The sequence below is a fragment of the Aythya ferina genome (genome assembly GCF_964211825.1).
Source record: "Aythya ferina genome assembly, chromosome: 1".
Lineage (NCBI taxonomy): Eukaryota > Metazoa > Chordata > Aves > Anseriformes > Anatidae > Aythya > Aythya ferina.
Window position 1 is genome coordinate 80842512 of NC_140296.1, and position 576716 is coordinate 81419227.

Here is a 576716-nt window from a genome sequence, read left to right on the forward strand (position 1 = left end):
AATGTAAAATATACCTTTCATCACATCCTTGTGCACTCAGACTGCTGTGATCCATTTTCCACTCTGTGCACCCAGATGGCTTTTACAGGTGAGATTTCTCCCACTGATTTTTTTTCAATACAGAAACGTCGCTGTTTACTTTAGGCACTAAGAGCGCCTAACTGGGATATTATTTTCTGCGGCGAGTTTTACTTTCCTAACCAAGGCCGAGTGACTTTCACAGACATCCTCAGCTGCTGAATCATGGCTCAGCAGCTTGGCGGCTGCCTCAGTCCTGACAAAATTTGCAGCCTGTTGTGGCTGCTCACAGAGACCTTACGGTCCTTGGGGACACCCACAGAGCCCAGTCGTCTCCCTGTCTAAAGCATCACAGCTGGCGAGGGGTGACCTCTCTTGGTGCTCAGGCTCCTCTCCACATATCCCCGGCATCAAAGGGCCCACTGGCTGCTACCCAGCCACGTCTGAGCATCGAAGCCTGTGGGGTTTGGGGACACGGGAAGCATGGCAGCTCTGCCTCCCTGTAAGATGGCCCATCATCTGAAACCCAGCGGGGAGCGCGTCCGAGAATGGGGTGTTTGTTCTGGTTGTGTCCTTGTGTGCCATTAAGTAGTTACTGAAATGTGTGGAGTGTTCTTTTTTTTTTTTTTTTCATATTGCACTCCGTAGCTGTATTAATAAAAGGTATTTACCCTTCATTATTTTCATTCTTCAGGGAATTACTGAAGACAGGATATAATTAATCCAGATGCTCATACGAGTCCAGGGAGGTTGTGTGCAACAACCACTGTCTTTACTAAAGGTAATTGCACACATTCACCACAGTCCAACCTCTGTGGCATTTTAAGAGGAGCATGTCTAATTCATGAAAGGGAAGAATTGGTTATTATCTGTATTATCTGTAGCACTCTGGCTTAATTAAGAGTGTTAAAGAAAGATAAAAGGTAGGAGAGAAATGCAGGAAGATGAAATGATTTGCCCAAGGTCACAGAATGGAGATTAGCACCTGGGTCTTTATGGTCCCTGTCTAGTGCCCAGCCCATTAGATCAGATGGCCTCCCAAATCACCCTTCCCAAAGATCAAATACCTTGAACATCCACGTAAGCCTCTCAAGGAGAAAAGCAAAAGTGGTTCAGTGTAGTCCGATAAAATTATATCAATGCGCAAGACATCATTGGAATTCATTAAAAAGAATTTTTATTGAGAAGCAATGTTAAAAAGGAAACATTTATGCTTTAAAGCAGTCAAGGCAATGAAAGCTTCCACCTTGCTTCAATTTGGCACTCATATTTTTGTAAAACTAATCAATTAGATCATGCTTGTAATTTAGAGTACTGATGCTTTCAGCTACAGTTCTGAGTTAGGAACAGGCTTTCTAAGAGTCACAGCTTCTGAAATAAAAATAATTGGTTTCTGAGGAATATAAAATGCTAAGGAAGTAACCACTTGCCAACCTATTCATCAGGGAGCATTTTAAGGAGCAACTTTTTATCTCTGGGCATCTGCAAGATAAAAAGGGATACAGTTCATTAGCAGACAACAAGGTAACAGCTAAAAGGAAAAAAGCAAACTTCTTGGGTGTTTCAGCAAGGACGGCAGTACGAGCGTGATCCCTTCTGAGCAGCTCTTGATCAAACAAGTCCCTTGGCTGTGTGCTCAACCCCAGTCCTCCAGGAGGCCCCTGCCCACTGAAGCAGCTGGCAGCTCTGCCTCTTCTCCACACCACTGCCTCTGAGTGCTGGGGTGATGTTGAAGAGATGAGACCCAGGTCTGCAGCCAGCTCCTGTGCTGCTCTGAGAAAACATGATGAAGGGAGCAGGTGAGGGACGGAGTGCTGGTCCTGATGGCAATCTCAACATGGGCATAACCTGTAAAAGCTATAAAGAAAAACACAAGCACTTATTTGCCAAATTCAAAAGGCAACTGCTAAAATTGTGTCTGCATTAAGAGCAAAGTGCTCCCAAGCACTTCCAAGGAAATCTGGATGGCAATTTTCCAACTGAGAGTTTTTTCTTCGAAAATGTTGCTTTGCTGAAACAAAAGGTCTAGAGGTGAAATCTGGCATTTCTGGGATGGAATTTCTGGCCAAAACCATGAAGGGGCTCAAGAATAGCCAAAAGGCCCTTCAGGGCAATAGTCTGCAAAACTAAGGTCATTTCTAGCTGATATAACGGTGCGAGCCACATGGACAGCTCTACCACAGACAACCTAAACTGGCTAATCCACAGAGTACCTTTTGAAACAGTAGGTGTGATTTGGTTTGAAATGGACACCATGGCCATCTCTACAGTCAGGAGGTATCGGCCTGAACCTGACAGCTGCTTCTGCAGTGCACAGCTGCCCAGTGGCTCCAGCCCGAGGTGCCACATGCTGTCTCAGAGGGACAGGTTAGTCCCCCTGGGGCCCACATCGAGCCTCTGGAGCCAGTGGAAAGGATCCACCAAAATTCCTCAGGCTGTGGAATTCCATCGGGTTTCTAATTGACAGAAATCACACAGGGCAAGATTCACGTGGCCTGATTTTAGCGGGTGTCTAGCGTAGCGTAAGTGACTGTCAAGGCACTTTGTGCCATTTGTGGAGGTAAGTGCCTCCAGGGGTTAAATCATAATGTTTCTCTCTCCCTTACAATATTTTTTATGCTTAAATGGCTATCTATTTCAGGGGAGGAGGAAGAAGGCAGGCAATGGGAAAGTTCATTTGAAACAGACGTCTCGTATCTAATGGGCTGGGTAAGCTAATTCCCTGCTCTGCTATAGCACAGAGCCTGTGGCTTTTCCATCTAATGCCTCAGCGCCGCAACGCAAGCAGAGGCTGCCCTCGAGCCTGCTAAAGCCAAATGGCTCGGCAACACTGAACAGCCCTCACTTCACAACCCTTATTTTGTGTGATCTGGATGTGATCCTCATTAAACTTACAGCTAGCCTGACTTTAATAGGAGTCAGATTCAAGTCCTACAGCACTGCAATACAAAACTGTAGTTCAGAGCTTACCTCTGTTTTTGAGTACTTGGTGAATGTCCTCTCCCTAAAAGAGTGGATTTTAAAATACAAAAGAAAGAAAGATTAATTTGAAATTAAATGGGTCAAGTTGAACTCTCTGGGGATTACACTGACCTTGAGAAGGTGATAAAGGAATTACACATTTCCTTAGGCATTTTCTTGTTTGAAAGACTCATTTTGCCACTTCTGCTCTTCCTATTATATATAAACCAAATTCCTGATGTTTATAGGGGCTCCAATCTCAGATCCACATGCACCCAATTTTTGACACCCTCATAAAGTCTAAGGTTTCCTAACTCAACAGAAACTGGCCTATCTAAGCCTGCAGGATCTCCTCAGGAATCAGTTTTTAAACCCCTCTCTTAAAGAAAAATACACCTGAGTCAGGACGTTGTAAATGATTAGAAATGGTGGGAAGTACACAATACAGAAATATTGATCTTGCTTTTCCCCAGACATGCTCGTGTGATTCTTTGCCAAAGGGTCATTGTATTCCCGTGTCTCCAGATTAAGTTTCTTTTGCTTTTCTATTTCCAGCATTAATTTCTTAAAGGCGTTTGAAATGGGATTTGAAGTTAGTCTGACAAGACTGTCGAATGTTTGTTCTTTGCAGGGCCCCTGTAGTATCATGAAGTACCTCACACATCTAGATACTGGACAGTAAGCAGCTCATGGCATTCATCAGCCACAAACAAAGTACCAGACACTTCCTGCAAGGGGTATGGAGAGTAAAAGATCCTAAAGAAAAAATTTTCAGAGCTACTGAATGGGCCTCCAGACTTGCACCAACCACAAAGGAAAAACCCAGTGGCCTTATGTGGCTGGGTGATGGGCATGGTGGATGGGCAACAGCTATGATAGGCCTGAATTTTATAGTTTTTCATGATTGTTTTATGCTACACTCATGAGCAGTAGGAATACTAGGGAGATCTGGGCTAAACGGTGCCCTTGAAAATGGGTTACATGTCTGGCTAGCAAACTTACTTTAAATCAACAGAGAGCATTGAAGCAAGACAATGAAAATACCACAGCTGCTGGAGAGACCTGCAGTTTCTGTATTAAATGAAAACAAAATTCTTGGTAAGTGATCTGTGCATTAAGTGTTATTGTTGTGGAAAACAAACAAACAAACAAAACCCCCCATAACTCTTTATCTGTGACAATCCTTGTACTGCATCCTGTTAATATGTGACAACAGAGGCCATTTCACTTTGCCTCAGCTGGGTCACTGTCAAGGAAGGAAGGAAGGAAGAAAGGAAAGAAGGAAGGAATTGAGTTAGTTTGTTTCTTGAAACAGAAGGGAAGATAGGAATCTCCAGAGTGTCTTAAAATGTGTATAAACTTGCTACAGGTAGGATGTTGCTCATTTTTTTCATCATGACCAAAGGCAAGACAAGAAATTATCAGCTTAAATTGCACCATGAGAGATTTAGGTTAAATGTAACGATTGTTAAGAATTGGCATGGGCTGCTGAGACTGACTGCGGAGATTTTTAGGACTACACAAGACAAACATCTATCAGTAATGTAAGTATGTGCACTGCTGCCTGAGGACAGGAGGATGGATTAAAATTACCTGACCTCTTGAGGTTTCAGCTAAGCCTACATTTATATGAGTCTACAAAATCAAAAGCAGGCAGTTTCCAAAAGAGATGTCATCTCAAACCAGCATCTCTGAGGATGCCTGCTATTCTACTGTTGCTATTGGTGGGTAATATTTTAGGCTAATTAGTTGCATCTGCAATTGTTTACACAAGCTAAGCAGACATACAAAGCAGCACGTGACAGGGATTTTTTTCAGTGTAGTCTTTGTTTTAAGCCAATCAATTCATTTGGCATCTAATCTCTGTTCCCCTTCTTTCCTGGGATTAGTTTAAATATTTGAACATGTTAATAAAGAATCCGAAATAAAAGCTAGAACAGACATTTCGTTATAAATCTCTTTGTTTTGCACAAATGTACTTTGACATTTTGTCAGTTATTAAACAGCTTTTCCCAGGCACTTTATCTACCACAGTACTAAAGGCGAGGTCTTATTGAAATAAGAAAAAATTACACAGAAGTGTGGAAGCCCATTGCATTCCAGGATAAAAGTCCTGCCTTGGAATGGAACTTGGAATTTTATTTCAGAAAAATGTGTTTGTTTGTTTCTTTTCTTGAACAATAAAACTCGATTATTTTGTAGCCCTTGGGGGTGCAGGGGATTTTTGCAGAAGGCTGTGTAGAAATCCTTACAGAGGATGCAATTTTTTAACAATTTATTTTTGTTTAATTTTTGAAGGAGAGGGTTTCTCAGGTTCAAGAGCTATGCAGCTCAGATAATGAAAAGTAATTAAATCATAACCTGTGATTTGATAACCGTAACATTATAATCTCTAGGAAATGCAAAAATGCATTTGATATGTGTTCTCACATGACTCTTCCTGGAGTGTTACTTATCCACGAATAGCATTCTTGCTAAAAAAAAAAAAAAAAAAAAAAAAAAAAACGAAATCCACAACCCCTGCAAGATGCAATGGGATACTATTGGCATTAAATTCACTGGAAAAATACAGAATAATAGAGTGATTGAATACCTTCTTCTGGAACTGAAGGCGCCATTTGCAAAACCAGCAACATTTTCAGTAAGCACTGTTCCACCAAGTCTCATCAGTGCCTCAGTTCCCTAGGCACCATGTGTGTATGTGTCAGACCATCACAACCACAAGCACACATGAGCATTTGAAGCTCAGACACCCCTTGCCCATCCTGCAGGTAGGGCCTTTCATTTAAAACCCTCTGAGCTCCCTCTGTCTCGTTGCAGCAGCGCCAAGTGCTGCAGCTGAGGGCAGCCAGGCGTGGGTGCATGCACCTCAGTGCCCACATGGGAATGCGGCGTGACCCTGGCACTCAGCCCCAGAACAGAGCCCTTGGCCACGTGCCATGCCTGCCAGCCCCACACGAATACTTTGGACACCCCAGGAAGCCCCCTAGGGCATGAGGTGTCCCAGCTGGGTCCCTAACCTGTAATCTGGAGAGGTATTCAGCTGAGCTGCCTGCTTTGGGATGAGGCATGTTGCTCCCTACCCTCCACTGACTGGCTCTCCACTGATGAAAATGGGAATTTAGGCACCCAGCTCCAGCACGGAGACCTACTATCAGAAACCTTAATCTGGACCCGAATCCCAGTTGTGCCTCTGAAATTCCTCTGTTCCTGTGCAAGTGCTCACAAATAATCCCTATCGCTGCTGAAATCACTCCAGCAACTCCCTTGCGTGCTTCCAGCAGCACTTGTCAGACCCTGCCTCTCTGCTGACTCCAGGACACCTAAGGGATCTAAATATTCTTCAGCATTTTTTTAAAATAAAGGTAGAAATTGCTTTGCTGATTTTCTTCCAAAGAATCAGCAGACTGGTTGCGACCAGCATGCAAGTAACAAAAGGAAGCCTTTGGAGATGAAAATTGAAACAAAGACGGTTACATATGCACAGCTTTTTTTTTTTTTCAGATTAATTCTAGCTAAGCTTCCAGGACGCCTTTCTATGCTCCTCCAGCCATTTGTTTTTGCTTCCTAAAAAGATCTGTGTTGTTCCTCTTCATTATTCAGCAGCCGCTGTGTTCCAGCACAGAACGGCTGTACTTCAGGTTTTGGCAGGGCCAGCCCCTTCGCTACACTTCACGCTGTTTGTGAAACGCTTTGGGAAACTTTCCACTGAAAAGCATTGTCAGAACGCGAGCCTATTATTCTTGCAGCAGGGAATAACAGGTTCGGCTGTCGGCTCGCCGTGTGAGCAGGTGCCAAAATCCTGCTGGGAAATGCTGATGGAGCTTGCTGGCTGGCTGGCTGCAGCAGCCAGGAGGTGCAGGGGGCTCTGCCCGCAGGGCTGCTGCACCGAGCCGCCTCCTCTCCACAGCGGGGTCGGGCACGTCTCGCCCTGCGAGTGGGAAGGTCAGCAAGCCTGAGACTGGTGCCCAGCACCCAGGAGTATGGATGAATTTTGGCCTTTCCCTGCGCTTTGGAGCTCAGCTTCGAAGCAAGCTGCGCAAGCCATCTGCTTGCTGCCTGCCGCGGCGCAGAGCGCTGCTTCCCTCGCCTCCACCTCGCCTTAATTGTTTGCAGCATGCTGAGCTCACCCTGCTGCTCCATGGGCGTGTGGGGACCTGGGGACAGAGTGGAAAACTGGGTCGGGTGCTGCTGTGCTGGATCAGCTGGCTGCTTGGCTCCTCACCACGGGGCTGGTGGCTGCTCATGGTGGGGTGTACGGGGTGCTGCCAGGCTCTGACAGCTGGGAGCTCAAGTGCAGCAGGCCTTGAAGGGTCACAGTGACCTCTGTGAAGAAGGAAGGGTGGCACTGGAGCACAGCAAGGGGCACAACTAAACTGTTCCTGGGTATGTGGAGAAAGCACGGCTTGATGCAGAAGCTCAGCGCCTGGGCCCATGGCCTGAGGCAGCTGAGGTGGGGGGGTGCAGAGAGCAGCGGTGGCTGGGCTGGGGTTTCTGTCCTGCCTAGGGAGGCCAAGACTGCTTCTGCCTCTCCATTTTTGTGCTTTAAGAGCCTCTGTTCTCATTTCCTGTGGACAGCCCCACGTAGGGAGGCCGTAGCCCTGGCCTGGCTCTCACAGCCATGCTGTGCACTCTCCTTCTGCCACTGGGTTGTGGGGGCTCCCCCTGGGGACCCGCAGCCCCCCTGCTGCAGGCACACTGTTCAGGGTCGGCAGCGATGCCACAAAACCACCTGGGCCCCGTGGAGGTGACCTGGGGGCTCACACATTTGGTCACACTTGGCAGCAGACCTGCAAACATCACCATCGCCCCGGCCTGCTGTGAAACGCTGCCAGCACCTCTCCTAAGGAGCGGGGTAGGCTGAGGCCAGGTGATGTTTCCTCCTCCCACCTTGTCTAATGGCCAGTGAAGCTGGTGGCTTGCTCCTGGGCCGTGCTACCCCTGCCTGTCAGAGGCAGGACATCTCAGGGTGACAGCAGGAGGCAATGCACGGACAGCAAAGAGGCAACAGCAGTGTTGGTGCAGTGCAGGCTGCCACAAGCCATCATGTCCTGATTTATTAGGCTGTGTTGTGGTTAAGTGCTTTAACAGGGAATACAAAAAGAAGGGAAAAAAAAAAAAAAAAAAAAAAAAAAAAAAAGATGCAGAGAGCAGTTTATGGGATCTCCTTTAGTGTGATACCTCTGGACTCACAGCACTCTTTCCAAGGTAGGCTTATTCTGGTATTAGAAAAACCCTTTCATCTTAGCAGGAAGGTTGTTATCCATCTCTCAATTCATTAGTAACAGAGACTCTGCATTACCAACGTTAATGTAACCAGCCAGAAGTAAGCCTAGCAAAGGTAATAGGTATTCATTGGCCAGAGAGAGAAAATCCCACAAAATCTTTTTTCCTGATGTTAGTTGGGTCTTGCTGTTTTTCATGGGAAATACAGAATCACCCAGTAATGCCCCCAGCATGCCTCGTCTGCACCTCAGCCACGCTCTTGCTCTCCAAGTCTCCTTCACCCGGTGGCTCACTCTCCCCTCGCCCTCCCACCCATTTGGTCACACAGTTGGAGGAGCCAGCAGCATTTCCACATCCTTGGCCATTTCACTTTGAGCAGCCATTTCCTCGTTTTTCTTCATGAGGAAGCACTTTTCCTGCTCCGTGCTTCCATTAAGAAAATGTACAAGCCTAATAGTTACTAAAAAGAAAGTGACTAAAGCTATTCTAATGTTTTTATGGACTCATTAAAGGTCTTATTAATTTTTCCCCATATTGGAAAAAATCTAATTTTTTACTCGTGACATAATCAGGAGTGGCACCCAGGTTTTCAGGGGTGAAGCGTTCGCCCGTTAACCTCTTGTTCCGCTTAGAGCAATCACTCCCATGAACTTGCTGAACTGCAAATCAACCCGGGGCTTTTAGAAGGGGCCCATCTCCTCCCAAGGGCCGCTTTATTTCCCCTTGCATGCTGCTCACCGTGCTCACTCTATATGTGCTCTTTGCAGCTGACCTTGGACCAAGGGGCTGTGTGAGGACCTATGGACCTAAGGATGCTTTTGTAAGGATGCTGTTAGCTGCTGCTCCCCACGCTGAGACAGCCCCGAGCCTCCCCACATCTCCCACCCGAGAGTGACGCGTGCTGAGCAAACTTTTAATTGCTTCGGTTACAACAGCCAGCGGCTAAAGTAAAGCCATAAAACTGCAAACACATAAAAGCAAGAATGCGGTGAGTGATTGATGGCACGCCGTATCTGCTCTCCACTTGCCAGAGATCCCGTGCGAGCAGGCGATGTTTAGTGACACGGTAGCGGTGTGAATGTTAAGTGCGGTTATTGCACAAAGGACCCAAATTCTCCTGACAGCCAGGCATGAGTTATTTCAGAAACGTGTGGCATGTCTGTCTAATCGTGATGCATCTCTTAGCAATGATACTTCATAAATCCTCAGTTTGTAAATTCACTTCCAGTGGAGGAGCGAGGTGTCAGTCTATAATCTGTTGTCATGGAAATAGTTGGGAAGTTCGATGTGCAAAGGAAGGTAACTGGGATGGGAAATTACAAGAGCGTGCCTCTCGATTCTGCCTCGTGAGTTCTTCTGATCTGGAAATAAAGGCTGAGGCTACACTGAAGCCTAAGGCAAGTGCATTTACTTTCTGGACAGATGCGTTTCCCTAGCTGGGGAAACCACATCTAACCTCACACAAGGCATCCCAGCGAATCAGCGGCGCGGCAGCACTGCGCTTGGATGTCATCTCTCAGCTGCTGATCATTACAGGCTTGTGCGTTTTGTCCGGGGAATAAAACGGAGCCTGAACAGAATCCCACACAAGGTGGAAAGTGAGACAAGGACAAGCAAAGATAAAATGAAGAATGGACATCAGAGGAGGTGAGCGCAGAGAAGCATATTCCACTTGCACTATTGTGGAGGCTTTTAATTTCCTGAGATTTTATTTGGGCCAGGCAGGGACATGAGTCGAAGGCAATTGCATTCCCAGGCCTCTTATCAACCTTGATTTTCCTTGGCCTTACCTGAACGGATTCTTTTTTCAATGGTTCGGTATCTAAATTAAAAAATGAAAAAAAAAATCATGCTTTGCTTCAGAACAACGTACAATGTGTTGCTTCACTATCTCTCAATTCAGGTGAATTTTAGAATGAAAACATCCTCTCAAAAGAATGAGCTGAAACAGTTTATTGTAAAGCTGTCAAAACAAAATATCAAGAAAAAAAAAAATCAAGAAGCTTCTTGCTCCTCTGTTTTTCTCAATTTCTCCATTTAGTCTAACTTTCTGCAGGGTGCTGGGGCTGGGTGCTGAGGCTACCAGGGGGCTGTCAGCACTGGCCCCCAGGGTATTGATGGGGCTATTCCAGCAACCCTGTCTGCAAAGAGAGCAGCTTCTCATCGTGTTTTATTCCTGCTGGAAGATGTGGGTTTATTTTCACTCCACTTTTCAAGGAAATGGCCAGATTTGGACCAGATGCTTTTGGGAAGGGTTTCTGGGACCCTGTACAAGCCAACAGGGGTCTGCAGGAGATCTTGGACCCCATTTTTGGGTACAGAGCTGAGGATGCCAGGCCAAGGGCCAACCTCTGTTGCTGAAATAGCAGGGATTTCTTTGTTGGGTTCTTCTGGCCGCAGAAAGTTTTAAGAAATACTGTCTGTGTTTGTTTCAGCTGGAGCATTTCCTGCGAAGGAGACACCTTCGTTTGGGCACTATTTGTTTGTGTTTTTGAGCTGGTTACTCACAAATCAGGGACCATGGGAAAAGCAGCTGGAGACCTGAACCACAGCTCCAGAAGGCTTCACCTGCAGGTTTCTTTCTTTCATGGGGAGTTACAGGCACAAGTTTGGAGGAAGAAAATGGCATTTGGGCCCTTCCTTGCAAGAAGGGCAAATTCACACTGTTTTTTAGCCACAAGCTAAGACCACCAGCCCCAGCACAGCCCTGAGGCCCTTCTGGGGGAGGCTGCTGGGGACGTGCAGGGTCACCCATGTCCCCTTGCCCCTCTGCCTCCCCACAGGGCCTGGGTGCTGACCCAGCCTGGGCAGCACAGCTTCCCCCAGTACAGGAGCTTCCCACCCTTCAACTTTTAAACAGAAAGCTTTGTCCATGAAAATTCGCCCCGGTTCCTTTTCAGTCAGACCTTCTGTACAAGGCTTAAATAATTAATATACAGTTGTCATCAACACTTCTTTTTCACACGCTGTTTTTTTTTCCCCTATACAGTCACTGCCATGCCATAATCAAATAACAGCCTAACTGATTGCACTCCCTCCCTCGGTGATTTATGTCTACAAGCAAATAAGGAAAGAGAATCGCTCTTGAAAAGCTGTCCTTGAAGTCCTGTACTACAATAGTTTTTTATTTTTTTATTTTTTTTTATTTTTTAGCTGGGATCAGAAAAAACATAAATTGAAGTATATCTTCAAAGTGCTCTGGGGGTTGTTTGCCACATGACTCATATTGACTCTAATGGGAGTCACATGCTGGGCTCCCATGCAACACTTTGAAATGTTTAAAGTGCCACTGCTCCGCGGAAGAGTCCCGAATGAAGGGCTGCTCTTGTTTTGCCACAGCAGAGCTGGGAGCACCGAGAGGTGCAGGCACGGGCCTAGGGCAGGTCCAGGATTAAGGTACATGCATCCCCTGCCACGACAAAATGCAGTGGCCTTCCCTCTGTTTTGGGGGACTATAAGTGCTTTGCTGATATTTTGTACCAAAGCTCATTGCAGAGCCTCAAAATCATTGCTGTTAACTTGGCATCCTGAGATATTCCCAGACCTGTCTTTGGGAAAGAATGGAGCAAGCACACAGAAAATTCCCCCTCAAAGAAAAAAAAAAAAAAAAAAAAAGAAGTCGCCCTCCCAGATGCAAGCCTGGTTTTCTGTTCTGAGGAAGGAAACAGCAAAATCCCCTCCTCTTCCCAACCCTCCACCCCTGAAACAGGTTGTGTGTCAGCCTGATGTCAGGTCAAATGGCTGAGCATGATTTAGAGGGATAAAAACCATGTTAGAGCAAACTAGGAGCAGATTGTTCCCGGTGCACACATGGCTAATCCTTGCCTGAGACCAGGCAGCCTGGGCACTGCAGATACGAGAAGCTCCCCAGGTTTCTTTGAAGTATGGGCAAGTATATTAAAGTGGGAGGAAAGCACCGGCTCCTTCAGGTGGTGATTTGTGTTTATTGACTGTGATTTTTATGGGTTGGGGAAAGAGGTAGAGACACCAGTGTATGGTAATTGAAATGTATGGGGCTGCTGTAGGAGACCGCTTCACCATCAAGGGATGGTGACAAAGCCCTTTCAGAGGAGCGTTTTTCAGCCTTTCCCAGCGCTGCTGCATAAAGAGTCCCAGTGCTAACGCTACCTTTAATGGTGCAAGTGCGAAGCTGTGAATCATCTGTGCAATGGTTACAAGCAGCAAGGCGTCCTCAGCCACTCAGAGCCAGGACCTCGTGGCGTCTTAAAACACTGGCTCCAAAAAGCCTTCCAGCGCTGCTGGCAGGATGATGGAGCTGTGTGGTGGGACAAGGGAGCTGCAGGTCCAGCTGCTGCCACTTGCTGCAGCTCCAGTCCCGCAGTTTGGTACCTGGGGCTCTTGGCTCCCTGCAATTAGGGAGGGAAGCAGAGGCCCTACCAAGTCACAGCTGTCCAAATGGCTTCTGCCTGCTGCTCTCAGCCCTTGTTTGTGTGTGTTGTGCATGCCTTGAGTCAATAAAGGAAAAACATGGGATGTCAGTCCCACAGACAGTGACCTCAGTTGGCATCTTCAGTGGTTCCAGTGGTTCTCCACTTATGCAAGGAGAAGCTGCTGGACCTGTAACGCACCCTCAGCATGAAGGTGACATCAGTTCCACAGGCTTTTTCCCTGAATATGGCTCGTTTTCCACCTGGAAATGTGGGATCAGAAGAATTGAGGACTTTGGGACTCCGTCTTGTTTCCCAGCAAAGCTTTATTCCTATTTTGGCACCCACTGCCCATTTCCCAGTGAAGTGAGTGCATGAGCAAGGTGACGCCATGGGACAGGGAGGGATGGGTGGGAGCAGCCCCAGTGCTGCAGGGCCACGCAGCTCCTCACCACTCCTCCCTCCTAATGCCAAGGGACACCAGCACCTCTGCCCCGAAAAGTCAGAGGGAATCCCTTTGAAATCCCTTTTTTGTGCTGCATGCCTGCAATGAGGCAAATACAGGGCTTGAGCAGTGCACTGGGCAGTGGAGTACCAAGGTGAGAGGGGTGCATGGCTCCCTCTGCACAAGGACCCACAGGGTGCTGAGGCAGCATGCTGAAGCTAGGCAGGGTGCCTGCTGCTTTTGCTCCATATAACAACATAAATTACAGCAATTCTTGAATTTTTCAGTGCTTACTGGTGTGCCAATAAGCCCTTTGCTGCAGCAGAAGCCCAGACAGAGAGTGAGGAGTTTCAGTCCTGTGGCTGAGCCTCCTGAAGGTACAGCCCAATATGGGCAGCATTTGTTTGTACGCTTGTTTTTTAATTTCTTCCTCCACATAATTTGCTGGGAAATAGTCTGCCTGACCTTGACAGCTGGCTGAAAAATTTTATTGCATGGTTTCTTGGCACATCGTGCAGATTTCATCTAAGGCAGAATGTTTCATAGGAAACATTGACTCTTTCTACCAAATTTTTTGACAGGGAAATGTTAAGACACTGTGTTTTGAAAAACTGTGACCGTTTGTGGTCAATGGTCAGTCTTTAAGCGATGCTAAAGCCTCTCACTTCAAGGTGATTATTTTTACTAGGGACTTTTTTTGATCACACTCCATTCACTACAAAGAGTACTACAAAGTGCATGATCACACTGCAAAGTGATTTTTTTATACTAAAATATGCAAAATACTTCAATAGTCAAAACAAAACCATCAGTGGTCTCCAAGGAAAATGGTTTGAATGTTTCAAGAAAATGTATAGGCAATTTCCAAATTTGATCTGTTTATTATGCTTTGAAATTATAATATTATCGTGTCAAAATTTTGCTCAAATAAGAAATTTCAGTGTAACAGTTCAATGAGGTCAAACAAAAATGTGGCACTGCCAGATGGTGGGGACCTTCTCTTTGCTTATTTATGTTCTTCACGGTCGTTTTATGGTGCTTGGTCTCAGGGCATCCAGCGTATCGCTGCCTACGTGTGAGAAGAGTATGGGCATGGCTGGTAACGTACATTATCGACAGACACAGAGCCACGTTTAGGAAACGAGAGCTTGTGAAAGTGACCTTGGCTCAGCAAAGAGAAGCACAGGCACCCTGCATTGCTCATTTTGTAGAATATTTGGAAGAAGTAACCATATTGAGTAAGGCAGTGAAAGTCAGAAACAGTGCCATCAGTGGATAGATAAGTATTAATGGATGGCTTGCTTCCTGGCCAAGGTAGCGAGGTTGTCCCCTTCTCAGAGGGGGGCTAACCAGGGGGTTACAAGGTCCTTAGCTTTCTGGATTAATGAATGTGGATGTCACCATCGAAAAATGACTGTAGCATGAAAGGCTGAGCTCACCCTGGAGCACCCAGAGGCCCCATGGTTGGGTCGTGGTCCTAGACACTGGGTTGAGTCCTCTCAGTCAGAAGTTGGGTAGGAGCTGGTGACTCCAGCTCTTCATCTCATAGGATTTTGTGGCAGGGGCCAAAATCAGAGTGTTGTATTTTAGGCTGCTCGACCAAAATGAAAAGCTGTCTTTGTTTTGGTGAGGCAAAACAAGTCAAAATTATTTTAGGTTGATCTGACCCTACTTTTAGAGTCTTCTTCGGGTCATCTCACGAACCACAGGGCAGTTACTCATACAGCACTTCCCTAAGCCCCAAGCGTTTGGCAACATCCTTCCCTTTAAGATGCTGCCTTTCTGCTCCCACTGGAAGTCTGCTTCGGTGTCCCAAGATGAGCAGGAATCTATCATCTCCGAGCCCGCATCTTGATGACCAGTTAGTTCATTAACACTGAATAAGTAGGAAAAGAAGTCATTACTCTTCTGTTGGTCATACACAGTATCCTCCAAGGAGGTTTTTATGTGTGGGAGAAGAAGTTCATTGGCTTGGTTGGGATGTTTATGACTGTCCCTTGAAAATAATAAAGCCGTCAGTCGGGATGGAAAGGGGCAAGGGAGAAGGAAGAGCCAAATCACCGTAGGAGAATTTATGTGTCGATAGTTGTATATAGGTTTTCTTTTATTTTTTAAATGTTGATTGGAGGACGAAGCCCAATAAGATATACAGCCCTGTAGCTGTACACATGTGCTGCTATAATGCAGCCATTCATTCAAAAAGGCTGGCAATGGTTAGGGTGGCAGATTTATTGTGTGTACCGCAGGTTAAGGATCATAGGTCACTTTGCAAATATCCTTTTCAGGTGTCTGTAAATTCCTGTAAAAACACATACAAAGTACAAGAACACTCAGAAGAGTTATTTTTTTATTACCTTCCTGACTCAGAGCCCAGATGAAAACAAGATAACTGTGTCCTTACTGGGAACACTGGGAGCGAGCTAACCTCCCTGGGCAGGAGCCCTCTGCTAGCCCAGGCAGCCGCGGCACCTGGAGTTATCTCTTCCCAGCACTTGGGCCTCTATTTCACTTCACAAAACACCGCGGCAGATCATAAACTTCCTCGCGGTTGAGCAAAGTCTGCTTTTAGCTCCTGTTCAGAAGATGAATCTCCACCGAGGGGTAGCATAACCAAGCCGGCCGCCTTTTAAAAGGCCGCCCTGACCCCACTTTCCACTCATGCAGGGCTTAATGAGAGGCTTAACTGCATCCTGCCTTAATTTTAAATGATTTATTATCGCTTATGCAGATGATCAGGCAGCAGCTAAAGTGGGGTCGTGGGTGCAATTTCACCAGCCCTCCGATTCCACCAGCTTAGGGCCAAAGCTGCTGCAAGAAGCCACGCGCTACCACCTCTGTCCCCAATCCCCAAGGAGGCAAAGCCTCGGAGCCACACTGTTTTTATGGGCTGCCCGGAGGTCCATGAAGAAGTCCTGAGAAATGAAAGGGACCCGAATGACTTTTTTTTTTTTTTTTTTTTTAGCATAAGGTTTGGCAGACGAGCTGGCCAGGGGCATTAGTGGCATAACACGAGTGATAGTTTCTGACAGAAGGAGGTCACACAGCCCATTTCAGCCCGTCCACCTACGCGGGGGGAAGAAACATGACGAGGCAGGAACACTAAGTTCTTGTCTAAGTTTTCTGACCATTCACTGTGCTACTGTAGATGCTTTGGCAGCCTTTCGAGCTTCATTGCATGTTAATTAGTGTAGCCGGTTAAGACTTTTTTTTAACCCAAAATAAAGAGAATTCTGCTGACAAGGTGCCTCAGCTCCCTTCCAATATAGTTTTTGGCTGTAATTGTGGAAAGTTTCCTTTTTCTGTGAAAACAATGTCGCCTTAACAGTTTAGTTGAGCTCGCTGGTGTGGCTCTGCATTCCCCAGAAACAATGGTTTTGGTCAATTAGTTGCTTTGGCAATCAGTTTGAAGAATTAATTCACATACTGAAAAACAGTCAGGTCTCTCTTGAGCTCTTTAGAGACAGGTGGTGCATTCTGAAAATCAGTGCTTTTTGTTTCTTAGCCACTCTTTTTAATTAGTCTATATGGCTTTTTTTTTTTTTTTTTTTTTTTTTTTTTTTTTTTTTTTTCCCCTGGATGTTCATATCTTAACTAGAGTTCACCAAACTCCATGAAAAAGCCTTGCCTGACCAGAGGGAGGTAGTTGTCTTATCCCGATGAAGTAGCTCCCGAGGTGCTATCAGGAGCTGTATTGGTACCCACAGGCTGCAGACTTCTCTGCACTGACACTGGTGATTTGGAAAATAACATTTTGGTCAGCAGAACGTATGAGTTAAATGCTCCTTTGCTAAGGTGAAGAGCTGCAGACGTGACCCAGGGCTCATTATTCAGAGCATGCATGAAGAGAGGTGGAGATGCCTAGCATGGCAAAGGTGTTGCAGACTTTTTTCATAATACTTTATCTTCTTTTAAAGGGTTAAAAACTAATAGAAAAGCCCTCCCTCACGTCTCAGGTGCTGCTGTTTGGGATGCAGGAGAGGCTGTGCACATCCCACCTTCCTTTTGCCCCCATGCCTGAGCACCCCACGCTTGGGCAACAGAGGGAGGCAGCAAAGCATCGGCTCCATACCATGGTGTTTTTGCTGTACTGCAAAGTAAGTTTGGAGCTTTTATGGCGGTGTTTGGTCTTAGCATTAATGGCAGCACAATTCAGAAGAGTGGAAAAAGCATGTTGGTGGAGGGACCTACTTCAAGCCTCATCATTTAATACTTCATTTTTCAGAGTCCTGGTAACGCTAGCGTTGAAGTTACTACACTCCATTCAGAATGGATCTTTATTTTTAAAGGAAAATCCCTGCCAAGGCCAAGTTTCGAGATGTGAAACTTTGTAGCTGTTCCCACTTCTACCACAGTTGGAGGAGCATGTTACAAGGAAGGTTTTGAAAGGACCTGCCCTGAGGTTCGGTTCCCAAAGTCTCACTGCAATTCAAAGATCTCCTGGCTCTTTCAGAAATCACCCTTTATTTGCTGTCCCAGTTTCTTCACTCGAGCAAAAAGGTGTTTCATTCATTTCTTTGCAGCGGCCCCGTGTTTAATTTGGCAAAGAGGGAAGCACGACCCGGTTCCACTTGTCCACGAGTGATGCAGCAGTTTTTCAGCGTTTGCGCCCAGCCGTGTCCTTGAATCCACTTTGTCTGATCAGCAGCCATTTCTCAGCCCGGCTGTACTCCTGGCCAGGCTGGGAATGAGCAAAGCCAATGGAAGATCATGTCTCTATCGAGCAAAATGCCTGGTTCCCTAGCTACAGACAGGGATGTGCCAGGAACCCCAGCTCAAGTGAGAACTCTGTGCGAGGCAGTGAGGTCACCGTGACCTTCAGAAAGATTACTTCACGCGTTTTTATTTCAGTAGGTGTCAACAGCCGTGCTGAGATTGCTTGTGTTGTGCCACAGCCCAAAAAGGGTAAGAGATATTAGACATTTTGCACAGGCTGGGGTTTTCAATTGAAAAGTCCTGCTTGCTTTTTATTTGCTTGGCCTATTACAAGCCTGCTTCTGCTTTCATCTTTATGGTCCTGTAATGAAATTCACACTCAGGAGCAGAGCCTGGGAGCTCAGGAGGGCAGCAGGAAGACCTCCACCTACAACCTAGCAAGACTGCTCCTTCTCTGCTACCTCTTGGATTTTGTCCAGCATGAACTGAGCCCGCCCAGGCACACGCAGCAGCCCCACCAGCCCCCAGATTTGCCCCCGTGCTGGACACAGCAGCCCCAGCCGAGCATCTCCTTCCCCAGCACCCTCTGGTCGGTGGATGAGCTGCCCTGCTCTCACCTGCCCCCTCGGTTCCTGAGCATTGCTACGCACAGGGCAGCACAGGGTGACAGTGCACAAGCGCAGTCGAAGTGCTTTGATGTGAAATGTAGTGCATACTCCAAAATGGATTTCTAGGAATAGCACCCGGAATGCTTCAAACGAAATTGCACGAGTCATGGTTTCTTTTGTGTCTGCGCTGTTGCATATTCATACAGCGGCGTATTTCTGGCACGGGCTTTTGTGGGAAATGACTTTCAAAAACTTGCCTGAGGAGTAGTGAAAAATGAATCTCACATTTTGAGGAATGATAATTCATACTGGAATACCAATGTGGCAGGAATCAGGGGATCAGAAACAAATCTCCTGTGATCTCTGCCTGGTCACAACCAGCCTGCAGCTCTTAAACACTGAACACCTGCAGAACAGTGTTTGGAATCAATCAAGTTTCTGACTTTAAGATTTGCGATACAATTCAGGTAATCGAGTATATCTGAAGGAACTGCAGTCTGCTCTCTCAGTATCCACAGGTAGTAACGGGACACTCAATCCGTCAGACAAATTATTCATTGTCAGGCAGCCACTCTCCTCAAATCCAAAGGGTCTGTTTGGGCTGGAAATGGTTCTCTCTGATTGCCTCCTCTCCCAGTGGGTGTCTGGATTTATCCACTGCAGAATCATATCTTTTTTTTTTTTTTTTTTTTTTTTTCAATGCTAAACACACATGCATTCCACTGCATCTCCTGACTGGCTTTTGGTACTAGAAATTAAATTGGGGTCATTGCGTGCAGATGCTCACGCAGCAAACTTGTACCCTCTGGCTGTAAAAAAAAAAAAAAAAAAAAAAAAAAAAAAAAAAAAGAATGACAGCCTAAATTCAAGCCATTTAATACACAGCAGAGAAATGGATCCAGGCATTGAAGCTAGAATGGGGCATTTTCCAGCCCTGCTGTCACTGCCACAAATTGAGCCTGCAGTTATCGAAAACTGGCTAGTCTATGAAATAGACCCTTGTATCAGCCCAATTTTTTGTAGTTTATGGAGCTCAGTCCCAGTTTTAGTAAGGTGCAATTTGGCTCCTTTAGAAGCGAGATTGTCTGGGCAGCCAGTGCTGGGGAGTTCAAAGGCTCTGTGTTTCTGGCCAGGGACGGTGGAAAAAAAAGTAAAGAATTCAGTATTTCCACTCATCTGGTGAGAAATCAGAAGGACTTTGGCCAACACTTTCTGTGTATCAGTAATATCTTTGAGACAAAACATACATTATGTTTTCCTCTCCTTACTGTCCCTCCATCAGCCTTAAAAGACCAAAATTAAGCTGCTGCTTTGTAAAACTGCAAGCAGAGAATTGCCTGCCAGAACAGCATCTGACACAGGGAGGCTGGAGCCAGGTGGAGGTTAGGGCAGGCTACCATACATCTGTCCCATAGCTCTTTCATCCCTTGGGCTGGGCTTCCTCATGACCTTCTTGCCCAAGACACGTGCCTGGGCAAAAGCTGAGGCTCTGCTCCTCTGCAGATGATGGTGATGATGAGACACAATAATACAATCAGCCAAAGCCCCCCCTGCCTCTTAATGGCTGCTCCAGAGCATATTGCCCTGTTTTGCTTTCCTTTGTTCAGTCTTAACTCAGAAAGTTGGTTTTGTTGCTCCTTTCTGCAATTTCTTAAGCTTTTGGCCAGGCTTTGTCATTGTAACAAGTGCCAGTGTCAGCCACGAAACTGTATCCCATGCTATCCTCATGCCCAAAGGGAGGGAGAGAAAGAGAGGAGCCATGCAGAGATGGACTCGAATGTCCAGGCTGCACCATGGGGGAGAGCCAACTCTGTCCAGCCCGGCCAGAAGGTCACTGCACAGCCTGTGCTCTTCTGGTCCTATCCCTTCCCTAAATGTCCCGTCTTGACAGCACCCGGCCTGTCACCATGCACGTGCCAAAGAAAGCAAGAAAACCCAGGAGCTCTCTGCCTCGTGGCCTTTCAGCAGACATCAATGGCTGCTGTGTTCGTAGGGTCAGTCACACCTGGAGGTGTTGGAGAGAAAACATCCCACCTGAGGGGTCACTGTTCCTCCTGAGTGCTCCTGGCGCGCTCCTCAGCTGGAGGGGGATGCAGTGCCTCGGTGCTCTTTAGCAGCACATTTTAAGATCCCCAAGTTCCCAACTCCACTTGTTCTCCACCCACGGCCTGCCCACCTGAAGCACTGCTGATATGCTGGTAAGCTAACAACAAGGCACACAAAGCAATAAATCCTCTGCCAAATGGCCAGCACAGGCACAGAGGAAGAAGGGCAGGAGACTGGGTGCTGTTGTGGGAGAGTGAGAACAACCCAAGGGAGGTCAGGTGAAGGAGATAGGGCTGGGCTGCTGGACATGCTGCCCTTCATCCTTTGCACCTCCATCTGCCAGGAATATACTTCCAGTGGGAAGATGGTTTTGGTTTGGTTTGGTTTTCAGAGATCCAGACCTTCCTCCCAGGTCATTGAGATCTGCAGGGCTTTCCTTGCTCTCTTTGGGCTTTAAGGGCGAGCTGGAAGCATCTTCATTGGCCTGCAGTCCAGATACCCCAGAGGGGAAATGTGCAAGTGACACCATGAGAAGAAACAAAAAAAGCGCTCCTCAAAACCTCAGGAACAGAAGCAGGGAAATGAGTGAACACACACACACACACAGAACTTGCCAACAAAGCAGGGGCTGGTCCTTGCCACCTCCATCACCCCAAATGTTCCCCTTTGAAATTGCATCCTTGTTCCCTTCACCCAACAGCAGTCTGATTTCTGTGACACTAGCACTGTATTGCTTTACTTTTAGGACACTGAGGTCACAGAAAGTGCTTTGTACCATGAAGAAGTTACTTCCACTTGACTGAAAGCTTTCTGCCACTGCATATTGCATTCAGTGTTAGTGGCTGCTGATCCATTATTTGTAACAGGCACAAACCCCATGCTTTGCTTTTTGGCTGGCTGAAGACGTAACCTCATTTCATCTAAAGAAAATGTGACAGTATGAAAGATTTCCAGCCATTCTCTCATTTTTTATTATTATTGCTGTTATGATTGTTGTTGTTTGCTGCTGTCCGCTTGCTGTAGCTGTGACATGCAAAGCTTGTGCAGCTCACCCCGCTCAGCATGACTGAGTTATTTTCACAGTGATGCCGCGGGAGGGGGAAGCATCTATTCTGTCTATTCCATTTCATTAAGAGGCAGAGCGCTTTATGACTTCTCCAGTCCAGCAGCAACGACGTGGTGCCAGGTGCTGTAGCTTATTCCCTTCTCTTCCCTTTGCCTGCAGAAGCAAAATAGCTCAGATCTGCACAAGTCACAGGTAGGACATTAATCAAAACCCCAGCAGGGATCCAAAAGGAGTTCCTGAAGCAGGAAACTGTTAAAACAGTACACGCAACCACAATTTTACCTATGTGCTCAGTAAGCCTACCTATGGATGAGCACTTAGGAAAAAGAAGAAAAGCAGTATGCATTCAAAACCCAATGTTAACAGCAATGGTCTGTAATAATGTATGTTCACGTGTCCAGTTCCCGTCTCTTTCTCTGCAAAGGCTAGGTATTAAGTGAACAAAAAATACTGCTTATATTATATGTTAATGCATATATATGTGTAGACATGTGCATTTAATTGTGCTGTGTGTAAGCCCATACACAAAGCAGAGATCCTTTACAAACATGTCTCTTCTAGACGACTAAATACATCGGTGTGAGATGAAATATTTCCTTTAAACGATCATAAAATGTGTCCCTAAAATGTCACCACTTATTTTATTTTCCCAGCTTGCCCCACAGTTCACTTTAGAGTGAAACTAATTTAAATTACTTTGTAGCTCCCAGCAATAAAAGGAATTTAGTAATTTGCAGTTCATTTGCCCTTGCTATTCTTGGAAACAGTATCTGAGGTTGTCCAATTCTTTGCATTAGGAAATGTGCAGAGCCCAAGTAGCAGTCATGTCATGCCTGGCAGATTTTGCCAAGGAAACTATTGGTTTTTGCAGCTTTGAAATTCTGGGATAATTGACATGTGCTCCATTCCCACAGAATAGCTGCGATCCTCATCACTGCCCGGCTGTGGATGAGTTTAGCGAACATTGTATTGCCCGAGTGGTGGTGAAGCTAACTTAATTAGGGAAGTGCCTTTATCCCGCCCTGGACAAAGGCTGCCCTTGATGGAGCACTGTTGAGAAAACAGCTCTGAGGCAAGGGGGCTACGAACTGGATTTTGCAGAGGTGTCGTCTCCTCCTTGGCCTGGAGCTTCTGGAATCAAATGGTGGGGATGACATCCTGCAGGGAAAAAGGAAGAAAAAAAAAAAAAAAAAAAAAGATAAAGATAAAAGCATGAAATTTCTAACAAGAGGGGAGAAAGCTTTGGCTTAGAAATCCAACGTCAGTGCTGATGGAAGGGAGGAGATAAAAGTGTCGTACAAATGAGATCTGAACACTGATGGCTGCACACAAACAACTGGTATTGTACATGGAGGTACATAGAGCAGCAACAGAGAGAAAGCCTTTCTCTCGATATATGAGCTATTTCTGCGTGTGCCGTAGGGTTCTTGTCATTTCTCTTGATTATTCATTCTAAAAGCATGGGAGGGAAATGTGTACACACACAGCACTATGATACTGGGGTTTGTTTCTAAATCAAAGGTCTCTTACTTAGGCTGGCTTTGTACTCTCTCAAGGTTCCCAAAATTTATCAGGAAATAAAAGCCTGTTTCTGACAGCATCCACAAAACAAGTAAATGTGTTTTTTTTCCCTTTTGCCTGAAACATATTCCAGTGTATTGTTCTCAAGTCTTAATTCTCAGCAAAGCGCTGAGCATGCTCGTCTTTCCCTTCTGTGCCAAGTTCAGGATTGAAGGATGGAGCCTGCTGACGGTGGAGATGCAGAGCACTTTGGACGTCTCATCCACACCATTACTCACGGTGACAAATGCCCCAGAGCCCTCTCTGATTTCTCATTGTGAAGGGAAACCAGTTTCTCCATGGGTATTTTCATCTGTGCTTTCAATTAAATCCTTAATCTGACAGCTCTCTGTGTCCTACAGTAATGATAATCTGCTCATTAGGATTTCTGAGGGTAAGGATTAGTCTTCTAAATCAAACATTCCCATATCATGATCACCACACACTCAGAGAAAGGTAGGGAGCAGGAAGGAAAACATCTGTGCAATGATGTTATCTGCCAGATTGAAGATGTTTTTCTGGAGAAAGAAGTCTACAGTAACGAAGTGCATCGCAATTTTTGCTTCTAAGATGATTGTTGGAGTAAGTAAAACCTCTGTTCTTCCTGATTTTTTCCTGTCTTGTTCTGATTTCACACTCAAGAGCTCCCACAGGACTGGTAGTCAGTCTCCATGCTGCTCACCAGCAGCAGTTCCTGAGTGTAAAGGATGTCCCTCAACTTACTGAAAACCACAAATTTATCCCTTCCCATATTATAATGGTAAGGGGGGGACAGAATTTCAAATAAATAAGAAATGGCATAAAAACCTGTGTGGATTGTTTTAACGTATTTTTCTCCTAAACAGCCCAGCAGCAACATATGGCTCTCAGTAAGACCCTGCTATTACCTGCTACAGCTTGGCAGCTGGGCTGAATGAGACATAAGAAGGTCAGGAGCCTTGCAAAGCGCTCAGCTTGTCAGCATCTCAGTTTGGGGCAGAATAGACAAACTTTGGGCCCAGTTGCCTTCCTGTACTGCTCTTGGCTTCCAGGGTTTAGCCCTTGGGGTGGATCCCAGCTACAGAAACTACAAATAAGGTCTTGCCATGGATAGATGAAGGCTTCAGACACCAAAGCTAGTAACGAGCACTGCTGTTTCCTTAATAAGCAATAAATGACAGCCCAAATCTGAGAGGACACCATGTACTGGGGATGTGCTCTGAAAATAAAAGGAATGGTATCACAGCTGAGGGGAGGCATTTCTGTTATTGTCTGACTCTTGTGCCTTCACACAACCACTAAATGGTTTGGGCTAGATGGGACCTTACTGACCATCTAATTCCACCCCCCTGCCCTGGGCAGGGACACCTCCCACCAGACCAGGCCCAAGGCCCCATCCAGCCTGGCCTTGGCACCTCCAGGGATGGGGCATCCACAGCTTCTCTGGGCAGCCTGTGTCAGTGCCTCACCACCCTCTGAGCGAAGAATTCCTTCCTTATATTTAACCTAAATCTACCCTTTTTAGTTTAAAGCCATTCCCCCTTGTCCTATCACTACATACCCTGACAAAGAATCCCTCCCCAGCTTTCCTGTAGACCCCCTTTATGCACTGGAAGGCCACTATCAGGTCTCCCCGGAGACTTCTCCTGCAGGCTGAACAATCCCAGCTCCCTCTGACCATCCTCATGGCCCTCCTCTAGACTCATTCTAACACTTCCATGTCCTTCTTGTGCTGGTGGCCCCCAAGCTGGATGCAGTGCTCCAGGTGGGGTCTCGCGAGAGCAATGGAATTCACTCAAGTGGACCAGTTAAACAAGCACTGTGTGGGGTCATCTACTGAGATTACAGCCCAGCTTATTCTCGTAGCATGCCTTGGCAGATGGGTATCTGATCTTTATCTGTGTGGTTTCTATTTGCATGGCAAAGTATCTTCCCAAATGTGTTTTACTCAGTCCTGACACATCCTTTGACAGTATATTTACTTTGTAGTAAAGTTCCTCTTTGCTGTCCAGCGCACATCCAGCTCATTTATGCCCACCAGGAGCAAAATGCTGAGCACCTGTTGAAAAGTTAGTGCCTAAAGCTCAGCAGGTATCACAGATCCAAGGGAGAAGCTGGGCAGAGAGAGTAACGTGGGTGAGGGATGAAGGGCCTGCAATGCTGACCCACCCAAGCTGCATTCCTCCCCTGGTGCTCCCTGTGCAGCCTCATGGGAATACCACTTAAAGGATTATTTTCTCCTTATGCAGATGGGGAATGGTGCAAGTGCTTCACTCTCTTCAGGCAAGTGCTGGCAGGAGCCTTCTCTGCATTTCTGATGAGTTGTGGGGCTCCTCACCCTGAAGGTCCCAGAGTTTCACTGAGGTTAGGCCAGCAGGCGCACACGCTCTCACGTGTCCATGTGTTGCATTTTAAAATGTGAAGAGCACACAGTGAACAGCATACCTTGTGTTTTGAAGTGGGGATGGTGGCAGGAAATGTATCTGTTGCATTAATTCAATACCAAGACAGTGATGGTGCCTAGGAGAGGAGGGTAAGATGGGGTTCGGTTTCTGACGTCCAGAAATTGTCTGCAGTGTGGGTGGCTCCAGGTGAGCCTGTTTAAGCTCCCACAGCAGCCAGTGTACATCCAGCAAATACCACTGTGGGTCCCAGGGATGTACTCAGCTGCTAAAATAGATGTAGGTGTTTCTGCACAAGTCTCTGGGGTCAGCAATGGCCTGTTGCTATCTACAAGCACCTATAGCAGTTGGAGGGGCAGCAAGCCATCCCACCAGGTGCACGTAGGCACCGTGGTCCCCAGGCTCTATGGCATAGCTGCCAGCCCTACAAAGCATCTCTGACAGCTCTAGGGCCTGTGGAGCAGCCTCTGCCCCACACCCTGCATCCCATCTCTGGTGCCTGGTATGCACCCTGGGAATATGGTCTCAGACAGCACATTGGACTGTGAGGAGTGGATTTCACGAGTCTATCAAGCTTCAGTTCACAGACTGCTGCCTGACCTCTATAAACAGCATTTCTGTGCCTGCATATTATAACCTACGCAAAAAATCTTTGCAAGGCCTTTCCTCACTGGTGGTTTCCTTGCTCAGCAGTCTGTGCTGCAGCCTGGAGATCGGGTGCTGCAAGGCTGTGGCTTCCGCTCACGCACTGGGGCTTCTCCTCTGCTGCTACCTGCAATGTAGCAAATTTCTTCTAAATTGTTAATAAAGCATTACCACAGAAAAAAATAAAATCTACTTGCTGCCTGTGTAATTTCTGCATCTACCTCAGCTGGAGAAACAAGGATAGGTGAGGGCTGCTTGTTTTTCCTGCCCTAATTAACTCCTGGATTTTAATGAAATAGTGTTTGAGTTCAGCCAGTGCGAGGTTATGAGGATTAAAAGACTTAGAAGACATTTGTGGTCTCAGTTGTTGGTGCTGTTTTATTTATTTATTTGTTTGTTTGTTTAAGCTTGTTTTAATATCATGTCAGATAAAGACTGTGCTTGGGCTCTTTTTTTGGCTGAGAAACGGTGGGGAAATTGTGCTGCCTCCAGTTAAATTCACATACGCTTTCTCTTTCGTGTGGTTTCCCCCTGCACCGTGCTGAAATGCAGCGTTTTGTTACCTATTAAAGTGTCACTCTCAGCGATATTGTGCAGCTATTAAATTCTGCCAGATCATCCTTTGTGCACGAGAGGATGTTGACAGAGCCGCAGCCCCATCTTTCAGCTATTATCTGGTATTCAATGTCCTCCAATTAGTATGCACAATAAATCTAGTCCAAGGCCCCCCACTGCTATATGTCATTTCTGTATTAACCTCACTGCTTCCCAATGTGTTCCTATTATTAAGCCATTTAAAGGCTTCCCTTCATTCAGTTACCAGCACTATGTCTCATTTTCCTCCTTTCATATATTTGCATACATTTCCAAGGGTTCGCTTGACATGACTTCAGTTGTTGTTGTTTTTTTAATTAAAGATTATTTCCAATATACTTTCTTTACTCCATCCGTCTTACGTGTCTTATCCTCCTTATCTCTGTGAGATTACAATGACTGGGTTGAGAACAGATTGATTATCGCTTCCTGTGTTCAAAAAGCCAATCATTTAAGGCTGCCTTGGTAATTTCCAGGCTAAAATTGAGTTTTGAGACACTTTTGGCCAATGAAAAATGTAAAATTGTTAACGCATTGCATTATGTGATCCCATCTGCAGTTCTTATGCTGTGAGAGGCTTTAGAGCCAGGGGTGTGCTCCCCTTGCTATACAGCTTCAAAGGCAGGTGGGTTTTAGCTGGGTGGGAAAGTCGGAGGCAGGGCATAGAGATGTGGAGATGGAGCAAAGGATCTCGGGACAGGGAAGCCTGAAAATCACTTGTTTAATTATATCTCTAAACACCATATTTTAGAAAACCACTCATTGATATATCAGAGGATAACAGAAGGCAAGAAGGGTGGAGCCAGGCTCTTTTCAGTGGTGCCCAGTGCCAGGACAAGAGGCAGTGGGCACAAACTGGAACACATCAGGCAGCATTTCTGTGCTGTGTGGATGAGGAGCCCTGGCACAGGCTGCCCAGAGAGGCTGTGGGGTCTCCTCCTTGGAGATCTCCAAAAGCTGCCTGGAAATGGGCCTGGGCAGCCTGCTCTGGGTGTCCCTGCTTGGGCAGGGCTTGGAGCAGGTGAGCCCAGAGGTCCTTTCTCAGATTAGCCACCCTGTGGTTGTGTGATTTCGTGATCTCATGGTGGTAGCTTGTGGGTCAGAGGGAACATCCTCTTGTCCCCTCCCTGTTTAATCATCTTTCTATGAGGCTATAACACCTTTTCATTTATAATAGCTGTGAATAACCACAAAAAGAGAGAAATAATTGGAAAATGAACTCTGCAGCAAATTTTACTCTGAGTTCTCATCACATGTATGCAAAAACTCTCAAAAACTTCAAACTAGGAGAAACCCCAAGGAAGGGTATATAACTTATAAATTATGTATCTGCTTGTTTTATAATTTCTGATGGAGGAACCAGGAATATTTAGAGATTTCTCCACCTATTTCTTGGCAGGGCAGGCTGGGTACTACCCCACTGCTCTATATCTAGAATTTCAAACGACTGCATTAAGCTGTCTGGAGCTCAGTAAATACCTTTTGTTCCTCTAATCAGTAAAACGCTGATTTTAGTACTGAATAAACTATTCCTAGGGTAGGGAATGCAATACAAGACCAGAAGAAAGCCTTTCATGTGGATTTCTACATCCTAATCTGGACCCTGACTTCATAGTCAAGGTTGAAGTCCTGTATCAGGGCTGGATTACGGTATCAGAAGTACAAAGGTGCAGAGTGGTGGGCCTGGCTCTGTTTGTCCTCCCGGTTTTCAAGCATGGTAATGGTTTGTTTTAGATTTGAAATGTCTGGTGCTGGTTTTCCAAGCCTCTCCTCCACCCTGGCAGTGTCTGGTGATACCAAGGGTGGCCAGGGTGGCAGGGCTGGGAGGCGCTCCGCTTCCCCACCCCAAAAGGAGCACCTCAGTGGGGGATCTCACCTTCATAAAAACTGTTAGGAAATGTGAAGGGTGATACTGAAATGCTGCATGTCTCTTCAGCCCCCTCTTTGTGCATTGGGCTGTGCTCACAGACTCCTCTCCAAAGCTTCAGCATTGTTAGGCTGGCCACCCTGCACACCCACAAAAAAATGGAAATCAAATAAACCTTGGTTTCCTGGTGGCTTTCCTGGCTTGGTAATCGGAGGAGCGACACAGAAGCTCATAAATCTGCGGCTGCATTGCCAACTGGAACAAAAGCTATCTCGGCTTCAGGGAGCCAAGGAGGTGCTGTGCATCAGCCGACTGTCAGTGGAAATAATCTGCTGCTCAGGGCAGACCTCATCACTGGTTCCTCCCCATCTGCCTGCCTGCAGCACGAGCCATGCTCTGCAGCTATTAACTGGCAATTCGGACGAGCAAAACAGGGCAAGGTCTGATACGACAGAGGAGAAAAAAGGAGGGAATGGACCATTATCAGGGATGTAAGCAGCTCTCCATTTGGAAGTCGTGCCACTTCCAAGGGGCTCCAGCCACCCTGGCTGGCCAGGCAGCTGCAGAGCAGGTCCCTCTCTCTCTCCTCCAAAAGGCTTGGCTGCCGTGCCCTGCCTGGCCCCCAGGGCATCGCTGTGCTCCGTGAGCAGGGGAAGAGCAAGATTTCCCTTCCCCGACAAATCGTGCTCCTTTTTTTTTTTTCTTCTAGAAGATTAAAATAAAATAGCATTTCCATCAGTTGTGGTAATCTGTTTGAGAAGCAGATGTTTCTCAAAGGAGATGGAAGCAGCTTAATCATATCTGATGGGCTGATTCCTAATTCTTTGGCCAAGAGATGAAATTATCTTCATGCAACTTTGAGGGGGACGTGGTATTTGTCTTGATGGGCAGTCAGTGCTCTGCAGTAAGCCTCTGAGCAGGGCTGAGTGTTTGGGAGAATTTATATCCCCCAAGGGACAATGCCTCTGGTTTATCTACTTTAAAAAAAAAAAAAATCATTTCACAGAATTAATTGATTATGGAAATTGTTGAAAGTATTGCAGATATTGGGTTTGGTGACCAATGGGAGCTTACTGTGAATATTGCATGTCAGCTTTCGTGGCCTGCTTTTCTTCATTTTGCTGCTGGCTTCAAAGAGCATTTGGCCAACGTTGAGATGTGATTGCAAATAAAACCGATATGTTACAATCTTATTACAATAAAAATACATTTAAGGCTTACATTTTTACAAAAATAAAAAATAATAATAATCCTATATGTATATGGAAATTCCAGTTATCTCAGAAAACCATTTTGGGGATTTATATGTTATGAATGTATTGTCTTCTTGCAGAGGCTGTGTGTGTTGCCTCCGTCAAACACTGCAAGACTTATTCTCAGCATCACATTCTGGCAGCATAAATCCCTGTCTGTTTGGGCTGAATCCCATCTGATCCCTCCCTGTCAGACACATGAAGTGGAACAATCTTTATTATGAAGCAGAACTTGAATAAAGTGAGAGCATTTCTTGTTTTGTAACCAACTTAAGTAAGGATGTTGGAAAACCAGATCCTGTGAAAGAGAATGTGCACCCGCCAGGCACAGCTGGGTGATGGCTCCTCTTCACACCTGGGTTTCTCCCAGAACTGAGTTATCCTAGTGAAGTTGATGGAGCTGCCCACTGGCTCACCACTGGAGTCTGCCTGGAACTCAGCACAACCTTTATTAATCTCTGGAAAGTAATTAGTACAGCCGGCAACTGGCTGTGCTGGGGCCCCATCCCCCCTGTTCCACCACACATGAAAGTATCTCAGGTGTGGACTGTATGATTAACAGCAGCTGGAGATTGCCAACAATCTTATCATTTGTGATAGAAAAGAAAATAAATCCACCTTTTCTGCCACTTTTCTGCCCTGATCCTCTGCACCCCTGGCCACACAGCTGGGAGGCACTCCTATAGGCACCAAGACAAGGACCACTGTCCAAAATGATGCACTCCTCAGGGCTGAGCAAGCTGTCTGCTTTGAACTCGGCTGGGCAAGACAGAAACCTTCCTCTGTCCTTTTGTGTCTGAGACGGCGGTGCCAAATCCCACAGGGGACTGAAAAACCTTTCTTTCCTCACGTGCACGGTATATTGCTTTGGCTTGAACTTTCCTCATTGAAACGCATCCCGGTATGCACATTAAAAGGAAAGGGAAAAGAAAAAAAAAAAAAAGCCCCATGCAAAATACCCTCCTGCACACACAGTCCTTCCCCGGAGAGCAGATGAGAGAAAGAGCAAACCAGATGTGACAGATGTTAGTCACGTCGCTGCGTGCACCGCTGGCAGGCTCACAGGAGCTGTGCCGAAATGGCAGCCGGGGAGCCCACCCCACATCACCGCACTAATCGGTTCTGATTCCAGGCAAAGACGCAAATGCAAATTGTTAGTTTATATGCAAGTTGTGATTGTTTTTTTTCCTTTTGCTGCTAGTGTCAAGGGAAATTGATTTTACAGATTATTAAGATCCTATTTATTTGCAGAAAGCCTATTTTTAAATAGCAATTAGTCATCTTATTGAGCAATCTGTGGCTGTTTATATTTTTCTTGTTTACGCTGTGCAGTGCAGGGCTTGCCTTTCACAATTCCCTAACTTGCAGGATATTCTGTGCGAGGGTGCCTTTGGGTTTCTGCTGCTGTGTCAGGCTAATGCCACTGTTGCCATGGCGATGGCGATGTTTGAGTCTGCTTTGTCACCTTTGTCCTGCTATTTTTTTTTTTACGCGCACATTCGAGCTGCAGAGGCCTGGAAAGCAGGCAGAGGGTTTGCGACGAGAGCTCAGCCCCGTCCCTTGTTTATTTATTTATAATGTATAATAAAGCAGTGTGGCAATTTCATAGATGAATAAAGCCAAAAGCCAGCGGAGCTCATCCGATCTTCCTGAAGCCAACCTCCCATATAAATGCCACCTAGTTATCCCCGCACGGCAGTCCATAAATCCTGGCTGCTAAACACCAAAAGGCATCCCGTCGTAGTCAGAAACCACCAGAAACTGTGCAGACTAATACAAGGTTTTGGAAATGCTTTGTGCTTTAGGAAAAGCCTGCCAGATTTTTGTCTGAAACGACCTGCCTCCAGCTTCCAGTCCCTTGCCATGCCTCCCCCAGCTGAGGGGCCTCGGCCTGCATCCCCTGGGCCCTGCAGCCAGGAGCCCTCCGCCTCCCCATCACACTGCCATCCCTCCCTGTCACTGCTGGGGGGCTCTCAGGGCCTGCAGCCCCTTTTTCAGGGTGACTGCGTTTCCTGGCCTGTCCCCTTGTCTCTACGTATTGCCCTCAGAGCACTGAGCTCGCCTGGGTGCAGCTTTCCGTGAGGCCCAGCAAGCCTTTCAGCTTTATTTCCCCTTCTGCCTCTCTTTGGATGAGCGGCGTGTTTTATCAGCGGTGGTTTCACATTGGTTTCCACATCACTAATGAGTGTGTGTGTAGCTAAGAAGCACCAACAGCACCTCCCACACCTGATGGGGTGTCTGTCTGCTCCCCATCTTGTTGCTCTGCGACGGCATTTTCTCGGTGTTGTGAAGTGTGTCAGACACAAAGCCAGGCAGCCTCCTCAGCCAGCTCTGCTAGGATTCCTGGGTTTCAGCTATTTTAAAACATTGATCTCTGGAGGAGTCACTGAGCACTGGCCTTGACTGCCGGGGGATGGAAAACACGTACTTCATCACTCCCGGCTTGGGCTTAGCGTGGGTAAATCAGGCCTGAATTCTTGTATGGTTTCTGTAGGAAAACTGGGGGAAATGCTTGTAGTTCACAGGGTGGCTCAGCTGCCCCAGGAACCTGGCGCATGCACATTTCCCTGCCCTGGGGCCATTTTATTGGGGTGCCAGTGGCAGCGAAGGGAGAACACAGCCTTTGCTGAAAGAGTGTAGTGTATCCTCCATGGGCCTGCCAAAAAAAAATCCTGAATGTACATGCTGGAAAACAACAAACAAAATCTCATGTTGTGAGGGAAGGAGTGACCCTGCTTCTGGGTGCAGGCCGAGGAGGGTCCATGAGGGATTTTGGCAGAGCTGCAGTTAGCCTGGAGCTCCCTGCTCCCCCTGCAGCTCCCTGCCTCTGGCAGTGTGAGGGGGGACACTTTGGGACAGACCGTCAGGACGCAGGACATCCCACCCGCACCTATGGACCCGTGGTGCTGAGCTGATGTTCAGAGTGTTTATCATTCCGGAGACCTTCCTTGTAGGCAAATTGAGCAAAATGGCAATTAGGCTGGAGGTGTCCGGGGACCATCCTCTCTCTCATGTGCACATGATGTGACAGAAGTGTTTTGGAAAGCAAAAAAGCAGTATTCCTCTCCCTTATTATCTCTGGGCAGTGCGGCTACGGCGACCTTTGATGTTGGCTACGTACACAACGGCGGCTCTGCCAGCACTTGGTTTTATAGCACCAATACAATATTAACTGCAGTAATTCGAGATAGCCTGTAAAGATATCTTGAGCAACTCTTTAGGTCCAGAGATACGGTTACAGCCGCTGTCTGACACCTTGTCCTAATGGGATCAAGGCCACGGTCTGCAGTCCTCCCTGCCTCTTCCTAAAATGCAGTTGGCAGTTTTTAAGCAGTGTTTGTTCCTCGAGGAGCTATAAAATCACCTTTTAAGATGGGGAAGGACACAAATCATCGTGGAGTTCTGGTTGCCAGTACATTCTGTATTTTTAAAGCCTTCCAGAAATCCCAAGGCTTGAAGGAATGCTATGGTTTCAGCAGCAGTGGCCCCTGCTTTTTCAAGAAAATAGAAACCAGAGAATGATGAAAAATAAAAACCGTCGCTCTAAACCATTAATGATATCACTGCACAAGTGCCAAATACATCAACTATGTTTTGTCTTTGCTGTCATTTCTGGATAAGTGCCAGGATCGTGAATATCCGAGCTATTAACGCAGCTACAGCTTTGTTGGGCACAGGCCTGCCTATATCTGAAAGTGAACAGCACAGTGATAATAATAATAAAAGAGATCTCTTAAAACACACCAGAGAGGCTTTCCCTCAGCCCGGCTGCAGCTGCTGCAGCAGCGTTAGGGGAGGACTTGCCTCTCGTGGCGCTTTGCTCAGTGCACAGGGCGCAGTTTGCAGCCCCGTGGGGACGGCTGGGACACGGGTGCCTCGTGGGGACATGGGGACAGGAGGAGGTGGTGGGGACAGCTGCTGACATCCCAAGGCAAAGCTGGCAGTGGGTGATGCAGACGGGGACCTGCTGGGTGCCTCTCCCCAGTGGTTTTGCTTTTGCTGGAGGAGCACACCCCATGGCTTTGACACAGTCCCCTGTTCTGCAGGCTGCCTTTGTGCTGTTTTTCCAGCTCCAAAAATGGGAAAGTCACACGTTTGTTATTTAGTTCAGCTATCCCCACTTACAAATCAAACAAAAAAAAAATCAGCAGTATTATTTCACCCTCGTTGCTTTCTTAACTTTGAAGTTATCCCCAATGCAGCTCCTTTGGCCTGCAGTGGTCGGCAGCATGCAGAAGAGCTACCTGACGGCAGCCAGGAGGTTTCTCCTGGAGGTTAGACGTGGTGCTGTACGCTTCCCTCTGCTTTTTGTCAGTGGCATTTTATTTTATTTTTTTTTTTTTCCAGAAGGGTGGGGACTCTTTGGTCCTTTCTCTTCTCCTCCTCCAAAGATCGGCTGCAACTTGACCTCCTGATTGTTCATCCCCGGCGCTCTCAGGAAGGCTCTGAGTGGTAAATGAGGTTCCAAATGCAGGAAGAGATTACTGTATTTTTCTTTTCCTTTTTAAAACCTTGAATAGATGAAAATAGATGGTAATCAACAAACCTGTGGCTAGAGGAAAAATCCCTTTAACTCACATTTTACTTCAATTACATTCAGGACAAAGAAACACATTGCACCATGTGCATGAATAGATGCTTTATTATTCAAAACAAGCTTCAAAGAGCATTACGTCCCCTATAGAAAATATGCAATCAGTGTTTAATTCAATGGTAGGATGCAAATTTAAATTCCCATAAGGGGAAGACTCTTAATGCCATTTAAATTGGTTGTAAATTACAGATAATACGCTTGAGACCCGAATACAGATTAGCATAGTGTTGCTTTATGAATCCAGCCCTACTTTGAACTTATTGTGTATTTATCTATGGACAATAAGACAATGAAGGCTTGTTTACACCTATATTTCAGTATTTGTCTCAACACATACACAGGAAAAAAAAATCCTGTTTTTAAAATACAAAAGACGTTAGCTCCAGTTTGATGGGGATTGGCTGTGTGGAGATGATCTTTGGTTGCAACCGTATCCATCCTCCTCGTTGCCTGCTCCAGCGTTACGTGTTTCTACAGCTTTCAAATCACACAGAAATTAGCCTGGAGGAACCACCGTTTCCCTATTTTATTGGCAGCTGAAGGAAAACCCTGGTGGCCTGGTGTACCCCAGCAGCTTGCCATGTGTGTGGACTTGCAGGACTCAGGGCTGCCACTGTTTGTGCTGCGCTCAGTACCCCGGGTGTTCAGCTGAGGCCACTCAGTCCCATGGTCACAACTGTGAAGTGAGGGGCCCGGGCATGGTGAGAACATCTAGGGTTTTTTTTCAGAGCAAACAAAGCGCTGTGGCTACATCCTTTGCTCATCAGAATAATCATTAGAAATAAGTGATGTGCTTTAAGGTTAGGGCATTTAAATTGAGCTGCGTGCATCACACCATGTCACGTCTGTTTGCTGTTACTTTCTGTGGTGTGTTTCTTACCCATTCTGCTATTACATTTGTGTAAGACAATAACTTGTAGAACTGAGAATTTTTATTTTGTAGAAAGCAACTAACCGGTCATTGGAGAAGCAGCTTTGCAAACCACTGAATGAGCTTTTCTGGTATGGATGTCATTAAGGTCACGCTAGCAACCTTTTCCTGGGCTGCATCTTGACAAATTTTCAAGCATGTTTCTGCACATTCTGCAGGTCCAGAGCACATTTTTTTTACATCCCCAAGTGCACAGGAATTACATCAGCATATTACAAATGGAGTAACAATATTTTATGTATTTTGTTCACACACTCGGTGGTGAATTTCTTTCAAGGTCATACTGCTTACTTAATGAGAATCATGGAAACGTGGCCATTGATTTCAAACACCATTTTACAGTATGGCTTTTACTGCGAATGTCCATGTGGGTGGGTGGGTGGGTGGAGGGCCAGAACCCACCTCTTTTTATTATTTCTAATCCTTTCAGCCTCATCATGGCCCACGGCCAACACAGGTTGCCCCCGTTCAGCCTGGATTTTGGCCCCTGGTCCTGGCACTGCATTGCCAGGAGCACACCTCATCTCTCTTCTGGATGTGCCCATGGCTTCCAAGCCCCGGACCTCATTACATTCTTTTGCCATCTTGAGGAGCTCACTGCCATCAGAAAGCTCTTTTTAAACAGGGTGTAAAGGTTTTTTCCAGGCCTTGCCTTAAGCTTCTTATACCTCCACTAGCCAGCTCCCACAGCCTGTTCTGGGAAAGCATATGGATCATTCCTGCACCTTCCTGACTCCTCCTGGCCCCAAAGCTGGATGTAGTGTAATAGCAATGCCCTCACAGAAAGGTAATTTCACTGTATGCAAGGAAGATACCATTTCTCTATTTCTGCTTACTTAAATGCTCTTGAAACCTGTTCATTCCTCTGGCTGAATCATTACACTGGAAGCAACATATTCAGTAATTTATTCCAAATTACTTCCAGGCCCATTTTAGCATCACCAATTTCCAGAGCACAGCCCCCTCTCCCCCACCTTACACTCCTGATCTGCTCCATTTATTTCTAAATTCATAATTGCACCTATGCTATATGAAAATGCATGTGGTTTATGTCAGCCCTCTTCACCAGAGACGCAGGGCTTTCTCTCCTGGTTAGAAAAATGGTATAAAGCAGCACTGGATCACACATAGACTCCCACAGGACTCCACTACAACCACTCTGTAGGGGATTGTCCTTCCCAACTTCCAGCATTTTTCAATCTGTCAGTTAACTAGTTTGTCACTCTTTGAATGGGAGCTGCACTGGATTTGTTTAGTGCTCTTTTTTCTCAAAACACAAAATATTAGGTACTTGATGACAATAGTTTTCTCTATCCTACAAACTTGTGATCCCTTGAAAAACATCCCATCATCAAGCATATTCGACAAAACCTGTTTTCCATAAAGCGCTGTTGATTGGCATTATTTTACACTCTTGTCTTTTAATTTTTTGCTGATTGTGTCCCCTATCAGCATTTCCCATGACTATGCCTGGGATCAATGCCAAGATAACTAGTTTAGTGTCTCCTGCGTCATTCCATTGGCTTTCTGAAATATTGGCCCAACATTTGCTTTTAGGACTCTCCTGCTCTTCTTCTCATTTGTTTTTTATTCCCCTCTCCCACTCCCATTTTTTAGGATTTTCCCAGAGCTTAAAGACAGTTCAGAGGACTCCTCTGCTGGTTCTTATGTTACTCTTGGGTACAAGGTACTTAGGCCTACAGATTTAAAATAGTTGTAGTTTATGAGTAACCATAAGCTAGGATTTCAGGTCCATATGTAGAGGAAAAGTGTGATCTTCCTGCTGAAGTTCAGACATGGATCTAGGTTTCATCTGGGTTCTTCCAACACTTTTTTTTTGTGTGAGTGAGCACAAAACATTTACATCTAGTGGGCCAGCTCAGCCTTTACTTCATCCTTCTCCCAGTGATTTGCACCAGTTCAACATGGGCACAAACACATTACCAGATCAGTCCGACATTTATTACTGCACTATCAGGACTGCCAACTCAAACCCGATTGTCCTGTGATGGAAGTAATTTGGTTTTGAAATGGTCATCATTAACATTATAAGTGGGTCCTGGATTTTAGGATGCAAGGTTTGAAGTTTCCTGCAATCACTAAACACCACATTTCCTAGGCTCCTCTGTAGTATGAATAAGCTAAACTAAAACCCTTTAATTAATGAGGAATGGCTATGTGTTTTCATTTCAATCCCCCCACTGTGGTCAGTAGCCAGTGTCACTCCAAGGAGGCAGACAGTAGAGTCACTTCCAACCATCTGCTTGACCTTTACATGGGGGGCTTGATCCTGCTCTGAAGATCTCATTGATTTCCATTGTAGGAGACACCCAGCACTTCATAGTCTCGTGGTCCCAGGAGCATCTTTGCCCAAAATTTGGTAAGTTGAATACAGTAATTACTTAACTGTCTCCTGTAATTAAAGCCACTTGGAAGCTAGGCTGATAGACATGCGTGCTGCTGCCACGGATTGCTCACAGACGTGACAGCGACGTGTCTCCCTCTGTCCTTCACCCCACGCCACGGCCCCTCTCACCTCCTTTCATCATGTGTAATTAAAGGAACTTCTTCCTTTGCCTCGTCGGCTGCAGATACCAATTTGCAACCTCCATTTAAGCAATGATTAAATGTCTTCAGAGTGCATGCAGGGCATGCCTCCAGCCTCCTGCCAGTGCTGCCACCCCGTCCTTCTCATAATAAGCAGAAGGTGCACGTCCCCATCTCCTCACTTATTTCCCTACATCCATGGCTTTGGAGCAGGGCAGAGCACCCTGTAGCAAGGGCAGGCGTGGAAGCAAATCCCATAGCTGCAGCAGAATGGGGCCAGGCAGGCCAGAGAAGGGTTAAATCACAGCTGAAATCCTCCCTGGATGCTCTGTCTGGTAGCCTGCTTCACCATGCACGGGGCTGCCTGGCGTTTATGACTTTGAACAGAAAGCCAAGTTTGCTCTTCGAGTTTCTGTATGAAATAGTGTGATAACATATCAAGCGGCTAATGTCAAGAGACTTTGGGCTATATTCATAAATGCTTCAGTGAATCGGTAAAGACACAATAAATTATTGCTTCAGAAGTTTCTTCATTCACCTGCTCCAGGCAAATGGGAAAAGGACAATCAATGTTTCTTTTTGAAATGCCAGAAATCCTACACGTATGAAATTTCTTGACAGTCCCTACATTTGCACTGGGATTTTATGAGGTTGCATCAGTTGACCTTCCCCCTTTCAGAGTTCATGCAAGCTGAAAAAAAAAAGGAATTGTAATAAATATAGCCACAGATGGATTTAAGCACAATACCACAAACCAAGGCATATTCAGTAATCCAGAAAATGGGCCGTGTTCTAAAGGGACTTCATTCTGAATTTCCAGTAAAGAAATTGATAACATTTCCCTTTGAAATGGAAATGAAGTGGAGTTCAGCGGGACAAAGTTTTGCTCGGTAAAAACCTCTGATTCTGAGCCAGCACTTCAACAAAGCTTCATAGATGAGAGAACAGGAAGCTTTTGTTTGTTTGTTTGTTTTCTGTGGAGAGCAGCAATTTATGGAAGAAGGAGGGAAGGAGGTGGTGGTGGTAGGGCCCCAGCTACCAAGCCAGCCATCGCTCCTTCACAGCGCTGCAGCTCATAGCTGGCGGCATGGCCAGTCTTCATACGAAAGCATGGACTTTGTCTTCAGTGGCTTTTAGCTCTTGAGGCCATCAAACTTCTTCCTTTCTGTCTTTGCCTTTTTCCTGGCAAGCCTCTTTTCCCCTCAGCCATTTCCACACATCCCTCCATGCATGGGAAAAACATTCAGGTTTCGCAAAGCGCCCATCTTTCCCTTTTCTTCACAATTCTCTTGAAAACATTCCTCAGCCGTGATACCTACAAATCTCTCCCATCTGGGGCTAGTTAGGCAAATACACGCTGCAACTTCTGCTCTTCTGCAAGCCTTCTTCTATTTATTGTTCCCCCACTTTCTAAGCCCAACTCTGAGCCAATTTTGCTCAGCTTTTGCACCCTGCTGATGTGCATTTCATGGCAAGGGGCTCTCCATTTCACTGCCCACCTGCAAGATGCCCTGCACAGGTGCCTTAGCTGCCAGATCACCTGGCTGGAGTCACCAAGAAAGGGCTGGTTGGGATTTTGCACATTATATTCCTCTTTCACTCCAGTTATGGAAACACAGACCTGCCTGCAAGCTGCAAATGCCAGTGTGCTGTGCAGCAACACACTTGCTTTCTGAAGGCAAGCTCTCAGCAGCCAAACAGTTAAATAGTGAGCTTCTTGCTAAGTTCAGTCACTCTTACACCACTCACAAACACTGCTTTGTGCCTTGAGCATTATTTGCACAACGCTAGATGCTTCATGGAAAAGCTAAAATTCAGGCAATAAAGCAAGCCCAATTTGTTTCTCGGGCATTTCAGACATCATTCTGATGTAGACACAACTCCTGCAGCCTACCCCTATTTCAAGGAAAATCTACGGGTCAAAACACTTTCAGGTGTCTCTGACAGAAATACTGTGTGTCAGTAAATAAATCCTGGTTTATGAAACCGGCTCGTCGGTACGAAGAACAGGGAAGCCATTTTCCCACTCCGTCTCATCCCTGTCCCTAAATACGCAACACGCACCACATATGTGGAGGTGAGACCTATGTGATAAATTGCAGAGCAATGTGCTAAATGAATTTGTGTTGCACCCCCAAGAGCCTCCCCTGCCCTCTGACTTCTCCTCCATCTCTCAGGATTTACTCTAACATTCCTCTGAACAGCCACCATTTAAAAACAGAAAACTAACCCGGAAAGCCCACCATCACCAAAAAAAAATCTCCCGGCCACCTGGACGAGGATTTTTTTCCTTCTTCCAGACATGAGAATTTCCACAGAACACGACCTGGCCGGGTGATAGGAGGAGCAAGATGTAGTCCTGGGACAGTAAGCAGCTTCTCTGTACCTAGCATCACCGTGCCCCTAACATTTCATCCTGCAGCCATTCACAGGCATGCAGGCTGGGTGCAGAGTCCTTACCATTCGACGTGGCAGCCTGTCACCACAAGCACAGCGCGGGATGGGAAAGCAGAGAGTCAGACCGGGCAGGGTTCAAATTTAATCTTTGCAGAGATGGAAATGAGAGGGTCGTGTCCCTGGGCAAGAGAGCTTTCCTGTCTCCTAGTGACACTCGTTTTAGATCTGGAAGAGCTCCCAGAAAGGATTTAAGTATGAGAGACCTTTGTTTTTGAAAACACGGTTTTGGCTCGTTTCAGAGGAGTTTTATGGTTTTCTGTGGGCATGGATAACTGGATTCATGACAAGTCCTTTTGTATCCTTTAGCAGCAAAAGGACACAGAAGCCATCATAATGTTTCTGAAAGTTTCCTAGCCCACATTTGCTCATTTTTCCCTAATATGTTCAATCTATGCAGCATCACCATCATCTGGCATATACACATTTTATTTACATTAACGTAGCACAACCCATGTAATTTACTTGGACGAAGTCAAATTGATTCAATTTTGTGCTCTCGATTCTATTGCTAAGAGCTAATTTCCTTTACTTCATGCATTAGGGCCCGGTGCTCCCAGGATCAGAAAGTCTCAGAGGCCATGGTGTACCATTTCTTGATGACCATGAAGAATTAGGTAGTAGTGAATTTGTAGCAATATATATAAATATCATACCATTTAAGCATGAACCATTATTAATTCAAAGAACCAGCAGTGAACTGTAATGTGAATCATGTGTTCTCAAACCTGCTGCAGCTTACATCATCCATTACTAGTGACCGTGCACATCAGCTGTTGTCAATTATTTCTATCCGCATTGCACACAAGCCTGGTCCAGAAGGGCTTTCAACCATCACAGCTGAGGGATGCCGTGTAATTTGACAGATAGAACAATTAGATGCTCGGAGTCCTGCAAGCAGCAGCTCGGAGCCCTCGAAGCTGGTGGCAGCGTGATGATATCCATGACCTGAAGTCATGGAGGCTGGGGGAGATGCAGATGTGTGGCTGGCCTCTGCTGGGCTTATGCCTGAATGTGTGTTTTTAGTTGTCCTCACTGGTACAGACCAAAGAGGACAGGATCCACGTGATTTCCTTAGTGCTGGGGACTTTTGTGTCCTTGGAGAATGGTTGAGATTTACTTCAAACATCTTTAATAAAAGAAAATGATGATAAACCATTCTCCAGGCAAGAGTTGTAAATACCACTGTGTATATTGGCTTTCAAAATAGAGACACTAGCCAGAATATCTCAGACTGTGCAATTTAGTGTCTTTTATCATTTCATCTTCCAGTTATGGTAGGAAAAGAAGTGATGTCTGGAAGATAAATTTCACATGAGGAAGAAAACCCCATGTTTCAAATATATTTAATATTTGAATGGTGTAATAGAAAGGCCAGTCTTAATATTTTTCCAAAAGGGGACTTAAAAACACAGTACCTCCTGCATAATGGTTGGTGGTTTTTTTTGTTTGTTTGTTTTGTTTTGTTTTGTTTTGTTTTGTTTTAAACATCTAAGCTTTTATGAGATTCAAATCTTTCCCTTCTTCAGCATCAGATAGATCAAAATTATCATGGTCTAATAATCCCTGTATTTTTTCATGATACGCTGGTGGGTAACAACGGGTTAAACAGTGGGCTATTAAACATAAAGTACAGTAATGTAGGCATTACATTCACAGTTGAATGGAGGATGCAGACTCTACAAGTTTCCGAGTTTAAATTATAACAATAATTTTGACGGGTCTTCAAGATCTCGTACTGAAGCAGATGTTCATACTTTACTCCCATGTGTAGTTTAGCTATTGAGCAAAACTGAATGGCAGAGCAGATGCAGTCGATATGTGATGTATGTGATTTGGTGACCTTGTAGAAGCAGGGAGGAAATCAGGCTTCACAACTGTTTGTGGTCTGTTTGCTGTTTGTGGAAGGTTCAGACCAAGAGGTGAAGAGAATAGTGAGATGTCATGGTTTGGGCTGGGATAGTGTTAATTTTCTTCACAGAGGCTTGCATGATGCAGTGTTTTGGATTTTTGATGAGAACAGTGTTGATAACACACGGATGTTTTAGTTATTGCACAGCAGTGCTTACACAGAGCCAAGGACTTTTCTTGTGCTGTCTTGCCAGCAAGGAGGCTGGGGGTGCACCAGGAGCTGGGAGGGGACACGGCCAGGACAGCTGGCCCAGGCTGGCCAAAGATATATCCCATACCTAATGGCACTATGCTCAGCAATAAAACTGGGGGGAAAGAAGGAGGGAATATTTGGAGTGATGGCGTTTGTTTTCCCAAGAAAATGTTATTCAGGACAAGCCCTGCTCTCCTGGAAGTGACTGAACACCTGCATGCTGATGGAAAGCAGTGATTGAATTCCCTCTTTTGCCTTGCTGGTGCACACATGGCTTTCGCTGTACCTAGAAAACTGTCCTTGTCTCACTCCATGATTTCTCACACTCTTATGTTTCTGATTCTCACCCCCATCCCACCTGGGGACAGTGAGTGAGCAGCCATGTGGGGCTGAGCTGCTTGCCAGGTTAAACCACCACAGTCCTTTTTGGTGCCCAATATGGGGCACAAAGGGTTTGAGATGATGACAGATTTGACTAAGTGTGGAGTGTGCTAGACCAAATTTATAGATGCTATAGCTGTTTAGCTGCTAATTGGCAGGCTCCTGTGCTTGTCACAAGGCTTGCTTACCTTACTGTATGTTGGAGTCCTGTGCTGGTTAATGGCTGCTTTTGCTTTTGCCATTTGCTCTGCTCCTTATCATCTCGCTTTGCTGTGCCTGGGAACATTTTGATAACAGCTATGGCCATGAGCCTGGAGCCTGGGCTGGCTGACGGCCAGGGCATCGCTGCTGTTCCTGTGCTGTTCTATTGGAGAGCCTGGAACTCCAGACTGAGCTCCAGTCGGAGGGACTGTGACCTGTGGATGAGCCCACGTGGGACAATGTACACCCTGAAGCATCTCTGGCCATGGATAAGGCCACTCCGGAGCAAGTGCACCACAAAGCAACTGTGGCCACAGAGAAGTCCATGCTACAGGACATACAGCTTGCTGTGTCCCTGTCCATGGATATGGCCATGCCAGAATACCTCAAAGTGTCTGTAGCCATGGATAAGACCACGACACAGCACATGTCTGAAGGGACCTCTGAAGGGGCTGTGGCCAATGGAAAAGGCCATGCCAGAGCAGGTACACCTCAATGTGACTGTGGCTGTGGATAAGTCCATGCCACAAAAGGTATACCTCTGAAGAGACTGTGGCCTGGAAAGTCCACACCAGAACAGGTAGACCTCGAAGTGTCCGTGGCCATGGGTAAGTCCATGAAACAGTAGGTAAACCTCTGAAGAAGGTGTAGCTCATGGATAAGTCCATGCTGGAGCAGGGACTGTGGTCAATGGAGAAGCTCAGGCTGGAGCAGGGGCAAGGGGAGAAATTCATTGCAATGTTAAACCGTGTCCTGGTCCAAAAGGACAAGGAGTGGAGATTGTAATGAATATGCCTTTAAACTGTTATAACCCATGATCTGAACTGCATTTCATAGGAAGTCCTATAGCAGGAACCACTCAAACTAACAGAGGATGAGCCTTACAAGAAGCAGCGCAAGTTCAGGAGTGACCTGAGCTGAGCTGGCTTTGGTGTCACACAACACAACACCTCTCCTGTCCTGAGCAACCACCATAACACACAGAAGCTGTGGTCCAGAGACTGAGGGAACGATATCTGTGTATTAATCGAAGCGTGGTGACTAATGAGGAGGTATTGGAAAGCGTGGAACCTGAGCATGACATAAACAGTATGGAATAAGGGATGGATATTGCCTTGGTTTTGGCTGGAATACAGTTAATTTTCTTCACAGAGGTTTGTACGATGTAACAGGAGATTAAACGGCAAGCAGGATAGGATGAATGAAAGAAATGTCATCTCTGCCATGCAATCTGTGGGTAAAGTACAACTCTCAAAATGGAAACCTGCTTTTCACATGACATGTAGAAAATCAAGGAGTACAGAAGCTCTGCACTTTTCTTTCACCTAATTAAAACACAGAATTAAGCCAGCCTTAGCAAAGAAATGTGTGTGTCTAATTAGCTCTCACTTAGAGACAGGAAAAATTGTCACAGAGCTGGCGAACTCAGCCCCACCTGTGCGTCCTCTGGAGGCTCGGAGGGGTGAGGTACGGCCAACCAGCAGGACACAGGTGGTACCTGGACTGGGATGACCAGAAAGGGATGCTGCTGAGGCTCTGAAACATCCTTCACCTTATGAAATACACTTCATGACATTCGAGTGCATAAATCATCATCCCAGGAGCAATTTGTCCCTCGGATCTGACACATAAATCATGGCAAAGTGGCAGGAGTGGGGTGTTTACTTGGCTGTGGAGCATGAAAGGGACTCAGGCCTTTAGGCCTCACAGCACTTCAGGCCAAACCCCTTTCCTTCCACCATCCTCCTGCTTAGGTGCCAGCACCACAGGCAGTGACTGCTTTGGCTCCCAGTCTTCAAGGTTTGGTAGGGCCATGCCCATTCTGGCTAGTCCTCAGCTCTCACCTGCCCTCTCTCTTGACCTGGTTTTGGCCTGCTGGGCCATACCTGCTCCATAGAAGGTCTTCTCCATGGAGGTCTTCTGTTCTCCTATCTGTTGGAGATGCCACTTGTCCATATGGTGCAGGTGGCCCCAAAGTGCTCCAGTTCCTCATCCCTGCATCCCACCCGTGGAGGTGCCTTGAAGACCTCGTGGTGGAGCTCTGTTCCCTGACCAGCTTGCAGCTGGAATGAGAGCTCAGTCCTGCCAGTGGAAATATGCTTTTTTGAAGATTACTGCAAACATTTGAATAACAGTATGGGTCAGGAATGGACAGCTTCTCCCAATGGTTTGTGTGTTTTCTGACTCCACAACATCACTTCTGGCCAGCAGCATCAACATGGATTTGGTGAGCACATAACAGAGACAGCTGAAAAAAAACACATCCTATACCCAGATAAGGTCAAACACGTGTTGTAGGCCTCAGCAGGGTTCATTTTCCTCCACATGTCTTCCAAAATAATGTTGATTGATGGCTGACAAAGCATCTCTTCCTCTCCATCTGTACCCACGTTTGTGGAGGCAGGGGTCCTTGCTCACAGAGCCATTTTGGGGTCCACATGTGGCAATGCCTGTGGTTTAGTCAGCCACCCTCAGCACAGGTGTAAAAATCCTGATTTAAGCCTAATTATGGCAAAGTAATTATTTCTGAGCCATGATGGCAGGCAGTTCCAATTATCTCTAAATAGGATACAAGGAGTGGGGGAGAGAAAACCTTCTGTCAGGAGAATCTAAGCTAGAAGATGCTGAGGAGACCCCAGACACCAGCAAAATAAATAGGAGGCTTTCAGGGTGGGGAATTAGGTCGTGTTATTGCTCCTCAGTTTCCAGTAACCCTGATTCCTGTGAAGAAGACAGGCAGAGGATGTTTGTTTTTTTTTTTTTTTTTTTTTTTGTGCCGTGCCATGGTGGAAAGGGTGTAACCACAGCCGACTCCTCCTGATGGGCCATTTCTCCAGAGGTGGCTCTGACGCTGTTGGCAGCACCACCCTTGCCCTGGTGGCTGTACATACAAATGCTGGTGCCCAGCAGCACATTTCAGTGCTTGCCAGCCACTGAGCTGGCAGCCTTTCCTTTCCATTGCCAAAGGAGATCCTGCTCGACCCCTGCCTTGTTTACTCAGCCGACATTTAGTGTTTTTGGGCTTCCTCCCCATCGATAGGCAGGAGGTGCTGCCAGGCAGCTGCATCTGCAAGAGCTATATGTAAAGATATTCAAGGGGATTTCAGACTCATTAATAATGTTTTATAGTGTTATCTCAAAAAATATTTACAGCTTCCCTTAAACGTTACAACTAACTTTCTGATTTTAATATACATTTGTCCCTTGGGTTTTTCACCCATTAAGATAGATTAAGTGACTATTCTAATGTACAATAGCAGATTTTGCCCTGTGGTTTAGCGGCTGGCTGTGGTTGACTGATACCCAGCCCTCTGAATCCCTGCTGAGCATCTAAGCTCTATGAGCTGCAGTGAATGCATTTAATCTACATAAAAAGAACACAAATTGCATGTTAGCCTTTTTGAGCCTAGTAATCAGTTTTACAGTTTGCTCGGTACGTTTCTCCACAGTCCTGGTGGCTCCAAGGAGGCTCCAAGGATTCCTCGTCTTTTTTTTTTCGCCCCGCCTCACGTGAAAGAAAGTGTTTGCATTTTGATTGTGCTTATTCCATGACCCCCATAATTTAACCGTTGTTCATATTTAGTGCCTACTGGAGTCCTGCGGGGCAGCTGATAACAATAATTTGTAATAAAGCATACGCAAGCTTGATTTTTTTTGCTCTTGTTTTCCCTAATAATGCAAAATTAAATTTGTTAATTAAAACAGATGAAATCAAATAGGATTCTGGGGCTGCAAAAATACATGGATTATCCTGGCCTCGCATTTAGGATGATTATATTATTTGGCATGTATATAGTGCTTCAAAGCAGCATAGGAGTTAATCCTTACCCTACCACCCCTCTGAAGTGTGCTGCTATTCCTCAATTTGCAGCTGAGGATGCCCAAGCAAAAAGGTTAACGCCAGAATTATCCAAAGCCAGCACAGGCACAAGTGGCTCTCTGCAGGCTCTCATAGTAGTGGGATCTTCAAAAACTGGGAGATTATGGCAGAAGGCTGGGGGTGTCCTGAGCCTTGGCAGGGCAGAGGATTTGGGGGTGCAGAGCCAAAGCGGGGTGCAGGGCTTGGTTGGCATGCTCAGAGCCAGAGGCACTTGGTGCGTCTTGTTGTGGCAGCAGCACACATAGATGAGGTGCAAATTAAATCACACATCTGCCAGCTGTTGCCTTGCTTAGCATGTGGATGAGAAGCTCGTCCCAAAATTACTGTAATCCTGAATGCATGCGTGCTCTTTAGAACTTGGAAAAAAACAAAGGCAAACTAAAGAGTAGAGGGAAAAAAAAAAAAAAAAAAAAAAAAAAAAGAAACACATTAAAAATTCCATTTCGACCAAGCAGGTCTCTGGTAGAATGCAGTTTCAGCTAAATATTTTGTGGGGTAATGCTGATATCAGTGTTGGCAGATGAGAAAGTATTTTAACCTTCCATCTCAGTTCGATTCCAGCTCTGGTCATTTGGACTTTTTTGTGTTGCTGTTCTCATACACAAATGTACTTTGGTGTGCAAGTGAAAACAAAAAGGAAATTAAACACACCAAAACATGATGTCTTGGCAGCTCTAAAATTTGTTTTGGAGGAGAGTTTCATTTTCTGGGGCACTGCAGCATGCTGGGCTCTGTGCTTGCACACAGTGCCGCTTCTCCCCCCACTCCCCCCACTCCTCCCACCCAGTGCTGCAGAGTCTCAAGCTGCACAGCCCTGGTTTCTGACCAGATCTGGTGGAGATAAGATGCGAGGCTGTGAGCGTGCACAGCCTGGGGTTTACGTTGGCTGTGGCCAGCTTTCTCGGCATGACTCACTCGCTGTAAAAGTCCCCTTCCGTGCTGCGCCAGCGGAGCTGCAGCATCAGCTGCAGGAAGAAGCAAGCAGCGAGCAGGCTGCGAGCTGTCAGAGCCCACGCCGTGGTATGCGGCCAGCCCAGACAACAAGGCTCACGTTTATCCTGTTATCAGGGAATAAAAGGTGACCCTGAAACTGTACCTCTGTAGCTAACCTGCAGCGAAGGCCCAGCAGCAGGGTGGCAGCCCTGGAAAGAGGGAGTTTGGCCCCTTCAGCTGGAGATGCAAGCTGGTGGTGTGTGGCACTGCCCTCCCAAAGGGACCAGGCTGCCTGTTTCTGGTACACAGCATCCTACCCAGCGGGGCTGAGATGTGGGACATCTTGCTGAAGGGGACGGCCATCAAGCAGCCCACGATGCAAGTTTGGGAGGAACACCATGAGGGGTTAGACGAGGAAGGCTGCTGGTAGCAAACAAAGCTGGTGAGGCCAGGCATGTCTCAGACATCCCGGGAAGTGGCTCGTGGCCTCTGCCAGCCATAAAAGAAAAGGTTGTTAGGATCTTCTTCACGTTCTCCCCCAAAATACTCATCTCCGTGAGACAATAGATTCTGCCAACTCCAAAGGGTGAATGCTGCAGGAAGCCGTGAGGATGCCGAAAACAGATTACATCTTTTTTCCTTAAGAAAATCTTCAGGACATCTGGTGGACAGCTATAAAATTTTCCTATTTTACATTTTTATTACAGTTTGAGGCTGTTAAGCTAAGCATCCCGTGCTTTAAAAAGAGCAAACTTCATGCCCAAAGTATATGGAAAATGAGAAGATCTACCAAGAAGTGTAGCTCTGTTTTGGTTAGTTGTCACTTGTAACTCAGTATGTTATAAATAATGGAAGAGGGAACACTGAAACACGAGCTCCAACAATTTTCACCAAGAATCCAACAAAGGAACAGACTATCGGTGTTGACAAGAATTGTTTGGTGGAGAATGATATTGCATATTGCTGAGCCTGTGAACATCAGCTTTACATAAACTCCTTCCATATGAGACGTTAATCAGGAAGGAGAGCTGAAGAATCTGAAAACAATCAACATTTCTCATTTCCAACCCCCAGTGTTTAGTATGGGGCTTTTGCGGTATTCCTGTGTGTGGAAACGCAGGGATAGTCCGGGGTAGGCATGGACTCATCAGAAGTGGAGGAAACTTCTGAGAAAATGAACGCTGTAAACAGTGCCTGAGCTGAGAAATGTGCCCCACTGAGGCTGAGCCAGCTGAAAGGGATTGCTTGGGGTAGGAACAGTGAAATAAATGCCTGAGCTAGGGCGAACCTGACCTGAATGATCCCAGGACAGCTATTTCGGTGATAGAAATTAATAAAAGGAGGACGAGGAAGTGCCAGTGCATTTACCCTTGGAGGTTTGAAAGCGTATACACATGGGGAAGCCAGCAGCAGAAGAGGCAGAGCTGCAGATGTATTCATGTAGTTGAGATAAACAGGGATTGCTACAGTCCCTACAAATTAACTTCTGTAATAACCGAGAGCATTCACAGAGTTAATGTAATAGCTATAAGCAAAACATGTATAAAAATACTCATATGAATATATTTCATAGGCATATGAGTGTGTATGAAAATACATAACCAGGGTTTGCATAGTTTTTGGACCAGAATTTGGAACGGAAGAGCAATTTTCCAAAAAGTAAGCAATTACATGTGGCAGTTTCTAAGCAGGAGCTCAGGTTTGCATTTTGAAACGGCACTTTCATTTTCATAAATGCAAAAAGCATTTCGAAAAAGAAAAAATAATAGTAAGGACTAGGGGAGGGTTGCCCTATTTACCTTTGTATAGAGATCTAGTGGCGGAACACGGTTTGATTGAAAAATATATGCTGTTCCCAAGGGAACTGCCGCTTGAAAAGACTCACTAGCAGTGATTAGGCTGATCACAGAGCAAATGATCATTTGCTCTCAGCTCATGCTGGTATAAAGGCAGAGAAAGTCAACTGGCTTGGAGGACCTGTGCTATGGTCACTCTGCAAGCGTCTCCTCCTTGGGTAAAAAGGACCCAAACCAAATCTCTGCGACCAGAGCATCGTCCTCAGCTCAAAGCAGCACCTGGTGGAACATGGGGACCCTCTCCTGGAGGGGTTCCCCTTGGGTAGGAGGGGATGCATGGCCACGGGGACGTAGGGTTGGTGGGCTGGCTCCGGGGAGAGGACCAACAGCCCAAACTCACACAGCGCTCAGAGCTAAGAGGCCGGCTCAGCTGCTGCCTCGTGAGGAGATCCTGCCATTCCCACTCACACCAGCCCAATTCCTCACGCTGTGAGGGGCTTCCCCCGCCGCTTGCCCCCAGCCCTCCCCCCTGGGGCTGGGGCTGCCCTCTGCGTGCAGCTCTAGGAGAGGGTCAGACCTTCAGCACGCACAATTAGAGAACACACCGCTACGAGCGGCGCTCCAGATTATCCATACATTTTTAATGTCCATTTTTTCCCCTCTCTAAATGCTCTCGGGGGACATTTGTGTGTGTGTGTCTGTTTTTTTAACTACTTTTTTTTTTTCTTTTTTTTTTTTTTTTTTCCCTGGGAAATGGATCTGAAAGATTAATGCAAAGCCAAGTGATTTCTTTCACTTAAACAAAGTCACTCACATATCAACCTTCACTCCCCACCTACTCCGGAGGAGCGAGTATTTATACATTGAGCTCTCCAGGAATACCATGACTCCAGCGTGCCTACTGCTTACCAGAAATACAAATGCAGCAGATATTCTTTCAAAGAACACCGTGTATTTGCAGCTTTAAGCTACCTGAAGCTAGAGCAATCCCAGAATCGGTGTGTTTAATCCCATGTGTCTGTGCAAGGAAGCACAGACACAGCCACTCGGGAGAGATGCAAGTGTCTGTGCTCTGCACGATGAGGCTTGGGAGCAGAAGGAGAAGAGATACCCCCATGGTAGCTGCCCAGCATCCATCTCCTACTCCTGGGGCTGTTACCACATATCTCCCACCACGGTCTTTCTGATCACACAAAGCCACAGCGATGTGCCACGTGCCTCCGATGTCTTGGCAGTTTTGCTGCGTACCACCTACTTTCTCCTCCCAGAAGTCTAAACTAAGTTTTCCTTTCCTTGACCCTTGGCCAACATGCACTGTCCTACCATAAATAATCCCCACCTTTGTTTAAACTGTTAAACTGTAGGTATTTATTGCCTGTCATCGGATTCCCCCGGACTTTTCCTCTCGCTGCTAAACGTGCTGGTGATCTGCAGTCCCTCTTCGTAAGTCTCACCCTCCTGTCTGTCCTTCCTACCCCCCACCCCTCCCAACCTGGCCCCACAGGCAGGGCACAGGCAGCACTCATCCCACCCCAGGTGTAGCCTACAATGTCCCTTACAAGGCTGCCTTTCCAGCTGTCTGTCCATGTGCTGGCTGTTGCCAAACTTTATCTCCTTGGGCATGCGGCAGCTACAAGCCCATGAGGAGGACCCTGGGCACAAGGGGCCTTCTGTGCATGCCCTTCTCCTGGCAGAACTGGCGAAGAAAGAAGAGAATTGAATGATTTCTCTCCTTGACTGCTTTTGTGAGGGTTTGTTTTGATGGCCTCATTGATTTTTGGGGTCTGCTTGCAGCGAATGGACCGGCGAAGGAGAAACCACAAAGGGTGTCTGAAGAAGCGATGCATGGCTCGGCCAATTTGCAGGGAAGTCAACCCTGTCCCTCGAAGGATGGAGAAGGATGGGTGCTGCAGCAGGCAGGCGCACAGAGCCCACCGGATTGTCCCCATTTTCACTCGATAAGGAGCAACTGATCCCAGGCAGCCCTGCTCCCAAACAATGCTATTATACCCAGGCTGCAGGACAGTCAAATTTCATTATCCTTTCTGCAAAACATATGGAGGAAACAAAATATTGGAGGATACTCCAGTGACAGCTAATGACATTACTGAAATTACTATAAATATCATCTTTAATCTAATCAAAAACAGTATATCAAAGGCATTAAAGCTGCAGATGCTTACTGTGCCAGGGGGGAGCCAAATGAAGCCTTACAGATGTGTCATACTGTGAAGTTATATTTGCATAATAGGAAATGAATGCTGGTTGCATCTCGGGTTTCTGCTGCTTTTTAACCGGGGGGGGGGGGGGGGCGGGATGTGGACATTACATTTAGCGAAGATCCTTTGATCCTTTTAGGTAGCCTAAGGTTCAGGCAGACAAAGACAAACAAAAATATAAATCAGCTGCAGGCCTGACCAAAAAAATACATAAATCCCAATGAACGGACACTTTATCCCTTGCTAATTATTACCTGGACTGCTCTATCATGTATTTAATTAGCGTCGTTTCTCTTGAAAGCACATTTTGCTGAACTTATGCTGACTGTGGGGTGAGAACCACCAAAGTAACATCAATCAGCTAATTAACTGGTTAGCACGTTTCTTTCTTTCTTAATTCCTGATGTTGATTTTCCTTTAGCTGCTTTTAGGGTCTGAATTTTCAGGAGGTTTGTTTCTGGGCAACCGGAGGGAGCGATGTGCAAGAGGGGCCCTGTTGACATGACCTTTGTGATATTATTTTGCGACTGGAGAGAGAGGATGCTTCTGTGTCCTTGCGGGGTCTCTAGCACCGCGACCAACACTTCTGGGAAATAAGATAACAGGTGTACGATTATTAAATGCAGACAGAATCCTGCTTACTGCTGGAAAAATGAACGGGGACAGCTCGCCTCCCACTGCTGTGCTCAGATTTCCCCTCTGGTGCTGGAAGATGCTCCCGGACTTTGGCACAAAGCCTGAGCCTGGATGTTTCCAAAATGGAAGAGCTGCAACAACTTCAGGCTTCTGCAATCTTGTACCGTGACACATTGACCAACCTAGCCGACCTTGCCAGAGCCGCTCTGGCTTTGGTTTTGCTCCAAGGTCCTCTTTGGTGGGATGAGGATAGCGCTTGTTTCTGGTAACACATCCTCAGGAGGAACACGAGTAAGGGCATAAAGGATCAGCCAAGTGTCCCCCAGCCACCCCATGCAGCTGGGCTAGGTGGAAGGTATGGAAGCAACCATGGGTACGGCAGCTGTGTGCCTTGTCTCACCCCAGTCAGCTCTTTGGAGGGTTTTAGGGTTGTCCTAAACAGCACAGAGGAGGGTGAAATGCTCCTGGTAGCTCAGTGGAGGTGCAGGGGTCACCCCAGTCGCAGCAGTGCACTGGGAAGGACAGCAGAGCTCCGTCCTCATCTCGTGGCTGAGGCTGGGTTTCACTAGAGTGCACATGGGATTTGGCCTGGCACGGAGCCCACATGTGGTCCCCACTGGAGAAAATGGATTTTGCCCCCAAAAGATTATCTGCCTGGATTTGTTTGTGCTGTGATTTGCATGAAGATATTCATTTTAAAATCAGTCCCCCGAAAGCACCAGGAAAAGAAAGAGGTTGCCTGGAAAAAGGATTTCTGTTCAGCCTTAATTTAAAGTGGAAAATAATGTTTGTGCTGCCGCATGCCAAATATATTAGAAGGATTGGAGATTACAGTGCAGAGTAGGTTAATGGCGGTTTCATAATCTAATCTGCTGTTGAATTCTGATTTTAGCAGCCATCTCCCCTCCCCTGGCTTAGGAGGTCTTTGCATTTCCCTAAACTCCAGCAGCTCCAGGGAGCTCAGAGTTGAGAGCTCGGTGGTTTCGGCTCGCTGTGCTGCTAAACGCTGAGGCTTAAGCGCAGAGAACAATTTCTGCTGCAATTACCCCCAAAACTCTCCAGCTCTTCAGAGCAGCAGCTAACCCCCTCCCAGGGCTTTGCACCCCAGCCCCTGGGCTGCTCCCTGCAAGCTGCCATGTGTCCTGCTGCTCTGTCCTGCCTCCCACCAGCAGCATCTCCCCCGTTCCCAAATTTTTCCCCAGGGCACGCCAGCGATGGCACCTCGAAGCACAGCTCATTTTCTCCACTTTCAGTTATGCCATAACACAAAAAAAAACCAAGTCCTTCAAATGTGTGCCAAATTGTATGGCTCTCAGAGGCATTCCCTTCTCCCCAGGGCATGGGCTGGGGCAGGCAGGGGGCTCCTGGTGCTGGTGGGGACCTCAGAGGGCCACGGGCCACCCAAACCCTGGGTGAGCTCGCCCAGCCCAGCATCAAGGCTGGTTCTCCTGCACATCTCAAGGGGAAGCTGAGCACGCCGAGCTCCCTTTTGAGCCAAGCTGTTGTGTGCTGTGTTGGGTTTTTCCAGCTGCGTCAAAGGACGCAAGTGCCTGTGCTTTTCAAAGATGCTTTTAACTCCTCGCCACCGAGATCACTGACAGGCACAACGTGGATTCGGTACTTCCATGCCTATGGGGCGAGACTGGGGAAGGCAGAGGGCAATGTCCAGCTGCTGGAAGGGAATATTTAGGGAAGATGGAGAAGCAGAAGCAGCCAGCAACTGGTACGCCTAACCTACAAATGTCAGCAGCATTACAGAGCGAGGCGGGCTAAAAATAACCTCCAATTGTCTCCCAGCTATTCCAGCAGCAGCACAGTGAAAGCGCAAGGGCTTGAGAAAAATCACCAGCGGGGGGAAGAAGGATTCTGCATGTGGCTTTTTTTAAAGGCCTCCACTTTCAGAAATTTCCGATTAAAATGGGAAGCAAATGCCAGGCTCTCCGAGGTCTACGTGCAAGTTGGGCTTGTTTAATTGCATTCACCCTATTTACTTTACCTCTGAAAGGCAGCGCAGGCTGGATTCCAGCTACTGCCTGGCATGCTGGAAGTGTAAAACATGGGTATCTCTGCAGCATCGCAGGAGAATATACTCCCCGGTTCAGGCTTTCTAGACTCAATGCTTCAGATAAGAGTATTGAATACCTCTCCCTATAATTTGCATGCTTTCTTTTTGAGTAGTCTCCCAGCTCGTTTACACCCTACGAACTATTCCTTTCTCTTTTCAGTGATCACTGAAACACGGTCTATGGCAGCATTATATTAATCCATAACAATATTTCAGGATCATTTTTAAAGCACCATCCAGAAATCTGCACATGCTTTCATTATCTCCCCCCGTCTGAAGCCCGTGCTCTACAGCAGGTGCATAAAGGCTCCCGATGCAGCAGGAGCCAGAATAATGCCATCGCCGCTCCATCCCTGTGTGCTGACATTTGGTACGGCACACCATCCAAGCCAAAAGGAGAGGACCTGGCACACATAACATTTCGAACAAACTAGTAAAAATGCTTTTGAAAGACACGAGAACTAAATACCTCTCCAATAATACACAGGACTGCTGCTTCCTTACAAATGTTCCTGAGATGGAACATGCTGCTGGAGAATAGGGGAGCTATTTTTTTTCCATCACTACTGCAGAATTATCTGTTTTAAGGTCTTAATCCCAGCTGGGAATAATGACACTAATGGCTCCCTCCCCTCTGGAATGGGAGATTTTCCAAAAGCTGAAGTTTTAAACAATTAAGCCTGGGAAGCATCATTTCTGGACCTACAACATTACTCCTCCACTTTGTTATATCCCCATTTTCTACTCTGTGAGTGGAAAAAAACAACACCAGTGGGGTTCATGACATATACTTCCAACTTCTCCGGACCCCAGGGGTATATGCATTGCCACAGCAAAAGCAGAAAAAGAAGGGTCAAGTGTGCATGCAGCCTGGGAGCTGCTGCTGCTCAGGAAAGGTCAGCTGGAGGGGTGCAGGAGTATGTGATGGTGTGGAGGTGCTGTGGGAGGATGCTGCACTGCAGGTGGGGTGGTGGCAGGGGCTGGTGTCCCTCCAGGGCCAGTTCCTCTGCTGGTGTGGAGTCCTGATTGCTGTGATGAGCTTGCACTGGTGGTGGGACCAGTCTCTATCCCCCTAGCACCACCCGGGCAGGTCAGGTAAGGAGGATGTGAATGACAATAAGAGGCACATCAGGGTCTCTTCCCCATGGGGAGGTGCTGGTAGGTACCTTCATAAATTTACCCTTACCAGCACCGCATCACATTTTAATGCACCACGGCAGCATGCTTAATGCATCCGAGTCTGGCAACGCAAGGACGATGGAGAATAAGAATGGGTGGCAATAAATCACACATATGGGAGCATTGGACAGAAGCGTCACGGAGCGCTGTGAAGCTGTTAATCAGGTGTTTGAATCCCTCCTGGATTCACCGGGATCAGCCTCAAGATGGGCTCACACCATGGGAGCACAGCTAGACTTCAGCAAGCCACCAGCTTTGGGCTTCAAGCGTTTAATAATTCTGCCTTGCAGGAGCTCCATATGTGGCTCGAACATGCCAGATGGCCCCAAATGCACAGCGTCCTGAATGCTCCGGCACCTCTCCCACCCTGCGAAGCCACTGAACAACAGGCACGGAGTAAACACCGGGCTGAATCCCCTCAGACACCAGCTAGCGATGGCAACATCGAGTGCTCTCAGTTCAAGAGATCGGTCCTCCAGCTTGTGTGGCAAATGGATTTGTTTTATTCACTTGTGCCCACTTCCCCAGTTCATTTAAATTACTCCTCCCTGGGAAGGCTGATGGCAGGAGGCCTCGGTGACCGAGAGCCAGAGCTGTTTGTGTTTACACCATTGGTCCGAATCCAACAGAGACTGATAGGGAAAGAAAATATTAGCCATCTGCCCAACGCTTGATAGCCTTTCCAGTGATAAAGCCAAGAATGGATTAGAGACAGGGGCTGACTGAATCTGCCTCGCTAGGGCCAGCTTTCCAGCTTGGAGAGGGGCAGCCCTGCCGAAAGGAGCCATCGGCTTCTCGCCACCCTTAGCACCCGCTGTCAGGGAGCTCCAGCACTGCCCCTTGACGGCTTTTCTCAGCACCAACTCATTACAAACATCGAAGGAAAAATACCGAAGAGGGGGAAATGCCTGCGTATGATCCACTGCTCTTTCTCGCAATACATCACACTGTTTATGACCTGGCTGATGCCACGCAACGTCCAGCTTACAGAGGCGCAGTTGGAAGGCCGGCCTGGCCTGTTACCGTATTGCTGTCATGTTCCTCCTTGCCAAAACAGAGGCCTGTATTTTAATACTTCCTACTGGCAATTGCATTTTACCGCATACTAAAATCCCTCAGCTGTAAAGATAATACTTGGCACGGTTTATAGCCTCAGAGGTGTGGGTAGTTCACACACTCAATCTGTCAGCTCTAGCCGCGGCGGCGCAGGAGGCAGGAGGCTGCTGCCTCCGTTCGCATGGCACTGCTTCCCTTTGAGGCCTCCCCTCACCGCCTGGGACCCTTCTGGGGATAACCAGCTACCTGCAAATCAGCTGCCAGGGTTGAGAGACCAGTGGGGCCACATCTCACCACTTAAAACCTCTCCCAAGTAAGTGTAATGCCTCAGACGTGATGCAGAGGGTGGGCATGTCTGAGGATGGAGAGGTGCTCTGTGCTCAAGGTGCCTGGCTCACTGCAGAACCCAGCAGAGGGGCTGGATGAGGAGAAGATGGTGTCTCACACCTGGATGGATGGCGTGGCCCATCTCCTTGGCTTGGCTGGAGACCACACTGCTCACCTGGGAAGCTGCAGGAGCTAGGGGAAGGGCAGCATGGCCTGTATGGGCTGGGGGCTGGTCCCCTTTCTCCCTCACCATGTATCTATGCCCATGTGTGTGTGCTGGGACAAGTCCAGCCCTTCACAACCTGCAGATAAATTGTATGGAAGGAGATGTGGAACCAGCTTTTTGACAGCACCCACAAGGAAAGCAAATGGTAGTGGCTGTCGGGTGGCAATGTGTTCGTCTCTGCTCGGCCATGCTGCTGTCCTGCAGCAAGCAACATCCTCTGCTTTTTTCATGCCATTCTCATGGCACGGCATTCGTGCTGCCTTGCTTCCTTTGTGTGTCCCCGAGTGAAAGGAGACAGACACACAAACGATGGACTTGCATCGTACCAGCTACCCTTTATCATGCATGGCAGCAATAAATGCATGGAGAAGTAACATGCCTCGGGACAATTTGGGCGCTGTGCAAAGGTCACTCTCTTCAGACCCTAATTGCTCGGCAAAAGTGACATTTAAATTGTATATCATTAAAATCAAAACAAATTTATTTACCCCCTCCCTTTATTGGGATCGTTTTTGCATACATTACACGTTTGATATATTGCATGTTATTGAGGTCAGAGTGCGTTTGCATCATAAAATGATGTCGTGTGGAAACACGATGACATGGGGTACCAGGCGCCAAGTATTACTCAGTTACTGGCTCCCTGAGCTTTGTAGGACGGTGTGGTGGCTGATTGAGGAAGGGCAGGTAATACTGCAAGTAAAGGGGGCAAATAAGAGGGTGAACTCTTCTGCACAGTGAAAAGAAAGTATATAGAACTACATATATGTGCATCTGAGTCAATTTTGAACCATTTTTTCAGTCCTAGTATTGACATACAAGTGTATTTGTATATATCGGTGTATCTTCCTTGCTGGCTCAGAAGACAGCATTCAAGGCAAAATCTTCCATGCATAAAAACAGCATTATTTTCTAGGAACTGGGTAGGCTGCTCATCTAACACGTCTAATGGGCATTTTCTCTCTTGCCTGCCATTAGACTTCAAACACTGCATTTTAGCTTCATCAGCCGTAGAGCTACCCTCACCATGACAGTAGTCATCAGAGCACCTCCATGGTGCCATTTGCTGTAATACGACTAGTTGAAGGCAGACAAGCTAAAAGCAAGTTTAAATGGCAGAATTATCTCAGGTATCCTCAGAGTTCTCTGTTTCACTTATGTGCTTTCATTTCTCTTCTTCACCTAGTTTTTACTTACCTTTCTAATGTACTTCAGGACGCTTGGAGTTGTGTACCACACAAGAGAAAAAAGGGTTTGTAGCTATAACTGTGACAGACCGATGGTAGTGCCAGAGGCTGAAGGAGATCGAGCCTGTCTTCCTAGCTGAAGATGAAACAAATCCGACCACGTGCTTCTCCACGTGCTTAGCCCCCTTCTTCTACACAGAGGCTGTGGAGGACCAAGGAATTATACGCTCTCCTAAAGCATGCGGAAAATGTTTATTTGCTGTTTTACAAGGCCTGAACCAAAGCCTACTGGCCTCTTTCCAGTCCATTGAATTTTTTCTTTTTTTTTTTCTTTTTTTTTTTTTTTTTCTTCTCATTATTATTAAAGCTGGGAGAATGCTTTTGGTGAATAACGAATTTGTCAAAAAAATGCAGTGTTGAAGAAGCAACTTGCAGAATTGAGTCAAATGTGGTAAACAGATTTAGCTGGGAAAGAAAGAGAAAACATTCATAAAAACTAAGACACTGTTTTTCTTTGGAAATTATATATTTGTTTCACATGTGATATCTTTTTAACAGCTACAAAAAGGGGTCTAGATTGGTTAGACTCTGTAGTCAAATCTCTTAGTTATCTATCTATTTATTTATTTATTTATTTATTTATTTCAGACTGGCCACTAAATCAGTGCACTATATATGAGTTTCTTACTGCTTTCCAACCCATCTTGTCTGTTCACATCACTTTTGCTTGCTTCTTGCTGTCTGTCTTCATAATTTTCAGTGCCCCGCCCCAGCACTTACTCAGCCGAACAGACTATAAACTACTAATCTCCAAATTTATTGCAAGCGAAAGATGCCACCTTTGGCTGGCAGCAACCCCGTACATTATAGGTTATGCAAAATAACCTATGACAGTTGTTAGCAAACACCATTGGGTTGCTGTGCTTTCATAGATTGATCTGAAAACTTGCTATAGGGAAGAGTAGAGGTAAAATCTGTAACCCGTGGGAGATTTGTCAATAGGCCAAGGTATTGGTTCCTCTTCCCCATGTATAGGGAACGGTGAAGAAACAAAATGACTATGGTATATCATCGATAATGGACCCTTCAAAGCGAAACCACCAATCCTTCAATGTTGCCACCCACTAAACCTCCAGCACAGTGCCCCATGCCTCCGTGGTTGATCGGGATGTCCTCTGGTGAAAGCAACTCAGGCCAGCGAGGGCTGCATTTTCCCTGCAGCGAGCAAGCCTTGGAGCCGCCTGCCTGGGTGGTTTCAACTGACTGCAGCTGGCTTCTCCTCTGGCAGCTTGCTCTCCACCAGGTTGCTGCTGGAAAGCCTGTTGGGTCTATTTGACCTACTTGCCTCCTGCCTGGTGCCCTTCTGAGCTGCCTTATTTCCTCCCTGCAAGTGTCACAGAGGCAGCCTGAAACCCATCCATTGTGCTTCCAAGGGCTTCCCACCTATTTTGTCTATCATTAAAACTTAATGCAGACTTTCTTTCAGAAAAATAAAATAAAATAAAATAAAATAAAATAAAATAAAATAAAATAAAATAAAATAAAATAAAATAAAATAAAATAAAATAAAATAAAACAGAGCACTCCTTTTCCTTTAACGATGCTGTCTGATTTTACCAACCATGCCCAGACACTTGGTTTCACAGCTATGAATCAGGAACTCAAATGCCCATACCAAACATGCATGGGAGTTTCCCTGGAACATTGCTCTTTCTTCCTTTCTTTCTTCTTCTTTTTTCTTTCCTGCACAGCAGGAGCGAATAGCATAATAGTGGATATTGGAAATAAACTCTTGAGCAGTGGAAGGGCCATCGTTAGCACTGACAAAAGCAGCTTTTGAGGCTGAGCCAAGATCAAATAAATGAGAACTGGTAGGAGAAGCTGTCGTGTTTATGAACAGTTTATGAATGTGAGGTTCAAGTTACCACTTTTTTTGAATCAATTAACTTTTGTGATCCTCTGTATAGATGGGCTCAAGCTGAGGGTTTCCCTTTGAGTTAAGCAGAGATACCTTTGTCCTGAGCTGTTAATTAATTCTCACTGGGTGGAGCAAGAGGCTTCTCCTAATTTAATTCCAAACTGTTTAATTGCAGTCCTCGCTGCCATTTCCCTCCCCTCTTTCAAAGCACTTCCACGCTCAGACTTCCCCGCTGAAAGCACCTGACATGCCAACCCCACCCCAGGAGGACAGGGACACACTTATCTTCTGAAAACATGGGAGGGAAGATCTGGACTGCTCTTTTCAAAGGGAGATTTGTCACGACACACCTGCCTCCAGAGCCAAAACGCGCGCTGACCACAAGGACCCTACTTTCACCTTCATCCATGGAAGAATTTAATTAATCTTTCCATATTGGCAGCTGAACAACATTTCCTGAAGAGAAAAATAAACGTTAATTTCCAGAGGTAATTAACAGGCAGTGAATGAGACTAAAGGGCTTTCATCAAAATTACCAATCAGCTCAGATTTGAAGAGATTCTCTCCTCCTCATTGCTTCTTCATCTCATTCAGCCAGTCCTGCTGAATTAGTGCCTAATAGAGTCTCAGACATATTCATATCCTGTCAAATTCCCATCCTCCCAAGGAACTGTCCCTTTCAAATGGTAATACAGAGGGCGGATGATGTGCTCTCGTTGCTATTTTGGATTTAGCAGCTGGCTGCTTGCTCCAGCGGTAGCTGTGGAAACTTAAATACGGGATGTGCGTGTGGATACGTGTATGTGTAAACACCTACTCTTTTGCAAATTATACCCTGTATCTCAAATGGCATGCTCTTAATAGCTCCTTGCAAGCTAATTCACTTTTTATAGACCACCCCGGCTGCAGGAGGAGAAAGCACAACAGCTTAACAACAGCCAGGGGCAGCTTCTCGGCCCGGGGCTGCATTTGGCAGCTCTTCCCTCAACACTTGAAGTCTGCTCAGCAGATGACCATGGCCATCATCTGTCCTGGGCACTGGTGGCCCTCACCAAGATGAGTTTAGGGAAGGCTCTTTTCAGGCCATCCTCCCCTTAGCCAGCTGCAGGACAGCTCCGGGGGGTTACTCGTTGCTGCACGGATGGCTCCAGCTCTTCCCAACACAGCTCAACACACGCCCAGTGGGGTGTCTTGGGGTGGCTGGTCCTGGGATGGGTCTCTGTGGAGAGGAAGTGCAAGTCCTCCCATGTCAACGCAACAGAAATGGTTGCCTCCTTCTGCTTTGTTAAATATGTTGAGCCTGAGCCAATGAACCATGGGGCTTGTAGGGAGATTTCCACCACCACCTTCAGCTGGCCCTAGCCTTATCATCTGGAAATCCTGGGGGATCCCGTAGGGACAACGAGCAAGGAGAAATTTTTATTGAAATCTTTCTGTGTTCCTTACCAGGGCCCGTCTGGAGACAGCACTAGGTGGGCACTGAGCATGACCCCTGTTAACAATATACACTACACGAAAGCTAATAATTCTGGATAAAGCATATTCAAAATAGGATGCTTGAAGCAAAACTAATGCATTATTCACTGCTTGTTGGGAATACAAGAACACAGAGATAGACATCTGAGCCTTGGGCCTTTTCTGAGATGTACTGTACACTGGCTTAGTGTGCTTATGGCATTACAGTGACTCTCACCGCTATAGATTTTTCATTACTAATATTATTTAAAATCTTGCCCTGTGATCAAATAAAAACAAAAATGTATGTGTATTCAACTTTGCTTTCAACTGTATACAGTGATGTGAGATGTTTCTAATGTTGTATTCATTCCCTTGTTGTACATTGTGCCTTTCCCCTACCTTTAAATTAAATCACAGAAATATTTGTGAAAGACATTGGCTGAAAAAGTGCAGAAATTGATGATTTCTTGGTGGGTAACTGAAGACTCTTCTGAACAGAATTGTCAGACCAACTTCAGCACAAAACACAGACCCTGCTAGCACGATGCTTCTGAAACATAAAGACTGTCAAAGGACAAAACCCACGATATTTTTACATGCTCAAGATACGTGAATAAAACTCTTTGTAGAGCACTTCAGCAGTCATTGCAACAGCAGCACTGTAGCAAACCGGATTGGGATTCACCTAATTGTATGTAGACCGCCTACACTATTGATACCTGATGCTGAACTAACCACCCTCAGGCCATTTTGTGGTCGACAGAGAAACACAGACACTTGGGGGAGTGATTTATCTCTTCCTAAAGTAGATGTCTAAGAAAGGTCAAATGAATTGCATCCTAAAAGCGCCTAATTCTCTCCACTGACCATAAAGGTTGAAAAGAGTGACTAGCTCAGATGGAAATTAATACATTGTAGGCGTGAAAACCAGTGGGTTGGTGGGAAGATGGGGGATGTTAGAGTGCACCCCTATAGTCCTGTTGGCCAGCAAAAAGGTCTGCAGGATAAAGCCAGAGACCTCTTCCCCAGAGCCAGACTTCCAGGTTTTTAATCAGATGAGATTTTTTTTCGGCGGAGGTGTTTTGCTGTACATCAGCTGAGATGGTACCGTATGCCCAGACCTGCCCCGTGGTATCGTGTGGGACAGATAGGCGAGCTTATTTTGCAGTTGCCGGCACAGAGGGGAACCTCGCACGGTTTGGGGCACCAGCAGTTCCAGCAAACAAGCTGGACTTACAGCACTGGTTGCAGAAGCAGCTTGGCTGGATATCAGTTGAGAGTTTGACAAGGTATGTCTTGTCAAAATGGTTTTGAGGCCAAGATCTGGCTCTAGCTGGTCTTGAAGTGAGACTGCACGTTGGCTCCAGTAGCAAATCTTTTATTGGGCAAACTCTCTTTATGATTTTAGCAGCATCTCTTGGGGGACTGATGTAGGACCCACCTTTCCCCTGCTGGAAAACAGATTGAACCGTAAAAAGTAGCTTAATTATGTGTATTATTTTTACCCCAAATTCTCGCTTGTCGTTACATTCTCTGTGGTGTGTCCCTTTAAAAAGCCACAGACTTACCTGTGATATCCTTGATCAGCAATTAATGCTTTCAGGATAATCAAATTACAGTATGATTCCTAATGAACACTCATACATTTAATTGAAAGGAGAAATAATTGCGAGGAGCATTACCTTAATTCGCTGGTGCTTCATTTCAATATTCTTGAGTTTATATTTTTCATTGCTTGATCCCCAAAACAATGGTTAAGAAGCCAGCACTTCAGTTTCAGATGACCTCAGAAAAAGTCAATTTGTAAGTACACAAGGAAAAGCAAAACACTTTCAGATCCATTATCATGTGCTCTTGTTATAAAGCAATCAAAAAAATACAGCGACGTCAGGCTGACAATCACTCTCATAGTAGGTACTACGGTCACATTACAAGCAACAAAGCTGAGCTTGGTGATTTGTTATAATGTCACTAAAACCTCTTGATATATTTAGCAAGTGGTAATGGTAAAGGTTATAATTCCTTGGAGGGGCAATAGTGATGAAATAAACCACGGGGGTCAAGTGGATTATGACCTCATGAAAACTCAAATAATGGAGATGGAGCTTTATAAACTTCCTTATAATAGATAATGCCTTACACAATTCTGAAGCTGCTCGGTGCTCAATTCCGACTTGCCACAGGCTTCCTACTGTCTATATATTATTAGAGGAAAACTGAAAATTACTCCTGTCACTGCAAACCTTCCTTGCAGCCGCCCTGAATCCCCATTTCACGTACGGCGAGCACCCTTGCAGTGCTCTGGAAGTTCACAGCAGACGGTGCGGGTGTGCTGGTCTACCAGTCCTCCCTACCTCCCATTTACAGCGTGGGTGCTCATGCTGAATTTGTGCATCCAGTTTAAGGTTTGCAGTGCATCCCGGGCTGTTAGATTAATAACCACACAATGGCAGCGTTTATTCTGCTGCCGCACAGCGTTGTTGTGGGACGGGATCAAAGCATTGCTGCGAGACGGAGTAAGAGGGGAAGATGCACGGCACAGCTGCCTGCTTTACATGCTGCGCCGAAGGAAGCGGCGACAGCCCATTGGTTTTGCATATGAGCACGGGCCATACACGAAGTTCACGCCGAGTCGAATATATTTCTCCTGTATGCTCTACATTTCTCCCGACCACCTGGCTTTGCGAGGATGCTCACACAAGGTTCAGGAGCTCCTACTGGGATGCAGTGCGGCAGCTGGGGCAACCCGAAAGGCAGACGGCGCCTCTCCTCGTGCAGCCTGAGCGCTGTGAGAACAGCGAAGGGGATCAGAGCCTACAGGGGATCAGAGCCTGCAGGGGATCAGAGCCTGCAGGGGATCAGACCCTACAGGGCATCACCCCCTACAGGACCAGGTCCAGTGCTCACCCCCCTGAGCCTCAGAGCCTCACAGCTAGCCCCGCCCACCACCCCTTAAGCCACGCCCACCCCCCTTAAGCCCCCGCCCACTCCTTCTTAGCCCCGCCCACCCCCCATTTAACCACGCCCGCTCCCCACCTAGCCCCGCCCACCCCCGCGTAGCCCCGCCCCTTTCTCCCCGCTCGCCCCGCCCCGCCCGGCCCGCGGGGGCGCGCGTCGGGACGCGGTGCCGGCGGCCGGGCCGGGGCCGGGCCGGGCCGGGCCGGGCGGGGCGGGCGGAGGCGGAGGCGGAGGCGGGCGGCGGCTGCGCCCTGGCCGCGGCGGCGGCGGCAGCAGCGGGGCCGCGGGGCGCGGAGCCCGGCCGGGGGCTCCCGCAGCCTGCAGCGGCGGCCGGAGGGAGGTAGGTGCGGGGCTGTGCGGGGCTGTGCGGGGCGGGGGTCCCGCTCCTCTCCCCGCGGAGCCCCCGGGAGCCGCGGGCGGGCGGGCGGGCGGCGGCCGCGGGCCCCAGCATTGTTCCCGGCGGCGCCGCCGCTTTGTGCCGGGCTGCGGGGAGCCCCGGCCGCCGGTGACAGCGGGGGGACAGCCCCCGGGGCCGGGCGGGGGAGCGCGGGGCTCGGCCCCCGGGGTGCACGCAGGTACTCTGCGTCCCCGCGGGCAAGCGCTGCTTTTATTATCATTATTATTATCATTATTATTGTTATTATTACTGGTATTATTATTATGGCTATTATGATTTTCCGCGGTGACCTCGCACGTCATTTACCGCCGGAGCATCGGGAGGGAAGGGCTCCTGGCTAATGCGCCGCTGCTCGGAGTGTCCGGGGCGCGCCGGTGGCTCAAAATCAGCGCCATCCCTTTTTTTTTTTTTTTTTGCCCTTTTTTCCCTTTTTTTTTTTTCTCTCCTCTTTTCTATACATTTGGGAAAGCCGCCGCCGCTCCGCCGGCAGCCCCGGTGGCTCCGCTGCGGGCACCGCGCCCGGCGCTGCCCCCATCCCGCACCCTCGCCCCGCTGTCCCCGCGGCCACCGACAGCTCTTGGGTGGCTTCTCCGCCACCAGCTCCGGCAGCCGGACCCCGTCCCAGCCGCCCCAATCGCCTGCACCCCGAGGTACGGCTCTGGAGAGGGGGCGACCACTGGGCGATGCCCCTCGTGAAGCCCCCGGGGGGCTCCGGCAGCGAGAGGTGCCCGGGGATGGTTTTGGCAGGGTGCCGGTGGGTTCCCCCCCCCCTCCCCAAGGGCACGGAGCAGGTAGCACCGGGAGCCCCCCGGCACCGCTGCCAGCGGCCGTGGAAAGTCGCAGCCCAGCGAGCAAGAGGCGAGCCTGCAGCAGCACGAATTGCGAGGGGGGGGGGGGAAATAAATAAAAATAATAATAAAAAATAAAAATAAAATGCACCCGCCCGTAACAAAGGCGGCTGGCTGCTCTCCTGCTCCAGGAACTCATTTTGTGCAAAAAAAATCCGGCTTCTGGTTCTGCCTCTGCCGCGGATCGGCAGCAGGGCTTAGGGAAAGCTTGAAAGTTGCCCTGCCTCCGCTCCCCTCCTCTCTGCCCCTGGCCCGCGGGGGCTCGCCTCACCTGGGGGGCACAGCTGGAAGCTGCCCGAGCTGGTGGCAACCAGCGCCAGCAGCCCCTGACCCCGTCCTTCCCCTAACCCAGCTGTCCTGAGCTGCTGATGCCACTGCATCGCCACCCTCGTGTCCGAGGGCTGAGTGCCACCAGCTCTCTGGGACAAGGTCAGTCAGTGTTGGCTGAGGTTTGGGGCATCCCCAGCGTGCCAGGGGCCTGGCATGACTTGGCGAGGCAGGTCGTGGCGAGAGGGTGAATCCTAGCAGTGAATCCCAGAAAATGGCACCCCGGGCGGCGCTGCGCAGCCAGCTGTGTGCGAGCCGACAGCGAGCCGAGGTGGGAGGGTGCAGCTCCCTTGGCGTAACAACGGGATGCTTATTTTAGCATGGACGACGGCCAAAGATAAGGAGGGGTTGTCAGCCGGCTGCTCGGAGGACTTGCAACAAAACAAAAAAATAAGGCTTTGTAGAAATAGAAACAGAAATGTTTTCATGTAGGTAGTTTAAAGGGAAAAAGGAACACAACAAAAACCAGATAACCTTGCGAGTGATGGGCTCGCCACATCAAGCTGGCAGTACAAGATTTCTCCCATAAAAACCAGGATGATCCTAATTAAGCCCAGACCCCGTGAAGTGACACAGGGCTTTATTTATTTCAGATGTTTCTAGGTCCTAGAGATGGGGCCAAATGTGACGAGTTCGATGTGGCAGAGAGTTTAACCCCAATTACTTCTACATAAATCACGTGATGGTTACGGTAGCCGAGTACACGTGAGGGGTGCCCCAGGGCTACCGACTCCAAAAAGGTATATACCTGCCTAAAAATTGCCATTTAAAAACCTTTACTGAGTAGAGCACCACCACCTTCGCTACACCTGAGCCTACCCGTGTGCTGTGGCAGCCCTGCGTGGTCTTTGAGAGCCTCCGAGGCTGGCGGGCGGGCTGGATCTCCACGGGCAGGAGGAGGATGCGTGTGCCCGCAGGCAGCTGAAATGGTGGCTTTGCAGAGCCGGCAGCCGGGGAAAGGGAAGCAAAATGGGAGCTGACAAACGTTCTCCTTGCAGAACTGGGGTGGATAAATGATTTATGGGAGTGCCTGCTTTTTTTATTTTGAGCGGAAGGAGCCGGGTGAGGATGCATGGTGCCAGCCGCGAATTGCTTTGTTTTGAGGTCGGGCTGTGCTGGGTCACGCCTCCAGAAATGGCATCTACAGAGGGCCAGTACAGTAAATATTTTGTAGCTTTGCTCAGATTCCATATACTGTCTCTTGTTTTTGCTTTGTTCAAAGCCCTTCTTCTTAATTGTCCCAGAAGACTCCAGATTTCCAAAAGGAGGCAGCTTTATGACAAGTCCTAGGCTACAAAAAAGCATCGCTAACCTTTCCCAGGTCTCAGGAATTACCATTCCTGATTTTTTTCCAGTGTTGCCCATCCTTCCCAGGGCACTAAACAACTCAGTAACTTGGCTGCCTTGCAGAGGAGCTGCTTTGTCAAGTGATGTAGTGCTGCCCATTAGTTGTGGCTTTCTCTTTTTTTTCAGGCAGATCTATCCAGGCTGTCCTGTAATGTACGGCAGCCACGTAGTGGTGCTGTAATGTGGGCAGGGTGAGTTTATGGGATTGCATCCATGGGATTTCGCATGGGATTTTTAGAAAGAGCAAGGTGGGAGCAGTGGAAGGCAGACCAGCGCATGGATGGGTGGGTTGGGGATGCTCTGCTGCTCCATGTTCAAGGGCTGGCATTGAGTGCAAGCAGCTGGAGCCTGCTATTTCTGCTATGTTTTCGTTGGGTAGTTAATAGGGTACATGGATATTTGAAAATGCTTCTCTGAGGCTTTGGATTTGCGGCTGAGTGCTCTCAAGAGGCAGCCCAAGAGCCTGGGACAGGCCTCTTGTCCTTTTCACCCTCCAAAGAACAGTGTCTGTTGGCTTTGAGGAGGAGATTTTGGGGTTTTGCTCCCAGCTCTCTCACAGCAAGCTCAAAGATCTCAAACAAGTCCTCCCAGGACTGGCCATGTCCATGGCTTCTCCTGCAAGTCTGGAGCAGGGCACCACTGCGGCAGTGTCACAGAAGTGCCTCAATTTCTCATGTGCTTATTTTACTGTCTTCGAGCTGGCACTAGGGGGTGAACCCTGATGGGCCCAAGAGGAGAAGGAAGTTCACCTCTCCACCTCCTGAACCTCGGTGGGGCTGCTGAGGGCAGGCACCCCCTGGACATCCCCACTCAGGTAGTGCAGGCTGGCTTTGGAGAGCGCTCTCCCCTCCAACACCTGTGTTTGCTTCAACCTTTTCATTATGTTTCTGCCTTTGTTGTGACATGGAAACAAAGAGGCCGGAGAAACGCGGTGGCTACCAGGAGGGCCAGGAGAACAATGGCTCTCACGTGCTCTGGCAGCCTGTTCCCCACAGCAAAGCCAGGTTGTTTGGAGGAGTGCAGGTCTTGCATTCCAGCGAAAAATAATTCATTAACGGCCAGAGCATAATCGCTTTGCTCCAGAAAGGCGCTCCAGCTGCATTGCACCAACTGTTCTTTTTCAGCCTCTGAATCCTTAATGACAGTAGTAGCTAATTTCTCTTTTCTGTGTTTTTCTAACTGCAGCATCCTATTTTCTCCGAGTTTATTGAGAAAATAATAGAAGTCATTACAGAGCTACTTGTCACCTTTCAGAGAAGAAAACTTCTCCCTGGTTGAATGGCCAAGTTAGTTATTTGGTGACTGACTGGAACAATAGCAACTTTTTGTGGCTCATCAGTTATTCATCTATGCTTAGTGAGTAAACTAGAGGAGCGTTACTTAGCTTACAGTCCGTGAATATCAGAAGATGCTGAATAAAACAGTTGCAAACAGGATAACAATTGCACATGTGAATTGTGTTGCATGCCAGCAAAAAAGACAGACTACAGGGTCAGGAGTGGCAAAGTGAGAAATGTGTATTCATTTTATATATATATATATTTAATATTTGATCATGTTTGAAAGCTTAGGTGACAATACTGCATGAAATGGTCCTTGTTTTATTTTTTAAAAAAAAGAAGGTTGTCCTTAGGTTGAAGGAAAGATACTGAGGAGTGTTGAACTGACTAGTGCAAAAGGTCAGTGAGAACAGAAATGTGGAAAGCTAAGTAAAATGTATTTTTGTGTATGCATGATGCACATCTTTCTGGTGGCCGGTGATGGATCACTTGCTGCAGAGCTGGATTCGCACAAGGCCATTGCAAAGCAAACAGGAAGGGCAACGCGTTGTTTTTTTTAATCGGGCTTTTCCTAACCAAGCAGTCAGGCATCAGCAGCAGAATAATAGATGTCCTCATCTCTGGCCTCGGTGGTGGGGCTGGAGATGGGAAGGCAGCTCTGTCCTGCAGCGAGGTGGAAGAGGACTGCTGCCCTGAGCTGCATCAGCCCTCACCTGGGCTGGGCCTCCCTCTCCAGGCTGAGGGACACTGAGGGAACGACAGAAGTCAGTAGGAATTTATGTACAAAACACACATCATTGGGTTTGGATTTTGTTGTTTTAAATCTTGTGCACTTTTCAGGGAAGAAGAAGAGAATTACCATGTCTTTCTTGGAAGAATCTTGTTACTTCTTGTGCAACTCTCTTTGGGGTTCTCAAAGAAAGTTAGGGCAGGGGCCAAATCCTATTTAAGATGCCTGATTTTGGGGGTGGAGAACTTTCCACAAGTCCCACAGGAAAGCAGTTGGATCACAGGGCTCCATGAGAAAGATCAACATGGGTCTGCAGCCCTGGAGGGTCTTCTGGTGGGACAGCAAAGGCTACTGTCTACCTAGGGTGGAGCACGTGGTGTGGAGATACATGTACATAGTTCCACACATACTCGTGTTGGCTTGTCCTAGAAGGAGCAAAGGCAGAGAAGATCTTTGCTGTTGTAGCCTTGAGGTGCTGTTAACTCATCTCCAGTCTGTGGAGGTGGTGTGGATGGGGTTCCCTTTCTCTGTTTTGGCATGGGAGGACCTGTGTGGTGAGGGTGGATTCACAAGGCCTCTGTCACGGGAGAAAACGGGTTCCTTGTGAACAGCTCCTCTGCACCGGGTGTGCAGGGGGCACTGGAAGTGGTGTTCTGTGATGGGGCTGGTGGTGCCAGGCTTGATATTTCGTGTCTCACCCGGGCATTTCACCTAAGCAGCTGTTCGGCTTAATGAAGACTGCTTGGCCAAGCTCCAGTTGTGCTGGAGCTGAAATGGTCTTGGTAGATGGAAGAACGCGGTGGTGAGGAGCTCACTGAGGGAACACATCAGCCTTTGGTTTGGGTTTGCCATGTAGGTCCTTAATTTATCTTTTTCAGATGCTCAATTAGCAGCTGTGGGTCCTTCCCATATGTGCTTAGCCATGAAGCCATCGCTTGCGTTTTAGGATGCGTTCTGGCTGTCACCATAACTTCCTGTCTTCTAAAGAGGATCATTAAAATTGATGGCCCTAAGCGTTGTTAAATGCCACAGAAAAGAAAGCGAAAGCAGAGCACGGCTGCGTGCCACGAGCTTCACATTCATAGCGTGCAACCACAGAGCCGACAACGTCCTGGAGAGACTTAGCACAGCCTCCCAGCCCCCATCCAAAAGGCAGCCGACCCCGAAACAGTTCAGTCAGAAGCCCAGGTGAATGTCTTTGATCAGGAACAGGCTCCCGGACATCTTAGCCATGCTGTGGTTGCTGGAGAGGCCGGTCAACACTCCTGCTTCCTGTTTGCTTTCGGGTGGAACTGAAGAGCTCTTGGCTTTGAAGCACAAAGGTCCAAATATTTTAGGACCCCGGTGCTTCTGAAACTGCTTTTCTTGGGGAGAGGTGCCATTGAACTTCAAGGAGCTGAGGCTCTCAAGTGAGCGGCCTCTCCTTTTTGAAAGGAAGGGGGTGTTTCTATTAGAGTTTCCTGTTTGTAACTTTGGCTACAGAATGCGAAGTGGTCGGAGGTGGGAGAGCTACCGTGTAGGTCAGCGTGGTCTTTTTGTCTTTTCGTATTTGTGTGTGTGGCGCACGTATACGGATTATTTTCATATTTACGTTATTTAATTGTTTTGATTTGCGCAACCAAATTTTGCGGTTCTATTTCAGGCTGCTGTTTTAAGGAAGTCTAAGTAAGGTTTCCTGTCAGGAGTGGCTTAGATATAGCTGATCCTGCTGTGGCGCAGGACGATGGCTCAGCCAACTTCTCAAGGCCCTTTTCGGGTCCTTTTCTGTGCTTCTCGGCAGTTATCAAACAAAAGAAATTCATAGTAAGTCGTGCCAGTTATGCTGACATGATTTCGCTATCGCATTTAGCATGGATACTTGTTTGCAAAGGAAATAATAGCTAATTGTGGCGTAGTTACCGCTGCTGACTTTGACAAACATTTCTTAAAATTACAGAGGAAAACAACTGATGCTACATTTTTAGACTAACATCATGATATGGCTATGATTAATTTTTCCAGGAGCTGTGTGGTTTTTATATCTGCTTAAGTGTATTAACATTTTAAAAGGTCAAAGGTAAGCTTTAAAATGGATGCCAAATTAAGATGGATGGCAGGAAAATGACATTTAGTTCTTGTTACCGCATATTGTTTGAATTTGACCAAAGGCAAAAACAAAACAAAGAACAGCCCTCCCCCCCATCCATCCATCCATCCAGATGGACAGACAGACACCCACCACCTGACTTCCCAGCACACCTGCCCCTGGAAAGCCTTATTGGGGTAGGCAAATTCCCACCCTGCCAAAATCAGGAGTTGAACATCTTCATTTCCAGAGAGTTGAAGCACCCGTGTGCAAAGTCTCATTTAACTGAAGTGAGTGGGCTCTGAATAAATCTATCTAAAATATTTTTATAGGGAAAAGACAGCTCATGTGAACCATAACCATGCTATCGTTTCCTGCCCTTGCTGTGTCTGAGATGACTGTTTCACCAGGGAAAGGACTGTGCCCTCATGTGTATCCATGCAGCTCCTCGCACATGGAGTCCTTCCAAAACCAAAAACCAGCTTCCAGTGGGAATGGCTTTCAGTGGGACCCACGGGAAGGCATAGCTGACAGCAGGGCAACAAGAAGAGCTGCTCTTCAAACACACCGGTGCTCAGCAGCCTTGATTTTTGGGGAAAAAACTTGGAAGGACAGCATCTGATTCATGTCCATCACTTCCACTCTTGCCTTTAAATTAGGATTAGGACCTAGGCTGCAATGCACTGTGTCTTGGGAATTACAACCACTCTGAGGGACCCAGTGCCTGTTTTTGTTATTCCCCAAGGCACATTCACTCCCATCACTACGTGGCACTTGCTAGCCCAAGGTTAGTGGGTTGGAGAAGAGGGGGAAAAAGGAAACTAAAATGTCTTCCCATCGTTCTTCCCGCTGGTGCTGGTAGTTTGTCAGCCAGGCAGCAGCCCCGGCGGGTGCTGCCTCAGCCCTGCATGCTGTCCTGAAGAGATGTGGCAGAGGTTAGGTGAAGGAACAGTCAAATCCCCTTCTCCTCCCTTCCCCCTCACCTTTTTTTTTTTTACCCTCCCAAATTGTAAGTATTCCTAAGCATCTGTTTCAGGGTGCTGAAAATGTTTGTCCAAGATTCTGGCCCAAAGAAAGTAAATAAAAAGGGGAAAAAATGTAAAATGTCCAAGTGCTTTGTTCCAGTGTGAAAATGTATTTTCATTTCAAGCTGAATTGATTCCTTCAAGGCCTTGCTACCCTCTGAGTGGAGCAAACAAAACACTTTTATTTTGTCATTTTACCAAGAAAAAAAAAATAGTTCTTCGATTGCTCAACTCAAGCATTTCTTTTTTTTTTTTTTTTTTTTTTTTTTCTCAGCCAGCCTGGCCACCGTAGCAAACAATTTCATTATTTGCATAGCTCTAATTGCAGTGATTAAACAAACACAGCAAATGCTGACCCTTCACAGCCTCATCACAACCCCACGGCCGACTTAGCCTGTATTTTTTTTTTATCAGAGAGGGAGATTGGAATGGTTTTGTGTTAGACTGAAAAGAAATTACCAACGTTATTTTATTTTATTTTTTTAATCCAAACTGTTACACTGTCGTTTTAGAGCAAGAATAATTTCACCCAATCTCTTGCTAGCAGATTCAGGGATATCACCACAGCGTGAACCTGATACAGTTTAAAAGAAATCAGGTTTCAAATATCTTGTTCATGTGTTACTCCCAAGCTGCAGCCTTTGATGCTGCTATTAGAATAAAGCGTAGGATTGATATTCTGCTGGCAATACTGATGTTAACACGAAGCGCTCAGAAACAAGCGTACCCACTTTTATTTTTCATTGTGAAGATGTCAGGTACCCTAATACGGGGTTAAGTAAAATCTTATCTGGCTGCAGTTCCATCAAACAGGAGCAAACAAATTTTTGGACATTTTTTAATGACATTTATTTATAGCAGGTAGAGCACAGGCGGCTGCTATTTCTCAGCATGCTGGAAGAATGTTCTCCAGATGGTGCTTACTGTTTATGCTTTTATTCAGTTCACTTGAACACAGCAGCACTCTACACAAAACATGGAAAATTGGAAAATAAAAACAATTATGTTTTTACAAAGTGCCATGTTATTTGCTGAAATGTCTTATTTGACTGATGAGAGATGCTTCAGGGCAGCACGGGGGATCACGCCTTTCACACAAACACTCCTCCACGTCACCACGTGGGTAACAGGCTTGAGGGGGAGCCGCTGTTCTCCCCCCAAAAGGTGGGGTTTGGCATGGCCCTGTATTTGTGCCTCTCCTGCCTCCCCTTCCCGTGGGGAGGTGACAAAATTCAGGAAAGGGGTTGTCGTGGCACTGTTTTGGTTGTGTTTGAGTGGAGAGAGGTGAGACAAAGCCATCTCTGAGTCCTGGTTGTGCCACCATTTCCATTGGCTTCCAATCTCTGCAAAAAAATAAAGTACCAAGGTCTTTGTTGGTCCAGATGAAAGCAATAGCGAAACTCAGGACTGATATCCAAAAGGGCCAGCGTAGTCCATGGCTTCTGCTTGTTAGCGTGGTGAAAGCACATATCCACGTACCATGCTCTTGTGGTCTTTGTTATATGGCTTCTACAGGTTTGCTCCCACATTTTTAGACTGGAAGTTGGAAATAAAAGAACCTTTTTTTTCTCAATAATACTTGGAATGGTTTTCAATTTCAACCCTATCCCGTTTAAACTTTCAATTTGGACACAATTATTATTTCTTTGTAAATACAAGCCTTCAGGTTCCTTCAAAATACAGTCTGAAGCCAGCAGTACTTTTAGTGAAATTGGACTTCAAGAAATGAATGTGTAAGCTGTTGTTCAACCGGTTTTCGGGATTTCTTAGCTTAATGGTGGGGCAGTGCTGCACCGTACTTCTATTTCTCTCTTGCCTGTTACCCAAGAGACAGCCCTTTTCCAACCTGAATTCTTGCTACATCAGCTACATGCTGTTTATCTTCCCTTGCTCCCTTGGCAGTTATTATTTCTTAATGTGTTAATTGTAGTTCCTGGACCCCAGTGTGTGAGCATGTGTAATGCTCGCTGTAATGATGTGGACGCGTTCTGTAGTTCCTGGAATTGCAGAGAGAAAATGTTATATACGTCCTGGGCACAGGGCATCCAGTAAGGGAAACCAATTACAAGAATTCAAATAGCATAAAAAGAATAAAATGGGTAATTGGGAGGAGTACGCGTTGGGTCTTTCTTTTTTTTTGTTGCTTATTCAATTATGATTCCTCCTAGTGCTCTTGCTTTGTGTGATATATATTTTTTTTAATTAAAACTTGAATTATGTCACTTGCTTTCCACCTTTTAACAATATTTCACTGCAAATTCATTCCTAATAGCAAGTAGTCAGGGGTAAGGAATGGCTTTGCTGAACGATGGGGACTGTTAATTATTAAAAAGAAACCTATGGATTTGAAACAAATTAGAACTCATTAAACCTAGGTCTGCTTCCACAGAGACCAGCTGACATGAAAAAGCACATCCACAGGCACAGAAAATCTCACTTTTGAGCTGATGCATCCCTCGTGGAGGTGTGCCTGTGCTGGCAGGGGGTCTGTTTGCTATTTTGGCTCATGTCAGAGATCCCGATCTCTGACCTCAGTTCACAACCTATGGCTCTCCGGTGTTGTTCCCATTTTCCTTCCAGCCAAGGAAGGGCCACCCAAGGCCATGCACGGAGCAGCCCCACCTCGCTCCTGGAGGTGCTACTGGCCACCAGCATCTGCAGCCCCCTGGGGTGGCTGGGTGGGTGCTGGACTGGCTGCTCTGGGTTTAGCAAAAGGGGAAGCACAGGAAAGCTCCTTTTTCTTTCTTTCTTTCTTTTTGAGAGGAGGGAGATGTTTGATTTCTGCCATGAGGCACTCTTGCCATGACCATGTCAACAGACTTCGTAGGCTAGATCTACTTATTCATGTTTAGACGGGGTGGGGTGGGGTGGGGTGGATTGGGTCTTATTCTTCTGTTTTGGTTTTTGTTTGCGATCCAAATTTGGCTGTGACCCTTAAGTTGTTTGTTCTTAGATGCTTTTTGTGAGACCCTATAGAAAATCCCATGGGTTGAGGTGGTTGTGGGACACCATGTACGTGTGTAACTACAGAATGTTTTAACTTAATTTTCTGAAATTTTTTAGAGGGAATGGGTGAGTGTGTCCACAAGAAAATTCTAATAAGGAGAGCAAGAGGTGGCCTGTGATGAGCATTTGGGAATTTAATTTTACATTCATGGGCATATGGAGTTTGCACCCCAGGATTTGCTGTCTTGCCGAGACACCCCCCAGCTTGTCTCTAGTGTTACTGGGAGTGACATGCTCGCATCGGGAGAAGCAGCACCCATCCTGCTGGCTAGAAATCAGCAATAACATTTTGACATCTGCGCAACAGTTTAAAATGAATTATTCAGCACATAGATCGTGCTGGTGGAGCAGCCAGCACATCTCTGCCCATTTACTACTGTCAGTCCTTGGTGGAGATATCACTGGTGCCAGTGGGAAGGGAGCACATGGGCTGGGGGTAGATTTTGGCCCATAGCCTGGAACAGCATTTGACAGCACCCCTGCAGAATATGATAGGAATAATCTCCTTCACCACCGGCAAAGACCTGGAGACAGTGCCGGTCTGCTGCTTCTCGTGGAGTAATTTTTAAAAGTGATGGAAAAAAGGCCTTAAAAATTAAATCATTGGTAGTTTGGGCTGCTCGAGTGAGGCTTTAGAGAGTGAAGCCTGCGTGTCAATGTGGTGAAATGATACATTGATTTTTGTGGTGAAATGTATCATTTCACAACAAAAAGTGCCTTTGGTGTGCCTCTCTAGAGACGCCGAGCATCTCCTGCCCATGGGGAGCAGGCCCCGAGCATGGCCCAGCAGCAGGCCCGGGCCAGCCCCCCACTTCTCCCCAGTCAGAAACGAAGTGCTAATTCCTCTTAGCAAGGAAAATTCGTGAGATTCACAGTGTAACAGCATCTCATTTGGAAAAACAAGCCAAACTGCTACAAGAACACGCTTTGGGGACCTGCAGGTGGGGGGCTGGGAGCAAGCACAGGTCGGCTGAGCAGCAGCCCAGAGCAGGTCTGTTCGAGGCGGGCGTTCAGGAGAGGAGGTGGGCATTTAGCTTGGACCTAGCTTGCTAATTCAGCACAGTCCTCTGAATTAAAGCAGTGTGTGTGTGTTGTGAGAGCCTGTCATCTGTTATTTCACACGATGCCTGTTCCCTGTAGCTGCATTTTAAATATAAATGCAGAACGCAGGATGAAAGCGTTCATTGCTGTGGGTTATTGGCATTTCATCGCCTTCCCTTAAGGACTATGCTGTAGCTGCCCACTGATAATTTATTCAGTAGGCAAAAATTTGGGAGCAGTGTGCAGCAAAATCATCTGCCTGTCATTGTCCATGTTCTTGTCCTTGTCTGTTGCCCGTGTGCGGGTGAGGAGCCCTGGCACAGGCTGCCCAGAGAGGCTGTGGGGTCTCCTCCCTGGGGATCTCCAAAAGCCACCTGGGCATGGTCCTGGGCAGCCTGCGCTGGGTGTCCCTGCTTGGGCAGGGCTTGGAGCAGGTGAGCCCAGAGGGTCCTGCCAGCTTCAGCCATGCTGTGGTCCTGTAATTCTTCAACAAGCTGACTGAAAAAAAAAACAGCTTTCCACAGTTTCCACTGTATCTTCTGTACATATGTAACAAATAATACCCTCCTGTGTAAGTAGCTGTACTTGGAAAGGAAAGACATACTACCCAGGTGACTATAAAACAAATGGCTAGCATGCATTGAAGTGCTTGGGGAGGAAGGCGTATCAATTGAGAAAAGACACTTAAGCACCTAATGAAAGTTAAGCAGATCCTTATGTCTACTGAAGTCAGTAGCATTTAAGCATTGCTGTCTCTTTGATGAAATAGGGACATATGCACTGATAGCAGCACGATAGCTGTAAGGCTGGAGCTGAAGGTTTTTGAATCCCTGTGTGTGTGTGTAGCTTTACTCTCAGCATCCCCGAGGGCTCTGCAGTTAGCTGAAAGAAATGAAATCATGATAAATACCCTGCAGCTCTTGATACCCTGATGCAGGTCTTCGGCTGGAGGTGGGGTGATGTGTGCCCATCCACTGTTTGGCCCCAGCAGTCCTGCAGCCAGTGTTTCCAGAGGTGCGAGCTGGTGCTTGGTCATGCAGCCAGCACATGGGTATGTATGTGCCATATTTCTGTAGTCTGTGCTAGGTTTTTATGCATCTGCCACCACTGAAGTGCCTGCACCTTCTTGCCAGCTTTGATCTACTCACCGTCACTGCGCTCCCTGGAGGCAGAGGAATATTACCCCCCCTTGGCAGAGAGCAAGAAGAGGCACAGAGAGATGTCAGGTCGGATTTTAAAAGTTATTTTCACATCCAGATATGCAGAGACACCTCGGGGGGAATTTTTCCAGACCGTGTGTCTGTGTACTCCAGGCCATGTCTGCCTATGAACCTGGCTTGCTCGACCTTACGTGGGGGGTTTGTGGCAGGGGATGTGAAGGTGCATCTCTCTGCTCGAGAAACCTACCTGGCTACTGTGTGTGAGGAGGTGAGGGACCAGGGATGTGCAGAAGACCAGAAGAAAAGGCAAGAGGGTAAACAGCCAAAGTAATGTATGTATGAGGGCGAGGAGCGCTGCGTGCTTCTGTTGCCACTCCGTTGGAAGGATGTGTGCAGCTTGTGAGTATCCATTAATTAGTGATGTGTTTGCTCCGTGCTGGTGTCAATAAAACCTTAATAGTACATGGTACCGGCCTGTGATTACTTCCTTTTTTCCGCATCCCCTCGTGAAGATGCGTGGCTGTCAGTGAGTGCAGTTGTGCCCTGTGTACAGTGTATATCACTGTGGCTGATGATGTAGGAAAGGGACTGTAACATTGTTCAGCAGCTAGTTAACTCCCATGTTGTTTTTTTCCCTTATAGAAAGGTCTTAGATATGCAGTACTTGCATACACAAAATAATCAACATTGGTCTTTCTTTTGGTGAAACATGCTAATTCTTAAAATGGCTCCTGCCCAGCATTGCTGGCTACACTTAGTGCCTGCAGTGCGATGGGTTAGCAACAACAACAGCAAAGGCTCTCCTTCATTTCCTTTATATGCACATCGTGCAGCTTTTCAAACAGTGCATCAAACAACACCGACTGGAAATTTCCAGGCCCATTTCCTGTCTGGTGCATGCTCATAAAGCAGGATTGTCTGTACAGTACGTAGCTGCAGCACTGCAGAAAGTCAATAAAGAGCTGACCACCTCACCTCTATCAAAAGCAGTTGAGAAACCCTGCCTCATCTGCCTTATTAAAACCACACTTGACTCCTGCAGAGAGACATAGCTGGAAACCTTGAAGAGAAGGAATAAAAAGGAGGCTGAGCTTGCAGTGAGTATTCTCCTTTTGGCTCTTACAGTAAGGTTAAAGAGTGTTTATTGTAAAATGAACCAAAAAGGCAGATTCATTAAAATGTTGCATAAGTGTGCGCATTTTGCTTGAACTTCTGACTCTCCCGCATACAGTATGACACAGAGATAAGATGATTCGTTATTACAGCAATGAGTAGATTTAAATAGCTCCCTAATGGATTTGCGTTTTCAATTTAAGGATGTATATGCGTATATATGTGCACATGTGTACGTACTTATTGTTTGTAAGGAAGGGCATGTTGTAGAAATAGATATGAGAGGTAGGATTTATGCTGCAAAACGTATTTCAGTATGTGCGTGGAAGGCTGCCTGTTTTTTTTTATTCCTTATATAAGAGTAATCGATTGAATGTTTGCCAAGCTTTCAGTAGGATCCATCAGGAGTCCCCACCCCCACCTTCTCAGGGCCTGCTAGCTTTTTCTCACCTTAAAATGAAAAAAAGAAAGAACTTTAACAGAAAGATCATTGCTTTAGCTTAATACTGTAAGATTTCAGAGATTGAATTTTCTGATAGTAATGAAATGAACCCTGAGTTGTGCCATGAATTTGATTGCAGCTAATTTGATTTTTGAGATGCTCGACAAAGCTAGCCCATTAGCTTTAGCCTCACATGCTTTGGATTTGTACAAAGCCGTATTTATATATATGTGTGTGTGTGTGTGTGTATATATAAGATGAAAATCTCTCTGGTAACTCAGTTGTTTGTAACAATTAGTGTCAGTAAGTAGTTACTAACTATAGCCCTGCTGCACGCAGTATCCGGTGCGTTGCTGGCCATTAATCGTGCTGTGTTTATCGCTGTGGTGGCACAGGGTTGGTTTGTCTTTTCACAAGGAGAAACACTGCTGAGCATTTCGGCAAAGAGACCTACACGAGCTCCGTCCTGCAGCTTTTTCCAGTTCAGATCTTCATGAGACCGGTCATTTGAATAGGAGCGACTCGTGTCAGAAAGGATTTTTTTGGCTGAAAGTCACAATTTCTATTTATTTGATGTGCCTCCGCAGGCTGTGGAGTGAAGTGCTCTGGTTGTCAGTGTCTGCCAAGAGGGAATGATATCGGGGTGGGGCATCCCACAGGACGGCCCCAGTGTCTTGCCTGTTCTCTTTACACTGTTTACTCTTGTTCAGCAGTTAATAAGGTGGTGGAAGATAGCCTTTTATATGTATATATGTAATATATAAGCAACTCCAGATAAGGAAGCATTTGGTGATGTCAGAAAACTAATGGCACAAGGCTACAGATAACCAGGAACAGCATTGAAGGGTTGATCGTGTCGGGGGGAAACAGAAGGGAGGGATCTGCAGCTGGGGGAGATTGGTCACTGTGGGAAAAATTAAGGAGGATGCTGTTTACAGGACGGGGGATTAAGAGGAACCGGGGAGGGAGGAGGCGAGCCGCGGGGCCACGCAAGTCGGGAGCGATGCCGAAAGTTTTCCAGGCGATGGCCAAAGGTTGAGCCGCAGAGGAGACAACTGCCACGAGCTGCTCATCGTCCGGGGAGCTGCCAAAGGTTGGTCCTTGATGCAAAAGGTGCGACAGCTCCCGCACTGCCACCACCTTGGGATAATGTGGAGATGTCGCATCTGACGTTTCTCAGGCAATGCCAGCTAGAAAGGAAACAATTTTACACATCAGCAGTTTCTTATGATTAATAATATTATCCTGCCTTAATTGAAAAATGGGCTGGGGCCCTTAAGAAAAAAATTAAGCTGCAGGAATTAGTATCTAGCCTCTTTCTGATGAATGTATATTTTTACACGCCGCATATTACTGTCTGGGCTTTTAGAAATAATAGTGCAGCGTATTGTAATAAAAAAATCGTCCTGTGTTGTTTGTAGCTGCGTGGCACCGTGCTGTCTGGCTGAGTTGACTTTAAGAGCCCAAATGCTCGGGTAGAGCCAGTGTGAGGATGCTGAAATCCTTTTAGAGGGAATTTATGTACAAATAGGAGGGTGATGTGTAGGCTCCGGGCTTTGCTATCAGTTGTTATTGCTGAGAGATATTCACAGGCAGCTGATGCCAGACATAGCATTAGCGGTAGTCAGCGTCAGTGCCTTTGTGGAAAGTCGGTAATAAAACCCGAGCGGGCTCCTGTTTGCGTGATTTTCAAACATCGGTGAATCATTTTAGGCGGCAAAGCCAATTGCTGCTGGGGTGAGCTTGTGCAAGGGTCTCTGCGAGCCACTTTCTCTACCTAAACAAAGCTGGAGAGGGAGCAAGAAAGCTGCTGCCGAAGGAGGGGAGGTGTGCTGTGCCCGGCGGGCAGCTGCAGCCGCCTTCTCCTCGGAGGACCACAGCTTCAGCAGCCCCCGGGGAGCGCCTGAAAGCACGGGGATGTGCGAGACGCCAGCGTAGCACCTCGAAACGCAGACGCCCTGTTCCCCCCACCTAGAGCTTGCAGGTACTCCCATTAGCTTCAGCGCTGCCAACCCAAACACTGATGAGTCAAATCTCCCTGGAAACCATGCAGTGCAGAAACCCATGCGTCTGGAGTCACTGGTGCTGCTCTGTGTCTCCGGCAGACAGGCACGAGAAGCTCTCCTCCTCCTCCACCTCCTCCTCTTCCTCCTCTTTCTTCTCCTCCTCCTCCTCCTCCTCCCCGGGGAGCTGCGATGGCCGCGCTGCGCAGGGAGAGCTGGAAGGAGGAGGAAAGGCCGGGCTGGGAGCGAGGCGGGTGCAGGATGCTCGCCTGAGGACTCAGCCAGGATCAAAGGTCTGTTTGGCTACCTTCTCCTTTGTGTTTCGGCCCGTGTCCCTGTTAAGGCAGACAATGGGGAGGTCGGTGTTAAAGTGCTTCCTTCCATCCCTCCGTCCTTCTCCCCCCGCCCGCCCCCGTCTTCTTCGTCCGTCCCTGGAGGAAACGCGCGCCTCTGCCAAGATCCTGCCTCGCGAAAGTAAACAACCCGAAATTACAATAAAATGCTGAGATGTGCTGGGCCTGACACTCGGGAGCCGCGCGGCGGAGAATGATAAAAAGGATCGTCTATAGTTAGCCTCCGTGAGAGAGAAAATATCCCCCGTCTCGGGCGGGTCTCCGAACCGAGCACGAGGACGGGGTGGATGCAGAAGAAGGGATTTCTTCCCCAGACCCTAAGGTCCTTAGGAGGTTTATCTCGCAGCATCTGTCAGCAGCTCGCTGGCACGTCGGTGGTTGGCCGTGGCACAACGCTGCCAATATTTGGGGCTCTGCCCTCGTGTGCCCATACATGCTGCCGTTGCGTGATGTTTTGGGAGCCGGTAGCGCACTGCAAGCCCCCCAGGTGAATAACGTGAGCTGCAACTTGTTTCCTCCAGGGTTCTTCCACATAATTCAGACTACGGCAGCCCTAAATGGAGGTGTAATCCCCGGGAGATGAGCCGCCTTGGACGCTTGCCAGTGTAGCAGGCTGGGTAATCTGCACTGTCATCAAGATTTGCGGATTAGCTCCAGTGAAGCTAGTTGGCTTTGACGTTTCATTAGGGAAGTTTTCGGGAGTTTTTCATCCCCGCTCTTTCTGCTGTGAAATATAGATGAGGTAGTTGTGTTATCCTTGCACCTTTTAACATTTGTGCAAGTCGATACCGGCACTGCAAACATCTCTGAGCCACTGAGGATTTTTTAAATCATTGCCTGTTTAGGAAAGACTCCCTGGGTCAAAGGCTAATTTTGTAAAGGATCTGCTCTCCCCAGTGCTAACCAATAAATTTTCATCTGGGTAATGTACGTTACCGAAATGTTACCTCCCAAAGAAGGGATAAAAGCAAACGCTGCTCATCCTATAGCCTGCAAATATTTTGAAAAGTGACCCAGAGCATCCGTAAGATGGCCACTCATCAAGGTCTCGCAAGAGCCTTAGAGGACATTTAGTTAAAAATCAAAATGCTAAATGTAGGGGAAAGAACCGTGCGTGTGAGGAGGCCGCGTGTAGCAGTGACAGCGCCGTAAATTGTCTGCAGGGTTCAAGGGAGCGGGGAAGGACGCCGTGTCCTGAAGTCACTTGTTCCCAGCAGAGACGTCTCCGCTGATAAGAGCCGGTTGTTGTTTGCGGTGACAGTGATCGAGGAGGACAAGGTAAAGGCTCACCCCGTGAGCTCCTGCAGCGTTTTGCAGAAACCGGGATGTGGCCTGCTTTATTTATCATAGCTAGAAGCGTGCCAAGGTTTCCTGCCTGCTGGAGAGCATGGGTGCTTGTCCTTGGAGCTTCCTTTGCAGTCTCCCTAATGCCTTCCCAAATTTTCTCCACAAATGCACCCACAGGGACCAGCGATACCTTTGGGTATTTACCTTGCTCTACTAAAAAAATACAGAGTTTATATAAGTGTTGGACAGAATTTTTTAGGGCTTCAGCAATTATCCATCATTCATGTCACAGTAAACTGTGTGTAAAGAGACCTTTGTAGATCTGGAATAACAAGGAGTTGAACTGAACTGCTGCGGAGTGTTTCTCTGAGAATTTATTTGAGGGAGAGGGGCACGTTCAATCAGCAGAAACGCATCCTACATGAAGGGCTAAACACCTTGCAGGTGGAGAGGTCTCGATTTGGGATAAAGCAGCATTTCCTGCAGCATGCATTCCTGCAGTCCAAAAGATGGAGAAAGAGAATATAAGTGTGTGTGTGTGTGTGTGTGTGCACATACATACTGTTCCTGTTGAAGGCAAACATCAATTTTGATGATCTGAATATTGATAGAGCAGTTTAGGAATAGTTTGTCCAGGGAAGGTGTTTGCACTGTTGTACTTGCCAGCCCCGTGAAATCAGACAACCTTCCAATCCATAAATCACAGCACAGTATTTGCCAATCCAATTTCCACGGTTGCACTGAGCAAGCAACGCTATCCAAAGAACATTATTTAATCAAAGCAATAAAACCAAAAAACGGTATTGATTCTCCTTTGGCTTCTTCAGGTTCTTGTTCATTTTGGCCTTCGAAGATATGTTGATGTGTTTCAGCTGCCATTTTATTTAGTTGCTTTATTGCTAAGATTGGAGGCTTTTTGCTAAGTCATGGTAACCCTTTGCTGTAAAGCTTGGGACATGCTCCGTGGTGTTTGCAGGTTGAGCGTGACACCTTTTCTAGCCATTTCTGCTGTTTTGCTGATTCGAGACCTTGGGGAGCCCAAGGAGGGCTGTGGAAGAGCGCGTGGGTCTGCCCGAGGACGCCGGTTTGCCTCACCTGCCTTTTTGCAGGGCGGCCAAAACACTGCAATTCTTCTCCAGCTTTCAAAGTTGCGGCAGTGCATCACTGCCTCGCTTGTGGCCAGAGGTGTTTTTCATCCGTCTTCGGCAGCTGCTGCAGAAGGACAGTAGACATCTCACGGTGAGGCTCGGTTCTGCAAGCTAAGGGCATTGCATCAATCAGCGGCCCTTCATTTTCACTCCCTCTGACTCTTCCCCAATAAACTCAAATTTCCATCCCCTCGGTGTTCTTTACAGCTTTGTGCATCTTATCCCTTGTGTCAGCAGCTCCAGTTTTTTTTTTTTTTCCTCATCATCATCTTCCCTACAGCAGTCACACTGCTGTTTTATTTTTTTTGGATGTTTTCCTGCCCAGAGGTCCCTGCGTTGGGCCCTGCACCATCTCACTCTCTGCAGCAGGCACCGGGTGTCCCCAGAGCTGGGTCCTGCTGGTCTCACTGCCCGTGGCAGGTCTCCATGTGCTCCCACTTCCTTCCACAGCAGCCGCTCCTGGGGATAAATCACGAGGAGCATCAGCGGAGTGGGCTCTCCTGGGAGGATGTGCGAAGGATGAGATGAGTGGTGGTGTTTGGTGCCTGCTATCAAGTGGTCCTTTGATCTGGAGACAACCCAGAGGTCCTTGCAGCTCTGCGATGCAGATGTCAGGAGCTCTTCATCTTATCCCCCTTCCCTCTCTCTCTGCCCCTTGCTTCAGCTTTTTGGGACGTGCTCCTGACCCCGTGGGCCGGCTGTCCTGGCTGCTTGCTGAGGTAGCTGCGCTCCTGGAGTCCATCCCCTACGCCTCGCCGAAGCTGTTGCACAGAAGTCCCACCAAACTGAAGGTAGAGCTTCACAGCCCGTGGGACCCGATATTAGGGCTAAATGCATTTTTCCCTCGGGATCAGCAGCAGACTTCTGAGGTGGGTGAGGAGAAGAAACTGGTCATACTTACCCGCAAGAATCCCGAGCCTGTACGCCATCCTTTTCTCCAGCCATATGTGCAAGGAAAGGGGTGCAAGTGAAGCATCTGAAGGAAGATGTGACAACCTGACCTCGTGAATGTGCTGAACAATGGCTGTGTGCCGACACTTGTGCTCGCTGGTCAGCACGGTTGTCATCCCCAGCTTAAAAATAGCTCTTGTTTTTCCTTTGTTTTACCCCCCAAACTTACTCTCCGAAGGCAGCTGTGCCTGTCGCATGTTTAAAACAGATTTTTCTTCACTGGGCGTATGGAGGAAGGTAGAGGAAGTGATAAATCTCTAGAACCAGTGTGATAAAACAAACCATCTCCGAGGGCCAGGCACTGAGCCTTTCCCTCACGCAGTGCCGTGGTGTGGCTGCCCCACGGACGGCAAGGTGAGCGCTGCCTCGGCGGGACGAGGCTGCCAGAAGGTGGCTCTTGTCATCGGGCAGGGATGCCGGGGGGTGAAGCTGCACGTCTGGGGTGCCATCTGCCAGCAACAGATAGATTTGGGGAGCTGGAGGAAGAGAATCCACCGTGGTCGGAAGAAAATAAGTAACAACTCTGGGGGGGGGTTGAGGATTTATGGCTTTTCTTCCCGCTAATAATCTGAAGAAAATCCATCATCCTTCCTCCCTGGTTTTGACACGGGAAATACTTTGTAGTTAGTTATTTCCTGCACTCCCTGTTAGCATCAAATCGATAACAGGGTCAAACTACCAGCTACACGCTCGCCCCTTTCTTCCCCGTGCTGCTGCTGCTGCTGCTTGGAGCTGGGGAGCAGGCGGCTGCGGATCCCAGCGGCACAGCTTCTGCAGCCCCACGTGTCCGTGACACCGATGCCCTGCAGGACAGCGGCTCAGCTTCTCTCCTACAAGCTCTGGGCCACCTCCAGGTGGGCACCGAAGGGAGGATGCAGGGCAGATGCTTTCGGCTTGCCGTTGTCCCCCATCTGCGAATCTCCGAGGCGTGCTCGTCTCCTGAGTCACATCCGTGTCACCCGCCGGGCAGCGTGGTGCTGGGGATGTTGTTCTCGCGTCACAGGGATATTTTCGGGCTTTCTTCTCACCGTGACCTTTCAGCCTCCTACCGCATTTCCTGTGAGAACGGGAGCTTGTCCTTTCCCAAACAACGTCTTGGTTTCTTCGGGCGTTTTCCAAGGCAATGCGCATGAAAGGGCAAGCTAGGACTGCTGGAAAAACTATGTTAGGTGCCTCTCCCGTCTTCTGAATATTACCTGCTTGATTATTTCTGTCCTGGTAGAAGGGTTTGAGAGTAGACATCAAAACAGGTTTCCTTCTGTCATGACCACTGCATGGCCAAGAAGTGTCGCCTCTCCAGCGGTCGGGCACGCGGGCAGCCCTGCTCCCTGAATGGCAAGCGGACCACCAGCAGCCACGATCTTGGTTTTAGATGATGCCACAGAAGAAAATGCCATCCTGATGTCCGAGTGCTCTCAGTTCTTTTCTCTATACCTGAAATTGCCAATTAAACAAGATCATTTCTGGTGAGCCAAAAAAAAACCACCTAGCCCCTTTGGAATTAAATTGTAAGCGGGTCTGTTTTCTTCTTGGCTCGGTCAAAAGGCTTTTGTTTGATAATGTTCAGATTTTTACCCACCAACCACCATAATTCTTTTGGTTTTAATTAAAGATTTTTTTTTCCTTTGCACTAGACTGATGCTAAACTGGATTCACTAAATCTTCTTATGCTGTAAGTAGCAGTGACCCAGATAAACACATTTAAAAATTCAACTACTGAAACTACGCTGTGTTGCCTTTGCAATATGCAGCGAGAGAAATCTAAAATAATTCTATAAATTTACAAGGGCGGCACGCAGCTTCAAATCATTAAAAGTAGATTCATAGACTAATTTAATTCTTCTAAATTACATGCACAAATCTGCAGGAAAAAAAAAAAAAGTGTTACTTGGTTTGGAGTCAGACGCTTGAAAGTTACAAAGAGGCCTGTGAAAAAATTGCTTTTTCCTTCTGCATCTGTACTTTTGCAGAAAAACAGAGGCCTTTTGGAAAAGAGGGGCTCATTGATTGTGTATTTACGAATACATTCTGCTGCAGCCACACAGGGCCACGAACACAGGTAACCACGAAGAGGTTGCATCGCTTTGCTCCTCTGTGCCCGAGCTCACAGCTCTGGTGGTGTCTTGGTGTCAGGGCGGGGATCCAATCCCACCAAGCTCACCTCGCACCCAAAGGCATGGCCTGGGGGAGACTGCATTGACAGACGTGGATCAAGACATGGACATGAAGACGTCTCCATTGACTGTATCGAGATGAGGACATCAAGACTTCTCCACTGAAGGGGTCAAGACATGGACCTCAAGACTCCATTGAATGGATCAAGACATGGACATTGCCAAAGCACCTTGTTTGCCTAGGTTTAAGCAAACTCTTTCCAAGGCCCCCAAAATTGTGGCTCAACAGAAAGTGACAGGATGCTACCAGTGGTTTCAGATGTTCATTTTGTGTGTTTTCTGCCAGATCAGGGGATGGAGGCTGGTACCACGGCCCACCAGCCAGCCACACAAGCCCTGCTGATCCCTGGGTGCTGGCAGGGAGGGCTGGGGGGCGTCTCTCGCACCCTATAACTTGCCCAAATGCAGAGGTTCACATTTTTTTTTTTGTTTTGGTGAATTTTTAGACCACAGAGTCAGCTGTGTTTACACAAGGAAGAAATATATGCTATCGGGGACAATCGGATAATAAACAACCTTTAATTAGCGCAGAAGATGCAATGGGACCTAATCCTTCAGTGCCTGTTTAGACAGCCAAACCTAAACAGCAGGGTCCGTCGCCCCACCACGCTGCTCTGGGGGGGCCAGGGGAGCCCCAGGCTGCTGCCACCATCTCAGTACCCACAGATGGGTGGTGATGAGGGGCTCAACCCAGACCAGGGACCGCATCCTGATCCGGGGACGGTTTGCAGCAGATGAGGATGCTGCCCCCTGTATTCGGTGGGTGCTCAATGGCTTGTGTTTTGAGCAGTTTCTTTGGTTTTTGGTTTTTTTTTTTTTTGATTTTCCAAGCTTAATTCCAGCACAGAAGACCCTGGGGTGGCAGTGGTACCCCTCACTGGCAGCCATCCCACCCAGACAGGCAGCATCGCCTCAGCAGGCACCGAGGTGGCCTGCAGGATGAAGACTGACAGAAAAATTTGCTCCGGAGCTGCACCAGTGTGCCGAGCCATCCCTGTCCCTCCAGGCATCTTTCTGCGCTGCCTCCCGAACGCCACACCTCCCAGCCAGGCTGTCGGAGTGGCCCGCCAACGCTCCCCGAGGGCTTTCAGTCGATGATGATGGATTGCACCGAGCCATTAATGCAGCGGTCTCATCTGGGAAAGACGTAATTGCCGCTCCGTGTCTCACCGCTCCTGTGAGTTTTTTTCGGCACGTGATAGCGTGTGCTGCGATGGGAAGGGCTGGTGACGAGCGCCGCAGTAAATATGTCAGGGGCATCCTTCCATCCTGCTGCCAGCCGGCCGACAGCGAGGTGGGGACGCGATAAGCACAAAATTTGGTGTGATGCAGTCATAGCGATGGATGCACTCTCCGAAAGTGTGATGGAAAAGCATGGGCAGCACCGATCTGGTTTCCTCTCGCAAGGCACATCTGCAAAATAGGTTTGCGTTGGCTGGTTCCTGGTGTCAGGGAAATAACATTTACTTTTGGACCTCGATGGGAAGGGGGGAAGAGGAAAGCTGGGGGAGCACAGCTGCAAGGAGCAGCAAGCAGGGCGTGCGCCTCCCTGGAGCCATGCTGCTGTAGTCCAGATGGTGAAAACTGGTGAGGGCTTCTCATTGCACACATCCACGGTGCAGGGTGGCATCTCATGCTGGTGCTGTCTGGCATTCAGAGGGCTGGCACCTCATGCATGACAGCAGGACCGAGGGAACAGGTCATCCCTGCCTCTCCCCATCACACCAGGAAAGGCTCAGTGCAGCCACTGGGGTGAAAGGCAGCGTGTAAAAGGGTGTGAGAGTGAGAGAAAACAGTGCCTTTTTCCTCACATCACAGGAATCCAGAGTTTTTCTGTCTTTTAAACAAAATGCCTGCGACTGCTTACAAGTTCTTGCAAGGATGAAAATGAGGGGCTGCTTTCTCTTGAAAGTTTTTCCATCCACATCATTTTAGATGGGATAGGACAAGAACAGGGTGAGTTTGAAATCTGATGTGGCTGTGCTTTCTGCTTCAAAATCAATGCTAGCATGATGCTGATGAAATGCCGGGGTTGGTAAAGGGGTCAGTGAGAGGGAGAATCCAGTGAATCTGGCACTAGGAATACAAAGCTTGGACTGGCAAGCCGAATGAGCTTTGGGTTACTCGAGTCAGTGGGGGAGGATGAAGCATTAAATAACCACGTTTTGCACTGCAGAAGGGAAGAGTCTACCCTTTTTCTCCCTAAACAGCACCCCCATACTCCTGCACCTTGGTAGCTGACCATGCCCCTGAGTGAGACCCTGCCCACAGGAGGAGAGAAGCTGATGGCTCCGTGTTGGGTTCCCTGTGCTCGATCTTCTCATTTGGGCTTGGATTCAGGGAATTTCTTCCCTGCAGTCACAAACTGGCTTCTGCTCATTCATCCCTGTGGCCTCGAGAAGGTCCAGCGAGGAGGGCCAGGCACGTGGAGGTGCTGGGGTGGACGGGGTGCCCATGGTGCTGGTGGCATCTCCCTTGCTTCTGAGCTGTGGGACCCGTGGAGGGTTGCTCTGGTGGGCATCGCTGGTCAGGAGGCACCTGAAGATGATGAAACATCGTGGCATAATGGGCCCAGGGTCAGGTGTTTCACCTGCAGAAGACCCATAGCAGCTTAAAAATGGATTCTGACTTGACCTGGTCAGGTGAAACGAGGTGACTGGTGTGCATGGAGGTCCCCTTCACGTGTAGCTGGGAGTGATACAGTCACCTCGTCCCGAAGGGACAGGCAACGGGGGCAGCCTTCGCCACGCCAGTTCTTGTCAGGGTAATGGGAAAGATCAAGTGAACACAAGAAAAACATCTGAGCCTGGGATCAGGGAACTGCGTCAGGACAAAACAGGGAGCCGAGGGTTTCTGAGCAGGGAACAAATCTCTGCCGAGGAGCTAATGAGGCTTTGAAGTTGTTTAACTGACATCAAACTCTGCAATCCTTTGCAAGAGCTGCAGTGCTTGGAGGACTGCTTAATAAAGCTCTTGACTGGGAAGGAGCAAATATTTTATCAGGCTGAGTGCTTTTTGTTGCGGGTTTGGGGGGAAGCGGGACGGGCAATTACATTTAATTGGTGTCCTTCCCCTCCTGTTATCATTGGGGTATCGATTGCTGGGAAAGCAGAATGCATGTTTTCTAAAATTTACTGTAAAGCGACGGCTCTCTTGTTTGTTTTGTTTAGCTCTGTGCTCTCAAAACAGCTCATTTTTCTTTGCTTCGCTGGCAAATACAATGTTTTGATTGAAAGCGATACCAAATAATCAGTTAAATGGGATTTTTAATGTCAGGAAAAATTGTTTAAAATATTTTTTTCCCATAGGAAAATCACGCAGTTCGCTTTTCAAGCCTAAGAAGCCTCTTAGTGCCAGCACGAGCCTCCTTTCTCCCCGCAGCCTCGCTCCAAAAGCCAACATGTGGGCGCAGCGTGTGTGTAGGCACCGTGCGGGCCCAGGTATGGTGCACCTCGGGAGCTACGGTGCCAGCGCTGTCCCACACAGTTTTTTACCTTTAATTTACAATTTCTGAGGCTGCTGCCGTCTCGCCCTTCTCTGAAGAAGAGCTGCGGCCCTTCTCTGGACAGAAACAGGGAGCGTGGAAGCCGCAAGGGCCTGCGAGGTCGAAGGGATGTCAGCGGCCTGGGCGGCACGTGAGCCAGCAGTAATTACGGCTGGCAAATTTATATTTGTCCTTCGCGTGTCAGGTTTAATGCATCGGATCGCCGTGCGCTGTCTGAGTGGGTTGGGCTTGCTGCAGGCTCTCGTAGTGCGCCAAGGGGGGGGAAATAAACCACATCTGGAAAGGTTTTCTCCTCAGAAAGTTGCTGCGAGGTCCTTCCCACCGCACAGCCTGGAGGCAGAAGGGACTGGGACGTGCGGTGGATGTGAGAGACTCGAGCAGTTGGGAATTTTTAGCGAGGCCTCTCAGTCGGGTGTAAAAATTCACTGCAGGTTGAAATGTGTCAGGCCAGCGCTCTGTTCGTTCATCCCCCAGCGCTGTCTGTCTGTCCCCTGCACGCCGCCCTTGGGAGCGAAGGCACCGGTTTCGGATCTGTGACAGGATTTTTTTTTTAAATTGGCCCGATTTGTTTTAAAATGAGCAGAAAGTGTCTCCTCTCCTCCCCAGAAGGGATTGCAGACTACGGGCTGTTGGCAACAGCAGTGCAGCTGGCAGATCTGTTGCCCTCGCCCCGCTCGTGCAGGCCCGCTCGGGGTGTCTCACACATCGAGCCCCTTTCTGGGGCTGACAGGGCCACATTTGGGGTGTGTCTGTCAGCCGGCAGGAGGGTGAAGGGCTGGTTGTCTCAACAGACACCCTGCAGGGGTCTCCTCCTCTCCGAGGGGGTCACCACCAGCCTTCCCGGTGCCTCTGCACCCAGCCAAGACGGCGACACCAGCAGTGTTGGTGGGGATGTGTGATGTGAAGCCTTTGCTCCTGTCGGGCGGCAGTGACACAGAACAAAAGTCACGGGATGCAAGATGATTTATAGGTCCTTGCTGTCGGTACGTGCCCTGGCTGCCCCCTTGCTTATTTACCGCGGATGGATGCGGAGGGAGGGGATGGGCTTTGGCTGCTGAGGACAGGTGGGTCCAGCCTGGGGTCCTTACACAACCCAGTTCATGCCATTAGGTCAAGAGATCGAACTGGGCTATGCTGGAGCACCAGGACCACTGCATGCGTTGCACCCACAGTGTGGAGAGCTGCGGTCCCACACAACAGCCCTGAGAAAAGTTGGCGGCACGGCCATCAGCAGGGGACAAAAAAAACACGCCAGAGTTATCGCCGCCCTTTTAATGGCATTTCTGTACAGCTAACATATCATTTCCTGTAGAGTTACACACATCATTGCCTACTGCCATGAACTTAACTCTTATCAGCACCCCGGTGGGAAAACCCCAGATATTTACAATAGCTTTCTTTTCAATGTTGGGAGCTTATTTTCAATTAAAACAAACAGCAAATTAAATATTAAATAGATAAGTAGGGAAAGTGAAATTAATTGATTTTCCGACACTGAGGTGAGGTAGGCAGAGGAAACTTAAGGCAATTTTACTGAGCTGTATTGCCTCCCTTTGCATTTATTAGATACATGAAACTAAGTTTTAAAAACTTTTAATGTTTCATGCGCGGCGAAGCAGCAGTCGTCAAAGAAAAAAGCAGCACATGCTTCAGGTCGGTGTATATTAAAGGGGAAGGGTGGTACAGCTCTCTCTGTTAATATCAAGGCTGGAAAGCGCCATTCAGTCAGAGTCCTGTCCACACCACCGTGGGTTTTTGTACCCTGTTCTCGACACTCATCGTGTAAAGAGGGAGTCCGGGAGCCACAGGACAGCTCGCTGGGCAGCTCCAGTGTTGTTGGGGAACCACATTTGGCCATGCCTTAAAGTTAAAAAAAAAAAAAAAAAAAAAAAAAAGGCAGCAAGGGAAAGCAGGCATCTCTTCAAGGTGTCTGATGGTGATAGATGAGCTCTGCTTTCCCTCGCCTAGATATTTCCTCTGCCCTGTCGCTTTTTAAAGCAGCAGTGGGGGATTTTATTATGTTTTATACTTTCATCCTCTGCGGTTATCTGTCTCTCTCGCCGTGGGTCCGTACGGCATGCTAATCCCTCAAGGCTCTTACACAGCATAATTTTCATCTTAATTTTTCTATTTCTCAATGTTAAACGGCTTTGCCAGGGGAATAGAAGGTCATTTCCTGTCCCCACCAGATCATTCGTTTTCTGTGAAAACAGAGAGATCTCACGCTTTGCAAACACACAGAGAAATCAGCAATAGCCAGCCTGGTTTGCAAAACACTCGTCCGTGCCGCAGAACCGAGAGGAGCCGAGGTGCTGCTGCAAGCTGCAGAGGCTGAAGGGCTTGTAAATGGCTCTTTTGAAGAAAGAGGCTGTAGCAGAAGTATGAAATGGCTTTTTAATTCATTAACAAAACCAACAGTGTTTATTTCTTTGACTTGAATCTGCTGAGCAGTCTCCTCATTGTCTTTATTTTTAGAAACGTTAGCTCTTTATTTTTCCAAACAAGACTGGTCTGATTTTTTTTATTTTTATTTTTTTTTCTGGTACCACTACTTGTCACTTTCTGAATAAGTGATTTTATTTTTCTCCTGCCTTTCTGTGCTTGGGAATCTCTGCCTGCCTGCAGTCTGTTTCAGCCAACGCTGAAAAAGGAAACAAACAAAAAACCTCAGCCCTGTACTTGTGAATATTTTCTTCAGAACATTTCATGAGATGAAAAAAATCATGAATTATTCTCCCTAAGCCAGCAGCAGCAGGGGAAAATGAATGACTCATCTGTTTACTTTTTAAAATCCTTTTTAAAAAAATCAGATGGGCCTGATGATAAATTATCAGAATTTTGCTCGGCCAGCCCCAGCTATTAACTCCCGACGTTGCTGGAGCCTCGCGCTCGCCGTGGCATCGCGCTGCCAGGCCCGGGGATTTACAAGTCTCGGGAGAGACGCTGAGATTTCCCGCTCCCCTGCCTTGGCCATGCTTTAGCCTTTGTTCATGGGCTTGGGTTTTTTTGTCTGTCCCCGTTTCGCTTGCAGGTTCCTGCAGCCAGCTACATGAGTGAGTAATTTATGTGAGTAGCAGAGCCAGTGGAGCTATCTGGGTGTGTTTGGACAGGGATATATCCCAAGGCCCAGGCTCCTCACACCCATTTCAGCGTCCTGCTGCCCTCTGTCTCGTCTCGCCCGAGCAGCAAACGTGACCCAAGGATGCGGGGAAGCACCCGGGGCCGAGCCAGCGCGGTGGTGACAGTGCACAGTTCGCCCTTGGGTAGCAGGATGCAGTTGCGTGCAGGTGAAAAATGTAAATTTGGGGTGCTTTTGGTGCTTCCCCATGGTAACAGAGTTAAAAATGGACAAGTTTCCATGGTGATTATTACCGCAGGATGCGCTGCTCACTTCAGGAGCGGCACAGGCGGCGTGGCGGTCCTCCAGGCAAAATCTGCAGGCGTAAATTATTTACTCTTCTAAATAAATGAATGCACAGCAACATTAATTAATTTTTTTTTTTTTTTTTTGAGGGGGAGAGGCAGGGTGTTCATCTTTGTAGGAAACAGGCTGCAAATTTCGCTGCCATCACAAACAGGAATGATCTCGGCCCTTTTATTTCCATTGACATTTTCCGGGTTTAGATGAAGGCGTGGACTGGCAAAGTGGATTTGAAGTCGTTTTGGTTTTTATCCCCGCTGCCTTTTACGAACCAGGTGTCTGGTTTGAGGGACTGCCCACGTCAAGTGGGGCAGGTGCCGGGGTTTGGCTGCGTTTTGCTCTGGGCTTCTTCCTGTCGGGGGGAGCGCGGCCGGGCTGCTTCGTGACCTGCCAGAGCTGCTGCACCGATGGCCCGACCCGTGCTGGTAAATCCCTGCAGGACCAACAAGGGGCGGCTCCTGTGGGGGAACCAAGGACCCTCTGCCCATGATGGGACGTTTCCGAGCTGTGTATGTTTAGAAATGTTGGGTTTTGTGCTTTGGCTGAGCTAAAGCCGCGTGCTGTCATTACGTGAGGCTTTGTTTAAATCTGTGAAACGCAGCAGTGCCTGAGCCCCTGGGGGAGCCTGCCTGCAGGAGGGGTGGTGTCTTGACTGCAGCCAGCCCTGGAGTCCTTTTAAATTATCTGTGTTTACGGCTCAATACAAGTTCCTCAAAACTCTTCGCACAGCACTCAGGGACGTCTGTATACACAGCACCCATGTATATATTACTGTGGTGCGCTGTGGAGCCCTTACCCCGAAGCGTGGAGACATTGAGTGGCCTTCCTTCGGCGACGGCGTCCTTCAAGGCAGTCACAAATATTATGTTAAGGGGGAGATTGATGCAGTGCCTAACCCGTCTTTCTGCCTCGCAGGCCAAGCCATGTCGGTGCCGGTGCCCCCGGCAGCCCCGCTGACAGCGATGTGAGCGCGGCGCCCGCGGAGCCCCGCAGCCCTGCGAGATGGAGGAGCTCTACAAGGAGACCCCGAACCTGCCCATGGACGTCACCAGCCCGCCGGCGGCCATGGCCAACAACAAGCTGGAGAACGGGGTGGCCCAGCTGATCACGGCCGAGGCCTGGAACATCAACTCGGCCGACCTGATGAAGAAGGCCCTGTCCCCGCTGGTGACCGTCCCCGCGCCCTCCATCCTGACGCCGCCGGCCGAGTCGCAGAGCGGGGTGGCGCTGAAGGTGGCGGCCACCGTGCTGCAGCCCATCTGCCTGGGGGACAGCCCCGTCGTCCTGCCCATCCACCTGCAGGTGGCCGGCAGCGCCGCCCCGCAGATGCCGGCGGGCAACGCCACCCCTTATGTCATGACCACGCAGGGCCCCGTCCCGCTGCCCGTCCTCCTAGAGCAGCACGTCTTCCAGCACCTCAACTCGCCCCTGGTGCTGCCCCCCGGCGCCGCCTGCCCCGCCAGCCCCCTGCACGGCGGCCTCTTCCCGGGCTCCTCGGCCCCCGTGGGCCAGCCCCAGCTCCTGGACCCCAAGCCCGCGGGCCCGGGCCAGGAGCCCGTGCTGCCACCCGTCTTTCAGACCCCGGGCTTCGCCGCCGTCCTGCAGGACCTCTTCCCCTCGGGGCAGGGCGCCCTGGGCTCGGCCCCCTGCCAGCCGCCCCCTGACTATGCCGCCCTCCCGCCCCAGGCCTTCAGCTCGCCCCTCTCCCCGCTGGTGCCCCCCGCCACGCTGCTGGTGCCCTACCCCGTCATCGTGCCCCTGCCCGTGCCCGTGCCCATCCCCATCCCCATCCCCATCCCCGTGCCCCACGGCGCCGAGTCCAAGGTGGCCCCCGACCCGCCCAAGCCCCCGCTCTTCACCCCGCAGCCCTGCAAGGGCACCCAGACCCCCCTGGAGAAGGAGGAGACGAAGCCCTTCGACCTCGTCCCCCAGCGGGACTTCCCCCAGCTGAGCCGCCACACCGTCATCAAGATGGGCAGCGACAACGAGGCGCTGGACCTCTCCATGAAGGGGCCGCCCGCGCCACGTGCCGGCGAGGCCGCACCGCCACCACCACCGTCCCCCGAGGACGGGGCGCTGGACCTGTCCCTCGCCTCCTGCCGCAAGCCAGGGGGGCCACAAGGGGAGGCGGCCGGCACCAGCCCCGCAGCCGAGGGCAGCCCCTCGGCCCCACCAGCCGCCCCCTTCGCCCCCTCCAAAGCACCGGAGGCCGCGGGCAAGGCGGAGGCGAGGGCGGCGGGGCCCGGGCCGGGCGAGCTCCTGAGGCCACCGCAGAAGTGGCTGGTGGAGCCGGCGGGGAGAGCAGGCTGCGAGCCCAAGGCCGGCGGCAACAACATCGAGATCGTCAGCACCTCGCAGACAGCCAAAGTCATCGTCTCCGTCAAGGACGCCGTGCCCACCATCTTCTGCGGCAAGATCAAGGGCCTGTCGGGAGTGTCCACCAAAAACTTTTCCTTCAAAAGGGACATGCCCCAGGACTCGGTGCTGCAGTGCTACGACGTGAAGAGCCAGCCCGAGCCCCGGGACAACGCCGAGGCGCTTAGGAAACCTGTAAAGAACAGGAGCGTAAAGCTAAAGAAAATGAACTCGCCCGAAATACACATTCTTCCAATCAAGAAGCAACGGCTCGCTGCCTTTTTTCCGAGAAAGTAAATTATGGGTTTTTAGAATTTTAAGATTATTATGGAAAAAAAAATAAAATAAAATAAAAAAGATGCACTTGGTTTTAAACTCATTTAAAACTTTAAACTATCTTTGTAAGTTATTTTTGGGGGAAGGGGGAGAGGAGCAGATGTAGAGTCCCTATAAGCTGGGTTTCTTTCCTTTTTTTTTTTTTTTGTTTTTGTTTTTGTTATTGAATTTTGACTTTTCACGGGAAACTGAATAAAAAGCAACCTATTTTTCAAGCAGATTGCACATTTTGCAGCTTTAATGGAGTAACGGATGAGTCAGAGGGGTAAGAGCTATTTTCACTGCCATGAAGTGCTTTGATGATGTAACTCTTCATAACGGCTAGAATGGAAATTTCGAAATAAATGTTTGTACGTGCTGACCGGCTGCGCTATCTCTGTTGTTTCGTTTCTGAAGGGCTTTCCACGCCAGTGGAGAGATGTGAGTGTACAATGCAAATAAACGCCCTGGGAGGCCATGGTTTGGCACTCGGTGTGTGGAAATCAGCTGGAGACGCCCTCCTGTACACCGGCTGTTAAATTCAGGTGGCTCATGACTGAAAACCCATCCCCAGGGAGGAACGGCCACGAGAACGTAACAATTTGGGCGGGACACTGCCTGTGTGCGGCTATACCTGTTGGGTAGAAAAACTCCTTTTTATTATTTCAGATGCCGTGTTCCCTGAACAGTGCTGTCTGTGCAGAAGCAGCAGTTGTAAGCCCATCATCTGGGCAACGCAGCACACTGAGCGTGCCTTCCCTCACCCCTCTGCAGCCAAACTATTTCCAAAAGCCCCCTCCTGAGCAGCTCCGGGAAGGCCGCTGCAGTAGCTCTTGCAATAAGTTGGCCAAAGCAGCAGCCTCTGGCTTAGAAATCCCGTCCTCAGGCGCTGGCGTCACCCCAAAATCTGTTGAAACTCGTGAGGAAGGTGCCAGCTCACTATCCAGAAAACGCCTCTGCCTTCCGAAGTTGGGAAGGGCACCACGCTGCTCTTCTTCTGGGCTGAGGTATCGCAGCCCTCTTGCTTAACATGAAAAGTCAGGAATTTGCACATGGCAGGGATGCTACACGGCGTCAGATTCTGTCAAACTCCTGCTTTTTAAAATATATTTTTAAAGCCTTTGTTTTTCCCCCAAAGCTGGCAGAACCGGAGACGTTCAGAAGAGCTTAAAGTGCTGACGGATTCATTAATGCTTTGTCATCTGACAGCAGCTTTTTAAATAACCCCGTTCCTAATTGAAAATGCTCGGCTACTTTGCTTTGCTCCTTCCAAGAAAAGTCCCCGACGGCATGTCTCACTCCATGGCTGCTGCAGCATGGAGGCAGAGGGTTTCTAAATCCCTTGGGACAGCCGTCCCCGCTCTCCCTGCCCCGCTGCCTCTGTGGGGCCAGGCTCAGAGCACCGAGACCTTCTGAAGAGGGAGGTTTTGGGTTTTTCCAGGGCTATGCAGGGGCAGTGCCCCTCAGCAATGCTGGCTGCAGGTGCCCGCAGGCCGGGCTGGGCTCATCCATCCATGCAGGTACCTCTCGCGTGTGGAGCATGAGCCCCACATCCCCTCAGCACGGGGGAGAGGCACTTAATGACACTGAGATCGAGCACCTCCAGCTCCTCCTCGCCGCCAGCAGGTTACGGGTTTTGTGTATGGGGCCATTAGTTTCCTTTAACGCTTTAACTGCTTCCGAAAGTTGTGTGTGAGGAGAAGGCTGGGGAGCTGTGTGTGTGATACACAGGGCCTCCGCTGCTGGTGGCTCGTAATGGAGACGTTAATGCCCCGCCTGATGTTGGGGGGAAAGTCATTAAGCGGTAATGGCAGCAGGAGGAGGATGTTTTACAAGGATGGGGGTGAGCCAGGTAGAGAGAGGAGCAGCGCAGCCCCCGGGACGTGCAGCACCAGCAGCAGGAGGGGAGGCGAGGTAGCTGAGACACGAGAGCAGGGGGAGAGGCTGAACGTCGTGTCAGGCACTCTACACAGCACAGATAAACCACACGCCAGATAAACCACACCGTCCTGCACACCCCTGCCGAGGTTTGACCCACGGGGCATCACCAAATTCATTCAATTCTTGCACGCTGAAGCTCAGACGGGCGCCGAGGTGGCCGCCGAGCACCCAGGGGAGCGCCTCAGGCAGGCTGTGCCCCTCCGCTCCTCAGCACAGCGATCTGACAGCACGCCACCCGCTAGCAGCCCTGGCCAAGGATCTCAGACAATGAAAGCAGCATAAATCAGCATTACATAATATCCCGGTGCCAGATGTTTTGGTTTCTCTCTGTGCTCGAGTTTATAAAAACACGCTGAAGCGCTCGGGCAAAGGCCTTCTGAGCTGGCTGGGATGGGGTCCTGCCTCCCTGCCTTCAGCCAGCCCACCACCACCACAGCAGTGATGTGACTTTGTGAAATTTGCTTTTTCACTCACTTTTCTCTTCTTTCAGTGCTTCCCCCCATGCTCACTGAAAGTTTCATTTTTCCCAGACGATGCCCCAAGCTTGCCAGTGCTGGATGCAGAGCGCCCCGCGGCCGCCCTGCGCACACAAGCAAATCCCCTAATTCCAGCGCAGAAAACACGTTTTCCACAGTTGTTAAAATCCCGGTATCCCACCCCTGCTAGGAAAATCCGTTCCCTTGTTGAACCATCTGAAGCATTTCTACACATTTGGGGAGAAAAATTACTAACCGCTAAAATATTCAGCGCCGCTTCGTGGCCACGTCCCCCAGGCTCTCCTGGAACAACAGCGTTAAGGTCTCAGCACGGAAGTTACGGGGGTACTTCCAAACAGAGCGGGGAAAATTAAACGAGCAAATGGCAGGATACGAGCTAATAGAAGGGAGCTCTGCTTCCCAGGTAAAGCACTTGTTTTCACTGTAAAGAAATTGGTGTTTGCAGGGAGTGCTGGTAATGCAAACCGCATCCCCACCAGCCCGTGCCTGGCCCCCCCGGCTCCCGGGATTACTAATGCTCTTCAGCCCGCAGCTGTCTGAGGACGGCCGCATTTTCTGCATTGTTTTAATATCATCCTTCTCACCACATCCTCCCCGACAGCGCTCCCATCCTTCTCTGCTTAAGAGCCGGAGATGATGGGCAGCGTTTTGTCCAGGCCTGGCACCTCACGGACCGGAGCTACCAAAGGGCAGGACACAGAACGAGGAGCTCCCTCCCGCTGGGAGAAAACTCCTAAAAGTGCAAAAAAAAGCCCAAAAAGTCCCATCAGTAGGCACGGGAAAGCTACTAAAGGTGGGAGCTGCTGCTGCAGAAGTCATTTGCTGTCTGTTGAGACCTCATCAAAGGGAAGGGACTGAAACCCCACCTGCGCTCCACGCTGTGAAGGTATCGAGTGGATTTTGGTAAAATGTGCCCCTTCTGAACGCCAGGTAGGTCTTTCCGAAGGGTTTGAGTACGGGATTGTTCCATTTTACCTAAAACCAACAGCACTTCTGGTGGGAAACCAGTTCGCATGCTGGAGGTAAGCAGGACGGGCACTGCGGCTCCCGTGATAGATGCCAGGAATCGTGCCAATAAAACCCAGGCAGTCAGGAGAGCTCGGATCTCGTGAAGCAGATGTTGGAGTCTGGTCAGATCGCTCCTACCCTGAACCCAGTCAACTAGACCGACGGGGACTACAGTGGGAGACAGTCTAGACATAAATAGGATATGAAGACATGAGGTTGTATGAAATTAAACCCCATCCTGTGCTCCTCTGCGGGTGTGACCTGAAAAGAAATCACATAGAGAGCGAAATGGAAGCAGTGGCTTGTTCCATTAGGGAGAAGCAACTGAAGGACAGAACGAGAGGATGCCCCAGGAATCGCGTAGGGAATCCAAGGACTCAGCCCATGCTTGCAGATGAGATCTTCTCGAGAAGTCCTTGGCATGTGCTGTTACGGACAGGCCCGTGGGTTCTCCTTTAATCACACACCACAGCGCTCATGCTAAAGAGACACATAATGATTTGCAACTGGCTAACAGCAAACCAAAGGGAGAAAAACACCCATTTTGACACAAGATGAAATACTTCACACCCCTTCCATGGCTCAGAGTGTTAACCTCTAACTCTCCGCCTTGAAATCCCAGGTCAAGTAGTCAAAAGACATGAGCTGTGACTCAGCAATCGCTGCATCCAAACCTGAAACTGTGTGAGCTCGTACCTCCACCTGGCTTCCTCCTTCTCCTCCCATTTTCCATTACTTCATTCTCCATATATTTTCCTTCCCGTGTTCATGGCACACAAGCCGTATCGCTCACCCCTGCCTTCCATTTCTGTTTTCTTTCAAAACACTTAAACTTTCCCCAACCTGTTCATCTCCCGTAGCCACACACAAACCCAAAGGCAGTTTACAATTAATGCACTACGACGGTGAGCGCAGAGATAAATGGAAGCAATACGTTCCCTGTGGCTCAGCTGAGCACTCCTTGCTCCGGTCCTTTGAAAACACACAAAGCAGCGTTAAGTTAAAACACAGCAAAACAAAAAACCCACACCCACAAAGCAGCCACCGCTGCCCACTGAGCCTGATAAGCAAAAGCTGCCATCTCAGGCACAGCACTGGCAGGGTTTTGGTGCATTGCTCAGGTGGGCCAAAGGCATCTCTGGGCTTGCAGTGGTTGAAACAGAAGGAAAACAGATCCCCCGTGGAGAAGGGAAAGCAGCTCTCTGTAGAGCAAGCAAGGATCTCCAAGGAGGCCTCTGTATTTCTTCTAGGCCTTGGAGATCCAAGTAGCCTCCTTGGGACACGCACCTCAAAGCCCTGACCGATCTCGTAGCTCACCCCTAAAGCACAAGCATTAAGCCAAAGCCAGACTAGAACTGAGCATTTATTTAATTCTGCTCTCCCCACTGCTGTGTTCATGCAAGCACACGCAATTAAGAGGCAGCCCGACAAACGGAAAGCTCTTTGCAGGCCACACCTTGAGTAGCAGAGCACTGCCTCGGGTGAGAGGCCTCTGCTCCTAGCAGAGCACCCAGGCTGGGACAGAAATCGGTAGCAACAGCACATTGCACTGGGATCATGCAGTCAAGATGCAGGGCCCTTCCCTGATTTTTTCAAACCGTGCAGGAGCAACAAGCACGTGCCAAAACCCCTCCCTCAGAACAGAGGCTCTCCGGCAGAGATGGAAGCTGAGGGAGGAATTGTTCAGACCTGCCTGGGAGCTCCACTCCGATCTCAGCAGCGTTAGCACAATCGCTTGGAGGAACACAGCACTGCCATAACTCATGGGAAAACAACCCACGTGTGAGAAAATGAGAAATCCAGTGAAATCCCAGCCTTTTGTGCTTGTGAAACAGACTGAGGTGCGCCACCGTTCACGGAGGCCTTCCCAGTGCCTCACCAATCCCCCTCAGCTCCCACCTGGGAGGGTGGATGAGCCTTTGTCTTTCCCATCCTTGACCTCACCGCTGAGACTGCCAGCGCAGGGTAATGGCAATTACCATGGTGGTTTTGTGGCGTATTCATTTCCTTCCAGCTGTCATAACTAGAAAGGAATCACTGGCAGGAGCGTGTTCCTGCCAGCTTCCAGCCGTACATCTGTTCGCATTTGTCTGTTCGCACAAGATGGGATGCGAGCTCCCTTTCCTCCTGCGCTGGCATCTGTCTGCTCACACGATTTGCCCTGGAAGGGCTTTGACTTCGGAGGCTGAAAAAGTGAATCTCGGCGGATGAAAATGCCTTCGTGTATTTTAACAAGGCCAGAAGTGCCGGTGTGCAGCCTCCGCCATCAGCACTAACCAGTTCCGCGGCAGGTAATGAAAGCTGGAATAAAACTAGCAGCAGCCCATAAAGCTAAGGGGAGAAGCAGCTCAGGAAGGACTCCTTAGATCATACAGCAGGGCTGGGAGACTCCGGAGCTGGTGGGAGCTGATTCTCATTCAGATGGGACAAATTACAGCTAATCAAAATGATCTGCTAGGACAAGGATGGATGATTCATGTAAGGGAGGGAGTTAAAAGCCTATTGGACCACTGTAATGGCATACTTGAAGCACATGCAGGTCTCCCATCATCTCCACAGCCACAGCAGTAAGAATTTATTTAGGGCAAACAGAGGAGAATCCTTTAAGATATATGTGTTTGCTGTTTTAAAATTAATAATCTCTGGGGTTTCCGCTGTAAAAACGAATAAATAAATAAATCACAGCATAAAATGTCTCAAAGTTGCTGACTCAAAACACAGCGAGCTTACAACTGACCTCAGATTTTAAGATAAAGCCCCCAAATGGCTCTGCGTGATCTCAGAAACAACGGGAACACTGACGGGTTGGGAACGGGATCCCACGATCTGTGGGCTAGTCAGTAAGCTTCACAGAGCAAAAGATTGCAACCAAGGCTTGAGAAAAAAGCAGCAACCCTTTCAGCAGAGAAATGGATGTGAATCAGTTTCTGCCTCCCTGCATCACTTAGGCAATTCCAAGCAAGCACTTTTTACTCACTCCAATAGTTTTACATGCAATAAAAAAAAGAGAGGAGGAATATATGACCTCCGAAATTGATCTCAAGGGGTCTTTTTTCCTTTTTTTTTTTTTTTTTCCTTTGAACTAAGCCAGCCTATCTCTGTATAGCTTCAATTCAGCTTAAGCAGCAATAGAAACACAAAGGTGCCTTTTAACTTTTAGACCAGGTTCACACATCTAACGCTGGAACTAAACATTCATTTAACTCTATTATGTGAACAGCTAATCGACCAAAGGAAAAAAAAAAAATACTGCTATCCACTTCTAAAATCTGTTTCAGTCACACGCCGCTGTGTTAAAACAGACCACACTCCTCAGCTCCTACTTAGAACAGCAGACAGGGGACAAACCTAGGAACACTTCACTTTGCTTTCTCTACAACTTTCTACACATTGTTACTTACCAGTTACTATTTAAAGTCTACAGGAGAACGAGCTTTAAAAACCACACAGTTTTAGAGCAACTGGAGTCATAAAAGTCACTGAAGTGGTGTAGACAAAAAATGGGAAGACGTTCCATCCTTTCAGCCAATGTGACGTTGCTGTCTTTCATTGCTATTCCTGCAAGAGTCCTACAACACGTACACAGCCACACCAAACGTGTTGGAAGTGCTGTAGCGTCAACTGCGACGTGCACTCGCCCCACCATGCAGTATTCTTCCATTTCCATACTGCATGGGTCTTCTGCAACAAGGGCTGTGAGAGCTGCCAGCCCTCCTGGAGCAGCTGCAGTTTGATTTTACACGGAAGAGATCTTACCGCGTGCTGATGTGTCACAGTGCTGCCTCGCGAGAGGCTACAAGACACAGAACCAGACAAGCAGATGAACCCCTGTTGATAGCAAAGCAACTCAGAAAAACAAAGACAATACACCATGTTGTCTTTTATATTGAATATGCACCAAAAAGATATTCACTCTCTTTTGGGAAAACGGATGCAAAATGCCTCTGGACTGTTGTTACCTCCAAGTTCCATAACTTCTCTGTGAAGTATCTGAGGTTACCATTAACACAATTAACGTTATTTCTTAAACACAGGCAGATCACTGCAGAGAGGCATCAAAACAACAGACTTCTCTATAACATAAATGATAAATCCTCAAGCATATGAAGTTCAAACCTACTGGTACTATCTGCTTTAAAAAAAATAGTTTGGATCTTCACCTGAACACAGGACAAACTCATTTTTAGGAGTCTCTTCCCCTTAGTGATTTCTATGAGAATTCGGTAAACTCTAAGCAGCCATATACTATATTCAAACCTAAATAGTTGAATATATTCCTGAATTGTTATTTTGAAAGCACAGACCAACCCAAATTCAAATTAATTGTTTCAGATAAACTATGTTGGAATAATTTCATCCTTCTGATTAAAGCTTCCTCCCATCAGATGCTGTCACGAACTGCCAGGTACGACAGCTACCCCTGCACACAGATGGTGCTTACACATAAAACAAAGCAGGCAACAATGAACAAACTATTTTATTGCTGTTTACAGAGAAGAACATCCCATGGAAAATAAAGAATAAAAAATATATTCTGCTGCAACATTTTGAAAGCATGAATCTCACCCGGTGTAGCGCAGGGTGAAACCCTGGTACTGTAACTTCACAGTAAGCCCTGCGCACCTGGGCGCACACAGAGCCTCGAACAAATATTTATACCCATCATAGTACCATGTACAAAAACCTCAGAGGGAAATTTGAAACATCTTTCTTTCTCCTATGCCAATAGCAGTTAAAAAATTAAAACTGTTTTCGGTTAAACTGCATGAGCAGTACTTCTTTTAAGCTAAAGAACTCTGAAATTCAGCATAAGAAAGCACAGAAGAAGTAAGTTTTAAACGCTATGCTCCACATGTGGGGCATTATGTTTTCCTCACAGTGTAACTATAACTTTCATAGGGTTTTACCAACGATCAAGTCAATATTTTCCGAACACAAAGAGAAAATATGCTTTCTCCAATCAATGCTCTGACCTTTTCTTACTACAAAGAGCGTGCTTGTATTATTCATCTAAGCATACACGCACCACAAAAGATATGCAAAACAAATCAATAGAGATAACCTTTAGTGTCAAATGTCTAATGATGGAATAATAAAAACAAGCCTGGAAGCCCAAACGACTTGCTAAATTAAAATTGCATTGCAGTCACTTAAACTAACAAAATTCTCAGACAAGCTACAAAAAATGTTATTTTGCAGCAGTATCTCTGCTGAAACCTGAGGAGTATCAGAGTATTGGTACAACAAGGCATTTTCAGCAAAAGGATTCGTAAAAAATACATTTTTACTATATAGTTTCATATAAAAAGGCAATAAGAAATATAATAAAACCTACCAATTTAGGACTACATCTTCCTTAGCAAATAGCTTTCATCACTTGCACTATTACATACAGTACATTCAGTTTCCTACACAGAAAGTACATTTTCTTATCCCTGATGTATATTACAGTCGGCAGTGACAACAAACTGGTTCATTATCACCACTGGTTCTTGTAGCTTACACAAACAGCATCAATTTTACCTTAAACAGGCTTATCAATTACATAGTAGCACTTCCTGAAAGGAAATATAAGCCCAAAACATCAGAACCAAACAAGTGTTTTCAGAAATACACCAGCATACGTGGCTCAGAGTTCAGTGATGACTAACCAGGAGTATTGCATAGTACAGGGATTTTGCCTGCAGGAGTAAATCCACCCTTTGATTGTTTGTCACCTTCTGACTCCAAGAGCGGACAACAAATTAAACAGGTGCTAATGAATATGAAAGTAGAACGTGACCGAAATTACTGGTAAAAAACAAACAAACAAGAAATCGTACAGTTCTCTCTGGCACAGTGCAAAGTACATTAAAGACTGAACACGTATGTACAGTGTGCATGTGTATTTTCATATACATATAGTATGCATTTCCCTGACACATACACGTGTATATATAAAAGCATGAACACACACATCCATGCCAAACTTAGCAAAAAGATGGAATGTTTATAAGGTGGATGCGTTGTTCCAGTCGAAGCTGTCGGTCGCAGAACTGGCTGTTTATACAGCCAATATGATCTTCCACAAAACAGAACTATGATCGCCGGCATAGATTGACAACACACTGTCCATTTGTCCTTGTAACTTTCCAAAGGACCAATAATCACACTTTATAAAAGCTTATATTTGTATTAAACCCTCTTCTCCACAACGCTTCCCTCCCCCCCGACCTGTTCATATGGCTATTCCCTTTATGGAAATCTATGAAGAAAAACCTAGCTGAGTATGACTCTGCTGGAGGACCAGGCACAGCAGTTACTACTGAGATGAGATCTTCTCTTTTACATTTTCCTCGCAATGTAAAAGTTTACAGCCACCCCTGTAAAAATTATTAACACCTGATGCTGTTTTTGTTTTTTTCTTCCTTTGGGATTCAGCTGTTTTGGTTCCGAATACAAATGCATTGGCTGGAGTCTGCAACAGAGAATAACTGTGCTTTTCAGCACTGTTACCAACCTGCTCCCCAGCCAGTGTGACCAGCAGTCCAGTCCTTCCCTGCAAACCTTCTGAAACAGTTCACAAAATACTGGAATGTAATACAGATTTTCTTTTTCCCCTCTTTATCCTAGACGTCTTCACATTTTGAGAGAGCCTTCAAAAAATACAGATGATTTCTGCAACAAAACACTTTTAAATAAAGGTGATGGCTGTTAACCTGAGAGCTTAGTGTGATGTGAACACACCCTTTGTGGTATCCCCATCGGCTAGTACTTTCCTTGTTTAAGTCTTTCAATGTGGTAGCACAACTTTAGGGCAGGCCCCAGCTTCAGTCCCATATATTTCATTATCATATCACTCCTCAGTAACAGTAGTGCCTTCCCATCAATTTCCTGCAGAAGGAAGAGAACAAACACAACAACACACAACTGCTTTAACAATCTGCATGGTGACACCGGAAAGTACATCGCATTTGTTTCTACTGCAGTAAAAATGTATCTACCATTTATAAGGCAGTAACTTAGTGCAGTACTTTGATATTTACACCTGGCCACCGAAGGGAAATTTATTTCAGTATTTTTACGGTAAGACTAAGGCATGTGAGATGCTAAACAATATTACAGTAAGTAAAAAACTGACCAAACAGCCTGCAAAAGTAAGTACTAGCTGGGAAAAAGAGGAAGAAAAAAAAAAAAGAATAGGTCAAGGAAAGAAAAAAAAGCTGCAAAGGAAGGTCTGTGCAGTTGGAGATTAAATGATCCAAGCACTGAGGCCTTGCACTGAACCTTGAACACAGCTGTGGGAGGGTTCTGGCGGGTGCATGCAAATAGTCACGCAGAGGAAGGGGTTACAAACCATCTGAATCCGTGAAATAAGACAGATCCACATCCAGGTTAAGGCAGACAGATTGTTAGGATCAAGACCGAGGACAACTCAGGCAGATTGCAACTGCCTGGTTGAGAAGCTGCTGAAATATAGCAGTCCCAAGCTCTTAGTAGCATTACATACCGTAGACAGGCAATTAGTTCCCTAAAACGCCATAAAGAAAACCACTCTGTCTTTTTTTTTTTTAAACATAAACCCGACAAAGCAAGTGACATTTGGTCTTGCTATACAACTAAGAATAACTAGCACATAAGACAGGAAGTTCTGTAAAAAGTGACTTTGAATTTTCCTTTCAATTCAGCTTAATGTGAAATTTATCTGTTAGTAAGAGCCAGCGCAGAACAAGGGGGAAATACCACTAACGAGAAAGCCAACTTCGTTTTGGAGGGCTACATATAAAATGAAATAAGAAAGCAGCTCTTTGCTGAGCTACCTGCCATAGAAAAGCACAGGGAGAAGAAGGAAAAGGGGAGACCAAAAGCAACAGAAACCAACACTTAGGAGTTTCTCTCTCTAAATACAACATCTTGTTAGATCCTAGGAAACTCTATGCATTGCTTGGCAAAACAAAGCAAGCTTGACAAATTAAACATTTCAATTCAACCTCTGAATTTTAGTATTAATGACCAAGTGCAAAGGTAACCAGGTAAAGCTTCTCTTACTTTGGGATAACCAGTCTACGAAACAGACCAAAACACTACATGAGGAGTTTCAGGCAGAAAAATATTTTTTCAGCCTCCTTCTGTTATACAAGTGAGTAGAGTCTGTTCTACCTTCACTTGCAAACCCAGTGACAGAAATGAAAGCTGTATTCTAAGAGATTAGTGTGATAGACAAGATCTACTAGAACAGAATGGATATGCGTCATACATGTCTCCTAAAGAGTTCTGCGTGTGGAGCTAGAGCCTGCGGATCAGCCTCTTTCACAAAGCGCATCACTTCCTCTATCGACCAGGTGGAAGGATCCTTATTCAACATTCTTGAAGGTTCCCTTTTTAGCGAATTCAGGTCCGGTCCAGTTGTGGAACTTGCAGCTTTCAGGATAAAATAGTGTGAAAGGAAGAAGTATCACTAGTCTTTACAGGGAAAACACCTTTCATTTCACATAAGGCATTCTTACTATTAACAACAGGCTTTTATTATTCATTCTTTGCCATATATTAAGATGAAGGATGTTTTATTTTCCCCCAAGTAATACTGAATTGTTCCATTTGTCTTTAAATACCTTATACAACTGCATAACAGCAGCATAAACATTAGCATGATGACATACCTAGAGGGATTACTTTTACTCATATTTGGTTCCTGGGTCCTACGATGCTGGTATTTGGGAACGTGGCAAATGCAAGCTGAACTGTGCAGACAGGGACAGGAGGAAACCCTATCTCCATATTTCAGCAACACAGCAATGGCTGATAAAAATGCTCAGGAAGTGAGTTGCACGTAACTAGCACTGCCCAGTCTAGTTTGAGGAAAGTGCAGCAGACAAGACCCCTCTGGCTTGCACCACAGCGTTAGTTCTAACAGGCTTAGGTTCTGCATTTGAACTTAGGTTAACAAGCCTGACGTGCTTGGCAACAGCACAACATCTCAATCCATACGCAACCTATTTTCTATGGCAAAGAACTTCTTTATTCATAACTCACGGACTTTGTATGTTAATAAAAGCTGCTATATGCTTTGGAAAGCCTAGGCATAGAGCATACCTTCAATCCTCCTCTGTATTCGATTCCTACTGACTTCATAGAAACTACTGTTCCCAGCAGAGCTCAAGGAGAGCCGGCGCAGGACAGGGGCTGAATTTGAGGTAGCAGTCACTGGCTGAAAGGAATTTCTGTAATATGCTGTGCTCCCTGAAGAACGATATTCAGTGGAATTTCGACAGGTCGGGCTGGAAGGATTTACTGAATTAAGTGCAGAATCCATAGAGTCCTCAGAAAAGCGATGCTCTTTGGAAGTGCTGTTTTCTTCTATGGGTAACGTTTCCGCTACAGGAAAAGAAAAAAAAAGGAAAAAAAAGCATTGATCGGTTCAAAAAGATGGGCTTTTTAACTCTGTTATTTAAATCCTTGCTATGTTCTCCTGAAGATAACTACAGGTTCCAAGCCTGGTAATGAATCTCCTGTGAGGAAAGCACTACTGCAGAATAGTTGACCAGTTGACCTCTTCCTTGAGTAATCACTGGGCCCTTACTACATAAATAAATAAATAAATAAATAAATAAATCTAACATGTAAAGTTTGAGACAGCCTTCCATAAATTATTTCACATGTATTTGTTAAATATTACCAACAGGGCAGGGACATAAGGATTGGTTTTTAATTTTAAATTGCCCTGATGTTAGCATTAATACATACGCAACCTCAGCAAGCATTTCCATGATCTTTTTTTTTTTTTTTTTAATATAAACAAAAACTTCTATCAATAACTTAATAAACAAGTGGACAATTATCATCTGTAGATCCCAACATGTCCAGAGACAGCAGCCATCAATAAAAATTGAACAAATTACACGCAAAGCTACAGAAGGCAGTGAATCCCAGATGCACGCTAACACAATGCACCCTGACCACGATGCTGTATTGGTGTGTAGTTAGAAACCAGTGAGAGCACCACTCCATTCTCGAGCCCTCGTATGACTCATCTCCATTTGCACCAGGCCAACATCTAGCCTGAGAAAGAAGTTGGAAGCATGATGTAAAAATCTGTATGAAACAAATGCTGCTTTGGCAGGAGAGCTAAGAGCTGGAAAATATAGCTAACAGGTTCACAGAAGTGTAAACCCCGCAATACCATCTTGAAAATTACTCTTAGCAAAGTTATAAAACATATGCTAGTGGAGTAGCATATTCTTTGGGATAACTGGTACAATCTGCGAAAACAAGTTCCTAAAATATACTCCTTATTACTCTTCTTATATGGCAACTTTCAACCATTTGCTGGGAACATACCAGGATTAAAGCTAAAGGAAGAGCATTTTTCTTAAACAAACAAGAAAGAAAAATCAACCAAACTAAAATAAAAAAAACAAAAGCCAACAACACCAGACTGAGCTTCTCAAGCATGTTTAACTTGCTCCATGAGGCCTTAGGTTCTCTCTCCTGAAACCTGCTTAAAAGTTTAGTGAAGAACATTAAGTGTGTTTTGCAGTAATGTTCTTCAGACAACATAATCCCAAAGGGGGGCAAGGATAATGAGAACATCAGCTCCCTGCTTAGAGAACTCAGCACAGCAAGATCTACAAGATGATGTAACATCTTTCAATAAACTTGATAGTTGTGGCATAAAGAAGCCTTTAAGTACCCAAGCCCCAAAACCACCACTGCATACTTTATAGTTTGTTAGATCTGTATCAGAAAAGCAGAGCAGCGGATACTGAGGTTTTCAAAGAAAACAAACCCCTTTACATTTGTCAGCTTGAAGTAGCTGCAGCAACTTGCCAAAATGAAACCAAAAGCCATCTTCCTACACAATTTCCAAGAGAATAACAGATGCAGTCAATGATAAGCACTGTAAAATTAGAGGAAACCAAGAGAACATTAGATCAGTAGGAAACGAGAACACTAACAGGAACCTCAGTCAAAGACCGAAAGGCAGAGTTGATATTTCAATTAGCTACAGCAAAGCAACACGAAGGTGTCTAAGGTTCAGCAGAACACACAGACGTGGATTTCAGAAGGTGGGAATGCTGGCATGTTGCAGGGGGCAATCATCTTTTACAGCAGGTGCTTGTGCCTGGCAGCTACGCCACCCACTCCACTCCCTCTCCATCCACCCAGCTTCTCTACGAGCAAAACCCAGCTGCAGTCTCGTTGAAGAAGCGGTCAACTGGCTTGACAGCTGATTCAGGATTGCTGTCTGACACACGGAGCCTTGCCAACAACGCAGCAACGAATGACAATTTTCCTACCTCAACATTTTGACCAGATGTGTGTAACAATGGTATGGAAAGCAAATTGTTTTATTTTTTTTCCTGTTTCATGGGAGGTTCCACTGCAGAATGCCTGATCTGTGGATAAATTAATAAAAAGCTAATAAAAGGCGTTATGGCCTTATGTTTCAATTGTAAGGATGACAATAGAGTGTTTAGGACTGAAGGCCTTAGCAGGAATTGGACGTTTTGTTTTCTTGAAGCTCCTCCGGGAATAGGAAGTCAGTTGTTCTGCCATACATAACTGCGTGATGTAACTGGCTGCAGTGCTAGGAACACTCTGTTTCCAAGGGGAGGGAGACCGGGTTATTTCTCTTTCCTCTCCCTTATCTTTCAAAACTTTGAGAAGAAACTGTTAGTGAGCAGAAAAGACAGCAAAATCTGCAGAACATATCCCTGAGCAGATCAGAAGGAAAACGAGCTGTTTGAAAGACCCTTTCCCACAATTATTCCATTTTGCGTTCAAATGATATTTCAAAACAGCTCTTTCAAGACGGCTATGTCTCAATAGAGCCAGAACTTTTCAGGGGCAGATCCTTCTTGCTAACCAGCCCATGACTGACCGCTATGAAATTACCTCCAGATTTTCAGCAGAGGACACTGCCCTAATGGGAAACACACAACACTAGAGAATACTTTGCCTCTTGAAACACACAGAGTGCAAACTCAAACTTCTGAAACCATGGCAAAACTTTCTTTATTTTTGTTTTTACCCCAGGTAACTGCACTTTGTAATGAATTACTGATTTTAAAATGCATTTTAAGGAATACATTAACTTCATCTATAAAAGGGATCCAGTACTGAACTACTCCACGAGGCATAAAAAGCAGTACATGCATGATGGCTTTCTTTGAGGGAGCTTTCTTACAAGAGAATGCAGCTCTAACTCAAAACGCTTGCTTTGTCCAATTAAAACAACTCTATTTCAGTCGAATTAAATGCTCTACACTTATTCCTGAAGTCACCTACCAGAAATGCCTGATTTAATTGCATAGATATTGTTCAACTAACCCAGTATTCCTTCAGGAAAGGTACAGTTCTGCATTGACTGTTAATTTCTGTACTGCCGCTGTTACTGTACATTTGAAATGGTGACTCTTACTGAACTATCACTTTGAACATTTTAATTTGATTTCCTTTCCTGCTTTAACTGAAGTCCTATGACTTTCTAATCTGCACAGAAAAAGAGATCCTTCTGCCCACGCTGAGGCTAATAACTACAAAAGGACCCCAGAACCTCCAAAAAAAAAAAAAAAGAAAAGAAAAAAAGAGAAAAAAGAATATGAAGAAGCAAAGAGCTCATCTCTATCTGGCTTCAAAAAAGCCTTTGGCAATAATATCCCAATATACTGCAGCAACAGAAAGCATGGATCAGATGGGATGAGTCACATCAACAAGTTACTATGACTTAACTAGTTAAGTAACAAAAGGGGAATAAGACCATTCCCTCACAGATCTCTCACTGAGGTTTAAACCAGCATGCTTCACCTCACATCTGAGGCAGACGAAGAGTGGGTGCATGCTCAGTTACTGCAGCTCTGCTGTGGGGCAGGCAAAGGCACTATTTGTCCCGGAGCCGGAGCATCCTAACAGCTAGCTGCCACGGGGCGGGCTGCTCTGCTCCCCTTGCCACGGCTGCATTTTATCCAACTCTTCCCTGCGCTCATCTGCATCCACACGGAGTCAGTCCTGAGAAGAAAACTGCACAGACTCTTGGCTTCACCAAAATGTTTTCTGTGCTTTGGGTCACGGGCTCAGCTTGCCACCCAGTCAGGGAGACGTGGGGCCCGCTACAAGGACAAGGAGGTGAGGAAAGCAGGATCAGCACAGCTTTCCGTGGCAGCCAGCCATAAATGGAGCTTAATCGTATCATCAAAATGCACCCTTACTCACCTGTTGGCTCGAGCCCAGAGTTATTAGAGTTGCTTCTAATTTATCTCCTAATCCATTTCAAGGCAATTGGTTTTCTACTAAATTGCCATACAAGAAGCAGGAGGCTTCATACATCACCTATTTGCCTGGGTGACTTCATGAAAAATGCAAGCATGTTGAAGAGGAGGACTTCTTGAACTTGCAGCAGATCTTCCATAAGCACAAAATCTGTGCCACCGGTCAATAATTAATACACTTCCACCCTGGCCTGTCAAGGGCTACAGACAAACTAGACACATGTGTTGTACTCGGTCCATTTTGACTGGAAGTACTGAAATCACAGGTAATCCTCATATATAATACCAATACAACGTAACTACCTTCAGATGGATGAGCATCATTCCTGGGAAGTTTAGGGGAAAGGGGAGCAGTATACGGTGGAGAGTCCTGAGAGTATCGTTTCGCACTTCTGTTTTCAGGTATTTCTTCTTTTGCTGTGAAGAGGAAAGTCACCACCTATTTATTCTGGCATAAAACGCTCACAGGGAAAGTAAAAGGACAAAAGCAAAAACATACATCAGGCATTCGCCAGGTTACAGACCAGTTTCTTATGTCACACAAACTCAGCCATTTCAATACAAACCTTCAAAGATGAAATAACAGCTTAGTTTATATTGTCATCATCCAAACTACCTTGACCTTGGCTACTTTTCTGACAAGTGTTAAAACAAATGACTTTCATCTGACAGGCTGAAACAAATCCAATTTCTCCATTGGAGAAAAAAAAAAAAAAAAAAAGAGTATTTTTTTTTTCTAAAGCAGCTCCTAGAAGTCAGACTCAGCTACCAGACAGCTGTGAGGAAGCTTCATCCCCGATATGAATCTTGTGAAATTGCACTGATGTCAAAGTTTTCTCAGCTACAGCTCCTGATAACCCTCGGGCTGGGATTTGTAATACCAGGCACTGCAAACCACCTGATGGGAGATCTTGCACAAGCCATTTCCCTCTCACTCTCTCTACACTCCTGGTGTAGCAGAGAAAGATACTGGGCTGATATATAATATCAGAAGCAGCCACCTGCAAAACCCACCTTCTCTGCTAGAAGACCAGACAGTATGTTGAGGAATTTAAAATTTTGGAGCTGCCACTGAGCAAGACGAATGAAGATGGAAGAAAGGACTTCTTCCTGTTATGGGATGGGCTGAACTGTATCACCTGTCAGAGCAAGCCCCTTCTTATGAGACAGTGAGTGTTTTTCTGTAAGCTTATTTTATGATTCAAACAGAAATTGAACAGATGAAATGTGAGGTTTTGAGCTTGTTCTCTTAGTAGCGGCCCAGTGATACATACAACATGCATATGTTTCCTGGTTTGACTGCAAGGAAGAATTTGCTGAACAAAATGATTTCTGCACATGTGGTATGAGCTATCTCAACCTGTCAAAGCACGTGCACTCTGGAACGAATTCACCACAAACTGAACAATTCAAGTTAGAGCAAGGCAGATGAAAATGTTAAATTCCACAAAGTCACCACGCTTCTCAAAGACAACAGAACCTGAAAATAAGAGCTGCTTAATAGTACCTGGTTTGTTCCTGTCATACTCCGTAGGGCTATGCGCACATCCCATGTAAGGGCTGAAGGGCTGGCTACTGAAAAGATTATCACACTGCAGACTGTGGCAGAGTTTTTCCAAGAAACGTAGGACAAACGATGCGCTGTTTACAGAAGGAAGATTGATGGCGTGCTTCTCCCCATCAAAGGAAGCTGTGAACAAGAAGACGATGTCAAACATCCCCCAAGCATCATGAAGTATAACAAAACACCACCAAGGAAAGGAGCTTTGATTTAAACAATGCAAGACATGAGAGGAGTAAACAATCGTTCTGATATTTAACAAATTTATCTCCAAAGGACTGATTCGACCTTCTGTTGGATCCACGCCACTTTAAATTTGCTCTATGGGAACTTACGTTAATAAAATAACTCTGGATTCACACCAGCATAACAAAACGAAACCTTACGGGTAATTTCTATTGTCTGCTTTATACAGCAGTAACCTCTGCACCACCTATTTGCAGGAGAAAACATAGAAAAGACCCATTGCAGTTTTTTGCTGGGAAAAAAAAAAAAAAAACAACAACAAAAAAAACAAAAAGGCAGGAAGCAAGAGATTTTAATTTTTTTTATTTATTTATTTATTTTTTTTTAACATTTCTAACTGAACTGAGCTTAGTTGGGGTATTATGCTGGCATCCATTGCCACTGAAATTCTGACTGCAGAAGCTGTTTTGCCATTTGATCTTTTACCATTGGAGAAATCTGTCCTGCTGTCAGTGCTGCAACGGTCAGGCTCCCATTTATTTCAACAGGAGCAAGGTGGCAGAGACACCACAACAACAGGCTCGAATGAGCAATTACGAAGAGATTGGACATGTGCCAGCGTCTTTTATTCGTTGACTTCCTTCCTCATCCCCCAAACATTCAGACTGATGTTGTTAATGGTATTTGCCTCTTCTGTGACAGTTGGTAAGATTCGGAAGGACTGAATCTTGCAAGCACCACCGGTACACAGATAAACGATCACCATTACATTAGCTGGATGTAGTTATTTCTGATTAGGCAGACATTACAGCGAAACAGGACCAGACTTGTAACTTATGCTTAGGGTTGCGAAGAAGTAGCATAGACACCAGGTTTATGCATCGATTTGTCTTCTTGGGTTTTCAGCCTATCAAGCAGCTTTCTGTTTTTAGCACGAGTTTCCAAATGACAAGCAGAACTGTAGAGGATCACGTTTTGTTGGTGGCAGATGCACTTTCAAAAATGAACCAAAAAAAAAAACACAAAAAAAAAAAAAAAAAAAAAACACAAAAAAACAGAAATGACAAGGAAATCTTTAGTTACAGATCTGAGGCAAGGGACATTTCCATACTGTGTTACAGAAGAGGCGATAACATAGGGAAAAATAAAGAAAACGCCCAAGCTTTAGCATATTTTAGGCTTCCTTAGGAAATCACAAGTGTGACTTACACTGCTAACATAAGCAAGCTTATGATTAGAATTAATGGGAGAACACGGGTGAGCATCAACAATAATGTGCTACCTCCTGTCTGCTTTCATGACCCAACACAAGTGCCTAAAATTTAAGAGTCAGTACCACAGGGACAAGCCCCGGACCCGCAGGTTTCCGTAGCCCATTCATTTTTTCCAGTCTCCAATGCTGAGATGAAATCCTACTGACACACATGTGGCTCAGCCATGAGTCTCCCTACCTCCTGCTTGGGGAAGGGGTCTCTGCTGACATATTTCTGCTTGCAGCTCGACCCGTTTGGAGAGCAAATGGGCTGTGAGACCTAGCACAGGCTGCTCTCCGTGTATTTACTGCGAGGTAGTGCTGTCAGCTCCAGCCACAATTTAAAACACTTTATAATAGCCTTACAGGTAGTCTTATATGGCCTTGGGGAAATCACTTGTTCTCCACATCTTAATGTCTCATTTTGAAAAGAAGCATTGAAAAGAACAATATTATCTTTGAGTTGTCAAGAGGATAAAGCAAGAAACATCCGAAGCCATCTGACCGCCCCAACAAGGCAGACCACGGGAAAAATCCACAAGTAAGGGTTCAGTCAGTGCAAACACAGCTCCCTCCTACTCCAAACCCCCGAGGGCAACCACAGGAACTCCAAGCAAAGGAGAGGGATCCAGATCCACACGGCTCTGCTCGGGGATACAGCACATGCTTCTTACTTCCTAGATAAATGCCAGGGCTGAAAATAAAAAGGAGTACTTCCGAGGTGCAATAACCTCGGCATTTAACGACAAATAAAGAGGGAATGGAGCTTGTTTGTGCAATCCCAGCCCATGGGATGAAAAGTCATTCGCATTTCTTTACTTTCCATTGTGTAGGCATGTTTTAAACAGAAAGCTAGGAGAAAGGCTGAGAGCGAAACTATCAGACAAATGTGTTTGTCTGATAGTGAAGAAAATCACCCAAGAGACTGATTTAATTCTCTGCTTGAGAAGATTTATCTGAAACTCAGACTATTTCATCCACCAAATGCCACAGTCTCAGAGCTACAAGGGGAAAAAAAGAGGCTGACACTACCACCATGAGTGGGCTTGTTAATCAAGCCTCTAATTTCCTTTCAGTTGCATTCGCCTGAATTGAAACCTTATGCATCAAGCAAAAATAAAATGGTTTGTGTTTCTGTTTTGAGTAAGAAAAGAGGGAAAAAAGCTAAATTCAACTCCATTCAAAACAATTATTTTCTCTGGCAGCTGAACCAAAGAACCCACTAATTATTCACACATATTCCAGAAAGATTATTTTATCCATGTCCCAGCATACAGCTTCCTCCTATGGCAGATACAATACGTGCCATTAAAGTTTGTGAGTCCACAGAAGATTTAGATTTCTTTGCTTAGCCTCTGATGCAACAAATTATTTATCTTGCTAGTCTCAAGAAAAGAAAAAAAAAGAAAAAAGCCTACACTAAAAACACTTTCAAACAAATTTCTACGAGAAAACAATTTCATTCTCTCATTTTGTTCTACTGTTTATTTTCTGTCTTTCCATGATGCTCACAAGCACAGCCGGCTGTAATGTGCTACATTAACCTAAGTCACATTTTGTGCTTCTCAAAATGTATCACACGAAAATTTCTGATCAAACGACACGGAGTTTTAAGTGTTTGTTCACCCAGCTTTTCAGAGACCTGCCTGACAAGCTGATGGGAAGGCAGGAGCTCAAGAACACAAGAAACTCACTGGAGTCTTGTGGCTCTAACACCTGAGTGAGCTGCAGGACTGAGCTTCGGGAGCAATCTACAGAGCCAGGTTCCTCAACTCCAGGGCTACTGAGCAGGGCTACTGAATCCAGGCCTTGTAGTGAAGCCTGGTGTAACCCAGCAATTCCTTTTCCTACAGAATTTTTGAATGTAAATAAATAAGAACTACACAGCAGAGAAAAAGCACCCATTTTGTGAACAAACTCATGGGGATACATAGGCAAGGACTACTGAAGTTCTGCTCCATGCAGGTCAGGGTGCTATGTTTTAAATATCGTTAGACAGCAACATCTTTTATGAGGATTTAATTAAACCTGTATCCCACTAATCATCTTTCACATCTGGTGTTAATGTAAGGAGATTAAAGTAATGCAAAGTCTTTTTACTACCAGTGATGGAATTATGAATTGATGTGCTAACTGCTCTGCAGAATATTTCCTAGCCCAGAAAGAAAAAAAAACGTCAAGCAGCAGCTATTCAGTTTGAGATATATGGGTAATTTATCTGTAGACCTGCCATTAATATGTAGCAGAGATAAACCTATTCCTTAATAGAGGACATAGGTGGATGAACACTGACCTAAGAGACTGGGGAACGGGGGAAGGGAAGAAGCAGCAAATTTAACATGTGGAATCACTTGCCTGGAAGCTAAACAGATTAGTTGGAAACTTTTCACCCACTTGCTTAAGGCATTAAGAACACAAATACTATGTATGGATAAGATCATGCGAATGACTTGAATTAATAAATCTGATATTTCCCTTGCACTGAGCTTACTTGACAAATGTTTGGCTGCAGCTGTTAAATGAGGTGCACAAGCTCTACTTACAGGAACCTAACTGCAGAGTGTACATGGAATTTAACTTCTCTATTGCTGAATTCTAATTTAAGAATTGTTCAGAACATCCTCGGCCCACGCTGAGATAAATTACACTCCACCAGTGCTCTCTTAATAACAGAGTTCCCAAGTATATACTCTTGACTGTGCTTATGCGTTACAAAAATGATACGAACTCCCTGCAGTTCCTTCCCCTGTTGCGAAGAAACAGAAATCAAATGTCTTCACGTACCAGTTATCATCTCCCCTCCGTGATGGCCAGATTTCAGAAATCCAAAGACGGTCTTGGACTGGTAGGCACAATCCACACAAGCCTGTACAGCCTGCTGAAGTACCACATTGACAGGACCCGGCCCAAAGTGATCTGGAAGCTGCTGAAGTTTCTTCTTATCCAGGTGAGGCCCAGAATTTCCATGCTTGTTGACATAAACACACACTGCAAAAGAAGGAGCCGTGTGAACTGTAGAGTACTTCTGCTTCAATCACAGCTGGTGCGCACAGAAGAATAGAGACACGTTTCACACGCCTGAACTGCAAGCTGTTTCTGCAGTTTGAGTCTTGCTGACAAGATGTACCGCTCAGCCCAAAGTGGAACACACATACCATCATGCATGCATACTTTCTGAGCATGCAGCAAGTTCTCTCTCTGCCTTCTGTTGAGGTTCTCCTGCCTCAGTCCCACAGCCGCTTCCCTCTGATCTCTACAGCCCTTCTCTACCCTGCCAAGGAAACAAAGCCGTCACAATCTGTGCTCTTCTTTTGACTCATCTCTATTCACACCCAGGTACCAATAAAGTAAAAACTACCGGCAAGTCTTCTGAAGTACCAAAAATCAATTCTAAAAAGCTGGCCTTAGCAAATTGCTTCCTTTTTTTTCCCCCTCATATTTGAGAAGCTGCCACAAACCAAACCCTAAGGCATATGCCTGCCATGGATGCCCGTTCAGAAGCACCCAGGCAGCATTGCCACGTGCAGGTATGATGGCCAGCATCCCTACCCTCAGTAGCCCCAAACCACTCGTGTATGATTTCCACACTGCAGCTTGGCCTTCTCTGCTAAATAAAATGAACACACTTCTCTGAAAACTGTGCGAGGTGGTTTAAAGCTTATCACAGAAGCAAACCGGACTTTCGAAAATACTTTTTACAGGGACTATGAAAACCTTTCAAAATGAACAACACTGTAAAAAAATAAGAGGAAAAGAAATAATTGAAGATTTTTTATTTTTCATTCTTTTTGACTATTATATGGCCAGGATGCACCCAAGGCACTATTATAGCTTAAAGTAAAAATGTCTTTCTGTGCTGATTAAGCAGACAACCTAAGCATTCGCTATACAAAAGGCTGCCACGTTCTCTTAACTGTAGTGCTATTTGGGCTCAGTTAAAAACATTTCACTTTTAAAAATGAAACATTTCTGTGAAGTGTTTCAATGATCTTCTATCTTCATGCATATCAGCTTACTCTCTGATGTCTTCATATTGGAGGATGCATCCTTGTATGAATTAAAAAAAAAGATACAAATCAGCAAAAAGAGTTTTTGTGACATCTTCTGTCTGATCTCAGTAACAACTGAATCCTGCAAGGTTTATGTTCCTAGGAAACACATAGGTATTTTCCCCTCATCCATCACTGAAGCGGGGATTGAGAAGGGCCTGACAACTTCTATTGTAAAAACAGTTTTTAAATGTCAAAAGTACCCCAAACAAAATTATCATAATTTATGGACTTTTTAGAAAGTTCTGAGATTTCAGTTGACAACATACAAATTGTTTCATTACAGGGTTACAGGTTCCTCAACGAGTTCGCTCATTAAGTAGCTTATTTTTGTTTTGCCAACCCTGTTTAAGATACTTTTCATTGCTCTTAACTTTGCTTGTTTGGGGAGGAGGGACTTACTTCCCCTGATCGCCTTAACTTGGTTTTAATGGAATTGCTTTTTTAATGTAAGGCTACAGAGAAACAAAATCTCACTTTTGTTTTTTGATAGTCAAGTGTGAATGATTCTTGAGTATCATATTGGTTCTTCAGCTACATCTGCTCCCTTTTCATATATTGAGGACCGTGACAGACATGGAAGAACCACGCAGTTTCCCTTTCAGACAGAAACAAACTAGTCTCGTTTGTACTAGTCTAGCACTAGCCAGGTCTAGTAGATCTACCAAAAGTCTCTCTGTTCCACCACTTCTTGCTATAACGCAGGCATTTACATACTACTTGTGCACAGCAACCTACAAATACCTTAAAAAAAAAAAAAAAGTAGGCAAGTAATCATTTGCTGTAATAAGTTTATGGCGTATTTTCCATAAAATGACATAACTATTTTTCTTGAAATGGAAGCAATTTCACACTGAAAATGTCATTATTGTTTTCCTTTTACCTGTGGATATAACTGCTGCAGTTGCACCAGATAAACTAACTCCATCTTTAAGTATCTGTGTAGTGCCACTGTCCCCATCAGGAGAAGAAAGAGGAGAAGGTGGTGCAGAAGACAGTTGTTCTGGGAAGATTTTTTTCTGTTTCAAGAAAAAAAAAAAAAAAAGTCAAAATGTTTAATGCTTTTTAAGTAGTATACTAACCCTTTCTACTACCAGTTATCATACTACTAGGAGTGTGTGTAGCTCCTTATTACAGAAGTACCACACACTGCAAAGACGATGAAATCCAGGAAAGGAAGCCCAGAAATTGCTCATTTGCATTGACAGCTACTTGAGTGAAATAGCAGAAGACAAATGACTTAAAAAGAAACCCACCTCTACCTGAGAAGGAGCAGAAAAACAATGAGTTTTTATGTATCCATTCATGACCCTTCTACATTTTACGAATCACAGAAGAGGTGTTTTGGATTACTTTCCTGGCCATATTCTTCCAATCATCTGGGTTTATCATAACTCCAATAAATTAACTGGGCCATGTACATATTCACATATAAATCCTGATTCAAATTCAGCTGTCAGCTTTACAGTGCATCTACATTTTCCTTCAACTTGTTTCAAACGGGCTGAAATTCTCAACTAATCACTTTCAGGAATGGGTGTTTGACGCAAGATATCAAATAAACCCGTAGTTATAATCCAGTCACATGGGTTGCCAAAACATTCTTCTTTTCCCAAACCAAACTTATTTGCAGCCTATCATATGACAGACAACCAGAGCTCGTAGCCCAAGGACTTGGAAATTGGTCAGCATGCCTTACCTTCCAGCTGAGGAAAAGCAAATGGTGTTGTAATTTGGTTTGGGCTGGGATTTAGGAAAGAGATATACATAAGAAAGGCACTTCTAACATGCTCTGACGTGTTATGAAAAATGCACAGAAATAACAGAAGCAATTAACTGGAAAATAGTTCTTCACCTCTTCCTACACCATTTATTTTTGCCTGAGAACAGGTTATGTCCTCATTTTCTTACCTACCACAAAAGAATAGGAAGGGAAGAGGTTACCCAAGGTCTCGACACTGCTGAAGGCAGCGGAGACCTGGCTACTCTGGACTGACTCTGGTGGTCTGACATTGTTCTGTAGTTAAGAGAAAAATCAGTCAGTTCCCTAAGAGAAGCTTCCACCTATCAGCAACCACTCTTACAAGCACGGTATTTACTAAATAATACATTAAAAATCACGCAGTAAGCAATCAAAACACACACCTTCCTAAGAGCAACGGTGCTTAACCTCCGCAGAACACCTACAGAGAATAAACTGATTTCCTTCCAAAATCCACAGCACATTAAAGAAAATTTCTGTGCTCATTACAGATCAGAGAAAATATGCTTGGCTGTAGAAACTATTTGACAACACGGTACTGGAGGGAATCACCATGAACACAAGAGAGAGACTGCCAAGGTTTGGCGCTGCTTTGTGAGTGAGTGGCTCAGGTCAAACACCGAGCCAAACATTGATGTATGGCTTGTCAGAAACTGCCCATGCATCTTAACGCCGGGAAGCAGAAAGGTCTCATCCTCAGCACTGAGAATCTCCTCCTTAACACAGAGAACAAAAATGCAGTTAGGAAGTCTGGGCTTTTGATCTGAAGCCTGACATTCCTGAAGCCTCTCCGGAGAAGGGACTCGCCAGGGGACCAGTTGGCTGTTGTCATGCTGCAAAATACCAGTGGTCGAGTTGAGAGGGACGTGGAGGGAGGCAACGGGAGAAATGAGGCATGAAAACAAAATGCAAACACCAAGCTAAGAAGAACTACCTACCAGCCACACAAACACCTAAGTGATTTCTTACCTTGTCCTTTCCTTATTTCGGAAGACATGTTTTGGAAATACAGCATATCGTGCTTATTCAACTGAGGTTCTCATTTTGCAACCCCAAACAGAGGAGCAGCAAACCTACGTCCTCCCAGCAGAGCCCAGCAGATTTGCCTGGTCCGAGTTTTACCACCTAGCCCTGCACGCCATCCAGCCCCCACTGACTGCACAGACCTGATGTGGATGCTGCTCTTGTGGGGTCAGATTTAGGGCTGTGATCCACACTCAGTCCAAGGCCCTTCCTCGAGAAGTACGTGTTAATCAGTGGGTCTGGAAGGAATGCTTGGCTTTGTTCTGCAAAGTGTACTTTAAAAAGCGATGGAAGAGATGCAAGAAGATTTCTTCTTAATTGTGACAGAATTAAAAAAAAAAAACAAAAACAAACATACAGTGCACGCTGTGGGTTGGGAATGGGAAATAAAACCCACCACGCATGTCATCCTCATGGAGAAGCTTAGAATACGTTTAAATAAAGGAGAAAATGACAAGACAGCTTAATGCTCCTAGCTGTATCATACAAATTAATACCTGCACGATGATAAACACAGCAGCATAATGAGTTTAAAAAGGCAGAGCCCCAGACTGCCTCTTCAGTGTAAGAGTTAAGAAGCTGAACAAATCTATACTCCATCAGGCATAGACCAACCTCCCCACACACACAGCCAGCTCACATCTGGAGCACAACTGCAGTCTGAAAAAGTGGGTGGTTTCTTTTTGTATCTGTCTTAAAAAAAAAAAAAAAAAAAAGGCATTTAAAACTCTAAGCACATTATCACTTACACTACTTTGTGTACGCATTGTGAAGTGTGTAAGCCCTGTGGCCCTCTGTGTCAAATACACCCCACAGATACAGAGCTCCCACAGAGTGATTCCCTCTCCTCGCCCATACAGCACCAGGTATAACGCTGCAAAGACTGCACGTGCGTGTAACGTCTTGGCAATCCTACCACGTACTTTAGCAATAGAAACTTTCCATGGCTTCTCAAAAGGAGCTCATTTTTAAAGTTTTTAATGCAGAAGTTACTATAGTGATACGCAGAGTTAGATGATAGCTCAAACCCAGATCCTACAAACCTTAACTCTCGGTTCCCTGGTCCCACGGAGGAAATCAGAAGTGATTTGACCTCACACAGAGCAGGTACCAAGCACAGTGCTCCACGCAGACATTTCCCATCACCCAGCCCAGAAAGCCTCTCCTAAAGGTGAGACGCCTCCAACTAGTCTCAATTTCTTTTTCGTGACAGCCAGAGGAGCACAAAACTCTTACACAGAAGCACACATCCTGCTTCACCTGAGGACCTCCTTAAGATACAAAATGCATTCAGTGATCTCCCTTAAAGCCCCCCAGATTTACAGAGAACACCCTGCCCACCAGCTCAGTCTGTCTGGGTGGGCACAGCTTTCTTCTCTTTACCCTCTACCTCTGGGAAGTTTCATAAACCAAGCAAGAGATAAAGCAGGAGACCACCTGCACCAGTTTGGCTGCCTGACTGGAAGGGGAAGGCAGCAGAGAGACCGCTCAGGGTTCATTTTCCAGTCCTTGGAATCATTCCTTACCCTGCTGCCATCACTTCAGCAAAGTGACTGGCTCCAGTTCTGTGCCAGCACCTTTTAGGTGTGCTCCAATAAAGGTGTTTCACTAGCACTTCACACTGAGCAGCACTGATGGGAGAGGTCCCCCTTGTGCCATTCCTCCATCCCTTCACCTGCACCACCTGCAATTCTTCCTGTACGCCCACACTGACCCAGGCTGAAGGAAAAAAAAAGAAAAAAACAACAAAAAAGCAAAACTTCCACTTTTTGTAAAGCTGGGGGTGGATGGGGGTGAGAAAACCCAACAAAAAGCAGTGCCTCCCACCCTCAACTTGTGCTAATGCAAAGCAGGGAGCAGCAGGGTGGCAGATACAAACTGTCTGGGGAAAGGCACTGCAGGGCTGCTGCTTCAGAGCCCGGCCTCGACACCCTGCAGGGGCTGAACGAGCCTCAGGAAACAGATTGTGCTTCCACAGCAGCTCAGGGCTTGTCTGAATCTGCCCGGCTGTGATCCTGCCCTTCCTCACAGTAGCAGCAGCATTCGTGCTTCTCTGGGGGGATCAGATAAAGATGGGAGTAGAAGGGAGAGGTGTGTGGGCAGCTGAACCAGCCCACCCTGGGATCATTCGCCTGCCAGTGCTGGTGGAGGGGAATGGGGTGACAGCACGGCCAACCTGATGGCAGCTGGTGGTGCCCGAGCATCATCCAGCCCTCGGAGTCAGCTCTGAGGTGAAAAAGGCACCACAGCTTTCAGGCTCGCACCTGGGGAAACCCACTGCCTGGGAGGAAGCTTCGTGGTTCGTGCAGGATCCCCAGGACAAGGGGGTAGCCAAGAGATTAACGTGCCAGGTCCACCTGTACACTTAAGACGCCTACATTTTGTGCCAAAACCCTCGATGTTCCTAACCCTCTGTTGCTAAACATGAGACAAAAAAGTAAGCAAACTGTGTACGTATGGTTCAGTAACAAAATAATCCAGACTGAAAAGCCTAAAGGTTTCCCTGGCTCCTGGAATATTTCTGAAAATGGCCATTCCAGAATAGTCATTTTCAACAGCAACAACTCACCCATAAATCAATCTAAATCGGTATTCCTGTTCTAGAATAAGATAATCCACAGAAGCTTATCCTAAAATATTCCAGAATAGCTATTCTAGGTTGTTTCCTATAATCAACTTCTGAAGACAGTTAAAGCCCTGAAGGCTGAAGAAAAGCCAGAAAATCAAATTAAAAAAAAAAAAAATAAAAAAATTCTCACTACAAAATTTCGCAATATAAAGTAAAATAGTAGATAAGGACTAACCTTTTTTCCCGGTTTTAAACTTTTTTTCCTTGTTTTAAGATTCTCAGTATGAGAGGTGCTTTTGGTCAGGGGGATATTTTTAGGAGACCTGCCCTTCTTGGGAACTGCAGACTGTCCAGGGGGTTTGCCCCGACCTGGCTTCCTGCCTCGCTGCGCTGGTACTGGAGCAGATTTCTGTGGAGACTGCATTGAACGCCGGGTCACTTTGGAAGGGGAAGATTGGATTTTTGCACTGCTCTTTGTAATGGCAACTGAGGAAAAACAAAAACAAAAGGGAAGGGGGGGAAAAACCTCAAAATGAATGATGGAAAGCAACTTTTCTAATAAAGGCTTAAAAAAAAAAAAATAAAGTGTAGTGCACAATTCACATCGAAAAAGAAATATACGTGGATAGTTTGAACTCAAGCAGTTGGCACGAAACTATTCAACTTCTTTAAAGCCAAAGAGAAAACTCTTATACCCATTAGTCTAGAGGGATTTGCCTAAGAAAAAAAGAAACACATTCAAATAAAAATTAAAAAAAAAAAAAGTATTAATCCACTCACCTTATAAATGCTTTCTGTAATTTTCATTATAACAAGCTAGAGTGCCATTCATCAAGAAGGCCTTCGAAATGCTTCTCAAGTTATACAGCCCATAATACATCCCCCCTCTCCTCTCACAGCACTTCCCACTACCACAAGACACGCCGACTACTTCTAGGAAGCTACAAAGCGATTTGGAGCAGTGAAGAAATCATCCAATTGAAGAGGAGAAAGTGGTGCTAGGCAAAGTACCACGAATAAGCATTTGTCTGAAATGCTACTTTAGAAAGTTAAGTTCACATAATTGTACCCAGCTTTTTCTGCCAGGAGCCACCCAGACTTCAATTTTTATTTAGAAGAAGGACTTCCAAAATTAAAGCATAAAATAACATCTATATTCGTTCGTAACACTGAAGTGGTTCTCTGCTGAATCTCCCACCGCAGTACGAAATGGAACCGGCATGAATGTGCTGTGACTGCATTATAATTTGATGCGAACCTGCAAGCTGTAATCAGATTTCTCTGAGCTACACTTGCTAGTTAGCAATCATTTCCACCCGTCTCACCTCTCTGAAGTAATAATGCTGATTTTGTTGTGACATTTCTCTTAGCAACAGATGGATTAAAACACCAGGAGGATGTCAGACAGAACCTAAGTGCATGGGCACAGCATCAGGGAGATGCCCTGCACCGTGCTACCTGCGGCCAGCACAAAGCCATGACCCAAAGAGCCCAGGAAGAGCTACGTGCTGTTTCTTGGACTGGTTGCTGGCAGACAGATGCAGAAGCTGAAAGGGAGAGGGAAGTAGAGGATGAAAATGGGAGATTTTGTGACAGCAAACCACCCTTGTTACAGGAGGTGTGGGAAAAGGAGAATACACAGCATCTTTGAAAGCATTTCGTGTCCTTATACTAAGATCAGCTGGATTTCTAGCATGATACTGTCTTTCCCACAGCCTTTTGTGGCTCCCTGATGCAGGAAAAGCTCCCCATGATCCACCTGAACTATAAACGCTGTGAGCTTCAGGTGATGTGACCTACAAGTATTACAAGCGAGGGTCCAAGTGGGCTTTGACTGTGTCAGTCACCAGCACCTGATACAAAGGACTACTGCAGACTAAAACTTTAACATGGGTGACTTCTAAAAAGTTAATTGTTTGGATTTTGGTGAATTTGTAACATTTCTCCCCCCCCAGACTATTAGCACATTGAGACTTTCTGGTAAGCAAATGAAACATATATTTGAAAAGAGATCTTGTGAATATACCTGGAGATTAAGCAGCAGCTTTAACATCTCACTGCACAAGTGATGGCCACCTGAACAGTTACCCAGCTTTACAACTGTTGTTACTTTAACTCTGAAGTTTTATTTACCTGTTACAAAGTTTTTGCAATATAAAATGTCAAGGCAAGACAAACTACACACTGCAAGCAGACTTCTTATAAAGTACAGGTTCTATCGACACACGTTTCTAAAGCTGTAGGAGCATTTACATACACTGATTTGTCTGGTTCAGCCAAACTAATCTAATAGTCCTGAATGGCAGGTCAGGAGAAACTCCTTCATTACGGCTGGCTGCAATCCTAAGACATTAAATACAGACATTATATCCCTAGGTACCTGAGAAGGACCACCTTCTCGACATGGAAAGCAATCGCTTTCCTTATATTTGTCTATACCCAAACTTACTTTCATAGGCAATGACAGCTTAAAATAAACCGAGGAGAATTTTAACCACCTCCTGGCAAGGCATTAGGCTCATGTATCTGAACTGCTGAGTGACAACTTGCGTTGAGCAATGCTTCTGGAAAAGCAGACAAATATCAACTGCATGCTGTACTAAACAGTACTATATATTATGTCCTACATTAGGCTTACAAGACTGTAAAATGCAGCTCTTTTTATTTAGTCATGCCACGCAATTAGGTGTTTAATAAAAGGATCATAAACTCGTAAGTAAACATGGGTTGACAAACTCCTTGTGCCTCTGCTGAAATCTCGCACACGCACATCCATTCTCCCAGGGCAAATAAAGCCAGTGCTGCAGACACAGCTACGTGCAATGGCAGCAGGGTCTACGAGCGCAGGTATGAGCTTCGACCCGCTGGGCAACCCCTTCTCCTCTCCACGAGGATATTTATAGACAAAGAGCAACAAAGCAAGGAGTTTAACCGCTGCGGGCAGCCCTCCTGAAACACAGACAGCAAGGATTCTCAGCACAGCATCCGCCTACCTGCACACGCCAGAGGACCAAATATTAGCAGCATTAGCCATTAAGGGGGGGGCTCAGGTCCCATTTGGTATTTTTTTCTTCTGACTTAAGGCTGAAGCCGCTTTTTTCACTAGGCAGGGACTACAACAAAGCCCATGCTGCCCGGGCAGCCTCCAAGATAGCAGCAAATAAGGAGGCAGCTATTTGCATTTGTTGATTTAAGAGAGGAGAAGGGGAGGGGGAGCTGGGGGGGCAGAGGGAGACTGCTAAAGTAATTCACATATTGTCTGCAGGCTGTATTGACAGTGATCATCAGTCACCTGCTCATACTTCCTTCACCCCGGCCTTCAGAGGGAGACCAAAGGTTACACCGGGTCAGAGGATCTGGAGGGAAATGAAAAGACATGCAAAACCTAGCTGCCAGCCCACTGCATCTGCAGACAAAGTTATCCCCACTAGACCACATGTTCCAAAAACTAAGACGTTTTAATAGTCTCATGAGGACTTGTTAAAATATATCGATGAAAAGAATAGAGAGAAAAAATGCCAAGCTCTGCTTGCAATTACTGCAGTATTTAGCTGGGATATTTACAACGGGGAAAAAAAAAAAAAAAGCACATTTGCCTTTTCAGGATACTGCTTTGCATCACAATGCTCTTCTCATTTGCACAAACAAAATAAAGCATTTGCTTCATGCTGCTCTTCTACAAAAATATCGACCGCTCAAGTTTCAGGAGCTCGATGCGCTGTGTGGCATTCTTTCCCAAGTCTCTTATTTAGATCCAAAAAGCTCTACTGCTGTCCTCAGCGACGGGAGACCGGAGAGCAGCCTACATAAACATGCTTTTCCATTGCAATGTTAGCAACTAAAGGGAGTTTTCAAAGGCCGCCGAGTTCTAGTTGCTCTATGGAGCTAGCAAAGGCCATAGATGACGATGCCCATGCAATACACCAAGAGCTTTCATACTGCTAATGACTGCTTGTTCTAAACTTTTTTTTTTCCCAAAAAAAAAAAAAATCACTCTTGTGAGAATCCAGCACCTATGAGCTTTGTATCCAGCATATTTAAGAGAAACGCACAACCCAAATGTCCTGGAACCCACGCCCTAAAGATGCGTTACCACCAGTCGGTCTTCGTTCGTGCAAGCAGATCCGCTGGAGTCAACTGAGCTTATTTACACGAGAAGGGTATCAGGCTTCAGATGAGGGCCAAACGCCACATGAAGGAACGCAAAATTTAACCCCATAACATTATCCCCAAGATCTCTTGCTAGAATAAGTCAGATACTTGAAGACAACTGAAATCTGAAGCTACTGAGAAGCTCCAGCACTTGGGAAGGGGATGGGGCAGATGACGGCTCCGAATCCTCATGCAATTCTAATTATTAAAATTCCCTCAAATAATCCACAGCGACGGTGTCACTCTACCTCTTTAGCTGAAGCCAAGGAAAAAAAGCTCCCGATTTGTAGTATTTAAACATTTTAAATCCACCATTCAGTTAGTGTCACAGTCTTCAGAAAGCTGAATTGAGATCGCATGAAGCAAGGTACGGGCCCATTTTGCCATGCACTCCGTGAACACAGCGTTGCTTCCTCGGGTGAACGTGCCAATTAGGACAGTAAAAACAGTAACTCGGTGCTTAAACCAGCACTTCTTTCAAGACAGAAATTATTCTGTTCCTACTGCAGTACTGTTGATACGCCCCCACTGAGGAAGAAGCTGAATGCTGAATATAAAAGCCTGGCCTTTCTCTCATCTACCAGATACAAAAAATAAATAAAAAAATAAAAAATGAGGCAAAGAGATTGAGCAACTTACCCTAAATCCATGTGAGAATCCCACAGTGGAAGCAATGGAAACTGACTTCTTGAATTCAAGCCCAGGGTTTTAACTATAAAATTAACCTTTCATTTACTAAGTATTTATTGTGATAGTTTTGACAATCTGAGAAAGGAAGCGGAAAAGATTAGCAAGTTCTCCAAATAGCTTACTGTCACAGGTTTGTTAATGGGAGTTTGCCACAGGAAGCATGGCAAAGCCCACCTCTACCCAGCAGGTACAAGTTTTAGCATCGTGGTTCTTGATGCTGCTACTTATTCTGTCCAGTTTTTGTCATTATTGCTCCCCACAGAGCATCACCAAGATGAAAGGTGGGCCCCAGGTGAGACAAAACGCCACAAGCTTCAGGGGGCAGCTTACGTGTACTAACACGGTAAATTGAAATTCACTCAGTCCCATCCACCAGTTGGACAACACAACCCCTCATGATATCAGTATCCAGGAGACCTCCATAAGAGGTCTTGACTTGTGCTGCAAGTGGGGCCTGGCTGAACAGGGAACTCTTGGAAGCAGGGCAGAGAAAGAAAATACATGATCTCAAGAAGCAAGGCCTGGCTTCAGAGGGAGAGGACAGGGCTGCAGCCCACATCGGCAGGGAGAAAATGAGAAAAGCCAAAGCTCACCTTGAGTCGACACCAGCCAGTGTGGTGTTAAGACAACAAAAAAGGCTTCTTCAGGTACACCAACAGCAGGAGGAGGTCAAAGGAAAACACGAGACCAATGCTTGAAGCAGATAGTCACCTAATAAGAAAGGGTAAGTATTTTTTGCCTTTTTTTGCCTCAGTATTTAACAGTAACAACAGATCTTGGGCTGCCAAGTCCTCAGAGTTGTAGGACCACGGCTGTGGGAACAATGGCTTTCCATCTGTGATCACCGAAACTGTAGGAAGAGTTGTAGCAGCTCCACGTTCTTACATCCACGGGGTGAGATGGGATTCACCCCAGGGTGCTGAAGGAGTTTGTGGATGCTACAAGCTGGACCCCTCTCAACAATTCAGCCAAGGTCGTGGGAGCCTGGAGAGGTCTCTGCCGCCTGGAAGCTGGCCAGTGTTATACCCATCCACAAAAAGGGCATGGGAGAGGGCCCAGGGAACTACAGACCTGTTAGTCTAACCCCAGTCCTGAGAAAAGTTATGCAGAAAAGTGTCCGGGGGGATACTGAAAGGCACTTAAAGAACAAAGCTATGACCAGGCACAGTCAACATGGGTTCGCCATGGGAAAGTCCTGCCTGAGCCACTTATCTCCTTCCACGATAAGGTCACCCACTCGGTGGGTGAGGGAAAGGCAGGCAGCAGACGTAATCCTTCTGGATTTTAGTGAGGCCTTTAGTCCTGGCCCTCACAGCATCTTTCTGAGCAAGTTGTCCAACTGTGAGCATCTTTGGCAACGAGAGGAGGCCCAGAGGTGCCCTCACTGCTCTCTGCAGCCTCCTGAGGTGGAGAAGTGCAGGGGAAGGCGCCGGCCTCCGCTCCTGGGGCCTGATGGCCAGGCACGGGCACGGCACAGAGCTGCACCAGGGAGTTCAGGCTGGGCATCGGGAAACGTTTCTGTGCCGTGAGGGTGGGCACACACTGCAACAGGCTTCCTGGGGAGCTGGGTGCTGCCCCGTGCCCATCAGTGCTCAAGGGGCGTTTGGGCAATGCCCTCAGTGATGTGCCCTAACTGCTGGGCAGCCCTGACGTGCTCAGGCCGATGGACTCAGTGGTCTCTGAAGGGCCCTTCCAACTAGACTTCCACCTCTATTCTAAGAGCAAATAAAATATTTTCCATGTAACAATCAAAAATACATGTGCTTGGAGCACTTAAGAGTTTAAAAGGAAATTACAATTACCTTAAATAAGCGTGGTAAGATAGTCAAGCAATCAGGCTTACAAATAAGGCCTCAGCTTTGGGAAAGGCAAAACCTTTATTCCTTCCTAAGCGCTTTCTGCCCTGTAGTGGCACCAACCAGGCCTTGCTGCAAGATGCCAAGAAACATTAATACCAAATTAAAAAAAAGCTTAACATGTGAGAGAATGTAGGAAATCAGAGCGTAGCCTGAAGCACTGAGGAGTTTTCATGTACAACTCCGAAGACAGCATAAATCTGCTTACTGTGTGTGCCTAACTACTGTGACCTGTTCATGAAAAGAAGCTGGCTGCACTGAAAGCAAAAGGAAATCTCTGGCAGGATGAAATTGCACAATTTCAGCATGTTTCTTTCGCTAACGAAACTTAAGATTTACTGTACTTATCAGATTTTTTTTTTGCTACTTCGAACAATGCAGACTTTTCATAGATTCTACTGTAGCTCTCTCTAAAGTAGTTTCAATGCTGCTTTTGTTTTGTCTGCAAACATTGTGGAGTAGTACTGAAGTTTACAATGACGCTGTACATTTGCGTACAACTCTGCTGAAAATCCAGCAATCCTGACACAATTTCATTATCAACAACAGAGAAGTGCATTAAGTGCATTTTTAGTAACTAGCTTCAAGATCTGTACAAAATACTGAGATCACGTCTGAATATTAAGTAAAACTAAATAAGAAATCATAAAACAGACAAGATATTTTTTAATCTCTACTTGGGCCTGTCTTACTCTTATCACTGCAGACAGCTTTTAGGAGGAGACCACATCATCACAGGCTGATTAGCACAGTGAAAGATGATCACTCTGGCAATAAATGCACGGAACTGGGAGAAAAGCAATGAGCTGACGCACGGCGTGGAGGGGGAAAGAGAGGAGGGAAGGAAGGGGGCTAATGATAAAAGCTAGAGTGCTTCACTGTTTTTATTTAGATTACTACATCATCTTCCCTTGTTGACCAGGACTCTTTCCTGCAGAGTGCAGAGAGCAGTTCCTGCTTCACGACTTGCTGCATCACCTCGATCTGCCAGAGATCGAACTTCAGAAGACTGTGGTGGAGCAGATAACAGGGATCTACAAAAGCTGGTCCCTCTCCAGATGGGGTTTACACCTAAATGATAGATATAACTGCAATGAAATCAATCTTTGCAGGTGAAACTACTTATTTCCTACATGGCTTGTCCCCACTTGTTCTTTTCTTCATTCTTCTGTGGAAGAGGTTTTGCTTACATTACAAATAAGAAGATGGGTTACCTAAACAATTGCCATTTACATGGAATGACTTAACAGTAAAACGAATTTTCACAGAAACAGCAAACCAAAATTGCTCCAAGAATCTCCAGTCATCCTGCCTTCTATTTTAATCGTAAGCCTCAGATACAAGCAGCTACACTGCAATACAAAAATATTCTTAGGCATAGTAACAGCTCTCTGTTAGCCAACTGAGTAAAATAAAAATCAACATGTACAGCAGTTAAATAGAAAAGCATAAGGCATTTGGCCCAGAAAAAGAGTTGACAGAAGAACATCCAAAAGATATCAACGTTTAAAAAGCCTTTTTAAAACGTATCAAAGGCAGAAGTTATATGGACCCAAGAGATGATCAAATTTCAGAACAAGCAATCACAGGCAGTAATGTTAAAGCAACGAGACTCAATGTTCTTCTTGCATTCACGTTCCCTCCAAGGAAGCTCACATTGGTTCCCATATCAGAACCCCTCTTCACAGGGATTTCAAGCAAGTTCATGACATGAAGTACCAGTAGCAGAGGTCAGAAATCAGAGACAAAACAAACAATAGTGGGTTGGCAGGACACACCGCCCTTAGATTAGTAAGGAAAAACGATGAAACATCCAGGTTACTGATGGTACTGTGCAAGTTTGTCCCTAAAATTGCTTCAAATCCAAAGACTTAAGGCACCTAAAATGTTAAAATGATGCTAACACTCCAGCCAGGAAGGCATGGACAGGACACCTGATGTGTGTACTGGGCAAGTTGCTAAAAAAATATTGTTTTAGCCATAGAACAGAGGGAGTGAACACAAAGATAAATACAATGAGTTGGGGGAGAACCAAACACAGCTTTTGTAGAGAAAAAGTCCCATCTCACAAACCCACTGTACCTTCTTTTTAGGAGTCAACACACAAGCAGATGACTGAAAGTCAGCAGATGCAATCTGTGAACTTGCATTTGACAAGATCTCACACCACGGAAAAAAAAAAAAAAAAAAAAAAAAAAAAAAACAGCAATAACAAAAAAAAGCCTTAAGAACCCTTAAGTAACAGTGGAGGATATGAGAGAAGGTCCTTATGATCCTTCTGAAGAAATTGTTAGAAAATACCACGCAGTGTCCAGGAATAAATGGACATTTCCACAATCAAGAGGACTCTAGAGGAATCCTGATGAGATCTCTGCTTGGGCTTGTGCCATTTGAACCGTGTATTATCTAGAACAAGAACAAAGCACGAGATGGCAACAAATGTTAAACAATTATATAGTTGGTAAAGAAAGATATTGCAAACTAAGCAGTTGCTCAGCAGATGAGGAAATAGAAGATGAAATTCAGTGTCAAGCAATTCAGAATGATCCAGTTTCTGTGACTAATGAAGAATCACAAAAGGGTCATCTTGGAATGAAAATAAATATTTCCATGACAGCATTAATACATTGCTCAGCAGCAGTCCAAAATCCCAAACACAAATTTAGGAATAAGAGGAATAGAAAACAAAAGAAAAATCAGAACAATGCCACCAAGTCTTAGATATCTCGTGCACTTCTGGTTCCAGTGGCTCAAAAATGACAGAGCTCAGCTGGAAACTGTACAGAATAGCCAAGGTGATCAGTCGAATTAAATTGATCACATAACAAGGTAAAGCAGAACAGGATTTTACAAGTTTGCAATAGAGACAGTTGTGGGAAGATGATAAACCATGGTGGATATCAAGAAAGCTGTTCGGGAATGGCCATTTACTGACTCCTCCTGTACAAGAACTGGAGGCCTGGGAAGCTGTTTCAGTCCAAGAACTAGAGGGCAAAACATGAAACCAGCAGCAAGGAAAAAGCTATCTCCTCTTCCACACACCTCCCTGCTACAGGATGCTTTGGGAGCTAAAAGTTCATGTCTCCAAAACATAAGTGAACAGAAACAAACTCTTCCAGGAGGTACTCAGCATAAATTATTTGGGGCTTGGGCAGTGCTGGGCCGTAGCGTGCCAGATACTAGGAACACATCTGCAAACCTCTCTCCTGCGTGCTTTTGCTTTTCTTCAGACATCTGCTTTCAGCCTCTGCTGGAAAAAGCCTCCCAGAGCAGGTCCTTCACATTCATCCAGCATAGATATTATCATGCCAACTTTTTTCACCAGCCATAGCTCACGCTGCTGCTCCTGTGTGACGAGTCATCTGTAAAAGCACTTAAGGGCCCAAGAGACTCGGAGAAAACAAGCTACTGCATCCTTAAAATATTAACCTTGGGCCAGCAGGTCAACCCAACATCAAGCACTGCTGTCAAACCACACATTACGTAAATTACTACTATCCTAGATATTTCTAAGGAATCCAGCTACAAAATCAGCTAAGTACAGCTTCTGCTCGTATAAACATTAAACAAGCACATCTCATCCCACTAAGCACATGCCCTGACACCCAGCCAGGTCCAACCAAGTCACATCTGCTGGAAGGGACCGAAGACAAAGCATCGGCAAGAAGATTAAGGACTGAATATGAGAAAGTTGTTTTGGACTACTGTTTGTACCTACCTTCGTCATTTTATCTTCTATTGATCATGTCTTAGTTCTTGAGCTTATCTTTCTAAAACCAATGAGAGTTACAGAGCGCAAGGCTGAAGAGACCACATATCCTGTTTTGAATAAATTCACCAATATCTAAGAAGGCCGCGTACAAACTGTTCTTAAAAACAACCCATGACAGAGGGCCTACATTCTCTCTGGGCATCCTAAATGGCTAAGAGAGTAAACAGCTGCAATAAAATGTTCTCTAATTTTCAGATCATCTCTGTTACTGCAGTCTCTCTCTTGCTAAGTGCTAAATCAGACAACAAACACGTAAGTCTCATGGCAGGAAATTGTTGTCTTAGGTATGGATGAAAACTAAAGCATCATTTATCATTTTCATACTTAGATTACAGGATATTGTTCTTGCTTAGTGACTAAAATTTGTTTTGTTTTCAGCCCTTCGCTAGTGATTTGCCACATTTAAATGACTTCAGGAAAAAAGTAGCTATAAAAAACCTGGAATATTTCACATCATACCAACTCTGAAATCTAAGCCACGCTCCGTCAATTTTTTTCACTCTCTACTGTGGCAATTCAAGACAGAAATACTAAACTAACCTGCAGGAAAAAAGTCTGGGCTACAGCGATACCATAATATTTCCAGTGAATTCCTACAATATGTTATCTGTCATGCTTTCTTCCATAACAGGAGTAGTCAATGTTAATGTGACTTAATGAAGAATCCTGACAACATTATCAAATTTCTGAATTGAAATGACTTGATTACACTCTCCTTGAAGCTATTATTTACATTTTAATAAAGGACTCTCATTACAGTACTTTAATGGCTCAAAAGCAATCAAATAACAGTGAAATAAGTAACCTGAGAGCAAAAAATATTTCATCTAGCTATGTAAACTTGACAAATGCACGCCTGAAAAATAAGCACATGAAGCAAAATTTGAAGAAGAAACTCTTCCTGCTCTGAATGGGGAAAAAAAAGGACCACACAAAGTTTTAATAAAACTGCAGTTAACCTTGGAGACGCTTTTAGAACTGCAAACAACAAAATCCTTGGCCTTCACCTTCCTGCTCCCCACTTCTATCACGTCTCTGAAGTTCTCCAGTTTTGACTAAACTTCTGCAAGAACGTTGCCTTGGGTCTTATCAGTGCTTGAAGTGTCACTGTTTTTCAGAAAAAGGGGATAGAATCCAGAAAGTGACATGGCTAGGTAATTTCAGCCTGCACCAAATTTGAACACACTCAGGAATTGTGTTTATTTTAATACCCAAACAACTGGAATATTTAATCAGATTTACTAACTAATTGTTATACAACCCTTTGATCTCTACCAAACACTAATCGGCCAAGAAGAATGTTGTACATGTTATCTCAAAACACTGCTGGGTTTCCAGCACTGAAACTGGAGTAGACTAAACAATTTCATAACGCTTCTTTCCAAAAGATACAACTGGAGTCAGCAAACTAAACAGTCATAAAAATATCTTCTAAAAAAAATTTACATCACTTATTTACACAGCCCCTTTCCTATAAAGCCATTTTATTTCTCCATAGTTGACATAATTAACTTACCATAATAACACACCTCATTCGGGACTTCTGCAGACAAAGTCACCCTTCTGAAGAAGCTGAGCTGTGCACTTTACAGATTGGGAACACACACACATCAGGCCGCAGTCAGTTTGGGACCCACTATATCATTTTGGTCGAATGTAGACCGTCCTCAACTCCCTTTCCCATGCCTTCTCACTGCAGATTTGTACCTGCACATCTTGGATCTGCCCGTACAGCTCCACACACCATTGCTCCCTCGCTGAAATCTGCTGCTATGGACTAAACTAGATTAGTTACTGTGACCCAGTAACTGCGGACAGTATTACAGAGGGGCAGGTGAGGACAAGGACACAGAGGAATCAAACAGCTGAGAAAGGGACTCTGAACTCATCTCAGCTAGATCTTCCATACAGCTCATGACCGGTTGGCAAGGGACTGAGAAAAATAACAGGCAGGACGAAAGCAGCAGGAATGACTGATTTCTTCCCTTCTTTGGCACCTCTTGTGGGAGCTCTGTGATACCAGTTTGCTTGTTCCTTACCTAGCAGCAGCTATGAAAGTGCTCACCTTTAGAACAGTTCAGTCTGGTCAACGGTATTGAAGTGTTTAACTAAAACACAGTTCCCCTCTTTAAAAACCCCTCTTTCATTCAAATCGGAAGAGGGCAAGGGTAGAAGAGCCCAAAGAGTTTGGCAGAAAAAACTTGCATTACAGAAACGTGACGAAGTAGGAGAGGGATTACATTCAGGGTATTTCTCTTTATTCTGTTTTTGACTGTCTAGGGTAGGCGGCTGCAGATTATAAAACAAGGTGGCCATTACTTAAGAGGACTCTATAACCATTAAGCACAAATATCCATAAAGGTACGAGGATGATAAAGCATTCTGAATAGGCAGCTACGAGACAGAATTTTGCGAGTGTGAAGCAAAAGCCTCCTAAATATATATTTGAAACCTTCAACCTTCACAGAAGCAAAGTTGCCCTAATATTCTCTTCTTTAAAAGATTATTTTAGTTTATTTTCTTAGCGGTAAGCTTAATGTAAAGTGCTGCTGCAGAGAATATATTGGTATCGTTAAACAGGAGCATCTATCTACAATACAAATGGCAAAACTAGTTTAGTCCAAGATTTTTCACAAGCCCAGGAAAATTCAAGATTATCAAAAGCCCTTCAATGGTAGAGCATTAAATAAAATGCTTCCAGAGTTACTACAAACAGACAAACCTGTTTCCCAGAAACTATCCTATTAGCTTTAAAATACGTAAAGAAAATTCAACAATATTTCGTCCTCATCAACTGCTCGCAAATCAAATATCCAGTCTTATCTGCATACAGCCAGCTGGTTTTTAAAATTCTGCTGTAATTGAGGGGAAAAACAATTAAGCAATATTATTAGTCATCTTACCATTGTTCCCTGGTGGTTGTAATGCATCTCCTGTCAAGCTACACCATCCAACTGGGAAAATATCTCGAGAATCACATCTGCACCAATAGTCAAATGCTCCTCTCCAGCCATCAAACGTAACAAAAACTTCATCTCCTTTCACATCTCCGATGGTTGCTGGGCAAATCAAGTACGGGTTCTTTCTATCTATAGCTTCAAGTTTCATTCCAACTTTAAAGCAGTTTGTCACAGGTTTTGGTGGTTCCTACAAAAGTAAGATTGGTAGAATATTTGCGTTTGTATGACCCTTTACAAATAATAATAATTAAAAAAAACAGCAACAGGAAATCCATTTTTCTTCAACATTTTTATTTCTTATACTCACTACTCTCAAAAAGTTACAGTAGACATCCAAAGAAACTTACTGATGCTTCACATTTGCTTTTTCTCTTCTGTGGTATAAAAATCTAGATTCTATTCCCACAAACAGGGTTGGGATAATTAGCAAAATTCCCCATGGCAGCCAGGCTGTGCTGGAAGTATTTACATAAGCAATGGGTTGCACCCAATACATTATGCCTCGGCAGCAAGACAGCAAAGACACCACGATGAAATCATTACATGCTAATAAGGAAGAGGAGGTTTGCAGGGAATGGGAATTTCTGGGGACTGATAACTGTCTGGTAAAAGCTTCACCTCTCAATTAGCCCATGAAAAATTCATTAGCACTGGACGTTATTTATAGGCCTCTAGTAACTAAGCCTGCCTTAGACCAATTCCAAATGGACAAAAGAGAACCAGAAATAAAGTCAACGTGACCAGCAGAAGCGTACCCTCACTGCCAAGCTTGTGACCCAAGGGAACCCAAATGACCACCTCAGCCTCAGGAACCTCATTCCCCAAAAATGATCTCAGACATACTGATAGGCCAGCACAGGAAGTATGATTCGTCACAGCCCCGAAAATTACAGTAAGTTAACATGTAAGCGATGTGGCTGCAGGCCTGAAACCAACTCCTTGATTTACTGACATACTTCTGAATGTCGTTCTCAGTATCAGAAATGAAGACATCCAATGCGACAGCATCACAACAAAGCCACATTAATATTACTATTGTTTTCATAAATTGTTTTTTCATGTTTCACAGTAGTTTACCCAAGTCATGTTCAAAAACAAGCAGCTTTTTCTACCATCAACTACTTTCTGATTACATTTTACATGATGAGTAATGTGCCCAGTGAAAACACTCAACAAAACCTTTCAGAGCACTACTTTTCTCTGATGGTTCTTGTTCTCCACTAAAAAAAATTTTTTTACTCCTGTGCACAGTCACTACATGAATGTGATGCTGTCAAGGAGTGTAAGACGATGCATCGTATCTTAAATCCAGGACACAGAAAATGAACTAATGCAATTTTTCTGAACAACACAACATATTTTAGAAGTCTCAACTCAGGAAAAGAGATGCCATCCAACAGGCAGATATATCCTGTCTGATTTTGTACCTTGACAATCCACTTCGAAGTAGTTTTATATAATCTTCTGGCCTTCCTGTGCTGCAGACAACAGGCACTATCTTGGCATCCTCACTAAAAAAATGCAATCATGGACCAACTGATGGAAACTCATTTAGTAGCGGCTCTTTTCCTCTTACCTTCTTGAAGAATGCTGCGGGTGCCATTTCAGCTCCATTTAGAGTTCTTAAGAGAAACATCGGCCACGAAGATGCATTCATCTGGAATCCTAAGTAACAAATAAATTACTCGTATACAATATCCCTACCGTCAGTTTGTGAGATACAACGGGAAGAAAATGATATAAAATTGGCTTTACTAATGCCTAATTCCCTAATTTACTAATGCCAAAATAGAAGTGATCAAGAAGGAACAGACAGGGCAGGTGTTGGTGCAGAAAGCTGTGCAATACACGGCCATTTTCAGCACTTGTTGATTTGTGACTTTACAATTAAGTGTGTGAGACCTACCAACATGCACGTTCTAGCACAGGAGATTACCAGGTCATCCCACATAGCCCCTGGCTCAGTGGAACCTCCCTGGTACAGAAATGTACCGAGATGACCTTTCAGGGCCACTTCTCAATCTCAACTTCCTCAGCTCCAGCTTCCCTCATTTATCGAAGAGCGACCCTCTAATTTTTGAAGCTGTTTTAATTCTTTCACCAGACCACAGGCGAGAAAAAGACCACCTGGTTTCTCCTCTTCCGCCCCCAAAATAAATAAATAGAAATTCTTCAACAAAGAGCACACAACAGAGAAGAACAAACATAAAATGACTTTAATAAAAGCATGTATCATATTGAGAAACAAACTGGAAGATATTTCTACTTCAACATCCTTCATTAAACAAGTGAATAAAAAGCACAAACAGTAATCAAATTTGTTCAGCTGAACTACCTTATTCAAGGAGAACAAAGGTTTAGCTGAAAACACTCTTGTTCCTGAGAACCTTCCCTCAGAACCTACTCTCTGGTTAAAGAAACAAAATGAAAAATATCCCCTTTGCTTTCTGTGTTTTCCAAATGAATGCTTCAAAGTAATGAATAAGGTAACAAATGCAGTGGACATTTTTTCTACATCTTTAGTATCCTGTATATCTGGCAGATTTTTACAGGAAAACTGATGTAATAGTGAGAATTGGACATTCCTCCACAAAGCAAACGTTACCAAAACCTGCCAGGAACTAAGGAACTTCCTCACAACCAAATCTTGAAGATTCTGTTGGAAAAAAATGTCCCTAGAAAGGTGGAATGGATTTGCAATTCTTCATCAGTTAAATCATTACATCATCTAAAGTTGGACTGCATGGATCATATGGTTTAGCAGTCCTTGAACTTGCAGCTTCAAGCTATTTTCAGTTGGATAAACAGTTTACATGGTGGAACTACCTATGCAACACCCAAATTAACGCAAAGCTCACACCTGAGGAATGGCCTCATAATTTGAGGACTGCTGAGCTGATCATCACCCCTGGTTTGACACCAGCATCTTTATGCAATCTAAACACGTGTGATTACTGAAATGCAATATTCCTAACCAGCTAGCAGAGACAGGATACATACACAAAGACAGAGGAACGACAACTACACAACAGTTTCAATTAGCTTCACTTGTCCTGTAAGTTGTCCTGGTAAAAACCATACAAAACGTTATCTTCACCGTAATTTGTTGAGAACATTAAGCTCTCAAAACCATAAAAGCTCCCCTTTGAAAACCAGAAGCTGGAACAAGAACACTTTTCCTACACTAATCATTTTCTCAAAAACCTTAGGTAACACGTGTAATTAAACCGATGTAAAAATCAGGGAGGAGGGGCTATTTTAACTTGTGATTATGAGATAACCAGAGCATTAGTATCCAGAAGGTTCCCTACTACTCAGGGAAAAAAAATAATAAAAAAATCGGTTGCTTAAATGTCTAACAGGAGGTAATTATACACCCAATTAGCTCCCAGCTTTGCCCAGGAACAGGATGCTGTAAAGCTGCCAAGAAAGCTTTTTCAAAAATTTATCTAGGTATGCCAGAATGCTTGATTGCTGGAATTCAGCCTATCTCTAAAAAAAATCTAAGACAGGAGGGACAAAATAATGGCACTTGCATTCTTTGCTGAATAACAGCAATTGTTCTGAAGGCAGGTAAGCTTTATGTTTCTAGATGCAGGGAAACATCTGCTTGTTTGGTGCTGCACTACAAGCAGCCTGACCGAACAGGAGTAAGAAAGAGTATCCAGAGAACGTGGATTTAGGTCAGAGGTTGGACTCGATGATCTTGAGGTCTCTTCCAACCTAGAAAATTCTGTGATTCTGTGATTCTGTAACGGCATCAGTCCTTCTGCTGATGGTCACGGAAAGTTTCTCTTTGTAATGGATCGACTGTCCCCATTATACATAACCCGGAGTTGTGTTATTCATCAGGCTAATTTAGAAACAAGTTTAAAAAAAAAATAAAAATCACTGTCATCCTGGACTAAAGCCATAATTTTAATGCCATACATACACGTAAGAACAGACGTCCTCTTCTCTATTACTACCCTTGCTCATACTGGTATGACTGTACTCATTCTACAAGGCTGTACCAAGAACTTCAGAGAGGCTACACTGAGTTACTTCTCAAAAAAAATCAGAATATTCCCCTCCAATCTCAAAATTTTCCAGTGTTTCCATTCAAAATGTCTACGTCCATATAAAAGAAGGAAAAAATAAACCCTTTTGGGTTCAGACTCTACCTATCTCAACTAATACTTTTGCAGACTGGTGCCCAAGCTGCACTGCTTTCTTGTGTTTCTAAAGCAGCACAACAGCACAAAACTCTACCCTGTTAATCTACATGAAGCATCTTAATGGTTACGTGAACTGCTGCTGTATCTGTTTGCCTGCTTAGGAGCAAATCAAGTTTCATGCTGTAATGAAATTACCCCTTTCGCTTCACCTTTCTAGCAGAAGATCCAAAAGCTGTTAACAAGTACGGCTGACTGGTTTCTTGAGAGGCCACTAAGAGGAAGCATACCAGTCTTCTTCACTGCACCTCTGCCTTGCCACATGTCACAGTTAGAAGACACCAAAGCCAGAACCATAAGACAGGAAGACAACAATAAGCAATCCTTGGCTACAGTTCATTTTTTACATTAAGAACATTATTTCTTGCATCTTTTAAACATTACAAGAAATAGCAGAATAAAAGAAGTGTTACTGTTGTGTTTTGGCTTGGTTTTGTGGGGAGAAAATTAAAGTAAATGTTGGCTATTATTTTTCCATCTTTTCAAAAGCTGAACTATTTTCAGACCAACGTGAAAAATCAGTTTCTTTAAAGATTTTCACGCCTAGAATTTTTAGATATAACAAACATGGTACAAGAATGTAGATCTAGATATACTGATTAATCACAGCAGACAAAAATGATACCACAATTACATGACCCACAGTAATTAATCAGTTAACTTTGAGCATTTGTTTTAAAGCAAGGAATTCCTTTGTACAGTTCCACATTTAATAAACTTTCACAGTAAGCTTTGACTAAGCCCAAGCACCATTTCTGAGAAATGGGAGACATGCCGTGGGCCATACTGCTCATGGAAGGCAAAAGAAATCCTGCAGACTCCCTCTAAGCCCAGGATAGCTGCATCCTGTGCGTTGAGGTTTGTCATGCTCACAAACTCCTCATGGCAAACTGATCCAACCCACATCTGTCAATTTGAGTAGCTGAGAATTGCATGCAGTAAGCTTGCAGCTTGCTAGAGCTCTGGAGTGCCTTTTTCCTGCCTCTGAGCAGAATGCTGCATTAACCAACCCAGTGCCACCTTTCCCAGATCACAATTTGCTCAGAGTGCCTGAGAAAACATTCCAGTTGTTCTGAACTGTATGCACCTTCTGCAGCCCAGCTGAGCCTTTCACACTCTGGTTAACAGGGAGCGCCTTCTAGTGGGCCACTCTGGTTTCCTGAAGAGGAAAACAGGAGTCGGTCTTCTCCAGCACTCTCAATTCTTATGAAGGTCTACTAAAAGGAGCACGGACAACACCTAGGATGAAAATGTTACCTACTCAGGAGGTAGGGTGTGTGCCAGGGAACGTTTTTAGAAGGGGCACATGACTGTGTCTCACTATTACAAATGCTGTCAGACACTACCATCTAACACTGAGGACCTCCACTAAAAACTAAAAGCAAACAAACAAACAAACAAAAAAACCCACAGCAATTACGCTGCTCATTCTTACATCAAAAGAATCCAAGAAGAAGAAAACCCCACATTTCACTTACCCTGAATTAGTTTGCTCACCTCTCCTTTCCAGTTAAATAACGGTTTGATGAAATGTTAGTACCACCGAATTTGCCAAGCCAAAAAGGTAAAATCAACTACATAAAAGCCTTACTCCATACACGTGGGTTCAGAAGCTCTGTTTCTTACCCAGCGGAGGCTGGAGCATGCCCCCTTTCTTCTCACAGGTGCCAATGGGCTGTATGTCCGAGGAATCCACAAGCCTCCAGAAATCATTTTTGTTGTCACTTCCATCAAGCCGCAACCTTAGCCTGGCACCAGTGATTCCAATGACCGTGGCTATACAGACCGAGGTAACGTTCCGAGGATCGTGGGCTTCCAGCTTCATGCCGACTTTGAAATCATTCGTAGGTGGACTTCTGGACTACAGTAAGAGACAAAAGACCTTTTCTTACTTTCTTTAGCGTTGCTAAATGTACTAGCTAGGTCACTATACAGCTTTCGTTCACCCAAACATTACAAATAACTGCTAAATATCAAGAAGCTTTTCAACTTTCAGCGTTTAGCAGCAGATCAGAGAAGAAGCGTGGATAACCTCCCACCAGCACCATCTCAGACACTTGGTGTTTCTGCTTCATAAACACGACTGCCAGCTAAAAAGATCAGCACTGCCAGGAAGGGTAACAAGGGAATCCTGACAAAAACAGGAATACAAAGATGGGGGATTAATACTTGCAGTGAACGGAAAGCAAGGACCTCAAGAAACATGACAATCAACAAAACCAAACAAACAAGAATAAATATTGCTTTTGAACTGAAAGCTAGTAATTCTCATTTTCGTAATGTTTTGGAAATTCAAACAAAATTTGGACCCTACAGCACTAGGCACTAAAAAAAGCTTAAGTCATGAAAAAGGTTCTGCATCAAAAAAAAAAAAGAGCTTATAATGCAAAGAAAGAAGAAAAAGGAATTAATGCTAACTGCAGTTTACGGAAAAAGGAAACAGTCCTAAAGACACACAGGACTTCTGTGCTGAGATATGAACTGCAGCCTGTGCTGATTCACAGAGAACTGAATACGTTCATACAAACACACAATGAAATGCCAATTTAATTAGCAGCCATGAGATTTTTGGAAAAAGATAATGGCACGGGGAAAAAGAAATGTGATGAATGCAACTTGGTCTTTGAGCTGATCTTTATGTCACAGCTAAAGGTTAAAAAGAGAAGGAGAGTATTTTCTTACTGAGCTGTTACCAGGAAAAGAGAAAAGCTCACGGAACAACACAGTGCTGCCAGAGACTGACTGGATGGCAGTCTGCTTGCTTGCCTACTGGAGTAATGTAGGCAATAAGCTCATCTAATTACGATCAAAAATTTGTATCAGCGCTAACTGGGATTGAATGATTCACCTAGTCACGTAGAAAGATGACTCCAAATCTCACTGTTCTCTTTAGCTATCTCTTCCCTTCCAGCCTGAACTTGCTCGTGGTAACTTTATCCAATATTATATCTTACCTTAAATTCTCTCTGCATCTTTGAACCTAATAACAAAATCTACAGTGTATTTCCAGAGGGCAACCTGATCATTTCGCAGTAATGTTTCATCAAGTTAAGCAAGCCAAGCACTGAGGTTTGTTGTAGGAGGTGATGACTGCTACTCTCGCATCCTGGAAGACCTTTTCTGCACCTCCTCCAGGAGGAAGCTGCTCCTGGACACAGACACCAAGAACCACAGGCAGCCTTCCACGTGCCATTTTAACCCAGTATCTATCCAATACAGACTCACACAACCTGAATCCCAACACAGGAGGCAGGTAGCAGGATCACAAACGGGAACATTCACACTCACCACATTTCTGTGCCACCTCCCCTGCCCGTCTGGCCAGGTCAGGTAGGGTTGGGATCCACAGTAGGCACACAGGGTGCACCTGTATGCCTGGGCTGAAGAAGCTTGCTACCTGAACAAGCGTTAGCAATATTTTGTCTCCACCACATTCAATTTTTTAAAGCATATCTTGCTCTACCTTCGCCATGCTGTGCAGGTGCAGTGTTCCAAACAGACACAGATCAACAGGAGGAGCCCTGGAGAAGCCAGAGCCCCCCCCCCCCCAAAAAAAAAAAAAAAAAAACAAAAAACAAAAACACACCCAAAGACAAGCAATATTCAGTGAGAGTTGAGGGTAGCATCTGCCAGTGCTGCATTTAGCCAGCAGGCTGTCTGAAAGGGAAGCCTGAGCATATTAAATTTAAAGGGCAATTCAATTTCAGGATATTGCTTGTCAAGCTGTTACTTTCTACAACCATGAAAGGCAACTGAGATTGAAAATTTAGGGACTTGGTTTATTTGTTTGTAGGAAAGGTGAGCTTGTTTAAATAGTAACAACTCAAGGCACTGTACTAAAAAGGTGACTCCTCCATACCAGTTCCTTGCAGCAAAATAATAAAACCTGCTAGATTAAGAGCCTTGATTTAACCTCTGTTCAAACCACAAGGAGCTTTTATGTTTTAAATTTTCAGCTGCTTGAAAAGAAGTTGCAGGGTGAGAGAAAAGGATGTGGAATGCTTCAAAATTGTAGGTAGTAATTAAAAACAACCGAGAGCAACAGATAAAATACAAGCTGAATTAAGATAAAGGCTCTAATCAATTCCCATTAGCTGTCTATGCCTGTATCTTAATTTATGGTAGAGACTTTAATCTACTGCTCCCCAGGTCATTTTTAATTACTACAAAATTTGAACTTTGTAAAATTCCCACAAGTCACAGTTTTTGGATATAATTGTCAAATTAAACTTCTCTCCGCTTGCTTTTTGGCTGGCCAGAACAGCGCCTTTCTTTCATTACACAGAGTGAAAATGACATGTACAATTCATGGGTAACCCAATAAAAGTCAAATTAGTCCTACACAAAGCTCAAGCGCTTTAGTTTCTAAAATATGCAAACATTAATTAGTGAGAGGAGCCAGCACTGCGATAATTAACATTGCGTATCACTTTCTACTTAAAGGTCAACCTCTAGAAGAAACAGCAAGTCTGCATATGTAAATTGTTTTGAAATTTGCTAAGCACAGACATTAAAGCTCTTCTTCCCAACCCACACACTGCTTAAGCAATCCAAGTCACTCGGATTTATGTATCTCAGTTAGTGCACATTACTTAAACACCTTTATTTAAGATGTTATTCTGTTCAGTTCAGACCTCTTGAGCATTAGTAGCAAAGAGAAAGATGCAAGAAAGACACACAGAAAGGCTCCTGAATGGTTTTCTGCCATAGCTGCACATCTCAAGAGCATCTGCTCTGGTCATCGTGGCCCTTGGGCTGTGAACATGGCACTGCTGCTCTCTGCCTCTACCAGGCAGGGCTTGGGGTCTCTGCCCTTAGCTGGTATCCACTCTGAAAACCACATACTGTAGAATTAATTTCTGAAGATAATAAATTTTAGGTGCTCCAGGCAAAAAGAGATAGGGACATTGCTATTTTTTAGCCCTCTCTCACTGAAAGCAGCATGAGAAGGGCATTTATGCTCATCTCCTGAAGAGAAAGCTGGGATTCAAGATCTAGTATGAGGAAACACTACCACCTGCTCTCCCCTCTCCCTGTTCTCTGTTCCTCCAAGCAACTTCACATACACTGTGTGATGCTCCTCTCCTCCTTGGATTATCCATTCATGTTGCTTTTTGTTTGGTCCCCACTGGAGACCAGTTATCACAGACTGCCAGCGAACCCTCGAAGATACCTTTCTGAACAGATCCAGTCCAGCAAACCACACATGCCCAGCTTGTCACACCTGGTGCAGTTCTCCCAACCTCAACTACCCGATCCCTCAGCATCCACCTGCCCAGTACCGTGAAGGCATACACACTCTCCGAGCTATGTAATTCTATGCAGCCAGCTCAGACTACTCCTCAACTTGGGAACAGACTGGACCGCAGCTCCCCCTACAGAGAGAAAAATCCCTGCAGAGATGACAGTCTCCAGAGGGCTAAACAGCTGAAGGTCATTAGCTGGAGTGGGTTTACATGCTGAGGTTCTGGTTGTGGGGGCTGCAGGGGTGGCTTCTGTGAGAAGAGCCCAGCAGCTGCCCCATGTTAGATAAGGGCCAGCTCCAGGCAGCTCCAAATGGATCTGCCTCTGCCCACAGCCAAAAGCCAGTAAGTTATGCCGTTTGCACCTCTGGGAGAGCAAATATAAGAAAGGGGAAGAAAACTGCTGGGCAATGGCAGCTGGGAGAGCAAGGAGTGAGAAGCAGCCCTGCAGCCCCCAGGTGAGTGCAGCAGGAGGGCAGGAGGTGCTCCAGGCAGGCAGCAGCAGTTCCCCTGTGGGCTGTGGAGAGGCCCCTGGTGGAGCAGGCTGTCCCCCTGCAGCCCATGGGTCCCACATGGAGCAGATCTCCACGCTGCAGCCCCCCCATGGGTGGAGGAGCCCCCGGTGGAGCAGGTGGATGTGGCCTGGAGGAGGCTGCGGCCCATGGAGAGCCCCCGCAGGAGCAGGCCCCAGGCTGGAGCTGCAGCCCGTGGAGAGGAGCCCACGCAGGAGCATTTCCCTTTGAGGAGGGGGAGTGAGAGCGTGGTTGTGGTGGAGCTCAGCTGCCCAGCTTGGTAAACCAGCACATCAGCTTACACAAGATGGTTGATTTAAACTGCACCGGCACATAGATACAAAACCAAAGGACAAGGGGTGAACGGAACTTGCACTCCTTACAACCTCTTACTGAACGAGGAACAATACTGAATCCTGAGAACCTGAGACTGTAGCTAGCACGTGCAAGCACTTCAGTAAACTTGATCTTTTAAATTCCTACCTTTGATACGTTTAACCTTAGCCACTCTCCATATTTTGCCTAGCAGAAGTACCACTTCAGCAACCGTAACTACACTAAGTTCAGGGGCAAATAGTTTTCTTCATGATAAATCTAGTATTTCCTTTGTATTCTATCACAGAATCACAGAATGGTTTGGGTTGGAAGGGACCTTAAAGACCACCCAGTTCCAGCCCCCCTGCCATGGGCAGGGACACCTCCCACCAGCCCAGGCTGCCCAAAGCCCCATCCAGCCTCGCCTCAAACACCTCCAGGGATGGGGCACCCACAGCTTCTCTGGGCAGCCTGTGCCAGTGCCTCACCACCCTCTGAGTGAAGAATTTCCTCCTTACATCTAATCTAAATCTATCCACTTTCAGTTAAGAAACACTGCCACTTCTCCTGTCATTACAGGCCCTAGTAAAAAGTCTTTCCCCTCGTTTTTTTTTGTTTGTTTTTGTTTTTGTTTTTTTTTTGTTAATGTATTTTTTGAACTCCAGTATCTATTACACCCTGCTCTGAAAGAGCCCAAATGCAACATATTTGAGAGATCCAGAAAAGAAGCAGTGAATAAGTTCTCCTGCACACGCAAACGTGTATTTTGTACATCTTGTAGCTTCTCAGAATTGAAAGGACTCTTACAGAAATGGGGCTGGAGAAAGACTCCTCTGATTATCAGCCAAATTTTAATTCTCACAGTAAACCTCCAAGATTACTGGAAAAAAATAGGCTTATCAGAGTTCAGAAATATCTTCTATCTGTTTTCATTAACTAGTCTTCTTTTGAAGAAAAAGAGTCCAAAGCTACAACTTTAATGAAACCCTCAAAGTTTGGCTTAAGGCAGAAACCAAGAATGGAAAATCTCAGCCTCTGGCTTCTGCCAAAACTGTAAGCTACTGATAAACAGAGATCAAAAGAAGTCAAACAGAAAGTTTGCAAGCAGTCCGAACATAAAAGTTGCTTCATCATCACCCTGTAACATGGAAGCACACACACATACATTTGCAAAGTATTTGGCATACCTGTCTGAAGCAATGCAGAGGGGCAGCTACTGATTCAGTCTCTTTCAGATAGTCATCCCAATTAAACTGCTCTGGAAGACATAAGATAAAAAAAGATCATACTGACAGTTTTAAAGGGAACACAAATTAAGAGAGGTTGGGGAAAGAGAGGGGAAAAAAAAAAAAAAAGAAAAACATCCAACTATCTCATAGAATACATTTTTTTCCAAGAAGAGGATTACAATAAAATGTAAACTCCATCTTTGCAAAATACACAACCCTTGAAATAGCTTTCTGTATATCCATCAGCAGAAATCACACAATTGTCAGATACCAATATAAACTTCCCACGAGTTCTTCGTTTTGTGGTCCACACACAAAGACACAAGTTGGGATATCTAGACTTAATTCTCTGCACAAAGACCTCCCAAGCATCCCTGGACAAATCCCATCAGTGGTTCCACATCTCAGTGCCCCTAACAAGTGCATGGGAACAGCAGTACTGGTATAACAACTTCAGAGGAGTGCTGAAATAATACATGGAAAAAAAACAAAACACAGATGTTTTGTGTCCGATGAAGCATATGTTGAGAACCACTATCCCCAGTCCAATAGATCAAAAGGATTAGCTCGGCCTTCCAACTGCATCTTTCTGCCTTTTCCTCTGAAGTCACATAAAGGTCTGTCTTTTTAAGGTAAATACTATTGTAATGTTCAGCAACAGAATCATTTTTTCCAGTGTTAATATTGGCATTGCTTATGTACACAGCTGAGTGTATCCTGCATTTGATTTAATCAGCGTTACCATTTTTTGAACAACTGGAACAGTACGAAGCACTAACGCCACAGATATAAGCAAGCATTAAATCAATATAAAGCACAAGAGAAAAACTACCACGCCACAGTTTTTGTCCTTAAATCACCTAGGCGAGCTTGTTTGTTTAGTTTTCTTGTTCAGGCAGCTGGCATCTTTCTGATGTTCTTGAAGAGCAGATCATCACTTAACCCACCCCAAAATAATGCAATGATGCCACCCAGTGGCTCCAAGCAGCAGTCACTTCACAGAGCATAATCCGTAGCAGCAATGGAGAAATTGCATCATGGTTATCAGTAAAAACACTACTGAGCACAGCTAAACACTTCACTGCAATTTTCAGAAGCAAAGAAACAACCAGAAAACGTCAGTGTTTTCTTGCACACTGCTTCTCTGAAGGATGTCTGTCGGTTTTAACCTAGTGCTTGCCTGCATTAGTACAGCACTTAGTGAGGCACTTATATGGGGCTTCAAGCAGAAGAGAAACACCCCTCTGGGCTGCTCAGATCCTCATTTTTTGTCACAGCAGACTCAAAAGGGTATGAATGATCTGTCTGTGACACCGCAGAAGGCATGCAATTGCTAACTATATAACAAGTCAGTAACATTTCAAGAGCTGTTAATTTGGCAGACTGGACTGTGTACAGGCTGCTAACAACGACATTTTGGTAGGACACCTTTCAAGAGGAGAAACCCTATTTCACCCCCTCTGAAAACATTACATCCATACATCTGCATTTCCCAAACTACCTTAGTTGTTATAACAGGACATGAAATCCTAGGTATTAGAACCATTTTCATCAAGCAAAATGATCTGAAGCTTACATTAGAACCACTCCACTTCTGAAGATACACTGTAGTAAATTAAAGGTCTCAGAGATGCCTCTAATTATCGTTTAATTACTGCAATCATAGAAAAGGGAAATGAAAGTATGTTGGTAGCATATAAGATGCATGTCTAGGAAGACAACCACATGGGAAAAAATCTACCAAAAAAGCTTCCTTGTATCCAACATGCACAGGTAAAGAAACAGTTATTTTCTACATCTTCCTAACTCTAAAGCCCCTGAAAACACAACTTCTGACAAATGAAGAAAATTCAAGAAAACGAGCTCCTGCTAAATGATTTAACATGCATTCTATTCTCCTTCCCACTCGAACCTGCAGGCTGAATTAAACAGCACAAGAAGAACCTATTATGCAACAAGCCCAACTCTACCAACCCAGCAGCAAAGAGAAAATTGAAAAAAGGAGTTTTTATGCTGAAGAACAAATAAGCATATAGTGGGAACAGGGAAAACGAAACAAACAAAAAAAAAAATCACAGAAGGTAATTAGGACACTTGGTAAAAAAATAAAAAAATAGTTTGTAGCCAGCACAGGAATGCAATTCTAAAACAGTAACACACACAAAAAAATAAATAAATCAGCGTGGCCCAACAGCCTGATTAATTAAAAAACAATAACAAAAAATGGATGAAATAAGTTTATGCCATTGTTGCTTACAATAGCACAGGCTTAGAGTCAATGCCCCACGCACCAATGGCACTTGCTGTTCTTCCCAAACCTGCCTCTTTTTGACCAGCTCTGCCCATCACAGAATAACTTCGTCTAGAAGGGACCCCACAAGGCTGCTAGCTCGGCTGCTCAAAGCAGGTCCCATCACAGCAAGGCTGCTGAGTTCTGAGGATCTCTGTGGGTAACCTCTAAACCCCAATTCCTGGGTTTCATCACCCTCTACGTGAATATTTTTTTCCCTCACATGACACAGGAACACCTCACATCCCAACAAGCATGGCCAAGACATCCTTCCACTGCACCTTGGAGACGCATCCATCTTGGTCTTCTCCACAGCCACCTGTCAGGCAATTCAAGACAGCAAGATCATCTCCCACAAGCTGCTGCTTCTTCCAGCCAAGGAAATCATTCTTCTGGTGTTGTTATCCATTTTCTGCTTATATCCCACAACCTTCTTGCTTGTGGTGGCCTGCCAGCTGACTTGCTCTGGTACGTCACTGTCATCTCCATGCTGGGGAGCTCCAAACTGAGCAGAGTACTCCAGGCACGGTGTCACAAACACCAAGAAGAAGGAGCAAACCCCTTCTCTCGGCCCTCTGCCTACATCTTTGCTGATTTGACCGGGGGTGTAGTTGACGTTTGTCACCACAAGAGCACACTGCTGCCTCGCAGGCCCTTTTGGCAGAGCTCCTTTTGAGGCAGCCTGTCTCCGGCCTGCCTGGCCTCAGCAGGCCCCAGGTGCAGGTGTCTTCCCCTGAGATGTACAGGGCTCCCACCAGCCCGACCTATAGTTCCCCAAATACTCCCTTCTTGACCCCAGGCATGTGGTTTGCCTTTCTCCAGTCATCATCAGACTTCCCCAGTCACCAAAATGATAGGGAAGCCCCAAATCTGACAGCTCCCACAGGCCCCATCTGGTCCCATGGACAAGTGGACGTCCCGTTTGCTGGAGTGCTCCCTAACTCCATTGTCCTCTTCCACACACAATGCTTCAGTTTAGTTCCAATCCAAGTTTTACAAATTTCAAATTGAAGATTTAAACTACGATTCAAGTGTAGCTTGTAAATATGTAGAGTCTAAGGTTCTGGTTTATTGTTGCTTAGTACAGTATTACCACAGTCTAAGTTCTGTTTGTACAGATGGAGCACCTCGTGCCTTCTCATCTCATCCCAAGGATCCTTTAGCACACACCTAAAACTTCTGACACAGAGATCTCTCTTTTCTAGCCTTCATCCTACCACCCCTCTTTGCCAAAGACGATGTTTCCTTTTAATTTTTGTTTACACACTCCTGCAAACACGGTAGGTAAAGTATAAGGTATTTCATATCCTCCTTTTATTCCTTCTAACCTTCCACACGTTGGGATCATTCAGCTAGAATTTTTCTACTCCTGCCTTTCCCTACCTAGTTTTTTTTTTTTTTCAGCTGCTCTTCTCACATTTCTATTTCCCATCCTCTTCAACTTTTCCTATCACGCATCCCCCTGAACAATCTGGAGACTTGCTGGATTGTAGCCCAAAGCACTGTAAAGCAACTTCCTTCAACCAACGACCAAAAGAGGCTCTTTCTTCTTCCTGGCCACCAACAAGCAACAACACAGGACAAAAATTTTCATTTAATCTATCAAAAATCAGATACCTTGCACGATATTGAGCAAGTCACTCCTCTCTAGGTGTTTGACAGGGCTGAGTCTGGATCTCATGAGTAAATTCAGTGCTCAGAAAGCTGATGAACAGCTAGCCCCCAGTGGAGGAACACTGACGACAGAGTAAAGCCTGCTTGCTTAGCACGATTCCTACACAAAGCATCTTCCGCATGCTGTTCCCTACTGCAGAAGAAGGCAAGAAGTTTTATAGTGACTCACGAAATATGGTTATCTTAGTCACATGTGAACAGCACTTTGCTGGTGGGGGCTGTCTTATGGGGCTCCATCTGTCATGTCAGACAACCTTATTCTGAAACACAGGCATGCTGAGTCCAGTCTGACTGGAGTTACACTACTGTAGAGGGGAAACAAGACATGTTTTGAGACATGCAAAGTGCATTTGTAACAGAGCAGAACACTACCACTGATAGAATCCCAAGAAATGAAAGAAAGAAGTCTGAGAAACTTAACTGCATAAAGCTGTACTATGGCTGGTGGTAGCAGAGTATCTCATCCGTATGGCATGAGATCATCAAGGCAACCACCCTATTACTGCACTGGTCAACCAGTACGTTCAATGAATACACAACAGTAACCCACTCTTCGGGTGGTATCCAGGATAACCCCTGAAACAGGCCATTTACTAGGAGTCAGAGGGTATGGAAATGCAAGCTGGGTGAGAGTTTAAGTAACCCAGTGATACTTTATCAAGAGCTAAGGATTCCCAGAAAGATTTTCCACTTCAGTCAACAGTACTTGTGACAATTCTTGCTGCCCCAAATTCAAGCAACTACCACAAATATATGAGGAGCATATAGGGATGTCGCTGCCCTCTTACTGAACCTCACAACGGTGCAACTGCCCACAGTCCCACACACATCCCAGCAATCCCACATATATGATGCCCCATGGCACCTGCTGAGGATACACCAGAAGTTGTCTAAGTTTGACAAGAAGCTGGATCATTTTTGGTAAGTGTGAAGTTTCCCTTAGTTTGTTATTGATAGACAATTGATTTGAAAACATTTTTTTAAAATAAAATTAGAATCCAGTTAGCAATACCCAAAAGCCTTTCTTTGGCACCAGCAAATACATTAAGGAAAGTAAAGGTAACTGGGGTGTAAAAGGCATTAAACAGGGAAATACATGATTAGAACAACAGACGGATGAGTAAATGATCTAAAAAGTTAGTGTTTACAGAGAGTTTTTGATTATATGTATAACAAGTACTTGTCTTAGCTAATAAAACTATCAGACTCAAGTCAAGCAGTTTCAACCATCATTTGCTACACCAAAATGTGCTTTGCTAAGTTAAACAAAAACAATGGTATGTTTTTAACTACCATCAGTAATATTCAAAGACATTAGAGGAGGAAAAAAAAAGCCTCAAGAGACATTGCAATCCAAATGCATACGTTTCCTTTCAGGACACCTTAACTAATAACCTGACAGCTGCAATACCTACCACTGTTTAAAGACGGGTTGTTTGCCTGCTGATTCTTGCCATCTTTCTCTTTTTTAATATTCTTTGAATCTAAAAGAGAAGATTCCATCACATAATAAATGTAATATTCCCATCATAATGATGTCCAGCATAACACAGAATGCTTTCAAACAGTACAGAATGTGTTGTTCCAAAAACTTTCTTTCATCTACTTCAGTGCATAATCAAAAGGTAAATTATATTACAAGTTTAGACACTGTACTATTTTTCTTTCAAAATATATTGCAAAGTACAGCATGAAAAAGCAGAGCGTGATTACATTATATCACATTATCAGAATACATCTAGTTGTAGAAAATGTAGTACTAGCTCCACAAAAAGCAATCCTGCCTTTTTTTTTTTTTCCAAATAACTTTACTCAATCTACACAATTTGAGATCCTCAAATTGCTGGTTATTTTTTTTTTAAGTCTTGTTCAGACCACTGCAAGCTGAGAAACAACAAAATAGCAAAACCTATTAATGTATTTCTGAGCTAAAGATGTAATTCTATATTCATTTTGTTGAATCCTTGAATCTATTTGCCTCACTGCAGCAAGGACTGATAGCCCCAAGGCTGATGTACGGACCTGAGCCTGGAAAAGGTAGAGAAAAGGTCCAAGGGGAGGCTGGTCAGGACCTTTAAAGCCTATTAGTGTCGAGACACCTTCCACATATAAGATAACTCAGACCCCAGAGTTGTAGAAAACAAAGAGAATTTCAGTGACTTGAGAGAGGCTACATAGGGGTGAACCGGCAACTACGTAAATGCTCAAAATGTGCTGCAAAAATACCACCTGTTTCTCCCAAGGCACATATGGAATACTCCAGATCCTTGAAAGTATGGGAAAAAATGCTGTTTACTCCTTTACTTAGTCTTCTTTCTTGACTTGCATGCTCTTTCTTTGAGAAGTTTGCCTTCAAACATTTGAAAGCAGCTGACAGGTGTACAAGGAAAAATCCTTAAGGGGGTCGACTTCAGATGGACCTGCTGCAATACTACTGGGTGGTGCCCACAGAGCTCTAAGCCAGGTCCTTGCTCAGGAGTAGGGCTTTAACCTGCACAAGTGGACACCCTACACCTTGACAACTATCAGCGAGAACTCAAGAAGGGGCAGCACTAAAACTACACCAGTGACCATGACAAGACACAAGGACAACAGTCACCGTCTCCTTCCTGCAGTTCAAAATAAATTCCATTCAGCCTCTTTGGGATTGAACTGAACCCAGTCAGTGCTCGGTTATTCTGGCTTTCAAAAAAAAAAAATTAAAAAAAAAATGAAACAGTCATGGGACTGTCGCATGATAGCTTGCAGAACAGAAGACTTCCCTATCCACTTATTACTGAAGAGGAAATCCAGCGGAGTCCCACATAAGAGGCTTATTGAAGGACAGAACTAATAACTGCTTCCTGCGAATACCCACAGCTTGAAAGGACAGCCATGAAAGAACATCGACCCAACAGTGCCAGATTTCAAACGAGATGACAGCCTTTCATGATAAGAGAAATCAGGAACAGGTGAAAGAATGTGGAAACCCATGGCCTGCACACCAGATGAATTTTTGCTGACATCTCCCACCCAAATTGTTTGTTTCCTGTATCAGGTTTAACGCCTATTCCACAAATACTATAGCAAATAAAAACGCTGAAATGGAATACCCTCAGTGGCACATTTTACTTACAATCATCAATTAGAAAACTGTGAGAACAAGAAGAGATGAAGACATTAATGAAAAGAAATATAAGTTCCTTAAGATACCTCTTTCATTTGAGCTGGAGGCATCTTAATTGATAATAAAAACTCAAAGCACTATCATTTATTTTTATATAATATACATATATATATATAAGGTATATATATATATATAAGGTATATATATATATATATATATATATAAGATAGATAGATATATAAAGTTTTTATGTAAGAATAGCAGAAAGCTATTCTTTAAAATGCTCAAGCAAAACACACCCAGCACATGCAGAGGCATCCAAGAAATAAGTCTGATTAAACCAAGATTGTTTTTCAAGTCCGTCCGTCCCATACCCCCCAGCTTTTACGCATGCCATATTTCAATGTTGGGAAGACCACTACAAAGCTGGAGTGTTTTGTCTGCACAGATGAAAAGCCATTAACTGTAAGAATTACTGTCCTGTTTTTCCTTGAGATACCCTGGGTCTACTACTACCTCCCACCACTTGGAAAGGTTTCCCTCAGTCTGCACTTTACAAAGGCTATGATGCTTTGGTGCAGCGCGCCTCTTCCAATGCCATTAGTCAGGGTGGATAAGAATTTATGGATTATTTTTAGAAGAAACATTAAGGAAAATAAGATTTATTAAAAACTAAATTTATAAATCTAAGTGCCTTTAAGTGTGCCAGTTTACATAGGATATTTTGATAGCCTATACTCTGGTAAATTTAATTCCAAAAGATCACTGGAAACAAAATTAAGAAATGGAAGAGTATTATGTCAAATAATTGGACTGAGAAATACGACTCCCTCAGCAAATGAGGCTCAGTTTGGTCAAACTTTGACGTCTAATCTCAAAAATGAGGTCATGAATAGCTCTGCAGGTACAATCAGTATTTTCCCTTCATCTCCCTCAGCTAGCTGCTCAATGATTTACTTCCCTCAAAGCTGAAAAGTGGACTTGAAAATGGGAACTTTATTTATATATTAGAGTTTGAAAAGACTTATTAGTTCTAGAAGCTTGAAGTTCATTGTGACAAAAAGAAGTCAGGTGAATTCATTATCTTTCTCTGTTCATAAAGTTCATTTATAAAGACACAAGCTTGAATGTACTTCCCAATGCAAAACACAGTATGTTTTAGATCACTTTGTCAAAACACAAACAAAAATGAAATGATACTACTGTGGATCTAATTACATGCTATTCAGTTCTCTTAAAAAAAAAAAAAAAAAAAAAAAAAAAAAGGCAAAGAAAGAATTGGATCCTATTTTCAAAGAAAGTGTTAAAAATACAGTAATATATCTAAGTATGTATTTAAGAGCTTTTATATTCACTGTGTAAATACGTAGCCTATAATGCATACAGGCTAAACATCTACTTTCAAAACCCTGCAAAAGAATGTTTTCTTATAGGTAGATAGATAAGAATACAGCATATATTAAAATTAATAAAAAAAATAATTAATTAATTTTTAATTAATTAAAAAAAAAAAAAAAGTAGCGGCACATTCTATTCACCAAATAGCAGTTTTTCAACAGCACACTCCATAAACTAAAGCAGTAGTTACAAAAGAAGATTAGAATAGGTTATTTAACATAGTGTTTTCTCCTTACTGATTCAAAACTCCACGTGTTTACATTACTTCACCCTATCTGTAACCACAGAATTCTTCTGCTGATAAGATTACTCAAGAGGCGACAGGCAAGAGTAACCACATCTATCATGCAAGAAATTAGAGACAAGGAAGAAACGAGACAAAGCTATCTTTACTGGCTTGTGAATGCAAAAAAAAAAGGAAAAAAAAAAAAAAAAAAAGCACCGTTAGAACATAATAAGGTCTGGTAAAGATGATCCTAGTGACCAATTTATATTTCCTCTTATAAACTCTCATGTTGAACTGCAGCTTGTTCTCTGAGACACTTAACAAATCCCCAACACTTCTTTCTGGGATAAGTTGATCTTTCAGCAAACAAGATGGATTCTTTGCCTGTATACTAGCAAGCATCATCTCTTTTGACAGCATTAGTTTTTAGAGAGGCGTGTTACATGAGGCATCATGTATTTGTCATCTTTTAAGACTTCCTATTTGCTTGCTGTCCATTATGGGGAAAAAAAGTTCAGAGTCATGCCTTCGAGATCTGTGCAGCTACTTCTTTGCCATCTTAAAGCCTTCAACTCCAGCTTGTGTTCAAAACTTGGCAGGAGACCACTTTTCTCAAAGAAATCCTTTGTCTCTTCCAGACAGACATGAAACACGTCTGGGTGACAGAAACATTTGCTCTTCCCATGCCATGCAGTTACTTACCCTCATATGAAGTTTGCTAAGACGAGCCCAAGACTTACCATAGGTCAGGAAGGGGCTGCCTTTGCTTTCTAGTGCACAGAGTTGTGAGCACATTTTAACTACCCTTCCCCAAACTTCAGTGCATGCAGTTGAGCATATCAAGACAGAGTGAATCTAAAATGCCTCCTTCCCTTTCTTTCTCTGCTTCCCAGTGGGATTCTTATCTGCCCAGCACAGAGTGCTTCTTTCAGTATATCTAGACAACAGCCATGCAGAAAAACTACAAGAGAAGGGGGTAGACTTCCTCCATAAACTCTTGGTTCAACAATTAAATAGATGACTGCTGCCATTCCAGAAAATCTATTATAGCAAGACAATTATTTACCAAGGGAGCACACAAGCACATAAAGCAGCTTGGGCTGAAGGTGGAAAGCTCAAGAAAAACACAAAAGTATTAGTAATGTTTTAGGAGGGAAGCCCACTCATCTGAAAGGTTTAAAAAGCAGCAGAAAGCTGGTTTGAAAGAGCGGGTCTTTCTCACTTTACATTCTCTTTGTTTCACCAACCCAAACACACTTGTTATTTCTTCAGCCTCACTCTTTATTTTAGCACTTAACTCACAATTATCTTCTGCAGACATGACACAGTGGGTATCACACCTTTGTACTACGCTGTGCATTTGTGGACAAATTTCTTTAAAAGTGTACATTTTTATCTTCAAGAGCTTGTAGAATACAGCTGCTAATACTATTCACTGCAGTAAACTTTTATTCCTTGCACTACTCAGTTATCCTCCTGATAAATTCTGTGCAGTTACAAAACAAAGCACTACATTTCATTTAATACCACATCTAGACACACTGTTCAATTTTAGAGCAGTATAATGACTTCAAGGCTGTCACAGGACAGAATTGCTTTGGCTGAACTTGTATAGAACTCCAGGCTAAGCTGAATTTAGCACACTTACTCTAAAACAATGTAAACTTCATACTTACCTGCGTTCAGTATATATCATAACTTCTCTTCTCGAATTCCACAGTATCCTAATTGTTAAGTAATACACCACCACCACAGAAGAGACAGTTTAACAGGTTCCCTTTTTTCTTTCCTCTTGGATAAAAGCTATCAGGCCTCACCTTTAGCTGCTGTTCTCCCCATGGTAACACTTCTGTGATCTTCTCTCTCACAATAAAAAGGCTGAAGTTGAAAGACCAGTTAATTCTTCCTTTCAGCACAACAGTTTCCTGTGGAGTAATAATACAACAAGTTAGGGGGGGTTGTTGGGGTTTGGGCTTTCTTGTTTTGGAAAAGGAGGATTTTTTTTTTTTTTGTATTGTTGTACAATTATCTTGCTGGTATAAAGTTGCAAACTTTTAACAAGCTGCTTGTAGAAGAGCGGCACATAAACAATGGATATGTCAAAGTTGCAAGGGTATAGAAGAACCCAAACTTTTATTTCGTTGATTTCAACAGTTTGTGGTAGAATGATTTGCATTTTCAGTGAATTTCTAATTCAAAGATATAAAACATGCTTTTTTTTTTTTTCTTTCCTGTTTTCCCCAATAAACGCTACTGAAAAATGGAAGAAAAACTCATGGATCACACGCTCCTCCTGGCTTACACACACAGAGTTTATCTTCCATCACATAACTTTAAGCACTTCTAGATGAAATGCTCTTTCAGAACCACACCAGGAAGGGGAACGAAACACTGATGTAAGAAACCTACACAAAGGCACAACTGGTCACTGCTACCACTGCCCGTTACCGCTTACGGCAGAGGAGGGAGAACCCACCATGGGAAGGCTGACTGCAGATAACTAGAAGTGACCCACACTCTTGCAGAGCTTAGAAACAACTTAGTTAAACCATTGTAACACAGCAAAAACAATTTCTGTGTGCGTGCTAGTGGGATTTTCTACTCCAGCATCAATTCTTTGCAATTTCGACTGCACTCAAAGCAAGTGAAACTCAGCTGAGGCTTCTTACCCCTAAAGCAACAAAACGGGCAAGTTTATTATCCTTTCCCATTCACTATTCAAGTAATAATGCATAAAAATACATTCAAATTTCTGAATTGTCTTCTTTGATCACTTCTTTTCAAGGAAATCCCATGACCTTACAGTTAATATCATCAACAGTTCAAGATTTTTTTTTTATTTAAATGCATGGACACTTTTTCAAAAGATGAATTTTGCCAAGAACAACATTTTTGGAAGCTATACCTTTCCAGTGCTTTAAAAAAGGAATAGTGGTTGAAAAGCAAGATATCTGTTTGGAATTTCTTGAACCTTACACTCACATGCTAAAAATTTACACGTAGATATTGCATGTAACAAGAGGTGTGTCATAGAGGCAAGCATTTTCCTGAAATTGTGACATTTCAGTGAAATTTAGAGGAAATTGTACGCCATGGTGGTAGACTGCATGACAAAAACTTTATACAGTGCTAGCCCCATGGCTAAAACAAACTAAATATGGTTTTAAAAAGGCCAATGACTGAAGAATGTGTTTTTTGCGTGTCTGCAGCGTGTGGACATGCCGGATAGTTATTAGAAAAAAACTTAAGTGACTGAGACTTGAAAGCAGTTATAAATAAAACTGGATACTGACATAAAGTAAGCAGGTTTTCCTACACAATAGCATTCACAGCATAAGTGATCATCAGGATTAAGAAGAGAAACCCTTTTAAGCCATCAAATAAATTTGAAATACGTGATACTTTGGGAGACTCCCCCCAAAATTCAAAGCTTTTCCGCTGCGAGTAATAAATTGCGAAAGGTGATGCAGAGTCAAAGTAACTGTTTTACAGATTACTTTAAAACAGTGCATGGTTTTTATCTTTTTGTTCCAAGCACCAGATTGCACTTGGTGCAGTAATAAAGATTCCAACCCTGCAGTGATAGTCATCAAGTTTAGCACAACCGGAGCGTCTGTCAGGACATAAAAAGGATTCCAGCGTTTCATTAGCCTCTGCTCCACCAGATAGGCGGTTTTACAGCGTGCCCACCGGCCTGTTAAAAATATAGGACAAGGGAAAGCTCTGAGAGAGCTCTGTGAAACAGGGCGAACCGCGGAGCAGGAATACAATATACTACTGTTTGGAAGAGGTGCTACTTCAAACCCGCTCACACTTACAGTACTCAGCGTAGAGTCTCTATTAATTAGCTGGTAGGTAGCGATGTTTGTCACAGAAGACATTCAAGAGCGGTGTTTCTGGGCCTCTAACAACCGCTACACGATGCTGGACGACAGCAAAATGAAAACTGGGTACCTCCAGAAGACAGGGCAGGCCCAGGAACAGCTTTCCAGCACCACCACCACCTTGCATGAGGGGTGAGCGGGGCTGATCACGTTGCCTGCTACCTGAGGCACCTCTCACCATGGTCTCGCCATCCCCAGCAGAAACAGCCAGCTAGACCAGGGGAGAAACCTCCAGGTGCTTTTCAGCAAAATTTCACAGAGAGGACAGAGCTTGAGGCTTCTTTCTTGCATGTGCAACAGGGTGAGAGAGCAGAGCGAGCAATACAGAAACGTAAGGTTAAGAAATTAATCTAGAAGCTTTAAGAAACACAGGCAAAAATAAGTAAGTAAAACAAGGCCAGGAACACGCAAGCAAACATAGAAATGTGCTGGCAAGGCTGAAGCGTGATGGAGTGAGCATGCACAAAGCATGAGAATGAAAACCAAAGCTTCAAAAACCAAGCTAACCACAGTGACTGACAGTCATATACAGAAAATGGCCCAAACCCACCGATTTAGGAATGGAAGTCCAGAATCTATACCAGAAAACAATGAAAAACTATCTGCTGTACATTAAAAAAGCAGACAAGTGCAGGAACCTAAGGAACTGTATGATCTGTAAGGTCCCTCCCAACCCAAACCATTCTGTGGTAACATTAAATTCATCATTGGAATATATCCTATTTAAAGCAATAGGGAAGATCTCCACACTCACCAACTGTATTATTTACATCATTTATTTCTTAATTCATCCTGAGTTTCATTCCTTCTCTGATTAGCTTCCCTTGCATCAGCTACTTTAAATTAAAAATAAATAAATAAATAAATAGACAGACAGAAAGCATTCATCTGCCTTTAATTCCTTACTGAAGTTTTTATTGTTAATGCCCAAATCACTCCTACTAGCCACCTCCCACTGTGTAAGTCTTTTGTCAGAAGGACATATATTACTAGACAAGCCTAAACCTTCCCCCTTAGCGCGTCGCTACCACATAGCGCCAGGTGTCAGCAAACAGGATGGAAAGCATTTTTCCTGTCTAACACTGCCCTTCTCATTTTGAAAGATTTACTCAAAGGCCATGTGTTGCTGCAGTTCCCGACCCCTGGTGGCCCATGAAGGGACAGAGGACACAGGAGTGCAGGCGGTCATCCTCCAGGCTCCGTCCCAACAGGGCGCTTCGCCAGTAGCACACCGCTGCCACTGCCCTCTGAAGGCCCAGCCGTGGGGCTGGCACCACCACCCTGGCCTCTGTCACCATCCTCGCTCCCTGTGTCCCTTCGCAGTCCCGTGTGTCTCTTCACAGCCCCCTGCGTCCCTTCACAGCCCCCTGCCCATCCCACAGCCCTGCAGACCCCGGCCCAGCTCCCACACGGGGCAGCCTGTACCTGAGGCACCGACTCCTCTGACAGGAAAGCGCGGTCCCGCCACAGTGACTGCTCCTGAGAGGGGAATGCTGTTTTTTAACCTGCTCGTCTGTTCACCTGTCATCTCTTAAATAAAAATACTACTTCACACCCTGTGCACAAGCCCTTAAGGTCCTGAAATAGTGCAAATACACAGAATAAGGTTAAGAAGAGGACTCCTGTAATATGCGATACTTCCAAGTCCCCTTGAAAATATCCTTCCTGGTAAGTCACCCGGTGCGTAGCCTCACGTGTACTTCAGGACATAACAGCACATATCTCTGTATTTCTGCAGCAGGAATCGTCCCTGAACTAATCTTCTGGAGCACACTGCAGTGCCATTATAGAAAGGTAAGATCTCACAGGCTAGGAGAAGAAAAAAAAAAACTTACACCTGCACAAATATACCATAAGATTACAAGATGTGACACAAGCTTCATAGTCATAAAATCAGTATTATTTAGCATTACACATTTATGAGTTCAAAATAAATAAATAAAAAAAAAAACACCTGAAGATGAGGTTTTCCTTCATTTATGCATACATAACCAGCTAGTGTTCTGACAAGAAATTTGATCTGCGTTAAAATCCCTTTGAGTTCAAATTCTCTGAACATAAATAAACACATAGATAAATAAATAAAAGCGAGAATCATTCCAGGAAAGGAAATTAAACTTCACTATTTTCATATGGCAGAACTTCTAACGACCTGAGAGATCAGAACGCCTCTCTAGCAGATAAAAGCAGAGCTAGGCTCTTGGAGAATTTATGGGCTTTCAGAAGAGTAAATGCTAGCTAGCCATATGTATTATGATAAAAAACTATGGCTGAGTATTTCTTAAGCTGTTAAAAGACAAGAGTAGGTAATTATGGCTTTCCAAATATCATTTTTTTAACAGCGTTTGCCTTAACATCAAGAAGAAACTTTCTGCACTAGCGGAACTCCTCAGAAAGTCCCCAACAGCGCCCTGCTCACTATTTATGAAGTGATCAGCATACACAAACTTTTAAGCTGTCAGCAGTAAAACACCATTTGTAAATGTTCTGCCCTCCTTCCAGGTAAGTTTACGATCTGCTTTAGGACACGAGCAACTGTAATTACAGTGAATCGTACATTTCGAGACTACAAAAGCATAAGCTCTCAATCTGCACTAAGTGTATGGTATTCAGGACAGAGCAAGGCATTGTGTGTTTTAAAAAGCAGAGTTAACATGGTTTAGACCACAGATTTGTCCCCAAAATTCCTGAAGCAAAAAAATAAATACTTGTAAATGAGAACAGCTGAAAAATTAGGTCTCAGAATTAGATGAAATAACACAGCTGCTATCAACTGAAAACAGAAACATCCCATGTCATACACTCAATATTTACTATTTGGATGGTTATTTTAAAAGTTGAAGTTTAGAGCTGCTCTATAGCTACCAGTGGAAAATATAAATAGCTTCTCCCCTCTACACACATCCCCCATCCTGCTTTAAAAGTTGGAAGATACGGGGTTGTAAAAACCTGAAAAAGGAAATGGTATGTGTGAAGTCAGCAGTTCAGCGAAGAGGCTGGCTGGCCATTAACAGCTTTAAATATTCTTAAAACACCAGCCTTCCCACATGAAAGGGTATTTAACATTATATTCAAATAAATCAAAAATACAGTTCGCAGCACTTACATTTCCATCTTAAGTAAAACTGTCAGTTTTAGTAGTTTACCAGTGCATTTTTGCAGTAGCAGAAGAGCTCGACAAATTGCTTAAATGTTTTGGTGGATTCAACTCACCAAAATCTCTGTGCAGCTTTTCTGCTTCCCTCTTCAAGCCTGGAATACTGTTCCTGAAACATTCATCATCATTATTCAGCCTGGCTTCGTTCAAATGCCTAACTCAGATTTCTTTCACGAAGCAAACTAATTAAATTATGCATCAAAAAAAAAAAAAATACACACACACACACGTCTTGCACGATGAAGACTGGCTACAAGCTAAATACCTGCACGAAATTCCCTGTACGCCCAGATGCACCTCCTCTGCCTCCAGCTCAGCCTCCCCTGACACAGCAGAGAGCTCTCTATTTGTTCTGGGAGGCACCGAGCATACTTTTAGCACAGTGCAAATGCAGCAGGTAAGGGAGAAAAGAAATTGCTACTGCAAACATAGTAAGAGATGCCCAGAGCCTAGGGCAGAATGGGATGCCAGAGATCCCTACAGGGCTTTTCTGCGCTCATCTCTGACAGACAGCAAGCAATACCAGCGGTTTTAAAAGCAGTAGTAAGAGAGAGTGTGTGTGCTCAGGGGAATCAGGGAGAAAGACAAGCAGAGGAGGGCTGGTGGAAAAGGGTTTTACAACCTCGTAGATAACTCTGGCTTCCTCCCGTCCACATTGCCACCAAGCGCTGCAGGGACTGCTCAGGCTCAGCCCAGAGAGGATCCGAGAGCCCCACGCATGTATCACAGAGCTGGGAAATCCATCACGATTTCACACGATCACCTTTTGTCTGCTGCAGAAATCTATGAAAGTACACGATTTCTTTTCCAGTGGAGGGCTGGAGAACAACCTTGGGATATTTCTGCACAGATCAGCCTTGCGAGCACCCCACACGGAGTCGGCTTGTTTCAAAGCACGACGTTTGCCTCTCCTTGCTCACACTCAACACCAGCAGCAACATGCTCCTGCTGCCACCTTCCTTCTCCAACCCCTGCCTATTCGGATGGACATTCATGAGTCCTGTTGGGTACCGCAAGGCATTCCCGTGGACTCCCGTGCACGTACAGGAGATTCAGCACTGGAAGTGCCATCGTGCACGCCCCAGCCCTTTTAGTCCGAGCCCCAACAGACGGCAGCAGCAAGCTCCGCCAAATGTAGCAGCCCTGATACCCTTTCACATTCCTCCACGTACCAGAGTAGCTTGTACAAACTGCTCTTTCCAAAGGGGCTTTTAGGGGCACCCCAGGAGCTGCGCTGGTGGCACTGACCTCCCCTGCCTGCCTTCATCTGCAGCAGATCCCACGCAGCACATAAATAACGGAGGCACCCTGCTGTGTGCACGCACCTCATCGGAACGATGCCGCACGTTTCGTAAACTTCAGATGCTCCCCGAGCTAATGGACACTGGAGATGATGAAAGGCTCAGCCTCGGCTTCGCCCTGCGCTAAAAGGGCTATCGTATTACCCCGAGGAGGCAACAAACTGAGACTTCCATCAAAGAAGTTCAACCCTTTCATGAAAGGCCTAGGTTTCCTTGCTGCCTCAAGTGGAATTTGACCCTATTTGTGAAGCCGAAGGCCTAGAACCAAACGATTCAAAGGAGGACACCTACCTTTAATGCGATGCCTTGCTTGGGCTTAGATGACGACATGCTAAACGGGGAGCCACACAGATAATACATCACCTACAGGGGAAAAATAACACTCCAAAACCGCTGCTCATACTTGAGCTGCACACAGCGTTATTCTAACAAACCACAAGGAAAAAGCACTTTAAGATTAGTTTGGACATAAGATAGCTAGAAAGCACCTTCCCTGTGGGGCAGAGAGGCTATTGCCTGCTAAAACGAGTGGAAGAGCACTATAGTTCTGTTAGAGGTTTGAGGATTTCAGAAATACTTGCATCTTAATGGCTCTGCCAGTAATTCAGCAAAGCAGGTAGAGTGTGCATGGAAGAACACGCTCAGCACACACTTAGTGGTGCACCAATCTGGATCCAAAATGACCAAATGCTACACACGTAGCAGTCACCTTTGTTAAAGACAAGAACTACGAACCAGTTCTCAATCTACAGTGCTGAAACGAGACAGACAAAACTCACCAGCACAACGAAGAACTGTATATTTCTTCACATCATTCATATTTACTGATTTTTATTGTCCTGTTCCAAGGACACACAAACTAAAGCTGCAAGTTCCTGTGACAGCAGTCCTGCGAGGAGGTAGCATATCCCCTCTACTGGGACCTGGCTGCTCCATATCCGTTGTGCACAAGAGAAAGCATCAGAGCAAGCCCATCAGGCAGAGATAAGGAGCCTTGTAAAGATAGCTGCGGATTTCTGAACAGCCATGTTGCAGCTCCTGACTTTCCTCCAGACCTATCTCCTCACCGACCAAGCAGAAAGACTAACAAGGAAGAGACAGGAGTACCTCTGAGGGTTCTTGTACCACCATCACTCATGCCCTGGTTAACTCTGCTCGTAAACGTGCTGAAAGCAACAGGGGAGCGTGCCCTCCACCGCCAGCAGCTGTGCCACGAGTCCTTGCCCCAGCAGCAGCGGGTGCACAGCCCCCTTTGCCCATCCTGCAGGACTAGAGGCAAGCTTAAAGAAGACTGCAGATGTGAGACGCCAGCTTCAGGCAGCATGAGGTAGCTCACCAAGCCGCCCTGGCACGATGCTGCTGCCACCCAGGCTGGCCAGCCGCAGCACATTTGTACAAAAGATGGGACTGGCACAGGAACATATCCTTAAAAGAAGCTACAGCACCTCCAGGGACTTAAGCAAAACTTTTGAGGGTCTTCATCTGCAGCAAACAGATTGCTTCTCCACATAGCGCAGGTGAAGCTGTTTGCACGCACACGCTGCCTGTATCTCAGCATTATCAGCCATCACTGCATCTTGACTGCATGTATCTAATAAAAAAATACACTTGACTGCATATAAATATTATTAAAGCTGCCCACCATTACATCAAGACATCACCAAATTAGAGAAGACTTGGAACTTAAAAGAAATCATACAAATTGTTATTAGCAAAACACTTCCCTATGCCAAAAAACTTTCCTATACCAAAAAAACACGTCATAGCAAAAAAGAAAGCATTCACCAGACCACACCAGAACATTAACAAGTATTCTGGGATTTCAAATTATGTTGAGCCAAACTAAAAATATTTGCAAGAATACTAGGGCTATGACGTGCAACGCAAACACCTGTAACATTCAAGCACAAACAATTTTACCTTTAACATTTCTGTTGCTCCACATTTAAAAACAGCTCTATTAAGCCCCAGCAACTTCAGACAGGGTTTCCCATGTCCTAGAGAAATCGGAGTCCTGAGCCGCTGACGTTGCATGTCTTACATTTTAGAGAACACTAACAGCACAGTCCTCGACGTTTAAGATTTTAATCTCTGGAAGAAGCAATCAGCACTAAGATTGGGTGCCTAAGGCTACCTCTGTCAAATGGGAGTAAACAGAACTTGAAAGCCCCAGCAGATGCAGAGGTCAAGAAGCTGGTTAACAGCCTCCCTTGTGTGGACCCCTTTGAAGCACTGTCCCAGTCCCCACCTGTAATTTGCTTTATTTTTACACTCCAAAAATATTACGGCACACTGCAATATTTTCAGAGATTATCTGAAAATATACGGGAAAAATTGCGTATTTCACCCATCCCTGCTGGAGGGAGAGGTAGCCAGGCGAATAAGGTCGGCGGCAGTGTCCTGGACAGTTAGCGACAAATGGCATTTCCTGTTGGCGACACTCCTTATTAATTATCGAGCGATAATTACCCAGGACTCCATGCCTCCCCGCACACCCACTCCATCACGTATGGACTGCAACAGATAAAGGGGGCGAGCACGGCTCACTCCCAGCTCACAGTCCCGTGTCAGCACTAAGAAAACCACGAGACACAATTGTGCGAAGAGGACACCCAACGTGCAAAGGGCAGAAGTCGCCACCTACATTTGCTTCGGGCTTTTCCACGTCCCCTCAAGTCCAGCAGGGTCGTTGTTTCACACACTCAACTTTTAGGCAGACATCTGAACGAATGCATTCTCTGTACCATCATTTTCACGCTAGTGAAGACGAAATTATACTCGGCTGTCTCCAACACCTCTTCTGAACTCGGGCAGCTACCGCAGCAAACAACGCCTCTACCTTATCCGAGCGCTGCACCGCACGCAGCAAGGGCAGCGCCAGCAGCCACCCCCAAAAAAAAAGAGAAAGGAGAAAGAAAAAAAGGCACCTGTACGTTCAAAGTAGCAATGTGCAAAGTCTGAGGAAGCATCTTTCAGAGGGCTGTCACCGCTCCTTCCCTGAACACCTCTACACCAAGATCAGCACTTACCGTATGACCCAAATTTAAGAATGACTTAATCAGAGCCGGTCACCTTTGCGTACCTGCATGGCTTTTAATTGCTATGCAAGGAGTTAATAACATGAAATCAGAAGCAAGCATTTATTTTTTGCAGAATCTGAACAGAATTATGAACAGAATATGCAACACTTAACACCAACTAACCTGGAAGATACTACAAGCATGCTGCTGCGCTATTTGCAGCAACTGGAAAACTAGCACAACAACTCTGTCCCAAGAGCCTCAAACAAAACCAGAAAACATTATTTTAATATTCAAAACTGGACCTTGTTAAAGTTAACAGCCCTTATAGTACTTCTATATTTAAATTTCAGTTTCAACACACGCTCCCGCTTGCCTCACCGTGAAACGTCCCATAAATAAAGCACCGAAGTGTCTTTAACACGTTTATTCTTCACACGGATTCACTATCTCATCGCCCATAAATAATACTTACGCTTTATTCTGCCCGGGGCTGCGGTGAGGGGGGGGGGGGGCAGCAGCAGCGGCGCCGCTGCCTCCCTCAAGCGGCTCCCGCCGCCGCCGGCCGCCTCACGCCGCCGCCATGTTGCGGGGGCACCGCGCATGCCCGCCAGCGGCACCGGGGGCGAGGGCCGGCCGCCGCCGCCCCCTTTCGGCCCGCAGCCGGGGGCCGGGGCTCCGGGGCCTCGCCCGGGAGGCCTCGGAGCACGGGGGTCGCCTCCCGGGGGTCGCCCGGGGCGCGGCTGGCAGGCGCTGAGCCATCGGTGCTGCCCGCCCGCACCGTGTGGTGGTGCCTGACGGCCGCCGGCGGCACCCCGGGGGCTGGCGGAGAGCCCGTCCCGAAGCAGCGGGCTGCAGGGTGCTCGCTTCCCCCGGGTATTTTTTTTTTGGGGGGTCGTTCCCGGCAGGGGTATGACAGACGTCTGCGGAGTTTTGGGCTTGCTTTCCGTGCCTGGCTGTCGTCTTCGCTGCTCGGGTCAAGCGAAAGCCGCGTCTTAAATCCCAAACCAAACTATTGCCTGAGAGCGAAATTCCAGTAGTTTTCCTAACAATAATAATAAATAAATCCAAATCTATACCAAAAACCCCCTCAAACCCTTCTGCATGAAAGTCAAATTCACCCATCCAACACAAGTATCACACGCACATCGCGCTGCTACCTTGTTTTAACCACTCTGGGAAGCAGCAAGTGGTCCAGGAACAAGGCAAACGAGTCCCTGCAGTAAATGTTAATATTTAGTATTTAGACAACGATATAGAAATTAGAAAAATCACGCTAACACAAATGTCTAAAAATATAGAAAAGAAAGACAAAGCAATACTAAAATATGGCTGCAGAAAATCTTTATAGCCAAGTGTGGCGTGCTCATAGCCAACGTAGGTTGATGCTGCTTAATTTGAAATGTTTTTTTTTTTTTTTTTTTTTTTTTTTTTTCCCATTCTCTCTTATTAAGCTTTTGCAGAAAATCAAAAAATCATCTTCATTCTAGAGATGGATACAGGAATGTGCAACGTGCTATGGAATAAGTCCTTGGGAGAGATGTAGGAAATGAAAATGTATTTTTAAGATACCCTTTAAACCCAAGCTGGTACTTGATACAGCATCAGAAGGATTCAATGGTGACCACACCAATGCTTTCCAGAGCTCTTGATGCCCTGGCTGTCCAGCATGAGCTGGTGCAGTCCTCTGCCTGCTCATCGTGTGTCCCAGAAGCTGAAGAAATCACAATTCTGACCAGCATTAATACTGCTTTTTAGATGTTGGGAACTTGAGAATAAACAACAGACATAAGAATAAATGTCTGCGAGATGACATATATTTTATATATAAAATAAAACTTTCAAAGTTCCTTCGTCATCTAGGAGCCAAATTGTGTCCATAACACCTTCACAAGTGTCCCTCACCTACTAGCTACAGCTGATGCAAAACAAAGAATTTCCATACAGGATTATTAGAAAAGGAATAAGGAGTCCTGCCTGCTCCCATTTTCCAGCAGTATGATGAGCTCGTTTCCTGATGACTCACCCATCATCTTTCATTTCCCTTTATAGGTATTAAACTGAATTATTTGGGTCACAAAGACAGAAAAAAAAAATAAGTCCTCAGTGTTCTTTACAAAGAGAGATAGAATATGTGTATATATATATACATGCATGCGTATTTTATATATATGTACATATACACATGTACATGTACATGTGGCTTCACAGGTTTTTGCAGGGAGATTCCACAATTTTAGAAAGATGCAATGACATCAAAATAAAAATATTTAATGGAGGTAGACCCCAATGAACACCTACAACAGTTCAACATGATGTTCTGGGAGGTTCATGCTGATAAAAAAGTTGTTTAAGAGAGCTGGCAGTTCCTCACAGAAACAACATTAAGAGTGTAAGAGAACCATCAGTCCACACAGAAAAGATAAAGGCATAGTGCATGACCAACCTGGCTGTCATGGGCAATTCCAGAAGCTCAGGCAGGAGTGAAGCGTGCAGAAAAGAGAAGCTTTGTTGGGTTGCTCTGGAGAGCTACAACAGTAGCCCAATCACGCAGGGATGAAATCAGAGGAGAAGACAAAAAAATGAGATGCAATAGATAAGGGGCATCAGGAGTAACACAAAATCATTCCAAGCACATCACCAGGAATGGAAAAGATAGAGCAAACGATTACTCCAGTGTCAAGCAGAACTAGAAAGTTTTTGACAGGTGACAGCAAGAAAGCCAAGCTTCTTAGTATTTTTGCACCTATTATTGATTTTTTTTTAGAAATATAAGTCATTATTGATTCCTCAGAAGACAGCTGGATTTCAGACTTGACTACCAAGTGAGAAATTATTCAGACAAAATTAGCTGCTTTCCAATCAGCTGCACTGAAAGAACCAACTGATGAAATCTCTGAAACTGTCGCTGAGAATTTATAGTGGGACAGATATTTGGAGGACAGAAAAGGATAAGCGCAGCGTTGAAAGGAAAGGAGGAGATAGAAGTTGTATACCAATCTGTTTAAATTCAATGTCCAGGAAAGATACTGGAGGAAATAAACAGGCTATTTTTAAGCACTTATAAAGCAACAAGTTACAGACAACACAGCTTGGTCAACGACAAAAGACATCAGACGTCTGACATCTCTTGCAACAAAGCAAGAGGAATTCTCAGTGGCAGAAAAACATTGGATGTCGCATTGGATGTCTCTTTAGTAAGATTTCTGGCATGGTTTCTTACAATATTCTTTAAGCAAACAAGGCAAACAAGGTAGGTTGGAGATATTTAGGGGGTGGTTACGAGTGGCTCACTGTCAAATTGGAAGGATGTTGATGAATTCAGCAGTGGTTTAGAAAACGTGTTTATCTAACCGCGGATTATTCCAAATCAGGAGAGTTTATTGTGCTGCAGGACAGTTGTGGGATTTAGGGGGATTTTCATGCACTGACAAAAGAGTCTGTAAAAAGGACAGTTCTATTCAACAGGGATAAGTGCATGGTGCTGGGCTGAGGAATATAGGATCAGCTGTATGCATAGGAAATGGGGATTTTCTGCAGGAAAAAAAAAAAAAAAAAAAAAAAAAAAAAAAAAGCAGCAATTATGTGCAAAAGAAAAGAAGAAAACAATCTGTGGCTATGTGAATCACAGTCTGTACACAAGGTGACAATGTCAGAGTGCTGCAGTGAGAATGTCAAACCACATGCAAGGATGCAAAAACTGAAGCACAGACTCGGTGTGAAACAGACGGCTTTACACAGCCCTAGAAAAGCTCAGCAGCAGTGGTCTGTCAGGCTTTGGTAACTGCGTAGACCTGAAGAGAGCAGAAAAGATCAATTTGAATGACCAGATAGCTAAAAGGTATGTGCTACAAGAGAGATTAGGAGACAAGGCTGTAAAATGGTGAGGGAAGGAAGAAGGCAGGCTGGGGGGCTGCACAGCCCCAGACACCCCCGGGTGTCCCCCAGGGTCCCTGCCAGCAGCGAGCTTCACAGCCTGGCAGCTTTCCTGGAGGATCTGCTTCCTCAGGGAAGGGGCTTCATTGCTCCAGCAACCATGCATGTGCCAGAATAGTTTCAAGGGGAATTACAAATTGCCTTCATGCTTTCAGAGTCCTCCCTCCTTCAAGCTGTCATGGTGTGGTTGTCCCATGTAACTGAGTATATTACAGGTATATGAGAAGCTGCACAGTTTCGCTCCCTAAAGAGAGAAATAATTTAGACATAAACAGGTCTGACTTCCACTCTTTGTTATGTGAATTCAGTAGAAATTGTAGATGTTTTATGTGAAGGCAAGGTGGCACTTTGTTCTTTCCTGAGAATGAATTTTACCTTTTTCTGAACAGTCTCAGAAGTTCTTCAAAGGTGACAATGACATATTCTTTTAATAACATCTTTTTTTTTTTTTTCATTTTTTTTTCTGTTCTGCTTGCTTGTAGGAAATGCCATCACCTCCTTCACAATTTTTGAACTGTGTAGATTAAGAACAGGAATAATTACAGATGACAAGTGTAAAGAACACTCAATGCAACTATAATAAGTAAAAAAATAAAAATAAAAAATTAAATCAAGCCTTCTAAAGCAGTTTAGATGTTTAGCTTAGGTATTTAGATATGCATGCCAGAACTGCAACACTGAAAGGAAAGTTGTGTTATTTTCATTTGCATGGCACACCTGAAAATAACTTTTCAGAGATACAGAAAACTCTCAGAAATAAGTGAGAACAAAATCTTGGCCGCAATGCTTTTTAAAATATTTTACGGTATTCATTAGATATTGGTTTGTAGGGGACGGGATAAGCAGCAAGGAACCAATTTCAGATAAGGTAGACTTAAGCTAGGAGTAACCTTCTGCCATCGAACAGATAGTGATTAAAATTGCTCCAGCAAGGGAAAACAAATCTGCTTTCTTTGTTTTCTTATTACTTCAGGTGCATGCTTCCCACACAGTGACAAGCAAAAAAAAACAACCAAACCAAACAACCAAACAAAAAACACTTACTCCCAAAATACTGGGGACAAAAACCTGTAACAGATTTGCAGTACCAAAAAAGATCAAATTTGAGGTGATGAGGGGCTCTTCTGACATCTGTCAAATGCTCTGAAGCTTCAGGCTGCCTCTTAGTGAAATAAATAATACATAGGGCTAGGCAGAAAATTGTTTTTCTTCCAGAAGAATTTTCCATATTTCAAGTACTTTTTCCATCCTGATTGACACTGAAAAATCAAAATCCCCACTGGGTCCATAAGCTGACCAAGTAAAACCGTTTCAGTAAATGGAAATGGTTTCTTTCAATGGTTCTAAGTGCCCTTATCTGACCCTCTCTTTAATGTTTTTACATAAATTACATTTGAATTGAAATGTTGTGAATCAGAGTTCCCAAAGTTTTCAGAACTTCCAATTCAGAATGTCCTATTCTGAGAAATAAAATATCCAACCATTGTTGTTGTTTGTTTGTTCGTTTGGATCTAAGAACAACAGCAAAATCATCCCTTTACTGCAGGCAATTTCAGTGTACAAATGTTGCAGGAAGCTTTCCAACTAGTCCGAAACTCATGAATAAAATGGGGGAAGACATTTTGCAGAACAGATGTAAGCATGGAGTTTGAAACAAAGCAGTGGCACCAAAAAAACAAAACTTTTATGTCTGAGTCACAATCTGGAGAGATCAGTGGTTTGTGGTAGGGAGCCAAATGCAAATGCTGCAATATACCTCCTAAGTCACTGGTCCTTATGCATCAATGGATATTTTAGTCGTGTGCCTGAGCCAAATACAGGTTTATTTTGTGATAGTTGAAACCTATGGTTAGTTATCCTCATCCAGCTGAGGCGCCGCATATCACCACACAGCAGGTGGCATCCCATGCCCCTGTTTTCTCTTATGGCAGTGGCTTTCTCCACATGCTGGGGTCACCATCTCTTCAGTGGCTCCCGTGAACTTCTTTGAGCAGAATATTGTGGGGCATTTGAGAGGCTGAGTTACCACAGAGACCCGTGTTGGGTTTGGCTGCAGGGTCCCTGGTTCTCCATCAGGAGGGCCAGGCCTCTGAAGGCTGCTGTGCGTAGGGCTGTGAGGGGACAGCCGCTGACTGGTGCCCTCTGAGGGAACACCCCAAACTCTGGAGGGCGTTGGAGCTGGGTTGCTGTGTTCAATACGCACACTGAGTCCCAAAGAACTGCTAATAACACCATTGAGACACTCTCAAAGGCTTGGCTGAAAACCACACACACTTTAGTGCCATGTGTCAGGCCAGGTATGCTCCGAGAGGCCACCACAGGCACGAATACTATGACAAATGACATTCTCCTCGTGAGCAGCGCCTATTGACGTGTCAAAGCAATGAAACCTGAGATGCTAAAGCGGTTAATCCTGTTTAGTGCCAGCGTCAAGTTAGAGATCTGTCAGCATTGTGTTTTACCTCGATGACAGAGCAGCTTGCTTGCAGCTATCTGCTGGCAAGCTCACAAAGGCAAGTGCCTTCTGCTTCCCTAAAAGACTATTATTTGCAAATAGGATAGCTTATATCAACCACAGAAAGTGATGCTCCACTTACTCAGCTTCTCAACTATTTATTTATTTACACACTGAGTTTATTCAGCTTCATTAGGAAAAGACATGTGCCTGGTGGCAGCATGCGGCCTGCTCAGCTTCTGCGGCCCGAGCCCGCCAAGTGCCAGGTGCAGCCTCCCTGTCAGCAGCCAGAAGTGAGGGTCATTTTCCCCAAAGCAGCTGTTTGCATTAATAATGGACAGCCCTGGATCTGTAATACATTGAGGTAATGGGTTTTCCTTTCACAGAACCACAGAATCATTCAGGTTGGAGAAGGAGAAGACCTCTAAGATCATCTAGTCCAACCAGTAACCTAGTGCTGACAAGTCCACCACTAAAGCATGCTGTGAAGTTCTACATCTACATGTTACTTGAAGACCTCTGGGGATGGTGACTCAACCACTTCCCTGGACAGCCTAAGAGACTGCAGCAAATGCATCTCTTGCAGCATTTGCATTTGGCTCCCTAATGGAAACACCACAGATCTGTGGTATTATGACCCAGCCTAAGAGGAAGAGGTGCTGAAACAGGATAAAGCAAAGGACAAGTTCTCAGGGCTAAATGATATCCTCAGAGAGTTTTGAAAGAAATGGTGGAACTGCTAAAATCAGATGCACTCACTCTTAGGCAAAACAAAGAGATCCTTCAGATCCTTCTCAGGAACGTCTTTGCAAAATCACTCTTCACCTAAGGTATTGTCTCCCAATGTTTTCCAAAAAATAGTCAAATATGTCAGTGGTTCCTAAAGCAAATTCTGCTACACTTTGCAAGTGTCTACATAAGTAAAAGGATCATGACCTATAAGCATCCTTGTAGGATCAAAGGATCATGCCTATAAACAACATCGAAAACAAAACTGAAAATATACAAGCACAATATAAATCAGAAGCATATATCCTGTTTTGTTTAGTTTTATTCTCTCCCTCTCAAAACAGTGCAAATGAAATTATTTCAAAGACAGATGATGAAATATATGCATTCTCTAGAGACTCTCATACAAGGCAAAACCCTATACATGGGACTGTTTAGTACGGAAATGAATGCGGAACAACACATAAACACCAAAACAAACAAACAACAACAAAAATAAACACCACACAAGAAAACATGGATAATGTAGTTCATATTGGCTTTTATTCGAAGCATAAGATCATATCCTGAATTTGAATAGCACAAAATTTGAAGAACTGAAATAGAATAAGCCCCTTACCACAACATAACATTGCTATCAAAAGTTAAGAGGACATCATAAAGGAATAGACCCATAGAGGTTAAAATAGGCCTGGCCATTTTATGATGATAATAATAGAGATAACTTTAAATAGTGAGCATCCCTTCAGGTTTTTCTTTTGAAGTTGAGAGCTGCTAAAAGGAAGAAAGAAAATTCTTCTTTTTTTTTGCTTGCAACAATTGCTTGTACTTTTTTTTTGCAATCAGTTGGGTTATCATTGTCAGAGAAAAGTCATGGGACTGCATCAACCTCTGATCTTATAAAGCACAAAAATTCCTTTGTTCCTAAAGATGAAAAACTGTCATGACCAAAATACCAGCTGAACAAGAGGCAGGAAAGGAGAGTCATATTTCTAATGGAAACACCAGGGATGTAAAGAAAATGAGTCGTATGAGAAGTAAGAGATCAAATATCTGAATTATCTGAACTTAGCATTCTTATTCCTAGCTGTTCTTTTTTGTGAGTTTAAGTTCTTACACACTTGGTATTAATAGCTTCATCTTTATTCTTCCACTGTCTATGTCTTTAATCTTGTGCTAGGTCTTTCTTGCTCAGTTGCGTGTGAAGTTATTATCAAAATAGCTTCACAAATTAAGCTTTATTGGAAAAATTCTCATGCTTTCAAAGCAAAAGAGGCCCTGAACACAGAGACTGAGCCAAGCCCTTCTCAAATGAAGCCCGCTGCACTGGCACCGTGTTGTTATTGCCCAGAAGTTCGTGTTCCTATCACAAGCGGAGCATTTCTGTACATGCAGTGAGGATCCTGAGCTCCTCGACAGAGTTTTGTGGTTGGGGAGGAAAACTGTCTACATCAGGATACTGCTGCTGCCTGGGACAGCAGCAGTGCTATGTATTAGATCTATGTATATGCTCTATAACATATATATATATTTATATGTAAAGCATATATAGAATTGGCGGAGGTTGGGAGAGATCAGAGCTGGGAATGGCTGGGAGGTAAGGGACTGCCTATTGATCAGCACTTCCCTCCTGAGATGCAAGCTCCAGCTGAGTTTTGGGCCCACTGGACCCATATACATTTCTTTGTGTACGGGAGAGGATTTTTACCTGTTATCTGTTTAAAGGACCCCAACCTCTTAAAAGGAATGTGAAGTATGAGCCCCTTAGCAGCAAGCTGGTCAGAAATGTGTCACTCTCATCAGTCTTGCCAGCCATCTGCTTGAAACTGTCTTAGCTGGAGCTGAGCGTGTCTGAGCACAGCTTGGACATTTTTTGTGCTAGGAATTGTCTAATCCCGCCAAGAGGCAATGTGCTGAAGGGGTTCCCGCTAAATGACGGGGAAGGTGTGATCCTATACCTGACATAGGACCTTTCCTACCTCTGTGGAACACATGGAGTTAATTTCTGAAAGTCTTCTTTCTAAGATTAGAGGTGCCAGAAGCTAAGGAAAGAAAAATGATTTACGTTCAAATAGTTCAGCTGACCTTACACATTTATCACTTTACAGGATTTCATTTTTCAATGGAGCCTATTGTTTCAACACCATTACCTCCACTTTTAACAGACAATTACAGGGCATTTATTTATATACCAGAGACACATTGCTTGGATTTTTACATTCTTTTCACCTGAAATAGTTCTGTCACAAAACAGTTGTTTGTCTCAAGCAAATATTTTTTCTTTCAAAGTTGTACTTAGAAGTACTCAAATGTCTTTTTATTTGCACAAGACAAAGATCTTTTCTACACACTGTGACAAGTGAAGAACAAGTTGTGCTAACACACTGACAAGACACGGATGGCTTAGATAATGCCATACCATTGCACAGACAGACTTTGTTTGAGTATTTTTTTTCTCCCTTACACTAAAAATTAGTTTTCTTCCAAACTGCTTTTGTGAACAAATACCAAACTACTAACGTACTACTTGCATCTACTTTGTTATAATTATAAATAAGTAAATAAGTGATTTTGGATTTCCAAAAGGTTTTCCAAAACTCTCCATTCCTCCTTATCTCCCCCGCCATCAGCCCTGTGGCAAACACCTGAATGTGCATGGTCACCTAAATCATTGGAAGATAATTTTGAATAATTTTTGGTAATTTGAAGCCCATTTTCCCCCCTCATTTAGAATCCGGCAAGTTTCCATGTATTTCCTTCTCTTCCCCTGGCTTGTGCTCACAGTGAACCATTGCTGTTCACGGCACTACTGCTGTATCCATGCCCTCTGCCACTCTTTTAGGCATGGCCAGCTAGGTGAGGGGATGCTCTGAGCAGACATGCCACAGCAGCAGCTGAGTTACAGTACGTTCTTAATTCATAATGTCCAGTTGGAAGCTGTCCCTTAAATACATGTATAAACTCGAAGATGCAATGGCAGTGAAGATTAGCCCATAGAAATCATGTGGACTGTGATAATTTTTTTTTCATGGAACTGAGCCCACATTGTGGGATGCTTTATGCTTCCAGATAGAAAGCCTGCTATAGCTGTGATGTATCTGGTTGAATTTTGTCCTCTGATCCAATGCAGTTACCTAAAGGAGGCATGTTGAAGGGCTGTAGCACCCAAGTAGTGCATTTGAGGTCATGGGATGGGAAAAACATTATGCCACGTGTTGTCCCAATCCAAATGTCACTACTCTATCCAGTCTTGATCACAGGAAATTACTTTTGAAAATAGAAATTCTCCAGGAGTGTTTTCATTACCTAAGAAACTGCAAACTTGTTTTATTTTAATATACAAAGTCAGGAACCTTTATTTTCAATGTTTCTTGATGTTAACTCTGCAATAAAACATCCTTTGCAAAGAGGTGCCCTATAATTCTTATCTGAGCCAAGTTTAATAAACTGATGTCCAAAAGATGCCCAGGGCATTTGGAGAAATGACTTCTGCAAAGAGATAACACAAAGAAGTGACAGTGTTTCTCTTCTTTTTGTTATAATTGAAGTCCTGTACTTCCCTTTAATGAAATAAAAGACCCTTTTGTGCACATTTGCAGTGCTTCAGTAGTTTAAGGTAGCAATGATCTAGAAATAACACAGCAGGAGCATGGTAAAAAATCCAGAAAGCTACAGCAGGTATGCAGGAAATGGGAAGGCATGCACTTAACCTTAAGGCTAGGCTACAGGCTCCTGTGAGATAGTGCGCCTTCCAGCAGAAGGAAAAAGTGGCTGACAGAATGGAAGAAAAAGGAGCTGCTGTTTTCATTTTATAGCTTTGGAAAGCCGCCACTCTAGCCTTACACATCTTAAAACAACAACAACAAAACACCAAGGTTAACTAGGATTGTGCTGAAAATCTGCTCCTGAATTGGATCAAACAAGGTGAATATATTCCAGCAAAGATACATTAACAGGGAGAACAATAAGATCCAGCCCCAAATAGTTTACTCTCCCTTGTGAGTCAGGACCATGCTAACACGGCCTCCAGTAACACTGAATTTGAACCACATTGCTCTGAAGAACTTCCACATAATATCAGTCCTGACATGCACAGTGTTACAGGTCATAATGACCCTACCTTCAGTCTACCATCAGTCTAAGTATAAAACCATAAAAAGATAGATTTCTACACGTACTATTTTTTTACTCTAGCTGCATTTTAATTTTATGTGTCATGGTAGATTCCTATATATATATATATATATATATATCAACATTTTTATAGTTGCCAAGACACTTTGTGGTTTCCCTAGAGATACTCTCTGTAGAATGATGTGCTGCACTCATTCTTAGCATTGAGCAATTATTTTATTGCCCCTTAAATCACACAGCTAGCCAGTATGTGGGGCTTTATTGGGTATTTCCACTACAAAACAAGACAAAACAAAACAAAACAAAAGTTATTTGCACATCAGTCATTAATTACATGAGTTTTTCGGTGGTGCACTTAAGAAAGACTCTTCACACAGCCCTGTGTCCCTGAACACAGGAGGAGTCAGACTGGAGGTAAGTGGTCTCCTCCACAGTTCCAAGCCTGTCTATCCCATATGCGACCTGATAAAGACTCCTGGTTGTATTGCTTGCCAGAGTTTCCTTTGCTGTCCCTTAGTTCTACAGCAGCATTCCAGTTGCCATGACCAGAGTCTCAGCAGAAGACCATATCTATGTTTGGCCCCGTGCTTCAGTGGTGGTGGCATTTCTGAAGCTACTGTTAAGCAGCTGGGCTTCTTGCATCTCAGAGCATCATGCCCAGCGTATTCAAAGCAGCCTGAAAACCCCAGACAAAGATATACATGTTTAGACTTATTCATGTTGTATATAGTCCAGAATGGAAACCAGTGACGAGTGGTTTTCCTCAGGAGCCTTTGTTGGTGACATGGACAGTGGGATCGAGTGCACCCTCAGCAAGTTTGCCAATGACACCAAGCTGTGTGGTGCAGTTGACACACTGGATTGAAGGGATGCCATCCACGAGAGACCTTGACAGGCTTGAGAGGTGGGTCTGTGTGAACCTTATGAGGTTCAACAAGGTCAAGTGCAAGGAACTGCACCTGGGTCAGAGCAAACTCAAACCTGAACAGAGACCAGGTGATGAGTGGATTCAGAGCAGCCCTGACAAGAAGGACTTGGGGATGTTGGTGGATGAAAAACTGAATATGAGCCAGAAATGTGTGCTTGCAGCCCAGAAAGCCAACTGTATCCTGGGCTGCATCAAAAGCAGCATGGCCAGCAGGGCAAGAGAGGTGATTCTCCCCCTCTGCTCTGCTCTCCTGAGACCCCACCTGCAGCCCTGCCTTCAGCTCCTTGGCCCTCAGCACAAGAAGGACATGGAAGCATTAGAACAAATCCAGAGGAGGGTCGCAAGGATGATCAGAAGGCTGGAGTGCCTCTTGTACAAAGACAGGCTGAGGGAGTTGGGGTTGTTCAGCCTGGAAGAAGAGAAGGCTCTGGGGAGACCTTACAGTGGCCTTCTAGTGCCTAAAGGGGGCTACAGGAAAGCTGGGGAGGGACTCTTGGTCAGGGAGTGCAGTGATAGGATAAGGGAGAGTGGCTTGAAACTAAAAGAGAGTAGATTTAGATTAAATATAAGGAATAAATTCTTCACTCAGCGGGAGGTGAGGCACTGGGAGAGGTTGCCCAGAGAAGCTGTGGATGCCCCATCCCTGGAGGTGCTCAAGACCAGGCTGGATGGGGCTTTGGGCAGCCTGGGCTGGTGGGAGGTGTCCCTGCCCATGGCAGGGGGGTTGGAACTGGGTGATCTTTAGGGTCATTTCCAATCCAATCTGTTCTGTGATTCTATGTTTCCATGAATCTTAACAGTGGCTTAAAACCTAACATTATGCAAATTTAATGGGACATTTATTACTACAGGGCGACTCACTTCTATGTGTTCAGCACCTCCTACAAACTTTCTTCTCTCCATTCCCATGTTACAGAATAAAAAATATTTAAAATAAAAATATTAAAATATTAAAATAAAATATTTAATATTGTAACATATATTTGATTTGGCTACTTTAGTTCTCACAAGGGGAAAAAATCAGAAAATGCTTCAAAAATGAACTTAAACACTTCCATTTTGGAAAAACTTTCTTTGAAGACTTAAACTATTTTTCCACATCATTGCAAAAAATTGCTGGAATACAAGAAGCTAATGTGAAATGAGTGTCCCACTGAAACTGTGGTTACAATTATTAAAAGTAAGACATGAAAGAGAGCCTCAGAAACACCAATCAGTACAAGATATTGAAGTCAAACAGCAAGAAATCTTCATGTTATAATGTCAGGGAAAAAAAATAGCAAGTATAAAATGAAAATTTCTTCATATTGGCTATGCTAAACAGAAAAAAAAAATATATGAAAAAGATGAAAAAAAAATAAAAGCCGTAGAACTGTAATAATAATAATGACAGCAATAACACCAGGAACTTACAGTGCTGCAAAGGGATTAACCAAGATGTGTCATTATCTAGAAGCATTCTAACTTCATCAAAACTACCAGGAAAAAAGATTGTAATTTGAACAATCATAATACAACTCTGGCAATAATTTTTTCTTTTCTTTTTTTTTTTTTTTTTTTTTTTTTAGGCAAATAACAATAACTGTGAGAATCAAACAAGCCATGTTTTAGAGACCAGTTCTGCATACAGGTCAGAAATGTCAATAGCCACTGCCATTAGGCACAGGTGCAAAAGCCCCAAATCTAAGGCAACATATAGTGCAGAATCCTGTTGAGCAAGTGCTCAAGAAACTATTTTCATACATGGCTTGGGCCAAACATTTTGCAGCTGTACACACTAAGGCAGACTGAAGCTGGATCTTCTACTAAATGAGGATGTAGTACAAGTAATGTGAATTGGGCTGTGTTTGCAAGGTTACTTGGTATTCTCCGTGTGCTGTATGCAGTGAATCAGCAAAACAATGGAAACCTAGAAAACCTAGGAGTATGCATATGACACTGGCAGGAGGCAACCATGAAATAAATAAGGTGTAATTTATGCAAACTGCTTAGCTGAAAGCTTTGTCCAACATATGGTTTACCATGAGAAGGGCACGACCAACAGTGACTCTTAAGATTTTTGGCCTAGTATTAAACACGACCACAAATGAAGAAAAATGAAACAAAGGGAGGTTCACTGTAGAAAAATAGCCTGATTCAACAGCACTTCTGTTTTCCTGCAGTCAAGGACAAGATGGCTCAGAAACGTTCATCTACCAGCATCACTGGCATTTCTCCCAGAACTTTCAGGGTCCGCTTGGCAGAAAATACGTAGCTGAATATTTTTAGTGTTCTCAAGATCTCTTATCCCGTGCTTCACAATCATCTTCTCAGAAACTTTGCTTAGGCTCAAGGTGTGCAACCATTCGCAGCTTCCATATTTCAGGTTCTTCAGTGGTGAGAAGGAATCACTGACCACTGGGGTTAGTGTTTCACACTGCAGGCTAAGCTCAGTGATGGATAGCCTGGATCATGTGTGTGTGGGTGCAAAGAGGAAGGGACACAAGCTCTACTGCCTTGTTTTACGGGCACAGTGACAACAGGTAAGGGTTGGAATTACACGGTATCTATGCTAGGAAATATCCCTAGGAAATATCCCTATGGCAGATATCACAGAATCACAGAATCACAGAATTTCTAGGTTGGAAGAGACCTCAAGATATGCTAGGGAGTATCCCAAAAAATCTTCACTGGAGATCAAATGAAACCCAGGAAAGGGAAGAAATCTGTTGGGACTTTGGACTTCTCATAGTAATCAGGTACATCAGTGCACGTTGAGCGCCGTGCTGTGGTGCCTTCATGTTTGTTTCCTCTTGCATTAATTATAAAACCATCTCATGTACCTGCATGTGGCACTGGAGTCACCTCAGTGTCCAGTCCTAACGCTCTTTTGTCAGTGCAGCATTTTCTGTTGACTTCAACAGGTTTTGGCAGAAGACTGGCTCAATATCCTCCCATCCTACAGCTAGAAATATGTGGCTCATAAGATATTAAACATGAAATGTTCTTCCCTTTCACTCTTTTCCCCTTTGTTTTAAATATTTTAGTTCACTGAAATAGAATGGAAAATTTCAAGCCGGAGTGAGTTCTCAGAATACATCAAGCAGCCAGAGAGTTAAGGGCCAGAATTTAAGTTTTGTGAAGAAAAACTCTTAAAATTCTATTACTTCTACCACAAGCAATAGAAAATGTACTTATGAGAACAGTTACTTTAAAATGCCTCCGCAGTTCTTAGAGTCCAAGCCTTAAATCATGAGTAGGTTTGTTCAGAGTGACTGGAATTTGAAATGATCTCAAAAGTAAAGGAAGAGGGCTTGCTCTAGCTTCAGGGAGACCTCTAAGAAGAAGGACAAACAGAATAAACAAGGGGAAACTGATAAAAATTTGGAGTACCCAAAACTCTGAAGGTATGATGCTCAACTTTTAAAGTCCTCTCTCTCAAAACGATCGATAGCTGTAGCACAGAAATCCCCGTGTGGTTCTTGGGGCATGTGTCAGGCCATCACAATACGGACACTGCTTGGGGCACGTCCAGCTTAGCTCCAGAATGTGCCTACAAGAAAGTCAAGTGGCTTCCTTCTCAGAAGATGTTCATATGCTAGTTGGAGTTGATTTTAAAGTGAGTTTACTGCCTTTGTGCCCTCCCCCTGATTAAACTATACAGTTTAAAAAAAAAAAAAAAGGTAACAAAAAGAAAACACAAAGTTGTGTCAAATCTGTCAAAAGAGGAAACAGAGCAGAGAGGAACCTAGATGTGATGTTATAAGAAACTCAGTGGCTTCCATACAGATTGTGCTTAACCACCAATTTCAAAGCTGAAAAACTTTGCGTAGCTCAACACTAGGTAAATGATAGGACAGTGCTGCTCCTTTTTATACCAGTTTGGGAGTTCTGACCATTAGTAGAAGGGCCACCAAACCGTGTTATTGTTCAACATGCATACATTGTTTGACGAGCTGTTGGGTCATTGTATAAGAGGTATAGTCCACAAGCCACATATCAGTCACGGTTAATTCATATGACAGGATTTATTTCCACATTTCACTGTTCAGACAGTTACAGAGGGTTTGCATGTTGTTTTTTTTTTATATATATATTTTTTTTCTTCGCACCTTTCCACCTCCTCACTGCCAATTTAGGAGCTGTTAGTCTCAGTTCATAGTAATTGTGAGAAAATAAAATTCCATCTGTTTCTGTCAGGCAAAGGAAAGAGAGGGAAAGGAATGAGAGAACCAACAGAAAATTCCACTTGCTAGACATCCTTTGCTGCTAGCTATTACCTTCCTAAGGGATCCCTTGCTCGGTTATATTGCACAAAGAACCTAGCACTTAGCATGTGCACAATATTTTAATTTATATATGTCCTCAAATTCAGCACTTCCCAGAATACAGCACCAAGCACTATGCTGCCACTGTTCATCTAAATCCATAAATCTGACTCCCGTGTGGAAGCAGTGCCGTATAGAACTATTTAACTAATTAACGGACCAGAGCCCATCTTTCTCTCATTGGATTTTCAGCTACAGGCATATTTTTAATAGGAATGTGGAGGAACTCATGCCAGAATTGTTGAGCGTAATAGCAAAATTCAGGCTTCTGTCTTTGCAATCTGTCTTTCCAATAGCTTTGGAATGGCTTAAAGGTGAACAAATAATGAGAAAGAGAGACAGGGAGAGAGGGAAAGAGACATGCAGCTCAGACAGAAGCTGAGATGGATTTAGGCTAAAAAAGCCATTAGGAGTTAAATGATCTGCAAAGAGGAAAGCCTTGAAATTAAATTTCACTAGATATCAAACAGGAGATATAAGAGTGGTATGTTAGGAAAGGCTCCTTTCATGAAAATGCAAATAGCAGCAAGCTGTTTTAATTATAGGCTGTAAGAGTTGCATTCTGGGAGGATAGAAAAAAAAAAAAAAAAAAGGCAGAAGAGAGCAGAACCATAAAACATTCCCAACAGTATTTTCAGGTCTTTTTCAAATTTATTCTCAATCTACCAACATTTTGCAGCCCCATTGTGCTTTTTTCTAGCCCAGTGCTAGCCTGGGCTGTGTATGTGCTGACAGGATTTTTCCTGCTTGGAGCTGTCCCTGGGAGGGTGGGGTCTCGCAGCAAGAGGGGCAGGATGCCATTTAATTCATGGGGGGGGGGGGAAGAGCAGTCATGAGCCCCTGTTCCTGTCATGATTCAGGGACCTGTCCCCACTGCTGCCTGGCAGGAAGGTTAGAGCCCATAATCGAAGGAGATGAAAGCATCCAGGTGAAGCAGCTGCAGACCACAAACCTTCACCAGCAAACGAGGCAGACCTTCCACTCCAAACGGCTGTAGGTAACACAAGTGAGTCATTGGGCAATAAAAACCTGGGTTCAGTTTCATTTCTGGCATAAAACAATGCTTGCTGGCAAGAAGAAAGCATGAAGAGAACACGATCAAACAAGCTCTTCATAAGTGCAATAGAAATACAAGCAGTTCATCTGAATAGCAGAGAGACAACTGCCCTTGTCCTTCTCGTCTCTTCATCTCTTCCCACCAGCAGAGGCAGTCAGGTCAGGGCCAGCTCTACCTGAACACCTTGTGCATTTGCAAGCCTCCAGATACCAGCCTTTCCCCTCCTTCAGAGAGGAAAATCCCTTCACTTCCATTTTCAAACGGAGAACAAACTAAAGCTAATACACAGCCTTTCAGGAATTGGATGTCTGCAAACCAGGTATCAGGCTGCATTAGTTGGGCATGCATTTGTTTAAAGTCTGGAAACATTTTGACGAGGGGTGCTGAGTAACAATCACATCATAACAGCTCTGTGGTATTGAAAGGGCAATAGATGAACCCCCTCTGCATTCAAAAACGCATTCAAGCTTCGATGATTGCACTGTGGTTGAGGCCAGCACTGCTTTCCTGAAGGATTTTTTTGCTTTCCTTCAGTAGATGTCACTGCAGCACAGGATAATGCTGCGCTGCACGCTAGCTCTAGCACAGTTTGGGAGAAAAGGATAATATTAGCCTCACTAGGGAGTGGCCCACCATGGAGAACTGAAGCATTATGCCTTCCCAAGCAGCACTGAGTATCAGCCCTCGCATCCAATTTTTGTCTTATGCCTTTGTTACTTGATTGGGACCAAACACAAGGAACTGTTTGCAGTTGAAATTGCATCAGGGAAGCTAATCTGGGACAGCCATAATTCCTGAACCAGAACCAGCTTGCATGCAGTTCATTCATTTTGCTTCTGTGGACTCAGATAACCACCTTCCTTCAGATGCAGCCTCCCCTCAAGTCCTTAATCGTATGCATACATTATTCTCATTCATTATTCTCATCAAGAACTCTCTGTGTTTTTGGCTCTGATGTGAGAGCAAAATGTCTACCAGGTTAGTTTTTCGTTTAATGTATTTTGCTTCTAAGATGACTTGGCTGCTCATATAGTAAAACAAAATGTTGTTTTTAAGCAGGGTGCAGGGAGGTTGCTTAAAAGAAGAAATCTTCAGACGTTGGCCAACAATGAACATAATTGAAAGTGAAATATTTACCAGGTTGAACATTTCCATTTAAAAGATATTCCCGGAAAAGCCTGTATGTCAGACATGGAAGGGCTGAAGCCTGAAAGTGAAAATAACAGGATGTGTGTGAGAAGCACCCTGGGAAACTAAGGGGGGTTATGAGATGACAATCATGCCTTCAGCAAGCCTGCATGCTGTGAAAGGGACACGGCTGCTAGCAGAGGCACCAGAACGCGCTCGGGAGGCCAAACCCCTGCTCTTGCTCACTCCTAGAAAACAAACCAGAACCGTGTCCCTCCCTGTTTCCCCCAGCTGAACAATCAAGCCCCAAAATAGGAAGGGGAAGGCTTATTTTGGAAGCAGGCCACGTAGCCCCAGGCAGTGTTAATGAAGAGATGGGGCCCACCAGGAGCACTTGGGCTGGGGTCAGCAGGAGAAGGCCTGCGGCTGCAGCACCCCAGTGCTGCCTTGTCACGAGGAGCAGGAGATGCAGTCAAGCGAGACAGATCCCCTCCCAAAGCTTTGCCCTGTGTATATCCCACCTGGGGAAGCTTCCTTCTGAGCTCTGGAAATAGGTTTACATAATGCTCTCTGCAGGTATATATCCAAACCCCAGGTGACCTTGTCTTGGCTACCTGTGTTTCACTGGAGTTCAAACCCACGTGAAGCTTTGGTACGTACTTCAGCCAACCGTAACTGCCTGGTGTGATGAAACAGAGAGATTAGGTTTTGTTAAGGAAGGGCACTGTTAACAGCTTTGCCTTCTCTCAGCTAAATCAATCACCTACCACTTTATTAAACGTGATTTCTTTCAGCCTCTCCGACTGCCTAATGAGCACCCTGAGCAGGAGAGAGGAGGAATCAGTAGTTCATTTCCCTCCGCCCTCCCCAGAGGAAAGCCCACACATCGAAGCAACTATTTGCAGATGGTCTTTGGAAAGAAATGAAGAAAAATGTTTCGAGGGGCTATGCTTTAAAGCCACTTTCTACTGAGATGGCTAAGCAGAACTTAGGACTATTATTTTTACCATCCAAGTTGGAAGATTTTGTCTTGCCTTCTGCTTTCTTGTCTTCCTTTCTTGTTGCTTCTACCTGTGACTTGTTTCGCAGCTTCAAGTTTCACACCCACACCCTTCTTTCCTCCCACTCTCTTTGTCTCTGTAAAAAAACCCTGTCATCCATGACTTCTTCATATGTCATTGCCTTCAGCCTCACCAAGGCCCGGATACTTTTGTCTCTCTTCTCTCTCTCTCACAGGTTTCTCTTTTCCAAGCGTTTCTTCCCTCAGCATCATTTCATGGTGGTCACATTGAGCTTTTGCTCTCCCCCTGCCTGTGCTCCTCCCTATCTAAATCGTTTTTCTCCATTTTTAGCAGCATTACATATGACCCTTTTCCTCTGTCCCCTACCATTTTCCTGCTGCCTGTCCTCCATGCAGCAGTTCTGTTTGGTTTTGTTCTTTGATTTTAGTTCAAGCCACTCTTGTTTTCATCATATCCTACACTAAGTCTGTGCTGATCCACCCGATCCCTTTGCCGAGTAGCTCCACGTCTCCCTTCTGCATTCAGGCAGCATTCCTCCCTTGGTTCACCCTATGCCAAAGCTTACTGTCTTGCATTGATTTCATCACCCATTTTCCCAGATCTCTGTTGCTATGTTCCTCCCTTTTAAACAGCAATCATGTATCCTTCAGCTTCATACTTAACCATCTTCATCTCCACATCCCTTGTCACTCAGTCTTTTGACAACTTCGAGGTCACGAGTATTCATTGGTATTTGTCTCTCCTCTCTTTCCCCACATTTCTTCTTTCCTTTCTCCTTCTGCCTCAAGGACTGACATTCATTTTCAGCCTTCCTTACTCCTCATCCTTTCCTTTGCCTCTCTCTCACTCCCAAACAGCTAGTTCTGAGACAAGCTGTCCTTCCCCACTACACATTTTTTTACCCATGTTCAGTTCTTCCAGTTTCCTAATTAAGTAATTCTCATTCTCCAGTTTGAGAACATCTGTCATCTCAAGTAGATTTTTTTCTGCCCTGAATCATCCTCCCTCTTATCCTGCTCCTGCATCTTCTTTGCTCTCCTCATTGGGATCTCAACCAGCATCTTCTTTGAGAAGACATCTGCTTTCCATCCCTTCCCTTTCTGTATCTCCTTTCCTTCTTCCATGCCACGTATTAAGAACTTCTCTTTTCCAACTCCTCTGTTTGCCTCAGTTCTTCCACCCCGAACACACTGCTCTTCACTCCTCCTTCAGTTCTCATGCTCCCACAAAAATATATGTGTATTTTTTTTCTGATCCCCTTTTCTCACCAGCTATGGACCGCTCTGCTCCTCTTTTTCATATCCAAGCTAATTGAACACACATCTTCTCCACTTTCAACCTGTATACTAGCTTTTCCCCTTAGACAAGACATAATGTGCTCTTACCTGTGTCTCTCCTCAGTTTTGAATGGAACCAAGGTTCAAAAACAAGCATCCAGCATTGGAACCTTGTATTCATTAGCTTTCTGTGACTGTCTTTTCTTTGCTTTCCCCCTGTGCATCTGTCCATTACCACTGCAGGCCACTTGGAGCTCTTTCAAGACCCACCTCCAGCATTTATGATGACTTACCACTATGATTATTTAGTTATTATTTTGAATATTCATCTCTTCACTCCAGATCTGCCTGTTTTTATTTGAAGGAAAGTCTCAGAAAATTTGGCTCAGATTTGCTCTTCCTGGACATCACTCCAAGAACAGTATGTTTAAAACAACACCTTCGGTTGCATCTCCTTTGCAGTCACGGTGACGAATCTTATCTAGCCTGCCACTTATCTGCACCTTCCACCTCCTTCTTTTTTCTCATAACCAAACTATGCCATAATCCTAACAAGACTAACATTTCTAGTAGAAGGCTTTTTGCATTCATCTACATACCGAAAACTCACCCAAATTTTCCTTATGCCAAACATCATTGCTGCAACATCTGTTTCCTTACCCTTGCCATGCACTGCCATAAAAATGATGCATTATCATTCAGAGAGACCCCAAGTTCTAAATCATCCTCTTTTACAACCCTTTCTTCGGTCTCTGTCTTCATAGCATCAGTGTATGTGAATGGACTTCATTTTCAAGTCCATTTGTGCTCTATCCCCACCATATGATCTCCCAAGCCCTTGCATCCAGCTTACCCAGGATGATACTTTCCATCTGACTGATAAAATTTCACATGGGCACATTCATGTTATCTCCCATACGTCACCCAAGTGCTTTTGCTGAGTTTCTCGGAAAGATCAAGAAAACCTTTTTGTTTTTCCCTTAAAAGTCTCTGTTTGAAATTCACCTCTGCCACCATGCTACAGATTTAGATAAGTTCAGTAAGTGAATTAACTCGTCCTTTTCCGGTACTCTGTCAGCTGTCACCTCTTGAAGAATAAGGCTTTGTGGGCCAGGATTATCTTCTTATTTTGGGTTTCCATGACACCCAGTCCACTAAGGAGTCAGGCCAAGAGTAGGGCTCTTAGGTACAAGGGTGGTGGTAACACATACTACAATAGGTGGAAACTGCAACATCTCAACGGTGTTGATATTGTTCTGCAATCTTCTATTGCCGCTACATTTCGATCATATTTCAGAACATTTTCTTCTGTATGTCAGGCTATGGAAAAATACACATTTTTTTTCTTGTTAAGAATACATTTCATTTCATTGAAATTGAAATGAAAGAATTGATTTCATTGAAGATTGCATGTAATGGGACAATGTCAGCCTAGATGCAATGCTTTGTATATTATTTTTTCATACAAAAAGTTTTAGGATTCTGTTTATAAATGCTGTCTGTAGCAGTATGGACTCTTCGTCAGGCTTGGCTTAGGATGATAGTAAATTCTAATGCTGCTGGAGAGGAAGGATGATTCTTCTTTCCTATGGAAACCTATTCTCATAGAAAACAGGTTATAAGAGTGAGGGATACTGCTTGTATAGGTGCATATGACTCACTGACACAAGTAGGATAGTCACTGAGTAATGTTTGAATGCAACCAGGAGAGAAAGAATGAGGGAGAAGTAAGGCGGAGAAGGAAAATAGAGTATTTAAGTTTAATGAGAGGGGGGCATGCTCTGGGAAACAGTTTATGGAGAGTTCAGAGAGCTCTGAAAACAAGTGATTTTAAGAAAACAGTCACTGGAAAATAAGAAAATATGGAAAATGTGTGATCTAGCCTAATGTTTTCATCCTGACACCATTGCTAGGGACACCTGAGCATGATGGAGGGAAAGGGGTGAAATAAGACGTGATCTGTGGGACTGTAATGATGTGTGTCTGTGCCATTATTTGGAGGTGAATCAAGGACTGCAACACTGATGGGGCTAGACATACAGGAATTGCCCTCAGCACTCAAGGCGCAGACCTCTACAACAGAAAGCTGCCTTGTAGTCATGCCATCTTCCCAATTTCTTGATGCTGATATAAAACCATGCATTATGCTCAGGGAGGAAACACCTCGTGGGCAAAGCTACCTACGTGCACACTGAAGGTGCCTATTACACACGGTAAGACATATTAGGGTGAATGAAATCCATTAACCATAACTGGTCATTATTATGGAAATAAAGATGTATGGTTCTTTGAAATGTCAGATTGTCTAAATTACAGTAGGCTGGAAAGAAACATTATTTAACTTTGCTCTGTGTACTATTTTCTTGTCATTGAGAAGTTATAAAAACACATTGACTTCAGACTCATAAAAGAACAACAGAAGCGTCTGATAAGAGCCATCTTATTTCATCAGCAAATACAATGCAAATGATGGTTTGCACCCACGGGTGGTTTTCATCAGGTATCAGCACTGTCATAAACACAATAAATTACGGTAAAAAGTGGACCGAGTTCAGAATATCCAAACAAATTAAATGTCAACAGCTCATTTATTCCTCTTTGCTTCTGCAAGTCAAAACAGTCACATCCTGATCTTGCGGGTTATAATTAGGCTGAGTCCCGGCTCTGCAAAAGCAGAACGCGTATCTCGCAATCTACCCACATACGTTTAGGAAGCCAGAAGAAAGGGCAGTGGTAATGCATAAGAGGAGTATACAGCAGGTGGCTAAGCACTGTAAGCCTATTTATAAACTAAGAGGCAGATTAGGTAAGTTCTAGATCTCTGGTACTTTTCATAGCCTTAACAAGCCTTGTTGAACACGACACTAAAACTATTTCTTACAGACTGGCACCATTGCTTATGTGACTTTCCCCCTACCAAAGGGCTCTGTTGGGTTTGGAAGTGCTGGGCAATTCTGCCACGGGGCTGCCCAGAAAACCTACATCCCTGCCGAACCCCCACAAACACGCATAGCAGGCAGATCCTGGGGAGCGCCCCACTTGCCAGGTGGGTGGAGGATGGTTGCAGCACCCACCAAACGGAGGAGGAAAAAATCAGTTTGCAGCACTTGCGTGGAAACGATCACGCAGAGGAATAAAGCCATAACTCTTTGATCGTGAGCCCAGTGTTCCAAATGAAACGATCCCATTCAAGAGTAATACTGGCAAATTACACATTTTAAAATACACATTTCAAGAAAAGCTTTGTGAAAGGATGTCAGCGCAGTTACAGCAAACTCTACCACCTGAGAATTGTGACTGTCAGCCTTTATTGCACCTATTAAATATGCAATGCTGCATAGGAAATTTGTGGCAAAACACTTTTTAAATTACTGCTTGCTCAACTGAGAGCATAGTTCCTGGGAAAGCAACAGCCAGTTTGTAGAGAGTAATAATAAAAGCAGCATCACTCCCTTTTGTTGCATTGTTTTCTCTCAAGACCCTAGGAAAGAAACAATATCTATTCACTTCTTCATGGTTTTTGTTTCTTCTGTATGTAATGAAATGTCACTGCAAGCAAGAATAATGAATAATCTGCTCCTATCTGTGTGCCAATTTCTCCACTTTCCAGCTAGGCGAAACTCCCATCGATTTTTTTTTTTTTTTTTTTTTTTTTTCTGTGTAAAAGCTCTTCTAAAATGCTCTGCTCCCATTTTGCTCCGTGCATTTATGTTTACACCTGTCGGGGCTGTACGGCCAGTGCTGCCCACTTGATATCCTCATGCCTCTCCCCGTATGCCCATCGATGCTTGCCTCCATCACCTGGCTGCGAGTGCCAGTGGCGCGGCAGGGATGCAGCGGGTGAGCAGCCCCTTGCTGCCGAGGCTGTGTAATGTCGTGTAGCCATCGATCCCATACGCCTGCCGCTGGTGCAGTGACCCGTGCGGGCTCCTCAAGGAGGCACGTGCCTGGCACTTCATGCCATTTCCAGCAGAACGGATCAGACTGCTCCGATCTGTGCGGGATGGCCAACCTGACAAGGAGCCAGCTAGCGCCTGTGGGACCAAGGAAGGAATCGAGGCAATCTGGCTGCCTTCTTCATGCATTTCTCTCTGGCCTGGATCACTCCACGCCCCACTGTGGAGTCCCTGAAAAAGTGACACTTAGGTGGTCCAAACTTGGGCATTTTCCCCTCCTTTGTATAGGAAAAATGCCTAAAAACAGCATCTTATTATGAATGAGACCCACTTCTTATTTGTATTCAGAGTCACATATGGTTATTTTACCTGGTAAACCATATTTTTTCCTATTTTAGTGACTTGGTGAAGTCTAGCCTAGCTTCTCACAAGAAAACCTTCATTATAGACCATGACACGTGTCAGAAGAGAGGGGCTTGAGCTCCACACCCATGCCTGATTGGCAAGGGTTCACCTTAGAAAATTCTGACTTTTTGGCTGCGTGAAATGAGCCTCGAGCTCTTGGAGGCAGTAAACAAAGAGCTGTTGTGCTCTGACATTTCTGTCATAACCACAAGGCGAGGGAGAACAATGTTATTATGAATATATTGAAGAAACCCAGAAGACAAGTGGGCTGTGATATCTGATTTCTGGCATGTAAACTTTGGCCTTGTTAAAGCAGAGCTCAAGACGAACGTTTCTTACAAAGCGTTTTATCCGCTCTATCACGCAGCGTATTGTGAGAAACACCCAAACCCAGGCAGCTCTCAGTAAAAATAGTAACTACAGCATGTCAGTGTGCGAAAATGGTTACTTGTGAGAAGCACTGTAGGAAAATAAAATTGTTTTTGTGGAGTTTTAACAAAAAATTGCACTCAGGCTTTGCCACAGCCACGCTCCTGTCTCCGTGTTCTCACGGGAACTCGACACGCACCACCACGTCGCTTACAATCTGGCCTCACATGAAAACGACGAGACACACGGATAGAAGGGAAAAAAAATAAAATTGCTCTAATTGCTAGCATATGTCACCGGAAGCTCGGTTCGTTATTTTTGAGCGTTAAGTCGTTTATCTTCGTTTGTAACCGGTAGCACCACTGCCTCCCGTCCTGGAGCCAGCACAGGCTGAGAGGAGTAATTAAGGACCACAGAAGGCGTTGGTGATGTACGGAGTGTGAACGCTGGTAGCACACTTATTACGTTTAGTCAGCAGGGTTGTATCTTTATTTAAATTCAATTTAAATTTTTGAGTTATGATTATGGGCAAGGATGCTGGGATCACTGCTGCCCCTGTCACTTGTCCCTGTCACTTGTCACTTGTCCCTGTCCACGTCCCCAGCCCTGTCCCTTGTCCCCTGTCCCTTGTCCCTTGTCCCCTGTCCCTTGTCCCCTGTCCCCGTCCCCAACCCGGCCCCGCAGCCGTTGCCCGGCAGCCGCCCGCCACCCGAGCCTGCCGGGAAGGCTGAGGGGAGAGGCGGTGGCAGCGGTGGCAGGCTGACGGCCAGCTCCCATTGGTGGAAATTTACAGAGGGCGGGGCTTGGGGCCGGCTCCCCGCCCTGCTATTGGTGGGGCGAGGCGTCAGTCCGGGCGCGGGGGCGGGGCGGGGCGGCTAGCGGCTTGCGTTGAGAGGCGGGGGGAGCGCGGCCAAGGGGCGGCGGCGGTGGCGCGGCTGCGAGGGGAGCGGCGGAGCCGGCGCCTGATCCGGAGCGGAACCGGAGCCGATCCGGAGCGAGGTAGGGGCGCGGGCTGGGGGAGCGAGCCGCCGGCTGCCAGCCCCGCCGGGTGCCGGGGTGGTGGCTCCGTGGCTGGAGCGAGCGGCGCTGCCCGCTGCCGTTCGCCGTCCCCGGGGGGCGTTGGGGGTGATTTTTTTTTTTCCCCAAATTTTCCCCGTTTGGGGGGGGGTTGGGGGTAACGCCCCGGCCGTTAAACGGCCGCTCAACGCCTCAGCCAGAGCCGGCGGAGGGGCTGGGCTGCCTTTGTGCGTGCGGCGGGGAGGAGAGGAGGGGGGAAAAAGAAAAAAAAAAAAAAAAAGAGAAAAAAAAAAAGGGAAAAAAAGGCTATTTTTATATATATATAAAATATACCTGCCCGGAGTGGGAGCACGGAGCGCCATTTTAATAGGTGGAGGTGAGGTGTATCGCCTGCTGCCATCGCGCCCACGCAGCTGGGGGCAGCCTGTGGGAAATGGCACAATTTGGGGATGGGGATGGTGGTGTCCCCCCCCCCCCCTTAATCCCCTTAATTGGGGTGCCTGTGGCCGGGTATGGGGCAGGGGGCACCTCTGGGAGCTCCCCCTCCAGCCTTATTTGTCAGGGTTTCCCCCCAAAATGCGGCGTTTGCTCGGGGTTGCGTGGGGGTCGTGGCGATGCTGAGGTGCCTTGGGGAGTTGCTGAGGTGCAGGGGAGCTGCGCTGCATGCGGGGGGGGGGGAAAGAGCGAGGAGAAAAGGGGCAGCCTAGAAGCAGCAGCGATCACTTGCTGCAAGATGCGAGTGCTACACCCGTGTCTTGCACCTAGGGCTGCCAGGGCTGAGACCTGCGGCTGAGAGCAGCCAGCATCACTTAAAACCACACACGTTTCATATATACGTATTACGCTTCACTTCCAAATGTTACATCTCACAGCCAGCGTTATTGGAACGTCAACCGCTTCAGCGAATCTGATACACGGTGTTGCTCCATGTCAGGTATTTTTATCGTGTCAGCCTCCAAAACCAAATCTAAACCCAGAAGTTCATTTTGCTTCCTGCCTTTTGTCTCACTTTGCAACCAGTTTTATCGAACCTGTTAGCGTTGCAGGTGGTACATTCTGCCTCATTTCTTAAAGCTCGAGGTGTTTAAACAAAGAAATTGCAGTTCTGTTTTAACGCTCTTCGTGGATCCTTCTAGTTTAGCCCCAAAATGATGAGGAGAAAATGCCCTTTGAGGTTCAGGTATTGAAATGTTTACTGTAGCTCTGCGCTCTTAACAAAGCCCTCGAGAATATCAATTTCATAAGTCTTTCTGCAGTGAAATAGCCACAGGAAAACATGAAAAAAAATGCACAGTCGCTGTGAAGAAAATGCCTTTATTATAAAGAGGTTTGGGTTAGCCTGTTGGAAACTATTATTGGAGAGCTGGTCCAGTTAGCTGTAGTACTAGCGCGGTTTGACACCGGCAGTGGCTATTTCTGTTATGTGCAGCAGGGCTGTGTGAGTGGGAGGTGAGCTGAGGCTGCAAGAACAAGGTGGAAAAAGAGAACAATTTCTATATGCAGGAGGCTCTCTCTCCTATATGAAAAGCCAGTTCTCCTCCATTATAAAAATAGCTATTTATAATGCTGCCTATATATGGACGCTCTCGAAAACCATGCGCGTGTAAGCGTTAGCGTGCTCTCTGGAACACACAATGCTCAGCAGTAGACATCTGGAAGAAAATAACCAGCAATTTTCCTAGGTATTACTTAAATTCTGGATGAGGTACGAGCTCATATTTATGAGATTTTTTTGGAGCATCCATGCTTAATCTGAGCAGAGCACAAATGTGGATCTGCTCTGAAAATGGGCTGATGCGGAAGGTATGCGAAGGCTCTATGTGCTCGTCATGTGAACGGAACAAGAATGGTGTGCATTTGTCATAACTTATTTTTGAGGATTTTAGAGAATTTTAGCACTACTTTCATGAGCTAAGCCGAACAGCTCTAGGCTTTCATCTTCATTTCCACATCAGGAGATCAAGGCGAGAGAATGGCCGGTGATGTGCTATAGCTAAAGAATGTATGGGATATAATGAGGAATAGAGTTTATTTCCTGTTTCTGAATGCTGTATTCTGTCTAGAAGGCCACTCTTTGTTCTCTTCCACCTCTGTTTGTTTTACCAGACAATTCAAGGGTTGTACCTTCGTGTCTTGGTGCAAAGGGATTTGTTTGTGAATAGTAATAACAGCTTTCTGCATCAGAAGCAGGGAGAATTAATTTCACGCTATAAATTAAAATGAGTATTAAAACAATACATAATGGCTTTCTGGCTGTACTTATTAGACCATCAGCCCTCTTGCTGAGTCTGCCCAGTCTAATAATATTAAATATCGATGAAGGAGAAATGTTGAACTTGTAGATGTTCGCAATGCTGGTGTGTCCACCTAGATAAAAAGCCTAAGCTTTTTGTTGTTGTTGTTTACATGACAATCTCAGTATATTTCTCTATCACTGTGCTAAATAAGATAGTGAAATAATTCATAATTATCCTGAAAGCACCACGAGGGGCCAAAATAAATTTAAAAGGTTCTGCGTGCCTTAAACTTTGCTGCTGTAGGAACATTGTGGGTGTGCACAGCTGCCCACGTTCTCTTTTTTCTTCCCTTCTCTGAGGCAACCATGAGAACCCTGTAGGAATAAGCTAGCCTGCCAAGAGCTGCCTTGCCTGTGTCCCTGGGTTATTTTCAGCAAGAATAACCACCTGAATGTACGGGCTTTCAAGTCAGAGTTGTGCTCTGCTTCTCTCTTCATCCGAAGGGCTGGTACCTAAGTTATGTCTAGGTGCAGTGGAGTTGAAAATAATCCATTGCGTTGGACTTTATTCCTCTTAAAATGAGGAAAACGTGCATGGAATAAACAGTTACAGTTAATACACGATGACTTTCCATAATGCTTGACTGTGATACTGGAATGTTTAGGTCTCCAGAAGCTTTTAATTCTAGCTTTAGTGCAATGAGATTCAGTTTTCTATTGTTATTTCAGAAGAGATGTCGGTGTTCTAGCTTGCCTTCAGGCTTGTCCTTCAAATCTGAGCAGGTTGAGCCTTCCTGTGCTGGAATTGCCCCTTAACGTCTTGAAAATTAACCCTTTTCCCAATGCCTTTTAAATAATAGCATAGCTTAATTTAACATTGACATTTATTTTGGAAGAAGGAAGGTGGCACTCATGAGAAACGGTTGCCTGGCAATACTTAAAAATAAAAATAAAGCCCCCCACCAAATTTAGCCTCTGAAAAAACAAAGCGCGAAGCAATTCTTAGCTGAATCACAGTTATGCCAGCCACACAGAGCTCCATTATTCTGCCGAATTGTATCGCTGCCTCTGTTAATCTTTTCTTGCAGATGACTATGGAAATACGGCTGTTATTGGTAACACTGCTCCATTCAACTGAAGGAAGGGGAGGATGTGGCTCAGTAGAATCAAATATTTATTCAACTATTCAGTGTACAAAAAAAGAAAAAATAAATCTTTGGAGCTTGAATAGGAAAACAACCCCCCCCCCAGCCTTTTCTTCGTGGTTAGGTGTCAACATTGAAAAGTCCTACTGGGTTGTAGGAATTGTACGTTCCTAGAGAATTTGGAGAAATGGTTAACGCTTGAAGTTTTTTATTATTATTATTTTATTTTATGGTGGAAGGTTCTTATTTCGCTTAGTTTGTTAGAGCTGTGCTTTGTTTGCTCTCGCCATCTAACAGCCATTTATAAAGCCCTTGTATTTGAGGCAGGAACCTGTGGTTCTCAAACTCTTGGAAGTTGGCTTTGCGGTATTGATATGGGTTCGTTTATTTTTATTTGGTTCCCATGGAGCTGATAATTTTCTAGGGGTGCCTATCAGGCTCTGAATCACCTGCGGTGCACCAGCTTTACATTGAGCTTAGTGCTTAGGCAGAGAGCAGCTGCTCGGCTGTGCAGTTGCTTGAGCTGGAGCCAGCGGGCAGCTGCTGGAAGGCGCCCCAGCCTCCTCCATCCTCGAGCTCGGGGGTAACTTCGTGAGCTGGCTGCTGGCAACCGGATTGTCGGCTTGGTTATTTATCTTTCAAGCACAGAAATTTGGGAATGAAATTGAAACCTGAGGGAACACATCTGTGTTTATAAGCTCCATGCTTAGTGCTACATTTCCTAATCTGAAAAAGGTCCTTTTATTTTCTGGAGGAGATCCACGTCTCACGAGCTCTCTGTATTTGCCTACGTGTGCGTCAGCACTGTGCTGGTATTGGAATAGCAGAAGGTCCAGCATGCCCTGAATGTTGCAGGCCTGCCGTGCCTGGTGTGCAGGGCTCTCTTTTTCTCCTCTCCCTTTCATCTGGACAACGCTTCCAAGACAGTGGTGGAGAGGGAGCTGTGCTCTGATGTGAGCCCTGTAGTGGAAAAGCTTCAGAAGCTTGCTGAAGGACATTGGATATTACTCTATGCTGGCTTTTGCAACCACTGGTGAGAGTGCCTTGCATCTTGTAGCATATCATGTTAATTGCAAGTTCATCGGAGCAGTTTTCCATGAGTACATGTAATGTAGTTTGATCATTCAGCGGCTTCTGAGATGATTTTTTTAAAAAATATATTATGTTTTGGCAATTATCTGAAATAGTAATGAACCAAACGGCATGGAAGGTAGGCATGTGTCACAGTCAGCTCTTCTGTTCTTGTCAGCCACTACACTTGTTCCCAATTTCCGCCAACGTGCTGTGTTCAGTAAAACTTTACAGTAGCTGAAAACAAATTGCAGGAAAAGTTTCCTCTTCTGTTTTTTATTTTGAGCACTTGGCAGCATTTTGTTTACTCCCTGGAGTCACTTAAGCCCTCTCTACAACTATTTGTGCGCATGTCATAAGTTAACATATGTTCAACTTGAGTCGTATTGCTTATGGAGAAGTGTGTGCGGGATTGGGGCCCGTCAGACTCGTGTTTTTATATGACTCAAGCCAGGGGTGAAGAGATCTTGGACCTGTCAAAACATACAGCATCTCGTATAATATGTGAAAATGTTTTTAATCTCACATCTTAACTGGGATGTCAAATTCATATTGTTCAGGCTAGTTGATAGACATACTGGCAGCTCTTAAGTATTTTCTGGGTTGCTGGAGTAGGGGATGGGTACAGATTTGTGGTAACTTAGAGTTTGCTTTTCATGTTAGGTACCAATAGAAATATTTTAATAATAATAAAAAAAAAAATTATGTATAAAACCCCTCATCCAATGGTTAAAGCCGTTCATTAATCAGAAAGTAAGCAGTTGTCCTAGCAGTGACGAGAGATGTTAAGATTTCACTCAGGATGAATCTCAGGATGTGGACTTCTCTTAGCGATATCCTTTGTGACTGCTGGGTGGACGTTGACTGAAGTGAGGTTATGTATTAGTAAGTATAGAGTAAAACCTTCCTTGGCCTTTTTGCTGCTGTTTTTAATCTGATTGTGTGGGGTATCTTGAAGTCATACTTGTCATCAAGATGTTAGAGGACTATTTCATGCTTTTTAGTTGTTCAGCAAGAGGAATTCCTGGTGGCTTGCTGCTTTTTTGGCAGTGCCTTGTGCATTACAAGGCAGCTCTCCTGTAAAACCTCCCTAATTGCACGTGCACGCAGAATCTGGGTTCTGTTTGGAAGGGAGCTCGGGAGGCTGTCTGGATAGGCCTTCTGCTCAGAGCAGTGTTTTCATAAAGATATATATATATTCCTGAATATTTCTATATATATATATTCCTGAAATATCAGTAGGGAGAGGTTGTGTGAAATTTACGCTTTCTTCTCCCTTCACGGCACCTTCACTATGCTATACTTGCTTTAATGGCACTGCTGCATTAGCTTCCTTTGAGCACTTGGGAGGAGAGTTGCAGCCAAAAAGAAGCAAATGTGTTGGGTGCAAGAACATTTTTCTTTTTTTTCTTGTTGACTCAGATTCCCTCCCTTCTTTTCTTTTCCTGCTGTTAATCTGCAGCATGAACAATGTTGTCATCTGCTTGTTTGCTTAACCTTGGAAAAAAATATTTCCAGTCTTCCTTGGCAGCAAAGGATGGAGTTCCAGTATGTCCAAATCTACCACTCCAGCCAAGTTCATGTAGTAGGTTGTTGTCTACCTTTAAAAACAACAACAACAAAACAACGAAACGAACCAAAAAAATCCACCTTCACCTTAACTAATCCTTGTATGAAAACACCTACACGGAGTCTACGCTCACTTCAGAAGTTTCGTGCCTCAAAAACTTGAGCCTACCTTATGGACCTCTTCACACATTCCTGATCCATCTGTTTATCTAGCACAGCTTCTTCTCCATCTCTTCACACAGTCTTAGGCTGTTGAAATGCAAGCCGCCTTTGCAGTTCCTTTAATTGGTAGTAGGCTTTCTTTACTTTCCTACATCTTTCCATATTTTGTCAAACACAGGATTTTGGGGTGGTTTTCTTCTTTTCTCCTTTTTGTTGGCATTATTATCACAAAGGATTTTAAAAATTATATGTCATTATGATGTTTTTAAGCAACCATTATTTTTCTACTTAGCTGTGAAATCTTGTTTGGGTACAGCTTGTGTTTCGAGACAGTTATTTATGGAGCACGGTAGCGGTGCATCGTGATGCACAGTCAGTGCTGTGTTGATCCAGTGAGTCTACAGGCTAAAGCTACTACTTCATGCACTATAGCATGTTACAAACCAGAAAACCTTGATGCAGGGAGTGGCTAGGGCTGACGGCGTGCTTTGTGGAACAGGTGGGACTTGAAAGTCTTAATTTAGTTTGAGGGAAGGGCGTTTATGCAGTTGCTCCATCTGTCCATCCATCTGTCCACTAGCTTGTCCTCCCACCCCACCCGTAACTTCTGAGCCACTTGGTCAATTTTTAGTCAGCTTTGGGTGAGGGGTGGTGTTCTCCTACTCTGATGCAGCCATCCAGGCCTCAAGGAAACAAGGAAGAGAGAATGGGCAAGAAATGGGCATCTTGGTTTGTGCGTGCCTGTGGTCAGACTCTACCAAGGCATACTCACGTTGCTTGCAGGCCACTGAGCAAAGTAAAGGTAATATGGAAAGCAGGAGAGATGTGAAGCTGTTGTGACAGATTATTTTGTTATATATATATGTGTAGGATATCATAGGGGTTATTTGGGGATGCTGGGTGGCCATGGGACCTGGAGTTGTGGAAGGCCTGTTTGATGCTGCCTGACATAGGTTATGCAGAAGGGTAGCTTAAGCGTTTAATGAGTTTCTCATCTTTAAAGGAATTGTGGGGAGGTTGTTCAGTTAAAACCTATCACGAAGAACAGGAAAAAGGAGAGAACTGCAGGCAAAACATCGTCTGATGTACGTGAGTAAGGGATGGTGCATATCCTACAAAACTGGGGACAGAAACATGAGCTGGATGCAGGAGGAAGAGTGGCAGCCAACCAGGAGGAACTTCAGACGTGGAACCTTGTATATAAAATGGTGTGTGTGTGTGTGACAGAGCTCCTATAGCACAGCAAAACGAATTGTCACTGAAATGTGTCAGGTCACTGAAGTGTGTCTTGAAAAACTTGCAGAGCTGAAATGTCTTGTGTGCTTCAGGGTTTCAAGAATTCTTTGACTTCCACACAACAAATTGGTTGCTTGACTTGCTTTAGAAACTATTTATAGCTGTGTTAGAAATTAAAAACAAATTTCAGTGTGACGGTGCCAGCGTGGGACACCCACAGCAATAATAAGAAAACAGGATTCTCAGAAGGTGAACCTTGACTCTGCTTTTCCTAACCACATAGCTGTTCCTGTTGTTTGGAGATCTTTAAAAACTTCAATAAATGCTGTGCACATTGATGTTTTAATTGCCTAAAACTCTGTGAATGAGCAGCGTATTTGAAAAACATGGCCTTACTTTGTCAGCATCGTTGTTTTTTAGTTGCTTCTGCTGACTCAAATTGTGACTCAGAAAAAAAAAACACACAACAACACAACACATGTATGCTTGTAGTTGATTTGTTTGAAACTTAGGATTATTTTAGCTCTAAGTCTGGGCACTGAGAGATTTATTTATATTTTTCCTCATGGGGTAAATCAAACTTTTTTTTCTTCCCTTATGGGGTAAGTCAAACTTGTCTATACAAGTTACAACAATATGCAGCGACTAAAAGCGTGTTGCAAATGTGCATGGATGAGGGGAGATAGGAAGGTTTTTGTATTAAGGCCAAAGCCTACTCGGCTTTGATCATACAAAGAACTGAACAACCCTGGGAGGCCAGGAAGCCCGTCCTGTATTTTTCCACACCAGTAAAATGGGTGACCTTTTGTGTGACTGTTCCAGTTACATTCACTTAAAATAACGTTTGAGCTATTGTTGGCTGTTCCACTGGAAATGAAATGGCAGATCAAGCTTGTTAGCTTGCTCTTCTTCAAAGAAATTGACAATGAAGAAATGTGCTGTCCTTTCAAATAATTAGCCTACATCAAGCTTTAATGCTAGTGAAGAAAGGTGGTTCAACTATAGGAAACGTGAATAAATTATTTTACTCAAGCTTTATTTTCTCCCTTTAACATCAGCAGTTACGTGATTTTTAAGTACAAGTTCTTACAAACACTTTAATAAGTAAGATTTTAAAAGAATTACGAAAACAGTAGTTGCAGTTCTCACTTCGTTACTGTCAAACTTCTCATGGATTTATCTTACAGTGCTTAGGATTTAGTACAACTTTTTGCTCAGTTCTTGAATTTTGCTTGTTGGTTTTATTTGTGATTTCTCTTTACTTTTGTAACTACCACTGCACTTCACAAAGAAGAGTCGCTGCCAAAATGCGAACTTCCATGCTCTGTGCACCTTTCCCGTCCAATAAATACAACATAGCACCAGATTTATGGAATGACTTAATAAAATATACAAAGGCAGTGGTGTGGGTTGTGTAATTCATGAAAATAAGAATGTGGGTTTGTACTGTAAAATCTTTGGGGTCGGGGCTGTATGATGGGACCCCAATCCTAATTAGTGCTTATGGAAGTTGCTGCAGGAATAGTTGTGTGGTGAATGCTGTACCAAGAAATTGCTATGATTTTTTTCCACCTATTGCAAATGTAAGTAATCAAAAAGGAAGAACACTATTTTCTATCTTCAAAGCTCTGTTTGAATACGGTACTGTGAATTTGGTAGCAGAAGCAGGGATGGAAGCGGGATGATTTTGCTGGGTACACGTACAGGTTTCTCATCTGCTCTGGAGCCCTGATGTGGGAGAGCTGGGCACCGTGTGCCAGGGAGGAGCGTGTGCTTTCTGTTGGGCTACGTGGCTAGGAAGGATCAAGCACAAAGCTGTTGAAGGTTGCCTCTGTGCACAGAGCTCCTGCTCACATTCAGCCCTCCTGCCGGGGACAAAATTGCCTGCACTTGCTGTGTGCCACCCATGGAAGTATGCACGGGGCAGCAGGAGCTGTCCTAATGCTTGAGGGGAAGCATTGCAATAGAGCTTTGAACCAGGGAGCTGCAGGTTGAGCTTAATGCTCAGTGTGGGATTTGACAGCTCTGCATCTAGCATGTATATTTGGGCAATGCTAATTTATGGGCTCTGTTAATCCTTGCACAGCTCACTTGTATCTCTTGCAATGAAAATCCAGTCCACCTGTGAAGCTGAAGTAATTGGGTTTCATTTGAGGTAAAATGATAGATGAAGATGAAAATGGACCTCTAGAATCAATTACTTTTCCGAGACAGATGGTGAATCTTCCCCAACTTTCTTTTCCTTGTCTGATAGTCTTCCTCATTTTATTGAGGAACTGCAGGACAGATTAAAAGAAATTGGAGGCTTTCATATTCATTTCGTATGGCAGACTGGTGGTAAAGGTTCTCTGCCGAAAACCAGAAATAAATTTGAACGCGATGTGAATCGCTTAATGCCTGCCAGTGCCTGGTAGTTATACAGAACAGATTTTCATCATGATACTACAGCAGAAGTGGCATTATAGTACGCTTTAATTTAGAGTTTAAATCCAGAAGCAGAATGTCAGAAGCTGAGATTTGTTCTGACATATAATACCAGTTGCACAAAAATGCTTTTGTCTGGTTGTGTTTTGCAAGTGAAAGCAGAAATATGTTACTGTTAGCATGGTGTGTGATCGTGTCTGGATTCTGCGGGGCTGGTGGTGGAACAGCAAGCAAATGATGCAGGACAAATAAGTATCCGTAGGCTATAGAGAAATTGCTCTAGTGCTTGCTCTAAGAATTAGTATAAGGGTACAAAAATACACAAAATATACGGCTAATGTGCCAGGGCTTTAAATATAAATCAAACTTTTTTTTTTTTAATAGAAATAGATTTTAAATTACATAAAGCCGTATTTCATACATCACTGAATCTAGTTTGGCTGAGAAGCAGCTCTGAGGGAGGTCTTGCTGCTGTGTCCAGTACTAGTGCATGCCACTGATTCTCATGTGGGCCAGCTCTACAGTCATTTATGGTCCTGCAGGTGGGACTGACAGTGGTAATGTATTGATGCTGTTTTTAAAATTATTATTACAAGGAGTATACCTTGTCTATGTGCCTTTTATTTTTACGACTTAAGAAACAGAGATGACAATGTAGTGCAAACAGCTTATTTTCTCCCTTTTTTTAAGGAAATTGGAAGCACTCATACAAAAGCCACAGCTTATATTGAAATTTCTATCCTTTAAATGTGCCTCCAAAACATGTGAAATGAAGAGGAATGATCCAAATGGTGTGTAGAATACAGCAAAACGAAGGGGAACCTTTTAAAATCACTTTCAAGGAAGTCTTCTGCTGGAATATAATCATACCAGATTACTTTTTCAAATAATTTCTTCAGCTTTGATAAGTCATCTTACCTTTTATCTAATTAAATGAAGTAGTTATTCTTTTCAGGCATTGTTCCTCAACAATACAAAGCAAAATAATATATGGTGGGCTTGCCAGCTTTATACTTGTTGTAAAGCATCTTAATGAATTCTAATAATTCCACCTGAGAAAAATAATACTGCTGTTTAATTAATAGCAAAAACAAATCATTGGGAAAGGAGAGACATAGTTAAATTACTCTTGGAAAAAAAAAAAAAAGTCTAAAGCAGGTGTGGAGCAATTGCACTGCAGTAACTGAGAGAAGTGTTGTCTCCTTGAAGGAGAAACACAAAATACATTTACAAATTGACTTTGAGGAAAGCTGTCAGTAGTGGGGTGAGAATACTGTGCCCGTGTTAGTGATGTTGGGTACAGCTGTGATTGCAGCATTTAAAAAAAAAAAAAAAAAAAAAAGGATATCAACTGGACTAAATTCCAGATGAGTAAGAGTTATGAATCTGAGAAAATCAAAATCTCTTTTCCTGTCTCTTTTGGTAGAAGCTGCAAACTTCCTGAACTGTGTCTGAACTCATGGTGTGGTTTTCACCTTTGCTTGCCTCTCTTCTGCTGTGGTCAGGGTGATGCCTTTGTTCTTCATATACCACTGTTCATATAGTGCTGTTTATACCCTTTTGAGGTAGAGGAATGGCTGGTGTTTTCTTTGACACCTATTGGTAATGATTAGTTGAGGATGTACTCGTTGGAGTAGCCCCTTTGCAAAACAAACAGATGAGATTTCCTCACCTCTCAGTGTATGGCAGTGCTGTGAGCTATCCCTGCGTTGTGCTCCTTGCTAATGAGGCACGACTTAATTGAGCTGGAAGATGCTAACAGCACAAGTCCTTCATCTATTCTACTTAAGACACCTAGAAGGAAAACTTAAGTAGAAACAAGTTTTGCTGGTGGATGATTAGGCATTTTAGGCAGATTTTGCAGCTTTGTCAATGGCCTGAGTTGGGGTGCTCTGGGGACCCCCAGGAGAGTCACTGTGCCTGTCTCCGTGCGTCGGAAGTTGTTCGAAGCTGCCTTTTTTTTTTTTTTTTTTTTAATTAAATTACAATTTCTTGACTCAGAGCATTTGAGATTACTGAATAGGAACCAACACAAAAGGCTCCCTAGGTTGTAGGCTACAGTTACGCTGGAGTACTGAAGTAAGCTGGGATCACTTTTCACTGTTAATTGCTATTTCTCCTTAGAAGTTCCAGTCATTTATCCTTTGCTGTGCTTTCATCCATTTATATTTAAAAGATGAAAGCTGAGGATGGTTCCTCTGGATTTTTGCTTGTGATTAGTGACAAGTGACTTGTTTCTGTATTAGAAATACAAACAGTTCGATTGTTTTGCATTTTTGCTTCGCTGTTGCAGTTTTACAGAACCTTGCAGGGTCTCATTTCTTGTTGGAAAATATTGCTCAAATTTTGAGTGGCTAACTCTTAATAATTTGTATTAATAAAGATTGCTGTTTTATGCTGAGATTTGCTTTGAACAAATGTCCTTTTTTGTAGGACCTTGGTAAGTCTTTTGTTGAACCTCCAGAATGTCTGATTAAAAATCTGTCATAGAAATGTTTTTTTGTGTGACTTTTCTCCTTTAGGATTGCTGTCAACAACAGGGCAGTTGTTGAACGGTGTAAATTTAGGAAGTGCATGGGGATAGAGATTGCTTTACCTATTAACAATAATTATTTTAATGCGAAGATGAAGGTTGGTTACTGTCTGCGTTGTTTGAGTTTTCAGATGCTTTTCAGTAGCTTAAACGTTGATTCTAGAAATTGCTGGGATGGAGTGCTGCTTTTTTTTTTTTTTTTTTTTAAGGCTTTGTCCTTGATGCTGATGAATATTAACCAAAGAGCTTTGAGTTCTTTTCCAACAACCGTATTTGTAGTGGACATTAATAAGTGACTGTAGTAGACATTAGGAGTTGGATCTCATGGCTCTTTTGTACCCAAATTCACTGTGTGCAGAGAGATTAGGTGGTTTATCATCTCACCTCTCCCAGTTTGCTAAAGAGAAAAACAGCCCCAGCACCATACTGAAATACACGTGTTTTTTGTCATACATTCAGCAGTTTTATTCTAATTAGGATACAAAAACCCTCTATGATCTTCGTAATATTTTTTTTCCTGAAGGTTAAAGGTCTGATAGTAGCTAAGTCATACTTACATAAACTTCACCTTTCACGCTTTGTAGTTCAGTTATACTCCTGTGTTAGAAGAAGTCAAAAAATGTCTCTTTATTATAAAATATGCAGGTGGTGTATGGTTGGGTTTAAGCAATAATTAACTAATGAGGTGATAGAATGTGGAAGCGTAAGAGGGGAATCATGCTTATGAGAATGGAGGCGGTATTTTTTTCCCCTGTAATACAGCTATAAAAGTATCTTACAAATACCATACTAAGGAACAGCAGGCTAATTTTCTTTTCCAACAGTGGGAAATAACTCTTTAAGTGAGATCTGCCGTTAAACCCCATTTTACAGACAGCTTCATCTCTGTTCTTGAAATTTCCAGTGTGGGTTATTCCGTTCCTTAGGCTTCTGCGGTTCTGCGCTTTTTTGTGTGGCTTCTGCAAATGTCAATTAGGGAGGGGGGAAAAAAAATCTTGGTTGGGAAAAATCCTGGTGAAATATCAAGCTCAACACTTCTGTGTTTATTTTAGCAATAAAATTTAAGAACTTCGCTCTTAGATGCCAGATGTGCGCTCTGTCAAGTTGGAATAGATAGAACTGTCACTCTGTGCTGTACATACAGTCAATGGGGCAAAAAAAACATGTATAAACTTGACTTCATCTGTTTTTCTGTGAAGTTGAATGCCTGCCTTTGTTAAATAAATTGCACTGAATTTTGTAATGCCTAGTATCAGGTTAGACGGCTACTTTCTGACAAATAGTCCACTCGTGATACAGAAATACTCTGTATGTTTTATAAATGCAAAGTGATCTTAAGGGAAGAAGACTTGTGTGATGTGTGAGATTTTCATCTTTGTTTTTTTCTTACATTGCGAATTTTTTCTCCCCAAATGTGCTTTCTTTTGAACCTCTTCAGTTGTAGCGTTAAGGAAGATCATTGCCATAAGTTTCAGAAGATGCTATGTTTTTATCAGTTGATTTAAGGACTGAAACTAATGAGCCACTTGTCTTTTTTCTCCTGCTGCTTTTGCGACCGTTACCTTCAGGTGATATTTGCAATACACAGTGAAATTGTAGAGAATAAAAATCTCTAGCCTCGCTTTTTTGTTTGGCTTGAAGATGTGGCTGTGATAGTTTATCCATAATGTGCAGTAATAAATTGCAGTACTGAACTAGAACTATTCCCCAAAGGCTTATTTATTGCCAGGTGCCCAAGAAAACACAGAGTGATGCAAGGTTTTGAGAAAGCAAATCATGCTTTCTGCACAGGAAGCCTATCTGAAATTGACGTGAAAAGCTGATCCTTGTTTCAGATGGGATGATTATGCATTGATCTTTACTTTGACTTACTAAAGAAAATGTATGTATTATTTAAGATCCTCTCTTCTCACAAGGCATGGATAAGTTATTTGGTGGTGAATATTGGTTTGTATTGTACATGTCCTGTCTGTGCTACTGGATGCCAATACACTGAAGGATCAGCGTAACAGTAATTTGTTGCAGAGAGCCAAAAAGGGTTTCTGTAGTTTGGACAATGCAAATCTGTAAAAACTAAAGAGGCTAAAGGCTTCTTTAAAGACTTAAGCAGATTAGAGATGTGCAGTTTAATTCTCAAAACTTAAACGAGAGTATCTCAATATTGAAATTGTTGAATTTTAGAACAATAAGGGAAAGAAAGAGAATTCTTTTTTATGTTTGTTTCATGTAGAAAAAGCCTGTGCAACATTGTGCTATTTTTCCATTTCCTACCCCCCCCCCCCCCCCCCCCCCCGCTTGCTTGGCTCCCCTTTTGGGCTAAAAGTCCTAATTCAGTGCTGTAGCTGAATTGCTCCACTTACCAGCACTGCCTATGGTAAAATGAGAATAATCACTCATGACTACATGCAGTCAGAAGAACAGGGATAAACTGTGGCTGGAGCTATAATTTAATCACTTTGGAAATTTCTAGGTTCCTATGTTCCTTCAGACAGCACTTGAGCCAATTCTCGGTGTTCAGGAAAAGCAACCTGAAACTGGGTTGCTCTGGAGCACCCAAATTGTGCTCAGCTTCACGTGAGCTGCTGGAAATGAAATAAATGTAACCTATAACCCTTTGCTGGCTCCTCTGGGATCTGAGCCTTTTCTCCTGACATTTGAGCATCACTCGGCTTTGTGGCCTCTTATTAATGAATGAAGCATTTTTAGGAAAAAAACCAAACATGTATAGTTGAGTCATTGCTTGGTCTTTTTGCATTAACAGTCACAACTGTTGGTTAGCAAAGGAAGATTCGTTTTCAGCTTGTTCTGTTCCCTAAAGCTGTACTCATTTTACCACGAGCTAAGACTAATAGCATGTAAGCCCGGGAGTAACTACTGTAATCAACTGCTTTAGTCTGCTACAAGTCAATTTATAAAATTTCACTCAGCAATTTGTGTTGAAAGGATGATAACCTGAATTTTGAAAGAAACTGATTTTTAATCTGCATTTGGTGAATAATCCTTGAATTAAATGGCCCTTCTTACCACTGTCTTGCTGTCAAATGATGGCCTTTTTAGCTTATGGGCTGTGTTGGGAAATGGCTTTGATTTCTTCAGAGTGCACAGAACAGGACTGTGCTGAAGCCTAGATTTGAGGCAGAGGTTATTTGACTTGAGCACGAGGAGGACACTAGGAGGTTTGGGGGTGTCTGTGTGGGAGAATATTTGGGGGAATTGTCTTCACATGGAAATCAGATGCTGGATTTAGTAGACCTGTGGCCATAAACGTGTAGCTATGTCAGTGTTATAGGAAGGCTGGGTCTTTAAAGGCCCCATGGCTGAGGCACGTGGCAAAGCTTCATGCAGACTTGTGCAATGTCACCGGTTCCACAAATCTTTGAATTAACTACAGTCAGCAGATCTTACCAGTATTAAGGATCCACTTTTGGTTAAAAAAAAAACAACAAACAAACCCCTAGGAGCATCTGAAGGTGCATAGAGACGTTTCAGTAGCATTTGCTCCTTCCTGTAGAGGAGCAGATCCTATGGTTATGAGAAGTGCGTGATGCTTTTTTTTTTTTTTTTTTTTTTTTTTTTTCTCGAAGATGCTGCCTGTTTTCTGTGTGTCTGGAGATGCCTGGTGAGGGAGGGAGTTCGGAAAGATACTGAGAATTTGGGTACCTGGATGTGGTGATTGACTCTCAGGTCTCTAGTCTGGTTCTGTATTTAGCAGATACTTTTTTGAGGGTTACAAATAAGATTTTTACTCTCCTCACTTAAAGTCTAAATTTGTAGTAATGAGAAATGTTTTAACCAAGTCAGAAAGTTAAGATGATTCTCAAGGAAGGCGGGAGGACCAGAGCTAGAAGCAAATAGAGGAGGAAAAATAACCTTATCCTTCCCTGCCCATAAAAGGGAGAGTAGGCGATTAGTTGGTGTTTACTTTGTTTTCACGTAGATGTTTTGGAAGTACCAGTTCTACCATTGCTCGAGCTGCAAGTCCTGTGCCTGGCTGTTCATTCTGTGAATCCCTGGTGAATCAGAGTTTTGCTTTAACAGGGAAGGTCTGGCTGTTCATGTCCCTCTTCCAAGCATATCAATACTGAGGGAGCTGCCAAGATGTCATCCATTTCCTAATGGTGAGAAGTACTGTAGCTGCCTTCAGAAATTCCTCAAGCAATTCTAGATAAGGAATTTGCTAACTGAAGTTGTCTAGTTCTTTTTTATATACATACTATAATAACTGCATTACATGATGTAGATCTTCAGTATTAATGTGGGAGAAGCTGTGTGCATTAAAATTGCTTTGTTAGTAGTCCTTTCATCAGCATTTAGAGGATGTCATAAGTGGATCGTATTTTATTGTGAACAGGATGGAGGGATTTGAGGCTACTGAAACTTTAGGAACCTGAGAAAGAGAGATCTTCTCGTAATCCATTCTGGGGGGGGTAAAGTCATGGTGATGAGAGCCATAAGCAGGTCAGAGGTGGTAGTTTGAGTGTCACCTGTACACTGTTTGAGTGTACACTGCAGAAGAGTCATAAATATACTTGGAGTTGGGCAAGCAGTGAGAAGGCAAAATGTTGTTGTTTCTGTGGGAATGAAAATACATGCTCTCATCCCTTCCAGTAACTTCTCACTGAAATCTTTTCTCTTTTTCAATGTTCAAAATAGTAAACTCTAGTAAATTTTCTTCATTTCCAGGATAAATTAAAAACCTAAAGTCCTGAGAGGACCATGAAGCATCGAAGCATTTTCATACATTTAGTTGACAGTTTCATCAGTGTCCGGCTCGTAAGTCTGAGGGTTTTTACGGCACAGTAGTCTGACTTCTATTCCACAGTGTTTTGTCATTGCTTTTTAGACTTGACAGTATTCTCTTTATAATGCAAAGTAGAAAACTTGAACAGCTAATAAGTCATCTGCTATTAAAAAAAAAGAAAAAGTCACAAGGGCTAATACACTGGTGAGGCAATCCCTGGTAACCTAGAATGTCCAGAGCAGTCGTTTTGGGCTGCAACATCTTCAAAGAATGTTAAACTTTATCTTGTATCTCCATCTTATTTTCACAGTCAAAATAGCATAGCTCCTGTTGCTTTTTCTGGCATAGGAAGCTAGCCCAGCGAAATCATTCCGTTCCTGGGGGCCTCTAAGAGGGATCATTAAGTAAAGAAATCATTACCTTTGTCTTAGCATTTTGGCCGTGAACTTTATTTCAAGACAAAAGTTGTAATTGCTGTTCCATCCCGGAAAATCACAGCCATTTGTGAATGTTTGCCAAAATTACTTGCTGTTGTGCTATGCACAGAAGCATCAACTGCACTACATTATGCAACATAACAAACTGGTTTCTTGAATATAGAAGACGTGGGGAATAAAGAAGCAAAGCTATTTGTTGTGGTTTTTTGTTCTTTTTGTGTTTTTGTTTTATATTTTTTCCTTTAGAGGAAGATAAAAAGAAAGCCTCTGTAAATTCAGAAGACTGTTTACGTTGAAAGAACAGCTAATTGACCTTCAGCAGAGACAAGATCAGCAATACTGTGTTTAAGAACTCTTGGCTTAGGCATGTTGGGACAGAGGGTAGCAATGATTAGAAAACTAATAGCTGCCTCGAAGAAGTTCGAGAACGTTAAAATGGAGGAGTTAACCATGGACCAGGACGCTGTAGGGAGAGGTCATGTGAACACGTGGAGTTTTGCACTCCTCCTGTCCAATTTGAGAAATGCTTTCATGTTTTCCGTGTAATACCATAGACCATAGTCTTAGGAGAACTCCAGAAGTGTTGTGGTATTAGAGACTGGAAGGCACCTGTGGAAATCCAAGACCTGCCCAAGCCAGGTCACCTAGATCTGATGATCACCTGGATCTGGTGATCACCTAGAACCTGTTGCTCTATCGCAAGGTGAGGGCTTGTAATAATTTAATAATTACAATTAATACTGACTCTTAGATTTTTGATTTAAAACTTTGACTTCTGTGGTGGTTCTTGGACCAATTTTGTGTGCTTTTCTTTTTTTTTTTTTTTTTTTTAAATCTCAATATTGTGGTTACGGATTTTTACTAAGATGTGTTTTCAGAAGTGAAAGTCTAAGATTCATTTAATCCTATCTGAAAACAGCATACGAATGCTTCATAAAATCCCATAACCTGTCATCAAATGACCTTGAAAAGTTATCTGAATCTAAATGTCACTGAACCAGTTGTTGCACTTCATTTGGTTTTTAAATTTGAAGAGAAAAAATCTCCCGATCTCCAGCTTGAGGTGCACCCTGTTTATTTTGCTTGTATTCTGGAAGTGCAGTGAATGACTAAGGAGAACGTCTGAGCATTTTTTCCTCAGCTGTCAGTGGTTCACAGATGTTGCTTATGCAGTTACAAACAGGGTTGCTCAGCAGCTTATAATCTGATCACAAGGCACTACCATATTCTTTTCAGTCTCACAAATACATGTTCAACCTGCAGCTGGTTAATTAGCTCTTAAGCAGTTCCTCTGTAATTCATTGGTAAACTCTGCTTATTTTCTGTCTGTGGGTTAAGCTTCTGAATTAACAAAACGACAAGAGGAGCATCACAATCTTCTCGATGTGGTGACAATGTTGAGAGCAAATGGGTTATTTTATGGCAGCATGCTCTGCAATCTGTATTTTTAATATCGGAGGTGTGAGTTTTCTGAAGATTCTCACCATGAACAGGCAATGGTTTTTTTTTGTTTTTTTGTTTTTTTTTTTCTGTGTGTGTGAGATTACCATGGTGATCAAGTAGGTTGTGGAGCACAGTGAAATACCTTTTTCCAGTTTATGAGCAGAGGAGAATAGGAGGTTCTGGGAACCCCCGCAAGGAGCAACTGACATCGTGTAGCTGGGCTTGTGCAAAGCATTTGGTACAGTCCCACATGGCGACCTTGTCTCCAAATTGGAAGGACATGGATGTGATGGTTGGACCTCTCGGTGGGTAAGGAATTGGCTGGATGGTCGCACTGAAAGAGTTGAGGTCAACGACTCAATGTCCAGGTGAGATCAGTAACAAGTGGTGGTCCTTGGGGACCGGCACTATTTAACACTATTTGTTGGTGGCATGGACAGTGGGATCGAGTGCACCCTCAGCAGGCTTGCTGATGACATCAAGCTGTGTGGTGCAGTCGGCATGCTGGAGGGAAGGGATGCCAGCCAGAGGTGGGCCTGTGTGAACCTCACGAGGTTCAAAAAGGCCAAGTGCAAGGCCCTGCTTTTTGTCCAGGGCAATTCTAAGCACAAATACAGGCTTGGGGAAGAATGAATGGATTGAGAGCAGTTGTGAGGAGAAGGACCTGGGGGGGGTGTTGGTTCATGAGAAGCTCGACATGAGCTGGCAATGTGTGCTTGCAGCCCAGAAAGCCAACCGTATATCCTGGGCCGCACCAAAAGCAGCGTGGCCAGCAGGGCGAGGGAGGTGATTCTCTCCCTGTGCTCTGCTCTTGTGAGACCCCACCTGGAGCCCTGCCTTCAACTCTGGGGTCCCAATGGTTTTAAAAAGCCTTAAATGGCTAAAATAGGGTAGATCTAGGTTAGATATTTGGAAGAAATTCTTCCCTAAGAGGGCGGTGAGGCACTGGCACAGGCTGCTCAGAGAAGCTGTGGATGCCCCATCCCTGGAGGTGCTCAAGGCCAGGCTGGATGGGGCTTTGAGCAGCCTGGGCTGGTGGGAGGTGTCCCTGCCCATGGCAGGGGGGCTGGAACTGGGTGGTCTTTAAGGTCCCTTCCAAACCAAACCATTCTGTGATAATCAGGTCCAGCCATTAACTTAGGGCTGCCAAGTGTGCTGTTAAACCATGTTCATAAGCACCACAGCTACGTGATTTCTGTTAGTGTCCTGTCTTTTATCATCCATGGCTGGAGTTCTGAACTGTCTAACCTAGTCCTATTTTATATATGTATATAATATATATGCCAGTTAGCCTTCTCAGCCATTTTTCCTTTCCCTCCTAAATGCACACAGGCCATGTACCACGAATGTAACATGAGAAAACTTCTTCACACTTAACTGTACATTTTCCAGTGTTCTCCTCCCTTTGCTATAGCAGTTTGTCCAACAACTTTTATGCTGCCGTTGCAATTCACATGTTACTACTGAGGCTGACTTGCAAAGCATTGTGTTTGTCAATACAAACCACAGTGTATCTGCAAAGATCGCTGTTGGTACGGGAGAGTATGGATCAGAACAGTGCTCTTGTTTGTGAGGCATTGCTGTTGACACAGAAGTAAGTAATAATACTTCGTAATTCTTCACCATGGCATTGTAAGTCTGTTCAAATGTCCATCTATTGCGGTGTTCTGCTCTGTAATCCTAAAGCAAGAGTTAAAGGTGTATGAAACTGGATCACAGGGAATTTAATACCCTGTAAGTCCTTCGTGTACATCGAAGCAATGAGTTAGACCTGTGTGAGTCTGTGTTGGAGTTGCTATGGGGGATGCAATTTTTGTGAAACACATGGGACACAGCAGTGTTTGTACTGAATTGCTGTGTGGTAGTCTGCTGTTGCTGCTGTCTACAGGCAGGCTTAACACCAATGTTAAAGACACAAACCTCAGGATTTAGGTGAAATCTGGGTTCATGGCAAATGGTATTGCTACTAGTTAATCGGTGTAGATCACCAAACATCTTTTCCTTTTCTTTAAGGCTTCAGTTTAACTCAGCTGCACAACAGGTTCCATGATCTGTATTTAAACAATATTTAACCGCTAAGCGTGCTGCTCCCAAATACCATTCTTTAACCAGTTGTAACGTTTCCTATTCACAAGAACACAAAGGTAGTTCCAAAATTGAATCTGATAACTTTAAGTTTAAAATTACAAGTAGAAATTCTGAGTTTTATTGGGAAGATGTGTTGGCACAATTAAGCATTTCTTTGTGATTTGTTCATTTGCTGTTCATGCTGTAATGATATTACTGTGTGGTCCCTTCTGACCACATGGATACAGTGACTGATACTAAGTCTTAATAAAAATAATATGGTGAATGAACACTGAACCAGATTTTCTTGGCAGGTATGTAAATCCAATTATCAATATTAATCTGCAGCGTTAATCCAAGCAGCAGAACTTGCTGTTGTTTCCATGGTATTGAAATGGCAAAATAGCATCACCCAGATAAGAGTTTTGAAGGCACTGGTAAGAGCATGGCTGAGTCTCCAGTTAGTACAAAACAGCGCTGAACAAATACTTAAAGTATTTCTTTTCAGGCTGCAGAGTTCATTATTCTTCCTGTAATAGAAAAAATCATTCACGTCAGCCCTTTCAGAAATCCCGAATAATAAGCTGTGATACAAATTGATAAAATGGCTAGGGGGTTGAGGGCTTTTTATCCCAGTTATTCTAGAAAATGCCACTTCTACTAATGAAACTTGTACTCTCTCTCTAGGTAATCCTGCAAACGTCCTCCTGAGTAAGCAACTGGCAGTGTTCAATTTAAATTACATCCGCAGCTGTTTTAAGTCCGTATCAGTTTGCTGATCTAAGTTTGTGGTTTAAAAAAAAGATACCCATGCGATGCCTAATGAATTGCATGCAGTACTTCAGAAGGGAGCGGTTCCCCCGCCCCCATGTGTGATCTGAACCACTTTCCCTGGGTAATTGCCTTCCCTTCAGCCACGTGCATACTGAAGACCTATCATCTTCCCTTTTTTTTCTGCTGTTTTGAGCCCTTGGTTTGTTACTGTTCTTGATTTCAGCCTTTCCTGATTCACCCAGCAGCACCTCATCAATTCTGGCCACAGGTCTCTCTCGTGATGGGGTCAAGCAGAAGCCTAGGGTAGCTGTGCTGTTGCATGAACTGCTCTCTTCATGTTAACTCTTCTTGTTGTGTTCTGCTAACAGATTTCTGAAGAAGCAGTATTGTGCAGGAAAGAAATGCAGTGGGTAACTGATACAGGCTTCTTGATATGGTCTTAAACTTCGGGCAGAACAGAAGGCAGCTTCAAGAACTGAGAAAACAAACCCCCCACACAACTAAACAAATGCGTGCTGGTTCAAAGTTTGCACAAGGGTGTTTTTTTGTTTTTGTTCTTTAGCCCGGTGGCTACTCTGTTTGTGATTTGCAGTTCTTAGGATCACTTTGACTTTAAACATCAAAGTATATACATGTAAAGCATTCTCATGTTATCTTAGTGGCAAATAAAACACTGTCTGAGAAGAGGCCCCACCAGTTCCAAACTCTACGTTCTCCTACATCCATCCCTTTTGCTTTGTCTTGCATCTCTGCTGTATGTGGAGCAAAGCCTTCATCAATATTGTGGTTGTCAACGTGAAACTTGGACATATGATAGCTGGCTTCTGTAATGCTAACCATAGCCTGTGTTACATACAGATTTGGAGATAAAATGTAAGATATATTAGTTTAGAATATGTGTGGATATGTATGGGGATCTCTAATACTGTTTAATATTTTTTTTTTCCCAAATGCAAAAATAAATAAGATACTGAAGCTTCAGGTCTTTTTTTTTTTTTTTTTAAAGTAGACAAATCTGGAGCTACCATCTATAATTAAGGTTCCCAATGCTTCCCCTTTAAGACCCAGTTTTTAAATTGTTTGTAACTTTTGCCAAATGTGTTTGGGCTGACTTTTTTTTTTTTTTTTCCTCCACCCTTCCTGGATGACTGCCTCAGCCTGATTATTTTATGGATTTGCATGTGGTTTAGTTCTGGCTCTTTTATTTTATTCAAGCCCTGACAGTTAATTGAGAAGGAGAGAAGCTACTTCAGAAGAAAAAAATTAAAAGGTTTCTTTTAAACACCTTCAGCACTTTCACAATATTGAGTAAGTAGTGGAAGGCTCACCTTCCCATGGTTAAGCATTTGGTGAAGTTTTCAGAAATATGGTAAAAACTTGGCCAAGCTTCATACAGCTCTCAGAAGAAAAAAGGAAAGCCACCCACCTGCTTCACCGCCCTTACTGCTGCTTGCAATTCAGTGGCTTACTGGATCCAAGCTTGAGCAGAGCTGGAGGAGAGTAGGGAACTCATCTGACTTGATGTGGAGACAGCTTGAAGTGTAGGATGGCAGAGTGAGGATGGGAGGAGGAGAAATTTGATGACAAAGTGGACGGATTGTTAAGGACAGTGTAGAAGAGAACAAAGTTGGGAAACGAGGGTAATAATTGGAGCCTGCTAGAATTTGGGGTTTGGCTGGGGGAGGCTGAGCAGCCTCCCTTCTGTGAAGTCTGGCAAGTGGCAGGGTTTGTCTCATCCCTCTTTACTGCTGTTTCTTCTTAGAACCACAGCAGGGCTGAGGCTGGCGGGGCCCTCTGGGCTCACCTGCTCCAAGCCCTGCCCAAGCAGGGACACCCAGAGCAGGCTGCCCGGGTCCATTTCCAGGCAGCTTTTGGAGATCTCCAAGGAGAAGACCCCACAGCCTCTCTGGGCAGCCTGTGCCAGGGCTCCTCACCCGCACAGCACAGAAGTGCTGCCTGGTGTGTTCCAGTTTGTGCCCACTGCCTCTTGTCCCGGCCCTGGCACCACTGAAAAAGTTCACATTTCAGTGGGAGCAGTAATTGCTTGGACACATGGCTAGTTTAATCTGAGATTCTGACTAGCTTTTGAACTGTATGCAAGCATCATGTGAAATGATTAAAGCTGCTCTTCAAGTTTCTGCACAGTCTGGAGAACCTACGTAAAGTACGAACGTGTGTGGATAGACAAATTGTTTAAAAAAAAATAGAGTAGCTAGGCAGAGTACTTGGTTAAGAAATGAGAAAATCAAGGTGTCTGTTTTCTTAATCTGTGGTTGTCTTTGTTTGCTTTTCAATAATTGTATGATCACATACCTGCACTCAGCAGGAATTCATAAAAAAAAAAAAAAAGAAATATTGGATAACTGCTTATTAAGTGAGCATTGTGCAGAGTGAGTAAAACAGTAAAGAAAAAGGTATTTACAGTATTCAAACACTCATCAGAGAGCCAAGTTCTGCACTTTCTCATGGGCTCTGTCTCAATGACTGTGTGGTACGAGCACTCGGTACTGTGCTCTGATTTCGCGTTACACGCAGAAGGGTGGGTGCTCCCATTTCACCAGACTGAAGTAAGCAGAAAGTTCAAAATGCCTTTTGGTGTTGAGTGTCTTATTTTCAATGCCTTAGTTTTTAGTATTTAGTTGAATACCTTAGTACTTCTACTCTTCTTGAAATCCCTTGCAGCCATGGATGTTGTACGTGCTTGGGAAAACCTGCTTAAGCTATCAAAATTGGAACCCATGGAAGAATGACAGAGGAATTTTTCCATGCTGTGCAGATTTATTTTTTTTATGTAACACTAGTTTTATGGAGCTTCAGTGCAGTCCATTTGGAAATAATTAAATTTATTGACTTGTTTGTCATGTGCTAGAACTTCTTGAGCTTAATTCCAGAAACTTTCTGGCCATGTAACTGGCTTCTTTGTGCTGACTATCTTTGTTCATTAGAGGAGATGGCTAATTAGTGGGAGGGTGAAGATAATCTTATTATTCTTAGTTGAATTTCAGGAAATTTGGCTGCTCTTTAATAGCTTGTTTGTATTGGGATATCTAAAAAACAGGTTTTTTAATAGCCCACCATGGATGGAAAAAAACTAAGCTTTTTTTTTTTTTTTTTTTTTTAAATTGTGTAGATTTTTTAAGAAAACAATGTATACCTATCTTTGCAGGATGATTCACAGTGCTTCAGAGTATTTATATCCTCAAGCAAGTTTTCAATACTGAACTCGACATAAGAATATTCTGCCTCATGTACGAGAGTACTGCTGTCCCTCACTTTAGGAAGGAGGGAGGAGTACAGACTCTTCATGATAGCTACATGTTGGACATACACTATTGTATAGGTACACTGTGATGCTGATTGTTACGCTTTTTGCTTGCTCCAGTTACCTTATCATTGTACCTTAATAATCTGTGTTTGGTATCCAGAAGTGTTTAAACAGTATGGGTTAATGATTTACCCAGACTTACCCATGCTGCTGCTCTGGTAACAACATGGTGGAGCCTTAGAGTCACTTCCAGTGGAGGCAGAGTTGCAAGACAATCCTGAAAGACAAGAGAGTTGTTGCAAGACAACAGTGAATAAACATTGGTGGTGTTGCGATATTACATGTTGACCCGACCTGAGTTAAGAGGACATGTGTTAGAGTCACGTGTTCTGGGTGGGTTGATCTGTGGCCTGGCTTTTCCTCATGAGGATGAGACCGTCATCTAACACCAGAAAGTAGCAGCAGGGCTCTGTGGAAGCTTTGGTCTGTTGGGCTGGGGAGTCCTTGTGTGAAGGAGCGCTATTGATCTGGCACCCTGGGGTCTGGGTGACGGAGCTGTTCCTGGGCATCCTCTGCTGCGATGCCAGCCGAAAGGGGAGCACAACGTGGGGGCAGGAGGGAACCTGCTTCCTATCTTAATAGTGTGAAATCACACACATTTAAAAACAAAAACAAAACCCCCAAACCTACAAAGACAACAAAAACCATAGCAGCCTTATGGCAAAATAGGCCTTCATCTTTTAAAATTGGATACTAGTAACTTTGGGCATTTCTTCCATCACTGAGGAAAAATACACTAATTTACTTCTATAAATCAATATATACATATAAAAACTTTAAATGTGATGTGACAGAATTGTGGATTTGTAGTCAGCTATGGAAAACCAAGGGTTTTGCAGACAATTTGGTAGGGACCAGTAGTAGCTAGATTTGAGCATCTGATCACATCCTAAAACACTTGGATCACCTCCTTAATATTTGTGGACGCTTATTTTACTAGTTTTGGTTTTCAGTTCTATGGCCTTCTGTAAACCTATAAACTCCCACAAAAACACCTAGTGTACTATATAGGTTTCTATATCACATACCTGACGAAAAACAAATCCCTTCTCAAACACTGTGAGATGTTTTAGTCTTCCAAATACATGCAAGGCTTACCAGTGAGGTGTAGGCCAACTTCTGTTACCTTCTCATCGAGCGGTCAGACCCCTTTGAGCACAGCTTTTACAGACCAACAAACCCAGTTTTCTTTGTTGGTAAGGTTCATAAATTTTTCTTAGATATCCTTCTTTGCATCAGGATAAGAGCTTTTTAGGTGGAGATTTTATTTTATTTTTTTCCTGTAAAGGACAGATAATTTAGTCCCTCGGGTTACTTTTGATGTTACATAGAGGCTTTCGTATAATAAACCCTGAAATACTTTAACTAGGTAGTATGTTAGGGAGAGGAAACCACAAAGGTGAGGATGTTAAAATAAATTGTATCACATTTATGCAAAGAGTACTTAAGCACCTGAAGAATCTGTGTTAACTAGGAATTAATGCTAATTCAATCCAATAAACAAACTTGGAGGTATCCTTGAAAAGACTGGAGAAACTATGTGTGGATTTGAATAAAAATGTATAAATTGAACTCTGAGGGGACTAACCAGTAGGGGCTATGTTCTTTCCAGTATTTTCTCATTAAAATTATTGGAGTACTTAAAAATCAGGCGGCCTTGGAATGCTTTTTGCATAGATGACATCAGCAAGGGCGTACTGAAGTCCAGATGGGATCTTTGCTTTTTTGCATAACCCATATTGTCCTGACAGCCATCACAGCAATCCAAGGCCAGTTATCTGTTGCTGTTGTTTCAGGTATGATGAAGTTTTGGAGAGATTTGATTGGAAAGATAATAGATACTCAAAAGAAAAATAAATCAGGGCATGTGTTTGCATATGTCAGCCTTTCCCTTCTGCATTTTAATTCAGCATTGATTTTTCAGGAAGATTTTTCCTTTTCAAAAGGTGCACTGCATACCTGTGTGTTTATTGCGTGCTTCTTTCCACATACAGTTGTCAATGGTTTTAACAGCACTGTCAAACGTTTTGTAATAGGGATAAATGTTAAGTCCTACAAAATCAATATCAGTGAAGCACCTCAATATGAAATGCTTTTTATTACAAGAAAAATAAAATCTGTTGTAGTATTGTATGACTAATACCTAAAAATAAATACCACATGTCTTGCAAAATTTAATCTGTTCTCTTAAAAGAATCTTTGTCAATGCCTTTTGCTTAGGGTATCAACTAGATTTGGCTGTCTCTATTCACTCTTTACAGTCACTGTTTGAGCTATGGATGAAGTTATTTCACAGCACAACTCTTAGTTGTTCTTTTAAGTAGACAAAAATATTTTTACCTTAATTGGTTTACATTTTTCTGGTGTGAACAATGTGAAAATACCAATAGGTTATATTTCTTGAGCTCTAAAGGCTTTATGAAATCTAGACTGCAGAATTTCCAGCTGCCCATGTCTGTTGTGTCTTACTCTGACAGACTGAGCTGAGACTTGTGTGGGCAACTTGGTAGCAATGTGGGGTATTCTACCAGTCTCATTTGGCCCTGTTTGATTATTCAACCTGTCTGGGCTCTAGTGTCTCCTTCTGCAATGTGTTTATGGATGGAACTCATTTAAACAGGAGAAACCAAGTAAGCAGAGGGCTTTTCAAGATGGTGATTCGGTGGGGGGATTGACAAGTGCCTTTGCTTTCTGCATTTTGGCTCGCAGGCTTGGAAGGTTTCCCACTCTATCAATGAAGCCTTAGCCGAGTGCAAAGAGGAAGGTAATAAGCCAACATGACACCGAAGGAAATAGATGGGATTCCATTTAGCTCCCTGCAGAGAAGGAAACCTTTATTTTCCTTTAGAGACTTTTCAAGAGTAATTGGGTACCCTTAGAGAAGATTTTAAAAGGAGGAGATGGAGTGAAACTTAACAGTAGTTTGTCAGACTTTGATTTACTTGGCAGAGGCATTTTATGATAGGTCGGTGTTATATTGGGAGATAGATAGTTCCAATAATTAAAAATTAAATAAATAAACAAACTTTGGGTGTTGAATGATGTTTTTGCTAAATGTAAATATGTGAGTACAAGAGAGTTCAATACAGAGTCTCCCTTGAGACTTGAATAATTATCTGCTTATCCTTGCACCGTTAAATTTGTTGATGTGCTTTGTGTGTGTTTTTTTTTTTTTTTTTTTCCTGTTGTCATTAGCATCAAATGAACTACATCTTTATGGGATTCTTCTTTTGTGTCAGATCCTAGTCAGAGCACTCTGTGGTGGCGTCGTTCTATCTTGTCTTACTAGAAACACTCTGCAATCCTAACAAGGATCATGAACAAAGCCTTGAGCAACCTGGTCAAATGTCTTTGTGCTTTGAGCAAGAGTGGACCAGATACCTGCTCTGGTCCCTTCAAACCTGAGTTATTCTGCAATCCTAGTCTGGTGCACTTCGGTCTTCATAGCTCTGCTGTTCATTTCTGGAAGACAGTTTTGTGCGTGTGTCCATCCATCAGTGTCCCAGCTGATTGTGGTAATTGGTATGTCATGCATGTTCTTGAAGACAAATTCTTCTTACATTTTTGCTTTTGTTATTTTCCATGTAACTATGTACACTACATAATCTGTATATATTTTTATGAATGTTTGTGTATATGTGTGCATGCATATGCATATATAAAAGACAAGTGGTGTGTTCCTAGATGCATGGTTTATGTATTTAGAGCTTCTTAGATTTTTTAGTTCTGCTGTTTGACAATTCATGTGGTGTCAGGAGTTTACTACATGAAAGCTGATACTTGCAGCTTCAGCTATAGGTGGTTAGGAAATTGGTGAATGCTTCTACCATGAATTAGATTAGATAGTACATGTATAAAGATAATAGTTTTCAATTAAGGTAGCATGTTTGGGTGTAGCTGGCTTACACACTTAGGCCAAATGACCTATGAGTGTTGGATAGTATTCTGCTCCACATTACTCATCAAAAGAAGTCAGGCCTTTGGCAAACGTTGATTCCTTCCTTCCAGATGTAAAAAGTCTCATTTGAGTTATCTACCATTTTTCAGGCCTGGCTCTCCATTGCAGCTGAGCATTGTGGTTATGTGTGAGCACAGATGCTTGTTTTACTCCTCATGAAAATGCTCCTTGCGAACTGATGGTTCTCTGGGGCAGTCTCTTTCTTGTATCTACGTGAGCACAGAACCAGAAAGACGCTCCTTGTTTGCCGTGGGGAAGATGTGCATTGCCATATTACTGCAATGACAATTGTTACTGATTGTACCCTAGAGATGTGGTTAGATTATACAGTATCTCTGAAGGGGCTCTAAGATTATATATTATAAGATTATAGCCCCTTCAGAGATGCTGTATAAAGCTACTGCTGTGATCTGCCTGCTGCCTCACATGGTGAGGATGGATGCAGGTACTCCCCACGCTACCTGTGGAGCACCTCAGTGGGGCGGAGGTGCCATGCTTGTGCCCCTTGTCTCAAAAGGGATCTCTCCTTCACTAATGCTGAAGGAACTGAGTAAAGACTGCCTTTACACAGCAGTGCCTCAGTACTGCCTGGCTTTAAAGGAAAAGAAACAAAAATGAAACCAAAAAGTAAACAAACTGGCTCCCCACCTCACACCACCCAAAACCTGTGTTTCTGTCTCACATCTTAAAGGACTTGTTTGGGGAGATGTTAAGACTTAAACTGGTGAGGGGTTTGGAGCACAAGTCTTATGAGGAGCGGCTGAGGGAACTGGGGTTGTTCAGCCTGGAGGAGAGGAGGCTCAGGGGGGACCTCATTGATCTCTGCAGCTACCTGAAGGGAGGTTGTGATGAGGAGGAGGTCGGCCTCTTCTCTCAGATAACTAACGATCGGACTCAAGGAAATGGCCAAAAGTTGCACCTGAGGAGATTTAGGTTGGATATCAGGAGAAACATTTTCTTTCAGAGTGGTCAGGCACTGGGACGGCCTGCCCAGGGAGCTGGTGGAGTCACCATCCCTCACGGTGTTCAACAAGCACCTGGAGAAGGTGCTATGAGATATGATGTAGTAGCTTAGTGGGTAGTATTGGTGATAGGAGGGTGGTTGCACTAGATGATCTTGTAGGCCCTTTCCAACCTTGTGTTTCTATGATTGTCTAGCTCCCTTGAGCAAGGTTTCTGAAGGAGGTTTTCCACACTGCAGCAGATCTTTTTGATAAGGGGCCAGATCTCTGGTAGGGTCCCGGGGCTGAGACCCCAGTGTCCAGGGAGAAAGGTGGTGGAGAGGACTGGAGCCTCGTGCTCCTCTGTCCTTCACTCTGAGGGTGACCTGGGCCGCCGGGGCCTTGCCCTCGCCTTCAGCCCACGATGAGTAGCGTGAGGCAACGGCGTTGCATGGTGAGCTTCCCCAAGGTGTCCTTACTGTGAGGAATAGCATCGTTGCTAGGCAGATCAGTCTCTTGGGAGCAGCAGGGTTTCTGAAAAGTATTCTTCAGACCTTTAAATATTGTATCTGAGCTTGAGGAGGGGAAATCTTTGTCTTAGGCTAGCATGAAATCTACCATCACATCCCTTATTTTTGACTATTTAGGTTTAGAAATGATCAGGCTTCATCTATTAAAAGCCTGTTTTCCTTTCCAAATTCCAGCTGATATGCTCTGTGTTCAAACAGTTTACATAAGCTAAGCTGGATAAATTTAAATCGGGTGAAGGACTACCAAAAGGACGCCAATTAAATTAGCTCTGGGTTTTTGTATGAATTACATTTGCCTAATGGGCACTTGACAGTTCTATTACTAAAATAAGTGTTATGCGTATAATTTTTGTCTCAAATTCTTGAACTTTGGAAGTTGAATAGTTTGCCTCTCTAATTGGATGCTTGAGACAGAATTAAATACTATTTCTCTCCTGTTAAAAAATTGTTTTACTAAACATTCATCTCAGTATGTTTGAGGAAGTAAACAACAATTTACAAACAGTTTGAGGAGAGCTTGCCTGTGTGTAGTGTGTCTGGAGAAGGGATTTCCCATGTCTTCTGCAGGAGATAGGGATGCCAGCTGTATTTGATGGCATCATGCATTTAAAAAGGGATGAGCAAATAGGAGAAATCTTCCACTGATGCTCCTGAAATTAAAAATTGCAAGGTCGCACTGCTTCAGGTTTTGAGGTATAAATATTTGTCTTCCTATAATGACATTTAACGTTTCCTATTACTAATAAAACTATATACTGGACATGAATTAACATCCCCTTATTTAGGAGAAGTCCATCAGCACTTTTTCTTGCTGTAGACTTGCAATAGTTGCTTCTGTTTGCAGTATGAATATCTATCAATCTTGGGTTTGATAGATTCGCTAACCTTTTTCTTGTGTGATGCATGTGTTAATGTATGCTAAGGGAGTCTTTCAGAGTGCCTGAAACGAACCGTGTTTCATGCTCTATTTCTACTGGTACTTAGCTGCTGCTCGCTTATAGGCTGGGTTAGAAGTAAGATCACTGCATTGTACCACCATTGGAGCTAAGGGTACAAAGTTGTTTTATTTATGCTCTCGTTTGGGGAACAAACAAGTCTCTAATAGTTGGGAAGCGTGCTGATGGTTTTCTATGTCCTCACCCTCTCCCAGTTTAACTTCCAGAGCTAGAATGTGTTTCTGAAGGGGCTGGAAATCTTGGGGTTGGAACAGATTCAAATACTGTAACAAGTTCTAAGGGAAGAAGAAGACAGGAGAAGGCTTGCTTTTACACGAAAAAGGAAAAGGGATGATACCTCCTCCTCACGCCCCCAGACAAGATGAGAGTGGTATTCGATTTTGCATCTGAAAAGTCAGTTTTTAATTGCAAATTAATTAAAATGGTAGGGTAACCTGCTTTCACATCTCAGGGCATTAATGGCAGACTTCGTATTTTGAGAAATTGCCTCTTCTAGTGCTGGAGACACTTGACTTTTCTTTTTGGTTGTCTTCATTAAAATGAATGTTGTTCTCCAATATGCTGTACAGGTTTTTTGCCTGCTACTCAACTTCCAGTAGATAGTAGCGTACTGCACACTTCATCAGTGCGAGGGTAGAAGAGGTCCTTTGGGGCTTTGTTGGCCAAGTGCAAGGTTGCTAAATGCTCGGTTCCTTCAGTCCAAAGTGTTGCTGTATTGTTGTTGCTTTATTTAAAATGTTTTGTATATGCACTTCTCAGGAGCAGATGTCTACACCACTCCTCTAGTCCTCAGTCTGTTGGGTTTTGTTTCAGTGTTGTTTTATTTTTTTTTTTCCTGTGCTGAAAAAGTATCACTTATTACTCTAATGATTTAGCCTTTTTTAGCAGATGTTCCAACCATGGAGGAAGATGTCCATCAGACCCTTTCTTCACTCAGCTTCATTTCAGTGTAAGTTCAACTTGTGAACTTTCATTGAATATAAGAAATAATGATCTCTTCCTTCCTTGGGCAAATTGGAATCTGCTTGAAAGGGCTAAAAAGGGAACAAGAAGTTTTGATTTGAGGAGGCCTAGATATTCGTATCTAGAAGGTCAAATAATCCAATTTATTCTTGTCAATTTTCAATGAAGAAAATAAAGGTGATCATTGAGCTGAAGTGCTAAAGTTCTGAAGTTTTAATGAACACTGTGTGTATATGTACAGATTAAAAAAAAAAAGGGGGGGGGGCAAAAAATGATTTAACTTCGTATCTCTATGCAGCTACTTACGGGCATATGTGTGAGGGATTTTGGCCATTGATCTGCATTGATCTGCAGTTATGAAATCTGACAGTCGGATTTCTAGGAACAAACAGGCCAAAGCGTTGTTTTCTCAAGCTGAACTAAGTGTAATCATGCTTTCAATCAAGAAAGTGCCCCAACATAAATATAAGGTATTCTTGTAGAGGGGTGGGAGCTTGGGGGCTTTGAATGAGGGGCTAAAGGCAATGAAGCAGTAACGTATTTAGAATGGGCCATTGTTTGGACTGAAAGATTAATGATGGCAAGAGATGTTACATCATGTTTTCTTGCTGAATTGCTTGAATAAGTCTAATACATTGCACACTCCCCACAAGGAGAGCAGCGACAGTCTTCAAAAGTTAAACTGTAAGCTATTTATTTATTTATTCCCTCTTTTTTTTTTTTCCTCGCCATGAATCAGTATGTTGGACTATTTCATCCTCCTCTTTGTGTATCACTGCTAGTGTGCTTCCAGATGGAGTCAGTTTAAGGTATTTGTAAATTCTCCTGTGAGCAGGGTGAGTGAGTGACACTGATCAGGTAACACCTAAATAAAAATTCCGAAATTTTCTGAAGTATGAAAAATGTCTTTACTCTTTATATATTACTGCATACTGTCTTTCTGGAGGGGGGAAAAAAAGAAAGAATAATATGTATCCATAGGGTGGGCAATAACAAATTTTATGTACAATCTACATTACAGGCAGCTCGTTAAATTTATCCTTGTAAAACAATAAGAAAGCATGCAGGGAATATAGCCTATTTTTTACTATTATTCAGTGCTAACAATGGAGAAGAGAGGGTGGCTTCTAAAGTTGGGTACTTAATGCAAATTCATTCTCTTGCATAAGCTGCAGAGCAATAGAACATAACACTGTCATTAAAACTGACTCATAGCGTTCAACAGAAGGTGTGTTTGAGGCTTTAAAAGTGCTAAGAGAATTACTGTAGTCTAGTAAATACCTTGCAGTGGAAAAAATACTTCAGCTACAATATGTTGCAAAACACTTGTGCAAATTCTTGAGTGTATTTTGCCTTTGTGAAGAGTCTGAGCACATGAGCAGAGAAGTGGAGTTGTTATAAACTATGAAGTGTTTTGAAAAAATGGAGGCGAATAGAGCATGAAATGTGTTTGACATCCGTGTTTGATATTCTAGCTCACGGATGGAGGCTCTTGCACTGCTCGACCATCTTTTAGTTCATTTGTGTGTATGGGGCTGTCTCCTAGACGTGACAAAATATCTGTCTAGCAGTAGGTGTTCAGCTCTGTAAGTTGCTGTTTGGAGAAGTTGGTTTGTTTGTTTAGAGATGCAAGTAGATGGGAATAGGAAATGAGCCTCCAGCACTGCAGGAAGCATAGATGTTAAACTTGCATTGAAATTGGGTCAGTATGTGGTCTTAGCCACAAAGTGGTACAACCCAAACAACATCACAGTTGTTTCTTTCTGACTTTGGGCTGAGTAAACATCACAGCCCCCGTTCTACCGTGGGTAACGCAGGAAACGGGAGATTCTCTCCGTGCCTGTCTCGTGTTGGAAGAGCAATGTAAGTTTTAAACATGCCTTGTGATTTCCTTCCACTGTCATTTTGCCCATTGTCTTCCTCCGTGGTGGGCAGTGGTTTCTTCGGCTCTGTGCATCAGGTCAGTGCTGTGATGCGCTGTGATTACTGCCTGGAATGAGATACGTTGATAACGCTACCAGTCAGTTTTAGCTTCCTGATGACCAACGCTCAGGCCTGTGTTATAGTCATTACGTGCATGTGGCTTTGTGCAGCCTGCTGCTACCTTTAGGAAAGAGACAGCTGTTGTGTCTTGCTGTGTTGTGCCGGGCTGAGCCTGGGAAGCTCTTCCTAATCCTCTGAAAGGTGTGATTTGCCCTGTGCTATCTCCAGCTGTGATTTACTTAGGTTTCTTTGACTTGCCTTTCCTTTTACAGGAAATAAATAAGAGCAATTTGCTGGGAGTAGGCTTTTGTGTCCAAATCCCCCAAATGACTTCTGCATCTCCCTTAATGCCGTAAGGCTATTTGTACAAGAACTAGGTACGCTAGAAACATGAAAGTCAGTTATGCAAATAATGACTTTGGACGCTGCAAGTCTGCATTTTCTTGTAAGCTAATCATGTAAATCTCATCTCATGATGAACTCGTTGCTCATGCCTGAAGCATCTTCTCCTGAGATTTTAGTTTTCCTCTTTTCTTTCATTCAAGAACTTCCCCATATACTAGCCATTCCTTGCCTTCTTCTGTGGCTCCCTGGAGTAGTTTCCCTTCCCTTCCTCCCTCACCCACCCTTCTTGCCCTTTGCCACAGACATCATATTCCCTCTTTTTTTCTCTCCCCCATAATTAAATGTAGAAGGCTCAAAGAGAAGTGCATCAAGGATGCAGATCAGCATTATAAGCTTTTTCTTTTTTTTTTTTTTTTTTTTTGTTTCCTTTCCTTTGGTAGGCCTGCCAACATTGTTTACTGTTTAGATGAAGCTCCCTTTTCTCAAGACCTGTTTTTCAGGTCCTCTTTTGGGTCACTTGCATATCCAGACGTGCTTTTGCTATCGTGGAAATCTCCAATGCAAGAAGCCATCAGCATGGCAGAGAGAAGTTCAGTTCGTGCCTGTGAAGCAGTCTGCTTGGGAGAAAGGCCGGGCACCTGCTGCTTCCTGACTGCCTGTAAATATTTTTTCCATTGATGCTTAATCTGCTAACCTGAACGATTCTTCACTTTAGATTATAGTGACTAACTTGTAAATACTAATTCTTTCTTTATTTATTTTTTTGTCAGATAGCTTATGACTTTCAGTAGAAGATTCCTGCTCTTATTTTGGAGACATTTTTGCCAGAACAGTATCTATGGTTGTGGCATTCTCACATTGGACTTTGATTTTAAATACTAAACTTCTGGCAAAAATACTTGTTAAGCACGATGTATATATTTTGCCAATATATAGATGATGGTGAGTGGGGATAGAGAGCAAGTACAAGCTACGTTTGTGTTAAGAAAGTTTGTTTGATGGCTCATGTTTTTAATTATGAGGATAGTTAAAAGAATAAAAAGATACTTAAAGGCTTGGATAACATAATCTATTAAATGGAAATCAATACGCTGAAGTTGAAAGCTGCAGAGAAGCTATTACCTGATTTTATTTTTTAAGGCATTGTGGAGGCTGGCATCAAAAAAGCATTGTTTATTAAAAAAAATAATAATAAAAAGTTACCACATCCTGTTTCCAGAGATGAACCCAATTGCCTTCTAGTGTGTTTGAAGTTTTTTCCTGAGTCATCTGGTGAGATTTCATTCACCTCAAGACTTGCATTTTCCCACAGCAGCTCTGTTCATCCAAAGAAGCAGCACAGTGGTAGGGTTTCAAAGATGGCATGCTTATAACTTAGTTTATACAACACCCGGAGGCCTTCAATGTACCAAAAAAAAGGTTTCCTTATCAGAGCTTAACATCTAATTAAAGACAAGATCTAAGAATTCACCCAAGAGTTGAAAGAAACAGGAGAGGAAAGGCAAACGTTTTAATGCAAAGATTTGTAATCAGATTTTCATAATAGAGGTTTTGGAGTCCTTTAAGTTTGAGAAATAAAATAATAACCAGAATCTCGTCTGTGCTAGTGTGGAATTAGAGGCACCAAGTTTAGAAATGGCAAATAATTTTTCCCTGTAGCTTAAATACCCGGGAGGGATGTATGGGGAGTAGTAGTCTGTAAATTTTAGTCGTTTTCTCAAACACTCTTCTTAAAGGAGCAGACATCTCCAAGCTCACTTGCTGGGTCTGCATTCAGCCTTGCTGTGATCCACCTGGGTAAATTGTGCAGGAGAGCAGACAGTCGACCTTTATAATTATGTTACTGGCTCCTCAGTTCCCTTTCGTCTTTACTGAGTGTAGCTTTTCCCCTATTTCCACCTAGGAGAGCTGCCCCACGCACTGTAACCTGCTCGTCCAACTGTGTGTCTTCCAGCCTGGAGTTGATTTGCACCATCTCAATTTAAGGCATGAGGACGGCTCACTTTTATTTTATTTATTTATTTATTTATTTATTTTGAACTAGTTACAATTGCAGTAAGGTCTTAATGCAGCGTGAAGCACTAGGAAAAGCAGTCTCTTGGCTTGGGTTTCACTTAATTGATTTCCTCATCTGTGTGTGTTAAATAGGCTTTTATTTTTTCAACTCGAGTGGCACAAAAAGTCACTTTTCTTTTAGAAGTGTGGTCTGTGTTCAGTGACTCTGATAATAGATGTCATAATAAAAATTCTCTACTGTTAACCACGTTCAAATCTTTTCAGTATTAATTGTACTGATACCTCTGAAATCTGCAAAGTCAGAGCAAATCTCTTGTAAGTAGCTACTAATTCAGTGTGTTTGAAAGGCAGCATCTGCAAATTCAGGGGGATTTCATACAGGGATGTTTCTGTGGGCTTTGGTTTGTTGTGCTTTTTCCTTTCTGAAGCAACTTGTTTTGAGGTTGAAAAAGCAAACAACCCAAACCAACCAGCAGGCGCTTTACAGTTTGCCCACTGTGCGGCTTAATCGCGCCTAAGGACTTCTCTGAAACGGAGGCTGTAGTGAAAAGCCTTTGGGTTGTTTCTTTAAAGGGTTCGTGCTCATGTGCTTACATACTAATGTGACTTTAGTCACGAAATGACCTGTGTGTAGGTGGTAGGACACTCGGGTATTGTATGGCTTCTTTGTGTTCTTCTATGGAAAACTTTTGATGCCATTCTTTGCAAGGTTAATTTTTGTAAAATATGGCTCGATATTATTTAAATGAAATGCCTCTGACTTGCATGGAAAACACATTAAGGAGAAATAATAAATGATTTTACAGTAATTAGAGCATAATCATGTTCTTAAGCCTGTATAGTACTTTCTTATTAATTAAATATTAAACTTTTGAGGGCTTCCTCCCTCTTTTTTTTTTCCCTTCTATATTTTTGGCATATCCTTTAAAAGGAAAAAGTGATCTTTTAGGGTTTTTCTCTTTACTTCAGATAGTGAACCAGTAATCTGTATTTAATGACATGTTTGAAAATTACAAGGAAGTGCAGTCATTGTGGTTATTTTGATCTGCATTAGAATACCCACAGAATTTAGTTTCAGCGTTCATTTGGTATTTATAAGTATTTTACATTCACCTTTATTTTTCTGTTCTCTTCTGAGAAAACTCCATCCCAGCCAAAACCAGCACAGAGAGGAACATCTGATTTTCGGAATGGGAATGGGAGTTATTTTTAGAACAATGAATACAAAACTGGGCTTCCAGAAGGGGGAAGCTGGTAAGATTAAAAGGATTTGAGTCTTGTTTTGTTAGGAGAAAGCCTCTTTAAATCACCAGCGTGCTTTCTGTGTAATATCAGGAAGTTTTGGTGGCACGTCCAGTGAGGAATGCAGCAGGGGGCTTATTTTGGGTGGCCTGCTCTTCCACGTGCGTTGTTTTTGTCTGATGAATGAGTGACTGCTGCCACTGGAGAGCAGAGCCCAGCAGTGTGTGTTTTAACAGCAGCTGCCAGAGAGCAGGGGGACGGGGGAGCAGGCTGGAGGAGCTCAAGAGGCCCATTTCTTCCCCACAATGTGATGCTGAACTCAGTCACAGTCATTTCTTCAGTTGAGCTGCACAGTGCTTCTAACATCTTCCCTTACAGACGCTGCATTGTACTTTTCTTGGGCAGGAGCTCCCTTTGCTCAAGATTGTATCTGAATGTGCTCAACTTTTTATTTTGTTTTGTGGTAACGGAGGAAGATTTTTATGCTCAACACTCTTTCTTCTAAGCACGAACTTCAAACACAAATGTGGGAATAGAGTCACAAAGTGAGTCCTAATATGTAACTCTTTGAAAAGGGTAGCTTTTTTGGTAATTATTACAGATGAAAAAGCTGTGCCAGTAATATTACTTTATAGCCTGGGGATTTGAAGTCTATGGCAGATCGTCAAAGATAATATGGAGTTGAATGGTAAGCAACATGACAAATGAGTGTAGGATATTAGTGGAGACTGGTGCTCTGAGAGGAGAGAAGGAAAGACTGAAATGAAACAACCAACTTCTAATGAGAACAGTACAAACACTGTGCTAGACTTAAAATAAAATTCTTTCACAGGAACATATTTCGTCATATTTCCTTATGAGATGAGATCTTTTAGTAAATAAACAAATAATTTTATTGTCCCCCTTTGCCTAACTGTTGGACACTTCCATATGAAGTGAATGAGTAAGTGTCAGGCTCCTTGGGCCAGATGAAACTGCAGAGGCTTCGGATTTAAGGGCTTGCTGGTGAGTGGTATCTCCTGAACACCGGCTGTTTTATTCAGAACTGCTGCAGGTATGGTGAAGAGTGCCTGGCATGCGTAAGGACAAGCATAAAGTGCGTAAGAATCTGTCACACCCACAATAGGCATATTTGTTGAGGCTCTTGTGAGAAGGGAAGAAGACTAAAATGGAAGCAAAATTGTCTTTCCTGTCCTTCTGTTATGACTCATGGGAGCTGCTTTTGTGCTCAGTACTCTTATAATCTGCTTATTTGTCACTGTGGTCTTAGAAGCATCCTGCTCGGCTCCCACTCTTCTTGAGTTGGCCACAGCTGTTAGAGCAGCTCATAAATCCTGCGTTCTAACTCTCACAAGTGAGTTCAGTTCATACGTTCAGATAAGCTGAATTTGGTTTTGAACAAAAACCCAAAAGTACAAGAAAGAGCACTCAGAACACAATAAAACAATCATATTTGATGTCCTGGTCTCCAACCTAATGTTTCTTTTAGGGATTTATCCAGAGGTATGTCTAATAGTTTGGAGCTGGTTCAACACTTTTCCTAGCGTGGTGTTTGCTTTGGGATGATAGCTATGTTCAGGTTCTTTTTATTTTTTGATTATTTTTTTTTCACCAGTCTCCTGCCATGGAGGTGAAGTGTTTGCTTTTTCAGCCAGTGATAGGAAGATCACATCCCTTGATGTGTAACACATCCAGATGAGTTGGCAGTTTTCTCTGTATCAACAGCTGTTTAAAAACATCACCACCAACAACAGTGAAGTCAAGTTCTAATGATGATGTTAGCAATGTTCATAAAAGCTTGCTGGAGCTGAACTTTAAAAACCTCTGAGCTGGTGTAAGCAACTTTGGTATTTTGCTTTTACATAATTTGTTCAGCTTGACTGTTGTCTTAATTTTGTATTTATTTTTGCTAGCTGTGCTTAAATTTTTTACAAGCAGAGGAGGCTAGATTGAAGCTTAGAGCATTAAAAATGGCCAACTTGTTTAATTATGGGATCTTGTTGCTTTTAATCTTTTCTTCAGCTTTTTATTTTTTATTTTTAAACTTTCACATTGTATTTTTTTTTTCCATGTTATGAAATGGCTCTTCCTCCTGTACCTTGTCTTATTAGAAGGTCTATTGTATCTTCATGAAATGGAGAAACAAGTGGTAACCTTTTTCTTCCAAAGGGAGGAGTTAGCCCAGCAACACTGCACTAATAGTATGGCCGTATTGCTTACTCTCTCCATTCTTGAAATCAGAATATTACTACCAGCTTCCTACTTAAAAATGCTGAATTTATTCTTGGTAATCTGTAACAGATGTCATAGTACTCCTGGCACATTCTTGTGGATCAATACATTCAGAAAAATCCTGAGAAATAAAACTACACCTCTAATGGGGAGGAGAAGGAAGAGCTGGTGTTAGTAGTGATACATCATGACTAATAGAGCCAGGTAAAGCTTCCTTTTGTGTGCACCCTGTCTGACAGAAGGCATGCCAGGGTCTGCATGAATGCGTGACCATCAGAGACGGATACTTACATGCTGTAAGTTGTTTTACAAGGGTTTGACCCCCCTGTTTTGCTAGTGAACAGAGGAAATTGTTTCTAGAAACGTTTGCCCTCTAGAAAGTCTCAGCTCTGTCTTCTGAGTTTAATTAAAAATATTGTTTACTTTTTTGTTTTAGGAAAGCAAGAAAGGTGTTTGCGTACCGGCAAGAAGCTTGTTTGAAAGCTTGTTCAAAATCTATTGGGGAAGAGCTAGTTTTTTTTTCTTTTTTTTTTTTTTTAGGTGCTTTAATTTAAATCTGCATTATGTAAAACCAGCTGGTGCTTATTTATTTCAAGGTGTTTCGGTTTGCTGACTTGGCTGTAGGTGTTGTAGAGCACTGTGATAGCACTGAGACCATCTTGGAGACCTTCTTGTTTAGCTCAGGAGTCACCTCAGGAAGGGGTGCAAGGAGATGAGCTCTGCTTCTCCGCTGCTGGAGAGAGGAGGAACAGCCTCACATCTCGGGCTGCGAGGCTTGTGATGGAGCCAGCAGGAGACTTCCTAAAACAGACCTGTGCGCTGCTCCGTGCGAAGAATGAAGCTGTGGTTGCTATTAATAAGGTTTTACTTGCTATTTCCAGTGTTCAGCTGCTTGAAAGAATCCAGTCTGTTTTCACTAAGCCGCAGAATGAAGTGACTCCTGCTATGGAAAAAAAAAATTTGAAATTACTGTTTTGGTTAAAACTTAATTTCTATTTTTTATTTTTGAGAGAGTAACTGTAATAAGAAGACTCCTGGCAAGGTTCATGGAGTTTGGGTTCGTGTATTACCAGATTTCCTGTAAGAATAATGATTTTTTAAGTCTTAACAAGGCCAGCACCTTTCAGAAAGCAGACTGATCCCAGAAAGTTCAATGGGTGCTGTCATGGAGCAAGTATTTTTAGCAGCAGGCAGAGGCTGAAATATTCATAATGATTATTTTTGGTCTTTCGGGAGCTTTTTGTGGCAAAGATCTCAACCAAGTGCGTATCTCCTGTCATGAGGTAGCTGGGGTTGTTCCTCTGAGAGAAAATGAGGGGAGCGTTACGGGCAGCTCTTCTCTGGCCTAGTTATAGGACAAAGCCGAGCTTCGTGTGTGCAATACACAAATAAGGCCTGCTTTCCATGCCTCTCAGTTACACTAAATAACACTTGAGCAGTGGAGTAGGAAGGGATGAGGTGGGCCCAGCCAGCCTGGACTCACCACTGTCGTGGGAGGGATGAGTTTGAGCTAGTGCCTGGCTTGAGCTGCGTCACCAAGTCGGGGCACGAAGTACCGGGCTGTGGATCCTTGCTGCTGCTGTGGGCCGTTTCACTTCTCTTCATGACCAGTCCTGCTCGCTTCAGGATGAGCTTTCCACAAAGTGCTTTCAGCAGGGGAATACATGGTGGTGAGACTGGGAGTAGTGCAGAAGAGGCAGGCCGCTCAAGTGGCCTTTTCTTCTGGGAGTTCCCCAGTACAGACAGGCAGTTATATCAGCGGTCTGTCACGGTGCTGCTCGGGTAGAATCTGAGAAACCAGTTTGTGTGCTTCCTTGGGACGGTCAGAGTGCATCACAGCTGGTGGGTGGACATGGAGACGTGCCTGTCAGACTCCTGCCTTTCAGGAAGGGTAGGCATGCTGCCCTAGATAACGTGCATCCAGGAGCAACGGTGTAAGGAGCCAGCTGCCTTCCTGCCGCTCCAAATTCCCCCTGAAAGAAAAGGGAAGAGGATGTGGTGGCAGGAGAGGGAGGCACGCAGCACTGTGTTGCAGGGTGAATGGGTAGCTGCTTACAAATCTAGCCTTTATTCCCAGTAAAAATACCAGAAAGATCCATACTGAAGACACTTGCAGAAATCTTTATTTATATAAGCGTGGATCACTAGTTAGAGGCTTATGTAGTTTAAAGTAATTTCTGAGAATTTCAGAAATGATGAATGTGGGGAGAGGAACCTGCATCGAAAAAGAAGAGGGTATTTTATAAACCAGGCAAGCTTAGAAAAAAATGATTGATTAAAAGAGTAAATCAATCACTGAAATAATCCATTAGGGACTGGGTAACTCTTACAACCAACCAGCCATCCCTTGTGATTGAGATGTCGCTGCTTTCTTTTCCAAGTTTGTTTCCAAAATACTGGCTTGGTTAGCTCTGGAGTTGCTTTTGAAATACTCACAGCAACAACAAAATACCTCCCTTTGTCTTGTTCGGGCTAGCATCATTGATTTCTTTCCACTATTGCGTTGTCCTTTTTTATTATACTTGACTGGGTCAACACAAGGCTTTTGGCCAGCACCCACAGCTTACCGTAAAATAACAATGAGACTTCCTCTTCGTCTAAGCCAAACCCACTGTCATTAGCCCGTGCTTGCTCATTACACATAAGTTAATTAGGTAAATTCACCTCTATCCTGCCATCTTGTTTCTTATGAGTACTCCTGTTCTCAGATCACTGAAGTGTAAAAATCTCCTATTGCCATTTCACAGTGTAACTATTAGCTTTTTTCCCCTATTTTAGGCCATGGGATATATGCCTTAAGATAAGGGGCAAAAAAGCAGTTTGAATTGGCAAAAACAAACCTAGATGTTTCATTTGTTAAACTTCTATTTGTTAAACTTCTACAGGAGGTACGATTGGACTCTAAAACAAAGAGACAGAAAATACTTTGATTTCCCTGTATATAGTTGCTTGATCTAACCTATGGCTCCTTCCATGTTTGAAAAACACCAGGGGAGGGTGGGAAATCTGTGAAAAAATTACTTACTTCTTATTACACCTCCATTAAATGAATTGATAGAGGAAATAATTTTCTAGAACTGATTGCTAGTCAGTCTAACAAACAGTTTCCTTGAATTTTTTAAGCAATCATAGGAAATAATAGCAGGATGCTTCCTGTTGTTTAGTGTCCTTTGTGCCTTATCTTTTTTGCTATTACAGAGGACAAATAATAAAGTGATAAAAACCAACTTGTTTTTGTAACTATCTGTCAATGTAAAATGAAGTGAGAACATAGGTAATTAAAGGAGTATTTTTTGTTCACTGAGGTAGTTCCTATCAACACCTTGGCTTGCTTCTGTCTTACATAAAATTTGTTCCTACAAGTTATTATTTTAATAGTCACAGTGCAGGATTACAAAGCTAGCTGTTCTCAGACAGCAATGTGTATCATGGATCAAATGTGTAAGTTCTATTGGCTGTGAAAAGTGGAAGTAAATTGTCTGCTACCATTAATGTTGGACAATATTGTTTTGATATATATAAATCACTGCTATATTTACTGAAATAAAACAAGTTACTTAGTATACTATTTCCTCTTTTTTCCCCCTCCAGGAAGATACTGACTGTCTAGAAAATAGGAAAGCACGTAAGAAGTCCAGTTGATCAAGGTGGATTTTTTTTCCCAAGAGTCTTTTCACAATTGCCTTTTGCAAGACATTTGGACGCTCCCCATTGTGCCATGTTTTGTGGCTCTTACTGTAAGAAGAATTTGTCTTGATGAAGATTCCTAACATTGGTAATGTGATGAATAAATTTGAGATCCTTGGGGTTGTAGGTGAAGGTAAGTAGTATCTTCATAAAAATTCTAATTCGTTTTTTATTGAGAAATTATTTAGTCCTTTTAATGATAAGAAATTTTCATTTGCAAAATACTGCTTTTATGCAAATGTTAAGAAACATCCGCTTATTCTGTAGAGCTCCTAATTTCCATCTCAGATTGAAGGAAATGTTTGGAAGATGAAAAAAAAAGAAGGGGGGGAGAAATGGGACGGTTTTGTTTAAGCTTTTTGTATTAATCTCTTAAATGATACAGGATAGATGTAAATTATCCAACTTCTTAGTATATTTAAAAATAATTTTAGTGTTTTAAAACCCATTTACTTTGAAACCTTTTTAATTTTCAGTGCACAAAAATTTGGTAAGGTGCAAGTTTAGGATGGTACTGGGAACACTATTATCTCTGCAGCCTGGAGATGACTGAAGATCTGTATTTTCCTGCTTATTTCTGATTTGAGATGATTTTCTGGTTTGATTCCTATTTTCTTTGTTTCAGGAGCCTATGGCGTTGTACTTAAATGCAGACACAAGGTAAGTAAATTGCTTTAAGTCAGAGATAAATGTTGGTGTTTGGGTGAAACAATGACTTCTCATGAGAACTGAGGTGTTGCTATGCATCAGATGTGTTGCAATTGGGCAGGACTTTTGCAATCAGTTATTCAGATTTTTAATTGCAGTACTGTCGGAGGAAACAGCTATATAGAGTACCAAAACCCATTTTTTTTTTTTTTTAGCATTTAATATTTGCCTGAAATCTGTGAAGTATCAGTAATGTTTCACTCATCTCAACTAAGAAAGTTTTCTTAAAAATAAAATCGGAGTGCAGTTTACTCTGTCTCAATTTGAATATCGAATTAATTTTCCAATACTGCTATATGAGCATGCACTCCTCTTGGGGAGGAGGGGGATCTACAAGTCATTTCCACAGCTGTTGCTGGACAATTAAAATGCAGTAAGAAAGCAGTCTACTTCTATGCTCGTTGAATTTAATCTGGAAGAAAATGAAATGGGTTTTGTTTGTTTGTTTTTTAAAGGAGGGGGTGGGGTAGAACCTTTTTCAGAGAAAAGGGAATTCTGGCAAATTATCAATGCTATCAGAAGTGTTGTATAAGTTGGACATATATGTACCTTCTACTCATCAGCAAGGAACTAGTTTGCTGTCTTTGGAACTGCCGTGTAGTCATAATAAAATACCTTTTACTTCCCTAAAGCAAAACATTCCTGAATCATAGAATGATTCATTTGTAACGACCCAAGAATACATAAAAGGATTTTTTTTATGTATTCGTACCTTGTTCTAGAAAACGTTAACGCTGCAGAGGACCTACATTCCTGCAGTGGCTTTTATCACATAAACAAGTTCTTTTGCACAGGAAATGTAGTTATATTTGGAGTGGCTTACATTGTTGTACTGAGAATACAGAGCTGGGGCCTTGCTATGCAATAAGGTTTACCTACCCTTTTAGAACAATTTTTAGAAAGTAAGTGTAGGTTTTTGTTTGTTTGTTTTTAACTTCTGAGATTTTTAGAATACCACATGGTAAGATAATCATCTCTTACCTTCAGTAAAACCAAGGTAGAGCTTTGTGGTTACATTCTTACCTAGTGTATATTAACAGTGGCTATAAAAATTAAAAAAATACCTGATTAAAATGATTGATAAACATTGTTCTGACTTGGATATGGATACCTTACAGTATGCCAGATGACCAGAGAAGAATGGTTTTCTGTTAGCAGTGGGAGGTGCTTCTTCATACAGCCAGTGAAAAAATGTTGAATTTCATTGAAGGATCTCATTTTTTGGGTAGTTACTGCAGCATTTTTCTACAACTTCAAACTTAATTGAAACAACATTGATACTCTAAAACAGACTGTTAGTTATTAACATTTCTAGCAAGTGTGTTTGCTAAGACAAAGGATTTCCAATATTTTAAGCTCACTGAATTATGATTTTTTACTTAATTAAGTCAAGCCCCTCCCCCAGTCTCTAAAAGCAGACGAGCCTAGGGGCTATCTGTTTTAGTGAAAAAGAATATCAGAAAATTAAACTTGGATACTTGGATATGTCTCTTTCCCCTGGACTTCCTCTGGCTGATGCTCGTCTTTACTTTTTCCTATTATATATTTGCAAATATTGAGAGGGACTTGTCCTGAGCTATTTTGCAAGGTACAGCACAAATACATAATGCCTGCTGCATTATGAAAAATTGCTCGCATATAAAAGAAGAAAACCGTATTGCAGGGTGATATATGTAATTGTTCTCCTTGATCAAGAACTGTTTTTGTATACAAGTAGGAAAGTTATATTAAAAAGTACGTAAGCATTCACTTTTGTGCAGCCTTAACATAATTACCTGCAAATGCAAGGGTATGTTTTGTTTTATTTTTACTGTTTCGCTGCTGATCGGCTTTGCTTAAAAATAATGTTCTTTTTTAAGTGGTTCTTCCCCATGCAGGTAGCACCATTAATTTTGAGTGCCTTTTCAGTGCCACGTAAGAAACCCACACTGGAACATCATCTAGTTTTTGTGCTTTCTGGATCTTTTTTTTTTTTTTTTTTTTTTTAAGCTGTATTGTGTATATGAGGCCATCCTTGGTCATGTTCCCTCAGCATATACTGCTTTTCTTTTTGTACAAAGCTAACAATTATGTTTAAGAATTTGAATGCAGAAGTACTTATATTCATCTTTACAAACAGTGGTAATATTCAAGCAGCAGATTTTCAACGACTTTAAGTCAACTCATTTCCATTGTGTTGGTGAGAGGGTAAAATTTGCATGAAATGAGGAGCTGGTCCTTAATTGCATCAATTTTGCAACATAATACAGTAGTGCTTCAATAAATGTGTAGCTTTTTGTACCCGTACATTTCAGTGGCATTAATAAATGGATATAAGTTGGAGGGAATGGACTAAGGAACAAATACCTTGTCATTATTATATGACTTTTTTTCTTTGATAAGGGAACATTATCAGGAAAGCTAGAGTAGCTCCTCTAGAATGACTGTGTTTACATTATATAGCATATTTTTATTACAAATTCTTTATTGCTACTTGTGCATAGCAGTTACTTATCTATTTTTTTCCTGACATGAAGCTAATACAAATAATGCTAATGCTAGGATAAAGCAGATCTGATGTTCTGAGAAGCTTTTTTATGGGAAGACATTTCATAAAGAAATATACAGGAATATATTTGAAAACATGAAATATATTTTATTTTCATGAAAAAATAGTAAAATACTATGTCTTGGCTAATTTACGGTATATCATCTGTCTTTTCTGAAAACAAAAACAATTTGAACAGTTTAGCAGTGTCAGAGGTCATGGCTAAGAAAAAGAGTCTTTGTTCATGTTTAAGATCGGTCAGTATTTGTCTTTTACATAAAACCACCATCCCCTTTTCACTTTACAGTGCAAAATTGCAGCTTCATGCAGGGTTGTCCTTAATAATACCCTGCCCACCCCAATAATCCTTATTAGGGACTTAAGCACAAAGCATTAGGAGAAGTCTGATATCAGTATATGGAGCTAATAGAACAACGCTCTGGCTTAAAATCAATAAAATGATGGGACGGTGCTGTAGGAAAGCTATAGGGTACCCAAAGATGAACACACTAAGAAATGATGCTGAGGGGGAGGAAAGTTAGCTTAGATGTAGTTGTGAAAGGGGAATGTATAAATACACCAGGAGATAATAAACTGTGTATGTAGGAGATAAAGTTGAAAACTGTAGCTGTAAGTAGCAGGAGTTTGTAGAAATGGGGTTAATACATCCTTGGACCACTGAGAAAAGTGGATGGATATGATGTCCAGGTAGACAAGGTCATAACGTTGTTCTTCATTAGTGAGACAATTTGCCATGGGGTCAGGTTGGAGAGGAAGAAGGATTTGAACTTCTGGGGGTCAATTCAGAGATATTATGGCATGTCTAGCTTGCAAGTATTGATTCTGACTTCTGCTTTAGTTCTCATCTGCAGAACGTGCGTAAGTGTTTTATCTAAGCAGTGTTTTATCAACGTTCACTTGAATTTTCATCCAGATGCAGTTCTGCAAGAAACATGGACGTTTTGTCTTCAGAGCACGACTTCATTATTGTTTCTTAAGATGCAGTCTATTCTTTATTTACTAGACAAGCACAAAACACCTAGATCCCTAAAACTGATCCCTCTAAGGCAGGAGAAAAACACTGAAAATATGCCTAGGGGAATTTGCCTCCCCCAAACCAATGTGCTCTGGGGACAAGGCAGGAGGGTGTGCAGGAAGGGATGTGGTAACACAAATTCTCTAAAAGCCTGCTAGAATTTTATTGAGTCTCCCAGCCTTGTTCATTCCCTTGCTATGTGCTGTGTGTTTACAGAGTCTTTGGAGCCTGAGGGGGTGCAGTTTAATGATTTAGAAACGTAATGCCAGCTCTTCTTGCATGTACAACATCTCCTGCCTGATAAGATGTTTTTCTGGTCTTTCGTTTTAGAAGCGTATCTGGTTTTGGTTGTTCTTTATTGTATTTGAGATATTTTTATACCTTCTTCTTTAAGGTAAACATCACTAAATTCGCTTATTAAAAACAAGTGAAAATAAACTTCAGTTTATAGAATCACTTGGCTACTTCAGTGCCTCAAAGAATAATGACGAATAACCTTTTTAGTAGGTTTAATACATAAAGGCATTTTCATCTTTACCCGATATTTAATTTTGTCCTGTTTGAGCCCTCACTAATACTGTCATTGTCTTCAGACAAATTTTGTATGTGTCTCAGAATATCTGAAAAACATTTATATTGCTTTTTAAGAAACCTGCAGCCTAGTCATTCAAAAATATAATGGATATGTTTATGGGACATAATCACTAAATCTCACTTGAGTACCTCAGCTCTTCCCATGTCTTCTAGCATTACTGAACAGCAGGGTCACAGGTTCCTTGGCCTTCCCTTTGCTTTACCTATTAAAACCCTTTACTTTGCCATCTGCATTTACAGTTTTTCAGCTGGTCTGAGCTTTGGCTTTTGAAATACAACCCAGACGCGCTGCAGGAAAGCTTATTTGTGCCTCCAGGTAGCTCATCTCCGCTTCCATGTTGTGTGCACTACTTCTTTGTGTTGGAGCTCTGCCAGGAATTCCCTGTACACCAGTGCTGGCCAACTCGAGACAATTTTCCCAGTGTTTTGCATGTTGGAGTGGGCTTTTCCTGTGCTTTGAGGAAGTCTCCCTTGAAGAACAGCCAGCTCTCCTAGACTCCTTTACTGTTTAAGGCTGTCTCTAAGCAGATCCTTGAATAAGAGTAAATATTTTTGGTCTTGAATCTTGAATAAGGATAAAACCTTTTGAAGGTCCAAGGTTGTAATTATGCTGTTTTTCTTGTTCAGTTCTTCCAGCATCTTGAATTCCCCTATATCATGGCATTTGACATCAGGGATGCTGTTCCCTTGTAACCCCAGTGAGAAAGGCACTCATGCTCTGTATAGTATCATTTAAAATGATATTTATTAAGCCTAACCATGTAAAGAAAGTGAGAATAATAGAGACAATCTTACATCCCATTAGATACTGGAACCTGGAGTTGTGCAGTGTCAAAGGGGCCTCCGATCGGTCTGTAGCACGCTGTGCAGACTGCCTGGAGAAGGGGTTATGCCATTGTCATAATCTGAGCTACCACAGGACTTTCTTACAAGAAAACAACTCCATTAATAATTTCTGCTGTCAAACAGAATGGCTGTTTGTGTGAGAGCTTCTTGCTGTGCTTCTAGATAAAGGCAAGGGCATGCAAGTGTCATAATCACAAGTACAGAGTCAGAGCTGCCCGCAGGCACCTTCTGTACGAGGAGCTGGCTGAGTTTATCCTGTGGCCAAGGGATTTATGCAGAACACCACAGACCTGGAGGCCAAGCTGTACCTGCAGCATAGCTCAGCACAGGCCTTCAGGTCTCTGTTTTGCATAAATCTTGTTAGCTGTGACATGGATCACTAACTCCTTGATGTACTGCGGTCTTCTGGTCAGGATGACTGCACGTTGTCACTGCCTCTGAGGCCATGTACCTCAGAAACTTTCATGTTTCTGTTGGTTCACTGATGGGTTACCAAGAAACTGCTTTCTGCATCTTCCCAAAATCTCCTTATAGGCATCCTGTATTGCCCTTTCAGCAGATACGGAGTGCTCAAAGTCCCCTGTTAAAACTGGAATTTCTTGTAAGGCTTCTATTTAAAAATACTTTACCTATTTTGCCTTCTTGAACAAGTGTTTTGAAACAGATGTCCACCCTAATGCCACTTCTGCTGTTCTGTCCTCTAACTCTCAGGCAAAAACTTTTGGCTTTCTTCCACATTTCAAAGCAAATGTCCTTGCCTTCAAGCCTCTCCTTTGCAAGAATCTCCTTGCTTTCTTAGCTCATCTTCCTGAAATATTCTATGCATCTGTTCATGGCACCAGTCATGCAGCGTATCCCACCACATGATGTGTAACCCTAAGGAGTGATCTCGCTGGGGTAACAGTTCTAGGATAACAGTGCACAGTTGCAGAAATCAGGGTTGACTCCCTGTTCCTCCTGTTTCCCTTGACACTTGCATTTGTGTATAGGTATCTGAAGTCTGGTCTGGTCATGTTGCTTTCCCAGAGGGAAAGAGCGTCATGCTCATAGGAAACTTGGAGTGTATCTGATATTTATCATAGACATCAAATTCTGAATTTGACTGGTAGGTGTTAGAATCCCTTCTCAGACTTGTGTCTGCTGATGTTATTGATGTTCTTACTGTTCTCACTGCCGACCCTTCTTCTCATGTTGACAAGTTTCCCTTTAGTGACAGAATTAAAAAGTAAGTGTTCATAGAAGTTGTGTTTATCTTCAGTGTGTTGACACTACTGAAACTCTTGCTTTGGATGTGGCTTGCAAGGCTCCTGTAGCTCTCCAGCATGTGCTAAGCCAAGTACTTGGGCTGAATAATACTCTTCGTTAGGGTTTATTGTCAACATTATTTTTTTGGTATTATCTTCTACACAACTCTTTGTCTTTTAATTTGATTTACTGTTTTGACAGTATTTCCTGTTTGGATTCTCGAGAAATTAAATGAGTAAAAAAAAAAAAAAAAAAATCTACGTTCTCCAAATGAACGCAAATTAATGATGGCTGCATTTCCTTTTTTCCCCTTAATGTTCTAATCCTCAATGTGAGGGAGGTATTAGGAGGTTTCAGCTACTCAGCTAGAGAAGAAACTAGGATTGTCTGGTATTTGAGCCCCAGAAGATGAGCTGTGCTGATTCAAAAGCTTCTGGTTGTTGGTGTTCCTATTTTACTATACTTCTCTAATACTGTGATAATTTTAAAGGACCGTGCCCTTGTTCAGAAATTGTATCTAGACAGCAAAAGATGCTTAAGTTCACACTACTCCAATGCTTAGCTATGGAAAAGTTGCTTAATCAAGAACAAAAAGCAGTATATATAGTTGTGGGAAGTAGGTCTTGTCAGGTGAACCAGATTTCTTCATTCAAATCATGTAGAGTTGAAGGAAGCTACGTATGTATGTGACAGTTCACTTATGAGTGAGAACTGCACAAGATTTTAATAAAATTCTCTGTATAATTCTAGGTTTTTAAGGCTGTGTGGATATAAGAACTGGCTGATTGACAGTTGCTTTAAGGTCTCTTAGTAGGGAGCTAAGGAGAGGTATTTTTTCGTCTGTTCTTGATAGAGAAGGATTGTAGGTACCATATGGCTATTCAACGTTTTAATGAATAATCTGAAGGTAGATGTGAAATTACTGCTGTTAAAAGTTATCGAAAACACACTGAAGTGGTAAGCAATAAAAGATAACCTTGAAAAGCATTTAGCATTGTGTGGCAAGTGACTCCATGCAAAGCATGCTTTAAATATTTTTTTCTTATACAATTGACTTTCAAGATTAGGACTTCTCAGTGAAATCTGAATTATGTCAGGAGCATTTTGAAGCAATCAGTCGTACTGTTTCAGACTAAAGCTGAAAGCTGATTAATACACAAACTTATATTGTTTATTACCCTGATATACCTAAGAATAATCATTTTGAGTTGGATGAGTTTAGTTCAGCTCAGCATCGTAAAAAGTGGCTTTGTTAGAGGTAAACAACAGATATTGAAGGGAAGGATGTAACAACAGGACAAGCATGTTGTGATAATCCCTATGGTATTCACAGCCTCTAATTGCTACGGTGCTACTGGGAAGTAATTATCATCAGAATATTCTAGCACAGATTATGCCAGCAGTGGTGTTGATTTTTTTTTTTTTTATAACTGTATCTCATATTTAAAGCAACCCGTCCTTTGTCATCTACTTGTCCATGTGTAGTGTTTGAAGTGTTAACTGGTATTTCTGTATACTGTATAAAGTATTTTGTCCTTATGCAATTTTTTTTTAAATGCCATCAATTTAGAGTTGGCTATCCTTCACCTAAAAACGGGTAAAAAGTACACTGCCAAATCCTACTGATTTATACGTCAGATGGCAACAGTAATGGTGAAAACGTGATACCTTGTTGCTGCCTCTGCTTCATCCTCAAAAATTTTGCTGATCTTTGATTTTAGTTACAAGTAAAATCAAAGGCGGCATTGCTGATTTTTCCCGACTGATCAAGTGTGGTTTGGCTCTGTGGCAAGGTGATTGTTTTTAATCACGGTCAAGGGCAAACCTCTGTACAGTGCACCGTTTTCTTCCAGTAATGGTAGCGTGCATATGGAGGATTATTGCACTTAATGTTGTTCCTTAGGCTAAAGCACAACTCCCTGATGCTTTTTGTGCTGAAACTTGTGTGAAATCCATACGGTGAAATTACGCCAAGCTTTTGAAGTAAATGGTGTATGCCAGTAGTAAATGTTTGTAACAGAGTTGAGGTCTGTTGTTTTGAGTTTTATGCAAAGAAAATACAGCTATTAGGCAAGCTGTAGTGCTGCAGATCTTATCACTCTGATAACCACTTGCTTCAACTTCACCATTAGGCAATGAATAACCTCCTGAATTCCTTACAGAGCTCTGTTTTGAAATACTAGGTCTATAGTATTTCTTTTAGAAACTTTCCGTGGCATTTGAGTGCAGCAGTGAGAGGCGAATTTGGTAAGTGGTAATTCACTTCAGGAACCATTTTTCTGTACCTGTAGATAAATGGCATGTGATAAACTCTCTTAGCTTTGCAGGGTAGATGCTAATATGGTGTTGAAAGTTTCTAAAGCTTTCATTTTTTCATTGATGCGTTGTCTATACCTGAACCCGAGCTTTTTCCATAGTCCTTCTCAGTTCCCTATGGCAGGGCAAAACAATCAAATTAGCATCATATTGTAAATTTTAATTGCTGATATCAGTGAAAACCTGTTTTGTTTTGTTTTAATTGCATGGAAGATTCATGTATGTACTGTTACTGCTTCAAACATCAGACAGTTGTCAAGAATGGAGGATAAAACTCAAATTGCTGAGATACCTGGTTTGAAAGGACAGCTGGCTACTTGTCAGGCATGGAAATAAACGCCCTAGTGGCACTAGTGGAAGACAGGTGCCTTAGTGCTGACATTTGTCAGTCTGTCTGTAGTCACTTCAGTGGGACGGTGCTGCGATCATGTCTGCAGTTGTTTGTTTTTTTTCCCCCTTTAAGTCTTTTATGACAGGGTACCAGGCAGCTGTGAGAAAGGGCCCTTGTATGATACTCCATCCCGTTGCCTCCACCTTGGTGCTTGTCATGTTAATGAATGCTGCTCAGATGTTCGGCAGTAGGCAGTATTCAAAAATGGCATTCCCTCTTTTTTTCCTCCCCAAAGCCTATTTTAGAAATGGGAGGTGTGGGAGAAAGATGAGAGCTTTCGGAGAAGAGAAAGCTAATTCGGTGTAGGAGGAGATATTAAGATTCTTGTTTTCAGGAGAGTTGAATTCAAAGCAGCGCAGTGTGAGGGTGGTGTTTGCAGTGCCACAGATCGGGATGGCTTAAGTGGGACATTGGGTAATGGCATTCCTGCAGTGCAAAGCTGAGTGCGGGGAGACCTGATGCTGCACAAGATTTTCCAAACAAGAAGAGGGAGCAGGAGTAAATACATAATCTAACACCTTGTCCTTCAGTTACCTGCGTTGTTGCGGTATGAGTGGCATATAAGCCGAAGTTAAAAATAGCAGCAGCAGTACACCTTGCCTTGGCAAGGATATGTGAAGTGTGTTGCTGGTGGCTCTTGACTTAAGTCAAAGATAAGTGATTTGTTACATGGAGAGGGAGAAGAGATCAGTATTTTTAGTCACACTTCCAGCTTCTTTGTCACATTAACCGTTGTAGATTAACCTGACATCTGTGATGCTTTTTCTTTTATTTCTTAGAGGAACGGCGTGTCTTTCTGATGGACTTGTGCATAATGGGCTGCATGAATTCCTGCTATGGGTACTGTTTTTTAAATGAAGGATTGCTGCTTATTATTGCAGATAACACTTTTCCTTGGAAGATTGCCAGTAAATAGACAAGCTCCTTAGTAGTAGCTTCCATCTGCAAATGGGTTGCATATCATCACACCTGGATTAATACAGGAAACATATTCAGACCTGCAGCAGTGTGTTGTGTGGCTGCCCCTAATGGTTTTAATTGCGAACAGCTCGTAGTTCTGTATCTCATTCTAATGCACTGTCAGTGAAAATTTAAGTGTATGTCATAAACATACAAAGCAAAACTGTCCATGTAAATTTTTCATTTTTTTGCGAGAAAGAATATACTACACTAGAAAAAATAAAGTTATGAACCTGACTGCAGTATTTCTTAAAAGCTGTATAAGAAGAAATGAGGATTTAAGACCTGATGTAGGGACTTGGATCATTAGGAAACTGGTGATGCAGGCTAGGTAATTCATAGATAATGAAAATTAATGTATAGGAGAAGCAGCAACATATGGCTAATTACAGAACTACATCTGTAGTAGTATGAAGTTGCTTGAATATTGGATTATAGTTTAGTCTTGTCATCAAATTGCAAAGTACTGTGTAGCATAATTGATGCAAAAAAGCTGAATTTTTAAATTTTAGGTTAGTTGTCTAGTTGTCTTTTGAAGGATTCTTATGGACTTCTTAAACTTCTGTAGGACATGCGAGCAGCTCTAAGAAAGCTAGGTTAATCACTGATCTCTGGACACTGTATTTAAATAAAGGCCAATAAAAGCACAATTCAGTTCTTGAGAAGTTCAGTATTAAATGTACTATGGTAAAGGTGGATGGATCTGGATCATCTGGCTGGTTTTCAAAATTATTTGTAGAAACCAAGTTGACCTAAAATATTACCACACAAGATAAGTATCTTGGATGTACCAATTACATTAACTTATTTCCTTAATTGTTTTGTGAATTTAAAGCTTTTTTTTTTTTTTTTTTTTTTTTGGACTAGGAGTTCTGGAAAAGGAACAATTGACAGTGAAGGTAAAACATTGACAGAAATAGCAGAAGCTTGCCCAGTATTTCACTTTATTTAGAAACTATAGGCTTTTCTAGGTACAATTATTTTTCATCGGAAAGGATTGCAGTACGTTTTTAAATAGTAAATTGTCCTTCTGAATGGCCTGGTTAAAGTTATTTTACATAATTACATAGTTTTGTGTAACTTCTAATTGGTGGGATGCCCTTTTAAAAATATAGGAAACTCTTTTTCTTTTTTGACTAGAAATCGTTGGTTGTGTTTTTGACTAGAAGTACTCCTTTTAAGGTATAGCAGTGTTTATTTCTCACTCAAAAATGGGATAACAATAAACGGGGAAGAAGGGATAGTATTTTTGGTTTATAACATTAAAACTGTTTCAAATGTTTGTGTAGGTAAAAATACCTGCAAAAGAAGTTAGTATTTGCACGTACCCTGTATGGTGTTAGATCTCAGCTAAAAGCCTAAGGGATTAGACAAGCCTGCCATCAGAGTATGATGATGAAAGCATTTTGGATACAGCGGCTGGCCAGTCTGAGCTCTAGAGCAGAGGTGATACTGTTGAGACTGCAGAGTGCTCAGTGCTTCTGTCTGGAAGGACTTAGCAGGTTTCCTTCAGCTCACAGCAGATGTTACAGGTTTGTACAGAACTGCAAGAATTCTTTATGCTACTTGTCTGTACAGATAGCAGAAAGTAATACATGTGTATTATAAGACTACAACTCTCTGGAACACATAGTTTTGATTTGCTGTATTTAGCTGTACCTGGGCAATAAAACTCAATTCATCTGCTCCTTACTTTTGATAAAGAAATCCAATTTTATGTTAGCATTCCTTATTCTAAAGGGTATATATTTAAGCTTCTTTTAGTTTAATTGGAGGGGGGGGGACACAACATATGACAACTTTAGATTTACGAAGTCTCTGTATTTTTATTATATTATCCCTGGATTGTTTTTAGCTTGTGTTGCTAGGTGAGACCAATCTTCACATAAGTTCATTTGAAATCCTACCGCCCTACAACATAATGCCTTAACTTTGCCCTTTATAAAAAATCAGCTACTTTTTGGAATCCAGGTTTCAAGATGTACAGCAAAGTGAGGGATTGTTTTTGAGTAGCTCAGGTAACTTGTTACTGGAAGGAGATACCAATGCTGCTCTTTGTTTTAAAGTTGTTTATACCTTAACTGATAAAGCATCTTCCATTTTGTCCTCAATGCGAATACTAATTTGTGTAGAGTACTGCAGCATGCAGATACTAGTGTAACAAAGCTAAGTGCGTATTTGACAGAAGGGGAAGGTGAACACCTGCAGAATCTATAAGGGGAATAATTATTCCCACTGCCACTCGTTCTTTCATGGATCTCATCCCCTCATACCCCCATTATACAGGTGCAGAGGTGTGTTCCCAATGGATTTAGGAATCTCCGGTGTGAAGTATTGAGGGCAAAGTTTGCTAGCAGTCAAGTCACGGCTGCATCTCTGGAGTTCTCTTGATGGTGATGACAAACTAGTTCTTACATCTTTTGCACGTGCTGTACTTGGATGTTTGTCCTCCTTATGGACTGGTCCTTAGCCTCACTCTTAAGTATTTCGGCTTCCATAAATATTAAGTCAGTTTCCTGTTTTTTCTTGTTTGAAATACGTGTCTGTAACATTTCCCTTTCAGGCCAAGGGGAAAAGGGCAAGTTTATGCTGTAAGCTGCAACCTAGTTGCCATCCTCCTGTTGTTGCCTGCAGGGTCTGCTTGCAATCAGCTGTGCTGCAGCCTTCTGGGCTTGGCATAATGCTTTCCTCAATTTTACGGTTGGAGCACCATCCTGGGAACAGTTTTCCTCAGCAATAAAAAAATGAGTTTTGTGCAATTTCTTCTGCATGCTGCTCTTCGCACATGTTCGTGCTCTCGCAGTGCCACCCCCAACATCCTATTTATACCTATTCTGATCTGCTGCATGTCTGCAGCAGAAACAAGGTGCATGAATGTTTGTTCTCTGAAAAGTTTTGTGTTCTGTTTCTAGTTCTCAGCATAGCCTTGTGTTGCCTTATTGAACAACTGAGTATCAGTTGATCATAAAATGCTTTGAGAGAGAAAGCTTAGTGTTGGTGCTGTCTTATCTAGTATTTTTTTAATTTTTAGTCTTTTTTTGATTGCAAAGTTTTCAGGTATCACAGGAGTAGGTGTCATAATTGTAATCACGTGCAGAGATGTAGAAGGATGAATTTATATAGGATCAAGAAAGGACTTGGTTGGCTGGTTGTACACCTACCTCCTTTTCTGACAGTACACATCTTGACCAGGAGGCAAGCTATCTTCTTGAAATCAATTAACATTTCCAACAGAGATGGAGTAGTGCCATGTTTATGCACAGAAATATGTTGCAGGCAATGCCATCTGTGGAGTAAAACTGACTAGCTACTTCTACAGGATCAAATTTCCTGTGACTGTTTGTGTGAAAAATTCATCCGGGTGTTGTGTACCTTCCCCCCCCCCCCCCCCCCCCCCAAGGCATCAGCTAGCTAAGAATGATGTTAAGAAATGTATACAAGATAGTATCTGGTGGAATTGCGGCCTGGGTTCTGAACCTGCTCGAACTCTGTAAGTCTTTCATGCTTCCAATGCTATTAGCGCTGTAGCAAGGAGGAATCTGAACTAAGTAGGGAGCTAACAAGAATCAGCAGGAACGTTACCAGTGACTTTTAGGAAGGCTTATGGGAGGCCAAACAAAATCCATTCCACAAATGCTAGCAGACTAAATAAATAAATAAATAAATAATAATAATCAAAAATCTTGGGCATATTTCTGTTCAGAAATTCTAGGATGTAGCCCCTTCCTCCTCCGTATCCTTCATCCAGGTTCCTCAGATGACCAGATCTCCCAGGTGAATTCAGTTTCAGAGAAGCAAATCAAGGGAGACCAGCCTGTCTATAGTATTTCTTACATTCTGTTCATCACAGATGTCAGTGAAATTGACAGTTTTCCCATGTACATTGCTTGAAGATTCTTTTGGTGCTTGACCAGCATCCCTTTGATTTCACGTGTGTACATGTACAGAGCCATACAGAAATGCATATGTAAGCACACGTACACATTTTTTAGTTAATGAGCTACATCAAGAGGTTTCTTCTGCTCTGTTGTGAAAACCAATGCTAGCCCATTCCTTCTGATGCATCAGCAGAATTTTACATGCACTAGCTAGTACACAGTTATGCTGATCCTTTTTATCCTCATGAGGATGAGCAGAGGTGGATGCTTGTGTCTCAGTATGGAGTACAAATGGCAATGATTCTGCTTTATTGAAGTTTTCAGCAGGAGCATACAAGTGTCAACTCAAAAGATGAAGAAAATAGTTCACAACTGAAGTTTTCTGATTATATTTTCTCAGATATCACTCATGTCTTCATCCTAAGGTCATGGTTCAGGAAAGTACTGAAAAATTACCCTCTCTGCTAAAGCATCATGTGCTTTTTCCCTAAACATGTTTGTGTGAAGGAAGGCATTTTTTTTTAGCAGTTCTGAGCTAGAAGAAAAAGTGAAAATGAGGTACGTGTATAATTTTCAATTACTTAAATTCTTTGACAGCTCTGTTTCTACAGTAAACAATAAGATCCAGAATTTTTCAATGAGAGAGAATACCACCTTCTGAGATTGTCTGACTGGGATGTGATCTTGCATAGAATAAATTTGTAAAGGCAAATGTAGAGGAATAATTAGGTCCATGGATCTTTTGTGCTTGGATTTTTTTCCTCTTGATATTTGGTATAGGGTAGGTTAACAGTTAACAAATTTGCAAGAGCTTTTGCTTTTTTGAGGAGATGGCAATAGCTGTCTGTTCACACCATACTACATGAATGAAATCTATGTTAGGAGACTTCTTTGTTTTTGATGGTTTTATTTGGTTCTAAAGTAATTAATGGATTTCCTTGATAACATTCTTGTATAATACTTACCATACCCAGAGCTTTGGATGTTTAACCTTTTAATGTAGTGTAGTTTTAAAAAATAGAAACTAAAATTTAGACATCTGGAACTGTGGTATAACAAAACCAAGTCAGAGGTAGTACAAGCATGAATGCCATGAAAACTGCTGAAAAAACAGAAACTGCTGTTAGAGCTGCTCTTCACGCTCTACATGAGCAGAATGCTTGCTGCTACATCAGTTTACAGAGGACAGAAGACAACCTTTATCTGAAGAAGCTTCGTCGTATGTATCTACAACTAGTTCAGCCTAATGCAGTGCAGCTTCAAGCTTATTTGTACAGCTTTAGTTAGCTTTTGTTTTTTTTTTTTTAATAATCTTAAATGTTTTGTTTCTCCTTAATCAAATATGAAGTAACAGTATCGTTTTTAAATATTAACAAGTAATTTTACAAAGTGAAAGGTTTGAATTCCTTGGGGAGTAAAAGTTTCCAAAGCTCCTCCAATTGTTACTTGTTCTTCCATGTCCATTTAGATCAATCTTACAGTGCCTTGGTATTCTGAGAAGTACACCTCTGGGACATCAATATATAACATACATTCTGAATCCAAACTTTTTTTTTTTTTTTTTTATGGCAACCTTTCACATAAATATTTGAGGTCTTATTCAAGGATCTTAACCTGTAACATCCTCCTGGAAACTTAATGTAAGAAAAATAGCTACTTCCAATGGGGCTGTCTTTGCCTGTTATTTAAAGCTTTATTGATCTCAGGTAATACCTTCTATTATACTGGGAAAAAGAAATAGAAAGCTTCTAGAGGAGATATTTATAGCTTTATGCATATACTGATTGGAGAACGTGTGCTGTATTGTCCAATATGCAAGTTAAAGAAGATGGGTGAGCTTCAGAAATTCTGGTCTTGCTGCTAGCTGTGCCAGATTGCCTTGTGGGATGTGAGAATTGATGCTGTACGGTTGCATTGGCAATGGAGATGTTCTTACTTCAGTAGCACAGTTGGGAATACTTTATTTGTATTACTAGCTTGTATATTGCAAATACAATCCAGTGGTCTGTGGTGTGTAGCAGTGAAACCCAGCAACTCCTGATACAGAGGAGGTAATATATCTGAGGTTAATCACTTTATTTCTAACTGTACTGTAAAAATGTGTGTGTTTGTACGTGTGTGGAAAAAATAAAGCATCCAGAGACAGAAGGGTTGCAAAGTCAAGTAGCTTGGGTGGAATTAATCTCACCCACTGTTTCAGTGCGTAGGTCTTATGTAAACGAGGGAGATCAGTTATGTAAATTGAGACTCCAGCCCCCAAAAAGCAATTCATACCATCTGGGTAAAATTGGCAACCTTTTGGCCGAATCTTCTCTCCTTCCCCTGCTTTCACTAGCTGTGGGGAAAGCCTTGATAGCTCATACTGGGTACAGAACTCTTAGCAAGATAGACTGCACTTTGGAAATGTTTGAGGTTTGCTCTAGATGTATTGGGTCTTTTTAAACACAGAGCATACTTGTTCTCCGTTTAAATTTAGCTTGGGAGATTGCGTTTTCTATTTTGGACCTGAAGAAGGGCTTCAGTTTCTTTCGCGTGTATACCAGCAGTTCTAATAAAAGAACGTTACCTTTTCCCCTCAAATACTGCCTTGCTTATATATGCTGTGATAAACTTACTTTTTTGCACATAATTTTCCAGACTCCTCAAATACAAAATTCATCATAGAGCACCATATGGAGACCCACGCAATTGTCACACAGCTGTCAGCTTCTAGTATTTGATATGGCGTAGCTGGTAGCCTGTTGCCTTCATCCTCTGCACATACCAGGACTCTGTGGAATGGGACTCATCTGTGGTTTCAGTGGGTTTGTAGCTATTTCTGAATTCGCCCATTCCTTTGCTTTCAGTAAAGGTGGATTCCAGTAAAATTGTAGATGTTCACAGATTGATTATCTTATTTGTATACTAATTTCTGAGTCCCATTTCCTTTTCTCAGCTCTGTCTTCTAATCTGTTTTCAGTCTGCATTTTTCTGCCTGCTCTTCCTAGACTATGTGGTTGCTGTGTTCCCTGGCTGTCAGGTCTTCATTCTGCATTTTCTTTTACCCTCCTCTCCACCTGTTGTTTCCACATTTGGGGATGTTGTGGTTTAACCACAGCAGGCAGCTAAGCACTGAGCCATTTGTTCACTTCCCCCTAGTGGGACTAGGGAGAGAATAGGAAAAAAGGTAAAACTCATGGGATGAGATAAAGACAGTTTAATAGGACAGAAAAAGAGGGGAAAATATATATACAAAACAAGTGATGCACAATGCAATTGCTCGCCACCTGCCAACTCATTCCCAGTCTGTCCCTGAGCAGCAGCCTGGCCAACCCCCCCAGTTTTATTGCTGAGCAAGCATGACACCATATGGTACGGGATATCCCTTTGGTCACTGGGGCCAGCTGTCCTGGCTGTGTCCCCTCCCAGCTCCTGGGGCACCCCCAGCCTCCTCGCTGGCAGGGCAGCACAAGAAGCTGAAAAGTCCTTGCCTTACAGTAAGCTCTGCTCTGCAGCAACTAAAACATCAGTGTGTTATCAGCGTTATTCTCATCCTAAATCCAAAGCACAGCACCATACCAGCCACTCAGAAGAAAATTATCTCAGACAGACATAATAAAGATGGTGAGACCTTCCCCTTTTGCCAAGCGTTATTGTTTTGTCATATTGGGGCAACCTTTCACCGTGAACATAAAGTCTTTTTTTCCTGGCTCAAAAGTGCATGTGTATGTGTGTGCAACATCTAAGAGTTGTGCGTTAGATAGTCTTACTGGTAGGGGGTAATTTTTGTAAGAAGAGATTTAAAAAAAAAAAAACACAAAACAACTTTTTAAATGTTCCTGGAGCTGGTGTGATGTTTAAACTTTTCCTTTTTTATATAAAAAAGGAAAAAATATATAGAGAGAAGTCCTTGGACTCTGTAGAAACGACCTGAAGTGAATCTACAAGCTTCTTTCTCGATTAAGCTCCAAAATCGGAATCTTAGATGTGCAGCACAGAGGTAGAAATGCTATTTTTATGAAGTAGTCTGAGTAACTGCAGTTTTTTCCTCATATGTTTAGTAGTGACAGAAGTCTTCCTTGGATGCAGTTTCCTTTATTTCCTCACGTACATTTACATTACCATACACCTTGGCACCTCTGTGGTTCCTCCAACCTCTGTGACAGTGATCAGTAAACCTAGTGTATGTTTGAGGTATGAATTTTGTCTGCTGTCCTTTTTAAAGAAATTTGGATTGAATTTGAATCCTAGATACTGTTCTATAAAGAAGAAACAGTTTCTCAAAGGAATGCAGTTTTAAATGCTTGGCAGAGCAGAATGGCAATATTGTTAAGAGACAAGAATTTCTCCCTTATTGGCCAAAGAATGTGCAGTCTGTCTGATCCTGGAGAAGAAAAGCCCTTAAGCCCTTCTTTCTGTATGAACTTGAGTGTAGACACTCTGAGAAGAAACGAAGATGTCTGTTTAAACCCATTTTGATATGTAGACTGGAAATTAAAAAAAAATAAAAATTAGCTAAATTAAAAGGGAAGTAGGAAAGAGCATTGATTTAGGATTTATGGGTAACATCCATCAGGCTCATGGAGAGAGTCAGAAGTGAGGAGGAATGATCAATGAAATAATCCTACCTTCTCATACTAAAACTAATTTAAAAAATGAGGACAAGTATAGTACCAATTTGCACCCTATAGAACTTTCTTGTTATAAGGTTGCCCTAGAACTTGGCTTTGATAAGAGCATAGTGTAGTCAGCAACTATGTCTCATGATTTGTTGGGGCAGGGGAAGAGAAAAGAGCAAAAAGATAGCTTTTTCTAAATGCCATAGTATTGTTGTGGGGAAAAAAACAACAACAAAAAACTTGCTGTAGTTGTGTAGAGGAAGAAGTAGCCAAAGAATTGAGGTTAGAAAATAGAGGTGGCATTTCTCATTCAAATTTCATGAGTGAACTGAGGCAGAAGGTAACAGAGCACAGAGCTTGAACAGAGTATTCAAGAAACTGGTTGGTGGGGAGCTCATGGAAGGCAACTTAAAGGGCAAGGGAAAGCTGGCAGTCCTTTAACAGCATCCTCTGAGCATACGAACAGTCCATCCTGGTGCTCAGGAAAATAGGTAGACTGATCAGCAGGCTGACTTGGCTGAGCAGGGAGTGGAGTTCATGATGGAGCTCCAAGAGGGGGGAAAAAAAGTATACAGGAGGTGGAATCAAGGATAGGCTGAAAAGGAGGAATATAGCAACGTTGATTGGGTGCATCTGGGTGGTGTCAGGAAAGCCAGAGCTCAGCTGAAGCTGAGATTTGCAAGGGCAGCAAGAAGCACATCTGTTGGCAGAACAAGGAAAGTGTGGACCCACTACTAAGCGGGGCTGGCAATTCAGTGACAGCAAATCCAGATATGTCTGAGGTGCTTGGTGCCAACTTTTTGCTTAGTGAAAGGGTTGAGGAAAGAGATGAATTATCAGCAGTGGGTGAGGACTGAGTCAGGAATTACTTGAGATAAACCGTACAATTTCATGGGACCAGATGGGCAGCACTTGAAGGTACTGAGTCCTTGCAGCAGGGCATCTCTTGATTCATTGAAAGGCTGTGCAGATTGAGAGGTGTCTGATGAAAAGAGAAAGTTTGTTTTAACTATTATTTTAACAGTATTCCAACTGATTTTACTCATGACTGGAAAATCCAAATGCAATTTTCCCTGCATTTCACAGTGTGGTTTAACCCAGCAGGCAGCTAAACACCACCGAGCAGTCTGCTCCCTCCCTTCCTCCCTCCCCAGTAGGATGAGGGGAGGGAATTGAAAAATGTAAAATGTGCGAACTCGTGGGTTGTGATGAAGACAGTTTAATGGGAAAGAAAGAAGAGGGAGGGGAGGGGAGAAAAAGTTGGTGCCAACACAGTTACTCACCACCAGCCAAATGATGCCCAGCCTGTCCCCAAGTAATTGCAGCTCGCCCCTAGCCAACTCCTCCCAGTTCCATAGCTGAGCATGACACCCTGTGGTGTGGGACATCCCTTTGGCCAGTTTGGGTCAGCTGTCCTGGCTGCGTCCCCTCCCAGCTTCTTTTGCATCCCAGCCTGCTTGCTTGCAAGGCAGTGTGAGAAGCTGAAATGTCCTTGGCTTAGTGTAAACACTGCTCTGCAGCAGCTAAAATACCGGTGTGTTATCACCGTTACTTTCATCACAAATCCAAAACATAGCACCATACCAACTACTATGAAGAAAACTGTCTTCCAGCCAAAACCAGGACACCTGTGCATACTTAAGATGAATATGGGACTTCATTTTCTTTTAATGTGCTCCCACAGGTAGTAGATGTAGACAGTTGACGTGATTAAGATAGAAATTCAGGTATGTATGTGTGGTTCTGTACAAGTGTCTAAACTCCTGCTGCAGTGAGTGGATGGCTCATCAAGGAACAGAGAGTTCAATTCATGCTACTAGGGGAGATGAAAGGTATACCTAGATACCTAGGACATCTCAAATGCTGATGTTTAGGGTTACAGGATCTTGTCTGGAGTGACTCTCCAGCTCTGCTGATTGTAGTAGAAGTTTGAACACCTAGCTCCATGCACATACCTGAATTCAGATGTCTCAATCTGAAACTGGATTCTGCCTGAAGAGTTTCAGCCTAAGAAACCTGCTTGACAAGCCTGTCTTGGTTCACAGTAGGTCTTTTTTTAAACAGGTTAAAAGAAAAATGCCTGTCCAACTCTTGATAAGAATAGTCTTAATGTCTGGCCAAATACTTAAAATGTGAAAGTGCCAGATAAAAAATGTTTGGCAGAAGAAAATAGGCTGTATCACTTGCACAAGTAAAGTTCTCAGATTTAAAGCTTGAACTGTGCAAAGTAAACTTCATAAGTTCACTCAATCACACTGATTCGATGCTCAAAGCTGAAAAAATAAAACTGAAGAGCAAGATAAGACTTCCATATTGATGTTTGTTTCAAAAAACTTTTCAATAAGTTTACCAACTCTTGAGTTATCAGGTGCTCAAGGAAGGTTTGGTACATTACTAAGAACAAATAATTATGAAAATAGTGTAATTACATCCATCCTGATGGTCTCTGCGTTTATGGCAGCAGCAGTACCTTAAAGAAAGCCATAGAGTACAGCTTGTCTTACTGTTTTTTTTCCCTACTTCATTATCACTTGTATTCCAAGTATTAAGATAACATTATAAAAAGTAATTAAACATCCTAGTTGTTGCCCAATGTAGTGTTAACCTATTTATAAATAGCTTTATTTTTATTACCCATTTTTTTCACAATTTCTAGACTTAACAGGAAAAAAAAAAATGAAGTAGAACTGGAAGAAGATTGGGATTTGAACCTTAAATGACTACTGATTTTTCAGTATCAGAGAAACTTTACAGCTCCGTACTGAATTTGGGTTCCGTTTTACATCTATGGTTGGGATTAAACAATGCTGTCAAATTGTAAAATGATAGGGATTAGTGCTACTGTAGTGCTACAATAGGACAAAATGAAGCCCAGATTATTTTGAAACAAAAACTGCTGCAATAATACTGGTTTACCATGAAAAGAAAAAATAGCTGCATTTATAGTATTTAAAAGCTGCCTTTTTCTTCCAGATCCTTTTCATTATACTGTTGTACAGATTCTGTGGGAATACATGCTTATTTTCTTGCTTGGAGAAATGTGAATAAATATGAAAAACCATTTGGAAGAAGAAAAATTTCAGTGCTAACCACTAACATCAGCATAGTAGTTAGCAGCAAACACTTCCTTCAGTGTTCTATTCAGGGTAATATTTGAGGGCTGTGGGGCTGCTTAAATTTTAACATGATAACCTCGGGTTCAAGAAACTGCTAATTCCCACTGGTTATGCAAACCCAGCATTGAGCGTAATGCAGAACAAGAATACAGGGAGAATATGTGCAGGGCTGACATCAGCTGAGTGACAGCACTCAGCCCCCTGGGCTTCCCTTGGAGGCTGGGGAAGGGGATCCTCTATTTATGCACCATGTCTTTAGGCCTGCTCTGAACCACCCTGTACACCTCTGCTGATCTTAGATGAAAGCTGGAGGGACTAGGCTGCAAGGCTGAGATCAGTCTTTGTAACTTGCTGGGAAGCAGAGAGGGGGGAAAAAGCATAAATTGGTAGCTTTCAAGTTGTCAAAGAATATCAAACGCGTATGTTGTAATGTGCCCATCTCAGGATTCAGGTGTGCCTCCTACTAAGTGCTCAAAGCTACAGCAGGCTGCTCGTGATCCCACCTGGGTGGATTCTGAGGGGTATTCGGAGGATAACAAGGAAATCTGGAATATCTCCAGGGGTGTGGGGATGTTGGGGATGGGGATGTTGGGGATGGCTGATAGGTGCCTTCCAACCCCACCACCCTTAGGGCCTACAGCCGCAGTGTTCTCAGCTCCTCATCTTGTTCTTCTTTACCTGGGAGATGGTGTGGCCATCTTCTGTAAAATGGGCACGTTAAGTATATAAATCCTTGTTCCATTAAGGGTCTTCTCCAGCACTTAGCTGGTTAGCGAATAACACTTTGCTTTCACGAGACGTGAATGGATTTGTGCTGATTCATTCTAGATGCTTCTTTTCAAGTAGATTCTCACTTGTACCTGTTGGAGAAATTCTAATCAATTTTCCAGTAAGCAAAGGCATTTTGAAAGCTCAGACATGCTGTTCTTCATTATTTACCAGGAGATCTGTTTCTTCCTTAAAATAAATAAATAAATAAATAAACAAACCTTTTTGGATTGGGAAGTAATTTCCTGAAAATCCTTCAATGCTAAGAGTGATATTTCATAGATAAACCAACTGGTGTTTTTTTTTTTGTTTGTTTTTTGTTTTTTTTTTTTGGTTACTTTTTAAACTGAAAAATAGGAGAATCACATTTTTTCAAGTGAGAAATGTAAGATAAAAACTGAGAAACACTTCTCAAGAGAAATTCCCAAAGTCTTTTGGGAATACATAGCACTTTCATTGTACTTAAAAGTGGCATTTATTTTTTATTTTTTAAATAAATTGAATTTATCGGTTTGCGTGTCTCTTTAATTTACACAGAAGAATCTAAGATAGTCACCAAGATTTTAAAAGTAATATCTGCAAAATTGCCAGCACCTGCTATTAGAAGTCTCGAGAAGGCAGGATGCTGTCCTCTGCTCTGAATGTATTGCCTAGAGGTAGCAGTGCTTTAAGGCAGAATGCAGGTGGAGTCAGAGCAGTGTCTGAAGATGTCCTCAGGACCTGATTTATGTGCAGTCGGTGATGCTTGTTACATCTCTGAGCTTGCACTGTGGGTAGCTTGGCAAAAGCTTAAAAATGTTTCTAATGACAAATGTGACATTTATGATAAATCAATCAGTACTGATTAAGATGGTAATATTTTGTAAGTTTTTTTGTTTGTTTGTTTGTTTGTTTTTTACCTAGACAGTACGTTGACTGGATATGAGAATTTTCCATGCCAGGAGCTGGACACTGAGCTATTGTCTGAAGAGGGTGTGCACAAGCAGGCTGAATGTTATATTAACTGTACTCTTCTCTCTGTGCTTCAAAAAAGTCTTGAAAAAAGGGGAAAAAAAAAAAAAAAACACTTGAAAAGCAAAAAAGTATTTTTAGAGAATTAGTTTTACTTTGTAGAATTGCAACTTGACATGTTTTTGAGGAGAAGAGAGCCATATCCATAAAAGAGATGAGATTTCCAAAACAACTTTAAAGTAAAGAGTTAATTTCACAAGTATTAGTTTGATCTGTAAAGATCAGATTCCTACAGAAGCCTGCGTTTTCTCCGTTGAGTTCCCTCATTGCTCGAAGTTCTGCTTTTCTCTGTATCCCTGATTCTGTCGATCTTCTCAGGGGTTAGCAATGTGGCGTCTGTTTGCTTTGTTGCTAGTGTCTGTCACTTGCTTGAAACTTCACGTAGGGCCCGTATCATCTGACAGCTCCATCATCTGTCTCCTAATCCAGTAAGTATATTCTTACCACCATGCTATATACCTGCAGAATTGGTCCGTATCCAAAATGTATTCTGTGTTTTTTCAATCTTATTCTTAGTTTGTGTGACGATACGTACAATTGTGGATCAACAGCTAAGCGTTAGTTCATAGCATAGTCTACATATGTTGCTTATCTGCAGCATCATACAACGTATGGAGGTCGAGTTCTTACTGCTTTCCTCCACCAAGGAGGGACATTATATGTATAGCTGACAAAGCTCACAGTTTTTTGATTGTCTTTTTTAACACCCGAATTTCTCTGTAAAATTCTGTTGAAATTTGACATCCAGTTCCGAATTAGTAGTGGTGATGGTAAATGGAGAAACAGGCAAACAGGATGTTTCAGATGTGTTCTTCCTTTGGAAATAAGTTTAAACTGATCAGTGAGGAGCTCCTATTGTTTATATTACCTCATATAAATTACTGAATTGGTTTAGAGCACTCAGCCAGGAAATGGGAAACCTGCACTGAGCTTCAATTCTCTGTTCTGCCTGACAGCACTCCCAAACCCTGCTGTTTTGGAGGTGCTTCAAGTCTTGGGGAAGTTAAAGATTTTTTGACAAGCAGGTGCATCACATTAAAAAGATCTTTGTACAGTAGTCTTCAGTGATGGTCCATTTTAGCTTTGTCATGACTGCTTCATCACTAACTGATTCCTAGAGGATGCCATTTAGATATGATGGGTTCTCCAAGAATCCTAGACAAGAATGTGCCAGCTTAAGGAGGAACAAGATGTTACTCATGTAGCTCCACAAAGCACCAATTATCTACTCTCATTCTGTTCTTATTCCATTTCAAGTTATTTAAGTGTAATACTCTTTTTTTGTATTTTCTGTTGTTTTTTTTTCTACTTTTTTTAAGATAGGATATTTAATTTCCTGGAACTCCAAAGCAAAAGGAATTATTGTTATATATAAATTCTTGATTACTTCATCATGACAATATTAATTAGTTGTATGGAATAATACAATTGTTACGGCTTTTCAAATGAAAATTTCTTCAACATTTTAGTATTTTAAACTGTCTGGATGACTTTTTTTCCAAATATGTTGTTAATGCATCCAAAGTAATCACATTCACTATATACATCAGGATCAGCAGACTAGTGGCACAGAGCCACATGGACTATATATTTTTGAATGGTGCAGAACTACTGTCTGTGTGAGGCAACAACTTTTAATTTCTATGTTTCTTTCAGTTGACTTAGCCATTACTTTGAGAATGAAAATACAGCATTTTAATGGCTGCCAAAACATCTACAAATTTTTATTTTCCTTCAAGAGAAAAAGGAATAAAATGGTAGTGGATGAATTCGGCTCATCTGCAAAGTGGTGTGTGCACACTGTCTAAACATCTTACAGTCAGTAGAGTCTTTTGAGGGCAATTACAGTGCTCCTTTTCTGAACAACCTTTCAGAGGCTTAATTAGCCAAAGTACCTAACGTTAGATACCAGAAGTCAAATGAGTTAAATACGCTCACCCTTTTAGCAGTGTTCTTTCATAGTGCTCCTACTACTGTTGTTTTTATAGTTGGAGTTAATAAATATATCAATACTGCAACTTTGTAGGTACAGTAATCCATTCAGTTTAGTTTAGACCATTCAGTTTGTAAGCTTCCTGAGGCAAAAATATATTGGAACAGCATTTGACATAAAAGCTACAGACAAGCCTTTCAGAGTCATTCCAAACCTGAAATGCATATTACTGCCTCAGTTCTGACATCCATTTCTTTTCTGTTCTGTAAGTTGGTTGAGCAATGTGTAGTTCTTGGACCTTCATAGTATCTCAGCTGAATTCCTGTAATGGCCTTCAGATTAGACCAGTCTATATGAAAGAGATTTTGGTAGCAAAAGAGTAATGCACGTCTTCTCTAAAGCTTGTAGCATGTACTGAACTACCCTTCTTCAATGTGAATTACATGGAGTTTGGCCACTTAAATCAATATGCAACACAGTACTTCCCAGTTTTTCTGATAGATGTTATGAGTGATGGTCAAAGGATCATTTTTAAACACACAAATAATGGATACGTATTATAACCTTACGTTTGTTTTGGACAAACCACACAGTTCTCTGCCTGGTAAAGTTCACTCTATTTTTAATACTTCCCAGCCATCAGCTATAAGATGAATATGCAAACTTATTGTTTTGAAGTTTTCATTTGTTTGTTTATTTAAATTTGCAGTGGTATTGATTTTCATCTAGAGACTGTTCAGTATCTACAGTAGTCTTTCCATTTTTTTTATTTTAAATGGCATCAGGTGTTTTACAGGTGTTGCGACAATTTGAAGTTAAAAATGGAATAGATGTCTGTGTTGTTCAGTAACCAGTTATGCACATGTCATCAGATGTTTGAGGAGGAATTAACTTTTTTGTTGCTCTTTTCCAATGAAGCCTCTGTGTGCTGTTAATAGTGGGAAATAGTTATATTTTTGAAAAGTGTGAAGTTTGGAAAAGGTGTGTAAGGTAGCTCTAGCTTCTCAAATAAGTCTGGTAGCTGACTGCCTACCTGCTCACATCCCCCATATGCTGTGGCCTTAAAGCTTCTTCCTCATCATCTTACTTAAAATTTGGGTGCTGCACCATCATATGAACTGATGTAATCGTTTGGCCAGACACAGTCCTGTTCACATGAGAAGTGTCTCTGTTGAAGAGAAAAATGTGACCTATGATGATAATGTTTGGTGAGAATAGAGAATTACTAGAAGACAATTTTTTTTTTTTTTTTTGAAAGTATGGAGAATTTATCTTCCCAAAATCACATTCTCTGCAGATACATGAAATTTGGAACCCAAAAGCTTTTGGCATCCTAATACTGGATTCAGGTTACTTCAGGTCTCATTGTAAACCTTAGTCATGTCCTCATATATTATTTTCATTTCAGTTTACAAGGACAAGCACACGTACTCATACTTTGGTCAGATAAAAGATTGTTTGACTTTCAGAATAATTAAGCAGCAAGAATCACAGGAAGAACCACTGAAAATGTAATACCTTGTACCTGGTACAAGGTATTTAAAGATTAATTTTGGATATTTAACTTTATTTTTCATGCTGGGGTTCCTAATTGTGATGTGTCCGTACATGGGTTTTTGTATTTCATTTAGCCTGATCGCTGAGATGTTTACCAAGTTTTTATTCATTTTGGTTGGCATTGTCAAATTTCTCTGGATGCTTTTTTATTCTTTTTTCCTCTGATGCTTGGGGAGCAGGATGAAACCAACAGGGAAAAAAAAAAAAAAAACAAAACAAACAAACAAACAAAAAAAAATCTTGCTCATTTCATTTTGTTCGCTTTTGCTTTACAGGAGACACATGAGATTGTGGCAATCAAGAAATTCAAAGACAGTGAAGGTAACCTTTTCTGCTGTGTAATCTTTCATGTCAATAATTACCTTGTTAATATCTCTCCAGTTCAAATAAGAAGTCTAATATAGCAAGACGTGATTTTAAATGATCATGATTTATTAACTCTGTGAATATTCAAGGCACTTGATCCTTTATACCTGCCTAGGGACTGTATTATACACTCAAACCAGAAAACTTCGGGCAACCTGGTTTAGTGGGAGGTGTCCCTGCCCATGGCAGGGGGCTGGAATTAGATGATCTGTAAGGTCCCTTCCAACCCCAACCATTCTGTCATCCTAACTACCTTCCTTTCTTGGAAACAAGACTGGCTTTTGGGCCTGCACATGTTCATGACAGTGAAGCCCAGTATGCTGTCATAGGCAAAACTGGCAATCAGCTGCTGAGAGCAGCTGTCTACCTTGCACGCATCAAAAGTTAGCCCTAATCCCTCCTGGCCTAGCACAAACAGAAAGAGAAGCTGAGTGTGAAGTAATAAAAGGAGTAATCCCAGTCAGAGGTGATGTAGCTATAATCAGCCGTGCACCGAGGCTTTAGCAGACAGCTCAACAGTCTAATGATGTGGTTTAAAGAAATAGCAGCCGTTTTATTTTAGCAAACTTCCATTTTTTGGTATTGTAATGGAATTGTGGATGGAGGTGTGGTTGGTTACAAGGACTGTAATTTTCAAAGTGGGTTAGACACAGCAAATTCAGATTGGTGTCTGTCATTTCCTGCAATACAAACTCTCACAGCGCGGGTAATTTTGCCAGATGCTTGAAGGGTGTAGCTGATGAATCTTCTGCTATTCAGAAATCTGTTTTAAATCCCTGTTAAAGAAAGTAGATCATTTAGTTGTGGTGGCCATCTTGACCAGGTCGTGAGATTACTTCAGAATCACATTTTCTACTTTGTGTCAACTGTAGAGTACACATCAAAGACAATGAGGCTCAGTATTAAGCCCCAAACAGAATTATGATGTTAGACAGTACACCAAAAAACGAAAACAAAAAATGCATCCTTGCCTTTAGTTTTGGCTTTCCATGAGAATTACGTAATAGCAGTTTACATGACTGATGACTGCTTTTCGGAGTTGTAGCTAGTTGTTTACAAGTTTCTGGAAATACGACAGAAGTTCTTTTGAGAGATTTGATTCAGGCCATTTCACATCTGTCTTTTTAATATGGTGCTTCATTACAAATCTGAATGTACTGTAATCGTCTCTATTGCCATTTTTGTTTCGCTGAATTTTTGCTGTTTGACATGTGCATGCTAAATGAGCTGGAAAGAGTGTGTCTAGTTTTAGAAGAAATTATGTAATCGGGCTGACGCAAGCCAACACTGAGCACTCAGTTTCAAAATGAAATGATTTAGATGGGTTTAAATTATATATTTTTAATCAAAACGTTTGTGGTGCTAGTATTTTATTTTTCTCTCTTCTCCTGCTACTCTTCAATATTTTTTCATCTACTGATGATGATTGTATGCATTCATATGACCTGTGCTTTTCTCTCTCTGCTACAGACCTGTTTTTACTTTTTGCTTGCTTTGAAAAGCAGTTTCTCTTCCTTTTCTCTTATTTCTGTGTCTTTGTGGTACATGACCTGCCAGAGGGATTTAGTTTTGATTTCATGCAGTCATACACCATTCAATAGTTGTGGATAATAATACTAAGAGATTGAGAACCTGTCTTCTACATGTGCATGGGCAAATTTGCTGAATTAATAGATTCTAATATACTCCATTTTACTTGATGGTTCATTGGTACTATCCTCTGGAACCCAGCCAGTTCAGTCACTAAACTCAGCAAAGTGCTTGTTCGTCAATAAGCACTCTACAAAGCTTTAGTAAAACACCGTTGTTTTTTTGTTTTTGTTTTTTTAAACAACCTTCAGACAACTAAATTGTCAAAACAATAGTTGAGTATCTTGACTTAGAATCACAGATTCAAGGCTTCATTGAATCAGTATTTGCTTTACTGCCCTCTGTGGCCAGGCCACTACATTGATCTGCTTTTCTGAATTTCATTTAAAAGCCATATGTGGAAACTTAAAGGACTTACAAATCTGTGCTTCTGCCTTAATTTGTCATGTTTTTAAATTACTTTAGAATCAAATTGCTGGGTTTTGAACAAAAAAGATCTATGTTTGCATTCTAGTGCTTCTGGTGAGAACGTAACTTTGTCAGTGCTTCGTGCATGTGATAATTATATGTGGGGTGGAGGATGTCTGTACAGATACATGCATATTTTTGGAAGTCTATTAGTGGTCTTCATAATGAAAAGATAAAAATGCAAATTATTGCTTCTTATGAAGCAACATTTTCTGCCACTGGAAGGCACGATGGTAATGAAGGGAAGACTGTGAAGGTTACGTAATGAATGCACAGCCATCAGCTACCTCTCTTCCAGCTACCTCTCTTTTTAAGCAGGGATTCAAAATAAAGATTCATAACGCTTCTTACTGAGTTTTTAAATACATTTTACTTTGTCACTTTTTCATTCTAGAAAATGAAGAAGTCAAAGAAACCACTTTACGAGAGCTTAAAATGCTTCGCACTTTGAAACAGGAGAACATAGTGGAGCTGAAAGAAGCCTTCAGAAGAAGAGGAAAGTTATACCTAGTATTTGAATATGTGGAAAAAGTGAGTTGAGTTTATACTATCCTTGCCACACTTAAATCATCAGCTTAATGGAAAAGTCTTTAAAATTATTTACACATTTAAAAATGAAACACTTACAATCTATGAAGAGGAGGAACAGCAGAAAAACTGTAATACAATCTGAATTGTTGTAATTACTGTGAGAAAAATGGCACTTTACTGTGAGAAAAATGGCACTGATAACTCTGTTACTGTTTTTACATCATGTGTTGGTCTTAAAAAAAAGAAAAACAAAAAAAAACCAACACAACAGTTCTTCCATACATGAACAAACATGTTAAAATTTTGTACACTGGAATACATATAATTTGAAGAAAATTTTCCATCCAAATACTTCATTTTTAATTGTAAAGTAGATTAGCTGTCATATGTTATGTGTGTAATGAATTTTTAACATAGTCTTTCAGAACAAGATCATAGATTATTGACCTTGGAATTTGTTGCAGCTTTCTCGATCCCTGCCTGATAAAAATAGGATTTTTGTTTGAATGTTTCTCTAACAAGTCCACTATTAATCGTTGCTTAGAGGTATTTGGCAAAGATCACTGTCATTATTTCCAATCCTGACCTCATTTGAAGCAATTCCAAAACTTTCTTAGATTGGCCTACTATTGCCAAACATTCTGCCCTGTTTCTAGGGAGAAACAACCTAGAAGAGATTGGTTCTCCGTTATTTTTTGCAACCTTTGTGATGATGGTAGACTTTATGTCTGTATCCTAACCATTTAGCATTTCTTCATGGAAATAATTAGATGGTATTTGGATACAGTAAAACTAAATGCAAGCTTAAATATATGTAGCTTTCACGAGATACTGTTCCCTTGATTGAAATTTTCATTTAATGAAAATTTCCTGCCAATCCCTGCCAATGTGATGTTGCAGTACAGCTAGGTGCTAGTCCTTTTCAGTCAGTTATTTCCTGTGTAAAGGTTCCCCACCCTAAATAGTGTCTCATTTACCTCAGTTTGCAATTTACTATGTGATATAACTTCATTGCATAATGTGAGGTGACCTATTTTAGGCCATGGCTTGGCAGAAGTCATTTTTGTTTTTCACCAGGTTAGCAACTCCGAATGTGGTGGATCTTTCTTATCAGTAATGTCTGAAGCTTGACTTGTTCCACTCATATTCCTTGTGATTGTTCCAGATTTGTGTAATGTCTTTGAACACACACCAAGCAGAACATATATTTAATCTATTATAGTTGAATTAGCGAAGCTCACCCTAGTAGTGGGTTGGAAGACAAGCATCAATAAAAGACATTCAGTTTCTCTAACAATAGCGTATTTCAAAAAATGTTAAAGATAGACATTACGTGTCTAATGCCATTTTTGTTCTAAAATTGTTTCTATATGAATGACCATCTTTACTTACAGTTAAACTTCACTTTCCATGAATGTTTCACATTTTCAGATGTGTTGAGTAGTTTCCACTGGTTCTTATAGATGTCTATAAAACCAATCTAAAGACAGGATGATTTCTGTATTTTCAAATGAGAAAGAGTAGAAGGAATTAAATAAAACATGGTACAATGTGCTAATACTTGTTTTAACTGGTGATGAACAGCATGTGTTCTTTAGGGAATCTGAGCGCTGCAATACTCTAATCCAGATTACTTAAATTCACATTTAGTCTAATCTTCTTTATCCATTACCCTTAGTTAATGTCTTCATATAGGATTATGTCTTGCTGTGTTGATGTTACTATTTTCATTCATATTTGTAACACTGACTTTTTGACACAACTTGTCCAGATCTATAGGTCTCTGTGTGGACAAGAATATGACAAATGAATATGGTTCCTTAACAGAAAATTCCTTTTCTGAGCTATGAAGTGTTGCACACAGCACCTAAGTTGCAGTATTTATTCACAGACTGTAAAATTCAGAAATGTTTTCAAATATTAATAGTCTCCCACTTGTTTTCTCTTCTACGCGTGTTATTAAAATATATTGCAAGGGAAACATCACATTTTCTTATACAGCTAAAGAAAATGTTTATCAAAGCTAAGGTAAACTTATTTTAAATGAAAAATTTGTACAAATGCTCAAATTCGTAATAAAATGAATTGTGTAAGGCAATATAGCCAAAATACTTATTTCCGTTTCAGTTTTCACTAAATAACACTCTATCCTGTCTTCAAGTGGGCTGCTGATGCCCATTATTCATTCAACTAGGATTTAGAGTACAAATTCCATTGTACTTCTAATTGTACAAAATTGGAGACATTTGCTAATACAATGGAAATCTGAATGTCATTTTTCAAAGGGGAAGCTTACTATTATAAACAGTTTAATTTTTGCATTGGTGTATCTGTGAAATAGTATGGGCATAGTTACTGTAATGCAAAGATGTCTAGGGTCAATATAGCTGATAAATAACTATAGGATATGTTATAGGTTACTGTTTATGCCCCTGTGAGGCATTTTTGTGTTACCTCATTAGCGATATTTTGTAGCTTTAGGTTGCTTTTATGTGCCCATTCACATACAGACATGGCTTGTGATTAATCATAGTTCTGCTATGTGAAAGCCATAGAAATAGCTTATTAATATTTAGAAAATGCTCTGTTTTACTAATTTTTCATACAGCCACAGTGACCTGGTATTTCTATTCAAGCAACTTTCTGTATGTAAATGACTATTTAGAAGCTTTAGGGTAATTGGTTTGATGACAGCTTTTTAAAGACTTGTGGTACATTTGTGGTTCACCTTCAAGGCTTATTGTTTTCACAAATGCTTTCTGTAGAATGAAAACAGCTTATCTATGCTTATCATTGGAATACACTCCCTGAGTGTTAAGCTATATTTTTTTTCATAGTCAGAGTCAGTGGTGTATGTTGTTGTCAGAAGGCTGAAAATGAGTTGTGTTCTAGCTACTACAATATAACTTCTTGAAATAATGTCTTTTAAACTTTTAGAATATGCTTGAATTGCTAGAAGAAATGCCAAATGGAGTTCCACCAGAAAAAGTGAAAAGCTATATCTACCAGCTAATTAAAGCAATTCATTGGTGTCATAAGAATGATATTGTTCATAGAGGTAAGTGTGTAGCTCTCCACGTGGAAATAAGCCCCTGATTGAAATTTACTTTGTACCAAGAAAGAGATTATAGCTTGAAGTAATTTGCATTTAACATAAACATAAGCAATTCCTCTATGTCAACAACAGAGAGAAAATCTCTAAATTTTGGCTGAGTTTTAAGCCTGCCACCTGACTTCATATTACTTTAAAACTAAGTTCATCTATTTAAAAAGCTTGCTGTCCAGTATCTTTGGTGTATGAGTAAAGGTTATATTAAATGCACAACAAAGTAAAACTGAAGTACAAACATTGCCAAACGAAAAGGAATTTTTAAACATTTTCTGGCACTCAGTCATTTCACTTCTGAATCTGATAATGGAATGGTAGTAGAAAATTAACCCAGAACTTAAAGCTTACTCCCCTGTGCTTTACTTCTGCTTAAGGCAGTTCCTCCCAGCTCCTATGACTTAGGCTATGTATATTTACTTTCTCTCCTAAACTTCAAGCACTTCCAGTCCATATTTTGATGTATGATAATGTCTAGCTTTATATAGTTTATTTAATTCATTTGTATTTTGCTTTGTGGCTTTGAAGGAACAACTTTTCTTTCTAATTAATGTTTCCAATAAATTACAGTTCTCATGCAGTTTACTTCTTGTATTCGAGACAGATCAAAATGTAGGCAAGAGTCTGAAATATTTTGTAAAATACACTTTGAACAAGTATAACATACACAGATACTATGACATGTAGATGGGAATAAGACACAGACTTAAAACCAGAGAACACACTTTCTCTAAAGAAACGGCAAGAAACGCTTAAGAAGGGTATTGTAACTGAAAATGTTGAACACGACACAACAGCTTAGTGATTAACAACAGCTTAGTGATTGAGTAATTCAATGACATTTTTTGTATTGTTTTACAACATGCAATATTCTACATGTTGTTTTGCTCTCCAGGAATATCTGTAAGCAGCTTTTACCTTTCAATATTTTGTAGGGAAACACTTTAAGAGACTTCACATGGCAGAAAATGATTTCAGCTTGTTCACAGATAGAATTGCTGTAGCTTGTAATGCGTTGTTTATGATTGCAAGAGTATCTTGAAATACATTATTATTAAATAATATTGTTGGCAAAGTTCAAAACTAGGAGAAATTAACAGCTGTCTTTTTTTTCTTTGTTATTTGATGCTCTAGATATCAAACCAGAGAATCTCTTAATAAGTCACAATGATGTTCTGAAGTTGTGTGACTTTGGTAAGTTCAATAGATGGATTTCTTTTTACCTTTTCAAGGCAAATCTCTTGCAGTGGATTTTCTTGCCTTAGTGTTTAAAACCCTTTTAGTGGTCGTTACTGAGGTTTGTGGAAATTACTTTAATTTGAAAAATCTATAGGCTTAATTCGCTTCCTTTGAAATACCGTGTTGCCATATCAATGGAAATGCTGCACTTGTCTCTGCCTTATTTGATAGGGTTTTTACTAGCACTGGTACTGGCACTTAAGAAAGAACAGCACAGATGATAAACTGATGAGAAGGCTAGCAAAACTATAGATTTATCTGGCCTGCATATTAAAAGAAAAGATGGTTCTTGTTTTTTAAAGACAAAATATATTCTTACATACTTTTTAAACCACTGGCTTTCATGGACTGTTAGGTATACAGTTACAGATCAATTTTTATAGTTGTATTAATCAAAGAATCGTGTCAACATATGATTAATGGCTGAAGGATAGAGTCAGAGTGGTACTGGTACTGTTAACTTTCGTATTTCCTGACTTATCAATAGTCAGCTTTAAGTCTTTGAAGAATCAGCACCCAAGTACAAGACAAACTTTGCCCATGTGAGTAATCCCCAGAAGACAGCAGGGTGGCATATACACTGTTCCAACAATCTCTATTTTTATTCTAAATGCTACATAAACACAGAATAAAATCTTGTTCCCTCTAAAAAGCTTACAGTTTGGCTTGGTGAAATAAAATTCAATTCCTTGCTGCTACCCAAGGGCACTTTTCATGAGAGCACTTTGAAAGCTGTCGTTTCAAACCTCTGCGATTTTGAATGAAAAGAGGAACCACTGAAAAAAAAATAATAAATTGCAGTAGGTTCTTAGGAACACAGAAAAGGCATTTGTCTTTTGCAGCGTTGCTTATTTCTTTCAATCCTAGGGGTATTTTTGCCTAAGCATTCAGCACCAGCAAGCGTTCCAGGAAAAGCCTTAGAATATTTGGTCCACATGAGTTCTTTGAACTGAGGGCATCTGACAGCACACAGTGGTGCTGTTGGCAGTGCCTGCGGTGCCTTGGCCCTCTCTCTGGCCAGGGACCTACTGCCGGCCCCTACGCAGCCGCCCTCTCCTGCCAGCTTAGGCCCTTCGAGTCCCCCAGGGTTGCCGGTGCTCTGGCGGGTGGCAGGGGCTGGTGGCGTGCCCATTGCCCCCATGGCTTCAGCTTTGGGTGTCTGGGGGACACAATTGCTGCCTCTTGCAGAGCTTCACATCCAGTCGACAGACAGCACTTGCCCTTGACTAGTGTGTGCTCTAGTCAGGACAAATCGTGTCATGAGGAGGAGCATCCCATGGTAGTGCTCCCTTCCTTCCTGCATCTTTGTCCTCCTGAGAGCGAGGTTCGCCACTCAAGCTGGCACGTGCCATCAGCTAAGCAGTCCTTGTGCACCAGAATGTGTGTCAGCAGCCTTTGTGCTTCGCACTGCAGAAAAATGGAAAGCCAAACAAGCTGTACAATCATGTTATGGACAGCAGTTTTCTCACCAGATAGAGGTAATGTGAATTCTGTCAGTGGAGACAATCTGTCTTGTCCATAGGCTTGCTCATGTCATACCCTCAAGGCAGATTCTCCTGCTGTTGGAAAAGAAATGCAACCCAAAAGTCCTTCTGGTGCTCAGCAGAGCCGTAAGGAAGAAAATTGGAGGAACTTCTGTTGTTGTTGTTCGCATGGATTAGTCTGGATTTTGCTTATAGTCTTGGACTTCATTTCAAATTCTAAGCAATACTTAAAATTTGGGATCGATTCTAATTTTTAGCCGTGTTGCTAATTGACATTCCTGTTAATAGCTTAAGTTATTACTGTAAAAATCAAAGATTATTACTGTCAGAGAGATATTATCCACAAGAATGTTCCTTGCACACATACAGATTGGGATGTAAGAGTTTGCCTTCTAACATGATTTAACATATGTTACCTGCCTACCTACCTTCATTTCTTGGAACGCAAGTACTTGTCACATACAGTGCCACATTCCTCATGTGACAGCAACAAATGCAAGTAAAAGGTCTGTGCATCAATCCCAATGCAGACATTGCAGTAATTGGGTGTTCGGGAATAGCCCAGTGGACAGAACAATTTGACTAGAAAAAATAATAATAAAAAATAACAAGATAGTTCTTCGTAATCCTTGTGCCATGTTCTGTACATATCGTACCAGGAAAAATGGGGTTGAATGTGGTGCTTGCCTGGACACATGTTGTGTGGGTGTCATTTCTGCCAATGGAAATGGGAAAGAGAACAGCACAAAATGCCGATTACAGCAGATGCATCTGACTTGTTAGAAATTGGTAGGCATTCTGTTTAGTATGCTTGCTGTTTCAACACCAGGGCTTCAGAATTACTTGTTTTAAAAATGGCTTAATTTCTGTATGATACATGAGCACAGAAATCATGAAACAGGGCTGGAAAAGACCTCAAGAAATTCTCTAGTTCTTCCACCTACTCAGAGAAATGATTAAGCCTGTTTGTGTCATTCCTGACAGGTTTTGCTTAGCTTATTCTTGAAGATCTCAGTAATTCATGTTCCTTACTGTTCCTAGGCACCTATTTAAGTCCTTGCATGTCATTAGGAGGTTGGACTTAGATAATCTTTGAAGGTCCCTTCCAACTGAATTATTCTATTCCTTTAATGTTAGAATTCTTTACATTGTCTAACTTAATGTGCCTTATTTCTCTGTAAGAAACTGCCAGTCTTCTGAACTCCTTTTTCCCTCACACCTTTTACCTTGACATCTACCCTCCTCTCCTCAGAGTTGTTTAAAGTCCTTTCTTGAAATCTCATTTTTATTTTCGTTGTTTGCCTTCCTTGCATTGGGATACAAGCTCTGTTGCTTTCATAGTTGCTCTCACCCAAATCACTTTCCATGTTCATGTTCTGATCTGTTTCTTCTTGCTGTTCAGAATTGGGTCTAGTCTTCTGCCTAATTACCTTCTCTTATGTTTTGTGTCAAAAATTGTACCCAATACCTCAGCACAGTGTGGAGGTAGGGACAGTAAGCTAGCTCTGCCACAACAGGAAAGTAGCAATTGTCCTGTTAGAAAGGTTTTATGCTTTCTTGAACTATCAATTCTGCCCATCATCTTTCAGCATGGTGATATACAGTCAGAGCAGTAGTGCATCCATAAAGTGGTTTCTTACACGCCTGACAATATCTAGATGCCACTGACTTGCTGATGCTCTGGTGCTAGTGGGCTGGTGCTGTACACTACCACATGGGCTGCTGTGATGTGATCATTTGTATCCTGTCGCCCTTTTATCTTTCTCCCATCATTCAGGCTGAGGCTTCCCAGTTTTGGCTGTCCCATTTCCTCAGGATGGCTCTTGGTAATTTTCCTTCTCGTTTTTAAAAGCACAAATCAAAGATTTTTCACTGACCAGATTAATCAGATGGGCCATGTAATTTGAAACAGAAAGAGGGCTGCCTAAGCAGTTCTAAATATAGCAATGTTTAGAAATTTACCCAAAAGTTAAGTTAGTTTTAAGTAATTAAAAAAAAAAAATCCTTTGAAGTTTTTTCTCTAGCAGCATCAGTAATGTTCAGCAGCACTGTGAGAACGGATGAGAATTATTCTTATTTTGAGGTGACTTTGAAATACCTTTTCATCATTGTACAGTCCTTTCCATTTACTAACTCTTGAAGGGAGAGGTATCTTAGAATTAACAGCTGTAACCTATGTCAAAAACAAATTTATTGTTTTCTCAAGCCACTAGTCCAATAAAATAGTCTCTGTACCCAAACCTTTACTCCAATTTGGAGTAAATTAGTGTACCCATGGGGAGCAGGTGGGGCTGGAGTCCTTCACTAATGCTGCCAAGTGAGATACACTTTCAGAATACTAAAAATCAATCAATAAATAAATGACAGCCTTACAAGCATAGTTGTGTGGGAAAGTCACTTTTGGCAGCTTCTGCATAAGAACTCAGGAATAAAGAAAAATGACTGTTGCATTTAAGTAGCACTTATTGATTCTGAAAATGAAATTATGCTTTAACCTCTGCAAAACTTTGTACTTTTTATTCTTTTTTCATCGCTCATGCAGTAATGGAAGGACTCCTAGTGGTTTCACTGAAGTGAGTTTTTGACCAAGTTTTAGTGCTACATCCCAGTAAGGAAGCATTTAAAAAACATTGGTTCTGCATTTCAGTCCCAAAAGTTTGTTCCAGTTTGAAGTCAATTTCAACAGCAGAGACTTGCTGTTGAGATCTGTCTGACCTCTTACCTTATTATTAATTGTTGGAAAAACAGTAAGATGCTTGATACTTTACCAAAAACAGTGCTGTCAGCTGCCCTAGAGTACTTCTACATGAAGAATCTAGTAACGTTGTAACTGTGCTGCTCAGCTCACTTCTTATAAATGGAGGAAAACGAAAACAAATTTCAACTTACTACTGGATTTTTCAGTATATGCACTCTTCTCACTGTTGATCTAGTTAATTGTTATATGTTAAGACAGAAGTTGAGTTTTGATACAACTGAAAATAAGTTGACAGTTTTTTGATTCTTAATAGAATGATGTGGAGGAGGAAGTTAATTTGGACTTGCTTTCTGATCCTAATTCACTGAGAGCCTTGTTATCAGTACAATGCTAAAGCAGATGGGAAGCTGACACTTGTGGAGTGACCTAAATGCAGAAATAAAGCCGTTTTTCTGGTCTTTGGTAGAGTCCTGCCTTTTGTAGTTTGGGAGAGATTGCCCCATTTTTTGCCAAGAATAACACATAGCTGCTTGACCACATGAGAAAATGGAATGCAGTGAGACTGTAGTAGTTAAGATCAATGACTAACATGTCTACTTGTTGCATATATGGTAAGTTTCTATTGTTATGAATCCTCTTCTGCAAACAGTATTTCACAGTGAAATTTAGTGGCAATCGCTCAATAACATACATGGCATACTGACTGTAACTTTTACCAATCTGTTCCGTTATAGTGAAGTCCCAAACATAATGGCAAAACACCATAGATTTCTGAGGACATTACACAAGTAAAGTAGTCATTAAAGCCGACATTCTGACTTTCAGTGTTGTATCAATAAAAGGTTGTGTTTCAGTGGTGAGCAGTCCCTGGAGACATTCTGTGCTAAACAATTTATTTCTGTTTAAATAGATGTGACCTCTTACCTCCAGAGTCATTGGGGATATGCATATTTACTTAAAATTGAATACAATCTTTTACACTTGTTTTGACAGGCTTTGCTCGTAATCTATCTGAAGGAAGCAATGCTAACTATACAGAATACGTGGCTACCAGATGGTACCGCTCACCTGAACTGTTGCTTGGGTAAGTACAGTTTGTAGAGCAACCATGATAAATCTTGACTGATACTTTGCATTTTGTCAAGCACCTTTTGTAAAATTTGCCAGTGGAGAACTGTAGTTGATTTAAAGGGAAGATTTCAAAAGACTTCCACATTGTCATCTATGCTTGTTCATTTCCAGTAGGTTGGCATGAATCATTGACACGTTTCCCTGTCTTGAACTGAATGGTATTTAACTGACTGAAAGATGAAGCTGAATTATCACAAGCCTACTTCAGATGCTCCTCCCCCTGACATTCCCTTCGAAAGATGTTTGTATGGTAGTCCTGTATTCTGAAGTGTTCATTTTGTTAGCCTCATGTTGGATATTGTATAGTATTGGCAGTGCAGCTTTCACCATGTTACACTCCTAGTTGTCTTTATCCTTTAGGTCAGAACTATGGTTTGGCTTTCATTCCCAGTTGCTCTTTCCCAGCACTGCTGAAATGGTAAGAGGAAGAGTACTAGCTTCTTAACTTTTTATAAGTACCACCTCTAAAGAACACGAGAGTGGGCAATTCGAAAGTTTTCGAAATCAAACAGGCAAAGCAGAGGGCTGGCCTGGATGAGCAGGGATCATCTTCTAGAGCTTAGGTGGAAAAGGAAAATGTATGGACACTGGAAGCAAGGTCTGGTGACATGGGAGGACTACAAAGATGTTATTTCCCGTTGTAGAGACATAAGTCATGGCCAGAGCTCAATTAAAGTTGATACTGGCCAAGGACTGTGGGGGACAATAAAAAGGGCTTTTTTAAAAATACATTAGCAACAAAAGGAGGACCAGAGAGAACACTGGTCTGTTACTTGATGAGGATGGTCACCTCACAAATAGGACTGTAGACGAAGCAGACATTTAATGCCACCTTCTCCTCTGTCTTTAACACCAGTGATGGGCACTGGGACTCCTGGAGCCCTGAGTTGGAGGACCATGACAGCAGGAACAATAAACTCCCAGTCAACTCCGAACTTGTGCAGGATTTGTTGCTTCAGCTGGGTGCACAGAAGTCTGTAGGGCCTGATGGGATTCATCCCAGGGTACTCAGAGAGCTGGCTGATGTCATCATGAGACCTCTCTGAATTATTTTTCAGTGGTTTTGGGAATCTGGAGAGGTCCCAGTCGACCAGAAGCTGGCAAATGTTGTCCCAGTTTTCAAGAAGGGCGAGAAAGAAGACCCTGGTAATTATAGGCCTGTCAGTCTCCCTTCAGTGCCTGGTAAAATTATGGAGAAGATTTTTCTAGGAGTTTTTGAAAAACACTTGAAAGACAGTGTAGTCATTGGTCATAGCCAACACAGAGGGGAAGGTCCTGTTTAACATAATTTCTTTTTATGACAAGATCACCCACCTAGCTGACCAAGGGAAACCAGTTGATGGAATCTTTTTGGATTTCAGCAAAGCTTTCTGTACTGCTGCTTGCAGTATCCTTTACAAAAGTCCAGCTTGAAAAATACATAATACAGTATGAAGAATTGGCTGACAGGCTGGGCTCAAAGGGTTGTAGTGAATAGGGTTACATTAGGCTGGCAGCCAGTCACTAGTGGGGTTCTGCAGGGCTTCATTTTAGAGACATTCCTCTTGAATGTTTTTGCAAATGATCTGCATTCAGGATTCAAATGCATACTAAGTAAGTTTGCAGATTACACAAAAATGAGAGGAACCGTTCGCTCTCTTGAGAGTAGAGAGGCTTTCAGAGAGATCTTGACAGCCTAGAGGGCTGGGCAGTCACCAGCTACATGGAATCTAATTAGCAAGTGCTTTGGTCTACATCTGTGACAGGGCAACCCTGTCTGTATGGACAGACTGGGAAACGAGAGGCAGGGGAGCAGCCCTGTGAGATGGGAGACGGGGGTTCTGGTTGACAGCAAGTTGAATATGAGCCAACAGTGTGCCCTGGCAGCCAGAAGGGCTAACCATACCCTGGGGGCATCAGGGACAGCATTGCTAGCCCATCAAGGGAAGGGATTGTCCCACTGTGCTACGTGCTCGGGGTGTCACCTCACCTCACCTCAAGTACTGTGTGCAGTTTTGGGCACCACAACATAAGGAAGGCATAAAACCATGAAAGTGTGTTGAAAGTAGGGACACAAAGATGGTGAAGGGTCTAGAGGGGAAGGTAACATGAAGAGCAGCTCAAGTCAGTTGGTTGTCACACTGGTGTTGGATGTGAAGGCTTCCCACCCGCGGCGTGACTCAGCGGATGAGCGCAGAGGCTTTCCAGCCATCCTCACCCAGCCGTCTGCTCCCCTGAGCTCCCCCTCCACGTTTCCCACTCCCGCAGAAGCCACGGCAACCCCAGGGCTCATCCGGCTGGGGCACGGCCCGCAGGCTGCTGCCCTGTCCACAGAAACTCCCAGCAGAGGATGCATCTGCCCTAGGCACGGGGCAGCATTTCAGGTCTTCCACACCATCCCTCAGTCTTGTCAAGATTTTTCTGTCTGCCACAGTATGAAAAGGACATCAAACTATCAGAGAGCATCCAAAGGAGGGCTACAAAGATGGTGGGGGGTCTAGAAGGCAAGGTATATGAGGAGTGGCTGAGGTCCCTTGGTTTGCTCAGCCCCGAGCAGAGCAGGCTGAGGGGAGGCCTCATGGCGGCCTGCAGCTCCCTCAGGAGGGGAGTGGAGGGGCAGGCGCTGAGCTCTGCTCTCTGGGGACAGCGACAGGTCCTGAGGGAACGGCATGGAGCTGGGACAGGGGAGGGTCAGGATGGGAGTTAGGGAAAGGGTCCGCATCCAGAGGGTGCTCGGGCACTGGGACAGGCTCCCTGTGGAACTGGTCACGGCACCAAGCCTGGTAGAGTTCAAGGAGTGTTTGGACAATGCCCTCAGACGTAGAGTTTGATAAAAATCAATTCTTTTCTGTGATGCTGTGGGAATCCAGGAGTTGGACTTGATGATCCTTGTGGGTCTCTTCCATCTCAGGATGTTCTGTGATTCTATGATTTTTCAACTGGTCGGGAAGAATTTGTTGAAGCAGACTACATGAATCATTTTATTAAAGCATTGAGAAGTTAGTTTCACGTTGTTTGTGGAAGCAGTAGTTGCATGAGTCGCCTTATAATTTAATTTCACTCTTTTATTGATCTGTAAAATTAACATTTTACTACTTCACAGTGTTTAACAGATTTTCAAATATTGCTTGGACAAATTCACAGGACCTAAAAGGGCAAAAGTAGTTGGAAATGTACTTCTTGTGGTCTTCCCATTGCTATCAAATTTACAGTGTGTTTTTCTATACTGCATGAACACTGATAAAATGCAATTCCTGAATATATAACATATACATATAGGGATATTCTAGAAGTAAGGAATTGGCAGCCACAGGAGCAAACAGAAAGTACTGGCCACTTATATTCTTTAACCAAAACGTTGCATGCTGCTGAGAAACAGATCTTTCTTGGAACCTTTAGTTAGCACTGAACCAAAGAACAGACATTTATTGAATGTGTAAAGCATTGGATAATAAATATTCTTTCAATAAAGTCATACCAGTATTCCCAGAGCTGTGCTAATCTTAATCAAATTGGTATGCAGTTGTGTTCTTATATGCAGAATAGTATGTAAAAGTTGCTGTTAAAAACCTCAAAGCTCAGGTTTTCATATTTTGGAGAAGACAGATGTAACTAAACTTCCAGCAAAGTGTGTACGTGTATACCTACGACATACACACTCTCACAACTTGGAAAGAAAGCATCAATCATGGCCTTTTCAGTTTTACAGCGTTTCACACTTTGTCTATAATCTTAATTAAGGTTTAAGAGGAAAGACATGAAAAACGTGACAGACATGATATTAGTATGACCTGCAGTTTTCAAAACTATTTGATTAACAAGGAAATTTATCAGGAATCACGTCTGCATGTAATTGACTAAACTTGATTAGCTTGTAGAGGAAGGGGATGGGGGTGTGTGTATGGTATGTGTATTCAGTGCATATGACTTCAGCTTTGCTGGTGTATGTTTTTAATGCCAAGTTTTTCTGGCTTAGCATGATGTCTTTTTCTTGGCAATCCTGTTCTTGTTTCGCAATCATCCATCCTCCCATTTTACCAAATCTTTATAAACATCTAATAGTGGAAAGTCTTTCCAGCATTATTAAATATTTATATTTTACCTTTTTTTTTTTTCAAGTTTTAATGTGTCCCAGAGAGGTTTCTCTTTTGTAATAAAGTTCAAATACTTAGATTTCCTGAGGAAAGAAAATGCTGCCTAGTTACTCACAGAACATCCAAAATCTGCTCACTTTGAAGAGCCTCAGGTAACCGTTAGTGGAGGGCTCTGTACTCCTGGATGACAAAACATTGCTAAAAGCTAGTGGATTTTAGCATAACATATTTCTAGATGATAATATGTTTTGGAGAGTCTAAGTTGTGCAGCAGTACATTACAGTACTCCTGATTAGTAGTTATTAGGAGTAACTACTTCTATTAGAAGTAACAGGAGTTACTTCATTTCTCCAGCCACCTAATTCTTGCATTGCTCGCCTGTTGTGCTCTGGAAGATTGATTGTGCCAGTCAGTAGAACAGGAGTCTTGAATCTGACTTTCCAAATGAAATTGTTTGGTCTTACTCTGCCACTTCATAAGAAATTAGCGTTTTCTGTTTGACTACGGAGCAAATAATGGAAACTTCCTAAACAGTGATTCAGGTTACTGTATTTGTGTTAGCATGGAAAGGTAATGGCCCTGTCTAAAAGGAGTTTTAGCCCATTCCTCAGTTGAAACTCTAGCTCATTCTCCAAGGCCCTGGGCTACAGCAGCATACCTTTTTCCAACTTCAAATCTTGCTGCTCAGAAGCGTGCCTTTTAAAGGGTTGCAAATAAATAATAGCTTGTTTTACTGTCGTAAAAAGGTAGGATTTTTTAGTTAGATGCTCATGCTCACGAACTGGTTTGCTAACAGATCCTCAGTTTGTCCATGGTCATTTCGTTGTCAGTGGTCTATTTCAATGGGGGCAAACTTTGAATTTGTGACGATTCCGTTTGTCTGGGGACTGCAGTGTCTCATGGCAGATTCAGAAACGCAAACAGTTCTTGAAATGTTGGTGTCCCATTTCAGCCTTCCTGGCTACCTTCAACTCCTGCAGTGCGCATCTCAGTGGGCCTGTGATTTCACCTAGGCTACTGTCCAGCTAGAAAAGCTCTCTTGCCTTAACCTAACTAAACTATCTCAAGGGTTACAGCGTCCTCTGATCAAGTGCCCTCCCCATGAAGTGAAGTAACTGATCGTGAGTGGTTGCAAGCAGGGAAAAGTCTGACTTTTCTTCTTTAATCTAAGGGTATGCTCTCCATAAATACCTTTATCCATCAGCATAAGGAAGGAATAAAGGGAATAGATTTAGGATAGGATTTATCAGCTGCAACTCCAGGAATAGGCAAGCCAGCTGTAACTTGAAAATGTCCTGAAACAGAGGTTGAGTCGTCGGATTGCAAGTTTCAGAAAGAAGAGAATCAATGAAGTATGTTTTCAGTTTAGTGTTTCTTCCTGTCTTTATTCTTGTTTATTCTTTTTATATGCTTTTTTTTTGACCTGAGAGGAATTCCCCCCCTCATTCTGCCCAAAACCTTGACATCCAGAAGAAATTCTTGGCACAAGTTGAGTGTTTACAAAACAGCTTAAATCTGTCAAGCAAGAACATGGGCATACAGAAAATGAGGTGCTTCGGAGCACTAAAAGCCAAAAGCATGTAATGCATTAGCTGTTGCGTGATAGAGATGGGCTGCTAAAGAAGCTGACCAAGGAGCAGAACCGTAGAGGGAGAATCAGAAACTGTCCAAAAGGATTCTGCTTCTTCAGCATTCGTTGCCGTCAGTCTGCAGGTTACAATAGTCCCTCACCCTCTCCTCCTCATACAAACATCCATTTTCTGTATTACAATTTTCTGCCCTGTGTATCTTAAGTCTATCATTTTTCCTGACCATAGCATCCTTATTGCCTGTTCTTCCCTTAAATACCCCTGTATGTAGTCTCAAGAAAAGCTGTTGTAGCCCTTTCCAGTGTAATATGCACACCACTGAGCCTTGTTTCCAGCAAGCTCCCTCCACCTCTTCGTTCCTGACCTAGCTTCTTTTGTCAGTAGCTGTTTAAAATACAGGTGGGTGCCATCCACCCACCACACAACGTTGCCTGCACACAGAGATCGCCCCTCCGAATTTCTGTCCAAAGCCCCACCTGTGTGCTTCCTTCAGGGAATACTTATTTTGTGATGCTTTCATTTTGTCCTCATCTGTGGTTTTCAATTGTTGAGTAGTTTCAGAAATTGCTTCAGGGACATTCTGTTTTCTCTCTAGTTAAAACTTGACTGTATGAAGGCTGAAGCAAAGATTGCTTATTGTTTCTGTCCTCGCAGTGACCAGATTCAGTGTGTCTATCAACCTGCTAAGCACAACAGAAAAGGCAATTTCTATAATGCAGAAATACTGTATGGTCATTAACCTCTGGATAAAAGGGAAGTTCGTGCTAGTTTAACTTTGGTAACAGCATCTTGGTCAAAAAGATTATTCTTGTAAGCTTTTTATTTTTTTACAAAGGTAACCAAATCCCTGGGGGTCCTTGAAAATTCCTGTCCTGTCTATTGACGTCAATATGTCAAGCAATCCAGTGCGGAAACAGAGGACTTGGTATATGAGATGGCTTCTTTAATGTTAAAGTTTATTTTTCTGAGCTGTAAGGAAGCAAGGCATGGAAAATACAGCCAATAAACTAAAACAGCTTAGTGAGAGGATGGTGCCGGTGGGTGAAAAACGTTGTACTTTAACTTTACAGAGCCCCATATGGAAAGGCTGTGGATATGTGGTCTGTGGGCTGCATCCTGGGCGAGCTGAGTGACGGACAGCCCTTGTTCCCTGGGGAAAGCGAGATTGACCAGCTCTTCACCATTCAGAAGGTGCTAGGCCCACTGCCAGCCGAGCAGATGAAGCTCTTCTACAGCAACCCACGCTTCCATGGCTTGCGGGTAAGAGAAAGCTTTGTTCTTTTTTTTTTCCTCTTATAATTTACTCACACAGTATTTACACTATTGTCATTGTTGCTGTAAAGGTTCTTTTCATTTAGAGTGTTATCTGCTGCAAGTGTTTCTGTGCAAGTACAGGATATTTAGATCATGAGGCATTCATAATTCAAAGTCAAATTCCAATTATACCATTATTGAGTTGGACAAGTAAGTTAATTTTACTATTAAAAGCTGATTTAAAAAAAAAATAAAAATGTGTTTATTTGGCTTTTTTTGTCATGAAAGTTAGTATTGATACCTAACCTAGCATTGCTGTGCAAGCTGTGCACTATGCAGTTTAATGGCACGGCTGTCTGCTCAGGATGTGGACAAATTGTGACTGTTTTCTTAAGGCTACTGTGATGGCGAAATTTGGGTCATGGATACTGCTGTGATGATAGGGGAGCTTTTTACCTTTTTACTTGTATTTCTGGAGATTTGATAGAAGCTGCATGAGTCAGAAAGCTTGTTGTTCCCCTTTCAGGGGCTTGCCAATGCCGTGCATTGACGAAGACTCAATAGAATAGAGAAACTGCTCAAGTTGGAACACGCAATGTGGCAAAACCCCAGATGAAATATATGATAAATAGCTCTGTTACCTTTAATAGCACCTGGTCAGTGGTTGTGCTTGCTTTTTCTTGAAATTCAGTGGGGTTTTTGTTTGTTTTTTTGTTTGTTTGTTGTCGTCATTGTTTCCAGTAGTGAATGTTGCTTAGGTGAAATGATGATCTCGATGAATGGTATGAAATTGTTAATATAAAATCCTATAAAGACACATACTAAGGTTTTAGGAGACCTGATCTGTGCTAAAGACTGAAGATCTGCGTTTTAGTCTGTCAAAGAAAAAACAGTGAATGAGAAATGGAAAGAGGGGCACCTAACTGTCTTAAAATGTGTTAAAGTTTGCGATAAATTAGGCTTAGCTGATGATGACAGGAAGATTAGTATTTGGCTTAAGGTGTAAGGTTAGTTATTTTAGCTAGAAGGATAGCCAATTCCTAAGAATTTTTGATGAAGCTTGCAGGCCCTATGTCAGAAGTTTTTAAAGAACAAGCATTTCCTGCAAGGTCCTATATGTATTTGATCCTGTTTAGAGCCGGGCTGGACAGGATTTTCTATTTAAAAAATATTATACCCCTTATCAGGAAAGCTTTAAAAACTGTAAGCAAAATAAATAATTGTATCTTAAATATTCTTTTATTATATTATAGCTGTCTAGTGTAATCTTATTTGGATAAATGCTTTGCAGTGTCTTAGGATGCAAATGAAGTATCTTTGTTTTGTAGCTTTAAAATACAGCGATTCAAGAAGACAGCATGGACTAATGTAATGTAATTAGCACAGGGTTGAGAGTCACGAGTCCCTGTTCTCATCCTGGATCAATGGTTTATTGCTCGGCCTCAGCCATGTTGCTGCCTGTTTATCCTCATCTCTGAAGTCATACTGTTGATAACAACACTGACGTATGCCTTGTAATAGAAACTAGTTGTAGAATACTGAAGTGAAGCCTGTAAAATGGCTTAAACATGAAAAATACTAAAAAATGTTGGTTTGGAATATGATATCCATCTGTTAATGGGGAAAAAATGATTCCATGCTATAAGACAACATTAAAAGTACAGATTTTTTTTTTTTGAATAGCAGTGCTTTTAATGGTGGAAAATTTTCTGTTACATAGCAGACAAGATACGCTGTGCTCATGCAAATTGTTGTGCCGTGATTATGAAAATTGTTATTTACAAGCTGGATTTGGCACTGGCTGTTCACAAGTTGGAAACTAGCCCTTGAAGTAGAAATGTTTATCCATATGATTATCACTAGGCTTTGTGAATCTCTACCGTAAGTACTACCCTATTGTAGCACACAATTTAAAAAAAAAAAATCTAATTCAAACATTACAGCAATACATGTGCATTTATACAGATGCACATTTGCATACTTCATGTTTCCTTCCTGCTTGTTTCCTCCACATGCACACACAGAGTTTTTGTCAGTCCTGAAGATTAGGGAGTACTTAGTGATCTCTCTTCTGTCCTTTTGAGAAAGCAAATATCCACGGTATGTTGAAGACCCAAGGTAATACAGGATCAGAAAGTACTAATAGGTTCATGCCTTTATGGAAACATGAATGCTAATGTAGGGCTTTAATATTATTCTACAGATTAATTATAAATAAGCTGGAGAATCTGAGCAAACACAGTGAATAGCGATTGCATATTACAGCTTTGCATTTCTTTGGCATGTTTTCATGTTTCTCTAACCATTCCAGATGTAAAATCTGATTTAGAATGGTCATTCTACATGAAGACAAGAATATCCTCTTGGATAGACTGAGGAAGAGCTTGTTAAGAAAGATGAAGACTGTTTATTTAGAAGAATATTCTACTTAAAACAAGTTAGTGTCTGCTGAAAATCTGTTTGCTTTGTGTAAACAGTAGTGGAAGTATGAAAGGCTTGGTCCATCTAGGGTGCTATCTAAGATCAACATAGCCTTGGACTTAAATAACTAAATAAATCCTTAATCATTAGGAAACCACTTTAAAAGCAAGCAAAGTAAAATGAAAAATGCAGAGACTATTTAGGAACACATTCAAATAATGTTCTTTCATTTTCCTTCAAAGCTCACATAATGAAATTTATGAAAAGTAATGCCAGTACAAACAGTGGATTGCAATTCATAGCGACCTAACACTTACACACATGCAGTTTGTGTGCAATCCATTCAGCTTCCATATAAATACCTTTTTGGAAAGGGAGGGTTGTCCTGCTGGATTACTCTTGAAAGCATAGATTTGGAGGTAGCATTTACTCTGAGGGGAGATATGCATGTAAATGTATGCACCTGTATGTGTATATATATAGCTGTAACAATCTCTAGATGTGAGAGTTAAAAAATGCACAAGTGAAAGTGAAGATATGAAAGTCTTTAAGACTTCTTGCTTGTTGACAGACCAAACATTTATTTTGCATATGTGTTTATACTATAGAAAACACGTTCATTTATTTTCATATTTGTTGGGTTGTTTTGTTGCTGTCTTAATCACTGACGTGAATTTTGTTGTTACTTTCTATTTTCAGCGGTGTTAAGTATAACTCAATATTTTATGTGGGTGTATTTTATGTATGGCTTGAGCCCACTGGGACATACAGTGATGGCTTTTTGTGCATCAGGTATGTGATTGCCAGAAAACAAGACCAACGCATGTTCCCGGTTGTCAGTACTCTTGCTTTGATGCGTTAACTTAAGAGGGCTATTTAGAAAACACACAGTTAAGATGTGGATGGGATCAAGCCAGGCTGCAACTGAAGCACTTTTGCATACTATTAGGCAAATGCCACAACTCTGGGAACTGCTAACAAAGTATCTGGATCTCAGCTGCGTTGTTTTGGATAAACTGTGATTAATGCCAATCAGCTGGCTGGCTGTTGTTTTGTTTCGTTTCATTTTTCCAGAGGCTTCTCTGGCATTCAAATGTGCAGTTTACTCTAAAATTCAGAGTAAGTTGGATCCAGGAGGATTTTTTAATGCCTATCTTGGATATCCAGCTTTAATTTCTAATTCTGAAAACACTGGAATATATGTGCTTAGCATTTAAATTGGAAGTTACTTCACAGAAAGGAGTTTACCTATTTGTTTGGTGTCAGTTCAGTGCATGCCATAGTCTGGAATTGGATCTCTGGTGTCTGTTTCTTTTCAACTCATTGTACTTGACATTATGTTATAGCACACAAATATTGAGTGGATTTTCTTCCATTTGATTAAAACGAAGAAAAGATTGTTTTTATTTCATTTGACTAGTGCCTTGTTTACAAGGCAAACAAACAACCAAAAAACATAGTCAATCAATTCTGTGTTTTTGTTTTTGTTTTCTTCCTTGAATCTTTCCTGCCTGTGTTGTTCTTTCCAGACAGTTAGGACTAGTTTCAAATACTGCCTTCATCTGGTTTTGTCAAGACTGTAGCTGACAAAAGATGCCCTCTAGCAGTGTGTACTACTTCCCATGATGTTGCCGGTTCTTACTGCTGCATGATCACAGGAATAATCCTGAACCTTAAACTTCTGCATAGTTGCCGTTCTGGTTTTGTGATGTTTTCCACTTAAAAAGCATTTTCAGAATTGTCTCTTAATCTTTGATATTTAATTAGTACTCTATTTGTGCAAAAATAATTTTTCTCGAAACTATTTTAAATTATTTGGGAGGGGGATATTAATTATGTTATTTCTGAATCTATTTTAAACCACCCACCTCATGTCAGTCATTGTGCCACGAGCACATTTATAGATCTAAGTTGATGACTTCTTGTTTCAGAATGGTTCCTTGACTGCCCTACTAATCAAGAACACTTTCTTTGGTTAAGTAGATGCATATTGTACATTAGCAGTTATTTGTTTCATCCTAATGTTTTGTAACGTTTCAGAAACCTGTAACTTCTTCAATGCATATGATTTCCATTAAGTTACGTGTTTTTATTCACTGAGGAGGTTTTTTTCAAATATTGTGTTCATGTATACCTTGTTTCCATTCTCAGTATATTTATGCTGTATTACTTTTTACAGTTTCCTGCAGTCAATCATCCACAGTCTTTAGAGAGAAGATACTTGGGAATTTTAAGTGGTGTATTGCTTGATCTTATGAAGGTAGGCAAATGTATTTATTTTCTGTCTGTAATATATAGGCAAATATGTTAGTGAATTTTTAGCTTAAATCTTAAAAATACTTGTGAACTTCCTTTTGAGATATTTTGATCTCACCATGGCTTATAGGAAGGCCTGATATTTCTTAGGAATCAGGAAAATATCTTCTGCAAATGCCAGGAGAGTCTGTTCAAATTTGATTGATTTGATAAGCAATACATACTCCAGACAAAAGAACCACCATCATTTGTGGCAATGTGCATTCACAGTGACAACCATTCAGATTCACAGGTTATGTTAGTAATCCTGGTGGGTGAGTTCTCAACCTGTAATAAATTTAGATAAATCCGCAGTGAAAGAGGATTAGGCTTACCTGAGTTGTTGTGAGTTATCCATTTGTTAATGGATAAGCATGAGGACATGGACAGTTGTTAAAGATAAACTTCATGCGTGGTAAACTTTTTTTTTTAACCTGTCTGAGGCCTTAATTTGCTTGCTACCACTCACATCTTCACAGCATGTGTGTTAAGTTGCTCTTCAGTCCTGTTTTGGAACAACTCAGTTCCCCATGGCTCAACTAGGATACAGTTTCTTGCTGGCTATCAGGGGAAGCTGGATTTCCTCAAAATGGCCAAACATTGTAAAACGTTCTGCTATACATTTCTGCCATATTTCTGGGTACGCAGCACATACCCACATTGTTGTACTGCAAAAACTTCACAATGGTAAGCTGCAGTACAACCCTCCCATTATTTCAGTCACAGTAAGGTGAAAGGGCGAGCCATAGTGACAAAAATTAAGCGTAGAGTCAGTTTTCTGTTTTCTAGTTCACATAAACCTTTTTTTTCCTGGCATCATATTAGCTGTAACTCAAGCTCTAGGAACATATATCACAGAACAACAAATTCAAGATGATTTTTCAGACTGTTGCTACACATGCTGGGGGTTGCTTTTATTTTCATTTTATCCTATTTGTTACATGTTATATTCCAATGTCTTTTGTGTTCTTTTGATAAAAGTTGCAAAATGAAGTATTGAATATTAAGGAAGCATAGAATTACAAGGAATTCCATTCCATTATTATTTAAGAAATTCCTTTCAACTTTCCTCTTCATATTTCTCTGCACAAGGTGAGAAAGGCCAGGCATGTCCTAGAGGGGCTATTTCATTTTCAACCCACAGTACTTAGTTCAGAAGCTGGAGCATTGTTAACGAATGAGCAAAAGGCTACAACAAGAGAACAGAAGAAAACTGTGGTTAAGTTGCATGCTGTAAATGCTCTACATATTTTCCTGTATGCCTGTCTCTTCTCCAGACATTGGGCAGTCTGGCACATGTCCACAGTTGGTGTGTTCCTCATTATCTGCATTCTCAGGGACCTCAGGTCTGATTGCTAGATTACTGAATAACCCACACTCTAACTTAAGTCAGCTAAAGCTGACATATGTATCTGTTTACAGAGCATTTCTGGACTAGGTGAATGAAGAGTCATCCATTTGATGCTGTTGCTTTGCTGTTTCTCTCCTCCCCTCTCCTTCACAAATCATGGTGTTCTGCAAGCACAGGTTTGGGAATTGGAAGCTGGTTTTGCATATGCTGACTTGGGCAAAAAAAGTTGAATTATCTTGTGCTTCTTCATATTATCTGTCATTCAGTTGTCTCCCTCATCCATCAGCAGACTTTTTTTTTCTTTTCTGAGCTTCCATTTGCTGCTGAGATCCTGTAAAAGCAAGAGATTCTACTTGATGTTTCTTACTTGATTTATCTATAGCTAGACCTTGGCATTCCTAATGTCATCCTCTGTGCCAAAGCAGTGTTTTTGTATTCCTCCTTTGTATCCTGTCCTTGGCGTTATACTTCTTATATATATACCTATTTTGCGTTTTTGTTCTTCAAGCAGCTCCCCATTTAGCCAAGCTGACCTTGTGTGAAATTTTGTGGTCTTCCACACAATGAGATGCTTTGTTCCTGCACTCTCAGGAAGTTTTCTTTGAAAATCAAGTGGCTCTCCTAGACGCTTTTCTTATAATAGCAGTTTCTCAGGTTATTCTGTCCAGGAATCCCCTACAGAAGCTGAAGTCTGTGATCCTTTATTTGCATCCTAACCATAAACATCTCAGGATTGCTACATCTCTGACTATCTTCTGTGACCAGTACTTTACCATTAGTGAACAGATATGCATTTTGTGCATGTATATGTATCCTTCTGCATATACACATACTGTTGTTCTCTAGTGAACCTATATAACACCTAAAAAAAATACCAGTTCTTTTTAATAGCCATTCAAACTTTTATCCTTGCTGACAGTCATGCATGTTCAAGTATTCCAAGGTATGTGACATATAGCCCTATTCCTGCAAGGAACCTTTCAAAGTTATCAAAATAATCAACCAAATGTTACTTGGTTTTGTGATTAAATGTTCTCTACATGTCAGAAGGTCTCTTTGTTTAGAAACAGCAGATCTAACAGAATTCTTATTCTGAGTACATTGTAAGCAGTTTAAATGATTCTTTAAAAATATGTGGGGGCTTGAACTGTTACTGAAGTAAAAAAAAAAAAAAAAACACAAAACTGTTATATTTGTATATTTTAAAAAATGCTTACTTTAAAGGAGTTTTTTTTTTATATCTATAAGATGGTTCCTATATGCTTGTTCTGTTTGTAAAGCCTATCTCATTGTAGCATTATATTACTGGTAAATTTAGTATTTTTCATTCTAAACAACAATGTTGTAAAGCATATCCGGAAAAGTATGCTTAAAATCAGTGTATTTTGAAAATCTGTAGGCATTTATAGATAAAACATACATACTTTTACATTAACCTATTTTTGTCTTAAACATTTTAAGCACAAATGTAGAAGTTTGTAAGTATGCTTATGTATATCCATTATGTACGTATGTACATATATTATGCACATGTAGAATGTATATAGCATATATATACATCATAATAAGCAAGTCCAATGCCTTCCATCCTTTAAGGAGAGCATAATATTTTTGAAACTGTTCATTTTGTATCATATGTATTTTAATTTAATTAATATATTCTGGCATTTGCATCTAATCACAGGTACTCTGGAGATTAAAAAACTATCACAGTGTTGTTCTTCATTTTGTTACAATTTTGCTGATACAAATGTAGATATTAACACATACACTTTGGGATTTGTTTTCCAAAGAACTTACTGAAGTTAGATCCAGCAGACAGATACTTGACAGAACAATGTTTGAACCATCCGTCATTTCAAACACAAAGACTCTTGGATCGCTGTGGAAGCTCACCGTCACGGTCAGCTAAGAGAAAACCTTACCACGTAGACAGCAACACGTTATCTAACAGGTAAATGTAGTTATGTGACCCTCATTACTGATATTTTCTGTGCCAGTGAATAAGTTGCTATCATGCTTATATGGAATATCATCTTTGAGAGAACTAGTTGTTTGACAATTCAGACACACTGTGATGTATCTACTGCTCCATGTTGCTTCACTGAATAAAGAAGGTAGACGTAGTTTTATTGTATTCTAGCTATTCAAGCTGAATATTTTGGTTAACTTTTTTGCATCGGGCTTAATGCTTCTTGGAAAACAACAACAAAACATATTAAAACCTTTTCTGACATGACAATGGTAAAATAAGTCGGCTTATTATCCATCTTAAAAAAAGTTAGCTTCCTTCCTGAACAACAGTGGGGATTCTGTGATTTGGAGGTGGTCCTGAAATTCCGAAGGAATGCTTTTCTATTTGGAATGCTGCCTTTTCTATACCTGTGGAAATCTGTCCACAGTTATGATATTTGAAGTTCAAAATTCACCAAAAATAAATATGTTTGCATTGATCATGCTCCACATTGGGGATAAACAGAATTTTGTCTGCAATTGCAGTTATGAATTCAGTCTAGTCTAATTCAACTTAAAGCAGGGTGTATTTGCTCAGTGACTCCCTTGTTGGACCCATGTAGCTTGAGAGAGAAGCTACTTGATTTTAATACATTAACAAGACAGGTTTATGTGTGGATGAAATACTTCAGTACAAAGAACCTCACCGTATTCTTTGAACAAAAGCTTTCCTAAAGGTCACCCTCTGAAGTATGCAGAGCTACAGTGGCTTTTAATCCTAGCCATGTTTTTCTTTAGTTCTTCCTGTTACATTAAGTATATATATATTCCTCATTTTAAGATTTGGGACAATGATGCTTACAACCTGTACTTTTTCTGAAACAAATACCAAAAAACTTTAGCTGCTCTTGTACATATTCAGGATAGAAGTTGTACCATTAGATCTGTGGCATCAAAAAAGAAAAGGTAGGTCCATGGGCAACTTCATGTAATATGAAGGCTTACCTACCTGCTTGATTTAAAATTACTAGGTTCCTTATACTGTTAAGTATACTGTTAAGTTTTAAATCTCTATATACTTCTAACTTAAAAAAAATAAAATAGCCTGGTATTAAATTTACTAAATTTCTAGAAACTGTAATAGAGTATATAATTAGATGACTGAAAATGGGTAGCAATAAAAAAATCTTAAGTGTATCTAATTTTATCCAGTTATAATTACTAACAAGATCTACAAAAGTACAAACTCATCTGTACGGTCAGTTCTCAGTTTATCCCTGTTATCCCTCAGTAATACATGAGTTAGGTTATGATAGGGTTGATAGAAAAATATGTTCATTCACAGAATCACAGAATCTCAGAATTGTCTAGGTTGGAAGAGACCTTTAGATCATCGAGTCCAACCTCTGACCTAACACTAACAAGTCCCCACTAACCCATATCGCTAAGTTCAACATCTAAACATCTTTTAAAGACCTCCAGGGATGGTGACTCCACCACTTCCATGGGCAGCCTGTTCCAATGCCTCACAACTCTCTCAGTAAAGAAGTTCTTCCTAATATCCAACCGAAAACACCCCTGGTGCAAGTTTAGCCCGTTCCCCCTCGTCCTATCACTGGGAGAATAGACCAACCCCCACCTCGCTACAGACTCCTTTAATGTACCTATAGAGAGCGATAAGGTCGCCCCTGAGCCTCCTTTTCTCCAGGCTGAACAAGCCCAGCTCCCTCAGCCGCTCCTCGTAGGACTTGTTCTCCAGGCCCCTCACCAGCTTCGTCGCCCTTCTCTGCACCCGCTCAAGCACCTCGATGTCCTTCTTGTAGCGAGGGGCCCAAAACTGAACACAGTACTCGAGGTGCGGCCTCACCAGAGCTGAGTACAGGGGGACGATCACCTCCCTAGCCCTGCTGGTCACACTGTTCCTGATACAAGCCAGGATGCCGTTGGCCTTCTTGGCCACCTGAGCACACTGCTGGCTCATATTCAGCCGACTATCCACCATCACTCCCAGGTCCTTCTCTGCCTGGCAGCTCTCCAACCATTCCTCTCCCAGCCTGTAGCTCTGCTTGGGGTTATTGCGCCCCAGGTGCAGGACCTGGCACTTGGCCTTGTTGAACTTCATGCATTCCCTCAGTTCTAAGCCAGCCTAGGTCCATCAAAGCTAACAAGCTTAGCCACAGCACTGCTCAGTCATGGCTGCACTGTTTTGCAGGGCCATCGTAGGTCCAGAAGCAGAACTGGTTTTTGTTTGGTTGGTTTGGTTTGGTTTTGTGTTTTTCTTTTTTTCTGAAAATCTGAATTCTGCAAAAGTCAGGGTTCCTGTGGTAGACCAGGTTTGGGGTTTGGTGTTACAGGGCTTGCTTGGCTGCACAGACCTGAGGCTCAATCCATCTGGATGTCTTTACCAGTTCAACATCCTCTGTTCTTCCTGCTGCATTCACCCACCTCGGACATACTTTATGGAGCATTGATTGGCTAGGACTTTTTGGCAGTGCTGACATGCTTGATTGTTCCACTTTAACTCTGATATGCCAGATTTGTTTAAGACTTTATTTTCAGTGGATACACAGCTGATTTTCATAATGTACTGCTTATAGTAATGATTACACACACGTTACTCACAGACGTGTATTGGATTTTATATCTTTTCTTTTTTCTTTGTTAGCAAAATCCTTTAACCAAAACTGTGTTTGTCTGTTAGGATATAACCAGTAAAAAACAACAATGTACTAACATTTGCAAATTTGTTACTCTAGTGGAGCTTCTGATGCCTACTTCACAGTTGTTCATTTTGCTGCAGATAAATGTTACAGTTTTAAATGGCAGCTCCCTTCTGAAATGATTATGATTTTGTTGAAGTTATTAATGTATGAATGTGTAGTCTGGTATATTAACGTTTCTTTATGCATTTTAATGTAGAAATCAAGCCAGCAAAAGTTCTGCTTTGCAGTCACACCACAGATCAAACAGCAAGGACATACAGACACTAGGGGTTGGCGGCCCAAGAGAAGAGGGTCTTCCAGCAAATGAAAGCTTTTTAAATGGCAACCTTTCTGGAGCTGCACACAGCCCAATGCATACAAAGAAATCGAGCAACCAGCCTGGATCGGGTAACAAAGACCTAGCCAATAACAACATGCCACATCTTCTTAGCCCAAAGGAAACAAAGGCCAAAACAGAATTTGACTTTAACGTGGACCCCAAAAGTTCTGATGGTCCAGGCACAAAGTACCTGAAGTCGAACACCAGATCTCAGCAGAACCGGCACTCGTTTATGGAAACTTCTCAAAGCAAAACCGGGACGCTGCAGCCCGGTGATAAGCATAGTCGCCACAGCTACATTGATACTATTCCACAGTCTTCTAAGAGTCCTTCGTATCGGACAAAGTCAAAGAGCCACGGGGTTCTGACAGACTCGAAATCCGTGGGCAACCTGTCTGAGGCCAGGGCTCAGGCTGCAGAACCGAACAGCAGTCGCTATTTTCCATCCAGCTGCATGGACTTGAACTCCCCCACCAGTCCGACCGCTCCCCGACACGGTGATAACAGAACTTTGCTCAGCCCATCCGCCAGGAATAACCGCAGCGAGGGTACCCTGGACACCCGAAGACCGTCGACCAGGCACTCCAAAACAATGGAGGAGTTAAAACTGCCAGACCACATGGATGGAAGCCATTCCCACTCGCTGTCTGCTCCACATGAATCTTTTTCCTATGGTCTAGGTTATACCAGCCCTTTTTCTTCACAGCAGCGCCCTCATAGACACTCGATGTATGTGAGCCGGGACAGAGTGAGGTCAAAGGGCTCAGAGGGTGGCTTAAACATAGGGCAAGGGATGGCAGCCAGAGCAAACAGCCTGCAACTGTTATCTCCACAGGTGCAGCATAAGTCACTCACAAGGTCTGTTGGCTCCTCACGAGAAGACTGTACAGAAGATACTAATAGGGTTAGTTCAAAATATCACCTGTTACGGAAGACTTACCTTCCTCGTCTTATTTTGTGTGGGAACAGTGTCCTGCTTTCTCTCTCCTATTTATTTGTTTCCATAGTTAGTTATTCATTTGTGGTGTTGTAAGACAAAGAATGTTAGGTGTTGGTTTTCTTTTTAAAGAAGGTTAAATATTTGGAGTGCAAAATGAGAGACCACGTTAAAAACAGTAATTGGACTGTGAATACCGTTCTTTCAAGGTACTGAAATGTGAGAACAGAGAAACTGTGAAGTTAAAATTTAATTAGTTCATAGTCTGTTACGTTCTCTGTCATTTTTATTGTATTATTTTTGCTTAATTAACCTTCACATTTTTGTTTTTATTTAGCTTTTCTTGTATGTCTTTCTGTTGTGAATTCTAATCTTAATTTTTGAAGTGAGCTTTTTCACTTGCTTAATAGCAAGACATTATTGATGAAATGGCGTAATCTACCAGAGGGATATCAAAACCTGCAGTATTTCTCCTGATTAGTATGATAAATAACTGGGGTATTTGATGTTGGAGAAGCCACCAGTAAATTGGAGTAAACTGACTCCCTAGCAGCGATGTAATGATTACTGTCAATAGTTACCTTACCATGTTATGTTATTTCATTAGTGTAGAGGAAGGGCCAGTTCTCGTGTTGATTTACTTCCCTTACATAATACTTAGGAATTATGTAATGTCTTACACAAGATGACTGTCCCCAGATCCTTAAATTGCTATTACCATTGATCCAACATTGGAGCAAAATGGTGTGGAGAGAAGTACATAGAACGACTATTTGTTTTTTAATACACATTTGTGTAATAAAGTGACTTCAAGGGAGAGAAATTCTTGTTCAGATTTGTCGACAAATTGAAGGAAGTCAAAGAGCTACAAATATTATTGAAGGTCTAGAAATACGCTTTACTGTAAGAGACTAAACAAACTTCTGCCTACTATGTAAGAAATATGCACAGTGGACTTAATGTAGTCTGCAAGTAGCACAGCACATAAAAAATTTTCATGTACTGGGTGGCTCTTCAGTAAGAAAAAAAACATAAAACATTTCTTCTTTTAGTATTTATTTATTTAAAAGCACATTAAATAATTATAACATAATTATAATACATTATTTTTGTACTTACCACATCTTCTCCATTCAGGATTATGTGTATTCATTATAAGGAGAGAAGAAAAATCTCATGAGAATAGGAGAAATACAATCTAATTTAAAGAACAATAGCTACTTAGAGAGGATTGCAGCTCCATTTCAAAATGAGATTTTATTTTTTCTTTGTGTAGTCATTTTGTTCTCTCTCCTATTTCAGTTATAAGTTACACATAAGTTAAATTCTTATTCTTCAAGATATTACTGTAGGAGGGCAGTAAAACCAATATTTGACTTTCTGATAAAAGCTCATGCTGCCTTGCATTCTTCAGAGTATCAGCATCTTTTTCTGAATTATGTAGTGGATATTAAATTGATAAATAACTTTAATTTTATTTCATATTATCAGATCATTCTTTGTCTTTTGACAGCTGGTTGACAAACTTTTATTTTGATAAGAAAAATCAATGTACATCCTAATACTTACGGTTTTGTTCATTTTGGTTTACTTTGCAATGCCTAATCATTTGTAAAGAATTCACCTTTATCTTTTATGGTCAGTGTTTGTAATCTGAAGCCTTTAATTCATTGTTTTAAATCGGTATTTCAACCAGCAGAAGTCTGAAAGGAAAAATACTCTTCTGAAATGTATGGCAAGTCTGTAAATTCACACCTATATTTTTTCATTTGAGTAGTTTGAATAACAAATCAGAATTAAATTAACAATGTTCATATGCCTTATGAAGGAATTTACACAAAAGTCATTCTTTGATTCTTTTTTTTTTTTTTTGCCACAATCTGTGTTACAAATGAAAAAATTTCTTTTCCTTCAGCCTTAGTGAACTTAAAAATTCAGGAATAATATAAATGCTCTCAAATAATCTCTGTTATTTTCCTATTAAATTTTTCCATTCAGTTCTTCTGGTTCTCTCCACTACTGTTCTCTATCTCTGTGCTCACATTTTGTGACGTTTCTGCACTTCCCTGTTGTTAGTTTCTCTTTAGCCATCACTAGGTCATTTTAAAGAAAAGCATTCTTTGTTTGCCAGGTTTTAAATCTTCCTTTAAAAAGGAAAAAAAAGAAAAAAAAGACTTGCATTCTATGTTAGGTTGGGTTCTTTTCAAGTCTAAGTTACAACACTGTTAATTTAAGGGCTCTTTTATTTTTAAGCTAAATTTACACAAAAGGAGGTAAGCAAAAGAAATCAAGTGCAAGTTGCTCTTACTGTCTGATATTTATAACTTAACTGCTGCCAAACGAGGTATCTTACACAAGCAGTAACTTAATCAAAAGCATCAACCTCTTGCAAATTTAAAAAAAAAAATCTCTGATTTTAAAGCATTGCTTTAGTTGCACTTCTCATCTTGACAAAGTTTCAAGGGTTGTTTTGTTTTTGACAGTGAGACCAGATCTTTATTAATGAAAAGCGAAATAGATTTTGCAGGTCACTCACGCTGAATTGAAATTCCAGTTTTTAATTCTGGTTTGTCGTCTCTATAAGGTCTCATCCTTCTCGTTCTAGATTTAAATTCATACAGGGGTCTCAGTACAGTTTCCTGTGGGGTCTTAAAATACTGAATTTTATCTGGTTCCTTCTGCAGAAAGAATTGCAGCATTTGGTTCATTTAAGAACCGTGTTAAGTTCTATTTGGTTGCAAATTCCATGCATATGAATGTAGCTGAGGGTGTACTTAAGTTTTTATTAATGTACCTTCCAGGAAGCATTTTCTTCAGGAAAACAGTCTAAATTAGAAATGATGAAACTCTTTTTGTTAGGTCTGACTTACCTATTCAGTTTATAAATCTCTTAGTTCCGGGACTACCTCTTATTTTGTGTACAGTAGACTTTGTGACTGTTGGTACCTCTAGGTACTACTGTATATCAGCTGATAAGAGATAGTGCTTTGGTGTTGCAATAATCACAAATTACATGCATGTCCTGTTTACTGTTTAAAATTTGCCATTAGCAGAGTGACCAGATTCCATCAGAAACAAATTTAACAAGACCTCCAGTAAAAGATTCCTCCAGAGATGTTACAGCTGCATTTCATTCACGGCGAAAATCTGAGGTCCGCATCATGCTAAAGTATTTAAAATTACAATTAAGAGGCAAAATTTGTTAATGCCATTTTTGTCATTTTGGAAAAAATGAACAAACAGCTAAAACAAATAATTACTGATTATGGGGTCTGTGATTTGAGGCTGGCAGTTATTAATGACATGAAAGGGAAATTGTGTGTAGTGAAGTTGAGAGTTTATTGCTGACTATGTTGGTTAAAACCACTACAAATCACTTTATAGTCTTTCATTTTAAATAGTTGACTGTTCTTTTGTTTAGGGTGGAGCATATCATGATCCACACACAGAAGATGGAGCATCTACTAAGGAAAATAGAATTCTGTATAATGACCCTGTTCCAAGAAGAGTTGGCAGCTTTTACAGAGGTAATTTTATGGTGCATCTTTAAAATTTAAACAAGAATTTTAACGTGGAATATAAATGAGGTAGTGAAAAAGCGTACAGGGAACTAATGTGAACAACTAAAAAAAAAAATCGAAAAAAGAGTTTTTACTACATTTTCAGATACTAGGTTGACCTGTAAAGTTGTATGTAGTAACTGTATTTGTATTCTACTTTTGCAAAAAGTATTTCTTATTGGAACTTTTTTATATAGTTCCTTATATACCAGCAGATAATCTATTAGAGAAAGTTAAACAAAATAAATGAAAATTATCAGATAAATAGTTTATTAACGTTTCTAAACATTTCCTATTTTAAATTCTTACTAATACTAAATCTAAAAACATTTTTACTTGTGACACCCCTATATTCTTATCTTTTGCCCATGTTTACTAAAGTTCAGGGTTTCCTACAAGTAATATCCCAGGATATATATAGTAATATCCTAATATAATCCCAGGAATGTGTGTGCGTGTGTATATATGTGTATATATATATATATATATATACACACGTATATGTGTGCATATGCTTATATATGTATACACAAATAGATGCTGTTTTAGTATGGTACAGAAGACATGGTGAGTTGTGAGCAGATGTCTCATGGCTAAACCTGGGTAATCCTTTTGAAAAGGACAAGGATGATAAGCTAATTACTGTTCCACAAGTGCTAGGAAGCTTGTGGGGTTCCCCTGAACCTTAAGAAGTCACAATCAGCTAAAATTCCATTACGAGTCACCTAATAACCTTAAGTAGAGTCACCAATCTCCCTCTGATCCTCTTCAGGTTGATCAGTTGGCTGATGACCTGATTTAGACATGTTCAAATCTGCCATCCCTCGCAGGTGTTCCTTTGCAATATGCAAGCTCTAACATTGCACTAAAATTTTAAGTGTTGGAGCAATGCTGTTGAGTTTAAAGTTTTACAGTGTAACAGAGAATCCTTGAAGAATCCTTAATCCTGAATTGCTCTTATTAATCTTTAAAACACTCTTAAAACACTGGCCACTGTGAAAGAGAGGCACCAAGGAAGAATGACCTTGCATAACTCATGTGCTAATGAAACTGTAGGTCTGGGGCTGTATTCAGTATTTTATTATAAATTAGAGGTTTCTTCCTCTTTAACTACATCTATGAAACAACTTGATTTTAGTTCAAAGACTTAATACCACTTTTACAATGAAATAATTATATTCAAGTAATAAATTAATAATAGTATATGTAAAAGCTGTTGAAAGAAAAAGTTGCCATGAAAAAGCAAATTCATATATATTCAGTTCTTAAGTATTGACTTCACACAGATGTTATTGGCATGTGCTTTTGTACTAAAGCTTGAAAAAAACTTCCCAATTCAATTTTGATTGATAGTCTAGTGTGATCCTGAAATAATGCTGCAGCTAGTGTCTGATGAATTTTTAATCCAGTGCATATATTTCTGGTGATACTCATACTTCTGATAACATACTGTATTTAGGTATGTAGAACCTATTTTGAAAATCCAGTATGATTCTTTTGAAAACATACAGTATCTGGTTTTGATCCTTTTATTTTTAATGAGTAATTCATTACTCTTAGTTACATCAAAGCACAGTAATTTTTTTCAGGGTGGGTATTAGCCTTATTTATTTTTTTTTAAGTCCTGAGTGAAGATGAATCGTAAACTGTATTATTTCGCTACTGTAATAACAATATTCCAACCTTACATTCTGTTTCCTATTCTTAACTATCAGTCGCACCTGTGGGCCCTTATAGATAGAGGTGTTCTCAATACCCAACAGCATCTTACCCCAGTTCTGAGGATGCCATCATTTTACAATATTATCTTGCAAGTATTAGCTTACCAAGCTGTATGAAAGCACAAACTACTTTCCTTTTTTTTTTTTTTTTTTTTTTTTTGGTCTCTTCATTCTTTGGTTTCTATAAAAGAGGTAGAGAGGAAGCAGACAACTCAAAAGATGTGATTTTGGCAGAGCTCAGTATACAGTGTTTGCTATTTCTCTGTTCAGTTCCATCTCCACGTCCAGAGAGTACATACATAGAAAACAATGTGTCAAACAGAGCCTCTGTATTACCAGCAGACAGCAGCACGGTGGCAAACCACTCAAAGAGACAAACCACCTTTGATACCTGGTGAGTTGTTATTTATACAGATGTGTAGAGAATGGCAGGAAAAAAGGCTGTGGATTTTAAAGAAGAAAAAAAAAACACTAAAACTTCTTTTTTTTTTCAAAATTTTGATTATCTATACATGCTTAATTGCTTCCTTTGACTATATTACCATAGCATTGCATGTTTGCAGTCCCCTTTTGGGCAACAAGAAGTACTTCATCACACCATCACATTGATTGCTTTAAAAATTGTACGCTTTTGTTCGGTCTTCCCTGATTCTTTTTTCTACTATCAGTCTTTGGTTAAAGATGATAGGAAGTGCTTGTGTGCATATAGCAAGCCCATAGCTTCATCTGTGGATTCCAGAAGCATGAATTGTCAGAAAAATGTAAAAAGTTATCAAAATGCATGTTTCCATATATAAAAGATGACTGTATTTATGAAGAATATAATATTCACCCTACAATGGGGACTGCTGCTCTCTTTGCTTACATACCACAGAAGGAATTGAATATATTATATGGGAAAACGGATGAAGCAACATCTTGGTGTGGTGTATAGTGATTTTAAAGGGTTTTAAAAAACATTGCATGACTCCATATAGAACATAGAACAATTAACTATAATTATACTAGTAGAACGACAACATACGTGTAGCTTTGCAGGACTTAAAGGGGAAATATCTTAATTTTGTTGCTGTGAGAGCTGTACAGCTCTAAAGTACTCTTAATGTTCTACTTTGATCACAATAAAGCACAGTGAATAAAAATAAGCAAATGAAGTTTCAAAGAATTGTTGGGAGGAATGGACTTGTGTGCATTCTCACGGTTCAACTGTACTTCATACCGCTATATGAAACACTGCTCTCTGAAAGTGATGAAACTATGCTATTTAACGAACTGTTTCAGTGGTTTGTTGACGTAATGTAATTTCATATGAACAACCTATGAATTACCTGCTTAAAAAAGAAAGGGGTGGGACACAAACAACCGGTTATTTCAGCTTTTGTTCAGGTTATATACCCAAGTCAGCAACAGAAGATGTTTACTCCAGAACACTTGTCTCCTGCTCTGATACACTAGAGTCTGCTTCCTGTCCTTCAGTAGCTCCACCTACATCAGTTCAGTGGATGCTAGTTTTGGGAATCTCATCAGTTATGTAAAAAGGTGGTACTTATGTTGTAATTTGTGGCTAAAGAAGGTCTTTGTTTCCGCTGTTGGACCTTCTTACATCTTTTCCTGTCCTTCATATTTGAATCTTTTTATCTGGCATATAACAGAAGCTAACTGGAATCTATATTTTGGCAATATATTACCTGTTATAATGTGGTTAATACAAAGGAATATGTAATGTTATTCTAATTCTGAACTGAAATAATAGTATATGTTACTAGAGCTGGTTGGGAATTTTTTGGCAAAGTATATTTTTCCTTACAATGCTAAATTACCAAAGCCAAAACTTTTCAAAGGAACAGACTAATATCTACTCACCTTTTATTGGAAAGATTCTTCAGCTCCAGGATGGAATTCACAGTCAAAACCAGAGAGATACTCAAAATAACAGATATTTGGGGGTCAGCATTATATTTTTTCGTACAAGGAACTCAAGTGCACAGCTTTTGTTCTTCGTTATTTAAACCAGAGATGTGAACAGAGATCTTAGATCTAATAAGTGAAAGACCTGAACCAGAGGTTAGAGGTTATTTTGAAGCACATTCTCTGTTTTTACCCTCAATATATTCTCTGGAAGCTGTTTCATCTTGTTGAAATAATGAAAGGACCACAAGAGATGCTGAGTATAGCCTACTGAATAAGGCTCTAGATTAACTTTGAGACAGTTAGATTTAAGTCTTTGCTCCACTTACCATACTCAAATATTTCCATTAAGTGGAGCAGCTCCTTTGAGAGAAAAACCCACAGAAGAATAAGCTTTTTGTCTTGTAAAATGGAAAGAATGGCAGTGCCCTCCACATCAAATTACCTGCTATTTTGGCATGTGTTCCTCTTTCTCTTTGCTTTTCCAAGTCCCTATTTTCCTGAAATGTTTCCTGCCCAGCTCTACATGTTACTCTGTGCAAGTTGTCCTGGCAATGGTCTATTGTTGTTGCAAAATTGTTCTGTGCCATAAATGCAGATTCCTGAGTGATGTAGAGTCTGTTCCTCTACTTATTTTTCTGTATAGAAGTTGTGTAAATGCTTATGAAAATGTTGAAAGCTCTAATGGAATGTGATTCTGCTTACATCATCAATTTTATGATGAAATAAATATTTGATGTCTGATGGACATACATGACTGGTACATGACAATTCATCTCAAATTACGAGTGACATGTATTCCACCTGGACTTGCCACTACTGTAAAATATGGCTCCTCTCATACTATTGCTCTGTGTTGCCTTTCTTCTGTCAAAGATTTTGTGAATGTTTGCTAGACTGAATTGTCACAAATGTTCCCTTGTCTTTGTGTGCATTTCTTCACTCTGTCCTCACTGTCCTGCCTCTTTAAAATAAAGATGTTATGAACTCAACTTTTGTTACCAGGTTTTACTATTAAATTTCTAGATCATTTCAGAACTTCAGATGACTTGGTTTGAAAAAGGCAAATTTTCATCTTTCTAGAAAATCTTTGAGTTTAATTTCCTGCGAGTGACCTTGAACTTGCTCAATTTTCCATCTTTAGATACAAGAATTTTATTCTCTCTCAACTTTTGTCTCAACCTGGGAAAAATTAGTAGGTAATAGGCAAGATACTTAAACCTTGTTCTGCCAGTGTACCAAAATGCTGACCTGAGTTACTATATGTAATAATTGCATTATTACAGTTCTCAGTATCTCCTTGGAATAAACTCCAACATGCAGCATTTCATCTTCCATCATGCTGGAGGTGCTTCTTGTGTTGGTTGCTTACAACATATGTGGGGACTTTTGGAAAGTTTGGACCTTTTATGTCCATTAAAACATATTAATTCTATGACAGACAGCTAGTATATGTTATACCTCCCTGAAAAAATAAGGGGAAAAACATACAATATTATTTTATATATAAATACATAAGCACACACACTCTGACTCAAGAACAAAACAACAAGAAAACAAACAAACAAAAAAACACCCTTACTGTTTTATCTATCTGCTGTTAGTTTTTAGGACTCCAAAACGTTACAGTATGCTATGAACATGACCTGACTGGCTTTAATTTTGCTGTTTCAATGGCAGCGTGACAATGCAGTCACACTGAAGTCCGTGGAACAAGAAGGTTGCCAATATCTGAACAAGGTGGTTGAAAGCTTGTTCAGTTGTCTGTATCCCATCCATTCCTGCATTGCAAGTACGCTCCAGTTCATTTACAGATTTTTAGATTTTTTTCTAAAAATACCAATATTCCAAATTTGTATTTCGCAAGCTTAAAAAATCAGCTGTGTGTTGCACTGGTTGAGCCTTTAGGAATCTGCTCAGCATAGCCTGAAGATGTTCACCTTCCTAATGATATTGCTCTCCCTCTGACGTTTCCTACCCAAGACTCTTGCATATGCATTATCATCTATGTTTGCTTTTTTCATCTATATGGCTGCATCTGAGCCTCCCTGCCAATGCATGTAGGCTCTCTTCTAGTAAACAGCGAGTGCCTCTTCCCCAGCCCTTCACCAGTCATCAGTGATTTTTTTTTTTTTTTTTTTTTGTACTAAAATTTGGTAATGAAATACAATGTTACTTGCAAGGAATCCTTACAAAAATTGTAGTTGTCAATATTCAGTCAAAGAAATAAGCCTAGGGAAGTACAAGGTCATGAAGCCAACTAGTTCCAAATATTTGTTATTTACTAATATTGAATTATATTGGGGAGGGGAGGTGTATATATATGTACACACACATACAAGTATGTATATTTCTTTTTAGTAAAGCCATAGCCTTAAGTGATCTTATGGTTATAGAGGCTGCTGTGTGGTATTCTGTATATAAGATGGTAGACATGGGTTTCGTTCCAGCTAATAAATCCAACTTTTTCACATGAAAGAAGGTTTTCAGCTTTTAGCAATGTTTTGAGTTGATCTCTTGTTTTTTTCAGCTTTCAGTGCCAGGCTATTACACCTAGAAGTTTTTACTAAGCTTGCAGGATATTTTTATCTTAGGTAAACCATGTGTTTGAGTTTCTTCACTGGTTTCAGACATTTTCTTGCCATTGTTTATGGTAACTGTATAACTGCCAAGGTGGTTGGACTTTTTAAATATTAAATTTGTTAATATTTTGAAGAAAACTTCAGATATTTCAGTAAATTCTCCTTTAGGCCAAAATCTGACGTATGTAATTGTGAGCTGTGCTGTAAAGGGAGTAAGTAGTATGGTGGCAGCTAAAGAGGATTTCTAACCAGGCTACCTGCTGAGCTTAGGGGTACTGAAGAGTAACTGAAGAGCACAAGGAATTGCCGAAAAAGGAGCCTTGTGCAGTATGAATGCATCTGTGGCAGCATGAGTGCAACACACTTCCTATTTCCCTTTTTTTTTTTTTTTTTTTAAAGTAAATGCTGAAGCACAGCAGTTTCTTTGCCTCCATCCATACATGCTGCTACACATCGATGTACCTGCATGAAGTTGGATACCTTTCCTTCCCGGGGGCAATAAATGCTAGCGATAGTCAAAGCATTTCTCTAGTATCTGTGTCTTTTTCCAAATGTCTCTGACCAGAATAACCAATATGATCTATATTACGTGTCCTAAGCAAGCAAAAGGCACAAAAAGGGATAAAAGGGATAATGGAGAAGAAGAAATTTTGCCTTTAGTTTCTGCTTGAGGGTGAGTTCTCTCAGTGGGGGTTCTTCTCTAGGGCTAGTCTTGCTTCCTAGTGAAAGACACGCAGGCTGTGGTGTAACTGCTGCTTTCAAAAGCTGAAGCTTTATGCAAAACACCAGGACTTGGCCGTTATATTGGAAGAATTACCGTGTGGCTATACCATACAGATTTTTTCTGATAATCCTCACTTATTCCTGTACTGTCCATTGTCTGAAAACCATCTTTCGGGATGCCTAAAATATCCCGGTGTTTCATCTCGGCGATCAAAATGTTCTGCTCTATTTTTACTCAGCGCAAAATCCTGGTGTTGAAACTTCCTGCTATAATGCTATATATGTTCGCTCTCTTCACATAATGAGCATGTGTTTGGAAGCAGTTGCTTTTCAAGGTCAGTGCTTTTTCAGACAACTGTACTGCAATATGACTCATACGAGTTAATGACATAAACCCGTCCATGTGAAACCACTGGCTTTTGGGTAGGCGGCAATTGGAAATGAGCAGAGTTCTCAGCCCCTTGCATTTTTTTCTTCCGGTCACTGGAGTTACAAAGAGGAAGATACAGAACAGAATTTCACTTCTGGCCTGTCCACTCACCTGCTGTGGGGAGCAGTTTTCTTGTCTAGGTTCACTGGGCTGAAGAAAAGAGTTACGCTTGAGTGAATCTATCTAAAAGCATGCAAAAATTGTTCCAAGTTTTATTCTAAAGAGTAAGTTCACTTTTCAAAAATACAGCATCTCCGTTGAAGAATAGGTGTTGGAGCAGAAAAGCCAGAGCAAGACGCTGACAAATTTTAAAGGACGGTGCAGGCAAACCATGCCGGCACTTAGGATCTGAGCCTAGTTCTTCAATGGGCAGCACAGTCTCTGGGTTGGTAATTTGCATTAAGGCCATGTTTTGGGGGTACGTTTCCAGATGAGGATGTGCAGTAGCTTCTCTGGGAAAAGATTTGGGAGATTCTCAGCCCTTTTCACATGACTTTGAGAGTGCAAGTAGGATACTTGTTGTGCACGCCTTTCTCCAAGCTTTCTAACAAATTACGGAAGATGAAACTCCTAAAAATAATTCAGTAAATAACTCAGTAGTTGTTTTGTCTGTGTGAAGTCGCTCCTGTGAGTTGACGGAGTATGTAAAGCTGTCAGTAATGTTTACTTTTGGGCTCTGCTGTGATGCTTTAAGTGAATTATACAAGACTTACTGCTGTTATGCAATGGTACTAAATCCAGGGACATGACATAAGCAGGGATCTTTAGCAATCCCGTATATTTAAAATATGTGGTAGGAATCTAATAGTTACACTAAACTAGAGATTTTTCCTGTATCTACTTTCAGATTTCAAATTTTCACATTGTCTGTATCACTGAACATCTGAATGTGTTTTCTGGATCTAGGTTTAAGTTGAAAAAATTTAACTTAGGAAAATTCCCTCTGCCTATAAATCTTTCCTCTAAGCCCATTTCTTTTACTCAATTATTATACCGTGTTACAATGTTTAAATACTACATGCATTTCGTTAGAACCAGGTAGCACTCTGAGTTTGAGATGGTTTTGGGTAGAAACAGAGGAACTGACCAAACCCCATTTCAGAGTGAAGATGCTCATTAATAAGGGGGACAACTGTCGTCATTCCCACCTCGATAATGTGTTTCACATTTGCTTGGAAAAAAACGTCAGCTTGGCATGTAGTAGCAGCTGAATCACCAGTTTACAGCATAGCATTTTAAGCCAGATTTAGAACCCAAAGATAACTATAGCAGGCAGCAAAGTGTTGCTACATTACAGTTGCTCCAAGCCAAGCTGCTTCTCTTTGCCATCCAGAGCCCTTGGAACTGTGGCTGTCCCTCAGGTTTTCCAGCAAGACAATAGAATAATTTCTTTTTTATTTTCATACAAATTAAGGCTAAAAAGGGGCAATTAGATCATCCAGTATGACTTCACATACATTAGTTGCCAGTAATTGTCATCCATTCTCTGGGGTTGAGGCCCAGCAGTGCATCTGGCAGAAGTGTACATAGTCCTGATTTGAAATGTCAAAGATGGCAAATCCACTCCTTCACTACAGACTTTCTTCTGGTGGTTAATGATTCTCATTGTTAAAATCAGTGCCCTATTTCTAACAAGACTTCTCTGGCCTAATCATCTACCTACTTGTTATGTCTTTGCCCTCTGCTTTAAAGGTCTGTAATTTCTGTAATTTCTTCCTGGTTAAGTACCTGTACGCCACAATCAAGGAAGCTGTAATTGTTGGGATTGGCTTGGCTGTGTTTTTGACATTGTAGAGAGATGGAAATCTCTGACTCTTTTAATGTAGACCATTCTTTTTATCTCCATGAAACTTCCCATCAGCACTACCAATTTTCAAAATAGCTTAAAGGGCACTAGAACTGCATACAGCTATGTCTCACCAGTGTCCTTCATAAGCCATCTTTTTGCTCTTTATCAGTACTTTACATCCTTAGTTTACTGTGTACACTTAAAGTAACGTGTTGGTTATCAGCTGTAGTTAATTCTGCTGTAAACAAGATACGAGGGAGAAATAAATAAAATTCAGTCTGCAGGGAAGTCAACTGTTCCACTTTTGGGTCATCTTCTTTTGCCAGCACTGTCTCACGCATGCATAACAAACTAACTGAAGTTTCTAAGTTGAAATGGATCCCCAGCCTCCCTGATGATAAATTCGGAACCATGTCAGCAAAGGTCAGGAGTGTCAATTGAAATTGGTTCTATCTGGCGAACTTTGCAACTCCCGGCTCTCCGGCAAGCAATGGATAAACTGGACCAGTGCTTTTGTACCTCCTCACCAGTTGTATGTCCTCTCAGATACGATTTTAATTTTTCTAAAAAAACTTGTGTGTGAATATTTTGGTTTGAGTATTAAATTCTGGCTTAAAAAAAAAACATGCATGCTTTAACCTTTTCCCTAAGTAACTCACTGGTTTGACTAATCATTTTACCCTAACACTTTGTTCCTCCTATCCCATTTAATAAGACTATCTGTTACTTGTATAGTAACCATTGAACCAATGAATGTTTAAACATTAAGAATCTTTTTGCTTCAATCAATAATTTTCATTCTTTGCCATAAGGTCTCACCATTACACAGAATTTGCATCATATCAAAATAAACTCTGTCTTACAATACCTTATCTCATGTTTAGGAAAAGTCCTGAAAATCTTAACAGTCACTCTGAACAGCTCAAGGAGAAAGAAAAGCAAGGGTTTTTCAGGGCAATAAAAAAGAAAAAGAAGAAATCTCAAACTGTAAGTATGCAGTTATTTCTAAAAGAAAATAAGTTTATCAGTTTTGAATGATACTACTTTAAAATGCTAGACTAGTACAGTAACTTTATATTATTTGTGATCATACCTGCATGTATCTATTTGTTCTTTTTCTGTTTTCACTATATGACAGTCAGATACGCTTTCTGTGTCTGTTTTCATTAAGATACTTCAACATCCAGTTTATATGCAAGTTTTAAGCAGATGTTGTAGCAAATCCTTTTGCAGCATATGTTGATATTGTTCAAAAAGTAGCAAATGCATTATTGTGTGTCCTCAGAGCTTGAATAATTTCAGATACCCATTAGGAGGAAATCAAACTGCTATAAAAGAGAATTCTTTAAGAACTTTTTCATGGCAGTGTCTTGATGACAGCTTCCAACTTCTTGCTGTATCCTGTGACTGGAATAAGGATGATGTGCCTTAGCCATTCTCAATGTTTTATTTTTTGTTGGGGGAAGAGGTGTCTTTTATTGTAGTGTGTATGCCTTTGCTATCTTTTCTGTATTTCTACATTTACATCTAGTTTTCGGGAGAGAAAAATTATTTATCAGAGGGCAGTGGCATATTAGTATTTCAAAAAGTTTTACAGTTCTGGAAACAGTAAAATACTTCAAATTACATTTGCATATCTGTTTAACAAAATTTTAAAACTGCAGGTACTTTATCTAAAATTATGGCTAGTAAAAATGTGCTCTTGTAATTCTCAACCAGGCCACTGGGCTTTTTATTAGTATAGTAGTATATTACTAAATTTCATGTGCAAAATAGTGTCAAAAATATACCTTTGTCTCTTTATGTTACTGGTTCTTTCCAGTGTGCTTCATTCTCACATTAGTAAAATGAAGAATTCTACCCAACTTTTTTTTTTTTTTAACATATTTTTTTCATTAAAATGTAACTTTATTAATTTGTTAATAACATTAGTTCCTTTTTTGATTTTGGTGTCATGTCAGATGTTCTCAGTGTACAAAAAAAAAAAGATAAATTTCAGTCTTGACTTGGAATTTGAAAATCAAACTGTTTTATCTAGTAGTGGGATCATCATCTCCAACAGTAATGTATGCTCTCCTTTTCAGAGTAGCTTGCTTGAATTCCCCACATTTCAGGTTTGGGTTTAAGAACTCAGTGCCATTGAAAAACTAGGTTGTAATATTTCTGTAAATGAAATGGCAGTTATGGTTTTGAAGGTTCTTGGAATGGAGTAAATTGTGCTCACTCGTCATAGTTAAATAGGCTTCAGAAGAAGTTAACAGTACTGCAGGGCAAAGGGGAGTAACTAAGTCAAAATACCTTCTGTCAGAGAGTGAGGTGGCATGACTGGGTATTGTTGGAGGGCTGATCTATTGAAAATTGGGGGAGAGGAGTGTTTGTCTGCTTTTTTTTGTTGTTTGTTTAATTTTCTTTGAACTGCATGGAACGTGCATGCGTGTGTTAACTAGCACACAAAAATGCACCGTGTCTCCTTGCTAGCTAGGTTTTAGGGCAGTGGCTCCTACCTCTCCTTCTGAACTTGTTCACCTCGATACCTGTTCTGAACTAAATATCTAGTTTAAAACTCTGGGATTTTTTGATATCACAATGTCCATGAAAGGGTAAGCACACCTAATTGGTTTAGGTAGCACGCTGGAGCCATTGGTTTCGGTGATGCATTTTCCAAAAAAAGATGTTATATTTGCACTGTTTCAGATTTCAGCCATTCAGACATGGTGGAAGGGAACATATTAAAAGCCCAGCTGATAGATCAGGTATCAACTACTTCCAAATTAAACTAAGTGAAGGAATTAGAGACTGAGGTGAGTTGTGTTGCAACGCAAAAATCAGCACTTTCCCAAATATCAACTGACAAGCACCTTGCCCTGTAGATACTGAAAACGTCACTGATTACAAGCCAGGACAGATTTACACGTGCTCCTTACTCCTTTTCATACTTAAGGAGAGGGAGAGAGTGTTTGCATAACGAAAAATGCATTGGCTAGTTACACCTAGTCTTTCACAGGAGATGCATAAAATTTCTGAAATGCGATAGTGATGAAACTGTTGCATCCTCATCTACAAGCTTGCTGGCATCAACTTCATTCAGCCAGAGACTGAAAAACCTCTTCTCGTTTCTACTTGCAGTTGTTTGACAGAACAGTGTCTAGAGACAGACTGTGCACACCAGTGTGTGTGCAAGTGTTTGCTTCAGATACTGTTCTTTGTTCTTCTTCCTCTGTTAGTTGAGGAAGTCTACATAATGAACATTGGGATGTTCATGAGGATCTTCCTCCATGAATGTAATTTATTACCTGAAAATTATTTAGCTCCAAGTTTGACTTCAGTAGTAAAAGCTTTTAACAGCACTGTAGTAATAGCTCTTCAACTACAGTAATAATGGACTCATATCAAAAATCTTAACATATACCTTGTGACTGTCCAAGTTTTTTTCTGAGGCTTAAAACTCTTAGAGTCCTAGATGTATGTAATTCCAGCTATGTACCCTGATACAAGCTTTCTGCAGCAAATAACGAACTAGACCCAGAGAACAGTCGTATTGAGAAGCATGTAATAGTACACAATTGTACACATTGTTAAGAGGGTGATAATACCACATCCATTGCTTACTACTTACATCCACTGTTATTTGGCAAGTTTTGTGTTGCTGGTGATCATCGTTAAGAGTCATAAAAGATGACTTAAATGGCACTAAAGATATCTTCTTAATAATGTCATTCTCAAAATCTCCAGTAGTGCAGAAGTGATACCAGTTTCTGATACTTCCTCGTGCAGAGGATTATTCTCTCTAGAGTTCTCCAGGTGTAGTTCTTTATGGGATAACAATCACTACTGTCTGCTATGGGAATTCTTTGCAATATTGTTTTTGAAGAGCTGTTTTTATCCGTTCTCCTTTTTATCTTGTTTTGGAATCTTTTAGTAATGCAGCAAAAGGTTTTGAGGATTGCTAGAATCACGTTTTTTTTCTGCAATCTGTCACTAAGCGTTTTGGTATCCATGAGGGCTGTGTAAAGTGTCAATATGCACTATCTTCAGAGAAGCCTTAGTTTTGCAGATTGTGGCACATATTGCAAGCTACGGATCTGAAGAGATTATGTACTTTGGAAAAAACAGTTGCAAGTGACCCTTCCTCCTCCTGATGCTTTGATTCCTTTTTAATTTACTGAACTTCAAACAGAAAGTTCTTCTGACCACAGAGTTTCTAAGCAAGTTGTGCTAATTAATGACTTTGTCTTCTGTTAGCTTGGATGGAAAGTAGAAGCAGGGAATTTGTTTGAAAACCTTCTCTTCTGGTGGTGCACCCATCGTTATATTTAGTCATACAACCATTGCAGGATAAAGTTTTCTTTTGGTAGGCAAATGGCACAGCAAGCGTCTTGGGCTTGTTTGCACCTGAGAGGAGGAGAAATCATCTTGTTCGTAATTTTAATACTTGACAGTTCTCTTTGTTGTTTGTGCATCCATTGGTATGCTCTTTGATTGTCTTACAGAAATAAAAATATAACAGCCAGTGCCCTTGCAGTTGTACGTGAAGTTGTTGAAGGCATATTTTTGTCAGAACTGAAATCATTCATCTTGGAGCCCTAGCTCTTTTTAAAAGCTAAAAATAAAATACTTTTCTTTCTTCCAGAGGTAACTATCAACTACTCACTCTAAAACCGATTGCTGCTATTACTAGTGTATCTTTGATATTTTATTTATATAAAAATAAGAAATGCCATAACATTTTATATCATTATCATAAGTAACAAAATTACAAGATTTGATCCAAAGCTCAGTAAAGTCAACAAGACCTACCTGCAGTTTTCAAAAGACTTTGTACTCTACATTCCTAATGGGAGATAAAAATAGGTGATCTCTTTTTCTGTAAGAATACTGATCTCTTTTTCCATGCTCTATATGCATTGAGTTTCTTGAATTTGTTCCATACACTTTCTTCATTCAATCACTATTATATTTTCCTGAAGCAGATTGATACCATGTATTGTTGGAACTACAAAAATATAATTATGAGTTAATATAGTAAGGACAGATCTCCTGAATTGATATACTATGCATTTAGATTTTGTATCTTATATTACAGACAAACTCAACCAACGGGGAGAATCCAAGCATCAAGAAATCCCTCTTCCCTCTTTTTAATTCAAAGAATAATTTAAAGCATAGTTCTTCTTTGAAAAAGCTTCCTGTAGTCACTCTACCCATGGTATTAATTTTTAAGTACAGTAGCTCTGTAAAACGCTCCAGTAAACTTATTTTACTGACTACAGCAGCATGTGTTTTATTTTCATGGGATCACTTTCTCTTCATGCCAGTTAAGTATCTTGGGCCAGTTCAATAAATTTAAGTAAAGTTTGTGGTTCCATTGAAGTAGATTATGTCTTTTTTAAAAAAAAAAAAAAAAGTTTCTTGACCACTTGTTATACTGAAAATGTAATGTACACAGCTCCAGAGAGAATGAGCCCCGGGACTAGGGCTAAAGGAAGAAAATAGTTGTGAAATTACCGATGTTTAAATTTTCTCATTCTGTTTCAATCAGGAAAAAAAATTAACCTGGTTTGTTTTATAGCTATATTGGAGATACATACTGTGTGCTAACTGCTCCTTTATATACAAATTCAATTAGATATTAATGACACATTCTCTGAAAAAAACACTCATGTTTCTAACATATTTTTGTTTGTGCTGATTGTTCATGATAAAAGGCAGCTTGCATTAAAAATAGATTAAATTTAATTGTTCTTTTTTGCTTAAAATTCCTGAAATAAAAGTCTCTGTAAGCTTTACATTGTCATTCTGCCATAAAATTTGATGAATTTATATCTTGTTTTTTAGTGCCATTGAATTTTTTTTATTTTTTAATTTGGCTTGGGTTATTTGTGGAGGAGCAGAAAGATGAGGAAAAGAAAATCTCTTCCTTTGTGATGGCAAAATCGGCCAGATGTCAGTTTAGAGATGATTTCGATCTGCTTCAATTAGGAACAAATTTATAGAACTGATCCTTGGTCTTAACTGCAGTATGGAATGCTTTTTAAATGAAGATGACACTCAACAATTTTGTTGTTGTTGTTGTTTTTTATTATTATTATTATTTTATTTTTCTTGGAAGCCTTGTTTAATTGCTCTCTCTTACAGCAAATAACACTAACAGCATGCGAATGCTTCAAGGGCTAAGGGTAAAGCAACTCTGCATGACCTCCGCAGCCACTTACTCTTACTATGGGGAAAAATAATGAAAGGATATTGCAATTCTGCTGCAGTATTGGGCTTCACTTGCGTTGTGTAATTAACTTGGGAAAAGGATTTACAGCTATTCTTAAGAAATACATTAATAGCCCAGTTTTTAATGTTTTGTTGCAGATGCCTAGCACTGATGGTCAGGATCTCTTGGCATTACAGAAAGCCATTCATTCTACTAATCACCAGAGCAGCAGGCAGAAGGATTGGCATCCTGAGAAGATGACAGAAATCCAGCCTCATGTAAGTAGCATTATCAGTTCCCTGTATTTTAACATCACAAAGGTATCTTGACAGATTTTTCTCCGGTAAATAGAAAAATTGCATTTGATGTTATTTCCCACCCTCCCCATTCCCTCCTCACTGAATGTAAAAACTCCTGTACCTGTGGTACTGCATAATTCTTTGAAAATCTAGACACGAGTGACAGGGAAAGGAGGTGAGACTGTGTGTCCTTGTGTCAGCCGCTGAGCCTTTAGAGATGGTGGTTGTGTGTTTGTTTTGGAGATAAACAACATTTCAGTGCACAGCCGCAGTAGGCACTGCAGCACCGTGGCAGTGCCCTCAAGTGGGGGCCTGCTGCTGCGTGGCTGTGCCTCAGCTGGCACAGGCTGCTGGTTTTGCAGGCTGGCTTGGTGGAGCATCGCACTGCATGAATGCAGCTTTATGTCCTCCAGTTCTAAAACCAGCCTGGGTTGGTTTTAGAACAGGGGTTGGGAGGCAGCTTCTCTGCCATGCTCTTGCCATTACAACGTTGAAAACTTTGAAACACTGAAATTGCAGCTGGTGTGCTTGAGGAAGCAAGTTGTTCTGTGAGCTGTGGAATTTAATGGAGCTGTTATCCTACCAATTTATGTACTCAGGCTTACCCCAGCTCTTGCAACTCATTTGAGTAACCCCTTGTGTCTCTTCTCCTTTGGTGTGCTTTACCAGCTAAAGAAGCTGTGAGGGACAAGAGCTGCTTACCACGCCGCTGCAGGCAAACAAAATACCAAACTGCTGAGCTCTGCCAGCCTTTATTTCAGTGCAGATAATTACTCAAGGTTCTCTCTAACCCTGAGTTGACATTCAGGAAATTTTTAGGTACTTCGTATTTCTGATATCTGCACCTCATAAAATGTGGCTTGAGGTTCTAAAGTTAATAGCAGGAGTGCTGACAGACGGAGAGCTAATGCAATTGTCTGTGCCTCTGTTTTCATAGGACACGAGGTTAAAATAACAAACGGGAACAAAAGCTTTCTTTCTGAGCTAGCCATTCCGTTTTTTCAGGTAGCTGATGGATTTGAATGATAATGAGAAAGCATTTTTCTCAGGTGTGTAGTCATAGCTTGGAAGGAAATACTCCAAGTGAGTACATGCTAAAAGTAAAGAAGTCCTGCAAAGTTCAGGACGTTCGATTTAGGATATGACAGTTTTGTCATAGGAAGTCTGATACGATACAATAGCAGCGAGAGCAGAAGGTCAAGTGCTTTCCCCGTGTCTTTTAGAGCCAGCCATTAAAATCTCTTCGCAAGCTATTACACCTCTCCTCCTCGAACCACCCTGTCCCTGCCGAGCCTCGCTTCCAGCCCCTGCCAAGCCAGCCGGCCAAAGCCGCTTTCTCCGAGGTGCGAATCCACCCCATGAGTCAAAGCTCCAGCAGCGGCAGCAGCAACGCGCGGCAAGAGGCGCCGGCCAAGGGCAGGCCAACGCTGCAGATCCCGAGCCAGCTGGAGCCCACCTGGCACGTCTCCCCCGTCAACAGGAGCACGAGCGACGGGCCTCCCTACGCTGAGCAGCCGCCCGCCAAGAGCGGGCAGAACGGGCACGCGTACAGCCGAACAAACCGGTCACGGATGCCAAACCTGAACGACCTGAAAGAGACAGCCTTGTAATCGCACTCCAGGCAGTAGGCCAGCTCGCACGGAGGTCAGCGTAGGGGAGTGGTGGTGGTTTCTGGTGATGGTAAGACTGTATTTTCAGCTTTATAAAGGTGTGCAATATGTACATGTGGAGCTATGTTGTTTGGCGCCACAGCGAGAGTCAGGGATTATACAGTAAACCAAGTCGAATTACGAATTACTGGTCATCAGAAATGTCACCGGACGACAGGCAGAGTGTGCCGTCCAGGGAGAAAAAGGTATTGCCATTTTCTCTCATTTACATTCCAGCTTAGAGCACCTCTCTGTCAGAAAGCTGGGAGACTTCTGGTATGTATTGGCACTTATAAGGGTGAAAACGTTCATGTCTAGACCTATGCCCTTACTACATTTTTTGCTGCCTAGTTAACACAGTGGGGTTTATGTGATAAAAGTGTATCCCCGTTAAGGGTTTAAAGTTAAATTGTATGTCTTAAATTTGTTTTTTAAACTTCCATATTTGATAGGATTTGTAATATTTATTTATGATGACCTAATATCGTACTGTTATAATCATATCTTTTATGTTATAATGTAAAGTTATTTTGAGCTGTTTGAAACATTGTGAAGCAGTGCAACAGCTACAGTAGTTTCTATAAAAAACTAACAGTAACATTTATATATTGCATCAGGAGTATTTTATTCTATATATAAATATATATATATAAATGGAAAATAACTGTCTGTTTTTTAAATATACTCATTTAAAAGAAAAGTATTGTTATGACACTATCTGCCATATTTTTATACATTTGTGATATAAAGTGCAGTATTATACTTCTAATAAAAGGAAGTTGAATGTGGATATAAATGTGACTGTAACAGTATGAATCTTGCTCAGCTATGAGAGCCCAATATTATAGGAATTACTGATAACAAACAAAAGACAACATTCAATTCCAAGCTTTATTATGGGCTATTTTGTTGGAAGTATTGGCTAAATGTAAGAGACTGCAGAACTGTACAGTAATCTAAATGTGGTATGTTCTCCCCTGTGTCCTTAGATTTCCTAATAATAATCATAGGATTTCTGCATCTGCATCGAGAGACTAGAGCCCCAGAACCATTTTTTTTTTTTCCTCTAAAGAGATAAAGTGCCCCATGACTACAAGCTAAAGCAGGTGCTCTTCCACTTAATTGTAGGGGTGAAAACCAAAGAAACATAGCATGAATTGCAAGTGAAATGCCAAACTTTGACACTTAATGCATAGCATGGCACTGCAGATCATGGTATAAGCTTTTATGCATATGTGTATTTTACATCTTGTTTTAGCAATCTATTAACTAATAAGATAAACACTGTATTTAAATTAAAAGTACTCTTGCACTTTTTCTTATATTTCAGGATGTATTTAAAACTACAAATCTGATATTTGGATATTGAGGGAGAAGATTGCCGTGCAGCTTAATTTCTCCTTAGACCTTACTGTCCCAATATTCCCATACGCAGTTCAGTGACCAGTCTCAGCAAAATACTAGATCTTGGGTTCCAGTCTCCTGTACAACATTGTTAAAACTGCCTTTACGTTGGTGAATGTCAAGTATAGCAAATATATAACCTGATTCCTCTGTTGCTACCAGTAAAATACATGGAAGGTGAGTCAGTAGGAGTCAAAAGAGTTATGCCAGTCTAAACTTTGTGCAATAAGAGGAGAGTCAGGCCTGTAGTGTCAGAACAATACAATCTTTCCTTTTCAAACACGTTCATTCAGCTCCCTCATTACGCTGCAGCATAGTTCATTTTCTATTTGGTGTCGTCAGAAGACACTTGTACCTGCAAACATGTTGTTTGTTCCGAGAAGAGATTAACCTGAATGTAAAATTGATGACTTAGCCATAGATACAGTTAACAGAAGTAGCCAGACAGTAAGAGCTGAACTTCCTACTTTGAAAACAATGCAAACTGGACGTGACGTTCGGTACCTCTTGAATCATACCAAAGCTCTAACAACAACACATTCGGCACAAACACTTTGAAAATCTTTGTCAAGTACAATATGAAAGGATGTTACAGCAGGTTTGTCCAGGGCAAAAATTAAGCCTGGTGAATTTGAAAAACTATAAAACGAAAATTCCTTGTCAATTGCCTGCAAGAAATGTGCATATAATTTTCTATAGATATATATGGTTTATAGTATATTTGTATATGCTATAACATATAGAGTATTTATATAGCATATATAAATACAGTAGACATGAAAGGATATTCAGTTTTTGATAAGTTCAGTGGGCATCCAGGAAGGTTATTGTGAATTTACTAGTCCTTACTATCAATATCAGTATATTTTAAAAGTCTCTCTTCGATTCACCAGTGCATCACAGCTAGACTACTCCCGTTCTCTGCTTTGAAATGGGTTGATGCCACTGAAATCCTCACAAAAGCATTGCCTGGGAGTGGGGCTCTAAGCAGTACTATCAGAATGTCTCCGCGTGAGCATTCAGACTAGACTCTTCTGTACTTTATGGATGTATTTCCTTTTGCCTCTACAAGATTTGTATCTTGATAGTAAGAGCTTCCTGCTGGAGATGATGCCACTGGGCTGTATATGGCTGTTCTGGTTTCTAGCAAGGAAAAATGTTTCCCAAGGTTTTTGTTTGTTTGTTCGTTTCCCTCAATATGCATTAAGTTAAATCAGGGTAATCTCTGACTGTACATATAGCTATTTAAAGTAGTTAGCAAAGCTTCAAGAGTGACCTAAGGAATGTTCAAGTATTTATTTGGTGGCCCATATTTACAGAAAGTTGTTTCTACTTCATACTGCATTTTCTTCTCAACTTCAACAAACAGTAACAGATTTAAGTTGAATACTAAATTGTGTTGAATGTATGTAGTATTTTCTTCCTTCTGTTAGAAAGAACTTCCAGCAGCTCAGCCAGCTGGTGCTGGGATAGATTGTGTATTTTTAACCTGGTCTAACTTCCGAATATTTAAAATATTGCTAATGTAATTTCGCTGAGGCTTCCAAAGGAGTCTTATTATATGGCAGAGATTTGCTGTCTCAATAAAGGAGAAGATAATTACAGAGCAAACAATTTTCTAAGTGTGAGCTTTCCTCTTCACTGGTCTTTGAGTCTTGTGCTACATGTTCTATAGATTTACTTACTATAAAGCATCTTATTTAAACAGCATTTTATTCTTTGGCAAGCTGCTTTGCCTTATTATGGCATCATTAATGATGTGAAAAGTAAAGAAACTAAGTTTCAGAAATGGATTAGTCATTTTGCAGAACTCAAGCTGCCTAAACCTGTAGATAAGTTTTTACTATAGCTCTTGAGCTCTTGTTAATCGACAAAGAAGCACCTTAAGCTCATCTTAATTGAAACTGTGTGAAGCTATGTGGTTAAGCTGTCCTTTCAACTGCCATGAAAATGCATTAACCTAAAACAACACGTGGGGTTTTTTAACAGACCTGACCACAGAGAACAGTCCCTTAGGGCTATTTAACGCGTTTTGCTCTGTTACCGCAGTCCAGGATCCCTCGTTCCTCCGAGAGGTCGCCAGCACTGAGCACCAGGACGAGCTCTTGGCAGGAAGTCAGCGGCCCCAGGTTCGATCCAGTCTTTCTAAAAAGTTCCCCATCCCACAGGGCTTGGGCCTTGCACCAAGCTTTCATGTCTGATGCCAGGTCAGGCCCACCTCAGCGCACCCACTCTACGTACAGATAGTTGCTCTCTTAGATCAGTATTTAAGCAGGCCTCAAACTTCCAGACTTAACACACACCCTCAGATCATCTTCAGGCTTGTCGCCTTTCTCTCTGCTGGACCAGCTTGTTTTGGGGAGCGGAGCTGCAGTGATTCTCCAAGCAGCAGTGTCCTGCTTGTGGACATGGCTGCTCATTGCAGCTGGGTCTCCTAAAGGGTCAATAGTCACAGTATAAAAAGCCACGTACCAACCTTTGTTTTTTCTTCAAAAGCCTCTCTAACTTAGCTGAGTAGACCACTGTGTTCACCCAGAAAAAGCTATGTATTTGTAACAGTTCAGTGCTGTAATTCCTTGTAGCGAAGGGAACTCTGAAAGCAATGCTGTCATCTATTTAGCTAAGACAAAAAGCAGCCGCTTTCGAGGGGAGCCATGAGCTAGAAGCGTTTGGGGTTTTTATTCTTTTGTTGTTGTTGTCTTAATTTGGTAGCGAGACATGCTTCAGAAATACCTACATGTAATTAATTCTGTATATGCTGAACACTGTCAGAGACTGGGAGAGTATTTGAATCTCAGTCACACAGAGTATTATAAGGATAGCCATATATAATATACTGCAAATTGTGGGGTGGCAATGAATGTTCCTTTTTTCCGTTCCAGCTAGCATGAACAATACATTTATTACTGGGATTTTATCATCAGTCACACATCTGGGCTGTTCGTGTACGTAGGCCCACCACTTGGAATAGGACAGGAGTGTCACCGAAGATGCTTGGAAAGGTGAAGTGCCCTATTAAATCATTTTAAATGACCTTTAAGTCAGGACACTCTATAAGAACAGGTGCCTTTCCCCAAACAGTTCTCTCTAATGGTGTCATGATACTAACCATTCATTAGCTGGGTTTGTAGTGCATGAGGAGAAAAGCCATTTAACTTTCTGGCCTCTGTTAAAAAGGGAGCAATTTGAGTAAACCCTTTCAATATAACACTGCTTGGAAGTTCTAGATGTCGGCTCCTTTCTCAGAGTCAAACAGCACCAGTGCATCATCGCTTCAGGCTCATCAGGCTAGTGAACACTTGCACACATTGCTTGGTTCAGGTGTTGCAATGAAACTGAAGATTTACTCTGCAATGGTGAAGCAAAGTTCATGATGGTTAAGCAACGCAAATTTTACAGGAGATCCTCTTAATTTGAAGAGAAAACCTGTCGTAGATAGCCTGTTGTCCTAGCAGTCTGTTTTAATAGCTAATGCATGAGGCAGGATAGATTAGGTTTGAAGTTTACTTGCTCCAAGTTGTGCTCGGATGCTTATTTGTTACCAGGAATATCATTGCATACAGTCAACTGTTTGGAGCAAAAGATGACTTTTTTTGCCAAACCAAGTGGAAGATGCACATGAAGTGAGAGGACGAGCCCTCCATTCTTTAATGCTGTTGTTCGAGCCAGTCAGATTGCTTCTCAGGCTCTTCTAGAATATAACCCAAAATATGCCGCCAGGTAAATGTGTCTCTTAAAACATGGCTCAAGGGTCTGAACTTGGAATTTACGACTACGGCTAAGAGTGACTCTACACATCTCTTGTCTTCTCTACCAGTCAATCTACCTCCTCTCTCTCGCAGAATGTGGTCGAGGTTTGGTTTGTTTGTTCCGAGTTTATTACTGACTCCAAATTTTGAACAGATGTACAAAAAGATTCTTCCTCTAGGTACTGTCAGCAACCAAGTAATAAAATTTTGATGGGCCTTCATCTGGTACACTTCTAAAACCTCCAAGCCATCTTAGCTCTCCTTCTAGAATCCTAACGCCATCCTTTGCACTGCTTTGCAGTCTTCCCTTGCTCTTCCCCCCGTGGTTCTCGAATATTGCAGTTGCCTTGTTCTTTGTTCTTTCTCTAGTGCAGATTATCAGGGAGTTAGAGGCCTTATCTACTACTCCACCCTGTTTGCTGTTTTATTCAAACAGCTATCCTTAGACTTGCTCAGGAGTTTCTTCATTTTTATTTTTCATTTCATCTGGGTGAGATACCGTACCTCATCGTGCCCCCACCAAAACACACAGCCTGCCCGGCTTTCTGTTCCACCAGGTCTCTGTTTTACAGGGCATTGCTTCTCTGGGTCCACTGCGAGAAATGCAAGGTGGCATCTTAACTGTACAGGCGTATAAGTGCTTCGTGGAGTAACTGCTTCCGTAGAGCTTTCCATTAGCAAAGTTAAAGCATGTTCATAGCGCAAGATGGAAGATGTTATTCAAGTTTCCTATAGCATATGAACCTCTTGGTGTAAACTCTTGACTTGTAAATCCAATGGCAGAGCTTTTAACTGTTTAGTGAGGCAAAACTAGGTGTAGCTAACTGTCTCAGCTTTCCTTTTCTTGTTACTTTTTTTTTTTTTTTTTTTTTTGGCTAGTGCACATCTTAGACTCATACTACTGAAGGATATGTGTAATCTAAAGGAGTGACATCTATATGCATTTGGTTTATATGGAACAATAAGCTAAAATTTTCCATGAAACCATAATTTGTTGGAAATTCTATGCAGGCATTTTTAAATCTGGTTAATCTGTCAAGGACTTCCAGGACTGCTTAGATCTCCACTGTGAAAATCTTGAACTCTGAATTTATTTAACTGGGGAGAAAGAAGGAAGAACTAGGTTAAGAAAAAAAAAATAGGATCTTTTTTCACAAAAAATGGGATCTTCTTTCACAATCTGCCAATACAGACTATTCGAACAATACCAGACTGGGGAGGTTGCTTTCAAATATCCCAATTTCATGGATAAGGTTCCCCAATGTTTTTAACAACTTATTAGAAATCTGAAGCGCACAAACTTTTAAATCTATCATGCTTTCTGTTGTGGAAGGAACGTGGTGTGGTGTTAATCCTTTTAATCCTGGAATACAAATTGATTTTAAAATGTGTTGAATATTTAAGGATGACTTCATGCAAGTTAATAAACCATTTGTAAAGTGTTTGTATACAACCCTTTGTATCATGTTGTTGGTACACCTTACCAAATTTTTTTTGGGCATGTATTCCATTCTTAACTTCTGTACAATTTCTATCGTTGCTGTAAATATTCTAAAAGAGAAAAAAAAAAATCCTGTGGTAACCTTAATTATCAGCATGGAAATGGTTAATTTTTACTGAGCACAATGTATTTTTGAATGGGCCTTCCAAAATATGTCTTTAATAAAAATGCAGATTTTGCACTAGAAGACTGGCCTGGCTCGCTGGCTCCTCGCGTTCCTGCCGCGCTCCCTGCGTCCGGCAGGGTAACTGGAAGCAAGCTGAGGAGCCAGGAGCACGGCGTGGGCTCCCTGCTTTCCCTCTGTGCTCCAGCGTGAGGCTTGCTCCCAGCCAGGACTCGACGTCTGTTGAAGGATGCCTGAAACAGGCACTGCGTGGCTCGTGCCATAGCCACGGCTGCTCTCAGACCGCACTGCTGCCTGGGGCCTTCACTGGGCTGCGTCCCGCACGTCTCAAACAGGGAAACCCCAGCTACTGGCTTTAACTCCCACCAGTGAGTGCTCCATGTTGGTCTCCCTGGGACAGAGAGCAGGGTGGGAGTGGGTATCTCCCTCTCCGATGGCCATTAAGGGGTAATTTCTGCAGGAATGCATTAGGGAAAAGGGCCTACTCTTTTAGGAGCTGTACAGCTGGAGGGCCAGAGCTGGTCTCTTACCACATAATTTGGATTGGGCAAGCTTGACTACTCAACGCACTTTCCTCACATATTTCTGTAAGCACTCCGGTCTAAGAATTCATGTCATGAGGCTAAAAAGAGCTCTTATTCCTACTTCCTATTTCAAAACTCTTCTGTTTTACAAGTTGCAAAGCCATACATCGGTCTCCCTACCTTTGCAGGTAAACTCCTGCAGGATTTCGCACTCCTAGAAGATTGCCTTTTCAGCACTGCTGGTGTCATTTCTGGCTGGCACAGCTGCTCTTCTGGTTAATGGCGATTGGAGGCATCTGTGCCCAAAATTAAAATGACATTGCTATGCCAGGAAAAGTTTGACTCTATGAGGAAAAGCTTTGTAATTGTGTTTTGGCTGCTTCTGTCATGCTTTAATAACGCCCTCGGTCGCACTCGTACTTCAATACGCTGTGTTTATGCAGAGCTGGAAGTCAAGTGCATTTCTAAAAGCGTTTCAGGACCACTTAATTAATTAAGGCTCTCAGCACCCCTCTTTTCAGATAAGAGGCAGAGGTTAAGTGAATTTCCAGAGGTCGATTAGGAGGCGAGCGGCATAGCTCGGATGAGAAGAGAAACGCCTGCTTTAGCGGGCACCATTTTGATGCTGCAGATAAAAGCCAGCAGTAGGTCCTTTCCCCGTCCAGTCTGAGGGGTGAAGTGCAGGCAAAGGACGGGGCGAGGCAGGACGCAAATGAGCTGTGAAATTCAGCGCCTGCCTGTTAGTTCCACCTTGGTTATCGCCGTACATCTCCGTCTGGAAAAAGGGTCTGCGGTCCTGTCTGAAACTGGGAGGCTGGAAGAGTGATAGCACAGGTCCTTTCTACCTGCACGGCCCTTCCTTCCTCTGAGGCTTTATTATACCCTAAGATAAGCTCAGTCATGTGGTGGCAAATATATTAGCATGGTGTCTTGGTATATAAGGGCACGTGCTTCTGCCGACCTTCCCCATAGAGCTTGCCTGGACTGCTGTGTGCTACCATTAATGGAGAGCCCCATGGATTTACTGATTTCTTATTAAGAAATGTGCCCCTCAACCTATTTGTGGATAGGCAAAACTCATTTTGGGTGAGGGCACAGGGGGAGAAGCATGAGTGATATGGTGACACAGTAATAATCATCATTTCAGCAGATGGGGACCGGTCCTTCCTACATCTCCGTAGACTTCATACTATTGGTATAGTAGCCGAGAAGTTTTCAGGCTTGTCAGAACAGCCTATTTTTCTGACAGCTATTATTTAGCTTTATATGCGCGGGGGGGAGGAAATCATGACAGAAACATCCACCCTGTGAGTAAATAAAATGTGATGAACTTCACAGACATCCAAAGGTTTTTATGATCTTTTTGGTCACATCTCTTTAGTTTTAGTCACATCTCATCTTTTGCCCCACACAGCAGCCATGCAACTCTCTGCCCGTAGGGATCAGAAGAGGTCACAAGAGGCAGATCACCTGCCTTAGTGCAGAGCTAAGGCTGCGGCAATGAACCACCACCATTTTGCTGGCGTGTCCCACAAAAAAAAAAAAACACAAAACTTCTACAGTAGGGTTTAGCTTTATCGCCAGGCATGGCATAAATCAATGTTTTATTCAAGAAAGCCCTTCCACTCGCAGGGCGGGCATTTACACTGCAGGACCGTGGCCTCAGCACACATCAACAGTGAGATGAGGCAGCCGTACAGGCGGACACCTCCTCATTTATGTCCCAGAGGACTACGCGGGGCCGGCGGGGGCTCAGCCGCACTTGCCCAGGCACTCGAGGAGCTCCATGCGGATGGCGATGCGCACGTGCCAGCCCAGCGGGATGAGGCGGATGTAGCGGGCCACAATGGGCGGCCGCAGCAGGTTCTGCACTGAGGACGACCGGTCCGAGTTGCCGTAGAAAACCTGGCGAGAGAGACACGGGCAGGTGGTTCAGGGACCGGTCAGTGTGACGCTCACTGGCACCGTGGCAGGGGGATGGCCACAGGGATGGAGCCATGGGGTAAGCACCGAGCCCCATCCACCCTGCTTCTCCCACAGCCCCCCTGTCTTGAGGTACTTTCCCCCAAGGCCCAACACTTTCATGCAAGGTCCACGCACCCGGTTGTTCCCGGTCTGGTCCTTGTAGTAAACCCAGTTGAGATTCTCGTCGGTGCGGTACTGCACGCTGTACTTGGTCATCCACTCGTCGGCGTCGCAGCGCCCTTGCGTGAGGATCCCCGAGATCACCTTCACCTCCTTCAGGTCGATCTGCAGCCACTGCCCGTTGTCCTGGTACTTGGAGAGCCAGGCGCACCTGGGGGGACACCGCCAGCCCCGCTGCACCCTCCTCCGCCACCCGAGCCACCCTGCCTGCCCTGTGCTGCCTGGGGGCCAGCCCCCCAGCCCACCCACAGGCCCCCCATGTGCACAGGGAGGTATTTTCAGACTCACCCGAAGCCTTGGCCATTGAGGCGGGCCTTGTTGGCTGTCCACGAGGAGTACCAGCCCGTGTACTGCTCGGGGTTGGAGCAGCTGATCTGGTCAGGGGTGACAGCGCCAGACTCAAAACCCAGAGGCTTGTGGTAAGGGCACTCTGCAGAGCAAGGGAGAAAACATGCCACCATCAGGGACTGAGCTGCTCTGCCTCCTGGTTGTGTTTGCCTGGCTCTTTTGTCAGTACCCTCTGTGGTTTCCTTGCACCTCTCTGGCCAGGATGCTCTTAAACCTGGACAACAAGCCCTGCAGAATTTTCTGCCCAGGGGAGACAGCAGCTTAATTTCTCACTCCTCTTGCATGCGGTCATTAAACTTCCTAGGTCTGTACTGCTTGCAGCATTTTGGGGAGAAGGTTTTATTCAGATGCTGTGATCTCCCAGTTTCCTTCTCCCCGCAAACAAACACAAGCAGATCCAGGATGGATCCGTGGTCCTTGATCCTGCCTCCAGGCTATTCGCCTCTGCCTGGTCCTTTAGAAATGTCTGGCACAGCTTTTCTTGCTGAGCCTCAGCTCCTCCATTCATTGTCCTGATATACAGCTGTGCCTACATAGAAAAATTGCTGAGCCTGCTCCAATCATCCCTCCACAAGCATCCTCAGATCTCCTGCATTTTGTCTTATGGGGATTATCTTTGTATTTGGAGATGGTCTGGCCTTATGGAAGATGTGCAGGTAGGCTGGTGTCAGTGAGGTGTAATGCCTGGCCCTGCTGAAGGCTCAGGGACCTCCTTGTGAGTTTTTGCCTTCAGACTTTCAGGCTACCACGCCCGACTCCGTAGGGGAGCAGGGACACACTCATTGCATGTGTGGTGCCCTCATGCCGTACCAGCATGGTTCATTTCAAGGGAAATAAAAGAGCAAGTGAAGCTCTGTGCAGCTTTGCTCATGGGTGGGTCATTTTCAAGCCCTGGCCACATCTGACAGACTGGCGTAATGCCTCGTGGTTACAAAATGAGCGGGGTGTCAGCGCACACCCAGAGCACAGCATGACCACTGCCTCCTCCGGCCACTGCCCCGTGGTTGGCACAACGCCCAAGCATGCCAGCAGGACGGTCGAAGTCTCATCAGCAATTTCCACCAGGCCAGTATCTTGCATGTCAATATCTCATTAACATATTTTGTTCAGTTGGTCCCTCATTAATGTGTTTTCCCCCAAAAAACACACAGCTGCTGTCCCGCCTTCCTCCAGGCATGGAAACACCAAGCGCATTAACAGCCACTACCAGCTGCTTGAAACCTCTGCACCCACAGCACACTCTTCGCATTTATAGGACATTAAAGAAACAAACAGAAGGAAACAGATCAGCTTTCACCTTTCTGAAGGGCTGAATGCGATGTGGTGGCAGGGGTAAGACCATGCTGTGGATTTATAGCCACCTGCCTTCTTGGGGACAGTTAATCATGCCCCCACCAGCTTTTCCACCACATTAAATGAAGTTCAGAAAATAGAAGTATAGAATCACAGGATGGTTTAGGTTGGAAGAGATGTTTAAAGACCATGTAGCTCAACCCCCGTCGTGCACAAAGCCCCATCCAGCGTGGCCTTGAACACCTCCAGGGATGGGGCATCCACAGCTTCTCTGGGCAGCCTGTGCCAGCACCTCACCACCCTCATAGTAAAGAATTTCTTCCTTATATCTAATCTAAACCTACCCTCTTTTAGTTTAAAGCCATTCCCCCTTGTCCTATCACTTTACTCCCTGACACAGAGTCCCTCCCCAGCTTTCCTGTAGCCCCCTGTAGGTGCTGTTAGGCCTCCATAAGGCCTCCCTGCAGCCTTCCCTTCTCCAGGCTGCGCAACCCCAACTCCCTCAGCCTGTGCCCACAGGTGAGGTGCTCCAGCCCCTTGATCATCCTTGTGGCCTTCTTCTGGACCCATTCCAACAGGCCCATGTCCTTCTTTGTGCTGAGGGCCCTGGATCTGGATAAGTTTCTCTGTTTGTGTAAGAAACTGCTTGTAGAGAGCAGCTGAGGTGGCCCCACCTGTTTACTACTTGGCAGGCTTATCTCAAAGGCAGCGTGGTTTTACTTTTAGCAACACTAATCACCAGATCACACAACCGCAATGCAATTAGCAGGTCACCTTCTGGCACATAGTGCCACGCTGCACACAGAGACCCCCAAGCAGATGCTTGGTGCCCAAACCGGCTACACCACATAATGCTGTTACTGCTGACCTGAAGGAAACTCACCGAGTGGCTGTGAGGCTGCGCAAAGAGAGCACTGCTACCACTCCAGCACAGCTGATCTGCAAACCCTCCCCGGGCAGCATGGTCACAGGCAAGGAGTTGTGCAACATGCATTATCCAGGAAACAGACCTTGCAAGGTCTGTCAAGTTATGCAAGGAGGAAGCCTTCTATGCAGCTACAAGATGATAATTTGTGAGAGCAGTCCTTCACACCCAACCTAGCCAGGAGGTCTGGAGCCACTCTTTTCACATGTGTCCCTTCCCTCGATCATAGCTGGATTAATCAGAGCCAAATCTGTCTCCTATCTCTCCGTGGTGCAAGTGACAGCAGGGCAGTACTATGTTGTTGCAAGGCTTTGGACTGAGAACTGCATGCCATTAAGGTAATAAATAAATAAATAAATAAATAAATAAATAAATAAATAAATAAATAAAAGGCATTATTAAACAGCAAGAGTATGCAAGGTAAGAGCAGGCTGGCATCCCAGAAGTAGGGAGCCACCAGAAGAAGGACCCCGTTCCCTCGGGTCCTGTCGCTGTCCCCAGAGAGCAGAGCTCAGCGCCTGCCCCTCCACTCCCCTCCTGAGGGAGCTGCAGGCCGCCATGAGGCCTCCCCTCAGCCTGCTCTGCTCAGGGCTGAGCAAACCAAGGGACCTCAGCCGCTCCTCATGTCTTGCCTTCTAGCCCCTTCACCATCTTTGCAGCCCTCCTTTGGACGCTCTCTGATAGTTTGATGTCCTTTTCATACTGTGGCAGACAGAAAAATCTTGACAAGACCGAGGGATGGTGTGGAAGACCTGAAATGCTGCCCCGTGCCCAGGGCAGATGCATCCTCTGCTGGGAGTTTCTGTGGACAGGGCAGCAGCCTGCGGGCCGTGCCCCAGCCGGCTGAGCCCTGGGGTTGAGGTGGCTTCTGCGGGAGTGGGAAACGTGGAGGGGGAGCTCAGGGGAGCAGACGGCTGGGTGAGGATGGCTGGAAAGCCTCTGCGCTCATCCGCTGAGTCACGCCGCGGGTGGGAAGCCTTCACATCCAACACCAGCGTGGGATAGGGACACCTGTTTTTTTCCCCCTCTCATTTCTGCAAGCTCTGCCAGTGATGTCATCTCTTCCGTCTCTTGCAAATGCATGTTTTTATTTGCTTTCCAGCTCGTCTTGGCTCCACTCAGAGTGCTTCCAGGGTAACCCACCCACCCTCCTCTCCTGGCAGAGCAGCGAGGCCAGACACTGGGTGCCGGGTTGGCCGGTCCCCCCATCTCCCCTGGGGAACCAGGGGCAGCAAAACACACCTCCAGCCATTGCACGGCCTCCTGCAGGAGCTGAGAAGAGGTGGCTGCTTGTGGGCACGAGGCAGATACCTCTTTCAGTGGCACCTGGCCAGAGCTGTGAGTCCCTCTGAGCATCAATGTGACACAGGTGTAGACGGGAGGGTGGTTCTGTGGGACACATGAGCTAAATCCAAAGACCAGTCTGGCACCAATAAAGCCTTTCTGGGGTAACACCTCAGAGGAAATGCAGAGCAGTTGTAGAGGAAAGAGCACGAACAGAAATCCAGGAAATTGAGTCTCTGAGGAGCTGGGTAGGGGCAGCCCAGAGAAAACTGAAACATAATTATGGTCACTTATTGCTTAAAAATACACTACAAAGAAAGGATATACCATTTTCCACAGCTCCACAGCTTGGAGCAAGCACTGCTGTAACCTCCCCATTACAACACAAGGGGCAATGGGGGAAGCTGCTGAAGACCATAACACAAACACTGCTGAAAATGATCTGGCCCATTACCTGGCATGCACTCTAAGCTGTTAGTCCTGCTGGACCACACCAAGTTAGGACCTCCTTGGCAATCGCATTTGCAAGCCTTGCTGTGCCACAGCTCCAGTCTCTCATCCTAAAGGGAAAGCAAATAAATAAATAAATACATAAGTACACGATCATCAACAATAATGACACAAAGCTAAGAACAAGTCCAGAAGCGAGTTTAGTCACCTCTGTGGTCACGTAGGGTGACAGAGAAATAAAAGGTGTCTGCATCTGAATTTGGCAACCTAGTTGACTGCTGTTAAGCCACGGTGTCACTGCAGGCCCCCAAACCATGCCACTGAGTGAGTGCCAGCTGGGTGCCCCCAAAAGGACACTGCAAGAGTGGCAGCTGAAGGTTGTTGCAGAGGAGACCCTGGCACCAGATGCCTCATGGGGGGTGTCAGATTTTACTCCCTGATGCCAACAGCTGCTCCTAAATGCTGCCTGTGAAACTCGGGTGAACTTCATGGGTACAAACCCAGATTCACTTCTGGTGCGTGAAGAAGGCATAGGAAGAATTTCAAAATACAAAGATTTGAAAATTGCCTCAGCTAAGGCAACCAGCACCCTCAACCTGCTAACAAACCTATGGCAGTGTGATCCCACAGCCACCCCACATTACCCCACCTGGCCCCCAGAGGTGCTGAGCATTTGTTGCTTCTCCTACCACCTGTGGGGAGCCAGCTGTGAGGACTTACCTCGCCAGGGGAAAGGGCCAGCGCAGCTGGGGCAGGAGGCATGGGGGGAAGAAGAAAGAGAGTTCAGACATGAAGGTGCTGCCCGCGAACATCAGGAAATGCAAGGAGTATTACTCCTGAGTTGGGTACAAATAAATGGAGAAAGGACTGATGAATCTCATGCATCTCCCCAGGCTGATTGCCAGGGGAAAGCAAGAGGACATGGGTACCAGCTGTGGGCAGCAACAGGGCACTGTGTATGCCCACTGCTACTTCCCAGGGGGTTTTCCTTTTGATGGCTGTGATGTCTCCTCTTTCTGATCAGACATGCCTGAAACATCCTGAGGAGAAATCCACGTCAGCTTCAGCCCCTGCTTTCCACCTGATGTTGCTCCTATTCCTCCTTTCCATCTTCCTGCCCTTAAATTTTTAATTTCCCATTTTGCCCACAGAACCTGGGAGCTGATGAAGGGTGAAATCCCAGCCTGCAGCCACTGCCAGTCACCGCTGGCTTCAGAGGAGATGTGACTCCCCTAGAGGTGGCTGTCGGGGGAGCCCTCCCTCTGAACTGAGACGGAGAAAAACAAAATGTAAATAGGTCTTCCCAACCAGTCTGACATGCAAGACTCCTTTCTGTTCTTTTTTTTTTTTGGTTGGGTGGTTGTTTTTTTTTTTTTGAGGGGGAATGGGGGGCAGGAGGTGCAGTGGCTGTAGAGGAAGAGCTGCTATTTTTGCAACACCTGACCTGTTTTATCTCCTGCCTGTCCCTGAGCAATGGCTTTTTTAATACGAGCCCTTTCCTTGCTGAAAGGGCTCTCCCACTTCCCCCTGAAGCCCAAAGCTGACTATTTTAATAGCATTCGGACTGGCAGAGTAGTGTCGAGACAGCTGTGAAAATCATTTTTAGAAGCTCCTGTGACTGCTGATACTTCATCAATACAAGTCAGATGTCAGCCCTCAGGTTTCCAATACCCACAGTGAACTTCCAAGCCACTAAGAACCAAGCTGTGGAGCAGGTAAAATCTTGCATACAGAAACCATGAGCATACAGAAATCTCCAGACAGAGGTTTTGTGAACAGGAAAAGAGGATCTTTTGATCAAATGAATTAGGCTCTGAATTATTCACTGAAATCCAGTTATGATTTATTCATTCACACTCTGTTACTTTGCTGAGCCTAGGAAGGTCCAACTAATGCTGGTAATTTACATCTTGCATTTATACCGCAAGTTTCGTCTCAAAAGATTCACAAATGCTGTGCAATTATAATCAACTGAAATATAAACTGTATACAGAGCTCCGTTTGTTGCTGAAATGCAACCGCTCCTAGGGTTTGATAGTGAGCTCGAATGTATCAAGAGCCTGAAAGAAGAGCTTATAAAGAAACAAAATGGTAAAGAAACACATAAAAACAATTTTAAATATGGAGATGTTGCCTTTGCTTCAGTTTCCCAGGACACTTAGGCAAACCTCCAAACATCCCACCTGGGCAGCGTGGCCTGAGAGCCCCTGGTGTTGGGAGAGGCAAGCAGAGGGAGCGATGCCCTTGCCTGCAGATGGCTGGAAAAAGCAGTAATTGATATATTGGTGTGTTTGCAGCCGTGACGGGCCCTGTCCTACAAAGGAAATGAAGAGGAAAGCTAGCTGCCAATAGTCTAAAAATGTGATGGCCAGCGTGCTTTTATAGTGAGCGTGTTTGCCTTCAAGGAAGGTTAGAAAGATAATTGGTAATTGTAGGTCAGACAGAACGAATTGCTGCAATTCGTGGAAGAGTCAGAGTCCTGCACGGCCGCCGCAGGCTGTTGTTTTAAAAGCACAGGACTGAAAAAAAAAAAAAAAAAGAAAAAGGAAAAAAATAAAATAAAACAAAAAGGGAAGAGCCCTATTTACAGCCCCTGAAGTGCCCCAGGACATTTGGCAAACCATCAGTTCAGTGAAATAAAATATTATTTGTGCGTGTTTGTGAGAGAGAGAGAGATCCAGCTCGTCCTTTCCGTGTCCCTCCATCCCACGTGCCGTGAGAAAACATCCAACACACGGCTGGGCACAAACGCTGCCTCACAGCACAGCATGTGGGGACTGGGGCTCAGGTAAGCACCCGTGGATGGATTTGGGTGCTTATCCTGGTGGACAGGATGTCTTTTCTCTGCTTCTCCCCTTCCCTCCTCTTTCTAGCGGGGCAGTGTGTGGTTTCAGCCCAGATTGCAATGCTCTTCAGGGAAGGATCCAGGTGATGGCTGCATGACCACCACAAGAGATTCCCCAGTGAGGTTTGTGTGAGTCCTGTAATTTTCAAAGGCCAAGGTGCTTGTCTGAACACCGGGGCTCATTGTGTGGCTGCAAACAACGAGCAGGGAATCACAAATCCAGAATGGGCGGGCAGGAGAACAACAGGCTGCCATGCAATGAAGCACTCTCCTTTTAGTGACAGGAGCAGAAAAGTGCAGGGCTCTGAAAATCTCTGGTCATGGAGAATGTGACTAAAAAGCAGGAAGAAAGGAATAAGTAAGTGTGGCCAGAAGTAACATTAGCAAAGGCTGAGCACATCTCAAGAAGGTCACCTCTGGAAAATCATATTGAACGTCCTGAGCATTGCCACGACAGCAAGCGGTCCTTCCTAGAGTGGCTACAATCATTGGCAGGTGTACAAGGATCAGAAAGAGCATTGTAACATAAAATGGAGAATTGAAATAAAGCATAGAGCAAACATCGGTCACTCGATTTACCGGAGTAAGTCGGTAAGCTGCCTGCTCATTGCAGGCACACTATGTGGAAAATGTTAATGACTGTTTATTGACTTTACAATTTAGGTGGCCTAGATCTTCATCTGGAAAATAACGTTACCTCTCGTCTGTGCAAGCAGCGTCTCCACTGAACAGGGCTCAGGGAGAAGAGCAAAGCCTGCGCAGCTGCTCAGCTCCTTCCCCCCTGCATGTGTGGGACACGGTACAGGGGGAAGGAAAGCATTTTAAAACGCGGAGAGATGTGACTGTGGCCCCAGAAAAGCTGTCTCGGGAATAAAAGAGGAGAAAGGAGTGAATGGCACTGGCTCTATCACGTTTCTGGAAGGGTGCTGCATTTCAGGTTGGCTAAGGCAACACAGAGGGCCAAGAGCAAAGAGCACCTCTATCTGCAAAGAGTGGGAAACCTCCTCCTAAGGGGGGCAAACGCAGCCAGGAAAGGGCCGTGATGAGCCCTTGAGTACTGCACCTTTCTGCCTGCAAAGCAGCCGCGAAGCCGCAGAGCATTTTGCACCCAAAGGGTCCCAAGCCCTCTGAAAAAAGAGGCGAGTTATCTTCATCTGCAGGCAGGAGCCACCCCGGGGTCTTCAGATCTGCCTCCAGCACAAGATTTGGGGTGCCACACAGGCATCACAAAAGCAAAGGGGAGAGGGGCTCATCCGTCACGCTCAGCTCCTCCCTCGTGCTCTAAGGCTGTTACCTTTTTCCTCATTTATTTTGTCTGAGTTGCTCTGTTTTTTCCCGTTTTCATTTTCTTTATTTAAGCGGCTTTTTAATTGGGTTTCCATTTTTGTTCATTTGTATCGCGTTTCATTTAACGTGTTCTGGTATTTCTCCCAAAGTTATAAAAACCTTATATAAATAAGGACAAGAATACCTATTTAAGTCATAGTCATTTCTCTTTTACACCTGCTGTCTCCACAGTGTCTCTGCAAATCTTTTATGTTGTGAAAATATTTGGAGAAAAAAAATCAGGAAAAAAAAATCAACCTTTTCCCCTCTTCTTCTTTCAAGCGGGGCAATTATCCTTTTTTCCAAAGTGTTCCTTTGAACATTTTTGGCCTTTTCTGATCTTATTGACGTGTTTGTTCCTTCTCACTCGGCGACGCAGAGCATTGCCTGCATAGTAATTTTAGTAATTTTGTTAGATGTATCAGCTGTGCCAAAGGGTGGCACTAAAGATGTTATTTAGTGCAATCTGAAGGCGGGTTCGGGCTTTTTGATTTTTTTTGGTTTTGATTTTCCAAAGCTGTGAAAAACACAGAGGGGTGAAAAAAAAAATCCACCTTTTTTGACTGTTTAGCTGTGCCTATTCCCTGACGTGTGATGAGCTGGGACAGAGCGACGTGGCACCAGCACGTCACATTCAGTGTGCCCCAGCCCTGTTCGTGTTACCCCCGACTTGGGGTGCTAGGGATGGGGCTGGCAGCTGCTGGGGTGCTGGTGCAGGATCCTGCTGCTGCTGTTTCGGCAGGGTCCCCAGCAAGTGGGAGCCCAGCCAAAGCGTGGGGGCCGGGGAGCTCCTCTAAGCAGCTGGTGCTGCCAGAGAGAATCGCTAAGGAGCTTATGGTGGCATCGGGGCAGGTGGCTTGGGGCTCACCCCCAGCACCTTCTCCACAGTGAGAGAGGAGGGGGCTGCCTGGGCAAAGGGTCTCTGCCCACCGATCATGTGGAAGGGGCTGCTTGGGCCATGGAGCACAGGAAAAAAAATAAAAACTACATGGTAGATTAAAAAAAGCAGTAAACTAGGGGGGAAAAAAAAAGCATAAATACCAAAATAGTGATGCCTGGAAAGTGATCCTGCAAGTGATTTTTCACTGCAGGCTCTCTGAAAATATCCTGATGTGTGGGTGTCTATTAAAGGCAAGCTGTGCCTGGGCTTCAGAGCAAGGTACAAGCTCGTTCCAAGGGCTGACTGCAGTGATGCCGCCCCTCGGGGAAAAACGCCGGAGTCTGGGTAACAACCCCCTCCCAAGAAGCTCAGGCACCAGTAACATCTCTATGTGAAGTAAAGGACAGGTGAGGGATCTGGTAAGAGGGCAGTGCACAGCTGTGTGCTGGAAGATCAGAAGGAAGACCCATAAATTGGAGCAGGCTCCATCCGAGCATACCAGGATGAAATGGAGGTACGGCTACTGGAGGAACGCTTTCCTGCCCATTGCGTTTGGCAGACCACAATAAGCGGTGGAAATAGAGGAGGACTTTAAAAATTAGACAAAGGGAAACGCTGAGAATTCAGCATCTATGGGTGATGCATCTGTCCCACACCAACACATCAATTTCCAGCTTACAGCCTTAAGACGTTCAGAGCTTTCCTGTCAGCTCTGAGTAAGTCAGAAGTTCAAAAACAACCCCAAAATGATCCCCTCATTCCACATTTGGGTTAATTACAATGGAAGGAGACCATCACCCTGAAATCTCTATCTTCTAGTTCCCACTTAACTGCTATCGTTGTTATTTTTCTGAAAAGTAACTTTGAGAAAGCCCCAAAAATGTTAGATACTTTTCCCACTTACTTTTTAACTTCTGATTGCTTTGTATTCTTAAAGAGCCTTTGAAATTCTTTTCCAGGACAAAATACCTGAAAGAGCCTTTAAGAAAAAGCAGATCTCTACCAGCAATGTCTTGCTGCTAGAGAAAATGATCGGGTTTTGATTAATCAAGAGTTTTGATTAATGAAGGACCAGTCTTTCACATTCTACTGTACCTCATTTTTCAAATCAGCATTATTATTTACTCACTGGCTCAGCTGCACTACAATTTTCTGTGCAAATTCATATTTTGACAAATTACATGGCAATTTTTTTACTCTGCAATTACTTTGTAAGACAGAGTTGTACTACTGAATATTCATAGAGCTGTAAGAACGCTGCTCGCTCATGTACATAAATTACACATCTCCTCCACAATTTCTCCTTCCCCTGAATTATTATTATGCTTCCATCAGAGTGCAGAGGGGAGCTCACTCCGCACCCCGCGGCCCCCAGCAGCACAAAGAGGAGTGGATGAAGCAAGGAATACAAAGAGGGACATCAGAAAGCGCCTCTCGGGAGGCAAAGTGCATACCTTTGTACCAGAAAAGAAGAGACAGCAGGACGCTTCCCATCTTGAGCTCCATCTTTTCCTTCCTCTTTCAGGAATAGCTACTTAGCCGGCTGCTCAGCTTTCTGGGAAGGCATGAGATTAACTTAAGCATTGCCTAAGCACCTTACGCTCCTCCATTCTTGGGATTTATCAAGCAGCATCAAGCCAACCACACAGTTGCTGCTGTCAAGCTGCATCCTACAGGATGTGCCATGGGTAAAAGGTAAAAAGTACAGAGGTACTGGCACCGTGAGTGAGAATCCAGGTGTGCATTTAGACATGTCCACATAAACACGGATATGCCTACCTAGAAACCATACATACCCCCCATACAAAGGCAGAGGATGTGTCTAATGCTTATAAAATATAGTCTATTATATGTAGTGAATATTGTCTATTTTGTGCAGTATGCATTAACTAGCTTCCACCCCAACTATTTACCCCTACACCATCAACGCCTGTCCTAATAATTGCTGCGTGTAGGAATCTGCCCTGGCCTTGCTGCTCTTTCAGTCACCTAATTGCAAGGGGCTGAAAACTACAATTACTAGATCAAACAGAAATAGTACGCTTTGGCTGTTTACTTGCAGAGATGTAAAAATCTGAAATCAAAAAATGAAACCTGCCTTTGCTAGCAGTTCTGCCCATCGTGTTCTCTCGTCACTTGGTCACTGCTTTGGGCCCCGAACACTGGGGCACGTCAATGCATCTGTAGGCACTCAGCAGAGATGAGCTGAGGCCTGCAGTTATCTACACTCAGCATTGATTACACCCTTTTTTAGGTCACCCATCCCAAGGAAGGCCAGTCCTCCTCTTGATGTCATCTCAGCCCTCCACCTCCAGCAGTTGCAGAGAGGGACCTGGTCCCAAATTCACATCTACCTCGCTGGGCTGATACATGGCTGCCCTCATCTTCCTCATGTTCCTTCTGCATCCTCCCGTTGTGCAGCCTCCCATAAATAAACCTCTGTTAGCAGGTCAGTCCTGAAGCATCCCACTCCCTGCTGCCACCCCATGCTGTAGAGCACCACATGTGATGGGGCACAGCGGGGCAAGCAAGCAAGCGGCTCACCGCCGGGCACCAGAAAGGGGGTCATTTTCCTCAGGACAGGGCAGCTCCTGATTTTTTGCTCAGAGGCCTCACACTCATTCACAGCATCCCTCACAGGACAGCAGGAACCATCAGAAGGTCCTGCCGTAGGTCTTAGTTTTGTGTGAGAAATACAATAGCTCAGGGATGGTGTTCAGAAATAGCACAGTTATTATCAAAGAGCATTTCATTCAAAGGGATGTCCTCAAAGCTGGCAGATCCCCGGTTATAAAATTCCTTCCCCACAGAAAAAAAAAAAAAAAAAGGCAGCCTTTGTACAAAAATATGTCTGTGGCATTACAAAATATGAAATTGTTTCACATGAAGAGTCAGAGAGAGTTAAAACTGAAGTTTCCGCACTCCAGACCCTCTGTGTGTATTGCTATTGATAGTGCTTCGTTTTAATAACTGCAAATGGCAAAACCATGCTGCCACTGCAGACAGCATTGCTAAATGAATCACGTAGTTCACTGCTAGCAGCCAGACAAATACTTCCAGGTATAAAAGACAGAAAACATTTTAAAGCCAGTGCACAATACAGCACCACAAAGGGCTATGTTTGCCATTTATTTATTAAAAAAAATAAAATACATTTTAGCCTGGCATTGGTTATTATTGTGGAACACAATTGTGCCTGGTACAAACAGCCCAGAGAAGGACAATCTCATTATATCCATGCTTCTAATTAAAACAGTCAGGTCCACCCTTTCGACACATCTTCTCCAGGTCTAGCTCATGACTTGTTGACACAAAGACATTTTTGTATGTTTTTATGGCCCTTGGATATTTTTGCCTGCTTTCTTCCCTCAGACTGTTGGAAATAACACAAAGACCCCCCTGAACCATCAGGATGTTTTTATTGCACAAAGCTGTGAGTATGGCTTGCATTTCCAGGGGTACATAATGGTGTGAAGCCCAGGCAGGAGGGGGAATCAAGCACAGTGGAGATTGTTTGACTCAGTGACTGGGGATGTTTCCTGGCATGCATCCTTCCCTAGAAGAGTGCAGGCACTATCCAGAGAGTGGCTAGTTGGCCTGCACCACAATTTTACCAGGAGCTTGTTAAAAATTAAACAGCATGGATGGCTGGAGGCCATTGGTTAACAAATGCAACCACAGCTCCACACCGTTTGAGCCCTATGCCAGCTTCTTAATGCAGACTTGCACTTTCTGATAGAAGCTTTGTTTTAATGAGAAATTAATCTGCTCCTGGGCACAGCAGAGCAGTGTCTCCAGGAGCTTTCCAAAGGCACCAGCAGGTGCAGAGCCTTCCTGGCACTGGACTGCACCTGCAGCAGTGTCCTCGGGGAAGAGGCAGGAGATGAAGGTGCCTGTATGCAAGGGAAGCATAGCTCCACACGGTGATTTTTGTGTTTCTCCCAAAGTCAGAGCGCCAGACAGCAAAATGAGAGCAACATGCACGAGTTCGTATGCCTGGAATCCAAGCACAGGCGCCACACGATTTCGTAGTGCTAATGTGTGACTGGAGCACTTTGGTCTTAGCACAGTTAGGGAATGTACAAAATACAAATTTATATATGTACGTGTGAATGACAGGCATCGCTCAGAAGCAGGATACAGACGTGCTGAGAGAGTGAAACTGCCAATGGTTCTGGAGCTTGAGTCAAAGCTTCAGGAGCTGTATTCCCTTGGTGGATGGAGCAATGGTGGTCTACACAGGCTGAAGATCTGTCACTTGAAATAAAATAGTAGCTTAAGTCCTCTTCTGGGGAAAAACAAACAAACAAAAACAAAATAAAACAAAGCAAAACAAACAAACAAACAAAAAACCTTTCTCCTCAATGCAACAAAACAGATGCAGCTAGTTACTTGGTGCTGGTCAGCAGGATCCGTCCCAGTCCCCTGTGACACTGGGGCTGTCATTAGCAGGGTGAGCATCATGGGATCACCACCCCAATTAGACAGGACATACCTTCACTGAAGGCTTGCATACACTATATTGGAGAAGTCTAGGTGTAGCTGACTCATATTTGGACCTGGAAACACCCCTGCCATGACAGTCCTCGAAGCAGGACTTAGCATGGAGATGGGGTCCAGATGAGGTCTCCTCACCTCAGTGTGCTGGAGCAAAGGGACCCTCTTCCTCCCGCACAGCCATCTTTTCCCCAGGCCCTGAGGAGGCTCCCAGGGGCTTTTCTAAAAGCTTGTATGTGCAAAATGAGATGGCATGCAGTTAAGTTGCTGTGATGCAGGGTGAAAAAACAAGGTATGAGGAGCAAATGAGGGAACTGCGTTGCTTAGTCTGGAGAAGAGGAGGCTGAGGGGAGACCCCATCACTGTCTACAACCACGGAAAGGAGGTTGCAGTGAGGAGGGTGTCAGTCGCTTTTCTCAGGTGACAAGTGATAGGGCATGAGGAAACTGCCTCAAGTAGTGCCAGGGGAGGTTTGGGCTGGGTATGAGGAAAAATTTCCTCACGGGGTGGTCCAGCATTGGAAGGGGCTGTGCAGGGAAGTAGTGGAGCCCTTCCCCCCAGAGGTGCTTCAGAGACAGGTGGACGTGGCACTAAGCAACAGGGCTTAGCGGTGGACTTGGTAGAGTTAGGTGATGGTTGGACTTGATAAATCTAAAGGGTCTTTTCCAACCTAAATGATTCTCAGATTGTGAGTTAATCAGCTCCCAGTTAATACAAGCAATGCAAGGCTCAGCGCTGGGGAGGGCACGCAGGGAGCTAACCACGCACAGGGAGGCCGGCCGCTGACGGGGTGTCCGCGGGACCACAAAATGGCTGCGGGGCACTGTGGCAGCTCAGCCAGCGGGTGTAAATCCTACAGCTCCTGCCCTGCCAGGCAGATGGCTGGAGGGAGCCTCGGTGCCCCAGGGAGCAGCAGCCACGAGAAGCCACACCTCGCTGCCTTTCTCTACGTATTTTGTTTTTTTTTTTTTTTAGGGGGAAAAATCAAGTCCTGCGGCGACACTGTCTAGAAGTGTTTGGACTCTTACAAAAACGTGCTACTGCACAGGGCCTGCGGCAGGTGTAGGGCTGCCTCTCAGCCCCTCTGGTGCTGAGGGGTGAGCATGTGAAGCCCTGTGGGGACAGCCTGTTCTGAGTGAGTGGCCTTTCTGCTCCCCGCTTCTCCACCCCACGCAGGGCTTGCTTCGTTTAGACAGGCTTACCCGGTTGCCCATTTCAACAGGAAGGAAAAAAAAAAAAAAAAAAAAAAAAAAAAAAAAAAAAAAGAACAAACCGGCATTCATTGCCGTCAAGGTAACGATAATGTTGAGTGTGGGGAACGGGAAAAAGAAAATAGTGAACGCCGCTGGTTCCACTGGGGCTCGAACCCAGGACCTTCTGCGTGTAAAGCAGACGTGATAACCACTACACTATGGAACCGCCACGGAAGCCCAGCGCCGCGGCGCTCCCCTTATCATGGAGGCGCGGGGCGGGGAGGGTTTGGGCGCCAGGCGGGGCCGTTGGGCGGGGGGCGGCGGCTTATGAGGGAGGGCGGGGCAGCCTGTGTTTCAATATATAATTCTTTATTTTTCCATTTTTTATGTTTTTGTTTGTCAGTTCATTAAAAGTTTGATTGAAAATCGTTGAGCGCAGCACGTTTTCTGCTCCGCAGACAGCTACAGAGCAGCAGCGGAGGGGGGTGAATCGCTGTCATGGCTTTCTCGCCGTGAGGGAGTTTCACCCGCGGTGAGGTTTCCTCTTCGCCCGTGCGCAAGCCCGGGGTGTGCGGCCGAGGGACGCAGGTAACGAGCCTGGCACTGCCTCACAGCCTCACGCTGCATGCCTTGGGCACTGAGAGCACGTTTTGGGGACATTTTGCTGTCAGCTCCCGCAGCCATCGCTGCCGCCTCACCCCCCTGGCAAATGGCTGGCAGGCCTCCCTCTGCACCCTGCTGCTGCTTGGCTTCGCTCGGCTGCTCTCGTCCTGCAGATCAGCAGAGAGCAGACGGCATCACAGAATCACATCAACCTGGCACAGTGCATTTCGGTGCCCCACAGGTCGGCCAAACCGTGGCAAAGGCGGACTGGGCTCTGCAAGAGCTGCACGAACACCCCCGCTGCTTCTGGGGAGCCTGGCTGCGGGATTTCTTGCAAAGCAGTCACGGGAAAGCTGTTCAGTGGGGGAGGAAGGTGGAGATGAGCCTCTTGCTGCAGAAGGCAGCGTTTTAAATAGCGTGCTGAGAGGGAAGGCAGAATCTGGAGTTTGTCAGTGGCGGTAATGCCCTTGAAGCTGTTGCGTGGTGCCCGACAGATCCACCCAAGTATGATTTATCCCCTCAGGCACAGCGTGGTACATACTAATGAGCGCTCTGAAAATGAGGCTGTTTGCCCTCAAAAACCCAGCTGGAGAACATCGGGGCTTTTCCTTCACAAACCTGGCCGAGGGGCTGACAGGGGACCTGCCCCCCAGCCCTGCCTCTGGAGCAACTTGTGCCTTCCTGCCCAGCCCCTGCTCTCCCCCCCCGGTAACACCTCAGGGCCACCCCAGCACTCCTTGCTGTGCAGCTGGGTCTGTGGGGACTGTGCATGACACTCCTTTGCAACCAAATTATATTTCTTTTTTATGGGAAAGATATATATATATTACGTGTTGATGTAGCACAAGAAGGCCTAAGTGCTTGTTTCTGCTAAAGGGAAGCTGTTGGAGCTGCTCATACTATCCACTTAAAGCCACCCACATACCCAGGGATGTCCAAGATTGCTTGGGTTGTGGCTTGCTGATGGATCTGCTGCAGGAGATGGCTCTTTGTGAGGGTGCAGAGCAACACAGGTGTCCCTGCAGGTCCAGTCAGGCAGGTATTTATGCATTCCAGGGCTTCCTCGTCATTTGTCACACCACACCGAATTCAACGATCGCCTTAAACATAACATCTGTTACGTTTTACCTGGGGTTTTGCACCACTCCAATAACCACAGTGCTCACTATACCAAATCCTCACATCCTGAAAGGAGTGAGTGACTTGTAGAGGGACAAATGAAGGCTTCTGTTCTGTGCTTACAGGACTGTGGTTAAAAATTGCAATGAGAAATTATTATTTGGCATATACAAGGTAAATACATTAATTTTCAGAGGCATGTGATGCCTGTAAGCAAAACAATGTATTGTTTGTAGCTAAATATCATAGTTGCCATGACTTTTGAAATTATTAATATTTTGCTGATGCAGCAGGTTATATACGGTTGCAAAATTATGCCTTTTTATGTTTTTTACTTTTGCCTTTTTTGTCATTAGAAAGTGTTTCACAGAAGTAATATGAAAACAGAGGTGAAGAACATGATATTTCTAGACTTTTTTGACCATCTATTATGTATGTGATGGCTGCACTTACTAACTGGTAAGCCTTAAAACAAACAAACAAATAACATATAAAATAAAACCCTTTTACATCACAGTCATTAGTGTGTGAGTCAAACAGCTCCCTGCGCCCTCCTGACCTGGAGAGCCTGACTTTGCATTGAGGGTCCCAAAGCCTGGTAAGCTTGAGGCTTCAGGACATAGGTCTTGCACTGTCTGTGCAGTGTGCACCAGGCTAACAACATGCAGATCCAGCTTTCATTAGGCAATTCTTATGCCCGTTTATTTTTCCCATTTATGCCCATTTATTTATTTATTTATTTGGTGAAATCTGAGTGCTGTAGACAGCTGTCATCTCTACAGGCTCCAAGGGGAGGCTGAGACTAGCTTGTGGAGGAATAAAGTTGTTGAAATTATGCCATTGGGCATTGCTTTCCAGAATAATCTGCATTCAGCTAACGATTTTTTTTTGTGTGTGTGTGTGTGTGTTTGTTCATTATTATTATTATTATTTTGTTCTCATTTTTACAGAGGGCATCCTGGTGCTTTCATAATGTTCCTGTCCAGTTTCTTGCCCTTCGGCAGTTTGGAGGCCCTACAGCGGCCTTTCTTAGCCTGTGTTTCTGGTTTTGTGTGCTTTTTGGATGATAATTTTGGTGTTTTATATCTGTCATCTTTGCACCTCAGAAATGCACATTGCAGGGGGGATGTCTTCCTGTTCACCCAAATTAACCTCCTCGGGCTGAATTGTGAGAACAGATTTCTGTCATCTCACCAACTAAGACACAGTGTAATATGGAAAAGCCAGATAAAATTATTCCATATATTTGTTTCTCCTGTATCTCCTCTTTTCCTTTTATTCCTTTTGTTTGCAACCACGTGTCCAGATCTCTCAGTCGGGGGTTTGTCCCCTGGCCAGTACTTTAAAATACCTTGTTGGATCACATAAAAATATTTTCCTGAGCTTAACAGGAACAACAGCGCAGAAGGAGCACGTTCGCTCCAGCTATGTTCCTCTTCCAGCCTTTTTGAAACACACTGACCGCATCGCTTTGTAGCGGGTGCCTCTGAGGAAGAAGCCTGAAGCAGATCTTGAATTATGCATGTGGGATGCCTGCATGGAGGCTGGCTCAGGAGGCTGATTTCCAAAGCATTTGGAAAACAGAACGCGTGCTATTATTTCAAGGACTGCTTGTAAAGGGGTCTCCCGCTTTCTGCACTAGCAACGTAGCTTTATTTTTTTTTTCTTGTGCTAGACAGCTCAACAAAATATTATCAGCGTGTTGTTGCCTGCTGTCTGTTGCAGCTGTTGATGCTTGCAAAATCCTCTTCAGCATCTTAAATGTGCGCGTGATACGTGGCTGCTGAGCAGAAAAGCTCAGCATGTGTGTGACGTGTTGGCAGGACTGGTGTGTTCCCTTTCCCCCGTGTAGAAAGGAGGATGGTCTTGTTAGCTCCAGCCTTGGTCCTTGGACTTGGATGGGAAAGGCTAATTTGGAAGGCACTTTTGTTTGTGCTTCCTCAAGCTGCACGTTTCCGTGATCCCCACACGTAACTGGAGAGGTGCCTCAGCCCAGCAAGACTGTTTTTTTTATCAGGTTGCTCAGTCACGTCAGACCACTGAGACAGGGGACGAGCAAATTCCATGAATGCCAGGAGAAGACACGCAGGAGAGGCTTTGTCCTACAGAATCTAACAGCTAAAGGTTCGATTCCTCTCCCACTCATCGTGGATGAAGCATTTTCTGATGGATTTCTTGGCTACTGGAACAAACCTCATAGCCTCTCGTTAGCAGAAATCTTGCTAAATGCCAGCGTAGATGAATTTATCAGACACAGTCAATGTTTTATAAATGGCGTGTATCCCCAGAGTGCAGAGGAAAGAGGTTATGATGTATTTTTGCTTGCATGCATTTTGGCAGAACAGCGTGATCATACATAAATGATTAGCTACTGTAACTCTGATCAAGGCAAGTGCATCCTGCCAGAAAAGCAAACATCAACGCTCTTCTGGGTCATGCCGAATTGTGGAGCCTGCTACGTATTTTCTTTGCTGCCTCACTTCGCAGGAAAGGAATAGCTTTGAGAGTGGAAGCTTGTGTCTGGCACTCCAGAACCTCAAGGACTAGCCCAGTCAATCCAACCAGCACATTCACACGGTGCCTTCGACTTTGCTGGTTTGGCACTTTTAATATCTTTTGCATGTTAAAAAATGTGTCCATTTTGTCACAGTGAGGGAAAGCCTCTGTCCGTCCAAAAAGATGATTTGAACACTGTGTCCAAGTGCCTTCACAGTGGTAGTTGATGTCTTTAGAACTGCCACCAGACTGATGGTAAAAATTTCCTGCAAATGCCATGTTACAGCATTGTTAGGCCTTTGGGGCAAGCACTGAAGGTCTCAATCTGATGGTCTCTGTTCTCACAAATCTTTTGCTCCCCATCCCACCTATTTCCCTGGGGGAACAGGACCTGGCCTTGGGGAACTCCATCACGAGGAGAGGCTGTAGGGGCTGCATTGAAACCCATGCTCCTTTTTGGACTCAGCCCCTGCAGTGACCCTGCAGGTCACCATCCCTGGGGGTCTTTAAAAGACGTTTAGATGCAGAGCTCAGTGATATGGTTTAGTGGAGGACTGGTTAGTGTTATGGCAGAGGTTGGACTGGGTGATCTTGGAGGGCTCTTCCAACCTAGATGATTCTGTGAGTGCACCACCCAGGAGTACAGTGGTGGAACCACAATACACGTGTCTGCTGATACCTAGTATTTTTGAGTTTGCCAGTGTGTATGTTCAAAATCGTGGTGTCCCCGTGCTGCTCGTGCAAGAACTGGCAGATTCTTCCACCAGCACTAGGACTTGGTGGCTCTGTCCTTTGTGGGCACCAGCGAAGTGACTGTGAGCCCACAGCCAGCGAGGCAGGGAGGTATGTCAGACGTGTGGGCCTTGCGGCCAGGGATCAGGGTTTGATTTCAAATCATGCAGCAGCACGGCTTCCTGACCGCACAGGGCAGCCACGCTCACCAAACTTCTCGGCCCGTCCCACCTCTTCCCAGCAAAGGGATCGGATGAGCTGAGTCATGAACCCGAGCCCCAGTCACACCCTGATGGGGAGCACCCAAATCACTAATGCGTGGTTATGGTGCCTCGTGGCAACTTCAGCTGGCAGCATTTCTTTCCTTAGGAGCTTGCATAATCATGCCAGTCACATCAGGTAACCAAATACCCAGACAGTCTGCACGTCTTTTTTTTTTTTTTTTTTTCTCCCCTGTGTGGTCCGAGATCTGCTAAGATGCAAATCATTGCCTCATCCCGGCGGTAAGGCCGTGCCTCTTGAGAGAGGCCATGTGACTTCAGATGCGAAGCCAAGAACTTCAGCCCATCCCTGTCTCTGCCTGAGATTCGGGAGGCATGGTGACAAAACAGGTCTCCAACAGCACGCAGCGCAGCCGGAGCGCTGCAGCCATCAGCTTTCACATCGGGCTGGACAGTGGAAATGGCTTTTTCCCCTGACTGCTTCTGAGGAGCAGGGCTCAAGAAATTTCCTCTCAGGAAGCTGAATAAACAGGTGGGAAGCCCGTGCGTTGCCATCTGTGAGCTTCAGAGCCCCTGGGAGAGCTGGAGTACCTGTTCTGCTGAGCTGCACCCCTCGTTGTGCAGTGCTGGTTCCAAAAAGGGACGGCTTTGTCTTTAAAAGGGAGCCTCTAAGGGTACTTGTGGAAAAAATCTCTGTACTGCTGAAGAAGAAATAAAAATCAGGTAACTTCTTTGGGTCAGGTATATATCTTTTTTCTTAGCTCGCTTTTAAGGAGCAAAAATTGCCTGCATCCTATGTCTATGCAGTGAGCGACAGAGGTATGTGGTACTATTTATAATTGTGCCCTGAGAAAAAAGCAGTGTGCTTCAAACTATAAAGTTTGACCTGGACTGAATCACTTATCCAGAACTTCTGAGTATTGATGAGATCAAATAGTTCTGAGGCTACCATAGGCTACCATATTTCATGTAGTTTTTGCTTTAGGGGAAAAAAGAAAAAAAAAACAAACTTTTAATGATGATAATCTTGAACCTTGTTCTGATGCTTAACTTCAACTTGATTAAAACCAATATAACTTTCATCTGAAACACAAATTTCATTTGTAAATGGGCTCAAATTTCAATACATATTCTGGAGCTTTGCTTTGTAGCCTATTTCCCCCTTCAGGTAAGGAGAAGGGATGTCATGGGATATCATCAAACTCCTGATCATTATCTGTCTGACAGTCGTGATTCAAATTTTCCACTTCCTCTAGGATAATAACCTACAACTGTTGTTGCCTTTTATGCTTCTGTTGGGTCTCCATTCAGTAGAAATAATTTTGCATTGGGATTTTGAGTTTTCTCCTTGCTTCCTACAGGATCCTTCATCTAGAGGCATTTAATGTTTCCGAAATGTGGAACGATAGCTTCTTTTATACTTTAAGGTGATCTACACCCTATTTGTGTGCTTGTATGTACTACCTTCCTCACCCCCCTCAAGTCTTTCTTTGCAAAACTCTGAGGCTGCTTGCTTTGTTTATTTTCTACACAAAACCTGCAAACGTTTTGTGTAAATGTATCACCCCTTTGATCGTAGATTACATGAACTGACTTTCTCCCATCATTTTCCTACAGATTCTCTTTGGACTTGCATGCAGTTCCTGAACTGAGTGATTGCACAATCTCTGCATGCTCACACCTTGTGGATCTTGCTTTTACTTACTTTTGCAGTGCGTTTTTGGGCTCAGGAATATGAGTCCACCTTAATAAGCTGGTATGTCTTCATCCTGTTCCCTTTCAGTGAGGCTCTGCTGTTTTCCCAGTGTTGCTACATCCATCCTGTATTGATTCCTGGCCCAAACATTAAGATCTATCAACAGCCATTGCCAGAAGTGATTCCAGCAGCTCTGCATAGAGCTTAGCTTTGCTTCTCTGAGCAGGCTGAAGAATATTTTTCTGCTATGTATTGGAAACAAATATGTTGAAACAAAAAGGCTTTCTCCTTCCTTCCTTCCTTCCTTCCTTCCTTCCTTCCTTCCTTCCTTCCTTCCTTCCTTCCTTCCTTCCTTCCTTCCTTCCTTCCTTCCTTCCTTCCTTCCTTCCTTCCTTCCTTCCTTCCTTCCTTTCTTTCCTTCTTTCCTTCTTTCCTTCTTTCCTTCTTTCCTTCTTTCCTTCTTTCTTTCCTTCTTTCCTTCTTTCCTTCCTTCTTTCCTTCCTTCTTTCTTTCTTTCTTTCTTTCTTTCTTTCTTTCTTTCTTTCTTTCTTTCTTTCTTTCTTTCTTTCTTTCTTTCTTTCTTTCTTTCTTTCTTTCTTTCTTTCTTTCTTTCTTTCTTTCTTTCTCATAATAGGAATGCCAGGTTTTTTTCCCATGGATATGAAATAACAGAGAGCTAAACACGTACTGCTTTGCCAATGTTTGATGTTACTATATCACCCCTTGGTTGGCCAGTCTCAGTGTTGATTTATAAAATGACTGCTCTGGTGGTCCGCAGCCAGGTTCTCTTTCACTGCATTAGTTGACTGTGGTGGCTTCACCACACTTTCTGCAGGGTGAGTCTTTTAGCTAATGAATCTAAATCATTTCTAGATCCTTCACCTTGGCAATCCGAATTCTGGCAGTAGAGCAGTTCTGAAGAGCTGTCCCTCTAAGGGTACTGACCTGGACGTTGTGATTTTGTGCCCGAGGTTGTCTTTTCTAGGTTATTTTGCTCTTTCCTCCTTCATTCCCTCAGCAATGCAGAGAAGAAAATCCATCATAAACCCATCTTTTATATTTCTCAGTACTCTGCAGTCCTCATTTCCAATGGAAAGCATCTCTAAGTGAAGCCTGTGAGTCACAGAAAATTAAAATGTTAGTAGTGAGAAGACATCAAAGCCCCTGGCATTGGAAGCATCCATCCATCCACCTGATCTTAATGGGAAAACTGTCCCTACCTCACCACCTCTGCAACCATACGTACCTTGTAATGCATGTTATGGGAGGAGATAACTGCCTGGTAACAAGTATGGTTGAGAAACAGGGAGTAGGGAAAGGAGGCACATCGCTGGAGACTGAAACAACTTGCAGGGGACGTAGCATAGCTACGGAAATTTCATCCAAAGAAAAATAAAAGGAGGAGCGTTACTTTCTTTGTTTATCAAAGGGAAGAAATAAATGGAACAAAGAGTCAGAAGTTAAAGCCTAGCAGCTCTCATTCATATGTCTTCCATATCCACAAGCTTGACCTAGACCCAGCTCACACTTGTCTGCAGTAGTGTGGCTTATCTAAATTTAAAAGAAGCACTAGGCTTGAAGAAACGGCTCTCTGCCCAAAGGACCTGCAGCCTGATTTCATTAAAAGTCAGCTATAAATCTTTATGAGATTTCCCTTATTTTTGAGGCAGCCTGGTCTTTACGTGACTGAGAAGCTGAAGGAGTGATTGATTTGGGGCAGCACCTATTACACCCGTATCAGACGCTGCCAGTTCATCGTCTCTGCAAATCAGGCAGCTCAGGACCTGACAGCCAGGTTTCCAAATGCTTGCTGCAGTTCAGCCTTCAGGGACTCCCACCCAAAAAAGAGCAGGATGTGTCCCTGCTGCCTGGCCTGCTGCATGTCTGTTGGCATGGTTGGAGCGATGTTTTATTCCGCTTCAGTGGATGGGCCATGTATTCATTGCCTGTCCGATCACAAATTCGCCTTTCTGCTGAACTGAGGGAAATGTAGCAATTTCTTGGAGTTATATCTAGGAATGGGATGGATCACTGCCTTGTAGGTGCTGAATTATTGTCTGCTCTTTAGTGAACACGACAGACTCCCTTAAAGGTGAATTATACAGTATCCAGGATGCTAACACAGCGTTATGTCCCAAATTCTCATCCAGCTACCTTCTCTCTCTGATACCTTTTCTGATACCTTGAGATAAAGCCCAACTTTCCATTTCTCCTGGAAACACTTTGGGGAATTTTGTGATGGCAAATGATTGTTCACTAGCCATCGCTGCATTGCATTGTAAATATGTTTGTAGAAATAACTCTAAATTTTAAACACTTATTTTTCAATCTTCTTACCCATGGAAGGCCTTTGTGGTCTTTGCCTGGTATTTTGAAACATGTTTGGCACAGAGCAGGAGCTACCTTGAACTGATGTACCTTGGGGGAAAAGTAGAGGGACTTCTTTCTCTGGAGATGCTTGGTTAGGAGCAAAGAGGAGCTTTTGCCCGGGGGAGACACTGGCTCTTTCCACAGTGGGTTGTTCCGATTTTTCATGGTCCTGTAGTCTGACCAGAAGAGCAGAAGGAGAATTCACTGAGCCCGGGTGGAGGCTGTGCTGGAGGCTTCAATAGATGAGGCTGTGGATCTGGAGATGTGGGCTGGCTGCCAGGACAGCTCTGTAGCCACCTGAGAAGCTATCAGGAAACAAGGCAGTAGGTTGAACATTGTCTATGTCCACTTCAGGATACAGACATTTGGGACCAAAGATGATGCTTCCCCAGGCTTGGAGCGTATGGCTTCATTTCCTGCTGCTAGCATAAAACTTCTGTTCCTGTCTCTGTTATTCCTTTACTCAATGATGATCAAAGTCAAAGAATTTAGGGGTAGGAGGAGGGAAGAGCGGGGACGACTGGGAAAGAAGCCCAAGTGGTAGCAAGTAGGGTGCCATGGCCTTCACTTGCCTGGGTCATCAGGGCACTGGTGGTTCTGTTTGGGGCTCACGTTCCCCGGTTGCTCAGGACGCGCTGCCCTGCCAGGTGGTCTTGCTGGAGCAAGGCTGAGATTGTAAGCTCTGTTTTGGTCTTGGTCTTCAGATCGCTGCTCAAGTCATGACGGGCTGGTTTGAGATGGCCTAGCAAAGGTTCCTCTTTCTCTGCAGAGGGCATGTGCAGAGGTGGTGCTCAGGGCAGTAGCAATGGTCTGGAGAGAAAAGTCGAGCCATTGGCAGTATCAGTGCTGTATTTGGTGCTGTCAGAATCATTGCTTGGCTCAAAATTAATACAACCACACTTTTTTTTGGATTTCAGTTTCCCTTCAGAGGAAAGAAAAGCAGAGTCCATAAACACCCAAACCTAAAGTTCATCTTTCCTGAAATAAATATTGACTTAGAAGGTGGCAGACGTCACCAAATTTACTTTACTTATTGAAATCAGGGGTGAAGTCATTAGTGATGAGCTGTAGGTGCTTTACATTCAGTGTTGTCAAGCCTTTTTCTTTTTCCTCTCCTTCCCCCCCCTCCTCTTAGCAGTGAGAAGAGGAGCACAGGAGCCCTCCTCGTGGCTGAAGGACCAACATGAGCGATGCATGCAACACTAAAAGCGAGAGACACATGCTTCCTACCAGCAGTCATTAAAACCAGGCAATGGAGCACATCGTTACAGACATGGGGTGCAACGCTTCCATAGAAGACAGAGAAGAAAGCAAGTCAGAAAAAGGTGAGTGCTCCCATCATCTCCACGTCAGAGGTGTTCTCTCTGTACCACAGGAAGAGGGTTGCAAGATAGTATTTCCCCATAGCCCTGTTGTCAAATGCTTGTTCAGAGAAAATAATTTCCCCCAAATTTTCTTTATTTAAAGGAGTGCATAGTTTTCGGATGCTGGCTGAGGTCAGGAGGCAACTGCAGAGCACCTGTAGCATCTACACATTGGGTTGGAAAAGATTGATACAGAACAGAAGTTAAATTTCAGGCACGTGCTCACTCACTCTGTCACTGACAAAGCATATAGGGTATGGGATTGAGGGGGGCCTTTCGTAGCTTTGCACAACATGAGGTACCTGGGTAAACTGCTCCCATTTCCCTGCTGCTGGGTGATAATGAAATGAATGCAATGAAACAGAGCTACTACAGTGAATCCCCAAACTGACCTTCTGCCAGGTAAGTCTGGCCTGAAATTCTTCCTTGTTCTCCATTGTTTCATAATGTCTTGTCCTCTCCTGTTGCTGGTGGTAGTCTTTTTGCTCTTCAGCACTAGCCAAATTATGCAAAACCATCATTATACCTGCAGTCTGAGGCTGTACATCCCTCTAATGCATTAATAACATACATTTGATGGATACTTGGTGGTGTAGAGATCTTCCACAACTGGTGATTTATTTTGCAGAAGCAGTTTAGCCTAGTGTGAAAATCATGTTCCAATTTAGTCCTGAGAATAACAGTGCTGTAATAAGTACAATTTTAAAAAATGAGAGCAAATATTGTTAGGTTTGCAACATTAACCGTATTTGTCAATATTCATTGCAAGTGCCCAGGGCCCAACCATTAAGCAACCCAGAGGGGATTTAATGGGGAGTTTCATGATTCTGATGCTGGAAATCAATTTCTGTGCTGGTGGCTCTGCTCTGCCCCCTTAGGGACTCGTCTAAACAGAAAAGATGACAGCCTTGCTGTCAGGTCTGGGGTGAGGGAAATTCCAGAAAGGACAGAACACAAGAGAGATCCCAGAGCTTATGCAGGGTGGGGAGTGTGCTCCTAATCGTATAAGGATTGCACTTCATTCAAGCAGGGGATTTTTCTAGGAGGGATACGATATCTGTAGGATGGGAGTCCTTGCTGATTTCGGCCTTGTCTGGACTAGAAAACTTGAGCAATTTAACTGTGCCACATAGTTGTTAGTGGTAAAATAAGCAAACAACATGCTACTATGGCACCTGAACAGATTTTTATTAAAAAAAAAAAAATCTATAGTGCTATACATATTAATAGAATCACATCTCCACAGAGGTTATTCTTTACTTGTGTAACTGTCAATTTAAGAAAAAAACATTCCCATTCAGAGGGTGCCACTCATCCTACTCTTATAATCCCTGGTATGTGCAATCAGCTGAAATGATTGACAAGTATAAACTGTTGTTCCTCTAGTGCAGAGCTTTTCTTTGCTGTTTTGCAGGAAAAAAAAATAAGCACTAGTCTGGGCTGTTGGCTATTATTCATTGCTTTGGTTTGGTTTTAGTATCAACTGTTTATTTTAGCAACTGCAGTAAAATACCAGCATATTAGTGTTAGGATGTAAGTGTTGTTTTTAGTTTCCTCTTCTTTCTCTTTCATGAAGCAGCAGTGCTGTGCAGCGATGGTTGTATCAAACCCTGGAGTTCTGGAGAACATCTTGGTTTTGTTCCCCTGTTTCTCCTGATCATGTCTGCTCAGAAATGAGCACTGGTTCCTGCCAGAGTCGGGAGCTCAGATCAATGTATTCCTTTGGTCCTTATTCCTTTGATAGCATTGTCCTGCAGCTGCTTTGACTTGTTACCCAAAGATCAAAAACATAAATACTTTTTCTGTGTGTGTCTTATGCTGAGCTGTTAAGGGTGAGTAGCCCTGAAGCTCCTTGAAAAGACATATTAGCTGCAGGGCTGGAGGCAAAGGCTGTTTGTAAACAATACTGTGTACATCAATATATATGTACAATACCATTTGTAAACATTTTATCCCAAGATCTGTATTCTTGTGGCTTGCTGATATAGCTGGGCAGGCAAAAACTTTCTGTTAAGTGAGGTTCTTACAAGCTTTGTCATTACACGAAGCTCATGTTACAGCTTGCAAAGTCTGAAGCTTTTTACTGCAGCTTGGTAAAGGAATACATTTCATTAGTAGGCAAAATTGATCTTTCTTTCCTTACCTTCTCAAAACCCACATACTGCCCATCAGCTGGACATGGCAGACTTCTTATATGCTTACTATCTTCAGGACAAAGAAATGGGGAAGGTTTCTAATAATACAGGCTTGAGCAAGTCAGCTAGTTTGGGATCTGTCCCTCAAGACAGAGAGAATTGATGTGTCATGTATTCATTATCAGAAAACATTTTTCAGTCTTATTTTTACAGACCTCCATCGTAATGTTGACTGTGCACAATGGACTGAATTTGTCATCTGTCTGCAAAGTTCTGCAAAGGTAATGTGTGTTTTCATTGCACTGATCCATTGCCTTCTCTTTTGACAGCAATTAAAGCTGCTGTTCTCATCCAGAAATGGTACCGCTCTAAAAGGGCCCAGCTAGAGATCAGTCGCTGCTATTCTCTGAATATTTTTCAGTCAATCGAATATGCTGATGAGCAAGATCAAGCACAGGTTTGTAATCCTCAATTCTTCCTGTACAAGCAGCTGTGTTATTCCCAGAGCACAAACAAAATGGGCACGAGACTGTTTCTCCCTACAAAGCTGTGTCCTGAATAATAAAACCAGTTCCCTGTCTCACACATGAACTAGTTAAGTCGTGTGTGTGTGTGTGTGTGTATATAAAACTACGTAAGCTGTAGGACACCCATCTTCCCATACAACCACATCTAGGTTAGAAGTTCCTGTAGGATGGCTGTGTTTGCCAGGGACTGCATGTCATTGCGCTATGGGTGATCTGAAATGAGTCAGCAAGGCAAGACATGTGAAAGAGGGAAACAGAGATATCAATCTCTCAGTACATCAGCCCAGGCTTCCTTCAGGGACAGTACTGGGTATTAGGAACTTCTAAGGCTTTGTGTTCAATCTAGCATCAGTCTAAAGTGAATTGGGTGAATAGTGGCTGTTTCTTTCTATCGACTGTAAAGGAAGTCTAAGCAAATATTCTGGATGATGGGCAAGATGAATTACACCCCAAAAGATAAACAACATTGATGTAGGCCTGGAATTTTGTATGTCTTCAAATAATGTCAACCTGCTGCTTTAGAGGTGATGCTATGGGAACATACAGTAGTGTCACAGATCCCTCTACATGGAAAAACTGCTAATATATGACTAAGGAAAGAGAATGTTAATGCTTGTTGGACCCCCTGAACTGATCAGTATGTGTTTGTTCTTTTCTCTTCCTTATTCAGCTAGCCAGCTTTTTCACATTCATGCTGGAGCGCTATGCTAGTCCTGATGCAGGTAAGGATAAAAGTCAAAGTCAAATGGGGATCCTGTTTGAAAACCTTATGTGAGAGAAGTTAATTTTCTATGTAATGTTTACAGCCTGTGGCACATGCTGGGATGAGATTTGCTTTCCTTTCCCAAATATTGCTGAATTTGGTAAGAATTTTAAGTATTGACTCCAGTCAATATCTGTGCAGTGAGTCAAGATGTCAGACAGGAATGGATCCCCGTTGTCCTCTATAAGAATGCTCAGAGGTGCTCAGAGAGCTTTCTTACATGTCACTGCCACTGAGCTGTTCTCATGCTAGTCTTACTGCCCAATTTGCAGTTTTCTGTGCATGTTTTTCTTAGACTATGAGACATGATTATGTAGAAAAAGTGTGACTAGTTGGTTTAGGGCATGTGTTATCAAACAAAGAGGTGGTTTCGTTCTTCCTTTTTCTTTATTTTTTTTTCCTAAAGTAGTTTTAGACCACTTTTAAACTTAATTTAGTCTAGATTTTGCTACAAAATGTACCAGTATGTCAATGATAAAAAATGAAATACATTTAAACTGCTGGGGATAAATGTTTATCTGAGCTTTAACTGAGATGGTTACTAATCTTTAATTTTGGAAGTGTTTGGGGATGCTTGGGCAAAACTTACTTTTAAGTCAAGCTCGACAGAAGGACAGATTGAAAGTGACTTCTTAAAGCCAGAAAATGAACACTGACTTCCTGAACAAATTGAGAAAAGATCTAATCTCAGCCCTGTTAAAAAGGAGGCTGCCCCCTTCCTATTCAATTACAAGAGAATATACTTTCTCCTTCATCTGGTCCAGCCACAGAATACACCAATTAAAATTTGCACAAGGCACTTTGATAGCAGGCTAAAACCATCACCAAAACTGTAAGTGGTTCAGTGTTCTAACGACAACCATTAGAAATTGTAGCCTTTCTCTCTTAAATACCTTAGAGTGCCTCTCTGTGCTCTGCAGAGAAAGAAATTACATTTGAGCCTTGCTGCAAAGCCAAGACAGATGATACAGTTGTCCTTCCTTTGATTTTTTTTTTTTTTCCATTATCGTCTTATTCTGCAAAAAGTCATTTAACTTCCTGGGAAGGAAGTGGCAAATTTAAAGAAAATAAAACACTGCTCACTTCACCTGCTTCTGTGTGCTGATGGTGACCTCAGTTCAGCTTTTTCACCTGAGCAAGGAAGAAAATTCTGGTGTTAGGTCTGGGATTTGGTACAATAGTGTTAATCTCTACTTTCATTATCATATTAAAAGGGAATTTTACAACTGCTTGTTGTAAAAGGTGATTTATCCACCTTTTTAACCATGCCTATTTTGACAGAAGGGATTAACACAACTGAGGTGCCTCCAGCAACACCAAAAATGACACAGAAAGATTGTGTAAGATACGTGTTTAATACAGAAGCAGACCAGAGTCTTCTGCACAAAGGATTTTTCAGACTGAGAAACTGCATATTGAACTTGTGTTGCCTGGTTTGTGGTTAAATTTGTCCAACAGCTGGCCGTGTGCATTCCTCACTGCAAGCTCTTGCTTGCCTGTGTCGCCGAGTGACCTTTGCAGTACTTGTGCCTACGCCAGTGATTTAAGCAAACTCTGTGCCAAACAGAGAGGTTCTTTAATGAACTGCTTCCATTTCTGCTGGATCATGGTCTTAAGATGGGAGCCGCTGTGAGCGTAAACATAACAAGCAGAAAGCTTTCAAATTAGCTTTGCCATTCCCAAGTATTTTCTAAAACCCACAGTTCTCTGATTTTTTAATTTATTTTTTTTTCATTGGTGTCAGGTCACTTAAATGAGGGCGTTAGCACATTGTTCAAAAGCCTTCTCCAAGAACATAGCAAATAATATTCTTACCAGAGCACAGGCTGCCTGCTCTTCTCTGTATGTCACGATGAGAAAGCTGCCTGAAGATTTTGTGATCCCTGTTTTTCATTACATTATAAACCCCTCAGGACTCCTCTATTCATCTTGGAATCTGCTTGTTCAGAATGTGTTTTTTCAGAGAAAGAAAGCAGTCACCGTGTCATTAACAAGGTAGTGCTTTTGATGTGATTGTTTGTGTTGTACCCTGAAGCTCTTTTCATCCTCTCGTCCTGCTTAAGATGTCGGTGCAGTTGGAGTTGCAATTGGGATATTACGTAGCTGTCTGTTGTTCTTGTTCTGCTGGTGATTAAAGGCTATTTCCCAAGGGTTGGCAGGAAGTAAGAATTAAAATGTTTTCCATCCTACACTTCTCTCCCTCCATTAAAACCAAAAATCTGTGTACCTACTCAGCCTTTCAGTCGAGAGATCTCCAGTCAGATGAAGAAAACTGCTTTTCCAGCGAAAGGTGACCCATTTACTCACTCTTTTGTGTGCACACCAGGGGTGAGAAGGTTGCAGACGTGTTCTGGGAAAAGTGCTGGGACTGGGAGTCCGAGGCAGCCCTGTCTGTGCCTCTCAGGGTCCCTGGGCCACCTCCCAGAGTCATTCTTCAAAAAGGAACTGAGCAAGTCTTGCTCTCTGCAGCTTCGCACCCCACCACAGCTCCCGTACAGCACTGACACCCTTCTGAAGCTTTTTGCACAGAGTGATTCCTGCAGTGGGGAATAAGCCACAGCCTGCAGCTTACCACACCATGAGCAGGATGAAGGAACAGATGCTTGGGGCACAAAGGAAATCTTCATCCTCTTCTTGGTCTCCTGGTCCATCTGCCATTAACCTGGCATCTGGTGCATCAGTGCCTGGAGCTTTTGTGTTTGTTTAATGTGGGGTATGGCCACTGGCAGCCCTGTGGGGTCTGCGAGTAGGGGCCAGCACACGCTAATCCCCAGGCTGCATTAGGACATCCATTAGTGGAAGAGGTGCTGACTGCTCCCGGGTGAGACACCCTGTGCGGGAAGGAGCCTGAAAATCAAGCTGAAAGGCTGCCCGAGGAGACGTAAGAGCACTCTACGGCTAATGACCACGGCTGCCTTTTGATTCTTCATCCAGAGGCAGAAATCAGGGTGTGCTTTGCAGAGTTGTGCCCTGCAGGGAAGGAGATTGGGTTTCCCAGCCTGGACACCTGCCAGAAAGGAGCCGAGGCGGTGCAGGATGGGAGGGATGGAGAGGGAGCAGGCGTGGGCAGGTGTCTGTGCAGCTGAGAAGACCACTGACACTGGAGGAGTCACAAGAGGAGAGCCCCCGGGCAGGACCTGGTGGGAGCTCTGAGCCCTGCACACCTCCTCCTTTCCTGCAGCCTGCGTCCCTCTGCACGGCTGCGCACAGAGGGTGCCGATCGGCTCGCAGCAGAGCAGCTGAGCAGAAACAGTTTTGTTTTTAAATCCGGAGCTGGTAAAAGGATGCTTTTTATCTGCTTGTTTCTTTAACGTGAATTTTATGCCTGTGAAAGACAAGCTGGCCTTTATGAAGCTCGGAATTTATGAGGCCACATGCAGGTTTTGGCTGCTGTGCGTTTTGAGTCACCGCCACAGGTATTCCTTCAGCAACAAATAACGTATCTGCATTTCCAGTTGCAGGGTTACAAAAAGCTTACCGTCAGCCCAGTAAAAAGAGTTTCCAACAATCACCTCACACAAGCAGCTCTGCAACAGCAGCCTGCAGAACACCGTCCTCTAGGGCTCTGGGTGTCTCCCTTAGAATAAGAGATGATAAAGACAGTCTGCAGGGAGCAAACAGTGAAATCAGCTGTTCTCTCAGTTATGTATAAAGGGTTTGCAAGAAAATATTGGCTTGAAGCAATTAGCAACACTCCTGCTTTCTCCATCTTCAGGAAAATGAGAAGCTGGCTTTGCTTGCTTTAGGTCTTCCAGTGGTTTTATGGCAGCCACCCAAGAGCTGGCATTGTCTCCTCATATCAGAAGGGAGTGCCGTGCACTCTGCTGTGAAGGAACACTGCTTGGCTGCTGGCTTTTTTAACGTAGAAAATAAAAGCAGCACAAGCAACTCCTTAAAACTGGTACTAACCGTGTAATCTTGAACTGTAAGCAGGTGACAGTCCCTGGATGATCAACTTCTGAATCTCCTTGCTGTGTGGGGGCAGGAGAAAGCCTGTGACAGGCTGTGTTCTCGTTACCTAAGAGATCACATTGCTCCACAGCATCGGTGCAAAGTGTTTTGCACCCTGACCGCAGATGCTGGTTGTTGGGATGACAGCTTGGCCTGGTTTTGTTTGTGTTTGTTTCTGGGTTTGTTTAGTATTGTGGGTCAGTTCGGGGAAACCCAGAGCTGCTCCCCTGTAGGAGGTAGGAGATGGCTGCTCCCATACTGCAGCAGGGAGAGCATCAGAAACATCCACCGCTTCTGGTCGCTCTGTTACAGCCCCCTGTGAGACTGCTGGAGTTTCCACATTCCTGTTTGTCTTCCCTCCCGTTGCAGTTGCTGACACCTCCATCAGCCCCTCCGTTTCTCATGAGGTCGACTCATATCTAACTGAATATGAAAATATTGAGGTTCCAGACTCCTACTGCGGACCACGGCTCTCGTTCCCCCTTACTCTTGCAGATGCCAATGCTCTTCTTCATGCCTTCAAGAACGGACAGGTACATTGCAACTAGGTTTTTTTCATTTGTTTTACTTGTTTTACCTCTCTGTCAGATTGAAACCCCACAGTTAGTTGACTATAAGGCTAAACTGGTGCTCAAAGAGATATTTCTGCCTTCCTTTCCATCCCACTGCTCTTTTCTGCTAACACTCAGTGGTCAGACAGGCAAGCGGTGAGCTGTCCTAGGAATCCAGTCAGGTTGGGAGCTAACCCAATAAAACCCAAAGCACCACTTCTCAGTTCCCAGGTTTGATTCACTTTCCCCCCATTCCTTAAAGATGAATTGAGTTGCAGGGATTAATCACCTCATTCCAGTGTGCAAGACCCCACTGCAGTGGGGAGAGTGAATATTAAGTGTGGCCAACGTGCTAGCACAGATCTCGTGAGCTCTGGCTGCCGCTGCTTTACTTGGCAGGGCTTGGTTTGAACTCATGATCTTAACAATATACTGTATATAAGGGATAACTTTGGGGTTATATAAGGGGTCTTACTTTGCTTTTAATTTACCGAATTATGTTTTGTTCCCCCCCTAATTTTCTGTGGAGACTTATCTTAAAAGTAGCACAATATAAAGCGCGTGATAAATGAGCCTACCCAAACTTCACCTTGTTGTGGCTGGCATTTTGGTAAGGAAATTATTATAGGCAATTGGCCTTTTTTGTTTGTCTTAAAAACATTAATCTCGAAGAGTCAATCTGTAGCTCATCCATCTGTGTTTGAATTAAATGCCTTAAAAATCACTTACTGACCAAATTATCATAAGAAGCATTAGCAGGGAAGACCAGAAGAGCACTTTTACAGGAGCTGCATCCCTTCTGAAAGGAGCAATCTCTGAAGGCTGAGTGTTCCGTTCTCATAACATCTTCACAATGAGCATTAGCAAGGCAACCCTTGCTGGAGTTCCCTCTCCTTGGTATTTGTGCAATTTGCTGAAATACCATTTATGGCCTCTGTTTTTGTTTTGTTTTCTTTTTAGAAGCACATCTTTTTTTTTTTAGTTACTTTGAACAGATGACCTTAAGCAATGATTCTGAGTGCTGCATTACCCACTTGCTTACCATTTCTGTAGATGGGAAGAGTAGAAATGGTACACTAGAAATAAAATGGGAAAATATGAACAGCAAGCTCACTAAGCAAGTGCAAAGCTACCAACGCTCCTAATTTCCAGCACTAAACCATGCAGTCTGTAACCATATTTAAGAGAGATCTGTAGTACAAATAATCTGATACAGCTTCCTTGGCAATATGTGTGTAGTGCTAATAAAGCAGTCTTTACTGCTCCTCCTAAAAAGCCTTCCTTTTCTCCCTCATTTTTTTTTTTTTTTTTTCATAGCTGCTTCATGCCCACTACGTACTGAAGCTGCTATGTGAAACCAGGAGGGTTCTCAAGGAGAAGCCAAATATCAACCTTGTTTCGGTTTCCTACTCCAAGGAGATAACCATCTGTGGTAAGATGCCAAGGAAGATAACTGCTTTGGGCATTTATTATTTTTGTAATCAATGCATACATGGGAGCAAACCAACCAAACAAAACAATGTTCCTGAGTTACACTGAGTGTATTTTAAAAAAGTCCTTCTCCTCCTCTTTCCTGTTCTTGTTAAAAGTTTCTGAATGAGTCGGTATTAGTTCAATTAATACTTCAGTGCAGCTTAAATATTGCTGCACTTCCAGCTCTAAAGTGCCACTAAGTACTGTGGTCACTGGCTGTGGTTCTCAGTGCTTGGTCCTTTGACTGAGAAAAAGACTTTACCACGATAGTTTACTCACTGATGATTTTAATGTGGGTGTAATAGGAGCAGCAAACAAGACCTTTCATAGACAGCATGACTATCATGAACAAATTGAAACGTATAAATAAACCCTCATTTCTAAAGGGACCCAAGAGGATGCATCAGTCTTCATGCAACGAACAAATCAGCCTCACAGAACGATATGTCACAAGGTGAAGAATTAAGAGCTCATTGCACGTCTATTTGATTATGTTTTTGTAACTTATGAGCAAAGGGGTGCAGCATGCTGCCACGGCACAGGAAGCAGTAGCTGCAGAACAGAAGAGCAGTGGTGGCATCAGCTCCGACAGCTGTGTCTGCGCTGTGTGTAATGGTAAAGCAGCGTAGGGAAGGGCACTGCAACACGTGTGAAACAGTAACTGGTGTTTGTAAGATGTGGTTGTGCACCAACTTCAACTACCAGGAAAGGGCTTCTTTAAATAATGTTCTGGACAAACAATGATTTGTTAACCAACCAAATAAAATACCTCTCCAAACTGAGGAAGCATGGAGTCATGCTTGCTCACTACAGTACGTTGGTGTGAATCAAAACATCCCTCCTGTTGTTTGCATCTCATTTGTGCTGTGCAAGCAGCATCTGAAGGGCTCCCCTTCCTGCCATTGACACTAACAGCTTTTGCAGCCAGATAGATCCTTTGCAGAATATGGGAGGGAAGCAGGTTTTTAAACCTAATTGGTCCAAAAGTCTTGATGTCCTTAAAATAAGTTGTCCCTCCTTCTATTCCTTCTAATTTCAAACTAATAATGCAAATTGAACATGCATGTGAAGTGTTTGTGCCCACACGTGTTTAAAATCTATCATGGCCCAAAGGAGTCCTTAGAGTGACTCCAGCAGGTTCATCATCAACCAAAAGTTGCACAGAAGACATATGGACATGGTTAGAAATGACCCTTCTGTCTTTTCATAGAATCACTAAGGTTGGAAAAGACCTCCAAGATCATCTGGCCCAACCACCCCCCTACCACCAATATCACCCACTAAATCATTTTCTTAACCATTGGTGGAGAAAGCCTGTTCTCAGGCAGTTCTGTGGCTTCAGGGTGGTGAGCCACAGGTGTGGGGAGCTGACAGTGCAGGGGGGTGAGGTCCCCCTGCCTGTTCCAAAATAAACCTCAGCAAGGGACAACTCTGCTGCTCCTGTGGCTTTTGCACCAAGGTGTACAGGCACGGACGCTCCCTCCATCAGTAGTCATCAAAACCTGGCTCTGAACCAGACAGATGCTTGATTGTGCTTCATACAGTAGGCTACTTGGTTAATTCAAACCTGTTGGTATGTGGAAGTCTATCATATCTCCGAAATACTAATCTGTTTTCCAGGTTGATATTGTGTTTGCTCATCTTACCTCCATTTCCCTGAGCAAACCTTTACCTGTGTGACAGGTCTGATCTTCAGATCCAGCTGCAAGGACAGAAACTTTATGCAAAACAATTGTGTACTCTTTTAGTGTTTTATTGCCTGGTTTTATTAGGCAACTTCAGAGTGTACTTTAACATGAAGCTGATATAATCCCAATACAAGGCAAATTATTAGGGAAAATGCCAATTACTAAAGGAAAAAAAAAAAAACTTCTTAGGACTAGTTTTTATAACTCCAGTTTTATAATTCCATGTATTTGGTAACAGAGGACATATATGTTTTTGTTTCCTGTAGGAGACTTGCATGGAAATCTGGATGATCTTTTTTTGATATTTTATAAGGTAAGTGGGCAGCCTGTGATATATCATTTTGACTTTTTGTTATTGAGAACATGTATTTGTCTGATAGTTTTTATCACTGTTAGAACTGTAAATGTGTGTGCACCTACCACACACATAAACCCCAGAACAACTTGAATGGTGCCTTTGTCATAGCTTTTCCTTCTCCTTCTCCTCCTGCTCACCGTGGAAGAGGAGATCCAGGAGATTTGTCTCCTAAATGTCAAGCTAGAGCATGAACTTAAAGAATTCCTTGCAGTGTCTACCACATCCAGCCCACATTTCCTATTCCATGCTGAGTGAGGTCTAAAATCCAGAGCTAACAGTTCCTGATGTGACACTATACCACAGATAATATCAGTCCTCAAGCAGATAATGCAGAAGCTTTCTTGGGCCATTTCACTGGTGCCCATAAAGGTGTTTTTCATTATTGTTTGTTTACAGGAAACAAAAAAGGGTGCTATCTGTTTAAAAGCTTTTGAAACCTTGGAAGCAACCATATAGTCTGCACAAAATGGAAATACCTTGGATGTCCTTTCCATATCCTTAAACAGCTGCTCACTTTTCAAGTTAAAAAGCATAACTCTCTTTTACTGAGGTGAAAAAAAAAAAAAAAAAAAAAAAAAAAAAAAAAAAAAAGGAGCTCCAGGCTATCTTTTTCACCATTGTATATTTAACCGAAGGTGCAGGAGTTTTCCTATATTTAGTTTCCCATTTATCTTTGGCATGAATCACCACCTTTCATTTAGCAGATAGTCTCTCCGATCTGAGTTTTCCGGAGGAAAGGGTTTGTGTCTGATCCTTACACATTCTTCGGCCCTGAATGGAGACTGAAAAGAGCTAAACCAGGTGTTTCAATGATGTAATTCCCCTCTGCTTCCAACGCTGCTACCCTTTATCTGACATGGCTGGATGGAAACTTGGTGGTTTTGTCCAAGTGCGTACCTGAAGCCTGCTGAAGCATAATCAGGCCTCTGCAGGCCTCTGCTTTTCTTATTAACTGATTACATATAGCCAGTCCTTTTAGCTGTTATTTTAATTATGCAATCTTCCTTTTTGGAACAGGATACTGAAACAGAATCAGAGTATGATTCAGGTCGGTTTCACATACCAGACCTGTGGGGGGAAAAAATAGCTGTTCTGGAGGTAACTGCTGCAGCTATCTCTGAATAATTAAGAAAAACGTGTGAGTGAGGACTAAGTGCTGATTGTAGTGACTTCAGAGCCAGCCCCCCAGTCCTGGGCAGCAGTGCTCATGCTGCCAGCTGCTGTTTGGCTTTGGGGTCCCTCTCCTCACAGCAGACCCTATGCAGTGGGCAGATGTTTTGTCCTCATTTCCAAGCAGCTGAGGAAGAGGAGAGCGCGTGGTGGAGTCACGGTGCTGGGACAAGCCCCCAAACCTCAAGCACGGTAGGACAAAGCACAGCCAGCACAGTGCTGGGCACAATAGCACATGTAACGCTGAGACCCAGTGAGGGTGAGGCTCAGAGAATTCCTTTTTTGTCTCAATAGCCAATTTGTAAAGTCCATTCGGTCACTGCATTAATCTCTGTCAAATTACAGCATTTCCTGGAGTTCCTTGAAACACTCGCATTTTCAAATATGTACTGCTAGGTTAGATTGTTAAATAGCTGCTAGGGGTAGGAATAGCCCGGAGCTGCAGAGAATGCAGACAACAAACGGAAGTTAATTAATCACTAACCCAGCCGATACAGTAACGATGCCCAGCAGCAAGCTGCTAATCATCAGAGCGCCTTGTTCACCTCTTTGACATGTTGGGGCTGCAACAGCCTTTCATTTGCTGTTGCTCTTATTAGTCGGAACTGTGGAAAAGGAAATAAAAACTTTGCAGAAGCATGGAACAGAACCACAACTCCTCATGGAAGCCAGAAGTTAAAACAAACTCTCCTTTAAAACTACGAGCTGCGGGTAAGCCTTTGCAAGGGAGGCAGGGCAGAGGCTGGAGAGCACATCAGCACATCTGTCCTTCCACGGGGATGGTGGCTGTGGCGTGGCTGTGTGCACACAGACCATCTGCTGGGCAGTGGGTTTTAAAGCAAAGCTTTGATCAGTCCATCTCCTGGTCTGACACAGCCTCATTCAGGAGGCTGGGTGTGTTGCAGTGCTGCCCGGCCTCCTCAGAGTGGCTTCTGCAGTGGTCATATGGTTTTGTAGATGCTCTGTTGATCGTTCTTGTGCACACCATTTGTAAAAGCAGCAGTTTCTTTTTCCTGGCAAGCCAAGAGTGAAATGATATTTCCAGTACTCGTGACTGGAAATGAAGCTACACGTGGCTGCTGCTATACTTTGTGTAAGCTGATGGCACCTGTTGAGTGTTAATAACTGATCTAACAGCACGTACCAGCAATTCACAGGAGTAGCTTCTGATGCCACCATTCACAATAAAGCATTGCTCTGTATCTTCAGGGGAAAAAAAATAATAATAATAATAAAAAAAGATAAAAACTACCTGTACATGCAGTCTTCCAGGTGCACAAGCTTCCTGGTATGTCTTTAACAGCACCCCTGGCAAAGTGCAAGTATGAGTAAAAGTCAAGTAATGCTTTCAGGATTAAAGCAATTGGAAAAAAAAGAATTTCTTCACATCTCTGTATTAAGATTCGGACTGTAGTTCTGGAAGCATAGACTGCAAAAAATGTAAATATCTGAAATCCACTTTCTTCTGTGTAAGGAAATGCAAGGACCTTCAGACTTGTGTCAGAAGATAATTTCTGGAGTTCTTGTCATCTGTTCAAAATGAGTGATTCCCTTCTATTTGCAAGTGCACAACTTCCCAGCAGCAGTTGCATTAAAAGTATGTTTTATTACAAGAATAATGTTCCTACTGGTCCCTTTCAATTTAATTTAATAGGCAGAGGAATGGATTAGAGGCAGCATCATAAGAACCATCAGAGAGGTCGTCTCTTCTCTGATGGTTCATACAGGATGTCTGATTTGGAGATTTCTGTTCTAAGCAGTGGAAATAAATGCTGTGTTTCTGAGTTCTGTATTATGCTTATGTTTTTTTGTTTGTTTGTTTGTTTGTTTGTTTGTTTTTCCAGGTTTTATAGCAAGGAGTTCTCATTAGAAATGATATTTCCTTTATTACAATAGCATAACAGTCTTAAAATGTCCTTGTTTTTGTTTCTTTCTGCAGAATGGTCTACCTTCAGAAAAAAAACCTTATGTCTTTAATGGTGATTTTGTTGACAGAGGGCAAAATTCTATGGAAATACTTATAATCCTGTTTGCATTTCTTCTTATCTACCCCAATGATGTACACTTGAATAGAGGAAACCATGAAGACTATGTCATAAACTTGAGGTAGGTTTTAGGGGATGGAAAGGAGGGGGTATCTGATCATTATTGGAAGTGTTGGAGCTTTTTGAATGCTGCTTTAGCCACTGTGCCAACATCTGATTTCTAAAACATAATTAATGTTTTATTGGGTATTCAGGTGGAGCTTTGCATCTTCAAGATGTGTGAGGGGGAGCCAAGTACATCCTTGTTACGCACAGACACTCAAACTGGAGTCACTTCTTGTCTCTGACATAATCACAGCCCATTGAAGTCAGTGGTTTCATTGGAGCTGCCCGAGTACCAGAGCAGGGGATGGGTGGAAGGACTATATTTTAGTTAATTATAGGCTTTTTCCACAGCATAGCCACAGACACGAGTGTAGTATGATGGAACCAGGAAACCAGGAGCTGAGACTTTGCTTAACTTCAGACTAAGATGTCACTTCCCAAAAACGGGGAATGGACATGATAGATGATGCTGTCCATGCAGGTTTTGAGGGAATTTTTACACAACATTGGTTAGGTTCTTTTGAAAATTCTCTCTAATATCTAAAGGGTAAAACTGCTACGCTATTACATTTAGATGGGAAATTGGCTGCTTAAAATTATTGGTCTGGACGCTGTTTCTGATTCCTTATATGCACAAGAAATCAATTTAACTCAATTATTGAGATAAAACAGAAGAATGTACTTTTAAACTGAGGTGAGACATAAATGACAGGAGGAAAAGAGGGTTGGAAAATTCCTGGCAATCACTGTAGCGTGGAAAATGGTGCAGAAAGGGCATACTAAAACACAGTTCATGACATTGTTCTATTTTCAGATATGGCTTCAGCAATGAAGTTTTGAGCAAGTATAAGGTAAGATTCTTCCTACTTTTTCTGTATTTTCTTTTAGTAAATGAAAAAAATGTAAAATGAAAAATGTCTGAACAAGGAAACTTCCAACCAGATTATTTAGGTATAGTGCAGAATGAGTTTAGTAATGTAGTTAAAATTATTTTGGATTTTCAGTGGCATAACTGACAACACAATTCAAAGTGGTAACATCTTGTGCTCAGTGATCTGTGGGAAGAAGTAAATAGCATTGGTGAGGCCACTCATGAGCACACGGAGAGGTAAATGAAGTGCTGGAGAGACTTTTGAATGGCTCTTAGAGTAAATTTCAGGTCATATTTGTCGGTGTTGCAACTTGGGGTGTCCCCTGGGAGGAACTGTTTGTACAGACAGTTGCAGACACCTCAGCAAAATCTTGAATTTAGAAGCAACAGAATCTATCTGAAATAGGATCTAACCCAAGAGTATACTTTGCAGGTCCATGCGAAGGTAATTTTGTATCTTCTGCAAGATGTCTTCAGCTGGCTCCCCCTTGCCACTTTAATTAATAAAAAAGTACTCATCCTACACGGAGGAATTTCAGACACGACAGATTTGAATTTCCTATATTTACTTGAGAGAAATAAGGTAAGGGAGTGTATTCATGTGGGGTTACTCTTATATTTTTTAAAAAATTTAGCAATACAAATGCTAAGATCAAGTTGTTTGCATGAGGAAAGGAAATGGCTACTTTATAAGGCATGTAAGGAAAGAAAGGTCTTGTTTTCTTCAAAATCAGTCTTTAGAAGGGGAGGTTTCAGTAGGTCTTGGGAGCCAATTGTTTGGCTGCTGTAAAATGGCATAGGTCTTTTGACTTTAAAATAGTTGAAGACACTTTAGATACTCCTTCCTGCGGTGATAACACATTAGCCAGAAAGTATGAGAAGTACGTAATTCTCAGGCATTTCTAAACACTTCAGAAATCAATCTAACCACATCTTCTTAGCACCGCCTGCTGCCCCGGGGCTGTGCTGCTGCCATCTGCTTGTGTGGGACGTTCTGCACCTTGCAGCGCGCCCGTGGCAGCACATGCGGGAGCGTCCTTCCAGCAGGAGCAAACCTTGGGACCTGGCCTTGAGAAAGCAGAAACTACTGCTGCTTTTCATAAATTTAGAAGACAGAGGCATCCATTTTTATTTATTTATTTATTTATTTATTTTCTAGAATGAACAAACACATCTTTTTCAAATCAGTGGAAAATTGCGTGGGGTTTGGTCTGGAAGATTTATACAGCTAGAGGTACCTGCTTGTAAGCTGGGTGCTTAGGCTCCTCATACTCAGTGGAGATCTGGTGGAGATCCAGGTCTTGCCATTGCACAGATGTAGGTCTCTGGTGCTGTTCCTGGAAGCACTGCCAAAGCCTGGGGGGATTCCCAGTGGCCTCTGGCTGCCTCTGCACAAAGTCTTCTTCACAGGTCTCCTCTGCTGCTCTCCTCCAGGTCTGGTTTTCCTGGTGCTAATTGACAGACATGGCAGAGCACCCCAGATGGCACAAGGCACCAGTGTTTAAGCAGCTGAAATGTGTTCCTTGTCACTTGCGGCTGTGCAACCCAGAGCTGCTGCTCTCACCCTCGTGATTCCTAGCACAGAAAGAAATGTTTTGCCCATCAGCCAGCTGCAGCCCAGTTTGTTTCTCAAGGATGTTAAAAAGAGCGATGAATACACCTGGTTATCTGCGCCCAGGCCCTGCTGGCTGAACCAGTGCACTCTGAAATTGGGTGCCTAGGCATGGATACAGGTGTCTCAGCCCTGAGCCAAGTCCTTCCCATGCTTTCCCTGAGGCAGGGATGGGTGTGTTACCGAGGCACTGCCTACCTGAGAGCTGCACAAGTAGCAGGTCGAAGCGGCTGTGCCTGGGCCACAGCTCAGGGCACAGTCACTCAGGGCTTTTAATTGGTACAGCTGGCAACCGACAGGTCTTCAGATGCCGGTCGGTGCTCCGGGGAATCATTTTTTGCATCATTTTCTTTGATAAATAGTTAAACTTTCTAGTGATGGTCTGAAGATGAGACAGTATGAGAGAATATCCAAAGGGAAGAAAAGATACTCCCTGGGGGAGTCTGTATGAATGGGCATTCATGGAGCCACAGCACGGGACTCCAAAAAAGCAGATATCTGTAAATATTGAAGGTTAAATTTATTTAACAGTGAAGGGACTGAAGTAATACCTTATGAACTGTATGGTTATCCTCCTGATACTTTGATACATTGATTTCAGCCAAATTAACCTAGCAGCACGCTATTGTGTGAGAGCAGCAGTGAGTGTGGTTTGACCTCAGTATAATATACCTGCATATTTTTAGTCTCTAGTGAGGCTGGGCACTTAAGTATTGGCGCGGAGCCCAAGTGCTGTCCCTGCTGTACAGTGAGACCTGGTGGCTGAGTGTGGCTTGGGATGAGCGAGGTCTCGTGACAGGAACACGAGAGCGCTGCTGAACAGGCTGGTGCCTGGCAGATGTGAAGCACGATGCCCGCAGGTGCAAACACCTGCAGCATCCACCAAACATGAGAGCTCAGGACATCACAAGACTTAAAGGCTGCGTATGGGAAGGGGGAATGGATGTGCCTCTGTATCGTTGTGTTCTGGTAACTCTTCCAATATGCCGTGGGGTTTTATTGTTTGATCAGTTTTGTTTTTTGTTTTCAAGTTGAAATCTTTGATGCGGCCACCACAGCCAGAGAGAGAGGAGCAAGGAAAGGAGGGCGCTCCAACAGCCAGACCCAGCACATGTGCTGCCAACAAGCGTGGCGCAGGGAAAACACGCAGGCTCTCCTCATCGGGCTTCACTGAGCTTTCCTGCCCAAATTCGCAGCCAGGGCCCACCCTGAAGGAATGGAAACAAGTAGGTGAAACCAAAGACAGGCACAGAGACCCCTGCTCAGCAGCAGCAGGGGCTCTGTTCAGAGGGCATGTCTGAGTCCAAGGGGTTTGTGTCAGTAACACATCGTTCTGGGGAGTATACTAGCCAGCTATACATTATTCAGATGATTTTGTACAGCTGGTAAAAAAAGGCTTGTGATTTTAAGCCTCGGAAGGAGGATTTACACAGTGTTTTCTGCTCCTAGCTGTTAGAAGGAAACTGCTCTGTATGAGGTGTGTTTGCATGCCCTCATGTGGTTACATCTGTTTGTACATATGTGGTTGTCAATTAAATAGGTCAGATTTGGCGATCAATGTGATTGTACACACCTTTTTTTGGCTGTGGTTTTGGCAGCTGAATGCTGATAGAGTCCAAACAAACCCAGCTCCTGAGACCTAAAGGTTGAATACTCAGAGCAGGGAGTTTTTGTCCTCTGGCTGTTAGTTTCCCCTTGAATATTAGAGGCAATACAGAGCCCATGCCATGCTGTAAGTTAATAAATTGTGACAATTTGGAAAGCTTAATTTGCACAGCAATTTACAAGCTCAAAATTGAGTTGTGGATATGTGTTTTTTTTTTTTTTTTTTTTTTTTTTTTTCTGGTCTTCCCTTCAGACAGCTGCTTTAAGGAGTAGGCAGCCTTGTTTTGCCTCTAGAGATAGAGCAAGTCCTCTCAGAAAATGTGATTTCCCAAGATCTGGCCTAGAACCTAACGTAGAGTGCTGTAGTTGCTCCCCCAAATCTGACACTCCCCAACAAATGGGAAGTAAATGTTTTTGTGTAAACCTTTTCCAGTGAGGCTTGAACAGATGCATTTTGCCCCATGTTTGGTGCTGACTGGAATTAGCATGTTCAAGCCCTGAGAATTCATCCTGAAGTCTCAATCCTGCTAAAATGCTGATAGGTGAAATCTTGTTTTGAAACATGAGCTAACCAAAGGCAATAAAGCCAAAGGCAACTCCTGCCACGTATTGAGCAGGTATTCTCAAGCTTAGTTTAGGTAAAACCGGACACAGGTGTCTGTCAGGTCTGTGCTGAGAAGCAGGACATGCCTCTCACGTGCACAGGCAGCTTTTGCTCACTTTGCCCACGCACCGTTCCTGATGCACCTACTAGAGTCTGGAAACCTCAGCTGTGAAAGAAGGCACATTACTGAAAAGATGTTTCATCTGAAAAAAAGGTAATGCAAACTGTAGAAAATGGTTTGTAAGAAAAGTGGAACAGAGGTCCTAGCCCAAAGGAGTGCACTACTGAAAGAAGAAAATGGGAGGCCTGTTGAGGACCTTGTTAGCTCAGGTGTGTTTTCTCCCTGTACTGTGGGGGCTTTTGCTGATGTCCCTAGTCCAGGCACACACAGCCCGTCAGTCCTTGCCTACTACCAGTCCTCACTTGAGTTTGCTCTTGCCAGGTCATGGACATTCTCTGGAGTGATCCAAGAATGCAGAATGGCTGCGTCCCAAACAAGCGCCGCGGAGGAGGTTGTTACTTTGGCCCTGACACCACTGCCAGGCTGTTTGAGAGGTATAATCTGAAGCTGTTGATCAGGTCCCATGAATTTAAGCGGGAAGGCTACGAGCTCACTCATGGTGGGAAGGTAAGGTGCTGCCACGGAAAGCAGAGGTCTCCCATGAATTTCAGGGGTACATCCACAGATGTGTCTGCAAAGTTAATTAAGAAAATGAGCGACTTCTTCAAAATGGGTTTGGGGAAATCATGTGCTAAATAAGTAGATGTTAGAACAAATTACGGTGTTCTGACAAACACAGAAGTCTCTACAGCTTCAGGGAGTGGGGACTAGTTCATTACTCATGTGAAAACAAATGAACATCAACAAAATCCCTTAGGACAGTTATGTGTAAATACAGCGTAAGAGATGCTCGTACACTCTTAGAAGCCTTTTAACTCGTTTCTCTTCTGGCATTGCTTGCTGACATGCTGTATCAAGATGCCAGCAAGAATCCTGAAAACACCTCTCTTAGACATTTCTGCTACAGTGTGCTATCACACTGCCCTCTAAACTGTGACAGGCCAAAAACGCACGCCTGGAGCTCTGACTTGGAAAGAGCAAGCAGTCTAGTGAATGACATCGTTTCTGGTTTTACATGTTGACACTTCATTTTGTAACCTGCAGGTTTTTCTAAGATCAGCTTTAGGAATCAGTGTCACGAAGAGTTGTTCTAGCCAACAGTTTCTTTTTTTCCTATGATCAGGTTATCACTATATTTTCTGCCTCTAACTATTATGAAGAGGGGAGCAACAGGGGAGCGTACATCCGACTGAACCCGGATCTGATTCCTCGTTTTGTACAGTATCAAGTGTGCGAGCGCACAGACAAGCAGAACCACTGGGAGAGGTAAAGATGCATCCTCATGTGTGCAGTGAGCGTGAGCACCTGCTGTAAATCTGTAGCTTCATTTTACTTCGACAGGCATCTGTTTTCCTTCTTTTTCTGTTTTTCCCATTTAAATATTAACACAGAAGACAAAAATGTATTTGGAGTGCTCTGACTTAGTTTCCTGAGAAATTCCCAAAGGTAATTAAGAGCTTAGAACAGACGATTGTCAGGGACTCCTAAAGAGCCTATGCCTGTCTGTCAGGTCTGCTTTAAGGCTGCAGTGTTAATCTGGAGAAATCCTGTTATGAATGGAGTCCAAAAAGTTTATCATTACAGCTTTGCCATGCCTAGCACTGTGGTCAGATTTACTAAAGCAAAGCAGCTTAGAATTACCTGCATAAACTTGATTATCTCTTAAGTTCAGCTTATTCTTCTGGGGCTTTGTTTTGTTTTTCCCCAGTGTTGCCTTTTAGGATGACCCTGATGACACTGCACGTTCAAGAACAGAAGAATTTGATAATGAGTGTTGAAAAGCATAAATTGCTGGAGGATTAAAATTCTTTAATGATCAGCTTTGCTTTTTTTTTTTTTTTTTTTTTTTTTTTTTTTTTTTTCCTCTTAGGATGAAAACAATTGAACATTCTGCCTTGCAAATCTTACGAGAGAGGATTTTTGCTCACAGGTCTACGCTCACTGAGGCTTTTGAAAAGTATGACTGCGACAACACAGGTAACACCACCTCTTATGTGTGCATGGGGGCCTGCTGGCCTGAGGCTGGTTGGTGACACACTCTCACTCCTCCCAGCAGAAGATGTGAGTCGTGGATGCTTATCCTTAGAAAGCAACTTGGAGGGTGGGGTGGGAGGTTTAAGTATGAAGAAGGGAGGAATTGGAACACGTGAGCAAAGAAAGAAGCTCGCTAGGCAGAGAGTTTGGGCAGGGAAATCTGATTCCAGAAGCTCAAAAGTCATCACCTTCACTCGGGAGCATCTTCAGAAGATGTCAGCCAGGAAACTGGGGTCTCAGAGGAAGGAGGACTGGTCTCCTGAGTCTGGGGGCTCTTTGAGTAGGGTGGCTAGGCTACCAACTAGTGGACAAACAGTCATGCATCAGCTGAAGAAAAGTCAGTAATAAATTGGTAGATGAACCTTTTATGTAGGAGCAAGGCATTGATGACTTCTGGCACAAATACAGCTTTTTCTCCTGATGGCTTCTCACCTGACAAGGTTGTCATCTGTGCCCCAAAAATGGCAATTGATAAGGCGTTGGTGCTGGTTCTCTGGCTGCTGAGCAACCGATCAACATATTTCTGCCTTGTTGACTTTTCAGCCATACATCTCTATAGATGCAACTCAGCTCAAATCTGAAGCGCTCTTCATAGAAACATTTGGTTTTCTCCAGAAGTTTTAAAGCACGCTGACCATCTCAACAGAATCACAAAATTGTCGCTGTTGGAAGGGACCTGTGGAAATGTTTAGTCTGACCTTGCTGCTCACTGTTAAGAATATTTTTATTCCCCAGCATTAGGAGAAAATGTTCATGGTTTGTGACCTCTTAAACAAAGTCAGAAGGCATGCTGGTGTCTGATTTGTGCTGCATCATGTACCAAATGTAACCATGAACTGACCCCTTTGGCAGGCAACATTTCTGTCAGTGACTGGGCAGCAGCGATGGAGTCTGTCCTCTGCCTGGAACTGCCCTGGAGGACACTGCTGCCCCATTTAGCCAAGACAGATCCAGATGGAAAAGTTGACTACATGTCGTGTTTTCACAATATGGAAATAGCTCAATCTACAGAAGAGGTAAGGAGGAAAACGCCTCTTTGCAAATCTGGGAGGAAGAGCTTTTTGCAATTTGAGGCACAAGACAGTGGTTTGGCCAATCCGGTAGACATCTACATCTGAACTAGTTACCTAGCTTCCTTTTATGGTCATTGGAGGGAAACAAGTACTTCTAGGGCACGAATCATCATTCCCTGCTAAGGTAGATTCTTAAAATAGGTTGTATGAATCACACGCTAGAACTGCTTCCTACTTTCCGGTGACTCTCAAGGGCATTTAGATAAGGTAGCTGAGGAGATATGTGATGAATCCCACTCGGAGCAGCTTTGCAAATGTGCACAGAACCAATTCTGGCACCTGTGGGATGAAGTCACAGTTGGAGATGGGCTGGAGATGTTTGACCATCTATAGCTGAGGTCTCTGCTTCAGAGCCCAGTTGTTACTGGGCGACTGCTCAGCGGTTTGGTTCTTAGCTCTCACCACCATTTTTCTAACATCGAACATTTCATGTGAGTGCATGACACCCACCATTTTCCCTAGGTCATCAATATTTCCACAAATAATTACTGAAGGTAGGAGGTGTGAAAGGTTCCTTCACAGGACCCCCTCACCCAGAAGGGACAGGTTTTAGCTGATTCGGGGCAAGACAAAATATCATCTCTTGGAACTCAAGCATAAGGAATTTTTCCTAGTATTTGACAAGTTAAACTGGGAAAATAGATTTGTATAGTACGTATTCTGTTGGCTAAGCTTACTCAAACCCAAGGTCTGAATGCTTTCCTGTGTATGATTTCAACACCAGGTTCAGCCAGCTTTGGTTGAAACGCTGTGCAAATACAGAAAAGAGCTGGAGGTAATCTTTAACATCATGGATGAAGATCATTCAGGTAAGTGCCTGTGACTTCACAGCACCAGCCCTAGGAAGCCTCTACTACTTATCTTTCCCCACGGTTTCCTCCTTAAGGCTCCTATATATAGAGGTACCAGGGGTGATGTCATTTTTCCATTTTAGTGAAGACTAATTTCAGCAGTCAGGCTGTACCCATATAAGGGACAGCGCACAGAGCCTAATTCAAGAAAAAAAATCTCACATACTCAGTTTCCAGTACTGGTGTCACTTTTGGGGGCTTTTTCTCCCTTCTCCTCGCACTCTCGGTATTTACTGCTTTCTTAATTCCACTGTTGAAAGCGCTAGCTCCTTGCTTGCAGTAAAAATGTACTTCAACCAGGAAATCACAAAAAAATCACACAAGCCCTGGTAGGCAGGTAACTGTCTTGCAATAAAGGAGTGTGCGTGCATGTAGGAAGGGGAAACAGCACTGGAAGAAGCAATCTGCCATCTGTCTCCTTTAGGTTTGATTTCTTTTGATGAGTTCCGCAAGACCTGGAGAATCTTCAGTTCTCACCTGGGAACTGAGGCGTACGATGCCTCCATTGACAAGCTCGCCCAGAGCATCGACTACAACAAAGACGACTACATTGACTTCAGCGAATTTTTAGAGGCCTTTCATGTGGTTCACAAAGGAGACAAGAAGCCAACCTAATGAAGAGGCAGAACTTCTTGCGGGTTGTCGTGGAAGTCCACCTTCCTGTCATGAGTCACAAGCAGCCTGGGAACCCAATTTCCACACAGACAACCAATAATTAGTAACAAGCGTTGTGGTCACTGTGATGATGTACACCTGCTAGTAATGAGACCAGAAGAGATGAAAAACCACCATATACAGTATTACTGCCTCACTGCCACATCAGTACCTTACAATTTATCCTCACTCTTGGTTTCACCTCCTCCACCTATCTTACCTGTGAATATTACCAAGGTAGCACCTACAACCTCACGGGAGGAGAAGCTTTGGTATGTTTCTCTCAGCAGCCCTTAGAGACAGCTGAGAAATAGTATTAGTGACCACAAGGAACATATCTGTCACTCCCTGGGGATATAGCAGGAACAACAGAGGCTTTCTGTGGACTGACTATCCAGCCCAGGCGAGATTAAAAAAAAAAAAAAAAGAAGAAGGAAAATACACCAGATCATTAAAATAGGAAAATAGGTAGTTCTGCATTTAATCTTCCTCTTTGCATGATGCAATAAAATAAAAACATTCCAGGTGACTATGTATCCTCTCTGAAGTTTACAGACCCAACTTAAAGGGTCTTATTTGAAAGGCGTTTACACTTGCAATAGATTTGTTCTTGCCACTGGTTACTTTTGCCTTACAGTTGTTGGGGTTGGGGGCCAAGAAACAGTCATAACCTGTCACTTTAATGCTGGCTAAATTCATAGCATGTTAATATAACATACAACAGATCCTAAAATAAAGCTTCAGCTTTCACAGTAATGTGTGTGCGGTGTCTTTACAGTGGTAGGCTACACATACCAGAGTAAAACACTTTTTTGCCTGTAGTTGAACTGTATTTCTTTAAAACCGGGAGATGCGTAAAAACACAAAAGTAACAATGTTTGATTCTACCGAACCTAAATAATCTTGCATACAGTTGAGCATGAATTCTCTATCAAGCAAACTGACAAATTCTACAATTGACTTTATGGAAAGCAGCAAGATGGCAGAGCCCAGTGTCCTGTGTCTCCCCCTGTATTCCCCTGCTGCAAGCTTGCGAGCCAATACTCCCATTCCTGCACCTCACTCCTGCACCTGACTCACTCACATGTTACACTCTGAAAGCAACACACCGATATAAAGCGCAGCCAGATCAGGAGCTTTATAAAAAAGACATTACCTTAATTCATCCTTATTAAATACAATGTATGCAGAGTGCTTGCTGGGTAGTAAACAGTTCCAGCCTAACCAGTCTTTAAAATTTAATACTGAACCATGAGGTAAGTAGGGAGTTTTTAATTTAGTAACAGTTTTGAAAATGCAAAGGAAAAAAAAAAAAGCTATAGCACCCTTCCTAATAATTTACCATTACAGATACAATAGCAGTCCAAGCTTCATAGTGCCGTCATTCCTACATCTTATTTTTAGTCAATGAAATAGGAAATACTTTTCCAGAAGTATTTTGTACATTAACAGATGAGCAACTAAACATGCACATACTTATTTCTATTCCCTGGAGTGGGGGGGGGGAGGATTCTCTAAGAGAAAAACAAAAATTATAGTAAAATTTTAATGGTATTGGCAACGTTAAATGTGTATTTATAGAATGTGACAGTACAGATCAGGAGGCCTCCTTTGCCACCCCTAAGACAGGACAAAACAAGGGCGTGTAACAAGGTGGGAGCTCAGACACATTGCTGAGACCCTGCGGCTTAGATGTGCCCCTCTCACAAGGTGTTCCTGAAGCCACTCCAGCATTAAACTGAAGGATTACGCTGAAGGACGCTTGCCTTGATGAGAAGGGACGCCAACAGCAAGGGCGCAGCGCAGCACTTGGCTTAGTGTACAGTGAGAAGAGGCTCCTGGGGAGGCAGCGCTGCGAGGGGCTGAGTCATCCAGCCAAGAGAGAAGCCTGCCCCACAGCTGCTGCAGGCAGACGGAGGAGCAGGGCTGCTGCTTCTGTCCCCACGGCTGCAAAGTGCTCGTGACAGCAGCGCCGGACAGAGCGGAAAGACCAGGTCTCAGGTGGATCTGCTTTCCTGAAAGCCCTTGTTTCTGAAGCACATGAGGTGCCTGTGTACCTTTGCCTTCCAAAATGAGTTTGCAGGGAGTTGAGGGTGGCCGCATCCTCCTCTTCTGGCTCCCCTGGGAGGCCAGACAGCTGAGCTGCTCCAATTAGTGGCAAAGCTGTCACTGAATTTTACCTGGGAGCACACCCTCACCTCCATCAGAGCGGGCTCAGTTTTATAACAGCTTAATAACACAGAGGTGGATCCTCTGCAAAGTGTGTATGTGTGTGGGGGGGTCTGAACAAAAGCTTATTTGCTTAATGAGTTTTGCATTAACTGTGATTCCCCAGCTGTAATAATCCTTCTGTCCGAGTAGTAGCTCAGCAGAAAGTTGCAGCTGTGCCTGAGCTGGAAGTAAAATGAGTTTTCCCCTCCACTGACATTGTGCTTCAGCATCCCACTTCTCAGTACCAGTTATCTAAACTCTCTTCAAATCACCATATAACTACTTCACCAGTGCGTACACTCCACGTGGTAATTGATCACAGTGATAATAAATGTATTGGTAATTGAGGTCATACTATGAATTTTAAATCAAAGACACTTGTTTAAAAAAAAAAAAAAAAAAAAAAAAAAAAAAAAAAGAGTTAAGAGGTGTTTGTTTTGCTCTGGGCTCTGAACCGTTGCTTTAGTGACTTAGTGTGCTCATGCTCTGCACTGTTACATCCATATGTTTAAACCAAAGGATTTATTTACTGAGAAACACGCTAGGTGATCTCTCACAATGCATACAAAAATGGGGGAAAAGCACAATAAAAGAAAAAACAAACAAACAAACAAACAAAAACAGGTACCATGCCAATAAAATGACTTCCACATCCAAGTGTGTGCTAGTTGTAGCTGAACCGTACCTTGCCACTTATTCCTCCACAGGTCCACAGTGCCCATGGTGGTTAACACAGTCCTTGCCTCTCAGAGCATCCAGCAAGCAGCTCCTGGGCTGCCAAATTCTCCTAAATCTGAATCACCTCCTGAGGCCTCCCACACTCATTGCTCTGCCTTGGCTCTCTTGAGCAAGTGCCCAGATGCTGCAGCAGCAGCAGCGCCTCCATGGTAGCTGTGCCGCCTGAAGTTTGCCTTCCCTGGGACCACAGGTGCTGGCAACCAGCAACTGAGACAGGCTTATGTCCCTCCTTTCATCAAGGTATTTCAGGTAACTGCATAAAACCACGGCAAATAGCAGCTGGTGCCTGGGGTGAAGCAGGGTTTTCCACTCCAGAAGCAGCCTACCTCTGTTTTCAGATGAAGTGGCCGCAGAGCCGTTTCCCTGCGTGACACACGCTTACTCTCTCTCCTTAAAGCAGCTCCAAGCAGCCACTGAAGCTTATTTTCAGTGGACAGCCTCATGGCGCAGGCACAAACCTGGGAGCTGTCTGCAAGGAGACTACCAGGGAGCCCGTCCCTAACCACCACTGACAAATGTGCCTTTAAAAAATAATAACAAAGGAAAAAAAAAAAAAAAAGGAGGAAAAAAAAAAAAGAGAAAAACATCAAAGCCTTCCATAAACTCACCCTGTGCTGGAAGGGTGGCAATTATGCCATTCTCAACTCCGAGGCTATTTGCAAGAGAAAGGATCAGGAGACTTGGGAAGGGTGCTCGGGTGGCTGAGGTTTATCTTTCTCCGTTCAGAGAAAAGGATTACAGGCATAAAACAGTCTGTCACCTTGGAGAAGCTGGAGTCTTGAGATTTTCCTGCGAAGCCCTGGGGATGCCGGGAAGGAAGCCACTTCGTTCAGATTAAAGAGAGAGGCAGCTTCCTGAGCAAGGCCATCATCTCAAATTAGAGGATATTGTAAGACATTTGTCTCTGCGGCACTAGCCCTGTACTAACTAGGTGCAAACGAGATGAGAATCGGGGTAAACGTGTATCAAAAATACCACCTGGTTACCTCCAGTTATTCCTATTCCTCTAATTTACATTTCCCTGGATGTTTCACACTGCATTAGTGATTCACAACAACGACGTACGTTTACAGAGAGCAGGGGAAAAATTAATGAATTCCATCACTTCCCTTGTTTGGGAGACTTTAAGCCTGAGATAGAGCTCCCTCGTTTTATTATGCCTTTTGATCTCCACAGAGTAATCTGTTTTCCCCTTGGCAGAGCAGTTTAATTCTTGCTAATTTAATATGAATTACATCGATGCACTTTGGGCAGAATGAGCTTAATTATTTGTTATTTCTCACACCCTCCCTTAAAAGTAGGCCACGTTCCACCTACCTGTCCCCCGCAGGCAGGCATGCACACACCATGATGTTTCGCATGAAGTGCTGAGGTAGTGTATGGCACACACACATGCAGCAACTAAACAAGAGGTTCGAGGCAGCGAAACGGGGAGGAAAAGCTTCCGAGCCTTTTCTCCCTCCTGAGACACTGCTTATTGCATCACACAGCCTGTGCTAGGCAGGAAATCCTGTAAATAAATAATTATGGCTTTTGTCAGGTATGTCATAGTCCCATAGGCCCCGCTTGGAGCGCTGTCGTAAAAAAAGTGGCAAATTCCTGTGGCTATGTCTTTCTCCAAGATACCACCAGTAGCTCCAAACGATTTCTGAAAAGACACACACAAAAAAAGAAGTAGGGAACATTAGGCATTTATGCTTATGTATTGGGGAAAAAAAAAAAGAAAAGGCCTCGTGATGATTTTACATTTGTGCTGAATGCTGAAGGCAAAGGCTCCGTTCCCTCATTAAAACCCTTACTGGGATTGTTACAGGATACACATAACTTATTTGGATCAGCCTAAGTAAACAAGGAACATCTAGTTTCACAAATCTTGTCCTTTTTTAAAATACTTAAATATTGATAATTCTAACGCTTCACACTCTGCTTTCACAATACTCTTCTATAATTAGGTAGAGCTAAAAGCAGCTGGCCTGGACGTGAACTTGTTCTCTGCCTTACTGTCTGGCATGTACACAGCGTTGTCTCCGAGCTGTTCTGTTTCTGGCAGCTGTACCTGCACAGCTTTTCCTGACTTTCTGCTGATGGAGGACTGAATGCTTCTCCTCAGAGTGGCTCGTGCAGTGCTTTGGTAAAGCGAAAGTTCTCTTCCATCTGCCCACTTATTTCAGAGCTTGTTAGCAGCTATGATTTTATCCCCACTAAATCTCCCACAATTCTTAAATTAGTTTTCCAAATATACTTCCAGAAGATACTGAGGTGATTTGGTTTTCCTTCGTAGGGGCATAAGGAAAAAATCGTATTCTCCACACACCAAAGAAAGGAATAGAGGAGTAGATTTCAAACGCGAAGGCTGCCCCTTGGCCTCACTCACCAGTTCCTGCAGAAAGAGGTCGTTGGCCATGTGCACTATTCGATCCACGTGGATGATTCCCCCGATGCTGTTCACCTCCACGTCAGACAGGAAGGTAAGGACGAGAATCGCTTCCACCAGGAGCTGCCGGTACTCGGGCTGGGGTACGTGGTTCAGCACCGACTCCACGTGCACGGCAAACTTGATTTCGCAGGGGGTCATCTGGCGAGCGAGAGTGGAAATGGAAATTAAAAACCCACAGATCCAAAAGACTAGCTCCCCACGCATCCCCCAGGCACTTAAACACACGCTCCTCTCCTCACGTGGGGGCAGCCCGACTGAGGTGAACAAGATGTTTTTATGGCTTTAGCACTGACAGGAACTTTTTGTGTCGCTAGGCCCTGGTCCTGCACGCAGTTATGCAACTTCCAGAGAACTGCTCCAGCCCTGCAGCCCATCACACACACACTGTACTTGCACACAGGACTGCGGATACTTGCCTTGCAAACTAATTCTCTGCTTCTAATGTGCCAGTCTCAGACATTTTGCCTTCCGAGTACCCTTCTGGCACTGCAGGTTAGTCGCAAAACCGAAATGACTGTGGAGATTTAAAAATAGCCAGCTGCTTAGCGTGAATGCGCTTTCACACAAGCGAATACCTATATTGTTTGTAGAGCAGCCTAATTCTCGCTGGCAGAGCTGTATGGATGTCATGTGAAATGCTGACACCCTAGGAGGTTTGTGCTCATTTAGTTTGATTCCTTTAAACAGCAAAATTAGATACTGTCTAGGTCTGACAGGCTAAAAATATAAGCTTATTTATCTACACAATAGGAATAAATAAAGCTCTCCATTCTGCAAAAGAAGGTTTAAATTTGGCAGAAAATTCTAGCTCTTCTCTTCAGCTGTTACCACCAGAAAAGGAGGAAGCCAGAGACAAACTGGGTGCAACCTGACATGAAAAAAAGTCTCAGGCATGCAAGTATCTCTCTTCTGCTGAGAGATCTCTGTTTGCAAGAGTTGTTTGTTTCATATTTGTGAACTTAAAACTTGCCAGAGTGCCTAAGGGAAGAGTGGCAATCCAACTGAGGAAAAAAACTATAAAGAAAGGTTAAGGTTATGGATTTAAAGAGTGAAAGCTTTGGTGAGAAACCATCATCCTCAACTCGTGTTTACTCTTGAGGCTGTGATGCCAAAATACATTGGCTGCAGTGGCAGCATTTAAAAAAAATTAGGGTGAGGAACAAGCAATGTGTCTACTTTATTCCAACAAAGCTGAGCTTTTTCGTTACTCTGCCTGAATGACTGTAACCAGCCACCCCCTTTTCAGGCAGTGCTCTGTGGGTGCAGCACACTACTGCCATAGAATCACAGAATCACAGAATTTCTAGGTTGGAAGAGACCTCAAGATCATCGAGTCCAACCTCTGACCTAACGCTAACAGTCCCCACTAAACCATTTCCCTAAGCTCTACATCTAAGCGTCTTTTGAAGACTTCCAGGGATGGTGACTCCACCACTTCCCTGGGCAGCCTGTTCCAGTGCCTCACAACCCTTTCAGTGAAGAAGTTCTTCCTAACATCTAACCTAAAACTCCCCTGGCTCAACTTAAGCCCATTCCCCCTCGTCCTGTCACCAGGCACGTGGGAGAACAGGCCAACCCCCACCTCTCTACAGCCTCCTTTAAGGTATCTGTAAAGAGCAATAAGGTCACCCCTGAGCCTCCTCTTCTCCAGGCTGAACAAGCCCAGCTCCCTCAGCCGCTCCTCGTAGGACTTGTTCTCCAGGCCCCTCACCAGCTTCGTCGCCCTTCTCTGCACCCGCTCAAGCACCTCCATGTCCTTCTTGTAGCGAGGGGCCCAAAACTGAACACAGTACTCGAGGTGTGGCATCACCAGAGCCGAGTAAAGCCATGAAGGCATGCAGACAGCGGGCGCAGCGAAGGGGCAAACCTACCTCAAAACCCACCCGCTCCCAGGCCTGGCTGGCAGAAAAACTCATCTGCACAGCCGCAGTGAAGCTGGCAGGGGTGCTGGAGGGAAGATCCAGACCTCAGCTCCCTCCTGGAGTAGCAGCCACTTCTGGTTTTTAAAAGGTCCTGCAGCATTGGCCCCGCTCTACCTCTTACACTGTGAAACCAAACGTTCAGTCATACGCCTAGAAAATCCTCAGCGTTTTACTGTACCTCTCTGGTGGTTGAAGAAGGAAGGACGTACCCATCAATGGACAAACCGTGACACTGAAACAAAAAATATTTCCGCAATGAACAGAAATCATAGTTCTTGCAAGTAAGTCTGACTGAATTCTGATCCAAGCCAGTATGTAAAAATTTTAAGCTAAACAAACAAAAACACCAAAAAAACACCACCAAATCTACCACAAAAAAAGAAAAGAAAACCTGTTAAAAATGATTTCACCTTTACTCAAGAGGTTATTATGTAGCCTGCCAAATGTTAGAAATAACCTTACGTGACACCTGCATGGTGTTCTGTATTCCACTTTAGCTACTGAAGGGGAGGAAAGTACTTGGAGAGCCACTACAGGAAGGGGCAAACAAAGGACAAAGCCAAATCAATGAGAGCCTTCTGTGGAAAGGATGTAGAAATAAAAGATAATGCAAAAACACGACAACAAACCATGAAAATGAGAACCTGTATTTCTCATTTTCACTAAAACAACATTTAGTTAAGTGTTGGAAACCTAGGGCACTTCAACTCAAGCGTGTCAGCATGCTGTGGTGCTTGGAAATGGGCCACAAACACTGGCAGAGAGGTGGTGTTAGAAATACCAAGTGGTATAAAAGAAAAGGGTGACAGAACCTAAATGGTGAGAAGGCAGGCTATGGAATGACACATCTGGGTACCTGCGGTTATAAAAAATAAAAAATAAAGAAAAAGGGCACATCAAGAAGAGTGCTTTTGTGAACAGTTCATAGTGTAAGAAATATTTAAATAACTTTAAATAAGCATAATTAATTTTAATAGCCAGAAAACCATTAAATACTGCCAGCTACTACAGTAGGTCAGGACAGAAGTGATGTTCACCGTTGAACGTATGTTGAACATACTAAAAGATCCCATCAGCAAATCTACAGGCCATACATGACTCATCTTGGCTGATACCAGCTTCAGAATAACTGATTTTAGGACAACCAAGAGTGCTCTAAGCTGGTGATGCACATCTTTGCAACGGTGTAGGCTTGAACAGCTCAGTTTTGCAAGCTGCCAAATCCCGTCTGTCATCCAGCAAAGGAGAGCAGGTTCACCACTTCGAAGTAAAGAGAAATTCTTAATTCCCCTCTTTTCCTTCCCTGAGATCTGTTTCAGTACATTTCCACACCCCTGTTCTCCAAGGTGCTACCAAAACACAATAAACAAAAGCTATCAAGAATGGCATGCGGCTCAGAAGAGCCAGCAAGAGATCTCAAGACATTTTAGAAGAGTCTGTGAAGTTTCCAACCTCACTCCCTGCAGCCTTTTTCAGCTGGAGCACGCGAAGTGCACTGCGTTACAGTGCCCCTCCGTGGCAGTGACCACAACTTGCATAAGGCCAGGAGCAATGCAGAACAGTGGTGAAACAGAATTGTTCAGCCAAAATGCATCTCTGGTGTTTTCAGAGAAAAACACACTTTCAAACTAAGATGCGGAATTGCATTAATGGAGCCCTTATATGTTTGGGAGACATGTTCCTACTAACAACTCCAGTTTCCACTGGTCTTCCAGCTGAAGACCAACTTTAACCAGCAACACAACACCCCTAAACCATCACCTTCCCATGTTCCCATACATATTTTTTTGCTTCCTGCCTTCCATAGCTGTCAGCCTACCTTCTGAAGGATCTTCCACACTTTCTCATAGAAGCCAACAGGAACTCTGTTAATGGCACCATCGAGCCTCCTCCTGCGCAGCCACTGCCCTTTGCGGTCCCCCCAGCTGATGTCTCTGTCGGAGCCCGTCGGAGAAGTGCTGGTGGGAGACGGCGGGGTGCTGCCCCTCTGTCAGAAACATTAAGGCTTTTGTTAGTTTCCTTCCACCACCACAAGTGCTTCTGCTTGTGAACATGTTGTTCTGTTACAACGCTAGCTGAGGACCAGGAAAGAAAACCACAGGCTAGGACCTCACACGAGGTGATGGAGCAGGACTGATCCCTCTCTACCTTCCACAACAAGCTTCACTTCTCCAGCACTTCAGTCGTTTCTCAACGAAATAAGCAAGCAGTTCAGCAAGGGATAAATCAGTAAACTTCACTGCTTGTTTCAAGACAAGGCATGACTGCTCTGACAAGTACCAGTTGGAGGGCAGGGCAGTGTCACTGTTCCACCAGATGGTGGCATTTACTGGCTGGTCTGATTTGGACTTCAGGCTCAGGGATGTGAGGTCCTCCATGCAAATAGCTCCATTAATGTGTGTTGATTAAAAACTGACTTTGTGTGGTCATTTAATTACCATGCCCACCTCTCTGTAAGTAGCCACCTTGTTCCCTTCACTGTCACTGTTGTTCTATTTTGCTCTACCAGACTTGGAGACTAAATTAGGCAGCAAATCTTCTTCCAAGTTGTGGCACTATCAGCACATTCTCACTGTCACACCCATTACTTTCAGCCCAAAGAGGACTTCACTGACAGCCCGTTCTCAAACCCCATCCTCTCTTAAGTAAGGAACTGCCTAAACAAAGTACTGGGGAAAGTGGGAAATAAGACCAAAAAGTACAAGTTTGCACAGGAGAAGCTCAGTGACCCCGCACAGCCAAGCTCTGCAAAAAGAAAATGAAAACAAAGTCTATTCTCTCTCCTGTTGGTGTCAGTGACAGATGGATGGTGTTCCCTTGATGGTCTGATGCACCCCATTCCTTTACTTCATGCTGACTCAGATAGTCAGAATCTCCTCCACGCTGTTTAGCAGAGCGAGGGGATGCAGGAGGGTCAGTGCCAAAGCCGAGAAATCCATCTGCACGCAGTAATTACTCTGGCTACTCAGGTGGTTCAGACAGGCAAGTTCTCATTGAACACTTCCATGCATGTGAGTCAAACAGGCTTCAGTTCTACACTGGGATGTGGGACAAGGGAGGCAGCAGCAATCTGGCAGTTGTCAGGCCCGGCCATGGGGCCAGGGGAACGTGCACCTGGGGGTGCTCTGTAATGGTGTATTTAGGGCACCTGAGCGGTGTGCCAGTGACAGCAAGTCTCCAGGCGCAGAGATCCTCTCATCACAGCTGCCAGTTCAAGGTGCAGGCGTAGCTGCAAGCCTTCTGTCTCCTGATGACAGATTTGGAGCCTCAGACTTTAAACTGCTGAGGTTTCTGCTGGTAAAATATTTAAACAATTATCTCTTTTCTTAACAGCGAGAGCTGAAGAAGGGCTACAATTCTCTGCCTCGAAAGAACACAACGGCCTGTAGGCCTGTAAAACCCCTGTCTCAGCAATCTGGTTTCATTACTGGCCAGAGACTGCCAGCAAAAATTGTACATTACTGTTAAATACTGATGACACCTGTAATATAATCAAGTAACTAAATCTGCAACAGTGCTTTATCTGCTACGACTACTTAACCTTCAGAAGAACTAAGTGGATCTAAATGAGACTATTAACAGATTACTGATGAGAACAGGCTCCCAGTGAAGATGAGCTAAATGAAGAGGTAGGGTTTTACACCAAGCTTTCACACAGAAGCAGCTGCAGGTGTTCAGAGCCAAGGTTCCTGCACACACATACACACAGAGCTGCAGGTGGTGTTTTACCGTGGAAGCGAACATGCTGCTTGACATGGAGTGGCTCTCATGAAAGAACTACAAAACAAAAACAGACACCAGCAGGTCAGACAGACAGCCACGACACAACAGGATGCAAACAAGGTTAAGTAACCCATCTGTGCAAAGACGAGGAGCATGGAATAAGCTCAGGTACTCAGGGGAAAACCATGGCAGGCTCTGGCCTCCTGCAGTGCTGCACCTCAGCTGACTTTGGGACAGCCACGTCCGATGGCCAGGGTCACCACGGCATGGCAAACACAAACCACCACAGCTAAGGAGCATGCTGATGTTTTTCTGCAATTCAGGGTCAGAAAACAAAACACAAAACAAAACAAAAGAACCCAAGCTTCCCACTGCCATTCTCCACTTGTTATGTCAGCTTCTCTTTGCAGCGTGAGGCCATCGTGCTGCAGAAAGCCTGCAGGATGCCAGCGGGGTCAGCAGTGCTGAGCAATGAGCTGCAAAGCAGAGCTTTCACTGCAACATGGATGCACCCCTTTCCACACTGAGCACTTTTCTGTAGCTGTCCCCTCCCAAGCCATGCCCTTTAATTAGTGTTAATGGTTCAGACCTAGGCAAAGTCTTGGTTTTCAGACTCCAGAGACATCTGCAGTAAACAAGAACAAGCTGCAGCTGCTCAGCACACAAGCTCTGGTGTAAAGCAATGTTGGTGTAAGTATTAGAAGTGCCCTTCCTGACACAAAGCTGATTGTCCTCACCCCCAACACAGCATGACCTAAAATTGGTATTTGGCAAATGATGTAGAGAGTGCAGTGAGATCAGGCAGGAAGCACCATGAATGGATGGGGGGGGGGAATAAAAAAGTAAGAACAGCCAACTCCCCTCATCTGTGCAAAAAACGTTTCCATCTAATGCAAAAACAGTGCAAGGAAATACCTTTTCAACCTTAACAAACTGCACAGGGATTCAGCTCAGGCCCGCCTGTGTATGTAAAATAAAATAATGCTGCCGCCTAGTGCCCAGTGCCCCTTCCTTCTGGGAAAGGCTCTGAAGTCAGGCATCCAAGGTCGGCTGTAAGACCAACAGCCATGCTCAAACTGAGTTACTAAGGCCACTTCAGAGCCTGCACTAAGCACCCAGCAGCGTTTTCACAAACACAGCTGTACCAATGGAGGGGACAAGGCAACAGTAACATTGAGGCACCAGTACAGCTCAAACACAGCAACCAGATCTCATGAGACACAAACTACATGTTTCGCAGGCACCTTCACTTCCCTGATTGACTGTATAACAAAGAGAATTATTAACTTACCCTTATGTCAGCATCAAATGCCTTATGTCAAGCTCATACAGAAATTCCACTCCTCTCCAGTAGCTTAACAAGCAAACTTGTTTCATACAATCAAGGTGAACACAACATAGAGACAGCCTCAGAGTAAATGCAAGACTTGCTTATTAAGCTCTCAGCAGAGAGGGTGGTTTTGAAATGTTTGTAATATAAAATACTTCATTCTCATATATGCCTTTTATCTGATCATGACTTTGCCTTAGCTAAAAAATGATAAAAATGCTGTTTTGAAGTTGATGCTACGAATGCATTAGAGTTTGCTCAAGTTCTTCTGTATCCATCATGTGAAAAAGAACAAAAAAGGAACTACAGTTTGGGAGGAAACGTCCCCTTCATGCTTTCTATCAGCTTTAAACCAAAGGATGTTTGGGAACTTCTGTGATTTACCATTAACTTAATCAGCACTAAAAACAGTCTCCCAAAATGCATACACAAAAATCTGACCTAGCACAGCTCCAGAGCAGCTGCATTTTCTGATGAGCATTGACGGAAAACCCTCACCTGCTTCATCTCGCTCTTTAGTTTAGTAATACCACTTCTTCCTGTTTTGGTTGCTCCAGAATGGCCCATCTCATGAATAGAAATTGCAGGGCTAGATGAAGAGGAATCCATAGGTCGCACTAGAAGAGGCAAATGGACATTTTAAAAATCATATAGGTAGGAAAACATACGAAATTGTATCTAGAAGTGGCAGATAAAAGCATGTCCTTTCAAAAGCACGCAATGCTCTTTTTGACAGCATCCTTTCAAATCACATCAATAGTTCAAGCCTGATTGCATCAAGCCAGGGTGTAGACCCACAGCTGGATATTGGGGCCTGATCTTCCAAGACACTGAACAATCACAGCATCAAATGACATTGGAGTTGCAATGAGTCTGTGAGGGCTTAAGAACAAACCCGGGAACCAGCAGAAGGGCCAGCTGGGAATTCAGGGCATCAGACACACTCCTTGAAGGCAGGCTGGATATGCCCTTTTATGGTCTTCATTCAAAATTTCTTCATTTTAAAAAGTTTGCCTGATACAATCTTGAGGCAAGTGCAGGACAGTTTCCATCATGTGTGTTTTTTTTTTTTTATCCCTCATCAGCTAATACACACAAGTACTGGCAATCTATGTTTAATACATTACCAGTACTTCTGTTTTACATGCACTGAGAGTATAACCTTGCTTATACGATGATCTAACTCTATAATTACAGTACTCACTTAACATACGGACAACTTACAGCTTCTTTCCACACCAAACTCTTTTCCACTGAGAATATGATGTAGGAGATTTTTCATATCAAAGGGGCTTAGATTCATCAAACTCTCTGAAGCTTCTTCACCTAGTTTAAAAACAACCATCAACAAACATTACTATAAGCTGGTTTACAAATCGTTTTCCTAACTGAACTGCTGGCGGAATGGGGTCCCCACCACATTTATTTTTGTAGCTAATGCTTCCTTTAAAAAGAAAATTTATATGTTGTCATTTCAAAGAAAATAAATTTCAAGACTAAACAACAAACACTGCATGGAGATGACTCTATTTGCATTACTGAACAGCCTGTGCAGGTTGTGTGAAATCTCACTGAAGCTTATGATGAGAAAGCAGTTGCTCCTTCACAGAGCAAGATTGCTTGAAAAATCACTACAGCCATCTCCCCAAAGTAGATCACATAGATCTAAATTACAGAGCTAGAGTTGTTCCATAAAGAACAGCATGCAAATGGAAGGCTTGTGTTTTATTTGATTAAAGGATCGTGCTTGGAAGTGAGAGAGAAAAAGCACATAAATACACATGAGCGCACATGTGCACACAGACAAGTCTCTCACAGGGGAGCACGGAAAAGGCAGCAATGAAGCTGAGAGCAATGTACAAAGAAATAACTAAAGGAGCACTGGAAAAAGAGGCATTGAACAGTGAAATGCAGCAGCTTCTGGTACTCAGCTTCAGCTTTGGGGGAAATAGGGTTTTCTGTGTACTCCTCATAGAGAAACAGGGTTATCCCAGAAAATGTCTTAGCTACATGTATTAACTTCTCCTAAGAGACAAACCTGCCACTTCCTCAAAGGCAGGTATCCACCTGATTTTCATAGAAACATAGAATCATTTAGGTTGGAAAAGACCTCTAAGATCATCTGGTCCAACCTGTTGTCAAAGGGAGCAGCAGTGTCCAAAGTGGGCACCCTTTAAAATATGACTCATGAAGTTCTCCCCTTTGAGGTGTACGAGTACATTAGAAACAGTGATGAGCTAAGCCAGAAAAATATGGTCCAGATCATGCCCCTAAACGTCAGCATTTGAGACTATATATTCATCACATTAACTTGATCACTTCCGATGATGGTTTCTTCTTGCCTTTTGACCCCTTTAAACTCCCCTGATGTGGAAAAATCTTCAATGTTTTTTTTCAGATATCACATTAGTTGTTCTTTGTTCAGAAGATAACCAGGATCCTAATCCTCGTTGAAATTAATAGCATTGGATCCCTAAATACACATGCATACAATTTGATGATCAGCACCTCAAACACTTACTGGAAGTCAGAGGGCTTAAGTACTTACTACCTACTCCATATTGACAACGTAGGGGGAAAGGAAAGGCAGGAATCTTTAATTAAGTCAAAAAGGGAAGTTATTTTCAAAGTTATTAATTGTATATGTTGAATGAAGAATTTAACACATAAATGAAAAAATGACGACTAAGGTGAAGCAGAAATAATGCCACAAGTATCTCTCATGATAAAATTGCACTTACCTGAGCATTTCAGACTCCGAGCCAGCTCAGTGGCCATCACCTGAATTATCAGACCGATGCGGAGCCTGAGCATCTCCATGAAAAGACTAGGCTGTGACCGAACGTACATTGCCAAGTACATAATTATTTCCTGTAAGGACAAATCCATAAAGGCAGCTATTCAAAGCGGGTCCTCTTACCTTCCCCAGTCACAGCAGAACACTGGCATCGCACTGGGCACAGCTTAAAGAACTTTTTTTTCCCCATGCTACTTACCTGTGTCAGGACAGCAATACTGATGTCTTGGCCACTGGCTTCATAAATAAGATCTGTGAGCTCCTCAGGTGGCAGGGGGCTGCAAGAAGGCAAACCACAGTTAGCAGTCAACTCAGGCTCCTGCTGTTGACTTCGTGAACGTGCTCTGGAAGCAAGTCACCCAGAAACATCTTTGCACTACAGGCTTTTCTGTCTTGGTGGCTGCAATCCTTTCTGAAGTTGAGAAGTAACTTTTAAAACAAGATGACAGCAGCAGAATGGTACCAGCAAGATGTAGAAAGGCAGGCTGCTTCTACTGAGACTGAGCTCCAACTTACGTGGTAATGATTTTCTCGCGGGGTTCCGGTGGCAGGCCCACAGTAAGTTGCTTGTGGTGTGACAGGAGGTCTGTGCACGCCTATCATGATGTGACAGGAAACAAGAGACCTTTCTCTGAGTCATGCAAAAGTGATACAGCTTTTAATTCCAGAAAATGAATTGTTTCTTTTGCAATTTTAAGCGCATTTCTATTAACTACCAGATGTGCAGATCCAGCAGAATGCTGTTAACCACTTGCTGAAAGCCTGATTGCTCACACTGAAATCAGCAGCATAAAGATTATGGACTCCAGTGGGGCTGGAAGATCAGTAAAGGACTTCACCAGAAGATAAACATTTGATTTTTAAGACCCAAAAAATACATTAATGGAAAGCTTGTATTAGCTATATATATAGTATATATATACATATATATATATAAGTATTAGCTATATATATAGCTATATATAATACATATAATATATATATATATTAGCTATATATAGATATATCTTGTATACTAGTATCTCTCTTTAAAACAATATAAATTAAAACAAAAAATGACATCACATTTCCAAATTATGCACCCTGAAATAGGTGCTTCCTCCAGTACCAGTGTTTTACTCTTTTATGTGTACTTCCTACAAAAGTAGGTTTTTAATTTTTAGCATCCTGAAACAAACACCTCACTGACCTGTGTTCCTCTGATTTCCTTAAGTCTGTTTTCCTTCCCTCACCGTGGAACAAAACCACTATTACAAATCACCTCTACTCTCATCCTCCCCAGTTCTTCACCAACATCTTTGAAAATTATCATACATAGTTTTCTGTGAGCATGTCTGTACTGCTCATCCATAATGTCTTGAGGATAGAAAAGGTACCTAATGAAGTACCATGCAGGGTGACTATCACAAATTGCTCCCTGGTATAGGTACGGCTATCAAAGCTTTGAAAACGGGCAGGAATTAGAGAAAGAGTTAATTGGAAATAACAGCGTTACATACAAATTGCTGTACTTAAAACAGCAGAGAGGAAATGTTTTTGTAATGGTCAAAATGAAATCTGTGCCCTTAAAATGGATCTTCCTTGCTAATCTTAAGTATTCGCAAATATCCTAGTGCCTCTGTACACCTGCAGCCACTCGCACTACAGACTGCCTGCCCAACGGGACAGGAATTGCCAGATCATGTTTTTGCATAATCTCTAGCACCATAACACACTGGTGCTCCAAAAGTGTTTATGCTACGACAACAGCAACAAGTGATTGCCAGCGACCACTACAACTTTCAAAGCACGTAGTTAAGCTTCTCAGATAACAAGAGATTAAACGAAGCCTTCACAATCATTTGCAGTTGGACAACCTCAATCCATTCCAACACTAGCACAGTTCTCAGTATGGATGAAAGGTAAAGATGCTGCAGTAAGATTTTAGATCAGAAAAACAACCAACTTTTACTGAAAAATACTGCACTAGGTAAGTTGTAAAGACCAGAAGAAGGCAAGCACAAGCCCCACAGGCACTTGTGCCTCACATTGGTAGCCTTATCTCCCTTTCCAGGCAGGAAACTGAACCAGCACTGTTTATATTTCATACCTCTGCCAGGACTTCCACTCTCTTTTTAAGTATACCAGAAATATAACGGATTAATCCCCACTCCTGGTTGAGGCCTGCCTTTCTGTAGAGCTCGTTGAGCAGGCAATGAACAGTGACCCCATATTGTCCGTTCAGCTCCGTATCCCAGTCAGGGCCTCTGCCGGAAAACAGAAGGTAATTTTCATTAGACAAAACAAGCAGATTTCTAAGGGCTCTCCTATGAAGGACAGAGAGAGGAAACAGGAAACTCACAATACTACATCGCTTCATCTTACCACACAACAAGCAGCCTGCTTTTGATTGAATTGCTCATTTTGGTGACAGATTTAAGTACATGGGACATGGGGGCCCTTCACCAGAGATCAGGAGACCTTTTGTGACAGCAACTCTCATATTAGCTAGAACACTTAGCCATAAGACCATGACTTCAAAGCAACCACCCAAGGGATTTCCCATCAGACTTCAAACTGAGCATGCATGCAGGTAGTTTGCTAAGGGAACGCTCCATAGGTTGTTCTTCAAGAGCAAAATTCATCACTTTCTCCAGTACTGCTGAAGACTGCACCCATTTTTTCACACACTTCAGGGACCTCTGAGTTTTTGTGCCCTGCCTCTTTCTTATCTACTAATTAGATTTCCACACTGATAAATCAAAGGAGATTTCTGGTCCTCTCCTGGTTTTGAAATTCACTGCATTATGGAAATAAAGGCACTTCTTGTTGACAATGTTTTGAAGCACCACAGAGTGACCTTTCAGCTCCTGTTAGAGGGACAGAGTTCACCAGAGCCCAAGAGAGGTATCAGTGTTTAAACAAATCTAGAACAGGAAATTAAATGTCTTTTACGTAGTTAAATAAAAAAACAAAAAACAAAACAAAACAAAAAGGTAATTTTTCAGGATCTCCTTTAATCTTGAAGAGAGGCTGCTAAACATTTTGCTTAGGAAAACAAGATCAAAGAAGAGGCCCTCACAGGAGAAAGACTAAAATAAACGAAAACACAATCTCCGTAACACTACGGAAGACCATCTGTGATCAATAAATGCATGTCTTTGCACCCTTTAGCTATTTTTCTGCCAGATTCTAGCTGTATTCTCCTGCACAGAGAAAAGAAAAATCCCAGTAAGAATATGACTCTGTTGGTCTATATTTGCATTTTGTTCTCATCAAACCTATTTAATGAGCAGCTGTTTACTAACCCCAGTAGCTTGGGTTAAACTGTTCCCAGAAACACTTTGAAGAGCACTGAGTTTTAGCCAATGATGTACTTAAGCATGCAAGGATTAGAGGAAAAAATAGCGACTACTCATTAAAGCTGCATCTGTGCTTTAGTTAGAGAATGACAAGATTAAGTATCCCTCCACTTCCCTCCTTGTGTATAAAAACCACACCAAATCTTTGAGAACTTAATTAAGTGCCACAAATACAGCAAGGGGTGTTCTTATTCATGTAAAGGATTTATACATTTCACTCGAGTGCTTGAGAGCCTGTATGTATGCACAATTGTGTGCCAATCAGCCTTGAAATTTGCACAAGCATTTTTTTTATTTATGCAAATTATTTATGTAGTCAAGATAACTGAAAATATTCCCTTTTAAGCAAGAAGTATTTTAACCTGTCCCCTCCAAACACTACCCTGAACACTGGCAAGCTCTTGCACAAGAACAATCAAATACTGGGGCCTTGGCCAACCTGATCTAGTGGGTGGTATCTCTGTCCATGGCAGGGGGGTTGGAACTTAAAGAAATCTTTAAGAGATCTCTTATAGAATGGCTTGGGTTAGAATTCTATGGAATAGCTGCAACCAAACTTAAAGAAGCTGAAGTTTATATTTGGATAACTCACTTGACTATATGCAAGATGTATAAGATATCTGCTTGATCATGGAGCGTTGGGCATTCGTTCAGATGCTCAACAAGTTTCCTGCAATCCAAATCACCGTGAGCATCTTTAGGTAGGTTCAAAACACTTTCAGAGTCCTAATAACAAAGAGGGTTGAAAATCGAGTAAGTATTGAAAAAAGAGGAGATCAAATTCAAACTGTAGTTTTCCATTATAGAACACAACAAACATGCAACATAACTCTGCACTTGGACTACAGACATATCATGTAGTTCCTGTCACATTACTTCACGCATGAAAAGGAGGCTGATCCCCAGAAACACAACACCCAGAATGGAACTTTTGTCTCTAGTTTTGGTTGACTTAACAAGAGAAGTTATTTTTGGACAAAACAAACAAATACTCCATAAAATAAAGAAACAAAATTATTTGCATGCTTTTCCTGTCTTGTCATACACTGCTGCTTGCAAAGACACAGAAGCAGAATGGTACTACTTTTATTTTTGGTTGAAATCATTTAAAGTTCTGTCTCTAATCAGTATATACGCGGTGCTTTAGGAATGTAGATGTTGCCATCATAAGTTTTCCAAGCTTTTGAAGCTAGCATGTTAACTAGTCAGATGATGCAATACAGCAGTGAGTTCTCAGATGAAGAGAAGTTTCATTTAACAAGCTGTCAGCAGTATGTATGGTCCTAAAATACCATTTCCACAGGCACAGCCTCTAGAGCAGAATCCTTCAGCAGGCTGGATACAACCTCACGTAACTGCTTCCAGCAGCTGCTCACATACTAGGAGAGAACAAACGCCCAGCACAAACCCATCCTTCATGGCTTCCAGTGGTATTTAACTGGTGCCTTAGGACATCAGGGGTTGGAATTAGATGATCTTTAAGGTCCCTTCCAACCCAAACCATCCTATGATTTTACAATCTATCCTTTCACATACTATCCTCCTGAACAGAAATATAAGTGCCATTTCTTGAAGAATACTTCTAAAGGCTATGAATATCCTACTTTTCCCTTTGCGAGTTCAACTAGGACCAAAGATGATGATATAAGCCTTGGCCCTTAAAAACAAGCACCTATTATATTATTTTGTTTTGCATGCACTACTAAAAAATTCCATGTGATAACGTCTATTTAACAAAAACCAAAAACAATCACACAAAAAACTTCCCGCAAAAACACCACCACCACAAAACAAACAAACCAACAAACTGATGGAGTTAGCTTTCCATCGCCCCTGACAGAATGGGTTGGTTATCAAGGTAACAAAAATGACAACCAGCATATAACTTGGCTAGTAATGACAGAGAAGGTCACAGTATTAAGTGTTAAAAACAGAAACAGCATAAAAAATCCCACAGTTTACCTTTCTGTCAAAGGAAAGGGGAGTATCAACAAGATTCAGAGACTTCCGGTGCGTGTTCAGAACTTTAGTCGGAAGAGACATGGAAACAGCTGGAAAGAAAAGCCAGTGACAACAACAACAACTAAAAATCACCCATTTCAGTAACACGAAAAGTAAAAACACCTACGTAAAACAATTGTAGCAGGTAAAAGCAACAGAGACAAAAAAGCTTGAAGATTTATTAATATACACTAAAGTTGAGGGAAGCCTTGTCTTAACCCTGGTTAGGGTAAGGCTTCCCTTAACCAGGACACTGGACACTACATACCTACATGTAAAACACTGTGTGCTGGAGTCCACTTACAAATTCAGTCAAGGAATTATTTGGGTGAGAGTCCTCTCATCAGTCTAACAGTAATGTAACATTATTAGGAATACTGTTTTCCCTCTCTACACTGTATGTTCTTAGAAATTTAGAGAGTACTTTTGTTTTCTGCCATTTCAATGAAACATTTCGTTTCACCACAGCTTCACTAAAATAAGAACATGCATTTTGTCTGCCTTGGTACAATGACAAAAAAAAATAAATAAGAGAATTCACTGACTCAGGTTCTAAAATTCTATCCAATCAACTCGTTTTCATAACATTAAATTTGATTCACTGCAAGTTATTTATCCACACGCTGTGACATGGGATACTGTGGGAACACTACAGAGCAACAACTTGAGACTTGTTTTTATTTCTTGATAACTACAACACACCCGAGTCACTAGCTTTTTTCAAATAGCAGAGTTTGGAAATACTTGCATTTTACCCCTTTTAGCACCTAAAAACAATAGTAGGGAGAAATACCTGGAATCTCCAAACCCTTTGCCTTGGCCATTATTGACAGTATCTCTTGTGTGGAATGGTTTGCACTGAACCTGGGTGGTTGATTAGCAGTCTTGGAAGTTGGAGGTAGGTATGACTTCAGTGCTGTACTCTGCAGGATATCATTTATATACTGATCCAGCTCATCCTGGCTTTCTAGTGAAAAATACATAAAAGAAAAGGAGCATTAAATATAAGAAAACATATAAATTATCAGCGCTTTCTTTTTCATTACACACCATTCTGTTCCAGTTTATATAGAAAGGCATGCAAAAATGTAAGAATATCATAAGCAAGAGACTCTTAAGCTGAAAAAAAAAAGGAAAGAAAATAAAAATTAAACAGTTTTTGATACTTCTTAAACAGTTAAATTTAGAAATTGTTTTTCCCTTTGAAAAGGATCAAAATGTTTTTTTCTCTTGCTGGTAGTCTAAAGACCAGCTCTTCCATACAAACTTGTATGACTCCTCACACTCTCTACCTTCTTCTAGCATCTTTCACACAAACCCAATCTGCTGATTCCTCAGACTCAGTTTTCCCACAGCAATTACCGGTCAATGCCACACCAAGAATGTGGGAAGAATATACACAAACTCCTTCTCCAAACCAAGTCATGCTTGTACTGTTCTCAGGCTGAAGCACGAGAAACCTGAATGACTATCAACTGTGCACAAATTAGATTCTGCATAGGAGGGCAAACCCAGGCTCTAACTGACAGAACATTACAGAGAAAAAGAAAAAAGAAAAAAAAAAGTGAGAAAACTACTACCTTTTTCACAGAAATCTGCTGGATAGCCTCCATATTCACTGTCAGGGCTACAACAGCCTTCGTTAGGGTCATCAAACAGTTTTACATCACAGTCTGGATCCAGAAAGCTCAGATGCGTATGAAAAGAGGTGGTAAGAAATTCTGATAGCTTGCCTATCTTCACCCTGCAAACAGGAAAGCATGCCAGAGGGAGCAAACATACATCATTTTGATACTGGTTAATGCTCACTGAGCTTTCAACAACTCCAAAATCTATAAGGCTTAGCTGTCAAGTCCACCTTTGGTAACTATGAAGCCCTGGGGAACAAAACTAGTGACCAGAGGTAGCTCCATTCACTATGGCCCTTCGAGCTCTGCCACTGATCCAGTTCATCACTTAGTGTAGCATAAACCTGTTCTCACAAATTCCTCACAACTGCGGAATTTGTCCAAAAGGATACTGTGAGGGACAGTACCAGAAGTCTTGCTAAAATGCAGAAAAACTACATCCACTATCTTCCCTTCATCTACTAAGCAGATGATCTGATTATAGAAGGATACGGAATTAGTGAGATATTTTGTGAACCCATGTTGGCTGGGCCCGATGATGGTGTTATCATGTCACTGCCTTTCTTTGGCACCCAGCATGATCTTTTCCCTAAGTTTTCCAGGTACTGAAGTTAAACTAATAGGTCTATGATTTCCAGGGTCTTCTCTCATGCCATTCTTGTAAATTGGGATGTTGGCTACTTTTCAGTCAGCGGGGACCTCCCCAGGTTCCCAAAACCTTCTGTAGGTAACTGAGAGGGGTCCTGCTATAACATGGGAGAGGTGTTGGAACTAGATGACCTTTGAGGTCCCTTCCAACCCAAGCCATTCTATGATTCTGTGAACATTCACTAACTCCCTCAGTACTCTGGGATAAATCTCATCAGGCCCAACAGACTTATAAACATTCAGCTGATGCAAACAGTTCCTTACAATTTCAGCATTAACAAATGGAAAGTTGCTGCTCCCCCAGCCATGGTCCTCCACTTGAAGACAGGGCAACCCAAGGCCTATCATAAACATTAATGCCTTTTTTTTTGCCTCAGTCTTTAAATGCCTCTGCCTTTAATCAACTATTAATAGCAGTGAGAGATGGCGCACGTCTTGGGAAACAGATTTTTCCCCACTGCATTTGAGGTCCATCTACCATCTGACTCCCACATAACCATTAAAGCTGCTCTCTGTCTCGAGTTCCAGCATGAGCTCTATGCAGTATCACAGGTTCAAACCTGAGGCTTGTTCATGATTTAATTAAAAAAAATCACAGAGCGAATCATTTGGTGATTATGGCAGTACCTTGCACCTCCAAAATAACCATCCTCTAATTTTCGTATGGTGGCAAGAACTGCTGGATGAATGTCAGTACCATCATCAACTGAAAAAGAACAATAGAAGAGTGTGAAGCTTACCAACACATTCTTTAATTATCGTGGCCAACTAAGTGGATTATTGAGTGTTCTCTACAAAGTAAACTAAATTTAAAACAGAACCCACAAGTGCTATCAATACCAGATTATTCAAAAAAAAAAATGAAATTAAACAAAATCAAAACAATCCCAAGCCCCTCCACCCATGACAACTTCCAACAGGCCTTGTATAGAATTTCTTTGGACAGAAATAGAAATAGTATGAAGATGGTGAGGAGGTGCAAGGATATCATGGAGTAAAAAAAAAAAAAAAAAAGAAAAATATTACACATCATCCAAGTTCAGCATAGACTTGAGAAAGTTAAACCGTACTTTTGATGTTAAAACTCAGATGTTGAAACAGTCATGCCATCTGTCTCTGCTCAAACCTACCCTCATGCTACTCCCCCACAATAATCTATTCTGCTTGCAACCAAGAAAATCAGCTTTACCAAGCATAGTGTGGGTGATGGGAAACGTCAGGGTTGGTCTCCCTGTCATCCTCCAACAAGAAGTGAGGTAAGCCAGCTCTGTCTTGAGCATCTCCACAATCATCTGATTGTCTAGAGCCAGATAGAAGTGATGCTGGTCAGTAAACTGGAAAACAGAGAAATATGGTATGTAAGTACTTGTCAGTGCTCTCCTCTATTTTTTTTCCCAGTGAAAAAAAATATGATTTTTTTGGTTGAATTAACCAAACAAGGCATGCTGTTGGGAAAAAAGACCCATGCTTGTGCAGAACATGCATTTTCGTACATTTATAGGCTGACAGTGAAAAAAGGAAGCTATACAAATAAAAAGTAGATGATGACTCCCTTGAAGCAGAATTCTCCCAGTGATGAGTTACAGTAACCTATGATCTGCAAGATCAAAGTAGCATAAATGTGGGAGAAAATACAACAGCAGCAATACAAAGAATAAACAGGTGCATGCTGGGGACTGGACACTAGTAACCATATATCTCTTGGGAACAATCTAAAACACGAGCAGAATAGGAACGGCTGACAGTTACTGTGGAAAAAAAAAAGTGTATTAAATGTACAGTGGTAAAGGGTGGTGTTCTCTCTGTAAAGGAAGGCCAAGAACCACGGTAAGAGACTATTATGGCTACATCTTAAGCTGGAAAAACCATGAAAAGTATGTCAAATCAGCCACAACAAAAGTTAAAAGCACACCAGCATTAGGGAGGGGTTGAAAAGGGAAAAGGCTGGGACGTAAAATAAACATCAATTAGTAAGACACATAATGGACAAGGAGAAAACCTTCTGTAAACACATCAAAGGTAATAGGAAAACACAGAAACTGTGGACCTGTTAATGAAGAGAGGAAGAGAATAGAAAGAGAGGACAGACAAGCTGAAGCATTCAGTGCCACCTTTACTGACAGATGACCTGTAATACTACTTATAAAAGAGAAACGGGAGTTCAGCCTGAGCTTGGGAAGAAAAGGTTAAAGAGCACGTAAATTCAAGCTGGCAAAGACGTTTCTTTAGAAAGGAAGGGTCAGAATAATGTAGACCAGACAACCCCATTTCAGTGCCTGAAGTCAATTTGAGAGTGCCAAGAGAATTACAAAATTATAAAGGCAAGATGGTCGAATCAAAAAACAATCTCTGCAAATCAGTCTAATTTCTAATTTACCACCTAGATGGTACACACAAGGAAGCAGTAGACATATCTTGACTTCTGCAAAGCCTTTCACACTAGCAATCTGAAGAAAAAACATCTGAAAAGGTCAAACTGCTTCAAAATTGCTCTCAAACAGTAGTTATTAACCATTTTCTCAAACAGAGAGGGTGTCTAACTGGGGTCAGCCTTTGTCCTATCTCTAATCAATGTTTTCATTAGAGAACTGGATGAAATGCAAATATGAAACCACTAAATCTGTGGACATTACTCAAGATCAACAAAAACGAGTTAATTGCTAACCTTTGGAAGGTGAAATTAAACATAAATTCCACTCCATCAGAAAAAGGGGCGGGAGGAATGCTTGCCTAAGAAGTGCAATGGAAAATGTTATAGGGGTTTGTCAAATAAGGGAAGTGTGTTGCTGATGCAAAGATAAATGCCATTTTGGAAAATATTAGTAGGTATGTCCATACTTGACACGCGCTAAGGTTTCAGCTGGAGTACAGTGTTCTAATATTTATATAGCAAGATGTGGACAAAGAGATATTTAAATAATAGTCACAACTCTAAGGAACTTTTCCCTAATTTGCAAAAGTGGATATTGGTGTGGTGGAACAACATAACACAATAACCAAATCTTCTCGTGCATGAAGTATCTTGTACATGTATAAAGCCTGTTGTGATCAATTAACCTGGGCAAGAACAGAAAGGGATCCACACTACTTGCAGTAAAACTGATGAAGTCTGGTCATTACGCAGCACTGCAGAAGCCATCTGTGGAATCCACTGAATCTATTCCACTGGAATTTAAAGATTATATTAATCAAATATTTAGGAGGGTGTGAGGATTCTTCACCCTGCTCATGTTTGGTGTAGATGACCCCTTGTACTTCTAGTACAAACAGCTACCATAAGGCTACAAGAAGTATGTAGTATTTCTTTATGCATATAAAAAAAAAAAACAACACAACATTTAATTGTAGGAGGGTCCAAACTTCTAGTTACATTGAAAAAGCCGCTAAACAGAAAAAGAAAGAACATCGTTTTCTCAGTGACATTGATCCTTTCCACAATGAAAAGATTATGTCTTCGTGTCTTTGGGGTTATAGTACTTGGCACACTTGAGCGTAATTACATTTTCCATCTAAGAAATAAGAAGAAAGAAAATATTAATGGGCCTATTTTTGGATAAATTATTTAATTATCTAGAATGTTGGTTCAGGCAGTGATCAGTAACAACCTTGCACTATTGATTTGCTGTGGCATTCTGAGCCAAAAGCCAAAGAAGCCAGACTCTGTATGACAGAAGAGACATTTATCAGTACTCCTGCTAACTCGATCATCCAATGGTCCTAAAAAACCCGCAAAGCAAAGTACATCTGCTTTATTAGCCCTGCTCTGCCTAAAGTGGAGTGACAGCACACGAAAGCAAAGTTCTTAATTAACGATTAGCCATTAAGTACACAGGGATTCCCCTGCCAGCTTTCCATGCTCACCTGAGGGGTAAAGGCAAAAATTTGATTTCTGATCACGTACAGCTTGGAGGTACCCAGCACTCCAATGTGTCGATGTGGACGTCCACTTAATTTCATGTTTTCATTCCTACCTGTAAAGAAAATAGGAAAAAAAGTCACCTAACACTTCCTCTTTGGTTTTCCACAACCACCATTTTAGGCCAAGAGATCTACCTAATTCGTATTAGCAGAGCAAAAGATAGATAAGAATGAGATGCTACAGACTGGTGTGCTTTGTATCAATATAAATCAAATTTTAAATCAATGTAATAGCTAGGGTTCTTCAAAGGCCTGATTCAAAATCGAGATTTTGGCTTTACCAACCATGGAATTAGGTCTTTTATATTCATTGCTCACAAAACTTCACCACCAAGAAGAAGAACTATGCCCTTTCAAAAAACAGGCCATCAACATGTAACAGAAATTTCATTGCCTTTCACTGTAGAACCTTATAAGTTCTTGACCTTAAAAGGCTAAAGCACACCTCAATACAGAGATAGATTTTCTTTTCATGGGGGTAATAAAACCTAATTTTCTCAGTGTGGCTTATTAGCTAATGCTCTGCACTGCACCCTTTTCTCCAGCACCCAGGAGCTGACTTGAATGTGTCTGAAAAGAATAAGCCAAACAAGTATGTGCCTGAAAAGAAATCCCTGTGAACATTACTAAAAAAGTCACTGTTAAAAACAGTACACCAATGTGTCAAAGCAGCCTACTCACCCCCTACTAGTGAAAGAAAGCTATTTCAAACTATTACAAAATAACTGCAAACTTCAGCAAAGCCCTGCAAATGTTTCATTTGTTAGAAGTTCTTTGTAATAAAAAGACAAATTCTTCAAAAAAAAAAATAAAAATCAGTATATGGAATTTTCCTTCACATACAGGGCACAATTTCTAAGATTTATTTGAAGGCCGTGTTATTTTGGATGTTTCAAAGCTTCTAAAAAACTTCTTATTAAAAAAAAAAACACACAACAACAAACATAACAATGAAAAATAAACAAAACCATGAACAGTCTCATGCTCTTCTTCCACATTATCCATAAACCTTCTTGCCATGGGAACATGCTATAGATAGGCAGAGAAGCATGATATAGCTCCCCTTACCTACGCTGAAAAAGAAATCTATCAATGTTGACCCACCTCATAGATCTTACTTTGTAGTAACATCCATAGTTTTGAGTCATAAACTTTTGGCATGCTTCAAGTAGTAAAAGTAAGTTCAATTAGGAATACATGTAACAAATTTTCACCCAGACTTCCTTCATTCCAGCAAGGATTATAAGAAGAGCCAGTGGTGATTGAAGGCTTATCTGATTTTCAGCTGAACTATAATCAGTTTGAGATTTTGTGCATTTATTTAATCCAATTGTCAGGCTCAGAGGGACAACAGGCCTCAAGGGCCACTGCTGAGGAATTGGAAATTTATTTAAAGTCTTCAGGTTAGAAAAGACCTAAAGGCTTTTGGATTTGCAGCAGAAATGGAAGCAGCTCTACTCAGCTCAGGGTTGGAAGGAACATAGCAAGAACCTGACAGGCCAGAGTTGCTCTGATAACAGGATAGCTTTCCTGGTTTGGAACCGAAAACTTCCCAGAGAGTCTGCTGGTAGAATGGCAATTGTACTGCAAGGTCTCTAGACCAAAGACAGAAGTATTCTGACTTCTGAAAGGAGAAACATTGCTTTTTCTACATTTTTTCCAGGCCTTTTTTTTTGTTTGTTTTTAAAGCCAGTTTTTCTTTTTGGAAGTAGCTCCTGCAGAACAAAAAGAGTCAGTGCTTGCCTAGCTCTGTCACAACCGGGCACAGAGAAACTTGTATTTTGGCCATTTTTTCTAATGAAAAAATGTGTTTTTCTTCCCTTTTGGAGACTCTTATTTAAGACAAAAGTTTGTAATGCTGTTAACCTTCCCTACACAAATGTGGGAGGTTATTTGTGTTTGGTTGTGTGTTTTTATTTATTTTTGTTTGTTTGTTTTGTTGTTTTTGTTTTTCAAAGTCAAAGATATTGAGACAATGGGAAAGAAAACATAAAAATAAAGAACTGTACAGCAGTAGAGAGGCTTCCATATTTAAATACCTACCCAACTTGGTGTAGAGATTACTCAGGATGCGAGCTGGCTGCACTCTCAGTGGATGGATATCAGCAATGCTCTGAACATCGATTCCATGGTCTTGCAGTAGATTCTTAATTTGATTAGATTCTGCCAGAATAGTTACTGCATCACAGAAAACACAAACACTAGTAAGAACCAAAGTTCTTCTCTTTTTAACTGACTGCCTTTATTGTCACCTCTCAGCTACCGTGTAATTGACTAAAAATGCACAAAGACCTTACTTCTTTCTTAATTTATGACTCCATGAGATCTAAGGGGATTGCAAGAGGATTTCAGAGAGCTTCAGGCTCTCTGCTCTTCAGTACATCTTGTCATTCTTTTCCACTCTGGATCACAAAGTAACTCAAATTGGAAGGGACCTCACAAGGCCTCTACTCCAACCTCCTGCTCAAAGCGGGGCCAGCTCTGAGGTTAAGAACAGCTTTCTTGGGGCTTTATCATTTTCTTTTGATCTTCTTCAGTACCACAAGTTTGGACTGTGCAGTCTCTTTCAGGAGACAAGGCTTTGTCCCTGCAAGACCCTGTATTTGTTGCTTTTGTATGGCACATCATATTTACATAGTCAGGTCAATGGCAAAGAGGTGCCATTATCCGTACAGCAATAAATGTTAGAGGCCATTAACTTGGCAGAAGTAGGGGGAAAAAAAAGCCCCAAATGGAGGAATTTATAATCCAGGGCCTGATTCTGCCTCTAGTCCTGCATGAAGTTTTGCTCATGCCAGATGGCTCATTGATTTGGAGCTAATAATTCAGTATTCTTTACATTATAAATCGTTGTCAAAGAATGCTAAAAGTAAGAATGCATTTATATTTATGTGAGAAATCAAACATTTCAGAGTAACAAAGCACCACCAAAATAATACACCAAGAGGGGGGGTAAACAAGCACCTGTCCAGGTCAAAATACCACTGATTAAGACTGCTCCTGCTAAATGTGCCATTCTGGAAAAGCAGCCAGCTCAGACCCGGAAAAGGCTTTATCCCTGATCAGTTGGTGTTTGCCCTCCACTTAATTATGTGGGTTTGGCTGTTCCTGAACTGAAAAAAGATGCTACTCCCTGAAGCACACAAAAGGCAGCTCTAAGTCTGGCTGCTTTCTGCTCTCTAGCTTGCTCCTCACCTCCAGGAACAGATCCACCCCACTCATTGCTCTCCTGCTTCCCCTGAAAAAGGGCTGAACAAAAACCTGACTGAATGGACAGGTCTCCTGTCAGTCCTGCTCTTTTCTGCCAGTATCTGCCATGACCTTTCTTTTCTATTTAAGATCAAGTCTGCCACTCTCCATTCCCCAGTCTTCAGTCTTAAAATTTTACAGAATCTATGAATCATCTAGGTTGGAAGAGACCTCCAAGATCACTGAGTCCAACCTCTGACCTAACACAAACCAGTCCTCCACTAAACCACATCACCAAGCTCTACATCTAAACGTCTTTTAAAGACCTCCAGGGATGGTGACTCCACCACTTCCCTGGGCAGCCCATTCCAATGCCTCACAACCCTTTCGGTAAAGAAGTTCTTCCTCATATCCAACCTAAACCTCCCCGGTGCAACTTTAGCCCATTCCCCCTCGTCCGATCACCAGGCACATGGGAGAATAGACCAAAGAAGTATTTTTTAAGAGGTTTGTTAAAGCTGATCTTCTCTCATGGAAAAAAGCAGCCAGAGAAACAACCCTCTTCTCATTATCACAGTATCCCAAAAGCATCTGTGTACCACGTGAAAACCCACATCATTTTAAAACATGTCTTTCTTCATTCCCATACATATAGACTTCACTGCCACATAGTCCCATTTACCCAGAACGTTTGAAAAATTCCCTGACCTTGTACCACAACATCAGGTTTAAATCCAGTGGAAAATCTTCTGTTTAAGGGATCAATTTCACCTGCAGCCAGAAATCCCTAGAATAAAAGCAGAAGAAAGAAAAAAGAAAGGACACATACAAAAATTAAGTAAAAGGCTTTTGATGACATCTAGAATCTATCTTAACCAATTTTCATTTTTAATGGGAAAGCACGTCTTAAAGTCTAGTTTCACCATCCACTAAGTAGTATATTCAATAAAAACAGCTGCAATATTTTTCAGAATAATGTGGAAACGGTTGTGACTGACACAATCTGCATATCCTGAATTCCTATTTCAGAGTTGCAGCAAGTGAAGCAATTTTGCCAGGTCAGTGATTTTTCTGCAGCTCTACAGAGATACTCAGCTGTTCCTTTAACAAGCCCATGACTAATACTGGACAATTCTGCAGGCATTTTATGCCACAGAATAAGGCACAACCCACTGTAGCCGAAACAGTGCAGAATCTTAGCTCTGAAGCAGCCAAGTCAGCTTGGAATTCACACTCCTCTAGCCTATACCATATATCCAGTGCATCTGGCAACTTACTCAGATACTAAATTGTCTGTTTCTTATCAAGCTATCTACATATATACAAAATAAATAAATAAATAAATAAAATAATAATAAAAAAAAAGCTCCTGAAAGCTCAGAGTCATCCCTTCATTGTCCATGTGCATGTTCTGGAAAATCCAGTGTCCCCTGCCTGACAATCAAATTTTACTTAAAGCCTAACCCAGCTCAGTATAAAATGAAATACAAACTCACCTACTATACAAGAAATAATTACCTCTGCTAGTAAGCAGCTAAGGACGTACATTGACTGGCCCCAAAGGTGAGGCAGCTTTCCCATGGGGACACGATCCACTGAGTGAGGATTTTCATACTCCTCGTCCACCTGACAACAAAAGCACAAACAAGAAAATTACCTTAAAGTTCTGAAGAACAATCATTAACACAGATTTGAAAATACAAAGTCTATCATCTACCCACTCTAATCTGGTATTATTATTATTACTGATATCTCTTGATTTTACTTTTGAGGCTGAATGCTCTCTAGGACAAGAACTATGCTTCCTTAATGGAAACCACCCGACCTTCAAAACTGGAGGTTGAATGGGGACTCTGCATGCAACTAGAGCTTTGTGTTAGCACCTCCCCTTTCTTCTTAGCATCCCTTCACTGCCTTCCTTCTGGCAGCTTGTAGGCAATTGTCTGCTTTCCAGCTCCCTGGACAATGATGCCTGAACTTCATTGATGACAATCTAGCTTCCTGAAAGTTAACCTGAAGGTGCTTTCCAAAAATGAAGGCTATTCCACATTTCTTGAGTTAGCAAGAATGTTCAATGGAAAAATTAAGGCTATTAATTTAGGAAAAACAAAACAAAACAAAAACAAACAAACAAACAAAAACAAACAAACAACAAAAAAAAACCACAAGACCCTACAACAACAACAACATGACTTGATTTTGCAGTATACAGATCTTTTGAGGATAGGGGATAAAACCTGTTGGATAACATCTTTATCCATCTTTAAGCCATTTTAAAATGTATAAATAGCAGGCAAAAAACACCCCATTTATTTGTTGTGTTCATCAGATCATCATCACATCAAAATTCACAAGAAGACTGAACTCCTACACACTTGTTCCCACTAGGCAGATAACTCAGAGCTTCAGCCTCAGATGTCTGACCAAAACATCAGCCTTTGGCATGCCTTCCCTTCTCAGACCAAGCCAGAAGGCCCCACGCCCTTACTGCGTGAGGGCTGAGAAGTCTGGAGTGGGAGGAGAATTGGGCAGGAGAGATACAAAAGCAAATACCATGGAAGAGCACATAATGTTGTCTGAATTTCTGTCACAATGGGAGAAACAGGTAAAACAGTGACAGCAAAAATGGGAAAAACAATAAACAAACTCACAACAAAAAAAATCTAACAAACCCCAATTCATCTGAAACCTGTATTTATCTTAAATGCAACCTCTAGGAGAAAAAGAGCACAAACAATTGACAGAATAGGCAGGCAGGACAGTTTATGTTTATTTCTTCTTTGAGCTTCAGTTTGTAAATCAGCAGCAGCCCTTTTTAAATATGTCTTGTTTTAAGAACTTCAAAATTTTATATCTACTCTAGAACTTCCCTAGACACTCAAGATTCCCAGCTCCCAGATTTCATCATCTGGAAGCCTGAAGTTTACCATTTCTTGGCAGGAGCCATGAGAGGTCTAGTGTTTTTTAATAACGTGTAGTGGCCTTTTTTAGTTTTTTTTTTTGTTTTTTTTTTTTGCATATTGCTAACTTTGGTTTACCAACTAGAGGAAAATGATAGAACTGACACTGATTTTGTTATCTATACTTCCCATACAGAAGTGGATGCTTCCGTTTCACAATACCTTTTCTGGAGGGACTGCGTACAGCTCAGGCATTAGAACTATTCCATTCTTTTCTCTAATAAGTATTCCTTCCAAAGCCTCTCTGTACTCTTCTACCTGGAAATATTTACAGAAGGGAGAATTGACAATACATTCAGCAAAACAGAAACAGTAAAAGTTAAAATTTCAGTAATTGTCTGTTGAAAATTAGTAACAAACAAACAACAAGGGTGGTAGTAAGGTGGATCACAACTTGCTGATGGAAGAAAAGGCTTCAAATTCTCAGATATTGTTCCAGCATCTCAATATTATCAGCCTCCAAAATACGAGCACACGTCTTTAACCAGTTACAAACCACTGAAGCGCTAAACATATTACTGTGGAGAAGTTACTAGAACAAAGTTTGCATGCAATTTGATGATGATGATGCAGTGGCATGGAATATGTCAGGACTGACAATATCCATGAGGAGTGTAAGGTGTATGAATTGTTAGCTTTCTTAGACATTTGTCTATGATTTTCTGAATCCTGCTTTGCAAGATTGGGAATCCAGTTTCTCTTAAAATTTCACCCCGGGGAAAAATTAAAATAGATGTAAACTGATTAAAAATACCTAAGTTAACTGAATGGAAAATCCTCTTGCTCTTGTGTTGCTAGACAACATGTTATGAACAGGAATACCAGACCGATACAAAATGAAAAACATTCAGTATTCTTTTTGCCAGATTCCTTATTTTCTCCCCTTTCTTAACTATTGCACTCTGAGTTTTTACTTACAGGGAAGCTGTCTTCCAGCACTACCAGAACTTGCCTTTGAAGTCCTACTTCTGCTATACCTTTCTGAGGAAGTAGCTAGTCTACTACACAAGTTAAGGTACCCACACGTTCTGTCAGAGCACTGAAAATACTAGTGTACCATATATTTATCCACTCTTTCTGAGTCCTCAGGCTGCTTATTTTCCTAACAAGTGCTGCCACTGCAACTACATGTGTGCCACAGTAACTATGGAAGACTAGACGCTCACCAGAGTGTCTCAAGTCAGTTTATGTTTATACTGTGGGAACTGGGGGCAATTGTCCATTCTGAGCTCACCCTAGCACAGATCATCTGCATACCATAAAGATAATCAGGTACAGACTGTCCTAGATCACCTAACTAAATTCTAAAGACTGCTTTCTGAAGAGAGAGCTTATTGCCAGAGTTTCAGTGAACTCTGATTTTTCTCCTCATGAAACATTGCCATTTCTGTCCCCACCAGACTACTTCTGCTTTGTACAACAAAGCAACTCATATTTCTCGTGCTAGTAAATATCTCACTTGATTTATTACATCTGGCACAGCAAGGTTTTTTGATCTGAAATTCCCAGCTTTGTTTCTGATAGCATTTTATTTTTAATGGATTATGTATTTGTTACTTCCTTCAAGCCACCAATCTGCAGAACTCTTGATGTGGACACACTTAGTCCTGGTTACTTGTTGCTCTTTAAGTTATCAGTAGCCTCCAGGAACGACTATAACCTTTGGAGGGCTACAGTCAATTTAGCTCCCATGACCACTGAATGCTTGACACAGCAAAGGCATGAAACAACTTAAGGAACCAGCAATTAACTTATGAAATCACTGAAAATGAAATGGCTTCTCATAAGGGTCTAACCCAACCCAAATCTCCCTGAATGTATGAAAGTGAATTCTTGTGAATCCCAGTAGTGTTTGATGCCAACAGAGCATCAATATTGCACGAGATTCAAATAGTAACACCTATCACACCACAGCCCCAGAGCAGCATGCAAGACCAAAGGCTCCATGACCTCACCCAGCTACTGGTATCTGTAGTACCTGATTCATCTACACAAATACTTAATTTGCCTACATCAATACTGCACACAGTGAAAGATCTGCCTTCTGCTAGGTTCTACCCCAGCAGGAACGGGTCATTGGGACTTTCATGGAGACGACTGATAAGCAAAATAAACATAGAGCAAAGCTACAAAATACTTCTTTGCATTTCCATTCAAAGGTGTTTCCTTTTTCCTCACCTGAATTTTGTCCTCATTAAATACTCCATCAATTAGGAAGTACGTCCAGAACACTGGCCACTCACATTCAATGTTCTCAAACAGCTTGAGCTCAGCAGGATCGTAGTGCAGCCTGCTCGGATCCTGGAAATTCAATCATGTTCATTTAGTCACAGTGCTAAATTAGTCACTCAAACTACATACATAATGGAAGCCTATTTTATACAAGTAATTAAAACCAAGAAACCAATAAAAACAAAGGAACCAGTTTCCATGCAGCCTCTTGATTTCTTTTTCACATTCAGTCCCAGGCTCATTTAATCTGTTTCCAGACAAATCAACCCTTCCCAGACTCAGAATCTAGGTGTCACCCAATAATTTGTCTCTGCCCTAGTTCAAAGACACCCTGGGGCACCTCAAACACACTGCTTTCCCCTTAGGCACCCCAAGCATGTCACTCCTTGTAGAATGATGCATTAACTTCTCTTAGTAATAAGTGGTTTTCAAACCATTAGTCTCCTTCAGACATGAGTCATTCCCAGGGCGGATGCCTGGATTGCTACCAAAGATGTCTTAACAATGATGCAGAACTTCACCCTTCATGTACATGAGACAAAAAAAACTGTCCATAAAAAAGAGATAATGTTCTTCCTAATGTCTACTGAAAATACACATCAGAAATACCTCTCTGGGTGTCTTGTAGCCATCCCGGAGAAAACGACAGCAGCCATAGCGGCCCTATAAAAACAGACAAAATTACAGAAAACTTCTCATAACCATTCTTCCTCATAGACTGACATCTGTGTAAAAGCAGTGAGATTCCAGTGCCACTTAGGGATTTTCCTCCCTCTGTTCCATTCATAGCCCCACCAAGTCTGTCAATCTCTGTTTAAGGATTTTCAGTTAAGAAAGGAAGTTCTCCTTCTCTTTCTCTCTGAAAAATAAAAATAAATGAAATCCTTACCTGCAGTTTGGATATGATTTCACTCTTGGTTACATTAACAAGGTTGATATCCTCCACTGCAAAAGCCGGGTAAGAAATAATAGAGAGAAGGCCAGCATCTATCTCCTTTGACGTGGATGCCCTTGGCAACATGGAGTAAAGTATAGACTGAGCAAAACAGGAACAAAGAGAGGGATGTAAAATAATTTGTCTTGTTCAAAAGACTACGTAAAATGCAAATGGAATATACTATTTGCAAACTGAGAAAGAATTCAATGCATAATTATTTTAGCTGAGTTAATACGAGAACACACTTTCATGTGATCTACTATAAACAGGGTGAACAGTGCAGTCTGAAGTCATCCTCATTAAGTTCAGTTAATCAACATTAAATTTAAGAACAAAAGGGAAGGGGAAAGGGACCTGGGTTTTCTCCTGGAAAATGAAAGAGAAAACTAGTTTTTACCTGACAATGTTCTACTTCGTCTGGAAGAACATGAATCACTGATTTGTGCCCTCCGTGAGCTCCAAAAAGATCTAGTTCATCTATTGCTTCCAAAGCAGCCTTCAAAACAAACAAACACACACACACACAAAGAAAAACAAACATTAAAGAACTTTTAAGTCAAGTATACACCCTAGCACCTGTCCTTTTCTTCAGAACGAAATTAGGTTAGACGGAAGTTTGCTCCACAGACACTTTTTCAACTTAAAGGGGAAGCACTGAAGTATTTTAGAAAAAATAAATATTTTTGCCTTTCCACTAGAAGGATACAGGACTGGTGAGCTGGTGACCCTTCTTATGATTAAAATGCAATGCAAAGCAACGGGGAGCGCTGCTTCTGCTGAGATAACACCTAAAGAATATTTAGTAATAAATGCTTCTCCTGTTCCACAGCCCCAAATAACTCCTCCATTTAGCAGCCTTTCAATCCTCCTTGCTGCAGGGCTATTCACAGAAAGAGGCTTGCTCAGCATGCCCAGGGCCATCGGAGGCTGGTTCCCGGAGAAGAGAGCATTGCCATCTCCTTCTCTTACTGATACCAGCACCTCCTGAGGGAAAGAGAGATGAGATGTCTGCTCTCTGCACTCCTAATGGCCAACCAGACACATCGTGCCCTGTCTCTGCGTATCTTGTACCTCTCAGCACATCTTGTACCTCTCAGCCATAATGTGTATGCCTAGGGAAGACATTCGCAGCCCAACCACTTTGTTTGAGCACCCCTACTTTAACCTAGAAGGCTACGAAACCCTGGCTTTGCTGATGTGGGGCTTGCAGAGCCACCCAGGGACTGGGGCAGGAAGAGAGCAAGGACTGGGCTACCAGAGCCAGCTTAGCAGAGCTTTCCCCTGAAACTCCAGTTTGCTGGGCTGTGGTAGCACTGAATGCTGTTCTGTGTCCATTTGTATCCTGCAGCTTCACCCTAACGCAGAGGGACCACAGCAACCCCCACCAGACAGTTCAAGACAAAAACCTCACACTGAGGCACCCCCACTGAAGCTGCCTTATCACTATTTGACTCAAATGCAGCCAACACCAGCAGCTTCTCCCTCTTGCAGCCAGCCACACGGGATCTTGGTTACTGATAAATCATGCTGAAATGCAACTGCAACTTTGATGTTAATAATACTCGGCCTGTCAGTCCCCCAGATGCCTTGTGAATAATTTCTTAAGACTGATACCCTGCTGTTTTCCAGAATTTACATCTTACTTAATCTTATCATGAAAACATCCCATATTATACTGAGGGTAGAGAATTAAGAAGGAGGAACAAAAAAAAAAAAAAAAAAAAAAAAAAAAAGGCCATTTCATGAGACTGTACCTCACTGAATCTATCAGATTCATGGCTCAGTGACTCCGCTAGATATTTTGCAGTCCTTGGAACAACTGCACTAAGGTCCTTCAATGCTAGCCATTATCACACGGATTTGGCACTGAATATTCAATTCACACCCAAACAAAAATTCTTATACAATCAGTTAACAGCTGCAGGGGCCAAGAAAGCTATGCAAAGGAAGTTATCGGGTTCACTAGAGCCATTTAGAGTAAGAGAACAGACAAGAAGGAGGAGTCAGGAAGACATTCTCACTTTGGCCATCCCTACAGAGCTTGCGTTCAGTTCAGGGATGCCCTGGTTTGTCTTATCACCACGTTCCCAAATGCCGTAATCCTGCAAGAAAACATTTAAAAAAAAATTGGCATGGTTACACACAAAACTAGTTATTTCCCTCCCTTGGCTCCACATGCACAGCCCCACCACAAAACCAGACCCTTGTATGAAACTTATCTATTGGCCTTAAAAATAAAATAACAAAAAATTCCCCAAGTTTCTGAAGAGCTCCTCCTCATGTTTAAAGAGCAATTTATAAAAACATATCCCAGCAGGATAAGGTCTATAATCATGAACCACTTTCTGCACAGAACACACAAAGCCATTTATCCTGCATGCTTCTCCCTGTACCTCTTCAACTCTTTACTTTCCAAAAAAAACGTTTGACAACAATTTGCTCTTTTTAGAAAAGCCCATAAGATGAGACATCAGGAGTTATTATTAATTACCAACAAAGCTCAAAATAATAATTTAAGAAAACCTATTATGATGATAGAACAAATATACCTCACTCAGGCAGCAGTAAATCCCTCTACAGCCCTCCCACCATCTCCAGAGGTGCTGCTCACAAGGTAAAGTACTGACAGATTCTGACATCCTCTCGTGGAAAACGAAGCCCATGTTTTTATTCACCATCAATAAATAATTTTCCACCCATATCTGAGCAGTGTTGAGATGTTTAACACTTAAATAAATACTTACAGCAACTTTGTAGGCAGCTTCTATGTAAAAAACAAGATTCTGAATAAAAGCAACTTCATCAAGGGTGAAGATGATACGTAATCCTGATTAGAAGAGGGGAAGAAAATAATTACACATATTAAAATAGAAATATTTACTCTTCAGTGAGTTTCAAGCTTTTGCCTCTTTGCTACCAAATACTACCCACAGAAACCAATGGAAAAACTCACACTGACAAGCAGCTGCTTGTTTATTTTTTTTTTTATTTGCTGCTGATAAAATATTTCAAATGCCACCAATACACATCACTTGTTTCAAAGACCAGCCAAAAAAACACCCTCAGCAGGAGAGTGGCATTCATCCCCAGAGGGCACAGAGCAGAGATGCCTGGGCCAGCTCTGGCTCTCAAGAACTGTGTGGCACAACTCCAGCAGCAGCCCCACCCCACCATCTGCTTCTTGCTCTGCCAGGAGATCACCAGGATAAGAGCCTTATCCTCTCAGGAAGAGCACAAAGTGAAACAGTGCCAGCAAGAAAGGAACACAGAAAGGACTAGTGGCACCTGACTAGATGTGGTCACTCTCTGAAGAAACCTATTTGTCCATCAGCACAACCCACATAGTCTTCAAACACGGCTCTTCTCTGACATGACTCCGTGTAGCTCGTGTATTTGTATGCCAACAAACTTTAAGGGAATGGACACTGCCTTGGCAGTTACTGTGCTTATATCTCAATTTCACATCTCTCTCTCTTTTCCACAGAAACATTTTCTGAGTAATAACTATGCAAAGATCTTTGAATTTAGTTACAACTCTTTTCCTTTTAAAAGAAAGCTAAAATACAAAGACTGCAACAACAGCCAAGGCTAGCATAACTTCTGCTTACCTGATGCTGTCATCTGTGCCAAGAAGAGCAGGTAAAGCGAAGTTGCATCTACTTGCAGATGTCCCCACTGGTCATCTCCAACCACCGTGGCACAAGTAGCTGAGTTATACTTGGCGTGCAGGCAGTCTTTGGTACTCTGTGTGCATTTGAACTTCTCTACCTTATCTACCTGAAAAACATCAGAGATTTTGAATATGAACCACTTTGGGAGAAATTCTCCAAATAACTTCAAAACTAGCACCTTGTCTTAGGAAAGGTGAAACACAAAGTCCTAATTTTTGTTACCTCAGTTTGATAACAAAATGAGGTAACAGAGAGAGAGTGCTTTAACTTCAGACTCTAGCTAAATCTTTGTCTATTTGGGAAAAAAGTAGATTTAAACCACCTTGTTGAAGTTCAGATCTCTGTTACGGGTAAGCATGTTTGGGAAAATCAGTTTGCAAATGCAAAACTGATTTGCTCCAAGCCTGATCTCAAAAAGGTGCAAGTAGGACCAGTTTTGCTCAAAGAAACTACAGAACTTTAAAAAGATATCCCATACCACCTTGTACAAGTGTAAAAACACAATCATTTTGCAGGAAAAAAAAAAAAACAAAAAACACAAGGAGTATCTGCTTCAAATGAAATGCTTTGTATTTACAACACATACTAGTTCAGCTCATACCTATGCCAAAAAGTTTTCTCCTCCACTGGCAACAAACACAAGTGGAAGTCAATCAAACCATTCACTGCTACTTGCCTGCAGGTCCATGGTGCTATGCTACTGCCAGATGGACGCTTTCCATACAGTAATGGCTGGGAGAGCTAAGGCTCTTATTCTGGGCACCCACGTTTTCCAGAATACTTTCCTTCTCTCCGTCCACCCACAGCCCTGCATCTCACCTTGCTGCTATCGGCAGTAGATGTTGCTGGGTTATAACATACCTGTCTCATCATGCACTGTAGGAGCCCCCGCATCAGCTTCACAACGTTCTGCAGGAACACAGCAAACCAGTGACACTTGTGCATCGCCAGCCTTATCAGATGTTACAAACATTCAAAAGTCACAAAGTTCACATTCCCTGCTAATGTCCTCCCAAAGACAGGAAACTGTATTTGACTCAAATGCTTTAAATGCCCTTTTAATTTTTTTTTTATTTTTTTTTAAATTGGTTGATCCCTATCTAGGAGAATATATCTTTTCCCTCAGGTCCTCTCTAAATAGTGGAGCAACCCTCTGTGGTCTTTCTATCTGGCTCAGGAAGAGTAACATCACACATTGTAAGAACAGTAATAATGGTTTGTAGAGCACCAGATCCAGGGAACACGGGTAAATAACTGCAAGCCATTGACACAGTAACCTGTGGAGTCTCTTCATCTCTTTATACAGCACAGCAGCAAGCAGATGGCTAATGTGAAGAAAGGGACTTTAGCGTGCACAAAGAGAAGCACAAGATTTAGTCTGAAATGAAGAAATCAAACCCTTTTTTTTTTTTTTAATCCAGAAAATTATTAAGGCCTCAAAAGACGATAAGCAACTGAGCCAAGGTTGTTTTGTCACCACAGACCACCCTGGTTTGACAAGTACACATCTGCATAAAGTTTATGCCTTCAAAACTACAGCAGGATACTGACTCCCTTGCCTACCATTTAACCTGCCTCTATACTCTCTCTTTTGATACCCACTTTCCCAGCTACGGACTAAATAAATTAATTGTGTGAGCTACCTCCCCTTTCAGTTCCCTCCCACTTTGGCGATCTTTACCTTTCTTTCTCACCAAACGTGTCTATACACCATGTATGCTTTTCATGAGACTACACACATGCGCATTTCAAAGACAGCTACTTTAAAGGGCATGTTCCTCCTTAAGGGAAAGGACTGTCCAGCAGATAAAATTATATCCCAGGATTCAAGCAACCTAAACTTGATTTTCGGCTCCACAATACACCTCATGAGGAATCTCAATGTTTAATCTGAGAGGCTTGTAAATCTGGGCATAACATTTCTCAGAAGCCACACAGTGAAAGTTTGACTCCTACCAGTTTCTGTTTTGTTTATATTTTAGTTCAGATGTTAGCCTCTCTGTTGCTCAGTTCTCCAAATCTTACTTACTGGGAGGCAGCTAGAAATACAGGCCACCTTGTGGCACACAGACACTACTGACTGCCAAGGGAACAAAACACCTATTCCATGCTGGGAAAACTGTGCCAGATCCTACACAAGGCAGCAATGCAAGCACACCACTCACAACCACCACCCCATGAAAAACAAACAAACAAACAAACAAAAACAAAACATAGCATAGCTGGTTTATGCTAAAAACGTTGACGTACCTGCTCAAGCTCGTAGGCTTTGGCCTTGTCCTCGTCCCGGTCTGCATTCTTTCGGTAAGCCATCCCGAGCCCCCACACTGCCAGGATGCTGTAGACGTTGTCCCGTACCCAAGCATCCTTATGGTCTGTACCAGCTGAAAGCAGCCCTGTTACTGGGTTCTAAGCAGAGTAGAGAGAGCACAGAACAGACATTATTACCTGAAATCCCATCTATTCAGATGAACCAATTCTTTCCTTATTAAAAGAGAAAGAAACAGGAACAAAAGAGAGAGCCAAGGATGATTTCACACCGGTTGCACACTGCGGCTGTCACAGTTTTACAACAAAAGAGAGGCTCAGTCCTTTCCCAAAGTCGCACAAGGGAAAGGCAAAATTTCTTTCGATGCTTTGGGATATAGCTTACAGCACCTAGCTGGGCATCCTCATCCACCCGGGATGATTAGCTAAGTCACTAGGTGAAGTCTGAAATACACCGAGGAAATATGAACTTAAATTTTGCATAGTTGGAAGGAAAACAGGGTACTGAGTTAAGACTAGAAACCTAGATTAGGATCTGTTCTTGCCTGTGGCATGACCTCAGCCTGTGGCATGACCTCAAGGAAGTTAAAGAAATACTACTTCCCTTCCAGGAGGTGAAAGAAATATTTGTTTATTTAGCTGCGTGGTTTATGAAAGCTAGAGCATGAATGCATGCAAAGTCTTTTTATATCCTCCAACGTGTAGGACAGCAAATTGTGACGGTGCTTGACAGCAGCGCTGCCTGAAACCCAGCACGCCGACCGGGTAGTCTCTTGAGCTCCAAACACTCCATTAATGTTTTCATTTAATCACTGACTCCCGTCACTTCATTACCATTAATTTTTCAGGCTGTTTGTCAGCTGCGTGTTCAAACAGAGAGGCTGGGGAGGATGTAAGATCAATTGCTGCTGGTGAGATATCTGACCCCTGGCATATGGGACCCCTGGCATATGGAACACGGGCTCGGTGCCCACCACCACCGCTCAGCATCTCGTGTGCCAGCTCCGCACGCCTGGCACGCTCCTGGGCACAAGGTACAAGGTCAGTCACGTAGCGAGCCCCTGCAGCATCTTAAACCCTTGGCTTAGGGGCTGGAGGCGGATGGTCCCTGGGGTCCCTTCCAACCCAAGCCAGTTTCTAAACACCTCCTGCTCGTGGGCACGCAGGTGGCTCGCTCGGGCTCGCTGCTGAAGTCTGGAGACCCATCCCACAGCATCTCCCCAGCCCCTCCGGAGCTGCCTGCCTTGCTGCGACCCAGCAGCTCCCCCAAATCCTCACCGCCCCGTGCCACGCAGGGATGCAGCCCAAGGTCACCCCCGCCTCCCCTGCAGCGACCGCGGAGCCCCCCCAGCGCCTCCCCCCCGGGCTGGGCTCCATTCCCCCGGCCGCGGCTCTGCCCTCACCTGGTGGCAGAGGATGGTCCGCTGCACCAGCCGGGCATAGCCGTCCAGCCGCACCCCCGAGTTGCTGCGGCTCCTCATGGCCGCCCTCAGCCCTCCTCAGCTCAGCCCCCGGCCGCACTCGGCAGCAGGAGATGGCGGCGGCCGCGGGCGGAGCCCGGAGCCGCCTCCCCTCAGCGCCCGGGGCGGGAGCAGCGCCGAGGCCGAGAGGGGCGGCACGGCTCGGCTCTATACCTGACCGTGGAAATAAATAAGTCCTGATCGGGGAGCTGCCGGCTGGCTTGTGGCTCTCTGGCAGCATTTGGGGACGATCTGCACAGCAGGAGCGGGGGCAGGGCTGTCCTCACAAGCTCGTTACCTCCCTCAGTCGCAGCCGTGCAACTGTGGTTCAGTGAGGGTTTCACAACCCCACAACAGCATAAACCTGCACGTTTACTGCTCCAGGGCATCACTTTTTACTATAAATGTCAACGCAGATTGCACACGCTCAGGGAACAGGTTTGCTCTCCGAGGTGGTGCCAGCTGCACACCGCTGTTTACCCAAACCTAAGCTCCAAATCTCCTGACACACGTCCTGGGCTTAGCTCCACAACCACAAGTCAATGCGTAGTCTTCCACTTTGCTTTCTCCCAGAAAAGGGGTTGCAGCTTTCAGCAGGCTCTGAGCTGCCATGGCCACACCGCTAGCAGCGCACAAAGGAACAAGTGCCAAGATGTGTAGTCTGTAGGCCATAATATGGCTTAGTCACAAAGCTGTACATGAACTACTAGGACCTGGAAGCCACAGAGCTGTGTCAATCACAGCATACCAACTTGTTTCATCGCGTTTTTTGGTTTTGTTTTTCCCAAAATAAAAGCAAATGAAGACTCCAAACAGTGACAGGGGATATCCTTTCTAGTATGGAATTTAATCATCAAAGCCAAACTTGGCTATGTGCTTTTGCTCACAGCGTTCAGATGGAAGACTTTCAGCAGAGTTGAGGACAAGCATTGAGCAGACAGACTTAGGTCAGACCTTCTCTCTGCTAAAAACAGATCTGCTAGAACCATGAAATGTGAAATATGATGTAGGAAAAAAAAATAAATGCGAGGACAAGGTCAGCATTTTCTCCAGCTCATGTCATCTGAAGAATTGTAACACAATTCAGTATAACGGCACATTTATCTAAAAGACAAAGTTTATGTATTTTATGTGTTTACTTGCTGTAAATTTATTATTTTTTACAGTTGAAAATATAAATACAAGAACATTAAATAAATTTACAAGAAACAGTGCAAAGGCAATTCACCAATAGTTAAAGCATTCACAGAAATGCATTCCAGCTACTAGCATTCCAGTACCGTCTTTTATTAACATGCAGTTAAAACCTCGTGGATAAATACAACAAATAGTTTAAGTTCGCAATTCAAAAGCATATTCAGAGTAGTCTCAGACACAGGTGACCAAAAGAACCCAGGCATTGCATACAGGACCGCAAGAGGGTTTGAGTAATGAAGAGGTTCAATTGCTGAACTATGAGAGAGCCCCAGAAAGGAGGTGTTCAACTGATGCATTTGGTTGAGAAGAGCGTTTCCAGGGCTCCCTCCTGAGTCCTCTGGGAAAGCAAAGTACTCTCTCCCCTGCAGCATATGCCTGCCTCAAAAAATTCCCCTTCCAGGGTCCATCAGTCTGCAGTGTGGCACTAAATTTGTTCTAGCTCTTGCTCTGGCAGCATCCAACCTTTCTCCAAGAACGCACGGAGCAGAAGAAATGGCCACAGCTGCACACCTGTGTAAGAAGTAGGCACAACCAGGGCTCCTGCTAATTTCTCTTCAAAAGTCTTCACAATGTTGGATGGGTTCTATTTTTGTTCAGCTGTTTCACATGAAGAGCCCAAATCCATCTTTTCCAGATAAATAACACAAAGAAAATGAAACTTTGCTTCATGAATTACTGAGCTAGTGCCTCAGGATTTGGTTTGCCAAAAAAGGACCAAAGTACAAACAGAAATACATTGTAACTGCTCAAGAGCTGCCCCTTAAAAACAGCCACTTAACAAAATGAACAATTTACTAGACTACTAAATACAGCAGCTAGCATTTATTTTCTGTATTTATTTTTTTAATTAAAAAAATAACACATTGTTACTTTATCGTTGCAGATGAGAAATGGCAGTGTGTTTAATCTCTGGAACCCACACTCAAGATAAAATATTGACTCTGCTGAAATCAATGGCAAAAGCTTACACTGACTTCCTCAAGCCACTACGACAACCTAGCTGTATTTAATAACCTACTGGCTACTTTGCTTATCAATCCCTCATTCTTGGCACTCTCCTTTGAAGACACCCAGTTTCTTACATTTCTCTGTTGTAGTAAGAGGTCACTAAAGGTTAAAGACCAATAGTGTTTGTATTTACAGTCCTGTATCTGGTGAATGTATCTAAACCACTGTAAGTGATTTCACTTACTGAACAAATTAGCTTCTGTATCATTCTATGTTAAAGTAAATTATTTCAATTAAAGACAAATGCAAAGTACAATAAAAGTTAAAACAAAACAGCAATTATTTTTCTATACAAAGGAATATTTAAATTTACAAGAAATAAATATAAAAGTATCACTAAGTTGCTTAAAGGCAGACATTTTCCTGCTTATGTACAGCGCTATAGCCTGCAACTACAACATACAAAAAGTTGAAGACAGTATAGCTAACATTTTTAAAGGTATAATTTGTATGCAGAAGTTGTAATTTCCTACATTTATACAATACTACCTATGCATTATAATTATATCCAGATAAACTTAGTTGTAATGAAAAAAGCTCTAAACAAAACTTTCTTTTAAATGTAAAAATCCTCAAAAAACCTCTAATGAAGAATGAAAATGGGAACATACCAGCTGTAATTCAACATCTGAAATACCTTGTCAAAACAGTAGCTCCCTCCCCACCTTTTTTTTTTTTTTTTTTTTTTTTTTTCCAATTAGTAATTGTCCTTGTCAATACATTACATGCTGCCTTGAAGTTTCAGTACCATATATTAAATAAAATCAGTTTTTGGTCTTCTCACATTATGTAAAAACTGTTGAAGTAAATCTCTACTTCATGCTGTAAAACAATGTTCTGTTTCAAAGGAAATCACATTTTCTCAGTGAAAGTTAGGCTTCCCCTCTTTGAAGTCCTTCTGAGTGAGATACGGCTATTTTGGCTGCCTGTATCATCCTTTTCTTGGAATACAAGTTGTTTGCCTGAAAAGTCATGAAGACACACGTCACCGTTCTGTACGCTGAAAGAAACACCATTCTTCTCACTGGAAATATGTCCTGTAGAAACAAAAAAAAAATGCATTCCCTATCAGAAAAGTAGGAATGACGTATTTTCAATAGTGAAAGTCACAATTCTCAGAATATGGACTTTGACTCTGAATAAATATCACTAGATAATATGCAAAATAATTCTAATTCTAGTTCTGCATTAACTAGTTAAATAAAAAAGCGTTCTTAGTTTTGCTTTGTATATGAAACAAGAAACTGTTGGACTAAACATGATTTTTTTTTTTCCTTTGAAGTGCACTCATCTTGCAACATTTATTTCTGGAGAACAATCAGAATATGGCCTAGCTCCAAATATTTTTCTAAGCCATATTTAGATTGAGAATCTTAAACATTTGGGTAACCCTACAGTGAACATGTGTCATACCACTGCTGATTGCCACCTACTAATGCAATGTAACACCAGCTCCACAAATGCTTGATTCTCCAGATAGAATCTCCTACGTCTAGATAATTTTTCTGTGAATTAGGATGTCTTATTGTAAGTATTTGTGCAAACACTTCCAGATGGATTTTATTCTCTTTTTTATTATTATTATTTTTTCAGAAAGCATGTAAATTTAAAGGATGTGCCATGATCCTGATACCGTATGTATCATATGAGTAGGACTAAACTGTAAGGAATATCAGGACAGGAAAACCCCCAAACAGAACTGGTATTTCTTCTGGGAGAGGATTATTTTGTTATGTTAAACATGAAAAGTAAGTTCACAAACACTGATGCAAAACTGTCCTTTACACCAGAAACAGCAAAATAATAATAAAAAATGTTTAATAAAAACACAAAACATCAGATTTTGCTATTTGCATTAATATAACACTTCACAAACAAACATCATCAGAACTGGCTATTGTTAAATCTACTGAAAAGACACAACAATCAATGCAGAAACTGATTGCCACTTATGGTTTTGGCAAGAGCAGAAGTACTGGTGAGAAACACTGAGACAGTGAAAGATGAGTCTGTTACAGGGATCAAGATCTGATCTTCTCTAGTACACCTGGCTTCAGTTCATCAAATGTCTCGAGTATCCTAGAGCAGAATCCTGCTATGGCTCTGCCCTCCCCTTTCACTTTCTTGCTGCCTTGGGCTTCTGAACAACCCTCACAGAAGCACGTGCAGGGCCTGTGCAAGGCCACACAACCCTGAGCAGGGCCACGCTACAGGATGGCTTTTAACTATTTCTTGTTGAGGTCTCCAGGGTGAGAAGTATGTGGTGACATTCCTCCCCTGCACTTAACCCTTCCTGCAGAAAGGATTCAGCTGCTTGAGTGCCTGGCCTGGACTGCTCTTCTCTCTTCTGCTTCAGCCAGGGCTCCTAGACACACAGCTTTAGTATCACTCTACCCAAATAGTTGCTCTATAGCATAAGCATTCACTTTAGGCAGACTGCATGCCTTTCAGCAGTTCACCTACTCACTCAGGCATATGTCAGTGTATCAGCTGCATCAAAGTCTCATTTCTACACTTTTCTTTGGAATGAGACAGCATTTATAAAATAACACGTGAACATGTGTAGGTTTCTAGTTAATAAATCTTCCTAGCAGTTTGAAAATGTAATGCTTATACAACTAAATCTAAACATTTCAGAATGAGAGTTTAAGGAGGTGAGCTTATAATGATGGCTGGCTGTCAAATAAAAATTACAAATTCCTTGCCAAACTACTGAGGTGCCACTGGACCTGCAAAAAGGAAACGTCTCAACAGATTATACAAAACCTCTTAAATATAAAGTTGTCGTTTAATGATTAATTTAAAAGGTCATCATGCACTAAAACATACACAAAAGTAAAGAGGGTAATATGAGCAGAAAAGCTTTCTTAATCAACTCAGATAAAGACTGAAATGGGAGACAACAACCATAGTTGCTGACATTGTAATTGAGCATAAATACTGGTTTAGCCCCCTGCCTAACTGCCAGTGATTTATTTTAGAAGCAGTATTCTAAGCAGCCATGCCTTAACGCTAGGGCAAAATCTGAGGAGAACAGGCTATTCAATGAACAAATTCAGAAAGGTTGTTTCTGTTCCTCAGAGAGGCAATTTGCAGGTTCAGTCATGTGATACCTATTGGGAGTTTCCCAAACATGCAAATCTGTAACAGAAAAACAGAAAACGAGGAAATATTAATATGTGATGAAAAGATGAAGTTACATAATCCCACAGGCAATCAAAACCACATTCTGCATAGACAACCCAAACATACCATGGCAAATCATTCAATCCTGCATCTGGATTAGCATTTCTGTGGAAATAGTAGGGCCAAAGCCATTAAGTGTTTATAACTTAGTATATTTATGACATAGGTCTCAATTTCCAGAATTGCTTTTTTTTTTTTTAAGCTCATTTTTTAAAATAAAAGTATTACAATATTATTTTGCAGTTCTAGCTGTCAGAGCAGGAAAATCAGGTACAGCAGATTTTTTAGAAGGTTCTGTGTTCCTACCCAGCACTGGTCAACTAACTACCTTCTGGAGGCATTTGTCTAGCTCTTCTGAGACACAATTGCCCCATATTTAGAAGATTAAGTGTAAGGAATTGTCTCAAAGAGCTTTGTCAGGAAGATGAGCTCTATCCAAGCATAAATTTAGACTCTTTTTGTAGAAGTCCTACAGACCCAGAAGAGTCAATCAAATCATACAGGCAAGGTTTCATAAAACCCTTCTGATATAAATGGAGGATGTGGCACACGGTTCACAGCATTCAAAACATACAATAAAGTGGAAGAGGAGAGGAGATGGGTCATCTGAGACATCTATGTTCATGGGTGTATACAAAGTTATATCAAAATTCTTTCAGCTGCTTTGTCTGAGATACTTTTGGCTCAGGCCATGCAGACTCTTACACTGGAAAAATTAATTAAGTGAATAAACTAGGACAGAACAGGGGCATGTCACATAAAATTGGCATCCCTCAATGATTTAGGCCATCAACTTTGCATCTCGTTCTAAAATACTACCCAAATCAACACCAACTTGTTCTGGAAAGCCACAACAGAACCACTCACTCAGTTGCTATAAAACCTGAATTCTATAAAATATTTCTGTTATCTTTCTTTCTGTTGAGAAAAATAGCCAAAATGCATTTGTAGCTGTGTATAAGCACATCAAATGTTGCAGGGGCAGGTATCATTCATCAGAGTAACTATTGTAGCTAGACAATATGCTACAAGATGTGCAAGCTTTTGCACCTGAAAATCTCTCTCGTTTTAAAAGATACTACTTTTAACTAAAAATATCGCCTTGCTTTGTATTTGATGGCAGTGAGAGTTACTGGATTCTTATCTCTCAACTAGCCTGTTAGATAGAAAGTATGTTAATTATTGCATTGTGTGGTTTCCAAACACAGGTTTTACATAGGGATGGCAAAAAGAAAGGAACTAATTTTACAGACTCAACATGGAAGGAAAGCTATTGAGAGCATGTCTAAATGACATTTGCTGAAGTCTTGTGATTTCTTTACAATATGCAGCTCACACATCCAAATGCACAGTATAACACGTTAAGGGGGCAGCATGTATGAATTCCATAGTTTTTACTCTGTACATCTGAGAGATTATAGTGTTTTCCAGTTGACCATCTGCTTTCTTCTGACACCATGTGCCAGGAAATGAGGACAACCTAGCCTTTGTGAGCATGTCCTACAACTTCATACTAAACAATCTAGCTGATGCCATGACTTCTTAGCCACAACTCTTGGTCATTTGGGAAAAATACCTTAGGCATACAAATAATTTTACTTCAGAACAACTGTTTCCTGCAACAAAGGTATATTTCCATCAGCAAAAAGTATCCTCAACACAGTGAATATAAAGAATTATGGAGCAATTCGGCTTCAATACTTACTCTGTAGCCAACAGTGAGGCACCCCTTTCAACAGTGAAACCACCTCTTCATTCACTGAGGTGGTTTTACAGGTTACATTCTCCATTTCTCTCACTTTTCTCCTCCTCTCATAAGCAGCTTCCATGTGAGTGTTCCATTAATGTTAGCAGGAGTTCTTCATATTATCTCCTACATCCCTTCTTTCATACTCTCAAAACATCTTCGTGGAGTATCCTACATTTCTTCTTCTGTCTACGTTTATTTTTTATAAGTTATTAAATATGAACTGTTTTTAATCATTCTTGAAGTTTATTTTCATATCTTCAAGTGACAAGAAAGGTATTAACAGCAGCTTTGGGTAAATAATAGCCTTGTGAGGAATATTACCTACCGTTTCATACGTAAATCAATAGTTCCTACTGAGTAGGATAAATTGGTATTGTAAAACTTTGTGTACAGTCCCCTAAAATAGATGTGTGGTGTTATTTGTGAAGACATTAGGAAATATTCTGACCCTATATTTATAAATAATAATTGTTCAGCATTTCATTTTAAGTCAGTATGAAAGAGCATAGCACTGGACGATACGTACCATTTCCATTTGCGTGCACTGAATAATCATTATTCATTAGCAGTGTTGTAGAATTAGTGGAGTTACTGTTTGATTGTAAGGAATTGGAAGAACTGGATACACCTTGATTTACAGTCTGCTTCTTCAAACCATTAGTAGCAGTTCTACTCCAGTCTACAACAGATACACGTTACAGAAAATTGTGCAACTGAGACAAGCAAAACATAAAAATATAGTTAATAATGCATCTAAATTAAAATAAAAAGCAAGGCTTTACCCACCCTCCTCATGGTATACTAAACAGATTAATATTCTCCAACAAGTGTCATGATTCTTGATGTTTACATTTTTTGTATGTAGTTCCTTTTTCCTCTTTGGCCCTTTTTAATACAAGCCAACTGTCTCAGTTTTGTGACTGCAGACAGATCAGGATTTTCCAACAACTAAAGTACAATTGATCATCTAAGCTGAAGCGTATAAACAGTGTGTGTATATATATATATATATATAGCTTTATGAGAAGTCAACTACTGAACAACAAAATAATATAGACCTATTTTTAGATTTTTTGGTTTAAAGTATGTTTCACCTTGCTCTTGTTGAAGTAATTTGCAAAACTACATTTGACATAGAAGCTAGAACCAATCTTACAGGTTCCTAATGATGATCAAAAGTCTTCTACAAAGACATGCCCATACACTGCGATGGAAGTGATCAACTGCAGTTAACACCTTAATGCGACAGCATGCAAGAACTGCATCAACTGCCACCTTTAAAAAGTGTAATTTCAGAGGTGTTAGCATATCACAAAATACTAGGAACTTAATACTGAGTATAAGTACTGAGAAGTAAAATAAATAAATAAATAAATAAATAAATAAATAAATAAATATTTACCAGAGTTTTCAGCCAGCCTGAATTTCCCACAACAAAGGTATCTTCTCCACTGTTTACGGACATTTTCCTTTGTTACACAATAGAAGATAAAAATGAAGAATCCTGCAAAGCAATGATTGACTTTTACTACTTCTTAATAAACAGTGTTTTGTTTTTCCTTCATTTGTTTTTGATTTCTAATCAAAAGGGACGACACCTTTCTTTGGTGAAAAAGTCGAGAACTCTGAATGCTGGAGAATACTTTTCCATTGAACGTAGATGAAAGGATTCACATCCTTTCATCATCAAAGGATACACAAATGCAAGAAGAACAAATATAACCAAATCCCACAAAGTGCATGAAGTTTCTACTTTCAAATAGGAAGGGAAAATTTCTGCGGATTCTGAAATTTACTTAGAACTTTTGGAAAAGAATTCAAAGCAATGTCAAACATCGGGCATGATACGACTGTCTACACAGCTCTCAACAAATGGCATGACATTGCCACTGCTTGTATTAGCAGATGACCTGTTACTACCAACTGTAATAGAGCCAGTAATAAAGATAAATAAATAAATAAATAAATAAAAGTTTGGGATTCCTAGCTCCTGAAGCGCCATTACTGAACTTTCCACAAATTCAAGGAACTATTAATTGGACACAAAATCAGAGCTATGTCATTTAGAGAATCATAAAGAAAATACCTCATACCTAAAATATTAAGAAACAGTACCCCCTTTACCACAACTTAAAGCCAAATATTTTCTAGAGGGGACTGGGCTCATCCCTATCTCTTGACAGCCTTGCATTACAGACATCACTTGCTTCGCATTCACTTCTACTGACACACAATGCAACCTAACTCTCCCTGCTAATACATGTCCTCCCTTCCATCTTAAGGAAGAGTAGCACTTGGTCTTTGTACAGTTTTACAGCTTCAACGTGTCCTTGACAACATTAGGTTTATAATGAATGGAAAAGAACAAGAAAGAAAACTAAATGTTCAGGCTGGCACAGACTTACAAGTATGTTATGTTCACTCTACTTTTAAGGTCAGTTAAACACACAAATTCCTTCTAGGAGAGGTTACTTACATCTTTGGTAGCTTAAATAACTTCTTAACTTTGGCTTTCAGGATGAATATTTGAGTGTAACTACATCTTGCTCTACTCATGGTTCTAATACCACTTTCAAATTCAGTTTTGAAGCACTGGCATAAGTTCAAAGTCAACGCAATTTATACATCCTATATTAGTTTTAATATCAGGATTTGTCTAGCATCTAAGTTAAAACTGAGTACATGTGGAATTTAGCCTCACATAGCAGAGCAGTTTTACCATACAGAAGCTACAGTCCTGAGTTGGTTCCATGGTTTCATGTGAGACTTGTGAATGTAAGGGTTCAACACCCCTGTTAACCAAATAATATGGTAACAAAAATCAAGATACTGATGGGAGCAGCCATAAAGGCAACCTGACTATGAGGAAAATACTGACAGAAAATGTCTGCTAAAATATCGACAGAACATGTCTGCCAGCCTGAGAACTACTGGCTTGAGAACTAGACCTGTGAACCAGAAGCATCCTAGAGAAGTGCAGCTGGCCTCTTTGAAGGTCAGCTGGGTAACTAAGAACCAGAGACATCCTGCAGATATTAATAATAACAGTAAAACCAAGGAACTGTAACTGCAAATTATCTGGAAAGGTTGAAAAATGCTGTGGAATGAAGGTAAAACACCCTGAGAAGGTTGGAATCGGCAACTGCTACTGGCTGTTTTATTCAAAAGAAGCCAAGCAGTCTGGGAAAAGTAAAATTGTGTCTGGAAGAATAGAAACTACACCCTCTTATGTCACTGTGATATAAAAATGACTTGTTTTTCATGCAAAATGGAATTTTTCTCTCTGAGAACTTGCTGTGCACAGACTTTTCCTACAAGATTTACTTGCTGGGGACACCTGGCTGACTCCAAACTCCACGATGAAGATCATCTTCAAAGTGAAACTCTGTCTGTTGTCACTTCTGGGATCAGTCCTGCTTCTGGGATCAGTTTGCTGAGCAGTTGGTACAGGTAACATTTTGAATATATATGTGTATATATATGTATGCATGCATATATGGAACTAACTGTGAACATACTCACTACTTTACTAGTGCTAAGTTTGTAGTAACCTGTAGTAACCTCTCTTTTGATACACTTGCTGCTACTGATTGCAGCTAAATACATACATATATATATATATATATATATGTATAATGCTTTTCCGTAATAGCTTGATATATACTTCATTAATCATAGCTACACTTGCTAGAGGTGATTTATGTTAATCTGTATTAAAGTAAACAAATGTATGAAATAAAGCCTCCATGTCCTTGTGTACTATGGAATCCTGCAAATCCACTGTCACAATCTCTATGCACCCACAGGCCAGGGAACCATTTAAGCTGTGTCCCATACTAAATAGGGGAGTGGTACATACACTGAATTGCAATTTTAATTGCTTTAGCCTCTTTGGAAAATGATTCAGCTAGTCACCTAAAATGCCATTTAAGCAGAAGTTTGTATCCAAAGTGCAACAGGATAATTCAGGCACATCCAGACAACTGTACGCAACTACGGTACCTCACGTTTGTATGAAAGCTTTTGAAGCTTCTGAAGTCTGCTTTTGGATATATCCAGTAGCATCCTGGCCTCTGCAAAGCTGCATGCCTTCTATGTATTAAGGCTATGCTCTGGAGTTGGACCACTAACTTTATGTGTTGCAGCCTTGCCTGTCTCAATGGCCCTTTGATGAATGTCACCCCTCACCCCTCTGGCTTAGAGGTAAGCAGAGAAATAACACAGTTTTCACTACCTTAATTGCATTATTATGTGAGTACTTACAGTAACTGAGTATTTACAAGTAATATATTAACTAGAGAAAGACAGTCACTTCCAGCGGTGTCTGGTTTGCACACATTTAAATTCTAACAGTTATAGGTATAAATATATTATACATATCATTAGTAGATAGCTTTTCTGCACCTTATGGTAACATAACAGTAACATAAGATTAGAGTAAAGCAGTATCATATCAAATTTAAGTAACATCTTAAAGAATGTATCAAAATTACATTTTTGCTGCTGAATCAAGAAAATGCCATTTTCAAATGTTTTTTTCATTATAGCGTAGGCAGTGGGCTGACACACAAAACATGGACTTACCTTGCAACGTGTTAAAAATGGTAAAGAGGTAAGTAAACACATCATTTACTGTGAAGAAAGCAAATCCCCAAGTAATTCCCAACAAGAACGTGAGGCCAGCAACACTCCTGAGGTCTTGAATACTTGTTTTTCTTTGAGCACCAAGTTGTTTTTTCTTTTTAATGCGACAGAGCTGAATCAGCACAACAATGAACATGCTGATATTGATTAGGAATATCACACTAAAGTATCCCACAGCAGTAATATAGAAGACAATTCTATTTTTAATCCAGCAGCTAGAAAACAAAAATAAAGTTTGTCAGCTACTACCAGAAAAAGACATTAAGTAAAAAAAAGTATGAGATAAAGCCATGCTTTGTTGTAAATACAAACCATTTTTGCCTCTTTTTTAAAAACCTGTATGTTTTTGCCAAAGGGTAAGGGCATTAATGTAGGTAGATACCACGAAGCACACAAAATGCTGTAGAGCCATAACATTTCAAAGCTCTCTCATTGCTTCCTTTCCTCCCCCACCTTTACTTTGAAGAAAACGAATTTGGTAGGACCTTAACCCCACAAAAAAAGTGCCTTCTTGCAACTTACAATTCATCAGGTCTGGTTTTCAAAACTTTTCCAGTGGATACAAATCCATAATTATCTGGTGATACTGCCAACACAATGGCCACAACTACTGCTGGTAACCCTAGAATATTATGAGAAAACATGTAAGTGAAAATCTTGACAAAGACAGTACTATGATAATTTGAAATTACTACATTTTTCAGTGAAGTCTACATTCTGAAATTTGCCTCTTGAATTATGTTGTATACTAGCTGTCTGAAAAAAATAATAATAAAAACTGGGGCATTCAAACAAGAGCACGATTTGGAAAGAAACAAGAGTTCTCTGCAGCTAACTCCAAATCTTTCTCAATTAAGCAACAAACAGTATCACATCAAACTGATTTAAGACATCAAATACAGCATATGCAATTTTCTTTCTTATGCCTGTTCAAAGAAAACCACCATATTGATTTTAGTGCCTTCAATTGTGTTTAGTCAAATGATCAGAGAGAATAATGAGGTCTAGAATCTCTGTCCTTTAACCACTTATATCTATTTTGACACTTTTTGTTATAAACAGTGCTGTTCCAAGAATGTAATGTATATATATAATGTCATTTATTTTAAAAACAGAACTGATGCTGTCTGTCTAGTAAATGGAAATGGAAGTGAGTACATTAAAAATTGGTTCTATTATATTTGCACAAGTAAAATCCATTATTCATTTGCATTGAGGCAGCCTAAGTTTTTCACTTTATGATCTGAAAAAATCTGCACTTAAGGAGAAGTTCACTATCTCAAATGTGAATATGAATTTGGAATTCATACAATCAGATTTACTGATAATGAATACTTCATCACATACAGGTCATAGCATTTAATGACTGCTTCATTTGCACTTCTGAACTGTGTTACATTCACTGAGATACTTGGTAAGATGATGCATCTATTTAGCATCCAAAATAAATAAATAAATACATACATACCCCAACCAACAATGCAAAATTTAAGAATGTACTTCCGTACATAGGTATTAAAGACTTTCACGAGGGCAAGATACATGTGGAAAGCTTCTAGGCCCATCCAGGTGAAGGAAACCAAGAGGAAATAGTGAAGAAATACAGCAACTGCAATACATAGGCCTTGTGTATTATACAATGCAATCCATGAGTCAAGGAGGAAAACTAGGTTGAGTAGAAGTAATGCAGCACATAGCTGGATTAAGATTTTGGAGGGGTAGTCTCTCCGGATTTTCCTAAAAAGCAAAATTAGTGAGATGACGTCAGTTGTCCTTGGATCCCTGGCTTACTTTCTCTCTTGTATTTGTCAGTGCACAAATGCGAAGAAAAAATGTATTTTTGTATTTTCATTCATATATAATGATTCTTATATTGCATTTATACATTTATACAGTGTTTTATAAAACATTTCCAAATTAATGGTCCATATGCATAAAGTTTGTTATATTAAGATTACATAAATACGAACACCAGCTTGGATTCCTAGGTATCAGTACCATAATTTTTTTTACATTGTATGTTGGGCTTCTCCTTTTTGGAGTACTTCCAAAAAACAAAATGTGACTGTTCTTTAATGCTACTCTAAATTAGGCTTTCGACTGGGCTTCTAAAACTGTGACAGAGCCAAATAATTCCTTAATGATAGGATAGAGTAAACGTGTGCCAAATTGTTTCTGGAAGGATTTCCAAAACATACTGTAGAGGATTTAATAGTTAAGCCTCGGTCATCTTAAGAAAATGTTCCAAAAAAAAAAAAGTTGGTATGCCATAATTGCATTTCATTAGAGAATATAAATGATTTCAAAATGCTATTATTCAGAAATACTCTCTGTATGTTCTATCTTAAACACATTCCTTCACTCTTCTTCTATAATATACTGTAAAACACTTTAAAGTGTTACTTCATCACTTCTTACTGCATAAATCCTCATGACTAATTCACTTGTCTATAAGATTAACCCTTGAGCAAGACTGAATCAACCCCTTCCAAATTTGTACATTATTAACTGAGACAGAATCTATAACTACTGGAAAGGACTTTGCAGTGGAGATTAAAAGCTATCATCATTGAAGAATAATGGGGCTTTGTTGAACAGGTACTTACTCGAAGGCTATGTAGGTCACAAGAGTGATAGAAAGAAAAATTGCAGAGAGGCCACAGCCTATATAGGATATAAAAGTCAGTACCAATTCTTGTGTGGGACTTAAAGGAGTATTTCCATATAAGTTCTAAAATGGAAACAAACAGAAGTTAATTTCAGAGAGTATACTTATTAAATAAAAAAGCACATAACAACAAAAAAATACCTTCCCTCCTGCACTAAAAATACATTTCTTTAAATAAAAAGAACTTTTTAAAGGTTAATGAAATTGACAGAAATGTCAATCTAACTGAGAAATCCCATCTGGTTAAAACACTGTTTTAAATTTGATTTATACTAATTTCCCTTTTCTACAGAAAAAACAACCGTCTAAATATATAAGGTGTGGTTTAATAAGCACTTAAGCAATTTTGACTTCAGTGGATCTCATGGGCCCCAGTTCAACAAGCAGCTTAAGTACATCACTAATTTTATTGCTCTACATACTAACACTGAAGTGAATAGAACCTGATTAGTATTTAATAGATGGTATGTGCTCCCTGAATTCTCACTTGCTGAATATGACACATGCTTTAACATTTTCTTGCATCAGGGTAAGACTATAATTTTTGAAATGCTTACCATCAAAACTGCAAAGCTTGTGAGGTGGTTGCATGAACAGACTGTTTCATTTACTCTACTTTCTTTAACAATGCAACCTTCATACGACCAGCCTCCATGTCCACCTGTTAAAGAAAAGAGCTTTGTTATTCGTTAAAGCATGTCTTTATATTATTAACATGAGTTAGCATACCTAAAGCAACATGATTATCTTGGGTGATATCAAGTACTCACCATTTTTATTGAAGTCCCAAAAAACACATCTAACTGTTGAATTATCCTGTTTGTGAGTTTAAAAAAAAAAAAAAAAAAAAAAGAAAAAAAAAGATGTTTTACTAGACTGTGAGTTAATGATAAATATATACTTCTTTTACATGAATGCAAAATTAATTTAAGTGTCAATGTCATTGCAGTATCTCCCTAGCAACCCCCACTGTCAGGCTTTTATCTGTTGGGCTTATATATATATATATTTTTTTTTTTTATAGGTTTATGCTTTGAAGAATAAAACTCAAGCATAGGTAGAAAGGATAAAACTTCTTGGATGAGTGATAGAGCAAAATTACATCAAATTAGAGAATAAAAATTAATACCAATGATAAATAAGCAAAGATGAGTGACTTTGCAGGTCTAGTTAGAAACGAATTGTGCACACTATTAAAGCAGAACCAACTGATCTGAATTTTTGGTACAGTATTTCTTCTACAACAACTCCAGTAGAGGCAATAAAACTACACTTTGTCTGCCAAAACATAAGTCATACCTGATTAGGTCTGATATTCTGTAAAGTGACAGTAACATTTGCCTTTAAGTTTTTAATTGTGAGGTTAGCAACACTTGATGATATAACATTGCTGATTAAAGATGCATTCTTCAAAGACGGATCCTGGAATGACAAAAAGTAATCAAATTTTAAAATCAAAGAAAATGATGCAGAGTACAGCACACACAAGTTCAGGTATTATGTGGAGTGAGTATTCAACAAAAATAATTACTTTTTAAATCGGGAAGTATTAAAATGTGTTTTGTGGGAAAAAAGTCCATATTTGATTTTGCTCTAGTCTTGAGTTTAAAACCCTTATGAACAAAGAAAGGATTAAAAAGATACCTGGAACACAGCAGTCTTTTTAAAGAAATTGAATATAATTCTAGAAGCCAAGCCCAGCTCTTCGGGAGGTAAATTTGTCAGCAATGATGAAGGAAGTGTAATTGATCCAAGATTATTTAAGTCTTGAAGTGTATTAATGCCAAGAGAGATCTGAAAAATAAATGCGCAGATTACACTTGATTTCTGTCACTAAAGAAAAAAATAAATTATACCTTATTTTCAGTTTAGAACTTTGAAATACGTATCTAAGGACTGCCAGGAACTCATTCCTGTCTCTCATTCCTCTCATGTGCCAAGGAACAAATAGTATCTGCAGGCCTGAAAATAGTGCAACTTATTTCAGCTCTGCCTATCTTTGAAAATACTCTGTCTTTACCCATTTTTGTACAGGGGCAGAACTTCACTGTGGTGGGTAATATTGAATTGAAAACAATGATAAGCAACAGTCTGGCTAGGTCTATGTAACTGTGTAGGGTGATTAACATTTCACAGCACAGAAACCTGCAAAACAAAGAATTTTTATACCCCATGTGAAAAAGGTATATAATTTGTAGATTATTTACTACAAAATTTAGGGTTTTTATATTCACGGTACCTACCTATTTCTACATTAAACCTGCCCTGACCATTTTTAATTCCTTGGCTACTTTCAACTAAACTTGAAAGAAGAAAGGCAGATAAGCAGATTTTTAAGCTGTGGCTGCCAATAAGAAAAGAATCCTACTATTCCTTGAGGTAAGCCTCCTCCATTCTTTGTTGGAATTCCTGATTGATCTATCACCATATGTAGAGCTACAGAATGACCCCAGAAAGTACTGCCTCTTGCCCAACCAGAAGGCCCAGCAAAAGTAGGCCAGAGACATGGAAGAAGCAAGCAATAGGAAAGAAATGAGATTATCAGGCAGCAAAGAGAAGGGTGGTACCATAAAGGGACTCTGCCAGCTAATGTGGTTACAAGGTAGGGAGAGAAGACGTCTGGAATCTAAATGAAGAATCAGGATAATGAATGCAAAGGAAAAGTATAGGAGAACTAAGGGTCCTGAAGTGAGAGAAGCGAGATTTTTGTGCTAGTACAGGAGCAAAGAACAAACCCACAGGCAGACTTCACTAGTGCCTCTGCTCAGGGATTATAATTGCAATTAAGATTGAACCTTTTAAAAATGAATCAAGAAAACTCCAAGTTTTTAAGTAAAGTGTTAAGTGGAACCTAGAGCTATAAAACCTAAATTCATGTTCATCTGCTAGAAATGGCAAAAATAATCTGGATAAACCACAGTTCAGGTATCTCAAGAGCTAAATGATCTAGCATGGTAAAAGAATATCTGAACTGTCCCCCAGTTTTCTGTGCTGCATTTATATGACAAAGAGCTTTGTTTATTACAAAAACTCTATTTTTTTCTTGAAAGAATTTCTGAAGTTAAATTTGTGTTTCTTGTAGCACATTAGTCATCTTACATAGAAATATCTCAGAGTTCACAGGAGATGTGAAACAGTAGCAGAACTGAAGAGAGAAATTATCTGTGTTTTCAAACAATGTTTGTAACAGAAACAACAAGATGAGCACTCCTCAGTGACCTACCAATATCGTTTAACTCTTCTGTTTAGACCAGTGGTTTCCAAACTTCTTCTGACTGCACATTTTTTGGAGTATCCACCCCAAGACATATATGTTCTTATGTATACATTACATACATGTACTACTCCACTAATTTATTATGTGCATTGTAAAACATACACAAAAATAGAAATCAAAAAAGGATGAGATAAAGATTAAATAATAATTATATATATATAAAAGTTTCATTTATTAATGGCAGAAAAATATTTTCTTCCTGCTCCACAATGGATTCTGTGCACCCCTCTCCACTTTGGAGACCACTGGTTTAGACAGCCACCGATGAAATCCCAAATAAATTCTACTAAAGCATTCCCATTGCTCTGTTTTGAACTAGATGATATTCGCTGATGATTCTCTTTATTTCATTGCCAGTGCCATCAGATTTCCAGAAGACCATTACTTAGCAATTATCTGTTTTTCAGCACTACCACCTCCAAGAGTCATCTTAGACTCATGCACTACATATTGCTAGGAAAACAGAAAATAACTCAAATGTTACCATACCATATAATTTTCAATTTTTCAGTATCATAGAACAGTTCCAGTACTACTAATGGTTCATGCTAGCTTAATCTGTCTCCTTCTCCAAGAGGACAGAATGTGCCAGTATCTGTCCAGAACTTTCCATCTCTTCTCACTGAAGCCTCCAAGAACTGGTGGTATTGTCCAAATTAGAATTTCCTCAACCAGGAGGGGAGGTTTTGAGTGAGACAAACTGGATCCAAACTTTCTAAGCACTTTTTTCTTGGCAAGACCAACTAGTTATGAGCGACAAATATAAGAATGTTATTATACAAGCAACATAATAGTTCTTTCCTGGCACCTGCAGTTTCCTGCAATTAATTTCCTTCTAATATATGAAGCCATCTGGCAACACTCCTTGACAAATTTCAGCACTGTCAGGGAGGGTAATTAAATGACTCATGATTCAGGGTTCTTGAGGCAAAATTATTCAACCAAGCAGTCTATCCATTCTGGTGTTCTGGCGTTACCCTGTAACAGCTTATTAGCTGAATGCCAGTTTCTGCTAACTGTGTTGCTTATTTACTTCATAATAGAAAACAAAAGGAAAAACTCTGAAAGGCTGCAAAAAGGAAAGTCTTTTTCTCTGAAAATAACATGAACAAAAGATCCTGAAAAAAAATATGTTTTACATATAAACATTAAAACATAAATAACATTAACATTTAAAACTTCATAAAATTTAGAGTTATCAGTGTTCTACCTGGAGATTGGATGAATCCTGGACAGAAAAAGACATTTGGTTGGAGCGGATGCTATTGGTTTTGACAACTGCCAGAGCCAAGGATGGGGAGGAAAAATCAGCAGACGTTGTTGAAAAGTTCAGTTTTAAGCCCATGTAATCCACTAGTTTTATAATTCTGTTAAGGAAAAGAGATACTCAGTACTACCAAGCACATACCCTTAAAGTTCTCAGGCAAGCTGTGGCTGTGGAGCAGCAATCTATCCAAGCACAGTATAAAATATGGTTTACTCTGCTGACTTATTGTGGTTTCAACACAAAAGGTGTGCTGTTTTCCCTTTCCATACAAGTACACTAAAGAACAAGTAACATTCTTTTGGATTATGATTCTGAAAAAATGAAACTTGCTAAAGGTAATTTACCAAGACAGTCAATACAACATACCTTTAATCTATTGCCAGGATGACCTACCTGTTAGAAATTTGGGATGGTAATTGTTGAGAAGCAGTCAGGACTTTGCTAACCTCACTAACCATTCTTTCTACGTAATTTGGCTCTACTTTTCCGGCTGCTAGATCATCTTCTATTTTGGACACAATTTGCTCAGCTGTGGTGACATCAATGGTGGTATATATGGAAGTTATGTACGTAGTAGCTGACAGTATCTTTCCTGCAACAAAAGAGTTGTGCATTTATAAGTATTGTGTTCAACAAATCAAGTAAGCCCTGAGAACCAGAAAAATTAAGCAGTTCTCTTGAATGAAAAACCTTACCACAAATGTAAGGTTTATTAGCATGTTACAGGAAAGAGAATGATTTTTTCTCCCTATGACTTTGCAGATAGCAATATTTTAAGTCTCAGGAAAACATAGAGCAAGGTTTTAAGGGGCCACTGTTGACTCCATTTTTTTTTTTTTTTAATTATTATTATAAAGGTCCTCTCATGAGAAATCTTCATGGGAAAATACATAGTCAGTAAAAATATTCCTAATACATTAGAATATTTTAAGGAAAATCAAACTTTGATTTTCAGTATTTTAAATACTGATTTGGCAAAATAAAATTACCTAACTGTCTCTGTGACTTTAATTTTTCTGCCAAATATACCTGTTGGGAGCTTAGCACACAGTACTTAACTACCACAGTTACCAAAAAATTGTATAGTGAGGTAGCACTCGTCATGGCCAGAGGCATCAGAACATGTTCTAAAATGAGTACACTGCTTTTGAAAGTTGTGTCAGGCTTGTCACAGTATTTGGAAGGTGATAGCTCAGATACATAACTAAAATCTTGTTAATAAATTTTAAAAGCAAATTCAGTATACAGCATTCAAGTTAAAAATATGTATTTTTATCTGTCATATTTACCTGTGCTTCCATTAGTCAGGCTACCATGGCCATCAGCAGTAGAATGAGGATGAAACGCTGAGACAGAATGTTTGACAGGACTAACAGTAGGGGCCAAAGTTATTGTAAAAGGAGTAAAAGGAAGAGTAGGTGCTGAAGTAATGTTTTTGTTACCAGTAGTAGGTTGAGTTGAATCTGTAGCAAGAGGAATTTGTGCAACAGATTTGGTGGTAGTCTCAGTAGGTGGAAATGCTATTGGAGGTCTGGGGGGAAGCTCAGAAGAGGAAACTGCAGTAGGTTTAGTGAAACCTACAGCAGGAGAAATAATTGTGATAGGCTTGCTAAGATATGTAGCATCAGATTTAATTGAGAGAGCAACATTAGCAACAGATTTTGTTGCAGTTGTGGAAGACAGAGCTGTAGTGAGAGATTTATTAGAAGCTATAGAAGGAAAAGTTGGCCCAGTAGGTTGAGCAGGGGACTCAGAAGTAGAAAGTGTAGTGGTATCAGTGGTAGAAGATGAAGCTGCAGTAGTAGATGTGGCAGAAGTCTCAGATAGAGGAGTTGTGGAGAGAGTTTCAGAAAAAGAAATTTCCGTGAATGGTGGGATCAGTGGTCTAACTGTGGGGTTTTGTTTTACAGAAAGCACAGTGGGGGAAAGAAAAGTATTAGATTTGAAGGAAGGAACTGCAGTCTTTTTAGGGGGAGAAGAAGAATGAAGGAAAGGAATCCATATGGGATGAGGTGGCACTTCTATAGTACTGTAAAAAAAAAAAAAAAAAGCACAGAAATGCATGTTAAATGTAACATTATTTATATTTTACAGAAAACGAGTTAGAAGAATCTATACGAATGATATGGACATACTATTAATAGTGCATATTTTAAAATTTATCAGATCAGGTACCCCCTGCTCTAGTGACAAATACTAATTTTGTAGCATTTTGAGGGTTCATGCATTCTATTTTGCTGTAGTTGTTAACTAGCAAATCCATAAATATTACTGTGCCATTGGTTGTCTGCTTTGGAGGTGACCTGATTCTGAACACACAAAAAAAGTTACCTGCGTCAGGGAGAAGAAAAAAAAAAAAAGGAGGAAGGAAGGAAGGAAGGGAGGGAGGGAGCTATACAGGAAGATGTCTTTCAGTTTGTGTTTATAGAGTCCTTCCTACCTATTCTACCACACCATGTAAGATCACTCTACTTATGTGTTACAAAGATTAGGAAATAAGAATGTCAACCTTTTTGTATTTATACTTACTACATTTTTAATTCTTCAGCAGTCAAGGAACAATACTTCAGTGATGAGCAGCAGCACTGTTCTGAGATGACAAAGAAGCATTAACTTAGTTTGTCCTGAAGCATAAAAATTGCTAATACCATTAAGTAAGGTATTCAAATACATGTAAGTGTATGCTTTACTTTTTTTTTTTTTAAACAATAATGCATCTTGTCTAATTGGTTTTGATTTTCTTCTGAAATGACATTTGCAAGACTGATCTTGATATGCCAAAATAAATGCCCCCAGATTTTTGCTCAGTGCCCAAGAAGCACAGATTTCTCTTTTTAGTATGGTAAACGAACTAGAATGCAAAGGTACATGCTTTTAAACAAAGAGACAAATGGTATGAGCCACCACTCCATACTATCACAATATCACTCAGAGAACTTGTCTACATTATAAACTTGTCAATTCAGGCCACCAATTCAGAAATACATTTGTGTTCTCAAGCTATGTTTCAGCTAACCCTTTCAAAATCTGCTCTATTGATGTATGCAGCAATTTTATGTAACATTTTTTTAAACATATACATATCTCCCTCTCCCCACCCAAAAATCAGAAAGGCTGCATTTTTGGTGCATTTACATTGTTCAACAAAAATATATTTTTATTTAAAATTGAGTAAGATTTCTCTCTTATCTACTTGGAGGTCACCTGTAAAAACATAACATCTGTAAAAACATCTGAAAGGGTAACTGTGATGAGACTGTATTTAAAGCACAACTTACCAATTTTGCTTACTTCTGCTCTGTCTCTTAAACTGCTTATATTCTCTTTCTTAGCCAGCTTTAATATGAAATTGCAGTGTATACTATAATGAGAAGAAAAAGCCTTAGACTCAAGAAACAGATACGCCTTGTCTTTACAATGCATGAAATTAATGACAAATACCAAGTCAGAGAAAGCACTTTTTTCCTAGGCTTTTTCAAACATGAGGATATTTCCAATGTATTTAAAACACTTCATCAAGTTAAAAAGAAGAATAATATATCAGTTTGTGGCAGCTTATTTTCTGTTTTCTCTACAGACACTGTTGATCCTTAAATGGGATCCTCCCTAACCAATGCTAGCCTTTAAACAGTTGGTAATTTTGTAAAGATAATAACAATCTCCATTTTTACTGTAGAGAAACCCCAGAGAGGAACAAGCAAGTGTCCTGGATCGCTATGTTAGTGTATACAAAATCTCCATCACCCCGGGGAAAAATCTAGTGTTCTCTCTCACGACTTTAGAGGGAGCTTAAATGACTCAAGCACAGAACTAGCTTTTTACAATTATGTTTGATGACATGACACTCTGTATAAACTAGCAACCATACAGTCAGTATTCTTAATATTAGGCAAAACCAAACACACAGGTGAATGAAAAGACAACATATAAATGATAACAAAACTTCTTTCCAGCTCACAAGAATGAAGAGTACCCTAACTACTGCCAATAGATGACATGAAGGTGTGATCTGACTTTCTGTCCATTGTTATTGTGGGGTTTTGGACTTTTGCTTCATTCTAAACCAGGAAGATAAACCCCAAAACTCAAGTATCTGGGGAAATGAAGTTTCAGATTTTGTTTTAGAATGTAGCGTTTCCAATCTGATCTGTTTAAAGTACCATCAGTTTAGCTGTGCATAGCAGTTAAGTTGAGAGACATGATCTACATTTCAGGGTTTCGAGGATCACCTGCTGTGGAGCAGCCTTGTCATTCTGGTACTCCATGGCTTCACGACTCTGAACTAGCTTACCTTCTCAGGCTTTCCCTATCCTGAGTATGATCGATTTCCTAATCTGAAACACTTAAGCAATTACCTCAGAAACACTGCATTGCAGAATTGCATTCACAAGCTCTGGCAGTTTGGTGATCCTGAATCTCACAGCCTTAGTGGCTAAGCTGCTGTGTGACTCTGCTAATGTGATGATGCAGGAGAACTACAGCAGGCAAGGCTGTATTCCAAATTCAAATTCACCAGATTAATTAAATCAGTTCGGTTAAAAATATTTATGTATGTAAAATAAATCACTAATGCTAGGAGATTAACAGGATCAGAATTTCTTTCCTTGTTAGCCTGCATGTATTTCTCCAGCCTGTTTCTCAGACTTAACTTCCTTGATAGCTTTTCTCCTGTTACATAGCCATTCATATCACAGACAATATATGAGCTCTTAAATACAAAACTTAAAAAAAAAAAAAAATTAACAACAAACCTCTGGTTTTCTGCACTGCATTCCATAACAGAGGACTGTAACAACAAGGGAAGAAAAGGATAACATTGTTTTGTCAGGAGAAAGCAGGACTTACACTTAGATAATGACATTATCAGAAATAAGTTGAAAAAAGTTTTCTAAATAGTAACAACAATTAGTCATCTTACCTCACTTAATTCTTGCAAGGTTTTGTTGAACTCTGAAATTCTTTAAAATAAAAAGTGACAGTCAAGGAAGATTTCTCATTATGTTTCTAAAGACAATTAGAGCAGTATTATGAAAAAAACAAGCAATTGCCAAGGAAAAAAATCCAGTTGATTGCTGACTTTTTAAAACTATGCCGGTTCTAGTATTGCAAAAGCTCTTTTCAAAGGACTGAACTTGTCAATAGTTGCCTTTTGTTAGTCACTTGACACACTAAATTTAAACCTCTGTCATCACATATTTTAACAACAATCCACTTATTTAAAGCTTACTTAAAAGAGCAAAAGATAAATCTTAATGTTGCCTTTTGGCAAGCAAGCATTAAGAACAGAATTCTAAACTTATACTCAAAGCCACAAAAGGAAAATGAGTAGGAGATACATGTTTCTTCAAAAACAAGACCTGCTGGCCAACTGTTTCTATTTGATTTTCAGAGGGAGGTTGGGAATAGCAGTAAACACAGACATTCAAACCTCTCTGGAGAGCAGTATGAATATGAAATGTGTCAGAAAGAGAAAGGTAAGCAGAACTATGGCTGGGGACACAACCTAGGCAAAAGCTTTGGTGCTTGTGGAAAGAGGAAAGAGCACATCTCAGAAAGGTTGTGAAGGAAGAAGTTATACAAAACTAAAAAAAACACAGATATGACTCCATGAATCAATAAAACCTACAGCCATAAAAGTTCACTTAGTAATTCCTAAGAGACAGACCAAATCCTTGAAACTATGACAGACATTTATCCATGAAGAGCAAAAGCCAAACTGGCATTCTGAACAATCCATAGTTCACATCCTCAAGAATTATTGTCATCACTATTATTAAGATCATCAGCATACAAACAACAAGGCACTCAGGCCTTGTTAAACCCCAAGGAAACTGAAGGACCTAAAACGAAACCAGCAAGTTTGTTAAAACAAACTCCAGTGGTAACTAAAACAAAACTAAGACTACTCTAACCAATATGAATTTTATGATTAAGAAAAACAGTTCACAATTCCTGAAGTTTTTTAATTCTGAAGTGCAGAAATGATGCAAAGTAGAGAGTCTGCTAACCGCATGAAAGGGTTGCTTGCTTCATCTTTTTCAAATACTGCAAAGATTTCAATCTTTATTTAAAATTACTTACCTCAGCTCTTGTAGAGTTGGCGCTGAAATTGGAATTAAGTTTGCAACTTGATCGTTGATGGTTACGTTATTAATCTGTTAGAAACAAAGATTCCACTACTAAATAAAACAAGTGATTTTTAGCATTAAAAGAAACTTAGGTTTATTTCACACATTTTAACAGTCTGAAATTCCAAAGATAAGCAGCATTCTTTCTCCTGAATACACTTCAATAGATATTTATGATGACTTTGTTGTCACAACTGAAGGAATTGGCTTATCCAGGATAGACCTAATAACATGATCTGACTTGTGAAAAATATAGGAAACAGGATAGTGATTTCACACTGTCTTATGTTGGAAAACTAGGAAACTGGCTCAGTCTGCAACAGAGATCTTAAGCCAGACATGGAAAAAAACTTTCTAACTGCAATGATATTGCAGCAATGGAACAAACTACACAACTGACATAAATAATAGACAGAATCCTGGGAGTTAGAAATCAAGAACTGAGGTGAAACACATAGTATGAGTGATCTAAATATATCTGATCTAGCCTCAGGGCTGTACTAAGGTTTTTCTAAAGGTCCTTTACAGATCTGCATTCTTATGCTCTGGTTTCCACCATTACCCGTTATTTTTACATTTCAAGCAGTGAGTATCTTGATGAAAACATCATCTGACATATATGGTACTTTACACCACCAAAGAAATATTCTGCTAAAAAGCGAGACAGTTTCAATAGACAGGAAACCTATTTTTTCTACTAGCTGTGAGCATAAAGTTAATATGCTTTTGGGATACTCAGGCCTACCCCTACCCAAAGTCAGTGCTCAGTGTGCTCCTGTGCAGTAGCTCTCTGTGGCAATTTTGCTGACTACCCTCAGGCTTGCAGAGGTTGGTGTGTGAAATCTCAGACTGAGTGTAGACAGGGACAGGTAGGAGAAATGTGCAAGGACTGCTAACAAGCTAATGTCCTTTTCTCTTCTTTTCTTGTCTCTTATTTTCTTCAGTTTTCCATTTACAACAACTAAATACTCTTATCCTGCTGCACAGAATGATGCCCTTTTTAGGAGAGCCTCAACATAAATTATTGTCAGGATGCAATCCAACTTAGTTTATGCCCAAACTGCTAGCAGTTTGATGCCAGCCTCCTCAAGTGTCTACATTCATCACCAAAGGAAGATTCTGTATGCCTAAATTTAGACTCTTAATTAAGCAGTTCATAGTTCTCTCTCCAGACTTTCCAGGGTTACCTTCCCCTTTTCAGTGGTTATACAGAGAATAATGGCCCTTGCTGTAGGAACTTCACTTCTAAAATTTAGCCAAGTGGCAGTTGTTTAGAGAGAGTAGATCCATCTACTGCAAATATTAACTACCACTGCAAATTGTACTTGAAGTAAAATAAAAGCATAAACAAACATCATAAGAATCATGTTAGGGTATCAGCATTTAAGTGTAGACAAAGAAACTGATTTCAACCTTCCTTACAACAAAGTTTTTATAAGAGAGAACACTTACTATTTCTACATTTAGTGATGTGTTACGTTCTTCTCTTGCCTGAAGTTTTACCTTGCCCACATAGAACACTAAAACCAAAAGGCAAAACAGTTGAAGAAAATCAAAACTTAACATGATGCAACTTTACTTGATGTAAATAATTTGAGAATTAAAAAAAAATCACTGTCTTTTGTTAAAATGCAAGGGAAACAAGAATACTTAAACTAGTTTCTCTGATCATTCACTATTTTTGCAACTGTTTTTCCATTTCTTCAATTACAATTTCCACATATGAATTAGTCTTAGTTTCATTGTTTTCCACATATTCATTTTTGCAGGCTATTTCTAAATTCTCCCTAGTTCTTTTTTTTTTTTTTCCCCTATACAATTCCAAATCCAGTTATGAGCATAAAATGTGAATACATTTTATACACACAGAATTGCATTTGACATTGTATACACTAATAGCATACTGTTCTCTTCTTTTCTCAGGTCTGTAATTCTTATCTGTAATTCTATATACTTTGATAATAAAAACAAGATCAAAAATCTTATACACTGAACAGTACTTTTAAATTAAAAACCACGTTTTATATTAATTTTAAAAAAGCTACACACAAACTCTCAAATTAGCAATAAAATTTAATAGAGAGCTAGTTTTTATATAGTAACTAAAGGTTGCCTCGTTACTCAGAATAGAAAATAGCTGAACAGGACTTTTATAAGAAGAGTGGAAAAAGAAAATCACTGACCTGAAAAATTGCAGACAGATGATGTGTTGCATAAAATGGTTTCTCCTGCTATATTTTTTGGGGAAAAAAGATCTAGTCAGTAGAAGAATTGAACTTAAAAACCCAGTACTGGCAAACACACATATTTAGAATAATTTCCTTGTCTTAAATGTAAAGGTCTTAACATTTCATATACTGTCTAGGCTTCACTTCTCTAAGTGAAGTCTCTCATTATCTAAGACATGGTGTTCAGAATGAGACACACTGGCTTTGATTAGTTGATTTTGAAGAATTTTCTGTAAGAGTTTCCACAGAATTTCTACACACAAGTGGTATATGCTTTTTTTTAAAGCCAGCTTGGTGGAAAGCAAAGTAGCATTTAGCCACATTAGAATATAGTTCTATCTAATACACTATGCAACATACTTAAATAAGTTAATATGTAGGTAGGACTGTGCTCTAGTGGCAATACACATCTGCTTTTTAGCAATCATGTTGTGTGGCTATTTCCAAACTTAACATTAGGAACTAACTCTAATGAACACAACTGAGATAGTCAAGTCCTGAACTCTCACTGCAACTTTCTAGGTGCAAGCAAGTTCTGATGTAAAGGGCTCTTTGTCGAGATTATCAAAAATAAGCTGATATTTGTAAAAACCACTGAGACAGTAAACTCTTCCTGTACAATCAAGATAAAATAGAAATCAGCATAAGTCCCTCAAGTATTAGAGTATTCAAATGTTAGGTAGCATGTTATCTGTTTCTGAGGATCCTACTACAGCTAATTATGATGGAACTAAAACTATTCCACCTGATAGAATTTGAACTATGATGCTACAAAACATGTATTCTTTCATCTAACAGAATATGCTTTTAGTTAGTTACAATAAGCCTTAGGCTACCACCAAACACTACCTATACTGCAAAGAAATAACACTGATCCAAATCAAGTGTATCGTAAACAGATGGTTCTGTTGTATAAAACCAAAGTAAAGGACCAGAAAGGTATCTGCATCCAAGACAAACTCCTGCACCTGTTCACAGAAACAATGTGGCAGCATAATTTCCTTTCCTTAAACGGATTACTTAATTACATTGAGGAACAGCAAAATGGTTCAAATTAAGCACCATATTTTGGAATGAGAATATAGACTGGCCTCCATTAACAGAAAACAAATGCTGTTTTCTCTGTTGTTATCATTACCTAGTACCAAATAAGATGGGAAATTTTTCTTTCTATCTTTTTTTTAACCCTTTCTGTGGCCCAAACATTTGCCTGTCATAGCCCGTTATTTCTTCAATTTTATCACCATCAACAGCCATCAGAGGGTATGGACTGCAAGCTGCTAGCAATATGCAAAATACTAGAAAAAAAATTATTAGCAATATAAATTTGCTTTCACTTTTGTATTGTCAGTTGTCAGTAAACTAGTATAATCACTTTTATTTTTAAAAATCCTTAAAGAAATAAAACATTCATAAATAACTAAATTTGTCCAAATTAATTATATGAAGAAGAAGAATATTTATAAAAACCCAACACACAAACAGGAGCACCACAAAAATAAACAGTAAGGTCAGCCTGGTTATGTTTGCACAGCACCTACTAGTCTTGCTCAGGATCTTTACAAGCCACTAAAACGCACAAAATCAAATAAGCTACATGAGGATAAAAAGCTGATCAGAAGTCGCTACAGCTTCCAATCCTCAAAGATCATCAGATGATAATGGTTGCAAATTTCTTGCAGGTCATGTTCACACAGTGAAATTACATTTGCCAGTATGGCTCCAAGTCAATTGTTTTACCACCTACTCTAATTCAGTGCTAACATATTCTGGTTGGTCTGCTAGACTCCTATACAGATAATAAAAAATTTAACTCAGCCTACACCTATAGACTGTATCTGCCCTGAGAACATCATGTCTGGGCTCAGTCTGCTTCAATCTATTTAAAAGCATGAGAATTTAATTTTTATTATAGTGAACATAGCTTCTGAGACTGCTTCTTACATCTTTGTGCCGCTTGACACTGCTGCTCTGACTTACAAGATAAGCAAACCTTTCCGTATGCGGCTGTCTAGGTAAGCACAAGCAATTCTAAGAAGGATAAAAGAGTATCAGTGGATCATTGATAATCTACGACTCCTACCTGGTGTTATGGTGGGGTAATAGTCAGTGATGTTAAGCGTTTCTGTTGAAAAGAAAAAATAAAATAAATGTTTTAAAATTAAGTTTTCACATTTTAATTTAAAAAGACCATGAAATACGGATCATAAAAAGAAGGTTCCCAATTTCCACTTTGTCTTCCCAAAAGTGTAAATACATGACCTTTTGTAAGGGAATTAAGTTACTTTCTGCGTGGGAAAGGAAAAAGCTCTGTTCTGAGAAAGATCCACCCAATCAAATATTTATATCCACCTCTGAGCCAGTTACTCTAGCCTCTCTGTTATTCCGTTGAAAAAGAGTTGCTTTTAAGGCATGATTCCCATTTGACCTACATGGATACTTCAGTGTAAAATGAGTCACAGTATAAAAATGTCTCTTTCTCCCCAGCAGCTATGAAGAATAGCAGGGCATCTAGCTCAGATACAGACGTGCAGGCATCTGTACTGACAGGGGGTGAATCTAATCCTTGTCTTCAAATGTACACATCAGGAAAAAAGGTGTAGCCAGTTCTCCTGAAGGAGACATTACTGATCCTATTTGGCAACCCGCTGCAAGAACATATATCATGCCAGCGTCTTTAAGAAATGCTGTATAGATTCGAGTTTTGCAAAATATTTTAAATACTATCACAAAATATAGAAAACATTCTATCTATGTATATATGCCCCAAACCTCCATACTTGCTAGAAGTAAATATGCCCAGTTTGGGCTTTGGTAAGCAATGCAACATTTCACCTAAAAAAGAAAGGCTAATGGCTTACTGTTAGTATAATGCACTACAAAACCCTATTACCCATGGAGACTTAAAATACAGATTGGAGACAAATACAATTTAAATATAATGTAAGAAAAAAATTTGGACTAAACAAAACCCATTTGAGGAAAAAAAAAAAAGAATAGCAAACTTTTATGAATGCATCACATGTTCCCTTTCAGATATGACTACCCTCATACTAATTCTCACCTGCAGTTTTTGTAGTATCATCTGATGACATCTCTGAAGAAGAAAAATTAGTAATGGTAAAAACAATAAAAATAAAAATCTAAAATCTAAAAAATCTAAATCTAGTAAAATCTAAATCTAAAAAATCCTAAATCTAAATCTAACTAAATTAGAATAAGAGAAATATTAATAAAATCTTGCCTGAGGGACTAATAGGATAGGTGATAAAAGTAACAATAGAGGATTCTGGAACAACAACAAAAAAAAGATAAACAGAAAAGGTATTAATGTAATTTTTATTTCTGTGAATTTTGGAGAAAGAAGGTTAAGCATGCAACAATTCCATCAGGAACTGAATTTTAATGATCAAAGTTCCTTTTTGGGAGCAACTTTAGATCTCATTAAGAACTTTAATTCAAAAATCTGAGTAGGTATCTGAATACAAATAGCTGGTAATCGAGTTCCTTTAGGTAATTTCCTTTTACTGGTTTCATTCTTTTGTAAGAGGTTGATGAATTTCCCCTATACAACTGCTCAGCCCTAAGGCCCTTTTTGTGCATGAACTAACAACACTCACAAGCAGAGATGACACACTTGGCTTGGCAAACTGTTTCTCCAAAAAAGCTATTTTTGCCAGAAACTGTATATAAATACAGTGGGGGAAGGGAAGGGAAGGGAAGGGAAGGGAAGGGAAGGGAAGGGAAGGGAAGGGAAGGGAAGGGAAGGGAAGGGAAGGGAAGGGAAGGGAAGGGAAGGGAAGGGAAGGGAAGGGAAGGGAAGGGAAGGGAAGGGAAGGGAAGGGAAGTTTAAAGGTTGCTCAGAAAATAAATGCAGAGTAAGCACATTTTAAGTGTCAGCGCAGCAATGTGAAGTAGTTTGAGGACCACTTTGCATCACTCCAATACAACTTAGTGACTTTTTAAAAACAGGTCAGAGCAGCTTCATAACAGCCAAACATTATGCTTTCAAAATTTCACTGCTGAAAGCATCACTGCCATCACTAAAATTAGTATCTTAAATATAATTAAAAAAACAAGTTGTCTACTTTGCATAGAGATAGCTGCACATCAAGAGAAAAAGATATCTACTTGGTAAGGGAAAGGGAGCTTTTCTTTTTATATATTTTCATCAAATTACCCATTTAGAGCCTTTTCAGAAGTGCCTTCTTAATTCCATACCCAGAATAAAGCTAAGCATATTCTGTTTCTAACTAATAGTCCTGAAGACAAATGATTTTCTACAGCAACTTAAAAGCTGCCAAAATATGTGAAATCAGAGTGAAAGCTAAATGCTGACTTCATCTGCATTATTTCGCTTGGTGCAACAAATATTGAATTGTCTGCAGTTGTTAAAGATGAACCATTCCCAGAGAATGACTGTATCTGTAAAAGAACAAAAGTGTATGTGTTCTTGTGCCTGTGTTACTTCTTTTCTCTAGAGCACAGTATGTCAGCATACATTAACCAAGAAGGCAATTGACTCTTCCCGTGTGTATACAGCCTTTGTTTTTTCCATGTTTTTTTTTTTTTTTTTTTTTTTTTTTCCTGTTAAAAATAGATGTCATTGATGTTCATCACCTCTGGTTCTGCAAGTTAAATGACATACACACATCGAGGCCCTGGGCAACCTGCTCTAGTGGGTGGCATCCCTGCCCATGGCAGGGGGTTGGAACTAGATGATCTTTAAGGTCTCTTCCAACCCAAACCATTCTGTGATTCTATGAGCTACTAGGGTGGGAGGAGATGTATGGGAGCTGGAGTCCCTACAGTGTTCCCCCTCTGTCATCTCTGCAGACTGTTCACTGTTCAGGTTACTGAACAAAAGGCTCCTGATCAAGCAATTTTCACCTACGTCATCCTCAGTGATCACTGACAAAATCCATGAATGATCCTACAAGTTACGCTATTTCAATACAAAGTCATATGTAGAAAAAGAAGACAAAAAATTAAAAATGAAAACACTGATGAAATAAAAAATGAAAACACTGTTGTAATTCATTTACACTACAATTCTTCTGCATTACTTCACATAAAAGCAGCAAGGAATTCATCTAGTGGAAAATAACAGACACTGTAGTATAGCAAAGTCCTGATTTTCTTACCAGAACTGGTTGTTGCAGCTGATTCTCCTGAATGTAGAACTTTTGTTTAAGATGTAAAAAAAAAAAAAAAAAAAAAAAAAAGGAAGAAAACAAAAAGAATATAGATTAATAAATGATGTTTCAGACACACACACAACCATGCTCAACAACCTTTCCACATATTATCTAAGTTAACTGCATTCACCAGAAGAGGGCGACACCTGCTTATCAAAAGCATATTTCCAGATTTGAAAAAAACATGGACATAAAAATCTCTGATTAGATAACCTTACAACTTTTATGAATTTAAATAAAATTATAATAAAGATTATTTATTTCCAGTAAATACTGGACATTTTGCACTGTATAATGTTAAGAAAACAAAGATCGTTGTCCCAAAATACATGAAAATTGACAGCTAGCCTGAAAGCCACAGGCCTACCCTGAGCGTCTTGCCAATTCTGGAAATGAGAATCAAACGTATACAGCAAGATCACTGGACTTGGCTTATGAAGAACTCATCTCAAATTCTGCATAATAACACTGAGACTTGCCATTTAAATTTGATCCCATACATACCCATTCTCTTTTCTATCCGGCAACAAGCAGCACTACAAAAAAATAATTCTTTTCAGGTCTGAACCTCTGATCTTGATAGGAGCCAGCCAACTATTTATATAGCAAACACTAGCTACCAAATCTTTGATGTTGTTACAGTCAGCATTCGGATCAAAAAGAAATCAGGTAATTTGATATCTGGTTCACACAGTAACTTCAAAGCTCTTTCATTCACTGAATGATTTCTGAGGGTGCCATGGGGAAGTACAATCACACTTGTCACAGAAATATAATATAAAGAGCAGCTGGCTACAAATAGAATCACAGAATGCTTTAGGTTCATAGGGACCTTAAAGACATCTAATTCCACCCCCCAACAGGAAACACTGTTTTAAAACAAATTGTACCTAAGATATTTCAACATCTCCACAAACTCAAAAGCTATCCTGTAATGTTACTAACAAAACACTAATTACACTGTAAAACAAATACTGTTGTGGCAGAAAACAGATACTGAAGTCCTCTGTGGAAAATCAGATGGTTTTGGTTAAACGTAATAAACACAGAGCTTCTGAAATGCTAATCCCTCACATGATTCCTTGCTTAGACTTTTCTTTTGCCTTACTAAAAACTAGTAATAGCTTCTTTCCAAAGAATAAACCTAAATATAATCTCTGCAATGGAAGGAGAATCAGAGTCATCTCAGTGACTTTTCTTGCAAAAATTACTGAAGCTATTTGCACCATGAAATACAAAATAAAGAGAATGATCTGGATAATTGATTTTCAAATATTTACATATTCTTAATTATCTCAATGAATTAAAAAGTCACAGCAGCAGCAATTTTCCTGCATGCTTTCTAAAATGCTACAACAATGAGAAAAAAATGACACAGAACCTTCATATACCTGTTATCTGATTTCTTTCAGGCAACATAGTAGTAGTTCCAATTAAGAAGGAAAAAGTTTTCTAGGAGCATAAGTTTATATATATAATTTATACACACACCTACAGACAGAGATTTTTTTTTAACACAACCATTTTATATATATTATTATGCTTGGAGTTCTGTTAAAATAACTTTTGATTACTTTTTATTTTGTGCTGTCAAAATGTTAATTTGTGTGAAAATAAATTGCTTGGAAAATACTTGAAGTTTGTTACAGTAGAACTGAAAAGATGAGTTCCAGTTTGTGCAAACACAACTTTACTGCACAGGCCAGTATTTCACCTGCCTTGTCAGTGTGACTAATCCTGCTGGTTTTATATTGACAAACCAATGCTCACCTGCAGGTCTGGTGGTTTCTTCCGTATCTGACAAGAGAGTAAAAAGAACAGCCACAATTAGGTCATAGATCTAAGACTAGAGAATTTTGTAACAGTAAACAAAATTAAATAAAAAATACTCACCTCCTCAAAAACAAACAAACAAACACTAAAACACAAAAAGTAATAAAAGATAACAGGAGAAACCCAACATAGTCAAAACAAAGCAGAAGGCATTTAGCATATTCAGTTCTTCCCAAGAATTTCAGGGCCAGGCATTCAAATTAAGGTTCAGTCTTAATAAACCAGAACAGCGTGCTAGGAACTTAAGAGAACCAAAAACAAGAAGAAAGGACAGACGTTTACACTCATCAGCAATGGGTGAAACTCACCTAGAGCACTTACTGTCAATCAGTAAAGCCTTGAGACTATTACTCATGCACTAACCATTCCTACCTATTTTGGGAGGACTGAATGCAATCCTCCTGTTTCCCAGTATGACCCCTAGTTTCTAACAGGACAAAACACCTTTGTTCATGCAGGTAAAAAGGACTATTAAGATGGGATTTTCTCTTCCAAACAGAGGCCAGAATCTCTACCTGACTTTTGTCTCCTTATAGATCTTTCCCTAAATCTACCTTCGCCTCATCAGGTAAACAGTCACTAACAAAATCATAAGAGACTATTTCTACTTAGTTAAGCAGGTCTTTGAGCTGCAGCAGGAGAATTAAAATCCCTCAACTGCTCCTGCCACTCTGGCAGACAGAATACTGCTCTAAAAAAAGAAAGTGCTGAGGACAACGTCTCAGTTCATCCTGCCCTCATCAGGCTTTATCAAATAAAACTGGAGAGGTGGGTAAGACAGGGATGTTTTACTCCATACTTACGTCTAAAATACATGGAATGTACTTTGCAAGCACACTTGCATCTTGTAGATGTTCACACGCCCAAGAGCCACACCACCAAGAGCATCTAAACAACAACCAACTAGACCAGGCTGCCAGAGCTGAAGAGGCTCAGACAGACCTCTCCTGCACAACATCCTTATCTATAAAATGGAGAGATGTAGATTTGATGGCCGGACCACTCAGAGGATAAGGAATTGGCTGGATGGTTGCATTCAAAGAGTTGCAGTCAATGGCTCCATGTCCAGGTGGAGATCAGTGATGATGAGCAGTGTCCCACACTGGGGACTGGGGACTCAGTTGGGACTGGCCCTAATTAGTATCTTTATCAGCAACAAAGACAGTGGGATTGAGTGCACCTTTAGCAAATTTGCAGATGACACCCAGCTGAGCAGGGCAGGGAAGGGATGCCATTGACAGGGACCCTGACAGGCTTGAAAGCTGGGCCTCTGCGAACCTCATGAGGTTCAACAAGGCCAAGTGCAGGGTCCTGGACCTGGGTAGGGGCAATCTCAAACATGAATATGAGCTGGGAGGAGAATGGATGGAGAGCAGCCCTGAGGAAGAGGACTTAATAGGTTTGGTGGATGAAATACTGAATATGAGCCAGCAATGTGCGCTTGCAGCCCAGGCTAAGGAACCCACCTCTTGAAGTATGAAGCATCTGACAGGACACCATACTGTTTCTGCCCACTAAAAAAATTAATCTACCCAGGGAATCTGACCTTAAGGTCATTCTCAGATACTTTTGAGCAGTTCGTGCAGATATACTCACTGCAGACACACTGCTTTTCCCATCCTCTACATCCCTTCAACCCATCTTGTGAATTTTGAGAGTACAAGTAGTATCCTGAGGTAGATAAGAAACCTTGCTCAATGACACATTTAGTACCGTAGGTTAGTCAGTAAGAAGACAGCAACGTCTAAAAACACCAAAAGCATGTAGTCATAAATTCAACAGCAAGGGGAACAAAACAAGCTAAAGACAAGCCATGAATCTGGAGCTGGCAAACACAGCAAGTGATGGTGGCATGCATAGCTGTGGAGCACTTTTTCCTGGATCAGATATCTAATCACGACTTTCTTACATCACAGCATTCACATGCCTATTGTTGTTAGAAATTATCTGTAAGAAAGAGACTTTTCACTGACCAAGGTGCAGCAGTAGGTTCACTAACCAAGTATTTGATCAGAATCACCTTTGCATACAGAAAGGTGCGAGAAGGAGAGGCTGTCATACATGATTCAATTCCACTTACATTTGTCAACCCTGCTCCTCTGTTGTATTAAGAGCTAGAAAAGAATGTGAATACAGTTTATTTGGAGAAGGATTGAAGTCCAATCCAAAATATCCCTAAAGTTGACATGCAGAAAGGAAAGTAAAATAATCAAAGGTGTGCTAGCCACAAGCACACAGAACATTAATTTTCCTTGGGTTCTATGGATAAGAGCAAGAAAATCTTTACACATGAGACCTGTTTTTATTTGCCTTGTGTATTTTCATGTGCAACACTCTTTATCTGCAGCAGAATAGCCTCTCTTGCACAAGAAGGGGTGTTTCTCAAGGAAAAGGCAACTCTGTTCAATGAGATAAGCACCGGTTTCTGTTCCTACCACGCATCATTAGAAGTGAAAGCAGCAAATCCCTTACCATCTTCCTACTACTTAGCACTGTTCTAACATAAAAACCTGGCTACGTCAAGGTTTGCGAATCGTGTCAATGTAGGCAGAGGAAACTGCTCCAGTAGTATGAAACCAGTTCAGCAACTCTTGCCATTGCTCCACACCGCAGCTGTAAAAAGCTTACCTGGGAACCAGAATTCCTTGCACGGTAACAACCTTCATTTCCCATAATTACTTCTTAAGACAATGGGAATCAGCGCAGCCTTAGCAGCTCTGGTCTGTTAGGACACTAAATCCACCAGTAGTACTTAAGGCTAGGTCCACAAACCAACATAGCTCTGACAGCACCAAACCTGTGAGCATTAGGACCTCTGAACTTCATCTCTACTTTAGGCATTGTAGACATCCCCAGGAGAGAGGCATTTCAGGGCAATGTTCACAGAATCACAGAATCACAGAATTTTCTAGGTTGGAAGAGACCTCAAGGTCATCGAGTCCAACCTCCAACCTAACGCTAACAGCCCTCCACTAAACCATATCCCTAAGCTGTACATCTAAGCGTCTTTTGAAGACTTCCAGGGATGGTGACTCCACCAGCCTGTAACCTGTAGTCCTTTTTGGAGATGAAGTGTCTACCTTTGGGTTACAGGTCCCAAATCTAGTTAATATATACATATATAAATATATTTGTGTATATATATATATATATATCTACAGCATTCCTTAGCATGAGAGATCATAGCTATCAGTGTACTGGCTCCTTTAGGATGGGACAGTCTCTGCATGTCCCCCTGAGCTTTTTGCCAAACAATGCAAAACTCACAAATGAATTCAGCCAAAGAGAAAGAAAGAGAGAAGAAGGCTTTGTAACTAGTGGTCAAGATGGAAAGGGCAAGATTTGGGTTCTGATCCCTGCACCAAAGGCATGGTCACTTACAGCAGCCCTTTGCTCAGTAACTTTTAGAAATAGGATACAGAGAAAGCCCTTAAATCATGAGCAGTGTAAAATCACCCACCTACAACAGGGAGAGTGAAAAATATCCTTTTCTCCTCCCTACATTAACCTACCTTATGGTCAGTACACTCCTCCTTTAAATTTTTGGAAAGGCAACACCCTCTCTGATTCACCTGTCTTCAGGCAGCCCCCTCTGCCAGGAGGAGCTCAGTTTTTCCAGGGTGGAGGAGTGAGAAGCAGCTAGAACCTGGCTGCAGATAACATCCTGCGAGTACTAACCTACTGGCAGCTGCTTACTGCTCCCCTATCTCAGGGAAACAGTGTTCCTGCTGACTAATATTGTTTCACCTAACATTTCATTATCTCCTTTAAACTTTTGCAGAAACCATTCTTTGAGCAAACCGGCAACAGCAACTTGAGTGTTTTTGTAGAAGAAGGAGAAGAGAATCTGAGCTGTCAGGAACCACAGCCTGCACCTGGACACTTGCTGTGCCTTCAGCAAGGGCTGGGGACGGCAGAGCAGAGCACGAAGGGTCACCTATGCTGACCTACGCCTCTCAGGAAACCTTGTGAGAGAATGTAAGAGACCGTTCTTTCCCTTCAGGTCCATATTCCTATCTGAAATAGGCACTGAACTCTTCCTCAGCAGCAACAGACCTGGACAGCTGTAGAAGCATGGATCGTATCGCTGGCAGAAACACGTACATCTACGGACTTCAGTGTTCTGGGGCCTAGCTGGCAGGTTTATGAAATAAAATACCTAGAATTTTATGTGGATTAAATGAAAAGCATGCCAGAAATGAGAACAGCTTATACCATCTCTCAGGACTATTATTCCAAACCAAAGGCATGTCAGATTTCACAAGGAGATCATGGGCGGAATGCGAATGGAAGGGCACCAAGAAACACCTTGGAGGCTAAGCAGTAATGTCTCCCCAGGCTGACACCACAGAATGGCATTAGATGACCAAGACTATGTATTTCTGAGACCATCAGTTTTTGACTTACAAATACACACCAAGATACCAGGAATTGGTAAAAATTAGATTCTTGAACCAAGAAGTGGTAGCAAACTTAGTGCTGAAAGTTTTTCCACTGACAGATTCCATTGATTCAGGCAGGGAAAATGATTTGCATTGCAAATTCCGATCAGAAATGGGAATGCCAAAATTAAAGTTTTTGTTTTGAACAGATATATCGGATCCCCTTCTGGCTCAAAAAAAAAAAGTAATTCAAGACATTGTACAATGAAAAGTGAATTCCATGCTGCATTTTTAATCCTTTCCAAACCCTCTTCTAAACATTCTCACAGGCAACAGCTCTCAGTACATGTGGCATTAGTCACCAGCACCGTGCAGCAATTACCCTCCACTTGTGTTCAGTGTTACTAAGACACAGCGGTGTGGCAATGCCCCTCATGAACTTGCCCATGAACAAAACTGAGAAGTTTGACCAGCAAAATGTCAAAGTGCTGATGTTCTACAATCCATTTACTTATCCATTTACCCATCTATATGCACCCAGAGTACTACACACCATTCTCATCTTCAAATTAAATCCGTGTTTTCTATTAAGAGATTGGGCCCCATTAACGTTTGATGAACTCCGCCAAACGAATCATCCTATTGTGCAAGGCATCAGTAACAGCAGCACGTAAAAATCTTCCCCAGCCATTCCACTGTAGACATACTGACCCCTATTGACTTTCTGTGCGAGGTAGATTTTGAGACACACTGCATAGGTTTATAGGATAAAACTAAGGGCGATCTTAATCCCACATGCTATGCCTCTCATGAGGTAAGGTCTCTCTGAGTCTCAGAGGTGGCAGTATGGAAGGAGTGATGGGTTATCCCTGCTGGTCAGACAGAAGTGAAGGGAACAGTGAAAGCGCTTGTTCACACTGCCACTTTGGCCAGTTCGTTTTAAGAAACCTTAACAGAAAATTTAGGTGCGCTATTTTTAACTCAGCTTTGATGCTAAACAGGCTATTTTGGAAATTTGCTTATCAACACAGGCTTTATCAAACTCTGATTGTTTAAAGATGTACATTAGAGGCTGAGGTGAATCAAGTCACCTCTTCTCTTGTAGGCTGATTTCCAAAAAAATATTTCTTTGGTACCGCAGAAGACGGAGCCAGGAAAACAAAGAAAGGGAAGGTCAAACATGCATTCTGTTAATAGGTACAAAGTAGAGCTGTACGTGACTCATCAAACAGGCACTCCAGAGTTATGTATTTTTCCCCGTCACATCTATTTACTTCCTTCAAGAGCTTCTAGAGATTTCTATAGCACCGTGTCCTTACAGTTCAAAAAAGAAAATGGTACTGGGGTAAATAACTTATTTTTTTTAATCTCCAGCTTCCACTCAGTAAACACAACAATACAGCCCAAAGTTTGGTACCCAACAGGCTGCAATGCAGACTGGACAAGTGGCAGCTACGTTTCAACCTTCTGCCTGAGCAGGTAAAGCCCTGGGGCTCCAGCCTCGCTTCCTGGAAAGCTGATTCTGTCATCAGAAATGTAAACAGTTCACAAAATCTTTAAAAGGGATTATATGAGCCTAAGTCACACCTCCTACTGCTCGTGCCTCCAAACCAGAGCTGTAGCTCACGCTGAAATTTTCCTCACCCTTGAGCATTCAAGGGCAAAAGAGTCACGCGGGGTGCTGGCGACTTCCCATTGATATTACTTTGTTCCCACAAGCCTGGAAACCTCCTCCAGCAACATCAGTAACAGGTTCATCCATATAGGGAGTAAAAAGGACACATGGAAAAAAAGGAACACCACCTTAATCTTAAAGGTTGGGCAGGATGGTTTAGAAAAATTAAAATGTCGCAATCCAACACTGAATTGTATTTATGCAAAAAAATGCAACCAAAGGCTACAGACCTTGGAATCCTGTTAAATATTAGGGCACCGATCCCACAACTGAGGTGACAGCTTCACATCCAGTGACACTACTTTTAATTATGCCACTGGTCATGTATTTCATTTATTCCGTGAAATCTGTAAAAGATACCCTGTCATCTCCGTGCTCGGTGCATAAATACACAGTGTAACAGTTTGGATATTTATATTTGGGTTAAGAATGTTACTGCTTAATATGTAACTGAAATGATTAATGTTTAAACAGTAAACTTCTTCCACTTGTCAAGTTACTACTAAAGGTGACTTGCAAATATCCCATGCAAAAAAATGACAGCGACAATTGTTGCTCACAAATGACGAAAATTTCTTTGCAAGCATTTAGCATTTTAAACTGACCCATTTTTCTATGTCATTGTATTCTCTTCAATCACCCAGAGCTTTGTATTTCTTAGTATCTTTTTTTTCTTGGATTTTGCAGAGACTATAGTGTTATCACTCACGTTGTCCACGTTAAGGTCTGTAGCAAAATAGGAATCAAAAAGCAAACTACTTTGCAAAAGTTCAGCTTGTCTTTTGAGTGTTTATCGTGTGTGTAAATCTTACCAGAATGAGGACTCTGGTCCTTCTAAGACCTGACACGGATAAGAAGAAGCTAGGCAAATTCTTGGTACTCTGAATAACCATTATAAAAATACATGATAAGACCAAAAGAAAAAGGTATAAAGAGTCAACAAAAGGAAAGGCAGAAAAAAGGAGGTAAAGAAACAAGCTGGTAACGTGACACTAGGTAAATCTAAACTCATTAATGGAGTGAGTCTGCGCCTATGAGACACCAAGTAGATAATGGCTCACACTGCACGAAGATCTTGAGAAATCACAGAAATCATGGTAACCCTTGACTTTTTACAAACTGTTGCTCTATGTAGGCACAAAAAGCCCACTGGATCGTGACAAAATTCTGAAACTTGTCCTCTGGCACAATTACGACCGCCATCCATCACTTCCTTTTCACCTCATCTGTCTGCACAGGAAGCACAGCCCTTGCCAGTTACGTTCTTTGCAGCTGCAAAATCGGATCTTCCAGAAGACTTACTATTCTTAGTCCTGCTGTTTTACCAACAGCAGACAAGTCCCACAAACCAGATAATTTTTTACACAGGAAGACCAAAGAACTTTTAGAAAGAAATCCAGTTGTAAGGATTGGACCTACTAGGACCATCAGTTCAAGTTGCCTTACACTATTATATACTCCTCCAGTCAATATTTCTTCTTTGTTTAACTGTTGTACTGATATTTACTAAGTATGTGCCTTTCACAGGCTGACTTTTTCTGGAGGGAGGGGAGGCAATCGGCAAAAATGCATCCATTCCTGACAACAGGCAAATACACTGTTAAAAAAAAAAAATCCAGTGAACTTTTATTTGAAAAACTGTTATTCTTCCAAGTTACCTAGAAGAGATAACTTAAGTTTGACAGCAGAGATTGCCTCTTGTACTGAAACAGACCTCTGCCAGCAGAATTAAAGTTCAGTTTGGCTAGGCAACAAGAGCTTTGGAAACCTTGCACAGTCACTAGAGAGCTCCAGCTGTTAGACAAAGGATTCCACAACCCCAGAAATTACTTATCCTAAAATCACTAAGCATTTGTGGCTGGGGCTGGGTGTTGCCTAACCTAGATGTCCTGAGATGGTCAAGGATGCTCTGCATTCAGGGCAGAATGGGCTAGAACTGGAAGCAAGAAAGTAACCAGACACACCACTCTGACCAGTATTAAGTCTGTTATCTGGAATGATCTCTCTCAAACCTTCCTCGTACCAGCCTTTTTGTCTGGTGGCCAGAATGTTCTCCCTCTCAGTCTTAGGGCTGCATTCCTTCAAACACAATCACACAAGAGCAAAAGACAGATATCCTTTCTTCAGTTCTTCTCTCAGATCACATAACCCAACAGAGAAGATGTGCTCCCAGCCACAGCATCAGTCCAGCAGAAGTATTTCATTTGTTATGTGACCCGATGTTAAAGGCATCCACCATGGGGCCTGGTTTGTCTGAGGGTTTTCTCTCTCTCCCAGAAAAAGAAGTCTGCACACCCTATTTTCATGCCCTTCCTACAATTGAAATATACCCGGTCAGGGAGTGATTTTAATATTACATAGTTAAATAGTATTTGTTGGTTTTCACAAGATGGGTAAGTACAGTTTTTAACGACAGAGATGATTAAGACTAAAACTGGTGCCACAGTCCGACTGAAGCACCTATGCTATGTAAGAGTTTTAGGAATCAAGTGAGTTAATCACATTACAAACTCTGAAAGCCTTGGGGGTAATACCATTTACTGTAGCTGATAAATGGGATCCTACCCAATTTTGATTTAAGTTTGTCTTTTATGTCAGTAGAAAGGATAGCAAAAGCTAGAAAGAAGATTATTCTCTTGCTTTTACTCTATTTCAAGTCTATTAAAACTCAATTTCTCTGACAGTCAAATTTTGTTTTGTTTTAAAGGTTTTCATGGTTCTTTTTCAGGTCAGAGAGGAATTTTGAGAATGGTATGGGAAACCATTTGGTCATTTTAATAAAGGAAGACATTACTGATACAGAAACAAGTAGAAATCGGAGCATCCAGTAACCTTTAAAGATGTAGACCATACCATGTGCCAATGAAGAAGTGAAAATTTGCACTCGCTGAAGTCCTCACTCTGCAAATGTGCAAAATGAGGACAAGCAATGCTTTCCTCTGTATTTATTCCCAGAACAGAAGGTGTATAAATGAATTAAGATGACATTGACAGAAAGTCCTAATACTCCACGGAGTTTCAGTTGGATGCATCCTCCTCTCATTGCCATTACATGGATAGCAGACAGATACAAATGTTGGAGCAAGTTGAAAGTCTTCAAAAAGCATAGCAGCAATCCTCTAAATCTGTACGAAAGCTGTTGAGAGCTGCAGATCCCCACATGATTTCTTTAAGCATTTAGTTAGAAATTACCAATGGACAAGGACTTTGAAAATATTAGAAATAAGAAATATTAGAAACATTGAGATCAACTTTTCACAAAAACTATTTTAGAAACAGGGGTGTGATGGTACTTACCACATGGCAAAGAGTTATCCTCTTCTATTGTCTTATTATAGACCCAATCCTCCTTTCTCCAGCGCACAACACTACCATCTCTGCAGTCCTTGGCAAGTTTTATATTTGCTTTATCCCACATTCTAAACATGTACAGCTCCCCGGCCATACCCAGGTTAGGTGATGTCGCTGTACCTGGCAGCCTTGCACAGCCAAGTAAAAACTGCCCTTTTCCAGGGAGATCCATTTTTTCAGGTAGTTTCTTGTTTCCTTTTTTTGTTCCATTTATGAATAACTTTACCTCCTTGTCTTCACTTTTCCACTGGATACATATTTGATGCCAGGTATTTTCATGAAGCACTGCTGACATATTTATTTGATTTCCAAACAACCATATCCCCAATTTACCATGATCTCCGGTAAGTCCAAGATCATACTTATTTGCAGAGATATTGCTGGTAGGTGTTTCTTGATTATACACATATGCTGTCCAGGGACTACTTGAGGAATTTAGCTTGAGGCTCACACAAACGGTGAATTCTCTCAAGGAAAGCAGAGAAATTCGTGGTGACATAATCCAAGGATCTTCACATTCGGTCTTAAAGACTGCTTTGTATCGTCCTAGGAAATCCTCGTGATCTAAATAAAGAAAAGGTGATTTGTAAAATTACTTCTTTTTTGAAAGGATCTTCTATATGAATGTTATTCAGCCATGTAAGTACCTTTTCTAGGTATTTACCTAAGAGTTGTCAAATTACATATTATCAAACGTCTTCATATCCTTCTCGTAAGCTATTTTTTGGCAGTGGGGAGCAACAAATTTGGAGGCAGTTAATCAATCCTAGCTTCTCAAGAAGGCTTTGAGATAAAACTCATGCACAAGATGAAGTACAATCATGTAGCTCCCTAGAAAGGCACTCAAACTACAGGCAGGAGGCAAAGACAGAATCACATTTCAGTTCCTGTTGCCAAGACCACACAGGTATTTTGCATTTAATAGACAGCGCATAAAATACAGGCACAGAGTTAGAAGAATCATAGAAGGAACTATAAGTCTTACTGCCTTCTCATCTCCCAGACTTGCACGCTGCTTTTCTGAAAAATGTCGTGCTCCTTTGTGCTTTTTTTAAAAAACAGAAAAAAAAAAAGAAAAAAAAAATCAACAACGACAACAAAAAACACACCCTGTGATACTGGCACAGCTTCAGCAGGAAAGGTAGAAAATAGCCATACTCTAGAAGAGAATGAACTTGGGTAAATTTCAGGAAATGTGGCTTGGAGTCCCTGCTTTGTTTTAAATTTAATCCCATCCAGCCCCCACTCCCAGTTCTCTAACAGAGCATTTAGTTGCAGAGACATCCAGTCTACGAATCCCACATCTGCTTAGGCAGAGATGGCAACCTGGAGTTTAACCATGAAAATACACAGAATTTTAGGTGCTAACTGTAAATTTACTGGTGAAAGCAAAGTGTCAGGCTATGTCAACACCGGTAAAACCAGCAGTGCTGTGGAATACCTGAACTACTTGAACCTGATCTTAATTGTTAAGTTCTTGTTGATGCCTCATTTCCTCCTTTGTCCCACTACAGGTAAGTACAGGCTTTTGTGGCTGTAGACGTAAGCTCTCTGGAGTGGGGACTGACTCTTCACTTCTGAAAAAAGGCACATCCCAGCTATACAATCATTATCATGATTGCTTGCTTTATTGTGCACCCATCAGCAACAACATGAATCCAAAAAAAAAAACCCTCCCGTGGGATGTGTAATGGAATTATGGGAAAAGGAAACAGCGTGGTAGATGCCAAAGCTCTATAAAAGAATACATTACTGATAGCTTTAGGAAGGCATTCATTTATCAATATATGCAGAGCTTTTATGTACCCTCCAGAAAAGGTATGTGAGTAATGACGACTGAATCATAGCAGAGTAAGCTTGGTCAATATACAAATAAAGTTTTTTTTTCATTAGCTCCCCTGTGAAAAGACAAACCTTGAGGCAACTGGGATCCAGGCTTTCTTTTCAAGGCATGTCCCATTCATAGCCCTAGCTAGCTGTCAGGGTCACTGCCCGCTCTTCTCTGATCATCTCAGCCCACCAGCTTTCCTCGGGACAATTCTGAATCAGGAATTTGCTCGAATTTTGTCCCTCGATCCTGGGGCTGCCAAACTTCTTTTTCAATAGCAATGAAAAACAGGAAAACATTCCTAATTGTGGCAACTCCAGCTTGATACATACAAGCTACCAGAAAAAGTTTTAAACAAAATATTTATTGATCCATTTTCATGGAAAGTCACTGATAATTGCTCTTGTGACATACTAGAGCTCGGAGATTCCTTATGTGACGTTAATTAGCAGAAGCTTGCAGGCATCTTTCACAACCCTGAATCATTCCTAAAGTTCAGCATACACCACGGTAGTGCCATGCAAGGCTAGAGACCAAGCAGACTTGAAGAACTCTTGAGTTTTCAGGCCAGATCAAGTGAAATTCCTAATTAGCGGAGAGTAGATTTTTAATGGTGAGATTATGCTTAGCATTGTTCTACACATCCTGGCAATGGATAAGTGAAACAGACTTGTTCTAACGAGAAGCAATAGAACTACTTCCCCCCTCCACCACACCCTAAAGCATGAGTTCACTCATTCACTTTGGCAATTTGTCGGAGTGCATCAGGCAAAATCTGGTATGCTCAGCAAAGAACAGTTCAGCATGGAAAACTAGTTTTTAAAATGTGACTTAAAAGCTGGGGTGAGGAAGACTGGGTGGGGGGAAATGTCCCAGAAGTGGAGTTTTTTGGATACAGACTCAAATGTACCCTTTTTATTAAAAGGCAGGCTGCAATTAAAATTAATCTTTTACTTTCCAATTTGCACAGAGCACAATGAATCTGACTATATGAAGGAAGCAGAGAGCTAGATGCACAGTCACATGCTAACAATTGTGACATAGGCCCCCTAAAGAAAAATAATTGCTTAACTTCTTCACTACTAAGTAGGAATTACACTGGAGGTTTTGAAAGATCTGTAGCTGCTGTTCCTCATAGCGCTTACGTCAGCAATTTATTTGCATGAATCAAATGCCCTCCAAAATTCCCGTAAGCAAGATTGAGTATACAGAGATGGCCAAAGTGACCTGTGAAGGAAGTCTCCTGACACAGCTTCAAAACATGCAGTCACTGTTAACAACCCAGGATCCCTTTATCTTTCAAAAATTGGAAGTCCATGTTAATCAAAACTTGAGACATCAACAGCAGACCTGATTTTGGAAGTGAACAAATTCTGAGAGCGGCTTGATTTCATGTTAGGCAGGGATGAAAAATCATAGCACATTCTTGACAGGTGCCTGACACTATGAAGTTGTCAAGGTAGCCAAAGGGCAAGCCAGACATACATATATACAAGCAGTTTGGAGAAACGTGAGGCTTCAAAGAGGATGTGAACTTGCAGATGACGGCTGTCTTAATGCAGGTAACCAAGAGAAATGGAGCAAAATGAGATCAATCCTGCTGATGATTCTCCTACAGTGCTTTGTGTCGTTCAGGAAGACTTTTGTCGATCAGTATGCAAGGCCTGATGAATTAATTTAAAGGAACAAAAGAGTTTACTTAGAGAGGTCTACCCTTCACTATTTAAAGCCTTGAAGAAACTGGGATGTCTGGAAAACTTTGTCCCAAACAGTTTGTAAAAAAAAAAAAAAGTGTCAAAAAGTGGTGCCAAAGCTAGAGACCTGATACTAATCTTGTTTGAATTGTTATAGTAAAGGCTTGAAAAACTTCGTGTGGCCAGTCAATCCAAAGAACACTGAAAAAATGCATAAGAAATCATAACCACAATCAGAAAATGCATTTCAATGGTCCAAGTGGAACACACAGCACAGCACTAAATTAGTTAGAAATTAATTATCAACATCATCTTAGCTAGGTCTGTTAGATATGTGGGTGGATGCAATACAAGAAGGAGGTAACATTACTTCAAAGCCCTGGAAGTTCTGTTAATGATCGTTTATTTTCTCTGGTACTTTTGGGCTGTGGCCCACCCTTGACCCTAGAAGTGAGGAGCTGGAACTGGCTGTCCTTTGCCAGGGGCATTCTGAGCTTACGATTAGTTCCTGTGGGTCCAGACAATACAAATCATGTTTGGAAACCTGCCCGTCCAATGTACCTTTATCACCACTGCACAGAAAACATTGCATGGGAGAAAGAATGTTCCAAAAATCTTCAGATTAAGAAAAATAAGCATAAACCACCAGATGGAGTCAAGGAAACTCCATCCAGTAGGAACTAGGGTCTGACATTTCACGGACATTTGCTGTACTCACACACTTTATCTATTTCAGAAATGCAAATTGTTGCATTTCATCTCTAACAGATGCAAGCACTGGGGTTTTCACCCTCACGAAAACTAAGAGCATTCACTTAAGCGTGCTCTCTCAAGCACTAGAAAAAATCCTTAAGTGCATACATGTACTTTCAAACATCTAAAACAACCTTTTTCCTTTTCAAAAAGTAAAACAGAAGTGAAACAGAAATGCAACCTCTCTTTCTTCAAAAATTTCAGGTCTAATAACTGATATCTCTAGAAGAGATGGTCAACCATAGGCAATAAGAATTAGACCTGTAGGATTCTTTCAGTACATTAACTGCTATCATTTTCCTTACACTACTAATAGCTACTATATGAGTACAATTGAGCATTAGTTCAGTTGCGTCTTCCCTTCAGTCTAAACAGTCATGTGTTTATGCATATGCGCAATCTGGCTTTTAACCAGTAACAACATCCATTAATTTCTGTACATGTGTTTGCCACCTGTAACACATTTGGGCTGTTACACTCCATTAAAATGACATCATAAAAATCCTGATGTATTCCATCTAGAGCTGATAGCTGTTCTTAATAATAAGTTTAAACTTTCTACATATGGGTCACTTGATTCTGCTGAATGTCTTGGAAATCCGAAGCTAACAACTGTTTCTTCAAAACAAATTTTGTCCCTTGTTTTCATTCACAGCCCTACTGAGATATATGGGGATAAACTACATCGTATTATCCAGTGTCCTATTCATCAGAAGGAACACAGGCAGTTCTTCCCTCTTCATACTTTATGGAGAACACAAACATACGTTGTCACCTTAGTTGAGAAAGGAACTGAGTAAAGATGCTGCTGACAATGCTAACAGCCTAAAACCTAAACAAAACAACAGACAAGTAAACAGACAAGAGTGTAGAACCATAAATAAATCCTTGTATCAGTTTATATCTTCTTGAAGGATTACTGTCTGGCAAGTCAAGCATAATTAAAAGACAAAATCCCTCTTTGCTTGCTTCCTCAAAACTAGCAGTTGAACTGTTAGAAACTGACCTTCTGGCGTACAATAACATGCACAACACAGGAGGCAGCTCTAAAACTAAGCATTAAGTAAGTGACAAAAAAACTCCTGTAATTTTGTAATATTCCAGGCCTGACACTAGCATGATTAATGCATTAAACACTACCAATGCAAGAAGTTTTACAAATGACATGCACTGTATCAGTTGAGGTCCAGAGTAGTGAGACTTGCACCTGCCAGCTTACAGAACAACAACAAACAGAACACAGATTTGCTGCTTCTACTGTACCTCATACACAAACATCACCATACCAGTTATTCAATTTCTACTAGAAATGACAAGAAGTATTTATTTTTCATTTAGTGTTATATAAAAAGCATACAAAGCATACAAGGTCGAATTTGAATACATCATTTCTGTTACATGTTTTGGACCTTATTATTTTTTCCATAGCCATATTCAGATCCACAGCCAGAAACAATGTGGGAGCTTGTTAATGTTCATATCTGAACTATGTACAGTGAAGCTAAAAGGATGTTGAGATGTTCGTGAAAGAGAAGTATAAAACATTTAATAAAGGCTCTGTAATGGTAACAATGCCATTTCAAAAAATTGCAAGAAAGTAGTTTGTCTTGTTATCATGTATTGTATTTATATTCTTTCCTCATCCATAGACCAAAATAAGTTACTACTGATGACTTCTTGTGAAAACAAATACTGTGAATTTAGGGTTTGTATATCCCAACTGAGCATTGTTTTAATTCTTGCTAATGACAATTGTTCCCTTTGATTTCAACAGGGCAGAAACTTGTTCCGTTCTGAATATATCCAGAAGTCCCACTCACCAAGACTAACATTGCTCATTTGGAATACCAACACTAGATGAATCAGGAAAAATGTGTCTTACCTTTGCCTGCTGTAGCCAGGAACAAATGAAGTAAAAGGACTGCTAGAGCAATCCTGAATCTCAATAAAATGTGCTGTATTCTGCCAACACAGCAGTGCTGTTTTCCCCAGGCAACCATTCTAGAAGAAAAAAAATGAATAAATTAAGCACAGTGACTATAAAAAACATAGGTGCACAAGCATGACAAATGACTCCTGGTTTCCAACCAAGGAGTGCAATCTTTTCAACACTGTTATACTATTGGGCATACATTGTACACAAATACACAAACACTCTGTAGAGTGCTGGCAAGTCACCAGGAATGAAATATCTGCTTGCTGGAGGAAAAAGAAACAAAACACTCAAGCTCTAATTCTCTGAAGAATCACAAATACATCAGATCACAACCATGAGTCCTTCCACAAGTAAAGCTTTCAATATCTGAAAAGCAAACAAACAAACAAAAGCAAAACACAAGCAAAACAAAACAAAACAAACACAGAAGAAATAGCCTGAGGAGCTTTTCCAAAAGCTTTGTTAATCTCAGAAAGTATATGGGAAGCACGTCTTTGGTTCCCCACCCACAGGTTCTATTACCTGACACTTTAATAGCCAAAGTGGGAATCCCTATGGAACACACAAGACTTTGATACCCAATCCTCGTCTCATTCTCAAAGTAAAAAGTTACTGCAAAGCTCAAAAAATTTAAAAACATCAAAAGTCACTGTGTGCAGAACATTCCTGCAGTATATCATCAAAACCCAGTTCCTCCACATATCTTCCTAGGGATGGCTGCTTCAGGTGAGCAGTGGGACATGGTGCTGAACCTGCCTCCTACTATAAGATACAACACTCTATGAAATAATACATTTTTAGTCAGATCCTTGCAAAAAAAAGGTACATTTTCTGGATATTTTGCATGCTGAAAGAACCAGTAAGTGAAACATTCATGTGGTTTTTGAATGCATTAGCTCTTTAATGAAGCATTTTAGAGACTCATAGTACAAGTGATGCAATGGTTGATTCTTAAGATAAATGTAAAGCAGTAAACTTTATATATTTATTATATATCTTTGATGTATCAGCTTTATGGCAGATCAGAGCATTCTGCATGACATCAGAAGTTTAATTTGGCCTTCGTGAGTTTAGTGGACTTATGAGTGTATTGATTAGCACTGAAAAAAAGTTTGCAGTCATTCTACCTGTAAACTTTATTGCATTTTTGTACATGCTACATCAGGCTTCAACAGGTTTCCTTCTATTTGGGAACCGTGAACTGTGAATTCCTTCAGGTGTTGTAAATTCATGCTAAGGTTGGAGCTAAACTGATTTTTTTCAAGCTTTTATATTAACGTAAATATTTATTAGCCTAAAATGGTTACTATGGGCTGAACACTCCAAGTAAAGTGCCTTGGGAATAAACTGAGAAATAATAAGTGAGTGAAGTTGCTAGGTAATCAACACTTTGGAAATTGATTAAAATTACATGCAAATAAATAACACAAACATAACAGCGTAGCACAGAAAACAAAGTAATGGCTTTATAAAAATTAGAACTGTGCAACATTATTGCCAGCCAGTGTTTCCACCAGTTACACAGTAGGTGATATTTCTAGCAGAAAAGTTAAATCATACTGATTGTATTGACGCAGACTGATCTAGACGGTGACCATAGTGCTTCCATTTTGCAGATGCTGGATGCCACACTTAAAACTGAAATACTCTAAGGAAATAAGTCAAATTGTGGCAATACCATGAATGACATCTGCATGGGTGCTGCAGATGTTAATAAGTAGGAAGAAATGCTCCTGATAAAAGGAAAACAAAGATTAAGCATACTAAAACTGAGAGAAAAAACATGGTATGCTAAAAGAATGGACACAGCTAACATGGACAATTCTATGCAGGAATGGACCAAACCAGACAAAAATAAAAAAAAAAAAAAGCAAGAAACTTCAGAAGCCAACTGGCTTTCTAAAGATTTGCAGGAAACATATCCTATCAGGCATTTCCCAAACCAGTGTTCAGCTTGTCCTGAACACCTAAATATCATCTATTAATAAAGCTCTTCTGTCCCATTCACATTGCGATTCTTCATTTCTCAGCAGCAGAAACAAGTGACACTAGAATTGGTGTTGTCCTACCATATCACCATGAACAGATAGTTACCGTACTAAAGAAGAGATTTCCCCATAAAGTGAAGGGATAGATGGGCAGCTTGGCTTTGCTTGGAAGTGACCTGATTTGAGATGAGAATGGGAAGTGGGAGTAAACAGAGAAAGTACACACAGCTTTTAGTTGTGTGTTTCTTTTAACACTCTTAAATTGTATCGTAGACGGACCATCCTTGACGTTGTCAGTCACAAACACTTGAATCCGACAGATGTTAAAGCATGACATTTTTTATTATCAGTTTTTAAGGATCATTAGTGTAATTCTGCTACTTAATTTACTGACTACAGAGCCCAAAAATACTCAGTGTATAATATTCAACACCTACAAGTTTAGTAATTGGTGTTGGTAAGTCCCGAAGCAAACTCTTGCCCTGTATCCGACATAATCCTGACTCAGAATGCCACTACAGTCTCTGCATCTCTTTTCTTCCTCAAGCCTCAGGTCTGCAAAGAGATGTACATGAAATTAGATGACTAGGACAAAGGTTTACTTCCATACCTTCAAGCATGCCCTCTGTTTGGTCTGGCAGACCTCCTTACGCAATCCCTTTAGTGCCTCACCCACTACAAAGGACTTCATTCTAAGCATCCAAATTTGAGGGTAGGAGCCAAGAAATCCCTGTTTCTAATTCCAGATCTGCCCTGAATGCACCGTAGCCCTTAGGAGTTTGAACAGACCTTACTCTAACTCAGGCATCCCACAGTGAACTTTGCTAATATTTGTCCAGTGATTAAATGAAAGGATGTAATAAATACTTTCCGCACATTTAGATTTTTATCCCCCTTGTTGGGTTTATTTTTTCTGGGCATTGTTCGCACTTCCTGAGATGGGCCTGGCAAAGATAAATGAGGACAGAAGCACAGATTCTTGTTGACAGAATCAAGAATATATCAAGAATTCTGAGGCTATTCAAAGTTATGAATGCAAATTAATGCTCTCAGGAAGCAGTAACAGACAGATAGGAGCAAAATGAATGAATATGTAAAGGGAAATCCAGACATGGTCACTGCTCGGTTGACTTTTTCAAAGACCTTCAGCATTTGTGCTAGCTCATTATTTGTTCCAGTGTCTAGTGAAAATTACTACAAAAAAAAAAAAAAAAAAAACGTTAGGAAATGACATTAGTGCTGCTTTCTTTTTTACAACAATCTTGTTGACACACTATCGAAGAAAAAAGATCCTACTAGCTTTGAGAGTTCTTTTTTTTAAAGCAAGATGTGAAGTAGGATTTCACCACATCTATTGAAATGAGATCATGCAATACATTCCAAAATGTTTGGACATCATGTTTCTGTTCAACCTATTTTAATCCCCTCTTTGTACAGGGATTCTAAAGATATTCTCTTAATTCTAAAAAGTAAATTCATCATAAATATACATTTGTGAACATTATAGACAGGTGTAAGTCAATTTTTTCATTCATTCATATAACCGAACAATTTCATTGTTCATTACAATAGATTGATAGAGTATGACTCATAAGCCCAGCATGAATCTGCCTAGTTTTAGCAGCAGGAAGAAAAATTTTCACTTGGAAATCAAGCAAATCTAATCAAGTGCAACAGCTCCTGGGTGTAACTACTGAACCACCCACATGTGGGAAAGAATTCTACACAGAGACCACAGGTAAAGATGTTGTCATAACTTTCTGGTTGTCATAACTTTCTCACTTGCTATTCTCAAATAACAACTAAGCAACTTGTATTTACAAAGAGCTAACTGCCTGAAGTAGAAGAGAATATTCAATGACTTTCAGAAATTCAGAAAGCAGGAAATAAGAACTGAGGTATAAATCTGTTCCATCCTGTTTCCTCTCCATTTAAAGTGCTGTATTTTGACCAGCGACAGGCTTGTAGCCTTGGTACCCAGGTTTCAGACTACTTATCACAGCTTGTCATTAATTTGAAAGTGACATCAGAATTGGAAGACCTTTCCTTAAAATAAATAAATAAACACACTTTGAAAACTTAGATGGTTGTTTTGCACGTTGTGTTACAAGTTGCAGTTTTGCATTGGCATCACACTCTCCAGAACTTACAGAGGGTACTGGAAACAGCCAGCAAGAAGTCTACAGAGGCGTCTGTATTCTTACCATTACTGTTAGCTGCCTTATGTCATGCTATTTTATTAGCTTTCTGATGGCATCGTCCTTCAACACGATGGGAGTTTTGCCTGCCTAAGGAGCACAGTTTCTGCAGGAGCTGTTACTGAAATCTAACAGACTGACCAGGACAAACACTGTGTCAGCGAGCCTGCTGCAGATGGATAAGCAAAATAGGGCCATGAAGGTCGTAAGCTAAGAGCAACTTATGAGAGTAGGCAAAGAAAATTGCTAAAACCAAGCCCCGTAAGGCATCACTCTGCTGTACCCACCTTTGTACCTCTGAAAGGTAGGTAGCACTACTTGTAGCTGATGTTTTGCAAGCACTTCAGCTCACCAGTCAGTCATAGGCACACACCTCGAAGAGGGCTCAGAGGTGCCCCAGGAAAGCAGGCATGCTGAGAGCCCAGTGGGAAGGCAGAGGAGATAGGGGCCAAGCATCTGCAACCAGCCTCCAGGGTGGCTGCCTGGCGCAGCTCCACGCAGCATGCAGCAGGAGGAACTTGGGCTGCTTTCCAAGTCTGCACCCGCAGTGACCTGTGGGGATACCCGGCCTTCCTTCAGCCACTTCTTGCCTTGTGTTAGGTTTTCAATAGGCTTAAAGGCATAAAAATACAGCTGCTTGCACCGTATAGTACTCCGTTAAGCCAGCTTTTGAAAATGACATTCACATTTTACACTGCTTGATGAATATGTCTATTTACTGGCAGTTGTTAAAATGCAATAAACTGTTGGTTCTCTCCTGCTGAGCTTTAGCCAGAGCAGGTTCTCACAGCCAATGCATAAACTGTTGGTAACAGAAACTCATGTTGGAAATTATAGCCCAAAGCAATCAGTCATTTACTTCTGACTAGGCTGTCCACCTCAGGCTGTTTTGTTCAAATCACACTTATTTCATCCATAGTCACTGGGGCCCAATTTGCCTACTTGCACAGATACCCTCTATTAAGATCTTGGGTTTTTAAAAAATGAATTTACCAAACAGAAATGTCTGTTGAGGAGGAGGCTGAGAGAACTGAGGTTGTTCAGCCTGGAGAAGAGAAGGCTCTAGGGAGACCTTACAGTGGCCTTCTAGTACCTAAAGGGAGCTACAGGAAAGCTGGGGAGGGGACTCTTGGTCAGGGGGTGTAGGGATAGGAGAAGGGGGAATGGCTTTAAACTGAAAGAGGGTAGATTTAGGTTAGATCTTAGGAATATATTCTTCACTCTGAGGGTGGTGAGGCACTGACACAGGCTGCCCAGAGAAGCTGTGGGTGCCCCATCCCTGGAGGTGTTCAAGGCCAGGCTGGATGGGGCTTTGGGCAGCCTGGTCTGGTGGGAGGTGTCCCTGCCCATGGCAGGGGGTTGGAACTGGGTGATCCTTATGGTCCCTCCCAACCCAAACCATTCCATGATACACTAAAAATCAACGTTAAGATTCTGCCTGTTCTTTTGACAGTCTGCATTATTCAAATCTTTACCAGGTGATAAAAGGCAGAAAAGAGCCAAAGAAACATCATATTGCCCAGGTCTGAGAACTTCTTACTGCCTTTAATTACTTTCAGAAACGGAAGACTACAGACTTCTTCCATCAACCCCTTATACTTTCCAGACTGGAACCAAAATGTAGTAAAGTTTCTATGTTATTTTTAAATTTTGGCAGGAGCAAGTTAGATGTAATAGGGAGGACGCTATGTTGGAAAGTCTTATGTCACTGTGAATTTTGGCACATATAGCATCCACCAACTTAAGAGCAGAAGTAGCACCATCGATTTAAAAATGTAGTTCCAGGTGTTTGGTGTTTTATTAAATGCATTTTTTCCAGAAGACAGTAATAGGATTATTACTCTCTGACAATAGTTTGTTTTTCACTAATTCTCTTCAGTATTTATCAAAGTTTATAAAGTCAGGCATATTGTGTTCTACGAAATCCAATCACTTCGTTCAGAACATCAGCTTTTGCTAAAACTGCAATGGTAATGAGAAGAGACAGCTCAAGGAATCTCCAAACAAGTCCTCATGACACGAACCTTTACTCCTTTCAAATGTATTTAATCTTTTACTTTTTCGTAAATTGGCTTACAGAGCGCAACAAGCTGCTTGGTTACACACACTGGCTCTCTGTAGAACTTGTAACTCTGTAGTTCGTTTCTTAACAGAAGTACATGGGAGGAAAAATGCTTGGAGAAATCCATTCTTTTAGTTAGTCTTTGCTCTGCTGCAGGATATTGGTATTAGAAAGATTTTATTTATTTATTTATTTTACTAATACAAAGCTGTGTAAGCCAAGGTCTGCCCTCAGTTACACTCAGAGTTCTCCCCTTATACTTGCGTAAAAGTGTAAGCTTAATCATTATATTTTATGTAAGTGGATTCATGAGTGTAACACCCTACGGATGGCTCTCAATGATGGCATTCAGTGCCATAAAGCACTTTAGGTCCTTAATTGTCTCTTACATTAACTTGTCTCATCTTATATAGCACAAAAATGGATCAGGGAACAACTTCAAGCAACTGCCTTGCTCTCTTTTACCCAGTGTGGCAATGTTTAATTTCCTCATACCCTGGAGATATGCAAGAGGCCTCTTCCTAGCCCGTATAAAAGTTCTGCACTCTCCAGGAAATCCTCTTCTACTCTGTGTACTCCCTTAAGAGAACAGTATTATCTGTGCAGTCTATTAAACCTACTAGAGCAAACGAAAAAGCCTTTCAGTGACAATACCTAAGCAGGTTTGTACTTCAAAGAGTTTCCAAAGTACGGATGAAGTACGACAAGCAGAGATGTAATAAAGTAGTTAATTTGTCACAGGTCCGGTTGCTTCAGCTGCAGACGAGTTAAGTTTACATTTGCATTAGTAATACATTGCAGTATGGAGTACAGTATATAGGTTTCATGGGAGAAAAAAAAGTGTTCTGCAGAGTTAAAGACTGAAAGTAGAACAAAGCAAGCTAGAAAAGTTGTAAAAAAATTACAAGGCTATGTTTAAATTGGCACACAAAAAAAGATTAAAGGAATGCTAAGGATATACCTTGAGCCACGCCAGTAAAAGGGATGAGGAAGAGTGTACAAAGATCTTGGCATTGAAAACAAGACAAATACAGTTTTGCAAAACCTTCCTATTCAGTAACAGAACTTGAATTTGATGGAAGGAAAAGAGGGAAGGACAAAGACTTTTCTAAAGCCAGACTGTTCAAGCCACTGAACAAAGCAAGCAGACCGTAAGGAGTCAAGTGAGGGCCAGGGATGACAGGAAGATGACTTCAGCTCATGCTTTCAACTTTCCTACTCTTAGAAAATAAAATCTGCAAGTTTCTTTCAGATAACTGTAAGTGAGGGAAAGAAATGAAACAGTTGTTTCTGCTAAATTTACACATTTTCCTTCCTTATTCTCCTTGCTACGTTCTACCAACCTGCATAACAGCATCACCCCTCAAAATGTCCAATAAAGAAATGAGATTGTGATTTCATCCTGAACTTTATTTTATCGACTTAACAGGTCTCTTGGACCATGCCATTGGAGCTGTTAAAATCTCTTTGGAAACTAAAGAGCACAACGCTTGCTGGAGGGTTTTTGTTCTTTTTTTTTTGTTGTTGTTTTGTGTTTTGTTGTTATTTTCTTTTATGTTTTTATTTTTCTTAAAATAAATAAATAACACTTCTCAGCCTGTTTTAATCAACAGCCCAATGGCCAAAATGCATAGTTTGTATCAGAGTAATAAAGCTCAACATTTTTTAAAGATGGATGCACTGAAGCAAGCATCTTCCAGAGCCCTACTACAACTCTGCTTGGGAATATGGTATCAGTATCCTGTGCAGCACAAGGAACTTTGGCACCTCTTTCTTCATGTGGGGTAAATATTTTGGGGTCCTCTATTAAGACATTCTATGAAATGGGGTTAAGCCTTAACACCTTAGGTTCCTCCTTAGGGTACCATGTAAGTCTACAGAGCTCAGAGCCCTGTGGTTGTTCCCTTCAGGAACCAAAGTATCAGCCAATACAGCTGATACAAGTTAGGCAATCCTAATCAACTCCTGAAGACTTGAAAGCAGTCAGACAACAGAAGCTGTTGATTTCAAAGAGACTTCAAACTGATTTAAACCAGCACCATTTCTGTCTTCAGCCCCCACTTAAACATCAGCTTCAAAAATTTACTTTTTAGACTCCACATGGCTTCTTCCACCGTCACCACTTCTATAAAAATGTGATTAGCCTTCTTACAAATAAACCACCCTAACCACAATGCTGACTTGCTGAAACACAGATAAGAAAAAAAATGCAATTTTAAATTCAAGTTATATGAGTACTTGGACTATGCTATGAATAAGTAATGAAGGAACAAAGTCCCCTAGACTTCAAAACTTGATGTATTGTAGCGCATTATCAGAAACCCATTCAGTCAACTTATGTCCATATAATTAATTTGGTGCAAAAGAAACAAAGATATTCGAAGTCTGGTGGGGAAGTCAAAAATTAAATGTGGAACTTGGCAACTTTCACAATCAGGCATGCCCAGAAGACTAATAAATCTAGACAACCACAGTGATTTATTCTCTAAAAGTATAAAAGAGATTTTTAAGAGAATATCTAAAACACTAAAACATCAGGAAAAAGACGTTGGGTTTTGTAACACGTGCACAGTAATGTTCCTGTAATCAGCACACCTACACTGCTCATTTTCTCACTACTTGTACTGTTTCTGAATGTCTCTTATCTTGTCAAATGTGACAGCTTCTGGCAAATCTACTGATGTATCTTCTGGCCTTAAATCTTCAATGACTCTTTTAAGGAATGCCATAAATGAGAACATACATAATGCTTCCGCTGTGAGTGGCTCTTCTCTTTTGGCAACTAAGACGTCAACAGACATACTCATGCAAACTTCAGAAAACAGAAATAATGTGATAAATTCTAATTATTTTCTCTAAATTCTATGGAGTGAAAAAGTATTTTAAATAGATTAGAGGACTTCATAAACTATTTCTTTTCCATACATTGTCTCATCTAGCACAACCGACTTTCTACATTTTTCTGTTAAAACAAATAAAAATATGTAAATTGTGTCCCAAACTAGTTTTTTTCTTCTTCTTTTTTTTTTTTCTCTATGATATATCAAGAACACTATTTCAACAGTCTGCAGAAGAGAACCTAGACTGGAAGAACAAGAACCACTGCATTAATAAGGCACAAGCTGAAAAACAGCTGCTACATCAAACAGCAAACTGATTTCTAGGCTCCACCACCCACAGATAAAACAGAAAAGACTGAGGCTGGAACTTAAGCTGCCACATACACTTCCAAAATCTTGTGTTAGTTTCACTATGTATTACCTGAAATGAAACCGTCCTGAGGCTGATGTAACACTCAGAGCTTGCGCACCTGTGGCATATACACCGTGTTCAAGTCACAGCTGGAGACAAATCCATGTGACTCAGGCAGGGAGGAGGCAGAGATCCCTTTTTCTTTGGTCTTTGACTTAATGGCAACTACAAAGGATTCTTCATCCACCCTGAACAACAGTAAGTTTCAAAGATATTTTGGCACAAAAGAAATGCAAGACTCCTAAGCAATTGAGTCCTACTAATTACCACATAATTTATATAAGTCTGTCTTTTCACACAGCAAATACAGATCCTTTCCAAACTGCAATTCCACCAGGAACATATCACTGGAAAGAAGACCCGCTTAGTCATGAGCACCTGTCTGATAAACCTGAAATGTTTCACTTCACTCCGTTCTTGTTCACAAGATGAGTAGCACCTACCAGCGCTCTGCAACAAATTGTTATTCCCTAGGCATAACACATAACGCATTCACCTAGGCATAACAAAACTATCGGACTTACCATTTATCAGAAAGCTCACAGCTCAGGCCAAGTATAGCATGCCCTATTCATTCCCATTCTTCAGTTGAAGTCAATGAGACTAATTCTATGGTCTATCCTGACTTTGGCCTTCAAATAAGCTAACCTAGCATTCCATTGAAAATATTAAAGTCATGCTCTGTTAAGGACACTGATCATAATACTTATTAAGAATTAAAAATTGTCAAAATTTAACAACAGTTATTCTCTCATGGAGTCCAAATCTCTCCTGAATCCACCAATACTCTACTGTTATTAGTGGATGACCTGACTACAAGTATTCATTGCTCTAACTGTATAAACCAAGCAATTAACTTGAGCATTTGAATTTAGTCCTTTATTTCTCTCCAGCTGGCTCTAATTACAGACCATTTCTGTTGATATATTAGGAATACAGGCTTAACATTAAATTTGGATGGCACTGAAGAAAAATCTTGCTTGCAAATGTCATCTGATCTGTGGAATTACCTTAAGATATTAAAGTAAAACTAAGATACTACTAGCATTAGTTTGCTTGATTTTTGACTGCCACTGTAGAAATAATACTCCTAACTTGTAGTGTAAGTTGAAAATTGCAGTGGCACTAGTTCATGTCTGAGCAGAAACCCTTTACGCACGATTTCTGCCTGCATCTTCTTTCAAAGCATTTTACATTTGAGTTTGTTTTTATTGACAAGTTATGCATGCTTCCTTCATGAAGACAAGCACTCAGAGACCCTCCTAAGCAGAGAGATGTTTGCTGTTCTTTAGTTTAATTCAACACACACATTTCCAGGTCACCCCCCACAGGACCCAATCCTGCTCATTCCACTCCTGTGAACATTTACAGAAGTATACTTTCCATCTTTAGGAAGAAACGGCTGAAGCCATAAATTGAAAGCTTAAGAACAGGAAGATCAGCTTGAGCAGCTGTCTTGTAATGATGATGTACGCTGTTAGTTTATGCCAGCAAAGGGATGAAACCGTACTTTGCGTAGAGACGTGCAATGCCAACAATCTGCACAAGTGACAGAGCTAAAGACCCACGTAATTTGCCTTGGGGCTGAACAACACTTAAACCTGCATGCCAAAGGTTGTAAACTCTCCTCTGGCCCACATGGAAGCTCATTCTACCATGTCTTCAGCATGACTATTGCCGATCCCACGTAAGTCCAAACGAGCCCAGGCTTGCTCAATCACACTTTTGATTTGCTGGACGGGCATGCCATCAGAGGGCTAGTGAATTAGTTTACAAACACTTCTCCAGCGCCTTCATGTAAATCAATGAAAAGCAATCAGGCGGTGAAGGCAGCAGCGTTTGGTGCTGTTATAAATGCCGCCCGTGAGTGACAGAACCTATATGTTCACAAAGCAAAGCAAAAACCGACGCAGCCAGGAAAGGACACTACCAGCACACTGATCATTCCTCACTTGGTCTAAATGGGCAAAAAAAAGACCTAAAAAAGGGCTGTCGTGCACAACAGGTGCCTCTGAAAGCACAACCCAGCCTAGAAACGCAGCCCTTTAGGAGGGCTCTTTACCATAAACCGCACTCAAACCCTACCGAGGCGCCAGCCCAAATGACCGGCTTTGGGGCTCACACAAATGCCTCTCCGGTCTCCATCTCCACCGATCTCCTCGCTGCGTTAAATTTTGGGGTGGGCAGCAGGCGGGACCCATCCTGCCACTACACCCCCTGCCCGCACCCACCTGCTAACCCTCACCCTCCCTGCCCCAACATTCCCCAAACGTTCCCAATGGCCCCAACGTTCCCCCAACAGCCCCCAACGTTCCCCAAACGCCCCCGAATGATCCCCAAATGTTCCCCAAAACTCCCCCGATGTCCCCAACCCGTCTCCCCTCGGCGCGGCGCGACCCCCACCCCCGCAGCCGCCGCTCTGCCGGTGCCCAGCCGAGCTCACCTGGCCCCGGGGGACCGCCCGTATCGTCCCGTGTCGTGTCGTGTCGTATCGTATCGTGTCGTATCGTGTCGTCCCGTCCTGTGGTGTCCCGTCCTGTGGTGCCCCGTCCCACCGCCCAGCGCCGCCGCCCTGCCCGCTCAGGCTCCCGGCGCTAGAGGCTCCGCGGCCGGCCCCGGCAGCTCGGGGCAGCCGCTGGCCGCGGCCGGGGGGCGGAGGCAGGCGAGGGAGGTGCTGAGAGAGGCCGGGAGGGAGCCGGGGAGCCCGGCACGTAGCTGAGGGGAGGCGGTGGGGGCACGGCGGGGCTCCACGGCCAGCCCCGTGAGGGGAGGACACGGGTTGCCCCTCGGGGTAAACTGCGCCAAGGTCCCCCCCCTGGCTGTGGGTCTCCACCTCCCTCTTGTTTTTGGGGTGAAGCCTGGCTCGCACTGCACCTTTTTAGGCAAAGGCTGGAGCTTTTGGGGAAAGCGGGTCTTATTCAGTTATACTGAGGAACAGAAAGGGGCAACATCTACAAACTCCATGGACAGTAGATGTTCCCGAGGATGCAGGGTGTGATGAGTCCATGGGGGGAGCAGGATTTCATAGAGACATATATGCAACATAGAGCTGGGGTGAGACAGAGGCATGTTTCATTTTGCCTGGGTCTGGGGTGTTCTTTCAGGCTTAGGAGTCCCTTTCTATCAGTTTCTAATGGAGCTCAAGCCCAGTGCTTTGGTGGTTCCTCACAAAGGAAAAAAAAAACAGAGGCATTTGCTTTCTGTACCTTGGCTAGTGGGATCCTTGCATGTTTAAGTACATCATGCTTTCCTCTCCTAGCTTATGCCATCTCATCGCATCCTAGCTCATACCACCTGTGAGAATGAGGTCTCCCTCACTTCTCACCTGGGTGTCCAAAGTCAATAAGGAAGAGGAGAAAATTGGCCTGAAGGTACTGCTAGGGGTGTGATGTATGATGACACCGTTTGTTGGCAGAGGGTAGAACCTAGCGGTTCTACATCAGTGCTCTTTTGACACATCCACAAACAGTGTGCTTTGCAAATGTGGCTTAGCAGTGTTTCAACAGAGAGGCTGGAAGGTTGAATGAGCTTGGAAACTGAAGCCCAATTTGCCCCTGGGCATCTTATATGCTGTCAGTGCATGTTTAGTAAGTTTACTGTATTGCTTATTGTGTGAATAACTACCAGTGTACAGATAAATGTCAGTCTGGCTCTGGCCATCCAACACCCCTGGTAAACAACATGTTCTTTTGGGTAAAAATCAACCAGCTGATGAATTTTCAGGCACTGAAATGTAAGTGCAGGCAGAAGAATTGCCTCAAAATACCTTCTCTCCACTCAGATCAAGCCCATTTATTAGGAGAAAATACTGTGTGACTTGTAAAAGACAAAAACTCTTCTTAATTTGTATCTGAAATTGCTTATTTAAACTGTGTATTACATAAAACTGGGTAATATCCAGTAACATACAGAAAAAAATAAAAAATTGATTGGTAATGATCTAGGACCCAGGACTATGTAAAGAACTTAATTCCCCAAATGCATTTTTATAGCTGTGCTTAACTGAAGAAGTCCCTGAAATCGATGAGCATTCACTCAGATGCCAGTACTCCAGCCCTACAGTTCTAGGACTACGTTGGGTGCGTCACTTACAAGGTGAAAACAAACTCCTATGCGCTTCCCAATAAAATGTAGACTACAGCAGGTCCAAGGCACAAACATGGATAACTAAAGGATAAAGAACTTTTCAGTCCCGTTAGTTTTTTCATGTTTATGAGAGAACACACACACACCAAAAAAAATAATAAAAAAAATCTCTTAATTCAGGTTGCTCAATGCCTCCTTTATTGTAGGCTTGTGCAACACTGAACACTGGCTTACTAGGAACAGCAAGTGACATACGCAGGTTTGAGGGAATGATACTCCCTTGAAGGGAAGCAAGCAAGTCTTTTCTCCCCAGGCAAAATGATCATATTACTTACATGCTGAGCAAAGTTCCTGGAGCTGGGAGACTCTCATGAAATTTACTGATCAAAAGGGGACTAACTTGAAAATGAGGGTAAGGATACAATGAACTGGTGTTGAGATGAGTTTGTCCATGTATCCTTGTTTGGCCACTTAAAAAGTGGATTTCAAGGGTTTGACCGCTCAGGCACTTTTCACCTCTGGTTAAGAGGATTAAAAGTAGAAACCTCAACAGTGACTCCAACAAAGTTAAGTGGCTAAATTCCCAATAACTTCATCATGATCAGAATCTCGTATTATGCTTTCTAATTGGTTTGGCATGTTTTTGTTTTTGTTTTTGTTTTGTTTTTTTTTTTTTTTTAAAAAGAAATCCCTCTCTCTTTATTTGTGTGTATATGTTTCCTAGTGACATAAGGCATAACTGTAACACATCCCATTGCAGCATTGGTTTCATGTTTATAATTTATGTATGCAAATGGGACTTGTTCTAGCCATGTAATTCATGTCTCAGGCAGTAGAAAAAAAAAAAAAAAAAAAAAAAACAAATAACTGACAAGAGGAAAGAGAGAGAAGAAGTGGTGGGAGAGGTGAGCTCTGCTTCCCTTTCATTTTTGCTGTGAAAGTGGGATGATGTTGTTCGCAGAGGTGCTTGAAGGGACAGAGTTCTCATGTGTATAATTCTCCCTACTCTTTTCCGATTCCTACTGTGCAGGATTAGAGGTTGTTTCACCCTGTGAGACATACATGGTCAACCACAGGGAGTTCAAGTAGATGTAAAAAAAAAAAAAAAAAAAAAAAAAAAAAAAAAAAAAATGAAAAAGAAAGAAAGAACTAAGCATATAATTAGGGAAATGACTATTTCAATGAATCACATTGAGGTAACACTCTTTACGTCAAATCTACTCAATTTAAAAGCAAAACAAAAAGACCTCCTGATAATTTCCATGGCTCTGGATTTTGTCTTTTTGCATTTTTTCTCCTTCTTTGACACATTAAAGGTTTGTATGAACAGAGACTGTTCAGATGTACAAATAAACAGTTGAAATGGCTTGACTTCTCTGTTTAATGTATAAATGCAGCAAAAAAAAAAAAAAAAAAAAAAAAAATCACTCATTTTATTCCATAATCTCATGTACTAGTTCTAGCAGTCCCATAAACTGTAGAATATTAGGTAAAAATTAGGTGTTTTTTAAACTGATGGTAACACTGAAGAAGAAGTACAATCATCTACAAACCTTTCAGTCCATTTTCTGCTTTCAGCATTGCAAAGAAATAATGAAATGATGTGGACTACCTGTGATGCTAAAAGGAGTTAAACATATCAAGGGAGGAGGATCTTAAGTCTAATCTTAAAGCTACACATATTTAGTACAAAGTTGAGAGCTTGTTTTGTGAAAAAGAGGCTGCCTCTGTTCAAAATTTGTGCCTGGCCAACAAATGCGTATCTCACAAAAGAGTCTTTAGACTAGATAAACCTATCTAACATTCTAATAGAATAACTACTTATTAATATTCTTTTGTCAGAAAGTAGTGTATAGGCGTGGATACACTGAGCACAGTGTTTGCTGAATGTTAACTGAACCAATATGTAAAAGAAATCTCTTAGATATGTAATCATTAAATAAGGAGGTTTAGTCTATCCAGCTGTGTGATTTTACACATGTTGTCAAATACAAAGTACAACACCCAGGGTAAGGTTTTCTTTTGACCGCTGCAGTTTCTTAATTAAAAACTTTAAAAAAAAAATAACACAATATGTAATGTCTTCTTTTCTGAAGGTCCAGGAAAGATATTAAATTAAGAATAATTGTAACTCTGTAGTTAACATATAAGCCTCAACTCACCAAAAAAATCTGCATTTCACTAAAGAAAACATGTTTAGAGAGCTATGTCTTGTAACATTACTGAAAAGAAGTAAGATTTGTATTCACCATGGTATTTGGCCTGACTGAATTCCATGTTTCAGGTCCTCCTGTTAGTGCCACGCAGCCATCTCCTATCTGACTGCATTCCAGCACAGTGTCCCGATTACATTTAGACTTCAAGTGGGACAAAAAGGTGAAAGGCAATTTGCAAGGTATCCAGGTCAAAATAAAAGAGAAAGCTTCAATGCTGCTTTGTTCAGCAAAATTTCATGTTACACGTTCAAAGAGGGAGTGGCTGTATGTAGCGGCAGTGTGACCATCCTGCTCTGCTGGGTGATCAGCCCTTTGATACTTCACCCTCTGCGTATGTTTTCATGCAACACTCCATTTTGCAGAGTTGAGAGCCCTCAGTGTTCCCTGTTAGAGTTAAAAGTGAATGGAGCACAAACTGAAAAGCAAGAAATTCCTTTTAAATGTAAAAAAAAAAACATGTTTGTGTTGAGGATGATCAAACTGGAGCAGGTCGCCCAGAGAGGTTGTGGAGTCCCCATCCTCAGAGACAACTCAGAAGCACCCAGGACACAGTCCTGGGCAACCTGCTGCAGCAGCTTCTGAACGATCCCCAGAGGTGTCCTCCAGCCACTGCTGGTCTGTGGCTCTGGGGAAAGAACAGCTGGTAAGACTGCTTTCCCTCGCTATAAAACCACACTTCGGGCCAAGTGAAGGACAATGATCCTCAAATTGTAAAAAACGTGACGGTGACGGAAGGCTCGCATACCCCCAAAGCCCAGACTGAGGTGCTAATTAATATTATGGGAAAGAACAAAAACGAGTTGCCAAGCAAAGCAATTCTGAAGAGAACACTTGGAAAGGACTGAGACCTTTCAATTTGCTATTTATGGCACTCACTCTTTTTAAATTTTACCATTTTTATTTCCATTAAACAAACGTTTTAAAGGGGTTGTAGCTTGCCCATAAAAAATCAGTCTGTGGATCTTGGCAGGCAAGTTCTCATTCTGGGAACATTTCACTTTTTCGTGTTTCTTTTTTTAAAACTTAATTTAAAAAAAAAAAAAAAAAAAAAAAAAAAAAAAAGCTGTATTAAACCCTGAAAGTTTACACTGGCCGCAGTGATTCCAAATTAATTGCTCTTGTGTAGCAAGACTTTCATCATACCGTGAGCTGTTAAAATAAAAGCAAGGAGGTAACTATACCTTTGTCGATTCCCAGGGCTATATAAGTTGTAAAGCAACAGAGAAGGACCCTTTTTTTTTTTTTTTTTGTCAGGGGACACTTTTCCAATCTGCAGTACAGATCTGCCAGGTACTGGGAAAAAGATTTTAGCTTTCATGCCAAATCCTTTCCTCCCTGACAACACTAGTTTTTCCTTTCTTGAGAGGAAAACTTACAGTTGTCCTGTCTAAATGCTGTTTTTGACTTTGCTATATCCTCTAAAGTATTTACAACTTGGCTGTAAAATCATAGAGGTGACAGGCAGAGTAAAATGTGAGATGCCATCATGTCACCAAGGAAGGGAACCTGCTTTTGATGTACAAGAGGATTTCTCCCCCTCCCCCCCCCCCCCCCAGTTTAACACTGTAATTTATTCCTCTGGTTTGCATTGTTGAGCTACGTTCATACTTTGCAGCAAGTGATTAAATTGGGTAGTGGGGGGAGGCCTTGGCAAACTGCTACAGTACTTTTGGAAGACCCTTCTGCCCTACTTTCAATTCCCATGATTTCACGCCAATGACCATATTCCATTTCAAACTTGTTCACTCTTCAACATTTTAGTAGTTTGGAGGCGAGGAAAGTTGTTCCTAGAAGATCAGATAATCCACGCTGCCTCTGATTTTACACCAGCATGAACATGTTTCATAAAGTTTCTTTTTAATCATATTAGAACTTTTGGGAGGAAAAACAGAGTATGAAAATATTTCAGCTCAGAACATGGAAAGCCTTTTCTCTGAGGACCTGTCTGGGGTGCAGAAGCATATATATGGATGTCACAAGCTCCACTGGCAATACTGGCATTCTATGGAAGAATAAGGGAAAGGAGAAATCTAGCTTTCAGAAGAGTTTAATGCATGTGAACTTCACAATAAGTAATTTTTGAGGAGGAATTTCAAATGTTATTCAAGCGACAGCTTCTGGGACAGGCTGTGTGTAGCTAGACAATCACCTGCAGGTCAACAACATTGCAACAACGCCTACGCCTGGTTGGAAGTAGATGCTGTGCATGGCATGAGCCATCACATGGAGGTAAGATGTGGCTATCTTCAACTGGGATGCACTGAAATCACTGCTGGATTGGCTGATGACAGATGGAAAATGGCAATGAAATGGCAGACATCCGTACTGTTCACCTATAGAACTGAGGTAATATTTCAACCTTTTTCTGTATGCATCAGTTGTTTTATACTAAACACCTTTCTTATTTAGTCTTTTAAAATGTTAACAATGATAACAGTATGTCATTCTTGATGGTGCCAGAAAGCTCTTTGGCTAAGTGAACCACAGTTTTAATAAACCTCAGCACTGCCATTAGTTGTAATTTGACTGACATTCTGAATGCTCTATGCAGAAAATCCACTTCTTGTTTCTACCTAGGTCAAATAATTTGCAATATTAAATATTTAACAGCCCACAATACTGGTGGATTGAGATAAAAAAAGAAGTACATAAAGCCTCAAGTGCCAGGAAATTAATGTTTTCTTTTTCCCTTATATGCCTGTCTCCTCAAATAATTTGAATGACTTCTTAAAAGTTCTAGATTTTTCATGAAGCTTAATTTTTTTAAAAAACTAGTTTTTCCATCTGAAATGACTGCACTGAATAACACATTTTTATAATAGAAGCTACTATATTTTGTGTTTTGGATAAAGAAGTTTCTTTTAATTGGAAGAATTATATTGGCAGTGGAGCTTTCCTGAACTGAATCCCTTAATAATTATTTGTTTTCTTGACTTACCTCTTTCTGGGCTTCTTTGTTACTTGCCCTGTTTTTCAGATTTTACATATATTCATCTAGACCAGAGCCTCCATGGGATAAGCAGAGTGAAACTCCATGGAGCTCAAGGTAGAAAAACCTTTTAAGAAAACTGTCAGTCTGATTCTAGACTCTTGTATGTCTTCTACATTTTTTTTTTTAACTCTTGAAACCTTACATACTCCTATTGCTTGCTTACATTACTTACTGTTTCATTCTTAACCACTTTTTCCCTCTTCTTCCCCATATTGCTGTTGTGGTGCTTATACCTTGCTAGGCAGCTGAACTCCACCACAACCACTCTCTCACTCCCCCACTCCCCTTCCTCAGATGAGGAGGGGAGGAAGAAAAGGAAAAAAACAACTCATGGGTTGAGGTAAGGAAAATTTAATTAAAGGAAAAAAAATATTAAGGAAAAATATTATTAATTAAATAATTTAACTAAAGGGAAAAAGGCAAAGGGGAAAAGGGAAAACAACAACAAAAGGCTGTGTGTGGAAGTGCAGAGGAAATAAATTACTCTCTAATTCCCACCAACGAGTGGTGCTTGACCACGTCCGTGAAGCAGGGCCTCAATGCACGTAGCCAGTGCTCAGAAAGACAGATGTTTTCACAATGAGAGCCCACCCCTCCCCTCTTCTTCCTTTTTCTACCTTTTACGGCTGAGTGTCACACCACAGGGCATGGAATAGACCTTTGGTTGGGTATAGGTCAGCTGCCCTGGTGATGTCCCCTCCCCACCTCTTGCCTACCCCCAGCCTGCTGGCTCTGGGGGGTTGGAGGGAGTCCTGATGCAGTGCCAGCACTGCTCAGCAGCAGGCACGGCACCGGTGTGATACCGGCGCTGTTCCAGCTCCAAGTGCAGAGCACAGCACTGTGTGGGCTGCTGCAGGAAAAGTTAACTCCATCACAGACAGACCCAGTACAGCTGTTCAGCTAACTGCCATGATTTGGACACCTGTGGAAGCTACATGATTATACTCTTCTAAATCCAGCTTTGCACCGATAGTATTCACTTTAATATTGAATTTTATCCACATGAGAATTATTGCACTGATATCAAATGGGCATTTTACTGACTATACAAGTCCTTACGCTTGTGTCTCTTATAATTTGGGGAATGTTTTTCTTGTCTTTCACAGCATCTTTAAACTCTTAAGAAAATTCTTCTTGAAGTAAGCAGTTGGATACATATATTCATATTATGAAGAACATGATATTGCTGTATTGCTTTATGCTAAAGAGCATAATGCTAAAGAGCATAAATTATGCTAACTTCAATCTTTCAGATTAGGGTAGCTTTATTTTACGAGCAGAGAGAATAGAAATATACTCAGGAGGAAGCAGTGTTTGTATCTTACAGTCCACCTTGCAGCAGTGGCAATAAAAAAAAACGTGAACAAACTATTATTATTGTCTTTTCATGTAAACTTACTGGAAGGTACAGATTTAGAGAAAACGAAGACAGAACTTTTCATAACTTTATGCAACCCCAAATTCTGCTCCAAAGTTCTTGAAGTTTACATTGTTTAAAAACTCTGCTTACATTTCTGTGCTTTACATCAAGTTCTTGCTCAGCCTGGTAGCTTTGAGATCAGACAAACTGAAACATTGGAGAAGAATAGTAGCACTGTACTTGCAATGCAGAATAATAAAATTGAAACTGTCAGAACTGATATGTCATTATATGATATGTTAACTATCTCCAGCCTATTTTATTTTGCCAAGGTTCCTTCATTATAGTCCCTATTCTTTTTTCTAGTGAATTATCCTTTATCACCTTCAAACCTCTCTGACACAAATTTGGATGTCACATGATTTTCTGAAATACATAACACCCAAGATTAAGTTAATATTTATCAAGATCCTGAATCTTTATATTGTTTTAAATAAGCAGATCTTAAATAAAAGCAAAAATATCTCAAGTATAATTTATTAGTGTTCAAAAGGCTAGGAGAATGCTTACATGGAGTTGGTGGAGATAAATGTCTGTTTTGAGAGCTCAGGTATTATTTAAGTGATTACTAGGTCTTATGCAATATGGGTGAAATTCATTGTTTGTATTTTCTTTTTGGATGTAGAACTGGACCTAGTCCTGTCTTTTGGAAAGGAGGTACATTTGTTGCTCATTATAGTCTTTGAATACCTTGCATACTTTTCAGGTTCAATGGCATAGCAGTCTGATTGTCTGATTCTGAAGCTAAGATACATGGCAAAACTGAAGAACTACATGTTTCTCCTTCATGAACAAACAAGATTTCTGCAGGGAAAAACAACAACAACAACAACAACAACAACAAACTTATACCTTATTTTATTTTTATTATTTTATCTGTATAAAAGGTCCAGTGCTGGTCCCTTGGACACTCAAACAGAGTTTTAAGTAGACACTTCTTTATGCCAATTTGTATTAATCTCTTTGTTTTGCTAAAGAACCACTAAGGTCTTAAGAGGAGTTTTGTTTATTTTTTCTCCGTATTCAGAGATGTCCTTTCAAATGGGAATGGGCCTGGAGAGATTGTGCTAGGTTCCCAGGTCAGCAAAATATCTATGGCTATGTCCACAAAGCCAAAAGAAAATAATTAAAGGGACAAAATACCACTGTGTTCCATGTCTGGAAATAATATTGCCAACCAAAGCTGGTGAACACCTGAGATCTCTTGTCAACTGACGCCTGAAGTTAGTTCTGCTGAGCTTGACATAAGTAAGGATAGTTGCCTGGAGCAGATCAGACTGGATATAACAACAGCCTTCCTGTTTTCCAAGAATACTGTGGAAAAAAATAGAATAATATAATGCAAAACTACATCAGAACATTACTTATACTCAGACAGTAAGAGCTAAGATTTGTTTTCAGTAATTGTGTTTCATTTTACATTCCCAGTTTTTTTAAAATTCATTGCACGCAGATTCGTATACGTTCTCTAGGGACCATAGATGACATTTTACACAATCTAACATTGTCAGAAGTTTCCCACTAGCAAGATAAGCGTTAACCTCGTACCTTCCAGTAACTTCAGGAAAATCATATTTGCAAAGTCTTCTGGCAATGCAGTCTTGGGTACCATGCATCTTTTTTATCTGCTAAGTTTTTATTTAGCCACATATTAGTTGTGGTTTCTTTGCTTGCTGGTAAGTACATTCTTCATTTTATTCAATTGTTTAGTACATTAAAATGTTGTCTCACAGATATATTTATTTCAAAATAATTAATCATACTGCACTAATGCTTGGCTCTTAAAAAACATTAACTGGATGAGATCTTCAAATTTGTCTTCAATGTTAGTTCATGCCATTAAAATAATAAAAACTGAGTGTTTTATTCAAATGTATGATGTTTGGTAGGTAATTTCTGTGGTCTCTATGTTCCAGAGAATGTATTGGGCATAATAAGTGTAAGAACAATTAATGTCACCACAGCCAACAAGCCAGAGATCACAGTGAGCATCTGGCATGTGTTCCTCTCTTTCATATCTGCACAATTCTTGAGTTCTGTATTTTGTAGCTTTGAGAAGTGAGACTGTGGTCCAAACGGCAAAAATACGTAAGCAGAGGCAGTATACTGTAAAAGGGAACAGATATTGCTGCTTATAAAAGGTAACAGAAACTGTCATAGAGTATGTGGTGGGTTGACCTGGGCCAGTTGCCAGGTACTCACCCAGCCACTCTCTCACTCTCCTTCCTCAACAAGATGAGGGACAAAGTAAGGTGAAAAGGCTTGTGGGTTGAGAAAAAGACAGGCAGATCAGTAACAGACTCGACTCAGGCAAAATTAATTTATGGTTGGATGGTGAGAAACATAACAAAAACACCTTAAAACATCTTTCCCAAACCCTGTCTTCCCCAGGCTCAGCTTCACTCCTTCATTCCCGACGCCTCCATTCCTGACTCCTTGATCTCCTCTGCCATAAGCAGTGTAGGGGATGGGGAATGGGGGTTTGTGGTGAGTTCATGACAGTTCTTTGTTGTTCCATCCTCTCCAAACTCTTTCCCTGTTCCAGCATGGGCTGCGGTCCTTCAGGAACTGCTCCAGCAGGGGTCTTCTCCATAGGCTGCAAGTCCTTTGGGATAAACCTGATCAAGTGTTGGTCCGCCACGGGTCACAGTTCTTGTCAAGAGAAAACTGCTACAGTATGGTTTCTCCAAGGGCTGTCATGCCTTAAGGAAATATCCACCTCCATATCTACCTCCATGGGCTGCAGTGTGGGCATCTGCTCCACGGTGGTCTTCTCCATGGGCTGTGGGAGAACCTCTGCTTCAGCACATTTCACCTTCTGTTGAAGCATGTCCTCTCCCCCTCCTTCTTCTCTGAACTTTCTGTTTGCAGGGTTGTTGTTTCTCACACGGTTTTGCCTCACGTACACTGCCATGTGGCATTTTGCCCTCTAAATACGTTATCGCAGAGGTGGCACCAGGGTGGCTGCTGGACGCAGCCGTGCCCTGCAGCGGGGCCACTGGAGCCGGCTGGAACCGGCTGTGTCCTTCAAGGCAGCCCTCACAGAGGCCCCCTGGAGCCCCTGCTGCCAAAACCTTGTCGTGTCAACCCAAAGCACTGCATTCAAGTTCAGTGTTCTGTTTTTGGAACTCCACGGCTTACATCAGTTTTTAAAATAGCTCCGAATGAGAGAGGGGTGACCCCCGGACGCCTCTCAGCGAGACATGGGTACCTGGGGGTACAGAGTACCACCCTAATGCCACAAGATGTTTATGAAACCCCAGATTTATTATGATTCACGTGGCAGTTGGACACGGTTATGACAATAAAATTGTACCATAGACTAATGAAGTATTTTCACAAATTACCTAAGTTAGAAAGCACGATTTGCACATCCTAAGTTGATTGTTTTGCCAAGAAAACATTTCAAAGTCCAATAACTGCATTTTGCATGGAAAATAAAGTCCCTTGTTTTTCCTGAAACCTGAAAAAAAAATTGCCTGTTTTTCTGCAAATCTATTAAAAATGTGTTTCTCTCAATTTAGTCTACTATCTCCAATTCCATTTCATTTAGGTTTGTTGACACTTCGGATTTCTTTTTTTTTTTTTTTTGTGTGTGTGTGTGTGTACTGGCTATCTAGCATTCCATTAAAACTATAACTCTAGTTTAAAAGACACGGCTATTAAAATATAAAGATTTTATCGGATTAAAGATAATGTAGATTTTTAGGCCTAGTAACTCATCTAATCCGGGAAACAGATGTTTCAGATCTGTCTTCAAGCTATTGTTATGTGAACAGAAGGACAAAAAGAGACTTTATAGTTTAAGCATTCCTGCATAATTAGGATTTAGTCTCACAGTTGATAGCTGGAAACCAAAAATCTTGAAAGTATTTATCTTAAGGTACAATAAACCTAGCAACGGGAAGTAATTTACTGGGGAAAAAAAAGGAACTTGCATCCTGGATTCTTCCTCTGACTTGTTTTCCAATATTGTAGCACTTAACTCTCCACATGTAATACATGATTTATATAATGCATAACATGTAATTAGTATATGTCTATATAGTAATATGTCTCTGTCAGCCTGCAGTATATGCTCTTAATACCTGATTCTCCTCTCAGTTTGCGTTTGTAAAACTATAAATCTAGCCTGAGTTACAAGTATGTACTACTCCTTGTGGGAGGTATATACAGTATTTAATATCTGTGTCAATTTATGCTTACCTTTTAGGTATGCGTGTATGTTAAGAGTAAAATAGAATCAGCAACACAATTAAAAGATCTGATATTTCTTTAATTATTTGGCATCATAAAATCAAAAATTCATCAACTTTTTCTGAAATATAAAAACAGTTTTCAGCAAACTTGAATTGAGAAATGCCCCTGAGCGTTCTCAGCAAGTAGTTTATCTGAAAACATTTACTTTGGTATGAAAAATACTATTTTCATTTGCTTTTGAGTTAGAAAATGATTTCAGCTTAATCTGTTCTGCACCTTAGTTAAGAGCCATGACTTCTTACTGACTCCTGTTGAGAGAAAGGGAGGAGGCATTTCCTGGAGGCACATAAATATCTCTTTGATGCACATAATTTTCAGTAATTTTGTGAGAGACTGAAGAACAATGTATTTACAAGCAAATGGGTGGAGCTGGGACAGGAATAAAGACGACCCAGTTTCTTTCTAGTGACTAGCTAACAGTAGGTGAGCATATCTTGATGTAATCCCAAGAGAATGAGAGAGAATCACTTTGCAGTTCTGGCAGGTTCTGACAAGATCCTGTAACAGAGACATGAGAGAGCATGAACTGTAAACGAGAAGTTACCTGAGCTACTTGCTGAATGTGCACTAAAGAGATCTGAGCAACCCAGTATGTACAAGGCCTCGTTTCTACCGATAGCATCAAAGAGTGATCTGATTTCAATTTGGGAGCAGAAAATGAAGGAAAGTGTCCTGATCTAAAATCATCAGGGAAAGCAGGGGAAGAACGATTCTCACTTTGCAGACAATGAAGTACAAGGAAGCATGATTTGCTCATGGTCTTACAGGAAATGTGTGGGAGAACAGGAGGGATTATTTGTCCCTCCTGACTCCCAGCCCTGCGTCTGGGCGTAAGAACATTCTTCTTCAGTTATGGTATGTATTCCTGAGTGAAACAACTAAGATTTCTCCAAAGAAATACTTATTTACTCTTCGTTGATTAAAAATCTTCCACCACTCTATGCCAAAACTTGACGTATATCTTATTAGAAGCTTGACAGTCTTAACCAATCCCTGAATATTCCTCCCCATCACTGAATTATTTGAGCAGTAATGAAAAAGAGAGGCTGGGAGCTGATACTGTTACTTTCAGCTACAACTTTGACCAAGAATGACAGATACTGACATTTTTTGCAGATGAATAAACGAAGACTAATAGAGATACGGCTGTGAAGATTAAATAATCTATAGTCTCAATTGGATGGAGAAAATGCTCAAAAATGTGGTGGGAACATATAATAAGCATCTGGTAGAATGATTGTCAAAGATTAACCATGTTTTATATTACAAAGCCTGGTAATTCATCCAGGTTTAGCTTAATAATAAGTTTGATGTTTTGCTTCAGATATAATACAGACTTACTTGGGTTATCCCATATAAACAACTTATATACCACTGTCTCCCACAGGAGTAATCAGTAAGTATAAAGGACAAGGAAGTCCTCACAAAGTTTTCCATAGGGAAAAGAAAGCTAAGAAAGTCCATTACAATTACAGATGGCATAGAAAGCCTCTGTGGATAAATTCATTAAGAAAGGCAAATGTTAATTCCCCAGGCATACCCACTCCCTATTCATGGATTTTCAGGCTGGTTGTGTTTGCTGAAGAGTGCAGGATCGAGAGACCTGATGATAACCCTTGAATCATAATCCTTTGTGAAAGGATGCTACCCATTTTTGTGTATGTGTGGTTATCACAAACTACGGGATTTTCAGATGTGAAACTGCATTTTGAATTGTACTAATGCTATTGTTCCATAACAAATAACTGTGAAATGGCTAAATACACCTGAGCTTTCTCACCAACAGAGAACACGAAGAAGGAGGTGATTATCAAGAAACTCAATCCCTTTATATGCATGAAGCAAAAGTCTTTATATGCATGAAGCAAAAAAGGCCTGTTGCTGCAGTTTTATGACTAGGTAAGCTATTTCACCACCTCCTCTGCTCTTCTCCCTGTGCCCTTCTCCATGGGTCCTTCTCCCCTTTTCACATCGTGTGCTGCTTTGCACCAGCACAGATGTTCGTGTGCCCACTTGGTGAACCAGGGTTGCTCACAAGGGTAGTGTTAACCTCGGTTTATGCCTCAGCCCAGGTGGTGAGGAACCACACGGGATGCTTCGCGTGAAGAGAGCAGGACAGCTCATGGCAGGAGCAGGAGCCAGAAAGGGTGGGGGTGCGGCAGGGCTGCTCCTTCCAGTGGCAGTCTGGGCCTGAAGCGCTCATGGGACTGCTGTGTCAGTTAATGCAGTCATTTCCTGTTCTAAATTTAGTTCAAAGTGGTAATGCCAGATATTGCCGTGTGGTAACTGCTAGTGAATTCCTCCCTTTTGAAATAACGAGCACCAAATGTACAGTTATTGAGACATTTGTTGCTATATATTCAAATTATGTTGAAGGATCAGTCACAGAAGCAGGTATGTTCTTACTAAGCCCATGACATTTCTTTTCATTTCATTTTTGATGATGAAACCCTGTTACGTCTTTCTCAGCATGCAGTGGTTATGTCTCAATATTTAGTAATTGGGCTTTTTGTATGGAGATTCACTTTAGAAGGAACATGATATCACCTTAAAAGAACTGTGCAAATAAAACCCTGTATTCTGTTGATGTATGTGTGAGTGATTGAAAGGTGGCTGAATTCCTAGACTCACCTGTATGCCATAAATGTACATCCCAAAGAAACAGTGCCTAACCTGCAAACCCTGTAAAGCTCTCCTGGGTATAGAGAAACCTTGCGATCTGCACGGGAGGAGAAATCAGGCAGAACCTGATGCCAAAACAGAACTAGTTCATTAATTTCTGGACATCCAAAAAACAGAACAACACTATTTTTGATTGTGTGAGATACTGTGCTCTAGTTCACAGGTGGCTGAAAAAAAAAAGAAGTGGAAAGAGAATATGCGTATTGTTCCAGACTTCCTGTCTCAAGACATCTGGGCCTTTATTATGGTTGCTTAAGTCAGTGGTTCCCAAAATGAGGTTACAAATCAGTGAGGGCTTACCAGGACATTGTACAAAATTAGAAAAAAAAAAAAAAAAAAAAAGTGTATTTAGGTTAATAGATTTAATAGTCTATATTAGATTATTAAATTAAAATATTTGTGATAAAAGCACATGGAGATTAATCATAATTTGCGCCTGTCTTCCAGTTTGTGGACACACGAAACATCCAAGACATACGAAACATACGCGATATATGAGACGTATGAGACATACGAAAATGCTTACAGGAGCCAGTGGTTTCTTAGGGAGCTACTGAAAAACTTTCAGTTAATTCACAGTAAAATCACTTCACTATATCTAAATGATACGGTATCCACTTTAGGGTTGTTTTTCTTTTTTCCTCTTCTTTAAGTGCCTGAACAATGGAGGGATGACTAAGACCTTTCTCATCCTTCAGCAGATACAGACTTCAGGAGCTCATCATCTGTGGGGACTCCCTGAGTCCTGCTAATGCTGGTCTGTACCCAAAGAACTCTGCCCTACTGTATTTGGGCAGATTGTAATTCTGTCTGGATTTCCTTGTTGCTGAACTAAGAAGTGGTTGGTTGGGAATCCTGTATAAAGCCTGTTTTTATCTACTTGAATCATTGCATGTTTCTGGAAAGGTAAAGAGCAACCTTAGTAATGTATTTTTTCATGTATGGCCCTAGCCACACAGTATGTACACAAGAAATCAAAAGCAGAAAGGATTAAAGACAAGGAGCCATTGGGAAAACAGGTTAGAGCAGATCAGAGGCAAGGAGGCTACTTGAGATAAGCAGGCTCCAGGGAAAACTTCCCCTTTGCTCCCACATTCACAGTCCACAATGTGCTGAATCTTGTGTGGGGAGAGAAGCTACTGCGACCTGCAAGTAGAAATGCAGTACTGGGAGGCCAGTTAGTCCTCACTGAGAAGAGTTACGCTTCCCAACTGAGGTAGTCAGCATATGGATTGATGCCAGATGTCAAAAGACAGCAAGATCCTACATCTGCAAGCAGATGAAAAAGGCGCGTCCTGAGGCATAATCATACTCAAGAAGTTAAGACCATGGCCTACTGTAGCAAGCCTGAACGCTTGGTCCAACGGGTACCAGGACTGGGATAGACCTCAGTTACTAAAGTTTAAAAAAAGGTGTTATGAAACTTCAGCGTGGAGGTGTGCAAATAGCTAGAAGTCCTACACAAAAGATCTATAGACAGTATCAATTGCCCTAGTTTTCTATTAAATAATAATATCTTTGTGTTTTGATGACCTTCCTGTCTCCCAAATTAGGAGTTTTTAATAAGTGAATTTTGCAAGCTTTCTTTTCAATAACTGATGACAAATCCAAGGGGTATTGTGAAACTTACTCGGGATCTGAATAAAATACAAAATAGTTTATTTCCAGTGTATTCCAATTATGACATCTTCTTGGCTCAGTGGTATCTAACAGTGCCAAGATAACTTCTAACATTTTTTAAATAATTGGCTGATTTCACAATAGTATCTAAAGTCATCTGATTTTTCTTGGACAACAGCCCGTGATTTTTCAACTGACAGAATAATGACCTAACTGCACGTGTAACATATGTTGCCTGCTTAGAAATTCTATTGAATGCCTTGCTGAAACCCACCATCCTGAATTAGTTACGGACTTGTTGGAAACTGGGGAAATTGTCTTACGTACAGGATAAGTTTCCTCCCATCAGCAGAGTTCATTTCTCCAGCAATGATAGATCTTCGGGTATTTCTATGATTATTTGTGCATACTAGTCAAGAAGGAGCACCATCAATCTGATCCAAAGATTAAGCAGAACTGACTTCCAACCTCAGAGCCACAAGAAAGTTAAACAAGTCAAGTTCTTTAGGCATTTTCACTTGGTAAACAAGTAATTTTAGCTTCTAAATGAAACAGGCAAGGTAACCGCTGTGGTAATTTCTGCAGAGGTGAGTGCCATACTCTGGTGCATACTGATATGACATGCCAGCCCTGCAGGCCCCTTAGGCGTATAAACAAAGATGAAATGCCTCTGAAATGCCAAGTGCCTGCTCTTGTCATTGATCATCTCACATGCAAAAAAGAGGCTGTTTTAACATCTAAATCCAGATATGGATGCCCAAATCTATTCTATCATAGGAAGTTGACTGAAAATTCTGGCCACAGTCTGCAAAGCACTTTCTGCTTGTTTGTAATTTTAGGATTTTTAGGACTTTAGAGCTGAAAGGGTTTAAACTATCCAGCCCAGAGAAGAACATTTTGGTTCCATTACCTTATCAGACACACTTTAAAGGGAGATAAATCATGTGAGCTAGCTGAACATTGTTTAAAGCAGGCAATAAGTAGTGATGAAACCACTAGATATATTAAAGACTTCTAATTAATTTGGACAACATTAAGAAAATCTAAAATTTTAAGCATAGTCTTCATTTTAACATGGTTTGCTAATTCAAAGAATTCATCTAATGATTAAAAGGTTTAAAAGTCTTTTAGGCGTGTTAATTGTATTTCACTTTTTATCTAAATGCACTTAACAAAACTGAACAATAAAAAACCCACCAACCACCGGAAAATAACAGTTCAATAGAAAACTTGCAGTAGTTCCTCTTCTGTGTGCCATCAGCAGTTCCGTCTGACTGATGGGGTCAGCAGTGTGGGGAACATTTAGGAACATGGGGGATTTTGCAGAGTTTTATATTCTGTCTTTTCTTCCTCTAGTCTAGAGATCATCATCACTTTCTGTAATTTACATTTTGGTCAACTGAGAGCATTGTATAATTATTTTAGAAACATTACACGTACAGATTCTTTGTTAGTTGCTGTCAAAGTTCCCAAGAAGACGCAGGGAGGAAAATCACTTCATGCCTTTTTGTGATCACATCAGTGAAGTATCAGGGAAAGTGATTATATGATTTAAAAGTTCAAAAATCCATTTGATTTAAGAAAGGGCTTAGAATGCTGCAGCTTTCTACTAAATAAAATGGTGGCTGCTAAAATGCTTTGCACTTTCATCAATGTCTTTCTAGCTGTTTATTTTCTAGCAAGTTACCAGCAATGTCCATTATGTACAGCAAAAAGTTTGTAAAAATAATTTTTCCATTTCTAAAACCAAGCACATCAGTTTTGAAACATGATTAGGTTACGGAAGTAAAGCATCCCATAATTACTGAAGAAAAATATTTTCGGAGACTCTGTGGTGTTTCTGGTTACATCAGGATATGTAAATAAAAGCACTGAGCCAATATCAAAATATTGAAACAAGAATATTGCAATATGAAGGAAAAACTATTACATGAGATCACAGACACTGTAATTATCAAATCATATTTACAAGCTGAGTGTGCCAACTTCAGTTCTTGTTTCTCTGGAGCTATTAAAATTTCTGCGTCACATGCACAGCTGCAGAACTCCAGCCCCTCATTGATTTTGGGAGAGGGAGATTGCAACCTCTCCGCTTAACCGGATGTTTTACTCCCCAACTTCTGAAAATAAACACATAGTCAAAGTTCATCTTTAATAATCTCAACACATCCACTTCTTTTGGAAAGGTATGCGCAGGAGAAACAGTGTAAGAGCCTAGTCTCTGACATTTTTAGTGGTGGTGTGTCAGCCTTTCCATTCTAAAGCCTTACTTTGAGGTGTTTATTAATAAATTGTAATGTTTGGCAGAGAAGCTTTTAACACTGAGGAGATTTATTTTTTTTTCCTAAATAAATAAATATTAAACTAATACAACCATTTGTCATTCCAGGACACAGACAAAGAAGTTAAGTCTGTGGTTCCTTTCCACCCCAATCTGATTGCCTTAAAAAAAAAAAAAAAAAAAGAAAAAGAATAAGTTTTAAAATGTTATAAATCTCTCTGGCCTCTCGTGTGCGCTAAGATACTTAAGAGTTGGAGCAAATGGAAGAGCCCCAATGATGAGACTGAAAGCTAATCACTTTCGTAATAAGAAGTGATTCCATTCATTTGTAATGAATTAAATTGTAATGATAGTATAAAATCATTAATGCGTTCGATGCGCTTTTGCTCTTCAGAGCGAAGCAGCACCTGGAGAGGGGCCCAGAGCCCGCCTGTGCTGTCTGGGTTAGGAACATGTTTTCTCGAGCCCTGGGAGCCGCCGCGGCCTCTGGGATGCATTAGGGAGTGGCGTAGCGGCGGCCCCACAGCTGCATCTCGTCCCGTTTTCCTTGGACCGTGCCGCTGCCTTCGCAAGAGCCAGCCGAGGGTGGGGTGTCCCAAGCGCTTCAAACCCTGGCCTGCCCCCATGCTCCCCCAGCCAGAGCAGGGCTTTTCAACACCTACTTAGTGTCAGCGTGAGCTCTCCCGGGCGGGCCAGCGGAGAGGATGCCGCACGCTCGCCTTTGGCTCCGGGCTCTGCTTCTGCTGTGGGGTGGCTCGGGAGGATGCTCCAGCCACCACCTGCTAGCCGGACCCACTCACTGGCCAGCCCCTAAAAAATACGTCTGTAGGAACTGGAGGAGCAGGATGCTGTCAGCCACACGCTGCATGTCTGCTGCTGCTGACAGCACTGTTTTGGTAGGAATTCACAGCTGGGGTGAAAGGGGAAGGAGGGAACGTCCCGTCAGCCACAGCGTGACCTCCAACTGGCCCCATGAGTGAGGAGGCTCAGCCCGGGGTTTTTCTCATCCAGCCTTTCCCCACCTCATGCAGAAGGCCTAAGGGAAGGAATGCACTGTGGTTTTGTCTGGATTTACCACAACAATCAGTTTTTGAAAGGCTGCTGAATGGGTGTGTAAAAAAGCATCAACGGTGGATGTCAGGCGGAAGGATCCTAGAGACTAGACTTTTTTTTTTTTTTCAGATATTTTTAGTGGGAAAGCCACAGATCTATTTTTGCTCTCTACCTGGTCACACAAATATGGAGCACTGTGGCCCATGCAAGCATTGTACAAACAAGTTCTTCTGATGTTTCCTCAAGAGTGCATGTAAATGTGACAATTCAGGAAGAAATAGTGTAGGAAACCCAGTCCTCCAGCCTGAAAATACACCTAGCCTATGACATGTTTATTCTGTTAAGTCATATGTTCAGCTAGCAATTTGAAAGAAAGTAACTTCGCCTGAAACAAAGATTTCGTCTACATGTTTTTAGACCAACACAAGGAACCAAAAATACAACGTACTCTAAAAGAGTCGGGGATACACAAAACTGTATCAGGCTGGCTCCAGGAGAACCCAGAGACCTTATAGGCTTCTGTCTACTTTAGGACTGGCCAATTTATTTTCCAAATATCTCTAGAAAGGGGGGGAATCATTTCACCTTGGGCAGGCTACCCAGTGTAATATATACATATACAGGTTTGTGCTATCCATGGTGTTATCATACAGCCTTAGCTTATATCTGTTCTCTCTCCTGGCCTTTCTTCACCACATTTGCTTACCTTTAATGCTTTCTTATCTGAAGTTACAGCTCAAGTGTTCCCCTGGGGCAGTGCTCATTCACCAGACAGTATTGCTAGCTCCCATTAAGTACTATTTAAAGTCAAGGTAGGCGGCCATCAGCTGATACTTGAGCTGATGCTTGAACAAGGGATGTTGCTTAGCCCAGCACATTTTAGGTGGGTCACCTGTGCTGCTGGTCAGATCAGGCTCTCTCCCTGCCAGGCTTGCTCACACTCCCACTAAGCTAATTCAAGTGAATCAAGATAACTGCTGGACACGCAGGATACTTCTGCTGTTGTCAGACCCAGCTATGAGGTTAGTGTGCTTTTGAGGCAGGGTTTGTTGCAAAAAGATCTTCTTCCTACCTGTGAATAATTCACAAGTTCATCGTGATCACTGTAAACATATTTTGCTATCCCAAAGCTTGTGCCAAAGAGCTTAGGAAATATACATTTTTTTTCCAGAGTATTTTTTGACTATTCACTGTTAATGGTATGCGATTAGTCACTACGTCTAACAACTTTTTTCTAGTTGACTGCCCAGATGCCTGAGAGCTTTAAAACAGGAGAAGGAATGATGATTATCAAATCCTGAATAATTGACAAAATTTTTGTACTTGGAAGGGTTTCATGTTGCTGCTAGTGTACCTTAGAACATGTACTCTGTAAAACAAGACACCTGCTCGTGCACCAGAACTTATCTGAAGTTACATACCACTGATAAAGAAGTTTAAGTTACAGCTGAAGTTACTTATATTAATATTTTTATCATTTTACTTTAGGTTAAAAAAATAATTAAAAATGTTTTATAACACCCCAATACCAATGCTCCTTTTCTTTCCATCAGAATGTGCACAGCCAGTTTGGGTGTTCCCAATTTCGACTCAATGGCTTGCTCATGTTGATTACATAATGACACATTTTTCCAGGGCTATGGTTGGGTGCAGGTGCTAAGATCAAGTTCTTGGTGTTTTGATTCTCAGGAGGATTCTCAGAAAATGGAGCATCTGGGGTTACATTTATAATTATAAAATCATGCAATGAGATCATCATAAATCTCTTTGTTTTCATAATAACAGCACGTAACATTTTAAAGCACGTAGATTGTATACTTGAAAATTCATTTAACAGGAAACATTCCAACATAAAATGTCCTGAATTTTTTAAAAACACTGCTTTTTTATATTCTTGGAGGTTGTTTTACAGTCATCTCTCTCTGTCTCTTTTTTTTTTTTTTTTTTTTTTTTTTTATAGGCAACTCCTTAATGAATTATTTCCAACACTTCTCAAAGAAAGTATACAAACTGAATTGCAAACAAAGGCAATACCTAAGCTATGCACTAATGGAAGAATCTTTGTTTAATAAGTGAAATTAAAGAGTGAAAAATCTGTAGCCACTTTACTATTCTCTAAAAAAGCTACAATTTTTATTGGCATTACTACCTTTTTTTTTCTTATTAAGGAAATGGGAGTTTGTACATAGTACTGTTTGCTCTACATGATACAACTGGAAATAATAAGCTAGTGGCTAAATATTTACTTATTACATTCTTCCCCTATATGCTATTCACCAAGTCATGTGACTTGCAGTTTTACATAGGAAGATGATCAATGATTAACTCAAATTCCCTGGACAATACCGTAGAGATTTCTGCAAAAAGGGTTATATTTATTAGAGACGGGTACACACACAAAGATTATTTCCTCTTTTTTTTTTTTTTTTTTTTTAGGTGAATTCCTTCTGAGTCTAACATACTGTTTTCTTCCTTTTTTTTTCTTTTTTTTTTCTACAGCATTTAGTACATACAGAAAACTGATAGTGTGACAGAATATCTAAAACACTAACAAAATCTTATTAAAAGTAAAAGTACTTTCTCACAAAACCTGAATATTTCCAGTCAAGATAACTGTTTAGGCTTTCAGTATCCTGAAAAATTTCTGATTTCCTTTAGGATGGCAAGTGTTTTCCACAAGATGCTTTGTTCATCCATGATATTTTCTATGAAGGAAAAAGAAAAAGAAAAAAAGAAAAGAAAGAAAAGAAAAGAACCAAACAAAAAGCTTTCATGAACATTTCAGGCCCTGGAGGGTAAGAACAGCTGATAAAAGGAAAGGTGTGCCTCTCTGCCTGACTCACCTCCAGCACACAGGGACTCCTGTGTATTCGGTCATGGCCACCCCAGTCTTGTGCAAGGACAGTAGGACAGTTCTGCCCCAAGCTGCACCAGTCCTGCTGGGAGGCACGGTGGTGGCGAGGGCAAGTGGAAACAGCAATGTGTCTTGGGGAAATGTTGAGGGAACGTTGGTGCAGTTGAGTGACGGAGCCGCACAGAACTCAGGAGGGATTTGCTCCTCTGTTACACACCAGCTGGACCCTCTGTGCCACTCTGTCGGGTGGAAAAGCTGAATGTGCTCCACATCATGGGGCAGGGAAAAGTCCTCCACTGAGGTAGGAAGAGAATATATAGGATTAGCCTCACCTCAAATTTTCCCTCTGCTCGGCATTGGTGAGACCAAACCTGGAGTACTGTGTACAGTTACGTGCCCCCAGAACAAAAGGAGACATGGACACACCAGAAAGAATACAATGTAGGGCCACCAAGATGTTCAAGGGACTGGGGCACATCTCCTGTGAGGAGAGGCAGAGAGAGCTGGGACTGCTCAGCCTGCAGAAGAGAAGGCTCAGGGGGAATCTTATCAATGTCTATGAATACCTGAAGTGAGGGTGCCCAGGGACAGAGCCAGGCTCTTTTCAGTGGTGCCCAGTGCCAGAACAAGCAGTAATGGGCACAAACTGGAGCCCAGGAGGCTTCCTCTGAGCACCAAGCAGCACTTCTGTGCAGTGTGGGTGATGGAGTGCTGGCACAGGCTGCCCAGAGGGATTATGGAGCCTCTGGTCTCGGAGATCTCCAAAATCCACCTGGACGTGGGCCTGGGCAGCCTGCTCTGGGTATAGCCCCTGAGCAGGGAAGTTGGACCAGGTGACATGAAGAGCTCCCTGCAATCTCAACCATTATGTGATAAATAATGGCAGCCCACAGAGCATGACGAAGACTTCAGTGTATCCTTCCTTGTATACGTCCTTCTGAGAGGTTCATTTGCCATAAAGTATGTGCAGGCCCACCAGTTGCACTGTGCCTCTATTAGTTATCCATGCACTGTGTCAGGTACTTCATTGACCAATTTTCCCTAGTAACCTAGGAGCAAATTATCATCTTTTTATTTATTTATTTATTTGTTTATTTATTTATTTATTTATTTTTGATGAAGTGATCTGTGGGAAAGTCAAAACTTAGATTTAATTCATTTCCTGGTCAGGGTGCATGCTTCACTCACTGATACATGTATAACTCTTTAAACAACTATACCATTACATGTACTTCATGGAATATTTTGTCTGAAGCCCAGTTAACCTCTTATTCTCATAATTTCATGCTCGTTTAAAAATCCCAGCTCATTTAAAAAGCCCAGTTAACCTCTTATTCTCATAATTTCATGCTCATTTAAAAATCAGGGCAAAAGATACAGTGGCAGGAACACATTTACAGACTTATACGAAGGGAAAATAAAACACATTTCATATACCACTATAGATGCACAAACATTTTAACATACCATGCTAAACTACCTCTAATCTTACTCCTAAAGAGATCGCTCCACATCTGCTGTCATCACGGCGATCTCCGTGCCACAACTGTAAATGAACTAGAGACAACAAAGGTGAGGCTGAAGCAAGTATGTTGCTTCCTCAGTGATTTCTACATTATATATTCTGTCATGTAATTTACAGGAGAGGAAGAATACTTAAAATACCTGGAATTAAAAATAATAAGTGATAAATATAAAATCAAATTATTTTAGAGGCTGCAGGAAGAAAACAGGAAGTCACAAAATGTCATGTAGAATTCTAGATATTTACAGAATTAATGGACTTAAAAGATAGTACTTTGCTTCCACACCACTGCTAGTGTGGTGTATTCCTTATACTACATTCTCCAATACTTCAATCCACTACTATGTTAATATTTTGTATTTATGCTTATTTTTGTTCAGTGCATTATATTGATTTTGCATTTCAGCACTCCACAAAGACTCCTACCATCATTAGGGTATAAAATAAGCACATAAGAAAAGAAAGGAACATAATCCTGAGTTGAGAAGTTGCAAACTAAAGACGTAATATTAATACATTAGGCACTCGATGACTTCATGTGCGCAAGCAGTCCCCCTGAATTTAGTAAGAATCTTGGTATCTGGAATCATTTTAGCATATATAAACATTTTAAACACTTTTTTAGATTCTTTACTATATGTCTAAACTTTCTTATTCGGCAGCATCCAAATATGGGACACATATATAGGAAAACAGCCAAGAAATGCTGTTTTAACATAGCCTCAATGCTGCATTATAAAATTAAAAAAAAAAGGGGGGGGGGAGGGGAGGAGGAAATAAATTCCCTCTCCCATACAGACAGATATTCATTCTTGAGGTTATTGAAGCAGGGTCAGGCAACGTGGAAGGAATACAGGGACACTGTTCGCGTTTGTAGGGAGAAAATTAGTGTGGCCAAAGCCCAATTAGAGTTGAAGCTGGCCAGGTCTGTGGGAGACAATAAAAAGTTTTTTTTTTAGATATGTGAACAGAAAAAGGAGGACCAAAGCAAACATACATCCGCTACTTGATGGGGAAAGTCACCTCACAGACAAGGACATAGGCAAAGCAGAGACGTTTGCCTTCCTCACCTCTGTCTTCAGTACTGATGATGGGCTTCGGGACCCAGGGTGCCTGAGCTGGAGGACCATGACGGTGGGAATGATAAACTCCCAACCAACCCTGAACTTGTGAGTGATTTGCTGCTCCACCTGGATCCGTACAAATCTATGGGTCCAGATGGGATTCATCCCAGGGTACTTAAAGAGCTGGCTGATGTCATCGCAGGACCTATCTCAATTATTTTTCAACAGTCTTGGGAATCTGGAGAGGTCCCAGTAGACTGGAAGCTGACAAATGTTGTACCAATTTTCAAGAAGGTCAAGAAAGAAGACCCTAGTAATTACAGGCCTGTCAGTCTCACATCAGTGCCTGGTAAAATGATGGAGAAGATGATCCTAGAAGTTATTGAAGTGCACCTGGGGGACAATGCAGTGATTGATCCCAGCCAATGTGGGTTCACAAGAGGTAGGTCCTATTTAACAAATTTCCTTTTATGATAAGATCACCCATCTAGTTGATCAAGGGAAACCAGCTGATGTGACCTTTCCGGACTCCAGCAAAGCTTTTGACACAGTTTCCCATAGGATCCTACTGGACAAAATGTCCAGCATACAGCTAGACAAAAACATCATACGATGGGACAGCAATTGGCTGACGGGCAGGGCTCAAAGGGCTGTGGTAAATGGGGCCACATCAGGCTGGCACATGGTCACTAGGGGGGTCCTCCAAGGTGCCAGCCAGACAGCTGCGTGGAGGAGAGGCATGCCTATCATCCAGAACACAGCGTGGGACCCAGCCGTGGACGTAACCCAGGCAGCAGCATTGAACCCATGCATGAAAATCAACTGGAGAGTGGCTTGGGACCACAGCATGGGACTGGATGACACCCTGGTTCGGCACCCTGGCCAGAGAACATTCCAGATGGAAGGCATCCCATGTGGGCAGTCCCGGGCAAGGACGGGCTTGTCCTTCTGCCAAACACTGTGGAGCCCATGGAGATGGATGCACCAAAAGATGTGGAGGAACCGATGGGGTTGGATCCACCTCGGCCAGGTCAGACCCACAACTGCCCCAGCCTGCCTCTGCTCCCTGCCATCCGAGCACACCAGCAGCGTCGCAGCAGTGCCCGGCGAGCTCCCTGCTCGTCGCGCAGGCTCCATCCCCAGCATTAGCTTGGAGCCGCCAAACACCACGGACATCCCGCAGGCTCCCCTGCAGGATGTCCTGGCAATAAAGAACTGTGTTGCCAATTCTCAGGGCTGTGTGAGTGCTTCTTTCCCATCCCCAGCCCTTGTGCGAGAGGCAGCAGCCCTTCTGCACAGAGCCTGGAGGAGGAGCACAAGAGAGGACCCAGCTCCCTTCGGGCTGCTGCGCTGGGGTGACAGGAGGAGAACCCAAGGGCCACCATGCACCTTTAACATGTGTGAAAATAGCCTGAGGGGTGAAAACAGTAGTGTGTAAGCGATTATGGGTGGCTAATTTCTTATCTTAGGAGTGAGTTTTTATATCTGAGTAATTGGTAACAACAGACATGGAGAAGGCTGAGGTACTCGGCAACTTCTTCACCTCCGTCTGCGCTGGTAGACGGGCTTCCCAAGTCTTTCGTTTCCCTGAACCCACAGACAGAGGCTGGGGGATCAAAGTCCCACCCACTGTAAGTGAACAGCGGGTTCGAGACCACCTGACAAATCTAAACAGGTACAAGTCTATGGGACCTTTTGCTAGCAAGAAGCTAGCACAGTCTGTGCATTCCTTGACTAATGTTTACATCTTTACTTAAATGGAGCATAACATTTGTGGATTTTTGCCTCTAAGGCAAACAAAACAGAATCCTTTTACTTTTCTTTTTCATCAATATGTAATGATAATGCACAGATAAATCTGATTTGTAAGCTATGTGTTCTCACTGTCCGATTGTATGTTTTGGTAGAAAATCACTAAAACTTCCATCTGTGTCACTCAGGGTACTACAGACACCCAATATTTTTGCAAGAAGGTAAGTATGTTGCTTACTGCAAGATTCAAACACACAAACAAAAAAAAAAAACCCTGCTTTTTATTTAGTACATTCAAAAGGCTTCACCTATTCTAGATAATACTGCAGATAATACTATATGAGCCCATGTTGTTTACTTGTTATTTTTTTTTTTGTTTAGAGTTATGTGTGGTAGAATAAGAGTTATGAATTTCAGTTGTACGTGTAAGCAGGAGAAAGATAAAAATATTTTATTTGAACCTTATCTGACATGGAAAAAAATTCTTCTTCAGAATTTGAATTAAAAGAGAAGGAGCCAAATGTTTTGTTTCCTTTGGCAGCAGAGATTTACAGACTAGGTTTTGTGGGATGATGGTGGTGCTGCTCCACCAGCTGCCAGCAGAAGTATCCAGCCAACAATGGTGGGCATTGGGGCCTGCATGGTCATAAGCCTTACAAACATTGGGCTGTGTTGTTATTGCTAAGACACTGGGTCACAGCTTCTCTGTCTAAATGACATCGTAGGTTATTTGGCTGAGGAAAGCACGCACTTGAACCAAGAGTGATGTCTGCTCTGGCCCAGCTGTATGAAAACACGATGGAGATCAGCTTATACTCCACCGTGTCTTGCATCCCTCGCTCATGCATGTTTCCTTCATTCATGAAACCTAAAGGGGCACTGATGCTGAAAGTGAATTATATTTCTGTTACAGTATAGATCATCTCATTATGATGGACTCTGAGATTGCACAAAATACCACTCTTTAGGCAATCAGTATCTATGGTCTCCTCTGAGGTATCTGCATTTTCTGGTTATGAAATAGCTGCCATGAATTTACTAGTATGCTCCAGCTGTAACACCTGATTTTCTCTTACCAGTAGCATTTTCTATGATATTTCCAGTTTAATTATCAAGACTTATATAGTATCTACTCTAAGTGACGTTTTTAATGGTTACATTGGATGATTCTTATAATAGTTTACAGACAATTTAGGAACAATGATTTGTGTGTGTAGGAGGCTATGGCATGTACATGTAGATCTACACCTGCTGGTAAAATAAGATGCTAGCTGGCTATAGTATCCATCGTGGGGGTCTGATTTTATAGTGCAATTTCAGGTCATCCTTGCACCAGTGTCAATGAACACTGCTGGTATTTTCATTAGGGGCACAGATAAATAGTACACATTACCATTAATGGCTCGTACATATGTAATCACTAGAGGTCATGTAGAGGACCTAGGGCATGATAGATCCATTTTTGCATTTGTAAATATTGCTATAATATGTATTTTATTTATTTATTTTTGCAAATAATACTCATTTGAAAAACGTACTATTTTAATTAAAAAACAGCACAATGATTATGCTGTTCTATTATGTTGTAATTACTAAACTTTTTGTTTCAATTCACGTTAAATCTATACCTCTTTTATTTTGACTAAAAACGTCAGGGTCATAACCTCACAGTGACTAGCTCAGTGTCTGAGCTGTTTTCCTGCAACACCTAACTTAGTACAACTTGTACAACTTACTGAAACTGATGACAGCTTCATCATTTTATGTAGCCAGTGACGAATGGGATTGGCACTTTGCTGGAGTTTGTTTAATCTATACTTTTCACGGGCTTTCTAGCTTCCTCAAGCATGAAACTAGATTTTCCTTAGTTCTTCCACAGCTGTGCAAAGAATTAAGCCCCATAGAAATCGCTGACATAGTCTATACCCCCCCATAGTGAACAAGAGGCTCAGTCTATCAGAAAGGTGGCTTTCACTTTGGCGTTGCTTTTGTAACTGCCTGGAGAAGAGACATGAGGCTGCAGGACAAGCAGGCACTGTGCTGATCCGGGCAAGAAGTGCACATTTGAATGACTCTCTCTCTGGGTAAAGCTTACAGTTGGAAAGATCAGGCCATCCTCTGATGATGAGCAATTGTCCCTGGCATGTGAATCTGTTGTACAAGCCAGCAGTGAAGTCTTGTAGGCTTACATGTCTGCTGAAAAGCTAAAAGTTATTTGGGGATGGAGCAGAGGAGGACTGGTTCTAGAGTTAAGTTTGAGAGTTAAGGAGTCCTCACCTCTTCATATTTTCCCTATTTCTGCAGTCCTATCCCTATCAACAGTGAAAGGGTTATCCCATCTCTTGGGTGGACTTCCCTTCTCCCATAGTTTGTGTTTCTGGAGAATTCAAAGTTATGTGTGTTTGCAGCTCACAGGTGCACAGCCTTGCCGTGAAGATATATTGGTGCATTGATACCACTTCTTGGGAACTGGAATATAAAGATGCTTGCTGTTTGCTGTCTTTTCTACATAGTCATAAACACAGAAACATAGTGTGTGTGATGATTTGTGAAAGGGTTGGATTGTTTTTGTTCTTATGTTATTAAGTTTGTAAAAACTGGATTAAGAAAGCAACGCCAACCACAACAGAACAGTAACATTTACAAGGCAACTGGGAACACCTAATAAACACTAATAAGCCAGTGGACACATACACAGTGTCATAAATACACAGTGTACCATTTGGTCAGTAGCAACTGCTATTTAGTTTTAGAGATAGCACCTTTAAATCAATAGCTCCTTTTTAATATTTAATGTCCTCAAAGCATTAGCTTGCTCTTGTGTCCCTTTTTTCATTGCTAATCAAAGCTATTGGCAATGACCTTGACATTTTTTCTAGGTTTTTAGTGGCTCAGATTTCACTTAAATTAGCTATCAGAGGAAGAGCTTTTTGTTGATTTAAAATTTACCTACATTTTAAGAACTTTCATTGCACTTTGTTATTTCACCAAAAGCCATTCTGTGGTTTCCTATATGAAATATAAGGTCTAAATTAAAACGGTCTGGACTTTCTATTTTTGTTCTATGTAGTAGCCAGATACAATCAAAGTGACTTCTTTTATATCTAATTATGTTATGCCTGCAGGATAACAAAAAAAAAAAAGAATTCCAATCTTCCATTGTAATTATCCAGAGAATTCATTGTCAGTTTGGGTTCCCAGAATGAAAGGGCATTCGAGATATTTTCTTATTTCAGGATTATTGTGTAATTGTTGTAGAAGGTACCCAAATTCAATGAATCTTCTGTGTTTATTAAATGTGAAAAATACTTTTACCTTAATAAGTTGTAACTATCAGTGACGGAGTTACTGCATGGTTAACTACATCTCAAGCACTTAGCTGTGTATATCGAGTACAGCGTATGATAATATTCTCTATGACAAAGAAAAGCACACAGCATCTCATTATTTAAATTAGACAGGTAAGAATAAGGAACAAAGTTCCAGAAATGAAAGCACACAGCAGTTAAATAAGCATCAATCCAACACTGGTTTTCTACACAGAGTGCTTTCCTGCTAATGGTATTTTAGCAATTATCTTATCAGTTGCTTCTAGCCGAATAGTGATTTACATAATTCTGCTTGTGTAGTTAGACTAGTGTTAGATTGTATCCATTGAAATGAACATAGCAGTTGTATTAAATAGTTCATTTACTTTTCAATGAGTCACAGGAAATACTTAAACCAGTTTACTTTGTACTAGTAAAAGCATTGTACTAAAAGTTACAAAATAAGTAGGATCTGATCCAAAGCTTGTTGAAATCATTCATATCTTTCCACTAACTGCAATTGGCTGCTTATATAAATGTACAATATTTAAAGAACAGTGATGGTTTCTCCTTTAATTTCTCCCACCTGCAGTAACTCCTGCAGTTTCTCGGTATATACCTTTCACTGCAGTTTATCACACAATCATAGGACCATGGAATATCCCAGGCTGGAAGGGACCCACACAAATCATCTGGTCCAACTCCTGGCTCCACACAGGACCACCCAAAAATCACACTATGTGTCTGAGAGCATTGTCCAAACACTTCTCAAAGCCCATCAGGCTCAGTGCCGTGAACACTGCTCTAGGGAGCCTGTCCCAATGCCCAACCACCCTCTCGGTGAAGAACATTTTCCTAGCACCCAGCCTGACCCGCCCCTGACACAGAGCCACACTGAGAGCTTGGGTGTGTTGTTAACCCTCCTCTGTGCTCCAGACTGCATCTGTGCAAGTGAACTCCAGAGGGGTCTTTCAAAGTAAGCTTGGCTGGAGGCAAACTTGGCAGATTTCCTAGAGTTATGCAGCACTTTAGCTAGGCGCTAGACAGACCAGAGGGAAATGTAGGTGCTATTTGCTTAGAGCAGAGTAGCACCTATTCCATGGGAAGGTGTCCGAGAAGGATGGAGATTGAGCTCCAAGGTCATGACTTAGTCCTGCAAACCACTGCTTGTAGGAGCCAACCTTGCATACGTGACTCCACTGATAGAGGCACATTAATCGCCCAGCAACATACTGAGCATTGTTAGCAACACACCTTGCAGACCAGAGCCAAAGGCAAAGCAACCCATAAAAGTTAATGCAAAAGTTGAAACAGAAGCAACTATGGAGAAAATCCTAGCATACATTGGAATAAAAATTAATCATGTGTATGTGAATAATCCTTTTTCATATAGAGGTCTCAAGACATTTCCCACATGCGGACAAATATTTTCTCTCTTTGTGGGCAGGTGGGAAAATTAACTGCAAAACTCTTAGTGACTTCCCACAACTGACAGTGAAGATGAATGGTAGGCCTAAACAAAATTATGTTGAACTATCCTTTGAGGAATCCTTACTGCAAAATTAATGTCATTCCTTTCTGTTATTTCTTCTGTTACAGCTTGTTTTTCAGAAATACACTTCCCACTTCCCACTGATGAACACCAACAAGCATAGCTTCCCTGAAGTTACTTATACAAGAAAATACCAATACAAAAACTGTAATACTGCCCTTTAACAAGAAGGTTTCTGTGCCCACAGGAGTCTAGATTTGTATCTCTTTGTGCAACAGGAAGCTTCTTCTGTTATGCTATACATGAATTTCAGAAAAACTTGCCAGATTCAGAGGTATGTTCAAGAATTAGTGGTACTCTACAAATGCTGTCTAATGAATCCTGTGGGTTCAGTACCACCAGAAAGAATTTGTCAGCCTCAAATTATTCAGTTCTCTTTTGGTTTGACATTTTACTTTGATGGCTTTGTCCCCAGTGAAGCGGACTCTTGAACAGCAATCACAGCTATTAAAATATTAAACTATCAGAATATAAAAATTACTAAGAAATGTAAAGGATTTATTGCATGACTCAAATGCTATGTATGTCAGAATGGCCTGACTTTTGGAAGTGCTCATCATGTCTTGAACATCAGGCCTTGTTTAGATCTCTCACTCTTAAAATAAGGTATTACAAATTGCAACTTGGACTTGAAAATGTTAGCTCATTTTTGTAGACAGACAGCTCAATGGCTTAGTTAAGTGCAAACATACCTTCCTTGCTGTTGACTTGAAGTGTACTTGACCATACGCTGGAGGCCTAGTTTCAGCTGTTTATTGGCATGCTAATGAAATATAAAAGAGAAAATGCCTTTGTATGGTCTGTTGCTGGTGTTGCAATTGTTTAGTAATTTTCAAAAAGCCAGAATATAAAGACAATGGTGACACTGGGCCAAGCCTGAAAAAATCAGACCTGTTCTTAGATATGTAAATTCATTTATATTCTTAGAGCCAATGCACATTATTCTCCAGTTCTTCTGGAATGAGTTATTTGCCTTTGCAGTGTGATTTTTAGTTAGGACTTCCATATCCAAGTAATGAAGCATTTAGGTTAAAATTTATATTAACATCCATTTTATAACAGAGTAAGAAATAGATTCAACAGTCTATCTAGATTGTTAAAGCACCATACCAGAGAATATATAAGCCTGAGGGTTATATACCATGGTAATAAGCAACACGTTTATCTGTTGAACACTTAATAATATGTTGTCATAAATCTCTAATATTTTAGAGATTTAATTGCTAATATATTAAATCTCTAATGTTTTAGAGGTTTATTAATTTTATATTCACAAACCCCTTGTACAGAAACTGGGACTAGATTCACACTGAAGGAATAACAAAGCAAAAACTTCTAAAATATTCATGTTCTTCTCATGCCTCAGTGTCTTCAGAAGGCATCAAGAGATATGCACTTCTGGGTCAATTTTAGGGGTGCACTAGAACAGCAGTCCCCTTGTACCCCATGCTAAGGAGTGCACAAGGGGCTGGAGCAGGGCAGAGCATGAAGCTAAGTCAGGCAGCATAGGTAGGGATGGAAGAAAAAGCAGCTTCTGCCAAGGGCTCCTGCAAGTCCAACTGTGAACCACAGTAACAACCAAGCTCAGACATCCAAATGGCAACTCAGCTTCTCAGTGTTCTGCTGAAGAGCAGAGGTCAACAGGCTCATCTTATCCTAATGCAACTTTATTTCTGAGAAAAGAGCCATCAAGGAGCAGAAAGGACATGCAATTGCTATTACTGAATTGCCTCATGCTCCTGGGATGCTTCACTCTAAGTGCAGGCCAGTCCTAAGGAAGAGGCCAAATGCAGAAATGTTAATGCTTTTAATTAAAATATGGCAGCAGAGTTGAATTTATACTGTTAGATCTTCTGTTGAATTCCAGCACTAGAATACACCCTTATGATGGCACCAGTGGACTTTTATTTTGACTCTTGAAGTCATCTTTTACTTCAAATATGCTGATGGAGAGGAACACAATATTTCTGACAATTCCTATTAAGAAATCCTGCATCTGAGCTACCTCAGATTTCAGATACATTGGATCCAGACCAGGATCCTGTAGCTTGGACTCATTTCTGTTACTAATTAAACACTCAGAGGAATATTGAAGGAGCAAGTATTAAGGTTGCATTGAGTACAACAGATTATGGTAGTCTGTACAACCTTTACCTGGCTTTCTGGAGGAAGGTATTGTGATAATGTATTTAACTACACACTCTCAGCCTTCTAAAATTAGATCTCCTAGGTAAAATTTTCTTGCATTTATCACTGCAAGTACTTCAAAAATGCAAATCTGTTTTAAAAATGTCCCTTTGTGGTAAGTAGGTCACGTTAGGTTTATATAGACGAGTGCTCAGAAAACCCAGTTCATTCATTCAAGAGTGGTTCAAGTTGGTATAACAATCAACAACTGGTATAATAATCAACAGGTACTGGTATGCAACACATTCACCCTGCTGCCATAGCAGAGAAGTCATGACATACACTTTTTTGGGTGCCAGAGTGACATTATGGGCCATATATATGCAGATATATATTCCAATATACATTCAACCCATTGTATCATGGGAAGGGTTGGGTCACTGGCTTTTTCAGCACCACACAGGAACTCTGTGTAGGCACATGAAGTTTATGTGGATTTAGGAGTGATGGATCAAGTACCTGGAAAAGAGATCCGCTCTGGGGGTATTAGCCACTGAAGAAACCATTTGATTTCAAGTGATTCCAAGGCTCAGTAAATCACTTGAAGTGCAAATGAAGGCGAGCTGAGTACAGGAGGTAGGAGAGAAAATAGTTTGCCATGTTGTTATTCTTCAAAACATTCTGTTTCTGGCTCATCCTGGAGATAGAAAACTGAGCCACGTGGCCCATGGACAGAACCAGGATTGCCACATATGGGAGCTGCCTTCAGCATGAAGCACATTTTCTCCTGTAATTCCCTGCCTCAGAGCATACTCTCCTCCACATCAAGGCTCACCTCTTTTACTGCCGTTGGGAAATGTGTGGAGGGATAATTAAATAGTGCCTAGTGCCTAGCCAGGTGCAGCTATTGCAATCCATGGGTTAGAAGAGTTACAAGAGCAAGAGGAGCACTCAGGCATTAAGGGGGAGACCCCGTTGCCTCCAGGGTGAGTGGCATCATGAGGCAGCAGCTGTTTGCCCGCCTATGGTCTCCTGCATGTCAGACTGAGAAGACTCTGAAGAAAAGGATGCTGGAAAAGCATTCTGCATCTTTGGCAGCTGGAGTATAGATATGCAATGCCTTGTCTGTGCATTAGTTATCAGAGCATTGGCAAGCCAGAAATGTTCCCAGAAAGCAGAATGATCTGAGTGCCTACCTGAGGCCCTCCCTCACTACAAGTGCCGAGGCGTGAGCTGCTAGACTAGTTCAGCCATCCCATACTTCAATCAGAAGTATGAACTCTTTCTCTCTTCCCTTCCTTTGTCTTTTGTAAACCTTTTAAGTGGCATTGCCTGCTCCAATTCTGTGAATGAATGCTTTTGTTTGCATCTTTGGTTAACTTGGCGTGCATTAAGAGTGATTTCAAGATGACTGAATAACAACAAAGCATTCCCCACCCAAATACACAGTGCAAATATAAACCACAGTGCCTTAACAGCGCTACGACATACACCTCCTGCCTATCAAAGGATTACAGCATGTTCTTTGTAGGGGCCAGGACAGGAAGAAATTCCCAGTGATCATTAGACAATGAGGAAGGCTGTCGGCCAGGCAGCGAGATGGTGGGAGCCATGACTGAATCCAGAGAGCAAACCAGTGACGTCTTCTGAGACGGGGTTTGGGCTTGTTCCTAGTTAATTGCAACAAGGACTTATCCTTGACATCAGCAATACAAGTTACAGTGTTATAAAGTGTTATATGCCTTGTTTTGTGTGGGGTGTTTTTTTTTTCTTTGCCTGTTTGTTGTTTGTTTAGTTTTGTTTTTATTTGTTTATTACAAATTGGAGAACAGGGGGGACATGACGTTTCAAGTAGAAGTGGTTTTGGTGGCTGGGATGCAATTTCATATTGATTATAGAAAAAAAGTAATCAGTGTAGAAGCCACTGATTGTAGGAACAACAACAAAAAAAGCCTTTCTCTGGAGAAGGGCTATTTTGCCTGTTTCTGTTTGCATTTGAAGTTTGATGTATACATTGGTGTTTTGATCTTCCAGGAAAAACTTCAAGAAATGCAAAATTATGTCAATTTGTCATTCTTAGGATCAGGCAGGTGGAGAAAGGTTATTTGCAGATCAGCCCTATTCTGGGAAAACCAGGGGTCCTCTTGAAGCCTAAATACAATGACGTTTTCTGAGACAACTGGAAAAGATGACAGAGACAAGGAAGCTAGAAGAAATGAAAAGGCAGACTGAGGGGCTGCAGGGAACCGGAGGAAGAGGGGCTTCACAGCCATGGTGTCCAAGTGTACTAACCCAGGGACCCAGGAGGTAATTAGACTTTGAAAGAGACTTCCTCTAGGCTTCTGTAAGGAAGGATTGTGTTAAGAGTATCTTGCAGTCTTTGAAAGCTGACTGAAGAGCATAAAGTAAACAAAGGACCACTGGATGTCTGCTTTACTAATCAAGCTGGAGAGTGACGTGCTGTCTGTTTCCAATAGCCTCATCAAGGGTGAGCTTCACATTAGCTAGCCTGGAGAAGCTTTGTTTAAAATGTCTTGATTTTGGACTTTCAAGGACAGAAAGACTCTGATTCCTCATGTCGAGAGAGGACATAATTTTTGAACAATAGCTGACTCTCACTAGACAGACACATTCTGTTCCTTTCCCTTGGCTCACAGTCTCTTTAATTAGCTAGTTCCAGTCTTCTTATTCCCTTTCTCATCCACAATTTATTTTTTCACATCCTGATCTCCTATTGCACATCTCTTCATCCTCCTAAGTTTTTTTGACCTAATTTGTTATTTCACCATTCTGTTCCACCATCCCGATCTGTCTTCTATCCCTTCTCATTCAAATTCCTTTTTTTCTATATTCTGGAAAACTGGGAGTATAAAGGGAGGCAGATTCCTCAGATCCAGCAGACAGCTACACCTGAGCAGCTTGGGAAAATCTATCAGAGTATAACCCCATTTGTTAACCTGCATCAATGGTACACACACCACCTAGGCAGCACTTTTAGGAACTGCAAGAAGGTGCCCAAGACCTTGCCCAACGAGAGTGCCATCTTTGGAGAGTTCAGCAGCAAAAAATTGCATTTAGATTCCACAAAGCTTGTGAGGTTTCTAATTTCCTCCCCACCCCACCCCACCCCACGCCTTTTTTATTTTTTCTTTCTTTCTTTTTTTTTTTTTTTTTTAAGTAAGAGCATATTTAGGTATAATTAACAAATTAACATTAACATTTTGCATGTTAATGGGAACATCCAAACGCGTCTCTGTCACATAAGCTGTACTCTGCCAAATTTGAAGTTCCTGGTCCAAATCAGGAGGACCATGGAGAATATAAAAGGAAAAGGTCTCCAGAATTTCTTAACAAAGGCAAAGCATTGTGCTTCTTTTAAATTTATTCATGGATATGGCTGAACTGCTGGAAAACCTGCATTAGATTAACCACAGACTTCAAAAACTTTACCCCAACTGTTTTATTTTTGGCAGTATCAAATTCATGACCATAAATAGGTCTCATGAAGCTATCTTCACCAGGATTGCAGACCTCAGCTCTGTCTAGAATATGCTTGGATGTTTTATATTACTTCTGATTTGTTATATTACTTCAGCCACAGACCTGCAGCAAGAGATTTCACAGTGCTATGTCCCAGTGTTCTCTGTGAAAAACAACAGAATAGCATTTAGTTGCTTCATCTGATTGCTGAGATGAGCAGTCTGAGGCCCTTAAAAGAAGGATGTCACAAAAGCTCTACTGTACTGGTAATATTATTGTTGATGTTGAAAAATTGCTTGGATACTACAGCAATGGGCTCTACAGAACGTGCTGCATGAAAGAGAGAAACTAAATATTTGCACATGCTGGAAAGAAAGTGAGTCATCAATAGAGTGGGAAAGTTAATCAGGACTTAACAATGAGCAACATTGTGATGGGTCTTGCTTCTTCCATGGGATTCACCAGAACTTTCTCCAAAAATAAAGCTTTATGGAATGGGCTCAACTGGAAATTCTTTTGCACAGAAGTGCAAAAAGAGGTGGTTTAAAATTATATTTATTTTAAACCTAGGGCATATGCAAAGGACTAGCAGGAAACAACTTTTCATTCACTCCTGAGACCTCACTTGGCTGCATATAGGTTATGGAGGGATGTTAACTGGCTAAAAAGTCTCTTGGGCCATGTATTAACTCCTGCCTGGAAAAACGGTGCTGCCCAGACAAAAGGAAAGAAGGCAGTGAATGGAATCAGGGAGTGACAAGCCAGGAGGAATATTTTTAAACCATCCCCAAAGTTTAGAACAGTTGAACTACTCAGTTTTCCCATTTGTCTTGGTTATCCAGATAGTCATTTTGATACCTTGCCACATTACGCATACGAGCTAGTAGAATGAATACATCCTGTTCAAAAAATAAAGCAATCAGTCACACAGTTGAATCTCTAAAAAACAAGCAAAGAGCATTGTTCACAAATAAGACAGCGTCAGAAATTATGCAGCCTTCTATATCAATAGCATTCTGGAAGAAGTCCAGACCTGTCAACACCGTAACATGTAATATGATTTAATAACTATACCAAAAAGTTTGGGTCCAACCCATCTTTTAATGAAGACAGCAAACTGTTGGTGTTCCCACGCAGAATATAGAATGTTCAGCCTGAATGTGATTTTATCCTCAAAACATGAATTGTTATTGTGAAATCCATTAGCAAATGTTTGCTAAAGAGGGAGAACCTTGTTAAAGTGTTTTTTGTTTCTTTTTTTCTTTTTTTTTTCTCTTTGTGTTCTCTGAGAAATTCTAGACCATTGTTTCCAAACAGATATGCCATACCTGAAACACTTGATAAAAGTAGCAAATCTAAATTAAGAAATGCTTTTATAGGCTACCCAATTAATTAACTAACTAACTACCTGTGAAAGACTTGAATGCTAAATCAAGCATCACCCTTGCTATCCAAGGGTGTTTCCTCAAACAGATCTTTGAATATTCTGGGTGGAAGTGTTCAAACAGGTTTCTTGAAACATAAGAAAGTTGAATAAGATCCTTATTCCCTGCTGAAATGCAGTGAGCATCACAGGCTAGCTTGAGTTGCTCTGGCTTGTGTTTGAAACCAGAGTGACTGCAAGCCAGCTCCAAAATCTGGAAGACCCCAGAAGGAAGGTCTATATATATCCTCACCACAGCAACTAAGGCGAAATCTCCCATTAAGCAATTGTTTTGCAGAGAAAGGTGAAGTCCAAAAAACACACATGATTAAAGCAATACAAAATTGTATTGTAACATTTATGCAAAAGGTGATTGAATTAAAGTGGGAGGGGAATCTTTTTGTCTCATAGTGTCTGGAACACTTGGCTGGAACTGTTGCCACTGTGTCAGAGTGGTGTGGATTGCCCTGGGAAAACTGAGACACCTTGAAGCAATGACCCCACCTGTAATATTCTCACATCCTTGAAACAAAGCATATGAATAAACCATTCTCTTTGTTGGGAAGTTCTGGGCAAAGCAATGTATTCTTTTGACATCATTTCTCAGGTTTCACCTGAGATTCAGCCATTTCACCTGAAAATTTCTCCACAAAGTTCAACTTGAGGAAAAGGCCTACCACGAAAAATTCCATTTTAGCTTTTCGAAGAAAGAGGTTATGTAAGAAACCGACAGCAGGAAAAAATGAAAAATGAAAACACTGGGAAATACCAAGTCACCTTAGCTACAATCCTACATATGTCTTCACCTAAACTGTGTAAATAAAACTTGCTCTTTCTTATGGCTTCCATTTCCTTATTCAAAATGTGTCAATTTCCTATTATGTCTAACTATATATCGTGTTTGGGACAAGTTCTTTCTGCAGCTTAATAAAATGGAAGGAAAAGAAAAGAGGGAAGGGAAGGGAAGGGAAGGGAAGGGAAGGGAAGGGAAGGGAAGGGAAGGGAAGGGAAGGGAAGGGAAGGGAAGGGAAGGGAAGGGAAGGGAAGGGAAGGGAAGGGAAGGGAAGGGAAGGGAAGGGAAGGGAAGGGAAGGGAAGGGAAGGGAAGGGAAGGGAAGGGAAGGGAAGGGAAGGGAAGGGAAGGGAAGGGACACAACAAAAGGCTATGAATGAAATGCAACTGAAGTCTGAAAAAGTAAGCTCATCTATAAATGCTTGCTGCACAGAAGCTCAGAACTGTGACCAGCTTTTGTGCAAGGCAGAAGGTATAGGAAGTATGCACCTTGAACCCATATAAAAGAAAGCACAGTCTAGCCAAAATTAAAATCTTAGTGTAACTGGAAGGGAAGACAGGGTTAGGAGAGTAAATACAATACTGGAATTACAGTATTTCAAATCTCTGGGATCCAAATCTTTGTAAATAAAATCACTGAGGGTTTTATTTATTTGTTTATGTATTTACATTTTATGTGATTGTCTTATTGCACATCTTTGCATTTCTGTGTGTCAAGTATGTGGCAGAACATTGTGGTGAGAGAGCTTAAAATTCAATGAAAATGTAGCCTTGACTTACTGATGAAAACAGAAGTATTTCAAGGCAAGTTTTTGAGAGAGAAGCCATGTCTTTCATGAGTGCAATGGAAATACTTGGAGAAGGATACATGCTTTTTGCCACACCAGCCTTTCTCTCAGTCTGAAAGAGCAAGTACCTTCCAGGTTTGGCACAAGTTTGACCTGTTAAAGAAGTGGCTGGTGCCTGCGGAGCTGGCTCTCCGGATCCTTTTTATAGCCAAAAAAAAAGGGATTATACAGTCCTTAGCCTCAGCAATACACCCAAATCCCTCGAACGATTCATACCAGAGAATACACAGTGCAATTGCTCTCCTCTGATGCACATACTGGCATTTTAATACCTTGAAAGGGAAGCTTAGGTGTAGCCCCACAGCTGACACTGGAATAGAAGTGTTTTTTTGTGGATCTGGCATGACTTCAGATCCACCACATGGGAAATACTCTTGGGCCAGCACACAAAGGTGGTCAGTGACACAGCTAGAGACAGGTACTTCTTTTCTCTGAAATAAGGGATGATTAACTATGGTAGACTTGAACAGAATTACAATTCTAAAATAAGCATATATCTTGAGTTAAAACATTCACTGGCAAGCAGAGTTTTGAATTTAAATTCCCAGGCTTGCCATATTAAGCTATTTTGTAAGTCTCCCTTCCTGTGACAATCCTGTTTCATCTTGCCAGTTTTCACCTCTTCCCCCTCCAAATTAAAGGGAAGGCTGGAGACTGTTCTGTTTCTTCAGTTTTGTTTACTTTGTTGAGAACTTGGCTGTTGCTTGCCCATCAGACAACTACGATTTCCCTCATACTAATTGCTTCAGCAAAAGGCCACTAACTTGCAATAGCCTCTCTCCGAGCCTTTTCCAGACCACATCACACGTGATAACAAGGGGTGGGGTTCCACCGGCCCCTGGTAGAAATCTTAGCACATGCCCTGCAGCAAGCCTGGAATTGATTTTTTCAGTCTCTCACAATTTGTACTTGTAATGTTATTTAAATGCTATTGAGGGTTGATTTTTTCTTCACCCTGAAGCCAAGTGATGCACACCCTTCTCAATGAGTAGTATATGCCTGCCAACTTTTGGAATTATACAACTTCAGCCTTACCCCTGTTCTGATTTGATTTGATTTACGTTGTTTGGAACCACAGATTGTTTTGTGTTTTGTTTTAAGCGCTGTGTTCGGGTGCCTCTTACCCTAATCAAAACCAGAGCAGCAAAAATGATTTGCTCAAGCTTCTAAATGAAATGTACACCACAGGCAATTTTTGGTGTTATGTCCTTCTTGTCACTTCAGCTCTAAGAGTGGAGATGAGAGGCTTGTTATAGTGTAAATCAAGTCTGATCAGCCTCTTGCAAACAGCTCAAATACAGACCAGGAGAGATGGAGCCTGCATCAGAGGCTGCAGAGGGAGACCATTGATGCCCCAGTGGTACACTGGCCCCAGCATTTACCCAGAGTGTTTCACTGCCATTCCCAGGAGATGTGCATGTTCTGCTGTGACTCTTGCCTCCTTTTCCTGCGCTGTATGCAGTTCTTGGCCATGTGAGGGGTTCTGATGCACAGCTGAGGAGGGTCAGCTGCTTCTGATGAGCTTCATCTCTTCCATCACTTACTCTCCTCAGCAACAGCAGACACGCACTCTGATCATCTCTGGAGGTCTGCTTTGCACATCTCCCTGCCAACTTTGATGCAATTTAATTTCTTACAGTAGAAAAAAAATAAAAATAAAGAAAAACAGAAGGGCGGGTGTGAACTTGCAATTCTATGAGAATCCCAGTTAAATGTGTTGCTATTAATAGGCTTTGAACTGGGACAGGAACAAGAACAGCCAAATTATTTTGCACAGGGCAGCTTTAAGGAGAGGTTAGTACTGCAATGACATTAGTGGGTGTAGGGAAGAAATACAAGATCTGGAAAATAAGGGTGACACTGTTCCAAGTTGTTTGTGCCACCAGCGGTTTTATTTTGCCCAGGGAACTCTCCAAATATCTCACCCTTGGCTAGTAAAAGCAGCTGCTGAAAAAATACTAGCAGAGATACAAGGAACAATGACCTACAGATTTTTGGCACAGTGGCCAACAGACAGCATCCTGGGGGGTGTTTTCTGCCTAGTTTTGTTAAGTTCATCACTACGGAAATGATGCTTGTTGGTATCTGGTAAAGAGTGACAACTCTGGTGGGGGAATAGTTAGTATTCAGATATTTTGGTATGCTTCCCAGTGAGAGAACACAGGGAACTAAGAGGAGAGCAATAAGTATGAAAAGACTTAAATATCATGGGGGGAAGCAACTTTTTCAGCATGTAAGGAAAAGGTAAGAAAAAAAAAATAAACAACTCTAAAAAGCTCATATTCTCAGCACAACAGGTACACCTTTATGTTGTTTTTCATCAAAACTTAAAAAACAAAAACAAAAATAAACAAACAAAAAAAAACCAACAGATTTTAGCAATGGCAAAATCAAATTTCTCATCTGAAGATATAACTATTACTTTGTTTCTATGTCGGAGGCAGTGTTATATTTCCATTTGGATCTTCTGGGAATACGGTTGAATGAAATAGATATCCAGTTTCTGCTACTGATTCTTTTCAGCCTGTTTCAGGCATTTGTAGATGTGAAACTCAGATAGCCTAAAGCTGTATTCTGGATTTATGGTGCAGAAATAACTGAGAGGCTAAGAGGACTTTTCTCTCTGGCAACTTAGATATTAAAAAGGAATGTTTTAGACCATGTGTATTTGGAATGTGCCCACAAGCCAATATTCAGTAACATGGTCAAAAAACACTGACAAAATCTTTTTGCTAGTGGTGCAAAAGAAGAAAGCTTGTGAAATATTTGGAAAGTATCCTCTTAAACAGACACAGAACTGGCAACGTAACAACAGCTTTTCTTTGCTGGCATCTTCATTCCGCTGCTAAGCACAGCCTTGTCTGTTACCCCTTCATGGAAATTAAATTACACACTACAGGAGCATTTGTATCCTCAGGCTAGGACTACTGCAAACATCTCAATATCTCAGTAAATACACTCTTCTGGGACTCCTATCTAGTAGGTGTTCTGGGTCACAATGCCAACATGACAACTGAAAAATTTTGTAATGGTTCCAAAATGCTCAGTTCTGTCTTTTTTTAGGTAGTATGACAAATGCACAAGCTAGACAATGTTATATGATTGCATGCATGTCTTTTCTATGCCAGTGTCATAAGCACTTTTTTAGTATCTTATCAGAATTTTTCTCTCTACACGAGTTCTCCTTTGATTCACAAGTTATAAACAGCAGGGCTGAAAGGGACTTAAAGAAATTACCTGGTGTATTTTGGTCCACGGTAATATCAAATGCACCTAAATAATTCTAAATGCATTCTTGAGTCACATCCACTGAAGAGCTTCATGGTACCTATGCCGAATATTACAGCTCTTCAGGATTCTTACTATCAGAAAAATTTTCCATGTCCAGCTTACACTTCCCTTTCTGCAAGTCTGTTTCTCTTACTTGGAAGAAATGTGTAGAAGATGCTATGTCATTTTTCTTTTATCTTGTGTCTCCCCCGACATTCCCTCTTTAAAGTGAATCTTTTTCTCTTTTGCTAGGCTCTTAGATTTCATCTAATCCATCCCCTGACCCAATGAAGGCTTTTCCATATTTAAGCCATTTCTGTTTATTGTATCAGTGCTTGTCTGCACTCTTAATAATACAAATTTTATGATCAGTGTAGTCATAGTTGTGCAATTCTTGATTCATGTCCAATCTTTACCCAGAAATTTATCCTCTGACTTATTCAACATACAATAAACACTTCCTAAATCTATAGTGGAGTATCTCTGCTTACGTGCTGCTTCTCTGTTTCATGTTAGGAGGTGTGGAGTCCCCATATAACCAAATAACACAGAACAGCAGGTGCCTGTCACTGCTAGTATTATTTATATATACTTCTAAAATGCTTGTGAGTATAGTATTTTATCTAGAACCCGCTTACAAAGTGATGGAAATTGTATTTCCCTCTCTATCACAGAGCTCTGTGATGTTGCACAATGGTAATTAAGACAAAGTGTTTCTTATGTTTACTGGTATAGAAGCAATTGCAATGCTTTTGAAAACACTGCATAAATAATTTTATTGTAACTTGTGATGATCTAAAAAGCATGAGAGATGGTGACAGGGATATTATGCTTCTTTAGGATGATCTACAGAGGTGACAGATGGCTTTGCCATTCTTCTAACATGCAGTCTTAAAACACAGAGACACACAACATTGCAGACATAAACACAGCCTAGCGTCCTCCAGTGCCTTTCTGGTGTCTGCAAAATGGGCATTCCTCCATTGCACCAGAGTTGTGTCTCACAAGACCAAGCCTACTGCTGTTGCCCAGAGGCAACATGCTCTGTGGCTGTATAACCCATAGATTAAGTGCTCAAGGCTTTGGTGCTTTTGTTTTGAGGAAGCCTAAATGGCCAAATTGCTAACTCATGGTCCTTACCATAGACCAGTCTCAGTAACTGCTTTAAAAGTGCTAAAGCCACCTAGTTCATTGCACTCCTTTGTATGATAGTGGTGTCTACTTCAATATGAGTTATATAGATAACCTACATCTTCCTTAGCTGTTTTTAGGACACCTTTCCTATGAGAAAACCTGTTTCCATCTTCACAGATATCTTTCTGAGGAAAAATGCAGAATGCAATATATTAACATATTATTAAGCAATAATCCTCTTGCAAGTTAACACTTCTTTTAATGACAAAACCTGTGCAAAGTCCAAACGAATTTTCATTTTCTGTGAAGATAATTAATATGGAATAAGGACATGGACATACACTATTCTGTGGTGAGCAGTTGTAATAAAATAAACTGAGAATTGTTAACATTGAGTCATCTACAGTAATAAAACATAAAATAATACAGGCCAGAGAGGGAAAAGACCTATTAAGTCATCCACTCCATCTCCTGCCAAGGCAGGCTTTTTTTCTGCCATATATTATTAAGTGCTTTGTCCAGTCTAGTTTTAAATTATTCAAGCAATTTGATTTCCACCATTTCCTTTGGGACACCAGTCCACAATTCAATTCAGAGTTACATTTATTTATTCCTTGCTCTTCATATAAAACTTTTTTTTTTTTTGCTTACCTTCACTACTTTAAAAACTACTTTCCAAATTTTCTCTCTTTTATTATTATTATTAATTTATTATTATTATTTTTTTTTAATTTAAGGTCAGCTCAAGAAACTCCATGGTGTTTCAGAACATCAGTGCGCCCTGTGAGCTGGTGCACGAGGTACCACAAGAGGAAAAAACAAGTACTAAATGTGCAGGACAGTAGGAAACATAAGCAGATGATTACAGGGAGTGATTAAATGGCATGTGTGTGGCAGAAAAAGATAAATAGAAAGAAATCCCTAGTCCCAGTTATTAAGCTGTGCCTCGTTAAGTATTTCAGCATGCTCGTCCTGGCTGTATGCTCCAGTACACTTTACAAGAAGTTTTCAAGTAATGGGTGTTTAAAAATTAACTGGTGCAGCCTGTGCTGCACGTTTGTGATCCAGAGCCCTTGAAGCAGGCAGAAAAATCCCCACCAACTTCACAGGGCTTTGAAGCCGGCCCTGAGCACACAGAGATGGTAGTTAATTTTCCACTTAGAAGAAGATGCCTTGCGAGCAGGGCGGCCTGGTGGCAAGGCCGGTGAAGGGCTGGGAGGGGATGGCTGCCGGGGGGGCGCAGAGCCTGAGTGCGGTCACGTCACACAAAATGGCAGCCAGCCAGCGCGGCGGCCACTGCAGCCCTGCCTCGGGCCTGCACCTGCTTCTTGTGAACTAGGCTAAGTCAATGCAGAAGGACATGGAAAAAATAATCTACCCTTCCTTTGAGTGAGTGAGAGTCTTCAGTCCTGGGAAAAGCAGCAACCGCAAAATGATCCCCCGGGAAACATCTTTTGCTTAGCAATGTAAGGTAGACATAATATAGGGACAGCTGAAACAACTCTGAATCCTAAGAAATACATTAAAGGGTAAAACATCCATGGTTTGGGAGTAAAACAGACATAGTGTAGCAGAACACTGCTGTTTTCCTTATAGCCACAAAAGAAAATGAAGATCCCCTTTGCGCTTTCCTACAGAAAACTGTAGGATTAGGTGGCAGCCAATAACAGCAGCTGTTTTGTTTAGGGCTCCTTTTACAATCTACTGACAGAAGTGGAGGGATGGCCCAGTGCATGGTGGAAATGAAGTAAAACTCTTGCTCCTTGAGCAATGCAGAAGATGAAGCAGTGAGGTGGAGGTGCAGCCAGCCATCACCTAACGTGGCTGCCAGCCCAGGGCCTGCCTTGCTCAGCAGCTCCTGCTTGGGACAAGCTGGGGGAGGCTGCCTGATTGCTGTAAGACCCCAGCCTCCGTCCCCTGCCTCTGTGGGAGTGGGGCAGCAAAGGCTCCTTCCATACTGTCCCATTTGGGGCTCTTTTCCTACATTGTCACAGCTCCTCCCCATCCCCACAGACCCACAGTGGCCACACTGGCTTGGCAGCCAGAGATACACGATGCCATCTCCAAGGCACTGGTTAGAGGCACACCAAGGCCATGGAGTAACACCTGAGCATCACCCCACAGGCATCAGATTGGAACGCCATCTTCAGAAAGGATTCCGTGTGAACAAATCCAGTTCCCTTTGCACAGTAATATGTCTACCTCAGAGCCTGGGCACACACATTTTGAGATTAGAAGTGTTTTGTAAGCCATTTCTTTTCATTATTAATCGCTTTCTGTTTTAAGAAGGTCATCTGCATTACGTTGCGCTCTCCCTAATGTCTGATTGTACTCCTAAGTAGTTTTAGAAGAAGAAACATTAAAAACAACAGCATATAAAAAAATAAATCATATTATAAAATATAAAGATGTGAAGTATTTCACCACGTATCTTCAAAATATTGGTATGTGCTACAGGTTTCTACATGTTTCCAGTTTGTAGGAAACCACAGATATTTCCAATGAAATGATTTATTTTTCTGAGCAAATTAGTCAAAATTGTAGTTTTTACTGAAACAATATATTCTAACTATATGAACTGTAATTAGCATTATCTATCTGTATCTATGTAATTCAGTATGAGATTCCCCAAGAATGACCACCACTTCAGACAGGCCATTGGAACAGCTGTATTTCAGCAATCCAGTTTGGAAATCAGACCAGTAAGATTTACCTGAACAAGTTTTTGCCTATTCCAGCACCTGAACCGAACACCTATCAACATTTGAGCTTTGTAACTATAGACAGTACTTGCTTCCCTGGCAACAGATAGATTTAAACTCTATTTATGTGAAAAACACAATATTATGAACTCATGGGGGAAAAAAAAGCTCTGGTAAACTAAGAAAGGGACTTGTAAATGAGAACTAAGTAGGGAGTCTACGTATTGCATATAAAAATTACTGTTATTATATAAATTTATTTTTATATAATTTATATATAATTTCCATTATATATATAAATTTTCCATTATTAACAAGCAAGTTCAAAGTAGTCCCTTCAAAATAGCTCAAGAAGGGTTGAACCTGTCCTGGAAGAGGAGGCTGGGCCACAGCAGTATGGTATAACTGTTCTCACTACAGGTCTAAGACATACAAGTTGACTGCAGAAAAATATTAAAGTGAGAGTTTCCACACCATGGAGAGTGGTTGACGGGTTACAGAAAAAAAGAATAGAATATGTTGCAAAAACTCTTTATTTCAACTTCTTAAACTTCTCTACCCAAATGTGTTTTTCAAATGTGAAATGTGTTTCACTATTCCGAGAATTACGTGAAATAAGTATATTCTAGGGTTGGTTAGTAACTCTACGTTGCTGACAGGCTATCTATATGTTATTTGTTAAGTACTGTATGTAAAAAGAAAAAAAAAAAGAGAACTTTTACTTCCCAAATAGAGTAGTCAAGGTGTTAAATGAGCATGTCTTTTCTATTTGGATAAATATTTACAATTGTTGTCATTAAAGTAAAAACTTACCTCACAGTGTCATCTTTATGACACCGTGGCAGTTTTATAGAAGCTTCACTTTGTACTATACAAACTTGGGAAGTAGTTGCTTATTTTTGATGGTGTCCTATACTTGAATTTAAGCTATCAGTTGAAGAATAATGTTTTAATTTTTGTTGTTCGTTATATTAATATTAGGACTGCAAAACTGAAAATACATGTTTTGTTTTAAATTTGGTTACTAATTCTAAACCTAACAATTTTCTTAGACTCCTTCTTATGGATATGCTGCCCTAATTAGATGGACCAACATGCAGACATCAGCCAAATCCTGTTTAAGAGGGAAGACACTTGCATTCTCATTGACTTGTTGGGAACAAAAAGTGAAGAAAATAACTGCCCACCTTTGACTAGAGTCTCCCACAATGCTGAATAACACCTTGCTGCTGGAACCAACAGTGCTTTATTGTGGAATGACATTTAATATAACAGTTACAAAATCCGGTTCTGAGGTTGAAGGAGGTAAAGGTATGCAAATGCCTTAGCCCATTACTTCATGGTATCTCTGTGCACAATTGCACACTTTTTGGGATCGAAGGGTAATGTCTTACACTGTGCCACAATGTATGGAGCAAAAACATGTGAACTAGCTTCCAGCAGTTTTACTATAGCCATGTGGCATCACACTCTCCAGAAAGCTCTATAGCTTGCAACACTTCCCTTAGTTAAATTAGTCCCACTTCTTAGCAAAGCTAATTAACCTGAATACAGTCTGCAATTACAAAATATTGCCTCCAGTCCTGAATCTGGCCAGGTTGCTGCTAGCCTGAGGAATATCTGATGTCTGTGCTCTGTTATATAGTTTATATGGACCTGTAAGTAGATGCTTTTAAATGCCATCATGTTAAATGGTTTCAATCCTGTGTGAGTGTCACTTAGCCAGAGGGCTGGAAGATGGTGTAGGCTGGGGGACGTCTGTAGGCTGGAACACCAGATGAAGGCAAGTATTTGCTGTGATGTATATAGTCATAAAAGAAATAATGTTTATTTGTTTGTTTCTGCAGATGGATTGCATTTCACTCAGTCAAATGTCCCTGCACAGAGTAAAGCTAACTCTCATTTGTTGGCCAATTTCCCTCTCTCCCACAACATTGCACTGATAGCAGGGAACATTTACCAGTGTTATGCGGCAATGGGAACTGCTGCCTGATTAGGAGTGCCTGGCCACCAGATGGGAATGGAGTGCTGCCCTCAGACAAACACATCTTTCCCCTCTGTTAGTCCTCCTCTGCAGCGAAGCTGCCCCAGAGCATGCAGAAGAAGTGCTCTAGGCAAGACAAACATGGGTCACTGTCTTCCTATGGATCATACCTTTGTGTATTTCAGAGCCATACTCATCTGCTAAGTTATGCAGATGTAAGAACACAGTTAAAGAAAAAAATATGTATGGTGTCCCTGGAAGAGAGATTTAAATATTTATTTAAAAATAAATACCATCTCAGCACATGAACTGGCAGATTCCATTTAAGAAAGAGCATTTTCAGTAACAGGAAAGCTTCCAATTAAATTTAACTCCAGTCTCTTTTATTTATTAAACATCATGTTCAGTGATTCTACAGGAATGATTTACATCCTAAAATATCTTACTCTCCTTTAGCCTCCATTGTAGTTAGAGCTGTAGACATCACATATTGCTATAGCAACAGTTTGCTTTCAGAAAAACAAAATTTGTGAGTGAATATTTCACTTCCCTACAGAATTAAAGAGTTGGTAAAGACTAAAACAGAAAAGTCTGAAATCACAAGTTTGGGAATATAGATGAATGAGGTAGTACAAACTTCTTATTCGAGAGAGTTGCCAACTTTCCAATTTATTTAATATCTGAAAGCCCAACACTTGGCATCCTTTTATTTGAACATTTTGAATTTTAAAATAACATCAGCAAGTAGTTGGAAGAGAAGAAAAATAGTTGATCACTATGATGGAATTTGCTGTTTATAGAAAAATACTTGCCTAAACTACCTGAACAAGCAACTTGGCAGCCCTGGTATGCAACTATGACTACTAAATAAAGAATTCATTTGTGAATAATATGTTTGAGAAATTGAGGGGATCATTAAAGTCAATAGATGATGTGAGAGAAACTATAATAATAAATTCCAGTGGCTTATACAAGAATAGACAACCCGAAACATAATTCATGCATATAAAAAGTTTCACATATCACTTATGGAAGGCTGGTGGGAGTCATGCACATAAAATGCATACCACAGAGTCAAATACCTCAGTCTCATGCAACTTTCTCACCCAGCAAATAAACATACTGTCTCTGTTTCCCATATTTACACATTATATTTTTCAATTACAAATGTCTGGTTTGTAAACTGAGCATGGTATTAATTAGAAAAACTCTTCAGAGCATTGATAAACGTGGAATAAAGCACATTTTGGAGCTTGACTATACGACACCTGGTCATTGGTTTTAAAAAGCCAGAAAAAAAAGAAAAAAAAAAAAAAACACTTGCGTGAATTTAGAGGAAATGTAGACTATGACTGCCAGAACTTCTGCTGAGAAGGAGACACAAGAGAAAGTAATTCAGCACATTCATACAGAAGGATGCCAGCACAGTATTTTCACAGACCCCTGTCAGAAGGAACAGTTAGCGCTAGCTGCAATTTCATTTAGAAGCATCACAGTAATAATTGCTCATTGCTGCAATATTAAAACATCCACAACTGTTTTAGGAAGAAACAAACAAACAAAACATAGCTAAAACCTCACATTTCTGTGTGTACTTATATATGTCCATGTATATTTACATTCAGTTTCATATGAGCAAAGACATTGTGAAAAGCATTGTGAATAGTATATTAAAAAAAGAGCAGAATCAGGCAAAGTTGCTGAGGATACGGATGCATATTTAGCACCAAATTACAGAATGACACCATGAAAGCATGTGCTGGCACTTGTGGAAAACTAGAAATGAAAATCAAAACGGTGAATGGCTGTGACAGGGTGTACTTCATCACATTTGTCTAGTGAGCCATAAAGCACCAATTTTCTATCAGTTTCATGTTTGATTTACAATCCAGACACTTGTAATTGGAAAAACAAACAAACAAACAAAAACACACACACACACAAAAACAAACAAACAAACAAAAAAAAAACAAACAAACAAAAAAAAAAAAAACAATGCACAGAGAGACAGTCTTGTGTATTATCTGGGGGAAGATGTGGAGTAAATGTGAGAGTCAGGATGCCACTTAGACCAGTATGTGTCAAGAAACTGGACCAGTCCATAGAAAATAGTATTTTTAATAGTCTTTAAGTTTCATATATTACAGTGAAGAATCTAAACTAATATTTCTTTCAATCCTATATGTGCTTCTCATTTCCCAGAATAATCCTGGAAATAGACAGTGAACTTGTTTCTTGCAGAGTAAGCTGGACTGTCAGAAGAATCATCTCTTGGATATCCTCAGTATTACAGCAGGGAGTTGCCTTGGGAACTTAAATTCAAAAGCAGAGAGAAAAGATTCTCAAACATTACTTAAGACCTGTAGGAAATGTTAACCGCTTTAGCTGACTTCACTACATATTTAACACAAACTTATTTGTCCCTTAACTGTACTAAATCTTTTAATAGAACTTTTTCAGGATTAGAGTTGTCCAGGAAAATTCCAGACTTCACTTCGGAAAAGAAAGCCAAGAACAAAAACAATCTGTAAAACAGAAGTATGTTAGTAGGTAAAACCTGAAGCATTCAGATGCTAGGGTGAATTGGACTCATTTTCTCAGAGATTGGGGCAAAGGACAACTATACACAGGTACCACTGGCCAGCATTTATCTGAAGATTATAGTGGTTATTTTCAGTGTTTAGGTTTGTCTACTTTTTCATTTGAGCACCGTCCAAGAATAATGCAAAGGTCATACTGCTTTTCTAGAGCGCTGAAATGTTGAATAAGAATACAGTTAACTTGTTCTAGCTATTAATTATGCGAAGTATTACACACCTATATTTTTGGTTTAAATGTTTATCTTTTTATTGGGTAGATGGAGAGACTTACTATTGTTCAAAGAATAAAATAGTTTACTCAAACTTGTTTTTAAGTCCTTTTTAAAGTAACTTTTCTTTCAAGTCCCAGTAGAGTCTTCACTTCCACAGTTGATTTCACATGAAAACTCCTCCACAGAGGTAGTTGCTCTTGTAATCACCCAGGTAAATATGGTTACAAAGATAGGTGTATTTATTGGTTACCATTATGACAATAATACCTCCGGTCCACTAGATCATCACAGAATCATCAAGGTTGGAAAAGACCTCCAAGATCACCTGGTCTAACCGTCCCCCTACCAATGTCACCCACTGTCCCCAAGCACCACGTCCAACCTTTCCTTGAACACCCCCAGGGACGGTGACTCCACCACCTCCCTGGGCAACCCGCTTCAATGCCTGACTGCTCTTCTGAGAAGAAATGTCTCTAATTTCCAACCTGAACCTCCTCTGGCACAACTTGAGGCCATTCCCTCTAGTCCTCTAGCTAATTATGTGTGAGAAGAGGCCAACTCCCAGCTCCCCACACCTTCCTTTCAGGTAGTTGTAGAGAGCAATGAGGTCTCCCCTGAGCCTCCTCTTCTCCATTATATTTTGCCTTCCTGAGCCTGCAGACATCTTGAAGCCATTCCTCTGAAAAATGTACCAATCCTTCAAAGAGGACCACAAGAGAAATAGCCAATGTAAGCTTTTATCATGTTATTATCTGTTATTATCTCTTCAAAATTTACCACAACATTTCCATTACATCAGTTTTCAACATTGGCACAAGAATCAGGGAGGAACTGTGATAAATAAATTTAAATTAATTGGCTATGGAAACATTCAGGTGTCTCATTTTCTTTTGCATTATTATCCTCATTTCAATTATTTAAAAAATGTGTGTGACATATATATTTACACAAGCATGTGTTTTGAGAATTTATATGGAAATCTGTGTCTTTGATAAAGACTTTGGGTACTGTTTACCCCAGCATACACAGGCATTGTGAATATTCCTGTATTTGGTTGCATTAGTAAATTAGTTCATGGCTTTGGTTTTGGATTACATGCATTCTGTGGTTTGCTTGCTCTACACTGTAGGCTCTAACTTCAAAATAGTCCTGAAAAAAACAGATCATTTTAAGCCCCGTGCTCCAGGCTGTCAAACAGCCTCCCAGCCACCACTGAGTGTCTTCGCTAGGAAGGCCAGGGAAAGATTTTTCGAAATCCAGGTCATGCTGGAATTTTTATCTTTTTTTGAGAAAAGTATTCCTAGCTTTCAGAACAAAATGCACCTTTAACTTTTTAACAATACAGCCTATATAAACTAGGTATCTTTCTCTAAGCTCTCCACTTCTGCTTCACTCTTTTCTTCTAAGTTTCATTTCATTAGTTATATATTGCTCTTTTAGCTTATGTTCTCTTACATCCACAGATCTGGACAATAAAACTCTGGTATTCAGTCTTCTAAATTCCTTCTCCTTCTGGTTTTGACTACATTCTTTTGTCTGCTGGAAAAGACAGAAATAAGTGGAACTCTAAAGCCAAGCAACCTTTATTTTTCCTTCCATGTCGTCAGATTTTAAGATACATAATCAATCAGCAGAGGAAGGTGTAGTACTTAGAACAGTAGGTTAGACCTAGCTGGCCATAGTGCAAGCATTGGAAGGTATGGGGTGGAAGCAACAGGATGTTGCCAAAAAAACCATCAGCCTTTAGGCACAGAGCCCAGCAGTGACACAGCAGACGTTGGAGCCTTCTGTAAAGCAATGTAGGATGTTCCAAGCTGGGATGGAGAAAGACAGTGAAAGGAAAGAGATGAAGCAGGTGGCTTCACTCAAGAAAGAAGGGAAGGGATGGCAATAGCATTTTGTTGTTGTTGTTTGTCTTTAATGTTAATTAAGCTGTTCTTCCAAAACACTTCCTACACAGCCCCAGGGAGGACAGTCTACTCAGTCTGAACCAACAGTGAATATTTTAATGAAGATATTTCTTAGACACTCAGACTAGTTTCACTCAGATCAATCTTCATAAGTATGGAAACTTTTCAAAACCTCTTAGACCATCTGACATTTCCCTTTTCCAACTCATACTCTGCTGGACTTCCACACTCTGTCAGATCCCTCCCCCCTATTTTGTCTGAAGTGTACTTTTATCTTCCATTCCTCTTTTGTCCTGACTTCTTATGACGATCTTCTGACATTTTTGGCTTTCCTTTACTAATCTCAGAACCTTTTTGTAGAAGGCACCAAAATGTAAAGACACCAAAATGTAAATAACTTGGAAGATGTAACAGAAGAGAAATCAAGACCTAAGTTTGAGAAAAGAGCTGTCAGTGCCTCCTCCCATTAATTCTTGTCATGATACGGTGTTTTGTCTGGTGCTTTGGTATGAACTCAAACAAGATTTTTACTGTACTGGTCCTTTCTGGCCCTAGAATCCATGTGTCCCTGGATCTTGCTTGGATTACATTTCCCACAAAGAAATACCCCAAATTTTTGCTTAGTATTAGAATTAGTATTAGAATTCCATAGTATGGTCTAACTGATGTGGTGTGTGGGCTTTCTTCTTCTTCTTCCTCTTCTTCCTCTTCCTCTTCTTCCTCTTCTTCTTCTTCTTCTTCTTCTACTTCATCTTCTTCTTTTTTTTTTTTTTTTTTTTTTTTTTTTTTTTTTTTTTGTCATTTGCAATGCCAGTCCTAGAGAATTAACATTCATGGTTTAATTTCAAGCCCACAACATTAAATTGGCTTGAATATTAGGCAGGGAGAGTCTGCCCAACTGTAAATACATGTGAAATGCTTACACTTATTCCATTACAGCACACATTGGTTATTGCATTAAATCCTTAATACAGCTACATTAAAAGGCTAGTAAGAGTGAGACAGAAACTTCCCATGGAAGGGAAATATTGAGTAAGTATTTCTGCTGTGTCTTTAATTCCTTTTGTCTAGACATCACAACAGCCTTTAGGCTTATCCTGCCAATGTTAATGAAGTCTCTTGAGGGTACGCAATAAATTAACTAATATAGCAATAAAAGTAATAGGATGAGAATTACCTAACTATAACAATAATAGTACAGCTTATATTAACAAAATGTGTCCACACACCTGCATACAAATACCTGTACTTACAGGCATATATATGCATATGTATAAGTGCCAGCTCCCTCAGCATAGAGCAGGTAACAGCCCAGCATCCTTGCAGCCACTGAACCACAACTTATGCCCATCATGTTACGACTGGGCTGTATCTGCCGAGCCAAACATAACCAAGCTCAAAACTGAATAAGAGACTTGAGAAACATTTTCTCTCTTTAAAGTGAGAAATTTCCACTTTCTCATAGTTTGCATCCCACACTATGCTTTTTCTGAAATTGTTGAAAATTAAAAAATTAAAGCAATAGTGAACATTGCTATGATCTTTATTTTTTGTTGTGAATTTTCAGGCAGTTTGTACCTCTTTCTTAGAACAATGTAATATTGTATTTCTCATACCTTATTTTTCAAACACCCCCATTGAATGTTACAGTTGATTTCAGGATTGTACTGATGTTGGCACTGAATGAGCATTGTCCACACCAACAAACCTTCACCTACCTCTCCAAAAGCCAGTGGCATTTCACCGAGATTAACTGTGGTCCAGTTTGTCATTAGGGACAACTGGAAGGGTTGAACCTCCTTTTAGAAGGGTACAAAACAAGAAAGTTTTAAAGTTTTAAGCATGCATGCTGTCGTTAAACTGCTCTGACCAGTCCTGAAAGAGTTAGAGATTTTTTTTTATTTTTTTTCTGTTTGTTGGTCCTTGTCACCACAGCAACTAACTGGTTCTACATGAAGTTACAAGGCAAGCCAGCGAGGCTGTAATGGAATACATTCCTTAGCTGAGTCAACGCCTGTGCTGAGGAGGAAGCACGCTGTTTTGGAAATAGGCTCTAAAATGGTGTGTGCTGCTCAGAGACTGGAAATAAGAAATTGTCTGGAATCAGGTTTCTCCCTCTTCCATGCATTTTTGATTATAAGTACTTCGGTTATGCTCTGTTTGTGGTGGATCAGTAGTCCTGCTCTTCCAGTGTGGCTGCAGCAGTGGAAATGAGGGAGCTGACGCTGCCTTGTGCTGTGCAGAAAAGAGACAGAGATCTCAACCAGGCCAGTACAGGCTGGCAATTATTTCCTCTCAGAGCCTTCAGTGCAGTGGTTTTCACACCGTGTCCCACAGGCCCCTGGGGATTTGTTGACTGCTTCTGAAAGGTCTTCAAGTGGGACAATAAAAGCCAAGCTCACTGGCACTATAATTTAAATTCAGTATCCAGGGATTTGTGTTTCCCTTGGGAAACTATTGAAGATCAACAATGCCAAAATAGATAAAATTCATTTGTACTATATGCACAGTGGAGTGATATGCACTGTGTGAAGTGAGTCTTGTTCTGCCTTCATGAAACCAGCATCAGTCTGGAGAAACTCTGATTGCACTGGGACTTAAACTGGTGAAGATGTAGAAGGAGAAACTTTTTCCTGGCCAAACTGATCTGGCTCATCTTGTACGAATGAAAAAAAAAAAAAAAAAAAAAAAAAAAGCTTTAGACATTGATTAGTAAAGGATCAAATATATTTTGTCAAGTGATTGGGGAGGGGGAGGAGGTATGACACATTTTTAAGTCATTGTAAAGGCAAATTTGAGGAAAAGTAAAATTAAATTGTATTCCAAACAGCAATTCACAGTAATGGTTTAAATTAAGTAAATTATTAACACAGTGCATTTAATAAGATGCATTTGAGGTTACTAGTCTGTGGAAGCAGCTGCATGAATTGTAGATTTATATTTTAAAGTACACTGCATAGCCTGAGTCTCTGAGTCTGTAAATCAGCAACCAGAGGAAACCTTAGGGTAGATTATTTTTGCACCAGTGTAATTTTCTGTGCAGTCAGAGCTACGTTGGATGAATTTGCTGAAAGCAGAATGAGAGCACACTTTGCATTGCAGATGTTATGTCATCTCCTTTAAAAATAAATCTACAACTCCAGCCACAGACTGGTAACCCCAAATGTAATGTCAAATTTATCTTAATAAAGCCAACACATTGATAACATTCAGAATTTTAATAACGACATTGTCTTGGAATTGCTGTTTGGAATATGATTTAACGCTACTTTCCCTCCAAATTTCATTTAAGACATTTATCATAAATGTCTTAAAATTGAGCCATAATTTCCTCAAAATAAAACCAGATGATAAAATACATTTGCTTCCTTAACAGTCAAACTTAGGGGAGGTTTAATGAATGACTTATGCAGGATATCAGAGTTACAAATAAATGGGTCAATAAATATATTATTTTTGTTCTCAGCTTAAAGTAACTGATTGATATCATTTTCTGACCAAAAAAAAAAAAAAAAAAAAAAGAAAGTACATTTTCACATATAACTCTATATATCTTGACAGCTGGGCAGCCTATTTTTATCCCATCTCTAATGGGCAAATTGCAACCACAGTAATCTCATGAGCCTTTCCAAGTGGACTTGCAGGGGCCACCCTAACAAACTGTGATTCATTGACACTGTCAAGTAGAATGCTTCCTCAGAAAAGGAGATGAAATAATGGCTTTGTCTTCTCCATTGCAACATATGGAGACAATATGCAAGGGTAAAAAGGAGAAGAAGATAAATTGCAATTTATTTCTCTCACTTTAATAAATGTTAATAATGTAACTGAAATCTGCAAGGATGTCCACATGGACTGCAGAAATTTGGCCAATTAAATCTTGCAGGTGTATAGATTGTAAAGTCATTACACCATCAGCCTGATTTCTTGTATAATGTCATCCAAGGAATGCAACTCATATATTGAGTCTAATAGCTTGTGTTTGGCTCTGGAAAGCACTTTGGGAGTTTCAGTTCGAGAACACCATGCTTCTCTCGGTGTAATTATTTGTGTGTAATTTGTATTTCAGTGTGATTATTGACACTGTTAAACATGCATGCTTTTTCTTTGGTGGAATAATGTAGTTCAAATTTTCTAGCCATTGGTTCTTGAAGAACTGCCAAATGTCAGATATTCTCACACAGTTCTCCCCAAAGTAAGCTGAAGTGGTGCTTGATGCTCAAGTCCATTCTGTACCAGTGTCTTAATTTTCTGCTAGAAAAGGCAGGATGTTCCCTGCCAAAATAGCAGTTAGCATTTCTGTATATTAGTTGTGACCTGAAAGGGAGCAGTAAATCACAACTAAATGTCTCCTCTCTGGTAGTATATAACTTTTTTTTCAGATAAGAAAGCCAAAGTTCAGGGATTCCTTGGAGACTGTTATTTTGTGCCAATTCACATAAACAGAAGAAGCAGGACTTCTTGTAGGTGTTGATAAAATCCATCCTGTTGCAAATTAGGCCATATGGCACATGAAAGCTCCCTCCAATCCAATTTGTAAATGAAAAAATGAAGGGGATTGAAACAATTTAGGATTTCCTTTTATCCTGCCTCTCTCCTCCCCCGCAAGAGTGCAATCACTTAAACATATGCTTGGATTTATGAAAATGAGCAGAACCATAATGGGTCTGTTCCTGGTTGTAATGTTAAGCTTCTGCAAAAGTGCTTGCGGGACTGGGGCTAATTTGGCAGTCAGGCCAGAGAACTTCACTCTGATTTCCATTATACTTATTATCTACCAGAGGCTGGAAACGTAAAGATTTTTAGAAGCAGTTTAATCTTCAGTTAAAAAAAATGCTGGTGGTGCAGCTTTGTCAGATTGGGAAGCTATTAATCACACATATCCCCCTTGCTTATTTATTAGCCCTCCATGACTGGAATGGCTTTATTTTGCTAAGTACCAGCTGAAGAAACCAAGTCCAGGTTCCAAAAAGCAGAGTTACTAAACTCAGTGATGTGACTTATTTCAGAGAGGGAGATCAGCATGTTGTAAAATGTACTCCAAGAATCTCTCTATTGCAGTGTGCAAAGCAACACTAACAGCTGGGAGGCAAGGGTAGACTCTTGCCCTTGACTACATGGAGAAGAGATGGTTTGAGAAGCAATGTACCAAAGTCCGAGGAACCAAGGATACCTTAGCACAGTCTTTTCAGAGATCTCTTTTCCATTGTTGACTGGAGATGGAGGATATCTGCGTTAGTATCTGTAATTATAGTAAAGAAATAACAAGATTTCTGTATGTCTAGCAACTAAACCAAACTCCTGCCAAACTCCTGCATGAGTTTCAGCCTAGGTAGCATTTGACACAGTCAGAAACTCACAGGATGGTAAAATTCCCCTTCTTTTTTAGTATGCTTTTAAAAATCTACTAAAGGTATCTGTTTCATTTCAGTACTGCCCAGAACAAAGAAAAAAAAAAAAAAAAAAAAAAAAAAAGACTGAAATCCTGAAATCCATTAAAAGGATACTGTGGGGTGGGTTTTGCTTGTTCAACAGGAGCTATGAAAAAAGGAAATGAAAATGGTACTCCAGGAGCAGGCAAAAGATGGGCATGACAGAATTCCCAGATTCTTTTTGAGCTTCTATTTCTCGTTAAATGGAAAATAAATAAATAAATGTTGAAAGCAGAATCTGTAACATCTGATATTTCAATGAATACTAACGCACCAATGAAACCTACCTACTAACCTTTCTTTGCTCTGAACTTGGCTCTAATTGTTGACGCGTTGCAAGCGTGCATTGCTTTGAAGTTGTAACACTGACGCCAAGGTGTTTGTTTTCATGGTTGATAGGGCCCTTTAACATTTTCTGTTCTATTCTACTTAGTACAAACTAATGCTTAACTCCTATCTTTCTTTTCTATCATGATCTTGTTACATGTGGTTCATCTCACCTACATACATCTGTTTCAAATTAGGTACCTACTCTAAAACAGTCTCTTCCAGACTGTCACTTATTTTATTGATGATAAATATTTTAGGGTAAAGCCAGCCATTCTGTAGATTTGTTTACCTCTCTTCAGTGACCAAAAAGTCTAAATAATGAGCTCAAACAGCATGTCTCACTTCTAGATACACAAAACTACGTAAGATGATCCCATCATTTTTCAGCTAATCCTGTGAATCCTTTCACTTGATCTCGCAGCTCTGGCAATTCTTATGGCTTTTGGTTTCTTATGTTAAATTGTTCTTCTTAAATAACTTTGAATTCTTTTTATTTATTTATTTATTTATTTATTTTATTTCACCCCCAATTAAGTCCTATCTTTAATATGAAGTTTTGCATGAAATCACAAGGCTTTAGTAATCCAGTGGATGGCTATTGTCACAGGATGGCCTCCAAGAGAAAACCTGTCACTGCTCAGCCACATTTTGCAAACCTGTTCTCTATGTGCCTTTGCTCTGTCTATACACTCTGTGCAGGTGGGACCCTGCTCCTCCCTCCTTTTTCTGTTTTTGTGCATATTGGACTCTTGTCTGAGAAAGACTGTATGCAAAGACTGGAAAGTTCTCATCATTTAATTAAGAGCATAACTAATGACATCTTCAAACTTTTTTCCCAAGGGGCAATCCATACTGTTTGTGTACAGTTTTATGTATGCACATATGCACACACAAATACAGCACAGCTGCTACACAAAATTCCCAAGCTAGCTCAAACAAAGAGTGCAAAATAGCAAGATGATAAAGAAATCTGTTAGCATATCTGAATTTCTTCTGGTACACAGATCACTTGGTTTACATACTTGAGTATCTTGATATGATATGATATGATATGATATAGAGATACTTGGGTATCTCTATATGATAAGTATCTCCATATGATATTGTATTGCTGTGACAAAAGATTATCTATTTTTAAAAATCTATTCAAAATGTGGATTATTCTGATTTATCCTTAATGAAGCTCCATTTTGGGGAATAATGTTAAGCAGTCATTACTTGTATACAATTTCACAGGACTTACTCCCACCAGCAAAAGTCCACAAATCACTTCCCTGACATGAGCAAAGTTCAACTGATGGGAAAAAGAACATCAAAAAAGGGCATGAAACTCACAATCAATTTTCATTATGTTCCAACTGTCTGAAATAGATGGATTCCGGTCTGCTGTTTTTACTTACTTGAGTGGCCATTTCTTAGAGGAGTAATCAAATTAATATCATTACATCCTTAAATGCAGAAGGGCTGTTTCCACAAGGCTTATGACACAATAATGCATTTCTGGAACAAGCCTGAATGTATTTATATTGCATTTATAATGATAACAAATTTCAGTTTGACAACATCAAGTGTCATCTATTAAGAACCTAACCACCTGACTGCCTAGAGATTTTTCAAGAACCCTTCAGGGCAAGCAGATGCACGGCTTTTCTTGTTTATGAGCATCCTACTGACAACAGTGTAGTTTTGTACACGCAAGAAGAGGACTCAGTCCTTTGTTTTCACAATGAATGAATGTTGTAGCAATGGCTTGAGAAAATGTATTGTTAGAAACTCCAGTTTGGATGCCAGGATTCCTTCTGTTTGGATTTTTCATATACTCAATATATTCTTAGATTTGTCATCTGGTATTACAAATGCTGACAAATACCGGTGACTTCCCTGATGCTGATAGATAGTCTTGTTAACAAAAATCTCTCCTTTTGCAAAAAGTGCTCGTCCACTCAGTTTTTCAGCTATGGAAGGGATAATGGCCTTGCAAGACAGAGGCTTGGTAAGAAATACTACCACAGCGTAACAGTCTATATCAGAGAAGGCAGCTGGCAGCTTGGGGGATGACTTCATTCAGCCTTTTAACAGGTCAGACTTCCTACTGTGACTGCACATGCTTGGACCTTTTCTTTGATGAGCAACAAGTGAATTGAGAGAGCAGCTCAAATGGACAGCAGATTTGTCCCAAACTGGCATCTGTCCCACTAAACCGTTCAGTAGCCCTGATCTAAGCGGTAATGAGTCTCTCAGAGGGCGATACTGTCTTACCCGGGTTTTCATGGGGCTGACGCTTTATTTAAAAAAAAAAAAAAAAAAAAAAAAAAAGAGCCTGTAATATAAAATGCTATAGTAATAGCCTCAAGTGCTCCTCTCAGTGTCATTGTGGGGCTCACATTAACTCTAACAAATTAACATGAGAATTAATTACACTTATGAGGACAGCGCTGCAGCTTCAGGGTCCAACACTTAGGTTGATCCAAGGCATTCCGTTCTCTGCAAAATGTTTCAGTCTTCCTCACGATATGCCTTTTGCAGCCATGGTCTATTGCTACTGGGGCATAGCTGAATCAAAACCACACGCGATGGGAGAAATGAAGAAGTTATTCCTATGCACTGTCCAGGAAAGGCCAATTTAGAGGCAAATTGTTGGCTATTTTATTCCATTCCCTTCCTGGAATAATTGAATGTCCTTTGATGTACAGCTAATGAGCAACCTTCAGACTACACAAGTCTTCATAAAAAATCAGTTATGTGTAGGCCAAGATCAACACCAGGTTAAGACAAAACAGAATGAAAATCAACTGAATCAACACCCTGCAGCACCACCGCTTTATATTTCTACATCTTCTGCTATAAAAGCATGGAAAGAAGTGTGCAGGATGAATGAGGGAGCTCTTCAGCTGACCAAATCTATGTGTTCAGAAAGTCTGGAAAGATAACAGGAAAACTTACACTGGCTCAGATTTCCTTTGCTTCTGTTTTCTGATCTGCTCTTTTGGCTAAACTTCTCTTAGAAGAGCTATAAAACACCCCTGCTGGCAATCTACAACATTTACACCAATCTGGGTAAGCCAGCTGGATCACTTGTCTCAAACACGTTTCCAGCCACTAAGAAATGTTCTGTCACAACTTCTCTGCATCCATCTTTCCTTACTAGCTTTTCAAATGTGGCCACACTATCATGACCCAATATACCAAATCTGTAGACTAGTCTTTTCTTTCTCCATTTCAGCAATGTTCCCAAGAACAAAAGTAGGGAAAAATAATATTCAAATATTGTGCATCTCCTGGTTTCATCACTGCCTATTTCTGACAGACAACTGTGATTACTACCAATGAGTTTTCTCTATTAGAACTCTGTCAGGATTGTTAGTATTGGAAACTGATGTGTGGTCTTAATGTGCTCTAAAATAGGCTTACTTGACTATTTTTTCCAACATAAATCTTAAGATTTTTTCAAAGCATTGATTGAGCTGAATATCTGAAGAGCAGACTCTATGTTGCAATTAGAATAGCTTAAAATGGTTTTAGAAGTTAAACTCTGGGGAAAAAACATATAAAATGCATGCAAAAACAAAACAAAACAAAAACAAAAACAAAACAACAACAAAAAAAAACAAGCAAGATATATCTATCAACCCTTAAAATCTTAAGACTGTGTATTTCAGTTTGGCAGATTCTTTGTGGAAATTTACTTAACCAGATGCTTAGTCTGCTCATCTACACTAACTGAAAAAAATGATGAAAAATTAATGGAAAAAAGAATGAACCCATGTCACAGGAGAATAAAAGAAATCGCTATCAGCCTTGCTGAAAATTACTGTCAGACTGCCATAGAAAAATATAACACAAGAATTTTCCTTGTCTGTACCCACTCTATCAGCTGGTCTGTTTCCTTATCAAAATGTACTTGCTTCAGGTAAATGGGTAGCAGAATTTTACAAGCTTGTTTTATTTGGTTAATATGTAAATCAAACTCATTTGAAACAGCAGTTTTGTTTGAGGAGAAAAAAAGCCACCTGCAAAAAAAAAAAAAAAAGAGAGAGAGAGAGAGAGAAAATGTTCCAACAAGCATAATTTAAAGCAAATGAGTGACTATTGAGGTTTCTAATGGGAAAGAAAATTTGCCCTCAGCTGCATTACATGGCATCAGAAAGAGACTACTGGATTCTAGCTGCTGAAGGATCAGGGGAACACTGCTTGTTTGTGAAGTACGAGACAGATGCTTGAAGACAAAGCAGAGCAAAGGGACATGGTATCATATGGTAGAAAGATCCAAGGCATAATTGTTGTTTAAAGTACCTGTGACTCTAAAGCAGTTGAAGTTAGTCAGACAAAAGCAAATAAATATTGCCTTATATGGCAGACCGTAAGATTAACAAACACTTTAAAACAGTTTGTCTGTACCCAAGAAGGAATTCTTTGTCATGTTTACTTGTTTAAGAACAGCTAAACTTAATCATGCCTTCCAAATTTTGAACATAGGACTTTTGCATATTTTTACAATCTTTAAATGATTTGCCTGCATTATGTCAGAGTGTTATAGACCTGTATATATGACTGCAAATATATGCACATTGATACGTTTGGAAGCTAATACACAATGGGTTTGAGTTGCATATAGAAATCAATAGGAGATTTTTATTGATTTTGACTGTGTCTGGGGAAAACCTAAAAAGTAAGAACCAAAATGGCAAATCTTGTTCTCATCGAGATGGTAGATGCACAGGTAACCCTTCCTGGCCTGCACCACCTGCTTTCTGAAGAGGCATTCCCGTCTTCCTCCCACTCCTGTGGCTTTACAGTGAATATTATGGCAAGTAAGTCTACGTTTGAAGCACCCCATGGTTCTTCAGGCAGACTCCTTGCTTGTAGGCAAGTGATACACACTGGGGAGATACACAGCTGGAATCAAAAGCCACATTTGTTCAGGACCAGCCAGAAACATAAGCAAAGCTGGGCTTTGCCTAGGACAGCTGACTGCCAGAGGCAACACAATGGTCATGGCCTGGTGCTCATTTTGCCTGTGCCCTGGAAGGCCGTGCTGGGTGTCCACAGGACAGCAGTGCTCCTCGGGCAGGGCACACTGTCCATGCTCCCCATCTCCACCCAGGCCTCGTGAGCCACAAACTCAGCTCGGTTGTCCACCCCTTCCTGCCCCTAGCCCTGGACACATCTCCAAATTTTGCGTTGCCAGCTCAGTCTTGCTTGATAAGTTTTGATGTAGTGCTGTGTTTCTGTGTTTGGTCATTTGTTCAGGACTTGCCTGGATGCTATCATGACAGATGGCACTCTAAGCAAACTTCAAACTTCTTTTTCAAAAGAAAACTAGTTATACAGCCAAAATATTCTTTGTTTCCATGCCAGAGTTGTGTGGTGAACTCATTTAATGCTAAAACAAGAAAACAACATTTAGAAAAAAAAAAAAAGTACAAATATTGACTGTAATGCTCATGATGAGGTAACACTAAACTGAGCTCTAACAAAGCTACACTTCATTTTAAAACCTAGGAACAAAGTAACAATGCAAGACTCATTCTAGTCATGTAGAAAGTCACATGCAGATTACCAGAAGAGATTCAGCAGTTTGGTGAAAGACAAAGTTCCCTTAAATTCTTGCATTCAAATGCTTTTCAATCATCCTGAAGAAACTCTATGTTCTTACTCAATTCACTCCACACATCCCTTTCCATTTGTACGCATTTGGAGTAGTCTTAATTGCATAATTGAGGGTAATTTTGAACGTTCTTAGTCATAACAGGAAAAAAAAAAAAAAAAAGAGAGAGAAGAATTTTTTAAAGCGTGGGATTAGAGAGTTGGGTTTTATTCATAAGTCTTCCACAAATGGGCAAGAGTGTATTTTGGTATCAAAGCTCAGGAAGCCAAATTAAAGATCATCCTTAATTCTGTTATTTGTTTGATCTGCTTTCATAAACAAAACATTCCCTCACATAATTATTTGCAGATTTTCTGCACATGGATCCAGACGCATGCATGCTAAGTCAAGTGGCACTCTATCATTACTCAACCAGAGAAAGCAAAGGATGAATCAGAATCCACTGGGGGCTGTCAGAGACAATTTGGCTTCAGATCATGCAGGTCTGGCACCAAACCTTTTTGTGACAGGTGACCCTTGCCGTATGCTATAGAAGCAGCTTGGATTTTTCGGTGGTGCCAAAAGCTTTGCAACCAGTACAGTTGAGTTTCTTTGTTGTGGGGACGGTTGTATAAATTTGACTCCCTTCCAGTCTAGGAGCTTCATTAAAACTAGATAAACATCAAAATTACTGGAGGACCAACCTAAACTAGGCACCCCTTCCCCCAAGGGAGACAGGACTGTGGGCAACAGCAACAGATTTGGTATAAGCCACCAGCTTCTTGTGCTCAGGGAAAGGAAGCAAACAGCCTAGATGCAACTGGGGAAGCAGTACCAAGCTGTCACACCCTTTCTGTAATATAACAAGTTTATTTTCAGTTTGTTCCCTTAACATTATCCTAATACTTTCTCAAGTAACTAAGCAACCTCCAGTGCCTTACTGCTGAAAGGGTTTGAGTCACTGTTGGGGCTCTCGATAGGTTTTTGGTAGCTACTGGATGTAGGAGGAACGGTAGCGGGTTGTCCTATCCCCTGTGCTGCAGTGCCACCTTACGGCCCTTGTCCTACAAACGCCTTATTTTTTCCCTTACACCCACCGTGTTTTAATCTAATAAAACTGAGGTGCAGGTAGCCCCGAGAGGGGGAAGCAGCTAGGACTTCAGAGAACTGTAGCTCCTTTAACAAAGTCTCTTCCATATGCCGAACCACAGACAAGAAAGCTGGAAGAAATATAATCTAATTAATACTGTTGCCGTAAAATTAACTAAATCTAGAGCATTCCTGACAGGTATTTAACTAACCTGTTCTCAGAAATGTCCAGTGGCAAGAAGCCCAGGTCCAGTTCCTCACCTACCCTTTTGCTGAGTTGCACGCTCCACGCAGCCTACCTGCATCTCAGCTCTTGCTAGCTTTGGACCTCAATTCCTGCCCTCTTCACAGGGTTTCTTTCCTGTATGACAATTTCATATTTAAGAATCATTAACCAATTCTCCCCAAAATTTTCTTCGGATGACGCAATATCCATTCTTTAGCACTTTTTTCTTGGTCCTATCTTCCAGGCTACTGATCACTAGCATTCTTTTCATCTGGATTTTCTCCAGTGAGTTCATGTCTTTATTCAAAGCATGTTATACTTCACTCAAAACTGGGCATGATACTTTATCAGACGTTTTAGCCATGACCAAGTAGAGAATAGAATCACGGAATCATAGAATAGCTTGGGCTGGAAGGGACCTTAAAGAACATCTAACTCCAGCCCCCTGCTGTAGGCAGAGATGCCACCCACTAGATCAGGTTGGCCAAGGCCCCATCAGCCTGGCCTTGAACACCTCCACAGATGGGGAACCCACAACTTTAAATGAAACTTCAAATGACGAGTCAAAGAGTGAACTCCTAATGTGTTTACAGACTGTAACCTTGTATGTGCCTTTAGATACTTCATTTTAGGTCAGAGATCTCCCAAAAGCCCATATTCAAAGAATAATTATTGATGATTCTGATGGTAACAGAATGCTGACAAAACCTTTCCTCACAACATTTTGAGAGTTTCAAACTGAGCAAAGCTAAGTTCAAATAATCCTACAGCAGTTGGGCTAACCCACTATGGTAAAATAACATCTCTTTTCTCCCAAGAGTTCACTACGTAAATGAAGGCAGCCTTTTCAGCAGCAGTGTTCCTCTCCCTGTTGTAACATTGATTACTTTGAGGACTAGACAAAATACATAAAATAACTGGAAGCATGGAGACAAATGACATGAAGGGATAAAACTCAACGAGGAAAAATTACATTATAAATTCAGTAGCATCTTGGCCCTTCAGTGTTTTCCAAATAATAATACAGGAATTTTATGATTCTAAAGCAATCAGAATAGCAAACAGAAACCATAGCTTCTTAATCCATTTTTCTGTCACTGCTAGAAAGAAAACATCTGGAAGATCCTAGAAAACTACTTCTCTTCCAAAGTCCAGCAAATCCAAAGGAAACAAATCATCTGAAGAATTTTGACAATGTAATTAATCGTAATTCCCCCATAAATATAGAGTGCACATCTGAGTATTACAAGTCAGGAGCAGTGTTGCTGTCTATTACAGGAACTCCTCGAAAGTGTAGGAGTGAATGGGAATTAGTCAGAAGGGGTGAGAGTCAAAATAGAAAAAAAAAAAAAAAGTTTTTTTGGTAAGGGATATAGGAGAAACAACAGAAGAAATGCCAGGTAAGAGAATCAAATGGGGTAGGGGATGATAGAAAGAAAAATGGAAGGAGAGAAACCAAATGTAAACTCTGAAGACAGAATAGCAACCAAAACAGGATGGTTCCTGCTGAGCATTCTTAAACAGTTTTAGTGATGGAGGATGCACCTGGAGTGGAGGCTGGTGATTCAGATTCTGAAGATGGAAAATGAACCAGGGCTACATTTGTTCTGTTTGATAACCTCACTCTTCAGCTCAGGCACAGGTCCTGGTCTCGTCGTTCACCTTTCAACCCCATCATCCCTCTGCGTGGTGCTGGAGCTACCTGGCCACTGCCCCCTGTGAAGAAGCCAGGGCACAGCTCTGGCAGCTGCTCCCCGCCAGCAGTGGGGTGAGGCTGTGCCCGCCCCATCCCAGCCCTCCCAAACGGAGCCAGCTCACCAGACCATGCACGTTCCCGCACACCACACCACCAAACACACTGCACAGCGTCACATCACCATGCCACTGAATCCCCGCTAAGAAGGGCTGCTACGGCCTCGGCTTACTTCAAGCATTTGGGACTAAATAAGCACAAGGAATCATTACTACTGCCTTCTGCAGGCTGGATCTGGTGGCATGGGAAGAAGAAAAATCAGGCGATGAACTGGCGACTCCTGAAATGAAGCAGGGATCGCTTCCTGCTGGATGTAGGCACAGTGAGCTGGGACGAGCCCCGAACGCCGGGTGCTCCCCCCTGCCTTTAGCACGACGGCAGACGCTTGTAACGGCGGCTGCAATCCAAGCGAGTGATAACATTTCAGGATCACACCCCGAACGATAGAAAACAATGAGTTTTGGCCTCCTGTCACGCAACACACCCTTGATGTGGTAATCCTAGAGTCACACATGGCAAGGTGCTCCATTATGAAACATTGCATAATCGTCTTCAGTAAGTAAATTATTTTCTATTGGCATTCTCTGCTTATGATTTATGTTTTCCTGGTCATTGTTTACCTCATTCATGAATTAGCTTTCTGCATTAGTTTTTTTTGGGGGAGGGATTTAATTATTTCAACATGTTGCAAGAGTTTTTTAATGGAGAAAACACATGAATATTGATGAAATAGCATGAAAAGTAAAAATGTCACAGGGGTAACATAATCAGTGCTTTACCATTTTTCCAGAGGGGGATAAAAATGGATCCTTTCCCATCAAAAATAACTACATTATATGACTAATAGAAGTGTTCATAACATGTTTGTCTATAGGTGCATAATTAGAAACATTTCTCCACTTTTTTATTTCATGTGATGAAGGAATAGGTAGATTACACTGAACTTGGAATAAGCTTGACAGCATTTTTTTGTAATAACAACAGATTTATTTCTTTGAGCAGGTCCATGTCCATAGTTAACAATTCCCCATAGGTCTCCTGAAATCTTTATGTCACACTGCTGCCATTTGAAGATGCTGTATTTGAGTTTCTCAACATGCTTTCCATCATGCATATGGACACCAGTAGTACACTTTACTCTCTTGAGATGAAGCAGATGAGCATCATCTACACAGTAACAGAACACAAGAATAAAGTCATGAGTCCTTGTTCTGCCACATACCACGAGGAACTGACAGCCTCACCATCCTTCCCAGGCAAATGACCTAGGCTCTATGTGCCCCCAGCTGCGACCAGAGGCCAGTTTTCTGAACGAGAGGTGCTCAACAGATATGGATTAATAAGAACAAAAGCTGGGTGTGTAGGAGAGGGCAGGAGGGGTGCCAATGTTACACAGAGGTAGCATAATGAAGAGGACAGGCCCAAGAACACCTTGCTAGCGTAAGAGAGAGAAGAAACAGCAGCAGGCTCTGCAGGGAGAGGTTACGGAGCCAGGGAGCGCCACAGCTTCCCCTGCCCACCTCTGGGTGCTGCCAGGCGGCTCGGGACATCCTGCAACACGCGTGGACAGCCGCATTTCTGGGGAACACTCCCCACAGCCCCCCCGAGCCCCTCCTCTCTCTGGAGAGAAGCCCCCTTCAGGCATTTTCACAGATCTCGCCCCCAGCCCTCACAGAACCCCTAACGGCCGCTCCCAACGGCCCCAACCGTCACCGGGCCTGCGCGCAGGGCCAAGCCGGCGCTCGGCCGCGGGGGGCGGGCGCTTGGGCGGGCTCGGCGGCGGCGGCTGCGCGGCTGCCGCTTGAAGGAGACTCGAGGACGGGGCCCAGCACGGTGCCGGTGCCGCCGCCGCCGCCCTCCCTCCCCGCTCCATGCGCAAGATGCTGCTGGCCGCCCTCTCCCGAGTGCTGCCCGGCCCGGCCGCCGCCGCCGCCGCCGGCAGGACGGTGAGGGGGAGGCCGTTACCCGGGGGGGGGGGGGGGGGGGGGGGGATGTGGTAACGGCCCCAACGGTCGCTGAGGGGGGGAGAGGCGCGCGCTGCCTCAGGGAGAGGGGGCGGCCGTTGGGGCCGTTGGTGTGGGGCTGCGTGCGTGAGGGGGCCGGCGGGGAAACAGCAATCATGATAATAAAATAACGGTGATAATAAAGGGGTTTCGCGGCTCTGTTCTGCCAGCTCTGTGCCAAAGGCTGCATAAAAATAAGTCAAGATGGTCGCTGTGTGTGTGGGGGGGTGGTGTCTGTAAGCAGCCGGGCTCTGACTGCGCTCGCAAAGCGCAGCGTACCTCAGGTGTCCCGCTCGCCTGACGCGAGGGCAGGGCCGGTTTCCGTGTTGAGGTTAATATTTAGGGAAGTGCGCCATGTGCACGGCGGGTGCTGTCACACGGGGGCAGGACGTGCCGCCCGGGGTGCTGGCTGGAGCACGACCAGGGTGCGGCCTGGAGGCTGGCACCCATAGGTGCCCCGTACAGAGGCTCCTGGTGCGCGAACTAAATTAGGTACAAAACGCAGCGATCCCTTTTTGGAGGCCTTTTGCAGGCCCACTTCAAAAATCCCTCACCCTGGCCCCTTTTTGGAGTGCTTTGCCTTTGCTCAAATAGTGACCAGTTGAGCTCTTCCTGAATTTTAGTTCAAATTGTGTTATTTCATGGCATCTGTGTTTCATTTCATCTCTTTCATGTGAAACATTTTCACAATTCTCTTCTTTTTCATTATTATTCCATTATAACGACTGTGGCCCTGAGGAGAAAATAATCTAGCCGGCAAAATGACACGTTGGCAAGATCATATTTTTTTGTTTTTGGCAGTGTTAAAGGGTGCTTTATGGTAGTTGAGATCAATAGCCTTTTTGACATTGAGAGCAAATCTCTTACTGTACTTTTATTAAGTAATTCACTTGCCTAGTAATTTCTTGCCCTGGCACGAAAGCCTGTGGGTGGCTGGTTTCATGGGAATGGCATGAGAGAGTGGGTTCATCAGCAAATCCTGTGTCGGTTGGGTCTGTATGGAATATGCATCTGAAGGTATTCCTTAATTTACAGCTAAATTGCGTTAAAATTTACAGATGGATGTCAAAAGCTTGTTCCTTACTGCATGTACTTGGACTGCTTTTGACACGCTGTGCTTTCCTAGATGTCCAAACCAGACCCATTTTGGATATCTTAATGTAGTGTTTTGGATCCCAGTGACTGCCAAATATGCAAAGATTTCTCTTTCCTTGTTCTTAGGCATTTATAACGCAGGCATAAAATAGCAAATAAATAGCAGCAGTCTTAATCCCTTAGGCAGCATTTTATACCTGTTTTGATCATATTATTAAGCGTAAAGATAGTTTTCTGTGTCTCAGAGCTTACCTGTAAACTGTATTGCAGTTTGCTAATAATGTGCTGATTTCTCCTCCCTCAATGGTTTGTTACAGTTACTTACTCTTTTTTTCTTTATCCTTTTTCCCTTCCAAATGCTGCTAACCTAGGGAGCTGTTAGTGAGGTAAGGCCTAAACCAGTTTGGTCAAGGTTTTCTTTATTTTTTCACTATGTATTGGCCATGTGTTAAGAACTTTTGTACAGACTGCCTTGCATTGCTTTCATGTAGTGCTCAGGGCTGGGATCGGACCAGGCTGGCCTCCAAAGGTCCCTTCCAACCTCAGCCCTTCGGTGGTTCTGCGAATAGTAAACTCTTGACAGACTTCCAGCTCTAGAACTAAAATAGCTTTTTATCGCTGATAATACTGTTGCATTATGGTAAACAGTGTGGTAACCTGGTTTAAATTTAAAATCTTCAAACATTTAATCTGATAATGTTGGGGGAGGTGGGAGATCATGATAGCCAAATCAAATAGGCAAAGGTAGATAATGAAGAAGGATTGAGAAAATTTCTCCTGGCCTTTTTCCAAATTTTATATCTATCAATCATACCATTGTTGGAGACACAGGACTGGATAGTCTCAAAATTTTGAAAGAATGAACCTTGAGCTAAGCGTATGCAAATTCCAGAGCTGAATAAGCTACAGAAATTTATGGGTAACTTAATTAGCAATGTGATTTTGCTGCTAAAGATCAAGTGCACTCCTTATGGCCACAAGGTGTGCATGAATAGATGACCATCATATAGTGAAGTTATTCAACACCACTTATTGGTCAGGTAATAATAGCCTGTACACACGCTGTTAGAAAGAACATCAGTATTTGTTTAAACATCTTTCTTGTCTCTCCCTTACTCTGCCAGCCACTCTGTACTTGTGTATTTCATGTATCCTTAGGTAGTGGCCATGCTATTACCCGCTTACATAGTACTCTCCTTCTTCACTGCTTGTTGCCTTGCATCCACCCACCTTCTCTTCCTGTTAAAAGGAAAGAGCAATTGTAGTTCACATTCCACACATCTGACGTGTTTTGTTTTTTTTCCAAAGAAAGTTTTTGTTCTGTCAAGGTGAAATTCCAGTCAGTGCCAAGAGCCATTGAAATATGCAGTAGTTGTGTAGAAGAGTATGTATTTGTAGGATTTTGATGTTCTTCATGGTATTTTGAAGCTTATAGGTTTTCTTTAATTAATCAAGGGTATAATTTCTAATCTTAATTTCAAATCCTGTGTTTTAAAGGAGTTCTAGTATGTATGTACAAAATGAAAGTTCTCTAATACTATAAGGATATGCCATTGGAGAGTTTCATTAAAAATTATTTCAGTTTGGGTGTACTGTTAGAATTTGACAATTCATTTGCTTTATCTTGTAATTATATTTCAATGTTGCTCATATTTGTTTTTGTGTGTTTTTTTTTTTTAAGGCCTCTCGAGTGATGGTAGCATCACGTAACTATGCAGACTTTGCAAATGAAGCTACATTTGAAATCAAGGTAATGATGAAGCTGAAGGCTTTATACTGGTATTCTTTGTAAGCACTGTTGCAGATCTTGAATTGATGGATGTTTAAATTAGAAGAGTTTTCAGAACCAAGCCCTGTACTACCTGGCCTGATTTTTAGATGGAGCTGGAAGCACGCTGCTTGGAAGTGTGTGGTTGTGTGACTGTGTTCAGTAGTGTGCAAGTGCATTGTGTGAAATTCCTCAGAGCATTGTCGGAGTTGCTCTGGAGAGACTGTTGCTCTAACACAAAATGTCACGTAACCTGTAAAGCAGTATTTTGCCCATCTGTGTCAACAGAGCTATTTGTTGGTCCCTTCCGCTGGACTGAAGGGATTTTTGGTATGGGTACCTAAAATCAGCCCTCCACGCAGCTCAGGATAGGCCATGGTTTGGGGAGGAATTGTTGTGGTATGTGTTGTGGTTTGGCCAGTGGGGTGGCTGCTGCCGCTGCGGTTTATAGCTGTGGGTGAAAGTGGTTGTAGAAGAGGTGAGGTCCAGACTTAGGACCAGATCTTAAAAACTCCCACAGAGGAAACTCCTCTGTCTTGTCACTTCACTAAGCCTATGTGCATCTTGTCAAGTATTTGGAATGCAATAACCATGGAAATGAGCTTTCCTAGTACTTCATGAGCACATAACTTCACCTGCTGGTAGTAGGAGCTATAAGGTTTCATTTTGTGAATGGAAATCTGTCTTTATTGAAAGTAAAGCTTTTATTTTCCTGAATTTGGAAACGGTGCATAAACTTTGTAGTTTGTTTGACCTGGGCATTTAGGTTTTGCTGGCCTCCTTTTTAAAAAGATATTACAACCAGGATTTGAAAATGGTGTGTCATTTAAAAAAAAAAAAAAAGAGTGATAGAAATGAGATCAGCTACTTTCAAGAAATAAATACTTGTTCAACTTTGCAGAAATGTGACCTCCACCGCCTGGAAGAAGGCCCTAGTACTACGGCAGTGATGACTCGAGAGGAGGGGCTCCATTACTACAAGACGATGCAGACCATACGACGCATGGAGCTGAAGTCTGACCAGCTGTACAAGCAGAAGATTATTCGTGGCTTCTGCCACTTGTATGATGGTCAGGTGAGATTCCCCCTTCCTTTCCTTTCCCCCCCCAAGATGTTTTTATATTGTCTTGCCCTACTTATGTAGGGATTTGAATAGATGGGAGAGTAAATATGTAACTGGGTGTCTGTGTAGAATGGCTGAAGTTGTCGTGGGATCTGTGATTTGGTTCTTTATTTCTTTAAAACCTGTCTGTGAGCACACAAGGGAATCCCTGGGGTCTTGAGACAGCGATAGGAAGAGAGAGAAGGCAGGTTTTTGTTCCAGTGGTTCATAGATCAGGTACCCACTATAAAGCAAGAGTCAGGAGAAAGAACTTCCTGAACTTGGTGAAACTTCGCTGTCTGTCCATCCTCTGCCCATTTTTGAATTGCAGTTATTTAGATACTTCATTTGGGAGATGTGTTCAGGAAAAACCTTGCGCATCTTTTTAGCTTCTCATATTCCTCCTGTCTAATTTTGTTGGCTGCAGACAGGACAGGTTGGAATATAGAGCCCAAGGATGTTGTAGCTCCAGATTTTGGACAAACAGGCCTAACATCACCTTTGTATTCAAGGCAGCCTTCTGTAGCTGTGCTTTTTCTCTTTTCTCCTTTATTTCTTGTAGGGGGACCACAGGTAGACCTTGCAATGCTGCTGACTGTGGAAACACTGTGCTTTTCTTCATTGCTAAACTTACTTTTCATCTGTAACAGGAGGCTTGCTGCGTAGGGCTTGAAGTTGCCATAAAGCCTACAGACCATGTGATCACAGCGTACAGAGCTCACGGTTTTACCTATGCACGAGGTGTTCCCGTTCGAGAAATTCTTGCTGAGCTTACAGGTACGTGCTGAGTAGAATGAGGATTCACATGCTGCTGTACTCATGTCAGAATTTTTTACTCAAATTCAAAATGCTGTTGATGTACAAAGTGTACTGGGGCTTCAGAAGTAATTTAGGGACATAATAGAAAGAATCTTTTTAAATTTATGATGCAGCCACTTCTTATAATAAAACATAAGTCATAAGCTGGTCATATGCCTTCCAAGGCATATCTTTAGAAAACTTCTTGATACTGTATGCCATGTTTGATGTGCTGTAGCAGCTTGCTTAAATGAAGCTTGCTGGCAGTTGTCATTTATTCTCAATAGGGCAGAGTGTTACCCTTCCTTGGAGGCAGACTTAAATTTTCTGAATTATGCTGCTGAAGTCTTAGACTGGAAGGCACTGCTTGTAAAGATAAAATGGTTTGGGAAATTTTGACTTTTTTGAAAAACAAGAGCATGACATGGTAATCTCTACCTAAATTTTTGCGGAAAGGAGATGGTTATTGATGGTCAGATTGTAAGGGGAGCAGGCAAAAGAAGAGTGGGTCAGCCTGCTGAGATCTGCGTACTGATGTCAAAAATGAAAACAAGGAATTTGAAGGCCTTTGTATGCTGCTGACGTTATGAATCATTGCTGTAATGAAGACTTAATCTGAGCATTAAATGCCTGAAACATTAACACAGGAAAGTGCATTGTGGAGGTAGAGAAGAGGTATGGCTTTATATACTAAGGTAGCATGTGTTTGACTTGCCAAATGTTAGGTACAGGTAAGGAAGAAAGTGAAGAAGGAAACTTTGTTGACTGAGGTCTGTTATTGGACCTGAACCATAAATATCAGTGCTGTTGCTGTCTAATTTAATTTTCAATGCATCATATTCTATAGCATTATGCTTGGTTTTAGTGGGGCCCTTTTAGTGGGGAAAGAACAGCAGCAGTACAGAGACCGTTGTTCCAAGAAATGGTGCTTGGGGCAAGTTTCTGGATAGTTGTGCCACTGGAGTTCATTTTTAAGAACAAAAATCTTGACTGAAAAATGCAAAACTGAAAGATAGCCTGAGTTACAGTGACCAGGAAGTGACAGAATTTAAAAATGTTTGAAGGAGCAGGAAGCAGAGGCAACCAAAGACTAATAGATAAGATCATCCTATGGGAAACAAACTGTAGGAAAGGATTGTTTGGGAGAATTGACAGTTCCCTGAGGAATGATATTGTGGAGATCAGGTTGTTCTAGGAGGAGTAGAAAGAATAGGGAAAAGTGACTTTGGTAATCAGGAATTCTAACTAAGCTAAAATACAAGAGGAAGGGTTGTACAAAAATGTGAAGGAAGGTTACTGATGTTTAAATGTAAAACAGTATTTTTATGATGAAAATTAATCTTTGGTTTGTGTTTTTTTTTTGTTTGTTTGGACTTTTTTATTTTTATTTTTTGCTTTGGCCCTAGCTGCAGAATGTGTCGAAGCCCATGTGAAACCACTTCATGGGCATAGTAAAAGTACAAAGAAGATCAATAATAAAAATGATTCACCCTTAAGAAAGGGAAGTACAGATTCCAGAGCAGCACCAGCATTCTACTTCTAAAACAACCACCAACCCTAAGGCAAAATAAGCAAACTGTGCTTAGAAGTAAAATACAAGCCTTTATGATTAAGTTTGAAAAGCAGATTAGGGTAAGAAATGTAAAATGTGGCACAGGCTGATGAGAAATTGTGTGTTCTTAGATTAGCTGGGCCTGGTCTACCTGACCAATTTTAGAAAACTTCTTGCAGCTCAAACTTGCTTTAGGCAAAAATTTCTGTAATTTAAATCAGTGCTGCATCTAAAAGTATTGGGTTTACAGTTATATTTTAAAAAGTAAATGGAGGAAAAATAGAGAAATAAAGCAGTTGGCTACAGTTTATTCCTGGAGAAGATGATTAAATTATGCTGTGAGTACTTTATTACCTAAAAGGTGACATTAAGGGCCAACATAATTTGCCAAAGTACCTTATGTTAACCAATCTAATTTCCTCTTCTGCAAGGAAACACAACTAATGGACAAGGAATAAACATGTAGATGTCAAGTTTTCCTTATTATTGTTTAGTAAGTCTTTTGACGGTAGCAGCTGTGATCCTGTATAAGAGATTTCATGTAAATCATGATTCGGTAATGTAGCTGGAAAACCACTGATTATCAAAGTTCTTGTTGAATGAGACGGGTGTATTCAGCAGGGTTTAAGGTCACTCTGCTGCCAGTATAATTCTGTTCATAATTAAGAGAATGGTGTGGAGGATTGCACTTGCTGAATTGGTGGAAGATAGCAAGCCTTGTGCTGGGGAGAGATTGGCTTGAGAGGTTGCCTTTTGACAGCTATACATTGTTGTGATATATTGTATTAAATGAAAATAGTTGTAATGCTTAGCCTCTGTAGGACCTCAGCTGGAGAGCAGTATTGTTGCTGGTTTTGATAACGGGCTAGACAGCTAACAAAAATTGACTGTGCTGGAGGAGGAATGGGATGGCTAGATTGATGTTTCTCGAACTTTCTGAATTGGAAGGTTTAACTTAATGGAGTGGAGTGCGAGCATCAAAGAATACCTTGTCTCAGCAGGCAAGAGGAGATAACAGCAAATAAAAATACTGATTTTTGAAGTTGTACAATGAACCTTTTAAATAAAAATAATAGGTTGAATTTGGAGTGGAATTGGAGTGTCTTAGTTTCAGGTACTGATGGCACTAGTGAGTTTGCTCTTTTAGTGCACTGTCATGGATGCTGACCTTTGTCTTCCAACTATGTTTGAGTACACTTAATGTGTATTTGGAAAAGTTACTCATTTGATGGGACTTCTTGTGGTGCTTCATGGGCTGCCAGTTACTTGCAAACGACAGCTTGAATAATGCTGGGCTATGTATTGATGTTTATATGGAGGTTGGGAGTTGTGTTGTTGTATGGCTGTCGGTTTTCTTATTTTTTATTTTGAATCTGTAATTTTTACTTCTGGTTATAGTCAAAGAGAAGACAGATTATTGCAATTAATTTGGAACTGTTCATATCTCTACTGCAGAAGCAAGAATTAAAAGGGACTGTGTATATACTTCTTGTTAGAATAGTGTAGATTACATGTATGAGATAGTCCACATTGGCTATTAAAAAAAATAAAATTACTATTTTGCTAGAGTGCTTTTGTGTTGAGGACACTGAAATTCCTTCGGTGGTTTTGAAGTTTCTTCATAAATCTCATTTTGTATTTCTTGAATTGTTTTCATGATCATTCTTCCTCCTGGTTATTTATTTGTTTGTTTGTTTTTGATACATTTAACTGTAAACTCTGTGGATAGAGGCCATTATGTCCTTGGGAATCAATGTGTTACCTCTTCTGAGGTGAATCTGATGACAAATACAATGTTGTCCTAGTGTTGTTACCTTTTAAAGGATCAGATTAGATGTTACCATTTGTATAGTATTTTTCCTCTGAAAAAATAAATCCCTTTTTGATCATGTTTCAGGTCGAAAAGGAGGATGTGTGAAGGGAAAAGGAGGATCGATGCACATGTATACCAAAAACTTCTACGGTGGTAATGGCATCGTCGGCGCTCAGGTATATACATGAATTCTGCTTTAAAACACAAGGTGAATTTGGCTCATGTCCCATGCCACTGTTTCCTCTCTGTGTTGGTAACAACTCTTCATTCCTTGAGCAGATCCTTAACACAGTAAATGTCTCTTGACATTTCACCAGCTACTTGTTTTCAGCTCCTCTGAACATTGTTCTAAAATTTTGTCTTCTCCTGTGCTCTGTGACAGGTTCCTCTTGGAGCTGGGATTGCTCTGGCCTGTAAATACTTTGGTAAAAATGAAGTCTGTCTGACTTTATATGGGGACGGTGCAGCCAATCAGGTAAACAAGCTTTGTTTAAATGTGGTTCTGTGAGGAGTGTGTCTGTGGGTAATCTGTTTTTCCTCTGAACTCTGAGCTCTGCCTTTTTGCAAGGTAGCAGGAGCACGTCTTTAGCCTGTTCAGAGTCTGCAACCCAGGCAACATCTGGCTTGGAACTAAAAACAAGATTTTATGTTGGGCTTTCTGCTGCAAGGATGCTTTATTAAAGAAGGCCACTGATACCAAGCGTCTTGCAGAGCTGCTTCAGACATTTGGACAGTTGTTTTCATATTTTGGGCAGAAAAATTAAGCCAGATAAGAAATCAGTGTTTTAGAGTGCAGTGTTGATGTATCTTGCCACTTCGAAAACACAGGTTAAGAGCTCAGCTCTTGTTTTTCTTCTGTGTTAAGAGTTAAAGTCGTAAGGCTGATGCAGTCGATGTGGTTGAACTTTTCTTTTACTTTGCTGTAGCAGTGTCCTGCCAAGTTAATCAATCAAGAAGTTTCTTATGACTATTCATAAAATACTTTGATTAAAGTAGGTTTTGTGCTACCAGAACATGGATACTAAAAGAGGTTTTAAAAAAACAGGTTTAAACATACAGAGCATCTATGAACTATTAGTTGAGGTGAAAGTTACCTTACCTGGTAACTTCTCTCTTATTCCTGCTGAGCTGCAGCAAGTAGCTGCTTTCAGATTACTTTTAGTGTTAAAAGTTTTACTAGTTAGACATCTGCAGCTGAATGATTTTTATTAGAGCCTCATGCTTGAAGTCTGAGCTCCCTGACTAGAAATAACTTCTCTTCTTTCAGGGCCAGATATTTGAAACATACAACATGGCAGCCTTGTGGAAATTGCCTTGTGTTTTCATCTGTGAGAACAATCGGTATGGGATGGGAACTTCGGTTGAAAGAGCTGCAGCCAGTACGGACTACTACAAAAGAGGAGACTTCATTCCAGGGCTCAGGGTGAGTGCAACTCCAGTTTGTTTTGAGGCATGCAGGTATGTGCAGTAAATGTATGTCTCAGTATATTTATAAATACTCTTAAAAATAGGAAAATTTGAAATTGAAATCCTGTTGCACTTAAAATACGGAAGTACTGAACTTGCAGGCTAGTTTTTGGCAATTCTTTGGCTCAACTTGCTGTTCTGTGTCTCAGGTGGATGGCATGGATGTTCTATGCGTCCGAGAAGCAGCCAAGTTTGCAACTGAGCACTGCAGAGCTGGAAAAGTAAGTCAATAGCCACTCCTCTACTGTAGGTGGAAGTCGTAGCAATAGTTGCTGCATAAAATATTTCTCATCTAGCCCAGTTTTCTGTAGTAGCTATGACTTGTTTGACATTCATTTCCTTTTTTCTCCACCAAATGGAACCTGGGAGTCATTGAGAGTTCTTTTAATACTGTTAGGATTGTTTACGTGCAATTGGTATTAATGAAGCTATAAGAAAAAAAAAACAGACCTGGTACCCTGTTAACTTCTTCCTGCTTTCTATCTTACTTAAATTCTGCTTAAAACGTGTGGACTGTTAGACAGCTGTGTTCTTGTGAAGAGATTTCTTAGGGTAAGTGGCAAGGAAAATAATTCTATATTTGCAACAAAGGGAAAGTGAAGTTCTGTGAGACTTGATACAAGATGATAAGAGATCTATTTTTATATACCTCCCTAGCAATACATACAGAACTAGATATAACCTTAAGGTTTTTCAGCACAAGTGTCTGTCACCCAAGTATGATACATTGGTTCTCACATTTGTTGAAATATTTAGCAAAATGATATTTATGCTTGGAATGCACAGCGTGAAAAGAAGAAAATTTCATACAGAAGAACTAGTTTCTGCTAGTTACAGTCTTAAAGTGAAAATAATAGGCGATTTGAAGTAGTATGGGTAGTGGTTCAGTGGCATTGGGAGGGACCAACTGGTGTAATACTGCTCAATAAGAACACACAAGTAAAGGCTAGTAGTATCAACATAATCTGCTTATTTGAAAAGAGTTATGCTTCACTTCACTAGTTGCCATAATGTTATGTGAATTAATTAAACTAAGAAAATTGCATTAAAATCATTTGTCATTGGTGCAGTATTTGCTATAGGTGAGCTGCTATAATAACACAGTGACTGCTCAAGGTGATAATGCATCTTCTGTCTTTTTGAGGGTCCTATCGTGATGGAGTTGCAGACATACCGTTATCACGGCCACAGTATGAGTGACCCTGGGATAAGGTATTGTGAAATACTTCCTTGGCATTTGCTGAAAATAATTAAGTATTGATGGTCAAAATCAGGAAACTATCATGGATTCGGTGTTTAAATCCAGTGTGAAGTGCATAAAGGTGGTCATGATGAAATAAATCACTGTGCCCAGTCTGGTCACTCATCTCATCACTCAGTGGGTAATCAGGGGCTATGTAACATACCTGTTTTATTTGCACTAGTAGGAAGTTTAGTTCTAGAACAAGAGCTAAGTTTAAGTTTCTGTACTTTTTATTAATGAATTCTGCATTCAGTTTGAGTTTATAGTGTGTTCAAAGCAAGCTTTGACTGAAAAGTAGCACACTTTTCTAAAGTTTTTAGAGTATATAAAATCCTAACTTAAAAGTATAAGAACAGATGAAGTCAAATGGAATACTTAAAAAATGCAAACACAGAGATGCTAGAAAGATTTGGGCTCTGTGTGCCATCTGACAAACTTGAACTGACCTACATGAAGTAGGGTGTGTCTTAACACATCATCAGAAACTCGTGGTGAAACGGAGTTTTTAATTGATTGAGCTCATGAAACACATCACACACTGTGTGACCCACCTAACGCCACAGCAAGCCACCAAGCCCTACTGTTATTTCTCTTCAGAGGAGATGGGAGTGGGAAGTGCTACCCCTAGAGGTAACTGTTTCAGGCTGTGATAGCTTCCCTTTCCCTGCCTGCATTATATTCAAGCTTGTATCTACTTCAGCTCAATCTCCATTTTCAAATCTAAGAAAAGTTCTAGATGTGGCTGTGCTGTTCTTAGAGTAATTAATTTTCATTGCATTCCTGAAAATTCTTTGGTCACGCCTCTTCTGTAAAAGGGAGCTGTGTCTAGAACCTCACTTCTGTTCAAGGACACCACTAAAGGCTACCGTCTCTTTGCTTGTCTTGCTCCTAGCTATCGTACTAGAGAAGAAATCCAGGAAGTGAGAAGCAAAAGTGATCCCATTACTTTGCTGAAGGACAGAATGATCAACAATAACCTTGCAAGCATTGAAGAATTAAAGGTATGACTTTAAATTGATGTTTAAGCCAACTCTTCTGCATTCACATACTAGTTATCTAAGAAGCATATTTACACTGCGTTGTGTATCATCACTCATTCTTTCAGGGTTTTTTGTTGGAATATATTTTTCTGGAATATAATTTGTTGGTCTACTGTGAAATGTCATTGTAGACCAACTAATGAGACTAATCACTATGTTGAATGAGCTGAAACAGCATAGCTCAGTGCAAGGCTCTTCAAATAAATCTCTTGTCATACTAAGATCTAGAAATCAAACTTGCCCATATGAGCTAGAAAGGAGGTAAGTCTCTGAACTTGCAGGGTCTTACAGTGGCAAAGGTCATTGGTTGTGAACAAGCCAGAAACCCTCAAAGCAAATATTCCGAAACTTCTGATCAATGTTGTTTTTAAAATAAAACAAAGAAAACGCTTCTAGTGAAATCTTACAATGCCCAGTGTAGCTGCTGCTGTATATGTTACCGACCTCAACATCTTTTGTATGTAAAGTGACAAAGAATATATGGACAGTTAAAGGTTAAGCTACAAATAGAACGTGTCATATACTTAGCCCTCTCATGTATGGGTTACCAAGTTTATCACTACTGAAAACAATGATTTCTATGAAAGACCTGTGTGGAAGGTAATACAGTAATAGCAAGCAAAGGTGGTATTGAGATCTACTTAACACCTCATGAAGGTCTCTGCATCTAAAGTGATGGGTTGCATGGTGATAAACTGACTGACAGGGTTGCAGTAAAAGTTGGCTGCATTCTTACTGTTTTGCAGGCTCAGAATTCAAAAAGAAAAATGCTCGGTGTGGTCATGTTCCTCTAGGAATAAGTTAGTTGTCCTGTCTAAAGGGACAAATGCTTCACTTTAGTAGGGAGGGACATTCCACTTTTTTTTTTTTTTAGATCTGTTATAGACAGCGTTAACACAAAGTCTGGCCAGTGCTTCATCACTGCTTTTAACTAACTTCAAGATTAGGATGCTTTTTCTCAGTTGCCTTCAAATTAACATCTCTTTTCTTTGTTTAGGAAATTGATGTGGCAGTGAGAAAGGAGATAGAGGAAGCTGCTCAGTTTGCTACCACTGACCCAGAGCCACCGCTGGAAGAACTAGGAAACCACATTTACTACAACGAACCACCCTTCGAAGTGCGTGGCCCAAACCAGTGGATAAAGTACAAGTCTGTCAGCTAAAGGCCTTTTTATTGGGCATAACTTATTCATAAGAATAAGTGAATGCATTACAAGAACTGTAATGACTCAGAAATAAACCTTGATCTTATTTAAAAGCTCTTTCAAATAAGGAGGTGTTGTGTAAGGCCGTCCATCACATTATGGGTTGTCTTAAACACACCTGAATGTTGTTATGGAAGGAGCTGCATTAAGAGAAAGCAATGGTTTATTTAAATCGCTATGTATTTGCTTTACAGACTTTCCTTTGGAGTGCTGTATGTGTCATGTACAGTGTAAAGACAAAGAATTAAACTTCAATAACATTTAATTTGGTTGTCTGTTTGCATTGTTTCTTTATGAATCAACCACTTGCCAAAAAAAAAACATTTTGGTTAGCTGCGTTTTTGCTGTAGAAAAGTTACTAAATGAAAGCATCAGGCCAGACTTTTCTTAGCAAGAGTAGCTTTAATACAAAAAGCCATATAGAGTGGACTACAAAGAGGTGATGTGCTTAACCCCTTCCTGCGCAACCATCCCCCTGCAGAGCTGTAACGCATTAAGTTCACAGTTTTCACAGCAGTGAAGTGGTACGTGTTTTGCAGACAAGTTTTGTCTCAGCTAAGGCTTTGTATTTACAGTGACAGGCATTTGACTTCTGCTTTACTCTTTCATAAGCTGTTACTATTCACTGTGGTGATCAAACAAGCTGTCTAGTTGTGCAAAACCTGCAAGGCCGCTATACATATATGTACATCTAATAACTTAGGAATGTATCTTTTAGGTGCTTATTCCCGTTACGTGTTCTGTTTCCAAAGAGCTAACCTTCTGCCTTGGAGGTCTTATCAGCTGTTTGGCGGTGGATTAATATGGCATTCCAAATTCTGCAGAGAAGACCACCTCTGTATGAAGAAGAATGGAGAACAATTAGGGACTACAGTAACAGGTTAGGAGAAAACACCCTCATCTCCGTCACTCTACAGTGAGCAACAACTAAACTCTAGAATTCCCAATGATTTGCCATTAAGATAGCACACAAAAAGCTCTATGCTCCTTTAAGGTTAGGGCCAGAACAACTTCTTCCATGTCATCCAGGGGTTAACAGAATGACAATGAAAGGATTTTAATCAAGGCATAGGAGAAGTAAATTCATGCTTACTTTCCATGTGTTCATTTAGTCCTGAATGATGGGGAAACACCAAAACTTAAGTGGTGTGAAGCACCCTAGGTTATATTACGGCATGTCAGTTAACACATGGACAACATTAACAGAAGATCAGAGTAAATTAACAGAGCTATTTGAAAATCCTAAGGTCTATGTCCCATTTTTTTCATTTTTTTTTTTTTTAAATAAATTAGGCTCTTAATGACCTAAGAGGTAGTTCCTTACCGCAGTTGAAGGTATCGCAAATCATCTTTAGTGATATCATTGAGGACAACGCTTAGTGTATAATCCTCTTCAGCAAACTGAAAGGCAAATTTGTTCCCAAATTAGTAGTCCTTTGAAACCAAACTGCTAGCAATGACTGCAATGATGTTTTGTTCTGTTTTTTTAAGGTGATTTTTTTTTTTTTTTTTTTTTTTACCCTCTTAATTGCATCCAAGTCTGCTCCTTGTTGTTTCAGCCAGTTTGTGAGCTCAGGGTCTGCATTCTCTTTAAAAGTTGATGCAGTCCACCGAGAGTCTCAAACAGAAAAAAAATAAAGCATGGGTTAATACACTTAAAAACTAGGACAGAAGTGGTGGTTTGAGACTACTTAAAATTGAGGATCTTTTAAGATACCTTGAGCCAAATCAATTTACTACTAATCATGTGATCTAAAACACTGCATACTTTGACAGTTATACCCAAGTATCTCCTCCTACCTTTGGGTTTAAGTTTTAATTGAAGCAAGCATAGTTCCTGAGTTTTTTGCTCCAAAGATTGTTGTAAGAGCGTCTGATACTCTTTCTCCTTCTGAATTAGGTTTTCCAAAAGCCTGTTAGCATACAAGAGAGAGCGAACATAGCCATAGTAAGAATAATCAAATTTACTTAGAGGAAGAAAAGAGAAGTATTGTTTTTAACAACTACCACAGGTCAGAGATGCTTGATACTCTTCCCAGGAAGATAAAACATTTCATTTTGGTTGTCTGAGACTCAGCATAGTGGTGGCACTTCAAGGCCTTCATCGTTGTGGCAGAATTTAGTAAATGTGTAAATCCTGTTTCTATTACTTTGCAGTTGCCCTGGGCAGAGTTTCTGCCTTTATACTGGTGTTTTCCTAAAACTCGCAGGAACATCTCTGAGGACACTGGGCCAGGTGGCATCCAGTGGACTAAGGAAATAGGAAAGAAACCAACACAGTTACACAGGCCTAATTACTTAATGGTAGAATTCCAACAGGACATTCTGCACTTTAAAAATATTTACAAAGGAAGAAAAGTTGCACTGAAGGCTGCTGAACTGTCCAGCCAGTGCCGCCAGCATATTCTGAATCTGATTGTGCTCCTGGAAGGTCTGCTTTATCACAAGGTAAGCGGTGTTCTTACCATGTATGTACCTGTCACTGCTGAAAGTATGTCTGAGCTTTTCAAAGACTGCCTGAAAATAATAATAGCCTTTATCTAGGGATTACCTGACGGTCTCCTGTTTGAGTCTGCCCAACTCCAGGCTGAGCTGCTGCTGCGCCTCATGGGACACCACGGAGCTGAGGGTGCTCACTCCTGACGTGACGGCAGGGTCCTCGGCCCCGTTTTGTTCCGTGGGCTGGTAGCTCTCCTCCACTTCGTCACCGTCTTTGTCCCCACCTTCCATTTCTGATGCTGGCTCAAAGTGAGCTCGAAGCTCTGATAAAACAAGTTTGTTTGTTTTTATACAAGGATAGGTCCGTGGGTTGGTACAGTTTCCTCTTTATTACTGGAATTGAGGATGCTCCAGCTGAGGATGTGCACTTTTTTCATTTTTATTACAGTGGTGAGCAGGGGAGTAGCAGAGCCTTGTTAGCTGGGCCACAGATTTTATTACCACAATTCTAAAATAAGTACAAATGGCACTGTAGTAGCTCAGCTGTAGCTTACCAGCAGAGGTGGCTGTGATAAATATGCTTGTGCTGAATTACAAGGCAGTTAGTGAAATGCGTTAATGGGAAATCCATGAAAGCTTGTTAAGCTTTTGTTCTCTTTATTACTCTAATAATTTTTAAAAAGTTGTTTATCCCTAATGCCCTTTACCAAAGAGTTACAAAGCCATTTTCTTTCCCAGGAAGCATTTTTAACCCTATTTCTCTCAGAACTTGCTGCAGGCTTCTGCCCTTCCCACCACATAAAAGCTGCCAATTTTCTTCTGACAACGAAGTCTTAAGACATTTGGCTGATTTGGCTCTAAAGCCATGGCAACTTCGGATTGAAAGGACTCACCATCAGTAAGTGCACTCAGAATATTCTCATACCAGAAAGAGTGCTTAGCACTTCAGAGTTACAAAGCTGCTTGCAGCTCTCCAACTTAGATGTATTCCTGAACAGTGCATGATCTTTTAGCCTCTCCCCTCTTGGTGATGGTGGTGATTTTTCTACTACCCATCTATAGGCCAAAATCATATTTCTCATATAAACGCACCACTCCTTCCCCTTCTTTGCATCTGCTCTAGAGCTCAGCAGTGATTTTTCAGAACACATAACCAGACCATTAAAACGTTGTATAGTGTCATCTTCTTTCTTACTAGAAGTGGTTCCAGGTCCAATTAAATATTGGACTATATTGTCTCCACAGCACAGAAAGGCTGCTGAAGTCCCTGAAAGCTCTTGATCAGCTCTTTTTTGTTAGGTTATTTACAGCTGTTCTGATTTACCTGGAATAAGAATAGTGACTGCTGCTTGGACTGCACGGCGAATTATGTTGTCCATTGCAAACATCCAGTGGGGCCGTATTAAATGATTCCTTAATACTTTGTTCACCTACAAATACACAAGTAAAAGCTGTAGGAAACAGTTCCTTACATGTTAGGAAATAAAGTCTTGTTTTTCAGTATCAAGGTGAAGTTTATAAAGAAACAACTGCATGAGTCGCTAATGCCCTCCCACTTTCCAAAGTCAAACAACAATATGACAGTTTTAGCTCCTCTGTTGAACCAGGGGAGGTAGGACATGAAATAAACGTAGGGCTCAGAACAAACATTGCAGCTTGCTGGTAGCCTATGGGCAGCCCTCAACCCCCTGCTTGGCTTCATGGCCTGGCTGGCAGCACCCATCTCCCTGAGCACTGCGTCCAGCCCTGTGTGTCCAGCAGGAGCAGGTTAAGGGGCAAGGGGTGAGGAAGAGGGAAGAAGCTACAAACCCCTGGGGAGAGCTCTGTCCTGGAAGAATTCCCCTCCCTCTGTGCCTGGCAAGGAACTCACCGCATCCTGAAACCCAAACAGCACCAGGTGGATCTGGTTGATGGAAGTGCTGTCAAAGTCCAAATCCATTTTCAACTTGGATATGGTCGAAGCCATCACTCTGTGCTCAGGGGAGCGAATGAAGTCCCTTAAAATCCCAATAATTTGGTTGATGTGGGCTTTTGAAAGTTGCAGTTCTTCAGAGCTCTGGAGAAAAGATAATAAATGTATATCAAGTAAATCCCAGAGTCATATAACATCTAGTTAGTAGTATTAATATTTTGGTTACAATTTATAGCTTTGCAGATGCCTATTTCACATCTCTACACAGTAGTCACAGAACTTTCATTTCTGCTTAGCCTTTATTTTCTACATTTTTTATATTTTTATTTACAGTAATTCCTATTTTCCAAAAATGAATTAAGTCTACTGCTACAGTGGCTGTTGCTAAGGTTAGAGCTTCAGGATAACATTTACATATTTGTCCAATGTACTGCAGAGGGCAGCTCTTCTCCATAAAAGTAGCAGAGCGAGGTGGTAAGACACCCAAATTTTAATGGATGCTCTCAGCTTTTTGAAGCTGAATCTGGACTTTAACTAATTATGCAGACATACAATTTCCTTAGGCAAAACATTATATTTATACACCTATGATAAGTCAGAAAAAGGTCTAAGTCACACAGTGATAGTTCTCAAATGTTCATTCTCTGATTTGCTGTCCGTAATCCCTATAGTTAAAGCCATTCAAGTACTTGTAAGAATAACAACCTGTGCAATTCAAAGGAAGACGGAGAAAAGTATTACAGCAATTATGGAAAGGAGATGATTAAGGCAATGCTGCAGAACAGCTGGAGACTGAGGTAGGACTTGCTGTTACTAAATAATCCTTCCTTATCCTGGAAAATATTTAAAACCTTGCTTACTTCTGACCAAGATGCCACATACGAACTTTAAAGCTATGGGCTATTCTGCAATTTTGTCCTTAAAAAGCAAAACAAAACAAAACAAAATATGCACAACAACCAAAAAAAAACCTAGCACACCAATCTCAGCTGTCTAACAGCCACCAGATGCCCCAAAACAACAACGGGAGGCCAGCAGCAGGCAAAACGTGATGTTTGCTGTCCATTCAGGCAACAGCAAAGGGCTCACACAGTTACAGCCCTCAGAGATTAATATTCAGAAGTGACAATCCAAGCAGTTGAAGTTGACACACCATCAAACACGAGTGCCAGTATGAATGTGGACTACAGAAAGAACTATTAATTTAAAACTGTTGGCACCTTCATTTATTTGTTTTCAGGGAAGAAATGATACCAACTACCTTGCTTGACATTTATCGTTTGAAGCAGGAAAAAAAATAATTAAAAAAAAAAAAAGAGTTGAAATTACCTGTGCAATACAGTCCTGCAAATTCGAAGCAACTTTATCCTGTTCTTCCTTCAGGATTTTGTACAGAATTGCTCGGCGCTCGCTGTCCTTCCGTAGCAGAAACAGACCAGAATCCTTATCCTCAACGGAAGGAGAGGCGCTCCTGTCCTCCAAGGCCAAGCCCTCATCGGGCACGCTGCATCAGCAACAGGGCCACAAACAGGAGAGACCTCAGAATTACCAACGTGGTAGCACTGCCAGAAGGGAGGAGGGGTACTTGGTAGGTTACAAAGCGAGTCAAACCATGGAGGAGATGGTGCAGATCCTCAGCAGGTGAAAGACCTCACTGAAGGCACACTGCTCATCTTACCCTGCTGAGAAGCTGGTGCCAGCATCACCCAGCACTGGTTCAGTTTTGGGGAGGGAAGCTGAAAATCTCTGACTGAGGATAATTATTCATTTTTCCTGGCCCCACACTCTAACATACTCATTTGAAAGTACTGTTTTCTGCTGTCTGATCAGCAGAACTACCAAAAAAAAAAAAAAAAAAAAAAAGGAAAGGGGGCAATTCCTTC

General features: G+C 42.0%; 9 protein-coding genes and 2 long non-coding RNA genes across 35 annotated transcripts in view; 5 read left to right on the forward strand and 6 right to left on the reverse strand.

Annotated features, from left to right (window-relative positions):
* The first annotated feature begins 9700 nt into the window (after positions 1-9700).
* Positions 9701-12133, forward strand: LOC311429861. Its single transcript, XR_014688422.1, has 2 exons — positions 9701-9852; positions 10641-12133. It is a non-coding gene; the product is annotated as an uncharacterized lncRNA (long non-coding RNA).
* Positions 12134-64916: 52783 nt separating this feature from the next.
* RAI2 (retinoic acid induced 2) lies at positions 64917-97441 on the forward strand. 3 transcript variants are annotated; one of them, XM_084505530.1, is made up of 3 exons: positions 64917-65101; positions 84998-85202; positions 95300-97441. In XM_084505530.1, the coding sequence occupies exon 3, from the start codon at positions 95387-95389 to the stop codon at positions 97034-97036; it is 1650 nt and encodes a 549-aa protein (XP_084361656.1). In that variant the 5' UTR covers positions 64917-65101; positions 84998-85202; positions 95300-95386; the 3' UTR covers positions 97037-97441. The 3 variants fall into 3 exon arrangements, with proteins under 3 accessions (XP_084361656.1, XP_084361655.1, XP_084361657.1); XM_084505529.1 differs by lacking the exon at positions 84998-85202; XM_084505531.1 differs by lacking the exons at positions 64917-65101; positions 84998-85202 and adding an exon at positions 90875-90898.
* A 7518-nt stretch (positions 97442-104959) lies between these two features.
* Positions 104960-171739, reverse strand: SCML2 (Scm polycomb group protein like 2). 5 transcript variants are annotated; one of them, XM_084506821.1, is made up of 15 exons: positions 171624-171739; positions 161604-161711; positions 156472-156540; positions 151051-151121; positions 145420-145654; positions 141156-141244; positions 139523-139766; positions 126385-126635; positions 121679-121814; positions 119531-119734; positions 115255-115437; positions 114051-114164; positions 109573-109854; positions 108737-108900; positions 104960-107373 (listed from the first exon to the last, which is right to left on the reverse strand). In XM_084506821.1, exons 2-15 carry the CDS (start codon positions 161623-161625, stop codon positions 107248-107250), a joined length of 2190 nt encoding a protein of 729 aa, XP_084362947.1. In that variant the 5' UTR covers positions 161626-161711; positions 171624-171739; the 3' UTR covers positions 104960-107247. The 5 variants fall into 5 exon arrangements, with proteins under 5 accessions (XP_084362947.1, XP_084362948.1, XP_084362949.1 ...); XM_084506822.1 differs by lacking the exon at positions 171624-171739 and adding an exon at positions 171530-171546; XM_084506823.1 differs by lacking the exon at positions 156472-156540.
* Positions 171740-197699: 25960 nt separating this feature from the next.
* CDKL5 (cyclin dependent kinase like 5) lies at positions 197700-328818 on the forward strand. Of its 4 annotated transcripts, none has more exons than XM_084506376.1 (19): positions 197700-197790; positions 241729-241957; positions 242450-242484; positions 269584-269629; positions 272127-272263; positions 275201-275321; positions 276504-276563; positions 281784-281874; positions 288654-288843; positions 293438-293518; positions 296698-296858; positions 299777-300803; positions 303887-303988; positions 304258-304363; positions 306388-306511; positions 314434-314536; positions 318633-318755; positions 319910-320029; positions 321274-328818. In XM_084506376.1, exons 2-19 carry the CDS (start codon positions 241894-241896, stop codon positions 321658-321660), a joined length of 3078 nt encoding a protein of 1025 aa, XP_084362502.1. In that variant the 5' UTR covers positions 197700-197790; positions 241729-241893; the 3' UTR covers positions 321661-328818. The 4 variants fall into 4 exon arrangements, with proteins under 4 accessions (XP_084362502.1, XP_084362503.1, XP_084362505.1 ...); XM_084506377.1 differs by having other exon boundaries at positions 303890-303988; XM_084506379.1 differs by lacking the exon at positions 318633-318755.
* A 1737-nt stretch (positions 328819-330555) lies between these two features.
* On the reverse strand, positions 330556-342082 carry RS1 (retinoschisin 1). 2 transcript variants are annotated; one of them, XM_084518948.1, is made up of 6 exons: positions 341952-342082; positions 336167-336192; positions 335451-335556; positions 331435-331576; positions 331102-331297; positions 330556-330906 (listed from the first exon to the last, which is right to left on the reverse strand). In XM_084518948.1, the coding sequence occupies exons 1-6, from the start codon at positions 342001-342003 to the stop codon at positions 330754-330756; spliced, it is 675 nt and encodes a 224-aa protein (XP_084375074.1). In that variant the 5' UTR covers positions 342004-342082; the 3' UTR covers positions 330556-330753. The 2 variants fall into 2 exon arrangements, with proteins under 2 accessions (XP_084375074.1, XP_084375075.1); XM_084518949.1 differs by lacking the exons at positions 336167-336192; positions 341952-342082 and adding an exon at positions 335655-336093.
* A 4469-nt stretch (positions 342083-346551) lies between these two features.
* PPEF1 (protein phosphatase with EF-hand domain 1) lies at positions 346552-381675 on the forward strand. 6 transcript variants are annotated; one of them, XM_084505691.1, is made up of 19 exons: positions 346552-346775; positions 347667-347829; positions 348266-348368; positions 356560-356749; positions 359253-359380; positions 360121-360172; positions 364534-364697; positions 366033-366147; positions 368143-368189; positions 371344-371510; positions 372309-372345; positions 372799-372948; positions 375009-375203; positions 376629-376814; positions 377431-377573; positions 378178-378284; positions 379194-379357; positions 380139-380223; positions 380690-381675. In XM_084505691.1, the coding sequence occupies exons 4-19, from the start codon at positions 356677-356679 to the stop codon at positions 380878-380880; spliced, it is 2004 nt and encodes a 667-aa protein (XP_084361817.1). In that variant the 5' UTR covers positions 346552-346775; positions 347667-347829; positions 348266-348368; positions 356560-356676; the 3' UTR covers positions 380881-381675. The 6 variants fall into 6 exon arrangements, with proteins under 6 accessions (XP_084361817.1, XP_084361818.1, XP_084361819.1 ...); XM_084505692.1 differs by lacking the exon at positions 348266-348368; XM_084505693.1 differs by lacking the exons at positions 347667-347829; positions 348266-348368 and adding an exon at positions 353689-353890.
* Positions 381272-424486, reverse strand: PHKA2 (phosphorylase kinase regulatory subunit alpha 2). Of its 2 annotated transcripts, XM_084505688.1 has the most exons (32): positions 424274-424486; positions 422853-423011; positions 421464-421511; positions 420540-420708; positions 419676-419758; positions 418953-419033; positions 417329-417427; positions 416884-417030; positions 416604-416657; positions 415941-416063; positions 413925-414020; positions 412321-412428; positions 411511-411589; positions 409653-409791; positions 407557-407662; positions 404885-405029; positions 404323-404401; positions 403000-403163; positions 402213-402386; positions 401381-401469; positions 400011-400144; positions 398167-398323; positions 396594-396673; positions 396277-396355; positions 396022-396151; positions 394505-394606; positions 393779-393897; positions 391957-392004; positions 390047-390214; positions 388406-388459; positions 386243-386443; positions 381272-385516 (listed from the first exon to the last, which is right to left on the reverse strand). In XM_084505688.1, exons 1-32 carry the CDS (start codon positions 424349-424351, stop codon positions 385343-385345), a joined length of 3666 nt encoding a protein of 1221 aa, XP_084361814.1. In that variant the 5' UTR covers positions 424352-424486; the 3' UTR covers positions 381272-385342. The 2 variants fall into 2 exon arrangements, with proteins under 2 accessions (XP_084361814.1, XP_084361815.1); XM_084505689.1 differs by lacking the exon at positions 391957-392004.
* Positions 424487-425451: 965 nt separating this feature from the next.
* ADGRG2 (adhesion G protein-coupled receptor G2) lies at positions 425452-486452 on the reverse strand. Of its 6 annotated transcripts, none has more exons than XM_084505532.1 (28): positions 486277-486452; positions 474280-474398; positions 468069-468686; positions 458652-458678; positions 456828-456866; positions 454748-454780; positions 453767-453808; positions 451639-451686; positions 450908-450975; positions 449409-449482; positions 448246-448285; positions 448079-448113; positions 446606-446688; positions 445857-445917; positions 444617-445356; positions 443721-443919; positions 443271-443427; positions 440428-440577; positions 440083-440205; positions 439554-439599; positions 439341-439444; positions 438722-438846; positions 437584-437852; positions 436638-436737; positions 436056-436330; positions 432874-432975; positions 431998-432150; positions 425452-427572 (listed from the first exon to the last, which is right to left on the reverse strand). In XM_084505532.1, the coding sequence occupies exons 2-28, from the start codon at positions 474395-474397 to the stop codon at positions 427388-427390; spliced, it is 4014 nt and encodes a 1337-aa protein (XP_084361658.1). In that variant the 5' UTR covers position 474398; positions 486277-486452; the 3' UTR covers positions 425452-427387. The 6 variants fall into 6 exon arrangements, with proteins under 6 accessions (XP_084361658.1, XP_084361659.1, XP_084361661.1 ...); XM_084505533.1 differs by lacking the exon at positions 486277-486452 and adding an exon at positions 483843-483863; XM_084505535.1 differs by lacking the exon at positions 468069-468686.
* A 69909-nt stretch (positions 486453-556361) lies between these two features.
* LOC311429949 lies at positions 556362-557165 on the reverse strand. Its single transcript, XR_014688480.1, has 2 exons — positions 556918-557165; positions 556362-556564 (listed from the first exon to the last, which is right to left on the reverse strand). It is a non-coding gene; the product is annotated as an uncharacterized lncRNA (long non-coding RNA).
* On the forward strand, positions 557160-570747 carry PDHA1 (pyruvate dehydrogenase E1 subunit alpha 1). Of its 2 annotated transcripts, XM_084506226.1 has the most exons (12): positions 557190-557343; positions 558867-558881; positions 560177-560245; positions 561165-561338; positions 562016-562142; positions 565613-565704; positions 565911-566003; positions 566796-566951; positions 567145-567216; positions 568140-568207; positions 569131-569239; positions 570276-570747. In XM_084506226.1, the coding sequence occupies exons 1-12, from the start codon at positions 557269-557271 to the stop codon at positions 570438-570440; spliced, it is 1215 nt and encodes a 404-aa protein (XP_084362352.1). In that variant the 5' UTR covers positions 557190-557268; the 3' UTR covers positions 570441-570747. The 2 variants fall into 2 exon arrangements, with proteins under 2 accessions (XP_084362353.1, XP_084362352.1); XM_084506227.1 differs by lacking the exon at positions 558867-558881 and having other exon boundaries at positions 557160-557343.
* Positions 570748-570864: 117 nt separating this feature from the next.
* Positions 570865-576716, reverse strand: part of MAP3K15 (mitogen-activated protein kinase kinase kinase 15) — an 82737-nt gene continuing 76885 nt past the window's right edge. For all 3 annotated transcript variants that reach the window (XM_084506224.1, XM_084506223.1, XM_084506225.1), the window contains 8 exons: positions 576163-576337; positions 574792-574977; positions 574246-574351; positions 573034-573244; positions 572283-572395; positions 572003-572100; positions 571807-571883; positions 570865-571318 (listed from right to left, as the gene is read on the reverse strand). In XM_084506224.1, coding sequence (XP_084362350.1) covers positions 571237-571318; positions 571807-571883; positions 572003-572100; positions 572283-572395; positions 573034-573244; positions 574246-574351; positions 574792-574977; positions 576163-576337 — 1048 coding nt within the window. In that variant the 3' untranslated portion in view covers positions 570865-571236. The remainder of the gene's footprint in view (positions 571319-571806; positions 571884-572002; positions 572101-572282; positions 572396-573033; positions 573245-574245; positions 574352-574791; positions 574978-576162; positions 576338-576716) is intronic.

Coding starts and splice junctions, on each gene's coding strand:
- RAI2 (XM_084505530.1), top strand. CDS start 95,387: ATGGAGGAGCTCTACAAGGAGACCCCGAACCTGCCCATGGACGTCACC.
- SCML2 (XM_084506819.1), bottom strand. Junction 145,655..151,050: donor CTCTGCATTGCTTCAGACAG/GTATGCCAAATA, acceptor CTCTTACTGTAG/TCCAGAAGTCCACCTACGAA. Junction 114,165..115,254: donor GTATGACAGGAACAAACCAG/GTACTATTAAGC, acceptor TCCTCTTCACAG/CAAAAGAAGAAATACCTGAA.
- CDKL5 (XM_084506376.1), top strand. CDS start 241,894: ATGAAGATTCCTAACATTGGTAATGTGATGAATAAATTTGAGATCCTT. Junction 276,564..281,783: donor TCTGAAGTTGTGTGACTTTG/GTAAGTTCAATA, acceptor TTGTTTTGACAG/GCTTTGCTCGTAATCTATCT. Junction 296,859..299,776: donor AGCAACACGTTATCTAACAG/GTAAATGTAGTT, acceptor ATTTTAATGTAG/AAATCAAGCCAGCAAAAGTT.
- RS1 (XM_084518949.1), bottom strand. CDS start 335,978: ATGCCTTCTTCACGCACCAGAAGTGAATCTGGGTTTGTACCCATGAAG. Junction 331,577..335,450: donor CAGCTTAGAGTGCATGCCAG/GTAATGGGCCAG, acceptor CTTGCTCTGCAG/AGTGCCCTTACCACAAGCCT. Junction 330,907..331,101: donor ACCAGACCGGGAACAACCGG/GTGCGTGGACCT, acceptor CTCTCTCGCCAG/GTTTTCTACGGCAACTCGGA.
- PPEF1 (XM_084505691.1), top strand. CDS start 356,677: ATGGAGCACATCGTTACAGACATGGGGTGCAACGCTTCCATAGAAGAC. Junction 368,190..371,343: donor TTTTTTTGATATTTTATAAG/GTAAGTGGGCAG, acceptor TTCTTTCTGCAG/AATGGTCTACCTTCAGAAAA. Junction 375,204..376,628: donor CCCTGAAGGAATGGAAACAA/GTAGGTGAAACC, acceptor TGCTCTTGCCAG/GTCATGGACATTCTCTGGAG.
- PHKA2 (XM_084505688.1), bottom strand. CDS start 424,351: ATGAGGAGCCGCAGCAACTCGGGGGTGCGGCTGGACGGCTATGCCCGG. Junction 405,030..407,556: donor TTTTTGCCTTTACCCCTCAG/GTGAGCATGGAA, acceptor TCTGTTTTCCAG/TTTACTGACCAGCATCACTT. Junction 385,517..386,242: donor ACCTCTTTCTGCAGGAACTG/GTGAGTGAGGCC, acceptor GTGTCTTTTCAG/AAATCGTTTGGAGCTACTGG.
- ADGRG2 (XM_084505532.1), bottom strand. CDS start 474,397: ATGGTTGCCTGGGGAAAACAGCACTGCTGTGTTGGCAGAATACAGCAC. Junction 458,679..468,068: donor GGATAACTCTTTGCCATGTG/GTAAGTACCATC, acceptor CTCTCTTGTCAG/ATACGGAAGAAACCACCAGA. Junction 453,809..454,747: donor TGATACTACAAAAACTGCAG/GTGAGAATTAGT, acceptor TCTTTTCAACAG/AAACGCTTAACATCACTGAC.
- PDHA1 (XM_084506226.1), top strand. CDS start 557,269: ATGCGCAAGATGCTGCTGGCCGCCCTCTCCCGAGTGCTGCCCGGCCCG. Junction 562,143..565,612: donor AATTCTTGCTGAGCTTACAG/GTACGTGCTGAG, acceptor ATCATGTTTCAG/GTCGAAAAGGAGGATGTGTG. Junction 566,952..567,144: donor ACTTCATTCCAGGGCTCAGG/GTGAGTGCAACT, acceptor TCTGTGTCTCAG/GTGGATGGCATGGATGTTCT.